The sequence below is a fragment of the Mobula hypostoma genome, chromosome 4, assembly GCF_963921235.1.
Source record: "Mobula hypostoma chromosome 4, sMobHyp1.1, whole genome shotgun sequence".
Taxonomy (NCBI): domain Eukaryota; kingdom Metazoa; phylum Chordata; class Chondrichthyes; order Myliobatiformes; family Myliobatidae; genus Mobula; species Mobula hypostoma.
The window spans coordinates 7,721,546-8,298,261 of NC_086100.1; the positions used below are offsets into that span (position 1 = coordinate 7,721,546).

General features: G+C 45.1%; 5 protein-coding genes and 1 long non-coding RNA gene across 12 annotated transcripts; 2 read left to right on the top strand and 4 right to left on the bottom strand.

Moving 5' to 3' along the window:
- Window positions 1–7,388: 7,388 nt before the first annotated feature.
- On the bottom strand, window positions 7,389–64,072 carry tnfsf10 (TNF superfamily member 10). Its single transcript, XM_063045279.1, has 5 exons — window positions 63,785–64,072; window positions 41,085–41,249; window positions 35,240–35,285; window positions 32,430–32,549; window positions 7,389–26,192 (listed from the first exon to the last, which is right to left on the bottom strand). The coding sequence occupies exons 1-5, from the start codon at window positions 64,055–64,057 to the stop codon at window positions 25,741–25,743; spliced, it is 1,056 nt and encodes a 351-aa protein (XP_062901349.1). The 5' UTR covers window positions 64,058–64,072; the 3' UTR covers window positions 7,389–25,740.
- Window positions 64,073–82,021: 17,949 nt separating this feature from the next.
- Window positions 82,022–105,451, bottom strand: LOC134344696 (uncharacterized). The gene is made up of 3 exons (XR_010017493.1): window positions 104,936–105,451; window positions 84,114–84,183; window positions 82,022–82,258 (listed from the first exon to the last, which is right to left on the bottom strand). It is a non-coding gene; the product is annotated as an uncharacterized LOC134344696 (long non-coding RNA).
- A 118-nt stretch (window positions 105,452–105,569) lies between these two features.
- Window positions 105,570–156,820, top strand: LOC134345112 (organic solute transporter subunit alpha-like). Of its 2 annotated transcripts, XM_063045285.1 has the most exons (10): window positions 105,571–105,682; window positions 109,424–109,574; window positions 114,405–114,496; window positions 126,231–126,385; window positions 132,806–132,879; window positions 134,348–134,506; window positions 142,051–142,162; window positions 144,722–144,868; window positions 155,207–155,312; window positions 156,574–156,820. In XM_063045285.1, exons 2-10 carry the CDS (start codon window positions 109,555–109,557, stop codon window positions 156,771–156,773), a joined length of 1,065 nt encoding a protein of 354 aa, XP_062901355.1. In that variant the 5' UTR covers window positions 105,571–105,682; window positions 109,424–109,554; the 3' UTR covers window positions 156,774–156,820. The 2 variants fall into 2 exon arrangements, with proteins under 2 accessions (XP_062901354.1, XP_062901355.1); XM_063045284.1 differs by lacking the exon at window positions 109,424–109,574 and having other exon boundaries at window positions 105,570–105,682.
- Window positions 156,821–161,622: 4,802 nt separating this feature from the next.
- On the bottom strand, window positions 161,623–269,918 carry LOC134345111 (choline-phosphate cytidylyltransferase A-like). 3 transcript variants are annotated; one of them, XM_063045282.1, is made up of 11 exons: window positions 269,855–269,912; window positions 233,124–233,197; window positions 213,421–213,553; window positions 199,629–199,728; window positions 193,304–193,420; window positions 181,972–182,123; window positions 180,060–180,138; window positions 173,908–174,050; window positions 170,735–170,923; window positions 169,699–169,898; window positions 161,661–166,672 (listed from the first exon to the last, which is right to left on the bottom strand). In XM_063045282.1, the coding sequence occupies exons 2-10, from the start codon at window positions 233,153–233,155 to the stop codon at window positions 169,701–169,703; spliced, it is 1,143 nt and encodes a 380-aa protein (XP_062901352.1). In that variant the 5' UTR covers window positions 233,156–233,197; window positions 269,855–269,912; the 3' UTR covers window positions 161,661–166,672; window positions 169,699–169,700. The 3 variants fall into 3 exon arrangements, with proteins under 3 accessions (XP_062901350.1, XP_062901353.1, XP_062901352.1); XM_063045280.1 differs by having other exon boundaries at window positions 161,623–169,898; XM_063045283.1 differs by lacking the exon at window positions 233,124–233,197 and having other exon boundaries at window positions 161,623–169,898; window positions 269,855–269,918.
- A 3,182-nt stretch (window positions 269,919–273,100) lies between these two features.
- On the bottom strand, window positions 273,101–342,056 carry LOC134345113 (dynein light chain Tctex-type protein 2B-like). Of its 4 annotated transcripts, XR_010017604.1 has the most exons (6): window positions 341,900–342,056; window positions 315,266–315,399; window positions 304,371–304,440; window positions 286,225–286,349; window positions 284,112–284,175; window positions 276,104–276,175 (listed from the first exon to the last, which is right to left on the bottom strand). XR_010017604.1 is itself a non-coding variant. In XM_063045286.1 (5 exons), the coding sequence occupies exons 1-5, from the start codon at window positions 341,977–341,979 to the stop codon at window positions 276,128–276,130; spliced, it is 396 nt and encodes a 131-aa protein (XP_062901356.1). In that variant the 5' UTR covers window positions 341,980–342,056; the 3' UTR covers window positions 273,111–276,127. The 4 variants fall into 4 exon arrangements, 3 of the variants coding, with proteins under 3 accessions (XP_062901357.1, XP_062901356.1, XP_062901358.1); XM_063045286.1 differs by lacking the exon at window positions 286,225–286,349 and having other exon boundaries at window positions 273,111–276,175; XM_063045287.1 differs by lacking the exons at window positions 284,112–284,175; window positions 286,225–286,349 and having other exon boundaries at window positions 273,101–276,175.
- Window positions 342,057–365,301: 23,245 nt separating this feature from the next.
- LOC134345114 (uncharacterized) lies at window positions 365,302–520,023 on the top strand. Its single transcript, XM_063045289.1, has 101 exons — window positions 365,302–365,445; window positions 367,409–367,464; window positions 372,941–373,090; window positions 380,238–380,500; window positions 386,408–386,495; window positions 398,592–398,732; window positions 398,810–399,066; window positions 399,783–399,867; window positions 400,080–400,142; window positions 403,067–403,311; window positions 403,400–403,683; window positions 403,823–404,100; window positions 404,243–404,841; window positions 405,200–405,761; window positions 406,896–407,095; window positions 407,205–407,585; window positions 407,699–407,985; window positions 408,391–408,671; window positions 409,133–409,270; window positions 409,348–409,604; window positions 410,321–410,405; window positions 410,618–410,680; window positions 413,724–413,968; window positions 414,057–414,340; window positions 414,480–414,757; window positions 414,900–415,498; window positions 415,857–416,418; window positions 417,553–417,752; window positions 417,862–418,242; window positions 418,356–418,642; window positions 419,048–419,328; window positions 419,790–419,927; window positions 420,005–420,261; window positions 420,978–421,062; window positions 421,275–421,337; window positions 424,381–424,625; window positions 424,714–424,997; window positions 425,137–425,414; window positions 425,557–426,155; window positions 426,514–427,075; window positions 428,210–428,409; window positions 428,519–428,899; window positions 429,013–429,299; window positions 429,705–429,985; window positions 430,447–430,584; window positions 430,662–430,918; window positions 431,635–431,719; window positions 431,932–431,994; window positions 435,038–435,282; window positions 435,371–435,654; window positions 435,794–436,071; window positions 436,214–436,812; window positions 437,171–437,732; window positions 438,867–439,066; window positions 439,176–439,556; window positions 439,670–439,956; window positions 440,362–440,642; window positions 441,104–441,241; window positions 441,319–441,575; window positions 442,292–442,376; window positions 442,589–442,651; window positions 445,695–445,939; window positions 446,028–446,311; window positions 446,451–446,728; window positions 446,871–447,469; window positions 447,828–448,389; window positions 449,523–449,722; window positions 449,832–450,212; window positions 450,326–450,612; window positions 451,018–451,298; window positions 451,760–451,897; window positions 451,975–452,231; window positions 452,948–453,032; window positions 453,245–453,307; window positions 456,351–456,595; window positions 456,684–456,967; window positions 457,107–457,384; window positions 457,527–458,125; window positions 458,484–459,045; window positions 460,179–460,378; window positions 460,488–460,868; window positions 460,982–461,268; window positions 461,674–461,954; window positions 462,416–462,553; window positions 462,631–462,887; window positions 463,604–463,688; window positions 463,892–463,960; window positions 467,964–468,205; window positions 470,448–470,612; window positions 474,806–474,933; window positions 476,943–477,211; window positions 478,647–478,855; window positions 484,881–485,025; window positions 485,888–486,135; window positions 488,614–488,743; window positions 490,898–491,012; window positions 492,600–492,758; window positions 494,879–495,009; window positions 502,488–502,687; window positions 505,805–505,974; window positions 518,821–520,023. Exons 1-100 carry the CDS (start codon window positions 365,372–365,374, stop codon window positions 505,940–505,942), a joined length of 25,422 nt encoding a protein of 8,473 aa, XP_062901359.1. The 5' UTR covers window positions 365,302–365,371; the 3' UTR covers window positions 505,943–505,974; window positions 518,821–520,023.
- The last annotated feature ends 56,693 nt before the right edge of the window (window positions 520,024–576,716 follow it).

Here is a 576,716-nt window from a genome sequence, read left to right on the forward strand (position 1 = left end):
CTTGGGCACCGCTATAACTGATGCCAGCTTGAAGCAGGTGGGTACCTCAGACTGCTGAAGCGAGAGGTTACAGATCTCAGTGAACACTCCAGCCAGCTGACCAGCATGATCAGTTCAGAGTGGCTAGCATAACGCTTTACAGCACCAGCAAACCATGATTCAATTCCTGCTGCTGTTTGTAAGGTGTCTGTGCGTTGTCCCTGTAAACACGTGTGCTCCCTCCGGGTTCGCCGGTTTACTCCCACGTTCCAAAGACGTATGCGTTTGAGTTAATAAACTATGGGCACGCTATGCTGGATCCAGAGGCATGGCGACATTTGCAGGCTGCCCTCAGCACAATCTCGGACTGTGGAGCGGTTGACACAAATGATGCATTGCACGGTGTGTTGCTGTATGTTTGCCAAAAAAAAAGCTAATTTCTCAATCCTATTGAGAAAGAAAAGTTTAGTAAGGATGAAAGGTGAAATGTATAAGGGGAACACGAGGAGAGACTTTTTCACTCAGAGGGTGGTGAGAGTGTAGAACAAGCTGCCAGTGGAAGTGGAGGATACGGGTTCGATTTCAACAAGTGAGAGAAATTTGGATAGTTACATGCATGGGAGGGGGCATAGGGGTTTATGGTCCGGGTGCAGGTTGATGAGACTAGGTAGATTAATGGTTTGACATGGACTAGATGACCAAACGGGCCTGTTTCTGTGCTGTGACACACATCAAAGCAACTTTGATGTGTGTTGCTTGAATTTCCAGCATCTGCAGAATTCCTGGTGTTTATGTTTCTGTGCTGTAGTGCTCTGTGACTCTCTGACTGAATGGGACAGCAGATGAGGCATTTCTAGTGTTAGACTGCCACCTACTGGTAGCTGCGAAACAGCGCCAGCACGGTGCCTTCCTTCCCAGAACTGGGTTGGTTAGTGTTTTTTGCCCATCAGTGCACCTTGAGAAGTTGGGGTGACAACGTTGTTGAACCACCACAGGCCTTCGAACTGGAGCACCTGTAGAAAAACAACAGTCACAGAGAAATGAGCACACATTCTCTCTTCTCCCTTCTTCCAATGGCCAGAAGATACAAAAGCCTGAAAGTACCACCAGGCACAAAGACAGCTTCTATCCCACTGTTGTAAGATTATTGAATGGTTACCTGCTGTGATAAGATTGACTCTTAGAGTCATAGACCAATACAGCACAGAAACAGGTCCTTCAGACCACCTAGGCTTCAAGCCACGGGCTTGCCTATTGCAGTCCAGGAGAGGAGATACCAGAGGCAGTGTAGTGCAGTGTCCATGCTGGGTTACAGGTTTCCCCCTCCCATCAGTGCTGCCCCCCAGTGTTCACTCAGCGGAAGATGAGCTGGATTGTGTGTACGTGTTTGTCTACAGTCTGCTGAGATCTGCTTGTGTTTCTGATAACACCCGTGTATCATCAAATTACAGGACATGACACCCAAAGACTTGGATTATATTATATATTTTTGTGTGACTGTATTTTACTGCTGTCTTATATGTGCCATGTGTGCCTTGTGTATGTTTTGTACCTTGGCCCTAGAGGAACACTGTTTTGTTTGGCTGTATTCATCGGTATTTACATATGAATGAATGATAATTGAAAAAACAACTCCAACTGGCCCAAGTTGACCTTGACTTCTGCCCAGTCCTGCCTACCTACACCTGGACTATACCCTTCTGTCCATGTACCTGCCTACCTACACCTGGACTATACCCTTCCGTCCATGTACCTGCCTACCTACACCTGGACTATCCCCTTTCATCCATGTACCTGCCTACCTACACCTGGACTATACCCTTCCATCCATGTACCTGCCTACCTACACCTGGACTATCCCCTTCCATCCATGTACCTGCCTACCTACACCTGGACTATACCCTTCCGTCCATGTACCTGCCTACCTACACCTGGACTATCCCCTTCCATCCATGTACTTGCCTACCTACACCTGGACTATACCCTTCCATCCATGTACCTGGCTGCAGTTCCAGGCAGATTTGCCTCGTATATCTCCTTGAAGCATCTGCCCTCTCAGGTTAAAGTTATGCCTGTCGTATTTAATATTTCCATCTGGGTACGATGACAATCGACCACCCATACCTCACAATTTTGGATATGGTGATCAGGTCATTTATGAACCTCTAATACTGCAGAGGAAACAATCCAACTCTGTCTAGACTCCCTTCCAATCCAGGCAGCATCCTGCTGAACATCTACACCAGGGGTTCCCTACCGTTAACCGAGGGGTCTGTGGACCCCAGTCTGGGAACACCTGCTCTACACCCTCTCCAACATTTCCACATCCTTTCTCTAATGGGTGACTACAACTGCAATTTCAAGTTTATGTGAAGAAACTTTAAACAAGCTGTTCGTGCCACTTCTTGAGTTTCAGAGAGTGGGAGATGATCTCACTGAAACATAAAAAACGGTTAGTGCTTGACAGTGGGGGTGGGGGACTGGGCAGGGGTTGGGAGTGCAAATGCAGAGATAATTCTCCCCTCAGCTAGGGAGTTGAGGACTAGGGGTCACAGTCTTAGAAAAAGACCATCGAGCATATCTTTCCAAAGCAGTGCCGCCAAAACGCAGCATCCATCATTAAGGACCCGCAACACCCAGGATGTGTATTCTTCTCATTGCTACCCTCAAGGAGGAGTAACAGGAGCCTGAAGACACAAACTCAACAACAGCTTCATTCCTGTTGCAATCAGATTTCTGAATTGTCTTTGACAGTATCTCATTACACTATTTCCTGAGGAGACTGAGGTCCTTTAACATCTGCCAGACGATGCTGAGGATGTTCTATGAGTCTATGGTGGCCAGTGTGATCATGTTTGCTGTTGTGTGCTGGGGCAGCAGGCTGAGGGTAGCAGACACCAACAGAATCAACAAATTCATTCGTAAGGCCAGTGATGTTGTGGGGATGGAACTGGACTCTCTGACGGTGGTGTCTGAAAAGAGGATGCTGTCCAAGTTGCATGCCATCTTGGACATTGTCTCCCATCCACTACATAATGTACTGGTTGGGCACAGGAGTACATTCAGCCAGAGACTCATTCCACCGAGATGCAACACAGAGCATCATAGGAAGTCATTCCTGCCTGTGGCCATCAAACTTTACAACTCCTCCCTTGGAGGGTCAGACACTCTGAGCCAACAGGCTGGTCCTGGACTTATTTCCATCTGGCATAATTTACATATTATAATTTCATTATTTATGGTTTTATATTGCTATATTTATACTCTATTCTTGGTTGGTGTAACTGTAACAAAACCCAATTTCCCTTGGGATCAATAAAGTATGTCTGTCTATCTATCTATCTATCTATCTATTTTTTTACATTTTGTTTCTAACTTGCAGTAATATTTATGTATTGTAATATACCGCTGTCACAAAACAACAAATTGCATGACATATGTCAGCATTAATAGATCTGATACTGAGGTGTATTCATCCAGGAATACAAGTGAGGAAAAATATCTTCACTTCTGAGGATGATTCGTGATTTCTGCCCTGAAGGGCATTGAGACTCAGTTATTGAATCAGAATCAGGTTTATTATCACTGACGTGTTGTGAAATTTGTTGTTCTGTGCCAGCAGTACATTAGCAATGAGAAGGGGACATACTGCAGCCTTTCCTGATCCTGTGGGGTGGCGCCTGCATACCAACTGGTGATGCAACCAGTTAGAATGCTCTCCACAGTACATCTGTAGAAATTTGCAAGTGCCTTTGGTGACACCCCAATTGTCCTCAAACTCCAAATGAAATGTGGCCACTGCCGTGCCTTTTTTGTAAACTAATATGGCAGAGGGATGGGAACCAATGCGATAGATCTGAGGATGAGGCTGCAGGCTTACAAACAGATGATGTGATAGGTAATATGAATGTAAGGAATGAGAAGCCAATGACTGGGTACAAATGCGGACAGAGCAAAGAGTTAAATTGTACCACAGTGGCAAAATTCAAAAGGGGGAAGAATGGGGGACTGAGGGTGCGTATTTAAATGTACATAGCTTTCGGAATAAGGTGGACCAACACGTGGCGCAGTTAGTGATTGGTCAATATGACGTTGTGGGCATCACTGAATTGTGACTGAAAGAAGGGAGCTTAACGTCAAAGGATATCGAAAGGACCTGCAGGAAGCAAGAAGCAGTGGTGTGGTTCTAACTGGTAAGAGATGGAACTACATCTTTAGAAAGAGGTGACAGGGTCATCTAGAGACCCCAGCCTTGGAATCACACTTCTGTTACCTTTTTTTTTTAATTATTCGCATTTCTTGGCTCTTATTTGTTCAGGGAGTAGATCCATTAAGTTATATTCTGCAAATTTCCAGCATCTGCAGAATTCCTCGTGTTTGTGATACCTTCGTACCTCATCTTTTCTCCCCATATTGCCTTTTTAGTTATCTTCTGTTGCTCTTTAAAAGTTTCCCAATCCTCTAGCTTCCCGCTCATCTTTGCTATGTTATACTTCTCTTTTATTTTTATACTGTCCTTGACTTCCCTTGTCCTTACACCCCTTAGAATCTTTCTTCCTCTTTGGAATGAACTGATGCTGCACCTTCTGTATTATTCCCAGAAATACCTGCCATTGCTGTTCCACTGTCATCCCTGCTAGGGTATCTTTCCAGTCAACTTTGGCCAGCTCCTCCCTCATGGGTCCATAGTCCCCTTTGTTCAACTGTAATACTGACACTTACAATTTTCCCTTCTCCCTCTCAAATTGTAGATTAAAACTTATCATATTATGGTCACTACCTCCTAATGGCTCCTTTACCTCAAGTTCCCTTATCAAACTCGGTTCGTTACACAACACTAGATCCAGAATTGCCTTCTCCCTGGTAGGCTCCAGTACAAGCTGCTCTAAGAATCCATCTGGAATCACTCCACAAACTCCCTTTCTTGGGGTCCACTACCAACCTGATTTTCCTAGTCTACCTGCATGTTGAAATCCCCCATATCAACCATAGTATTACCTTTGCGACATGCCAATTGTAACTCTTGATTCAAGTTGCACCCTGTATCCAGGCTACTGTTTTGGGGCCTGTAGATATCTCCCATCAGGGTCTTTTTGCCCTTACAGTTTCTCAGTTCTATCCATACTGACTCTACATCTCCCGATTCTACGTCACCCCTCGCAAGGGACTGAATTTCATTCCTCACCAACAGAGCCACCCCACCCCCTCTGCCTTTCGTTTGGACGTATACCCTTGAACATCCATTTCCCATCCCTGGTCCTCTGGCAGCCATGTCTCTATTATTCCTACAACATCATGCTTGCCAATTTCCAACTGAGCCTCAAGCCCATCCACTTTATTTCTTATACTTCGTGCATTGGTATATAATACTTTTAATCCGATATTCCCCTCACCTTTCTCATCGGTTCCTATTGCACTTGGCCATACTCTCCGATCCCTTCCTGAGCTTTCTGCCCCATTAATTCTGTTGTCTTTCTTAACTTTCCTTATTCTCTCTTTCCCTTCAACTGCATCCTTATATTTCTAGTTCTTCTCCTCGCCCCCCCCCCTCCCCGCCACTACTTAGATTAAACACCCCTGTGTTGCAGAGGCAAACCTGCCTGTCAGAATGCTGGTCCCTCGCCTGTTAAGGTGCAACCCGTCCCTTTTGTACAATTCATTCTTACCAACCAAGAACCTATCAACCTCTGCAATAAATATACTGAATAACTTGGCCTCCACAGCTATCTGTGGCAACAAATTACTCAGATTCACCACCCTCTGCCTAAAGAAATTGCTCCTCATCTCTGTTCCTTGGGGATGTCCTTGTATTCCAAGGCTGTGCCCTCTGGTCCTAGACTCCCCCACAATTGGAAACATCCCCAATGCTACGTAAGTCCTGGCCATTGGCCTATTGATAAAGTTAATGAGAGGGAAAGGTCTGACACAGATACAATTGGACCAAATTGCCCCCCACCCTTGTATCCCACACCACCAGGTTCAGGAACAGTTATTACCCCTCAATAATCAGGCTCTTCAACCAGAAGAGATAACATTACTCAACTTCACTCACCCCAACACTGAACTGTTCCCAGAACCTATGGACTCACTTTCAAGGACTCTTCATCTCATCTTCTTGATAATTATTGTTTATTTTCATATTATTATTAATTATTTCTCCACTCAAGCTGGTAAAAGTACAGGCATAGCGAAGTATGCTCATTTCCCAATTGCTCGGAACTTTCGGATAATTCCCATAGCGTTTATAGTATTGTGATTTTATGATGATTTACACAGATATTTCTGTGTAGACCGAACTGTTTGATGCTATTGTGTAGTGACTTTGTGATGATACCAGTTGTAGATATCACTATCGGAACAAAATAAACACTGTTCATGTTCCATTACCTTTCAATTTCCTCTTGTAATTCAGCATATTTCTGGAGTTTTTCCACTTATTGATTTCTGCAAGTTATGTGTGTTTGGAATGGTTACATCTATTAAATTAGTTGTTCTTGCTTGCTTATCCTGTAATATTATTTTCTTTTTTATTTTTTTCTTCGTAGACAGTGTGTTGTCTATTGCACATTGGTATCTGTCAGCCCTTTTTGGGTGTGGTCTTTAATTCTATTGTGTTTCTTGTATTAACTGTGAACGCCTGCAAGAAAATGAACCCCTGGTTTATATATGGTGACCTGTATGTACTTTGATGATAAATTGACTTTGAACTTTGAAATTAGACCTTCACGCTTCATTTCAGAATAAGTTTCAGTAGCCACTCCGAGAAAGTTACCACCCATCACCTCTCCAACGTTCCCGTCAAAATGTCTAAATCCCTTCTGTGTGCAGAGGGATGGGTCAGTGGGAAAGGAGCTTCCTTTCAAAACACAAGATATCAATAAGCTTGCAAGATTGCAAAGAAAGTTTTTAATCATGCGCAAAGCTCAAAGTAAATTTATTATCAAAGTACATATACGTCACCACATAGAACCAGGAAATTCATTTTCAATAGATCCATAATACAATAATAACCATAACAGAATCCATAAAAGACCGCACTTGCAGAAGACAACGAGCTGTACATACACAAAAAGAAAGACAAAATAATAATAAATAAGCAATAAATATCAAGAACATGATATGAAGAGTCCATGAAAGTTAATCCGTAGGCTGTGGGAATGGTTCAGTGAAGTTGAGTGAAGTCATCCCCTGTGGTTCAAGAGCCTGATGGTTGAGGGGAGATGACTGTTCCTGAACCTGGTGGTGTGGGTGCCAATGCTCCTGTACCTTCCTCCTGTCAGCAGCAGCGAGAAGAGAACATGGCCTGGCTGGAGGGGTCCCTGATGATGGATGCTGCTTGTCTGCGACGTTGTTTCATGGAGATGTGCTTAGTGGTGTGGGTGGGCTGGGCTTTACCCATTACTTGTTGTTGCCAGGACTTGGGGACCTGAGTTATAGGGAAGGTTAATAGGCTTGGACTTTATTCCCTGGAGCGTAGGAGAATTCAATATTCAAAACTCAAGATTCAGAATTGTTTAATGTCATTTTTTGTACACAAGTATAAAGGAGAACAAAATAATTGTTGCTCCAGGTTGGAAGCAGCACAAAAAGCACAGTAAGGTAACGGACACAATAAATATAAATACATAAAATAGCTTATATACATAGATTGATTTTATGTCCATAAAGTGACGCTAGGCCCAGGAGTGTCTGTACATAAGGTGACTGACAGGAAACGATAAAGTAGTGGTGGTTGGGGGTGTGGAGGGTGGGTTAGTGGGTGGAGGTGTTGATCAGCCTTGCTGCTTGGGGAAAGGAACGGGTTTTGAGTCTGCTGGTCCTGACATGGGTGCTGCAGAGCCTCTTCAGTGCAGTTGTTTGCCTTTGTGTTTCGTTCTGTTGTTGTTGCTGCTTAGCATTGTGGGAATGCTGTGTTGGCGCCAGAATGTGTGGCGACTCTTGCCGGCTGCCCCCAGCACATCCTCGGCTGTGTTATGTTAACACAAACAACACATCTCACCATCTGTTTGACGTACATCTGATAAGTAAATCGGAATCTGAATCTCTGAACACAACTCAAGTGTGGTAGTTCTTTCCAAAGCCTTTGGGTACTGTTAGCCCTTCTGAATCTCAACCCATGGGTTAGATTTCACTATAATCATAGTTGCATAGTACAGAAAGAGGCCATTCAGCCCAACTGGTCCATGTTGACCAAAACGTCCATCAAAGCTGGTCCTAATTGCCTGCGTTTGCCCTAGGTTTCCTATCCATGTCTCTAACAATGTTACTGAACCTGCCCCAACCACTTCTGGCAGCTCATCCCTTATACTCACCACCCTCTGCACGAAGAATCCGCCCCTCAGGATCCTCCCTTCTCACTTAAACCTACTTTTTGACTAGCTGACCCTGGGAAAAGACCATAAGACATGGAAGCAGAATTAGGCCATTTGGCCCAATCAAGATAGTGCCCGCATACAACGCTTCCACAGTCAGTAACTTCTAGATTGATGAGGAAACAATTATTTCATTTCTTTTATGTCTTGTATGTCTATGTTTTGTATTGAATGCAAATCTGGAACTGTCGAAACCTGCGATTTGCAGTTTGAGTGTTCCAGAGCACTGCAGTCTCCAGGAGGTGAACCTTGCGGCACGAAGGCCGCGAGAAGGGGCGCGAGCTGATGTACGACTCCGTTTCTCCGATTAAAGCTTCCATTGTGCACTGACTAAAATCAATGAGGAGATTGGAACACCGAGGCGAATGTAGAAGGTAAGTGCCGGCTGCCTGCCTTTTGATCACTAGTGGGACGGCTCTGCTACCGGAGAGGGGAGACTTCCTTCTGATCGCTCTGTTGCCGGATAGGGGTGACGTCTGTTTTCTGATAACTAATGGGATGGCTCTGCTACTGGAGAGGGGAGAGTTTGCCGCTGTACCTGGAGAATGTAACCCAGGTTTTCTGCATCTTGGGTATGGATAGGGATATGGATTTGGACAATAGACTATGGACCTTTTCTCAGTCTTATAGTTTTTATTTTCCGTGTTTTTTTGCCAGTGTTTCTCAATTTTTTTGTGTGCAGGGGTGGGGGATTTGGGGAGGGTTGATGATCATACTGCAGTTCTTTTTCTCGGGAGAAGAAAAATTTCAGAGTTGTATGCTTTGAAAATAAATGAACCTTTAAACCTTTGGACCTTTGAGTCCATTTCGCCATTCAATCATGGTAATTTATTGTGTCTCTCAACCCCTTTCTTCTGCCTTTTCCCATAACCTTAAGTTCAAAAGTTCATTTATTATCAAAGCGTGTATCCATACAACTCTGAAATTTGCTTTCTCCAGATAGCCACGAAACAAAGAAAGAGCATGAAAGTTATTCAGAGAGAAACATCAAACCCACCTGTCCCCCCAGTACAAAAAAAAAAGAACAGCATCCCAATTATCAACCCCCAAAATCCCCCTCTTCCAACACAAAACTGAACAGGAACGACCCCTCTCCCACACAAAAACTAACAGAACATTTACAGAACAAAAAAATCCCAAACATTCTCCCCTCACACAACAAAACAGAAAAAAACACAGAATATGAAAACCATCAGTCTGAAAAAGTCCACAGTCCATAAACACAATAGTCCAATCCATAATGCAGAACCATGATACCATCCTCCGATATCACCCACATTCATCGAAAGAGCGGGATACCACACGAGGTAGAGGCCTACCCGCCCACCAGAGGCCAAACACAAATTCCTTTGCCAGCAGCGATGAAAAGACAGGCAGTTGGCACTGAAACTCTTGCTGGCCTTCTGCATTCGCCTTGATGTCTCAGTCTTCCTTGGCACTTTAATCGGTGATTAATGGACACTTTAACTGGCAAACAGCAGTTAAACGTCGGCCGCACCAAGTCTCAAAGTTTCTTCGCACGAGGCCGTCCAAATACGTGTTCGCTTCCCAGAGACAGCAAAACACTGTCTCAAATGATCTTTGACCCCCCCACCTGTGTTTTATTCACCTTATTGATGCCCTTCATTCTCTCTATACCCCTCACATCTATGTACCTATCCAAACTTCTTGTAAATATTAAAATCAAACTCACATCCATCTCTTCCGCTGGCAGCTCATTCCACACTCTCACCACCCTCTGAGTGAAGAATTTCTCCCTCAGGTTCCCCTTAAATATTTCACCTTTAACCCATGACTTCCAGTTCTAGTCCCTCCCAACCTCAGTGGAAAAAGCCTGCATGTATTTACTCTATCTGTATCCCTAAATTTCATAACCTTTATCAAATCTCCCCTCATTCTCCTATGCTTTAGGGAATCAAGTCTTAGCCTGCTCAACTTGTCCCGATAACTCAGTCCCTTGAGTCCAGGCCAAATCGTCATAAATGTTCTTTCTAATCTTTCCAACATAATTACACCTTTCCTCTAACAGGATACACAATACTCCACGTGCAGCCTCACCAAAGTCTTGTGCAACTGCAATGGAATGTCCCCTGTCTTCTACTCAGTGCCCTGACTAATGAACACCAGTGTGCCAAAAGCCTTCTTCGCCACCCTGCCTAACTGCAATGCCACTTTCAGCAAACCATGTCCTTGTCATAAGACATTCAAAGTTCAAAGTAAAATTATCAACGTACACATATCTCACCATATACAAGCCTGAGATTCATTTTCTTGTGGGCATGCACACTGAATCCAAGAAACACAATAGAATTCATGAAAGACCTTACCTTACCTGACAGGATGAATAAGCTAGCAATTTGGAAAAGACAATCAACTGTGAAAATACGAAAAGAAACAAAATAATAATAATAAATACATAAGTAAGTATTAAATATCAAGAACATGAGATGAAGAGTCCTTGAAAGTGAGTCCATAGGTTGTGGGAACAGTTCAGTGATGGGGTGAGTGATGTTATCCCCTCTGGTTCAAGTTATCCCCTGATGGTTGAGGGGTAATAACTGTTCCTGAACCTGGTGGTGTGGGACCTGATGGTTGAGGGGTAATAACTGTTCCTGAACCTGGTGGTGTGGGACCTGATGGTTGAGGGGTAGTAACTGTCCCTGAACCTGGTGGTGTGGGACCTGATGGTTGAGGGGTAATAACTGTTCCTGAACCTGGTGGTGTGGGACCTGATGGTTGAGGGGTAATAACTGTTCCTGAACCTGGTGGTGTGGGACCTGGTGGCTGAGGGGTAATAACTGTTCCTGAACCTGGTGGTGTGGGACCTGATGGTTGAGGGGTAGTAACTGTCCCTGAACCTGGTGGTGTGGGACCTGATGGTTGAGGGGTAGTAACTGTCCCTGAACCTGGTGGTGTGGGACCTGATGGTTGAGGGGTAATAACTGTTCCTGAACCTGGTGGTGTGGGACCTGATGGTTGAGGGGTAATAACTGTTCCTGAACCTGGTGCTGTGGGACCTGATGGTTGAGGGGTAATAACTGTTCCTGAACCTGGTTTGTGTCATGAGGCTCCTGTACCTTCTTCCTGATGGTAGCAGCAAGAGGAGAGCCTGGCCTGGATGGTGGATGCTGCTTTCCTACAACAGCGCTCTGTGCAGATGTGCAGACTGGTGGGAACTGAGCCATATCCATTACTTTCCGTAGGATTTTCCATCCAAGGGCATTGGTGCTGCCATTCCAGGCTGTAATACAACCGGTCAATATACTCTCCACCACATTTCTGTATAAGTCTGCCATAGCTTTTAATGTCATGCTGCTTCACATACTGCTAAGTAGAGGTGCTGCAATACTTTCTTCCTAATTGCACTTGCGTGTTGGGCCTCGGCCAGGTCTTCCGAAATGATAACAACAAAGAATTTAAAGTTGCTGATCCTCTTCACCTCTCTAATCCCCCGATGAGGTCCTCGGGTTTCCTCCTCCTGAAGTCAATCATCAGCTCCTTGGTTCTGCTGATATTGCGTGAGAGGTTGCTGTTGTGACACCATCTGGCCAGATTTTCAGTCTCCCTCCTTCGTCACCACCTTTGATTTGGCCAACTTAAGTATGGCACTGGAGCTGTGCTTAGCTTCACAGTCTCGAGTGTTAAGCAATTAGAACGGTGTCCTCAGCAGATTGCAGATCTCACAGTTTATCCAGGGCTTATGGTTGCAGAAGGCTCTGAATGATTTTGCGGGAACACACGGATTTAGAATCGTTTTTCTAGTTTGTCACAACTATAGTGTATTCATTCAGACCCTCCAATCAGTCCTTGAACATGGCCCAGTCCTTTGACTCAAAGCAATCTCATAGCCGCTCCTCAACCTCCTGCAACCACCCCCTTGTGTCCTTATCGCTGGAGTCTGGCTCTTTAGCCTCTGTCTGTATGCAGGTAGGACAGCCGAGTGATCAGATTTCTTGAAATGCGGTCTAGGCACGGGAGAGTAGGCATCATAATCAGAGGATAGACCCCTGGTGCTGCAGGTGATATGTTGATGATAAATGAGCAGAGATTTATTCACACAAGCTTGATTGAAATCTCTGATGATCATTTGAAAGGTGTTGGGATAGGCTATTTCTGTTTGCTGATAGCAATATTCATACAGAGGAGCAGGACTGGGCCAACTGGCCCATCCAGTCTGCTCCACCATACCATCATAGCTGGCTTATTATTTCTCTCAATCTCATTTGCCTGTCTTCTACCCATAATCTTTGATGCCCTGATTAATCAACAACCTATCAAACACTGATTTAAATATCCCTAGTGACTTGGCTTCGACAGCTATCTGAGGCAATGAATTCCACCTATTCTGTAGAGATATCCTTCTATTCTGCTCCTATGTCTTATACTGAGGCTGTGCACTCTGGTCCTAAACTCCTCCACCACTAAAAATATCCTTTCCACATGAACTCTATCTAGGCCTATCATTGCCCATTCTCCTAATGTGTCTAACTTTTGCACGCTCCCTGCTTCCTCAACATTCCTTTCCTTCCATCTAAACGTTGGCCCTGAAACATTGACTGCCCACTTTGCCCCACAGATGCTGCCTGAATCGCTCATTTCCTCAAGCAGTTTATATTGTTGCTCCATTTCAAACTCCTTATTGTGCAGTGATGGGATTCCTACAGCAGGATCATGCTCCATCTGCCAGTCAACACTTAATTCTCAGGAACACCTCCCCCCTACCCCCAGGGTTTGAAAGCTCACTGAGATTTGCTGACTCTCCACAAAGATAGGGGACTCCCTCTCCCCTATTTGTGACATTTACCCAGAGCATTGCAGCCGAAGTGCCCAAAACATTGTCGAGGATCCCGACCATCCAACGCACAATCTCCCTGACCCACTACCGTCAGGAAGGGGGTTCAGGAGCATCAGGACTAGGACTGCCAGACTGGGTAAGAGCTTCTTCCCTCAGGCTGTGAGACTAATGAATACCCTGCCACCATCGAGGTCTCGTCACAGGGATAGTGAGCTGTTTACTGCTCACCGTGCGTTTACCTATACTGTGCACTTCATGCTTTTTCAATTCTACTTAGAGTCATAGAGGAGTACAGCACAGCAACAGGTCCTTCGACCCAACTAGTCCATTATGAAACCATTTAAACCGCCTACTCCTATCGACCTGTACCGGGCCATAGCCCTTCATATCCCTACTATCCATTTACCTATCCAAACTTCTCTTAAACATTGAAATTAAGCTTGAATGTACCACTTGTGTTGGCAGCTTGTTCCAAACTCTCACGACCACCTGATTGAAGAAGTTTTCCCTCATGTTCCTCTTAAACGTCTCACCTTTCACCATTAACCCATGACCTCTAGTTCTAGTCCCTCCCACTCAGTGGAAAAAACCTGCTTGCATTTACCTTATCTATACCCTGCATAATTTTTGATGTCTCTGTCAAATCTGTAAATTTTCTCTGTACTCTTTCGACCTGTTTACATCTTTCCTGTACACAATTCTCTGCACAATCTGCACACAATACTCCACATCAGGGCTCACCAGTGTTGTACACAACCTCAACATAACATCCCATCGCCTGTATTCAATACATCGATTTATGAAGGCCAATGTGGCAAAAACTTTCCATATGACCCTATCTACCTGTGATGCCACGAATTATGGACCTGTATTTCCTGATCCCTCTGTTCTACCGCACGCCTCAGTGCCTTGCTGTTCACTGTGTAAGACCTACCCTAAAGTACAAAACCTCTCACTTGGGTGCATTAAATTCCATCTGCCATTTTTCAGCCCATTTTTCCAGCTGATGCAGATCCCTCTGTAAGTCATGATAGCCTTCCTCACTGTTCACTACACCCCCAATCTTGGTGTCATCCTCAAATTTGCTGATCCAGTTAACCACATTATCATCCAGATCATTGATATAGATGACAAATAACAACGGACCCAGCACCGATCCCCGTGGCACACCACTAGTCACAGGCCTCCAGTCAGAGAGGTAACCATCTACTACCACTGTCTGGCTTCTCCCACAGAGCCAATGTCTAATCCAGTTTACAGCCTCATCCTGCATGCCAAGTGGCTGAACCCTCTTGACCAGCCTCCCTTGCAGGACCTTGTCAAATGCCTTACTAAAGTCCATGTTGACAACATCCTCTGCCTTGCCTTCATCCACTTTCCTGGCAACCTCCTAGAAGAACTCAGTAAGATTGGTTAGACAAAACCTACCACACATAAAGTCATGCTGACTATTCTTAATCAGTCCATGTCTATCCAAATACTTATATATCTGGTCCCTTAAAATAGCCTCCAATAACTTTCCCACAGCTGATGTCAGATTCACCAGCCGATAATTTCCTGGCTTATGTTCAGAGCTGTATAATCTTCCTAGTTCTGGCCTCACGAGCACAATGCATGGGTAGCAATCCTGAGATCACAACCCCCCAGAGGTCCTGCCCTTTAACTTAGCACCTAACTCTCTGAAATCCCTATACAAAACCTTGTCACTCGCCCTACCCATGTCATTGGTACCTACATGGATCATGACCTCCATCTATTCACACTCCCACTTAAGAATGCTGAGGACACAATCTGAGATGTTCCGGACCCTAGCACCCGGGAGGAAACATACCATCCAGAAATCTCGTTCTCACCCACAGAACCTCCTGTTTGTTCCCCTAACAAATGAATCCTCTATCTCCCCCGCACGTCTCTTCTCCCCACATTTCTTCTGCGTCACAGAGGCAAACTCAGTGCCAGAGACTGACCACTGTGACTTTCCTCTGGGAGGTCATCCCCCTCCCCTGAGAGTATCCAAAGTGATGTACCTGTTGTTGAGGGGGAAGGACACAGGGATACTCTGCATTTGCTCCTTAACTCCTTTCCCCTTCCTGACTGTCACCCAGTCTCCCGTGTCCTGCACCTTGGGTGTAACTACCTCACTACATGTCCTATCTATCACCCCCTCAGCCTCCCGAATGATTCGGAGTTCATTCAGTTCCAGCTCCAGCTCCTTACTACAGATTGTTAGAAGCTGTAGCTCCTTGCAAGAGGAGCATTCAACTATCCTGCCAGGCATCTCTACTGTCCGAACTGAGCAGATATAATGAAGGGAAGGGGGAAATAAAACTTTACCTAGAGCTTTTTCCTTTTGCTTTCTCTGACTGAAGCCTCTCTTGCCTGAATCCTCGAAGAGCTAAAGTCTCAAGATTACCACTCCAACTCGACCCACTCAGACAATGGCTGCAGCATTTACCCCAGCCTTCCTTTAATTTGCTCTTCTAATCAATCCCAAATGCGGCCTGGTGGCTGGTCAGAGCTCAGTTACGCTGTAGCAATCCGCCACTGCCTTTTTCTACTCTGCCGTGGACCTGAGTGAAATCCCCTCCTCTCAATTTCTGATGTCCGAATTGTTTGCTGGTCAAAGGTTAATTACCTTATTTTATTAACTTATTTATGGTAATAGTTTGTTTGATGTGATGTGTGTCGTGTAGGTGCACCATGGTCCAGAGGAGCATTGTTTCGTTTGGTTGTAAGTATGGACAGTCAGATGGCAATAAATGAACTTGTACTTGCATTTCTCAAGTGAAAGGATTGGTCCCTGATAATGGCGTTGAGAACTTTCCCATTTCTCTCTCCTTTCTTGGTTGAACATGTGATCAGGTGTAGCAGCACCTGATGGTCTTCTAGAGAACGTCTCCAGTCTTTAGCTGTCAGTTTTGAGACCAGGAGTAGAGCCAGTAGTGGATGGTGTTTCCTTGTACCTGCTACCCTTCCTCTTGGTGGTGGAGATCCCAGATGTGAGTCGTGCTGCTGGGAGTGGCTTCAGAGAGGAAACACCGCAGACACTGGGCGCTAGTGCTGGAGCAAGTGAAGGTTCAGTATAAACGATGGAAAAATGACTTAGATGAGGAGTGGAAAGGTGTGTCAGATGACACAAAGATTAGTGGTGTTGTGGATAGTGTAGAAGGTTGTCATCGGTTACAACAGAACATTGACAGATGCAGAGCCTGTCTACTTCTGCTTCAAATATTCCAGTTACTGAGAAGTGGCAGATGGAGTTCGATCCAGAAAAAAAGTGCAAACTGATACACTTAGAAAGATCAGACTTGAAAGTCCAATACATGGTTAATGTCAGGTTAATGATGTGGAGGAACAGAGATATCACGGGCTCCACATTCATAGATTCATCAAAGTTGCCACACAAATTGATAGGGTCAAGAAGAAGCGATATGGTGTGTTGTCCATCATTAGTTATAGGATTGAGTTCAAGAGCCACGAGGCAGCTCTATTAAACTTTGTTTAGAGCACACTTGAAATATTGTGCTCAGTTCTGGTTACCTCATTATAGAATGAATGTAGAGGATTTAGAGAGGGTGCAGAGGTGATTTAGCAGGATGCTGCCTGGATTAGATTAGAGAGCATGTCTCCTGAGGAAAACGTTGAGCAATATCGGGCTTTTCTCTTTGGAGTGAAGGAGGGTGATGGTGCAAGATGATAAGGGACATAGATTGAGTGGACAACCAGTGTCTTTTCCCCCCAGGATGGAACAACTTTAAGACATAATTTTAAGGTTGTTGGAGCAGACATCGAAGCTCCTTTTTAACACAGAGAGTGGTATGTGCATTTCCAGGAGTGGTGGTAGAGGCAGCTGCATTAGGGACATTTAGGAGACTCCTAGAGAGGCACCTGGATGTAAGAAACATGGAGGGTTATTTTGGAGGGAAGAGTTAGATCGATTTCAGAGTAGGTGAAAAGGTTGACACTACATCATAGGATGAAGGGCCTGTACTTTGCTGTAATACTCAGTGTCCTGTGCTCTGTGGCAGACATCCCACCCTGCAAAACCTGATTTCAGGGAGGTAGCACCATCAATTTGCGGGAGACTCCTGGAACTTCTGGGAGAGGTGGGATGTCTGCTATGGGCTGCTGAGCAAACTACAGACCTCTGCCAGTCTTCACTCCTTTTGACTGAGCTGTTCTCATCCAGGCAATTGAAATGTCACACCACACTCAAAACTTTGGTGCCAGCCAGATGTTTGCAAGAACATGTGACGATCAATACTGGTGTCCATATCAGTATTTGGATATTAAACAGTAACAAAGACAATACTATTTAAAAACAATCATGGGAATAGCCATGGGAAAGCACAGCACAGAAACAGGCCCTTTGGCCCATCTAGCCCATGCCAAACCATTTCAACTGCTTAGTCCCATCAACATGCACCCTAACCATAGCCATTCATACCATTACATCCATGTACCTATCCAAACTTCTCTTAAACATTGAAATCGAGCTCACATGCACCCTTAGTGCTGACGGCTCATTCCACACTCTCACAGCCTTCTGAGTGAAGAAGTTTCCTCTTAAACCTTTCACACTTATCCCATGACCTCTGGCTGAAGTCCCACTCAACCTCAGTGGAAAAAGCCTGCTTGCATTTACCCTTATAATTATGTATATCTCTATCAAATTTCCTTTCAATCTTCTACATTCTAAGAAATACAAATCTATAGTTCCTTGAAAGTGGCATCACAGGTCGATAGGGTCATAATGACATTTGCCTTCATAAATCAATGTATTCAACACAGAATTTGGAATGTTATGTTGAAATTGTACAAGATGTTGGTAATGACTAATCTGGAGTATTGTGTGCAATTCTAGCCACCTACCTAAAGATATAGAGTCACGGAAAAGTATAGCACAGAAACAAGCCCTTCAGCCCATCTAGTTTGTACTGAACCATTTAAACTGCCTACTCCTAACAATAAGATGGATAGAATACTGAGAAAATTCATAAGGATGTTGCTGGGACTTGAGGACCTCAGTTATAGGGAAAGGTTGAATAGAGGGGAGAATAGAGAGATATACAAAACTACGAGAGGTAAATGCAAGCAGGCTTTTTCACTGAGGTTGGGTGAGACAACAAGAGGTCACGGGGTTAAGAGTAAAAGGTGAAATGTTTATAGGACCATAGAAATCTACAGCACATTACAGGCCCTTCAGCCCACAATGTTGTGCCGACCATGTAACCTACTCTAGAAACTGCCAAGAGTTTCCCTGCCGCATAGCCCTCTATTTTTCTAAGCTCTATGTACCTAGCTAAGAGTCTCTTAAAAGACCCTATTGTATCCGCTTCCATCACCGTCGCTGGCAATGCATTCCACGCACCCACCACTCTGTGTGAAAAACTTACCTCTGATATCCCCCTTATACCTACTTCCAAGCATCTTAAATCTATGCCCTCTTGTGTTAGCCATTTCAGCTCTGGGAAAAAGCCTCTGGCTATCCACATGATCAACGCCTCTCATCATCTTATACACCTCTATCAGGTCAGCTCTCTTCCTCTGTCGCTCCAAAGAGAAAAGTCCAAGTTCACTCAACCTATTCTCATAATGCATGCTGTCTAATCCAGGTAACATCCTTGTAAATCTCCTCTGCACTCTCTCTATAGTATCCACATCCTTCCTGTAGTGAGGTGACCAGAGGGTCTAACAAAGGTCTTATATAGCTTTAACATTACCTCAGGGCTCTTGAACCCAATACCACGGTCAATGAAGGCCAACACACCATACGCCTTCTGTCAACCTGCGCAGCAGTTTTGAGTGTCTTATGGACACGGACCCCAAGATCTTGCTGCTCTTCCACACTCCCAAAAGTCTTACAATTAATTTTACATTCTGTCTCCAAATTTGACCTACCAAAATGAACCACTTCACACTTATCTGGGTTGAACTCCATCTGCCACTTCTCAGCCCAGTTCTGCATCCTATCGATGTCCCGCTGTAATCTCTGACAACCCTCCAGACTATCCACAACACCCCCAACTACTGTGTCATCAGCAAACTTACTAACCTATCTTCCTCATCCAGGTCATTTATAAAAATCAAAAAGCAGAGGGTTCCCAGAACAGATCCCTGAGGCACACCACTGGTCACCGACCTCCATGCAGAATACGAACCATCTACATCCACCCTTTGCCTTCTAATGGCAAGCCAGCTCTAGATCCACAAAGCAAGGTCTCCTTGGATCCCATGCCTCATTACTTTCTGAATGAGCCTGGCATGGGGAACCTTATCAAATGCCTTACTGAAATCCATATGAACTACATCCGCTACCCTACCTTCATCAAAGTGTTTAGTCACATCCTCAAAGAAGGGGAACATGAGGGGGTAATTTTTCACTCTGAGGGTGGTGAGAGACTGCAGTGAGCTGCCAGCGGAAGTAGTGGACGCAGGTTCAATCTAAGTGTTCAAGAGAAATTTGTACATGGATGAGGTCCATGCAGAACTATAGTGCAGGTGGCGGTCCATGGGTCTAGGCAGAAAAATAGTTTGACATGAATTAGATGGGCCGAAGTGGCTGTTCCTTTGCTCGATGAATGTATAAATCTAAGGTTTGCAGTATGGAGGAAATAATGGCAAGTAACATTTTCTCCTCACACAGGAGGCAGCAGAGGCTCACCTTCAGTACAAATTACCTGACCACTTCCTCATGATCCTCAAGGGTTCCGCCATTATCATAGCGACACGCCTGCGTCAACTGCACCTGGACTATTGCCCTCTGTAGGCTATTCCCCTCCCATCCATGTACCTATCCAAGGTAAATGATGAAACCAAACCTGTATCCACCACTTCCACTGGCAGCTCCTTCCACTCTCACCCCCTCTAAGTGAAGAGGTACCCCCTCAGGTGCCCTTTAAACATTCCATGTTTCACCCTTAACACAAGACCTCTAGTTCTAGTTTAACACAACCTCAGTGGAAAAAGCCTGCTTGCATTTACCCTATCTATGCCCCTCAGCATTTTGTACACATCTATCAAATCTCCTCTCAATCTTCTATGTTCCAGGGGAGAAACCCTAACCTGTTCAGCCTTTCTTTATAAACATGAGAAAAATTCTCAATTCTATTCAATTCTATTCAGGAATAATCCAGTCCGCTCTCTGTTCGTCCATCACTGTCTGGTTTGGATCAGCTACGAAACAAGACAAGAATAGACTCCAAAGAACCGTCAGGGCTGCGGAAAGGATTATTGGTGTGAAGCTGCCCTCGATCCAGGACTTATATGCATCTTCCTTACATGCATCAGGAAGCGAGCAAGCAGCATCATTGTAGACCCATCACACCCTGGACATCACCTGTTCCAACTTCTTCCTTCTGGTAGGTGCTTTAGATCACTGTATGCCAGGACAAATAGATACAAGAACAGTTTCTTTCCGTATGATCAGTCTTATGAACACTTGAATTTTAGTCTCTTATAAACCAAGTCCACCTGTACATACACAGGTATACCTCATTGTATATAGTTCACGATTATTTACACTTGTTTTTGCTTTTTGATTCTGTACAGCAAGAGCTCAGGGAAACCGGCATCAAATTCCCTGTATGTGTCCACATACTCGGCGATAATAAAGGACTCTGATTCTGATTTTGATTCTGAAAATCGGCAGATGCTGGGAATCCAAAGCAATACACACAAAATTCTGGAAGAGTTCAGCAGGCCAGGCAGCATCTATGGAGGGGAATAAACTGTCGATATTTCGGACTGAGACCCTTTGTTAGGATTCCTGAAGAAGGGTCCCACTCCGAAACCTCGACTGTCACTCTTTACCATGGATGCTGCCTGACCTACTGAGTTCCTCCAGCAATTTCTGTGTGAACCTTTCTTTATAACTCAGGTCCTCAAGTTCTAGCAAAATCCTTGTAGATATTCCAGCCGAAGGCTATTTTATTTCTCAAGCAGTTTGAGTAGAGTTGAACATATACAATCATCGGTGAATATCTCTGACTTCTGACCTTACACTGAAGAAATATGAAGGGACTACTCTGGTTGCAGTCCATCCAGGATATTCCTTCTTCTCATTGCTGCCATCAGGTAGGAGGTACAGGAGCTTGAAGACCCACACTCAGTTTTTAGAAAAAGCTTATTCCCCTCTGCCATCAGATTCCTGAATAGTTCATGAACTCATAAACATTGCTCCATTATAAACCCAACAGATTCTGTGGATGCTGGAAATCCAGAGTAACACACACAAAACCCTGGAGGAACTCAGCAGGCCAGGCAGCATCTATGGAAAAGACCTTCAGGGCAATACCTTTCATCAGGACTAGAAAGTAAGTTTGGGGGGTGGGGGGAAGAGACCACAATAAGGTGGTGAAAGGGAAGGGGTACAGGGGTAAAGACAGACAGGTGATAGGTGAGATCTGGTGGGTGGGAGAGGGTGATGAAGTGAGAAGCTGGTGGGAAATGTGTAGGGCTAAAGAAGGAAGCTAATATGAGAGAAGAGTGGACTATGGGAGAAAGGGAAGGAGGAGGTGCATCAAGGGGAGGTGATGGGCAGATGAGGAGAAGAGGTCCTTGGCCATAGGGAGAAATAGAAGAATAGGGAAGAAGGGGAAAAATTTACCGGCAGAAATTGATGTCCGTGCCATCAGGTTGGAGTCTACCCAGATTGAATATAGGGTGTTGATCCTCCAACCTTAGAATAACAGTGTGTTAGGAGATTAGTTTCTCCTGTGTGATCCCAGCTGAACATGGTCCAAAGTAGCTCCATGGACTTCCCATAATGTGATGACCCTCAGTTATTCGACAATCTCTACCCCCACAGGGCCCAGAGGGGAACCAGAATGGGAATGGAAAAATGGTGGGGGAGGGCGGGGGGGGGGTAGATATTTCCGGAAGTTATAGAAATCAACGTTCATACCATCAGGTTGGAGACTGCCCAGATGGAATATGAGGTGTTGCTCCTCCAACCTGAGTGTGGCTTCATCATGGCTGAAGATGAGGCCATGGACAGAATGGGAATGGGGCTAGTGGTTGGCCACCTGGAAATTCTTTCTGAGGATGGAGTGAAGGTGTTTCACGAAGTGGTCTCCCAATCTATGTCAGGTCTCACTGATGCAGAGGAGGCCACACTGGGAGCATCAGTTACAGTACATGACCCTGACAGGCTCGCAAGTTGAAGTGTCACCTCACCTGGTAGAACTGTTTGGGTCCCTGAATGGAGGTGAGGGAGGAGGTGAATGGGCAGGTTAGCTTGCAGGGCTAAGGGCCAAGAGGGAGATTGGGGGTGAATAGTCAAGGAAATTATTGGAAGGAGTGATCCCTGCAGAAAGTGGAGAATACAGGGAAGTAAAGATGTGTTTAGTGATAGGATTGGTTTTAAAGCCATAAAACCAGAGGGGGCTTATCAGACATGTCTGACAGCTTATTTAGGAGAAGGAAACCTCTAATCTCAAACCCCCCATTGCCTTGCAGCTATACCCACTCATGGGGAAGGATTCAGAAGTAAAGTGAGAGGGAGAATTGGGAACTGGAGTCCCTAATGCAGTTCCTACATTGAGTTCAATGACGGATGGAATTCTTGCGATGCTGCTGGTGCCAAGTAGTATCGGTCTCTGCCGTTCCTTTGGATTCATCAGCTACATGGACAGGGGGAGCCAGCTGCCTGGGCAACAGCTCGCTCTCCATACCATAATGCCCACTTTTCCATAACACAAAGACAGCCAGAACGCAACATCCACAGTCAACCTCAACCAACAGAGAGCCTCAAGTGGTAACATCCAATTAAAGGTGGTGGAAATTGTGCGGGATGATGTTCTGGATATGGAGGCTAATGGGGTGGTAGATAATGTGATCACTCGAATCAGGGATGATGTGCCTGAAGGCACACACTCAGTGATTTGGGAACAGCTGCTTCCCCAGCACCATCAGATTTCTGAATGGACAATGAACCCATCAACATTACCTCGCTGCTTTTTTTGTGTGCTATTTATTCAATAACTATTCTATGTACATATTTACTGTATTTGTTGTTATGTATCGCAATTTCCAACTGCCACAAAGACAACAAATTGACAAGATATACCAGCGATATTAAAGCTGACTCTCATTTTGACCAGGGCAGATGTGTGCAAATGGAGGAGGATACGTTATTAGTCCTCTTAATGGTTTTCATGTTTTCCAGTTTTTGGTGATTTTTTTGGTCTTTGTACAATACTGCTTTCACAAATAACAACTTTCATGACACACACAGCAGTACTGATAAACCTGATTCTGTTTCCCAAAGTCAAAGGAAAACTCTTTCCATACAAGTTAAAAAAAAAACAAAATAAAACTTTCTCAAATATACATTCTGAGTGCGAGTAGTATTGGCTCAGGAGAATGCGGTTTAGCGGGATAATAAATCAGCCATGGAGCAGCTGATGAATCAGATGGCTTAACACTGCTCCTACGAGGGGTGATTGATAAGTTCATGGCCTAAGGTAGAAGGACTCAATTTTAGAAAACCTAGTTTTTCAACATAGTCCCCTTCTACATGTACACACTTAGTCCAGGGGTCGTGGAGCATACGGATCCCTTCTTTGTAGAAGTGGTCCACAGCAGGGGTGATTGATAAGTTAGTGGCCTTGGGTAGAAGGAGATGAGTCACACAGCTCTCGTTACATGTACGTGCAGTTCAACTCTGAGTGAAAATGCAGAAAGTTTGAAGTTAATAACTCATTTCCTTCTACCTTAGGCCACAAACTTATCAATCACCCCTGCTGTGGACCACTTTCTGGAGGTCCAAGACGCCGACTTCTACAAAGAAGGGATCCGTATGCTCCACGACCACTGGACTAAGAGTGTAAATGTAGGAAAAATAAATGTGCTAGGTTTTCTAAAATTGACTCCTTCTACCTTAGGCCACGAACTTATCAATCACCCCTCGTATGTCTTATGTTGAAGCAGTGGGATTTGGGGTAGGTCATCAGTTCTTAGAATCTATCACATCTTCTGGTTTACGTTGGTGAATGAGGAGGTGAGGATATCGCGAATCAGTGAGACTGGAGATCACAGCCCAGTGGACAGGGTCCCATCACTGGTGAGTCCAGAGTTTGGGCTCTAGTGTTTGGCGATGGGCTGGGTTTGGGATCGATGCTGAGGCTTGAGGGTTGATTGGAAGTCCAGCCATCCAGCCCCATTGGCCGGCGCCCCATGTCTGTTAATCGCTGCAAGACCGCTGGAGAAGTCCACTGTCCACATTCACTGGAGGCCACAGACAGTCTGTCCTGGGTTTAGAGGACATGCCCACAACTTTCTAACCCTAACCTATACATCTTTGGAATGTGGGAGAGAATTGAAGCACTTGGAGAAAACCCATGCGATTACAGGGAGAACATACGGACAACGGCAGGGACTGAATCATAAGCACTAGCCCTGTGAAGCATTACGCTATCCACTACACTACCATGTCATTCCCTGCCTTCTTATCTCAGAGGCCTGTGCACCTCTTCAGTCCTGCTCCATAGGGTTCTGGAGCTTGATGAGCTCGAGTAGTAAGATTGTCAAAGGTTCCGGGGAGAAGGCAGAAGAATGGGATTGAGAGGGATGATAAACCAGCCACAGTGGAATGGCAAGATAGACTCGACGAGACAAATGGCCTAATTCTGTTCCCATGTCTTATGGCTTTTCAAATCAGCTTACACATCCTCTCCAGTGACTTTAGTCAAGTTTGTCCCAATATGAGCAAGGTCAAATATCCACTTTGAAAGGTGGAACCCTGTGGCCTGGCAGAAGGAGATGGATTTGGAGTCGGATCCAGGAGGAATATTGTAAGCAGTTCTGGGCCACACATCTAAAGGGAGGATGTGCTGGTTCTGGTGAGGGTCCAGAGGAGATTCACAAGAATGAAAATCTTGATGTACAAGGAGCATTGATGGCTCTGGACCTGCACTCAATGGAACTCACAAGAATCGGGGGGAGATCTCATTGACACCTACCAGATACTGGAAAAGGTGCACTGATAAAAAGAGGTGAGTGTCGATGGGGTAATGCCAAATTTCTTCAGCCTCCTGAGGAAATAGAGGCACAGGTCAGCTTTCTTGGCTGTGGTGTCTATTTAACAGACATAGAGAGGATTTTCCCAATAGTAAGGGAGGTTAGAATCCATGGGTACAGCACTAGGCTGCCCCTTTAGAAATGAGTCGAGGAGGGATTTCTTCAGCAGAGGGTGTTTGGAATTTATGTCCATGCGGTGGTGAAGGCCAAACCATTGCGTTTATTTCTTCTGGCTTGGCAAGGGGGCATTGAGGGTTGCAGAGAAAAGGGTTTCCTCCTGTACTGTTGAAAAACATAACAACCATGAGGAATGGTGGAGCAGCCAAATGGCCTAATTCTGATCCTATGTCTTATGGAAATCAGCACCAATGAACACACATTTCTCTGCAGATGCTCAAACAGTTAGTCTCTCGCAACCGTTAAGCGACCTTGGGAACGGTTGCTCAATAAAAGAAGCGATGCTCCCTGTAGGTTAAGCATTCTTCAGACTGTTCACTATGGCATGACCTTCTTCTGTGAAGATCACCAACGACCTGAAAACACTGCAGCAGTGTGTCACCAGCGGCCTCCCGCCTAGCCGATGAGAAAGGCTCCAAAGAAACTCGAGCCCCCGGTCACGTCAATCAGACTGACGTTGCTGACTGCCACAAATATCCGGTCTTGGTATCTCAGCTCGAAGATCCCACCCTGGTAAATGGAATGCAAGCCGTATTCCGCATTCCTGGCCCAGCAAGTAGTCCTGGTATGTTTCATCAATAGAATGGGGTCAGGGTAGGCGGTGGTCTTGTAGATGTACTGGGCCATCTGCTTGTTTCTAGAATTGGATAGCATCTCACCCGAACTGGCACCTTTCTCGCTTGACATGTCCTGGTGACGGAAGTAGGTCTGACCATAGACATAGTAGAGCCCAGTTTGCGGAACGATCAGCTCTCCGTTTGTGTACTCCACGTTGTGGAGGAATGCCTGCCCTTTCTTGGGTTCCCATGCCTGTATCTTCTGGCCATGGAGATTCCTTAACGACGTTCCTGCACCACAAGGAGGGAAGGTGATGAGAACCGCAGTGTATTTTACAAACAACAATCTATCACCAACACACAATCATAACGCTTGAGAAACTCAGCGAGGCAGGCAGCATCTATGGAGGGGAATATATAGTCAACATTTTGGGCTGAGGCCCTTCATCAGAAATGGGGACAGAAACAGAGGCATGAGAGAGGAGCTTGCCCAAGTGGATTGAAGGAGGATTCTGACAGAGCAGAGATGGCTAAAGTTTCTGGAAATAGTTTACAAGGTGCAGGATAGATAGGGCCCACAGAGGAAGGAGTTCTCAAATGGCAGGGGTAGGCAACCGTGGCTGACAAAAGTTAAGGACTGCATAAAAGCCAAGGAAAGGATAAAAAATGAGTGGGAAGTTGGATGACTGGGAAGCTTTTAAAATCCAACAAAAGACAACTAAAAAAGCTATGAGAAGGGAAAAGATTGAATATGAGGACAGAATAACCAATAATATAAAGCAGGATACCAAAAGTTTTTTCGGTTATATAAAGAGTAAAAGGGAGGTGGGAGTTGATATTGGACCACTGGGAAATGATGCTGGTGAGGTAGAAATGGGGACAAAGAAATGGCAGATGAACTTAATGGGTACTTTGCATCAGTCTTCACTGTGGAAGACACTAGCAGTGTGCCAGAGGTCCGTGAGTATCAGGGAGCAAGAGTGAGTGTCATTGCTATTACAAACTCAAAAGTCTTAAAGGGGATAAGTCCCTGGACCAGATGGACTAAATCCCAGAGACCTGAGAGAGGTTGCTGAAAAGATAACAGATATATTGGTCATGATCTTCCAAGAATCACTTGATTCTGGCACGTTCCCAGAGGAAGATTGCAAATATCACTCCACTCTTTAAAAAGGGACGAAGGCAAAAGAGAGGAAACTATAGGCCAGTTAGCCTATCCTCAGTGGTTGGGAAAATGTTGAAGTCTATTATTAACAATGAGGTTTTGCAGTACAGGTCAACCTTCACTAACCCAGCACCATTGGGACCTGAGGAGTGCCGGATTAGTGAAAATGCCGAATTACAGAAGGATTACATTAAGCATAATCAGTGCTGGATTATCAAAGGAACCGGATTACAGGTAGTCAGATTAGTGAAGGTCGATCTGTACTTGGAGACTAATGATAAACTATGTCAAAGTCAGCACGGTTTCTGTAAAGGGAAATCTTGCCTGACAAATCTGTCGGAGTTCTTTGAGGAAGTAACAAGCAGGATGGACAAAGGAGAAGCAGTGGATATCCTTTATTGGGATTTACAGAAGGCACTTGAAAAGGTACCACACGAAGCTGCTTAACAAGAGAAAATCCTACGGCCTTACAGGTGAACAGAACGGCTGACAAGCAGGAAGCAGCCAGTGGGAATAAAAGGGGGCCTTTTCTGGTTGGCTGCCAGTGACTAGTGGTGTTCCTCAGGAGTCAGTATTGGGATTGCCATTTTTCACATTGTTTGTCAATGATTTAGATAATGCAATTGATGGTTGTGTGGCAAAGTTTGCAGATGATATGAAGGTACGTAGAGGGGTAGGTAGTGCTGAGGAAGCAATGCAGGACTTAGACAAATTGGAAGAATGGGCAAAAATGTGGCAGATAGAATACAGCGTTCAAAAGTTTATGATAATGCATTTTGGTAAAAGGAACAATAGTGCAGACTATTATCTAAATGAGGAGAACATTCAAACATCAGAGGTGCAGAGGGACTTAGGTGTCCTTGTGCAAGACTCCCAGAAGGTTAATTTACAGGTAAAGAAGGCAAATGCAATGTTGGCATTTATTTCAAGAGGAATAGAATATAAAAACAAGGAGATAATGCTGAGCCTTCATAAGACACTAGTCAGGCCGTACTTGGAGTATTGTCAACAGTTTGGGGCCCCATATCTCAGAAAGGATGTGTTGTCAGTGGAGAGGGTCCAGAGGAGGTTCGTAAGTATTATTCCGGGAACGAAGGGGTTAACATATGAGGAGCATTTGGCAGCTTTGGACCTGTATTCACTAGAATTTAGGAGAATGTGGGGGGGATTTCATTGAAACCTACCAAATGTTGAAAGGACTAGATCAGGTGAATGTGGAGAGGATGTTTCCTATGGTGGGAGTATCCAGAACTAGAGGGCACAGCATCAAAATTGAGGGGAAACCCTTTAGAACAGAGGTAAGGAGAAAATTTTTTAGCCAGAGAGTAGTAAATCTGTGGAATGCTCTGCCACAGACTGCGGTGGAAGCCAAATCCGTGAGTATATCTAAGGTGGAAGTTGATCGTTTCCTGAATGGTCAGGGCATCAAAGAATATGGCTGGAAAGCAGGTGTATGGGACTGAGTGGGATCCAGAATCAACTATGATGGAATGGCGGAGCAGACTCGATGGGCTGAATGGAGTAATTCTGCTTCTATGTCCTATGGTCTTATGGACTGGTAAGGAAGGGGCCTGAAGCCAAAATAAATGGGAAGCAGAAGGGACAGGAGCATAAGCTGGCATGCGATAGGTCATCATAAACACGAGAGGTTCTGCAGAGGCTGGAAATCCAGAGCAACACACACAAAATGCTGGAGAAACTCAGCAGGTCAGGCAGCATCTATGGAAGGGAATAAACAGTTGGCATTTCAGACTGGAACCCTTCATCACTTATGGGCCTGAAACACTGACTCTTGCTTCCCCTCCATAGATGCTGCCTGACCTGCTGAGTTCCTCCAGAATCTTGCTTAAGATTTCCAGCATCTGCTGAACCTGTCTCTGATTGACAAGAAATTTGAACCAGTGGAGCGGAGCAGTGATAGGAGAGGATGGGAAATGGTGATTGACAGATATTTGGACCACTGGAGTGCAGCAATAATAAGAGAGGATGGAAAAATGGTGATTGGCAGATATTTGGACCAGTGGAGTAGAGCAGTGATAGGAGAGGATGGGAAATGGTGATTGGCAGATATTTGGACCAGTGGAGTGCAGCAATAATAGGAGAGGATGGGAAAATGGTGATTGGCAGATATTTGGACCAGTGGAGTGGAGAAGTTGTGGCAGAGGGCCGAATTTTGGTGATTGACAGATATTTGAATCAGAGAAGTTCAAAGTAAATCTATAAATGAAATACATATATGTCCCTATATACTACCTTGAGATGCATTTTATTGCAAGTATTCACACTAGAACAGAGATGGCCCTCTGATGGTCAGGGTTGAACATGGGTGTTGTGTCCTAGCTGTTTACATGATATGCAAAGCCAGGGCAGTACGATATGGAGAGAAAACTGTTGCCATGCAACAAGGTTCCCCTCTCCACCCACCTGATGAATCCAAAAGAACAACAGAGACCAATACAGTTTGACACCCGATGTGTCGCACCAGTTGCCAGTCAACATTAAACTCAACACTGGGCTGTGTCGGGCCTCCAGCTCCGGATTTTTCATTGACATTTACACCCAAAGCCTTGCCCTTGAGTGGGTATAGGCGCAAAGCAGTGGAGGTTTGAGATCAGAGATCTCCTTCTCTGAGATGAGCTGCCAACCATGGCTGACAAGCCCCAACTGTCCAAAGTAACTGGTTTTAAGGTGTCAGTAATCCACCTTTGCCTCTTCTCCTGTCAGTAGAAATGATTCCACGGGGCTTAGTAGCTAAGCCACATGTGAAGGCCCGGAGCTGGACTTGGTTGTCAGAGTCTATTTAAGATGCACGCCACTGGGAGCAAAAAGGCGGGAGGAGAAGATGGCGGCGCGCCTGTGCGTGCGCAGCCCTCCGGTGAAAAATGATATTGTACCTGTTAAATAGGGGCCGTGGACAATTCTGATTTGATGGAGAATGGACGTGAAAGCACAGAGAAACACCTGGAGAAATTTCTGAAACGCCCGTTCGCTGCTGTCGTTACTGTGGGGTCGGGAATCTTTCGGAGGGTAGGCCTCAAAATCCCCGGCCTTGCCCGCTTTTGGCAACCGAGAAGGAGGTCGAATCGTTGGGACAGAGATGCCGCTCAGTACTCGGTGTCGGAGAGCTGATCAGAGCTTGAAGTTTTCGGATGACACAGAGTCGGATTGCGGTCGGCATGGCAGGGAGAGTTTTTCTTCCTTCTCCCGTCTGCGTGAGATGTGGGATATTTGAGAAACTTTGAACTTTACTGGGCTCACGGACTTCTTCATCAAGTTATGGTATTGTTACACTGTTGTAACTATATGTTATAATTATGTGGTTTTGTCAGTTTTTTCAGTCTTGGTCTGTCCTGTGTTTTGTGATATCACACCGGAGGAAATAATGTATCATTTCTTAATGCATGCATTACTAAATGACAATAAAAGAGGACTACGTGTCCTCATAATCTAATAGCTAGTGGGAGCTTGCCACACTACCTCCCCCGGCTGGGACCAGAAAAGAGGAATACAACAGAATCTATGAAAATCTCCACACAAAGATGGACAAATAATAAATATGTAAGAAAGACAAACTGTGCAAACAAATCAATCAATCAATCTGAGAACATGAGTTGTACAGCCCTTGAAAGTTAAGTTATGGAATCGGCTCAGTGCTGAGGTGGGTGAAGTTATCCATACTGGCTCAGGAGCCTGATGGTTGAGGGGTAATAACCGTTCCTGAACCTGGTGGTGTGGGACCTGATGGTTGAGGGGTAATAATTGTTCCTGAACCCGGTGGTGTGGGACCTGATGGTTGAGGGGTAATAACTGTTCTTGAACCCGGTGGTGTGGGACCTGAGGCTTCTGTCCCTTCTTCCGATTGGCAGCAGTGAGAAGACAGCATGGCCTGGATGGTGGGGTCCTTGACGATGGATACTGCTTTCCTGTGGGAGTGCACTGTAAACACCTCAAACTACTTTCTAAAATGCTGTTTACGTTGTGAAACGTTTTTTGTTGCATGTCGCACCCTGACAAACAAAGCACAGAAAATTCCTAACAGATTCAGCTGCCACTTTATTAGATAGTTTATTAGCAGTTTTGGGTCCCTTATGTAAGAAAGGATGTACTGACACTGGACAGGTGCCAAAGGAGGTTCACAAAAATGGTTCAGGGATTGAAAGGCTTATCACACGAGGAGTGTTTGATGGCTCTATGTCTGTACTCACTGGAAATCAGAGGAACGAGGGAGGGTTCTCATTGAAACCTATTGACCGTGGAAAGCCTTGATAGAGTGACTGCAGAGTTTCCTATAGATGCCACCTGACCTGTTGAGATCTTCCAGAGTTCCACGACCAGAGGGCACAGCCTCAGAATAGAGGGACGTCCCTTTAGAACAGAGATGAGGATGAATTTCTTTCGTCAGAGAGTAGTGAATCCAAGGAATTCATTGCCACAGACAGCTGTGGTGGCCATGTCATTGGGCATACTTAAAGAAGAGTTTGAAAGATTCTTGATTAGCCAGGGTATCTGAAAATCCCAGGAGATCAGCAGTTTCTGAGATACTCAAACCACCCTGCCTGGCACTAACAATCATTCCACGATCAAAGTCACTCAGATCACATTTCTTCCCCATTCTGATGTTTGGTCTGAACAACTGAACCTCTTGACCATGTCTGCATAGTACTATGCATTGAGTTGTTGCCACATGATTGGCTGAATAGATTTTTTTTAGATTATGAGAACACTCAGTCCTCTTTTATTGTCATTTAGAAATGTATACATGCATTAGGATATGATACAATGTTTCTCCGGAGTGATATCACAGAGCAGGTGCACAGCTATACCTAATAGAGTGGCCACTGAGATTACAATGTTTCTTGTAGTTTATAGTTTATTTTGCCTTTCACGGTACTGCTGCCGCAAAACAACAAATTTTACGATATCTGTCAATGAAGGGTGCAAAGGAAGAGGGGTGAGTGCAGTTACTATTACAAAAGAGAAGGTGCTCAAAAAGCTGAAAGACCTGAAGGTACGTAAGTTACCCGGACCGGATGAACTGCACCCTAGGGTTCCGAAAGAGGTAGCGGTAGAGGTTTTGGAGGAATTAGTAACAATCTTTCAAGAATCATTGATCTCTGGCATGGTGCCAGAGGACCGGAAAATTGCATATGTCACTCCACTCTTTAGGAAAGGAGGGTAGCAGCAGAAAGGAAATTATAGACCAGTTAGCCAGACCTCAGTGGTTGGGAAAACAGGACAAGATAGGATATGTGCATTAACAGACAGGTGTATGACTGAATTTACATTGGAGGTCTCTCAGGTAGACAACCATATGACAGATCACCATCGTGACCAGTGTTGGTGCGACTGAGACCTGAGCTCACCTTCCAGGGAAATTGTCTTCATCCTGTGATTCCCTATGAGGTGAGCTGCGACTTTCTGTACAGGTGGCTGGGATCCAGATCCTGACTGCCTCAGGTATGGAAGGAACCGGGAGAGTTCACCTAGGCCGATCAAAGATCAAACAATAATCACACGTTAGCTCAGGGGTGTTGTCAGAGTCTTAAGCTCACTGCTTGTATGATAAGATGGACTCTTTACCTCACAATCTACCTCAGTATGAATACTGTACACATCTCATTAGAGCAATCAAAGACCCCATTCCCCCAGGACAATTGTCTCTTCTCCCGTCATGCAGAATATACAAAAGCGACACACACAAAATACTGGAGTTACTCAGCAGGTCAGGCAGCATCTATGGAAATGAATTAGCAGTTGTTTCGGGCTGAGATTCTTCTTCAGTAATGGAAAGGAAGGGGGAGGACGCCAGAATAAAAAGGTGGGGGGGAGGGGAATGAGGAGCTAGAAGGTGATAGCTGAAGACAAATGGGTAGGAAAGGTAAAGGCTGGAGAAGAAGGCATCTGGTAGGAGAGGAATATGGACCACGGGAGAAAGAAACGGAGGAGTGGACCCATAGGAAAGGATAGAAAGTTGAGAAGAGGTAAGGGACCAGAGTGGGGAATAGAGTAAGTGGAGAGGGGGAGGGGAATTTTCTTTTACTGGGAGGAGGAATCAATGTTCTTGCCATCAAGTTCTTGCTACCAATACCTGAAAGCACATACCACCAGGCTCAAGGACAGCTTCTATCTCACTGTTAGACAAGACTACCCAACGGTCCTCCAAATGGTATCTTGATCTCAAAAAAGAGATATTATGGTCTTGCATTTTATTGTCTGCCTGCACTGCACTCTCTCTGAAACTGTTAACACTTTAATCTGCATCGTGTTGTTTTCCCTTGAATGACCTCCATGCACTGTTTAAGGAACTGTATGAACAGTCTGCAAGACATTGTAACTGACTAATTGAGCGGATGTTTCGTTAGGCGGGCGAGTCTAGGACCAGAGGGCACAGATAGTAGAGTGATGTGGAGAGGATATGTCCTATGGTGGGGGAGTCTAGGACCAGAGGACACAGATAGAGTGGATGTGGAGAGGATATGTCCTATAGTGGGGGAGTCTAGGACCAGAGGACACACATAGAGTGGATGTGGAGAGGATATGTCCTATAGTGGGGGAGTCTAGGACCAGAGGACACAGGTAGAGTGGATGTGGAGAGCATGTTTCCTATAGTGGGGGAGTCTAGGACCAGAGGACACAGATAGAGTGGATGTGGAGAGGCTATGTCCTATAGTGGGGGAGTCTAGGACCAGAGGACACAGATAGAGTGATGTGGAGAGGATACATCCTGTAGTGGGGGAGTCTAGGACCAGAGGACACAAAATAGAGGAACGTCCATTTAGAACAGAGATAAGGAAGAATCTCTTTAGCCAGAGGGTGGTGAGTCTGTGGAATTCATCGCCACATACAGCTCTGAAGGTCAAGTCATGGGGTATATTTAAAGTGGAGCTTGACTGGTTCTTGATTTGTAAGGGTGTCAAGGGTTATGGAGAGACAGCAGGAAAATGGGGTTGAGAGAGATAATAAACCAGTCATGCTGGAATGGTGGAACAGACCCAATAGGCCAAATTCTGCTCCTATGTCTTATGGTCTTGTGAACTTATTGATCTCTTTTCTCTTCTTCCCCCTGACCCTTTCACCATCTGTCCCTCATCTTTTATCTCCAATTTCCCCAATTTCTCCCTGATCATAGCGTCACAATCAGTGTCACAGCTGAGTGTGGTAGAGTGGATGCTGTGCACATGAACTTTCCAAAGGCACCTGGTAAAGACCCACATGATAGACACCTTATCACAATTTATATCAACACACCATCGAAAGCATGCTATCTGGATTCATCAGAGCTTGGGACGGTAACTGCTCTGCCTGAGACCATGAGGAAACTGCAGAGAGCTGTGGACACAGCTCAGCACTTCACAGAAACCAAACTCCCCTCTACGGACTCTGTCTACACTTCCCACTGTCTCCATCAGCAAAGATCCCACTCATCCAGGACATTCTCTCTCACCTGCCAACTTGTACTTCTTTCCCTCCCCCCACTTCGTTGTTCTGGCTTCTGCCCCCATCCTTTCCAGTCCTGGTGAAGGGCCTCGGCCCAAAACGTAGACTGTTCATTCCCCTCCATAAATGCTGCCTGACATGCCAAGTTCCTCCAGCATCGGGAGTGTTACTCTGAATTTCAAAGTTCAAAGTAAATTTATTATCAAAGAACATTAACGTCACCATATTGAACCCTGAGATTCATTTCTGGCATCTGCATCTCGTGTTTATGAAAATACAAATATGTTACCATATATTATCTCGAGGCTCATTTTTTTTGCGGGCATTTACAAGCAAAAAGGAATACAATTCTATGACTAACTATACATAAACAAAGACTGACAAACAACCAAAGTGGAAAGCAAGACAAATTGTGTAAGTAAAATGATTCTTAGAACAAGTTGCGTCACTGCCTGCTATGGGAACTGTACCTCCCTTAATCACAGGACTGTGCAGAGAGTGGTGCGGACAGCCCAGCGCATCTGTAGTTGTGAACTTCCCATGATTCAGGACATTTACAAAGACAGGTGTGTAAAAAGGGCCCGAAGGATCATTGGGGACCCACGTCACCCCAACCACAAGCAGGTGAGCAGAAGAGGTAAGAAGCCAGAGTAGGAAACAATAGAAGACAGAAAGGGGGAAGAAACAAAATCCCAGAAGAAGAAATCGATGTTAATGAGAATTAGGGTGTGTTTACCTTTCACAATGAGAGACATGTCCTGTTCATACCGCTTCGCTATGGTCTGTAAAATATTTTTGAAGAAGTGTGAGTTTAAAAAATACTCCCATCCTCCCTCACCCCTGCATAACCTCACTCCTAAGTTGCCTAAAAAAAAAGGCCCTACCTATTTACCTAAGATTTTGGTCACTTGCTCTTACAGTGCTTCTCTCATGAGAATGGTTCTGGAAATGAAAGGGTTAATGTATGGGGTGCATTTGACAGCTCAGGGCCTTTATTCACTGGGGTTCAGAAGAACGAAGGAAATCTCATTGAAACCTGTCGAATATTGAAAGGCCTAGATAGAGTGGATGTGGAGAGAATGTTTCCTATAGTGGGGGAGTCTGGGACCAGAGGGCACAGATAGAGTGGATGTGGAGAGGATGTTTCCTATAGTGGGGGAGTCTGGGACCAGAGGGCACAGATAGAGTGGATGTGGAGAGGATGTTTCCTATAGTGGGGGAGTCTAGGACCAGAGGACACAGATAGAGTGGATGTGGAGAGGATGTTTCCTATAGTGGGGGAGTCTAGGACCAGAGGGCACAGATAGAGTGGATGTGGAGAGAATGTTTCCTATAGTGGGAGAGTCTAGGACCAGAGGGCACAGATAGAGTGGATGTGGAGAGAATGTTTCCTATAGTGGGAGAGTCTAGGACCAGAGGGCACAGATAGAGTGGATGTGGAGAGGATGTTTCCTATAGTGGGAGAGTCTAGGACCAGAGGGCACAGATAGAGTGGATGTGCAGAGGATGTTTCCTATAGTGGGAGAGTCTAGGACCAGAGGGCACAGATAGAGTGGATGTGCAGAGGATGTTTCCTATACTGGGGGAGTCTAGGACCAGAGGGCACAGATAGAGTGGATGTGGAGAGGATGTTTCCTATAGTGGGAGAGTCTAGGACCAGAGGGCACAGATAGAGTGGATGTGCAGAGGATGTTTCCTATAGTGGGAGAGTCTAGGACCAGAGGGCACAGATAGAGTGGATGTGCAGAGGATGTTTCCTATAGTGGGGGAGTCTGGGACCAGAGGGCACAGATAGAGTGGATGTGGAGAGGATGTTTCCTATAGTGGGGGAGTCTAGGACCAGAGGACACAGATAGAGTGGATGTGGAGAGGATGTTTCCTATAGTGGGGGAGTCTAGGACCAGAGGACACAGATAGAGTGGATGTGGAGAGGATGTTTCCTATAGTGGGAGAGTCTAGGACCAGAGGGCACAGATAGAGTGGATGTGGAGAGAATGTTTCCTATAGTGGGAGAGTCTAGGACCAGAGGGCACAGATAGAGTGGATGTGCAGAGGATGTTTCCTATAGTGGGAGAGTCTAGGACCAGAGGGCACAGATAGAGTGGATGTGGAGAGGATGTTTCCTATAGTGGGGGAGTCTGGGACCAGAGGGCACAGATAGAGTGGATGTGGAGAGGATGTTTCCTATAGTGGGGGAGTCTAGGACCAGAGGGCACAGATAGAGTGGATGTGGAGAGGATGTTTCCTATAGTGGGGGAGTCTAGGACCAGAGGACACAGATAGAGTGGATGTGGAGAGGATGTTTCCTATAGTGGGGGAGTCTAGGACCAGAGGGCACAGATAGAGTGGATGTGGGGAGGATGTTTCCTATAGTGGGGGAGTCTGGGACCAGAGGGCACAGATAGAGTGGATGTGCAGAGGATGTTTCCTATAGTGGGAGAGTCTAGGACCAGAGGGCACAGACTCAGAACAGAGGAACATCCATTTAGAACAGAGATGAGCAGAAATTTCTTTTGTCAGATGTTGGTGGATCTGTGGAATTCATTGTCACAGACGGCTGTGGAGACCAAGTCATTGGGTATATTTAAAGTGGTTGATAGGTTATTGATTTATAAGGGTGTTATAGAATGCTGGAGCAAACTCGATGGGCCGAATGGAAGCTTGCAGCAGGATGTGGAGTGGCTGGAAGTTAATATAGACAAGTGTGAGGTGTTGCTCTTTGGGCAGATAAACCAAGGTAGGACTTACACAGAGATCTGAGGAGTGAGATAGAACAGAGGGATCTGGGAATACAGGTCCATAATTCCTTGAATGTGACATCACTGGTAGATGGGGTCATAAAGAGAGCTTATGGCACATTGGACTTTTTAAATCAAAGTACTGATGCAGGAAATGGGATGTTATATTGAAATTATATAAGATGTTGATGAGGCCTAATTTGGACCATTGTGTACAGTTTTGACTACCTACCTACAGGAAAGATATCAATAAGATTGAAAGAGTACAGAGAAAACTTACAAGGACGTTGCTGGGATCTGGGGACCTGAGTTATAAGGGAAGGTTGAATAGGTTAGAAGTTTATTCTCTGGAGCACAGGGAAATGAGGGCAGACCTGATAGAGGTAAACCAAATTATGAGGGGGATAGATACAGTAAACACAAGCAAGCTTTTTCCACTGACATTCGGTGAGGCTACAACTAGAGGTCATGGGTTAAGGGTGAAGGGTGAAATGTTTAAGGGGAACCTGAGGAAGAACCTCTGTACTCAGAGTGTGGTGAGAGCACAGATCGAGCTGCCAGTGGAAACTGGTTCAATTTCAACATTTATGAGTAAGTTGGATAGGTACATGGATGGGAGGGGTATGGAGGGATATGGTCCAAGTGCAGGCCAATGGGGCGAGGCCGATTAACAGCTCAGCACAGACTAGATGGGCCAAAAGGTCTGTTTCTGCACTCTAGTGCTCAACGACTACATACAGATGTCTGGAGGCATGTATAGGATGGGCCAAATATCACCATGGACAACTGGAGATCTAAAACAAAAACAGAAAATGCCAGAAATATTTTCTGTGGGAAGTAAAACAAATTCAACAACACGGGAGTCAAAGAACCTTTGTCAGTTCTGATTTGTCATCACCTGACTAAGGCTCTTCAACCTGAAGGGATAATTTTAACTCTTTTTCACTTGTTCAGACCTGCTGAGCAGTTCAGGCATTGCTTGTATTCATTTCAGCACAGATGTGGACTTGATCAATGATCAGCATAATTCGCCATAAACCCTCAGTGGCCATTTCATTATGTACCTCTGGTACCTAATAAAGCGGTCACTGTGTGTGTGTTCATGGTCTCCTGCTGCTGTCGTTCATCCACTTCAAGGTTCAACGTGTTGTGTGTTCAGATTCGATGTGTTGCTGTTCTGCACACCACTGTTGTAACGTGTGGTTACTTGAGTTACTGTCACCTTCCTGTCAGCTTGAACCAGTCTGGCCATTCTCCTCTGACCTCTCTCATTAACAAGGTGTTTTCACCCACAGAACTGACACTCACTGGATGTCTTTTTTTGTTTTTTGCTGCATTCTCTGTAAACTCTAGAGACTGTTGTGCGTTAAAATCCCAGGAGATCAGCAGTTTCTGAGATACTCAAATCTCCCCATCTGGCACCAACAATCATTCCACAGTCAAAGTCACCTAGATCACATTTCTTCCCCGTTCTGATGTTTGGTCTGAATGACAACTGAACCTCTTGACCATGTCTGCGTGCTTTTATGCATTGAGTTGCTAATTAGATATTTACTTTAATGAGCAGGTGTACAGGTGTACCTAATAAAATGGCCACTGAGTGTATTAGGAAGTTACTGTGGTGTGTTAAGATATAAAACATAGGATTAGGCCATCCAGCCAATGAATCTGCTCAACCAATCACAGCTGCTTTTTCATAAATCAACCCCCATTTTTGCACCCTCTCCCTGTTATCCTTAAACCACCCCCCACACCCAGTCAAGATCTTACTAGTCTCTGATTTAAATATACCAGTTGTTTGATCTCCAGAACCTTCGCTGGCGATGAATTCTACTGATTCACCCCTCCCTGGCGAGGAAATTCCCCTCCATCTCAATTTTGAAAGGACGTCACTTTATTCTGAGGCTGTGCCCACAGATCCCATGTCCACTCTATCGAGGCCTTTCAGAATCAGGAAGGTTCGAATCAGATCACCCCTTATTTATTCTGAACTCTACTGAGTTGGCACAACATATAACAACAGACAACAACGTTCAACAATTATAAAGAATAGCAAATATATTTAGAGATTAAAGTACAGAATAAAATCTGCATAAATACATAAATACCAGCATGTATTCACAATGTAATAAAAAGTGGCTTAAAGTAACACACACAAAATGCTGGAGAAACTCAGCAGGTCAGGCAGCATCTATGGATGGGGCCAAGATGTGTCCACTCTCTGGGTGGAGGAGCCACACCTTATTTTCCTCCTGGGTATCCTCCAACCAGACGGCAGGAACATCAATTTCTCCTCCCAGTAAAAGAACTTCCCTCCCCTCGCCCTTCTATTGCCCAATCTGGCCACTTACCTCTTCTCCACCTGTCTATCTCCCCCTGGCTTCCCCCATCCCTTCCTTTCTCCAATGGTCCACTCTCCTCTCCTACCAGGCTCCTTCCTCTCCAGCCCTTGACCTTGAACATCCCCACCCACCTGGCTTCACCTATCATCTTCTAGATGTCCTCCTTCGTCTCCTCTCACCCTTTTATTCTGGCATCACCCCCCCCCCCACACACTTCCTTTCCAGCCCTGTTACATAGAAACATAGAAAATAGGTGCAGGAGTAGGCCATTCGGCCCTTTGAGCCTGCACCGCCATTCAGTATGATCATGGCTGATCATCCAACTCAGAACCCTGTACCAGCCTTCCCTCCATACCCCCTGATCCCTTTAGCCACAAGGGCCATATCTAACTCCCTCTTAAATATAGCCAATGAACCGGCCTCAACTGTTTCCTGTGGCAGAGAATTCCGCAGATTCACCACTCCCTGTGTGAAGAAGTTTTTCCTCATTTCGGTCCTAAAAGGCTTCCCCTTTATCCTCAAACTGTGACCCCTCGTTCTGGACTTCCCCAACATCGAGAACAATCTTCCTGCATCTAGCCTGTCCAATCCCTTTAGGATTTTATATGTTTCAATAAGATCCCCCCCTCAATATTCTAAATTCCAACGAGTATAAGCCTAGTTCATCCAGTCTTTCATCATATGAAAGTCCTGCCATCCCAGGAATCAATCTGGTGAACCTTCTTTGTACTCCCTCTATGGCAAGGATGTCTTTCCTCAGATTAGGGGACCAAAACTGCACACAATACTCCAGGCAACTGCAGTAGTACCTCCCTGCTCCTGTACTCGAATTCTCTCGCTATAAATGCCAGCATACCATTCGCCTTTTTCACCGCCTGCTGTACCTGATGCCCACTTTCAATGACTGGTGTATAATGACACCCAGGTCTTGTTGCACCTCCCCTTTTCCTAATCAGCCACCATTCAGATAATAATCTATTTTCCTGTTGAAGTGTCTCAACCCAAAGTATCAACTGCTTCGTCAGTTCTATAGGTGCTGCTTGACCTGCTGAGTTCCTCCAGCATTTTGTGTGTGTTGCTTGGATTTCCAGCATCTGCAGAGCCTCTTGTGTTAGTCGTTGAAAGTCTTTTCTGTGCAGACCTACGACAGGTGTAATAGAAAGAGAGGGTAAGGGGGAGGGGGAGGCTAACTAGAATGGTTGATCAGATTAACTGCCTGGGGGAAGAAACTTTTAAAGCGGCATGAAGTTTTTGTTCTAACAACCCGATGGTGCTTTCCAGAAGGGAGATTTTAGAAAAGTTTTTAGAAAGTCCCCGCTCACCTGCCCATGGGATGCACCAGATCCCATGGATACTCCTTGAAGTAGAGCACGAGTTACCGTCAGAGTGGCAGGGCTGAGAAAATCTCTCTCTCTATATATATATGTGTGTGTGTGTGTGTGTATATATACACACACACATACGGAGCCTGCCAGAGCGAGAGGATGAAGGGGCAACCTACTTCTTGGATCAGTTGTTGGACCTGCCCACGGAATCTCCAGCACTGATCTTCGCCCATCCTCCCTTGCTCACTGTAGAGATCTTCATCCTCCGTGGAGTCAGGAGGCGGATTCAGGGTGTCCGCCGTCAGGCAGCTCATGCTGTTCTTGGAGAAGATTTCCTCAATCTAGAAACAAGAGCAGAAGGCACCAGATCAAACTCAGAACTCAGTAACATTACAACAGCGGAAGTTGCACTCATTGTGTATCAGATACAGGAACAGTATTAGGCCGTTTGGCCCATTGAGTTTTTTCCACCATTCCATCATGGTCTCTCAACGCCATTCTACTGTATTAACCCTCTCAATGCCATTCCACTGTATTAACCGTCTCAACGCCATTCTACTGCCTTCTCCCAATAACCATAACATCATAAGATATAGGAGCAGAAGTAGGCCATTCGGCCTGTCGAGTCTGCTCCACCATTCAATCATGGGCTGATCCAATTCTTCCAGTCATCCCCACTCCCCTGCCTTCTCCCCATACCCTTCGATGCCTGGATGAGGAAGTGGAAGGATGGGTTAGTAAATTTGCTGATGACACAAAGGTTGGGGGTGTTGTGGATAGTGTGGAGGGCTGTCAGAGGTTTCAGTGGGACATCGATAGGATGTAAAACTGGGCTGAGAAGTGGCAGATGGAGTTCAACCCAGATAAGTGTGAGGTGGTTCATTCTGGTAGGTCAAATATGATGGCAGAATAAAGTATTAATGGTAAGACTCTTGGCAGTGTGGAGGATCAGAGGGATCTTGGAGTCTGAGTCCAGAGGACAACTCAAAGTTGCTGTGGTTGATTCTGTGGTTAAGAAGGTAAACGGTTCATTGGCCTTCATTAACTGCAGGATTGAGTTCAAGAGCCGAGAGGTAATGTTGCAGCTATATAGGACCCTGGTCAGACCCCACTTGGACTACTGTGCTCAGTTCTGGTCACCTCACTATAGGAAGGACGTGGAAACCATAGAAAGGGTGCAGAGGAGATTTACAAGGATGTTGCCTGGATTGGGGAGCATGCCTTACGAGAATAGGTTGAGTGAACTCGGCCTTTTCTCCTTGGAGTGACGGAGGATGAGAGGTGACCTGATAGTGGTGTATAAGATGATGAGAGGCATTGATCGTGTGGATAGTCAGAAGCTTTTTCCCAGGGCTGAAATGGTCGCCACAAGAGGGCACAGGTTTAAGATGCTTGGAAGTAGGTGCAGAGGAGATGACAAAGGTAAGTTTTTTTTAACGCAGAGAGTGGTGAGTGCGTGGAATGGGCTGCCAGTGATGGTGGTGGAGGTGGATACGATAGGATCTTTTAAGAGACTCCTGGAAAGATACATGAAGCTTAGAAAAATAGAAGGTTATGGGTAACCCTAGGTAATTTTTAAAATAAGTAAATGTTTGGCACAGCAATGTGAGCCAAAAGGCCTGTATTGTGCTGTAGTTTTTCTATGTTTCTATATTTCTATGCCCTGGCTAATCAAGAACCTATCTATCTCTGCCTTTAATACACCCAATGACTTGGCCCCCACAGCTGCTTGTGGCAACAATTCTCTGCATCTCTGTTCTAAATGGACGTCCTTCAATCCTGAAGTTGTGCCCTCTTGTCCCAGACTCCCCTACCGTGGGAAATAACTTTGCCATATCTAATCTGTTCAGGCCTTTTAACATTTGGAATGTTTCTATGAGATCCCCCCTCATTCTCCTGAACTCCAGGGAATACAGCCCAAGAGCTGCCAGACGTTCCTCATACGGTAACCCTTTCATTCCTGGAATCATCCTCATGAATCTTCTCTGAACTCTCTCCAATGTCAAGACCCTATCAATCTCTACCTTAAATATACCCAAAGAGTTCACCTTTACAGCCACAGGTGGCAGTGATTTTGACAGGTTCACCACCCTCTGCCTAAAGAAATTGTTTCTCATGTCTGTTCTCAATGGGCCCCCTTTTATTCTGAGGCTGTGCTTTTCGTCCTGAACTCTCCCATTACCTCCCCACCCTCCCCACATTGACTCTGTCTAGGCCTTTCAATATTCAATAGGTTTCAATGAGATCCCTCCTCATTCTTCTGAACTCCAGAGAGTACAGGCCCAGACCCATCAAACGCTCCTCAAACATTAACCCTTTCATGCCCAGGATCATTCTCAGGATTCTCCTCTGCACCCTCTCAAAGTTCAAAGTAAATTTATTATCAAAATATGTATACATTATACAACCTTAAGGTTTGTCTCCATTCAGGCAGCCCATTCAGAACAGAAATGCGAAGACATTTTTTTAGTTAGAGGGTGGTGAATCTATGGAATTTGTTGCCACGGGCGGCAGTAGAGGCCAACTCATTGGGTGTATTTAAGGCAGAGATTGATAGGTATCTGAGTAGCCAGGGCATCAAAGGTTATGGTGAGAAGGCAGGGGAGTGGGACTAAATGGGAGAATGGATCAACTCAGGATAAAATGGCGGAGCAGACTCGATGGGCCGAATGGCTGACTTCTGCTCCTTTGTCTTATGGTCTAAAACAAAGAAACCCAATAGAACCAATTTTTTTTAAAAATTATCAATCCCCCAATTGGCAGAGAGAAAAGAAATAGTGCAAACATTAGAAGTAAGCAAATAGCATTCAGTTTTGTGAAAGACACAGTAGGTGACAGCCTCACTTCATTGCAGAGCCAATTAAATGTTGTGAGACCAAAGACACACAAAGCCAGGCATCACTGCAGCTGGAGCAGGCCACAGTCCTAGTTCACGCAGAGGTGAGGAAACATCACAGAAGAACAGGCAGAATCAGCTGTCACCTCGCCTCCAATCTCAACCCCCTGGCCTTTTCAATCTGCCCCAGTACGTAAATCGTCCAAATATCAGGTTGTTCCTCGCTCTCAACCACTCCGGAGCCTGGACCCTGCTGTCACGATTTGGCCCGTACCCAAATTGTCCAAATCGGCTGGACGCTTAAATTGTTCAGATGTTGGGACTCTCCTTGACTGCCTCCTTCATGCCGCACCCTCCCCTCCACCTCCGCTCACCTAGCCTCACCTCTGCACGCCTCCCCATTGTCTGCTCAGCTGAGTGAAGCTGGTCCGGGAGGCTGGTGGCTGCACACCACAGCCACGGAGCCAGTTCAGTGCTGAGGTGAGTGAAGCTGGTCCGGAAGACTGGTGGCCACAGGGCAACAGCTGCTCCTGAACCTGGCAGAGAGCAATCCAAGACAATGCAAGTAAAGGAGCCGACCGCGGGTTTGTCTTCCGCTACCAGGCCTCGATGCAGTGTCGATCCCCGGCGATGGCCACCCCAGCAGTATTTGTACTTAAGAGACTAGTTCTCCAAATCCCCCAGGAAGTCACAAAAGTGTCCGATTGTTTAGTCGGCTGAAAAGTACTTCCTTAAAAGGGAAATTACAGGCCGGAGACTGGAACAATACCAGTTTGGAAGAAGTATATCTAGAAAAAGAAAAGCATCTTGTAGTTTAGTGAGCTGTCTGCAACACATTTTCGTGGATTGCTTCCGCCATCTGGTCTGCTGCCTCTCCAAAGCTTCTACATCCTTCCTTTTAATGAGGCAACCAGGAGCGAGCACAATATTCCCAGTGTGGTGTAACCACGGTTTCACAAAGCTGTGACATTAGCTCCTAGCTCTTGATCTCAATTTTCTGACTAATGAAGGCCAACACAACAAACACCTCCTCACCCACCCTTTCAATGTGCATGGCAACTCTTGAGGGTCTACGAACGTGGACACCTAGATCCCTCTATTCCTCCACACTGATAAGAGTCCCGCCACTAATCCTGTGATCTGCCTTCATTTGACCTTCCAAAGTGAATCGTTTCACACATGTCAAGAAATTTGTTGTTTATGGCAGTAGAACACTGCAATACATAAAAAATGCTACAAGTTACAATAAGGAATACAAACAACAAATAAGGAGCACAAAAACAGTAAAATGGAGATTTTGTTGTTTTGCGGAGGAGTGCAGTACTGTGTACACGCAGTCGGTAATCTTCCGCTTATGGCCAAGGTCATCTTTTGTAGACCTTGGGTCAACTTGAACCTTTGGAATTCAAATTCAGATTCATTGTTATTCAACTGTACACAAGTATACCGCCAAGCCAGAAACTTGTTCCCAGGGCAGAAATGGCTAACTCCAGAGCGGAAAACTCTAAGGTGATAGGAGGAAAGTACAAGGGCTAGGCTTTTTGCACAGAAAGTGGTGAGGGTGTGCAACACCCTGGCAGAGGTGGTGATAGAGACAGATATATTAGGGTGACTTGAGAGACTCTTAAATGATAGATGATAGAAAAATGGAGGCATGTGTGGGAGGGAAGGGTGAGATTGATCTTGGAGGAGGTTAAGAGGTCAGCACAATATTGTGGGCTGAAGGACCGGTACTGTACTACGTTGGGTGAGAAAATGCAGAATAGTGTTACAATTATGGAGAGAGTGCAGTGCAGGAAGAGAGATAAGGTCCATGACAAAGTAGAATGAGAGATGAAGAGTTCCTTTTTACTGCAGAGGACTACCGTACACTACTGATAACAGCTGCCCTTCAGCTTCATGGCGCATGTTCTCAAGCCAGTGATGTTTTGGGCTGAGACCCTTCATCAGAGCTGGAAAGGAAAGGGGCAGAAGCCAGCATAAGAGAATAAGGAACTGTCCTTGATCATATATATATATATAAAATCTTCTCTAGAGGCACCACCTCCCTCCATAGACGTAATGCCTAGAGTTACACGTAAGACCATAAGGCTTAGGAACAGATATAGAATGTGTAAGGAAGGCTTAAGGCCTGGAGATACAAGCAGCACATTCTATGGTACACCCAATTCCAGACACTCTATTCCAGAGATTGTGTGAGATGAAGATTATGGTAAACTTTATATTCTAATTCCAAGTTCAAGATTTAAGTTCCTGAAGATCTAGTCTGGGCCCAAAATATTGGGAAATGTATGATAATGCATTTTGGTAAAAGGAGCAATATTATGGACTATTACCTAATTGGGGAGAAGGTTCAAACATCAGAGGTACAGAGGGATTTAGGAGTCCTCATGCACAACTTCCGAAAGGTTAATTGACAGGTTGAGACATTGAAATGAATGCCAACATTGAATGCAATATTAGCATTCATTTCAAGGGGAATAAAATATAAAAGCAAGGAGAGAATACTGAGGCTTTATTGGACACTAATCAGGCCATACTTGGAATATCATCAACAGTTTTGGGCTCCATATCTCAGAAAGGATGTATTGTCATTGGAGAGAGTCCAGAGGAGGTTCACGAAGATGATTCCAGGCATGAAGGGTTTAATTTATGAGGAGCATTTGGCAGCTTTGGGCCTGTACTCACTGGAATTTAGAAGATTGTGGGGGGATGTCATTGAAACCTACCAAATGTTGAAAGGATTAGATAGGGTGGACGTGGAGAGGATGTTTCCTATGGTGAGAGTATCCAGAAGTAGAGGGCACAGCCTTAAAGTTGAGGGGCAACCTTTTAGAGTTAATGAGGATTTTTTTTTGGATCTGCGGAATACTTTGCCACTGACTGCAGTGCAGACCTAGTCTGTGGGTATATTTAAGGCGGAAGTTGATAGTTTCCTGATCGGTCAGGGCATCAAAGAATATGGCGAGAAGGGAGGTGTATGGGGTTGAGTGGGATCCGGGATCAGCCATGATGGAATGGTGCAGCAGACTCGATGGGCTGAATGGCCTAACTCTGCTCCTATGTCTTATGGTCTTATAATGATGCAATTACACAGAAGACATGGCAGCAGACATATTTCATGAGGAGTTTGAGGATACTTGGTTTACCACTAAAGGTACTGACAAATTTCTACTGATGTACCATGGAGAGTATTGATATGGAGGGGCCATTCCACAGGATCAGGAATAGCCGCAGGAAGTTTCAAACTCAGACAGCTGGATATCTTCAAAAGACGATGCCTCAAAAAGGCAGCATCCATCATTACGGACCCCCATCACCCAGGACATGCCCTATTCTTGTTGCTACCATCAAGGAAGAGATTCAGGAGCCTAAACAACCACACTCAACATTTCAGGAACAGTTTCTTCCCCTCCACAATCAGATTTCTGAACGGTCAATGAGCCCATGTACACTATCTCACTATTTTCTGCTCTTTTGGCACTAGTTATTTAATTTTATATATATTTATATATTTTTATATATACTGTATATACAGTGCCTATAACATGTATTCACCCCCAGAGAAGTTTTCATGTTTTATTGTTTTACAACATTGAATCACAGTGTATTTAATTTAGCTTTTTGGCACTGATCAACAGAAAAGACTCCTGTGTCAAAGTGAAAACAGATCTCTACAAAGTGATCTAAATTAATTACAAATATAAAACACAAAATAATTGATTGCACAAGTATTCATCCCTTTTAATACGACACACCAAATCTTCGCTGGTGCAGCCAAGTGGTTTTAGAAGTCACATAATTAGTCAAACGGATATCACCTGTGTGCAGTCACGGTGTTTCAATTGATTGTAGTAAAAATACACCTGTATCTGGAAGGCCCAGCTGCTGGTGAGTCAGTATCCTGGCAAAAACTACACCATGAAGACAAAAGAGCACTCCAAGCATCTCCACAAAAAGGTTAAAGCAAAAGTCAAGAGATGGAAACAAGAAAATTTTCAAATCCCTAAATATCCTTTGGCGTACAGTTACGCCAATCATCAAGAAATGGAAAGAATATGGCAGAGCTGTAAATCTGCCTAGAGCAGGCTGTCTTCAAAAACTGAGTGACTGTGCAAGAAGGGGATGAGTGACGGAGGCCACCAAGAGACCTATGACAACTCTGGAAGAGTTACAAGCTTCAGTGGCTGATGTGGGAGAGACCGTGCATACAACCGTTTCCCGGGTGCTTCACCAGTCACAGCTTTATGGGAGAGTGCCAGAGGGCATGTGGGAGACTCTGAAGTCAGCTGGAAGAAGGTTCTATGGGCTGATGGAAACAAAATTGAGCTTTTTGACCATCAGACTAAATGCTATGTTTGGCGTGAGCCAAACACCACACATCATCAGAAACACACCAACCCATCATGGTGGCTGCATCATGCTGTGGGGATGCTTCACTGCAGCAGGCCCTGGAAGGCTTGTGAAGGCAGAGGATAAAATGAATGCAGCAAAACATGGGGAAATCCTGGAGGAAAATATGAAAACTTTCAGGAGGGTGGTGAATACTTTTTTTTATATAAGCACTGCAACTTTGCTGTAGTAATTTATTAATGCAATGCACTGCTGCTGCCAAACAACACATTTCACGACATATGCCGGGATATTAAACCTGATTCTGATTCTACAGTTCAACTTTATTGCCATACAACCATGCACATGTATACCACCAAACAAAACAACATTCCTCCAGACCTAGGTGCACAGCACAGTACATATAACTCACACACACACAACACATAAAGTAATGTTACCACAAATAAATTAACCACAAATACTGAAAGGTCTAGATAGAGAGGATGTGAAGAGAATTGTGTCTAATAGTGAAGGAGTCGAGGACCAGAGGGCACAGCCTCAGAATGGAGGGACATCCCTTTAGAATAGAGGTGAGGAGGAATTTCTTTAGCCAGAGGCTGGTGAATCTGTGGAATTTGTTACCACACATGGCTGCGGAAGCCAAACCTTTCGGTTCATTTAAAGCTTTTGTTAATAGGTTCTTGATTAGAAAGGGTGTCAAGTGGTGTGGGGAGAAAGGAGAAGAGTGGGGTTGAGAGGGATAATAAACCAGCTACGATAGCATGGCGGAGTAGACTCAATGGGCTGAATGGCCTAAACCTGCTCCTGTGTCTAATGGGCTAAGATAAAGGTCAGCTGTAGGGAGTTTTGGCTAAAATCACAACCATGGCCCTGGCTGCTGGCTCACGCTTGAGTAAATTTTTGCCACAACAGGATCCGCTGATCCATCTCCTGAACATGATGCTGACGAGGCTTAATTTAGAGTGCTGTGTGCAGTTTTGATCGCCGGCCTACAGGAAAGGTATCAATAAGATTGAAAGAGTACAGTGAAAATGTACAAGGATGTTGTGTTGCCAGGACGTGAAGCCCTGAGTTATACGGAAAGGTTGAATAGTTTAGGGACTTTACTCCCTGGAGCATAGGAGAATGAGGGGAGGTTTGATAGAGATATATAAAATTATGAGGGGCATAGATAGGGTAAAAGCAGATGGGCTTTTTCCACTGATGCTGGGGGAGACTGCAACTAGAGGTCATGGGTTACAAGTGAAAGGTGAAATGTCAGTGGGAAACCTGTGGAAGAACTTCTCCACTCAGAGGGTGGTGAGACCGTGGAACGAGCTGTCAGTGCAGGTGAGGGATGAGATTTCGATTTCAACATTTACGAGAACTTTGTATCGGTACATGGAGGGGAGGGGTATGGAGAGATATGGTCCAGAAACAGGTCAGTGGGACTAGGCAGATTGCTATTTTATCATAGAGCAGATGGCCCAAAGGGCCTGTTTCTGTGCTGTAGTGCTCTATGGTGATACCTGAGAACACGTACAGGTAGGCATGTATAAGACAAGCCAAATATCATCACTACAAGTAGTAACTTATTACTGTCATGTATAACGAGTTACAGTGATGAACTTTGTTTAGCGTGCAGTTCATTTCACCACATCACGGGAACTGAACCCTGATCTTCAGGCATATAGATGAGGGTTGTGCAGTGGATGTGATATATATGGATTTTAGTAAGGCATTTGACAAGGTTCCACACGGTAAGCTTATTCAGAAAGTTAGAAGGCATGGGATCCAGGAAAGTTTGGCCAGGTGGATTCAGAATTGGCTTGCCTGCAGAAGGCAGAGGGTGGTGGTGGAGGGAGTACATTCAGATAGGAGGATTGTGACTAGAGGTGTCCCACAAGGATCTGTTCTGGACCTCTACTTTTCGTGATTTTTATTAACGACCTGGATGTGGGGGTAGAAGGGTGGGTTGGCAAGTTTGCAGATGACACAAAGGTTGGCGGTGTTGTAGATAGTGTATAGGATTGTCAAAGATTGCAGAGAGACATTGATAGGATGCAGAAGTGGGCTGAGAGGTGGCAGATGGAGTTCAACCTGGAGAAGTGTGAGGTGGTACACTTTCGAAGGACAAAGTCCAAGGCAGAGTACAAAATAAATGGCAGGATATTTGGTAGTGTGGAGGAGCAGAGGGATCTCGGGGTACATGTCCACAGATCCCTGAAAGTTGCCTCACAGGTGGATAGGGTAGTTAAGAAAGCTTATGGGGTGTTAGCTTTCATAAGTCGAGGGATAGAGTTTAAGAGTCGCGATGTAATGATGCAGCTCTATAAAACTCTGGTTAGGCCACACTTGGAGTATTGTGTCCAGTTCTGGTCACCTCACTATAGGAAGGATGTGGAAGCATTGGAAAGGGTACAGAGGAGATTTACCAGGATGCTGCCTAGTTTAGAGAGTATGCATTATGATCACAGATTAAGGGAGCTAGGGTTTTACTCTTTGGAGAGAAGGAGGATGAGAGGAGACATGATCGAGGTGTACAAGATAATAAGAGGAATAGGTAGAGTGGACAGCCAGCACCTCTTCCCCAGGGCACCACTGCTCAATACAAGAGGACATGGCTTTACGGTAAGGGGTGGAAAGCTCAAGGGGGATATTAGAGGAAGGTTTTTTACTCAGAGAGCGGTTGGTGCATGGAATGCACTGCCTGAGTCAGTGGTGGAGGCAGATACACTAGTGAAGTTTAAGAGACTACTAGACAGGTATATGGAGGAATCTAAGGTGGGGGGTTATATGGGAGGCAGGGTTTGAGGGTCAGCACAACATTGTGGGCCGAAGGGCCTGTACTGTGCTGTACTATTCTATGTTCTATGTTCAGATCAGTTGTAAACCGTTATGCTATCCTCGACACGACCATGTCGCCTGCTCTGATGACCCAAGCAAACTTCTACGTTGAATCAGAATCAGGTTTAATGTCACCGGCATATATTGTGAAATATGTTGTGAATTACAGTAAGTACACACATATTTTAAGTAGTTAAGTTGAATAAGTCATGCAAAACAAATAGGAAATAAAAAAGTAGTGAGGTAGTGTTCATGGGTTCAACGTCCATTCAGAAATCAGACGGCAGAGGGGAAGAAGCTGTTCCTGAATCATTGAAATTGTGCCTTCAGGCTTCTGTACCTCCTTCTTAATGGTAGCAATGAGAATAAAGCCTGGTCTGGCTGATGGGGGTAATGATGGATGCTGCCTTTTTGAGGCATGGCTCCTTGAAGATGTCCTGGATATTATGGAGGCTAGTGTCCATAATGGAGCTGACTAAGTTTACAACTCTCTACAAGTTACTTTGATCCTGTGCAGTAGCCCCAGCTCAGCCCAGCCCCATACCAGACAGCAATGCAGCCAGCTAGAAAGCTCCCCGCACTACTACATCTGTAGAAATTTTCAAGTGTTTTTGAAACACAGCTGTTGTCGCACCTTCTTTGTAGCTACATTGATATGTTGGGACCGGGATAGATGCTGGAGCATCCTTGGTGTTATATAAACAGACAATAGGATTTTCTCTTCAATTGTTGACTGACTATAAACAGCACATCCCAACTGCTTTACAGCTTTGCAAGTGATTGATGTTGGATTAAAATAGCAATTTACACGTGTTCTAAAGTGTCTTTAACTTGAAGTGTGAGCCACAGTGAGGGGAACAAAGGGTAACTGACTTCAGGAAGAGGGGCCAGTAACACCATCGATAGTGCTCAGGTCCAGAGAGTTGAGAACTTCAAGTCTCAGAAGGTACAGGAGCCTTAGGTCCCACACCACCAGATTCAGGAACGGTAACTACCCCTCAGCCATCAGGCTCCTGAACCAGAGGGGATAACTTCATTCATCACAACATAAAACGATGTTGCTTACTGGAGCACTCCTGGCTGTGACTGTAGAAGCCCTGGGCACCGCGGCAGCGTAGCAGTTAGCGTTGGTCCATCACAGTTTGGAGTTCAATCCCAGCACTCTCTATAAGGAGTCTGTACTTCCTCCCCTTGGAACGTGTAGGTTTCCTCCAGACACTCTGGTTTCCTCCCACATTCCAAAGACGGATGGGCTGGACATTATAAAATTGTCTTGTTATTAGACTAGGGTTAAATCAGTTGGTTACTGGGCAGCGTGGGTCAAAGGGCTGGAACAGCCTGTTCCTTGCTGTATCTCTAAATGAAATAAATGGGAATATTTGATGATTCCCACTGGAGCTGCCACACATCGACACCATCACAATTGAAATGGCCAGCATTAGCTATTAAATCTAGATTTATTTCATTAGTTAACTGAAGTTACATGCCACTTAACCAATAACAAAAACAATGACTGAATGCAGAATATATTGGGGATAGATAGAGTTGACGTGGATAGGCTTTTTCCACTGAGAGTGGGGGAGATTCAAACAAAGGACATGAGTTGAGAGTTAAAGGGCAAAAGTTTAGGGGTAACATGAGGAGGAACTTCTTTACTCAGAGAGTGGTAGCTGTGTGGAACGAGCTTCCAGCAGAAGTGGTTGAGGCAGGTTCGATGTTGTCATTTAAAGTTAAACTGGATAGATATATGGACAGGAAAGGAATGGAGGGTTATGGGCTGAGTGCAGGTCGGTGGGACTAGGTGAGATTAAGCGTTCGGCACGGACTAGAAGGGCCGAGATGGCCTGTTTCCGTGCTGTAATTGTTATATGGTTTATATGACCATGAACACTCACCCGTTGCCCCTAATATTCCCATCACCCACCCACTGCGGTAGTCCACACAGCAAAACAACCCACCGACCCCTCACCTCTGGGATGGGCAAGGAAACCGGAGCACCTGAGGGGAATCCACACAGTCACAGGGAGAACGTGCAAACTCTGCATCCACGATTAAGCTTGGATCTCTGGAGCTGTGAGACAGCAACTCTCCCCACCCCACCCCCACCCCCGGAGGTCCCTCTCTCTCATCTCCCTCTCCTGCCTGCTTTCCTCCTCCCCTCTCACTCTCCTGCTTATCTCTCCCCCTTACTCTATCTCTCTCCCTCCCCCACCCCTTCTCTCCCTCCCCTACCCCTCTTCCCCCACCACCTCTCTCCTTCCCCTACCCTCTCTCTCTCCCCTACCCTCTCTCTCCCTCCCCCAACCCCCTCTCTCTCTCCCTCCCCTACCCTGTCTCTCTCTCCCCCTTACCCTCTCTCTGCCCCTCACCCCTCTCTCTTCCCCCTCACCCCCTCTGTCCCTCACTCAAACCCTCTCTCTCCCCCTCACCCCCTTCTCTCTGCACCCTCTCTCTCACACTATCTCACCCTCTCTCCCTGCCCCCCTCTCTCACACACCCTCTCTCTCCCTCACTCTCTCTCACACTCACTCTTTCTCTCTCACACCCTCACTCTCTCCCCACCCCCCTCTCTCACACTCTCCCTCTCACCCTCTCTTGGGTAGAAACAAAAGAATTTGTGCGTGGTTGGATGTAACTGATCTACAAGGATGGAATTTCCAGCCTTGTGTCACAAACAATAGACCCATTCAATGGCCCACTTCTTCAGAACTGTTCTCCAAAAACATCGGCTCTCCAAGGTCGAGCATTTCAGGTGTCAGGCTACACCTGTTAAACTTAAAGATTAGTTTTCGTGTATTTCATAACATACGTGAAATGCACTGTTTGTGTCAACAACCAACAGTCCAAGGGCGTTCTGAGGGCAGCCATGGTGTCACCCTGCTTCTGGCACCAACAGAGCATTCCACAACTTACCCGCACATCTTTGGAACGTGGGAGGAAACTGGAATACCCACGGCAAAACCACGTGGTCACTTCTCCCCACGCAGTCACGGGGAGAACGTACAAACTCCTTACAGACAGCGGCAGGAATTCAGCTTACCGCCACATCACGATGCTGCCTTGTGGACACAGTGAGGAAAATGAAACGTGCTGTGGCTACTGTTCTGAAGACCCGTCTCTACACCAGAGGGGCCCTCCTCTCCCCACACTGTGGCTGGGGGGAGGACGTCCAACTGTGCAGGAATACAGAGACAGGCACACCTTTCACTGTTCAACAAGCCTCACAACCGACTGCACAGCACTTTAAATATTTTTAGAAAAAAAATTGAAAAATCACATACTTTTGATTTTATCTATTAGATTAGATTAGATTCAAGTTTATTGTCATTGTGCCAAATACAGATACAAAGCCAATGAAATGCAGTTAGCATCTTACCAGAAATGCAAAGAATAGTGTTATTTACAAAATAACTGTGAATAAAAAGTAAGTGCTACAGCACACAAATATAAAAGTACTGAGACAGTACGATACAGATCAATACTGCTTAGCGCTGTGATGTGAGGTTCAGTAGGGTCACAGCCTCAGGGAAGAAGCTCTTCCTGTGCCTGCTGGTGCGGGAGCAGAGGCTGCTGTAGCGCCTACTGGATGGGAGGAGAGTAGAAAGTCCATGGTTAGGGTGACATGCATCCTTGATAATGCTTTTCACCCTGCCCAGGCAGCGTTTATGGTAGATGTTCTCCAATGGTGGGCAATTGGGTGTCGATAATCCGCTGGGCAGTTTGCACCACACGCTGGAGTGCTTTGCGGTCCGATACGGGACAATTGCCATATCACACTGAGATGCAGTTGGTGAGTATGCTCTCAATGGTACAGCGGTAAAAGTCCGTCAGTATCCTGGGACAGAGGTGAGCTTTCTTGATGCTCCGCAGGAAATATTAATGGAAGAGTATAATGAAATACAGTACAACAAAGAAAATCTTTCACGTTTCATAAGCTTTTTCTTGTCTATCTTCATTCCAGCTGCATGGAAACAAAGCCTATGTGCGTGGGAGCATTTCAGTTACTGTGTGGCCACGCACCAACAGAGCTTAGAGGGAACAGCTGTCACTAGCAGTGTGTGATCCACAAACTCACCACTTCCCCAACCTTTAATAACTTCTATTCACAAGAGGTTAACCTTGAGTAATTGCTGCACAGAAAGTGGTTATTCCACTAACAGTTTCTACAATTGGAAACTCAATCGCAGAATTTTAATTGATACACCCAGAAATGATTGCCTAGCTTCGAGGGAACACAAATGGTATGGCCCAGATGGTGAGGATCTTCCACGTTTCATAAACTTTTTCTCGTCCATCTTTATTCCAACTGCGGGGAAACAAAGTCAAGGGTCTCGGCCTGAAACGTCGACTGCACCTCTTCCTACAGGTGCTGCTTGGCCTGCTGCGTTCACCAGCAAATTCAATGTGTGTGGGAGCATTTCAGTTCCTGTGTGGCCACGCACCAACAGAGCTTAGAGGGAACAGCTGTCACAACCAGTGTGCGATCCACAAACCCGCCACTTCAAAATGGATGTTGCCTTTTGAGTCATCGCCTCTTGCAGAAACTAGCGAGAGTGGGGAGGGATGTATTAGACAGAGCACTACTCTCTGCAGCTTCTCACATTCCTGCATATTCAAAGTGCTGTACCAGACCTGTGATGCATCAGTCAATTCTGTATCTGTAGAAGGTTGTTAGTGTTCAGTGACAAGTTGAACCTCCGTTAGATCTCTGTTTATTTTCTGATCCTTCGGGTTCTTCCGGGAGCCAGGAATGATGAGCAGTCTTAATTCCAAGAAATAAAGTTTATTTTAGAGCACAAACAAACATAAAAATAGTAAGCAAACTAAATAAATGGCTGAGAAATTATGCTAAGAGGGGAATTCATGCTAAAGCAAAAGAATAAAAATGGCACTTCCAAAAAATCCATTACTTTTATAGATAAGATAGAGAAACTCCTTAGACAGAGATAAATTAGTTAGTAGGCTACATAATTTAAACATTACATCATGTGGCTAATGTGCTGATACTGAGCCAATGAAAAATGGGGAAGAACATAAAACACAGAAATCTACAGCACATTACAGGCCCTTCGGCCCACAATGTTGTACCGACCATGTAACCTACTCTAGAGACTGCCTAGAATTTCCCTAGCGCATTGCCCTCTATTTTTCCAAGCTCCATGTACCTGTCCAAAAGGCTCTTAAAAGATCCTATTGTATCCACTTCCACCGCCGCCGCCCGCAGTGCATTCCATGCACTCACCACTCTCTGTGTGAAAAGCCCGACATCCCCTCGGTACCTATTTCCAAGCACCTTAAAACTGCGCCCCCTCGTGTTAGCCATTTCAACCCTGGGAAAAAGCCTCTGACTATCCACACAATCAATGCCTCTCATCATCTTATACACCTCTATCAGGTCACCTCTCATCCTCTGTTGCTCCCAAGAGAAAAGGCCAAGATCACTCAACCTATTCTTATAGGGCATGCTCCCCAATCTCCTCTGCACCCTTTCTATAGTTTCCACATCAATCCTATAGTGAGGTGACCAGAAATGAGCACAGTACTCCAAGTGGGGTCTGACCAGGGTCCTATATAGCTGTAACATTACCTCTCGGTTCTTAAACTCAATCCCACAGTTGATAAAGACCGTATGCCTTCTTAACCACACAGTCAACCTGTGCAGCAGCTTTGAGTATCCTATGTACTCAGACCCCAAGATGCCTCTGATCCTCCACACTGCCAAGAGTCTTACCATTAATACTTTATTCTGCCATCATATTTGACCTACCAAAATGAACCACCTCACACTTATCTGGGTTGAACTCCATCTGCCACTTCTTAGCCCAGTTTTGCATCCGATCGATACCCCACTGTAACCTCTGACAGCCCTCCACACTATCCACAACACCCCCAACCTTTGTGTAGTCAAAGTGATAAACCGTTAGTCTAGCTGCTATACGGCTTTCTGCCAGTGAGTGTGAAAAATGCACGAGTTTGAAAAGTACAAGTGTTATAAAAAGTACCTCCTAAATAAATTAAAGATGCTGGCATGCCTTCCTTGTGAGTTGTGGACACGTCCACCTGCATGGACACTTCCTGCTGCCTCGGTAAAGCAGTTACTTTATTCAAAGATCCTTCCCAACCCAGACATACTCTCTTCCCTCCTCTCCCATCAGGTGGAAAGTACAAAAGCATGGCTGATTTATTATCCGTCCCATTCTTCTGCCTTCTCCCTGGAGCTTCGATGCCCTTAATAATCAAGAACCTGTCCTAGGAGGAATTTATTCAGCCAGAGGGTGGTGAATCTGTGGAATTCATTACCACAGATGATGGAAAGGCCCAGTCATTCATTGTCATCATTATGTTCCGTGTCCTATGATGTGGCTGAGCAGGGTCTTTCTATCACCATGTTTGTTCTTGGCAAATTTTTCTACAGAAGTGTTTTACCATTGCCTTCCTCTGGGCAGTGTCTTTACAAGACGGGTGACCCCAGCCATCAATACTCTTCAGGGATTGTCTGCCTGGTGTCAGTGGTCACATAACCAGGGCTTGTGATATGCACCGGCTGCTCGTACAATTGTCCACCACCTGTTCCCACGGCTTCACGTGACCCTGATCAGGGTCGAGGGGGTGATTGCTAACCAGGTGCTCCACCTTGCCCAAGGGTGACCTGCAGACTAGCGGAGGGGAGGGGAGGAGCGTTTTACGCCTCCTTTGGTAGATTTCAGGTGGAAGGTAGAGATTAAAACAGATGCGCGGGGCATTTTTTGTTTGATATTTTACAGTGTGGTGGGTGACTGGAATGAGCTGCCAAGGGTAGTTTTGATCTCATTTTTCAAAGAAGCTTTATTCAGTCATTACAGCATCATATTAAATATCAGGGATCAACGCTATTCACCACACACACCCAGCGATCCCTTCATTAGCTACTTCCTGTACCTAATAAAGTGTCCACCTGCAGCATGTTCATGGTCTTCTGTGGTTCTATCCCATCCACTTCAAGGTTTGATATGTTGTGCATTCAGAGATGCTCTTCTTCACACCACTGTTGTAACACGTGGTTCCTTGAGTTACTGTCACCTCCCTGTCAGCTTGAACCAGTCTGAATTGAATTTATTTAAATCTTACATCCGTCCCACAATGTGAGGAAGTAAAAATGTTTGTATTATGACTCCATCACAATGTACAGACATCTGTATTTAAAAGTCTAATGGCTTGTAGAATGGCTGGGGTGGTGTCCCTAATGATCTTCCAGGCCTTCTTTCTGCACCTGCTGCTATAAGTGCCCTCAATGGAGGGAAGTTCATATCCACAGATGCTCTGGGCTGTCTGTGCCACTCTCTGCAGTGCCCAGGGATCAGCGTTGGTACAGTTCCCATACTAGGCGGTGATACAGCCAGTCAGGATGCTCTCCATGGTGTCCCTTTAGAAGGTCTTGAGGATTTGGAGGCCTGTACTGAACTTATTCAGTTGCCTGAGGTGGAAGAGACACTGTTGTGCTTTTTTTTTGCCACAAAGCCGGTGTGTACAGTCCAGGTGAGATCATCAGTGATGTGAATGCTGTGGAACTTGAAACTACTACCCTCTCAACTGCGGTCACAATGATGTTGATCGGGCTGAGTCCGTCTCTCTTCCGTCTGTAATCTACAATCAGCTCTCTTGTTTAGACACCACTGTGTCAGGGTGTTAACCTCTCCTCTGTAGGCTGTCTCATCACCACTAAAAATAAGGCTGATCAAAGTCGTGTCAATTGTGAATTTGATCAGCAGATCAGAGCTGTGTAGTAGTACAGTCATGGGTGTAAAGGGAGTAGAGGAGGGGACTCAGGACACAACCCCAGGGGGCACCTGTGTTGAGGGTCAGAGGGGCAGAGGTGAGGGAGCCCATCCTTACCACCTGTCTGCGATCTGATAGGAAGTCTAGGATCCAGCTGCACAAGGTGGGGTGCAGGCTGAGGTCCCTGAGCTACCTGTCAAGTCTGGAGGGAACTATGCTGTTGAATGCTGAACTGTAGTCGAGGACCAGCATTCTAATGTATGCAACCTTCTTCTCCAGGTGAGTGAGGACGGTGTGTAGTGCTGTGGCTATGGCGTCATCGGGGGTAGACCAGTTCCATCGGTAGGCAAATTGTAGGCAGTCCAGTGTGGGTGGTAGCATGCTGCAGATATAGTTTTTAACCAGCCTCTAAAAACATTTGCTTGTAATTGAGGTGAGTGTGACAGGGCTTCAGTCATTCAGTCATGCTACCTTGGTTTCCTTAAGTACAGGGACAGTGATGGACAATTTGAAACAGGAGGGCACTACACACGGGGAGAGGGAGAGATTAAAAATGTCTGTAAGCACACCAGTCTGCTGTTCCGCACACACTTTGAGGACACACCCTGGGACGCTGCCTGGCCCCGCTGCCTTGTGGCTGTTGATACATTGGAATGCTCTATTGATCTCAGCCTTGGAGATGACCAAGGTGCAGGTCTCTGTGGTGGCTCTCCTCGGGGGTTCAATCCTATCAACCTCGAATCAAGCAGAAAAGACACTTAGCTCATCTGGGAGCGAGGTGGCAATGTTGGCTGTACTGCTGTGTTTGCTCTTGAAGTCCGTGATGGTGTGCTGTCCTTGCCATACACTGCATATGTCCTTGTTGCAGAGTTGTGACTGGATTTTTGTCCCTGTGTTGCCATTTTGCCAGCTTGATGGCTCTACGTAAATCATAGTGGCATCTCTTGAGCTTCTGTTGGTCTCCGGAGGTGAAGGCTTTATCCCTCCTGCTGAGAGCAACTTGCACTGAACTATTTATCCAAGGCTTCTGCTTTGGGTGGACCTGGACCGATTTTGGGGGAACAATGTCTTCAACGCATTTCTGAATGAAGCTTGTGACCACCTCCCTGTATTTGGAAATGTTCTCAGCTCAAAATACCTCCGGGTGATGCTATAAAGGAGTCTGTCCATCCTCCTCTGACCTCTCTCATTAAAGAGGCATTTTTGTCCACAGAACTGCCGCTCACTGGATTTTTTTGTTTTGTTTTTTCCACACCATTCTCTGTAAACTCTAGAAACTGTTGTGCATGAAAATCCCAAGAGATCAGCAGTTTCTGAGATACTCAAACCACCCCATCTGGCACTAACAATTCAACAGTCAAAGTCACTTAGACCACATTTCTTCCCCATTCTGATGTTTGGTCTGAACAACAACTGAACCTCTTGACCATGTCTGCATGCTTTTATGTATTGAGTTGCTGCCACATGATTAGCTGATTAGATATTTGCATTAACGAACAGTTGTACAGGTGTACCCAATAAAGTGGCCACTAAGTGGACATTTACAGCAGGTGTTAGGAATTTGCTGTAACACACAACATGCCGGAGGAACTCCACAGGCCAGGTAACGTCAATAGAAAAGAGTACAGTCAATGTTGAAGGGTCTCGGCCGGAAACGTCGACTGTTAACTCTTTTCCATAGATGCTGCGTTCCTCCAGCATTTTGTGTGTGTTGTTAGGATTTCCAGCATCTGCAGATTTTCTCTCGTTTCTGATAGGAATGTGCTATGGTGTGTTGGTCAGGGTGACATTCAACAAAAAACAACATTCAACAATTACAAAGAATCTAAAAATATATAAAAAATAAATCAATGGTTAAAGTACAGACATGGAATAAAATGTGCATAAATATCAGCATGGGAAGCAGCATTATAAAAAGTGTGGGGGGTAATTGATAGAGCGTGTGGGGGAGGGCTTTCTAGAATGGTTCATTAGATTAACTGTGTGGGGTAAGAACGTCCTTGTCACCTCCCAAGTCTCATCACGAATAAAGCGTCAGTAGCATTATACTGTTTACAAATGCACCTTATGGTAAACGTCAGTCTTCTAGAATATATTTTATTACTTTTTAATTTACTTAAGCAGTGCTAGATTTTTAGTCACATTAAAAAGTTGTTACTAACTGTACAGACCGCCGATGCAGTTGTGGAGCTCAGCTGTAGCAGGCAGAACGGAGTATTTGAGAGTCTACATCAGAACTGCTCGCCCAAGTCGACTTTCTCGATGGCACCTCGGCAGAATACTTAACGGCATTTAACACCATCATTCTGACAGTCCTGATTGAAAAGCTCATGAACCTTGACCTCTGCAACTGGATCCTCAACTTCCTAACCCACTGACCACAATCTGTGCAGATTGCAAATAACACGTCCTCTTCACCGACAAACAACACTGGCGCACTTCAGCGATGTGTGACTCGCCCACTGCTCCCTCTCTCCACCCACGACTGTGTGGCTAGGCACAGCTCGAATGCCATTTATAAATTTGCCGATGACACAACCATTGTTGGCAGAATCTCAGATAGGGACGAGAGGGCATACTAGAGCGAGACATACCAACCGGTTGAGTGGTTTTGCAGTAACAATCCTGCACTCAACATCAGTAAGGCAAAAGAGCTAATTGTGATTTCGGGGAGGGTAAGATGAGGGAACACGAACCAATCCTCATACAGGGATCAGAAGTGGAGAGAGTGAACAATTTCAAGTTCTGAGTGTTAATAACTCAGAGAACCTAACTGGTCCCAACATATCGATGCAGCAATACAGAAGGCAAGTCAGTGGTTATATTTCGTTTGGAGGTTGAGGGGATTCGGTTTGTCACCTGAAACACTCGCACATTTCTACAGAGGTACCGTGGAAAGCATCCCGACAGGTTGCATCACCATCTGGTACGGGGAGCAGGGTGCGATTGCACAGGATCTCAGAAAGCTGCAGAGAGCTGTAAAATTAGTCAGCTCCGTCCATCATGGCCACGAGCCTCCACAGTATCCAAGACATCTTCAAGGAGAGAGACCTCGAAAAGGTGGCATCCATTATTAAGGATGCCAGCACCCAAGAAGTGCCTTGTTCTGATTGCTACCATCAGGAAAGAGGTACAGAACCCTGGAGGCACACAGTCAATGATTCAGGAATGGCTTCTTCCTCTCTGCCATCAGATTTCTGAACGGATATTGAACCCATGAACACTACCTCAATACTTTTTATTTCTATTTTTGCTCTACTTATTTAATTTATTTATATATATACACACACACACTTTCTGGTATTCACAATTGTGTTTTTTTCCATATCATGTACTCCTGCTGCAGAGTTAACGAATTTCAGGACATCTGCCGATGATATTAAACCTGGTTCTGATTTATTCATGGTAATTATTACTTGATATGCTGTGTGCCTAGGGGTAGAAACTTTTAAGATGGTGTGAATGTTTTTGTTTCAATAGCCCTTTAGAGTTTTCTAGCAGTGAGCTTTTGGAGAAGGCAGCTTGCATTATTATAACACGACAACATTCCATGATTCACACTGTTTACAGTCAATTGTTTCAAATGATAACACCGTCATCGCCATCCAGAATACAGACGAGCCCCTGGGGTGGCCCTCGGTCTCGGAAATCCCTCACTATACCCATGGACAGTGTTTGCATCTTCTCCGGACGTGAGTGAGAATGAGAATACTGGAGAAATAGTTAAACCATATTGTTATCGCCGAGTTTAAGGGCATTTATAGTTTCTGTGCACAGATGGGAGAGGCCGCTTGGATCAGGATACGGTACAAAAACAATGTGAGGCTTGGGGCGTTTCCAAACCGGATGGCCGGAGATTAGAGCGTTGTTTATTGCGGGATATGGCCTCAATCAATCTCAACAACCGAATCGTTCTGAGTTCTGTTTTGAGAAGTCAGGAAGTCTCGTTATTTACTTTGCGGAAAGTTTTAAAAATTCGCCCCGGGGATGAGGCACAGCCTGCGAGTTTCGGCAGAAGGGGCAGCTGGTGTATGATTAAATGATAATTAAACTTGAATTCACGCCCGTGTCTTCGCCGATTGTGAATTCACGCCCGTGTCTTCGCAAATTGTTAATTACAGGTACTTTTGCGAGATTGTTCTGGTGTCGTGGGCAGCGCCCTTGGCACGAACAGAGCCCGCAGGGAAACCAAAACAGTTCACCTAAAATGGGCAAAATCCTTGTTTTCCCTCCTCCCGGTCACCTTGTCAGTGACTTTTCTTCTAACAGCGATCAGGGAGAAAGTACAGGGACCTGAAAACCCACACTCAATAATTCAGGAACAGCTTTTTCCCGTCCGCCATCAGACTTCGGAACGATCCACTAACACGACGGCCTTATTTTGCTGCTCTTTGCGCGGGGGGGGGGGTGGTGCCACATTTTCAAATGTTTACCATTTTGCACGAATTTCTAGAAGTCGCTGGACTCTAACATGTGCAGAGATTGTAAAGACCGTAAGACATGGGAGGCAGGGTTTGAGGGTCGGCACAACATTGTGGGCCGAAGGGCCTGTACTGTGCTGTATTATTCTATGTTCTATGGGAGCAGAGTTGGGCCATTCAGCCCATCAAGTCTGTTCCGCCGTTCGATCATGGCTGATGTTTCCCCCCTCTCAACCCCAATCCTCCCGCCTTCTCCTCGTAACATTTGACGACCCTTACTAATCAATTATTAAAATATTTGTTATTTACAGTTCTGTTATGTGTTGCACTGTACTGCTGTCGCAAATTTCATGACATATGTCAGTGGTATTAAAGCTGTTTCTGAGAAATGACAAAAAGGCTTCCGTTAAAGTTCCATATTGTGCATCAAATGTGGAACTTTAACGTTCCATATTTAATGTGTAATTAAATATTTAATGCGAAATAATTAACGTTCCATTAGAACTGTGCATAAACTTTTGGAATTAAAATGCACAACTCGTTCTTTGCCCCGTGCTTATATTAACGATGCCCAAAGTGTAAAAGAACTGTCATTTCTCCCCGCACCCCAGTATAATTTTTGTATGCACCAGCAGAGAGAGGTGGGGATGAGATTGTGAGGAGAAATCAGGCGCTTTCCTACCTGTTTCAGCTTGCGGCTAAAGTGCAGGTAGGTAAAGGTGAAACACAGAGCTTGCGCGGCGAGCAGAGCGGCCAGCAAACACCCGAGTCTCCGGCCGGTAACGAGGCCTTCGCCACCTCCCATGGCGGCGGTGAGACGCAGCTCTCGCTCACTGCCGACTGCACTCGGAGGGAATGGGGTTTCCTTCTCGATGGGTGATCCTTTGTGAGACACAGAAAGGGAGGGAGAGGAGGAGGAGGAGGAGGAGGAGGAGTTGTAACAGATTGTATGCATCGAGCCAAGTAAAAAACCCTTGGGCTTTGCTGGAAGCTTTCGATTTCCTTTCCTGCATTTAGAGAAAAGTTCTCGTTTTATGGGAAGAGACCGTCTTGCTCGGAGTGACAGATTCAACGTTGTTCATACATAAGCAAGTTTTGTGCGGCACACACACATAAAATGCTGGAGGAACTGAGCAGTTCAGGCAGCATCTATGGAGGGGATCAATGCCCTTGAATCTTGTTCTAATTGTGATCTTTATTATAAAAGTTGTGTATATTTTTTGTGTGAATACTGCGCATCTGACCCTCCGTGCCTGCGATGCTGCCGTGAGTGTTTTTCATTGCACCTGTGCCACCGTGGACTTGTCCAGATGACAATAAACCCGACTTTGATCTCCCGCTCTCTCGCCGTTTCAGAAACTTCCTGTTTTTAATTTCAGATTTCCAGCATCTGAGCTGTTTGCACTTTCGTTTACTTTAGAGTTAGAAACTTCATATTCCTGTTAAGTTTAAATGTGATTCCGAAACTTATTTTCAAAGTACATGGCTGTGTAAATATGCTGTACTGTATCTGCTCTGATATGCTGTGCTGCTTTGTAAAATAAGAATAAATAAAAATTTGAATTACAAAAAAAAGTACATATACGGTCCTGTGCAAAAGTCTTAGGCATCCTGAATTTTTTATATGGTTTCAGGCCACCACACAGCCCAGATCTCAACATCGAGGCTGTCTGGGATTACCTGGAGAGACAGAAACAAGCAAGACAGCCAAAGTCTGCAGAAGAACTGTGACAAGTTCTCCAAGATGCTTGGAACAACCAACCAGCCGCTTTTCTTTTTAAACTGCACAACAGTGTACCCAAGAGATCCCATGCAGATTTGAAGGGGTCACATTAAATACTGATTTGATTTAGTTTTTTGCTGTTTATTATAATTTTTCATATAGATGTCAAGGTGCTGAAGTAGAGACCCGATCACTGACCAAGTACTGTGCACACTGTGATATTTACTGAGTAGCAAATCCAGAGGGGCAAACAAAGTCAGCATCAAAGTTCAGGCAGAGATCAAAAATTCCAGAAAAATCCAAAAACCAGAATCGGGAAACAGGCAGAGTCAATATTCAGATGGACAGAGATCAGATACAAATGCTAGAAAGGTTCAGGAAAACTCACAAGCACAATCTGACAACAAACACGTGGAAACACAGACTGAAATACACTGAGCAATAAACAGAGAGGCAGATGATAGGTGGAGCACAATGAGACACAGGTGGCAGCAATACAGGTAATAATGAGAAACAGGTGAGAGACGGAGTACTCAGTAATACAGGGGCCGGAGTAGAGCAGGAGCGGGGTCAGGAGCACATGGGGCATGAAAACAAAAGAGCACAGGGCAATACAAAACCACAGAGTGACGGCTTGGGGGAAAACACACAAAAAGACAAAGTTCAACTGGAAGTACTGACAGTAGAAACTGTTCATTATTTTTAAAAGTATCTTCACTTTACAGAAATTTTTTACATGTGCCTAAGACTTTTGCCCGGCACCGTATATCACCGTAAACTATCCTGAGATTCATTTTCTTGTGGGCATTCACAATAAATACAATAAACACAAGAGAATCGGTGAAAAATTACACACAAAGACAAACAACCAATATGCAAAAGACAACAAACTGCAAATACAAAAAGGAAAGAAAGGTGAATAAATTAGCAATAAGTATTGAGAACATGAGTTGAAGCGTCTTTGAAAATGAGTCTACACATTGAGGAATCAGTTCAGTGCTGAGGTGGGTGAAGTTATCCGTGCTGGTTCTAGATCCTGATGGTTGAGGGACGATAACTGTTCCTGAACCTGGCGGTGTGAGATCTGAGGCTCCTACAGCAGTAAGAAGAGAGCGTGACTGGATGGTGGGAGTCCCTGATGATGGGTGCTGCTTTCCTGTGGCAGTGCACCATGCAGATGTGCTCAACGGTGGTGAGGCCCTCACCCACGATGGATCGGGCTGTATCCGCCCACTTTTTATAGACATTTCTGTAAAGTAATCTCTAGCTTTGATAAGCTGCTATACATAGACAGTGGAGAGTATCCTGACTGGTTGCATCATGGCCTGGTATAAAAACACCAGGAATGAAAAAGCCTACAAAAAAGTAGTGGATACAGGCTACTCCATCACAGAAAGGCATCTCCCTGATGGCAATTTGGTGAATAGGTGACTGCTAGGGTGGATGGAGTCAGCAGTCATAATGCAACATGATGTCCCTGCTCCTGAACTTGACGCCCTGATGTAAAGAAAGGGTTAAATTTGATTCCTTCTTGGTATATGTTAAAGCGTGTGCCACAAAATGTAAGTTTGTAAATCAAAATGGATTTAGTCTGGGGTGTGGGAAGGTTTTGCGGAAGTTCGAAGGAGCCGGTCCACAGCTATTTTTTGAGATCTAGCCTGAGTCCCCGTCTACAGATCTGAGAGTAAATTATGAAGGTGGTGGTCTTTCCTGCTCTACTTGTTCAGTCTGTTCACATGTTCACATTTATTTTTGTCATGTCAGTCCATGACCTCCTCCACTACAATGATGAGGCCACACTCAAGTTGGAGGAGCAACACCGTTTCGATAGCCTTCAACCTGATGGCATGAACATCGATTTCTTGAGCTAGCAGTAATGCTGGCCACCAACACCCCCCCCCCAACTTTCACCATTCCCCATTTCCATTTCCCTCTTTCACCTTATCTCCTTACCTACCCATTACCTCCCTCCCTTCCCTTCCCTTTCTTCCATGGTCTCTGCCCTCTCCTATCAGGTCCCCCTTTCCTCAGCCCTTTATCACTTTCACCAGTCAACTTCCCAGCTCTTTACTTCACCTATCACCTAGCGCCTTGTACTTCATCCCCCTTTCCCCACACCTTCTTACTCTGACTTCCCTTCCAGTCCAGAAGAAGGGTCTCGGCCTGAAACAGCAACTATTTACTCTTTTCACGGATGCTGCCTGACCTGCTGAGTTCCTCCGGCATTTGTGTGAGTTGGTTCTGATTCTGATTCAGATAATGAAAACATGTTTGTGTGGGAAGGGGAAGATGATTTGGCAGGTGGTGGGACCTCCTGGTACTGTCCCATGGAAGAGTATGAGAGTAGACATCTGGAAGGGTATAAAAAGGGGCAATTTCTTTGTCCAAGAGGTAATCTTCTCTAAGGCTGATGGTGACCATATGTACGTTTGCTAGCATTGTTTGTGTTCTTTATATTTGCTCAGTTAGGACAGTAGGGATGACAGACAGGATAATGAAATTCTCCTCTTGCGGGATGTGGAGAGATCTCCAGTGTCCCCGACAACTACAACTGTGTGAAGTGCATCCAGCTGCAGCTTCTAACAAACCACGTCAAGGAGTTGGAGCTGGAACTGGATGAACTCCAGATCATTCGGGAGGCTGAGGAAGTGATAGGTAGAGGTAGTTACGCTCAAGATGCAGGACACAGGAATGTGGGTGAGAATCAGGAAGGGGAAGGGGTTAAAGAGCCAATGCAGAGTACCCCTGTCCTCAAAAACAGAGATCACTTTGGATACTGTCAGGCGTATGACTCACCAGAGGAAAGTCACAGTGGTTGGGTCTCTGGCACTGAGTCTGACTCTGTGACTCAGAAGGGGAGAAGAAGTGAGTTGTAGTGATAGGGGGTTCATTAATTAGGGGAACAGAAAGGAGGTTCTGTGGATGAGAACAAAATTCCAGGATGTTATATTGCCCCCATTTCTTGAGCTTGCAGTAATGGCCCCCCACACTTCCACCATTCCCCATTTCCATTTCCCTCTCTCACCTTATCTCCTTATTTACCCATTACCTCCCTCCCTCCTTTCCCTTCTCTTTCTTCCATGGTCTCTGCCCTCCACCATAGGAAACATCCTTTCCACATCCACACTATCTAGTCCTTTCAACCTTTGGTAGGTTTCAGTGACATCCCCCGCATTCTTCTAAATTCCAATCAGTACAAGCCCAAAGCTGCCAAATGCTCCTCATATGTTAACCCCTTTTGCTGCATTCATTTTACCCTCTGGCTTCACAAGCTTTCCCCACAGTGAAGCATCCCTATGGCATGATGCAGCCACCACCATGCTTCACAGCAGGGATGGCCTTTCTGATGATGTGTGGTGTGAGGCTCACGCCAGACATAGCGTTTAGTCTGATGGTCAAAAAGCTCAATTTTGTTTCCATCAGCCCATAGAACCTTCTTCCAGCTGACTTCAGAGTCTCCCACATGCCCTCTGGCACTCTCCCATAAAGCTGTGACTGGTGAAGCACCCGGGAAACAGTTGTATGCACGGTCTCTCCCACATCAGCCACCGAAGCTTGTAACTCTTCCAGAGTTGTCATAGGTCTCTTGGTGGTCTCCCTCACTTGTCCCCTTCTTGCACGGTCACTCAGTTTTTGAGGATGGCCTGCTCTAGGCAGATTTACAGCTCTGCCATATTCTTTCCATTTCTTGATGATTGGCTTAACTGAACTCCAAGGGATATTCAGTGGCTTGTAAATTTTCTTGTATCCACCTCCTGACTTGTGCTTTCCAATAACCTTTTTGTGGAGTTGCCTGGCGTGTTCTTTCGGTTTCATTTTAGTTTCATCAGACTATGGAACCTTCTTCCAGCTGACTTCAGAGTCTTCCACATGCCTCCTGGCAAACTCTAGCTGAGAGTTCATGTGACATTTTTTCAACCGTGGCCTTCTCTTTACCACACTCCGGTAAAGCCTCATCTGCTTTTCAATAACTTTTTTTTTGTGGAATTACTTGGAGTGTTCTTTTGTCTTCACGGTGTAATTTTTGCCAGGATACTGACTCACCAGCAGTTGGACCTTCCAGATACAGGTGTATTTTTACTACAATCAATTGAAACACCTTGACTGCACACAGGTCTCCAAAAACAGATCTCCATTTAACTAATTATGTGCCTTCTAAAACCAATTGGCTGCACTAGTGATGATTTGGTGTGTCATATTAAAGAAGGAGCAATTAATTATTTTGTTTTATATTTGTAATTAATTTAGATAACCTTGTAGAGATCTGTTTTCTTTTTGACATGAAAGATTCTTTTTCTGTTGATCAGTGTCAAAACAGCCAAATTAAATCCACTGTGATTCAATGTTGTAAAACAACAAAACATGAAAACTTCTAGGGGAGGGGCACTGTAAATATTTGGTAGAATAGTCAGCATGGCTTCGTGTGTGATAGGTCATGTCTAACCAATCTTATAGAGTTTTTTGAGGAAGTTACCAGGAAAGATGATGAAGGCAAGGCAGTGGATGTTGTCCACATGGACTTTAGTAAGGCATTTGACAAGGTCCTGCTTTGGAGGCCAGTCAAGAAGGTTCAATCACTTGGCATTCAGGCTGAGGTAGTAAATTGGATTAGATGTTGGCTTTGTGGGAGAAGCCAGAGAGTGGTAGTAGATGGTTGCCTTCTGACTGGAGGCCTGTGACTGGTGGATTTCCACAAGGATTGATACTTGTCATCTGTATTTATTTATATACTGCGATACAGCACGGAGTAGGCCCTTCTGGTCCTTTAAGCTGTGCCACCAAGAAATCCTCCAATTTAACCCTAGACCATTTTCCTAAAGGTTAATTTTCAGGTTGAGTTGGTGGTAAGGAAGGCAAATGGACTCTTAGCATTCATTTCAAGAGGTCGAGAACACAAGAGCAGGGATGTAATGTTGAGGCTTTATAAGACACTGGTGAGGCCTCACCTTGAGTATTGTGAACAGTTTTGGGCTCCTCATCTAAGAAAAGATGTGCTGGCATTGACATTGGAGAGGGTTTGGAGGAGGTTCACAGGGGTGATTCTGGGAATTAAAGGGTTGTCACACGAGGAACGTTTGATGGCTCCGGGTCTGGACTTGCTGTAATTTAGAATGATAAGGTGGGGAGATCTCATTGAAACCTTTTGAATGTTGAAAGGCCCAGACAGAGTAGACGAGGAAAGGATGTTTCATAGAAACATAGAAACATAGAAAATAGGTGCAGGAGTAGGCCATTCGGCCCTTCGAGCCTGCACCGCCATTTATTATGATCATGGCTGATCATCCAACTCAGAACCCAGCCTTCCCTCCATACCCCGTGACCCCTGTAGCCACAAGGGCCATATCTAACTTCCTTTTAAACATAGCTAATGAACTGGCCTCAACAGTTTGCTGTGGCAGAGAATTCCACAGATTCACCACTCTCTGTGTGAAGAAGTTTTTCCTAACCTCGGTCCTAAAAGGCTTCCCCTCTATCCTCAAACTGTGACCCCTCGTTCTAGACCTCCCCAACATCGGGAACAATCTTCCCGCATCTAGCCTGTCCAATCCCTTTAGGATCTTATACGTTTCAATCAGATCCCCCCTCAATCTTCTAAATTCCAACGAGTACAAGCCCAGTTCATCCAGTCTTTCTTCATATGAAAGACCTGCCATCCCAGGAGTCAATCTGGTGAACCTTCTTTGTACTCCCTCTATGGCAAGGATGTCTTTCCTCAGATTAGGGGACCAAAACTGCACACAATACTCCAGGTGTGGTCTCACCAAGGCCTTGTACAACTGCAGTAGTACCTCCCTGCTCCTGTACTCGAATCCTCTCGCTATAAATGCCAGCATACCGTTCGCCTTTTTCACCGCCTGCTGTACCTGCATGCCCACTTTCAATGACTGGTGTATAATGACACCCAGGTCTCGTTGCACCTCCCCTTTTCCTAATCGGCCACCATTCAGATAATAATCTGTTTTCCTATTTTTGCCACCAAAGTGGATAACTTCACATTTATCCACATTAAATTGCATCTGCCATGAGTTTGCCCACTCACCCAACCTATCCAAGTCACCCTGCATCCTCTTAGCATCCTCCTCACTGCGAACACTGCCACCCAGCTTCGTGTCATCCGCAAACTTGGAGATGCTGCATTTAATTCCCTCATCCAAGTCATTAATATATATTGTAAACAACTGGGGTCCCAGCACTGAGCCTTGCGGTACCCCACTAGTCACCGCCTGCCATTCTGAAAAGGTCCCGTTTATTCCCACTCTTTGCTTCCTGTCTGCTAACCAATTCTCCACCCACACCAATACCTTACCCCCAATACCATGTGCTTTAAGTTTGCACACTAATCTCCTGTGTGGGACCTTGTCAAAAGCCTTTTGAAAATCCAAATATACCACATCCACTGGTTCTCCCCTATCCACTCTACTAGTTACATCCTCAAAAAATTCTATGAGATTCGTCAGACATGATTTTCCTTTCACAAATCCATGCTGACTTTGTCCGATCATTTCACCGCTTTCCAAATGTGCTGTTACCCATGGTGGGGGAGTCTAAGACAAGAGGGCCCAGCCTCAGGATAGAGGGACATCTATTTAAAACAGAGATGCGGAGAAATTTGTTTAGCCAGAGGGTGGCGAACTTGTGGTATTTGTTACCACAGGCAGCTGGTCATTGGGTGTATCTAATCAGAGCTTGATAGGTTCTTGATTGGACATGTCATCATGAGTTACGGGGAGAAGGTCGGGGGGTGGGGCTGAGGAGGGGATGAAAAGATCTGCCATGATTGAATGGTGGAGCAGACTCGCTGGGCCAAATGGCCTAATTCTGCTCTTATGTCTTATGGTCTTATCTGTGGTATCTTGCTCTAGCTGATGAACAAAGACTTGGTGGCTATTTTATTAGGTACACCTGTACACCTGCTCGTTAATACAAACATCTCATCAGGCAATCATGTGGCAGCAACTCGATGCACAAAGGCATACAGGCACGGTCAAGGGGTGCAGCTGCTGCTCAGGCCCGAACATCCGAATGGGGAAGAAATGGGATCTAAGTGACTTTGACTGTGGAATGATTGGGGTCATTCTGACACCACACAGTTGGTGGTGTCAGACTGGGTGGTTTGAGTACCTCAGAATCCTCCGACGTCCTGGGATTTTCATGCACAACAGTTTCTCTGTCAGGGGTCCTCAACTTTTCTCACGCCATAGGCTCCTACCATTAACTGAGGAGTCCATGGACCCCAGTTTGGGAACCCCTGCTCTAGAGTTTACAGTGAATGGTGCAAAAACCAAAATCCATGCAGTGAATTTGTGGACGAAAACCCCTCAACCATCTGGCTCTTGAACCAGAAAGGAATAATTTCTCTTTGATAATAAATTTACTTTGAACTTTGAACCTTGTTAATGAGGGAGGTCAGAGGAGAATGGCCAGACTGGTTCGAGCTGACAGGAAGGTGACAGTAACTCAAGTAGTCACGTGTTACAACAGTGGTGTACAGAAGAGCATCTCGGAATGCACAACATGTCAAAACTTGATGTGGATGGGCTACAGCAGCAGAAGATCACAAACATACATTAATAGACTCAGTGATGGGATTGAGAGGAAATTGATGAACATACTAAAAGGAATTATTGTAGGATTAGTGTGAATGGGGACTGGAGGGTTAGCACAGGCCAGTTGGGCCGAATGGCCTGTTTCAGTGCTGTATGACTGTGACATTCTATGATGCCATTCTGAATCGTTTGTTGAGCTCAATTACTCTCGTAGGGGAACTGAGAAAAGAGTATGGACACAGAGTACAAACACAAGAGACGCTGCGGATGTCGGGAATCCAGAGCAACACACACCAAATGCTGGAGGAACCCAGCAGGCGAGGCAGCCTCTATGGAAATGAATAAACAGTCAATGATTCAGGCCGTGATCCTTCTTCAGGACTAGAAAGAAAGGGTTAACCGGATGAAGTGTCTTGGCCCAAAACGTTGATTCTATTCCTTTCCATAGATGCTGCCTGTATAAAGAGTACAGCAGCCATATCAATGGAGAGCAGTGGAGTACTGATACAGCCCCTCAGCCCAACCAGTCAGTACTAACCATGGTGTCCACCCAGCTAGCCTCAGCTTCCAGTGTTTGTCCCATATCTATCCAAGCCCTGCCCTCCAAATGCTTCTTACCTCACCCTGAGCCAAATGGCCAAATGCTCCTCCTTTGTCTCATGCTTCCACGGTCTCTGGCTGCTCGTTGCTTATACTCACCGCCGTCAACGTGAAAAAGTCGCTCCTCAGATTCTTTGAATGAAGGAGTCTCGAACCGAAATGCCGACTGCCCATTCCCTTCCGCAGATACCGTCTGACCTGCTAGATTTCTCCAGGAGAACGTAGGCGTCTTGTTGCGTCTGGTGGAGCCTGATGTGGATCAGAGCAGTGCGGGTATGCTGGACTGATCCCCAGTATTCGGGGTTATTCAGCAAAGAGGAATTCAGTCTGTTATGCTGCTCTTGCTGAAATCCAGAAAGGAAGGCAAATTCAATGTTAGCAATAATCTTGAGAGGAGTACAATATAAAGGCAAAGATGAGGCTTCATAAAGCATTGGTCAGACCGCACTTGGAGTACTGTGAGCAGTTTTGAGCCCCTTATCTGAGAAAGGACATGGTGACGTTGAAGAGAGGCTCACGAGAATAATCCTAGGAATGAAAGGGTTAATGCATAAGGAGTGTTGATGAGTCTGGGTCTGTACTCGCTGAAGTTTAGAAGAATGAGAGGGATCCCATTGAAACCTATCGGATATTGAAAGGTTTCGACAGAGCAGACGAGAACAGGGTGTTCCCCATAGTGGGAGAGTCTAGGACCAGAGGGAACAGCCTCGAGACAGAGGGACCGCCATTTAGAACAAAGATGGGGAGGAATGGAGGAATTTCTTTAGCCAGAGAATGGTGAATCTGTGGAATTCATCGCCACAGACAGTTGTGCAGACCAAGTCACTGGGGATATTTAAAGTGGAGCTTGTTAGGCTCTTGATTAGTCAGGGTGTCAAAGGTTACAGGGAGAAGGCAGGAGAATGAGAATAAATCAGCCATGATGGAATGGCAGAGCAGACTCAATGGGCTGAATGGCCTAATTCTGCTCCTGTGTCTTATGCTCTTATTAGAGGTTATCCAAGAAAGGAATTCAGTACATTAGGCAGTTCTGTTGGGACTCTAGAAAGAGTTAAGAAGATTAAAGAGTTAAAGATGAGCTTTTTTGGTCACACTTTACACTGAAACATCGAAACAAGCTGTGAAGTATGTGGTTTCTGTTAATGACCAACAGAGTTTGAGGATGTGTTCGGGGTAATCTGTCAGTGTTGCTACGCTTCCGGCACAAACATAGCCCACAACTCACTAGCCCTAACCTGTACATCTTTGGAATGTGGGAGGAAACCAGAGCATCTGGAGAAAACCTATGTAGGTCACGGGGAGAATATACAAACTCCTTAAAAGTCCGTGGCGAGAATTGAATCCGAACTCCTGGTGCTATAAAGCATTAAGCCAGTTCCTACCATATGTGTTCACCCTGCACCCGCCACCCCCCCAGCTTTGCTACCATGCCACCGTCCTATTGAAGAATGAGGGGGAATCTGAAGGGCTGAGATGGGTGGTCATTTTGAAAAGTCAGAGATTATGAAACAGAGCATGGCATCATTTAAGAATCTCTTGGATAGTTAGTGGGTGGAGATATGTCTCCATCAAAGGATGTGTAAGGTGCTCCTTCCCTCTGCTAGCCTGCAGGTCACCCTTGGGCTGGGTATAGCACCGGCTTAACCTGCCCCCCCACCCCCGGGTCAGGGTCACAGAAGCCATGGGAGCGGGTGGTAGATGGTCGTAAGAGCAATCACAAGTCGTGATCATGGGACCAGTGACACCAGGCAGACAATCTCTGAAGGGTTTTGATGGTGGCTGGGGTCACCCGTCTTGTAACGACACTGCCCAGAAAGCAATGTCAGCCCACTTCTGTAGAAAAAATTGTCAAGAGCAATCATGGTCAAGACCATGATCACCCATGTCATACAAAATGGCATGTGATGATGATGTCATACAACGTGGCACATAATGATGATGTCATACAACATGGCTCGTAATGAAGATGGATAGGTAGATGGAGGGCAAGACATGGAGGGGTATGAGCCCAATGTGGAGTATTGGAATGAGCTGGTTGGGCACTGTGGTCTGCATGGACTGGTTGGGCCATGCCCTATGACTCTAGGGATGCGAGGAGAATCGACATCTGGAAAAAGTGCAGTAAAGGATGTATGGAGACTAAGGGAAAGACGTGGATGTTAAATCATTTCCCCAGGATAAGAGAGACCAACCCCAGGGGGAGCATAGTTTCAGTGGGAGAGGGGAAGATTTAAAATGGACCTGCATGGCAACTTTTTGGCACAGAGGGTGGTGAGTGTATGGAATGAGCTGCCAGAGGAAGTGGTTGAGGTAGCTAGAACAGAATCATATAGGAAGCACTTGGAATCAGAATCAGAATCAGGTTTAGTATCACTGGCACGTTTTGTCAAATTTGCCATTTTGCAACAGCAGTACAGTGCAATACAGACATTCCTATGCTGAAGTCTTAGACACGTATATGTATTTGTCAACGTGGAGCAGAGAGCGAGTTTGTAAATCTGGCGGGAGCAAAGGATGTTCGGAATGGTGAGAGTGGGGCGCTGCAGGAGTGGTGTGGGACAGGTGGCAGAGAGCGGGTGGGGGTGTGGCACAGACACAGCCAGCCTGAGACCCCAGGCAAGGTCATTCGATTCCAATCAATTGGTTTACTGATCATTACAGAATGTCTCTCAAGTGCTTCCCAATCTCTCCTCTCTGCCTTCCCCTTTTCCCAACCATGATTCCCCTCTGCCTGCCCCCCTTCCCACTCTCAGTTCACAATAGAGACCCATATCAGAATCAGGTTTATCGTCACTCACATACGTCATCAAATCTGTTTTTTTTTGAGGGAGCAGTACAATGTAATACATAAAATTTCTACAGTGTTGTGCAAAAGTCTTAGATGCCCTTGCTATGTGTATATATATTGCTCAGTTCTGTAATAATAATGAACAACTATAAATTACAGTAAGTATATATAAAACTAAATTAATAAGTAGAGCAATAAGAGAGCAAAAAGTCATGAGGTGGTGTACATGGGTTCATTGTCCATTCAGAAATCTGATGGCGGAGGGGAAGAAGCTGTTCCTGAAATGTTGAGTGTGTGTGATAGGTACAGGGAGGGATGGGACATGTAAGGATGTGGGAAGTTGGGACTCACTGCATGGGCAACATGGTCAGCATGGCCTAGTTGGGCTGAAGGGCCTGTATTTCTCTCTCTCCTCATTTCCCTGAGTCAAGGAAACTGTTCTTCACCCAGAGGACCATGGAGTGTCAGTCAAGATCAAGGTCAAGATCAGATTTTGGACTTTGTGGGAATCAGAAGGTTTGGGTTGAGGTAGGAATGCGGATTTGAGGCAGGGATTGGCTCACAGAGTTAGAAGTGGAGGAAGCTTTAGAAAACCGTCACTATGAATGGTGAGTAGGACCAGAGGCAATGCCTGCTCCTGTCTCTGTGTCACTGTTCCAAGTGTTCCTTCGTTTGGTTCCTGATAACCAAATCCAGAACTTCCCTCAAACTAAATTTAAAGTGGAACTTGTGCAGTTTCCCAGTTTTCCCCCACCCCACCCTCACCTCTCGCGCTGACACTTTGTCTCTTCAACTCTCTGACTCTCTCCCTCTCTCTCTCGCTATCCCTACCTCTCTCTCTGTTTATCTCTCTGTACCTCACTCTGCCTCTCTCTCTTTCTCTGCCTCTCTCTCGTTCTCTCTCTCCATCTCTCTGTCTACCTCTATTTTTTCCGTTCCCCTCTCTGATTCCCTTTATTTCTAACTCTCTGCCTCTACCTTTGTGACTCTCCTTCCTTCTCTCTCTACCCACCTCTGTCATCCTGCCTCCAATCTTAAACATAAGAGATTCTGCAGGTGCTGGAAATCCAGAGCAATCCACACAAAATGCCGGAGGAACTCAGCAGGTCAGGCAGCATCTGTGGAGGGGAATAAACAGTCGACATTTCAGGCTGAGACACTTCATCAGGACTGGAAGGGAGAAGTGGCAAGAAGCCAGAATAAGATGGTGGGGGAGAGAGAGGAGGAAGGGGAATGGTGAGTCAATGGTGAGGTATGTATACAGGCACCAGCTTAATAAGCATTGGAAGTTGCCCTGTAGATTTCTTTCGCTTTCGTCTGCCGCTGTAAAACCAGGCATGATGTACAACTCCATATTATATTATATATTATATATCTCAATATTATATATTACGTATTATTATTTGATTTTTTTTTCTGTATTTGCAGTTTATCTTCTTTTGTACACTGGCCATTTGTCTGTCTTTGTGTTTAGTTTTACATTAATTGTATTGTATTTCAAGATTCGAGATTGTTTAATGTCATTTCCGATACGAAGGACTCCAGATCCGATGCAGCACAAAAAAACTACAATAAATATAGATGTATAAGATAGCTTATGCACGTAGATTGATTGTATGCCCATAAAGTGATGCTAGGCACAGGAGTGTCTGTATATAAGGAGATGTGGGACCCATTGCACTGAACTGTATTTAGACTGATGAGTAGGAGTTTGCTCACCAAGGTCTGTGGGACAATAGTGTTGAATGCCAAACTGAAATCCAGAAATAGTATTCTTTGTATCTACTGTGAAAACCCGCACAAAATGAATATCAGGGCTGTACAAGGTGGCATATGCATACTTTGATAATAAATTTACTGTGAACTTTGAACTGTGACACTCCCCGTTGTTTATCTGGTATATTTGCAAACTTTGTGATAACACTCTGCTCCGGGAATGTTGGTGATTTGGACCTTCACTTTTGGAACCAATCTTGCAGTTATTCTTATTTCCTCATGTCTGTGAGGGGTTTAGCAACAAAAGAATACAGGGAGAAACAGACCATTCAGTCCCTCAGACCTCTCCCTTTTTCGATAAGGAAGTATGGGAGCGATCTGATCCACAGCTGTACCACAGAGACTATTCTGACTGGTTACTCCACCACCTGGTACCCGCCGGTGGGAGGGCACTGCACAGGATCGGAAAAAGCTGCAAAAAGCTGTAAACTCAGCCAGCCCCATCATAGGCACCAGCCTCCCCAGCACCCAGAACATCTTGAAAAGGCGGCATCCATCATTAAGGACCCCCATCGCCCAGGACATGCCCTCTTCTCATTGCTACCATCAGCTAGGAGGTACAGGAGGCACTCAACGATTCAGGAACAGCTTTTTCCCTTACGTCACCAGATTTCTGAATCGACAATGAACCCATGTACACTTCCTCTATATTTCTTTTCTTTTTGCAGTACTCATTTAATTTAATTTTCTTGCTATAATTTACAATTGTAATGAACCAATTATGTATTGCAATCTACTGCTACCACATAGCAACAAGTTTCAATACGTATGCTGCTGATATTAAACCTGATTCTGATTCCAATTAGAGCAGGGCTGATCTACAACTACACACCATTCCTGCAAACCTTAGTTGTAACTCACATGGAGCTCTGATTTGGGTGCAGTCCATGACCAAGCATAGAAAGATAGAGTCAAACAACATGGAATCAGGCCCTTCGGCCCAAATCATCCATGCTAACCACAGTGCCCACTGAGTTATAAATGCAAGAGGTTCTGCAGAAATCTTGAGCAACACACTTTCAGAGCTCAACAGGTCAGGCAGCATCTGCGGAGGGGAATAAACAGTCGATGCTTTGGGCTGAGACCCTTCATCAGGACTGGAAAGGAAGGTGGGAGAAGGTGGTGGGGATGGGAAGGAGGACAAGCTGGCAGGTGACAGGTGAGAGGATGGAATACCCTTCAATCTGATGGTATGACATTGATTCCTGCAACTTCTAGTAATTTTCCCCCTCCCTCTTCTTCAACCCCACACTCTGGCTCCCTTCTTTCCTCTTCTCTTCTCCTCACCTGGCTGTCAACTCTCCCTGGTGCCTCTCCTCCTTCCCTTTCTCACATGGTCCACTCTCCTCTCCTCACCCTCCCCCACCCACTGGAACCTGAAGCAACAAAGCAATAGGCCGGAGAAGTCGTGATCGACAGGTCCTGGGGTTCATACCAAAGGTCGAAGGCCAAAGTCAGTGAGGCCCCTAGGCCAGCGTGTCCCGGATGTCAGAGACTCAATGTCTGTACATTTACAGGTCTGGGCCAGGGATTTGACATTAACTTATTTATTGAATGGTCCCTTCAAGCCACACTGCCCAGCAACCGCCCCCCCCCGCCCGATTCACAGGACAATTTGCAATGACCAGTTGACCTGCTGACCGGCACACCTGTACAGGAGCACCCGGAGGAAACCTGCGTGCCCACGGGAAGGAATGTCCCAACTTGCTTGCAGAGGTGCTGGAATTGCAGTCGGAGCTGTAATAGCGTCACACTGACCGCTACGCTACTTTGGGGCTCTCATTGTTGTTAGTGTTGTTCTGCTGAGCATTATGGGTACCGGAATGATTGGTGACATTTGTAGGCTGCCCTCTAAGGTTATGTTGGCTGTTAACGCAAATGATGCGTTTTGCTGTATATTTCCATGTAAATGCATCTAACCTGATTTAATTTCATGGTCTGGAGCCCTCTGTCACCCCGACATTCTCCTGACCTCCTGACAGTATTTCTGTTGTCTTTGATGACTCTGGTATCTGCTAACAATATCCCCTGGGACAGGGTCAAAATTGCATGGAGTAGCTGTGAAATCGACCGCAGCCTGAAATGTTTATTTTAACCTCTAGTTTTTGTATAATTCTTTATTTTATAAGTGTTCAAAGTTGTTGTTTTTGTTGCATGTTACATCAATGCACACAGCAAATTCTACTACACGTAAATGTACATGGTGAATAAATTTGGTTAAAATCCTTGATCCTGAGTAGTGTTAAGGACCCCTCCATCCAACCCTCCTTCTCTCTGACCATCAGGCAGAATGTACCGCAGTAAGAGAACAAGGACTTTTAGACTGTGTGGCAGCTTCTTCCCCCAGGCCAGGTAGCTCAATTCCCCCCTCCCACTGTTCCCTCCCCACTTCCCTCACTTGGTTCCACCTTCCTGTCCCATCAGATCCCACCATCTGCAGCCCTTTGTCACCTGGATCCACCCATCACCTCCCAGCCTCTATCACTATTCCCACTCTCCTCTCCTCCATCTGCCCATCACCCTCCTCACCTGGATCCACCCATCACTTCCCAGTCTCTGTCACTATTCCCACTCTCCCCTCCTCACCTGGATCCACCCATCACCTCCCAGCCTCAGTCACTATTCCCACTCTCCTCTCCTCCATCTGCCCATCACTCCCCCTCACCTGGATCCACCCATCACCTCCCAGCCTCTGTCACTATTCCCACTCTCCCCTCCTCCATCTGCCCATCACCCTCCTCACCTGGATCGACCCATCACCTCCCAGCCTCTGTCACTATTCCCACTCTCCCCTCCTCACCTGGATCCACCCATCACCTCCCAGCCTCGGTCACTATTCCCACTCTCCTCTCCTCCATCTGCCCATCACTCCCCCTCACCTGGATCCACCTGGATCCACCCATCACCTCCCAGTCTCTGTCACTATTCCCACTTTCCCCTCCTCCATCTGCCCATCACCCTCCTCACCTGGATCCATCCATCACCACCCAGCCTCGGTCACTATTCCCACTCTCCCCTCCTCCATCTGCCCATCACCCTCCTCACCTGGATCCATCCATCACCACCCAGCCTCTGTCACTATTCCCACTCTCCTCTCCTCCATCTGCCCATCACTCCCCCTCACCTGGATCCATCCATCACCACCCAGCCTCTGTCACTATTCCCACTCTCCTCTCCTCCATCTGCCCATCACCCTCCTCACCTGGATCCATCCATCACCTCCCAGCCTCTGTCACTATTCCCACTCTCCCCTCCTCCATCTGTCCATCACCCTCCTCACCTGGATCCACCCATCACCTCCCAGCCTCTGTCACTATTCCCACTCTCCCCTCCTCCATCTGCCCATCACTCCCCCTCACCTGGATCCATCCATCACCTCCCAGCCTCTGTCACTATTCCCACTCTCCCCTCCTCCATCTGCCCATCACCCTCCTCACCTGGATCCACCCATCACCTTCCAGCCTCTATCACTATTCCCACTCTCCTCTCCTCCATCTGCCCATCACTCCCCCTCACCTGGATCCATCCATCACCTCCCAGCCTCTGTCACTATTCCCACTCTCCCCTCCTCCATCTGCCCATCACCCTCCTCACCTGGATCCACCCATCACCTCCCAGCCTCTGTCACTATTCCCACTCTCCCCTCCTCCATCTGCCCATCACTCCCCCTCACCTGGATCCACCCATCACCTCCCAGTCTCTGTCACTATTCCCACTCTCCCCTCCTCCATCTGCCCATCACCCTCCTCACCTGGATCCAGCCATCACCTCCCAGCCTCGGTCACTATTCCCACTCTCCCCTCCTCCATCTGCCTATCACCACTCCTCACCTGGATCCACCCATCACCATCCACGTCTTGCTCAACATCTTCCCCTCCATTTTTCTTATGCTAAATATCACCCATCTACTCTTTCAGTCCAGGAGAAGCATCATGACCTGATATGTTGACCATTTCCTCTCCACAGGTGCTGCCTGACTCCCTGAGTTCCCCCAAACATCTTCAAAAGGCAATGCCTCATCCATCACTAAGGACCCCATCACCCAGGGCATGCCTCTTCTCATTGCTACCATCAGGGAGGAGGTACAGGAGCCTGAAGACACATTCTCAATGTCTTTGGAACAGCTTTGTTCCCTCCCCCATCAGATTTCTGAATGGACAATGAACCCATACACACTACCTCACTACTTTTGCTCTCTTATTGCACTGCTGATTTGTATATATTGCATTGTAATTTATAATGTTGTAAATGTGGTGTGTCTTTCACATCAGTTGTTTGTCAGTTTTGCTTGTGTGTGTTTTTCATTGATTCTATTCCACTTCACTGTTACACTACGAACGCCTGCAAGAAAATGAATCTCAGGGTAGTGTATGGTGACATATATGTACTTTGATAAAAAAAATTACAATGAACTTTGTACTTTGAAGATAATTAATGTTCAAATGTTTTATGTTTTGCAATGTACTGCTGCCATGAAACAACAAATTTGACGAGAAACATCAGTGACATTAAACCCCATTCCCATTCTGATGTTTATAAAACCATAAGACGCAGGAGCAGAATTAGGCCATTTGGCCCATCGAGTCTGCACCAACATTCAATCATGGCTGATCCTTTTCTCCCCTCCTCAGCCTTCTCCCCGAAACCTTTGATGCCATGTCCAATCAAGAACCGATCAAGCTCTGCCTTAAGTACACCCAATGACCTGGCCTCCGAGGTTGCCTGTGATAAAAAAATTCCACAAATTCATTACCTTCTTGCTAAAGAAATATCTCCGCATCTCTGTTTTAAATGGTCACCCCTCTATCCTGAGGCTGTGCCCTCTTGTCCTAGACTCTCCCACCATGGGAAACATCCTTTCCACATCTATTCTGTCTAGGCCTTTCAATATTCAAAAGGTTTCAACGAGATTCCCCCCTCATCCTTCTGAATTCCAGCGAGTACAGACCCAGAGCCATCAAACGTCCCAAGTCCCTGTGCATCTCTAATTTCTGCATTTTCTCCCCATTTAGAAAATAGTCTGCACATTTATTTCTGCTACCAAAGTGCATGACCATGCATTTTCCCACAGTGTATTTCATTTGCCACTTTCTTGCCCATTCTGCTAATCTGTCTAAGTCCTTCTGCAGCTTACCTGTTTCCTCAACACTACCTGTCCCTCCATCAATCTTCATAGCATCTGCAAACCTGGTAACAAAGCCATCTATTCCATCATCTAATTCATTGATAAACAGCATAAAAAGAAACAGACCCTACACCGGCCCCTGCGGATCACCACTGGTCACTGGCAGCCAACCAGACAAGGATCCCTTTACTTCCACTCACGGCCTCCTACCAATCCGCCAATGCTCTAACCACGTTAGTAACTTCCCTGTAACACCATGGGCTCCTAACTTAGTAAGTAGCCTTATGTGCGGCACCTTGTCAAAAGCCATTTGAAAGTCCAAATGTACAACATCCACTGCATCTCCTTTATCTATCCTGATTGTAATCTCCTCAAAGAATTCCAACAGGTTCATCAGATAAGATTTTCCCTGAAGGAAACCATACTGGCTTTGCCCTATCTTGTCTTCTGTCACCAAGTACTCCATAACCTCATCCTTAACAACTGACTCCAACAGCTTCCTGTCCTCTGGCACCATGCCAGAGTCCAATGATTTTTCAAAGAACATTCCTAATGCCTCTATAATCTCTACCACTAGCTCTTTCACAAATCAAGGGTGCAGTCCTTCCCCCTCCAAAATGCTGTGGACGTAATCCGAGATATCCCTGACCCTGGCAACTAGAAGACAACGTACCATCTGGGTGTCCCGTTCACGTCCACAGAATCTCCTGTCAGTTCCCCTAACTCCTGAGTCCCTTACCACTACCACTCCCCTCTTCTCCCTCTTTTCCTTCTGCACCACAGACCAATGCTCACTGCCAGTAACCTGGTCTCCATGGAATTCCCCTGGGAGGTCATCCCCCACGACAGTATCCAAACGGTACACTTGTTATTGAGAGGTAAGGCCACAGGGTACTCTGTGTTAACTGCCTATTCACATTTCCATTTTTCATAACAGTCACCCAGCTACTCGCCTCCTGCAACTTCGGGCTTCCTGTAACTCTGATCGATTATCTCTTCTCTTTCTCGTACAAGCCGAAGATTATCTAACTGCTGCTCCAGATCCCTAACACAGTCTTCAGGGAGCTGCAGCTGGATGCCTCATGCAGATGTAGTTTCCTGTATAGCTGATCCCCCTGGTAGGCTCTGGGTCTCCCAGGTCTCCAACTTCCAAGGCCTCCTCTTTGGCCATAATGAGGCCTCTTACCTCTTCTCCTCAGTTGACTATCCCCTCCCCCCCAGTGCCCCTCCTTCTTTCCTCTCTCCTATGCCTCATTCTCCACTCCTCTCAGGTTCATTCTCCTGCCCTTTACCTTTCCCACCCACCTGGCTTTACCTGTCATCTTCTAGTTATCCTCCTTCCCCTGCCTCCGCCTATTTATTCTTGTTTCTTCCCACTTCCTTTCCTGATCTGCTGAAGGGTCTTGGCCCAAAACGTCAACTGTTCATCCATCTCCATAGGTGCTGCCTGACCTGCTGAGTTCCTCCTGTGTTCTGTGTTTGTTACTCAGGATTTCCAGCATCTTCAGAATCTCGATTGTTGCTGTAAATTAGGAAATGAAAATAACCCTAGTTAGACCACATCTGGAGTATTTCATACAGTTAGACCATAAGACAATAGGAGCAGAACTAGGCCATTCAGCCCATCGAGTCCACACTGCCATTCAATCAAGGTTGATCCGGATCCCACTCAACGCCATACACCTGCCCTCTTACCCTATCCCTTGATGCCCTGACCAACCAGGAAACTATCAACTTTTGCTTTAAATATACACGTGGACCTGACCTCCACTGCAGTCCATGACAGAGTATTCCACAGATTTACAACCCTCTGGCTCAAAAAATTCCTCTTAACCTCCGTTCTAAAAGGTTGCCCCCCAATTTTGAGGTTGTGCCTCCAGTTCTCCCACCATAGGAAACATCCTCTCCACATACACCCTATCTAGTCCTTTCAACATTTGGTAGGTTTCAGTGAGGTCTCCCCACATTCTTCAAAAATCCAGTGAGTACAAATGCTCTCATATGTTAACCTTTTCGTTCCCGGAATCAACACTGGCGCACCTTGGGGGTGTGTGCTTAGCCCACTGCTCTACTCTCTCTATACCCATGACTGTGTGGATAGGCATAGCTCAAATACCATCTATGAACTTGCTGATGATACAACCATTGTTGGTAGAATCTCAGGTGGTGACGAGAGGGCATACAGGCGTGAGATATGCCAACTAGTGGAATGGTGCCACAGCAACAACCTGGCACTCAACATCAGTAAGACGAAAGAGCTGATTGTAGAGAGTGAGCAGTTTTAAGTTCCTGGGTGTCAAGATCTCTGAGGGTCTAACCTGGTCCCAACATATTGATGTAGTTATAAAGAACACAAGACAGTTAAACTTTAGGAGTTTAAAGAAATTTGGTATGTCAACAAATACACTCAAAAACTTCCATAGATGTACCATGAAGAGCTTTCGGACAGGCTGCATCACTGTCTGGTATGGAGGGAGGGGCTACTGCACAGGACCAAAAGAAGCTGCAAAGGGTTGTAAATCTAGTCAGCTCCATCTTGGGTACTTGTCTTCTTTACCACAGACTCAACTTACAAATTACCTTCTGGCAGTCTTGCATGAGGACTCCAAAGTCCCTTTACACCTCTGATGTTCAAATTTTCTCCCCATTTAGAAAATATTCCGCACTATTGTTCCTTTTACCAAAATGCATTATCATACATTTTCCAACACTGTATTCCAACTGCCACTTTTTTGCACATTTTTCCAATTTGACTACGTTCTGCTGCAGTCGCATTTCTTCCTCAGTACTACCTACCCCTCCACTTATCTAAATCACTGACAATGTGAAAAGTAGCTGTCCCAATACTGACCCCTGAGGAACACCACGTCACTGGCAGCCTATCAGAAGAGGCTCCCTTTATTCCCACTTGCTGCCTCCTGCCTGTCAGCCACTCCTCTATCCATGCCAGTATCTTTCCTGTAACACTAAAGGACTTCATCTTGTTAAGCAGCCTCATGTGAGGTACCTTATCAAATGCCTTCTGAAACTCCCAATAAAGGACATCCACTGCCTCTCCTTTGTCCACCCTGCTTGTTACTTCCTCGAAGAATTCTAACAGATTTGTTAGGCAAGATTTCCCTTGACAGAAACCATGCTGATTTTGACCTATTTTATCACTAGTCTCCAAATACCCTGAATCCCCGTCCTTAATAATGGACTCCAATACATTCCCAACCACTGAGCTTAAGTTAGCTGGCTATAATTTCTTCTCTTTTGTCTTGCTCCCTTCTTAAAAAGTGGAGTGACATTTGCAGTTTTCCAGTCCACTGGGACCATGCCTAAATCAAGTGATCCTTGAAAGATCATGACCAATGCATTCTTTATCCCTTCAGCAACCTCTCTTGGGACTCTGGGATGCAGTCCATCTGGCCCAGTTGACATCCACCTTTCGACCTTTCAGTTTTCCTAGCATGTTTTCCCTTTGTAATAGGATTGGCACTCACTCCTGCTCCCTGACACACATGGACCTCTGGCACACAGCTAATGTTTACCACAGTAAAGACTGATGCAAAGTACTTATTAAGTTCATCTGCCATTTCTTTGTCCCCCATTACTACCTCACCAGCATCATTTTTCACTAGTCCAATATCAACTCTCATCTCCCTTTAACTCTTTATATGACCAAGAAAAACTGTTTGTATCTTGCTTTATATTATCATCTAAGTTGTCCTCATATTTTATCTTTTCCCTTCTTATGGCTTTTTAGTTGCCTTTTGTTGGATTTTAAAAGCTTCCCAATCATCCCACTTCTCACTCATTTTTGCTACCTTATATGCCCTTTCCTTGGCTTTTATGCAGTCCGTAACTTCCCTTGTCAGCCACAGTTGCCTACCCTGCCACTTGAGAACTTCTTCCTCTGTGGGACATATCTATTCTGTGCCTTGTGAACTATTCCCAGAATCTTTAGCCACCTCTGCTGTGCCATCATCCCTGCCTGTATCCCCCTCCAATCCATCTGGGCAAGCTCCTCTCTCATGCTTCTGTAATTCCCCTTTATTCCATTGCGATACTGATTCATGTGACTTATGCTTCACCCTCTCAAATTGCAGTATGAATTCAGTCATAATATGATCACTGCCTCCTATCGGTTCCTTTACATTAAGCTCCCTAATAAGATCTGGGTTATTACGCAACAGTGTTGGCGCGTGGCCAGGTGGTTAAGGTGTTCATCTAGTGATCTGAAGGTCACTAGTTTGAGCCTTGGCTGAGGCAGCGTGTTGTGTCCTTGAGCAAGGACTTCACACATTTCTCTGCGACGACACCGGTGCCAAGCTGTATGGGTCCTAATGCCCTTCCCTTGGACAACATTGGGGTCGTGGAGAGCGGAGACTTGCAGCATGGGCAACTGCCGGTCTTCCGTACAACCTTGCCCAGGCCTGTGCCCTGGAAACCTTCCAAGGCACAAATCCATGGTCTCATGAGACTAACGGATGCCTATAGATCTAAGAGACATTTAGATATGCACATGAATGTGAGGAAAATGGAAGGATAGGGACATTGTGTAGGCAGAAGACATTAGTTTAGCTGGGCATTTGATGATTAATTTAATTGGTTTTGAACAACACTGTGGACCAGGTGGCCTGTCCCATTCTGTACTGTTCTGTGTTCTAGATTCCAGCATCTGCAGTCTCCTGTGTCCATCTGTGGCAAATTCTTGCATAACTAAGGCAGTTGGAGCAGCCATAAGGAAATCAAACTGAGGGAACATTGTTTTGTGACAAATACATTGGAATTCTTTAAGGGTGTAATTAGCTTATGGATATCAGTAAATGTGGTGGGTTTGACATTTTTGAGATAATTGAATAAAAATGTCACGTATAAAGTTACTGCACAATAGAAGAGGTTATACATTAACATGGAGAAGGAAATAGCAAGCTAGCAGAAAACAGAGAAGCAGGTTAACTAGGTCATTTTGAGATTGGAAATCATTTACTAGTAGAGTGCCACAGGGAATCAATAGAACCTTTTGATATATTTTCAGTCAGAGGATGGTGAATCTGTGGAATTCATTGCCACAGGCAGCTGTGGAGGCCACGTCATTGGGTGTATTTAAAGGGGAGGTTGATAGGCTCTTGATTAAATGGCATCAAAGATGACAGGGAGAAGGCAGGAGAATGCTGGAGTAGACTCGATGGGCTGAATGGCCTAATTCTGCTCCTTTATCTTATGGTGCTATAATCTTATGTCACCAAATACTGCAACCACGGTCCCCAACTCATATCAGACCGTTGGGTCGCAATGGCCCAGAACCTTGGCATTAAATTTCATCACACTGCGACGAAACATCTGCAGTCCAATGGCCTGTGCGAGTGGTTTCACTGTTCCTTAAAGGCTGCTCTGAGGGCCTTCCTGATGGATGCGTGTTGGCATGATCGTCTCCTGTGGGGCTGGCGGGGGCTCAGAATGGCTCCAGAAGAGGACCTGCTGTCCTCCCGAGCTGAGTTGGTGTATGGGCAACCGCTATGGATGCTGGGCGATTTTATTCCTGATTCCACAACCACCCGGTCCGGTTCTCAGCAGCATTCTGCCCTCCTTAGTAAGCTCAATCTTTGCAATCTATTCCTACCTCCCACCCACCATTGTGCTCAGCTCTCTTGGGGCCCAGTTGACCTACGTTCTACTTTGTTCATTTTTGTCTGCCATGATGCACAGCAACACCCCATAAGCCCCCTTACGATGGCCTGTTCTGTATTTCGGATTGGGGCAAAAAGACTTTTATTGTAGATAGGAAGGGTGATTGAATATATTTCTGTAGATCACCTTAAACCAGCCCACCAGAACCTGAATGGTTTCACCACCATATCTGCTGCATCACGACACGACTGTGTGTGTGTGCGTGTGTGTGTGTGTGTGTGCGTGTGTGTGTGCGTGTGTGTGTGCGTGTGTGCGTGCGTGCGTGCGTGTGCGTGTGTGCGTGTGCGTGTGCGTGTGCGTGTGTGCGCGCGCGCGTGCGTGTGTGTGTGTGTGTGTGTGTGTGTGTGAGCACATCCCTGGATGAGCTGGGGGCACCTGCTCTTACTCCAACCAAAGAACACAGGACCTGAGCCGGGAGACTTGTACAAGCCCCAGACAGACTCAGAATGCCGGTTTTGGTGAATTCTGGCAATGGTCTGTGGAGGTGTAATGTAATGGGTGACAGATGACACATATAGAACCTGTTCTACAGAATTCAAAACACCGTCACTGTGTTGTTGTGCTCACTTTAACAGACCATGTCTGATGTATTGATATCAGTGTAAGGCAAATGCTTTAGTTCGTAACAGAAGTAAAGCACAGCAGTTTTTGTTAAGCACATAAAATAACTCTCACATATTTACTTCACAAAATCCTACATTGGATACTGCTCATCTTGGAGAAAGAAAACTCTGATCTCAAACCTCCACTGCCTTTTTGCTATACCCTCTCATGGGGAAGGCTTCGAGAGTGAACCCCGAGGGAAACATCCGGAGCTGGAGTCCCTGAGACAGTCCTACATTGAGTTCAACGCTGACTGACAGCTCCTGTGACACTGCTGGTGCCAAATTGTGTTGGTCTCTGCCGTTCCTTTGGATTCATCAGCTGCGTGAAAAGGGAGAGCCTGTGATATGGGCAACATCTTGCTCTCCATACTGTACTGCTCTGGTTTGCGTGCTGGCTTGTGTATCACGTGGACAACTCGGACACGATATCCATGGTCAACCCCAACCAGTAGGGGGCCTTGATGACCAGGGAGAGCGGTCTGACTGAATACATCACCGTCTGGAGTGGAGGCTCCAACGAATGCGATCGCAAATTGCTGCGGAGGGCTGTAGACCCAGCAAGCCCATTACCCACAATCAAGGAGATCTTCAAGATTTGACAGCATCCATTACTAAAGACCTTCACCATCCGGGACGTGCCATCTTCTCATAACTACTATCAGGAAGGAGCTACAGGAGCCTGAAGACCCACACTCAAGTGTTTCAGGAACAGCTTCTTCCCCTCCGCTGTCAGATTTCTGAACGGTTCATGATCTCATAGACACTACCTTGCTATTCCTCTTTTTGCACTCAGAGGGAGATTGTGGAACAAGCTGCCAATGTATATGGTGGATGCAGGAAAGAGGTAAAGGAGCCTCAGGACTCACACCACCAGGTTCAGGAACAGTTACTACTCCTCAACCAGCAGGCTCTTGAACCGGAGGGGAAACTTCACTCAACTTCACTCATCCTATCATTGGGAATTTCCCACAACCTGTGGACTCACTTTCACGGACTCTTCATCTCATGTTCTCAATATTTATTGTTTATTTATTTATTATTATTATTTCTTCTTTTTGCAATTGCACAGCCTGTTATCTTTTGCACTCTGGTTGAACTGAGTTGAGCGGTCTTCCATTGATTCTGATGTGTTTATTATTCTATAGATTTATTGAGTATGCTCCCAAGAAAATGAATCTCGGCTTTGTATATAGTTTGTATATAGTTTATATAGTATATTGTTTATATATGTAGTTTGATAATACATTTACATGGATGGGAGGATATAGAGGGATATAGAAACAGAAACATAGAAAACCTACAGCACAATACAGGCCCTTTGGCCCACAATGCTGTGCCGAACATGTCCCTACCTGAGAAATTACTGAGGGTTACCCATAGCCCTCTATTTTTCTGAGCTCCATGTACCTGTCCAGGAGTCTCTTAAAAGACCCGATCGTATCTGCCTCCAGCACCATCACCCGGCAGCCCATTCTACGTACTCGCCATTCTCTGCATAAAAAACTTACCCCTGATATCTCCTCTGTACCTGCTTCCAAGCACCTTAAAGCACCTCTCGTGCCAGCCATTTCAGCCCTGGGAAAAACCCCAAAGACTACTCATTCATCTGGGAAAAAGAAATGTCCCCGTTTCACAGCGAGAGGGGAGACATAATAAACAACTCACTGATTTACATTTTAAAAATCTGTTACTTTGCTTTTTCTGAGCTCTGTGCCCAAAGAGCTCAGGTCTCTGGGCACAGAGCCAGCAGTAAGCCCGCTGCTCCCGACGTTCCGTGTTCTCCTGCAACACCTCAGTCAGGGGCACCAGCCTTGAATCAGCCCGTCCCCAGAGCCATGAAAATCCGGCACCCTGAAGGCGCGCTAGTCTTCCAAGCCGCGTCCTCGGGATATCAAAAAGCGGCTGGTCGTGAGGCCCTGAGAACGGGTCCCATTCTCACAAAGAACTGAAATCAGCGTGTAACTCCAGGTCAGGGTCTTCAAAAGAACCTTGGAAAGGAGAAAAAGAAATATGAAAGATAGAAATAGAGCTGTTTCCAAAGATGCAGGCAAAGGAGTGGCCATTTTGCACCATCTGGACGTTGTTCGGGATGACTGTATCTATTAACTGAGTTGTTTTTGTTTGTTTATCCTGTAATGTTATATCTAGATGATTATTATGCATTGTCATATCTGTAATAACAGATTGGTCATATATAATTTGTAGGACTTTGACTCTAAAACGGGGTTGGTTCATGCCATGGTATGATGCTTTTTATGAGTTTGTATTTTAAAGCAAGACTTTGGTGAATGATGTTTGCCACTTGATTGTGTCTGTGTAAGTAATCAGATTGAGTTAAACTGCTGTAGTCATTATTATTATTATTATTATTATTTTGTGTGTGGGCACGTGACCAAGTGATTAAGGCATTGGACTAGCGATCCGAAGGTCGTGAGTTCGAGCCCCAGCCGAGGCAACGCGTGTTGTATCCTTGAGCAAGGCACTTAACCACACATTGCTCTGCGACGACACTGGTGCCAAGCTGTATGGGTCCTAATGCCCTTCCCTTGGACAACATCGGTGTTGTGGAGAGGGGAGACTTGTAGCATGGGCAACTGCTGGTCTTCCATACAACCTTGCCCAGGCCTGCGCCCTGGAGAGTGAAGACTTTCCAGGCGCAGATCCATGGTCTTGCAAGACTAATGGAAGCCTTTTATTATTTTGTATTTGCACCTTTTGTCTTCTTACTTACCTGGGCCCTTTGCTCCCAGGGGAACATAGGCCATCAATGACCTCCCGTCCCCAATATCCTCTGAAGTCACTGGTCTGGTTGGAGTTCATCAATGTTTCTGTAATCCATTGCATCCACTGTACAGGGGATTGGCCTGTACAGCTTCACCGGAGCCCCGGTGGCCAGCCTTACCCGTTTCCACCTCTCATGGCAGGGATGTAGGGTTAGACTTTGAGACGCTTGTCTTCTTTCGCACATCAGTTGTTCGTCAGTCTTTGTGTGTAGTTTTCATTGATCCTTTTGTATTTCTTTGTTCTACTGTGCGTGCCTGCAGTGTCAGGGTAGGATATTGGTGGGGCATACACACTTTGATAATAAATTTACTTCGAACTTTTGAAATTTTTTGAACTTTGAAATGCTGGCAAACAGGTGGAATCTTGGTCAGCACAGAGCAGCTGGGCCAAATGGCCTGTTCCCATGCTGACTATCACTCTATTAAGATTGATAGATTTTTTGTCAGATACGGGGGCGGGGGTGGTGGTGCTGGATCAAAGGTCGACAGCAGAAAGAGATCAGGCGGGACTTGATGGAATATGAAGTCATTTTAACATGCCGAGTGGTGTCTCTCTGCTTCAAGGAAGTCACTGGCCTGACTCCCAGCTGTAACCTGATTCTCAAAGATGCACTCAGTCAAATGCTTCACTGGAAGGGCTGGTCATTCCAACTATTTCAACTATTAAAATCAGCCAGATCAGCTGACACTACATTCTGAAATCATTCCATTGTAAGTTTTAGTATTTCTTGAATTTTTAGCATTTCTCAACATAACGGAAAAAAGCCGGGATGTAATGCTGAGGTGTTATAAGGTGTTGGTCAAACACCATTGGAGTATTGTGAGCAGTTTCGGGCCCCTCATCTAAGAAAAAATGTGTAGGTGTTGGAGGGTGCAGAGGAGGTTTGCGAGAACAATCCCAGAAATGAAAGGGCCGATGTATGAGGAGCATTTGATGGCTCTGGGCCTGTGTGCAGTGGAGTTAAGAATGGGAGGATCTCATTGAAACCCATCAAATATTGAAAGGCCTAGATAGAGTGGACATTGAGAGAACGTTTCCGATGGTGGAAAGTCTAGGACCAATTGTCAGAGCTCAGAATACAAGGCTATTCCTTTAGAACAGAGATAAAGAGGATTTTTTTTTTAACAGAGGGTGGTGAACCTGTGGAATTCATTGCCATAGATTACTGTGGAGGACAAGTCATTAGGTATAGTTAAAGTGGAGGTTGATAGGTTCTTGATTAGTTAGGGCGTCAAAGGCAATAGGGATGAGATTGGGATTGAGAAGGATAATAAATCAGTCATGATGGAAAGGCAGAGCAGATTTGATGGGAATAGCCTAATTCTGCTCCAATGTCTTATGGTCATATTGTTTCAGATGGGAACACTGGTCATCATGGACCAGAAGGGCCGAAGGGTCTGTTTCTGTGCTCTATGACTCTATTAAGGTGTTTCTTTCCGTTGGAAATGTGGGGTTACCGGATCAGAGGCCAACAGCAGAAAGAAAACCAGGCGGGATTTGACAGAATGTGAAATCGTCTTAATGAGTCCTTTGGCATCTCTCTGCTTCAAGGAGGTCACTGGTCCCATTCCCAACTATATCTGATTATCAAAAATGAAATCAGTCATCTGTTTATTATTGCTTCACTGGAAGAGCTAGTCATTCCAATTATTTCAACTATTAAAATCGGCCAGACATTAAAATCAAATAGAGTGAAAAAGAGGCTAATGACAAGAGACTCCAGAACTTCAATGTTCACAGTCAGAATCAGAATCAGGTCTATCACTGTTCCCTCACAGTATTTGTTGTCGGTAGCTGGAATTTTCTTTTGTATATGACAAAAGCGTTGTCTCAAAAATATCACAGCAATACTCTGATCTCAGTTTGGCATCTCTGAGAAAGTTAAATCTGGTTCAATTAAGACGTTAACTGATCTGTTTCATTTGTAATTCGTAAGGCCATTCGTAAGGCCAGTGATGTTGTGGGGATGGAACTGGACTCTCTGACGGTGGTGTCTGCAAAGAGGATGCTGTCTAAGTTGCATGCCATCTTGGACAATGTCTCCCATCCACTACATAATGTACTGGTTGGGCACAGGAGTACATTCAGCCAGAGACTCATTCCACCAAGATGCAGCACAGAGCGTCATAGGAAGTCATTCCTGCCTGTGGCCATCAAACTTTACAACTCCTCCCTTGGAGGGTCAGACACCCTGAGCCAATAGGCTGGTCCTGGACTTATTTCCTGGCATAATTTACATATTACTATTTAACTATTTATGGTTTTATTACTATTTAATTATGGTGCAACTGTAACGAAAACCAATTTCCCCCGGGATCAATAAAGTATGACTATGACTATGACTATGTTGAACTACATGCTTAGAAATGAAGAATTTGAAGACCTGTCAATTCTTGTCGATATTGTTGGAACATTTCAAACTTCTAGTGTTGACTGCGAACGTGGGTCAGTTTTGTGAATTCAAACAAATGCAAATCCAAAAACAGAGTAGAAGTGGAAAATTAGGATGGGCTAATAAGGAGTAAGATGTATCTTTCATCTGGACAGTGTTTAGAGACAATGCATGTGTAATAAAGACAGACAATAAAAAGTTTACAAAATGTGAAAGTTTTTTTGTTGTACTGTATTTCATTATGTCTTTCAATTAATAAACAAAATCAAAAGAATGTGATTTTTCAGTTTTCATTCTGAATGTTCATAATGTGCATATTACAAAATTAAACACTTAAATTACCACGCAACTCTCAGGCCGTGTAAAATTTCCTGCTCAGAGAGATGGTTGCTCCACATAGCTATAAAAAAAATTGGAGGGATATTAATATTGTCATAAGACCATAAGACAATAGGAAGAATTGGGACATTCGGCCCATCGAGTCTCAGCCCCAGTTCCCGACCTTCTCCCCATAACTTTTGATGCCATGTCCAATCAAGAACCTATCAAGCTCTGCCTTATATACACCCAACAACCTGGCCTCCACAGCTGCCTGTGGTAATGAATGCCATAAATTCACCACCCTCTGGCTAAAGAATTTCTCCGCATCTCTGTTTTAAATGGACACCCCTCTATCATGAGGCAGCATCCTCTTGTCCTAGACTCCACACCATTGGAAACATCCATTCCATATCTACTCTGTCTAGGCCTTTCAATATTTGAAAGATTTCAATGGGATTCTTCCCTCATCCTTCTCAATTCCAGTGAGTACAGACCAAAATCCATCAAACATTCCTCGTACGATAACACTTTCCTCAGCATCACATCCCCACACTTGCATTCTGGGACCTCTTGAAATGAATTCTAACCATTTACTTTCTTACCATCGTCTCTACCTGCAAGTCAACCTTTAACATCTTCTGCACAAGGACTCTCAAGTCCCTTTGCATCTCAAATTTTTGGATTTTCTCCCTATTTAGAAAGTAGTCCACACATTTATTTCTTCTACCAAAGAGTATGAACATGCATCTTCCAACATTTTATTTCATTTGCCACTTTCTTTCCCCATTCTTGTAATCAGTGTAAGTCCTTTTGCAGACTACCTGTTTCCTCAACCCTACCTGCCCCTCAACTAATCTTCATATCATCTGCAAATTTGGAAACAAAGCCATCTATTTCATCTAAGTCATTGATATACAGCATAAAAAGAAGCAGTCCCAACATCGAACCCTGTGAAACACCACTAGTCACTGGCAGCTAACCAGGAAAGGATCCTTTTATTCCCACTCACTGCCTCCTACCAATCAGCCAATGTTCTAACCATGCTAGTAACTTTCCTGTAATGGGCTTTTAACTTGGTAAGAAGACTTATGTGTGACGCCTTGTCAAAGACCTTCTGAAAATCCAAATATACAACATCCACTGAATCCCCTTTATCTATCCTACTTGTAATCTCCTCAAAGAACAGCTTCGTCAGGCAGGAATTTCCCTGAAGGAAACTATGCCCACTTTGTCCTACCTTGTCCTGTGTCACCAAGTACTCCTTAACCTCATCCTTAACAATTGAGTCCAACATCTTCCCTACCACTGAAGTCAGGCTAACAGGTCTATAATTTGCTTTCTGCTGCCTTCATCCTTTCTTAAAGAGTGGAGTGACATTTTCAGTTTTCCAGTCCTTTGGCACCATGCCAGAGTCCAATGATTTTTGAAAGATCATTCCTAATGCCTCCACAATCTCTACCGATACCTCCTTCAGAACCCTAGGGTGCAGTTCATCTGGTCTGGGTGACATTTGTACCCTTAAGTCTTTCAGCTTTTTGAGCATCTTCTCTTTTGTGATAGTACTGCACTGCCTTCTCTTTCCTCACACCCTTCACTGACAGACATCACGAAATTTGTTGTTTTATGGCAGCAGTACTGTGCAAGGCATAAAATAAATTATAAACTACAATAAACACTGTACACTCAGAGGCCATTTTATTAGGTATACTTGTACACCTGTTCATTTATGCAAATATCTATTCAGCCAATCATATGGCAGAAACTCAATGCATAAAAGCACACAGACACGGTCAAGAGGTTCAGTTGTTGTTCAGACCAAACATCAAAATGGGAAAATGTAATCTAAGTGACTTTGACCGTGGAATGATTGTCGGTGCCAGACGGGGTGGTTTGAGTATCTCAGAAACTGCTGAGCTCCTGGGATTTTCACACACAACAGTCTGTAGAGTTTACATAGAATGGTGAGAAAAATCAGAAAAAACATCCCGTGAGTGGCAGTTCTGTGGATGAAAATGCCTTGTTAATGAAAGAGGTCAGAGGTGAATGGTCAGACTGGTTCAAGCTGACAGATAACCATGCTTTACAACAGTGGTGTGAAGAAGAGCATCTCTGAATGCACAACACATTGCACCTTGAAGTGGATGGGCCACAACAGCAGAAGATCACGAACATAAACTCCGTGGCCACTTTACTTGGTACAGGAGGTACATACTGAAGTGGCCTGAGAGTATCCGGTCATGACCCAAATCCATCTGAACCTTTGCTACCCAAGAAATCTGTCTAAATGTCATACACTCAGTGGTGACTTTATTAGGTACAGGAGGTGCCCAATAACGTAGCCGCTGACTGTACACGACAGTACGTGGGCTTGTTCTTTCCCAGCGCCATCCAGTCCATACATTCACCATGTTATCTACTCAGTACAAATCTCTCCAAGGTTTGTCGCCTTGTCGTGGTGGAGAGGCTTGTGAATTCCTGAGATCCCGAAGGGAAAGCTGCACGCTGGAGTCGCCCAAGGCGGTAAAGTCGAGGGGGGAAGTTCCAGACAGAGAGCATTCCAACCAAGACATCGGTGGAATATGGTACCACAGTCAGAAGATGGGTTAGAACTGAAGGGTTCCCAGTCATCTTGTACTCCACGCCACCGGATCCTGACCCTGATCTGTCAAGGTCAGGCCCATGTGACAGCCATCTGTGCATCAGCCTCCCCACGTTAAACAAAGTCACACACGGGCTTCCTCCACTGAGGGAATAACCCCTGGGCTGAACATCATACTCGACTCAAGTGATGCCACCATAACGATACCACTTCTGTGTCCTCTTTGGACACGTCACCTGACCAGTGTTGCCAAGGAGAGGAGACAGTGACAGCAGGTCACTCGACTGGGGTCCCCACAGAATCGTCGCACTCCAGACTCCAGGCTGCATCAAGTTTAGTGCATCCCTCGGCACTTCCTTCTGCAGCCCCGACCCTGCCAGACAGCACCATGGGGCACTATGGTAACATAGTGGTTAACACGATGCTATTACAGTTCAGGGTTCAGGGTTCAATTCTGGCACTGCCTGTAGGGAGTTCATGCATCCTGCCTTTGGAAGCGTGGGTTTCCTCCGGGTGCTCCGGTTTCCTCCCACATCCCAAAGGCGTACCGGTTAGTAGGTTAATTGGTCATTGTAAATTGTCCTGTGATTAGGTGAAAGGTGGGTTACTGTGTGGAGTGGTTTGCTGGAGGTGGAAGGGTCTGAGCCATGCTGTTCCACTAATGGACATCTCGTTATCACATAATAAATAAATACCAACAAGTTTCATAGGAGTCCATAAGACGGTAAGACATAGGAGCAGAATTAGACATTCAGTCTGCTCTGCCTTTCCATTACAGCTGATTTATTATCCCTCTCAACTCCATTCTTCTGCCATCTCCCTATCACCTTTGATACCCTTTCTAATCAAGAAGCTGTTAACCTCCACTTTAAATGTACTCAATGACTTGACTTCCATAGCCGAATATAACCATATAACTATATAACAACTACAGCATGGAAACAGGCCATCTCGGCCCTTCTAGTCCGTGCCGAACTCTTACTCTCACCTAGTCCCACCGACCTGCACTCAGCCCATAACCCTCCATTCCTTTCCAGTCCATATATCTACCCAATTTAACTTTAAATGACAACATCGAACCTGCCTCAACCACTTCTTCTGAAAGCTCATTCCACACAGCTACCACTCTCTGAGCAAAGAAGTTTCCCCTCATGTTACCCCTAAACTTTTGCCCTTTAACCCTCAACTCATGTCCTCTTGTTTGAATTTCCCCCACTCTCAATGTGGCAATGAATTCCACAGATTTACCTCCCTCTGGCTAAATAAAGAGTCCCGGGTCGAGGTCAAAGTCCTGTGATCAGCGAGCCCTAGCGTCAATACCCAGAGGTCGATGAAGTCCAGAGGTCAAAGTTCAGAGATCAAAGCCTGAAAGTCAAAAACCAAAGTTGGCTTGTCATAGAGTCACAGAGACGGGCACTTAAGGCCACCTAGTCCACGTCGAACCACTTAATCTGCCTACTCCCATCTAGTCCAGAGGCCCTGGCCTGAAAGTCAACTAACACATTGCCATCTTCATCAAGGATGGCATTTATCTCCTGTGGTGCCCAATTGTCTTGAAACACATCTGTGTTACCTGTGGATGCTGTGTGTTCTTTTTCCACAGCTACCCAGGCACGGACATACTCCACTGAACATTGTCGGGCAGTGAGCTGCCAACTCCAGGACCCATGGATAGCTAGCTAAACCAGTCCCGGGATACTCTACTCCCTCCCTGCACCCCTCCTCACTGGATGGCAAAAGACAAAGGGTGAGGCTAAATTGCGGTCTCTGGGAGTGTTGGGAGAACTGTTGTCTCACTTGAGTCAACAAATTCTTTTGTTGCTCCTTGCCTTTGTTCTGAAAACAAAAGGCAGCCTGGACACACAAAGAACAACGTGTGAGAGTCCTGGATCCATTACGCGGGGTGTCAATTACAGCAGCTTTCAACCACTGTGTCGTGGTGTTCACTGTTAGTTGGAATCTTTCATGTACAAAAGATCTGTACAAGGTTCTTACAACAGTGGGGTAGAAGCTATCCTTGCCCCACAGTGTGGGGTACTGACAACGATAAACACTCTCATGCCCCTTGTCTACCCCTTCATCTCACCTGGATATTCCAGGAGTTCCAGGAATTGCTTATATCTTTATTTAGAGATGACGAGTTACAATGTAAAAGGCAGACAAGTCGAAAGGATGAATACAGGACTGAAGGTATTGGATTTGAATGCACACAGCATACAGAATAAGGTGGATGAACTTGCAAGGGTTAAAAGACCCGGATGGGAGTTGTAACTAGACCCCCAAACAATAACATGGAGGTGGTCTACAATGTTTTCAAAATTCTGGGATTTATGGATTGGACTGTAGTTCAGACTAATTGTGGTTCTTATTAGCCTCTTTCAGATAAGACCATAAGACCATAAGATATAGGAGCAGAAGTAGGCCATTCGGCCCATCGAATATGCTCCACCATTCAATCATGGGCTGATCCAATTCTTCCAGTCATTCCCACTCCCCTGCCTTCTCCCCATACCCCTTGATGCCCTGGCTATCAAGAACCTATCTATCTCTGTCTTAAATACACCCAATGACTCGGCCTTCGCAGCCATTCGTGGCAACAAATTCCACAGATTTACCACCCTCTGACTAAAGTAATTTCTCCACATCTCAGTTCTAAATGGACGTCCTTCAATCCTGAAGTTGTGCCCTCTTGTCCTAGACTCACCTACCATGGGAAGTGACTTTGCCATATCTAATCTGTTCAGGCCTTTTAACATTCGGAATGTTTCTATGCGATCCCCCCCTCATTATCCTGAACTCCGGGGAATACAGCCCAAGAGCTGCCAGACATTCCTCAAACAGTAACCCTTGTAGAAACATAGAAACATAGAAAACATAAAACACAATACAGGTCCTTCGGCCCACAAAGCTGTGCGGTACATGTCCCTACCTTAGAACTACCCAGGCTTTACCCATAGCCCTCTATTTTTCTAAGCTGCATGTAGCCATCCAGAAGTCTCTTAAAAGACCTTATCGTATCCTCCTCCACCACCACCGCCGGCAGCCCATTCCACACACCCACCACTCTCTGCTTTAAAAACTTACCCCTGACATCTCCTCTGTACCTTCTTCCAAGCACCTTAAAACTATGCCCTCTCATACTAGCCACTTCAGCCCTGGGAAAAAGCCTCTGACTATCCACATGATCAATGCATCTCATTATCTTATACACATCCATCAGGTCACCTCTCATCTTCTGTCGCTCCAAGGAGAAAAGGCCAAGTTCACTCAACCTATTCTCATAAGGCATGTTCCCCAATCCAGGCAACATCCTTGTAAATCTCCTCTGCACCCTTATATATTTTTTTTGTGTTCTGGCCCATTACGAGGGCGAAGGTGCTTGAGGAGAAACTGAAATGTCTGAGGGTAGATATCTGGGCCAGACGGTGTACACCCCAGGGTTTTGGAAGAAGTGACTGAAGAGCTGGTGAGGGAATTAGTCATAATCTTTGAAGAATCAATTGATTCTGGCATGATTCTAGAGGAATGGAAAATTGCAAATGTCACTCCATTCTTCAAGAAGGGAGTGAAGCAGAAGAAAGGAAATTAGTCTGCTCTCAGTGGTTGGGAAGATGCTGGAGTTGATTGCTAAGGATGTGGTTTTGGGGTACTTGGAGGCAAATGATAAGACAGGCTGTAGTCAGCATAGTTTCCTTAAGGAAAAATCTTGTCTTACAAATCTGTTGGAATTCTTTGAAGGACTAACGAGCAGGATAGACAAAGGATAACGAAGTTGTGTACTTGGATTTTCATAAGGTTTGACAAAGTGCCACATATGAGGCTGCTTATCAAGTTAAAAGCCCATGGTTTTACAGAAAAGATATGAGCATGGATAAAGCATTGGCTGATGGCAAGAAGCAAGGAGTAAGAATAAAAGGAGCCTTTTCTGGTCAGCTGACGGTGGCTATTGGTGCTGTATAGGGGTCTCTTTTGGGACTGTGTCATTTTACATTATATGTCAACGACCTGAATGATGGAGTTGATGGCTTTGTAGCCAACTTTGCGGATGATACGAAGATAGATGGAGGGACTGGTGGTGTTGAAGAAGCAGGGAGTCTGCAGAAGGACTTAAACAAATTGCAAGAAGTGACAGATAGAATACAGTGTCAGGAAGTGTATGGTCATGCACTTTGGTAGAAGAAATAAAAGCATAGACTATTGTGTAAGTGGAGAGATAATTCAGAAATGAGAGGTACAAAGGAACTGCGAGTCCTCATGCAGGATTTCCTAAAGGTTAACTTGCAGGGTGAGTCGGTGGTAAGGAAGGCAAATGCAATGTTAGTATTTATTTAGTCATAGTCATACTTTATTGATCCCGGGGGAAATTGGTTTTCGTTACAGTTGCACCATAAATAATTAAATAGTAATAAAACTATAAATAGTTAAATAGTCATATGTAAATTATGCCAGGAAATAAGTCCAGGACCAGCCTGTTGGCTCAGGGTGTCTGACCCTCCAAGGGAGGAGTTGTAAAGAAGACCAGAAGAGCAAGGATATAATACAGAGTCTCTATAAGACAGTGGTCAGACCACAGTTGGAGTTTAGTGTTTTTGGCCCCTTATCTACGAAAGGATGTGCTGCAATTGGAGAAGGTCCAGAGGAGGTTCATGAGAATAATCCCAGGAATGAAAGGGTTAATGTGTCAGGAGCATTTGATGGCTTTGGACCTGTATTCACTGGAGTTTAGAAGAATGTAAGAATGTGGGGGGGGGGGTGCACGGAATCGCATTGAAACTTATCGAATAATGAAAGGCCTGGATGGAGTGGACAGGGAGAGGATATTGCCTGTAGTGGGAGAGTCTAGGACCAGAAGGCACAGCCTCAGAATAAAGGAATTTCTTTAGCCAGAGGGTAAAGAATCTGTGGAATTCCTTACCACAGGTGGCTGTGGAGGCCAAGTCATTGGGTATATTTAAAGCAGAGATAGATAGGTCCTTGATTAGTCAGGGCATCATAGGTGATGGAGAGAAGGCAGGAGAATGGGTTTGAGAGGGGTTAAATCAGCCATGATAGGATAGTGGAGCAGACTCGATGGGCTGGTTGGCCAAACCCTGCTCTTATGTTTTATGGACTTATGGCCTAATAACAATTGGGGTAGAAGCTGCCCTTTAGCCAGGTGGTACGTGCTTTCTGGCTTTTCCCCGATGGAAGGGGGGTAAACAACAATGTCCAGGGAGGGTGGGGTCTGTGATTCTGCTGGCTGCTTTACCGAGGCAGTGAGAAGTGTAGACAGAGTCCGTGGAGGGGAGGCCGGATTTCATGATGTGCTAAGTTTGCAGTCACAGGTAGAGCAGTTGTCATATCAAGACAGAATGTGTCCAGACAGAATGCTTTCTACGGATCATCGATAACAATTTGTGAGGGTCATCAGGAACATACCGAATTTTTTTAGCCTCCGAAGGAAGCTGAGTTTCTTTAGCCGTGGTGTCTATGTGGCTGTTGGTGATGTTGACTCCAAGGAAGAGAAGCTGTCAACAATCTTTACCAAGAGAGTGAGAAATATAGATAGAGTCCATAAACCTTTGTCATTGTCACACATGCCGAGATACAGTGAAAAGATTGTCTTACATACTGTTCATACAGATCAGATCATTTCACAGTATATTGAGGCTGAATTCACCCTCACCCTTCCCACCCACCTGGCTTCACCTTCTGGCTTGTTCTCCTTCCTCCCCCCCCCACCCCACCTTCTTATTCTGGCCTCTTCCTCCTGCTTTCCAGTCCTGAAGAAGGGTCTCAGCCTGGAACATCAACTGTTTATTCATTTTCATAGACGCTGCCTGATCTGCTGAGTTCCTCCAGCATTGTGCATGTATTTCTCTGAATTTCCAGCATTTGCAGAATCTCTCGCGTTTCCAAAATAGTGCAATTTTGTGAAGGACAAAGTCGGTTGGGGATGGAGGTAAAGCTGCATCTTCAAAAGCCATCCCTTTAAAACCGAAATTTCTTCAGCCAGAGGGTGGGATGTGTGTGTGGAATTCATTGCTGCAGACAGCTGGCAAGGTCAGGGCAATGGGTTTACTTCAGGCAGAGAATGATAGGACCTTGGAATTGTCACATGTACCGAATTACGGTAAAAAGCTTGTCTTGCAGGCTTTCCATTGAGAACAGACCATTACTCAGTGCATTGAGGTAGAAGAAGGTAAATCAATAACAGAACACAAGATAAGCTTTAAAAATTACCAAGAAAGTATAGTGGGTGTAGACTATAAAGTACAAGAACATAATGACATAGATTGTGAGGTCAAGAGTACAACTTATCAATAGGATGAGTTAATAATAGGTTATATCTAAGTCTTTTCTATTATTTTATCTTTTATTTGGAATAATAAAAGACCAAAAATTAGTAAATGTCACTTACAAAAGTCGAAAAAGGATGGAGGTCTCGCTAGGCCTAATTTAAGAATGTATTACTGGGCTCTTAATGTGCGATACCTGTCCTTTTGGTTATATTGGGTTGATAAGAACAACTGGCCAATTTGGGTAGACTTGGATTTGAAAGCTGTGAAACAGTTTTATTTAACATTATTGGGAGCTGCTTTACCTATACAATTAGCTAAAGTTGCTAATTTAAACTTATACCCTGTGATTAAACATTCTTTACAAACTTGGCTTCAGTTCCGCAATTTTTTTAATCTTAAAAAATTTAAACTTTGTAGTTTAATTTATCAAAATTACTTTTTTAAGCCTTCTTTGAGCAATCCAATTTTTTTACTTTGGAAAAATAAAGGTATTAATTCTTTTTTGGATTTATTTAAAGAAGATAGACTGATGTCTTTTGAACAATTAGTTGATAAATATTCTCTTTCATACTCACACTTTTTACAATACCTTCAAGTTAGACATTTCTTACAAAAATATTTAAGTAATTTTCGTTACATATTGGATGCTGACCTGTTAGATACTATTATGAGTATGAACCCTTCGATGAAGGGTTCCATGGGAAGAATTTATAATTTACTATTACAATGGGATAAGCATCCTTTATTTAAGATTAAACAAGATTGGGAAAAGGAACTCAATTTGACTTTTATGACGGAGGATTGGACACGGATTCTGAAGCTGGTTAACTCTTCTTTGATCTGTGCTCGTCATTCAATGATTCAATTTAAAATTGTACATCATTACCATTTGACGAAGGAGAGATTGTCTAAAATATTCCCTAATGTTGATAGTTATTGTGATAGATGTAAAACTGAGACATGTTTTGGTCTTGTTCTATACTGGAACAGTTCTGGAAGTTAGTTTTTTCGACAATTTCTAAAGCACTTAAAATTAATTTACAACCTAACAAATTAACTGTGCTTTTTGGAATAATTCCTCAAAATATCCATGTTATCTCTGTGTCTGACCAACGTGTTATTGCATTTGTTACATTGATAGCCAGGAGGGCCATTTTGTTGAAGTGGAAGGATACATCAGCTCCCACTTTGTCACAATGGTTCTCTCAAGTGATGCTATGTCTTAGTTTGGAGAAAATTAGAAGTCGAACCTTTGAACCTATGTTTGATTTTGAGAAAAGACGGGCTTCATTTGCTCGTTATCATCATTTGAGTTAGTTGGTAGATTTCCTCCACGATCTAATTGTAAATTTTTGGTATTTTTTTTTCTTGCTGGCAGTTTGATGTTTATCTTTAGAAGCTTTTTGTATGACGCATGACTCCGGGGTTGAACACCTACTGGGGTATTTTTCCCACTTTTTCTTGCTTAGTAGGGTTTTTTTATCACCAAAGTTTTTTCAATCTTTAAAATAATTTTTTTTTCTTGAGACATTGTAAGTGTTGCTTACTTCGATGTACTCGTGTTAATTTTGGATAATAGTAATAAAAAGATTTGAGAAAGAAAGAGTACAACTTACCATACTAGGGAACTATTGAATCGTCTGATAATGGGCGGGGTGTGTAGAAGCTGTCCTTGAGCCTGGCGATATGAGCTTTCATGCTCTTGCATCTTCTTCCCGATGAAAGAGTGGAGAATTGAGGATGTCCAGGGTGGGTGGGGTTTTTGATTACACTGGCTGCTTTACTGAGGCTGTGAGAAGTGTAGACAGAGCCCATGGAGGGGAGGCAGGCTTCGATAGTGAGCTGAGCTATGTCCGCAACTCTGCAGTTTCTTGTGATCATGGGCAGACCAGTTGCCATCACAAACCGTGATGAATCCAATCTGAATACATTGATAGAACACTCCTGATTGGTAAGGGGATTAAGGATTATGAGGAGAATGGGGGCTGAAAAAAATCAGCCATAATCAATTGGTGGAGCACACTTGATGGGCTGAATGGCCTACTTCTGCTCCTGTATCTTATGGTGTAAAGCTCAACCAGTCTGTTGTCTCAGAACAGGAGGCAAAGAGAAATATCATGTTTTCAAAAGAAAATTAGACTCTCTGTGTGAAGTCCAGAACTGAGAGCACAGCCAAGAATCCAAAGGTAAACTGTTACTAGTAATAGAATTTGACTAAGGTTATGTTCCGGAGTTCAGTACCCTGTAACACCCTCCCTCCACTCTGGGAACACCAGCTCACACACCACTGATCTCAGCAACCACACCGAGCTCTCTGAAGTCACCAAAGAGATGGGAGTAAATTATCCCGAGGAAGACACCAGGTAACAGAGTTGAAGGCACAGGCATGGGTTGTGTTAAATGGCAAGCAGGGGTCATGGGCTTGGCTTGTTATCTCTCTTTCCTTTGGCTGCTAGAAGTCCCAGGACACTTCGGTTCTAGAATTGACAGATTCTATTGACTTTTGCACAGTACTGTAGTAATTTTATGTGTTGCACTGTACTGCTGTCACAAAAACAAAATCAAATGTCATGAGATATGTGAGTGATAATAAACCTGATTTTGATATGGGTCTCTGATATGGGTCGCTGAGAGTGGGAAGGGGGCAGGGAGAGGGAAATCATGGTGGGGAAAAGGGAAGGGAGAGCAGAGGAAGCAAGAAGCACCAGAGGGACATTCTATCATGATCAATAAACCAATTGTTTAGAATTAAGTGATCATGCCTAGTGTCTCAGGGTTGGGTGTGGAGGACGTGGGGTTGATTTCAACATTTTAGAGAAATCTGGATGGATGAGAGGTATATGGGAATCTACGATCCAGTTGCAGGTCAATGTAACGAGATGGATTCGAAGATCAGCACAGATTAGAAGGGCAGAAGGGCCTGTTCCTGCACTATGACCTCGGCCCTTGGTACTCCTTCTCTGCTACCTGTCCACACCCCTCCTGTGACACTCTGCCCTTGCCATTCCTAACATCCTTTGCTCCTGCTAGATTTACAAACTTGCCCTCTACTCCATGTTGACAAATACAGTACTGTGCTAAAGTCCTAGTACCCTAGCTATTTTTGTGCCTAAGACTTTTGCACAGCACAGTATAGAAAACTATGAGGAGTATAGATGCGGAAAATGCAAACAAGCCTTGTCGACTGAAGTTGGGTGAGACTAGAACTAGAGGTCATGGGTGAAAGGTGAAAGAGGAAATGTTTGAGCAGTACATGATGGGGAATTTCTTCACTCAATGGGTGGTGCGAATGTGGAGGACGTGAGGCTGATTTCAACATTTAAGAGAAATCTGGATTGATGAGAGGTATATGGAAGTCTGTGATCCAGTTGCAGATCAATGTAATTAATGGATTATTAGATCAGCACAGATTAGAAGGGCAGAAGGGCCTGCTCCTGCACTGTAGTATTCTATGACTCTCTGACTCTAAATCTCCATAGCAACCATGATGCCCACCAAACTAGTGCCATTGCCCATGATTGGTCAAAAACCCTCCAAACTCCTTCGATTCACTTACCAAATAAAGTAGCCACTGGGTGTATTTTTGTGATCTTCTGCTGCTGTAGCCCATCCACTTCAAGGTTCAATACGTTGTGCATTCAGAGATGCTCTTCTGCACACCTCTGTTGTAACCTGTGGTTATTTGAGTTACTGTCACCTTCCTGTATGCTTTAATCAGTCTGGCCATTCTCCTCTGACCTCTCTCATTAACAAGGCGTTTTTTTACCCACAGACCTGCCCCTCAATGGATTTTCTTTTTGTTTTTTGCACCATTCTCTGTAAATTCTAGAGACTATTGTGCATGAAAATCCCAGGAGATCGGCAGTTTCTGAGCTACTCAAACTTCCCCATCTGGCACCAACAATCATTCTGCGACCAGATTACATTTCTTCCCCATTTTGCTTCGAAGAACAAGTGAACCTCTTGACCATGCCTGCTTGCTGCCACGTGATTGACTGATGAGATATTTGCATTAAGGAACAGGTGTACCTGATATAGAGTGTGTTTCAGAGCTGCTGTTCATTTCGATGATGAACCATTGTCAGGAACGTACACACCCTTTTGATTCACAGGACAGAACAGCCCAGGAAGAGGCCTTTTGGCCCACAATGTCTCTGCTGACCCCAGTGCCAACTTAAGTTGCACACATGCTAGTACATGGTCTAATTCCTCTCTTCCCACACATCTCTGTCTAAATGCTTCATAAGCAACATGATTGTACCTGCTTGCACCAGCACCACATGCAGCCCATACCAGGCACCCGTCACAGTGAACCGCACATAGCACAACGCTTGGGGATTCCAGCCCAGGGCATCCCCGAGTTCAGAGTTCAACCTCAGCGACGTCTGTCAGAGATTGTACGTTCTCCTCGTGACCGCGTGGGTTACCTCCGGTTTACCACACAGTCCAAAGGCGTACCAATTAATGGGTTAATTGGTCATTGTAAACTGTCCTGTGATTAGGCTAGGGTTAAATAGGTGGGTTGCTGGGTGGCGCAATTCGAAAGGCATGTTCTGCACTGTATCACTAAATAAATAAATTAGGAAACATTCCCTCCTCTCACCGTACAGCTACACCTTCTAGCAGTTGACACTTCCACCATCTACCCTGTCTATACCTCTCATGATTAGATTTGCTTTACCTGTCACAGGTACATCAAAACACACAGCGAAATGCATCATTTGTTAATGACCAACACAGTCTGAGGATGTGCTGGGGGCAGCTTGCAAGTGTCAGCATGCTTCCGGTACCAACATAGCGTGCCCACAGCTCACTAACCCTAACCCGTATCTTCGGACTGTCGGATGAAACCAGAGCACCCGAGGAAGTCATGACTAGACTGAACTCCTGCCTCAGCAAGGACCTGGACCCACTGCAATTTGCCTATCGTCACAATAGGTCAATGGCAGATACAATCTCCATGGCTCTCCACACGGCTTTAGACCACCGAGACAACATAAACACCTACGTCAGGATGCTGTTCATCGACTATAGCTCAGTATTTAATACCATCATTCCCACAATCCTGATTGAGAAGTTGCAGAACCTGGGCCTCTGTACCTCCCTCTGTAATTGGACCCTTGACTTCCTAACCGGAAGACCACAGTCTGTGAGGATTGGTGATAATATCTCCTCCTCGCTGACGATCAACACTGGCACACCTCAGGGGTGTGTGCTTAGCCCACTGCTCTACTCTCTCTATACCCATGACTGTGTGGCTAGGCACAGCTCAAATACCATCTATAAATTTGCTGACGATACAACCATTGTTGGTAGAGTCTCAGGTGGTGTCAAGGGGGCGTACAGGAGTGAGATATGCCAACTAATGGAGTGGTGTCGCAGCAACAACCTGGCACTCAACGTCTGTAATACTAAAGAGCTGATTGTGGACTTCAGGAAAGGTAAGACAAAGGAACACATATCAATCCTCATAGAGGGATCAGAAGTGGAGAGAGTGAGCAGCTTCAAGTTCATGGGTGTCAAGATCTCTGAGGATCTAACCTCGTCCCAACATACTGATGTAGTTATAAAGAAGGCAAGACAGCCATTATACTTCATTTGGAGTTTAAAGAGATTTGGCATGTCAACAAATACACTCAAAAACTTCTATAGTTGTACTATGGAGAGCATTCTGACAGGCTGCCTTACTGTCTGGTATGGAGGGGCTACTGCACAGGACTGAAAGAAGCTGCAGAAGGTTGTAAATCTAGTCAGCTCCATCTTGGGCACTAGGCTACAAAGTACCCAGGACATCTTTAGGGAGCAGTGTCTCAGAAAGGCAGCGTCCATTATTAAGGACCTTCAGCACCCAGGGCATGCCCTTTTCTCACTGTTACCATCAGGTAGGAGATACAGAAGCCTGAAGGCACACACTCTGCGATTCAGGAACAGCTTCTTCCCCTCTGCCATCCGATTCCTAAATGGACATTGAATCCTTGTACACTATCTCACTGTTTTAAATATACAGTATTTCTGTTTTTGCACATTTTTAAAATCTGTTCAATATACGCAATTGATGTACTTGTTTTTTATTGTTATATTATATCCTTTTCTCTCTCTGCTAGATTATGTATTGCATTGAACTGCTGTTGCTAAGTTAACAAATTTCACGTCACATGCCGGAGATAATAAACCTGATTCTGATTCTGATTCCAAATACAAAAAAAACAATAAAATCAATGGAAGACCTCACCCAATGAAAGAAATACAACTAAGGTACAAATAAACAACAAACTGTGCAAATACAAAAAGAGAGAGAAAAAAAAGAAATAATAAATAAATAAATAAATATTGAGAACATGAGATGGAGAGTCTTTGAAAGTGAGTCCATAGGTTGTGGGAATATTTCAGTGTTGGGGTAAGTGCAGTTGAGTGAAGTTATCAGGTTCGGGAGCCCGATGGTTGAGGGGTAATAACTGTTCCTGAACCTGGTGGTGTGGGACCTGATGGCTGAGGGGTAATAACTGTCCCTGAACCTGGTGGTGTGGGACCTGATGGCTGAGGGGTAATATCTGTTCCTGAACCTGGTGGTGTGGGACATGATGATTGAGGGGTAATAACTGTTCCTGAACCTGGTGGTGTGGGACCTGATGATTGAGGGGTAATAACTATTCCTGATCCTGGTGGTGTGGGACCTGATGGTTGAGGGGTAATAACTGTTCCTGAATGGGGTGATGTGGGATCTGATGGTTGAGGGATAATAACTGTTCCTGAACCTGGTGGTATGGGACCTGATGGTTGAGGGGTAATAACTGTTCCTGACCCTGGTGGTGTGGGACCTGATGATTGAGGGGTAATAACTGTTCCTGAACCTGGTGGTGTGGGACCTGGTGGTTGTAGGATAATAACTATTCCTGAACCTGGTGGTGTGGGACCTGATGGTTGTAGGATAATAACTATTCCTGATCCTGGTGGTGTGGGACCTGATGGTTGAGGGGTAATAACTGCTCCTGAATGGGGTGATGTGGGACCTGATGGTTGAGGGGTAATAACTGTTCCTGAACATAGAAACATAAAAACATAGAAAATAGGTGCAGGAGTAGGCCACTCGGCCCTTCGAGCCTGCACTGCCATTTATTATGATCATGGCTGATCATCCAACTCAGAACCCTGTACCAGCCTTCCCTCCATACCCCCTGATCCCCGTAGCCACAAGGGCCATATCTAACTCCCTCTTAAATATAGCCAATGAACCGACCTCAACTGTTTCCTGTGGCAGAGAATTCCACGGATTCACCACTCTCTGTGTGAAGAAGTTTTTCCTAATTTCGGTCCTAAAAGGTTTCCCCTTTATCCTCAAACTGTGACCCCTCGTTCTGGACTTCCCCAACATCGGGAACAATCTTCCTGCAGCTAGCCTGTCCAATCGCTTTAGGATTTTATACGTTTCAATCAGATCCCCCCTCAATCTTCTAAATTCCAATGAGTATAAGCCTAGTCGATCCAGTCTTTCTTCATATGAAAGTCCTGCCATCCCAGGAATCAATCCGGTGAACCTTCTTTGTACTCCCTCTATGGCAAGAATGTCTTTCCTCAGATTAGGGGACCAAAACTGCACACAATACTCCAGGTGTGGTCTCACCAAGGCCTTGTACAACTGCAGTAGTACCTCCCTGCTCCTGTACTCGAATCCTCTTGCCATAAATGCCAGCATACCATTCGCCTTTTTCACCGCCTGCTGTACCTGCATGCCCACTTTCAATGACTGGTGTATAATGACACCCAGGTCTCGTTGCACCTCCCCTTTTCCTAATCGGCCACCATTCAGATAATAATCTGTTTTCCTATTTTTGCCACCAAAGTGGATAACTTCACATTTATCCACATTAAATTGCATCTGCCATGAATTTGCCCACTCATCCAACCTATCCAAGTCACCCTGCATCCTCTTAGCATCCTCCTAGCATCCTCCTCACAGCTAACACTGCCGCCCAGCTTCGTGTCATCCGCAAACTTGGAGATGCTGCATTTAATTCCCTCATCCAAGTCATTAATATATATTGTAAACAACTGGGGTCCCAGCACTGAGCCTTGCGGTACCCCACTAGTCACTGCCTGCCATTCTGAAAAGGTCCCGTTTATTCCCACTCTTTGCTTCCTGTCTGCTAACCAATTCTCTATCCACATCAATACCTTACCCCCAATACCGTGTGCTTTAAGTTTGCACACTAATCTCCTGTGTGGGACCTTGTCAAAAGCCTTTTGAAAATCCAAATATACCACATCCACTGGTTCTCCCCTATCCACTCTACTAGTTACATCCTCAAAAAATTCTATGAGATTCGTCAGACATGATTGGCTGAGGGGTAATAACTGTTCCTAAACCTGGTGTTGTCGGACCTGATGGTTGTAGGGTAATAACTGTCCCTGAACCTGGTGGTGTGGGACCTGATGGTTGAGGGGTAATAACTGTTCCTGAAGCTGGTGGTGTGGGACCTGATGGTTGAGGGGTAATAACTGTTCCTGAACCTGGTGGTGTGGGACCTGATGGTTGAGGGGTAATAACTGTTCCTGAACCTGGTGGTGTGGGACCTGATGGTTGAGGGGTAATAACTGTTCCTGAACCTGGTGGTGTGGGACCTGATGGTTGAGGGGTAATAACTGTTCCTGAACCTGGTGGTGTGGGACCTGATGGTTGAGGGGTAAAAACTGTTCCTGAAGCTGGTGGTGTGGGACCTGATGGTAGAGGGGTAATAACTGTTCCTGAACCTGGTGGTGTGGGGCCTGATATTTGAGGGGTAATAACTGTTCCTGAACCTGGTGGTGTGGGACCTGATGATTGAGGGGTAATAACTGTTCCTGAACATAGAAACATAGAAATAGGTGCAGGAGTAGGCCATTCGGCCCTTCGAGCCTGCACCGCCATTTATTATGATCATGGCTGATCATCCAACTCAGAACCCTGTACCAGCCTTCCCTCCATACCCCCTGATTCCCGTAGCCACAAAGGCCATATCTAACTCCCTCTTAAATATAGCCAATGAACTGGCCTCAACTGTTTCCTGTGGCAGAGAATTCCACAGATTCACCACTCTCTGTGTGAAGAAGTTTTTCCTAATCTCAGTCCTAAAAGGTTTCCCCTTTATCCTCAAACTGTGACCCCTCGTTCTGGACTTCCCCAACATCGGGAACAATCTTCCTGCATCTAGCCTGTCCAATCCCTTTAGGATTTTATACGTTTCAATCAGATCCCCCCTCAATATTCTAAATTCCAACGAGTACAAGCCCAGTTCATCCAGTCTTTCTTCATATGAAAGTCCTGCCATCCCAGGAATCAATCTGGTGAACCTTCTTTGTACTCCCTCTATGGCAAGAATGTCTTTCCTCAGATTAGGGGACCAAAACTGTACACAATACTCCAGGTGTGGTCTCACCAAGGCCTTGTACAACTGCAATAGTACCTCCCTGCTCCTGTACTCGAATCCTCTTGCTATAAATGCCAGCATACCATTCGTCTTTTTCACCGCCTGCTGTACCTGCATGCCCACTTTCAATGACTGGTGTATAATGACACCTAGGTCTCGTTGCACCTCCCCTTTTCCTAATTGGCCACCATTCAGATAATAATCTGTTTTCCTATTTTTGCCACCAAAGTGGATAACTTCACATTTATCCACATTAAATTGCATCTGCCATGAATTTGCCCACTCACCCAACCTATCCAAGTCACCCTGCATCCTCTTAGCATCCTCCTCACAGCTAACACTGCCACCCAGCTTCGTGTCATCCGCAAACTTGGAGATGCTGCATTTAATTCCCTCATCCAAGTCATTAATATAAATTGTAAACAACTGGGGTCCCAGCACTGAGCCTTGCGGTACCCCACTAGTCACTGCCTGCCATTCTGAAAAGGTCCCGTTTATTCCCACTTTTTGCTTCCTGACTGCAAACCAATTCTCTATCCACATCAATATCTTACCCCCAATACCGTGTGCTTTAAGTTTGCACACTAATCTCCTGTGTGGGACCTTGTCAAAAGCCTTTTGAAAATCCAAATATACCACATCCACTGGTTCTCCCCTATCCACTCTACTAGTTACATCCTCAAAAAATTCTATGAGATTCGTCAGACATGATTGGCTGAGGGGTAATAACTGTTCCTGAACCTGGTGGTGTGGGACCTGATGGTTGAGGGGTAACAACTGTCCCTGAACCTGGTGGTGTGGGACCTGATGGTTGAGGGGTAATAACTGTTCCTGAACCTGGTGGTGTGGGACCTGATGGTTGAGGGGTAATAACTGTTCCTGAACCTGGTGGTGTGGGACCTGATGGTTGAGGGGTAATAACTGTTCCTGAACCTGGTGGTGTGGGACCTGATGGTTGAGGGGTAATAACTGTTCCTGAACCTGGTGGTGTGGGACCTGATGGTTGTGGGGAAATGACTGTTCCTGAACCTGGTGATGTGGGACCTGATGGTTGAGGGGTAATAACTGTTCCTGAACCTGGTGGTGTGGGACCTGATGGTTGAGGGGTAATAACTGTTCCTGAACCTGGTGGTGTGGGACCTGATGGTTGAGGGGTAATTACTGTTCCTGAACCTAGTGGTGTGGGGCCTGATGGTTGAGGGGTAATTACTGTTCCTGAACCTGGTGGTGTGGGACATGATGGTTGTGGGGTAATGACTGTTCCTGAACCTGGTGGTGTGGGACCTGATGGTTGAGGGGTAATAACTGTTCCTGAACCTGGTGGTGTGGGACCTGATGGTTGAGGGGTAATAACTGTTCCTGAAGCTGGTGGTGTGGGACCTGATGGTTGAGGGATAATAACTGTTCCTGAAGCTGGTGGTGTGGGACCTGATGGTTGAGGGGTAATAACTGTTCCTGAACCTGGTGGTGTGGGACCTGATGGTTGAGGGGTAATAACTGTTCCTGAACCTGGTGGTGTGGAACATGAGGGACCTGTACGTCTTGAGCGAAGGTAGTAGTGAGAAGAGAGCATGGTCTGGATGGTAATAGCAAGAAAACAGCATGGCTTGGACGGTGACTTAGCAGGGATGTGGATAAGCGAATTATGTTCTGAAAATGGTATCTATTCTTTACTTTGAAGGCTTCCTCCAAACATCCTGGAGCTGATCGAGAAGTTCAATGTGTCCAAAGCTTGCTTCTTGCCACCTCCGAGATCCTTCAACCTCATAATGGGTAAGTCAGGGCAAGACCTGTACAGCACAGGAGCAGGCCACTTGCCCCTCAACATTATGCCATCTAACCAAATGTCCAACCAAGCTAACCAAATGTCCAACTGAACTAACCTTTCTGCACGCACTAAGTCCATATGCTTCCATTCTCTCCACATTCACCTACCTGTCTAAACAGTAAGATATAGGAGCAGAATTGGTCATTCAGCCCATCGAGTCTGCTCCACCATTCAATCATGGCTGATTTATTATCCCTCTCAACCTCAATCTTCTGTCTTCTCCCCGTAACCTTTCATGCCCTGACTCATCAAGAACCTATCAACCTCCACCTTAAATACACCCAATGACTTGGCCTTCACAGCCATCTGTGGCAATGAATTCCACAGACTTACCACCCTCTGACTAATCATCTCTGTCCCGAAGAAGTGTCTCTCTATTCTGAGTCAGTGCCCTCCGGTCCTCGTCTCCCCTACGATCCTCCCCACATCTACTCCATCAAGGCCTTTCAATATTTGATGTTTCAATGAGATCCCTGCTCATTCTTCTGAACTCCACCGACTACAATCCCAGAGCCTCATACATTAACCCCTTCATTCCTGGGATCAGTGGCTAAGTGGCTTCTTGGCTAAGTGGCCCAATTTGCCAACAGTCTAAGGCTCCTGAACACCTCTGTCACATTTGCCTCCAGCAGCTCCCTGGTGGCACATTATGCACTTTTTTAAGAAGACGCCTGAGCTGCTAGTTCCTCCAGCACTTTGTGTGTGTTCCAGTATCTGTGCAACATCCTGTTTATTCTCTCTTCTCCCCTCTCCCATTGGGCAGAGACACAAAAGCCTGAAAGCATGTACCACCAGGCTCGAGCACAGCTTCTACCCCGCAGTATTGAATGGTTCCCAGTACGATAATTCAGACACTTGACTTTGCAATCTGCCTCATTATGACCTTCCACCTTACTGTTTCCCACACTGCACTTCTCTGCAGCTGTTACCCTTTGTTCTGCATTCCGTTATTGTTTTCCCTTGTTCTAGCTCAATGCACTGTGTAATGATCTGGTCTGTATGAACAGTGTGCAAGACAAGATTTTCACTGTATCTCAGTACATGTGACAATAATAACCCAATAGCAATATTCCACAACTCTGTGTAAAAAACTTGCCCTGTGTATCATCTCTGAAAGGTCCCCCACCATGTTAAGCCTCTTCTATCCATGTACTTATCCAAAGGGATTTTAAATGTTCCTAATGTGCCCACCTTATCTGTCATGTTGATTCATCCTTTTGCCCAATACCAATTCCTGCACCAATCCATCATTCCCTATTAACCAATAATCTATCAGATTTTTTCCTAAACACACTCAAAGTTCAAAGTATATTTGTTATCAAAGTATGTGTACTTCATACAACCTTGAGATTTGTCTCTTAACAGGCAGCCACGAAACAAAGAAGCCCAAATAGAACCCATTAAGAACAAAAGAAGACCGTCAAACACCCAGCGTGCAGAGAGAAAAAATGCAAATTGTGCAAACAATATAAGTAAGCGAGTAGCATTCAGAACTGATCCACAGCCGATTCAGAAGCCCGTTAGTTGCAGGCCAGAGCCTTAGTTCAGTGCAGAGACGAGTAAATCTCATGGAGCAGTGAACTGAACCGGCCCGTCCCTCACCTCCTGCCCTGACACCCTGATCTCTTCACTCTGGCCTGGTGCTTAAATTGTCCAAACCTCTGGTCATTCTTGGAATGGGCCCGAATCAGAATCAGGTTTATTACCACTGACATACGTCATGAAATCAGTTGTTTTATGGCAACATCACAGTGCAAGACGTAACAATTACCGTGAATTACAATAATATACATATTACAAATAACAAACAAATTAGCGAGGTGCTGTTCATGGGATCATGGACCATTCAGAAATCTGATGCTGGAGGGGAAGAAACTGTTCATAAAGCACTGAGTGTGTGTCTTCAGGCTCCTGTTCCTCCTTCTTGATGGCAGCAATGAGAAGAGGGCAGGTCCTGGGTGATGGGGGTCCTTAATGATGGACGCTATATTTTGAGGCACCTCCTTTTGAAGATGCCCTAGCCACTGGGGGGGCTAGAGCCCATGATGGAGCTGGCTGAGTTCACAAATCTCTGCAGCTTTTTCCGATCCTGTGCAGTGGCCCCCTTCCATAGCAGACGGTGATGTAACTAATTAGAATCCAGAAATTTGTCTTTGGTGATGTACCAAATCTCCTCAAACTTTTAATGAAATATAGCGGCTGTCGTGCCTTCTTTGTAATTGCATCAATATGTTGGGCCCAGGGTAGATCTTCAGAGATGCTGACGCTCAGGAACTTGAATCTGCTCAGCCTTTCCCCTGCTGATCCCTCGACGGGGACTGATGTGTGTTCTCTCGACTTCCCCTTTCTGAAATCCACAATCGATTCCCTGGTTTGACTGATGTTGATGGCAAGGTTGCTGCTGTGACGTCACTCGCCCAGCCGATCTCTCTAGCTCCTGTACAGCTCCTCCTCACCATTGAGATTCCGCCAACAGCGGGTATGTCATCGGCAGATCTACAGTTGGCCAGCCACACAGTCATGGGTATCGAGAGAGTAGAGCAGTGGGCTAAGCACACGTCCCTGGGGTGCGCTAGTGTGAGAGGATGTTGTTTCTGATCCGCACTGACTGTGGTCTCCCCGTGAGGGAGTGAAGGATCCAGTTGCAGAGGGAGACACAGAGGCCCAGGTTTTGGAGCTTGTCACTGGGTGACAAGATGGAATCCATGTTTGTTGAAGTGTGAAAGAAATATAATAGATGAGCAGGTCAGACGGTATACGAGTCCGTGACCTTTGTCAGAATTGTTAACACCATTGGTTGTGAGGTGGCTGCTATCCAACGTACTGGGGAGAGGTTCCCTGTTCCTCTACCCAGCCATGGGCATGGGAAGGGGTTGTTGAATCCTCCGAAACAGTCCCACTCCCCCAGTGGTGAGACATCTCCTTCAGTGCCTCACTACAAGGTCAGACTAGAGTTTGTGCTCATTTCTCCGGAGTGAGACCTGCTTCAGTGTCCAGTGACACAGGTTCAACTCTCGCCACTGTCTGTGAGGAGTTTGTACGTTCTCCCCATGACCGAGCGGGTTTCCTGCCACATTCTGGAAATGTACAGGTTAGGGCCAGGGTTAGTGAATCGTGGGCATGCTATGTTGATTCCAGACTTCCCCGAGGACCGTCACCTTTTCATGGTGGAGAGGCCGTCCTGAGGTCCCAAGAGCGAAGCTGTCCCAAGCTTAGCTCCTGGTGGGGTCACCCAAGGTCAAGGGGAAGGGTCCAGACAAAGACCGATCCAACAAAGACCTGAACAGTGGAGCTGGCAGAAGATGATGACACATCACAATGACAGTGGAGGCAGGGGAAGGCGGCAATGGTGAAGGGTCCCCAGACACCCTGCCTGCCTCGCCACTGGACCCTGACCCCGACCTGGCAAGGACTGTGTGGTAGCTATCTGTGCATCAGACTCCCTACCTTAAACAAAGACATACCCAGGCTTTCTCCAGCAAGGGAAAATCCACTAGGGAGAACATCATACTCGACTCAAAGGTTTCAAAGATACATTTAATGTCAGAGAAATGTATACAATATACAGTGGCATGCAAAAGTTTGGGCACCCCGCTCAAAATTTCTGTTACTGTGAATAGCTAAGCGAGTAGCCTGTTTCCGTGCTGTAATTGTTAAATGGTTATAAAAGATGAACTGATTTCCAAAAGGCATAAACTTAAAGATGACACATTTCTTTAATATTTTAAGCAAGAAAACTTTTTTATCTCGATCTTTTACAGTTTCAAAATAACAAAAAAGGAAAAGGGCCCGAAGCAAAAGTTTGGGCACCCTGCATGGTCAGTACTTAGTAACACCCCCTTTGGCAAGTATCACAGCTTGTAAACGCTTTCTGTGGCCAGCTAAAAGTCTTTCAATTCTTGTTTGAGGGATTTTCGCCCATTCTTCCTAGCAAAAGGCTTCTAGTTCTGTGAGATTCTTGGGTCATCTTGCATGCACTGCTCTTTTGAGGTCTATCCACAGATTTTCGATGATGTTTACATAGACCATAGAACATAGAATAGTACAGCACAGTACAGGTCCTTCGGCCCACATTGTTGTGCCAACCCTCAAACCCCGCCTCCCACATAACCCCACACCTTAAATTCCTCCATATACCTGTCTAGTAGTCTCTTAAATTTCGCTAGTGTATCTGCCTCCACCACTGACTCAGGCAGTGGATTCCATGCACCAACTACTCTCTGAGTAAAAAACCTTCCTCTAATATCCCCCTTGAACTTCCCACCCCTTACCTTAAAGTCATGTCCCCTTGTATTGAGCAGTGGTGCCCTGGGGAAGAGGCACTGGCTGTCCACTCTATCTATTCCTCTTAATATCTCGTACACCTCTATCATGTCTCCTCTCGTCCTCCTTCTCTCCAGAGAGTAAAGCCCTAGCTCCCTTAATCTCTGATCATAATGCATACTTCCTAAACCAGGCAGCATCCTGGTAAACCTCCTCTGTACCCTTTCCAATGCTTCCACATCCTTCCTATAGTGAGGCGACCAGAACTGGACACAGTACTCCAAGTGTGGCCTAACTAGAGTTTTATAGAGCTGCATCATTACTTCGCGACTCTTAAACTCTATCCCTCGACTTATGAAAGCTAACACCTCATAAGTTTAGGTCAGAGGACTGTGAAGAACATGACAAAACCTTCAGTTTGCGCCTCTTGAGGTAGTCCATTGTGGATTTTGAGGTGTGTTTAGGATCATTATCCTGTTGTAGAAGCCATCTTCTTTTCATCTTCAGCTTTTTCACAGACAGTGTGCTGTTTGCTTCCAGAATTTGCTGATATTTTTAATGGAATTCATTCTTCCCTCTCCCAGTGAAATGTTCCCCATGCCACTGGCTACAACACAAGCCCAAAGCATGATCGATCACCCCCATGCTTAACAGTTGGAAAGGTGTTCATTAAATTCTGCACCCTTTTTTCTCCAAACATACCTTTGCTCATTGCAGCCAAAAAGTTCTATTTTAACTTCATCATTCCACAGGACTTGTTTCCAAAATGCATCAGGCCTGTTTAGATGTTCCTTTGCAAACTTCTGATGCTGAATTTTGTGGTGAGGATGCAGGAAAGGTTTTCTTCTGATGACTCTTCCATGAAGGTCTTATTTGTGCAGGTGTCGCTGCACAGTAGAACAGTGCACCACCACTCCAGAGTCTGCTAAATCTTCCTGAAGGTCTTTTGCAGTCAAACAAGGGTTTTGATTTGCCTTTCTAGCAATCCTACGAGCAGTTCTCTCGGAAAGTTTTCTTGGTCTTCCAGACCTCAACTTGACCTCAACCGTTCCTGTTAACTGCCATTTCTTAGTTACATTATGAACTGAGGAAACGGCTACCTGAAAACGCTTTGCTATCTTCTAGCCTTCTCCTGCTTTGTGGGCATCATTTATTTTAATTCTCAGAGTGCTAGACAGCTGCTTAGAGGAGCCCATGGCTGCTGATTGTTGGGACAAGCTTTGAGGAGTCAGGGTATTTATAAAGCTTTGAAATTTGCATCACCTGGCCTTTCCTAATGATGACTGTGAACAAGCCATAGCCCTAACAAGCTAATTAATGTCTGAGACCTTGATAAGAGTTATCTGAGAGCTCAAATCTCTTGGGGTGCCCAAACTTTTGCATGGTGCTCCTTTCATTTTTTTCACTCTAAAATTGTACAAAACAAAAATAATACACTAATCTTGCTTAAAATGTTGAAAAGAATGTTTCATCTTTAACTTTATGACTTTTGGAGATCAGTTCATCTTCTACTCACTTAACTATTCACAGTAACAGAAATTTTGACCAGGGAGCCCAAACTTTTGCATGCCACCGTACATCCTGAAATGCTTTTTCTTCACAACCATCCATGAAAACAGAGGAGTGTCCCAAAGAATAAATGACAGTCAAATGTTAGAACCCCAAAGTACACCCCCTAGCTCCCATCCCTCCCGCGCATAAGCAGCGGCAAGCAATAATCCCCCCTCCCCCCTCTAGCAAAAAAAAGCATCGGCACCCGTCATCGAGCACTGAAGCGTGCAGCAAAGCAACAGCAAAGACACAGACTTGCAGTACCCCAAAGACTACTTGTTCACCCAGTATTGAACATACCACAGGCTCTCTCTCTCTCTCCCTAATAAGGGAGAAAGGGATGTCTCCGTTTCACAGTGAGAGGGGAGACATAACAAACAACTCACGGGTTTACAATGTTAAAAGTCCGTTGCGTCACTTTTTCCGAGCTCTGTACCCAAAGATCTCAGGTCTCTGGGCACACAGCTGTAGATCTTTCAACTCCCACGACACACCGATCTCTTGCCGGGACACCAACCTTCGATCCTCCCATCTCCAGAGCCACGAGATCTCAGACCTCCAAAGGTGAGCGAACCTCTTAGGCTGCGTCCTTGGCATATTGAACAAAGGCCAGTCGTGAAACCCTGAGGGTGGGTCCCATTCCCTCAAAGTACCATAGTCAGCGTGTAACTCCAGGTCAGGGTCTTCAAAATAACCCTGAAAGGAGAAAAATCGAGAGACTAAAGATGGAAATAGAGCTGTTTCCAGAGATGCAAGCGAAGGAGTCGCCGTTTAGCGCCATCTTGACTAAATTCTGCTCAAGTGATCACTCGAGTGATCGCACTACTAATATGTCGGTGCCAGAGGTATGGTGACAGTTTCAGGCCTCCCCCAGCACGTTCTTGGACTGTGTGGGCTGTTGAGACAAACAGCACAGTTGACTGTATGTTTCGACATTTCACTGTACTGTACATGTGACAAAAAAACCTAATCTCTAATCTTTAATCGAGGTCACTTCATGGAACTAGACACAGCTCTACAGGACTCGAATTCTCCACGGTGCTGTAACCTATGCGTTAATCAAACCCAAAAGCAGAACGTAAGAGAGTAGCAGTCTCGGCTCCACATCACTGGCACGACCCACCCCACAGCAGGTACTGCCACAATCATCACCAACCGTCCCCTCCATCCGGGCCAGGCCATCTTCTCACAGCTCCCACCACCAGGTTCAGGAGAGGCTACTGGTTCTTCAACCAACCGGCACCAATCCAAATCACTACCGCAGTGTAACAACACTGTGACCACGGTATCACAGTGGATTTCTTTTGTTATAATCGTGTTCGTTGGTGTTTGGCACATGTTTTATTTCGACTGCTGTGTCTCTAATACTCTGTGCGTGTGAAGCTGCTCCAAGTTAAGTTATTTTTCTGCATCTGTGCAGACATACGCATCAAGATTCAAGATACGATTCAAAATTGTTTAATGTCATTTCCAGTACACAAGTGTAAAGCAGAATAAAATCATTGTTACTCCAGATCCAATGCATCTCAAAAAAGCACAATAAGATAAAGAACACAATCATAATAAAACACAATAAATATAATAAGATAGCTTATATACACAGATTGATTGTTTGTGCGTAAAGTGACGTTAGGCACAGGAGTGTCTGTACATAGGGTGACTGACAGGAAATGATAAAGTAGTGGTGGTCGGGGGTGTGGAGGGGTGGGTTAGTGGGTGGAGGTGTTGATCAGCCTCACTGCTTGGGGAGAGTAACTGTTTTTGAGTCTGGTGGTCCTGGTGTGGATGCTACGTAGCCTCCACCGTGATGGGAGTGGGACAGACAGTCCGTGAGCAGGGCGGGTGGGATCGTTCATGACGTTACCGGTCCTGTTCCAGCTCCTTTCGGTCTGCATGTCCCTGATGGCGGGTGTGTGTTGGCCAGTTGTGATGACGCATTGTGGAGCTTCCTGACCACCACAGTGCAGTTTCTGTACCGTGTACTTGAGCATGTGACAATATGCACAACTTGTTTGCACAGTTTGTGGACTATTTGTATTTTAATCCATAATAATTTTTTTGGCTCCTTAAGGTTGTCACAGCCAGGGGAGATAGTGGGGACAAGTTCCCACGACCTATGAAATGGCATCTGCCTCAAATAGCCTCTGACAACCAAGTCCAGCTCCTGGGCTCCACATGTGGCTTAGCTACTAAGCCTGGCAGAACCACTTCTACTGACAGGAGAAGGGACGAAGGCGGGTTACTTAGAACCAGTCGCTTCAGAGAGATGGGGCTCATCAGTCGTGGTTGGCAGCTGATCTAGAAGGGAATCCCTGAACTCAAATCTACACTGCTTTGCGGATATACCCACTGATGGGGATGGCTTTGGAATAAATCCATAGCAGGAGCCCCTGTGTTGAGTTCAACGCTGACTGGGAATTCCTGTGACGCCACTGTTGCCACATTGTATTGGTTGTATTGTATTGTATTGGCTGCTGCTGTTCCTTTGGGATCATCAGCTGTGTGGAGAGGGGAGCCTGCTACACGAGCAACCGCTTGCTCTCCATATCGTACAGGCCTGGCTTGTGTATCAAACTTACAACAGCTGAGACACAACATTCATGGTCAACCCTGATCAACAGAGGTTATTCTTGCAAATACTAAATTTTATTTCTTTGCACTGTACTCCTACCACATCATATAAAGATTTGTAATAAACCCGATTCTGATTCTAAACTTGACCTTTGACTCAGGGCAAAGCATTGCTCTCTCCGACACACAGCAACGAGTAGTTTCATTTCCACCCTGCTTTCCACTTGCCGTGTCCTTTCGCTCTGACACACTTCCACATTTTATATGCAACGCACACAAAATGCTGGAGGAACTCAGCAGGCCAGGCAGCATCTGTGGAAAAAAGTACAGTCAGCGTTTCAGGCTGAGACCCTTCGGCAGGGCTGGAGCCCAGCCTGAAACGTCGACTGTTTACTCTTTCCTTAGATGCTGCCTGGCCTGCTGAGTTCCTCCAGCATGCTGTGTGTGTTGCTCGGATTTCCAGCGTCCGCAGATTTTCTCTTGTCCATGTTCTACATTCTCGATATGAACTGTGAAAAGGATCTTCAGCCCATTAAGTCCCTAAAGTCTCTCAGAGAAATCCTGCCCTCCGTTAATTTTCCCCGTCACATCCCCACCTCCAAGATTCTACTCCCTCATCCATAGACTTATGAAAAGTCATGGGGGCCATACAACCTCGTTGGCATGTTGGAGGAAGCTGAAACCTGCCTCCCCATGGATGGGAAGTCCATGGGGTCACAGGCAGAACGTACGAACTCCACAGACAGACACTGCTGCAGGTGGGGATCGAACCCAGGACCCTGGTGCTGTGAGCCAGCACTTCCACCCGCTATGCCCCCGTATCACCCATGAATTCTCACAGCATCCAAACCAGCACTGCAGAGGATTCCTCTTCCCCTTCCTGTGTACAGCAGTCCTGATCTGACCATGGGACCTCTTCCCCTTCCTAATCTGACCATGGGACCTCTTCCCCTTCCTAATCTGACCATGGGACCTCTTCCCCTTCCTGTGTACGGCAAACCCGATCTGACCACAGGACCTCTTTCCCTTCCCGATCTGACCATTGGATCTCTTCCCCTTCCTGGTCTGACCATGGGACCTCTTCCCCTTCCCGATCTGACCATGGGACCTCTTCCCCTTCCTGGTCTGACCATGGGATCTCTTCCCCTTCCTGGTCTGACCATGGGACCTCTTCCCCTTCCTGTGTATGGCAAACCCGATCTGACCACGGGACCTCTTCCCCTTCCCGATCTGACCATGGGATCTCTTCCCCTTCCTAATCTGACCACAGGACCTCTTCCCCTTCCTGATCTGACCATGGGATCTCTTCCCCTTCCTGATCTGACCATGGGACCTCAAAGAAGATCAGATCTTCCTGTAGCTCTGGAGTTCAGGACTTGCGTCACTGGTGTTCCCATCGTGAGTGTGTCACTGTCGACTAACTGGACTCTGGGGAGTCACACTCATCCCTCAACCACAGTTCATTTAGCTGTGCAGCCCTGCTCCTTTCACCAAACTGCTCAGAAGTCTGAACAAGGAATCACCATTTCTGTAGAGAAATTGATCAGTTGGGTACTGATACTGACCAATTGGTATCGTTGTAGATGTTCAAATTCCTTACTTGCATAATCAATCACCAATCACAATACAGAGACACAGGTGTTAATAACCAATAGAATCTATGTATTAAAGGCCAATAATACTTCAGAACTGTTAAAATAACTGACCAATAAAGTGTGACCCTGGAATCGTTCTGTTACGACCTGATCTTGTCTCAGCAAGTCAAATATCTCCCGCCCCTGCTCTGCAGTGTCCTCAGAACCCTTGCTTGCCTGGGTGAACTGCACACCATCTGTAAACTGCACACACAAAATGCTGGGTGAATTTACCCCCTGTTCCCTACCCCCATCACCTACCCCTGCAAGTGCTGCACCTGCCCATACACCTCCTCCCTCACTACCGCTCAGGTCCCCGGGTGAGGCAGCACTCTACCTGCAAGGCTGCTGGGGTCGGTGACAGAATCTGGTCTTCCCGGCGTGGCGTCTCACAGTGGTGAGACCTCGCGTAAATTGAGGGACCACGTCATCGAGCACCTACACTCCGACCACAGCGAACGACAGGCTGCCCCAGTGGCCACACGTTTCATTTCCACTTTCCGTACCCAATCTGGTACGCAATTCCGCGGCCTCCTCTACATCCACGATGAGGCCACTCTCAGACCGGAAAGGCTACACTTCATATTCCATCTAGGTAGCCTCCAACCTGATCGCATAGAAACATAGAAACATAGAAAATAGGTGCAGGAGTAGGCCATTCGGCCCTTCGAGCCTGCACCACCATTTATTATGATCATGGCTGATCATCCAACTCAGAACCCTGTACCTGCCTTCCCTCCATACCCCCTGATCCCTTTAGCCACAAGGGCCATATCTAACTCCCTCTGAAATATAGCCAATGAACTGGCCTCAACTGTTTCCTGTGGCAGAGAATTCCACAGATTCACCACTCTCTGTGTGAAGAAGTTTTTCCTAATCTCGGTCCTAAAAGGCTTCCCCTCTATCCTCAAACTGTGACCCCTCGTTCTGGACTTCCCCAACATCGGAAACAATCCTCCTGCATCTAGCCTGTCCAATCCCTTTAGGATTGTATATGTTTCAATAAGATCCCCCCTCAATCTTCTAAATTCCAATGAGTATAAGCCTAGTCGATCCAGTATTTCTTCATATGAAAGTCCTGCCATCCCAGGAATCAATCTGGTGAACCTAGTGGCAGGATCATCGACTTAGCCTATTTCTATTAATTTTTCCGCACTCCTCCTCCTCTTTTCCTCTCTTCCCATTCCGGGTCCCCTCTCAGCTGCTGTTCTCCTCACCTCTCCATCACCTCCCTCTGATTTCCCTCCTCCTTCCCTTTCCTCCATAGTCACCTCCTCTCCTTTCAGCCGTATACCTCTTCCACCTGTCATCTCCCAGCTTCTAAGTTCATCCTCCCTCCACGCCTGTCCGCCTTTCCCCTCACCTATCACCCGCCAGCTTGTCCTCCTTCCTCTCCCCCCAACTTTTTACTCTAGAGTCTTCCCCCTTCCTTCCCAGTCCTGAAGAAGGGTCTCGGCCCGAAATGTCGACTGTCTATTCCCCTCTATAGATGCTGCCTATCCTGCTGAGTTCCTCCAGTATTTTGTATTACTCTGGATTTTCAGCATCTGCAGAATTCCTGGTGTTTATAATCTGTAAACTACCTTTGTCTGCATGTCACCTTAACCCATTCCTTGCCACATCTTCCACAAGTCTTTGTCCTGTTCCTGTCCTTGAGCAGAGCTGACCTGGCTGGATATTGGTGTCTTCGGGATGCTGACCCTAATCACCGTCCTCTCCATCCTCATCTACCTGGAGAACGCCTGCTACCTCCTGTCGAAAGTCAAGTGTCCCATTAAGAAGAAGACGCTGATGTGGAACAGTGCGTCACCAACCGTGAGTCCGCCACCCATCTCGAACCAACACTGTCAGTCCGCGCTCTCGAAGCCTCTGGTGCGGCATGGTAGCATAGCGGTTAGCAGAACACAATTACAGCGCCACTTCCTGCCGCTGTCTGTAAGGTGACCGTGGGAGATTCCTCCCACAGTCCAAAAATGTACAGGGTTAGGTTTAGTGTACCAGGCCTCAAGGCTCAGGACCACCCGGGAATACCAGGCCTAAGGCTCAGAACCACCTGGGAATACCAGGCCTCAAGGCTCAGGACCGCCTGGGAATACCAGGCCTCAAGGCTCAGGACCGCCTGGGAATACAAGGCCTCAAGGCTCAGGACCACCCGGGAATACCAGGCCTCAAGGCTCAGGACCGCCTGGGAATACAAGGCCTCAAGGCTCAGGACCGCCCAGGAATACCAGGCCTCAAGGCTCAGGACCGCTTGGGAATACCAGGCCTCAAGGCTTGGGCGGCATGGTAGCATAGCAGTTAGTGTAACACCAGTGAGCCGGGTTCAATTCCCACCACTGTCTAAAGAGAGTTGTACGTTCTCCCCATGACCCCATGTGTTTCCTCCAGCTGTTCCGGTTTCCTCCCATATTCCAAAAGCTTACGGGTTTGTAGGTTAATTCGTCACATGGGTGTAACTGGCGGTGCAGCGTCGCGGCGGTTAGGGTAACCCTATTACAGTGCCAGTAACCCGGGTTCAATTCCCACCGCCATCTGTAAGGAGCATATTCATTCTCCCCATGGCGATCCCGGCTGCCCCAGGCTGGGGACAGCATGGTAGCACAGCCATTAGCCTAACGCTACTACAGCACCAGTGGTGATGGCTCAACTCACGCCGCTGTCTGGAAGGACTTGGCATGTTCTCCCTGTGATCTTCGTGCTGCTCCAGGTCCCTCTCACAATCCGAAGAGACCAGTGATATAGTCCATTACTTGGTCACGTGGGTATAACTGGGCGACGTGGACTCGTTAGACTGGACCAGCCTGTTACCCTGCTGTATCTCCAAATACAGAGCGATGAGGCAGAACAAATCAGATCCATAACAATGCAGAATACAGGGCAACAGCTTCAGAGAAGTTCAAGATCCTAATGGGATACTGTCGATTGTGAGGTGGAGAGCCCACCCTACTGTACTATGGGACCATTCAGTGGTCAATAACAGTGTGTAGAAGCTGTTCTCGAGCCTGGTGGCACACGTCTACAGGCTTCTGTATGTTCAGTGTCACAGAGTCACAGAACATTACAACACAAAAACAGGCCATTCGGCACACAATCTACTGCCCTTTGTCATCTGCACCATCACCTCCCAGCCTTGGTCCCTATTCCCACTCTCCCCTACTCCCCCACTCCCCCATCGGCCCATCAAAGCTCCCTCAGCTGGATCCACCCATCACCTGCCAGCCTCGGTGTAGCAACAGTGTAAATGAGTAACATCGATAGACTTCTTTAGAAGCACAGTGGAGAGTATGCTGACAGGTTGTATCCCAGCCCGGCATGCAAACACCAATGCCCAGGAATGGAAAAGCCTACAGGAAGTGGTGGATATGGCTCAGATCATCACAAACAACGCCCTCCCCACCACTGAGAACATCGACATGGAGCACTGTCACAAAGAAACAGCATCCATCACCAAAGACCCCCACCGTCCAGGCCACGCTCTCCTCTCTCTGCTGCCATCAGGAGGGAAGTACAGGAGCACCACACCACCAGGTTCTGGAAGGAGGTACAGGAGCCTCAGGTTCCACACCACCAGGTTCAGGAACAGTTATTACCCCTCAACCATCAGGTCCCACACCACCAGGTTCAGGAACAGTTATTACCCCTCAACCATCAGGTCCCACACCACCAGGTTCTGGGACAGTTATTACCCCTCAGCCATCAGGACCCACACCACCAGGTTCTGGAACAGTTATTACACCTCAACCATCAGGTCCCACACCACCAGGTTCAGGAACAGTTATTACCCCTCAACCATCAGGTCCCACACCACCAGGTTCAGGAACAGTTATTACCCCTCAACCATCAGGTCCCACACCACCAGGTTCAGGAACAGTTATTACCCCTCAACCATCAGGTCCCACACCACCAGGTTCAGGAACAGTTATTACCCCTCAACCATCAGGTTCCACACCACCAGGTTCAGGAACAGTTATTACCCCTCAACCATCAGGTCCCACACCACCAGGTTCAGGGACAGTTATTACCCCTCAACCATCAGGACCCACACCACCAGGTTCAGGAACAGTCATTACCCCTCAACCATCAGGTCCCACACCACCAGGTTCAGGAACAGTTATTACCCCTCAGTCATCAGGTCCCACACCACAAGGTTCAGGAACAGTTATTACCCCTCAACCATCAGGTCCCACACCACCAGGTTCAGGAACAGTTATTACCCCTCAACCATCAGGTCCCACACCACAAGGTTCAGGAACAGTTATTACCCCTCAATCATCAGGTCCCACACCACCAGGTTCAGGAACAGTTATTACCCCTCAATCATCAGGTCCCACACCACCAGGTTCAGGAACAGTTATTACCCCTCAACCATCAGGTCCCACACCACCAGGTTCAGGAACAGTTATTACCCCTCAACCATCAGGTCCCACACCACCAGGTTTAGGAACAGTTATTACCCCTCAACCATCAGGTCCCACACCACCAGGTTCAGGGACAGTTATTACCCTCAACCATCAGGTCCCACACCACCAGGTTCAGGAATAGTTATTACCCCTCAACCATCAGGTCCCACACCACAAGGTTCAGGAACAGTTATTACCCCTCAATCATCAGGTCCCACACCACCAGGTTCAGGAACAGTTATTACCCCTCAACCATCAGGTCCCACACCACCAGGTTCAGGAACAGTTATTACCCCTCAGCCATCAGGTCCCACACCACCAGGTTCAGGAATAGTTATTACCCCTCAACCATCAGGTCCCACACCACCAGGTTCAGGAATAGTTATTACCCCTCAACCATCAGGTCCCACACACCAGGTTCAGGAATAGTTATTACCCCTCAACCATCAGGTCCCACACCACCAGGTTCAGGAATAGTTATTACCCCTCAACCATCAGACTCCTGAACCAGTGTGGATAACGTCACTCACCTTAACACTGAACTGATTCCACAACCTATGGACTCATTTTCGAGAACTCTACAACTCATGTTAGACTATAAGACAAAGGAGTAGAATTAGGCCATTTGGTCCATCGAGTCTGCTCCGACATTCAATCATGGCAGATCCTTTTTTCCCCTCCTCAGCCCCACTCCCCAGCCTTCTCCCTGTAATCTTTGATGATGTGTCCAATCAAGAACCTATCAATCTCTGCCTTAAATACACCCAGCAACCTGACCTCCACAGCTGCATGTGGTAACAAATTCCACAAATTCACCACCATCTGGCTAAAGAAATTCCTCCATATCTCTGTTTTAAATGGATCCTAAGACTATGCCCTTTTGTCCTAGACTCCCCCACCACGGGAAACATCCTTTCCGCATCGACTCTGTCTAGGCCTTTCAACATTCAAAAGGTTTCAATGAGATCCCCCCCGCATCCTTCTAAAGTCCAGCGAGTGCACACACAGAGCTTTCAAACGTTCCTCGTACAATAACCCTTTCATTCCCAGAATCATCCCTGTGAATCTCCTCTGAATCCTACAATGTCAGCGTATCTTTTCTTAGATGAGGAGCCCAAAACTGTTCACAATACTCAAGGTGAGGCCCTATAAATCCTCAGCATCACATCCCTGCTCTTGTATTCTACAGCTCTTGAAATGAATAGTAACATGGCTTTTGTCTTCTTCACCACCGACTCAACCTGCAAGTTAACCTTCAGGGTGTTCTGCACAAGGTCTTCTAAGTCCTTTTGCACTTCAGATTTTTGGATATTTTCCCGGTTTAGAAAATAGTCCGCACGTTTATTTCTACTACCAAAGTGCATGACAATGCATTTTCCAACATTGTATTTCAATTATAGACAATAGACAATAGGTGCAGGAGTAGGCCATTCGGCCCTTCGAGCCAGCACCGCCATTCACTGTGATCATGGCTGATCATCCACAATCAGTATCCAGTTCCTGCCTTATCCCCATAAACTTTGATTCCACTATCTTTAAGAGCTCTATCCATCTCTTTTTTGAATGCATCCAGAGACTTGGCCTCCACAGCCTTCCGGGGCAGAGCATTCCATATATCCACCACTCTCTGGGTGAAAAAGTTTTTCCTCAACTCCATTCTAAATGGCCTACCCTTATTCTTAAACTGTGGCCTCTGGTTCTGGACTAACCCATCAGTGGGAACATGCTTCCTGCCTCCAGGGTGTCCAATCCCTTAATAATCTTATATGTTTCAATAAGATCCCCTCTCAGCCTTCTAAATTCCGGAGTATACAAGCCCAGTCGCTCCAATCTTTCGACATATGACAGTCCCGCTATCCCAGGAATTAACCTTGTGAACCTACGCTGCACTCCCTCAATAGCAAGAATGTCCTTCCTCAAATTTGGAGACCAAAACTGCACACAATACTCCAGGTGTGGTATCACCAGGGCTCTGTACAGCTGCAGAAGGACCTCTTTGCTCTTATACTCAATTCCCCTTGTTATGAAGGCCAGCATGCCATTAGCTTTCTTCACTGCCTGCTGTACCTGCATACTTGCTTTCAGTGACTGATGTACAAGAACACCTAGATCTCATTGTACTTCCCCTTTTCCTAATGACTCCATTTAGATAATAATCTGCCTTCCCGTTCTTACCACCAAAGTGGATAACCTCACACTTATCCACATTAAACTGCATCTGCCATGCATCTGCCCTCTCACCCAGCCTGTCCAAGTCACCCTGCATTCTCATAACATCCTCCTCACATTTCACACTGCCTCCCAGCTTTGTGTCATCAGCAAATTTGCTAATGTTACTTTCAATTCCCTCATCTAAATCATTAATATATATTGTAAACAGCTATGGTCCCAGCACTGAACCCTGCGGTACCCCACTGGTCACTGCCTGCCATTCCAAAAGGGACCCGTTAATCGCTACTCTTTGTTTTCTGTCAGCCAGCCAATTTTCAATCCATGTCAGTACTCTGTCCCCAATACCATGTGCCCTAATTTTGCCCACTAATCTCCTATGTGGCACTTTATCAAAGGCTTTCTGAAAGTCCAGCTACACTACATCCACTGGCTCTCCCTTGTCCATTTTCATAGTCACGTCCTCAAAATTTCCAGAAGATTAGTCAAGCACGATTTCCCCTTCGTAAATCTATGCTGACTCGGACCTATCCTGTTACTGCTATCCAGATGTCGTAATTTCATCTTTTATAATTGACTCCAACATCTTTCCCACCACTGACGTCAGGCTAACTGGTCTATAATTCCCTGTTTTCTCTCTTCCTCCCTTCTTGAAGAGAGGGACAACATTAGCCACCCTCTAATCCACAGGAACTGATCCTGAATCTATAGAACATTGGAAAATGATTACCAATGCGTCCACGATTTCTAAAGCCACCTCCTTAAGTACCCTGGGATGCAGACCATCAGGTCCCGGGGACTTATCAGCCTTCAGACCCAACAGCCTATCCAACACCATTTCCTGCCTAATAAAAATTTCCTTCATTTTATCCATTACCCTAGGTCTTTTGGCCACTATTATATCTGGGAGATTGTTTGTGTCTTCCCTTGTGTCTTCCCTATTTGCCACTTTCTTGCCCATTCTCCTAATCTGTCTAAGTCCTTCAGCAGCCTACCTGTTTCCTCAACACTACCTGCCCCTCCACCAATCTTCACATCGTCTGCAAACTTGGCAATTAAACTACCTATTCCATCATCTAAATTATTGATGTATAGATAAAAGGAAGTGGTCCCAACACCGACCCCTGCGGAACACCACTAGTCATTGGCAGACAACCAGAAAAGGATCCTTTTACTCCCACTCACTGTTGTCAATATTATTTATGATTTGCACTATTTCTCCTCTTTTGCGCATTGGTTGCTTGCCTTTATCTACGGACTGTTTTTCATAAGTTCTATTGTATTTCTTTATTTTCCTGTGAATTTTTGAAAGAAAGCGAATCTGTACTTTGATGGTAAATTTGCTTTGACTTTGATGGTCAGTACAGAGCCAGTGGGCCAAATGGACTGTTTCCATTCTCTACGAGGGCAGTTATGGATGGGTAATATGTGCTAGGCTTGTTGGGGATTCCATGGCTCATGAACGCAGGACATAGACACGTGTACAGTATTCAAACACAAGCAGATGGAGCGTCCGTGCTGTACAGCAACCCAGCTGGGATGTCAGGCAGGGTCTAGAAACAGGAGGGTGGCCTACGCGGATGTACATCCAGTGGAGAGGTTACCTGCGCACTGCGGACTCTTCCCCGATCTCACCGACTCTCTGACTCTCTGCTCCCTCCTACAGGTCTTCACTATCACATCCTGCCTCGGTCTCTGGGTCCCACGCGCTGTGATGTTTGTGGACATGGTAGCAGCTACGTGAGTGCGTTTGTTACAGTCAGAGAGCCTGAAGTGCAGTCGTGACCCTCAGACACGGGCCTGTCCCTCAAACACGGGCCTGTCCCTCAAACACAGGCCTGACCCTCAAACACGGGCCTGTCCCTCAAACACAGACCTGACCCTCAAACACGGGCCTGTCCCTCAAACACAGGCCTGACCCTCAAACACAGGCCTCTCCCTCAGATACAGGCCTGACCCTCAAACACGGGCCTGTCCCTCAAACACAGGCCTGTCCCTCAAACACAGGCCTGACCCTCAAACACAGGCCTCTCCCTCAGATACAGGCCTGACCCTCAAACATGGGCCTGTCCCTCAAACACAGGCCTGACCCTCAAACACAGGCCTCTCCCTCAGATACAGGCCTGACCCTCAAACAGGCGCCTGTCCCTCAAACACCGGCCTGTCCCTCAAACACAGGCCTGTCCCTCAAACACAGGCCTGACCCTGAAACGTGGGCCTGACCCTCAAACACAGGCCAGACCTTCAAACATGGGCCTGACCCTCAAACACAGACCTGACCCTCAAACACAGGCCTGACCCTCAAACACAGGCCTCTCCCTCAGATACAGGCCTGACCCTCAAACATGGGCCTGTCCCTCAAACACAGGCCTGACCCTCAAACACAGGCCTCTCCCTCAGATACAGGCCTGACCCTCAAACAGGGGCCTGTCCCTCAAACACCGGCCTGTCCCTCAAACACAGGCCTGACCCTGAAACGTGGGCCTGTCCCTCAAACACAGGCCAGACCTTCAAACATGGGCCTGACCCTCAAACACAGACCTGACCCTCAAACACAGGCCTGACCCTCAAACATGGGCCTGACCTAAAAAAAATACCAGCCTGACCTGCAAGCACAGGAAAGACCCGCAAACCCCGGCCTGATGCTTAAGTACAGCCTAACCCCAAAGTACAGACCTAAAATGCAGCACAATTGTTAAAACATAAACTCAGTGCTAAATGCAGCCTGGCACTAATACGTAATTGACATTGCACTGTACAAAGTATATTCCAGAACACAGGCCTGCTCCACTTCTCTGACACAGACACTGAGCTAGACAGAGGCACACACTGGAAACACTGACCTTAAAACACAGGTCTGACCCTAGTACACAGCCCCAATCCCAACACACAGTCCTGACTCCAAAACACAGGTCTGACCCTAGTACACAGCCCCAATCCCAACACACAGTCCTGACTCCAAAACACAGGTCTGACCCGAATACACAGCGCCAAGCTCAACACACAGTCCTGAATCTAATACACAGAACAAATCACAATACCCAACCAACCCTGACCCTAACCATAAAATGCTACCCTAATTGCGACCTTGTCCCCTGATCCTACACTTTGTCCTTGACCGCGCCATTCTGCCTGAGCCTGACCCCTGACCCTGCAGGGAGGGCTGTGATTGGTGGGATCTGACTGCTCCTCACTCCTCGTTCCACAGGTACTTTGCCGTCTGCTATTACCTGCTGCTGTTGGTCATCGTGCAGGGCTACGGTGGGGAGGACGCGATGCTGGAGCGCCTCGCGACGGACTGCGTCAGGATCAGCACGGGTCCTTGCTGCTGTTGCTGCCCCTGTCTCCCCCGCGTCCGGGTGACCAGGTGAGTGACCGGGGTCGGGGTTCACTGTCTCCCCCATGTCCGGGTGGTCGAGGGTCACTGTCTCCCCCGCGTCCGGGTGACCAGGTGAGTGACCGGGGTCGGGGGTCACTGTCTCCCCTATGTCCGGGTGGTCAAGGGTCACTGTCTCCCCACGTCCGGGTGACCAGGTGAGTGACCGGGGTCGGGGGTCACTGTCTCCCCCATGTCCGGGTGGTCGAGGGTCACTGTCTCCCCACGTCCGGGTGACCAGGTGAGTGACCGGGGTCAGGGGTCACTGTCTCCCCACGTCCGGGTGACCAGGTGAGTGACCGGGGTCGGGGGTCACTGTCTTCCCCATGTCCGGGTGGTCGAGGGTCACTGTCTCCCCACGTCCGGGTGACCAGGTGAGTGACTGGGGTCAGGGGTCACTGCCCACGTCCGGGTGACCAGGTGAGTGACCAGGGACTGGGTGCTGGGGCCTGGGGCCGCTGCAGGGGACAACGGTCAGTCAGTGACACTTCACCCGTGCCATTCATCAGCCTCCCCTGTTCCACGCAGCCCGTCATTATGCAGGCCTTCCTCGCGTTTGGCCGTACAGCCAGCCAGCGCTAACAAATTCCAGCTGAGATGGTAAATGAGGTCCGGTCTCTGATGGGGAAAGGATCTCACAGGCTCAGTTTGACTGTTACCCCCAGTCTGGGTAATTACTCCATTTTTCCCTCTTCATTGATGACGTTTTCTTCTCCATCTTCTGTAATTCTCCCCCTCCCCCTTCATTGTTTGTCTTGTCACCACTTTGGCCTCTTACGTCTTCTCCTCACCTGCCCATCACCTCCCCCTGTGCCCGTCTTCCTTCCCTTTCTCCTACAGTCCATTCTCCTCTCCTATCGGATTCCTTCCTCCCCAACCCCGACCTTTCCCACCTATCACCTCCCAGCTTCTTACTTCATCACCCACCCCCACCCACGTGACTTCACCTTTCAGCTTCTAGTTTGTCCTCCATTCCCCCCACCCCATCACCTTCTTACTCTGGCTTCTTCCCCCTTCCTTTCCAGTCCTGATAAAGGGGCTTGGCCCAAACCATCAACTGTTTATTCATTTCCATCAATGCTGCCTGACCTACTACCCATTCTGGGTAACCTGGTTTTCCATCCTAACTAACACCAGGCGGTGTACATTGTAGCCTGGTAAAAGCTTATAAACAATGAAGGACTTTAACTAGAAATATTCAAGTCCCAACCATCTCCCCCACCCCCAAGGGGAGACTTCAGGAAAGGGTTCTGGAACAGACCCACAAAGGATTCTGGTGCTGCCCTCCAGTGTTCGCTCAGTGCTGCCCTCCAGTGTTTGCTTGGTGAAAGAACAAGCTGGAGAGGTACTATCTGCAGTCATACCACTCAGAGATTTGGGTGCTATTTCTTTCTTTGTGACTTTTTGTTTCAGAGATTGTAACTATATGTGCCATTTGTGTATGTGCTGTTTCCTGTTGGTTGTGTTTTTTGCACTTTCACCCCAGAGGGATGCTGTTTTATTTGGCTACATTAAATGATAATTAACAAACAACAGAGCTAAAGGCATGGCTGCTAATGACCGAGCAGATTTTATCAATGGACCATAGAAACTATCCTGTCCAGATGCGTCTCAGGACAGCATAGGAACTGGCCCTTCAGCCCCTCAGGGGGATATATCTTCCCGTCAACATCAATTTTTATTGGTGCACCGCAGAGAGCATCCTCAATACTAAAGGTTCTGCTATGCTGGAAATCCAGAGCAACACACACAAAACACTGGAGGAACTTCCTTGCTTCAGTGGTCGGTAAGTTGATGGAGAAGATCCTGAGAGTCAGGATTTATGAACATTTGGAGAGGTATAATATGATTAGGAATAGTCAGCATGGCTTTGTCAAAGGCAGGTCGTGCCTTACGAGCCTGATTGAATTTTTTGAGGATGTGACTAAACACATTGATGAAGGTAGAGCGGTAGATGTAGTGTATATGGATTTCAGCGAAGCATTTGAGAAGGTACCCCATGCAAGGCTTATTGAGAAAGTAAGGAGGCATGGGATCCAAGGGGACATTGCTTTGTGCATCCTGAACTGGCTTGCCCACAGAAGGCAAAGAACGGTTGTAGACGGGTCATATTCTGCATGGAGGTCAGTGACCAGTGGTGTGCCTCAGGGATCTTCGTGATTTTTATAAATGACCTGGATGAGGAAGTGGAGGGATGGGTTAGTAAGTTTGCCGATGACACCAAGGTTGGGGGTGTTGTGGATAGTGTGGAGGGCTGTCAGAGGTTACAGCGGGACATTGATAGGATGGAAAACTGGGCTGAGAAGTGGCAGATGGAGTTCAACCCAGATAAGTGTGAAGTGGTTCATTTTGGCAGGTCAAATGCGATGGCAGAATATAGTATTAATTGTAAGACTCTTGGCAGTGTGGAGGATCAGAGGGATCTTGGGGTCCGAGTCCACAGGACACTCAAAGCTGCTGTGCAGGTTGACTCTGTGGTTAAGAAGGCATACGGTGCATTGGCCTTTATCAATCGTGGGATTGAGTTTAAGAGCCGAGAGGTAATGTTGCAGCTATATAGGACCCTGGTCAGACCCCTCTTGGAGTACTGTGCTCAGTTCTGGTCACCTCACTACAGGAAGGACATGGAAACCATAGAAAGGGTGCAGGGGAGATTTACAAGGATGTTGCCTGGATTGGGGAGCATGACATATGAGAATAGGTTGGGTGAACTTGGCATTTTCTCCTTGGAGTGACGGAGGATGAGAGGTGACCTGATAGAGGTGTATAGGATGATGAGAGGCATTGATCATGTGGATAGTCGAAGGCTTTTTCCCAGGGCTGAAATGGCTAGCACAAGAGGACACAGTTTTAAGGTGCTTGGGAGCAGGTACAGAGGAGATGTCGGGGTAAGTTTTTTACTCAGAGAGTGGTGAGTGCGTGGAATGGGCTGCCGGCGACGGCGGTGGAGGTGGATACAATAGGGTCTTTTAAGAGACTACTGGACAGATACATGGAGCTCAGAAAAATAGAGGGCTATGGGTAACCCTAGGTAATTTCTAAAGTAAGGACATGTTCGGCACAGCATTGTGGGCCAAAGGGCCTGTATTGTGCTGTAGGTTTTCTATGTTTCTATGTTTCTAACTCAGCAGGTCAGGTAGCATCTATGGAGAGGAATAGAGAGTCAAGGTTTCGGGACGAGACCTGACAAAGGGTTTCGGGACAAGACCCGACGAAGGGTCTCAGCCCGAAACAGGAATAGAAGGAATCCTGTCTGGATGCTCATCAGCTTAGAGTTCAGGAACCGACCCTTCAGTCCTCAGGAGGCTAAAGAAATCTAACGTGTCCCTGGCGATTACAATCAATTTTCACCCGTGTAACATCGAGATCATCCTTGTAATACCAGCAACACACATCAAAGTTGCTGGTGAACGCAGCAGGCCAGGCAGCATCTATAGGAAGAGGTACAGTCGACATTTCAGGCCGAGACCCTTCATCAGGACTAACTGAAGGAAGAGTGAGTAAGGGATTTGAAAGTTGGAGGGGGAGGGGGAGATCCAAAATGATAGGAGAAGACAGGAGGGGGAAGGATGGAGCCAAGAGCTGGACAGGTGATTGGCAAAAGGGATACGAGAGGATCATGGGACAGGAGGTCCAGGGAGAAGGAAAAGGGGGTGGGGAGGGGAAACCCAGAGGATGGGCAAGGGGTATAGTGGGAGGGACAGAGGGAGAAAAAGGAGAGTGAGAGAAAGAATGTGTGTATATAAATAAATAACAGATGGGGTACGAGGGGGAGGTGGAGCATTAACGGAAGTTAGAGAAGTCGATGTTCATGCCATCAGGTTGGAGGCTACCCAGACGGAATATAAGGTGTTGTTCCTCCAACCTGAGTGTGGCTTCATCTTTACAGTAGAGGAGGCCGTGGATAGACATATCAGAATGGGAATGGGATGTGGAATTAAAATGTGTGGCCACTGGGAGATCCTGCTTTCTCTGGCGGACAGAGCGTAGGTGTTCAGCAAAATGATCTCCCAGTCTGCGTCGGGTCTCGCCAATATATAGAAGGCCACATTGGGAGCACCAGGCGCAGTATATCACCCCAGCTGACTCACAGGTGAAGTGTCGCCTCACCTGGAAGGACTGTCTGGGGCCCTGAATGGTGGCAAGGGAGGAAGTGTAAGGGCATGTGTAGCACTTACATAGAAAATAGGTGCAGGAGTAGGCCATTCGGCCCTTCGAGCCTGCACCGCCATTTATTATGATCATGGCTGATCATCCAACTCAGAACTCCGCCCCAGCCTTCCCTCCATACCCCCTGACCCCTGTAGCCACAAGGGCCATATCTAACTCCCTCTTAAACATAGCCAATGAACTGGCCTCAACAGTTTCCTGTGGCAGAGAATTCCACAGATTCACCACTCTCTGTGTGAAGAAGTTTTTCCTAATCTCGGTCCTAAAAGGCTTCCCCTTTATCCTCAAACTGTGACCCCTCATTCTGGACTTCCCCAACATCGGGAGCAATCTTCCTGCATCTAGCCTGTCCAATCCCTTTAGGATCTTATACGTTTCAATCAGATCCCCCCTCAATCTTCTAAATTCTAACGAGTACAAGCCCAGTTCATCCAGTCTTTCTTCATATGAAAGTCCTGCCATCCCAGGAATCAATCTGGTGAACCTTCTTTGTACTCCCTCTATGGCAAAGATGTCTTTCCTCAGATTAGGGGACCAAAACTGCACACAATACTCCAGGTGTGGTCTCACCAAGGCCTTGTACAACTGCAGTAGTACCTCCCTGCTCCTGTACTCGAATCCTCTCGCTATAAATGCCAGCATACCATTCGCCTCTTTCACCGCCTGCTGTACCTGCATGCCCACTTTCAATGACTGGTGTATAATGACACCCAGGTCTCGTTGCACCTCCCCTTTTCCTAATCAGCCACCATTCAGATAATAATCTGTCCTATTTTTGCCACCAAAGTGGATAACTTCACATTTATCCACATTAAATTGCATCTGCCATGAGTTTGCCCACTCACCCAACCTATCCAAGTCACCCTGCATCCTCTTAGCATCCTCCTCACTGCTAACACTGCCACCCAGCTTCGTGTCATCCGCAAACTTGGAGATGCTGCATTTAATTCCCTCATCCAAGTCATTAATATATATTGTAAACAACTGGGGTCCCAGCACTGAGCCTTGCGGTACCCCACTAGTCACCGCCTGCCATTCTGAAAAGGGACCGTTTATTCCCACTCTTTGCTTCCTGTCTGCTAACCAATTCTCCACCCACACCAATACCTTACCCCCAATACCATGTGCTTTAAGTTTCCACACTAATCTCCTGTGTGGGACCTTGTCAAAAGCCTTTTGAAAATCCAAATATACCACATCCACTGGTTCTCCCCTATCCACTCTACTAGTTACATCCTCAAAAAATTCTATGAGATTCGTCAGACATGATTTTCCTTTCACAAATCCATGCTGACTTTGTCCGATCATTTCACCGCTTTCCAAATGTGCTGTTATCACATCCTTGATAACTGACTGCAGCAGTTTCCCCACCACCGACGTTAGGCTAACCGGTCTATAATTCCCCGGTTTCTCTCTCCCTCCTTTTTTAAAAAGTGGGGTTACATTAGCCACCCTCCAATCCTCAGGAACTAGTCCAGAATCTAACGAGTTTTGAAAAATTATCACTAATGCATCCACTATTTCTTGGGCTACTTCCTTAAGCACTCTGGGATGCAGACCATCTGGCCCTGGGGATTTATCTGCCTTCAATCCCTTCAATTTACGTAACACCACTTCCCTACTAACTTGTATTTCGCTCAGTTCCTCCATCTCACTGGACCCTCTGTCCCTTACTATTTCTGGAAGATTATTTATGTCCTCCTTAGTGAAGACAGAACCAAAGTAATTATTCAATTGGTCTGCCATGTCCTTGCTCCCCATAATCAATTCACCTGTTTCTGTCTGCAGGGGACCTACATTTGTCTTTACCAGTCTTTTCCTTTTTACATATCTATAAAAGCTTTTACAGTCCGTTTTTATGTTCCCCGCCAGTTTTCTCTCATAATGGATAAGTGCCAGGAGGGAGATCGGTGGGGAAGGATGGGGGGGACAAATGGACAAGGGAGTCGCGTAGGGAGGGGTCTGGTATGGCAGAGCGGTTGCTGCACATGCCTATCACGAGTTCATAAACCTCTGCAATATAATGCACTGGACAGGCAGCATCGTCCTCCCAGAGGACATAACATCTGAGGGCATGCATTCACGTTGAGATGGGCTCATTTCAAAGGAGATGTGAGGGGCAAGTTGTTTTACACAGAGAGGAGTGGGGGCCTGGAATGTGCAGCCTGGGGTGATGGTAGAGGCAGAAACATTAGAGACATTTAAGAGACGTTTAGGTAGGCTGATGAATGTGAGGGAAACGTCAGGATAGGGACATTGTGTAGACAGAAGAGAATAGTTTGGTTGGCCATTTAATTAGTAATGTAATTGGTTCAGCACAACATTGTGGGCTAAAGGGCTGTACTGATCTATGTTCTAAGTTCTAATATTGCCCCAGTCTGCTTCACTCCAGGGAAAACAATGCAGCCTGTCTACCCTCTCCTTATTCTGAAGTCCTCCAGTGTGCAGGCAACGCGCCAGTGAATCATTACTGGCAGCATATAAGGATGGATAAGATTGTCCTGATGGAGGGTCTCGCCCGAAACGTCGACTGTTTATTCCTCTCCATAGACGCTGCCTGACCTGCTGAGTTCCTCCAGCATTTTGTGTGTGTATGTGTGTGCGTTGCTCTGGACTTCCAGCATCTGCAGAAAGTCTTGCGTTGATGAAAAGTTTCTGCACATTTCCAGCTTAATGACAGCCTTCTCACCAGCACAGCGCACTGTTCACTCGGACCGTGCTGAATTCCCGCAAATATGAAAAATGAGCAAATTACTTACCGGGAAGAACAATAAAGTGGGTTTGCGGTCGGGACCAGCAGCCGGGTGGAGCAGCAGCGCCACGGAGTGGACTCATGCAGTACTGCAGCTTCACGCTGGCGTGTCGGGTGCGCTCAGCAGCGCCGCCAACTGTGACGCCGTGGTACTGCAGGCGGAATGTTCAAAAGCTGTTTAATGCCGTTCAACACACACAAAATGCTGGAGCAACTCAGCAGGCCAGGCAGCATCTGGGGAAATGAGTAGACTGTCGACGTTTCAGGACGAAACCCTTCACCAGTCTTGATGAAGAGTCTTGACCTGAAATGTCGACTGTTTACTCTTTTCCATAGATGCTGCCTGGCCTGCTGAGCTCCTCCAGCATTTTGTGTGTATTGCTTGGATTTCCAGCATCGGCAGATTTTCTTTTCCTTTTGATTGAACCTACCAACCAGTACGTCTTTGCACTGTGCGAGGAAACCAGAGCACCCAGAGTAAACCTGTTCTGCGTCTGATTATATCCACTGTATTTTGCACCGTGCCCCAGAGAACGTTGTTTCATTTGGCTGGATACAAGTGTGTGATTAAATGATAATTAAATATCAACTGGAATTTTACTCCTCCTTTCAGAAAGAATTTTAGGCTGTTTGTGCTGGGAACTTTCCAGGTGGCATTCCTGCGACCTGCCCTGTTCTTCCTGGGGGTAGTCTTGTGGACAAATGGCCTCTATGACCCAGATGATGTGAGTAGGTGGACATCCCTCCATAACCCTCCTCCATCCCATCACACACTCCATCATCACCGTCCCATCACACACTCCCTCCGTCCCACCACACACCCCCTCCGTCCCATCACACACTCCCTCCATCCCATCACACACTCCCTCCGTCCCACCACACACCCCCTCCATCCCATCACATACTCCCTCCATCCCACCACACACTCCCTCCATCCCACCAGACACTCCATCAGCACCAACCCATCACACACTCCCACCATCCCACCACACACTCCCTCCGTCCCATCACACACTCCCTCCTCACCGTCCCACCACACACTCCATCAGCACCAACCCATCACACACTCCCACCATCCCACCACACACTCCCTCCATCCCACCAGACACTCCATCAGCATCAACCCATCACACACTCCCACCATCCCACCACACACTCCCTCCATCCCACCAGACACTCCATCAGCACCAACCCATCACACACTCCCACCATCCCATCATACACTCCCTCCATCCCATCACACACTCCCACCATCCCACCACACACTCCCTCTGTCCCATCACACACTCCCTCCTCACCGTCCCATCACACAGTCCCTCCATCCCATCACACACTCCCTCCTCACCGTCCCATCACACACTCCCTCCATCCCATCACACACTCCCTCCGTCCCATCACACACTCCTCCATCATCACTGTTCCATCACACACTCCCTCCGTCCCATCACACACTCCTCACCGTCCCACCACATACTCCCTCCGTCCCATCACACACTCCTCACCGTCCCACCGTCCCATCAGACACTCCCTCCGTCCCATCACACACCCCCTCCGTCCCACCACACACCCCCTCCGTCCCATCACACACTCCCTCCGTCCCACCACACACTCCTCACCGTCCCACCACACACTCCCTCCATCCCATCACACACTCCCTCCGTCCTACCACATACTCCCTCCGTCCCATCACACACTCCTCACCGTCCCACCACACACTCCCTCCATCCCATCACACACTCCCTCCGTCCTACCACATACTCCCTCCGTCCCATCACACACTCCTCACCGTCCCACCACACACTCCCACCATCCCATCAGACACTCCCTCCGTCCCATCACACACTCCCTCCGTCCCACCACACACTCCCTCCGTCCCATCACACACTCCCTCCATCCCACCACACACCCCCTCCGTCCCATCACACACTCCCTCCGTCCCACCACACACTCCCTCCGTCCCATCACACACTCCATCATCAGCATCCTATCACACACTCCCTCCGTCCCACCACACACCCCCTCCTCACCGTCCCATCACACACTCCCTCCGTCCTACCACACACTCCCTCCGTCCTACCACACACTCCCTCCGTCCCACCACACACTCCCTCCATCCCATCACACACTCCTTCCGTCCCATCACACACTCCCTCCGTCCCACCACACACCCCCTCCATCCACACACACACTCCCTCCTCACTGTCCCATCACACACTCCCTCTGTCCCACCACACACACCCTCCGTCCCATCACACACCCCCTCTGTCCCACCACACACCCCCTCCGTCCCATCACACACCCCCTCCGTCCCATCGCACACTCCCTCTGTCCCACCACACACTCCCTCCGTCCCATCACACACTCCATCATCACCGTCCTATCACACACTCCCTCCGTCCCATCACACACTCCTCCATCCCATCACACACCCCCTCCGTCCCATCACACACCCTCCTCCGTCCCACCACACACTCCCTCCGTCCCATCACACACTCCCTCCGTCCCATCACACACTCCATCATCACCGTCCTATCACACACTCCCTCCGTCCCATCACACACTCCCTCTGTCCCACCACACACCCCCTCCTCACCGTCCCATCACACACTCCCTCCGTCCCATCACACACCCCCTCCGTCACACCACACACTCCCTCCGTCCCACCACACACCCCCTCCGTCTCATCACACACTCCTTCCGTCCCATCACATACTCCCTCCGTCCCACCACACACTCCCTCCGTCCCATCACACACCCCCTCCGTCCCACCACACACCCCCTCCGTCCCACCACACACTCCCTCCGTCACATCACACACCCCCTCCGTCCCACCACACACCCCCTCCGTCCCATCACACACTCCCTCCGTCCCATCACACACTCCCTCAGTCCCACCACACACCCCCTCCGTCCCATCACACACTCCCTCCGTCCCACCACACACTCCCTCCGTCCCACCACACACCCCCTCCGTTCCATCACACACCCCCTCCGTCCCACCACACACCCCCTCCATCCCATCACACACTCCCTCCGTCCCACCACACACCCCCTCCGTCCCACCACACACTCCCTCCGTCCCATCACACACTCCCTCCGTCCCACCACACACCCCCAGGGTGATTCTCCCTCCACATTGTTCTCCGCAGTAATGTCACGTGTGCCTCTTTACCCCATTTGTCACCCTGTCGCCGGCTGAGCCTCTCATCCCCACCGCCCCAGTCGCTGGTATTCACTCTGGCCTCACAGAGCTCTAATTCTGCCGCACACCCTGCATTTCTCAGTGGTCGTCCTCCAGCATCTTCCTGTGGATAAACCTTTTCCTGGGAGGCTCCACCATCGTGGGGCTGTGGCCTATCTCTGTCCTGTTCCGACATTCCAAGCTCCTCCAGGCTGACCAGAACCTGGCGTGCAAGTTTGGGCTGTTCCAGGTGAGTCAGTTGCTACGTTGCCCTTCCAAGGAATGGTTGGGATCCCTGAGAATGGCGGTGAGGAATCCTGGGGAAATCCTGGGTGTGGTCAGGAAATCCCAGGCGCGATGGGGAAATTCCAGGGGTTGATGGGGAAATCTCGCGTGTGGTAGGCAAATCCCAGAGGTGGTCAGGACATACCGCACGTGTTGGGGAACCCAGGGTGTGATGGGGGAACCCGGGGTGTGTTGGGGGAACTCAGGGTGTGTTGGGGTAACTCAGGGTGTGTTGGGGGAACCCAGGGTGTGTTGGGGGAACCCAGGCTGTGTTGGGGTAACTCAGGGTGTGATGGGGGAACTCAGGGTGTGTTGGGGTAACTCAGGGCATGATGGGGGAACTCAGGGTGTGTTGGGGTAACTCAGGGCGTGATGGGGGAACTCAGGGTGTGATGGGGGAACTCAGGGTGTGATGGGGGAACCCAGGACATGTTGGGGAACTCAGGGCGTGTTGGGGGAACTCAGGGTGTGTTGGGGGAACTCAGGGTGTGATGGGGGAACCCAGGACATGTTGGGGAACTCAGGGCGTGTTGGGGGAACTCAGGGTGTGTTGGGGGACCTCAGGGTGTGATTGGGGACCTCAGGGTGTGATTGGGGAACTCAGGGTGTGATGGGGGACCTCAGGGTGTGTTGGGGGAACCCAGGCTGTGTTGGGGTAACTCAGGGTGTGTTGGGGGAACCCAGGGCATGTTGGGGGAACTGAGGGTGTGATTGGGGAACTCAGGGCGTGTTGGGGGACCCAGGGTGCGGTGTGGATAAGTCGCAAAGAGGGGTTGTTTCGTTACATCAAGAAGTTCTCGGATTGGCTCGGTGAGAAAGAAAGACACAAAGTGCAATTTACACACACGAATGCTGGAGGAAATGAGCATGTCGGGCAGTATCTATGGAGGGAATAAACAGCCGATGTTTCAGGTTGAGGCCCTTCATCAGGACTAGAATGGAAGGGCAAAGACACCAGAACAAAAAGATGGAGGGGGAGGACAAGAAGGACAAGCTGGAGGGTGATAGACGAGGCCAGGTGAGTGCGGAGGGTAAAGAACAAATCTGATAGGAGAGGAGAGCGGACCCTCTGAGAAGGGGGAAAAGAGCACCAGAGGGAGGAGATAGGCAGGTGACAAGTGAGAGGCCAGAGTGGGGAATAAAAGAGGGGTGGGGGGATGAAAAAACTTACCTGATTGAGAAATCGATGTTCATGCCCTCAGGCTGGAGGCTACCCAGATGGAAAATGAGGTGTTGCTGCTCCAGTCTGAGAGAGGCCTCAACGTGGCAGAAGAAGAGGCCATGAACTAACATGTCGAAACAGGAATGGGGATAGGAATTAAAACAGTTGGCCCCCTGGAAATTCTGCAATTGGCAGCTGGAGTGTAGGTTCTCTACACGAACTCCAATTATCTACTTAGAACTACAGAACTATGGATATTAGGACAGAGCAGAGCAAGCATTAAGATAGTTTCCTCAGGGTATGCAGGCCCCTCTCACTGCAACGCATTTCCCACTCGGTCTGAAAGACCGGAGCAGAATTAGGCCATTTGGCCCATCAAGTCTTTTCTGCCATTTCATCATGGCTGATCCATTTCCCTCGTAACACTATTCTCTGCCTCCTCCCCGTAACTCTTAGTGCCCTGACCAATCAAGAACCTATCATACTCCGCTTTAAATATACTTGGCTCCACAGCCGTCTGTGCCAATGAGTTCCACAAATTCACCACACTCTGGCTAAAGAAATCCCTCCACATCTCTATTCTAAGTGGATGTCGCTGTATTCTGAGGCTGTGCTCTCTGGTCCTAGACCACCCCACTATAGGAAACGACCTCTCCACATCCACTCTATCTAGGCCTTACAATATTCTTTTCAACTCCAGCGAGTACAGACCCTCAGTCTTCAATTGCTGCTTGTATGATAACCCTTTCATTATCATGCACCTCCTCTGTACCCTCTCCAATATCAGCACATCCTTTCTGAAATAAGGAACCCAAAACTGCTCACAATACTCCAGTGAGGCCTTCCCAGTGCTTTATAAAGCTTCATTATTACATCCTTGCCTTTATATTCTAGTCACCTTGAAATGAATGCTAACATTAGAACCATAGAACATTACAGCACCGAAACAGGCCTTTTGGCCCTTCTTGGCTGTGCTGAACCATTTTTCTCCCTAGTCCCACTGACCTGCACACGGACCATATCTCTCCATACACCTCCCATCCATATATCTGTCCAATTTATTCTTAAATGTTAAAAAAGAACCCGCATTTACCACCTCGTCTGGCAGCTCATTCCATACTCCCACCACTCTCTGTGTGAAGAAGCCCTCCCTAATGTTCCCTTTAAACTTTTCCCCCTTCACCCTTAACCCATGTCCTCTGGTTTTTTTCTCCCCTTGCCTCAGTGGAAAAAGCCTGCTTGCATTCACTCTATCTGTACCCATCATAATTTTATATACCTCTATCAAATCTCCCCTCATTCTTCTACGCTCCAGGGAATAAAGTCCTAACCTGTTCAACCTTTCTCTGTAACTGAGTTTCTCAAGTCCCGGCAACATCCTTGTAAACCTTCTCTGCACTCTTTCAACCTTAATAATATCCTTCCTGTAACTTGGTGACCAAAACTGCACACAATACTCCAAATTTGGCCTCACCAATGTCTTATACAACCTCACCATAACATTCCAGCTTTTATACTCAATACTTTGATTAATAAAGGCCAATGTACCAAAAGCTCTCCTTACGATCCTATCTACCTGTAATGCCACTTTTAAGGAATTTTGTATCTGTATTCCCAGATCCCTCTGTTCTACTGCACTCCTCAGTGCCCTACCATTTACCTTGTATGTTCTACCTTGGTTTGTCCTTCCAACGTACAATACCTCACACTTGTCTGTATTAAACTCCATCTGCCATTTTTCAGCCCATTTTTCCAGCTGGTCCAAGTCCCTCTGCAAGCTCTGAAAACCTTCCTCACTGTCCACTACACCTCCAATCTTTGTATCAGCAGTAAATTTGCTGATCCAATTTACCACATTATCATCCAGATCATTGATATAGATGACAAATAACAATGGACCCAGCACTGATCCCTGTGGCACACCACTAGTTATAGGCCTCCACTCAGAGAAGCAATTCTCTTCTACCACTCTTTGGCTTCTTCCATTGAGCCAATGTCTAATCCAATTTACCACCTCTCCATGTATACCTAGCGACGGAATCTTCCTAACTAACCTCCCATGCGGGACCTTGTCAAAGGCCTTACTGAAGTCCATGTAGACAACATCCACTGCCTTCCCTTCATCCACTTTCCTGGTAACCTCCTCAAAAAACTCTTAATAGATTAGTTAAACATGACCTACCACTCACAAAGCCATGTTGACTCTCCCTAATAAGTCCCTGTCTATCCAAATACTTGTAGATCCTATCTCTTAGTACGACATTGCATTTGCCTTCCTCACTATCAATTCAACCTACAGATTAAACTTTAGGGAATTCTACATGATGATTTGCAGTCTCTTTGCACCTCTGATTTTTGAATATACTCCCCCATTGAGAAAAGTGTCTATGGTTTTCTTTCTTTTATAAAAGTGCATGATCATACACTTCCTGACACTCTATACCACCTGCCATTTCTTTGTCCTTTCTCTTAACCGAAGCCCTTCTGTAGCCCCCCAGCCTCCTCAACACCACCTGCCCCTCCATCTATCTTCACATTGTTTGCAAACTTGACCACAAAGCCATCAATTCTATCATCCAAATCATTGACGTATACATAAAACAAATCGGTCCCAACACTGACCCTTGGGAACACCACTAGTCACTGGCAGCCAGTCAGAAAAGGCTCACTTTATTCCCACTCTTTGCCTCCTGCCAATCAGGTGGGAGGATGGGATAAAAGCAAATTATATGCTGGGCGCGGAGGCTGGTGGGGTGGTAGGTGAGGTAGGTGCTTTTACCCCATCCTCCCGCACCCTACCAGGGATAGGGTTCCTCTTGTCCTCACCTACCACCCCACCAGCCTCCGGGTCCAGCACATAATTCTCCGAGACTTCTGCCAGCTCCAGTGGGATCCCACCACCAACACAACTTTCCCTCCCACCGCCCACTTTCTGTTTTCCACAGGGATCGCTCCCTACACGACTCCCTTGCCCATTCAACCTTCCCCACCGATTTCCATCCTGGCATTTATCCTTTCAAGCAGAACAAGTGCTACACCTGCCCCTACACCTCCTCCCTCACTACCATCCAAGGCCCTAAACAGTCCTTCCAGGTGAGGTGACAATTCACCTGTGAGTCTGTTGGGGTCATTTACTATGTTCGGTGTTCCAGGTGTGGCCTCCTGTACATCGGTGAGACCCGATGTAGATTGGGAGACCACTTCACCGAGCATCTATGCTCCATCTGCCAGAAGAAGCAGGATCTCCCAGAATAGGAACTTCCACTTCCCATTCCCATTCCGATATGTCCATCCATGGTTTCCTCCATTGTTGTGATGAGGCCACACTTAAGTTGGAGAAGCAACACCTTGTATTCCGTTTGGGTAGCCTCCAATCTGATGGCATGAACATCGATTTCTCAAACTTCCAGTAATGCCTCCATCCCCCACACTCCCCCTTCACCATTTCCCATCCCCTTGCCCCTCTCTCACCTCAACTCACCAATCAACTTTCCCAGATCTTTACTTCATCCCTCCCCCTCCCACGTCTCACCTGGAGTTTCTCTCTTCCCTCTCCCTGCCTTTTAAATCTACTCCTCAGCTTTTTCTCTCCAGTGCTGCCAAAGGGTTTCGGCCCGAAACATCAACTGTACTCTTGTCCGTAGATACTGCCTGACCTGCTGAGTTCCTCCAGCATTATATGTTTACTGTACAAGAATCATTAGGCAGCAGAAGATGAAATGTGAAAACAAGCTAGCAAACAATATCAATGCAGGTAGCTAAGGAGAGAATTTTTGAGGTTATGGAGTAATTGGAGAAATAGGACAAGATAGGACAAAATCAGCATGGTTTGATTAAGGGAAAATCTTGTCTGACGAACCTGTAGGAATTCTTTGAGGTGATTACAAGTAGGATAGATAAAGGGGATGCAGTTTTAAGTTGTATATTTGGTCTTTCAGAAGGCCTTTGACAAGGTGCCACACACAAAGCTGCTTACCAAGTTAAGAGCCCATGGTATTACGGGAAAGTTACTGGTATGGTTAGAGCACTGGCTAATTCGTAAGAGGCAATGAGTGGGAATAAAAGGATCTTTTTCTGATTGGCTGCCAGTGACTAATGCTGTTTCAGAGGGATCGGTGTTGGGACCGCTTCTTTTTATGCTGTACATCAATGATTTAGATGATGGAATAGATGGCTTTGTTGCCAAGTTTGCAGATGATATGATGAGGATTGGTGGAGGGGCAGGTAGTTCTGAGCAAATAGGCAGGATGCAGAAGGACTTAGACAGATTAGGAGAATGGGCAAGAGAGTGGCAAATTAAATACAATGTTGGAAAATGCATGGTCATGCACCTTCGTAGTAGAAATAAATGTTCGGACTATTTTCTAAACGTGGAAAAAAAATCCAAAAATCTGAGATGCAAAGGGACCTGGGAGTCTGTGCAGAACACCCTAAAGGTTAACTTGCAGATAGAGTTGGTGGTGAAGAAGGCAAATGCAATGTTGGCATTCATTTCAAGAGATTTAGAAGAGCGGGGATGTGATGCTGAGGCTTTATAAGGCACTGGTGAGGCCTCACCTTGGAAAGGGTTCAGAGGAGGTTCACAAGGATGATTCCTGGAATGAAAGGGTTATCATACAAGGAACGTTTGATGGCTCTGGGTCTGTACTCGCTGGAATTCAGAAGGATGAGGGGGGCATCTCATTGAAACCTTTTGAATGTTGAAAGGCCTAGACAGAGTAGATGTGGAAAGGATGTTTCCCATGGTGGGAGAGTCTAGGACAAGAGGGCACAGCCTTAGGATAGAGGGGTGACCATTTAAAACAGAAATGTGGAGAAATTTCTTTAGCCAGGAGGTGGTGAATTTATGGAATTTGTTACCACAGGCAGCTGTGGAGGCCAGGTCATTGGGTGTCTTTAAGGCAGAGATCGATAGATTCTTGATTGGTAAATTGTGAAGTAAAGGGTCCATCTTATCAGGAGTCTGATAACCATGTGGTAGAAGCTGACCTTGAGCCTGGTGGCATGTGCTTACAGGCTTTTGCATCTTCTACCTGATAGGAGAGGGGAGAAGAGAGAACGTTCATGGTGGGTGGGGTCTTTGATTATACTGGCTGCTTTACTGAGGCGGTGGGAAGTGTAGACAGACTGCAGTTCCTTGTGGTCACACACAGAGAGATTGCCATACAAATCTGTGAAGAATGCAGACAGAATGCTTTCTACGCTGCCTCAGTAAAAATTGAGAAGAGTCCCCAGGAACATGTCAAATTTCTGCAGCCTCCTGAGGTGCTGGTAAGCTTTCTTGGCTGTGTTATCAATGTGTTTGGGCCAGGACAGGCTGCTGGTAGAACCATGAAGCTCCCAACCCTCTCAAACTGAACACCAGCGATGAAGACAGGACTGCACCCCCACCTTCCTGAACTCAATAAGCAGCTCTTTTATTTTGTTAACACTGAAGGGAAGTTTGTTCTCTTGACACCATATTACTAAGCTCTCTACCCACTTCCTGTACTCATCATTATTTGAGATACAGCCCACAACAGTGGTATCATCTACAAACTGGTAGATGGAGTTAGAGAAGAATTTGGCCACGAAGTCACGAGTGTACAGGGGCTTGGGAAAAAATTTATCAAGCACCAGTCTTTAGTGCTGCAGGTGTTGCTGCCTCTCCTTACTGACTGTGGTCTGTTGGTCAGAAAGTCTAGCCGGCCCTTACTGACTGGGGTCTGTTGGTCAGAAAGTCTAGCCGGCCCTTACTGACTGGGGTCTGTTGGTCAGAAAGTCTAGCCGGCCCTTACTGACTGTGGTCTGTTGGTCAGAAAGTCTAGCCGGTTCTTACTGACTGAGGTCTGTTGGTCAGAAAGTCTAGCCGGTTCTTACTGACTGGGGTCTGTTGGTCAGGAAGTCTAGCCGGTTCTTACTGACTGGGGTCTGTTGGTCAGGAAGTCTAGCCAGTTCTTACTGACTGGGGTCTGTTGGTCAGAAAGTCTAGCCGGTTCTTACTGACTGTGGTCTGTTGGTCAGAAAGTCTAGCCGGCCCTTACTGACTGTGGTCTGTTGGTCACTCTGCTGCCGAGGTACAGCTGAAACAAGAGGCAGCCATAGTTAAAACTGTCCACTCCTGGTCCGACCAGTCAGCCTCCACGCTACAGGACTGTTTTGATGACGTCAGCTGGAATGTCTTCCATGATAAGGATACTGGATCTCCAAGTTCACGCGGTCCGGGAGTCCCCCAGAAATTGGTCAGGGTCTATCCAAACCAAAAATCCTGGATCAACAGTTCCATGCAAGCAGCACTTCTCCTGCGCAACACAGAGCTTACGGTGCTGGTGACCAACAGGAACTCAAGAAATGCAGCTACGATCTGCGCAAAGTCATCAAGACAGTGAAACAACAATACAGGGACAAGATCCAGACACAACTCTCCACCAACAACACATGCAGCTTATGGCAAGGTCTGCACACCATCACAGACTTCAAAGCTAAGCTCAGTGGTGCTGCCAACATCGCTGCATCTCTCCCAGATGAGCTAAATCTTTTTTATGCTTGGTTCGATGCTGCCAACACTGAGCCCCCGAGGAGAGCACCAGAGTGACCTGCACCTTGGTCATCTCAGTGCCTGAGGTATGCAGGTGTTTCCAATGGGAAGACAGTCGCAAGGCTGCGGGACCAGGCGGCATCCCGGGGCGAGTACTCAGGATGTGCCCGGCATAACTGGCAGGTGTGTTTACTGACATGTTTAATCTCTCCCTCTCCCAGTGTAGAGTGTCCTCCTGCTTCAAATTATCCACCATTGTCCCTGTACCAAAAAAGACCACGGTAACATGTCTGAATGACTGGCGTCCTGTCACACTCACCTCAATAATAAGCAGATGCTTTGAGAGGCTGGTCAAGGACCACATCTGCAACTTGCTGCCACCCACGTTGGACCCCTACAATTCGCCTACCGACACAACCGATCGACAAACCACGCAATAGCCACTGCTCTACATACCGTCCTTACACATCTGGAGTTGAAGGATGCTTGTGTGAGAATGCTGTTCTTGGCCTACAGTTCAGCATTCAACACCATCCAGTCTCGACAGGAAGCTCAGCGATCCCTGCCTTCACCCTGCCTTGTGTAGCTGGATCCTGGACTTCCTGTCAGGTCGCCGGCAGGCAGTAAGAGTGGGCTCCCTCACCTCCACCCCTCTGACCCTCAATACAGGAGTTCCCCGGGGCTGTGTACTAAGCCCCCTCCTTTACTCTCTGTATACCCATGACTGTGTTGCCACCCACAGCTCCAATCTGCTAATTAAATTTGCTGATGACACTACACTGATTGGCCTAGTCTCAAATAATAATGAGGCAGCCTACAGAGAAGAAGTCATCACCCTGATACAGCGGTGTCAAGAAAATAACCTCTCCCTCAATGTTGAAAAAACAAAGGAGCAGGTTCTGGACTACAGGAGGAATGGAGACAGGCTAACCCCCTATTAATAGATCTGGGGTTCAGAGGGTAAACAGCTTTAATTTCCTCGGCATAAACATCACTGAAGATCTCATGTACTCTGTACATACTGGCTGTGTGGTGAAAAACGCACAACAGCGCCTCTTTCACCTCAGACGGTTGAGGAAGTTTGGTATGGCCCCCAAATCCCAAGAACTTTCTACAGGGGCACAATTGAGAGCATCCTGACTGGCTGCATCACTGCCTGGTATGGAAACTGTACCCCACTTAATCACAGGACTCTGCAGAGAGTGGTGCCGACAGCCCAGCGCATCTGTAGTTGTGAACTTCCCACTATTCAGGACATTTACAGAGACAGGTGTGTAAAAAGGGCCCGAAGGATCATTGGGGACCCAAAGTCATCCGAACCACAAACTGTTCCAGCTGCTACCATCCAGGAAACTGTACTGCAGCATAAAAGCCAGGACCAGCAGGCTCCAGAACAGCTTCTTCCACCAGGCCATCAGACTGATTAACTGATAGTCTATGTTATATTGACTATCCTGTTGTACATATTATTTATTGTAAATTACTATAAATTGCACAATCCACATTTAGATGGAGATGTAATGTAAAGATTTTTACTCCTCATGTATGTGAAGGATGTAAGTAATAAAGACAATTCAGCTCAATAGCCTGTCCTGACTGACTGGGGTTTGTTGGTCAGGAAGTCCAGTCTATCAGTACTGACTGGGTTTGTTGGTCGAGGAGCCCATCTTGTCCTTACTGACTGGGTCTGTTGGTGTTGAAGTCTAGCCTTACTAACTATAGTCCGTTGGTCAGGAAGTCATTGATATGACTGATTTAATTGATCATCTGTTTAACGATGATCACTGGGATGTTAATGATGTGGGACAGAGAACCTATAACACTCTTGAAAGTCACAGGAGAGAGTCAAACTCTCTTGGAACTGATCACAGCCGGTACTGCTGTGATAAAAGTGTTACCAGCAGAGATGCCTTAGCATTGTTGCTGACTTGCTGCATACAGGCAAGTGCTGGGTCATTATGGACTAAAGTGTTACGGAACTCAATGATGTATGACTCGATAGTCACTGTGCAAGTTAACGCCAAGGGGCTGATAGTTTTAAAAAATAACAAGGTTATCAAAAGTGGAATCAGGAACTCAAAACCTTGAATATAAGCACAAAAGATTCTGCAGATGCTGGAAATATTGAGCAACACACACAGAGTGCTGGAGGAACTCAGCAGGCCAGGCAGCACCTAAGGAAAGAATAAATAGTTCTTCACCCATCTATCTCGTCTATCACCTACCAGCTTGCACATCCCCCCTTCCCTCAGCACCGCTCACCCCAGGAGAATGGAGGGAGTGGTGGGGGTGGGGGAGAGGAAGCAGGCGGAGGAGAAGAGAAAGGGGAGGGTGGAATGGAGGAGAAGAGGGAGAGTGGGAGCAGGGGAGGGGAAAGGGTTGGTGGGGGTGATGGGGAAGGAATGGAGCTGGAGGGGCTGGGGTAGGAGGAGGAATGAGGATGGAGGGGGGAGGAAAGGAGCTGAATGCAGGAGAGGAGGGAAAGGAGGAGCAGAGGGAGTTAGGGATGGAGGGGCATTCTCCCAGATTCCTGGTCACAAGTTATCGCCCAGCTCCCTCCTCCCATCAGGGCTCCATCTACCAGAATCTTTTCCTCACCCTTTCCCCATTCCTCCAACCCTCAGGTGACTCTCATCCTGACGTCGCTGCAGAATTCCATCATCGGAACGCTGGCTGGGGCCGGACACATTGGCTGTGCTCCGCCCTACTCCGCCAGGACCAGAGGCCAACGTACGTAAGCCGCACCGGGGGACACCCACAGGCTGTGTGCGCGGGTTGGTGGGGAGGACCCAGTGACCACACCCCCACCCCCCCGGCCCGCCACCCACCCTTCTGCTTCTTGGCTCACTTCCATACTAGGATTGATGGTTTTAAAACACACTCCCACCTTTCAGCTCCCTCCCCTTCCTCTTTCCATAAGGAATAGGACCAGAATCAGGCCATTCAGCCCATCAAGTCTGTTCCACTGTTCCATCATGTATGATTTATTTATCCCTCTCAACCAAAATAGGCAACAGTAGGGTTTCTCAACAATACCTCAGCCCTTCATATACTGCATTGTCTGCAGTATATTTGTTGGCACAGGGCCCCAGCTTCCCCAGCAGACTTGCAGAGATTCAGACTCAAGCTCCGGCCATTCTGCACTTCTGATCAATCTTTGGGCTTTAATCCAAACCACCGTTCAACATTCTGAATCCAGCAAAGGGGTTGGGCATCACATCCACACCAACTGTGATGCCCCCTACACTAGTCCATGTCCCTCTCCTCCTTTCCCATGCAACTATCTATCCCAGGGCCTTTTCAAAGTAATTATATGTATTTACACTCGGTGGCCACCTCCTGTACCTAATAAAGTGGCCAGTCTGCGTATGCTTGTGGTCATCCACATCAAGGTTTGACGTGTTGTGCATTCAGAGATGCTCATCTGCGCACCACTGTTGTAACGTGTGGTTATCTGAGTTACCATCAGCTTGAACCAGTCTGGCCATTCTCCTCTGACCTCTCTCATTAACAAGGTGTTTTCACCCACAGAACTGACACCCATTGGATTTTTTTTTTGTTTCTCACACCATTCTCTGTAAACTCTGCAGAAAGTTGTGTGTGAAAATCCCAGGAGATCAGCAGTTTCTGAGATACTCAAATCTCCCCGTCTGGCACCAAAAATCATTCCACAGTCAAAGTCACTTAGATCACATTTCTTCCCCATTCTGATGTTTGTTCTGAACAACAGCTGAACCTCTTGACCATGTCTGCATGCTTTTATGCATCAAGTTGCTGCCACATGATTGGCTGATTTGATATTTGCATTAATGAGGTGTACCTAACAAAGGGGCCACTGAGTGTACGTGCCTATGTATGTGCGGATGTGATTCGGTGAGATGCCACCAGAGTACTAAGGATCTCATCGCTAGAGATGTTATCTCTTGATTGAGGCATTACATGGACTGATCACAACCTGTCAGTCATTCCAGTGCTTTCTACTCCTCCACAGTCATTAACAACCAGCTGCTAATTCTAGAGATGTTCTTTGTCGGTGTCCTCACACGGAAGTTCTACCGGAAGAGCGACGATCGCCCAGGTTACAGGCCTGTGGGTGAAACTCAACAGGGAGACAAGATGACTGATACAGAATGTGAACCAGGGTCCTCTACGGACCAACAGGACGGTCACTCTGCAGTTTTCAATATGTAAACAATAACTACTTGAAGTAAAATGTGAGATTTTACATGAAAATGCCTCAAGTTATTTAATTTTAGTGGTCCACCTTATTCCGTATATTACACGCAGACAGCCAGGGAAATGAAATGAGAGTGAGGGCTGTGGCAGAGGGTAGTAGGTGACTGGTGGAACCAGGTCAGTCTTCACTGAGGAAGACAGCAGGATACCGGACACTCAAGGGTGGCGGGGAAGAGAAGTGTGCGCAGTCACAATTACAACAGAGGAAGTACTCAGGAAGCTGAATGGTCTAAAGGTAGATAAATCTCCCGGACCAGATGGAATGCACCCTCGTGTTCTGAAGGAAGTAGCTGTGGAGATTGTGGAGGCATTAGCGATGATCTTTCAAAAGTCGATAGATTCTGGCATGGTTCCGGAGGACTGCAAGATTGCAAATGTCACTCCGCTATTGCAGAAGGGGGCAAGGAAGCAAAAAGGAAATTATAGACTGGCTAGCTTGACATCGGTGGTTGGGAAGTTTGAAGTCGATTGTCAAGGATGAGGTTACGGAGTATCTGGAGGCATATGACAAGATAGGCAGAACTCAGCATGGATTCCTTAAAGGAAAATCCTGCCTGACAAACCTATTACAATTTTTTGAGGAAATTACAAATAGCTAGACAAGGGAGATGCAGTGGATGTTGTATATTTGGATTTTCAGAAGGCCTTTGACAAGGTGCCACACATGAGGCTACTTAACAAGATAAGAGCCCATGGAATTACGGGAAAGTTACATACGTGGATAGAGCGTTGGCTGATTGGCAGGAAACAGAGAGTGGGAATAAAGGGATCCTATTCTGGTTGGCTGCCAGTTACCAGTGGTGTTCCACAGGGGTCCATGTTGGGGCCGCTTCTTTTTACGTTGTACATCAACGATTTGGATTATGGAATAGATGGCTTTGTGGCTAAGTTTGCTGACGATACGAAGATAGGTGGAGGGGCCGGTAGTGCTGAGGAAACGGAGAGTCTGCAGAGAGACTTGGATAGATTGGAAGAATGGGCAAAGAAGTGGCAAATGAAATACAATGTTGTATGGTTATGCACTTTGGCAGAAGAAATAAATGGGCAGACTATTATTTAAATGAGGAGAGAATTCAAAGTTCTGAGATGCAACAGGACTTGGGAGTCCTCGTATAGAATACCCTTAAGGTTAACCTCCAGATTGAGTCGGTGGTGAAGAAGGCGAATGCAATGTTGGCATTCATTTCTAGAGGAATAGAGTATAGGAGCAGGGATGTGATGTTGAGGCTCTATAAGGCACTGGTGAGACGGAGTATTGTGGGCAGTTTTGGTCTCCTTATTTAAGAAAGGATGTGCTGACGTTGGAGAGGGTACAGAGAAGATTCACTAGAATGATTCCTTGAATGAGAGGGTTACATATGAGGAACGTTTGTCCGCTCTTGGACTGTATTCCTTGGCGTTTAGAAGAATGAGGGGAGACCTCATGGAAACATTTCGAATGTTGAAAGGCATGGACAGAGTGGATGTGGCAAAGTTGTTTCCCATGATGGGGGGAGTCTAGTACGAGAGGGCATGACTTAAGGATTGAAGGGCGTCCATTCAGAACAGAGATGAGAAGAAATTTTTTTAGCCAGAGGGTAGTGAATCTATGGAATTTGTTGCCACGGGCAGCGGTGGAGGCCAAGTCATTGGGTGTATTTAAGGCAGAGATTGATAGGTATCTGAGTAGCCAGGGCATCAAAGGTTATGGTGAGAAGGCGGGGGAGTGGGACTAAATGGGAGAATGGATCAGCTCATGATAAAATGGCGGAGCAGACTTGATGGGCCGAATGACCGACTTCTGTTTCTTTGTCTTATGGTCTTATGGTCTAAGGTGGGGGATGATGGACAGAAGGATCCAGCTGAGGGAGGGGTGCAGTGCTGAGACATACCGGTGGGTGATTGGTGGAACCAGGTCAGGTGGGGGATGATGGACAGAAGGATCCAGGTTTTTATATCTTATGGTCTTAGTTGCAAGAATAAATAGTGCAAATAGAGGAATAATGTGGTTGTCTGCATGGGTTCGGTGCCTATTCAGAAATCTGATGGTGGAGGGGAAGAAGCTGTTCCTGAATCGTTGAATGTGGATCTTCAGGCTCCTGTACCTCCTCACTGATGGTAACAATGTGAAGAGGGCATGTCCTGGGTGGTGAGGGTCCTTGGTGAAAGATGTTGCCTTCTTGAAGCCTTGCCTTTTGAAGATGTCCTTGATGCTGTGCCCCTGAAGAAAGGGAGTTTGTGGAGTCCCTCCGAGATGGATTCTTAGAACAGCTTGTACTGGAGCCTACCAGAGAGAACGCAATTCTAGATTTAGTGTTGTACAATGAACCGGATTTGATCAGGGACCTCGAGGTAAAGGAGCCATTAGGAGGTAGTGACCATAATATGATAAGTTTTAATCGACAAATTGAGAGGGAGAAGGGAAACTCGGAACTGCCAGTATTACAGTTGAACAAAGGGAACTATGGTGCTATGAGGGAGGAGCTGGCCAAAGTTCAATGGAACAATACCCTAGCAGGGATGACAGTGGAACAGCAATGGCAAGTGTTTCTGGGAATAATGCGAAAGGTGCAGGATCAGTTCGTTCCAAAGAGGAAGAAAGATCCTAAGGGGAGGCTGTGGCTGACAAGGGAAGTAATGGACAGCATAAAAATAAAAGAGAAGTATAACATAGCAAAGATGAGTGGGAAGCTGGAGGATTGGGAAACTTTTAAAGAGCAACGGAAGGTAACTAAAAAGGCAATATGGGGAGAAAAAAATGAGGTACGAAGGTAAACTAGCCAAAATATAAAGGAGGATAGTAAAAGCTTCTTTAGGTATGTGAAAAGGAAAAAAAAAGTTAAGAGCAAAATTGGGCCCTTGAAGACAGAAACGGGTGATGGTCTGCATCCCAGGGTACTTAAGGAGGTGGCTTTAGACATCATGGGTGCATTGGTAATCATTTTCCAATGTTCTATAGATTCAGGATCAGTTCCTGTGGATTGGAAGGTGGCTAATGTTGTCCCACTTTTCAAGAAAGGAGGGAGAGAGAAAACAGGGAATTATAGACCGGTTGGCCTGATGTCAGTGGTGGGAAAGATGCTGGAGTCAATTATAAAAGATGAAATTACGACACATTTGGATAGCAGTAACAGGATTGGTCCGAGTCAGCATGGATTTACGAAGGGGAAATCGTGCTTGACTAATCTTCTGGAATTTTTTGAGGATGTAACTATGAAAATGGACAAGGGAAAGCCAGTGGATGTAGCGTATCTGGACTTTCAGAAAGCCTTTGGTAAAGTGCCACATAGGAGATTATTGGGCAAAATTAGGGCACATGGTATTGGTGGCAGAGTACTGACATGGATTGAAAATTGGCTGGCTGACAGGAAACAAAGAGTAGCGATTAACGGGTCCCTTTCAGAATGGCAGGCAGTGACCAGTGGGGTACTGCAGGGTTCAGTGCTGGGACCGCAGCTGTTTACAATATATATTAATGATTTAGATGAAGGAATTAAAAGTAACATTAGCATATTTGCCGATGACACAAAGCTGGGAGGCAGTGTGAAATGTGAGGAGGACGTTATGAGAATGCAGGGTGACTTGGACAGGCTGGGTGAGTGGGCAGATGCAGATTAATGTGGATAAATGTGAGGTTATCCACTTTGGTGGTAAGAATGGGAAGGCAGATTATTATCTAAATGGAGTCAAGTTAGGAAAAGGGGAAGTACAATGAGATCTAGGTGTTCTTGTACATCAGTGCAGGTACAGCAGGCAGTGAAGAAAGCTAATGGCATGCTGGCCTTCATAACAAGAGGAATTGAGTATAGGAGCAAACAGGTCCTTCTGCAGCTGTACAGGGCCCTGGTGAGACCACACCTGGAGTACTGTGTGTAGTTTTGGTCTCCAAATTTGAGGAAGGACATTCTTGCTATTGAGCGAGTGCAGCGTAGGTTCACAAGGTTAATTCCCGGGATGGCGGGACTGTCATATGTTGAACGATTGGAGCGACTGGTCTTGTATGCACTGGAATTTAGAAGAATGAGAGGGGATCTGATTGAAACATATAAGATTATTAAGGGATTGGACACACTGCAGGCAGGAAGCACGTTCCCGCTGATGGGTGAGTCCAGAACCAGAGGCCACAGTTTAAGAATTAGGGGTAGGCCATTTAGAACAGATTTCAGGAAAAAATTTTTCACCCAGAGAGTGGTGGATATATGGAATGCTCTGCCCCAGAAGGCTGTGGCGGCCAAGTCTCTGGATGCTTTCAAGATAGCGGAGTGAAGGGCTATGGGGATAAGGCAGGAACTGGATACTGATTGCGGATGATCAGCCATGATCACAGTGAATGGCGGTGCTGGCTCGAAGGGCTGAATGGCCTACTCCTGCACCTATTGTCTATTGTCATTATTCGTTAATTTATTTATGGTAATATTACTTTATGTGTCGTGTGTGAGTTATATGTGCACGTTGGTCCACAGGAGCATTGTCTCGTTTGGTGACAACGTGTACATGTGTACAGCTGAATAACGATGAACTTGATTTGAAGTTGACATACAGCTCTGTGCAAAAGCCCTTGGCGTCCCAGGTTTATTATACGGTTTCAGAAGAAATGGGCTCAATGGCACCCTGATCTCAACATCAAGGGTGCCTGGAGAGACAGAAGCAAGTGAGGCAGCCAAAGTCTGTAGAACTGTGGCAAGTTCTCCAAGATGCCTGGAACAACCTACCAGCCGAAAATGGCACAACAGTGTACCAAAGAGAATTGATGCTGTTTTAAAGGCAAAGGGTGGTTAGACCAAATACTGATTTGATTTAGTTTTTGACTCTCTACTGCTCTTTACAGCAATTTTTTTGATATTTAGAAACTTTTCATTTAATTATTTTTGAAAGCATCTTCACTTTACAGAATTTTGTAACATACATTTAAGACTTTTGCACAGCACTGTACATCAGTGATAATAAACCTGATTTTGGTTTTGCCCTCACTGTGACAATGAACACATTAGCTCACTGTAAGAGAAAGCAGACGAGAGGCAGAATATAATAACACTGCAATTTAATCTGACACCGTTTAACAGCTGCAAGTTGATTAAAAGATCAGCACTGAATCCACTTACTTACAACATGTAACAAATATCTCAGTTCAGAGCCAAACCCATAAACCATCGTGTTTCAATTTTGGAAAATTAAACCCTTCCCCTCTGAAGTGGAACCAGAAGTCTTAATGATTGTAAAAAGATGGACTTTTTTTTTTAAACAAGGTTCATGTTAAAACAATCCACAAGAAACAGGGTTTGGCTGTTGCATAAATTAAAAATAAGACAAGTTCGCACTGCCACACCAACTCTTCCTCCTCCCCCCCCTCCATTGAGTGGACTGAACCATTGTCCCAAACTTTTATCTTCACTGTCAACCGAAGACCACCAACCCCATCCACAATACCCAAATGGTGGGTGCTTCCAGAATGGAATAATGGTGGGACAGCAAGCCCTGGGCCTCTCCACTGGATACAGGCTGGCTACGATTCGACAGATTGCTGCCTTGCCAAGTCCTGGCCAAGTTCAGGGTAACGAGTCTATCCACCTGTCACCCCCCCTCAAGCTCACCGCCACGAGGCGACTGGCGCGGTCACCAAGTAACTTCCGCGAGGCACCAACTTAATCCCCGAGAGGCTGGGGATGCTGGCCAGTTGGTCACTTGGCTCCAGGCTGTTGCTGAACCTGGGCGGCAGGGCACGATGACAGAAATATATTTTGCTTCATTCAGAGATAAGAGTGCGGAATAGGCCGCGCTGCCAGCGACCTACCTATTTAGCCGCGGCCTAACCACGGGACAATTTACAGTGACCAATTAACCTGCTAACTGATACTTCATTGGATTGTGGGAGGAAAGTGAACCACCCGGAGGAAATCCACATGTTCACAGCGAGGACATAGAGACACTTTACAGATGACATCGGAGTTGAACTCTGAACTCCGACACCCTGAGCTATAATAGAGTTGTGCTAACCGTGGTAGAAAGGGGGAGGGGGAGGGGCTGCAGGGGACAAACACAGGGGAATGTGTGAGGTGGGGGGGGGGGGGAACAGAGGGATGGAGTTGCAGGATTGGACACACAGAGACTACTGTCCCCGCTCAGCATTCACAGTGTTCTCTCTTCTGCAACATTACCACAGTGACAATACTGTACTGGCTGCAAAGTACACCCTCCAGTTCCTTGGGAGAGGCACTACACTGCATTTTAAGCACCTTTAGAAAGCCCAGCTCAGAGCAGAAGGCTGGGCAGTGCTATGCACCCATGCTACGAGAACACAATGATAATACTACTCTCCTTCAGCCATACACAGTGCAGGGGGGTTAAAAAACCTGCTTTAGTTAAAAAAATATAGAGTAAAACTTTGACAGAATCTCAAGAAGTCAGAAATTAAACAGGACCATAGTTTCAGAATCTGACAACTTGTGCCAGGCGTGATGAGTTGCTCCAGCATTTTGAGTGTGTTACTCTGGCGTTCCACTGTCTGCAGAATCTTTAACACAAGGGATTCTACAGATGCTAGAAATCCAGAGTATCACTCACAGAACACTGGAGGAACTCAGCAGGTCAGACAGCATCTATGGTAAGGAATAAAGAGTCGGTGTTTCCGGTTGAGTCTTGCTGAAAGGTCTAGGCCTGAAACATCGACTCTTTATTCCTTTCCGTAAATGCTGTCTGACCTGCTGAGTTCCTCCCGCATAAATCTTTTTATTTATTGAGATACAGTGCGGAACAAATTCTTCCAGCCCAGCAATCCGCCTATAGCCCAATGAGAGGACAAATTACAATGACCAATTAACCTACAAACCAGCACGCCACGTGGACAGTGGGAAGAGACCCACGTGGTTCATGGGGAGAACTAACAAATTCCTTACAGACGGCACCGGAATTGAGCTCGGAACACAGAAAACCCTGGGCTGTAACATGGTCACGCTGACCACTACACTACCACAGCATCCTCGTGTGTTTATGTTCCAAAAACTCGTGACAGGGAAACCTCCCCTGCGATATTCGTAATGTTGTTATTTTATTTAGTTTAGTGATACAACGCAGAGTAGGCCATTCCATCCCTTCGAGCCACACCATCCCAGCAATCCCCAACAAACCTGATTAACCATTACCTAATAACAGGACAATTTACAATGACAAATTAACCTACCCAGTACGTCTTTGGATTGTGAGAGGAAACAGAAGGACCTAGACAGAGAGACCCTTTTCAGAACGACAACAGTATTGAAATGCAGAATGCCCCGAGCTGGAACAGACTAGCCACTTCGCTACCATGGCACCTTATAAGGGGCTGGTGATTTCTCCAGACATTTAACGCCATCACACATTTACGTAGCAAAGGGATTCCAGGTGGTGAATAAAAAGTTCATTCACATCCAGGGAAGTTACAGTTGTCAGTTCCGATAAGGGGTCAGAATCAAGATCACCACGTCCTGATGTTCAGGTATGAACCAGCTGTACATATACAAGGTGCAATTGTATATCCAACAGTTTCCTTTTCATTTATGTAAATTTGTGCAGAGGGTCGAGGTAGATACAAAATGAATTCCATCAGCTATGTTGGATCCAACTGTTTAATTCTTAGTTTCTTTGCAGTTAATTAACTGTCCACTTGTATATACGTAGTTTTTATATACACTAACTGCTTAGTATGCTTCCTAGTGGTTACAGAATGTATATGTAGTTGTTTAGTGTGTCCCCTAGTGCTTACAGTTGTATGACTCTGGAAGCTTCTCTTGATATTGCATTATTTGAATAGGAACTGACTCCTATCTGCAAATTTGAATGGAAGTTTTCTTATCTACAGTTCTGTGCAAAAGTCTTAACCATATATTTATATATCTAGGATGCCTAAGCCTTTTACACAATACTGTGATGATTTTATGCATTGCACTGTACTGCTGGCACAAAAAAAGTACTTCACAACCTTTGTGAGTGATGATAAACCTGATTCTGATGTGGGTCTACATTGTGGACAGAGAGTGGGATGGGGAAAGGGAGAGGGGAATCATGGTTGGGATAAAGGGAAGGGAGAGGCGAGGGAGTGGGAAGCACCAGAGAGACATTCTGTAATGATCAAAAAGCCAGCTGTTTGGAATCAAATCACCTGCCTGGTGTCTCAGGGCTGGGTGTTTCTGCAGCCACACCACCCCCCCCTCTGGCACTCCTCCTCTGTCACCTGTCCCACACTCCTCCCACAGCGCTCCACCCTCACCATTCCCAACATCCGTTGCTCCCGCCAGATTAAAAAACCCACTCTCCACTCCAATTGATAAATACAGTACTGTGCAAAAGTCTTAGACACCCTAGCTATAATTATATGTGCCTAAGTTGTTGGCACAGGAATGTATGTAGTATAAATAGAGGTGAGCATGCCGGGTGTCATCTTTAAGTCTTGGCTTTGCCCTCTGCCGCTAGCTTCTTCTCCAGTCCTGATGAAGGGTCTCAGCCCAAAACATTGACTGTTTACTCCTTTCCAAATGTGCTGCATCTTGTGTCTGTTGTTGGGATTTCTAACATCTGCAGAGCCTCTGGTCCTGTTACTCTGTGTTTCAATTTTCCTTTCTTCTATCTAAGCCTACTAAGACAATCATGAAGCAACAGGTTTTGTGCCTCTTTCCTGACTACCGAAGGAAACATCTGAATCCAACACCTACCAGAGTGCATGCACTCCTCTTGCCTGCAAACATCCTTCAATAACACCGGTAACAAGTGCCTACTTCAATGGGCAGATCTCGCCGTCCGGATGCCTAACTCACGTCTCCCCAGACAGATCCTTTACCCACAGTTGCAGGAAAGTCAGCGAGCCCCTGGTGAGTGAAGGAAACGTTTTCAAGATAACATCAAAATCGGCCTGAAGAAATTCCGCACAACATTTAAAAACTGGGGAGGCATTGCACTCAATAGATACCCCTGCAGGAACTCTGCTCAAGAGGGAGCTGCACTACATGGGAGCGACCTCCGCTGTGCCACAGAGAATGAGGCAGCTGTGAAAGGTGACACTGAACCAAAGACCCATCCACTAACCACAGCCACCACTTACTCGTGCCCCCATGGCACCAGAATATGTGGATCCCAGATCGGCCTCTACAGCCACCTGAGGACCCATCAACAGGAGAACACCGCACTCAACTCGAATGATCGCTCTACAACTATAATGTGCAACTTGCTTTGATAAACCACCTTAAATATACACTGCGCCAACCAGCAACACCTACACAACGTGCAGTGAGTTAAATTAATGGTCTCCAAAGACCCTGGAGATTCAGATTTAAAGATGTATTCAATGTATATTAAAGGATTTGTAGGTGCCTTGCATACACAAAAGATTCTGCAGATGCTGGTAACACACACAAAATACTGGAGGAACACAGCAGGTCAGGAGGCACCTATGGAGAGAAATAAACAGTTGATGTTTTGGGCCAAGATCAAGCTAACAGGAGTCACCTGCCACTCATTTCCAACTCATCGCCTGCACCCTAAACCCGGATCTCACCCACATCCACAATCCCTGTTCAAAGCAGCCAGCATCAACCGTTTGCTCAGAGCCTTCAGTTGCTTTGTTGCCAACGAAGGCATCACAGTGGTGTAATGGTTAGCACAATACAATTACAGCTCGAGGCATCAAAGATCAATCCGGGTATCCACTGTAAGGAGCTTGTATGCCCTCCCTGTGAACCACATGGTATTTCTCCTGGCGCTCCACTTTCCTTGCACAGTCTGAAGACGTACCGGTTAGTAGGTTCATTAGTCATTGTAAATTGTCCCATGATGATGTTCAGGTTACATCAGGGGTTGCTGGGCAGGGCGGCTTGAAGGGCTGGAAGCACCCATTCCACGCTGTATCTCTAAATAAATAAATAGATAAATAAATAAATACATCTAGTGCCTCTTTTGTGGCTTGTTATTTTGCAGTTGGTTACTAAAGTTATTGCTCACCACTAAGTCAGCTCCACTACTTTGATTTTGGGTCATGCCTCCTCAACATTTCCTGACCAGATGAGTGAACAAAGATTGAAGCTGAGGGCTGGGTTTACATAAGTTGCAGGTGATGAGCTGGAAACACGTGGCAGGTGTTAGCTGGGTGGGGACCTGCCAACAGGCCTGTCACTGCACTGAGCAGCCTGCCTGGGCAAACTGCACCCACTCATTGCCCTGTCCCCCTACCCCCGCCTACCTCTGGCAGCACACCGCCTGCAGGACGACAGCCAAGTATTGTTCAGTAAGGGGAATCGGTGTGAACGCACACAGGAAGGGCTGAGGGCATGCTTTTACAATGAGAGTTTTTAATTTCAAAGAAGTGCAGGGCATGTTTTTTTTTAAAACACAGATTCCTAACAATAAGCACAAGAGATTGCACAGATGCTGGAAATCCAGAGCAACCCACACAAAATGTTGGAGGAACCCAGCAGGTTACGTAGCAGCTATGCAGATGAATAAACAGCTAATGGTTCGGGCTGAGACTCTTCATCAGAACTGTGAAGGAAGGCAGCAGAAGCCAGCCTGTACCCCTTCCACTCTGGCTTCTGCCCCCTTCATCTCCAGCGTGTTTGGACAGATTAGACAGTTATCTTTTCCTCGGAAGAAGCAGAAGCCGAGGGGAGATCTGTCGGAGGTTTATAAGGTTATGAGAGGCATAAAAAGAGGCAATATCTATTTTCCCCACAGTTGAAATGTCTAATACCAGAGGGCATGCATTTTCACAGAGGGCATTGGAGCAAATGCCAAACCAGTCAACTAGATTGTGCAAATTAGAATTAAGTTCGTTGAGGTCAAAAGTCAGTAAGCTATGTTGTAATGTTATAAAACTGTAGTTAGGCTGCATCTGGAGCATAACACAGAGTTCTGGTCGTCCCATTATAGGAAGGATGTCCAGGCTTTGTAGAGGGTGCACAAGAGGTTTACCAGGATGCTGCCTGGAGAGGAGAGAATGTGCTATAAAGAGAGGTTTGGCAAACTTGCATTGTTTTTCTGGACTGGCAGAGGCTGAAGGGAGATCTGATAGGTGCTTACGAGAGCCATAGATAGAGTAGGCAGTATCTTTTCCACAGGGTTGAAATGTCTGATACTAGAGGGCATGTACTTAAGGTGAGAGGGGGTAATTTTAAAGGAGATGTGAGGGGAATTTTTTTTTAAACTACACAGAGAGTGGTGGGAGCCTGGAATGCACTGCCTGGGGTGGTGGTAAAGGCAGATACATTAGAGACTTTTAAGAGACATTAAGATAGACACATGAATGTGAAAAATATGGAAGGATATGGACTTCGTGCAGGCAGAAGAGATAGGTTTAGCTGGCCATTTGATTACTAATTTAATCGATTCAGCACAGCATTGTGGGCCGAAGGGCCTGTTCCTGTGCTGTACTGATCTATGCTCTAAGAATCTCTCCCTACATCTCTGGCTCCCTCTCCTCTCACGTCACACGCGGCTGAGGTTCTGCGCTCCCTAGAGTATCAATAGCACTGCTCCTGCCCCCCTGTTTGTGGTCTTTAAGAAGCATTGGTACCACGTGCTCCAGTTTCGGAATCCCCTTCCACACTTTCCCATAAACTTGTCACTCCAGGACCCTGCAGTTAGTGGCAGCATACCCTCATCTAAAGCAGCTGTTGATATGTGCGATACCTCCCCACAACGGGCACATCTACAGAGAAAACATCACCCACCACCAACGATTCCCCCCCCCCCCCCATCCAGGCCATGCTCTCCTCTCGCTGCTGACTACAGAACGGAGGTACAGGAGCCTTAGGTCCCACACCAGCAGGTTGAGGAACAGTTATTACCCCTCAACCATCAGGCTCCTGAACCGGTGTGAATAACTTCACTCACCACAACAATGAACTGATTCCATAACCTTTTGACTCACTTTAAGGACTCTACATCTCATGTTCCCAATATTATTTATTTACATATTTACCCCTGATTTTGTTTTTCTATTTGTATTTGCACCACTCGTTGTCTTGCACATTGGCTGTTTGTCGGTCTTTGTGTGTGATCTTTCACTGACTCTACTGTGTTTCTTTGTATTTACTGTGACTGCCCACAAGAAAATGGATCAGGCTGGTATATGGGGACATACACGTGCTTTAACTCCGTGACAGGTGGTTCCAAGCCCGGTTGCAAAACCAGGAGGGATGGCCTAGCAGCCCCATCGCATAAAAACCCAGGGCTACAGGAATGGCAACAGAAGCTCCGAAGACCTCATTCCTGGGAGCAGAAGATCTTAGACACAAAGAAAATGGGCTACGTGAAAGACTGGCCCAGGACAGAAAACTCTGGCGAGCTGCTGTCAACTTCTATGTCCCAGTAGGTGTGACGGCCGTACCTCGATAATAAATTTACTCTGAATTTTGAAGCAATTCAGCTGATCTGGGATTGGAATGGATTAATCCCTCCATGACATGGTACGTGGTCCTGTAGGGTCGATTGCAGCAGTGGGGAGTGTTTGAAACCTCCCCACACTGGGTTGGAAAGATAGGTACATTTCCGGCCACACCCACCCCCCCCAAAGATACGCAGAAGTTCCGATCTCCAACCCCAACTCTTGAGAGATGCTGTGGCGCAAGGCTAAAATATCAAAGAAAAGCTATTTTTCCTTGTGATGTTTTCAAGGAATTTTCTTTTTAATTAGTTTAATATGCTTAAAAAGAAAAAAAAAGCAGTTTGCATAGTTTTTGAGCTGTTTCTCTGTGGAAAAATGGTTGTTTTAGATCCCAAGTCCGACTTAACCCTGCTTGTTCAGATCTGTGAAGGAATACTTGTCCCACTACTGCAGCCTCTTGGACAACCAGAGGGAATTGAGGGAAGGAGGAGAGGGAGTGGTGGAGGAGTGAAGACTTTGGGAAGGAGAAAGAGAAAGAGGGAGAGGGTATCGCACCGTTACTCGGTTTCATCATCACTGGTATTGTAGCCGGTTGCATCCAAGTCTGACTTCGGCGAGCAGGGCGGGGAGGTCTTGGAGAAAGGCCACCGGAAGGAGGGCGAGGGGGACCGCTCCCGGGTTGGACTGCTGCTTGGGCTCTGTTTCGGCGTGATGACCTGTAGCATTCGGCCTTTGCCCTCCTTCAGCATGTGTTTCTAGAGTTTCAGGAGAACAGGGAGTGAGCGAAAAACATCAACCACATTAGCATCAGAATCACTGTAACAGTGTTTGTATTTATGGGGTGGTTTAATGTCATAGAGTTATAAAACGCGACAGCACAGGAACAAGCTCTTTGGCCTATCTAGTCTGGTCTAAACTGTAAGTCTGTCTAGTCCCATTGATCCACACCAGACCATAACCCTCCATTCCATTTTTCCCCTCAGGTTGAATGAGATTAGAACCACAGGTCATAGGTTAAGGGTGAAAGGTGAAATATTTAAGATTAACCTGAGAAGGAACTCATTCACTTAAAGAATCGTGCGAGTGTGGTGTAAACCTCTCTAACATAAAACATAGGACAAAATGCACCCTTCCCACCCACATAAACTTCCATTTCTCTGTCATCCACGTGCCTACATAAGGTTCTCTTAAATGCCCTGATGGTATCCGTCTCTACCACCACAGCTGGCATCGCATTCCACACACCCACCACTCTCTAACTTTGAAAGCTGAACTGTTTAAGGGGAACATGAGGGGGAACCTCTTCAGAGGATGGTGAGAATGTGGAACCAACTGCCAGTAGAAGTTGCTGATGTGAATTCGATTTCAACATTTAAGAGAGATTTGGATAGGATACATAGATGGGTGGGGTACGGTCTAGGTGCAGGTTGTTGAAACTAGGCAGAATAACAGTTCGGTATGTACTAGAGGGGCCGAAGGGCCTGACTCTGTACTGTAGTGCTCTATGACTATGCAGAGCAGGGAAGATGGGCCTAATGCCTGACTTTTGCTTATTTTTATATTCTGTGCTGTTTGTTACTCAGGTGCTTACCAAGGCTCCTTCAGGGCCAAACATCTCCAAGAAGTTTCCAATGAACTCCCTCGACTTTTCCTCCCACTTTTGAATCAGGTCAATGCTCTTCTCCTCAACTTTCTGCACAAACTCCTTCGACTTTTCTTCCACGTCCTTAACCTTCTGTTTGACTTTGTCGACCCGCTCCTGTAGGTTGTATTTCTTCTCCTGGAAGGCAAGAGCGTGCCAGAGGTAGTGAACAGGCTGCGTTCAAAGGGCAACAGAGACTATAAGACCATACAACATAGGAGCCACCTATAGAGATATGTAATAAAGTGGTCACTAAGTGGATCTCTTACCCTTATTTACCCTTATTGCTGCAGACGGATGAGGCGGTCAAGTCACTGGGTATATTTAAAGTGGATGTCGACAGGTTCTTGATTAGTCAGAGTATCAAAGGTTACAGGGAGAAGGCAGAGCAGACTCAATGGGCCGAATGGCCTAATTCTGCTCGACTTTCAAACGTACACCAGCTCATACTTGTCAAGATTTAATTGCATCTGCCAACCCTCTGCCCAAATTTTCATGTTACCTATATCCTGTTGTGGACTTAGACAACCTCCCTCGCGATCCACACCACCAGGTATTCTTATTTCATCTGCAAGCTCACTCATCATAGCTCACAGAAAATTAGAAGCATGTTTATAATCACTGATATACAGTCAGTGGCCACTTTATTAGGTCCATGTGTACAACAGCTAATATCTAATCAGCCAATCACGTGGCAGCTACTCATCGCATAAAAGCATGCAGACATGGTCAAGAGGTTCAGTTGTTCAGATTGAACATCAGAATGGGGAAGAAATGTGATCCAAGTGGTTTGACTGTGGAATGGTTGTTGGTGCCACAGGGGATGGTTTGAGTATCTCAGAAACTACTGATCTCCTGGAATTTCACACACAACTGTCTCTAGAGTTTACAAAGAATGGTGTGAAAAACGAAAAACAACATCTAGTGAGTGGTAGTTCTTTGGATGAAAACACCTTGTTAATGAGAGAGGTCAGAGAATGGCCAGACTGATTCTAAATGACAAGTGGTCAACAGTAACTGAAATAACCACACATTACAACAGTGGTGTGCAGAAGAGCATCTCTGAAGTGGACGGGCTACAGCAGCAGAAGATCACAAACATACACTCCGTGGCCACTTTATAGATACAGGAGGTACATAATAAAGTGGCCAGAGTGTGTATTAATAATACTGTATGTGTAAATTGTTCAGTGAGTTTCCCAGTGGTTACAGTTGACTATATTTCTCTGGAGGGTTTGAGCAGCGGGTGTCATATATCCAAATTTGACTATTTTGCTGGCTAAGTGTAATGAATAGGATTCTTTTAATAAATAGTCAGGTATGAGAAGAGCACAATAATTATTATTTTTCTTTCCTTTGTCTTTCACCACGCTTCTTCTACCCTCTTCTTCTTTGTAACACTTAATAAAACAACAGTAAGCAACTAGTTTGATGCCTTATTCTTGACTTACTAAGAACCTTTGAATCCCAAAAATATTAGGATCCAACATGCCTTTCGGTGGATGTACAATGCAGGAGTTAATACCAGTACACCTTCAAAAGGCGATGCCTCAAAAAGGCAGCATCCGTCACTAAGGACCCCACACGCCCAGGACGTGCCCTCTTCTCATTGCTACCATGAGAGAGGAGGTAGAGGAGCCAGAAGACACACTCAGTGAGTCAGGTACAGCTTCTTCCCCGCCACCATCAGATTTCTGAATGGACGGTCAACCCACGAACTCTATCTCACTACTTTATTTTTCTCTCTTTTGCACTACTTATTTAATATAGGTGCGTGGCCAAGTGGTTAAGGCGTTCGTCTAGTGATTTGAAGGTCGCTAGTTCGAGCCTTGGCTGAGGCAGCGTGTTGTGTGCCTGTATGGGTCCTAATGCCCTTCCCTTGGACAACATTGGTGTCGTGGAGAGGGGAGACTTGCAGCATGGGCAACTGCTGGTCTTCCGTACAACCTTGCCCAGGCCTGAGCCCTGGAAACCTTCCAAGGCGCAAATCCATGGTCTCACGAGACTAACGGATGCCTATATATATTTAATATAATTTTAAAAATGTATATACTTATTGTAATTGATAGTTTTTATTATTATGAACTGTAATCACTGTTCTCTCTGAACTGCATGGGCATACAGCCTTGCAGTAACTGAAATGTTTCCGTGTCCATAGCCTTTGTTGCCGCACAGCAGGAACTTTTTTTTTACATATATGGGTGATTGATAAATTCGTGGCCTAAGGTAGAAGGAGTCAATTTTAGAAAACCAAGCACATTTATTTTTCAACATAGTCCCCTCCTACATTTACACACTTAGTCCAGTGGCCGTGGAGCATTCGGATCCCTTCTTTGTAGAAGTGGTCCACAGCAGGGTGATTGATAAGTTCGTGGCCTAAGGTGGAAGGAGATGAGTTATTAACTTCAAACTTTCTGCGTTATCACTCAAAGAGTTGAACTGCATGTGCATGTAACAAGAGCGTCTTGGACCTCCAGCTGGTCCACAGCAGGAGTGATTGATAAGTTCATGGTCTAAGGTGGAAGGAGATGAGTTATACAGCTCTCATTACATGCACGTGCAGGTCAACTCTTTGAGTGATAATGCAGAAAGTTTGAAGTTAGTAACTCATCTCCTTCTACCTCAGGCCACGAACTTATCAATCACCCCTGCTGTGGACCACTTCTGGAGGTCCAAGACACTGACTTCTACAAAGAAGGGATCCGTATGCTCCACGACGTTTTCTAAAATTGACTCCTTCTACCTTAGGCCACAAACTTATCAATCACCCCTCGTAACATTAATAAAATTTTGAAATCTATATTTAATTAACTAATGAAATACCATGTAATTAATAAAACATTAATGAATATAATCCATCAATTTTCTAAATAATATAAAACATTTAAAATGCTGCAGCTTTCAGGGTGTGTGACTATTTCCTGCTGAGAGCAATGGTTGGTCCGCACAACTATAAAAAAGTTCAGAGGAAATTTTGCAATATACTGCTGTTGCAAAATACAATTTTCACAACATATGCCAGTGAAACTAAACCTGATTCTGATTCTTAATCACAGTCACCACTTTCAGTCCCTTCTCCCCCAGCCCAACAGGTTCCATCGCCAATCGCCACTCAAACTTACATTTATAAAGCTGACATTCAGTTCTTTGGCAGTATAACCACGTTGCAGGTTCCGTCGTACATACACATCATAATCCCGCACTATTCTGGTAATGATGTCCGACGTGGAGATCCCTTCTGTTCTCTGTGTCGGGGCAAACATCCCTACAAGTCATGCAGAGTAGAGACACTGTTATGGCTTCACTGGGCTTTGAAACATACCCCGCGTTCCTCAGAATGACAGAGCTTCCTCCGATCATCTCCATTCCCCATCTTGGTTACCCTCCCACCCCTTCGCTTCTCACCGTCCTCTTGTGCCTCCCTTCATTCCCTTTCTCCCATGGTCTGCTCTCCTCTCCTATCAGATTCCTTCTTCTTCAGCCTTTACCTCTTCCACCCATCACCTCCCAACTACTCACTTCATCCCTCTTCTCCACCCATCTTCCCCCTCACTTGGTTTCACCTATCAACTCCCGCATCCCCCACCCTCCTATTCTGGCTTACTCTCCCTTCGTTTCCACTCCTGATGAAAGGTCTCAGCCTGAAAGGTCGAATGTTTAATTCCCTCCATAGATGTTCCCTGGCCTGCAGGGTTCCTCCAGCACTTTCTGTATGTGTTCCTCAATGTTTTTGAAAGGACTCTGGTGAAGGCATAGTAACTGTTTTGCTGGAGTTATTTGGAACACATGTTGTTACAAGGCACATTTTAGAACAGGGAACACACATCAAAGTTGCTGGTGAACGCAGCAGGCCAGGCAGCATCTCTAGGAAGAGGTACAGTCAACTTTTCAGGCCGAGACCCTTCGTCAGGACTAACTGAAAGAAGAGTTAGTAAGAGATTTGAAAGTGGGAGGGGGAGGGGGAGATCCAAAATGATAGGAGAAGACAGGAGGGGGAGGGATGGAGCCAAGAGCTGGACAGGTGATTGGCAAAGGGGATATGAGAGGATCATGGGACAGGAGGCCCAGGGAGAAAGACAAAGGGGGGGGGGGACCCAGAGGATGGGCAATCTTCTCCTATCATTTTGGATCTCCCCCTCCCCTTCCCACTTTCAAATCTCTTACTAACTCTTCCTTCAGTTAGTCCTGACGAAGGGTCTCGGCCTGAAACGTCGACTGTACCTCTTCCTAGAGATGCTGCCTGGCCTGCTGCGTTCACCAGCAACTTTGATGTGTGTTGCTTGAATTTCCAGCATCTGCAGAATTCCTGTTGTTTGCATTTTTAGAACAGGGATTCCACTCTGAGACATTAAACTGTCCCACCATCCTCTTTGCTTCCAATCAGTTTTCGAAATGCTGACAATGCCAGCATTTATCGCCCGTCCCTAACTATCCCCTGAGATTGTTGACTATTCTCTTCCATCGACACAGCCCAACCTGCAGAGGTCCTCCAACATTTTGTGTGTGTTGCTCTAGGTTTCCAACATCTGCAGAATCTCCAGCATCATCAAAATCACAGTCTTCTATGTCAGCATCATTTCCCATTGTACCCTTTAACACCCAGAAATCTAATAACCTGTGTAACGCTCGCTTTGCCAAGTGGCATGATCTCGGGGTGATAACCCCCTGCCCGGCCAAACCTTAGCACTCTTGTTCGGGTGGATGCTGCGTGTTGTGTCCCCTGTGTAACATCAGTACCCCGAAATAACATTCAGTCCACAATGTACAGTTAAACGATTAAGATTTTATATTTAAGTATGGGGTTAGTAGAGAAACAGAAGAAAAGGAAAACAAATAAAAGGCGCCGATAATCTCATAAACATGTCCAGTGCACAAACATTGGAGCTCACTGATTTCCTTTCGCTGATCCTCCTTCGCTCGTTGTCGACACTTGGGCTCCCGCCCCCAGCCAGTCCCAGCGGGTCCGGCAACCGTCTCCTCAAGCCACATCTTCTCCCTTCATCCTCCTTGCGCCTTCTCTCCCAAGCCCGCGCAAACTAACAGCTTTCACACAGACAGAAAGAATAACATCTGTCCCAATTGGTTAGCAAATGAATGCAAGAACCGTTATCACTAACTGCTATAGAGAACCACTGTCTCAGCAGTTAACTGTACAGAGAAGCCATTTTATTCCCCTTAGCAGTAACATAAAAGAAGAAACCCTTACACTCTCCCCCGACCAAATTTAGTCATGTCCTCATGACTTCTAAATAGCTCACCAACCCTTCCTGCAGAGACAAAAACCCAAACAGTGACATTGCTCCCCAAACAGTAGACCTTATGCCCTGTTCCCCAGGCACTACATAGGCCAACCTATCTGGGAGTTTCCTAATCCTCCAAGACCTCCATACCACCTCACCTAAACCCTAATGCTCAGACACTACTGGGGATACCTCGGGTTTGCTTGCCAAATCCTCTCTCAATCTCTCACTCATGCCTCCACTGCAACTCGCAGCCCCCTGTCCCATGTCTGGGGCACCACTTCTTTTCCTTCAGGGTCCTGCTGTAACCCAGGCTGCCCACAGCTAGCCCTCCCCACTACACCTGACTCAGTGGGAGAAGGGCCAAAAGCCTCTTCCTCAATCAAGAGGAAGTTAGCAAAAGGCAGCATGAACCACACGTCCAGCACATCATCCTTCGAATCCGTAGTCTTCCCCATCTCCTCAATCGGTAGCTGCTGTTTGATTTTCTCCAAACTGAAGCACTTGGCCTGGACTGCCTCTGCAGCCTCTTCAGCCCCTGTAATTGAGACAACAGCTTCTTCTTGGACTCCTCCAACTCTCGCCACAGTCTCAGCAGTTCTGACTCCTGCCTCTTGGCCATCTCAATCTGGGACACAGTTACTCCACCAGCTTCTTCCACCGCAATCAGAAAAAGTTCTTCCACTTGGTTTAAACTGTCGATGGTCATCTTGAGGTTCCCTTCAAGCTTCCACTTCCCTCTTCCGAGATCTGTCCGCAATTGCTTCACCTCCTTGGAAGTGTAGTCAAACTTCCCTCTCTGGGCTCTCAGTTCTCTGTTGACCTTCGTCAGACAGCTTCCTTCGTCTTCCCCAACGTGCAAGTCTTCCAATCTTTTCCGGATTAATTCATCAGTAAGTAGCCGTAGTTTCTGCTCGAAATTCCAGTTCTCCGTCTCCACATTGACGAGCGTGGACTCTAAGTCTTCAAGGTTTGTCCCAAAAGTGCGGCACTCAGTCTCCAGCCTGCAATTCCGAGCGCTCAGTTCAGCGGTGCAAATCCCCTCTCTCCCCAGTGTCTCATTCCGATTGACGACCTGGGTTTCCAGCCGCAGGTCCACCACCGTCTGTTCCAACACCAGGAAGTTCAACTGGTATGTCGGGTCATTTCTCTCAGATTGCACCAAACTCCGCCCGCCAAAAACTCCTCCACATTTTACCCTTCGCCTCTGTCGCTTTTCCCCCCTCCCTTTCTTCTCCGAGGGAGGGTAGCCACACAGCAGCAGATTCAAGAGCTGCCGCACTTTGCCGTAGTCCCTGGCGAACCTCAGGAATTACCATAGAATTCCACAGCTGAACACAGAGCACGCATGAACGGCCTCTTTCTCCAGATCTGGCACTCGTCCAAAGAAAGTTCTAATTCTTTAACTCTTTGTCGCCCGGGCTTCGGCACTCGCCTCACGTCATCGTCCCCCAAGGCAAATCCAATCCCTAGGCGATCATCCACATACGCCAAAAATCCAAACACCTCCACATCCCCCATGGTCTTCCCCATGCCCCGTGAGAAGGTTGCAGGGGCTCCGGATATGCCCTGTGGCATCTTTTCGGACCGGAAAAATCCTAGGGGACCTATAACGGCCATCTTCTTGTCGGCCTCACTCATCGGGATCTGGCAACATCCACTCCTCGGATCCAGCACATTAAGCCACGTCGCACCACACAAACAGACTACTGCGTCTTCGGCCCTCAGGACCATATTCTGGTCAATGACAGTGCGCCTGTTCAGAGACCTACAATCCACACACACGCTGCCTACGTCTTCCACAGCTACAGGGGGCAGTCGCCGCGACCTTTCTCTCACCAAGATGTCTTCAGCAGTCAACTCCCCTCCCCACGTGGTACGTCGGAGCGTCCACTAAGAGGGTCTCACCCTCAGATTCTTCCCCCAGGCTGTACCACCATTGGGTCTCGTTTAAATTCGGTACAGGCCCAATGCTGCTACACACGTCCTCACAAGCAGCTCGAAACACTGGGTGCAGAGACAACGCCCCCAAACAGCTCTCACTCGCCTCCTCCTGGCAGGTTCCCATGCGCCTCCTCATCAGCAGGGTGTTGATCCCCTCCAGAATCGAAACACTGCCTGTCACACCAGGGTCCAGACACATCAGCATTAACGATTCTCGGCCCTCTGACACCCACACATTGGCCTCCAAGAACTCCAGTTGCACTGACCCATAATCGTCTTCTGAATAATCCCCAGCACTGAATTCCAAATTCCCAGTGCCCTGAATGGTGTCGAGAGTAAATGCTTCAAATACCGGTTGTAAAACAAACCGTACAGCAACTCGAACTACACCCCGGTGTCGAGGATGGCTTTAGCATAGCTTCCATATATCCGTAATGACACACGGGGGCGCGGTCCCTCTAAGCCTTCAGAAATAAGATCTTTCCCTTTCGGAAGTTCCTTGGTACATTGCTGGGAATGTGCTCCCCCAGAGACCCCAAGCCGTTCCCCCACTGGGCCTTCACTAAGTTTCCCGACACCTCTCTGATCAGCTGAACAACTGAGAGAGGGGCTGATCCCATTAAGTGATCCCCCTGGCACTGCAAGCAATTTAGCTGTCCCCCTAGCTGGAGAAGATACACTGAAAACTTTCCCCCAATCTCCTGACACAGGGATGGAAAGCCCCCCAGGTGCTGTATGTTACTTCCAGTCGAATCAAATGCATTTTCCCCCGCTCAAAGATAACTGGCAGCTGTCACAACGGGGCAATTGAACCTTACAGTTCTAACACTGCCAACAGCCTGCCTACTCAAACTTTCAACCAATCCCTGTCGCTTTCCCTCAGCCGAGCACTGCCACTCACCTAACAACTGAGAGGTCCGCTCCGCCCACGCCTCCGTCCCTTTAGGGGTAGACATTGTTCCAAAAAACAGGCGGACCCTGCAATAGTTGGAACATTCCGACCACTCTTCACCCTCCCTCCTGACAGCATGGACAGCCCCTGGCCCCGCCTCACCTGGGGCACCAATAGACACTGACAATCCCACCTCCGTTACGTCAGCGCGAGCCCGCGCTGAAGCAAGGTCTGAACCTGACACTTTATCAAACTTTTGCGCTGCGGTTTCAACTTTGCCATCAAAAATCGAATTAACAATTCATCCAAGGTATACTCATGCACCCCACTCAACCCGTTACTAACCGCAATCCCCAGAGACACACATCACTAACCGCAATCCCACAGAGGTACACATTACTAACTGCAATCCCCAGAGACACACATCACTAACCGCAATCCCACAGAGACACAGTAGCACTGATTTAAACAGGGCAATCACACAGCACCCCACTGAATCAAATCCACAGACGAAGCCCCCAAATGTAACACTCGCTTTGCTAAGTGGCATGATCTCGGGGTGATAACCCCCTGACCGGTGAAACCTTAGCACTCTGGTTTGGGTGGACGCTGCGTGTTGTGTCCCCTGTGTAACATCAGTACCCTGAAATAACATTCAGTCCACAATGTGCGGTTAAACGATTAAGATTTTATATTTAAGTATGGGGCTAGTAGAGAAACAATAGAAAAGAAAAACAAATAAAAGGCGCCAATAATCTGATAAACATGTCCAGTGCACAACGTTGGAATTCCCGGATTCCCTTTCGCTGATCCTCCTTTGCTAGTCGGCCCCTGGGCTCCCACTCCGAGCCCAGGCCCAGAGGGTCCGGCAACCGTCTCCTCAAGCCACCTCTTCTCTCTTCATCCTCCTCGCGCCGTCTCCCCAAGCCCGCGCAAACTAACAGCTTTCACACAGACAGAAAGAATAGCATCTATCCCAATTGGTTAGCAAATGAATACAAGTCCCGTTATCACTAACTGCTGTAGAGAATCACTGTCTCAGCAGTTAACAGTACAGAGAAGCCATTTTATTCCCCTTAGCAGCAACATAAAAGAAGAAACCCTTACACTTGTGCTTTCAACAAACTTAATGAAGGAACTTCTACAACCACCTGGGGTTGTGGTGGAGGCACTTTCCTCAAGCACTATAAACACATACCTGCTTCTTTAATGTGTTTGTAAACATCATCACTTCCTGCAGAGGAATATGGGATATCATCATGAGCTACAAAGTCAATCTGTAACAGAAAGAAATCTTCAAAAACTTGCTATTAAATCAACAATAATATTAAGAGCATTTATTGGAGATTTAGACTGAATAGATTAGAACTTTATTCTCTGGAGCACAGGAGATTGATTCAAGATTGTTTAAAGTTTAATGTCATTTCCTTTGTAAAGCTGACATTCAGTTCTTTGGCAGTGTAACCATGTTGCAGGCTCCTCTGAACGTACACATCATAATCCTGCACAATTCTGGTCATGGTGGAGATCCCTTCTGTTCTCAAGTGTAAAGGAGAACAAAGTAGTTATTACTTAAGATCTGAAGCAGCACAAAAAAAACAACACAGTAAGATAAAGAACACAATAATTAGGGAAAGGTGCCTCTCTGAACAGTGTGAAACTGTCATCGTTATCAGCTGGCCCTGATGCATGGGCGACACAGGAGGAACATAGCGAGAGAGAAGGCAATCCAGTTGCCTGAGTCCATTCCATCAAGTCACTGAGATAATGCATGTCACATAGCCCAACTACAACCTGTAAAGTTCAAAGTCATTTTATTATCAAGTACACGTATGCCACCACATACAACCCTGAGATTCATTGTCAAAAATAATAAATAAATAAGCAATAAATATTGAGAACACGAGATGAGTCTTTGAAAGTGAGTCCTGTTCAGTGGGAAAAGTTCAGTGATGAGACAAGACATTCACTCACTCCCCCAAGCAGTAAGACTGATCAACACCTTCACCCGCTAACCCACCCCTCCACACCCCCAACCACCACTACTTTATCATTTCCTGTCAGTCACCTTATGTACAGACACTCCTGTGTCTAGTGTCACTTTATGGACATAATATCAATCTATGTATATAAGCTATATCGTGTATTTATATTTATTGTGTTTTATTATTATTATTGTGTTCTTTATCTTATTGTGTTTTGTTTTGTGCTGCATCAGATCCGGAGTAACAATTATTTCATTCTCCTTTATACGTGTGTACTGGAAATGACATGACACAATCTTCAATCTTGAAATCTTGCCTTGACCCATTTTACTCTCCTCCGTCACCCTTCAGGCAGAAGATACAAAAACCAGGAAACACGTACCGCCAATCTTAAGGACAGCTTCTCCCCCACTGTTATAAGATTACTGAACAGTTCCCTAGTATGACAAGATGGACTCTTGACCTCACGGTCTACCTCATTATGACGCTGCACCTGCACTGCACTTTCTCCGTAACTGTAACACTTTATTCGGCATCGTACTGTTTTACCTTGTACTGTTTCAATGGACTGTGTGATGATGTGATCTGTAGAAACAACATGCAGGACAAGCTTTTCACTGTACCTCAGTACATGTGACAAAAATTAACTAAGGACGTGGAGAGGACGTTTCCAGTACTGGGAGGGTCTAGGACCAGAGCACACAGCCTCAGAATAGAAGGACATCCATTTAGAAGAGAGATGAGGAGGAATTTCTTTAGCCCGGGATTGGGGGGGGTTGCTGTGAATCTATGGAATCTGTTGCCACAGATGGCTGAGGAGGCCAAGTCCTTTTGTATATTTAAAGCAATGATTGATAGTTTCTTGATTATTAAGGGTGTGAAAGGTTACGGGCAGAAGGCAGGAAAATGAGATTGAGAGGGATAATAAATCATCCATGATGGAATCGCGGAGCAGACTCAATGGGCCGAATGGCCCTATTCTGCTCCTACATCTTTTGGTTTAAACCTCTCACATTCTTAGGCTCTGCCCCCTCCCCTCCCAGGATTAACCAGCAAAAATAGTTTGTCTCCATTGAAAATGACCCAACAGTCTGGGATGTGGAAGCAGCTAATGAAGTACCTTACCCTGTGCATTTCTAGGAACTCGGGAGACAGTGACCAGGGTGCATTCCGGACCACCTCATCCACATAGCGACAATGCCTGACTGCATCGTACCTCTCTGCCTCATTCATCACAGTGAACCCTTTGAACTGGTGGGTCAGGTCATCGTTGCACACTGCAGAAACAAACAGGCATTCTGTCATTTACCTCAGCTTTGCAACTAGACCAGAATACCGCCAGGGAAAACTGCAACATCCATTCAAAGTCTCACAATCATGGAGTTATACAAAATTCAAAGTACGTATACCATATACAACCCTAAGATTCACTCGCTTGCAGGCATCCACAGGAAAAAAACGAAATACAACAGATTCCACGAAAAGGCACACATAATAAAGACTGACAAGCATCCAATGTGCAAAAGAGGACAAAGTGTGCAAATAACTTTTTAGAAAGTAAATAAATAATATATATTTTTACTTTTAGAGCCACAGCGTGGAACTGGCCCTTCTGGCCCACTGAACCGCGCCGTCCCAGCATCCCACCTATTTAACTCTAGCCTAATGAAATGACAATTTCCTGTACGTCTTTGTGGGAGGACACTGCAGCGCCCAGAGGAAACCCACATGCTGATCAGAAGGACGTATAAACGTCTTACAGAGGATGCCAGAAGTGAACTCCGAACTGTAATAGCGTTGCGCTAACTGCTACACTACCGCATCATTATTCAAAGATTCAAAGCACATTTATTATCTAAGCATGTAGGCAGTATGCAACTCTGAGATTTGACTTCCTACAGGCAGCCATGAAACTAAAAAAAATGTTCGAAGGTCCAAGGGTTCATTTATTATCAAAGTACACCACTCTGAAATTCTTCTTCTCTGGATAGCCACGAAACCAAGAAAGGGAAAAAACAGCAGCACAATCATCCTTCCTCCTCACACAAAAAAAAACAAACAAGAATAGAACAGGCACATTGAGCCCGCAAATGACCCTGCCCCGTACACAAAAACACAAGAAAGATCGGGTGAGAAAACACAGAATAAAAAAAACTATAAGACTAAATAAAAAGGTCTACCCTCTAAGTCCATATCCAAAATGCAAAAAACCTGGGTAACGTTCTCCAGGCACAGCGGCAGGCCTTGCCATCTCTGGCAGCAGAGAGACGCCACCAACAGTTATAAAGGCCATCTCCCCTCCCTTGTAGCAGAGCGATCGCACCAGCAATCAAAAGGCAGGCAGCCAGCAGTCACCTTCCGCATTCGCCACGATGTTATAATCTCTCCCTTGTTGCTTTAATCGGTGAACAATGGAAGGTTTAATTGGTGAAACGGAGTCGAACATCGGCTGACACCCCTCCCCTCAGCCTTCTTCCCATGAGGCTTGCACACGCTGCCTCTGTCTCCCGGAATCCTCTCAGAGACCGCGACAATCTCCAATCTGCAAATCACAGGCTCAACATCCCATTCAAGACAGAAAAAGCAAACGTAAAAGACATAAAAGAAGTGAAATGTGTGGTTTCATAACTTATCCACAAGACGTTGACCAATGGGGCGTCATTATGCAGGGGCCATCTTGACCGGAAAAAACATCATTCAAAGAAAACATCAAGCACCAAATGCACAAAAACAAATCGCGCAAACAGCAAAAAATGAGTGAATAACACACAGAATATTGAACATCAAACCGCAGAGTCCCTGAAACATAGAAACATAGAAAATAGGTGCAGGAGTAGGCCATTCGGCCCTTCGAGCCTGCACTGCCATTCAGTATGATCATGGTTGATCATCCAACTCAGAACCCTGTACCAGCCTTCCCTCCATACCCCCTGAAACGGTCTAGGAATGTTCAGTTTAGGTCAGTTCAGTTAAATTTAGTGCTGCGTTTGTTGACTGCAGGCTGCAGAGCCAGCACCCACCCCCCAAGTCAAAATGGCACAGAATAGCAATAAAAAAGGATTAACCAGAAACACATATAACATGAACTGCAGAGTCCTTTGAAAATAAGTCCAATCCACAAACCACACCAATCAAACCTTGTCCAGGACCCAGAACTCCTGCACCTTCGTCTAGCAGCAGCGATAGAGAAGGTGAGAGAGACTGGATAAACACAGGCAGACAGCGCTGAACACACACTCGCCTTCTGCTTTCGTGTTCGCTGATTTCAATCTCACTCGACGCTTTAATCGGCGAGTTGGTCAAGACCTGGAGCTGATCATGGTTTCGAGCTCTGCCACTAGGCCACGCACTCCATTCCCAACCTCGCTCTCAACCAGGCCGAATTCCCTCGAACACAGCAAAAGTTCCAGATCATTCCACTGGCCCAGAAACACATTACCAAAATGTAAATTACAGGCTGCAATTGCACACAGATTTGTAGCATAAGTATGTCTATCGTATACAATCTTGAAATTCATTTTCTTGCAGGCACCCACAGGAACACAAAGAGATACAAAAGAATCCACAAAAAAACACACACATAACAAAGACTGACAAACATCCAATGCGCAAAAGAGGACAAAGAATGCAAATAATTAAAAAGTAAATAAAGTAATACTGAGAACATGAGATGCAGATTCCCCCGAAGTACATCCACGCCCACAGTCTGTAAAACTTGTCCAGGAGCCTGACAGCTGTTCCAAAACCGGCTGTCATGGGGACCCAAGACTCCTGCACCTCCCACCCAATGGCAGTAGCGAGAAGAGAGGGAGTTGGGTCAAACAAAACCAGATGGGATGGGCTGAGGCGGGGGATGGAGTTCGTTTTTCGCCTTCGGGCCTCATCGCTTTAATCTGGCTTGATGCCTGGCCAGGCGTGCTCCTGTCCTCTGGCGTTGGCCAGTCTTTGTCTACTTCAAGGTGATGTACCTGTATTCCTGAGAGTCAAGTTCACCAAATCCTTCAGGAAACTGTAAAATCACTAGATCGTTTGGACGCTTCAAAAGTATGTTTATTAAAGGGAAGTTATAACCTGCGAATTGCAGTGATCATAGTTCAGAAGAAGTATATCTCATAAAATATATAGTGGTTTTGTGAGTTGCCTGCAAAATGTCGCCATACATCGCTAGTGCCATCTTGGCACGGAAACAGACCCTTTGCCTCTGTTCCAAAATGACCATCAACAACCCACTCACACTAATCCTATTCTAGCCACACTCCCTGCAGATTCTACAACTCACCTGCATGCCAGGGTCAATTTCCGGCAGCCAGTTACCCTCACCGACCCTGCATGCCTTTGTGATGTGGGAGGAAATGACATCAAGGATGCGTAATTTTAAGGAAATTACCTTCCCCGGCAACAAGGACATCTTCAAAAGGTGATGCCTTAAAAAGGTGTCATCCGTCATTAAGGACCCCCATCACCCAAGACATGCCCTCTTCTCATTGCTACCATCAAGAAGGAGGAACAGGAGCCTGAAGACACACACTCAACATTTTAAGAACAGCTTCTTCCCCTCCGCCATCAGATTTCTGAACGGACGATGAACCCATCAACACTACCTCACTATTTTTTTGCTCTCTTTATGCACTTTGGGCAGCGAGGTGGAGATACATCTTTAATGAACGGACAATGAACCCACATACATAACTTCACGGTTTCTTTCCCTCTTCTGCCCTCTTTTTGCACTACTTAATTAATTTATCTTCTGCTAAGATGGTGGTGCGCATGGTCACAGCAGCCACTCCGGGTCTAATCAAAGGTGCATTTGTTCGTCCTTTATGTCTCTTTTATGATTGCAAGACACTGCAAGTTATCAAGAACATCAGGTACTGCAGGTCTACCCATCAGCGAGTTGCTCAAAACCGATGGAGCTGGATTTGGTGTGGACCATGCTGCTGCCTACCATAGGTGGAGGTAGAGGCTAGTACATTAGGGGTATTTAGATAGGCACAGTATGATAGAAAGTGAAAGGCTATGTGGGAGGCAAGGGTTGAATTGATTTTAGAGTAGATTAAAAGGTTGGCACAACTTTGTGGGCTAAAGAGCCTGTACTGTTCTATATTTTATGTTCACAGGGCCATCCTTCAGCAAAAAGGGTATATTTTGGGTGTCTGGAGATTGCAGTGTGGCCTTTGGGACAGATAACTGTATTGAAGGGCGGTAGGGTGGAGATAAGTTCTTACCAAAGGAAGTGTAAGACACTCCTTCCCTCTGCTAGCTCACACGTCACCCTTGGGCAAGGTGTAGCACCTGGTGTAACCCCCCCGATTAGGGTCATGAGAAGCCATGGGAACAGGTGGTGATGGTTGTATGAGCAGCTGGTGCATATCACAAGTCCTGGTTATGCGACCACTGACACCAGGAAGACAATCTCTGAAGAGTATTGATAATAGCTGGGGTCACCCGTCTTGTAAAGACACTGCCCCGCAGGCAATGGCAAACCAATTCCGCAGAAAAGTTTGCCAAGAACAATCATGGTCATAGAAAGATCATGATTGCCCATGTCATATGACTCTGCACATAATGAATGAATGAATCAGTATTGAATACTGAATCAGTATCAGTATTAAAGGCGTTCTGCTTGTTGGGATTTACCACCACTGTAAATATGCAATGCTGTAAATTTACCTGCCTAGATTCCAAGTGACAATAATTTACCTATTACAAATCTCCTAATCGCCAGCTGGATTTATCAAGAGGACCATTGCTTCCTCACCTTCATTCTTCAGTCAAGAGCTCTAATTACCCAAGATTTCTATAATCACACTTTTTGACCTTTCATACGTTTAATAGCGGATGCTAAACTGGTACCATTTGTGTTCCAAGGCACAACGTACTTTGGTTTAAAAGAGTAAAGTGGAGGTTGATAGATTCTAATTAAGTTAGGGCAGAAAAGGTAATGGGGAAAAGGCAGAAGAATGGGGTTGAGAGAGAACTAGATCGGCCATGATCAAATGGCAGAGCAGAATTGATGGACTGAATGGGCCACCTCTACTCCAATATCTTGCGGTCTTATGGTCTAATAGCGGCACAGCGAGCATGCTGGACTCTGTGCTGGTTTGGGGCTGGCCCCTGCAGGCCGAGCCTCCCGTCAGTGCCGCTCACTCCCTGGACGAAAAGCTAGATTGCCTTCACCTGCGACCGACCCCAGCTGCGTGCTTGTTCTTGCAGAAACGTGGCTCCAGCACAACATCCCATTCACCATCAATCTTCAGGCCATTCCACTCACAGAGTTGTGCTGATATAAATTTTTGACTTTATCTGTAACAACCAGATAAACCTCTACTGCGCCCTCTCCAAAGCCTCGACATCCTTCCTATAACGCGGTGACCAGAAATGTATGCAACCTAATAAAGCTGCAACACAGCTTCCTGAATTTTGAACTCAGTGCTTCGACTAACAAAGGCAAGCTTGCTATATGCTTTCTGAAACCACCATATCAACCTGTGTAGCCACTTTCATGGAGCTTTGAATTCGGACCCCAATATCCCTCTGCTCATCAACACTGTTAAGCATCTTGCCCTTAATAATGTACTGTCTCTTTGCATTTCCAAGGTGTAACCTGCTGCGTTCACCAGCAATTTTTATGTGTGTTGCTTGAAACACTTCACATTTGGTGGGGTTAAACTCTATCTGCCATTTCTCCACCCATATCTACAAATGATCTATATCCTGTTGTATTCTTTACCAGTCTTCTACACTACCCACAACAGCACCAATCTTGGTATCATTTACAACCTTACTTACTAACCCACCCATCTACATTTTCATCCAAGTCATTTATATACATCACAAAGAGCAGAGGTCCCAGCACAGATCCCTGCAGAACACCACTAATCACAGATCTATGGCTAGAATTGGTCATTCTGAATACTACCCTCTGTTTTCTATGGGCAAGACAATTCTGAATCCAAACGGTGAAATCACCATGGATCCTAAGTATCTTAATCTTCTGGATTAGCCTTGCATGAGGGACTTTGTCAAAAGCCTTACTAATAATCCATATAGACAACATCTACAGCTCTACCTTCATCAATCACCATTGCCACCTTGTCAAAAAACTTAATCAAGTTTGTGAGACACAACTTGCCCCGCAAAAAGTTGGTATGCAAAGGTAGATTTTCCAAGATGGCGCTGGTGAATGATGTTGCAGTCTGCTTAGAATACTTCTAAACATACCTCTTCTGAATTACTCTCACTGTAATCCACAGCCTGTCATTTCCCTTTAAGATTTACAGGTTTGTTTTTGCACGCTGGTAGTCGTCCGTCCTGTTTGGTAAGGTCTTTCATTGACTCTATTGTGTTTCTTGTATATACTGTGATTGCCCACAAGAAAACGAAGGCCAGGATTGCACAAGATGACATGCATGTATTTTGATAATAAATTTGAACTTTGATGGAGTTGCAGCTCAAAAAAATCCAGTCAATAAACCTCTGCCGGTCAGCGATGCTTCCTGTACATCTTATCTACACTGTGAATGCAAGGTATGAAAACCAACATCAAAGGTAAGTAAACAAAGATAAAAGCAGAAGATAGTAAGAACATAGCAGACTGTTCAGGACTTGAGAAAGTGAGGCACTGGCATTGTCTTAATTGGTGCAATGAGAATGAGAATGTGGGAAGAATATTGTCCATCGTGGCAGGCAGAGACAGGTAGACAGTCAGAATCTTTTACCCCAGGGTACTACTCCTAGAGGATAAACACAAGAGATTCTGCAGATGCTGGAAAGATTGCAAGATGACTCCAGTGAACAATGCAACCAATGGCGATGTCCTGCAGCACGTCATAAAACTATTTCTTTTACTTCATTTACTTCTTTCAAATATGATTCTGCTAATAAGCTGCGTGCAATTGGGACAATTGCTTTCCATTTTCATGGCGTGCTTTGGGGCCGTTTGAGCAATCTAGTAAATTACTGTCTCTGAGGGAGTTCGAAGAGCTTTGGAGCAGAGTGTGCAGCCCGCAGGTGAGCTCATGATCGAATCCATTGCTTCTCTCCGGTTGAGGTGTCGAGCAAGGCTGAACTCAGTGAGGATGAGAGTGGAGTATAGGTGGGTGGTCGGCACCTCCTGCCAGCATTTGACCGGTCTTCCTCTCCCTCTCACTAGCTGCTGCCAGACGATAGTACTGGAGTGTTGGGATTCACAATGCCAGGATTGATCGGTGAGGCCGTGCACTCTTTTAGGGATTCATGATTTTGAGATTCATGCTGCATGCATTTCTGGATTCTGATTACTCTATTGTTTCCTGGTTCTGAGGGTTTTGATTGGGGCAATCGATGCGGACTGGGGCACATTGGTTAGAGGAGTAGCTGAACTGAACTCAGCTGAATACTGCAGGTTTGATGTCTGATATTCTATGTGTTGTCCGCTTGCTTTTGGCCTTTTCCGCAGTTTGTTCCTTTTTTCGTGCGTTGGGTGCTTGATGTTTTCTGAACAGGTCCCATGGTGTTTCTTTGTTTTGGGGCTGCCTGAAGGAGAACGAATCTCAGGGTTGTGTTCTGCTTACATTCTTTGACAATAAATGTACCTTGGATCTCTGAATCTTTGAAATCTTGAGTAACACACACACACCTGATGCTGGAGGAACTCAGCAAATCAGCCAGCAGCTATGGAGGGAATAAACAGTCGACGTTTTGGGCTGAGACCCTTCATCAGGACTGGGATGAAGGGTCTTCATGTTCTGAAATAGGGTCTCAGCCTGAAATGTCATATCTTTATTCCTCTCCATTGAAGCTGCCTGACCTGTTAGGTACTTTTAAGGTGAGGGAAGAATAGTTAAAAGAAATGTGTGGGGTAAGTTTTTATTTTTCATTGGAGTAGTGTAAAACACTTAACAAAATAGATTTCAAATGTTGCTAATGTGCTGCTTGTTTCAACCACTGTTTCTGGCAGGTCATTCCAAATATATGTGAAGAAGCTGCCCCTGATGTCCCGTTTCAATCTCTCACCCTGAGTTAAACCAATGCCCTCTTGTTTTTAGCATCCTCCCTCCCTGGGGAAAAAAGACTATGTGCTCTCACCCTGTCTCTGCCCCTCATGATCTTCTATCATCATCATCATCATCAGGTGCCATGCCCAGTTTGAGCTTTAGACAATAGACAATAGACAATAGGTGCAGGAGTAGGCCATTCAGCCCTTCAAGCCAGCACCACCATTCACTGTGATCATGGCTGATCATCCACAATCAGTACCCTTTTCCTGCCTTCTCCCTGTATCCCTTCACTCCGCTATCTTTAAGAGCTCTATCTAACTCTTTCTTGAAAGAATCCAGAGAATTGGCCTCCACTGCCTTCTGAGGTAAGAGCATTCCACAGAACCACAACCCTCTGTCTGAAAAAGTATTTCCTCAACTCCATTCTAAATTGTCTACCCCTTATTCTTAAACGTGGCCTCTGGTTCTGGACTCCCCCAAAATCGGGAACATGTTTCCTGCCTCTAGTGTGTCCAATCCCTTAATAATCTTATATGCTTCAATCAGATCCTCTCTCATCCTTCTAAATTCCAGTGTATACAACCCCAGTTGCTCCAATCTTTCAACATATGGCAGTCCCACCATCCCAGGAATTAATTTTGTGAACCTACACTGCACTCCCTCAATAGCTAGAATGTCCTTCCTCAAATTTGGAGACCAAAACTGTACACAATACTCCAGGTGTGGTCTCACCTTTGACTGCCATGCCCCACACACTCCTGTTTCGGGTCAAGTGGATCAATTCATTGGTATTCATTTCCAGTTCTCTGGCTGCTGTCTCCATCATCATTTGTCTTTGTCTTCCTCTTGCTTTCTTCCCTTCAAACTTTCCCATAATTACCGTGCATTCTAACTCCTCTTTCCTAATCACATGTCCAATAAAGTTATATTGCCTTTTCATGATCTCATACGTTATTTCTCTTTTTGTGTTCATATCCTCGTTAGATATTCATTTCGTCCATGATATTCTTTGCATCCTCCTCAAAAACTACATCTCTGCTGCTACAATTCGTTTCGTCATGTTACTAGATATTGTCCAACATTCTGAGCCATATAACATAACTGGATAAACGTAACATTTCAGTACTCTGAGGCGGGTTGTTATGCCTAGTTTAGTATTGGTCAGTATACTCTTCATTCTCGTAAAGGTGTCTTTTGCCATCCCTATTCTTCTTTTGATGCCCATGTCGCACCTGCCATCTGACGTCACCCAGCTTCCTAAGTAGCAAAAGTTCTGTACTTGTTTTATGTCTTCCCCGTTTATTCTCAGCCTGCAGATAGGATTCTCCTTATTTTTGGAAATCACCATACACTGTCTTTTTGCAATTGATAGATAGACCCATTTTTGCACTTTCTTCAACAATTATATCAATTAAGTTTTGTCGTTCTTCCTCCGTACTTGCAATTAACACAGTGTCATCTGCACTGAAATTATTGATGTTTTCACTGCCAACTTTGATTCCCAAGATGTCTCTTATTTTTTGTAATACTGTTTCACTGTACATATTAAATAAATCAGGGGAGAAAACACACTCTTGTCTAACGCCTCTCTTGATTTTTGTAAACTGACTCACTTCTCCATCTATTCTTACAGCGGCAGTTTGTTCCCAGTACAGATTTCTGATTAGGCGGAGGTCTTTCGAATCTAGATCTAGAGTTTTCCGTAATATTTCAAATATTATCAAGTGCTTCTGCGTAGTCAATAAAACAAACAAACCTTTTTGCACCTGAATAGCTCATTCTAATATTATCCTTAACATTAATATTGCATTTCTTGTACCTTTGTCTTTCACAAAACCACATTGTTCTTCACCTATTTCAGTCTGTACCTTACTTTTACCCCTTGTCATCAAAATTCTTAGTAAGTATCTTGGTGATGTGACTCATTAAACATGGTCCTATGTAATTCACATTCTATTGCTCCAGGTTTCTTAGGAAGAGTGATAAATACTGATTTTGTCATCTCTTCTCATATTATTCCAGTCTCATAAATGTCATTGATTAAATCAGTAAGTTTTTCAATTCCGTAATCTTCAATAATTAGTTCTATTACTAATTCATCAGGACCTGCTGCCTTTCCTTTCTTCATGTTATTTATTGCATTACGAACTTCAGATTTTAAAATATTTGGACCTTCAATGTTTTTCTTAATTTCTGGTTTTTCGCCTCGATCGTCTTCAAACAATTCCTGAATATACGCAGTTATCTCTATAACTGTTAAATCACCCCTCAAACTCCTACATTCCAGAGAAATACAGCTGAGTCTACACAACCTCTCCTTGCCACTCAGGCCCTCAAAACCAGATGAGTGGATAGACAGAGACTTTTCCCCGGGGCAGAAATGGCTAATATAAGGGGTCATAAGTTTAGTGTTTGGGGAGATTTCAAACATGAGAAAATCTCTGCAGATGCTGGAAATCCAAAGCAACACACACACAAAATTCTGGAGGAACTCAGCAGGCCAGGCAGAATCTATGGAAAAGAGTAAACAGTTGACCTTCCAGGCCGAGACCTGGCACTCAATGTCAGTAAGACAAAAGAGCTGATTATTGACTTCAGGAAGGGTAAGATAAAGGAACTCATACCAATCCTCCTAGAGGGTTCAGAAGATTAGAAGGTGAGCAGTTTCAAGTTCCTGGGTGTCAAGATCTCTGAAGACCTAACCTGGTCCCAACATATTGATGCAGTTACAAAGAAGCCAAGATAGTGGCTATACTTTATTAGGAGTTGGAAGAGATTTGGTATGTCAACTAATACACTCAAAAACTTCTAGATGTACCGTGGAGAGCATTCTGACGGGCTGCATCACTGACTGACATGGTGTTGGGGGGAGGAGGCTACTGCAAAGGATCTGTAGAGGGTTGTAAATTTAGTCGGCTCCATCTTGGGTACTAGTCTACAAAGTACCCAGGACATCTTCAAGGAGCGGTGTCTCAGAAAGGCAGCGTCTATTATTAAGAACCCCCAGCACCCAGGACATGCCCTTTTCTCACTGTTACCATCAGGTAGGAGGTACAGAAGCCTGAAGGCACACACTCAGCGATTCAGGAACAGCTTCTTCCCCTCTGCCATCTGATTCCTAAATGGACATTGAACCCTTGGACACTACCTCACTTTTTTTTAATATATAGTATTTCTGTTTTTTGCAGATTTTTAATCTATTCAATATATGCATACTGTATAAAGTATACTGAATAAGTTTATTTATTTATTTATTTCCCCTTTTATCTTATGTATTGAATTGAACTGCTGCTACCAAGTTAACAAATTTCATGTCACATGCCAGTGATATAAACCTGACCCTTCATCAGTGCTATATTGTGCTATGTCCTATAGCATTCCAGTAATTCTTTTCTGCACTCTTTCTAGTTTAATAATATCTTTCCTCTAACAGGGTGACCCGAACAGTACACAATGCTCCAGAACAATTCATTGCTTACCTCCTACAATTAGAAATGTGTTTGGAAAAAGGCTCTTTGCCTGCATTAGTGCCCGTGCGTGGCCAGAGTGAAAGAGATCGAAGATACCGTCAGCATAAACTCGTACTGGGCGATCCCCTGAAAGCAGAAAACATAATTTCACATCACATCATCAAATCAGCTATTTGCATTCCTTGCCCAATACACACATAATGTAGGAGGAATCCAACAGGTCAGGCAGCACATACCGAGAGGAATAAACAGTGACATTCAGGGCCGAGGCTCTTTTTCATGACTATAAAGGCAGGGGGAAGATGACAGAATAAGAAGATGGGGGGGGGAGGGAAGCTTCTAGCTAGTCTTCCATACCTTTCCCCCACCTTCTTGTTCCAGCACCTTCCTCCTTCCTTTCCAGTCCCAATTCAGGGTCTCAGCCCGAAACGTCAAATGTTTATTCCTTTCCATAGATGCTGCCCGGCCCGCTGAGTCCCTCCAGAATTTTGTGTGTGTTATTAAAGATTAGCTTTATTGTCACACGTACGTTGAAACATCAAAAGTGAAATACGTTGTTTGTGTCAATGACCAACACAATCCGATGATGTGCAAGGGACAGCGACAAGTGTTGCTATGCTTCTAGCACCAACATAGCGTGCCCACAAATTACTAACCCTAATCTATACTGTACACGTTTGGAATGTGGGAGGGAACTGGGACACCCAGAGGAAACCCATGTGGTCACGAGAAGAAAGTACAAACTCCTTCTAGACAGTGGCGGGAATTGAACCCAGGTCGCTGGCACAATAATTTGTTACGCTACGCGACCCAAAAAGGCAAATAGTCTTCCCCTGTGTTCTGTAATTCATTCAATGATGTCACTAGGCGAGACGATCGATCGGGGATTCACCTACCTCACACATGGGTGTATAAAGAATACTAATAATAACTTTGCCTCAGGGTGACCTGCAGGCTAGTGGAAGGAAGAAGTGCCTTACACCATTTTTGGTAGAGACTATATATGTATGTCACCATATAAAACCCTGAGATTCATTATCTTGTGGGCATTTACAGTATGAAGAAACACAATCAAATCAATGAAAAATTACGCACAGATGGACAAACAACCAATATGCTAAAGACAACAAACTGCAAATGCAGAAGTAAAATAATAATAAATAGTAAGTAAATAAATAATATAGAGAAAATGAGTAGATTCCTTGAAAGTGAACCTGTAGATTGGGTAATCAGTTAGAGCTGAGTTGAATGAAGTTATCCCCTGCGGTTTAAGTGCCTGAAGGTTGCTCAATCTGGTGGTGTGGAACCTATGGCTCCTATACCTATACCTTCTTAGCATCCAAAACGCCAGAGAAAACAATCCAAGTTTGTCCCAGCCGCTCCTTATAGGTAATAATTCCCTAATCCAGGCAACATTCAGATAAACATCTTCTGCACTCCCGCAAAGCTTCCACACCTCTCCAGGAATCAGCCCCTTGACAAACTAAAAAGATTCTGTAGATGCTGGAAATCCAGAGCAACATACACAAAATGCTGGAGGAACCCAGCAGGTCGGGCAGCATCTATGTAAATGAATAAACAGTTGATATACTAAAATTCATTTCCATAGAAGCTGCCTTACCTGCTGACTTCCTCCAGTCTTTTGTGTGTGTTGTCTTCACTAACTACCTGGTTATGACCTTGCACCTTATTGTCTGTTTGCTGGGTGGTGGGGTAGAGATAAGTCTCTACCAAAAGAGGTGTAAGACGTTCCTTCTCTCCACTAGCCTACAAGTCACCCTTGGGCAAGGCGTAGCACCTCTTTAGTCCACTGATCAATCACGTGAAGCCATTGGAGCAGCTGGATGGATGGTCGTATGAGCAGCTGGTGCACATCACAAGCCCTAGTTATACGACTACTGACACCAGGCAGACAATCTCTGAAAAGTATTCATAATGGCTGGGGTCACCTGTCTTCTAAAGACACTGCCCAGAAAAAGGCAATGGCAAACCATTTCTGTGGAAATATTTGCCAAGAACAATCATGGTCATAGAAAGACCCTGACTGCCTATGTCATACAACATGGCACATAATGATGATGATGCCTACTTGCACTGCACTGTCTCGGTAACTGTTACTCTTTATGGTTTATGTATATTCTGCACTGTTTTACCTTGTACAACCTCAGTGCTCTGTGTAATGATCTGATCTGTATAAACAGTGTGCAAGACAAGCTTTTCATTACACGTGACAATCATAAACCAATTCCAATTCCAATTTTAATAGGGCAGGCAGAGAGGTTGGAGAGAGAGTCTGGGATTTTATTCCATGGAGCAAAGGAGACTGAGGGGTGACCTTATAGGGATGTGTATAATCACAAGGGGCACAGATAGGATGAACTTGCTCAGTCGAATTCCTAAAGGCGGGGAATCAACAACTAGAGTATAGGTTAAAGGTCAGAGGGTAAGATTGTAAGGGAACATGAGAGGCAACATTTTTACACTAAATATATGGAACGAGTGGCCAAAGGACCTGGTTGAAGCCGGTAAATTAACAATATTTAAAAGTCATAGGTATATGAATTGAACAGGTTTAGAGGGATATGAACCAAATGTGGCAAATAGGACATTTTCTCTTCTCCGAACTTCCATTGAGCAGGAGGTACAAAGGCCTGAAAGCATATACCACTGGGCTCAAGGATAGTTTCTACCTTGCTGCTATAAGACTATTTAACGGTTCTGTTCTGTATTTAATATTCAAATATTATATATTTTTTATCGATTAAGCATTCTTGTTTGTTTAAATAATTCATTACGGGTTATAAGTACAAATGTGTTATCACACTATCATGTGATACGAGCGTGCCTTGCTTAAGGTAAACCTAAAGTTAGACCCACATTTTTGGACTCCTAGGTCTTCCTTTGAATTAGTTTAATGTCATGAAGTTGTAAAACATGACAGTTCCTAATAAGATTAGGAATACAATAATAATAGCGACCTCACAATCCACCTCATTATGATTATTGTCTACCTGCACTGCAACTTCTCTCCAATAGTAACATTTTATTCTGCATTCTGTTATTATTCACCTTGTTCCTAGGAAATAGCAAAGGCATGTAATAAGGGCAATGTTATGATAGTCGTGGGGGATTTCAGTTGGGGAAAATCAGGCTGGTGCTGGATCCCAAGAGATGGAATTTGTAGAATCCTATGAGATGGCAGTCTAGAGTGGCTTGTGGTTGAGCCTACTAAGGGAAAAGGCAATTCTGGATTGGGTGTTGTGTAATGAACCGCATTTGATGAGAGAACTTAAGGTGAAGGAGTCCTTGGGCATCAGAGATCATAATATGATAGAATTCAACCTGCAGCTTGAGAGGGAGAAGCTAAAGTCAGATGCATCGGTATTACAGTAGAGTAAAAGGAATTACAGAGGCACGGGAAAGTATATGGACAAAATTGCTTGGAAGGGAACACTGGCAGGGATGAAGCAGAGCAGCTGGAATTTCTGGGGGCAATTCGGAAGGTGCAGAATAGATACAACCCACAGATGAAGGAGTATTCTAAAGGGAGGATGAGGCAACCGTGGCTGACAAGGGAAGTCAAAGACAGCAAAAAAGCTAAAGAGAGGACATATAATATAGCAAAAATGAGCAGGAAGATAGAGGATTGGGAAGCTTTTACAAACCAACAGAAGGCAACTAAAATAGCTGTCAGGAGAGAAAAAAATAAAAGATGAAAAGAGACCAGTGCAGGACGAGAGTGTGTCTGTGAGTTGTGGGGGTGGGTGGTGTCATTCAGAACGGGTGTGCATGTGTGTTGGCCGGCGGCAGGGTGTTAGTATTAGGACGTCTAACAGACTGGAGAAAGGAACCGTTACCTAGCCTGACGGTTCTGCTACCTTCTGCTTCATAGCAGGAGATAAAAGAGACTGCGGAAAGGATGGGAGGGGCCTTTGACAATGCTGAAGGCACTGTGAATGCAGCGCTTTTGGTATATGTCCTGGATGGATGCGGGGTGGGTGTGAGGGAGAAGAGAGAGACCTCAGCGAAGATATCAACAGTCCTCAGAATTTGCTACAGGGTCAAGCAATCTGATGCAATGCAATTCCTGTAACAGTAGTGATGCCTCTGTGGACACGTGGCCAAGTGTTTAAGGTACTCGACTAGCGATCTGAGGGCCGTGAGTTCGAGCCCCAGCTGAGGCAACGTGTTGTGTCCTTGAGCAAGGCACTTAATCACACATTGCTCTGTGACAACACTGGTACCAAGCTGTATGGGTCCTAATGCCCTGCCCTTGGGCAACATCAGTGGCGTGGAGAGGGGAGACTTGCAGCATGGGCAACTGCCTGTCTTCCATACAACCTTGCCCAGGCCTAGACTTTCCAGGCGCAGATCCATGGTCTCACAAGATTAACGGATGCCTTTATAGTGATGCCTCTGGTCAGGGCACACTCCATGGTGCTCCGTAGAAAGTAGTGAGAATAGGGGATGGGGTGAGCCTCGCTTGCCTCGATCTCCTCCAGAGGTGGAAGTACCGCTGTGCTCTCTTGGCTAAAGAAGCAGTGTTGAGGAACCAGGTGAGATAATTAGTAATATACACCCCAAAAAACTTGGTGCTCCTGACCCAGATGCAGGCCATTAGGATTAGGGAAAATAATAGTTTGGCATGAACTAGATTCGCTACATCGACGACTGCATTAGCGCTGCTTCCTGCACGCATGCAGAACTCGTTGACTTTATTAACTTTGCCTCCAACTTTCACCCTGCCCTCAAGTTTACCTGGTCCATTTCTGACACCTCCCTCCCCTTTCTAGATCTTTCTGTCTCTGTCTCTGGAGACAGCTTATCCACTGATGTCTACTATAAGCCTACTGACTCTCACAACTATCTGGACTATTCCTCTTCTCACCCTGTCTCTTGCAAAAACGCCATCCCCTTCTCGCAATTCCTCCGTCTCCGCCGCATCTGCTCTCAGGATGAGGCTTTTCATTCTAGGACGAGGGAGATGTCTTCATTTTTTAAAGAAAGGGGCTTCCCTTCCTCCACTATCAACTCTGCTCTTAAACGCATCTTCCCCATTTCACGTACATCTGCTCTCACTCCATCCTCCCGCCACCCCACTAGGAATAGGGTTCCCCTGGTCCTCACCTACCACCCCACCAGCCTCCGGGTCCAACATATTATTCTCCGTAACTTCCGCCACCTCCAACGGGATCCCACCACTAAGCATATCTTTCCCTCCCCCCCTCTCTCTGCATTCCGCAGGGATCGCTCCCTACACAACTCCCTTGTCCATTCGTCCCCCCCATCCCTCCCCACTGATCTCCCTCCTGGCACTTATCCGTGTAAGCGGAACAAGTGCTACACATGCCCTTACACTTCCTCCCTTACCACCATTCAGGGCCCCAAACAGTCCTTCCAGGTGAGGCATCACTTCACCTGTGAGTCGACTGGGGTGATATACTGCATCCGGTGCTCCCGATGTGGCCTTTTATATATTGGTGAGACCCGACGCAGACTGGGAGACCGCTTTGCTGAACATCTACGCTCTGTCCGCCAGAGAAAGCAGGATCTCCCAGTGGCCACACATTTTAATTCCACATCCCATTCCCATTCTGACATGTCTATCCACGGCCTCCTCTACTGTAAAGATGAAGCCACACTCAGATTGGAGGAACAACACCTTATATTCCGTATGGGTACCCTCCAACCTGATGGCATGAACATTGACTTCTCTAACTTCCGCTAGGCCCCACCTCCCCCTCGTACCCCATCTGTTACTCTTTTTAATGCACACATTCTTTCTCTCACTCTCCTTTTTCTCCCTCTGTCCCTCTGAATATACCTCTTGCCCATCCTCTGGGTCACCCCCCCCCCATCTTTCTTCCCGGACCTCCTGTCCCATGATCCTCTCGTATCCCCTTTTGCCTATCACCTGTCCAGCTCTCGGCTCTATCCCTCCCCCTCCTGTCTTCTCCTATCATTTTGGATCTCCCACTCCCCCTCCAACTTTCAAATCCCTTACTCACTCTTCCTTCAGTTAGTCCTGACGAAGGGTCTCGGCCTGAAACGTCGACTGCGCTTCTTCCTAGAGATGCTGCCTGGCCTGCTGCGTTCACCAGCAACTTTGATGTATGTTGCTTGAATTTCCAGCATCTGCAGAATTCCTGTTGTATGGGCTGAAGGACCTGTTTCTGTGCTAAAGTAGTCTATGACTCTATTTATAACATCACCTGATACTTTCCTCCCATCACTTTAAAATTAGGCCCCGCCCTGGGAATAAGTCTCTGGATGCCCACTCCATCTGTGCCTCTTATCATCTTATACGCACAGCCACAGTGGTCTCTGTACTCACAGGAGGTCCCAGCTTTCGCCTCTTCAAACGTCACACGCTGATATGGCTTCTCAGTTCTCACTCCATTCTCATTTGCAAAAGGAGCTGGCATCGAAAGGGCCTAAAAAAGAGAATTGTCGAGAGGTGAAAGGACTTAGAGTAAACGGGGGCCATCTACTGCAGGTGTTACAAGAGAGTAACTCACCCAAAATGCTGGATGAACTCAGCATCTACAGAGAGGTATAGAGTCTAAAGGCTGATCTATACTCCTGCATCAACTCGACACCGTAACCTACGTAAGTGGCCTATGCGCGTTACGAGCATTTATACTTGTGCGTTGGTGTGTCTGCACCGCTCTGCAATTCGGGCACGTCGTGCATGCGCACACACCTGCCCGTGCAAGGCTTCATGGTCATGGTAGTCTTTCTCGGGGTAAACAAGCTTAAAGTGAGCATCTTTTTTCGTAAAAGCGAAATGTGTCCTCCATAATTTCGGAGGTCTGTAAAGCTTTATGGAAAGCATTGCAGCCAGAGTTCCTTCCCTGCCCTTCAGTCGCCCAATGGGAAGCTATTGCAGTGTAGGAGGAAATGCGATGCTACCAAGCGGACCAATCACAGTTGTTCGGTCTGCGTTGCCGTGACGCGCAGTTACATTTTGGGAAAGGTGTGGGTCAGGCTACAGCGTAGGGATTCGCGTAGGTACTGTGTAGGGTTCGCAACGCCGTATCTACGGTGTTGATTTGACGCAGAAGTATAAATCAGCCTTTAGGCATATATGAAGTGCCTATAAAAAGTATTCACCCCCCCCCCCAAAGAAGTTTTTATGTTTTATAACATTGAATCACAGCAGATTTAATTTGGGCTTGGAAGGGATTCACTCTTTGTCAAACTGAAAACACATCTCAACAAAGTGATCTAAATTAATTACAAATATAAAACACAAAATAATTGATTGCATAAGTATTCATCCCCATTAATATAACACACCAAATCATTTCTGATGCAGCCAATTGGTTTTAGAAGTCACATACTTAGTTAAATGGAGATCACCTGTGTGCAGTTAAGGCGACTGTAGTAAAAATACATCTGTATCTGGAAGGCCCAACTGCTACCATTCCAGTATTGATTAAAGAAGGAAATACAATTTTTACCAAAACAGGGAAGGTTGAGTTACTGGCTTGGCCATCTGCTGCAAGATAATTTAAGTGAAGGGGCTAAACAATGTAGGGATAAGGCTCTGAGTGAATACCCTGATGTGTTGGAAGCCAGCCGTAGCAGTGACAGTACTAGTGATGTGGAGTTTTCTTTGCATAAATTTAAGAAAGCTATTAATAGTACAGGTCAGACAGCTCCAGGAAAGGGTAAGATGGCTGACAGCTCTCTTAAGATAATATTAAAACTTTTGATCCATACTTGAAATTTAGGCCATTTTCCCTCCTCATGGAAAATGGCAGTAGTAGTGCCTATTCTAAAACCTGGAAAACTCCCATTGCATCCTTCTAGTTATAGACCAATATTATTAATGTCCTATCCATGTAAACTTATGGAGCGTGTGGTAATAGAGTGGTTGAATTATATTTTGAAAAAAAGAGGTGATATAGCGTTTTATCAAAGCAGATTTCGGAAGGGTAGAACATCATTAGATTCAGTTTTATGTTTGGAAGATGATATTAGGAAAGCACAGGTAAATATTGAAATTGTAATAGCAGTATTCTTTCATATAGAAAAAGCGTATGTTATGTTGTGGAGGGAGGGCCTTTTGATTAAATTATGAAAATTAGGTGAGAGAGGAAGGCTATATAATTTTTCCCTGAGGTTTTTTATTTGGACCATCTATGCAGGTAAGGTATATTGGGGCTTCTATGGGATAGAGAAATGGAACTCCACGAGGCAGTATTTGTAGCCCCTTATTGTTTAATATTATGATTAATGATATTTTCTCTGAGATAGGTACTGGAGTGGGTAATTCACTTCTTACAGATGATGGAGCCTTGTGGATCAGGAAAAAAAATTCAATTTAACTGTATATAGGGTGCAATTAGCAATAAGGTCAAACAGTGGGCAAAGAGATGGGGTTTTAAGCTTTCAGTAGCTAAAGCACAGGTTATGTGTTTTACAGAGGATCAACAGACATGCACTTAATTTGAAATTATATAGTCAAACTCTGGAAGAAATATCAGTTATAAGATTTCTTGGCATGTGGCTGGATAATAAACTGACATGAAAGCACCGTATCAGTAAGATAATTGACAAATGTAAAGGGGTGTTAAATATCCTTGGGTGTCTATGTGGGTATTCTTGGGTGCTACACGAAAATCTCTGTTGACTATATATTTGTTTAATTAGATTGGTACTTGATTATGGCTGTGTGGCTTATGAATCAGCTTCATCTTCAAATTTAAAATGTTTGGATGTGCTACAAGCACAGGATTTAAGACTGTTGTGGTGCAGTAAGGTTGTCTCCTGTTTTGGCTTTACAAGTTGAAATGGGACAATTACCCTTACAGATGTGGAGGCTGATGTTGATGTTAACACACTGAGTTAATCTGAGGGGGCAGAGAAATGATCATCCTTGGGTTACTAAGAAAGTCGACGAGGGTAAAGCGGTGGATGTTGTCTATATGGACTTCAGTAAGGCCTTTGACAAGATTCCACATGGAAGGTTAGTTAGGAAGGTTCAATCGTTAGGCATTAATATCGAAGTAGTAAAATGGATTCAGCAGTGGCTGGATGGAAGATGGCAGAGAGTAGTGGTGGATAACTGTGTGTCAGATTGGAGGACGGTGTGTAGCAGTGTGCCTCAGGGATCTGTACTGGGTCCAATGTTGTTTGTCATATATATTAATGATCTGGATGATGGGGTGGTAAATTGGATTAGTAAGTATGCAGATGATACTAAGATAGGTAGTGTTGTGGATGATGAGGTAGGTTCTCAAAGCTTGCAGAGAGATTTAGGACATTTAGAAGAGTGGACTGAAAGATGGCAGATGGAGTTTAATGCTGAAAAATATGAGGTGCTACATTTTGGTAGGACTAATCAAAATAGGACATACATGGTAAATGGTAGGGCATTAAAGAATGCTGCAGAACAGAGGGATCTAGGAATAATGGTGCATAGTTCCCTGAAGTTGGAATCTCATGTGGATAGGGTGGTGAAGAAAGCTTTTGGTATGCTGGCCTTTATTAATCAGAACATTGAGTATAGGAGTTGAGATGTAATGTTGAAATTGTATAAGGCATTGGTAAGGCCAAATTTGGAGTATTGTGTACAGTTCTGGTCACCGAATTATAGGAAAGATGTCAATAAATTTGAGAGAGTACAGAGGAGGTTTACTAAAATGTTGCCTAGGTTTTATCTCCTAAGTTACAGAGAAAGTTTGAACAAGTTAGGTCTTTATTCTTTGGAGCGTAGAAGGTTGAGGGGGGACTTGATAGAGGTGTTTAAAATTATGAGGGGGATAGATAGAGTTGACGTGGATAGGCTTTTTCCATTGAGAGTGGGGAAGATTAAAATGAGGACATGAGTTGAGATTTAAAGAACAAAAGTTTAGGGGTAACATGAGGAGGAACTTCTTTACTCAGAGAGTGGTAGCTGTGTGGAACGAGCTTCCAGCAGAAGTGGTTGAGGCAGGTTTGATGTTGTCATTTAAAGTTAAATTGGATAGATATATGGACAGGAAAGGAATGGAGGGTTATGGGCTGAGTGCAGGTTGGTGGGACTAGGAGAGAGTAAGAGTCTGGCACGGACTAGAAGGGCCAAGATGGCCTGTTTCCGTGCTGTGGTTATATGGTTATATCCTGTTAAAAGTGTGTTGGAAGACTGTTGGGACATCATAAAAAGAGTGTTTTTAGCTTTGGATGGCTGGGTTCTCATCACATTAGGAACATGGGTTTGTTGGATTCTGCAGTATGTCCCATTGTTGCTTTTTCGATAACCCCACCATGGTTTTTTCCAATGACTTTAGTTGATTTTAGGTTGCATGATTTAATGAAATCCAAGGATCCTGATATACCAGTGAGTCTGTTGGTTCATCAATATGTTAAGGAAAATTACTGTGATTTGTTAACCATTTTTACTGATGAATCAAGAGATACTTTAATCGGGAATGTCAGTGTTCTTGTGCCTGAATTACAGGTAACAATAAAGAAACGTCTTACTAACTATTTATCAGTGTATACTGCAGAACTGGTTGCCATCATTTTGGGCTTACAGTGTGTGGAGGAAATCTGTCCTTGCAAAGTTATAATTTGTTCAGGTTATTTTTCGGTTTTGACTAGTCTTAAAATGGGTCATTCTAGCAGTAGGTCAGATTTACTGTTGGAAGCTCTTCAGTCTTTATTTCACATTCAAAGTATTGGTCTACATGCTTTCATCTTATGGGTCCCTGCACATAGAGATGTTGAGGGGAATGAGCAGGTTGATTATTTGGCCAAAAAAGCTGTTAAAAGTTCATCTGTGGATATAGACTTTCCACTTAGCAAATCAGAACCAAAGGGGTTGGTGGGGCTAAGAATTAGGGGATTATGGCAAGACTTGTGGGATAATGGGCATAAAGTAAGACACCTTAACATAAAACTGTTGGATTGATGGGAGAAGGGGGTAAGACAAGAAGGGAAGGAATTATTCACTCGATTTAGAATTGGGCATACTATGTTTAATTATACCTTTATATCCTGTTGGAAAACATCACTCTGGGGTGTGTAGGTTTTGGCATTACTATGAAACAGTCGAACACATTCTTTTACAATGTGAAGCCTATAAGGTTGAAAGAAAGCAAATACAGGCTGCACTATTCGCTTTCGGGGTTGACGTTTTTCATTTTAAAAACTTTACTAAGTTATAGAAGTGACTTTAATTCACAATATTGTCTTTCATTATTTAAAATCTATAGGGCATTATTGGGGTAATTTGGTTTTCATTTGATAAAGAACTATTAGGAGTTTTATTTCCAAACACACTACACCACACTCCAGTCCTATTGGTTGCAGTAATGCACCTTTAAGTTAGATTGCCAACTGCTATTAAAAGTCAGAAGTCCAGCTGCTGGTGAGTCAGTATTCTGGCAAAAACTACACCATGAAGACAAAAGAACACTCCAGCCAACTCTGAGAAAAGGTTATTGAAAAGCACAAGTCAGGAAATGAATACAAGAAAGTTTCCAAGTCACTGAATATCCTTTCGAGTACAGTTAAGTCAATCATCAAGAAATGGCAAGAATATGGCACAGCTGTAAATCTGTGTGGAGCAGGCCATCCTCAAAAACTGAGTGACCGTGTAAGAAGGCGACGAGTGAGGGAGGCCACCAAGAGACCTCTGACAACTCCGGAGGAGTTACAAGCTTCAGTGGCTGAGATGAGAGAGACAGCGCGTACAAGAACTATTGCCTGGAGCTTCACCAGTCACAGCTTTATGGGTGAATGACAAATAGTCATAGTCACACTTTATTGATCCCGGGGGAAATTGGTTTTCGTTACAGTTGCACCACAAATAATAAATAGTAATAAAACCATAAATAGTTAAATAGTAATATGTAAATTATTTATGCAGGAAATAAGTCCAGGACCAGCCTATTGGCTCAGGGTGTCTGACCCTGAGAAAGCCACTGTTGGGGGAAAAGAAAACTCACATGAAACCTGAGCTTGAAAGAAGAATGGGGGGGGGGGGGAAATTGCAGTGTCCAGATGTGCAAAGCTGATAGAGACCTATCCACACAGACTCAAGTCTGTAATTGCTGCCAAAGGTGTATCTACTAACTTGAAGGGGGTGAGTAATTATGGAATCAATTATTTTGTGTTTAATAATAGTAATAAATTTAGACCAAATTGTAGAAGTTTGTTTTCACTTTGACATCTTTTCTGTTGATCAGTGTCAAAAAAGCTATATTAAATCCACTGTGATTCAAAGTTGAAAAACAACAGAACATGAAAACTTCTGGGGGGGGGAGGTGAATACTTTTTACAGGCACTGTATATCGCTAAGATGACTAAGACTTTTGCATGGTACTGTATTTGTCAATGTGGAGTGAAGAGCGAGGTTGTAAATCTGGCGGGAGCAAAGGATGTCGGGAATGGCGCGGGTGCAGTGCCGCGGGAAGGGTATGGAACAGTTGGTAGAGAAGGAATGGCAAAGGCAGGGGGTGGCACAGGTGCAGACATGCCCAGCTTTGGACACCAGGCAAGGTCATCTGATTCCAAACAATTGGTTTATTGATCATTAAAATGTCTCTCTGATGCTTCCCAATCCCTCCCCTCTCCCTTCCTCTTATCCCAACCATGATTCCTCTCTCCCTGTCCCCTTCCCACTCTCAGTCCACAATAGACCCTATCAGAATCATCACTCACGTATGTCAGGAAAGTCGTTTAATTTTGCGGCAGCAGTACAGTGAAATACATAAAATTACTACAGTACTGTGCAAAAGTCTTATGCATCATATATATGTGCCTAAGACTTTTGCACAATACTGTATATATAATGTTTTTATTTATTATTACAAGACCATAGGATATAGGAGCAGAATTAAGTCATTTGGTCCATCGTGTCTGCTCCACCATTTCATCATTTCCCCCTCAGCCCCAGTCTCCAGCCTTCTCCCCATATCCCTTCATTCCCTGACACGTCAAAAATCTATCATCCTCTGCCTTCAATATACATTAAGAATTGGTCTCCACAGCTGCCTGTGGCAAAATATTCCACTGATTCACCTCTCTCTGGCTAAAAAAAATTCCTCCATCTCCATTCTAAAAGAATACCCCTCTATTCTGAGGCTGTGTCTCAGACTCTCCCATCATTGGAACCATCCACTCCACAAACACTCCATCAAGGCCTTTTACCATTCGATAGGTTTCAAACAAGTCACCCCTCATTCTTTCGAAATCTAGTTAATATTGGCACAGAGCCATCAAAAACTCTTCATATGACAAACCATTCAATCCTGGAATCATTTTCATGAACCTCCTTTGAACCCTCTCCAGTTTCAGCACATCCTTTCTAAGATAAAGGGCCCACAACTGTTCACACTACTCCAAGTGAGGCCTCATCAATGCATTATACAGTCTCAGCCTTCCATCCTTGCTTTTATATTCCAGTCCTCTTAAAATGAATGCTAACATTACATTTGCCTTCCTCACCACAGACTCAACCTGCAAATTATCCTTTAGAGAATCCTGCAAAAGGACTCCCAAATCCCTTTGTACTTCAGGTTTTTGTATTTTCTCTTCAGTTAGAAAACAGTCGACCCTTTCATTTCTTCTACCAAAGTGCATGATCATACACTTCTCAATACTGTATTCCATCTGTCACGTCTTTGCACATTCCCCTAATCTGCCTAAGCCATTCTGTAGCCTCTCAAAATTACCTGTCCCTCCACCTATTTACATATCGTCTGAAAACTTGGCAACAAAGCCATCAATTACATCATCCAAATGATTGGCATATACTGTAAAAAGAATCATTCCCAACACAAATCCTGTGGAACACCACTAGTCACCAGCAGACAGCCAGAAAAGGCTCCCTTTATTCCCACTCTTTGTCTCCTGCCAATCACCCACTGCTTTATCCATGTTAGAGTCTTTCCTTGGGCTCGTATCTTTTTAAGCAGCCTCATGTGTGGCACCTTGTCACAGGCCTTCTGAAAATCTAAGAACACCACCTCCACCGATTCTCCTTGACTATCCTGCTTGTTATTTCTTCAAAGAATTCCAACAGCTTTGTCAGGCAAGATTTTCCCTTGAGGAAACCATGCTGACTACCGATTTTATCATGTGCCTCCAAATACCCTGAGACTTCATCCCTAATAATCAACTCCAACATTTTCCCAACCACTGAGGTCAGACTAACTGGCCTATAGTTTCCTTTCTTCTGCCTCCCTCCCTTTTCTAAGATTGGAGTGACATTTGCAATGTTCCACTCTTCTGGAACCACTCCAGAATCTTGTGATTCTTGAAAGATAATTACTAATGCATCTGCGATCTCTTCAGCTACATCTTTCTGAACTCTGGGGTGTACACCATCTGGTCCTATCTACCTTCAGACCTTTCAGTTTCCCAAGAATCTTCTCTTTAGTTATGGTAACTTCACTCAGTGAAGATGCCCCCCAACATCTGGAACTTCCACAGTGAAGACAGAGGCAAAATACTTATTCAGTTTGTCTGCCATTTCATTGACCCCCATTGCTACCTTTCCAGCATCATTTTCCAGCGGTCTGATATCCACTTTCACCTCTCTTTTACACTTCATGTATCTGAAAAAACTTTTGGTATCCTCTTTAATATTATTGGCTAGCTTGCTTAAAATTCCATCTTTCCCTTCTTAATGACTTTTTAGTTGCCTTCTGGTGGTTTTTAAAAGCTTCCCAATCTTCCAACTTCCCACTAATATTTGCTCCATTGTATGCCCTCTCTTTGTTAGCTTTCACTTCTCTTGTTAGCCACTGTTGTGTTATCTTTCCTTTAGAAAACTTCTTCCTCTTTGTATATATCCTGAAACTTGTGAATTGCTTCCAGAAATTCCAGTCATTGCTGCTCTACCATCATCCCTGCCAGTGTTCTTTTCCAATCAATTCTAGCCAACACCCCTCTCATGCCTCTGTAATTCAATTTACTCCACTGTAACATTGATACATCTGACTTTAGCTTCTCCTTCTCAAATTTCAGGGCGAATTCGATCATATTATGATCACTTGTCCCTAATGATTCTTTTACCTTAAGCTCGCTAATCAATTCTGGGTCATTGCACAACACCTAAACCAGAATAGCTGATTCTCTAGTGGGCTCAACCATGAACTGCTCTAAAAAAAATCATCCCATAGGCATGCTAGAAATTCCCTCTCTTGGGATCCAGCACCAACCTGATTTTCCCAATCTACTGGCATATTGAAATCCCCAACGACCATTGTAACATGGCCCCTTTGACATCGATTTCCTATCTCCCATTGTAATTTGTAGGCCACATCCTTGCTTCTGTTTGGGGGTCTGAATACAACTTCCATCAGGGTCTTTTTACCCTTGCAGTTCCTTACCCTCTCCACAATGATTCAATACTTTCTGACCCTATGTCACCTCTTTCTAATGTTTTTATTTCAGTTTTTTACCAACTGAGCAACGTTGCACCGCCCCCCCCCGCCACGCCTTCCTGCCTATCCTTTCGTTACAATGTGTATCCTTGGACATTAAGCTCCCAGCTATAATCTTTCAGTCATGATTCAGTGATGCCTGCATCATACTTGCTAATCTGCAATTGTGCTATAAGTGCATCTACATTATTCTATATACTGCGTGGATTCAGATACATCACCTTCAGTCCTGTATTCACCCCTTTTGGTCCTGCATTCACCCTTTTTCATTTTGTTGCACTATGCTCAGCCTTTTGATCCCTAACTTTCCCTGAGGTCTCACCAACATCTGCCTCCACAACCTCTCCACTAACTGTTCTGGCACTCCGGTTCCCATCCCCCTGCAACTCTAGTTTAAACCCCACCGTGCAGCATTAACAAACCTTCCAGCTAGGATTTTAGTCCCCCTCCAGTTCTCGTGCAAACTGTCCCTTCTGTACAGGTCTCACCTTCTCTGAAAGAGAGCCCAATGATCCAAAAATCTTGTGCCCTCCCGCCTACACCAATTCCTGAGCCACATACTAAACTAGCTTTAATAGTTCAAGCCTCACTAGCACGTGGCACTGGTAGCAATCTTGAGATCACAACCCTGCCCTTTAACTTGGCACCTAACTCCCTGAACTCCCAATGTAGAACCTCGTCACTCGCCCTACCCATGTCATTGGTACCTACATGGACCACGACTTCTGGCTCTTCACTCTCTAACTTAAGAATGTTGAGGACTCTATCCCAGATGTCCTGAACCCTGGCACCCAGGAGGAAACATAGCATCCGGGAATCTTGTTCTCGCCCACAGAATCTCCAGTCCGTTCCCTTAACTAACAAACTCCCTACCACCACAGCATGCCTCTTCTTTGCCCTTCCCTTCACCATTATAAAGCAACAAGTTTTGTGTCTTGTTCCTCACTTCTGAAAGAACCATGGATTAAAAATATCGGAATCCAATATGACTCGTCCCCTCTTCTCTCTACTTCTCAGTCCATTGTCACTGCACCCATGCAAGCTCAATGTTCACAAACAGATTGCCATTTCTCTGAACAGCCTCAAAAATAAGTACCCCGTTGGCTATAAAGTGTTGAGGACTAATCCCCAAAAAACACTATACAAATAATATTTTCAAATTGCCATAACTACTATGTTGGTAGTTCAAAGTAAATTAATCAAAGTACTGTACATGTATGTCACCATATACAATCCTGAGATTCATTTTCTTGCAGGCATTCACAGCAAATACAAAGAAACACAACACAATCAATGAATGAAAAACTGTCCTTGAAAGTGAGCCCATGGGTTGTGGGAACAGTTCAGTGTCAGGTTGAGTGAAGTTATCCCCTCTGATCAACAGCCTGATGGTTGAGGAGTTATAACTGTCCCTGAACCTGGTGGTGTAGGCCCTGAGGCTCCTGTACCTCTCTCCCGATAGCAGCAGTAAAAAAAGACTGTGGCTTGGATGGTGGGGGTCCTTGTTGATGGCTACTGCTTTTCTGTGATAGCGCCGTGGAGACGTGCTTTACCCGTGATGGACTGGGTGGTATCTACTACTTCCTGTAGCTTTTCCACTGGAGGGCAAGTGTCAGAGCACAATGCTCCTCTGCCACAGGGCCCCTAGCAGCAGTGTATGAATACACTGATGTTAAAGTGTCACAGAGCAATACAGTATGGATACAGGCCCTTCGGCCCAAACGGTCCACATTCACCACGGTATGCATTCAGCTAGTCCCAATTTCCTGCATTTGGTCGATAGCCCCCGAGGCCTATCCACTCAATATGACAGTCCATATGCTTTTTATATAATGGTATTGTACAGAGAGTGGGTTAAGGGGAACCTGAGGGGGAACTTCTTCACTCAGAGGGTGGTGAGTGTGTGGAACGAGCTGCCAGTGGAAGTGGTGGATGTGGGTTCCATTTCAACATTTAAGAAAAATTTGGATCAGTACATGGATGGGAGGGGCATGGTCTGGGGTGCAGATCGAGGGAATTAGGCAGAGTAATAGTTTGGCACAAACTAGATGGGCTGAACAGCCTGTTTCATTGTTGTAGTGCTCTAAGACTCTATGACTGTGGTGGGTGCATCAAACACACTGCCAGAAGTGGTGTTAGAGGCAGATATACATGAATTAAGGACATTAAAGAGACTCTTAAAAGCATATGGATGACAGAAAAATTGAGGGTTATGTGGGAGGGAAGGATTAGATTGAACTTGGGAGTAGTTTAAAAGGGCAGCACAACATTGTGGGCCAAGGTGTCTGGACTGTGCTGTTGCTCTCTGTTCTAAATCAGAGGTTCCACTCCCCGTGGTCAATGTACTAGGTACACATTAGTGCAAGCAGTGTTATTCATTTACTGAGACAGCACAGAACGGGCACTTCTGGCCCTTCAAGCTGCACTGCCCAGGAATCCCCCAAATTAATCTGGGCCTAATCATGGGACACTACAGAAAGACCAATTACCCTACCAGCTGGTATGTCTTTGGAATGTGGGAGGAAACCGGAGCACCCTGAGGAAACCCACGCAGTCACGAGGCGAATGTACAAACTCCTTACAGGCAGCACGGGATTATAATCACCCAATCGTGTAGCAGCAACTCAATGCATAAAAACATGCAGACATGGTCAAGATATTCAGATGTTGTTCAGACCAAATGTCAGAATGGGGAAGAAATGTGATCTAACTGACTTTCGCCATGGAATGATTTTTGGTGCCAGAGAGGGTAGTTTGAGTATCTCAGAATCTGCTGATCTCCTGGGGTTTTCACACACAACAGTCTCTCGAGTTTACAGAAAAACAAAAAAAATCAGTGAGCAGCAGTTCTGTGGGTGAAAATGGCTTGTTAATGAGAGAGGTCAGAGGAGAATGGTCAAACTAGTGCAAGCTGACAAGAAGGCAATAGTAACAAATAACCACACGTTACAACAGTAGTGTGCAGAAGAGCATCTCTGAATGCACAACATATTGAACCTTGAAGTGGATGGGCTACAACACCAGACCACAAATGTGCACTCAGTGGCCACTTTATTAGGTATAGATGGTTGCCAATAAAGTAGCTACTGGAGTCGATGCTAAAATTGTCAGAAGAGTGCTGTGAATGGGACACTGTTACAACAAGGAATGTTATTTGTGAAATGTTGGAGGATTAAGGGGAAACCACTTGGAACACACACAAAGTGCTGGAGGAACTCAACAGGTCAAGTATCATCTACGGAGGGGAATAAATAGTCAACATTTCCGACTGGAAAAGAAAGGAGAAGAAGCCAGAATGGGACGATGGGGAGGCAAGGAGCTCAAGTGATAGGTGAGATCAGGTGAAGGGAAGAGAGGCAATGAAGTGAGAAGCTGGAAAGCGATAGATGGAAGAGGTAAAGGAAGCAGGATTCTTATGGAGGAGGAGCGTGGACCATGGGAGAAAGAGGAAGGTAATGGGCAGATGAGGACCAGGTCATGGAGGGAATAGTAAACACAAGCGATTCTGCAGCTGCTGGAAATCCAGAGCAAAACACGCTAAATGTTGGAGGAACTCAGCAGGTCGTGCAGCATTGATGTTTTGAGCTAAGACCCTTCAATGGAACACACATGGAGTCAAGGGACAGAAGGTGGAATGAGATCTCATTCCACCTTCTCATCACAGCGCTAAGCAGTATTACATCCGTATTGTACTGTCTCAGTACTTCGATACTTTTTATTCGCAGTTATTTTGTATATAACACTATTCTTTGCATTTCTGGTCAGATGCTAAATGCATTTCATTGGCTTTGTATCAGTACTCGGCACAATGACAATAAAGTTGAATCTAATCTAATCTAGAAGGGTGGGAGAAGAATCACGTGAAATGCGGACACCGTCAAGTAGCAGTTCTGCCAAGTGGCTGGACCTGAGTAAGAGGAGCTGTAATCCTCAGTTGCCTAGTGAATATCCCACTTCATTATAAATTGAAATTCAAGTTTAATTGTCATTCAACCATACATACACATGAACACAGCCCAATGGAACAGCATTCCTCAAGGCCAAGGTGCAAAACTTGGTATTGACAGTCACACACAGCACAAGCCACAGTTTTTTTTTCCTTTCTATCTATCCATTTAGAGATACAGAACGGAAAACCTGATTTAACCCTCGTCTAATCATGGGACATTTACAATGACCAATTAATCTATTAACTCTTTGGACTGGGTTGGAAACTACAGCACCCAGAGGAATCCCACGCATTCCACGGGGAGGATGTACAAACTCTATACAGAGTATGCTGGGACTGAACCTTGACCTCCAACGCCTCCAGCTGCAATAGCGTTGCGCTAACCGCTACGGTATCATGATGCCATTATGGCACACAGGATATCAATAAAACGTACATTAAAACAGAAAACAAATAGCCCATCCCTGTGTGTCAAGGCTTTAGGTTGATGGTGCATGGGACGTTGTCCTGAAGCCACATTTCTGCAAGAACAAGTCCGCAACCGTCCAATCATCACGCGCTAGTGCAGCCACAGACAAACACAACCCAGCTTGTCTTCCACTGAGAGTACACTGGAGAGCAGCACCGACAGGAGAGGACAGCCACCAACCCAGCGTCGCGTCTCCTCTCCGGACGGCTGAAACAGTTGACCCTGTGGCGTGAGGGCCTGGTCCGCGCAACAACTGAGGCCACGCAGCTGACTAGCCGTCGGTCTCACCACTGAAGCTAAGGCACAAAGTACCTGATCCACTCACCGGTCGCGGGATTTTCATTGGGATGGGGTCATCGTTGGTGGTGCCATTGGGACCTGATCCGTCCTGCCTCCTCTTTCTGGAGTTCAGTCTGGCAGCAACCGGCATCTCCATCTCATCTGGTGGCTGCAGCAGGCTAAAGAGAGAAAAAAAAAATGGATGTCTATCAGAAAGCAAAGAACCAACAAACTCTTTGGACCATACAAAAGAACTCTAGACATTCAGAACTCAACAACTATGGCCCAGTGGCATTGGCACCAATCATCATGACGCGCTTTGATAATGGCACATATCAAAAGCTCCATTCCTGCCACACTGGACACTCACCAATATGCTTGCTGTCAGAACCACTTTATGGCATGCCACAGCATCTGCCATACATCTGGCCCTGACACATTGAGAAAACAAGGACACTTGTGTCAGAATGCTGTTTCTGTTCCTGGATTCAGTTTGGCATTCAACAGCATTGTCCCACGGACCTCAGTGAATAAACTCCACTCGTCAGTCTAAATACACCACTGTGCAACTGAGTGTTGGACTATTCGATAAATCTCAGAGTGTCAGGATGTACAATTGCTCCTCCCTCCCCATCATCCTCAACACGGGTGCCTCCCAGGGCGGTGTGCTGAGCCCATCGCTGTATACCTGCTCACACAATGACTGCATGGCCAGACACCCAAGTAACCGCATTCTCAAGTTCAGCCATGGCACAAAGGTGGTGGTTATCAAACTCAGAATTCACACCACTCACAGCCCTCTTTACAGCAGCAGCTGAGCAGATTCAAACTCCTGGGAGTGCACATCACACACAAACTCTCATGGTCCCAGAACAGATCCTACACAATCAGGAAAGCTCACCAACGCCTCTACTTTCTGATGAGGCTGAAGAGAGCTGGACTATGCACATATGTACTTGCGCCCGTCTACAGATGTGCAGTAGAGAGAGCAGCCTAACATGCTGCATTATAGCACGGCACAGAAATTGCACTGTGGCAGACAGGAAGGCTTTAAAACACATAGTCAAAACACCACAAAGGTAGTAATCTTGGGATTACTGCCTGTGCCACATGACAGTGAGTATAAGAATAGAATGAGGTGAAGGATAAATACGTGGCTGAGGGATTGGAGCAGGGGGCAGGGATTCAGATTTCTGGATCACTGGGACCTCTTTTTGGGGCAGGTGTGACCTGCACAAAGAGGACGGGTTGCACTTGAATCTCGGGGGACCAATATCCTGGCAGGGAGGTTTGCGAAGGCTATTGCGGAAGAGGCAGTTGGCTCGCAAATAGAGAAAGCTTGGAGACAGTGCAAGAGGGAGAACAGGCAGGTGATAGAGAAGGGACGCGGTCAGACTGATGGTTTGAGATGTGTCTATTTTAATGCGAGTATTATGAACAAAGCGGATGAGCTTAAAGCGTGGATCAGAACTTGGAGCTATGTGGCTGTTACAGAGACTTGGATGGCTCAGGGGCAGGAATGGCTACTTCAAATACCAGGCTTTAGATGTTTCAGATAGGACAGGGAGGGAGGCAAAAGAAGTGGAGGAGTGGCACTGTTGATCAGAGATAGTGTCACTGCTGCAGAAAAGGAGGAAGTCATAGAGGGATGGTCTACGGAGTCTATGTGGGTAGAAGTTAGGAACAGGAAGGGGTCAATAACTCTACTGGGTGTTTTTTTTTATAGACCACCCAATAGTAACAGGGACATCAAGGAGCAGATAGGGAGACAGATTCTGGAAAGGAGTAATAATAACAGGATTGTTGTGGTGGGAGATTTTAATTTCCCAAATATTGATTGGCATCTCCCTAGAGCAAGGGATTTAGATGGGGTGGAGTTTGTTAGGTGTGTTCAGGAAGGGTTCTTGACACAATATGTAGATAAGAGGAGAGGCTGTACTTGATCTGGTATTGGGAAATGAATCTGGTCAGGTGTCAGATCTCTCAGTGGGAAAGCATTTTGGAGATAGTGATCATAGTTCTAATCTCCTTTAAGGGATAGGAACAGACAGGTTATGAAAGCGTTTAATTAGAGTAAGGGGAAATATGAGGCTACCAGGCATAAACTTGGAAGCATAAGTTGGGAACAGATGTTCTCACGGAAATGTAAAGAAAGGTGGCAAATGTTCAGGGGATATTTGCATGGAGTTCTGCATAGGTATGTTCCAATAAGACAGGGAAAGAATGGCAGGGTACAGGAATTGTGGTGTAAATCTAGTCAAGAAGAAAAGAAGAGCTTACAAAAGGTTCAAAAAACTAGGTAATGATAGAGATCTAGAATATTATAAGGCTAGCAGGAAGGAGCTTAAGAATGGAATTAGGAGGGGCAGAAGGAGAAGACCTTGGCGGACAGGATTAAGGAAAACCCCAAGGCATTCTATAAGTATGTGAAGATCAAGAGGATAAGACGTGAGAGAATAGGACCAATCAAGTGTGACAGTAAAAAAGTGTGTATGGAACTGGAGGAGATAGCAGAGGCACTTAATGAATACTTTGCTTCAGTATTCAATACGGAAAAGGATCTCGGCGACTGTAGGGATGACTTGCAGTGGACTGAAAAGCTTGAGCATGTAGATATTAAGAAACAGGATGTGCTGGGACTTTTGAAAAACATCAAGTTGGATAAGTCATGATCAGATGAGATGTACCCCAAGCCACTGTGGGAGGCGAGGGAGGAGATTGCTGAGCCTGTGGCGATGATCTTTGCATCATCAATGGGGAAGGGAGAGGTTCTGGAGCATTGGAGGGTTCCTTATTCAAGAAAGGGAGTAGGGCTAGCCCAGGAAATTATAGACCAGTGAGCCTTACCTCATGGTTGGTAAGCTGATGGAGAAGATCCTGAGATGCAGGATTTATGAACATTTGGAGAGACATAATACGATTAGGAATAGTCAGCATGGCTTTGTCAAAGGCAGGTCGTGCCTTACGAGCCTGATTGAATTTTTTGAGGATGTGATTAAACACGTTGATGAAGGTAGAGGAGTAGATGTGGTGTATATTGATTTCAGCAAAGCATTTGATAAGGTACCCTATGCAAGCCTTGTTGAGAAAGTAAGGAGGCATGGGATCCAAGGGGACATTGCTTTGTGGATCCAGAACTGGCTTGCCCACAGAAGGCAAAAAGTGGTTGTAGACGGGTCATATTCTGCATGGAGGTCGGTGACCAGTGCTGTGCCTCAGGGATCTGTTCTGTGACCCCTACTCTTTGTGATTTTTTTAAAATAAATGACTTGGATGAGGAAGTGGAGGGATGGGTTAGTAAGTTTGCTGATGACACAAAGGTTGGAGGTGTTGTGGATAGTGTGGAGGGCTGTCAGAGGTTACAGCGGGACACTGATAGGATGCAAAACTGAGCTGAGAAGTGGCAGATGGAGTTCAACCCAGATAAGTGTGAAGTGATTAATTTTGGTAGGTCAAATATGATGGCAGAATATAGTATTAATGGTAAGACTCTTGGCAGTGTGGACGATCAGAAGGATCTTGGGGTCCAAGCCCATAGGACACTCAAAGTGCTGCGCAGGTTGACTGTGGTTAAGAAGGCACATGGCGCATTGGTCTTCATCAATTGTGGGATTGAGTTTAAGAGGCGAGAGATAATGTTGCAGCTATACAGGACCCTGGTGAGACCCCACTTGGAGTACTGTGTTCAATTCTGGTTGCCTCACTATAGGAAGGATGTGGAAACTACAGAAAGGGTGCAGAGAAGATTTACAAAGGATGTTGCCTGGATTGGGAGCGTGCCTTATGAGAATAGGTTGAGTGAACTCTGCCTTTTCTCCTTGGAGCGATGGAGAACGAGAGGTGACCTGATGGAGGTGTATAAGATAATGAGAGCATTGATTGTGTGGATAGTCAGAGGCTTTATCCCAGGGCTGAAATGGCTAGCACAAGAGAGCGCAGTTTTAAGGTGCTTGGAAGTAGGTGCAGAGGAGATGTCAGGGGTAAGTTTTTTACGCAGAGCGTGGTGAGTGCGTGGAATGGACTGCTGGCGGCGGTGGTGGAGGCTATGGGTAACCCTTGGTAATTTCTAAGGTAAGGACATGTTTGGCACAACTCTGTGGGCCAAAGGGCCTGTATTGTGCTGTAGGTTTTCTATGTTTCTACGATCGGCACCAGCCTACTCGCCATTTATATACAGACAGGGGCTGCAAAAGGCCCAGTAACATCATGAAGAACCCCACCCACCCTGCTCATGGACTGTTTGTCCCACTCCCATCAGCGAGGAGGCTACGCAGCACCCATGCCAGGACCACCAGACTCAAAAACAGTTACTTCCCCCAAGCAGTGAGGCTGATCCACACTTCCACCCACTGACCCACCCGTCCACACCTCCAATCACCACTACTTTATCATTTCCTGTCAGTCACCTTATGTACAGACACTCCTGTGTCTAGTCTCACTCTATGGACATACAATCAATCTGTGTGTATCAGCTTTCTTATGTATTTATATTTATTGAATTTTTTTGCGCTGCATCAGATCTGGAGTAACAATTATTTTGTCCTCCTGACACGTGTACTGGAAATTACATTGGACTCTACTGAACCTTGAAACTAAACTGCTGCAGCAACAGGTTTGAGAACAAGGCTATAAAGATTCAAGGTTAGATTTCAAGATCATTGGTCACGTCTACATCAAAACATACAGTGAAGTGCGTTGTTTGTGTCGACAACCAACACGGTCAAGGATGTGGTGGGGGCAGCCTGTACGTAAGGCCAAACTTCCCGTGCAAACATAATATAGCTGCAATATTCAGAACAACAAGCAGCAAAAGATGCAGCAGCACAGAAAAACAAATCCTTTCTTTCTCCACATCCCAACGAAGCCAGGACACACTGACCTCAGGCCCCTCACCCCATGACTAGCCTCCTTCCGGGCTCCAATTTCCAGACCTTGGCCCCAGACACGCTGACCTTGAACTTCTGGCATCTGAATCTGCTAACCAAACTCCTCGGTGCTATCATTGCAGAGGATCCGTCCTGGGCCCAGCACATGAGTGCCATTACAAAGAAAACACAACAACGCCTCTACTTCCTTAGGAGTTTGTGAAGATTTGGCTAGTCATCTAAAACTTTCACAAACTTCTATAGATGTTTGGTGGAGAGTATATTGACCGGTTGCATCACAGCTGAGTATGGAAAAACCTATGCCCTTGAACAGGAGAGCCTTCAAAGAATAGTGGAAATGGCCCACTCCATCACGGGTAAAGGCCTCCCCACCACTGGGCACATTTACATGGAGCACTGTCACAGGAAAACAGCATCCATCATCAAGAACCTCCGCGATCCAGTCACAGGGAAACAGCATCAATCATCACGGACCTCCGTGACCCAGGCCATGTTCACTTCTCGCTGCTTCTGACAGGAGCCTCAGGACCCACACCACCACGTCCAGGAACAGTTTTGTTCCATCAGCCTCTGGAGCCAGAGGGGATAACTTCACTCGCCCCACAACCTACGGACTCACTTTCAAGGACTCTTCATCTCATGTTCTCAATATTTACTGATTATTTATTTACTCTTATTATTTACTTTTCCTTTTTGTATTTGCACATTGGTTGTTTGTCCATTTTGTTGGGTGTGGTTTTTCATTGATTCTATTGTGACTCCTGTATTTACTGTGAATGCCTGCAAGAAAATGAATCTCAGGTTCGTATATGATGACACCTATGTACTTTGGTAATAAATTTACTTTGAACTTCTATCTTTGACCATCGAGCCAGGACTCACTGACTTCATCATCAGCGCCCACCAACTGTGGTCCTTGAGCACAGGGATCACAGATCATCATCCTCAGAGCCCATCAATCGGACTTCCATCCTTGGAGATCGCTGGGGTCTGACATCCAGACTTGCTGATTGACGTTGATTCTCCAGACCTGACCACACAGACATGTGACCTCAGTCCTTGACCATGGGGTTCACTGGTCTTTATCTGCTGACCTGCATTCCATCATCAGGGATAGCTAACCTTCAACCCTAGAATGTTCTCACATGGACCCCAACCTCCTGCTTGTACCCCTAACTCTTCATTTACTGCCCCGACCCCTAACTCTCCCTCCTCTCTGCCCCCTAAACCCCAACCTGATCCCTAACTCCCCTCACTGTCCCCAAAATCATCCCTACAAACTTAAAAAAAGCAACAAAAGGCTAAGCCATAACCTCAAAGGACATCACAGCTCAGTGCCATCTTGATCTCACAAATTTCAGATCCGGTGTCATACTCAAATCGTTCAAAATTCAATAAGTTCAAAGTAAATTTATTATTGAAGTACATATATGTCACCATATACTACCCCGAGATTCACTTTCTTGTAAGCATTCACAGTAGAACAAATAAATACAATAGAATCAATAAAAAACTATACACAAAGACTGACAAACAGCCACGTGTAAAAGATGAACTGTGCAAATACAAAACAAACTAATAATAAAACATACCTGAGGACCTGAGTTATAAGGAAAGATTGAATAGGTTAGGACTGTTTTGTTCAGAATGAGAAGATTGAGAGGAGGTTTGATAGAGATATACAAAATTATGAGGGGTATAGATTGGGTAAATGCAAGTAGGCATTTTCCACTGAGGTTGGGTGGGACTACAACAAGAGGCCATGGCTTCTTTCTTTTTAAATCTTTTTATTGAATAAGTATACAAAAAGGTAAGCCATATAGGCACTAATACACTGTTAGAATATAATAAAATTACAGGAGATATTAATACAGAAAAAAGAAGTGATACAAACAATGTAATTTAAACATAACATACTAAGGTAACATAATAGTATACTAATTTTTATATATATATATATATATATATATATATATATATATCAATAGAGAAAAGGAAAAACCCCCCCCAAAAAAAACCCCACCGTGCAACTGAACTAAAAGCAAAGCAAAGCAATGGGCTAACTTGGAACCAAGTAGAGTTAAAGAACTTAAAATCACGTCCTCAAACCCGACCTCCATTAAAAACAGTAAAAAAAACAAGAAGGGTATATAAATATGGAGCAAAAAAGAGAAGGAAAAAAAATTACATTAAATGAAAATATTGAATAAAAGATCTCCAGGTCTGTTCAAATTTAAGTGAGGAATCATAAAGATTACTTCTAGTTTTCTCTAAATTCAAGCATAATATCGTCTGAGAAAACCAAAAACAGGTGGTTGGAGCATTAAGCTCTTTCCAATGTTGTAAGATACATCTTTTCGCCATTAAAGTAAGAAATGCAATCATTCTATGGGCTGAAGGAGAAAGATTACTGGAAATTTTAGGTAGTCCAAAGATAGCAGTAATAGGGTGAGGAGAGATATCTATATTCAATACCTTTGAGATAATATTAAAAATGTCTCTCCAAAAAGTTTCCAGAGTAGGACAAGACCAAAACATATGAGTTAAAGAGGCTATCTGCCCCGGACATCTATCACAAAAAGGATTAATATGAGAATAAAAGCGAGCTAATTTATCTTTGGACATATGTGCTCTATGAACAACTTTAAATTGAATTAGGGAATGTTTAGCACAGATAGAGGAAGTATTGACTAATTGTAAAATCTGCCCCCAGTCATCCACGGAAATGATAAAACCCAATTCCTGTTCCCAATCTACCCTAATCTTATCAAATGGAGCTTTCCTAAGTTTCATAATAATATTATAAATCATAGCCGATGCACCTTTCTGACATGGATTAAGGTTGATTATAGTATCTAAAATGTATGTAGGAGGAAGCATTGGAAAGGAAGAAAGTATAGTACTTGGGAAATTTCTAACTTGTAGATATGTAAAAAAATGTATTCTTGATAAATTATATTTATTAGATAATTGTTCAAAAGACATAAGGGAACCATCTAAAAATAAATCCAAAAACCGTGAAATACCCTTAGTCTTCCAAATTTGAAAAGCACGATCCGTAAAAGAGGGAGGAAAAAATGTTACCTAAAATAGGAATCGCTAGCCCAAATTGGTTAAGATCAAAAAATTTTCTGAATTGAAACCAAATACGTAAGGTATATTTAACTATCGGGTTAGATACCTGTTTGAGGCGTTTCAAATCAAAAGGAAGAGAGGAACCTAAAATAGAGCCAAGTGTATAGCCCTGAACAGATTGTAATTCCAATGCTACCCATTTGGGAATGGATAGTATATCCTGGTCAAGTAACCAAAATTTCATATGTCGAATATTAATTGCCCAATAATAGAATCTAAAGTTAGGTAATGCTAAACCTCCATCTCTCTTAGCTTTCTGTAAATGTATTTTACCCAGTCTCGGGTTTTTATTTTGCCAAATAAATGAAGAAATTTTTGAGTCAACTTTATCAAAAAAAGATTTTGGAACAAAAATCGGTAATGCCTGAAATATATATAAAAATTTTGGCAGAAAAAACATCTTAACTGCATTAATACGACCAATCAAAGTTAAATATAAAGGAAACCATTTAGATGAAAGTTGAATAATATGGTCAATTAAGGGTAAAAAGTTAATCTTAAATAAATCTTTGTGTTTACAAGTAATTTTAATCCCAAGATATGAAAAATAATTATTAATCAATTTAAACGGAAAGTTATGATATAAGGGAAGTTGTTTATTAATCGGGAAAAGTTCACTCTTACTAAGATTTAATTTATAACCTGAAAAGAGACTAAATTGTGCTAATAACTCTAAAACAGCAGGGATGGATTTTTGAGGATTAGAAATATATAAAAGTAAGTCATCAGCATAGAGTGATATTTTATGGGACTTTAAGCCCCAAGTTATCCCAGTAATATTTGGAGATTCTCGAATGGCAATTGCAAGAGGTTCTAATGCAATATCAAATAATAAAGGACTAAGAGGACAACCTTGTCGAGTACCTCGAAAAAGAGGGAAAAAAGGTGAGCTTAAAGAATTAGTACGGACCGAGGCCACAGGAGAATGATATAACAGTTTGATCCAGGATATAAATTTCGAGCTAAAATTAAACATTTCAAGCACCTTAAATAAGTAAGGCCATTCTACTCTATCAAAAGCTTTCTCAGCATCTAAAGAGATAACACACTCAGGAACATTTTGTGAGGGGGTATAAACAATATTTAACAGTGTGCGAATGTTATAAAAAGAGTAACGACCTTTAATAAAACCCGTTTGGTCTTCCGAAATAATAAAAGGAAGTACTTTTTCTAATCTGTTTGCTAATAACTTAGCAAAAATTTTAGAATCAACATTTAATAAAGATATTGGTCTATAAGATGCACATTGAGTAGGATCTTTATCCTTCTTTAATATTAGAGAGATTGACGCTCTATTGAAAGATTCGGGAAGTTTACCAAGTATTAATGAAGCCTCGAAAACCCTACAGAACCAAGGGATTAATGAAGGTGCAAAACATTTATAAAATTCTGCGGTAAACCCATCAGGGCCAGGAGCTTTCCCCAGGTTCATAGAGGAAATAACATTCTTAATCTCATCAGTGGTAATGGGAGTATCTAGCATAGAAGACATATCCTGTGAAATCTCAGGGAAGTCTAGGTTATCTAAAAAATCATTCATATATTTAGAGTCTCGAGGAGACTCTGATTGATATAAGGAAGAATAAAAATCAAAGAAGGTTTGATTAATCCCCGCATGATCAAGTATCAGTCGATCATTTTGATTATAAATCTGATTAATTTGAGATTTAGCATAATTAGCCTTCAATTGGTTAGCCAACAGTTTGCCAATTTTGTCACTGTGTACATAAAATTCACTTCTTGTTTTCTTTAATTGGTTTACAATCGAGGATGAAAGTAATAAACTGTGTTCCATTTGAAGTTCAGTTCTTTGTTTATATAACTCCTCAGAGGGAGCTGTAACATATTTCTTATCAATTTCCTTAATCTTGTCCACAATTACCAACTCCTCTTGCTTCAGCTTCTTCCTCAAAGCAGCAGAATACGAGATAATCTGACCACAAATATAAGCTTTAAAAGTATCCCAAAGAATGTTCACAGAAATATCCTCTATATAGTTGGTTAAAAAAAAAATCTGTTCATTTATAAATTTAACAAAGTCCGAATCCTGAAGCAACAGCGAATTAAAACGCCATTGTCTATTATTTTGTGTATTGGTCTGAATTTTAATAGAAAGCTTAAGTGGAGCGTGATCCGAAATGGTTATAGAGTCATAATCACATTTAATCACTGAAGAAATAAGATGAGAATCAATAAAGAAATAATCAATTCTTGAATAAGAATGGTGAACATGTGGAAAAAAAAGAAAAATCTTTTTCCTGAGGATGCAAAAAACGCCAAATGTCCGTCGACCCAGAATCAGAGAGGAATGAATTAATCAAAGTTGCAGATTTATTAGGTAAGGTCCGTAGAGGAGCCGAACGGTCCAAAGCTGGAGATAAACAGGTATTAAGATCTCCGCCCCAGATCAGTGAAAACTCATTCAAATTCGGGAACTGATTGAATAATGATTTATATAAAATTCCGGATAGTCCATATTGGGAGCATAAACATTAACCAAAACTACCTTTTTATTAAATAGTAGACCACTAACCAGTAGAAATCTACCATTCGGATCAGAGATAATATCATGTTGTATAAAAGTAACTGAGGAGTCTATAAAAATAGAGACGCCTCGAATCTTAGCGTTAGATTTCGAATGAAACTGTTGTTCCTTCCAGAATTTAAAAAAATGTAGTCTGTCCCCCCTCCGCACATGGGTCTCTTGTAAAAATAGAATTTGTGCTTTAAGTCTCCAGAACACTTTAAAAACTTTTTTCCTTTTAATAGGATAGTTAAGACCATTAGTATTCCAGGAGACAAAATTAATAATAGACTCCATAAACCCTAAAGTCAACCCGCAAAAAGGAGGATTGACGATAGGCTTGACCCACGAACCCGGAAAGGGAACAGAACAAATAAGAGATACCAGGAAGGAGAACGCAACCAATACTTCAATAGTATACATAGCCCAAGAAGAAAAACACTAGAGCGTGAAGCCCCGCCCACCATCCCCACCCCATGACCCCAAGGCTAAATCTAAAACAGACCAGCCAGAAAGAAGCAAGCACTAAAACTACCCCCATGACTTCCGATAGACGCTCCCTAAAAAAAGTGTACATATAAAAAAGATCAGCTAGTTATAAAACAGTAAAAGAGTAAAAAAAAGTAAATCAATTAAAACAAACACTTAATATAACAAAGAAAAAGCCGGAAAATATAAAAAAAACCGCAACAAACCCCAGACCCTATGAATAAACAAAAAAAAAATGAAAATATTAACATAAACTAGCTATGAAAACCTACAAAAAAAAGATTTAAAAACTACAAAATTTAAGGCCTCAAAGGAAATATGTAAAATGACGTTGAGGGAATAACCACCCAGAATCCCCTGGGAAAAAGAAAGGAATGACGCAGATAGAAAGAAAGTTTAGCAACCATATTAATTAATCAAAAATAAACTTTTCTGCCCATATAAGGCAAAAAAAAAATTAAGGCCGACAGATTCACAACCTCCGATCAAACGGAGATAGTTAAAAATTACGATTAAGATGTTGAAGGTGAAAATTGATCCAGATAACTCTGGGCATCCGATGGAGATTCAAAAAAACGGAGGGCTCCATCCAATATATGGATCCTTAGATGCGCTGGGTAAAGCAGCGCTGGTTTTAAATCCATCTTGTAGAGTTCCGACATCACAGATCTGTAACGAACCCGCTGATCCTGAATTGGTTAACTGAAATCCTCCACGAATCGGAAATTAAGATCCGAAAAATCAATGTAACCTTTAGATCGAACGAATCGAAACAGTTTCTCCTTGTCTTGAAAGTAATGAAAACGTAAGATAATATGTCGAGGTTTATCTGACTTAGACGAGTATGATGGAACTCTGTGAGCCCGATCCAATAACGGTGGTTGGTCAGGAAATACAGTAGGAAATGCATCTTTTAAAAGTTGAGAAAAAAATTCATAGGGTTGTCAGATTCCACAGCTTCACGCACACCAATCATTCGAAGATTCTGCCGTCGCATTCTGGATTCTAAGTCAGAGTTTTTAAAGGTCAGAAAGTCAAGTTTTTTCTTCATTATAGTAATTGTTTCTTCAATTTTCCCCATCTTGAGTTCATTTTGTTGCGTGGATTTTTGAAGATTAGATATAGCCGACTGATGTTCCGTAATAGATAATTGTATTTTATCGATTGAATTGGCAATTTTCTGGAAATTAATTGAAATTTCCAAACGAATCGGTTCCGTAATAGAGGTTGAAATTTCCCTTTGAATTAGATCCGATATAGCTTTCAAAGTCACCGGTGGTTCAGTCGGAGGAAGATCGGTACCTTTCGGTCTAACCGGAGGTTTGCCGTCTTTCCCATTTTTTCCATTCTTAGACATAGCAGACGTTAAAAACATCCGATTATCGAAGAGCCCAATTTGTTTCAAAGTATTGTAAAAGTCAATGCCTTAATGGTTAGTTAAAATATAGCTGATCATAAGAAAAAAAACTCAGAGGTAATGGAGCGAGTCAAGAACACGACTTCACTCCATGAGCTCTACCGGAAGTCCTCCGAGGCCATGGCTTAAGGGTGAAAGGTGAGAAGTTTAAGGGGAATGTGAGGGGAACCTTCTTCACTCAGAGGGTTGTGAGAGTGTGGAATGAGTTGCCATCACAAGTGGTGTATACGAGCTCAATTTCAATGTTTAAGAGAAGCTTGGATAGGTACAGGGATAGTAGCGATATGAAGGGCTTTGGTCCTGGTGCAGGTCATTCGGAATAGGGAGTTTAAATGGGTTTAGCATGGATGATGGGCCAAAGGGCCTGTTTCTGTGCTGTACTTCTCTGTGACTATATGGTCAAATCATATCTTGAAAGGACAGGCACCTCCACACATACTGTGTGTGTGACAGGAGTGGGCTTAAGGGATTTACGGAAATTTGCGATCAATTCCTGTGCTCCACATTGAGTCGATGAATCACTGCTCTATTTGTGAGAGAGAATTATAACAGGAAGAATCTCCCACAAAGGGTAATTTTAGTCTCACCACCCTTCCAACTTGTAGGTCAATAGCCATGGCTCACCTAGATACCATTTCAGAAAGTTAAGGTTTGCAGCCCCACCAGGTTCCACCATTTAAAACAAAGTTCTCAACCCAGTTGTAAAATGAAGTAATGTGAAATCAACTCGTTGTAAACCTGAAGTCCCACATCGCCACGTTCAGGCGCAAGGGTGCCATGGTAGATTAGTGATTAGTAGAATGCTGTTACAGCTCAGGGCAGTGGAGTTTGGAGGTCAATTCCAGCATCCTCTGTAAGAAAGTTTGCACGTTCTTCTCATCTGCATGTGGGTGTCCTACGGGTGCTCCGGTTCCCACCCACAGTCCACCGTTCCCGTTCGCAGGACACTAGATTATTGTAAATTGTCCTGTGACTAGATTAGGGTTAAATAGGTGGGTTGCTGAGCAATGTGGTTTGGTGGGCCAGAAGGGCCTGGTACGTGCTGTATCTCTAAATAAAACACAGTAACAGCTAATTCCTCCAACCAACCAGCTAAAGCCTAATCACTACAGTTTAGTCACACTACATCCACTCTTGTCACTTTGTGCTAAAGTTGATTTCTTTTTTGTTCTCATTGGATTTTTTTGGTAAACATTGTGTATAATTTATGTTTAATTTATGTTCTTTGTGCTGCTTATCTAATGTTGTATGCTGCAGAGGTGATAATGATGCCAATAAGATTGAAAGACTGCTGAGAAAATTTACCAGGATATTGAGCTGAGTTATAGGGAAAGACTGAATAGGTTAGGATTCTATTCCCTAGAGCAGTGGTCCCCAACCACTGGGCCGCAAAAAAGGTGGGGGACCCCTGCCCTAGAGCATCAGAGAATGAGGGGAGATTTGACAGGTGCACAGAATGATGAGGGGTATAAATAGGGTAAAGGCAAGCAAGCTTTTTCCATTGAGATTGGGTGAGACAAGAACTAGAAGTCACAGGTTAAGGGTGAAAGGTGTAATATTTAAGGGCAATCTGAGGGGGAGCTTCTTCAGAGTAAGGAACAAGCTGCCAGCAGAAGTGGTGCATGCAGGTTTGATTTCAACCTTTAAGAGAAATTTGGATACGTGGATGGGAGAGGTATTTTAGGCTATGGTCCACATGCAGGTCAATGGAACAAGGAAGAATAATTGTTAGTCATGGACTAGATGGGCGAAAAGGCCTGTTTCTGCACTGTAATGTTCTGTGACTTAATGTACGTATGGTGTTGCTGCAAGTGAGTTTTTCATTGTGCATGTGACCATAAACTTTCACCTATATTGACTTTGGTCTAGTTCTGGTCTGAGGCAGGATTTCTCAGGGCAATGATGCAAGTAGCTGGGATTCCTGCTAAGCAAACCTGACGTGTGTGCATATAGGGATGGGCATCTCAGAGTGGAAGTTCTTTTTTAACCAGTCCCTGAACATAGAGCAGTACAGCACAGGAACAGGCCCCTCGACCCACAACATTATGCTGAAACAATTAGTATTCAAATGGCCAGCTAAACTAATCCTTTCTGCCTACACAATGACCTTATCCTTCCATTTTCTTCACATTCATGTGTCTACCTAAATGTCCCTTAAAGGTCCCAATGTATTTGCCTCTACCACCACCCCTGGCAACGCATTACAGACACCCATCCCTTTCTGTGTAATAAACTTGCCCCTCACATCTTCTTTGAAAATACCCCTTCTACCTTAAATATATGCCCTTTAGTATTAGACATTTCAACCCTGGGAAAAAGATACTCTCTGTCTACTCTATCTGTGCCTTTCATAATCTTATAAACCTCTATCAGATCTCTGCTCAGCCTCTGACGCTCCAGAGAAAACAACCTAAAAAATGAGCGTTATTTGTCATTGAAACATACAGTGAAGTGTGCTCATCACGAGGAACTCTGCAGATGCTGAGTTAGTCCTGACGAAGGGTCTCGGCCCGAAACGTCGACTGTACCTCTTCCTAGAGATGCTGCCTGGCCTGCTGCGTTCACCAGCAACTTTGATGTGTGTTGAGTGAAATGTGCTGTTTGCATCAGGGAGGATGTGCTGGGGGCAGCCTGCAATTGTCGCCATGCTTCCAGTGCCAACATAGCATGCCCACAACTGACTAACCCTAAGCTGTATACCTCTGGACTTTGGAAGGAAGCTGGAGCAACCGGAGGAAGCCCACGCTCTCATGGGCAGAGCATACACATTCCTCACAGGCAGCGGAAGGAATTGAACCTTGACTACCACTGTACACCAAGTTCCCTAAGAGACCACTTCTATTTCCTAAGATGCTTTTCTATTAGCACGATTGGAAGTTGAAATTATAAAGTAGGATGCTGTGGTGAGCTAACATGTGATCTTTTACCTCTCAGTCATTGACTACTTAAAAAGCAGAGATTGATGGGTTCTTCATTAGTCAGGGTGTCAAAGGTTACAGGCAGTGAAGGAGAATGCGGTTGGGGGGGGATAATAAATCAGTTATGAAGGAATGGTGGACCAGACTCGATGGGCTGAATGGCCTAATTCTGCTCTATGACTTATGGTCTAAACCTGGAATAGGATTTGGGCCCAAACTGTTGACGCTGTCAAGTCAAGTAAAGTTCAAATGTATTGTCATCTAACTGTGCGTACTGTATATAAAACCAAATGAAACAACATTCCTTCAAACCAAGGTACACCCACAAAACGTATATCACACACAGCACATAAAACAAAATAGTACCATAAATAAGGTAATGAAATACAATTCAAAGTGTGCAGCTCAAGTAAAAAGTACAGTAAGTAGCTCACTGTTCTAGTGATGAGACCTTGGTGCAGGCAGTATCCATTAGTCTCACAGCCTGAGGGAAGAAGCTGTTACCCAGTCTGGCAATTCTGAACCCCCTGTACAAAAATTCTGTTCGTCAACCCAAATGATTCTGCAGATGCTGGAAATCCAGAGTAACACAAACAAAATGCTGGAGGAACCCAGCAAGTCAGGCAGCATGTATGGAAATGAATAAATAATTGGAGTTTCAGGCCAAGACCCTTCATCAGGGTAGATCATCTTTTCTCACTGTTAAAATGTGCTCAAATGACATCATCTCCTCAGCAGTTGAGAAAGAGTCTGTGAGCTGTTAGGGATTATTCTGGAATTTAGACTATAAAACATAAGAGCAGAATTAGGCCATTCATCCCATCGAGTCTGTTCCACTGGCTGATTTATTATCCCTCTCAAACTCATTCTTTTGCCTTCTCCCCGTAACCTTTGACACCATGACTAATGAAGAGCCTGTGAGTCTCAGCTTTAAATGCACCAACTGACTTTGCATCCACAGCCATCTGCAGCAATGAATTCCACAGATTCACCACCCTCTGGCTAAAGAAATTCCTCCTCTTCTCTGTTCTAAATGGCTGTACTTTTATTCTGAGGCTGTGATCTCTGGTCCTAGACTTCCCTACTACAGGAAACATCCTCTCCACATCCACTCCATCTAGGCCTTTCAATATTTGATAGATTTCTATGAGATCCCCCCTCATCATTCTAAACTCCAATGAGTATAGGCCCAGAGCTATGAATCAGAATCCGGTTTATTATTACTGGCATGTGATGTGAAATTTGTTAACTCAGCAGCAGCAGTTCAACGTAATACATAATCTAGCAGAGAGAGGAAAAAAAATGAATAAATAAAATAAAACATAACAATAAATAAACAAGTAAATCAATTACGTATATTGAACAGATTATTAAAAAATGTGCAAAAACAGAAATACTGTATATTTAAAAAAAGTGAGGTGGTGTCCAAAGCTTCAAAGTCCAGTTAGGAATCATATGGCAGAGGGGAAGAAGCTGTTTCGGAATTGCTGAGTGTGTGCCTTCAGGCTTCTGTATCTCCTACCTGATGGTAACAGTGAGAAAAGGGCATGCCTTGGATGCTGGAGGTCTTTAATAATGGACGCTGCCTTTCTGAGACACTGCTCCCTAAAGATGCTCCGGGTACTTTGCAGGCTGGTGCCCAAGATGGAGCTGACTAGATTTACAACCCTCTGCAGCTTCTTTCGGTCCTGTGCAGTAGCCCCTCCATATCAGACAGTGATGCAGCCTGTCAGAATGCTCTCCATGGTACAACTATAGAAGTTTTTGAGTGTATTTGTTCTTCATTAGTCAGGGTGCCATATCTCTTCAAAATCCTAATAAAGTATAGCCGCTCTCTTGCCCTCTTCATGACTACATCAATATGTTGGGACCAGGTTAGATCCTCAGAGATCTTGACACCGAAGAACTTGAAGCTGCTCACTCTCTCCAATTCTGATCCCTCTACGAGGATTGGTATGTGTTCCTTCGTCTTACCCTTCCTGAACTCCACAATCAGCTCTTTCGTCTTACTGACGTTGAGTGCCAGGTTGTTGCTGCGGCACCACTCCACTAGTTGGCATATCTCACTCCTGAGTGCCCTCCTGTCACCACCTGAGATTCTATCAACAATGGTTGTATGGTCAGCAAATTTGTAGATGGTATTTGAGCTATGCCTAGCCATGAGCTATGAATGAAATGCTCTTCATTCATAAAAACCTTTCATTCCTGGAATCAATCTCGTGAACCTCCTCTGGACCCTCTCCAATGTCAATACATCTTTTCTTTCTTCTGCCTCTCTCCCTTCTTGAAGAGTAGAGTGACATTTACAATTTTCCAGTCTTCTGGAACTATTCCAGAATCTAGTGATTCTTGAAAGATCATTACTAACGCCTCCACAATCTTTCTAGCCACCTCTTTCAGAACTCTGGGGTGTACACCATCTGGTCCAGGTGACTTATCTACTTTCAGACATTTCAGCTTCCCAAGAAACTCCTCTCTAATTATGGAACTTCACACACTTCATGCCCCCTGACACCTGTTACTTCCACCATACTGCTCGTGTCTTCCACAGGGAAGACTGATGCAAACTACTTATTCAGTTCGCCTGCCATTTCCTTGTCCCCCACTTCTACCTCTCCAGCATAGTCTTCCAGTGGTCTGATATCCAGTCTCACTTCTCTTTTATACTTTATGTGTCTGGAGAAACTTTTAGTATCCTCTTTAATATTATTCGCTAGCTTACTTTCGTATTCCACTTTTACCTTCTTAATGACTTTTCGTTGCCTTTTTCTTGGTTTTTAAAAGCTTCCCAATTCTCTAACCTCCCACTAATTTTTGCTGTATTATATGCCCTCTCTTTGGCTTTAATATCGGCTTTCACTTCTCTTGTTAGCCACGGTTGCGTCATCTTTAGAATACTTCTTCCTCTTTTGGATGTATATTTCCTGTGCCTTCCAACTTGTTTCAAGAAATTCCAGCCATTGCTGCTCGGTCACTCCAGCCATTGCTGCTCGGTCACCATCTCTGTCAGTGTTCTTTTCCGATCAATTTTGGCCAGCTCCTCTTTCATGCCTCTGTAATTCCCATCTGTAATACTGATACATCTGACTTCAGCTTCTCCGTCTCAAATCTCAGGGTAAATTCGATCAAACTATGATCACTAAGATCACTTAGGGCCAATGGTGGGCACAACCAAGAGTTGCTCTAAAAAGCCATCTCGTAAGCACTCAAGAAATTCCCCCTCCTATAATCCACCACCAACTTGATTTTCCAACCTACCTGCATACTGAAGTCCCCCATGACTATTGTAACATTGCCCTTTTGACATGTATTTTCTACCTCCTGGTGTAATTTGTAGGCCACATTCTTACTACTGTTTGGGGTCTGTATACAACTCCCATCAGGGTCATTTTATCTTTGCAGTTCCTTAGCGCTATCCACAATGATTCAACACCTTCCAACAATATGTCACTTCTTTGTAATGATTTAATTTCATTTTTAACCAACAGATCAACGCCGCCCTCTTGGCCTTCCTGCCTATCCTTTCGATGCAATGTGTATCCTCAAACATTAAGCTCACAACTATAATCTTTCAGCCATGATTCAGTGATGCCTACAGCATCATACCTGCCAATCTGCAACTGTGCTGCAAGTTCATCTACCTTATTCTGTATACTGCGTGCATTCAGATACATCACCTTCAGTCCAGTATTCACCCTTTTGAATTTGGTCGCACCATGCTCAACCTTTTGATTTCTAACTTGGTCTGAGGTCTTACCAACATCTGCCTCCACAACCTCTCCACTAACCATTCTGGCACTCTGCTCCCAATCCCCCTGCACTCTAGTTTAAACCCAATACTGAATATTCAAAGGAGTTCTGCTAGTTGGAATGTGGAATCATTATAAAAATGTAATTCTGTGAATTTACCTGATTAGATTCCAAATATTAAAGTTATGTAAGTGACTATTGCAAATGAAACTGTCTTTAAAAAACAACTATCAATAATATACTTCAAAGTTGCTGGTGAACGCAGCAGGCCAAGCAGCATCTATAGGAAGAGGCGCAGTCGACGTTTCAGGCCGAGATCCTTCGTCAGGACTAACTCAGGACGAAGGGTCTCGGCCTGAAACGTCGACTGCGCCTCTTCCTATAGATGCTGCTTGGCCTGCTGCGTTCACCAGCAACTTTGATGTATGTTGCTTGAATTTCCAGCATCTGCAGAATTCCTGTTGTTTTATCAATAATATACTCTTTGCCAAGGCATATCGGGCCCTGGGTCTTGTCTTAAATATAAAAAAGACCCAGGTCCTATATCAGCAACCACCCAACCTGCCATTTATCCAGCCCTCCATAAAAGTTGACAAAATCACCATTGAAAATGTAGACCACTTTCCCTACCTTGTCAGCATTCTCTCCTCAAAGGCAGACATCGACTCAGAGATCAACCACCACCTGAGTTGTGCTACTGGAGCCTAGCAAGATTAAGGAAAAGATACTTAAGGACTGCAACATAAAGGTCGAAACAAAACTTTTGGTCTATAGACCAGTCGTCCTTCCTACATTACTGTCTGGAGCAAAATCATGGACCACCTAGAGGAGACAACTGAAAGCCCTAGAACAACACCACCAGAAGCTCTTACTGAAGATTTTGAGGATCAGCTGGAAGGACAGAGGCACTAACACCAGCATAATGGAGAAGGCCAACATGAACAGCATCTCCACCATGACAAAACAATACAATTTCCACTGGATGAGTCATGTCACCTGGATGTCTAAGTCACATCTCCTCAAACAGATCCTTTACTCCCAGTGGAGGGAAGGTCAATGAGCCCCTGGTGGGCAAGGAAACACTTCAAAGATAACATCAAATTCAGCCTGAAGAAATTCAACATGACATCTAAAATCTGGGAAGACATTACACCCGATAGCTATGCCTGGAGGAAATCTGTTCAAGAGGGAGCTGCGCTACATGAGAGTGAACTCTGTGTGCTGCAGAGAACAGGCAGCAGCTGCAAAAGGACAGACTGAACAACCGAAAGACCCGTCCACTAACCACAGTCACCACTTCCTCTTGCCCACATGACACCAGAATATGTGGATCCCAGCTCGACCTTGAAACCACCTGAAGACCCAGCAATAGACAACCCTTTAGGAAAATATCATACTCAACTCGAGTGATCGCACAATCCTATTTCTCTCCAATAATATACCGCAGTATGAAAACTCCCTACAGAGTGAACATGACAGCCTTGGGACAGTAGCCTTGAGAATCATTAGGCTGTGTTGCGCTAAGTCTGTTGGTGTGTGATCTTGGTCAACATCCCCGAAACGAGATTATCTGGTCATTAAACTCAATGACTTTACAAATAACACATTGCCCACTCAAAACTGATGAGTTCTTTTTGTTTTCTGAAGAAGTTTGATGGTCTTTGAATGTCTCTTCTTCAAAGGACAATGGAAGTAGTCATTAATTAGTTTTAAGTAAAAAGATTCTTGATAAGCAAGGGTATGAATGCAGGATCGATGTTCTAATCAGAATCAGGTTTATTATCACTTGTGAAATTTGTTTTGTGGCTCTCAATAATAATTAACACACTATATATAATTAAATAGGTATTGCATAAAGAGAGCAAAAAAGTAGAGAGTTGTGTACCCGGGTTCACTGTCCGTCCAGAAAACTGATGAAAGGAAAAGAAGCTGTTCCTAAAATGTTGAGTGTCCATCTTCCTCCTGAAGGTAGTAATGAGGGGAGTGGGCCTCTGGGTGATGGGGGTCTTTAACAATGGATGTCACCTTTTTGAAGCATTGTCTTTTGAAATCTGACTGAGTGGTGCCATAACAACAACCTCTCACTCAATGTCAGCAAGACCAAGGAACTGATTATATAGACTTCATTCAGGAGGAGGTAACCAGAGTCCATGAGCCAGTCCTCATCAGAGAGTCTGAGGTGGAGAGGTCAGCAACTTTAAATGCCTAGGTGTTACTGTTTCAGTGGACTTGGTCCTGGAGCCAGCAGGTAAGTGCAATTATAGAACACAGAACACTACAGCACAGTACAGGTCCTTTGGCCCACAGTGTTGTGCTGACCTTTTAACTTACACGGATCAACGTAAGCCTTCCGTTCCACACAGTCCTCCGTTTTTCTATCATCCATGTGTCTATCTAAGATTTTCTTAAAAGTCCCTAATGTATCTGCCTCTACCACATTCCTCACAACACTTTCTACGCACCCTCTGTGTAAAACAACCTACCTCCGATATCCGCTCCTACACTTACGAAGAAAGCACGGCAGTGCCTCTACTTCCTTGGAAGTTTGCTGAGATTCAGCATGACACCTGAAACTCTGACGAACTTCTATAGATGTAGGTAGTGGAGAGTATATTGACCGGCTGCATCATAGCCTGGTATGGGAACACCAATGCCCTTGATGGAAAATCCTACAAATGGTAGTGAACTCAGCCCAGTCCATCAGGGTAAAGCCCTCCCAACCACACCATATCTACATGAAATGCTGTCGTAGGAAAGCAGCATCTTTCATCAGGGATCCTCACCACCCAGAATATGCTCTCTTCTCACTGCTGCCATCAGGAAGAAAGTGTAAGGTATAAGAGCCTGAAGACTTGCATTACCAGGTTCAGAAATGGTTATTACACCTCAACCATCAGGCTCTTGAACAAAAGTGGAGAACCACTCACCCCATTATTGAACTGTTCCCACAACCTATGGACTTACTTTCAAGGACTCTTCATCTCATGTTCTCGGTATTTATGGATTATTTATTTATTATTTGCATTTGCACAGTTTGTTGTCTTCTGCAAGCTGGTAGAATGTCTTAGTTCAAAAGTCGAATTTAAGGTCAGAGAAATGTATACGAGTAAAAGATGAACTGATTTCCAAAAGGCATAAAGTAAAAGATGACACATTTCTTTAATATTTTAAGCAAGAAAACTTTTTTATTTCCATCTTTTATGGTTTCAAAATAACAAATAAAGGAAAAGGACACAAAGCAAAAGTTTGGGCACCCTACATGGTCAGTACTCAGTAACACCCCCTTTGGCAAGTATCACAGCTTGTAAACTCTTTCTGGGGCCAGCTAAAAGTCTTTCAATTCATGTTTGGGGGATTTTCGCCCATTCTTCCTTGCAAAAGGCTTCTAGTTCTGAGAGATTCTTGGGCCGTCTTGCATGCACTGCTCTTTTGAGGTCTATCCACAGATTCTTGATGATGTTTAGGTCGGGGGACTGTGAGGGCCATGGCAAAACCTTCAGCTTGCGCCTCTTGAGGTAGTCCATTGTGGATTTTGAGGTGTGTTTCGGATTATTATCCTGGTGTAGAAACCATCCTCTTTTCATCTTCGGCTTTTTTACAGACAGTGTGATGTTTGCTTCCAGAATTTGCTGGTATTTAATTGAATTCATTCTTCCCTCTACCAGTAAATGTTCCCCCGTGCCACTGGCTGCAACACAAGCCCAAAGCATGATCGATCCACCCCTGTGCTTAACAGTTGGAGAGGTGTTCTTTTCATGAAATTCTGCACCCTTTTTTTTCCAAACACACCTTTGCTCATTGCAGCCAAAAAGTTCTATTCAAGGGTTCAAAGGAACATCTAAACAAGCCTGATGCATTTTGGAAACAAGTCCTGTGGACTGATGAAGTTAAAATAGAACTTATAATAGCCAAAAAGGGTACAGCATTTCATGTAGATATGGTGTGGTTGGGAGGGCTTTACCCTGATGGACTGGGCTGAATTCACTACCATTTGTAGGATTTTCCATCAAGGGCATTGGTGTTCCCATACCAGGCTATGATGCAGCCGGTCAATATACTCTCCACTACCTACATCTATAGAAGTTCGTCAGAGTTTCAGATGTCATGCTGAATCTCCACAAACAGGTTTTAATGAAGTCAGTAACAACTGCAGCATACTCATCCAGGTTTGAAGATGAATCCCTGAATACAGTCCAATCCACATTACTCACGTAGCTATTCACAGTAACAGAAATTTTGACCGGGGTGCCCAAACTTTTACGTGCCACTGTATGTCACCATATAACCCCATGCTACATTTTCTTGTGGGCATATTCAACAAATCTATAGAATAGTAACTATAACAGAATCAATGAAAGGCTGCCCAAAAAGCATTTCATCCTGTGTGGATGAGTGTGTGACCACAAAGACTTACTGTACATTCCCAAACCAAAAGCCGTGGATGAACCAGGTTTGTTACCTGCTTAAGGCTAGATCTGTGGCATTTATGTCTGGTGACCCGGTCTGTACAAGCAAACCAGGTGTGATTTGCGGAGGGTTATTTCAAGGGTGAAGAGACAATTGCGAACAAGGTTGGAGACAACATCGGATGCACGACAACCTTGGCAGAGTTTGTAAGACAGTACTTCCTACGAAGCGAAACCCAATAGCATGAATAGCAACGATGAGTTCATCTGGTCGTGAAGCAACGCCTTCTATGCACGCTTTGAAAGGGAGAACACAACTACAGCTGTGAAGATCCCTGCTGCACCTGATGACCCCTGTGATCTCTGTCTCAGAGGCCTATGTTAGGCTGTCTTTAAAGAGAGTGAACCCTCACAAGGTGGAAGGTCCTGATGGAGTACCTGGTAAGGCTCTGAAAACCTGTGCCAACCAACTAGCAGAAGTATTCAAGGACATTTTCAACCTCTCACTGCTATGGGCAGAAGTTCCCACTTGCTTTAAAAAGGCAAAAATTATACCAGTGCCTAAGGAGAATAACATGAGCTGCCTTAATGATTTTTGCCCAGTAGCACTCACAGCAACAGTGATGAAATGCTTTGAGAGGTTGGTTATGACTAGACTGAACTCCTGCCTCAGCAAGGACCTGAACCCACTGCAATTTTCCTATCGCCACACAAGGTCAACAGCAGATGCAATCTCAATGGCTCTCCACACAGCTTTAGATCACTTAGACAACACAAGGTCAACAGCAGATGCAATCTCAATGGCTCTCCACACAGCTTTAGATCACTTAGACAACACAAACACATATGTCAGGATGCTGTTCATCGACTATAGCTCAGCATCTAATAGCATCATTCCCACAATCCTCATTGAGAAGTTGCACAACCTGGGCCTCTGTACCTCCCTCTGTAATTGGATCCTCGACTTCCTAACCAGAAGACCACAGTCTGTGCGGATTGGTGATAACATCTCCTCCTTGCTGATGATCAACACTGGCACACCTCAGGGGTGTGAGCTTAGCCCACTGCTCTACTCTCTCTATACCCATGACTGTGTGGCTAGGCGTAGCTCAAATACCATCTATAAATTTACTGACAATACAACCATTGCTGGTAGAACCTCAGGTGGTGATGAGCGGGCGTACAAGAGTGAGATATGCCAACTAGTGGAATGGTGCCACAGCAACAACCTGGCACTCCACGTCAATAAGACGAAAGAGCTGATTGTGGACTTCAGGAAGGGTAAGACGAAGGAACACATACCAATCCTCATAGAGGGATCAGAAGTGGAGAGAGTGAGCAGCTTCAAGTTCCTGGGTGTCAAGATCTCTGAGGATCTAACCTGGTCCCAACATATCGATGTAGTTGTAAAGAAGGCCAGAAGCAGGTATACTTCATCTGGAGTTTGAAGAGATTTGGCATGTCAACAAATACACTCAAAAACTTCTATAGTTGTACCATGGAGAGCATTCTGACAGGCTACATCACTGTCTGGTATGGAGGGGCTACTGCCCAGGACCGAAAGAAGCTGCAGAAGACTGTAAATCTAGTCAGCTCCATCTTGGGCACTAACCTACAGAGTACCCAGGTCATCTTTAGGGCGCGGTGTCCATTATTAAGGACATCCAGCACCCAGGGCATGCCCTTTTCTCACTGTTACCATCAGGTAGGAGGTACAGAAGCCTGAAGGCACACACTCAGCGATTCAGGAACAGCTTCTTCCCCTCTGCCATCCGATTCCAAAATGGACATTGAAGCTTTGGACACTACCTCACTTTATTTTAATATACAGTATTTCTGTTTTTGCACTTTTTAAAAATCTATTCAATATACGCAATTGTTTCACTTGTTTATTTATTATTGTTTTATTTTTTTTTTCTCTCTCTCTGCTAGATTATGTATTGCATTGAACTGCTGCTGCCAAATTAACAAATTTCATGTCATAGGCCAGGGATAATAACCCTGATTCTGATTCTGATCTGGAGTATTGGTCACCCCATTATAGGAAAGATGTCGTGGGTACAGAAGAGGTTAACGATGTTGTTGCGTGGTTCAGAGGGCAGGTGCTATGACGAGAGGTTGAACAAACTTGGGTTGTTTTCTCTGGAGCGACGCAAGATGATGGGAGATCTGAAAGATGTTTATAAGATTATGAGAGGCATAGATAAAGTAGTTAGACAGTATTTTTTCCCAGGGGTGAAATGTCTAATACCAAATGGCATTTAAGGTGTGAGGGGGCAATTTCAAAGGAGATGTGAGGGGCAGGTTTTTTACATAGAGAGTCGTGGGTGCCTGGGGAGGTGGTAGAGCTAAGTACATTAGGGGCTTTTAAGAGACATTTAGATAGGCAGGTGAATGAGAGGGAAAAGGAAGGATGTGGACCGTGTGGAGGCAGAAGAGGTTAGTTTGGTTGGCCATTTGAGTACTAATTTAATTGGTTCAGCTCAACATTGTTGGCCAAAGGGCCCGTTGAAATTGAAGTTCAATTTCAAGTTTAATTGTCATTCAACCATACATAAATTCCCATGAATCCAGCAAAACAAAACACTGTTCCTCCAGGGCCAAGGTATCAATGCTCACACACAGCACGAGGCACAAATCTGCAGTCAAACACAATACAGCTTGTCTTCTGCTGAGCAAACACTGGGGGCAACACCGACTCCAGCTTGGACTACGCCATGCTCTATTGTTCTCTGTTCTATAAACTTAAACTTGAACCGACAGCAAAAGTCAGCGGCGTCTTGTCAAATGCAAAGAAAAAGACATGCATGCTCTTTAACAGAAAGTTGTTCAATAGCTTTTCCCACTAGTGTAATCAGCTAAAGTACTGACCCAACCACAAAGGACAAACACAGCTGGCTTTGGGCACAACCAGAGATGTTTGTCAATTAAACATGGAAGCTGCAGGCCACTGGCCCACTGAACTTGCCCTGCAGTTCAAAACGACTATGGCCAATCTTCAATAAATTGGTTTGTTACTGGAGATTCTATCCATTGGCTTCAAACCGAGAAAACTAACTTCCCACATTATCAAAATGTGGGAGCACATCCGAGATATTTTGAGATGAGGGTAAGTTGGTTTATTATTGGCACATGGATTTCTTGCTAACGCAGTAAACCAGCCAGCATAATCAAAGACCCCACCCACCCAAGACATTCTCGCTTTTCCCCTCTCCCATCGGGCAGAAGATACAAAATCACGGAAGCACGTACCACCAGGTTTAAGGACAGCATCTACAATGGCTATAAGTCTCTTGAATGGTATTCTTGACCTCACAATCTTGTCAGGCCTTATAGTCAAACAGCACAGCACATTCTCCACAACACTTTACTCTTTCATTTTACGTTGTACTACCTCAATCATCGGAACCGTACAAACAGTTCTCTTGATAAATGTGACAATAATAAACCAATACCAATTTCATTACACAAGAAACATTTGTTCTCTTGTTTAATCGCTTTCTCTAACTTACAATTAATCTTTATTTTACATTTAGACTAGGGGCTCCGAAACCTGGGGTCCTCGGACCCCTCGCTTAACGGTATTGGTCCATGGCATAAAAAGGTTAGGAACCCCTGATTTAGACCATAAGACATAGGGGCGGAATTAGGCCATTTGGCCCATCGAGCCTGATCCTCCAGCGCTGCTTCATCTAATGAATCAGCTACCATTGTGACCATTTTCAATTCCCTGTTTCCATTGCTTTTTACCTCTATTCCCAATTTTTAGAGACTATTGAAGAGTTCCCTTGTGTAAGTTGGACTCCTGACCTTCAAATTTACCCTGTCATGTTCTTGTCTGCCTGCACTTTGTAACTGTAACACTTACTTCTGCATTAAGAAAAGTAGCGAGGACAAGGCAGGGAACTACAGACTGATGAGCCTGACATCGGTGGTGGGGAAATTACTGAAGTGAGTTCTGTGGGACAGAACTGATGGCTTTGTAGCCAAGTTTGCAGATGATATGAGGATAGGTGGAGAGGCAGGTGGTGTTGACAAAGCAGAAAGTCCGCAGGAGGGCTTAGACTGGGGGACTGAGCAAAGAAGTGGGAGATGGAATTTAGTGTAGGGTAGTGTTTGGACATGAACTTTGATAGAAGGAATAATGGTGCAGACTTTTTTCTAAATGAAGAGGTAATTCGAAACTCAGAAGTGTAAAGGGACTCGGGAGTACTCATTTAGGGTTCCCTACAAGTTAGCCTACAGGCTGAATCAGTAGTGAGGAAGGTGAGAACTAGAATATAAAAGCAAGGGTGTATTGCTGAGGCTTTGTAAGGCATTGGTCAGACCTCATGGAATATTGTGAGCAGCTTTGGGCCACTTATTAAGGAAAGATGTGCTGGCATTGGAGAGGGTCCAGAGGAGGTTCACAAGAATGATTCCAGGAATGAAAGACCGTAAGAACACGAGACCATAAGATAAGTTGTAGGAACATCAGGTCTGGTCCAGAATTTCAACACGGCTGATCCAACTTTCCTCTCAGCCCCAGTTTCGTGCCTTCTCCTCATACCCCTTCATGCCCCAACCAATCAAGAATCTAAAAAGGGTTACCGTATGAGGAGCATTTGATGGCTCTGAACCTGTACTTGCTGAAGTTCAGAAGAATGCGGGGAGAATCTAGTTGAAACCTGTCAAATATTGAAAGGCTTATATAGAGTAGATGTGGAGAGGATGTTTCCTAGGGTGGGGGAGTCTGGGATGAAAAAGCACAGCCTCAGAATAAAAGGACTGCCCTTTAGAAGAGAAATGAGGAATTTCTTTAGCCAGAGGGTGGTGAAGCTATGGAATTCATTGCCACAGACTGCTGTGGAGACTAGATCATTGGGTATATTTAAAGCGGAGGTTGGTAAGTTCTTGATTAGTCAGGGTGTCAAAGGTTATGGGGAGAAGGCAGAAGAATAGGGTTAAGAGGGATAATAAATGTGATGATGGGATAGCAGAGCATAGACGATGGGCCAAGTGGCCCAATTCTGCTCCTATATCTTATGGGACAGGATCTATAAATATTTGGATACATTGAACGGTTGCACAACAGCCCTGGGGAGAAAGCTGTTCTTTTTCATAGAAACATAGAAACATAGAAAATAGGTGCAGGAGTAGGCCATTCGGCCCTTTGAGCCTGCACCGCCATTCAGTATGATCATGGCTGATCATCCAACTCAGAACCCTGTACCAGCCTTCCCTCCATACACCCTGATCCCTTTAGCCACAAGGGCCATATCTAACTCCCTCTTAAATATAGCCAATGAACTGGCCTCAACTGTTTCCTGTGGCAGAGAATTTCACAGATTCACCACTCTCTGTGTGAAGAAGTTTTTCCTCATCTCGGTCCTAAAAGGCTTCCCCTTTATCCTCAAACTGTGTCCCCTCATTCTGGACTTCCCCAACATCGGGAACAATCTTCCTGCATCTAGCCTGTCCAATCCCTTTAGGATTGTATACGTTTCAATCAGATCCCCCCTCAATCTTCTAAATTCCAATGAGTACAAGCCTAGTTCATCAGTCTTTCATCATATGAAAGTCCTGCCATCCCAGGAATCAATCTGGTGAACCTTCTTTGTACTCCCTCTATGGCAAGGATGTCTTTCCTCAGATTAGGGACCAAAACTGCACACAATACTCCAGGTGTGGTCTCACCAAGGCCTTGTACAACTGCAGTAGTACCTCCCTGCTCCTGTACTCGAATCCTCTTGCTATAAATGCCAGCATACCATTCGCCTTTTTCACCGCCTGCTGTACCTACATGCCCACTTTCAATGACTGGTGTATAATGACACCCAGGTCTCGTTGCACCTCCCCTTTTCCTAATCGGCCACCATTCAGATAATAATCTGTTTTCCTGTTTTTGCCACCAAAGTGGATAACTTCACATTTATCCACATTAAATTGCATCTGCCATGAATCTGCCCACTCACCTAACCTATCCAAGTCACCCTGCATCCTCTTAGCATCCTCCCTACAGCTAACACTGCCGCCCAGCTTCGTGTCATCCGCAAACTTGGAGCTGCTGCATTTAATTCCCTCATCCAAGTCATTAATATATATTGTAAACAACTGGGGTCCCAGCACTGAGCCTTGCGGTACCCCACTAGTCACTGCCTGCCATTCTGAAAAGGTCCCGTTTATTCCCACTCTTTGCTTCCTGTCTGCCAACCAATTCTCTATCCACATCAATACCTTACCCCCAATACCGTGTGCTTTAAGTTTGCACACTAATCTCCTGTGTGGGACCTTGTCAAAAGCCTTTTGAAAATCCAAATATACCACATCCACTGGTTCTCCCCTATCCACTCTACTAGTTACATCCTCAAAAAATTCTATGAGATTCGTCAGACATGATTTTCCTTTCACAAATCCATGCTGACTTTGTCCGATGATTTCACCGCTTTCCAAATGTGCTGTTATCACATCTTTGATAACTGACTCTAGCAGTTTCCCCACCACCGATGTTAGGCTAACCGGTCTATAATTCCCCCGTTTCTCTCTCCCTCCTTTTTTAAAAAGTGGGGTTACATTAGCCACCCTCCAATCCTCTGGAACTAGTCCAGAATCTAAAGAGTTTTGAAAAATTATCACTAATGCATCCACTATTTCTTGGGCTACTTCCTTAAGCACTCTGGGATGCAGACCATCTGGCCCTGGGGATTTATCTGCCTTTAATCCCTTCAATTTACCTAACACCACTTCCCTACTAACATGTATTTCCGTCAGTTTCTCCATCTCACTGGACTCTCTGTCCCCTACGTCCCCTACTATTTCCGGAAGATTATTTATGTCCTCCTTAGTGAAGACAGAACCAAAGTAATTATTCAATTGGTCTGCCATGTCCTTGCTCCCCATAATCAATTCACCTGTTTCTGTCTGTAAGGGACCTACATTTGTCTTAACCAATCTTTTTTCTTTTCACATATCTATAAAAGCTTTTAGTCAGTTTTTATTTTCCCTGCCAGTTTTCTCTCATAATCTTTTTTTCCCTTCCTAATTAAGCCCTTTGTCCTCCTCTGCTGAACTCTGAATTTCTCCCAGTCCTCAGGTGAGCCACTTTTTCTGGCTAATTTGTATGCTTCTTCTTTGGAATTGATACTATCCCTAATTTCCCTTGTCAGCCATGGGTGCACTACCTTCCTTGATTTATTCTTTTGCCAAACTGGGATGAACAATTGTTGTAGTTCATCCATGCGATCTTTAAATGCTTGCCATTGCATATCCACCGTCAACCCTTTAAGTGTCATTTGCCAGTCTATCTTAGCTAATTCACGTCTCATACCTTCAAAGTTACCCTTCTTTAAGTTCAGAACCTTTGTTTCTGAATTAACTATGTCACTCTCCATCTTAATGAAGAATTCCACCATATTATGGTCACTCTTACCCAAGGGGCCTCTCACGACAAGATTGCTAATTAACCCTTCCTCATTGCTCAATACCCAGTCTAGAATAGCCTGCTCTCCAGTTGGTTCCTCGACATGTTGGTTCAAGAAACCATCCTGCATATATTGCAAGAAATCCTGTTCCTCAGCACCCTTACTAATTTGGTTCACCCAATCTACATGTAGATTGAAGTCACCCATTATAACCGCCGTTCCTTTATTGCACACATTTCTAATTTCCTGTTTAATACCATCCCCAACCTCACTACTACTGTTAGGTGGCCTGTACACAACTCCCACCAGCGTTTTCTGTCCCTTAGTGTTCTGCATAGAACATAGAACATAGAATAGTACAGCACAGTACAGGCCCTTCGGCCCACAATGTTGTGCCGACCCTCAAACCCTGCCTCCCATATAAGCCCCCACCTTAAATTCCTCCATATACCTGTCTAGTAGTCTCTTAAACTTCACTAGTGTATCTGCTTCCACCACTGACTCAGGCAGTGCACTCACCAACCACTCGCTGAGTAAAAAACCTTCCTCTCATATCCCCCTTGAACTTCCCACCCCTTACCTTAAAGCCATGTCCTCTTGTACTGAGCAGTGGTGCCCTGGGGAAGAGGTGCTGGCTATCCACTCTATCTATTCCTCTTATTATCTTGTACACCTCTATCATGTCTCCTCTCATCCTCTTTCTCTCCAAAGAGTAAAGCCCTAGCTCCCTTAATCTCTGATCATAATGCATACTTTCTAAACCAGGCAGCATCCTGGTAAATCTCCTCTGTACCCTTTCCAATGCTTCCACATCCTTCCTATAGTGAGGTGACCAGAATTGGACACAATACTCCCAAGTGTGGCCTAACCAGAGTTTTATAGAGCTGCATCATTACATCGTGACTCTTAAACTCTATCCCTCGACTTATGAAAGCTAACACCCCATAAGCTTTCTTAACTACCCTATCCACCTGTGAGGCAACTTTCAGGGATCTGTGGACATGTACCCCGAGATCCCTCTGCTCCTCCACACTACCAAGTATCCTGCCATTTACTTTGTACTCTGCCTTGGAGTTTGTCCTTCCAAAGTGTACCACCTCACACTTCTCCGGGTTGAACTCCATCTGCCACTTCTCAGCCCACTTCTGCATCCTATCAATGTCTCTCTGCAATCTTTGACAATCCTCTACACTATCTACAACACCACCAACCTTTGTGTCATCTGCAAACTTGCCAACCCACCCTTCTAACCCCACATCCAGGTCGTTAATAAAAATCACGAAAAGTAGAGGTCCCAGAACAGATCCTTGTGGGACACCACTAGTCACAACCCTCCAATCTGAATGTACTCCCTCCACCACGACCCTCAGTCTTCTGCAGGCAAGCCAATTCTGAATCAACCTGGCCAAACTTCCCTGGATCCCATGCCTTCTGACTTTCTGAATAAGCCTACCGTGTGGAACCTTGTCAAATGTCTTACTAAAATCCATATAGATCACATCCACTGCACTACCCTCATCTATATGCCTGGTCACCTCCTCAAAGAACTCTATCAGGCTTGTTAGACACGATCTGCCCTTCACAAAGCCATGCTGACTGTCCCTGATCAGACCATGATTCTCTAAATGCCTATAGATCCTATCTCTAAGAATCTTTTCCAACAGCTTTCCCACCACAGACGTAAGGCTCACTGGTCTATAATTACCCGGACTATCCCTACTACCTTTTTTGTACAAGGGAACAACATTCGCCTCCCTCCAATCCTCCGGTACCATTCCCGTGGACAACGAGGACATAAAGATCCTAGCCAGAGGCTCAGCAATCTCTTCTCTCGCCTCGTGGAGCAGCCTGGGGAATATTCCGTCAGGCCCCGGGGACTTATCTGTCCTAATGTATTTTAACAACTCCAACACCTCCTCTCCCTTAATATCAGCATGCTCCAGAACATCAACGTCACTCTTATTGTCCTCACCATCATCAAGTTCCCTCTCACTGGTGAATACCGAAGAGAAGTATTCATTGAGGACCTCGCTCACTTCCACAGCCTCCAGGCACATCTTACCACCTTTATCTCTAATCGGTCCTACCTTCACTCCTGTCATCCTTTTTTTCTTCACATAATTGAAGAATGCCTTGGGGTTTTCCTTTACCCTACTCGCCAAGGCCTTCTCATGCCCCCTTCTTGCTCTTCTCAGCCCCTTCTTAAGCTCCTTTCTTGCTTCCCTATATTCCTCAATAGACCCATCTGATCCTTGCTTCCTAAACCTCATGTATGCTGCCTTCTTCCTCCTGACTAGATTTTCCACCTCACTTATCACCCATGGTTCCTTCACCCTACCATTCTTTATCTTCCTCACCGGGACAAATTTATCCCTTACATCCCGCAAGAGATCTCTAAACATCGACCACATGTCCATAGTACATTTACCTGCAAAAACATCATCCCAATTCACACCCGCAAATTCTAGCCTTATAGCCTCATAATTTGCCTTTCCTCAATTAAAAATTTTCCTGTCCTCTTTGATTCTATCCTTTTCCATGATAATTATAAAGGCCAGGGAGCAGTGGTCACTGTCCCCTAGATGCTCACCCACTGAGAGATCTGTGACCTGACCCGGTTCATTACCTAGTACTAGATCTAGTATGGCATTCCCCCTGGTCGGCCTGTCCACATACTGTGACAGGAATCCATCCTGGACACACTTAACAAATTCTGCCCCATCTAAACCCTTGTAACTAATCAGGTGCCAATCAATATTAGGGAAGTTAAAGTCACCCATGATAACAACCCTGTTATTTTTGCACCTTTCCAAAATTTGCCCATATCGATTCCACATCCTCCTGGCTTATGTCCTTCCTTTGTATTGCGTTAATCTCCTCTCTAACCAGCAACGCCACCCCACCTCCTTTTCTTTCATGTCTATCCCTCCTGAATATTGAATATCCCTGAATGTTGAGCTCCCATCCTTGGTCACCCTGGAGCCTTGTCTCTGTGATCCCAACTATATCATATTCATTAATAACAATCTGCACTTTTAATTCATCCACCTTGTTACGAATGCTCCTTGCATTGACACACAAAGCCTTCAGGCATGCTTTTACAACTCTCTTAGCCCTTATACAGTTATGTTGAAAAGTGGCCCTTTTTGATGCTTGCCCTGGATTTGTCGGTCTGCCACTTTTACTTTTCACCTTACTACTTTTTGCTTCTACCCTCACTTTACACCCCTCTGTCTCTCTGCACTGGTTCCCATCCCCCTGTTGTGAACTAACCTCCTCTCGCCTTGCCTCTTTAATTTGATTCCCACCCCCCAACCATTCTAGTTTAAAGTCACCTCAGTAGCCCTCGCTAATCTCCCTGCCAGGATATTGGTCCCCCTAGGATTCAAGTGTAACCCATCCTTTTTGTACAGGTCACACCTGCGCCAAAAGAGGTCCCAATGATCCAAAAACTTGAATCCCTGCCCCCTGCTCCAATCCTTCAGCCACGCATTTATCCTCCACCTCACTGCATTCCTACTCTCACTGTCGCGTGGCACAGGCAGTAATTCCGAGATTACTACCTTTGCGGTCCTTTTTCTCAACTCCCTTCCTAGCTCCCTATATTCTCCTTTCAGGATCTCTTCCCTTTTCCTACCTATGTCATTGGTACCTATATGTACCATGACCTCTGGCTCCTCACCCTCCCACTTCAGGATATCTTGGACACGATCAGAAATATCCCGGACCCTGGCACCAGGGAGGCAAACTACCATCCGGGTCTCTGGACTGCGTCCACAGAATCTGACCCCCTTACTATCGAGTCCCCTATTACAACTGCCCTCCTCTTCCTTTCCCTACCCTTCTGAGCTACAGGACCAGACTCTGTGCCGGAGGCACGGCCACTGTCGCTTCCCCCAGGTAAGCTGTCCCCCCCCAACAGTACTCAAACAGAAGTACCTATTGTCAAGGGGCACAGCCACATTCTGGATGTCCATGCAGAGATGTTTCTGTATCTCCTGCCGGATGGGAGGAGATTGAACAGGTGATTACTGGGGTGGGATAAGTCTATTATGATGTTGTGAGCCTGCTGTCGACAGCGTGAGTTGCAGATGGCTTCCATATCAGGTAGTTGCATACCAGTGATGTTCTGTGCAGTGCTGGTCACTCAGTGAAGTGCTTTCTGGTCGAACTTCTTGTGGCTAAAGCACTATACTGCCATGCAGTAGGTCAATATGCCCTCAATTACACATCGAGAAAGGTTTATCAGTAGCTTTTGGGATAAATCTGCTCCCTTTAAACTCCTAAAGTAGTATAGGTGCTGTTTGACATTCCCTCCTACTTGGTGGTGCAAGAGAGCTTTTCTCTGATGTTTACTCCCAAACACTTAAAGCTGGAGACCCTTTCCACTGCTTCACCAGTTATGAGTACTGTAGTGGATTTCCTGAAATTAATAATCGTGTCTTTAGGTTTTTTTTTGATGTTGAGTGAAAGGTTTATGCTTATTGCGCCTTTCAGACAGTTTCTGCACCATCCCTCTGTATGCTGTTTTGTTGTTTGTACTTAGTCCAATCACTGTGGTGTCGTCTGCAAATTTGATGATGCAGTTGGTGGCATAGGCAAGGGCACAGTCATGGGTGAAAGGTATAAAGGAGAGGGCTCAGTACACATCCCTGCGGTACACCAGTGTTCGGTCAGGGAGGTTGATGTGTACTTGCCTAGTCTGACTGTCTTGGTGTCTGGAACAGGATGCAGGACCAAGTCTTCACTGCATCTTGGGGCATGTGACGATGATAAAGCAATACCAGTACAGGGCTCGGCCTTTCAGCTGCGACAATAAATGAAACTCCTGCTGCCTGTCAACATAATCAGTATAGCTCTCCATGGTGTCTTTGTCCATTATTCATCCCAACTTCACAAGATTAATGATTCCTTTCTAAACCACATGAGAATATTTTGAGAAATTCAAGTCTTTTCACATAAATACCTCCCAGAAACTTCAGTTACAAGTTGACTGAGTCCGCTACCCTACATAAAATGCTGGAGGAAATCAGCAGGTCAGACAGCAACTATAAAGGGGACTACAGATGTGAAAATTCAGGCTGAGACCCTTCATCAGGACTGAAGGAAGGGGGAAAAGTCAGAATAAGAAGGTGTGGGGAGGGGAAGGATTACAAACTGACAGGTGAGACTGGGTGAGGGGGCGGCTGGTGAGGGGGAAAGGGGAGGGGGATAAGGTAAGAAGTTGGGAGATGATAGGTGGAAGAAGTGAAAGGTTGAAGACGAAGGAGTCTGATATGAGAGGAAAATTACTATGGGAGAAAGGGAAGGAGGGGAGAATCAGGTAAGTAATGGGCAGGTGAGGAGAAAGAAGGGGTAAGAGAGGAGCCAATAGGAAGAAAAAGAGGGAAGGGGAAGGGGAAAGAAATTACCAGAAGGTAGCAAGATATATGTTCATGTTATCAGGTTGGCAGCTAACCAGACAAACTATGTGGTGTTGTCATAAGAGGTCCCATATCAATTTGAAGATGTGTGCCCACACTCCTGTACTCGCTGGAGTTTAGAAGAATGGGGGGAGGATCTCACTGAAACCTACAGTACCTAGAAAAGGTATTCACCCCCTTTTAAATTTTTGCATTTTATTGTTTTACAGATTTGAATCACAGTGGATTTAATTTGGCTTTTTTGACACTGATCAACAGAAAAAGACTCTTTCATGTCAAAGTGAAAACAGATCTCCACAAAATGATCTAAATTAATTACAAGTATAAAACACAAAAAATTGATTGCATAATTACTCACCCCTTTCAAGTATTTAGTAGATGCACCTTTGGCAGCAATTACAGCCTTGAGTCTGTGTGGATAGGTCTCTATCAGCCTTGCACATCTGGACACTGCAATTTTTCCCCATTCTTCTTTACAAAACTGCTCAAGCTCTGTCAGATTACATGAGTGAACAGATCTTTTCAAGTCCAGCCACAAATTCTCAATTGGACTGAGGTGTGACCTCTGTCTTGGCCATTCCAGAACATTAACTTCGTTGATTTTAAGCCATTGCTGAGTAGTTTTGGCTTTATACTTGGAGTCATTGTCTTGAAGGAAAACAAATCTTCTCCCAAGTCTTAGTACCCTTGCTGATTGTATCAGGTTTTCCTCCAGGATTTCCCTGTGTTTGGCTGCATTCATTTTACCCTCTACCTTCACAAGCCTTCCAGGGCCTGCTGCAGTGAAGCATCCCCACAGCATGATGCAGCCACCACCATGCTTCATGGTAGGGATGGTGTGTTTTTGATGATGTGCAGTGTTTGGCTCACATCAAACATAGCATTTAGTCTACGCAACACACATCAGGGTTGCTGGTGAACGTAGCATTTTGTCTGATGTCAAAGAGCTCGATTTTGGTTTCATCAGACCATAGAACCTTCTTCCAGCTGACGTCAGAGTCTTCCACATGGCTTCTGGCAAACTCTAGCTGAGATTTCATGTGAGTTTTTTTCAACATTGGCTTTTTCTTTGCTGTAACTGGTGAACAATGTTCCCTCTAATTTTTAGTTGTCAGTGTGCACAAAAATCTTACGTTGTGCAAATTTTTTTCCTGTGACTAAAGTATGTGCGCACTGAATGCACACATGGGACGGTTTATGCAGGTTTACAAAATATTTGACATAAAACTACACAGAATAACAACAAAATAACATACATATTTAAGTCACACACACAAAAAATGCTGGTGAACGCAGCAGGCCAGGCAGCATCTCTAGGAAGAGGTACAGTCGACGTTTCCGGCCGAGACCCTTCGTCAGGACTAACTGAAAGAAGAGATAGTAAGAGATTTGAAAGTGAGAGGGGGGGGGGATCCGAAATGATATACAGGAGGGGGAGGGATGGAGCTAAGAGCTGGAAAGTTGATTGGCAAAAGGGATACGAGGCTGGAGAAGGGAGAGGATCATGGGACAGGAGGCCTAGGGAGAAAGAACTGGGGAGGGGTGTATGTTTGCAAGTGTATAGTGTATGGGTAGAGTGAGTGGGTATGAAAATGGATACGGAAAAGAAATCATTAACAAGTAGCAATTTATGTTGTTGGGCAGAGTGACCCTTGATACTAAATAAGGGGAGAATTAGCCTCCGCAGTAACATAAAAGACGAAACCCCCTTACATATATATATATATGCCCCTGGTATACCAGATGACAATACATGAAAGCAAGTTTTTAAAAATGCTGATTTGCGTAAAAGCAATCAATTACCTTGTCTCTAAAAATGTTTTTAAAATTGTTTGATTGCAAGCTTAGTAGGATGCATTGTCCCTGGGAGGCAGAGGCCGACTGTTGAAAGCCACCCAATTGTGGAATCTGCAGGTGTGAAGGACGTATGTTGGCTTAATATGTGACCAGGACTTGGAATTGGCCCAAGATGGGGTTGTGTAGGTGTCGGATTGGATGCTTGGCCCCTTATGGCTGGACTGGGAGGTGCTGATAGAGCTATAAAGGTGGGCAAGTTCTTTCTTGGGCAGACCACTCGCCTGGGTCCCACCTTGGGGCCGAGCAGCTGAACTGGCACCAAGGGCCTCCACCCTAGCCAGTCCACGGTCGATCGCCTGCCTCAGGGACCACGCAGACGTTGCTAAGTATACTCGGCGGTGTAGACCACGAGGGGTTGCTTAAGTCAGCTCTTCCTATTAGTGGTGTAGGTAGTGTGCAATATAAAGCATTTCTCGCAACTCTCTATTTTCTTCTCTGTATTAACAATAAAGTGGGATTTGAAGGAACTATCGAGTTTGGGTCCATTTGTTCAAGCAAAACCAAATAGGTGCAGCATCCACTTGTTACGGTTATTCCATCTAGATATTAGATTTGTGGAACGGGGGGAGGCCCAGAGGATGGGCCAGGAGTTATAGTGAGAGGGATAGAGGGAGAAAAAAAGAGGAAAAAAAGGGGAAAGAAAAAAATCACCATAATAATAAATAAATAAAGGGATGGGGTACGAAAGGGAGAGGGGCATTAATGGAAGTTAGAGAAGTCAATGTTCATGCTATCAGGTTGGAGATATTTAATTTTTATCATATTTAAGTCACTCAGTTATTTTTTCTCTCTCCTGTCTTTGGCATTTACCCATTCTTTGTAAACTCTATCTCGACTAATAGAACTTCCATCCAATTGATGGTTTTTGATTCTCATTAACATATCCAAATGACACTCACCTAAACGGTTTCTCAGCTTGTTTTTGAGTTGATTCATTAGGCTAAAACCTCGCTCACAGTCCGTACTAGACGCAAGAAAGGTTCCCCCAATGTCCATCAACTGTGCAAGGTCGCAAAACTGTTCATTTTGAAGTACAAATGCCACCATTTGAGCAAAGTTTGAAATCAGTTTGGATTTAATTTTTCTTGCACGGAAAACTTGAAAGCATTATCTGTCTAACTATTACAATATTTTCAGCTAGAAAATCATGATATCTTAGGCATAAGGCATTAACTTGTTCATCGCCAAATGTGAAGTCACAATCTGCAATTGCGGAGAAATCAAAAGCTGACCATTCTTGTACCTCAACTTTGATCTCCTCTGGGTTTGATCGTTTTCACTCTCGCTCATCTGCACGCAACCGTAACATGTGTAGCGCTCCTGTAACGGGTAATGACGGGTTCTGTTGCCTGAGCTTTTGTACACCGTCCAAATGCGATTTACTTGCCAAATGACGCTTCAAAAAGTCAAGTTTCCAAACATCATCCCACTTCTTTCCACTAGCAAATTCTCCAACAACTTTCGCATCACGACAATACAAACAGATAACTCTGGTTTTATTTATATACATAAATATTTCTCATAGCTGAACGTTCATGACCTCATGAGCTTTTGGTGTAACAGTTTCTACTATTTTGTTAAGCCATTCAACTTTAAACAAATTTGCAGTTTTTTTGCGCTTCACGCCCTTCGCTTCTTTTGAATTCGACATTGTGAATCAATATTTTTTTCCAATAAAAACTTAGTAAGCTATCTACAGGATTTGAAACAGATCTTTGTAAACTTTACAATATGAACACTGTCTGCCAAACATGGCTGCCGCCGTGACACAACCATACAAACCGGAACAGGATAGGTGAGGTGACGTAAATTAGTGACGTGCATTGTGGTATTTGAAAAAATTACTAACTAGGCCAGTAAGTTTAACGTCGGTAGTAGGTAAGTTATTGGAGAGAGTACTAAGAGACAGAATCTACAAGCATTTGGATAGACTCAGACTTATTAGGGAGAGTCAACATGGCTTTGTGCGTGGTAGGTCATGTTTGACCAATCTATTGGAGTTTTTCGAGGAGGTTACCAGGAAAGTGGATGAAGGGAAGGCAGTGGATATTGTCTACATGGACCTCAGTAAGGCCTTTGACAAGGTCCCGCATGGGAGGTTAGTTAGCAAAATTCAGTCGCTAGGTATACATGGAGAGGTGGTAAATTGGATTAGACATTGGCTTGATGGAAGAAGCCAGAGAGTGGTGGTAGAGAATTGCTTCTCTGAGTGGAGGCCTGTGACTAGTGGTGTGCCACAGGGATCAGTGCTGGGTCCATTGTTATTTGTCATCTATATCAATGATCTGGATGATAATGTGGTAAATTGGATCAGCAAGTTTGCTGATGATACAAAGATTGGAGGTGTAGTAGACAGTGAGGAAGGTTTTCAGAGCCTGCAGAGGGACTTGGACCAGCTGGAAAAATGGGCTAAAAAATGGCAGATGGAGTTTAATACTGACAAGTGTGAGGTATTGTACGTTGGAAGGACAAACCAAGGTAGAACATACAGGGTTAATGGTAAAGCACTGAGGAGTGCAGTGGAACAGAGGGATCTGGGAATACAGATACAAAATTCTCTAAAAGTGGCGTCACAGGTAGATAGGGTCGTAAAGAGAGCTTTTGGTACATTGGCCTTTATTAATCAAAGTATTGAGTATAAGAGCTGGAATGTTATGATGAGATTGTATAAGGCATTGGTGAGGCCGAATCTGGAGTATTGTGTTCAGTTTTGGTCACCAAATTACAGGAAGGATATAAATAAGGTTGAAAGAGTGCAGAGAAGGTTTACAAGGATGTTGCCGGGACTTGAGAAACTCAGTTACAGAGAAAGGTTGAATAGGTTAGGACTTTATTCTCTGGAGCGTAGAAGAATGAGGGGAGATTTGATAGAGGTATATAAAATTATGATGGGAATAGACAGAGTGAATGCAAGCAGGCTTTTTCCACTGAGGCAAGGGGAGAAAAAAACCAGAGGACATGGGTTTAGGATGAGGGGGGAAAAGTTTAAAGGGAACATTGGGAGGGGCTTCTTCACACAGAGAGTGGTAGGAGTATGGAATGAGCTGCCAGACGAGGTGGTAAATGCGGGTTCTTTTTTAACATTTAAGAATAAATTGGACAGATACATGGATGGGAGGTGTATGGAGGGATATGGTCCGTGTGCAGGTCAGTGGGACTAGGCAGAAAATGGTTTGGCACAGCCAAGAAGGGCCAAAGGGCCTGTTTCTGTGCTGTAGTTTCTATGGTTTCTATAGTTAACAGAAACAGTTTGCTAAAAGATCATTTTCAATAAGTATAATTATTAACTACTACATTATTTTAGGTAACTAACCTTTTGTGCGCACATTAATTTCCTTTGTGCGCTGGTTGAAAAATGTGTGTGCACGCACAGCTTAGAGGGAACTATGCTGGTGAATCAACCAGTCAACGGTTGTATGCACAATCTGTCCCATCTCAGCCACTGAAGCTTGTAACTCCTCCAGAGTTGATATAGATCTCTTGGTGGCCTCCCTCACTAGTCCCCTTCTTGCACAGTTGCTCAGTTTTTGAGGACGGCCTGCTCTAGGCAGATTTACAGTTGTGCCATATTCTTTCCATTTCTTGATGATTGACTTAACTGTACTCCAAGAGATATTCAGTGTCTTGGAAACTTTCTTGTATCCATTTCCTAACTTAGGTTTTTCAGTAACCTTTTTCTAGAGTTCTTGGAGTGTTCTTTTGTCTTCATGGTGTAGTTTTTGCCAGGATACTGACTCATCGGCAATTACACCTTCCAGATACAGGTCTATTTTTACTGCAATCAATTGAAACACCTTGATTGCACATCGATCTCCAAAAACAGATCTCCGTTTCACTAATTATGTGACTTCTAAAACCAATTGGCTGCACCAATGATTTGGTGTATCATATTAAAGAGGAGTGAATGCTTAAGCAATTAATTATTTTGTGTTTTATATTTGTAATTAATTTCGATCACTTTCTAGAGATGTTTTCACTTTGACACAAGAGTCCTTTTCTGTTGATCAATATCAAAAAATCCAAATTAAAATTAAATCCACTGTGATTCAATGTTGTAAAACTATAAAACATTAAAAAATCCAAGGGGGTGAATACTTTTACAGCCAGAAGGTGGTGAATCTGTGGAATTCATTGCCACAGACAGCTGTGAAAGCCACGTCAATGGGTATATTTAAAGCAGAGGTTGATAGGTTCTTGATCAGGGCATCAAAGGTTATGGAGAGAAGGCAGGAGAATGGAGTTTATATTTTATGGTCTTATGATCTCATACAGCACGTCCAGACAACAAAATGATCTTCCTTGGCATTGTGTTCGAACAATCACACCCTCGCACTGCTTTTATGGAACCCTGACACATCATGCATGAATGTACAGCAGGGAGGGGTGGAGGGAGAGAACCAAGACCTTGAACAAAGTTTGCAGTCTGTCACTTTCTGACTTCCATCACCAGATCTCAGACTGCTAGTTTTCCTGAATTTCAATTCTAAAGATCAAGGGTTTGAATTCCTAATTCAGAAACTAGAGCACGTAAACCATTAGTACTCTCAGGATGGCAGCATCAAGGAGACAGCATTCTGTTGCAGAAAGCACTCTCTGAATGAGATGGTGAACCACTGTGTCTGCTTACTCAAGGTATAAAATGGCATCAATTCAAACAGCAGGGGAGATAGTTCTAATGTTCAGAGATATGTTTATCCCTCAAGCAAGATTTTGCAAGTTCAAGTTCAGTTTTATTGTTGTTCAACCATTCACATGTATACTGCCAAATGAAACAACGTTCCTCAGGACCAAGATGCACAACACAGTACATATAACTCACACACAACACATAAAGTAATATTACCACAAATAATTTAACAAATAATATGGTGAATTACTGACACAAGTTAAAAGTAAACAGTATAATGCTACTGGCGCTTCATACGTGATGAGAATCAGGTGATGGCAGGGAGTCCAGTAGTCTTACCGCTTGGGGGAAGAAGCTTTTTCCCATCTGCGCAGTCCTTGTCTTACGGCTATGGCACCTCCTGCCTGATGGCAAGGGCCAGAGAGATTGCTGGATGGATGGGAGGGATGATTGACAATGCTAAGTGCCCTGAGTATGCAATGCTTGTAATAAATATCTCGGATGTATGGAATAGAGATCCCGATGATCATCTCAGCAACCTCCACAATCCTTCGAAGGGCCTTGCAGACAGATGCCCTGCAATTGATATTGGGCTTGGGGCTTAGTCTCCCTCTAATAACACCCTCTACTCCAGCTAAACCTCTTCTGCAACCTCTCTAAAGCCTCGACATCCTTCCTATAATGGGGCACCCGCACTGTGTGCAGTACTCCAGACATGGCTGAACTAGAGTTTATAAAGCTGCAATATAACTTGCTGACTTTTGAACTCAGTGCCTTGACTAATAAATGTTGATGTTGATGCAGAGTATTGGCATTTCATTTCCCTCCACAGATGTCGTCTGAGCCGCCGAGTTCCTCCAGCAGATTGATTGTTGCTCCAGATTCCAGTGTCTGCTGCCCCTTGTGTCTCTGTCAGTACAAACAGATCCCTTCTGCAGCCTTTAGTAGTCTCCCTGCAATATTTCAGTCACCCGAATCACTGAGTGTGGGCTGTTGGAGGAATGTTGAAGGAAATCCAAATGTCGGCTCCTTCTGATTGTTATCCTTCTCTCTCTCTCTGCCTCCCCAAGTCCCCCCACCTCACTCTTATAAACCTTACAGCACAACACTGTCCCAATGCCCTGTCGCCCCTCACCACCCCTCCCCCCAACTCACAGACACACTCTCATCCTGCACTGGTCTCTTTTTCATCTTTTATTGCTGCTGTTTCACGTATTTATACCACTGCTTGTTTTACTACGTTAGCGTCAGTAACATTATACTGTCTCACATAGACATGCACCTCACAGTTCATGACAACCCATCAATCTTCAGGCCATGTCACGCAGGGACTGTGGTAATATTATTTTGTGACTGTATGTGCTGTTTTATCTCTACCAGGCCAGTAACATCATGAAGGATCCCACTTACTCTGCTCGTGGACTGTCTTTCCCTCTCCCATCATATAGTGTCCACACCAGAACCACCGGACTCAAAAAAAGTTACTTTCCCCCAGCAGTGAGGCTGATCAACATCTCCACCCACTAACCCACCCCTCCAGACCCCCAACCACCACTACTTTATCATTTCCTGTCAGTCACCTGATGTACAGACACTCCTGTGTCTAGTGTCACTTTATGGACATGCAATCAATCTATGTACATTACTGTATAAAACTCTTAAGCACATATACCTGCAACACACATAAAAGTTGCTGGTGAACGCAGCAGGCCAGGCAGCATCTCTAGGAAGAGGTGCAGTCGACGTTTCAGGCCGAGACCCTTCGTCAGGACTACCCTAACGAAGGATCTCGGCCTGAAACATCGACTGCACCTCTTCCTAGAGATGCTGCCTGGCCTGCAGCGTTCACCAGCAACTTTTATGTGTGTTGCTTGAATTTCCAGCATCTGCAGAATTCCTGTTGTTTGCGTTTAAAAGCACATATACCTACCTAGGATGCCTAAGGCTTTTGGACAGTACTGCAGTAACTCTATGTATTGCACTGTACTGCTGCCACAAACAAAACAAGAACAAATTTCCTGACATATGTGAGTGATTCTGATATGGGCCTCCACAGGCTGAAGTGGAATGGCGACAGGGGGAAGGGAAAAGGGGTAGGGAGAGGGGAAGGAGTGGGAAGCACAGAGAGACATTCCGGAATGATCAATAAATCAATAGCTTGGAATCAATAATGACCTTGCCTGGAGTCTCAGGGCTGGGTGTGTCACACCGATGCCATTCCCTGCCCCCAAGCATACCTTCTCTGACACCTGCCCCACACCCCTCCCATGGCACTCCACCCTCACCACTCCCAACACCCTTTGTTTTTATCGGATTTACAAACTCACTCTCCGCTCCACATTGACAAATACAGTAATGTACAAAACTCATGGGCACCTGAGTTATATACAGTGGCATGCAAAAGTTTGGGCACCCTGGTCAAAATTTCTGTTACTGTGAATAGTTAAGTGGGTAGAAGATGAACTGATCTCCAAAAGTCATAAAGTTAAAGATGAAACATTCTTTTCAACATTTTAAGCAAGATTAGTTTTGTTTTGTACAATTTTAGAGGGAAAAAAAAGGAAAGGAGCACCATGAAAAACTTTGAGCACCCCAAGAGATTTGAGTTCTCAGATAACTTTTACTGAGGTCTCAGACTTTAATTAGCTTGTTAGGGCTATGGCTTGTTCCCAGTCATCATTAGGAAAGGCCAGGTGATGCAAATTTCAAAGCTTTATAAATACTCTGACTCCTCAAACCTTCTCCCGGGATCCAGCACATGTAGGGGTGAAGGGGAATGAGAGGGTGGATGAGTTGGCAAAGAGGGTGTTAAAGAAAGAAAATGTGGAAATGCACATTAGTATCAGTAAAGCAGAGGTTAAATGTGTAATCTGGGAAAAAGTCAACTGAATGTGGCAAGAAAGATGGGACAGGGAGGGGAAAGGGAGGCATTTATATCAAATACAAAGAGTGTTACAGGTACTAGGGTAGGTAATGGAAACAGAAGAGAGGAAACTGTGTGAACTAGGTTAAGGCTGGGGCACTGTGCATTAAACAAAACACTGAAAATGATAAGGAAACACCAGACAGGATTGTGTGAGGAATGTCAGGAAGAGGAGTCAGTAGAAGATGTAGTTTTGTGTTGCAGGAAGTATGGGATACAGAGAGAGATGATGAGAATTAAATTAAGGGAGTTGGGGGTGCAGGAATTCACATTAAAAGGGTTGCTGGGCATGGGTGAGAGAGCACGTCGGGGTATTTTTAGCGTTTTTAAGGGGTACAGGGGTACAGGGGCTCCTTATAGGATGTGACGGATAAACAGGAATAGGGTACTAGGATGGTCAAAGATGGGAGGATAAAGTGTAGGTGCGTGTGTGCGTGCGCACGCGACTGGGTGAAGGGATTTAGAATATATGTCTAGTGCACATTCCGGAGCAGAGGGTGGTGGTAATGCACCATTAAGCTGGATGCCAACTGCCGTAAAACAAGGTACAGACAGACAGAAACCTTCTCCCAACAATCAGCAGCCATGGGCTCCTCTAAGCAGCTGCCTAGCACTCTGAAAATTAAAATAAATCATGCCCACAAAGCAGGAGAAGGCTATAAGAAGATAGCAAGTGTTTTCAGGTAGCTGTTTCTTCAGTTGGTAATGTTATTAAGAAAAGGCAGTTAACAGGAACGGTGGAGGTCAAGTTGAGGTCTGGAAGACCAAGAAAACTTTCCAAGAGAACTGCTCGAAGGATTGCTAGAAAGATAAATCAAAACCCCTGTTTGACTGCAAAAGACCTTCAGGAAGATTTAGCAGACTCTGGAGTGGTGGTGCACTGTTCTACTGTGCAGTGACATCTGCACAAATAAGACCTTCATGGAAGAGTCATCAGAAGAAAACATTTCCTGCGTCCTCACCACAAAATTCAGCATCAGGAGTTTGCAAAGGAACATCTAAACAAGCTACACACATCAAAGTTGCTGGTGAACGCAGCAGGCCAAGCAGCATCTATTGGAAGAGGCGCAGTCGACGTTTCAGGCCGAGACCCTTCGAAACAAGTCCTGTGGACTGATTAAGTTAAAATAGAACTTTTTGTCTGCAATGACCAAAGGTATGTTTGGAGGAAAAAGGGTGCAGAATTTCATGAAAAGAACACCTCCCCAACTGTTAAGCACGTGGGTGGATCGATCATGCTTTGGGCTTGTGTTGCAACCAGTGGCACGGGGAACATTTACTGGTAGAGGGAAGAATGAATTCAATTAAATACCAGCAAATTCTGGAAGCAGACATCACACCGTGTGTAAAAAAAGCTGAAGATGAAAAAGAGGATGGCTTCTACAACAGGATAATGAACCTAAACACACCTCAAAATCCGCAATGGACTACCTCAAAAGGCACAAGCTGAAGGTTTTGCCGTGGCCCTCACAGTCCCCTGACCTAAACATCATCGAGAATCTGTGGATAGACCTCAAAAGAGCAGTGCATGCAAGACGGCCCAAGAATCTCACAGAGCTAGAAGCCTTATGCAAGGAAGAATGGGCGAAAATCCCCCAAACAAGAATTGAAAGACTCTTAGCTGGCTACAGAAAGCATTTACAAACCGTGATACTTGCCAAAGGGGGTGTTACTAAGTACTGACCATGAAATGGGCCCCTGAGGATTGATGTTTCATTTAGCCATATACATGAGTATGGTTGAATATGTGCTATGTGTGACTATATGACATTGGCCCCTGAGGATTGATGTCTCGTTTCACTGTATACAGGTGTATGGTTGAATACGTACTGTGTATGACTGTATGAAATGGGCCCCTGAGGACTGATGTTTCGTTTTACTGTGTACATGTATACAGATGAATGACAATAAATTTGAACTTGAAGACCCTGTCTGTTTAATACAATACAGAGCAGGGTCAGCCCCTCTGACCCTTCAAGACACGCCAGCCCGACAAACCCAATTAACCCTAACCTAATCAAGGGATAATTCCCCATGTTAGACTGTGGGAGGAAACTGGAGGACCCATAGAAAACCCATGTATTCCACAGAGTTCGTTACAGAACAACACCAGAACTGAACTCCAAAACGGCCCAAGCAGTAACAGAGTCATGCTAACCACTACGTTACCCTCATGTTCAAATGGTTCAATTTAATATCAGAGAATTATACAGTATACAACCTGAAATTCTTACTCTTACAGACATCCACAAAACAGAGAAAAAATTCAAATGAATAACAAAAAATTCAGAACTCCAAGCCCTCATTAAGTGGGGAATTTTTACATACGTGAGCCCAACAGTCAACAAATATCAGGTCACTGCTGGGGAAATTGTATACACTATGTAATGATTTTATTTCATAAATGTCACAATGCTGGCTGCCGCCTTCGCACAAAACACATCCAACACCTCCTTGCACAATGTGACGCCAGATAGTGACACAAACTAAACAGCAGGGAGCCAGTTTCCGACGGAATAAAGTATCAACAGAGAAATTACGAAGATTAGAAGCTGCCGTGCGAGTTAATAGGATGGTTAAGAAGACTTGTGGCCTGTTGGCCTTCATTAGTCGGAGGATTGAGTTCGGGACCTACAAGGTAATGTTGCAGCTCCATAAAGCTGGTTAGAACTGTGTTCAGTTCTGGTCACTTCATTATAGGAAGGATGTGGAAGCTATAGAGAGAATGCCGAAGAGGTTTACCAGGATGCTGACAGGATTAGAGACCATGTCTTATGACGAAAGGATGAGTGAACTAGAGCTTTTCTCTTTGAACAAGAAGGATCAAGAGCGACTTGATAGAGGTGCTCAAGCTGATAAGGGACATGGAGTGCGCAGCCAAGACTTTTTCCCACAGTGGAAATGGTTAACATGAGAGGGCATTATTTTAAGGTTGTTTTAGCCAGGGGTGATAGTGGGGATAGCTCCCACTACCTACTAAATGCTCCCAATGGCGTGCGCCTCAAGCAGCCTCTGGCAACCAAGTTCAGCTCGTGGCCTTCACGTGTGGCTTAGCTGCAAAGCATGGCGGAAGTGTTTCTACTGACATGAAAAGGGGCAAAGGCGGGTTACTGGCGCCTTAAATCCAGTCGCTTCGGGCAAGTGGTTGGCAGCTGATCTAGAAGGAAAGCTCAAACCTCCGCTGACTTGCAGCTATACCCACTCATGGGGAAGACTTCAGGAGTAAACCCTGAGGGAAAACTCTGGAGCTGGAATCCCTAAGGCAGTCCTACATTGAGTTCAATGCCTGTTGGCAACTCCCGTGACACTGCTGGTACCAATCTGTATTGGTATCTGCCATTTCTTAGGGTTGCGTGGACAGGGAGCTTGCAACATGGGCAACAGCTTGCTCTCCATATCGTACTGCCCTGGCTTCTTAATCTAGACACCTAAGGTGCAATATCCATGGTCAACTCTGACCAGTGGAGGCCCTCACATAATTTTAAGGTGATTGGAAGAAAGTATGGGGGGGATGTCAGAGGTCAATTATTACACAGAGAGTGGTGGGTGCATGGAACAGGGGTGGTGGTGGAGGCAGATACATTAGGGATATTTAGGAGACTTTTAGACAGGCACATGGATTATAAATAAATTGAACAGTTCTGTGGGAAGGAAGATGTTAGAGTAGGTTGAAATGTCTCTGAGCAGTTACAGAATATTCCTGAAGGGGAGGGTAGGTAGCCGGAGGTTGTGGAACATGTTGGTATCAATGACATAGGCAGGAGAGGGAGGTCCTGCGCGGTAAGTTTAGGGAGTTAGGAAGGAGGCTGAAGAGCTGGATCTCCAAGGTGGTGATCTTCGGATTATTGTACTCATGGTGCAACGAGCTAGGGAAGGTCAGAACAGGAAGATAGCGAGATGAGTGAGTGGCTGTGGAGATGGTGCAGGGGGCAGCGTTTCAAGTTCTTGGATCATTGATACGTTTTCTGGAGAAGGAGTGACCTGTATAAATGGGACGGGTTTCACCTGAGCTACAGGAGAACCAATATCCCGGGAGGGAGCTTTGCTTATGTTATTGGGGACGGTTTAAACTAGATTTGCAGGGGGCTGGGAACAGAAGTGAAGAGGCAGAGGACGGGGCGGTTGGCACACAAGTAGTGACAGCTTGTAGGGAGTTTGTGAGGAAGGATAGGCAGATGATAGAGCAAAGAAGCATTCAGCCAGATGGTTTGAGAGTTGTCTATTTTAATGCAAGGTGTATCATAAGCAAGGCGGATGAACTTAGATCGTGGATCAATACGTGGAATTTTGATGTTGTGGCCATTACACAGACTTGGATGTCTCAGGGGAGGGAATGGCTGTGCAGTGTGCTGGGCTTAAGATGGTTCGAGAAGGACATGTCTCCCTGCAATCTTTGACAATCCTCTACACTATCTACAACACCACCAACCTTTGTGTCGTCTGCAAACTTGCCAACCCACCCTTCTACCCCCACATCCAGGTCATTAATAAAAATCACGAAAAGTAGAGGTCCCAGAACAGATCCTTGTGGGGCACCACTAGTCACAATCCTCCAATCTGAATGTACTCTCTCCACCACCACCCTCTGCCTTCTGCAGGCAAGCCAATTCTGAATCCACCTGGCCAAACTTCCCTGGATCCCATGCCTTCTAACTTTCTGAATAAGCTTACCGTGTGGAACCTTGTCAAATGCCTTACTAAAATCCATGTAGATCACATCCACTGCACTACCCTCATCTATATGCCTGGTCACCTCCTCAAAGAACTCTATCAGGCTTGTTAGACACGATCTGCCCTTCACAAAGCCATGCTGACTGTCCCTGATCAGACCATGATTCTCTAAATGCCCATAGATCCTATCTCTAAGAATCTTTTCCAACAGCTTTCCCACCACAGGCGTAAGTCTCACTGGTCTATAATTACCCGGACTATCCCTACTACTGCTATTAGGCAGGAAATGATGAACATAAATTGGGAGCAGATGTTCTCAGGGAAATGCATGGCAGAAATGTGGCAAATGCTCAGGCAACATTTGCATGGCGTTCTGCATAGGTGTGTTCCATTGAGGCAAGAAATGGATGATAGGGTAAAAGAACCATGGGGTACAGAGGATGTGGAAAATCTAGTTAAGAAGAAGAGAAAAGCTTATGAAAGATTCAAGAAACTAGGTACTCTTAGAGTTCTAAAAAATTACAAGTTTGCCAGGAAGGAGTTCAAGAATAAAATTATGAGAGTCAGAGGGATAATGAGAAGGCCTTGGTGAGCAGGATTAAGGAAAGCCCCAAGGCTTTCTATAGGTAGGTGAAGAGCAAGAGGATGAGCCGTGTGAGAATAGGACTAATCAGAAGCATGATTGGAAACGTGTGGATGGAGCCAGCAGAGGTATGTAATGACTATGTCGTTTCAGTATTCGCCAGTGAAAAGGAACTTGGCAGTTGTAGGGATGACTTACAGCAGATTGAAATGTTTGAGTGTATAGACATTAAGAAAGAGGATGTGCTGGAGCTTTTGAAAGGTACTAATAAGTACTAATAAGTCGCCGGGACTGGGCGAGATATACCCCAAGCTACTGAGAGAAGTGAGGGAGGAGATTGCTAAGCCTTTGGCGATGATCTTTCCATCATCAACATTGATGGGAGAAGTACGAGAGGACTTGAAGGTTGCAAACGTTGTTCCCTTGTTCAAGAAAGGGAGTAGAGATTACCCAGGAAATTATCGACCAGTGAGTCTTACTTCAGTAGGGGCAGGTTGTTGGAGAAGATCCTGAGAGGGAGGACTTATGTGCATTTGGAGAGACATAATCTGATTAGGGGTAGTCAGCATGGCTTTGACTAAGGGCAGATTGTACCTTACAAGCCTGATTGATGAAGGTAGAGCAGTGGATTTCAGTAAGGCATTTGATAAGGTTCCCCATGCGAGGCTCATTCAGAAAGTATTGAGGCATGGGATCCAAGGAGACCTTGCTTTGTGGATCCAGAATTGGCTTGTCCACAGAAGGTCTTTAAAGGGTGGTTGTGGATGGTTCGTATTCTGCATGGAGGACGATGCCCAGTTGTGTTTTCGCAGAGATCTGTTTTGGGATCCCTCCTCTTTATGATTTTTAAAAATGACCTGGATGAAGAAGTAGATTGGTGGGTTAGTAAGTTTGCTGATGACATAAAAGTGTTGTGGATAGTTTGAAGGGTGGTCAGAGGTTACACCACAACATCGAAAGGATGCAGAACTGGGCTGAGAAGTGGCACATGATGTTCAAATCACATAAGCGTGAAATGGTTCATTTTAGTAGGTCAAATTTGAAGACAGAATATAATATTAATGGTAAGACTCTTGGCAGTGTGGAGGATCAGTGAGATCTTGGAGTCCATGTCCACAGGACACTCAAAGCTGCTGCGCAGGTTGACAGTATTGTTAAAAAGGCATATGGCGTGTTGGCCTTCATAAACCATGGAATTGAGTTCAAGAGCCGTGCAGTGATGTTACAGCTTTATAAGACCTTAGTCAGACACCATTTGGAATACTGTGGTCAGTTCTGGTCACCTCATAACAGGAAGGATATGGATACTGTAGCAAGAGTACACAGAAGATTTACAAGGATGTTGCCTGGATTGGAGGGCATACCTTATGAGAATAGGTTGAGTGAACTTGGCCTTTTCCCTTTGGAGCGACGGAGGAAGAGAGGTGACCTGATAGAGGCGTATAAGATGATGAGAGGCATTGATCGTGTGGATAGTCAGAGGCTTTTTCCCAGGGCTGAAATGGCTAACACAAGAGGGCATAATTTTAAGGTGCTTGGAAGTAGGTACAAGGGGATGTCAGGGGTAAGTTTTTCACACAGGGAGTGGTGGGTGAGTGGAATGCACTGCCAGTGACAGTGGTGGAGGTGGATACAACAGGGTCTTTTAAGATCCTATTAGATGAGCAGATGGAGCTTAGAAAAATAGAGGCTATGCGCTAGGGAAATTCTAGGCAGTTTCTAGAGTAGGTTACATGGTCGGCACAACACTGTGGGCCAAAGGGCCTGTACTGTGCTGTAGATTTCTATGTTCTGTGTTAAGACACAGTGCTGTGGGCTGAAGGGCCTGTTCTGCGCTGTAGTGTTCTATAAGTGTTTACCTTGCAATTCCCACATACCAAGAAGGAATAATGAAACTTGAATTAATTAACAAAAGGGACAGCAAATGTGTGTACCAATAACCCCACAGATGATATGCAAAAGCTAATCAACTCACAGCTCGGTCAAGATGTCAGCCAGACAGGACAGCGAGTACAGCAGACCGTCACTTCCACACTAAAGATCTGATTAAGGCCCTTCCATTGAATTTCAGTAACCCCCCGACCCCCCCAACCCTGTGAGCTCATGAACAAAAAGGCTGATGATTGTTACGATTCATGATGTCACAGGGACAGGCGTTCCACATTCGGTATCTGTCCCGAGAAAGGCTGCTGTAGTGAACAAGTTTTTACTCCTTCACTCCTGGAAGGTGGTAAAACGTACTGACCAATCTATAAGAGCAAGGAACAGAATTAGGCCATTCGACCCATCGAATCTGTTCTGCTATTCAATCATCCCTCTCAACTGCATTCTCCTGCCTTCTTCCCATAACCTTTGACGCTCTGACTAATCTCCAATTAACCTCTGTTTTAAATATACCCAATAACTTAGCCCGTCTGTGGCAATCAGTTCGACAGATTCATCACCCGCTGACTAAAAAAATTACTCCTTATCTCTGTTCTAAATGGACATCCCTTTATTCTGAGGCTGTGCCCTCTGAATCGAAGTAAGCTCCAGAGAATTGTAAAATTAGTCAGCTCCTCAGTATCCAAGACATCTTCAAGGAGCAGTGCCTCAGACAGCAGCTTCCATCATCAAAGACCCCCATCACCCAGGACCTGCCCTCTTCTCATTCTTACCATCAGGAAGGAGGTACAGAAGCCCGAAGGCACACCTCAGTGATTCAGGAACAGCTTCTTCCCCTCTGCCGTCTGATTTCTGAATGGACATTGAACCCATGAACACTACCTCATTACTTTTTACGTAATTTCTGTTTTTGCACTATTTTAATTTAACTATATGATATACATACTATAACAGTGTTTTCTATATTTATCACGTATAGCATTGTGTTGCTACTGCAGTTAACACATTTCATGACATTCAGTGTGCCGGTGATTCTGATGCTGGTCTAAAACTCTCCCACTACAGGAAACATCCTTTCTACATCAACTCTATCCAGGTCTTTCAATATTCAATGGGATCCGCACCCCCCTTCATTTTTCTAAACTCCAGCGACAGTCATCAAACTAGAGACCCAGAGCCATCACATGCGTCTAATAAGTTAACCCATTCTTTCCAAGAACCACTCTCATGAACCTCATCTGGACCCTCTCCAGTGCCAGCACAGCCGAGGTGCCCAAAACTGCTCAAGATATACTCCCAAGTGCAATCCTACTAGTATTGAAGAAGGAATTCCAGGATTTAGTCCTGGTAAAGGAATATGGCGTTGGATTTGAAGGGAAACCTGTTGATGGTGTTCTTATCTCAGCGGTAGAGGTCACAGGTTTGGGAGATGCTGGGAGATGCTGGGAGATAGTGCACACTGAGACAGAGCTGAATGCTTAAGGTGGTGGGTGGGACACTATTCGAACTGACAGCACTGAGAGCGGTAAGTGTAAAAGAGTTGGGTGCTTACTGTTCTGGTTAACAACGGATGGGGCAATCCGGGTCATATTATGATCGAGGAACGCGTTTATAGACCGGATATTGAACCTTTTGCTGTTGGACCCCGGCCATATTCCACCGGGATACAACACTGGGCATCACGGGAGGTTGTTCCTGCCTGTGGCCATCGAAATTTGCAGCTCCTCCTGTGGAGGGTCAGACACCCTGAGCCAATAGGCTGGTCCTGGACTTATTTCCATCTGACACAGTTTGCATTTTGTTGTTTGATTGTTTGTGGTTTTTGTATTGCTATATTTATGCTCTATTCTTGGTTGGTGCGGCTGTAACGAAACCCAGTTTCCCTCGGGATCAATGAAGTATATCTATCTATCTATCTATCTAAACAGGCAGCATCTGTCCTGTTTATTTTATTTCATTTATTTAGAGATACTGTGTGTATCAGGCCCTTCTGGTCCAAAGAGCCACAATGCTCAATAACCAAACAATTTAACCCCAGCCTAATCGCACAACGATTTATAACAAACAAGTAATCTACCAACACGTACATCCTTAGACTGTGGGAGGAAAGCGGAGCACCCAAAAAACTCATGTTGTCACGTGAAGTACACACAAACTCCTTACAGACAGCGTCAACGCTGAACTTTCAACTCCAACACGCAAAGCTGCAATTGTGCCAAGCTAACTGCGACACTAGCTAGGCTCCAGTCAGCAGAGCAACTCTCACCAGACAAGTGTGGCACTATTCCACTCAGACTGACAGCTTCAGGGAAAAGGGAGATGGAGGCAGACAGCGGAAAGCGGATTGAAACAACAGAAGTGGGACAGGAGATCGGGGGCGGAAGAGTCAATGAGATGGAAGTGGGGAGTGGGAAAGGGGGGTCAGAGAGGAGTGATTAGGGGAATGGAGGGAATATTCAGGGAGGGGTGATAAGGGGAAATGGAAGGGTCAGTGACAGGTGATTGGGGTAAGGGGAGGGGAACAAGGGTCAGTGAGGGCTGGGTTATCAGGGGGAACAGGAGGGGGAAGAGGAAGGGGGACAAGTGAAGGGTGATCAGGGGAATTCAGGGGTAAGTGAGGGGTGGTCAGAGAACAGGATGGGGAATGGGGGCTCAGTGAGGGTAGATCAGGAGGAACTGGAGGAGGAGGAGGGCAGTGAGGGATAATCGGGGGAACGAAGGGGTCAGTGGCAGGTGATCGGGCAAATGGGGGTTAGTGAGGGGTGATCAGAGGGAATGGAAGGGGAAGGGATCAGTGAGGGGTTTTCAGGGAAAATGGAGAGAGGGAGTAGTCTGTGAGGGGTGATCAGAGGGAACAGGAGGGGAGGGGGTGTCAGTGAGGGATTATTGGGGGAACGGGGGTCAGTGAAGGGTGATTGGGGGAACTGGAGGGTCAGTGAGAGGAGATCGGTGTGAATGGCAGGGGGAGGAATCAGTGAGGGGCAATCAAGGGGAAATGGGAGGAGGGAGGGGGTCAGTGAGGGGTGATCGGGGGAACGGGAGAGGGATTGCGGGGTGATCAGGGGAACGGAGAGGGTCAGTGAGGGGTGATCAGGGAGAACGGGAGAGGGATTGCGGGGTGATCAGGGAGAACGGGAGAGGGATTGCGGGGTGATCAGGGGAACAGGAGAGGGTCAGTGAGGGGTGATCAGGGGGTACGGGGGATTGCGGGGTGATCGGGGGGACGGAAGGGTGTCAGTGAGGGGTGATCGGGGAAACAGGAAAGGGATTGTGAGGTGATCGGGGGAACGGGAGAGGGTCAGTGAGGGGTGATCAGGGGGTACGGGGGATTGCGGGGTGATCGGGGGGACGGAAGGGTGTCAGTGAGGGGTGATCAGGAGAAGAGGGAGGGTGATAAGGGGGAACAGGAAAGGAATTGCGGGGTGATCAGGGAGAGGGGTGACGAGTGGAAACTTGGGGGGGGGGTTGTTGAGAAGGTTAGGAGGGTCTGGAATGGTGAGACGGTGCAGCCCTGACCCTGGGGAGGGGAGACGGAGCGCGGAGCTGCAGTGGGAGGAGGTGAGGGATAGTACCGCGTGGCCACTCACCACTCTGCCGCGGAGACTCCTCACTGTCTCGACGCCCGGACTGAATTGGGGGCCGGACGTGACCGGAAATGGAACCGGCACTGCCAGGAGCGCGGAGATATATTTCCCGGAATATTGGTTCCTATTCCCCCTCCCAAGTTCCGCTCTGGAGCTCAGGGTGGTGTGTGCCCCACGACCACCCTCCCTGCTGAAATGTCTGCCGCTCGTTGCTTTTCATCGGGTTTGTGGTGATTGGCATGAAATTGAATAACGACCTGAAACCGTGCATGTTGCAGACAGGCTCCAGGATGCGCTGCCTGAGCTGATGGTAGAGGCAAATCGTGTTCATGTCGGGTAAAGCTCTCCCCATCATTGAGTACATCTACACGGAGCGCTAGCACCCATTTTCCAGGACCCCACCAGCCAGGCTATGCTTTCTTCTCTCTGCTGCCATCACGAAGGAGGTGCAGGAGCCTCGGGTCAGGAACAGTTATTATCCCTCAACCATCAGACTCCAGAACTAGCGTGGTTAACTTCACTCTCCAGAACACTGAACTGATTCCAGGACCTGTGGACTTACTTTCAAAGACTCTACAACTCATGATCTCAGCATTATTTGTTTTTTAAAATTTATTTATTGTTTTTATTTTCACAGTTTATCTTATTTTGCACGTTGGTTGGTTGTAGTTTTTCATTGATTCTATTGTATTTTTTTGTTCTACTGTGAATGTCTGTAAGAAAATTAATCACAGGATAATATATTGTGACATATACCAACTATGTTGATAAATTTCCTTTTGGAACTTTGAAACAAAGGAAGGAGAAATGGATGACAAAGTGTCCAACAGGGTATGTATTTGAAGAAATTCAAAAATGTACGGTGAATACTCAGCAGGTCAGGCAGCATCTCTGGAGGAAAAAAAACACAGTGATGATGACTTTTCACCAGTGTAACGTTGTGGGTCACTTGTAAATTTGGATGCAAGATTGTAGAGCTGAAATATTAAATGCTTCTGTCTCCGAAGCTAGCTGACCTGGCGGATATATCTAATATTTTTATTTCAGAATCCTTGAATCTGCCCCAATTTTCAGCTTACTAAAAGAAACGTGACGAATTTATTGTAAAAAAAAATGGAATAGAGTGAATTTGAAATGGTGATGTCAGTTTTGTGGTACAGCAGGTTGGCTCTCATGTCTCTGAGTCAACAGGCCTCATTTCAGAGATTTAAGAGCAGAATTATTGCATCTCGGAGGGCAATTACTGAGGTGCTTATCACTGCACTATCATCAGTGTCAGCTTTAAGGTGAGACAAACCAAAGTTTCATCTGTCCTATAAAATAGACACAAAAGACACATTTCTCCTATAAACTTGATCAACATCTGAAAAAAACAACATTCTGTATATAAATTGGCTATTGTGTCACCTCTTTTATTACCATAAGATATAGGAGCAGAATTAGGCCATTTGGCCCATAGAGTCCACTCCGCCATTTTATCATAGCTGATCCAATTTTCCTCTCAGCCCCAGTCTCCTGCCTTCTCCCCGTATCCCTTCATACCCTTACCAAGCAAGAACCTATTATCCTCTCCCTTAAATATACATAAGGACTTGGCCTCCACAGCTGCCTGTGGCAAAGTATTGCACAGATTCACTCTCTGGCTAAAGAAATTGTGGGGATGGAACTGGACTCTCTGATGGTGGTGTCTGAAAAGAGGATGCTGTCTAAGTTGCATGCCATCTTGGTCAAGGTCCCCCATCCACTACATAATGTACTGGTTGGGCACAGGAGTACATTCAGCCAGAGACTCATTCCACCGAGATGCAACACAGAGCGTCATAGGAAGTCATTCCTGCCTGTGGCCATCAAACTTTACAACTAGTCCCTTGGAGGGTCAGACACCCTGAGACAATAGGCTGGTCCTGGACTTATTTCATAATTTACTGGCATAATTTACATATTACTATTTAACTATTTATGGTTCTATTACTATTTATTATTTATGGTGCAACTGTAACGAAAACCAATTTCCCCCGGGATCAGTAAAGTGTGACTCTGACACATCCACTCTTATCAAGGCCTTTCACCATTCGATAGGTTTCAATGATGTCACACCTGAATTCTAATGAATACAGGCCCAGAACGATCAGATGCTTTTCATATGACAAGCCACTCAATTCTGGAATCATTTTTGTGAACCTCCTTTGAACCCTCTCCAGTTTCAGTACATCCTTTCTAAGGGCCCAAAACTGCTCACAATGCTGCAAAGTCTCAACATTACATTCCTGGTTTTATATTCTAATCCTCGTGAAGTTAATGCTAACATTGCAGTTGCCTTCCTCACCGCAGCCTCAAGCTGAATCTGCAAATTAACCTTTACAGAATCCTGCGCTTCAGTTTTTCGTATTTTCACTCCATTAAAAAAGTCAACCCTTTTATTTCTTCTACCAGCTCGTGTGACCATACACTTCCCAACACTGTATTCCATCTGCCACTTCTTTGCCCATTCTCCTAATCTGTCTAAATCCTCTGTAGCCTCTCTGCTTCCTCTAAACTACCTGCCCCTTCAGTTTCATCCCACAATCCAAGGGCGTACGGGTTAGGGTTAGCAAGCTGTGGACATGCTATGTTGGTGCTGGCATTGTGGTGACACTGGCAGGCTGCCTCCAGCACATCCTTGGACTGTGTTGGTCGTTAACACAAACGATGCATTCCACTGTATGTTTCAATGTACATGTGACAAATAAAGCTAATATTTAAGTTTTTATAAACTAATTTGCACTTTTTAACCTTTTAAAAATACTGCAATAATTGCCAATGATAAAACATGGAAGTGAGGTATTTGAACATAAAAAGAAGCAACTTTTAATTTGTGAACTAGGGCTTAATCAACTGTCCTTTATAGCAATTTGTTGTACAAGGAAGTCTTTTGAGACATTATGCATGAAGAATTTCCTGATCACAAGACTGACCTTTTGTGGTGACCGAAATATATTCAGACCCAGAACTTCAAACAGCCTCTCCTTCTATTCCCAGCATGAGTGGGCAGAAAGTAAATGGTAAATCTGACTCAGAAAATAATGACATGTCATTTTGTAAACACAAAGGGACCTTCTGGTAGAACGGCGACACTGATCTGGCCAGGCTTCAAAGTGGGAGATCAGAGAGAGAAACAGCCAAAGCAAACCAGATCTCTGTCTGACCTCCTCCTCCACAGAACCACAGGGTGGGTTCAGCACTGAAGACGGTCATCTGCTTCTTAAGATTCGGATCTATTCTGGGCTTAACATATTGATGCAATTACAAAGGAGGCACGACAGTGGCTATATGTCATCAGGAATTTGAGGAGATTTGGTACGTCACCAAGGACTCAGGCAAATTTCTCCAGATGTACCGTGAAGAGCATTCTGACTGGTTGCATCACCGTCTGGTACGGAGGGGCCACTGCATAGAATCGGAAAGAGCTACAGAGGGTTGTAAACTTAGTCGTCTCTCTCATGGGCACCAGCCTCTCCAACCATCTTCAATAGGCAAAGCCTCAAAAAGGCGGCATGCATCGTTAAGAACCACAACCAGTCAGGACATGCCTTCTTTAATATTGTTTAATATTTTATTGTATTGACATATGGCATGAAATACAGCCCTTTGAGCTGGGCCGCCCGTGAAATAGGTCCTTCCGGCCCTTCAAGCTGGGCTGCTTGCAAAATAGGTCCTTCCAACCCTTTGAACCAGGTCGCTTGCAAAATAGGCAACACACCCAAAATGCTGGTGGAACGCAGCAGGCCAGATAGCATCTATTGGAAGAGGTACAGTCGATGTTTTGGGCCGAGACCTTTCATCCTGCCAAAGGGTCTCGGCCCGATATGTCAACTGTACTTCATCCAATAGCTGCTGCGTTCCACCAGCATTTTGTGTGTGTTCCCTGAATTCCCAGCATCTGCAGGTTTCCTCGTGTTTGCAAAATAGGTACTTAAGGCCCTTCGAGTCGGGCCGCTTGTGAAATAGGTCCTTCCGGCACTTCCGGCCAAGCCGCCCGGCAATTCCCTAATAAATGGACAATTTGCAATGACCAATTAAGTTACTAACTGCAAACAACAGGAATTCTGCAGATGCTGGAAATTCAAGCAACATACATCAAAGTTGCTGGTGAACGCAGCAGGCCAAGCAGCATCTATAGGAAGAGGCGCAGTCGACGTTTCAGGCCGAGACCCTTCATCAGGACTAACTGAAGGAAGAGTGAGTAAGGGATTTGAAAGCTGGAGGGGGAGGGGGAGATGCAAAATGATAGGAGAAGACAGGAGGGGGAGGGATAGAGCCGAGAGCTGGACAGGTGATAGGCAAAAGGGGATACGAGAGGATCATGGGACAGGAGGTCCGGGAAGAAAGACAAGGGGGGGGGTGACCCAGAGGATGGGCAAGAGGTATATTCAGAGGGACAGAGGGAGAAAAAGGAGAGTGAGAGAAAGAATGTGTGCATAAAAATGAGTAACAGATCGGGTACGAGGGGGAGGTGGGGCCTAGCGGAAGTTAGAGAAGTCAATGTTCATGCCATCAGGTTGGAGGCTACCCAGATGGAATATAAGGTGTTGTTCCTCCAACCTGAGTGTGGCTTCATCTTTACAGTAGAGGAGGCCGTGGATAGACATGTCAGAATGGGAATGGGATGTGGAATTAAAATGTGTGGCCACTGGGAGATCCTGCTTTCTCTGGCGGACAGAGCGTGGATGTTCAGCATAGCGGTCTCCCAGTCTGCGTCGGGTCTCACCAATAAAGTTACTAACTGGCATGTTTTGACCATGGGAAGAAACTAAAGCACCCGGAGGAAACCACACTGTCACGGGGAGAACGTACAAACTCCTTACAAGCAGTGGTGGGAATTGAACCCAGGTCACTGGTACTGTCAAGCGTTGTGCTAACCACTACACTACCATGCTGCCACTCCTCGTTGCTACCATCAGGGAGGAGGTAGAGCATCCTGGAGACACACACTCAATGTTTCAGGAACAGCTTCTCCCTCCACCATCAGATTTCTGAATGGACAATAATTATTTTTTATCTTTGTTATTGTAACTTATAGTAATTTTTTTAAAGTATTGCACTGTACTGCAACTGCAAAACAACATGCTTCAGTGATAATAAACCTGATTGTGGACTTCAGGAAGGGTAAGACAAAGGACACATACCAATCCTCACAGAGGGATCAGAAGTGGAGAGAGTGAGCAGTTTCAAGTTCCTGGGTGTCAAGACCTCTGAGGATCTAACCTGGTCCCGATATATTAGTACAGTTATAAAGAAGGCAAGACAGCGACTATACTTTATTAAGAGTTTGAAGAAGTTTCATTTTTCAACAAATACACTCAAAAAGTTTTATAGTTGTACTGTGGAGAGCATTCTGACAAGCTGCATCACTATCTGGTATGGGGGGGCTACTGCACAGGACTGAAAGAAGCTGCAGAGGGTTGTAAACTTAGTCAGCTCCATCTTGAGCACTAGCCTACAAAGTACCCAGGACATCTTTAGTGAGCGGTGTCTCAGAAAGGCAGCATCCATTATTAAGGACCTCCAGCCCCCAGGGCATGCCCTTTTCTCACTGTTACCATCAGGTAGGAGGTACAGAAGCCTGAAGGCACACACACAGCGATTCAGGAATCAGAATCAGGATTATTATCACCAGCTTTTGACGTGAAATTTGTTAACTTAGCAGCAGCAGTTCAATGCAATACATAACCTAGCAGAGAGGGAAAAAATAATAATAAATAAAAAAATGATAAATAAACAAGTAAATCAATTACATATATTGAATAGATTATTTTAAAATGTGCAAAAACAGAAATACTGCATATTAAAAAAAGTGAGGTAGTAAGTCCATTTAGGAATCAGATGGCAGAGGGGAAGAAGCTGTTCCTGAATCGCTGAGTGTGTCATAATCAACCTCTCAAAGCATTTCATCACTGTCGATGTGAGTGCTACAAGGCGACAGCTTCTTCCTCTGCCATCTGATTCCTAAATGGACATTGAGCCCTTGAACACTACCTCAGTTCTGTTTTTTGCACGATTTTTAATCTATTCAATGTACGTATACTATAATTGATTTATTTATTTTTTCTCTCTTCTATATTATGATTCAGAGATCGGTCTGATTCCAGTACAATCGAACCCAACATCTCCAGGAGCACTCCTCTGAACACAGTCACTCTATATTCCTTTATTTATGGTACATTATTTTACAGATGAATAAAAATAATATTTTCATGCAGAAAGGTTTGCACCAGCTCTGATTATGTCCTTGGTTTCCTAATAGTGGTAGCAGCCAAAGGCAGCAGCAACACAAAACAGGCTGTCCTGAAAGCAGAAATAATAGAATATTAGTGATACGGCACATTACACATTCAGTGTACAGTCATTATCCATCATACTACATGAAGGTGGCGGGGAGGAGATACGTCTCTACAAAGGAGGTGTAAGGTACTCCTGCTCTCCGCTAGCCTGCAGGTCACCCTTGGGCAAGGTGTAGCACCTGCTTAGCCAACACTACCCCCTAAACCAATTTCCCCCGGGATCAATAAAGTATGACTATGACTATCATTATAACTAACCCCGATCAGGATTATGCGACCACTGACACCAGGCAGACAACCTCTGAAGAGTATTGATAATGGCTGGGGTCACCCGTCTTGTAAGGACACTGTCCAGAAGGCAACGGCAAAGCACTTCTGCAGAAAAATTTGCCAAGAACAACCATAGTCAAAGACCATGATCGCTACGTTGTACAACACACCACATACTGATGATGATGGCATGGAGCTTATCTGTAAGAAAAGAGTTAAATTCCATCCCTCCTTGGTGTGCGCTAAAGTGTGTAACACAAAATGGAAGTTTGTAAGACAGCTCCCAGCTCCTCACTTCGTTCCCTCCTCCCCCATCCACCCGGCTTCACCTACCACTTTCCAGCTGGTAATCCTTCCCCTCCTCCCAACCTTCTTATTCTGGCATCTTCCCCCTTCCTTCCCAGAACTAATGAAGGAATTTAGCCCAAAATATCAACTACTCATTTCCATACATGCTGCCTGACCTGCAGAGTTCTTCCAGCATTTTGAGTGTGTGGGTCTGGATTTCCAGCATCTGCAGATTCTCTTGAGTTTGTCAGAATCAGAATCAGGTTTATTATCACCAGCATGTGTTGTGAAATTTGTTAACTTAGCAGCAGCAGTTCAATGCAATACATAATGTAGAATAAATAAAATAATAATTAATTAATAAATAAATAAATCAATAACAGAATACGTATATTGAATAGATAAAAAATCATGCAAAAAACAGAAATAATATATACTTAAAAAGTGAGGTAGTGTTCAAGAGTTCAATGTCCATTTAGGAATCATGTGGCAGAGGGGAAGGAGCTGTTCCTGAATCACTGAGTGTGTGCCTTCAGGCTTCTGTACCCCCTACCTGATGGTAACAGTGAGAAAAGGGCATGCCCTGGGTGCTGGAGGTCCTTAATAATGGACGCTGCCTTTCTGAGACACCGCTCCTTGAAGATGTCCTGGCTACTTTGAGGGCTAGTATCCAAGATGGAGCTGACTAAGTTTACAACTCTCTGCAGCAGTAGCCCCCACATACCAGACAGTGATGCAGCCTGTCAGAATGCTCTCCATGGTACATCTATAGATGTTTTTGAGTGTTTTTGTTCACATATCACTTATCTTCAAACTCCTAATGAAGTATAGTCACTGTTTTGTCTTCTTTATAACTGCATCGATGTGTTGGGACAGGTTAGGTCCTCAGACACCCAGGAACCTGAAACTGCTCACTCTCTCCACTTCTGATCCCTCTGTGAGTATTGGTATGTGTTCCTTCATCTTACCCTTCCTGAAGTCCATAATCAGCTCTTCCATCTTACTTATGTTGAGTGCCAAGTTGTTGCTGCGACACCACCCTACTAGTTGGCATATCTCGCTCCTATATGCTCTCTTGTCACCATCTGAGATTCTACCAACAATTATTGTATCATCAGCAAATTTATAGATGGTATTTGAGCTATGCCTAGCCACACAGTCATGGGTAGAGAGAGAGTAGAGCAGTGGGCTAACCACACACCCGCAGTGTACCAGTGTTGATCGTCAGTGAGGAGGAGATATTACCACCAATCCGCACGGATTGTGGTCTTCCAGTTAAGAAGTCAAGGATCCAATTGCAAAGTGGTGTTAGTCTGGGATGTGGGAATGTTTTGTGAAAATCCATAGACACATTTTGAGAACATAGTTTGAGTACCAGTCTACAGCCTTGAGAAAAGATAATATTAGCTAATATTACTTTAATGGGTTGTGTGTGAGTTATATGTACTGTGTTGTGTACCTTGATCTAGAGGAACTTTGCTTCATTTGGTGTTATTCATGCAGGGTTGATGTTCTCCGTAAGAAGCTTGTATGTTGTTCCCATGAGCGGATGTGCCAGTTGGTAGGTTAATTGGTCATTGCGAATTGTCCTGTGATTGGGCTCAGGTTAAGTGGGTGGGTGACGTGGCTCTTTAGGTCAGAAGGGCCTGTTTGGCAATGTATCTCTAAATAAGAGAAACTTGAACCTGAGATGATGGTGAAAAACATGTTTGTTTAAGAAGGGAAAGATGATTCTGCAGGTGCAGATAGCTCCTGGTCCTGTCCCATGGGAAAGCAAGAGGAGAAATACCTCCAAGAGGAACACACCTCCTTGGAGCAAATTGGAATCTTCCCTCAGAACTGGGACGTAACCAGTGCTAGGGCAGAGGTAGAAGGCTACATGAAATGTTGTGGAACATCTGTGGTTCCCTCCAGCAATGTACAGATCAGTTTTTTTAAGTGGATGAAAAATGTTATTTTGTTTATTTCTTCCTATTACAGAGTCATAGTCATAGAACACAACTGCACAGAAAGAGGCCCAATTAATCTGCCTAGTTCTATCAATGTGACCACAGCCCTCCCTTCATACCCCTCCCTACCCCTCCCATCCTTATATATCTATCCAAATGTTTGAAATGCTGAAATTAAACCTGCATCTAACACTTGCACTGGCAGCTCATTCCACACTCTCATCACCCTCTGTATGAAGATGTTCCCCTTAAGCATTTCACCTTTCACCCTTAACCCATGACCTCTAATTCTACAGTTCTCCCCTCAGTCTTCTATGTTCTAGGGAATAAAATCCTAACCTATTCAACCTTTCCCTATAACTCAGGTCCTCAAGTACCAGCAACATCCTTATAAATTATCTCTGCACTCTTTCAATGTTATTTACATCTTTTCTGTAAGTAGGTGACCAAAACTGCACACAATACTCCAAATTAGGCTTCACCAGCATCTTATACAACTTCAACATATTAACATCCCAACTCCTGTACTTAATAAATTGATTTATGAAGGCCAATGTACCAAAAGCTTTCTTTACAACTCTGCCTACCTGTGATGGCACTTTCATTGAATTACGTACCTGTATTCCCAAATCCTGTTGTTCTACCACACTCCTCAGTGCCCTACTGCTCACCCCGTAAGATATAACCTGGTTGATCCTCCCAAAGTGCAAATCCTCTCACTTGTCTGCATTAAATTCCATCTGCCATTTGTCAGCCCATTTTTTCTAGCTAATGCAGTGCCCACTGTAAGTCATGATAGCCTTCCTCTCTTTCCACTACATCTCCAATCTTGTCATCTGCAAATCTGCTGATCCAGTTAACCACATTATCATCAGACCATTAATGAACAGGAAAGGACCCAGCATCGAATCCTGTGGCACACCACTAGTCACAGGCCTCCAGTCAGAGAGGCAATCATCTACAACCACTCTCTGGCTTCACTCACAAAGCTAATGTCTAATCCAGTTTACTACCTCATCTTAAATGCTGAGTGACTGAACCATTTTGACCAACCTTCCAAATGGGATCTTGTCAAAGACTTTGCTAAAAGCAGACAATATCCACTGCCTTGCCTTCATCCAATTTCCTGGTAATTTCCTCAAAAAACTCTATAAGATTGGTTAGATATGACCTACCACACATGAAGCCATGCTGACTATCTATAATCAGTCCATATCTATCCAAATATTCATATATCCGGTCCCTTAGAATACCATTCAACCAATAACTTTCACACTACTGATGTCAGGCTCACCAGCCTATAATTTCCTGGTTTATTGATAGAGACTTTCTTAAACAATGGAAAATTAGCTATCCTCCAATCCTCCAGCACTTCACCTGTAGCTACAGATGCTTTAAATAGGGCCCCGGCAGTTTCCGCACTTGCTTCCTATAGGGTCCAAGGGAACACCTTGTCAGGCACTGGGGATTTATCCACCCTGATTTGCCTCAGGCAGCATTCTTTTGCATTTCTTATACTCCTCAACTACCTCATTTGTTCCAGCCTGTCTATACCTGCTATGCACCTCTTTCTTTTTCTTAACCAGGGCCTCAATATCTCTCGAAAATTAATCCATAAACCTGTTATCCTTGCCTTTTATTCTGACAGGAACATGCAAACTCCGTAATCTCAAAATTTCACTTTTGAAGACCTTCTACTTACCAAGTACACTTTTGCCAGAAAACAGTCTGTCCCAATCCACACTTGCTAGATCCTTTCTGATGCCATCAGAACTGGCCTCTCAAATTTAGAATCTCAATCTTATGTTTCTTGCAACAGTCTGTGGTTACTCTACAAATTTGCTCCTCTACTGTTGAGTGGTCTATAATATAATCCCATACCTTTCTTATTACTCACTTTTCTCCATAACGCCTCACTAGGCAAGTTCTCCAGTCTGTCCTTATGGAACACTGAAATTACATTTTCCCTGACTAGTAATGCCACCCCTCCTGCTTTAATCCCTCCTGCTCTAACACATCCAAAACATCCGGGACACTGAGCTGCCAGTCCTGTCCCTCCTGTAACCATCACTAATGGCTACAATGTCATAATTTCACGTGCTGTTCCATGCTGTAAGCTCATCTGCCTTTCCTACAATACTTCTTGCATTGAACAATACGCAGCTCAGAACATTAGTCCCCCCATGCTCAACCATTTGATTCTGGACCCTGTATGTAAGCTTCACAACATCTTTCTCCACAACCAGTCCACTGTTTGTTCTGGTTCCCATCCCCCTGCAACTCTAGTTTAAACCTCCTCCCCTCCCCCACTGTGCAGCTCTAGCAAACTTTTCTGCTGGGATATTAAATCTCCTCCAGTTAACGCTCAAACTGTCTCTTCTGTACAGGTCCCACCTTTCCTGCAAGAGAGCACAGTGATCCAAAAACCTAAAGCCCTCTCTCCTGCACCATCTCCTTAGCCACGTGTTAAACTGTATGATTTTCTTATTTCTGGCCTCACTGGCAAGTGACACAAGTAGGAATCCTGAGATCACAACCTGTCCTGTCCTTTAACTTAGCACCTAACTCCCTGAATTCACTTTGCAGGACCTTGTCACCCATCCTTCCCATGTCAACCACAGCCATTTAAGAAATGTTGAGGACTAGATCTGAGATATCCCTGACCCTAACAACAAACCATCCGGGAATCTCGTTCTCATCTACAGAACCTCCCTTCTGTTTCCATAACCAATGCATCCCCAATCACCACAGCTCACCTCCTCACCCCTTTCCCTCTGTATCACAGATCCAGACTCGGTACCACAGACCTGCTCGCTACAGCTTCTTCTGGTAGGTTCCCCGCTCCCCCCCCCCCAAACGGTCTCCAAAATAGTATACTTATTATTGAGAAGAACGACCACTGAGATATGCACTAGCTGCCTATACTTACCCTCACTGGCACATGGCACAGGAAGTAATCCAGAGATTACTACCTTGAAGGTCCTGCTTTTCAGCTTTCTCCCTAACCTCTTATATTCTCTCTTCAGGACCCCTTCCCATTTCCTATATTGGTACCAATATGTGCCATCTGCTCCCATAACTATGGAATCCCCTATCACTACCCCTCTCCTCTTCTCCCCCCTTCCCTTCTGAGCCACAGAGCCTGACTCAGTGCCAGAGGCTGCTCACTGTTGCTTTCCTCTGCTAGGTCATCCCCTCCCCCCAACAGTATCCAAAGCAATATACTTAGTAATGAGGGGAATGCCACAGGAGTACTCCGCACTGGCTGCCTATCCCATTTCCCTGTCCCAACAGTCACCCAGGTACCTGCCTCCTGCAGCTTAGGGGTGACTACCTCCCTGTAGCTCCTATGAGCCAAACGTCATTGACCTGCAGCTCCAGTTCCTTAACACAGTTTCTCAGGAACAGCAGCTCGGTGTACTTCATGCAGATGTAGTTATCAGGAAGATTAGAGGTTTCCCAAAGTTTCCACATCTCACACAAGGTACATACCACTAACCCTGGACCCATTCTCAACAGTAGCTATGTGCTAACTGGAAAAAAAACTTACTAGGAATTTACTAAGAGTCTGAGTCTGTACTTGCCCAAGCCTGTTCTCACTCAAACCTATTGAGTCAATGTCAGACCACTCTAACACTGCTCCACTCCAACAATGGCTGTTCCAACCATCTTTATATAATTATAATAAAGTACTTTCTTTATTCTTGATATAGTTCTAATAAAGTACATTTTATAACCTTTAATGTGTGTACAGTGAATCATTTGATTACTGCTGAATCAGAAAAGAATAAGGAACAAATTTTAAAATACCTTCATTACACAGTCAAACAAGATCCAATAAAAATACCAACTGCCTTAACCTTCCTGGAATCATTATCTTCCATTCCTGTGGTAAGGCACTGGAACTGTTTACATTAACCCAGAAAAATGACTTGCCATCCTTCAGAGTCTTTCATGACTTCTAGAGTTGACAACATACATTGCAGTTAATGAAGGAGTCACTATTGTAATTTAGGGTATGTGACAGCCAATTGGCCCAGTACAAACAGCCACACACAGCCATGATAATGGCCACATATAGAGATATTCTGAAAATTCACTCTTTGTGAACCCCCATACCCTGGCTCACTGGGAAAGATAGATAAAGAAAGATTGGTGTTATTTATCACATGTACATTCAAATATTTAAACACTGACAGTAAAATGCATTGTTTCCACCAACAACCAACACAGTCCAAGGATGTGCTGGGGCAGCCAGCAAATGCCACCATGTTTCCAGTGCCAACATAGCATGCCCACGTTACTAATGTGGGAGGAAACCAGAACACCCAGAAGAAACCAACATGGTCAAAGGGAAAACATACAAACTCCTTAGAGAAAGAAGTGGGAATTTAACCAGGTTTCCTGGCACTGTAAATCATTACGCTAACTGATACACTACCATGCTGCCCTCAATATGTAATTAATAAAAAAAATAATTGGAACATATGTCACATCTTTAAAAAGTGTATTAAAATAGTGTTGAGGTACTAACAGTCCAAAAGATATGAGAGTCTGGATTCTCCAAATCTCTGAGGACTGCTGAAGGGTCTTGTCCCAACATCAACTGTTCATTCCTTTCCTGACCTACAGAGCTCCTCCAGTATTTTGTGTGTGCTACAATGTATTTGCTACATTAACAAAGACAGTTGCAAATTTCTACAGGTGGACTGTGGAGAGCACTCTGACTGATTGCATGACTGTCTGGTGTGGGGGCTCCAATGCACAGGATTGGAAAAGGATGCAGCCCCCTCCATCATGGACACAACCTTCTCTACCATTGAGGACATCTTCAAAAGGCAATGCTTCAGGAAGGCAGCAACCGTCACAAAGGATCATGACCACCCAGGACATGCCCTCTTCTTATTACTACCATAACAGAGGAGGTACGGGAGCCTGAAGACCTACACTCAACATTTCAGGAACAGCTTCTTCCCCTCTGCCATCCGATTTCTGAGCGATCCACGAGCCCACGAATACTACTCTTTATCTTGCTCTCTTTTGTATTACTTACGTAATTTTTGATATATTCTTATTGTAATTGAAATGCCCCTTGGACGGTTCAGGCCTGGCTGCGAAAGGAGGAGGGCTGGGCATGCGGCGAGCAGCCCCATCGGTGTAAACCCAGAGCTACAGAAACAGCGACAGAATCTCTGAAGACCACATCTTTGGGAGAGAGAGGATCTTCGAAGATGAGCTACACCTGGGGACAACTTGAAAAACCAGCCCAGGACAGAGGACTCTGGCCTCTGCTTTTGGCAGCCTATGCCTCAGTAGGGGTTAACGGGCTTAACTACCTTATTGTTATTTATAGAAAAGTTTATGTACCGCTGCCACAAAACAGTAAGTTTCACAACATATGTCTGTGATAATAAACCTGATTGTTTCACTTACATTCATGAACACTGCCTGTGCAAAATTATCTGTGTCAGCATCCCAGAAGCAACGCGCAGCCATCCTGAAGGAACATAACAGATCATTTTTATAATGAGTAATGCTTGAAGAAGTAATTATATATTTCATTTTCTAAAGTGCCTCGTGTTCCTTTCAGAAATACCAAAAATACATTATAGCCACTATTGTGATGTCAGAAACACGGCAGCCATTTTGTTCACAGCAAGAAACCACATGGCACATTTTTTTATTTAAGTAGATGCTATTTGAGAAATAATGGTGTGGGATACAGAGTGACCACCGAGTTTTTCTTCTAAGTAGTTTTCACTGCCTTTCATACTCATCATGGTAACAGGACTTTCTTGCCCAACAAGCTCACACCACTCTATTACACCCAGGAAACCAATTAACTCATTAACATGTACAGAATGTATCTGTAATAGGAGAGGAAACTGAAGCACCCAGAGGAAACTCACACGTTCACTGGAAAACGTACAAACTCCTTACAGACAGCAGCGTGAATGAACACGGGTTCCTGACGCTATATTAGCATCACGCCAATTGCTAGGCTACCGTACCATCATTCTGCGTACGTTGTGATTTAGCACAGCATCTAAAGATGTTCCCTGAGTAGCACTCCCTCAGTACTACTTTGGAGTATCAGCCTGGGATTTTTCTGCTTGCGTCTGTAGAATGGGAACTGAAAACAGGAACCATCTGTTTCAGAAGCAAGAATGTCTTATGCACTCCCTCGGTATAGAGGATGACTGTGCTTCCCACCGGTGACATCAAGTTAATTCTCACTGACATATGTTGCTAAATAGAAAAAGTGAGGTAACGTTCATGGGTTCATCAGCTGTTCATAAATCTGATGGCGGAGGAGAAGAAGCTGTTCCTAAAACATTGAGTGTGTGTCTTCAGGCTCCAGTACCTTGCCTTGATGCTAGTAATGAGAAGAGGGTAAGTCCTAGATGCTGGGGAGACTGGTGTCCAGACGGAGCTGGCTGAGTTTACAACCCTCTGCGGCTTTTTCTGATCCTGCGCAGTGGCCCCTCTGTGCCAGACAGCGATGCAACCTGTTAGAATGCTCCCCACGGTACATCTGTAGAAATTTGCTTGTCTTTGGTGACACACCATATCTCCTCAAACTCCGAATGAAAGGTAGCCTAACTCACCTACTGAAATAATGAAGTATTGTGCGGTGGGTGCCAATGTGGTAACCACAGCTCCTCCATCGATGAGGTAGGTAGTGGCCAAAGGATGAGTAGATGGGTGGTTTGACTGGTCTGCCTCTGACAAGAGGCTTCTGTGCGCTTCCAATGCACTTTCTCACGGTTCTCAATACCATCGCGAAGATTACCCTGCAGTTCATGGGCCAGAGATTCCCAGAAGTTGGGGAGAGCTTCACTATCAAAGTCAGAGTTATTGTCATCCGCATGTGCACGTGTATGACACAGAACATAAAACAGACAACAGTACAGCACAGGAACAGGCCCGTTAGCAAACGATGTCGTGCTGAGCCAATTAAAATAGTAATCAAATTGCCAACTAAACGAATCCCTTCTGCCTACATAATGTTCATATCCCACCATTTTCCTCATATTCATGTGAAAATCTAAACGTCTCTTAAAAATCCTGAATGTATCTGCCTCTACTACCACCCTAGGCAGCATATTCCAGGCACACACCACTATGTGTAAAAAAATTTGCCCCTCACATCTCCTTTGAAATCACCCCCTCACCTTAGAAGCATACCCTCTGCTATTAGACATTACAACCCTGGGAAAAAGATACTGTCTGTTGACTCATATCCTTATAAACCTCTATCAGATCTCCCCTCGGCCTCCACCACGCCAGAGAAAACAACCTAAGTTTATCCAGCCTCTTGTTACAGGTTACACATACCATAGGTGTAATGAAAACCCTGCAGCAGCATCACAGACACACAGCATCACAAGCAAAATAAATTTATATGTGAATTATACAAACTTATATGAGAACAATCAGAAGGAAAAAAGCAACCAAGTCCAGGTTAGTGCCAAGTGATCAAAACAGTCATAGTTGATTTGACACATTTCATTGTTTTGATGTTCATGTGACAAATAAAACTGACCTTTCATACTGTAGTGAGTAGGGTTGTGCCGGCTGGTTCAAGAACAAAGCGGTCAGTGTTGGGACTTTGTGATAGCCAACAACTTCTCTGCTTGTTGGAAGAACAGTTGCAAGGGTTTGTAGAACCTGAGGGGGTAAATTCAAAGGAGACTTGAGGGGGAAGATTTTTTTTTACACAGAGAATGGTGGGTGTCTAGAATGTGCTGCCTGGGCTGGTGGTAGAGGCAGATACATTAGGGACTTTTAAGAGACATTCGTGCACCACTTTGCTTTAAATTAACTGTTCAGAAGCTTAAACTTCTTCAAACCCTACTTTCTAAACTTGATAAACCTGAAATGTTTGACGCTTGCAATTCTTCTAGTCGCAAGATTCACGAAGGGTTTATACAGAGCTGTGGCTGTGGGAGGGAATCTGCCTTCATCCAGCAAGCTGGGTCTTTCTTCCTAGTCAGTGCTGTGGTTGCATTGGCAGGAGTCGATGTTGGCCCTCATTCAAATTGTACAGTGTCACACTTCAGCTCCAGCTCCAGCTCCAGTGTCACACTTACCCTTCACAATCCCGGCTCGTCTGTCCTTATACGTATAGCATCAGATAGGCCGGCACCGTAGGGCAGCAGTTAATGCTTCGCTTTACAGAGCCAGCTATAAGATCGGGGTTCCAATCCTATCATGTTGGTAAGGAGTTTGTATGTTCTTCCCATGATCGCGTGGGTTTCATCCAAGTGCTCCAGTTCCCTCCCACTGTCCAAAGATGTATGGATTAGTAGGTTAATTGGTCATATGTGTGAAATTGGGCACCATGGGGTTGTTGGACCATTATGGCCTGTTATGTGCTGTATCTCTAAAACTGAATAAAAATTAAAATAAGCAACATTCACAAGAAAAACAAACTATACCCAATTTTAACAAAAATTGGTCTATTGTAGCACAAAGTGATGAAGTGCAGAGTGTTGTTAAATCCTAGCAACGTGGGTTTTGCAAGTTGGTTCAAAGTCAAAGTAGATTTATTATCAAAGTATATGTCACCACTGAGATTCATTTCTTGCAGGCATTTACAGGAAAATAAAGAAATACAACAGAATTTATGAAAAACTTTACATAAACAAATACTGGCAAAAAAAATGCAAAAATGACAAATTGTGCAAGTTAAAATGAGGCTGAGAACATGAATTGAAGGCGAGTCTGCAGGTTGAGGCACCACTGAGGCTTCAGTCCCACACCTCCAGGTTCGGAAACAGTTACTACCCTCCGAGCATTAGGGTCCTGTACTGGTCTGGATAACTTCACTCACCTCAACACTGAACTGATTCCACAGCCTACAGGCTCACTTTCTGACTCGACAACTCATGTTCTCAGTATTATTTAATTACTTGTTTTTTATTTTTATTATTATTTACAGTTTGTCTTCTTTTGTACAGTGGCTGTTTGTCAGTGTTTGTATGGAGCTTTTCATTATTTCTTTGAAATTTCTCAGTTTTACTGTGCATGCCCACAAGACTCTCAAGGTAGTACAGTGGATTACAGTTAATTGGACCATGGGTTAATTGGGACAGCTGCTTATTTGGAACAACTCTTAAGGAACAAAAACAAATTGAGAAAATAGCCTGGATTCCCTTTGTTTAGTTGGGACACTATGCCACTTAATTAGGATAGGAGGCAGTCAGTCACGTGCACTTTTGTGGCTGTTAGTCATTATACCGCACTTAGAGCGAGCAGTTGTGTCAGTTGCATGTGCTTGTGTGAAGTTATTCATTTGGATCGACAGAGACTGATTCAAAAAGCAGTGATTTTTGATATTTTGGGTTTCTTTTTTACTTTAAAATTTTTTGAGACCCTTGCCATGAAAAGATTTGACACCAGCCAAAAATATTACCCCATTGGACCAAATTAAAAGCCATCCACCTAACACCCCTCGTCGTCAGCTGGCAGAGATAACTAGAGTGATGAAATCTACTATTTCACGCTTGACACATCAGCAAGATAAACTGTGAGAAGAACGGACATTACACAAGGAACATCCCAAAAACAAAAGCGTTAAAGGTAAGGGTCCAGATGTTGAAGAAGGCCATCAATCAATGCTTTTCCATTGTAACAGCATGAAGTATGTGTCCGTGGACCAATGTTAAAAAACAAGTCAGAGGAGCAGGCTGAGAAGCTGGGCCATAAAGAGTTTAAAGTAACAGATGGTTGGGTGTCTCAATGGAAACGTACCTACCACATTAAATTCAAGACAGCACACCGTGAGAAAGAAGCAGTAACACGGAAATATACAAAACTTCCTGACTTGCTTCAAACATTTTGTGCAGATGATATCTACAATGATATCTATAATAGGCCTTCTTTTGTGCCACGCCAGACAGTTCCCTTTGCTTCAAAAACGTAGAACTATCAGGTTCAAAGAAAGCGATGAGCATATAACTGCGGTGTGTTGTTCAAATATGTCAGGAACTGATAAAAATAAATTGTTGGTTATTGGGAAAAGTGTTAAACCTTGATAGATAGATAGATATACTTTATTGATCCCGAGGGAAATTGGGTTTCTTTACAGCCGCACCAATCAAGAATAGAGCATAAATATAGCAATACAAAAACCACAAACAATCAAACAACAAAATGCAAACTATGCCAGATGGAAATAAGTCCAGGACCAGCCTATTGGCTCAGGGTGTCTGACCCTCCACGGGAGGAGCTGCAAAGTTCGATGGCCACAGGCAGGAAGCTTGATGCTTTAAGCAGCTAAGAATGGATAGTTTACCAATCAAGTACTATGCCAGCGTACAGTCAATGAATTCCTTTGTTGGTAACCATACTAACTAATGCAGTTTAATTTGTTCTGTATTTCATTTAAATACATAATTTGATATGCAGTTAAACAGTAATTTGTCTTTTATATACCTTTTTAATTATTTTCATGAAACTTCAGATAATTGGTGTTGGGCACGTGGCCAAGTGGTTAAGGCATTCGTCTAGTGATCTGAAAGTCGCTAGTTCGAGCCTCAACTGTGGCAACGTGTTTGTGTCCTTGAGCAAGGCACTTAACCACACATTGCTCTAGTGTCTGTGCGAGCAGTGGTGCCCCACACAGACTTCCAATCTGCACCTTGTAAAGCATGAAAATGCCCGATGCAGGCCTCTCGTGGTCTGAGTCGACGTTCCCTCCCCTTCAGATAATTGGGGCAGCCACTTAATTGGGCCAAAACGTATGGTTCCAATATGTCCTAATTAACTGTAATAAGATATTTACTCTGATCATAAATTTACTTTGAACTTTTAAAGTTGGTTCAAGAACCACCTTCAAGGAAACTATAAATCTTTTCCTGTTCACCTGGTAATTTCCTTGACAGAGCATGGAAGAGAGTACCTAGTTCAGGAATCTGTCTATAATCAGGACTCCAGCAAACTTGGGAGCAATTTGCAGTAACTGTCCTGATGAAAGGTCTCAGCCTGAAACGAAGACTCTTTATTCCTCTCCATTGATGCTGAGTGAGACTGATCTGTTGAGTTCTTCCAGCATTTTGTGTGTGTTACGACGGATTTCCAGCATCTGCAGAATCGCGTGTTTCAGATTTTGCAGACAGAGTTTTTCTACAGTGCGCTGCGGTGCCTGCTTTAGGTAGTCCAGGCTTCAGAACACACAGAGAGCAGGGACCACTGCTGCTCATTAGACCAGGAGCTTTGCTCCCGGTACATGACCATGATCTCCAGAGGCTGATTTGGCATGGGAGACAGTGGTGAATATCATAGCGTCATAGAGCACTACAGTACAGAAACAGACCCTTTGACTCATCTAGTCGGTGCCAAACTATTATTCTGCCTAGTCCCATAGCACTCCACACACCTCCCATCCACATACCTACCCGAGCTTCTCTTAACTGTTGGAATTGAACCTGCATCCACCACTTCCACTGGCAGCTCACTTCACCCTCATACCACCCTCTGAGTGAAGAGGTTCAAGTGCAAATTCAAATTTGTTGTCATTCAACCATACACATGTATACAGCTAAACAAAACATAGAAACATAGAAAATAGGTGCAGGAGTAGGCCATTCAGCCCTTCGAGCCTGCACCGCCATTCAGTGTGATCATGGCTGATCATCCAACTCAGAACCCTGTACCTGCCTTCCCTCCATACACTGTGATCCCTTTAGCCACAAGGGCCATATCTAACTCCCTCTCAAATATAGCCAATGAACTGGCCTCAACTGTTTCCTGTGGCAGAGAATTCCACAGATTCACCACTCTCTGTGTGAAGAAGTTTTTCCTCATCTCGATCCTAGAAGGCTTCCCCTTTATCCTCAAACTGTGACCCCTCGTTCTGGACTTCCCCAACATCGGGAACAATCTTCCTGCATCCAGCCTGTCCAATCCCTTTAGGATTTTATATGTTTCAATAAGATCCCCCCTCAATCTTCTAAATTCCAACGAGTATAAGCCCAGTTCATCCAGTCTTTCACCATATGAAAGTCTTGCCATCCCAGGAATCAATCTGGTGAACCTTCTTTGTACTCCCTCTATGGCAAGAATGTCTTTCCTCAGATTAGGGGACCAAAACTGCACACAATACTCCAGATGTGGTCTCACCAAGGCCTTGTACAACTGCAGTAGTACCTCCCTGCTCCTGTACTCGAATCCTCTTGCTCCGAATGCCAGCATACCATTTGCCTTTTTCACCGCCTGCTGTACCTGCATGCCCACTTTCAATGACTGGTGTATAAACATCATTCCTCTGGGGCCAAAGTGCAAGACACAGTACATTAGTCACACATTGCGCATATATTTACAATTCAGCACATACAATTATGGTTTGCTTGCACTGTTGTAACTATATGTTATAATTATGTGGTTTTTGTCAGTTTTTCAGTCTTGGTCTGTCCTGTGTTTCTGTGATATCGCACCGGAGGAATATTGTATCATTTCTTAATACATGCATTACTAAATAACAATAAAAGAGGGCTGTGTGTCCTCATAATCTAATCTAATACAAGCACAAAATAATATTAGCACAAATATTAGTGGCATGGCCTGAAGATTGACAACTATTGTTAGCAGAATTTCAGATGGTGATGAGTAATAGATCAGCTGATTAAGCGGTGTCGCAATAACAACCTTGCACTCAAAGTCAGTAAAACTGAGGAATTAATTGTGGATTTCAGAAAGGGGAAGTCAAGCGAACACACACCAGTTCTCCTTGAGGGATCAGAAGTGGAAAGAGTGAGCAGTTTCAAGTTCCTGGGTGCCAGCATCTCACAGGATCTATCTTGGACAACTGGACTGATCTGGATTCTGATCTCAAAAATGATCAGAGGCAGACAATGAGTAGACAGCCACTCGTTCGAGGTTAGAGTTTCTAGTGTTCCACCAACATTCACCAGCAACTTTGATGTGTGTTGCTTCTAAAGATCTCACCTTTTCAGTCATTTCTGATGAGACAACCTTCACATCTGGGGAATCTGACCTGCCTCCATTGTTAGCATACACGAGGAAATCTGCAGATGCTGGAATTTCAAGCAACACACAAAAAACTTGCTGGTGAACGCAGTAGGCCAGGCAGCATCTCTAGGAAGAGGTGCAGTCGACGTTTCGGGCCGAGACCCTTCGTCAGAACTCATTGTTAGCATACTCTTTTTTCATGAGAGATTGGAGAAGAAGGGACAGTGAGCCTGTGATTTTCTGACCCACATACTCAGCCCCACTCTCACTTATTGGGAGAGGCTCGTATGGAACATAAGTGCTACAATGAACCAGTTGTGCCTTTTTCTCCTCTGTGAGTGTTGTCATAACAAACATCCTATGTTTTATGCTTTTCCACAAATATTGTGTGGGGGATAAGTGAGAGTGGGGCTGAGTATGTGGGTCAGAAAATCACTGGCTCACTGTCCCTTCCTCTCCAATCTCTCATGTAAAAAGAGTATGCTAACAATGCAGGCAGGCCAAATTCCCCAGGTGTGAAATTGTCTTATCAGAAGTGGCTGAAAAGGTGAGACCTTTAGAAGATAGGAGAAGTGGTCGGGGCGGGGGTTGGGGGAGGGGGGTGTCTGAACTCTGCCACAGACAGTCCCATGGATAAGGAAAGATTTACAGGGATACAGACCAAACATAGATACAATTGAAGTACATAACCTCAGTGAAAAACTGAGTTTAAATGTATTTGGCTAAGGTGTATGTAAACTTCTGACTTCAGCTGTAAATGGGTGGGACGAGCACAAGGAAACAACTTAGTTAGCATTGACAAGCTGGGCTGAAGTGTCTGTTTCCTTGCTATATAATTTGATGACTCACAATCATAGAATGCTACAGCACAGAAACAGACCCTTAAACTCATCTAGTCTATGCTGAACTGTTACTCTAACAAGACCCATTAACCTGCAACTGGACCTTGGCCTCTGTTTCCCTCCCATCTATTCAAACTTCTCTTAAAATGACTAAATCAATATGTAGATAAATCTACAAGAGGAGAGGCTGTACTTAATCTGGTATTGGGGAATGAACCTGGTCAGGTGTCAGGTCTGAGAGTGGGAGAGCATTTTGGAGATAGTGATCACAATTCTATCTCCTTTAACATAACATTGGGGAGGGATAGAAACAGACGAGTTTGGAAAGCATTTAATTGGAGTAAGGGGAAATATGAAGTTATCAGGCAGTAACTTGGAAGCATAAATTGGGAACAGAAGTCCTCAGGGAAATGTATGGCAGAAATGTAGCAAACGTTCAGGGGATACTTGCAATGGGGCGTTCTGCAATGAGACAGGGAAAGGATGGTAGGGTACAGGAACCGTGGTGTACAACGGCTGTTGAAAATCTAGTCAAGAAGAAAAGAAAAGCCTACGAAAGGCTCAAAAAATAGGTAATGATAGAGATCTATTAGATTATAAGGCTAGCAGAAAGGAGATTAAAAATTAAATTAGGAGAGCCAGAAGGGGCTATGAGAAGGCCTAAGCGAGCAGGATTAAGGAAAACCCCAAGGCATTCTACAAGTATGTGAAGAGCAAGAGGATAAGACATGAGAGAATAGGACCAATCAAATGTGACAGTGTGTATGGAACCAGAGGAGTTAGCAGAGGTACTTGAATACAGGTGTCCCCCGCTTTTCGAATGTTCGCTTTACGAAACCTCACTGTTACGAAAGACCTACCTTAGTTCCCTGTTTTCGCTAACAGAAGGTGTTTTCACTGTTAGGAAAAAAGCAGCGCGTCCCGAGCAGCCGTTCTCCCCCGGATTCAGAACGGCATTCTTGCCGGTATTGCTTAAACATGTGCCCGTGAGCAGCCGTTAGCAAGATGAGTTCTAAGGTATCGGAAAAGCCTAAAAGAGCTCGTAAGGGTGTTACACTTAGCGTAAAACTAGACTTAATTATGTGCTTCGATCATGGTGAACGAAGTAAGGACATAGTGAGTTTCGCTTGTGGAAGTTGACGAAAATGATGTTGAAGAGCTTTTGGCATCCCATGACCAAGAACTGATAGATGAAGAGCTGATGCAGTTAGAAGGAAAGGATAACAATCGAAACCCAATGCAGTAGCGAACAGACTGAAAGTGAAGTTGTCCAGGAACTGAACATGAAACAACTGCGTGAGATTTTCGCTGCAATCATAAAGTACGACTTTAAGTTTGAAAGGGTACGTTGGTTTAGGGCATATTTGTAAGATGGTTTGAGTGCTTACAAAGAACTGTATGATAGAAAAATGCGTGAGGCTCAGCAGTCAAGCATACTGTTGTTTTTCAAGCCTTCCACATCAGCCACAGCAGACGATGAACCTCAACCTTCGACATCAAGGCAGGCAGTCATAGAAGAAGATGACCTGCCTGCCCTGATGGAAACAGACGACGAGATGACACCCCAGTGTCCCACCACTCCAATCCCCGGGCCGCTGACAGATACCGATCCGCGAAGAATGCAGCGGTAGCCGGGAGGCACACAACACATCTTTTAAAAAAAGCTGAAATAAACATGCTAATTAATTAGGTGCTGCCCGGCACGTAATTGTTGGCCCAGATCAGAGGCGATGCAATTGGCAATCGCCTCTGATCTGGGCCGACATTTATGTGCCGGGCGGCACCTAATTAATTAGCTTGCCTATTTTGGCTTTTTTCTTAAAGATGTGCTGTGTGCCTCCCAGCTACCACTGTACCCCTGCATGCTTTGCAGATCGGTAGCGGTTCGCTGCCCAGAGGGTGGGGACCACTGCACCACCCCAACCTCCAACAACTCAGCCTAACACACCATCATCAGTGTGCTCGGCACTGTCTTCCTGATTCCGGTTAAGTGATACTACACCGTACATACATTATTTCTACTTTACATAGGCTGTGTATTTTTACATGTTATTTGGTATGATTTGGCAGCTTCATAGCTTAAAGGTTACTGGAGAGAGTGTTTCTGCCGAGAGCGCTTGCGCTGTGTTTTTGCTGACAGCGCTTGCGCCGCGTTTCTGCCGAGAGTGCTTGCGTGAGATTTTCGCTCAATGATTGTGGAAAAGTATTTCTACTTTATATAGGCTGTGTATTTATCATATCATTCCTGCTTTTACTATATGTTACTGTTATTTTAGGTTTAATGTGTTATTTGGCATGATTTGGTAGGTTATTTTTGGGTCTGTGAGTGCTCTCAAAATTTTCCCATATAAATAAATGGTAATTGCTTCTTCGCTTTACAACATTCTGGCTTACGAACCATTTCATAGGAACGCTCTACCTTCGAATGGCGGGGGAAACCTGTACTTTGCTTCAGTATTCGTTATGGAAAAGGATCTTGGCGATTGTAGACTGACTTACACTGGATTGAAAAGCTTGAATATATATAGATATTAAGAAAGAGGATGTGCTGGAGCTTTTGGAAAGCATTAAGTTAGATAAGTTTCAGGGACCAGACGAGATGTACCCCACGCTACTGTGGGAAGCAAGGAAGGAGATTGCTGAGCCTCTGGCAATGATCATCAATGGGGACAGATTGGAGAGTTGTGGATGTTGTTCCCTTATTCAAGAAAGGGAGTAGAGATAGCCCAGGAAATTATAGACCAGTGAGTCTTACTTCAGTGGTTGGTAAGATGATGGAAAAGATCCTGAGAGGCAGGACTTATGAACATTTGGAGAGGTATAATATGATTAGGAATAGTCAGCGTGGTCAAAGGCAGGTCGTGTCTTATGAGCCTGATTGAATTTTTTGAGGATATGACTAAACACATTGATGAATGTAGAGCAGTAGATGTAGTGTATGTGGATTTCAGCAAGGCATTTGATAAGGTACCCCATGCAAGTCTTACTGAGAAAGTAAGGAAGCATGGGATCCAAGGGAATATTGCTTTGTGGATCCAGAACTGGCTTGCCCACAGAAGGCAAAGAGTGGTTGTAGACAGGTCATATTCTGCACGGAGGTTGGTCACCAGTGGTGTGCCTCAGGGATCTGTTCTGGGACCCTTACTCTTTGTGATTTTTATAAATGACCTGGATGAAGAAGTGGAGGGATGGGTTAATAAATTTGCCGATGACACAAAGGTTGGGGGTGTTGTGGATCACGTGGAGGGCTGGCAGACGTTACAGCGGGACATTGATAGGATGCAAAACTTGGCTGAGAAATGGCAGATGGAGTTCAACCCAGGTAAGTGTGAGGTGGTTCATTTTGGTAGGTCAAATATGATGGCAGAATATAGTATTAATTGTAAGACTCCTGGCAGTGTGAAGGTTCTGAAGGATCTTGGGGTCCGAGTCCATAGGACACTCAAAGCTGCTACGCAGATTGACTCTGTGGTTAAGAAGGCATACGGTGCATTGGCCTTCGTCAATTGTGGGATTGAGTTTAAGAGCTGAGAGGTAATGTTACAGCTACATAGGACCCTGGTCAGACCCCACTCGGAGTACTGTGCTAAGTTCTGCTCAACCTCGCTACAGGAAGGATGTGGAAACTACAGAATTGGGGCAGAGGAGATTTACAAGGATGTTGCCTGGATTGGGTAGCATGCCTTACAAGAATAGCTTGAGTGAACTTGGCCTTTTCTCCTTGGAGCGACAGGGGATGAGAGGTGACCTGATAGAGGTGTATAAGATGATGAGAGACATTGATTGTGTGGATAGTCAGAAGCTTTTCCCAGGTCTGAAATGGCTATCATGAGAGGGCACAGTTTTAAGGTGCTTAGAAGTAGGTACAGAGGTAAGTCTTCTACGCAGAGAGCAGTGAGTGCGTGGAGTGGGCTGCTGGCAATGGTGGTGGAGGCAGACACAATAGGGTCTTTTAAGAGACTCCTGGACAGGTACATGGAGCTCAGGAGAATAGACGGCTGCAGGTAACCCTAGGCCTACAGCATTGTAGGCTGAAGGGCCTATATTGTGCTGTAGGTTTTCTATGTTCGATGCAAGTCAAAGTCAAAGTAAATGGTTGCCATGGTAGCGTAACAGTTAGCACAATGTTATTACAGCTCAGGGCGTTCTACAGTTCAGAGTTCAATTCCAGCACCACTCTACATCCTCCCTGTGAGATGAGTGGGCTTCCTCCCACGGTCCAAAAACATACCGGGTAGGTTAATTGGTCATTGTAAACTGTCTCGTGATTAGGTTGGGGTTACTCGGGGTACTGGGAATAATTGGGCTGTGTAGCACTAAATAAATAAATACATTTATTATCAAAGTATGTATCTGTCATATGCCACCTTGAGATTCATTTTTGATTGGCATTTACAGGAAAAAGGAAATACAATAGCATTTTATGACAAATTATACATAAACAGGCAACACTGACAAACATCCAACGTGTCCCTGACAATGAGTTTGTTGGTTGTGGAATTGGTTCAGAGTTGAGCTGAGTGAAACAGGAGCCTGATGGTTCTATGGTAATAACTTGAAATTTATTATTTTTTATTTAGAGATACAGCACAGAACAGGCACGTTTAGCCCACCTATCTACTCCACACAGCAACCCACTCATCTAATCGCAGGACAATTTACAATGAACAATGAACCTACTAACCTCATGTCTTTGGACTGTGGGAGGAAACCGGAGGAGCCAGAGGAAACCCTTGCGGTTCACGGGGAGAACACAGACAACACTGGAATTGAACTCGGAACTGCTGAGCGCTCTGAGCTGTAACAACGTTGTGCTATCCACTACACTGCCGTGGAGGCCATTGGTTTTAGAGTACTTAAAAGTGAGTCTGTAGGTTGTGGTATAAGTTCAGAGTTGTGATCACTGAAGTTATCCACACTACTTCAGGAGCCTGATGGTTGTGGGGTAATAATTCACAATGTTGCAATGGAACCCCACTCATTCCACACTCTCACCACCCTCTGAGTGAAGAGGTTCCCTCTTAAGTTTCTCTTAAATATTTCGCCTTTTACCCTTAACCCATGACATGTAATTCTCGTCTCACACAACCTCAGTGGAAAAAGCCTGCTTGCATTTACCCTACTGATACCCTCATAATTTTGATAACCTCTATCAAATCTCCTCTCAATTTTCTACACGCCAGTGAATAGTATCTTAACCTATTCAAGTCCCAGCAATATAATGTAAATTTTCTCTGCACTCTTTCAAACTTATTGATATCCTTCCTGTAGCTGGGTGATGAGTACTGTATACAATACTGTAAATCTGGCCTCACCAAGGTCTTATACAACTTCAACATAGCATCCCAATTCCTGTACTCAATACTTTCATTTATGAAGGCCAATGTGCCAAAAGCTTTCTTTGTGACCCTATCTCCTGTAATACCACTTTCAAGGAATTATGGATCTGGAGGAGACACGGAGACCTTGCTTTGTAGATCCAAAATTGGCTTGCCCACAAAAGGCAAAGGGTGGTTGTAGATGGGTCATATTCTGCATAGAGGTTGATGACCAATAGTGTTCCACAGGGATCTGTTCTGGGACCAATCTTCTTTGTGATTTATATAAATGACCTGGATGAGAATGTAGAAGGGTGGGTTAGTAAGTTTGCTGATGACACAATGGTTGGGGGTGTTGTGGATAGTCTGGAGGGTTGTCAGAGGTTACAATGGGAAATCAATATGATGCAGAACTAGGCAGAGAAGTGGCAAATGGAGTTTATCCCAGATAAATCCGAAGTGGTTCGTTTTGGTAGGTCAAGTTTGAAGACAGAATATAATATTAATGGTAAGACTCTTGACAGTGTGGAGGATCAGAGAGATCTTGGAGTCCATGTCCATAGGACACTAAAAGCTGCTGCACAGTTTGACGGTGTTGTAAAGAAGGCATATGGTGCAATGGCCTTCATCAACCATGGGATTGAGTTCAAGAGCTGTGAGGAAATGTTACATCCATATAAGACCTTGGTCAGACCCCACTTGGAATACTGTGTTCAGTTCTGGTCACCTCACTACAGAAAGGATGTGGATATTATAGAAAGAGTCCAGAGAGGATTTACAAGGATGTTGCCTGGATCGGAGAGCATACCTTATGAGAATAGGTTGAGTGAACTTGGCCTTTTCTCTTTGGATCATGGAGGATGAGAGGTGACCCGATAGAGGTGTATAAGATGATGAGAGGCATTGATTGTATGGCTAGTTAGAGGCTTTTTCCCAGGGCTGAAATGGCTAACATAAGGGGGCATAGTTCAAAGGTGATTGGAAGTGGATACAGGGAGGATTACAGGGGGGATTTCAGGGGCAAGTTTTTCACACAGAGTGTGGTGAGAGCGTGCAATGTGCTGCCAGCAATACTGGTGGAAGCAGATACAATAGGGTCTTTTAAGAGACTCTTAGATAGTAACATGGAACTTAGAAAAATAGAGGGCTATACTTTAAGGAAATTCTAAGCAGTTTCTAGAGTAGGTTACATGGTCTGGACAACATTGTGGGCTGAAGGGTTCTATGTATTCCCAGATCCCTCGATTCTACTGCACTCCTCTGTGCCCTACCGCTCACTTTGTAAGTCCATCTAGCCTGTTCCAAACTACTATTCTGCCTAGTCTAATCAACCTTCACCCAGACCATAGCCCTCCCATCCACGTACTTCTCTTAAATGTTGCAGTCAAACTTGCATCCACTATTTCTGCTGGCAGCGCAGTCCGCACTCTCACCATTCTCTGAGTGAAGGAGTTTCCCCTCAGGTTCCCCTTCAATATTTTACCTTTCACCTTTAACCCATGACCTCTATTTCTCATCTCACTCAACCTCGGAGAAAAAATCTTGCTTGCATCAGCATTGCCTTTAATTGCTTTCACCCACTGCCATTGCGTATACAGTATTTGTAAATTAGCATAAGCTAATTTGCATGTCAGTGCCTTCAGAGTACAAAGTCCACTTTCAACAAATATTTACATTGTTGTCAAATTAATGAAGGCTTTAAACATACCCTGTCCTTGCTCATGTCACACAATCTTCATTTGCAACTGATAAACGGGCAACACAACAACTCTGTTACACAAAACAGCAGGACAGAACTGGTAAAGAATGTGAAAAATGCATCAGAATTCAGTGAGGCCATGGATTAATCACTGACCTTTCCGTGAGAGTATCCACAAGAAATTACAAACTGGTTCCTTCAAAGTTCAAAAATTCTAAGTAAATTTATTATCAAAGTACATGTAGGTCTCTATTTACAACCTTGAGATCCATTTTCGCACAGGCATACTTAGTAAACCCTAGAAACACAGCAGAATCAATGAAAACTCGCACCCACCAGCATGGCAACCAACATGCAAAGGACAACAACCTGTGCAAGTACAAAGAAAAAAACAAATAACAATATCGAAAATATGAGATGAAGAGTCCTTGAAAGTGCGTTTATTGATTATGGGAATGTTGGGGCGAGTGAAGTTGAGTGACGTTATCTCCTCTGGTTCCAGAGCCTGCTGGTTGAAGAGTAGTAACTGTTTCTGAACCTGGTGGTGTGGGTCCTGAGGCTCTTGCACCTTTTTCCTAATAGCATGTGTGAGAAGAGAGCAGGTCCTGGGTGATAGGGTTCTGATTACACTGCACAACAAATTTTTTCAAAAGTGTTGCTTCCTCAGAATTTTTTTTGTTTATGATAGACTGCTTGAAAATGAACACAAATATAATTTCAGACTACTTGTATCACGTAGAAATTTGGAGAAACAACAAATTAACTTTTACTGAATATAGTGTGTTTAATTGCATAATGGTGATGATGCTTTGCAATAGTTCAACTAAGTTAAAAATATTTTGCTAATCATTATCATTTTACTCAATGTCTGAGGCTTCTCGCTTTAAGTGTCCAACACTAATTCGCCAGCATTGACGGATTACAGTTGCCCTGGTATCTTTTCTCCATGACCACAATGTCCTGGTGAAATCTTTCACCATGCTCGTCACTAACAGCACCAAGATTTGCAGGGAAGAAGTCTAAATGGGAATGCAGAAAATGAATCTTTAGTGACATGCAACACACATCAAAGTTGCTGGTGAATGCAGCAGGCCAGGCAGCATCTCTAGGAAGAGGTACAGTCGACGTTTCAGGCCGAGCCCCTTCGTCCTGACAACTTCTTTGAATGCCTTCCATGTGATTTTCTCCAGTCCTACTAGAAATTCTTCAAATTGCCTGTCATTGATGACCTGTTTGATTTGTGGACCAACAAAAATGCTTTCCTTAATCTTGGCATCAATTATTCTGGGAAGCATCTGTCTCAAATATCAAAATCCTTCACAGAAATTTTTGTGCCTGGTGATAGCAAATTCCATCCTTACAGTCTTAAACCCAATAATTATTACTAAAACCTGTCCTGCCATGCAGCAGCCGCACCACCTAAGCATGCCTGGACAAGATAGTAAACTTTCCAGCTTACATTGTAGGCAACATTTTAATTGACTTGAATTATGAATTGAAATAATAAACATAAGTTTATTTTAAAAATAGTGCATGACAGGGAAATTTCACGGTGATTTTCATGATCAGTAGCCCAAAATTCATAAGATACACCTAAAGGTATTCAGGAAGCAAAATCTTTGTTGTCCAGTGTTGGATAGAAAAGATTTATGAGATTCTTCCAGGTCTGAGTTATAGGGAGAGGTTGGCCACGCCAGGACTTTATTCTTTGGAATGCAGGAGAATGAGGGTGACCTTATAGAACTGCTTAAAATTATGAAAGGCACAGATAAGGTGGATGGTAACAGCCTTTTCCCCCGGGTACGCAAGTCTGAAAGTCACCAGCACTGATTTCAGATGAAAAGGAAATACATAGGTGGGACATGAGGGGCAACCTTTCCATGCAGGGAGTGGAGAGTAGATGGAACGAGCTACCAGAGGAAGTGCTTGAGGAAGGTACACAGCATCAGTTATGAAGCACTTGGGACAGGTACAGAGAGGGGGGTCCTGGAGGGATGTGGGCCAAAAGCAGGAAACTGGGACTAGCTGGATGGGCACCGTGGTAGACATAGGCTAGTTGGGATGAAGTGCATGTATCCGTGCCGTACTGCTCTCTGACTCAAGGAACGTGAGGGGAATTGACGTCTGGAGTTGGTTTGGAAAGGGTGACTGAAGCAGCAACTTAGATCAAATTTTTAAAAGTGCTGATGTTCTACGGCCTACGGCTGACAGCTTCAAAGAAGAATTAGTCTCAATGTGCTCTCTTTGCTGTGGGCACAGAGACAATGAACAAATGGCAGCATTCTCTCACAACTATTTTTGGGAACACACATCATAAGACCAAGGAGCAGAATCAGCCCATTTGGCCCAGTGAGTCTGCTCCGCTGTTCCATCACAGCTGATTTATTATCCCTCGCAACCCCATTCTCATGCCTTCTCCCCGCAACCTTTGACATCCTCACTAATCAAGAACCTATCAACCTCTGCTTTAAATACACCAAATGACTTGGCCTCCACAGCCGTTTGTGGTAATGAATTCCACAGATTCACCACCCTCTGGATAAAGAAATTCCTCCTCAACTTTGCTCTAAATCGACATCCCTCTATTTTGTGGTTGTGTCCTCTGGTCCAAGACTCCCCCCACTATAGAAACATCCTTTCTACATCCAGTCTATCAAGGCCTTTTAATATTCAATAGGTTTCAATGAGATCCCCCCTCCTCCATTCTTTTAAACTCCAGCAAGTACAAACCCAGGGCGATCAAATGCTCCTCATATCTTAACCCTTTCATTCCCAGACTAATTCTTGTGAATTCATGCTCTTGTGTACACAGCCTTCATTGCTACACAGCTGCACTAAAGACAGATGGTTAAAAAGTTTACGAAATGTGAAAGATTTTCTTTGTTGGACTGTATTTCATTATACTCTTCAATTAATAAAAATCAATAGTATGTGATTTTTCAATTTTCATTCTGAATATTCATGGTATGGTATGTGCATTACAAAAACAAACATTTAAAGTGCCACGCAGTTTTCAGGCCATGTAAAACCTTCCTGCTCAGAGCAATGATTCGTCCGCACAGCTGTAGAAAAAAATTAGAGGGAACGTTGCTGGCAACCTTCCATTTACATGAATACATCATGAAGGACCCTCACTATCTTGACATTGCCACCATCAGGGAGGAGGTACTACTGCAAAAACAACAAATTTCAGATCAGAATCAGAATCAGGTTTATTATCATTCGTAAGGCCAGTGATGTTGTGGGGATGGAACTGGACTCTCTGACGGTGGTGTCTGAAAAGAGGATGCTGTCTAAGTTGCATGCCATCTTGGACAATGTCTCCCATCCACTACATAATGTACTGGTTGGGCACAGGAGTACATTCAGCCAGAGACTCATTCCACCGAGATGCAGCACAGAGCGTCATAGGAAGTCATTCCTGCCTGTGGCCATCAAACTTTACAATTCCTCCCTTGGAGGGTCAGACACCCTCAGCCAATAGGCTGGTCCTGGATTTATTACATAATTTACTGGCATAATTTACATATTACTATTTAACTATTTATGGTTCTATTACTATTTATTATTTATGGCGCAAATGTAATGAAAACCAATTTCCCCCGGGATCAATAAAGTATGACTATGACTATGACTATCACCGGCATGTGATGTGAATTTTATTAACTTAGCAACAGCAGTTCAATGCAATACATAATCTAGCAGAGAAAATAATAATAATAATAATAGATAGACAAGTAAATCAATTACGTATATTGAATAGATTTTTAAAAACATGCAAAAACAGAAATACTGTATATTAAAAAAAAGTGAGGTAGTGTCCAAAGCTTCAATGTCCATTTCGGAATCAGATGGCAGAGGGGAAGAAGCTGTTCCTGAATCGCAGAGTGTGTGCCTTCAGGCTTCTGCACCTCCTACCTGATGGTAACAGTGAGAAAAGGGCATGCCCTGGGTGCTGGAGGTCCTTAATAATGGATGCTGCCTTTCTGAGACACCACTCCCTGAAGATGTCCTGAGTATTTTGTAGGCTAGTGTCCAAGATGGAGCTGACTAGATTTACAATCTTCTGCAGTTTCTTTCAGTCCTGGGCAGAAGCCCCTCCATACCAGACATTGATACAACCTGTCAGAATATTCTCCACAGTACAACTATAGAAGTTTTTAAGTGTATTTGCTGACATGCCAAACCTCTTCAAACTCCTAATAAAGAATAGCCACTGTCTTCCCTTCTTCATGACTACATCAATATGTTGGGACCAGGTTAGATTCTCAGAGATTTTGACACCCAGGAACTTGAAGCTGCTCACTCTCTCCACTTCTGATCGCTCTATGAGGATTGGTATGTGTTCCTTCGTCTTACCCTTCCTGAAGTCCACAATCAGCTCTTTCGTCTTACTGATGTTGAGTGCCAGGTTGTTGCTGCGACACCACTCCACTGTTGGCATATCTCACTCCTGTATGCCCTCTCATCACCACCTGAGATTCTACCAACAATGGTTCTATCATCAGCAAATTTATAGATGGTATTTGAGTTTTGTCTAGCCACACAGTCATGTGTACATAGAGAGTAGAGCAGTGGGCTAAGCACATACCCCTGAGGTGCACCAGTGTTGATAGTCAGCGAGGAGGATACGTTATCACCAATCCACACAAATTGTGGCCTTCCGGTTAGGAAGTCGAAGATCCAATTACAAAGGGAGGTACAGAGGCCCAGATTCCGCAACTTCTCGATCAGGATTGTGGGAATGATGGTATTAAATGCTGAGCTATAGTCGATAAACAGCATCCTGACATAGGTGTTCGTGTTTCATGACATATATCAGTGATTGCATTCTGAAAAAGATAAAAAGCCAACCTACTTCACTCCTTCTCCTCTCTGTTCGCCAATGACAACCTGCACCACCAGTTTATATCGCTCAAATGCACACCCTGTGGGGAGAGAACACACAGACACAATATTGTAACTTCCTGTAAACACGCTTCAGTTATCAGAAATAAAGAGAGCCATGTCCGTGACAGCGGAGAGAATATATAGATCAGGTAGATAATCAGAATGCTTTTCCTAGGATAAAAATATCAAATATTAAAAAGACATGGATTTATGTTGAGAGGGAGAAAGGTTATGGGAATGTTTTCCCCTGGGTAGAAATGAAAAGATTATAAGATTAGCTTTATTTGTTACATGTACATCGAAACATACAGGGAAATGTGTTGTTTGCATCAACAACCAACACAGTCAGAGGATGTGCCGACACGTGTCGCCATGATTCTCATGCCCACATAGCGTGTGCACAACCTACTAACCCTCATGAACTCATATGTTTACACTTCCTCCCTCACTACCATTCAGGGCCCTAAACAGTCCTTCCAGGTGAGGCGATACTTCACCTGTGAGCATGAACATCGATTTCTCAAACTTCCAGTAGTGCCTCCACACCCCCCCCAACCAATTCCCATCCCCTTGTCCCTCAGGAGAATAATCCCAGTAATGAAAGGGTTAATGTAATAGCATTTGCTGGCTCTGGGCCTGTACTCACTGGGGTTTAGAAGACTGTGGGGGTGGCGGGGGAGCTCATTGAAACCTGTTGAATATTGAAAGCAACACACAGGTCCTGCTAAAAGGTCTTGGCCCGAAATGTCAACTGTACTCTTTTCCATTGATGCTGCCTGGCCTGCTGAGTTCCTCCAGCATTTTGTGTGTGTTGCTTGGATTTCCAACATCTGCCCATTTTCTCTTGTTTCCCTTTGCAAAGTATATTAATTAAACTCACATTTTCATTTTCTTTGATCTTCCCTAAATTTTCCCTCCATGTCTTCTCCAAAATATGTTTAGCCACTTCCATCTGTAGATTCTTCACTACATAACCACCAATAATTTATTCAGGACAATATTTCCTTCCTTACACAGAAAAGTCAGTGTATTCTCAGGAATAAAGTGGGAATAAAAGAATCAAAAACAAAATTAGGTTTATTATCACCGGCACGTGTCGTGAAATTTGTGAACTTAGCAGCAGCAGTTCAATGTGTTACATAAAATAGAAGAAAAAAATCAATAAATTAATTAATTACAGTATACATACAATGAATTAATTAAAAATAGTGTAAAAATAGAAATAGTATATATTTAAAAAGTGAAGTAGTGTTCACCGGATCAATGTCCATTTAAGAATTGGATGGCAGAGGGGGAAGAAGCTGTTCCTGAATCGCTGAGTGTGTGCCTTCAGACTTCTGCACCTCCTCCCAGAAAAAGGCATGCCCTGGGTGCTAGGGGTCCTTAATAATGAACGCTGCCTTTCTGAGACACAGCTGCTTGAAAATGTCTTGGGTACTTTGTAGTGAACAAAGTAGTGAACAACAGCACCTGCGTCAGCTTTCAGCAGAGGAGGTAGAGCGGAAGAGGCACAGGAACAAAACAAACGTCTTTCAGTCACATGAGACAATTTGTTAGTTATCTGAGAATGCTGAGGAATACACTCAGCGGCCACTTTATTGGGTACATCTGTACACCTGCTCGTTATTGCAAATATCTAATCAGCCAATCATGTGGCAGGAACTCAATGCATAAAAGCATGCAGACATGGTGTGCAGAGATTCAATTGTTGTTCAAAACCAACATCAGAATTGGGGAACAAATGTGATCTATGTAATTTTGACCTTGGAGTGATTGTTGGTACCAGACGGGGTGGTTTGAGTGTCTCAGAAATTGCTGATCTCCTGGGGTTTTCACGCACAACAGTCTCTAGTTTCCAGAGAACGGTGCAAAAAACAAAAAGTATCCAGTGAGCGGCAAATCTGTGGGTGAAAATGCCTTAATGATAATAATAATAATGGTCAGTGGAGAATAGCCAGACTGAATCAAGCTGACAGGAAGGCAACAGTAGCTCAAATAACTACACGTTACAACAAAGGTGTGCAAAAGAGCATCTCTGAACCTTGAAGTGGATGGGCCACAGCAGCAGAAGACCACAAACATACACCCAGTGGCCACTTTATTAGGTACAGGAGGTACCCAATAAAATGGCCGCTGAGTGTAGGTAGAAGTAGTCTAAACATAATGTTGAATTTGCTTAGATACCTAGATTAGATAAGGCCTATGAACCTATTGACTATTGAAAGGCCTAGATACCTATCGAATATTGAAAGGCCTAGACACCTATCGAATAATGAAAAGCCTAGATAGAATGGATGTGGAGAAGATGTTTCCAAAATAGGAGAGTCTATGGAATTCATTGCCACAGAATGCTTTGGAGGTCAAGTCATTGGGTATATTTAAAGTGGAGGTCGATAGGTTCTTGAATAGTCAGGGTGTTAAAGGTTATGGGGAGAAGGCAGAAGAATGGGTTTGAAGGGGGATTTAAAAAAAATTCAGCCATGTTTGAATAGCGGAGCAGACTCGAATGGCCTGTTTCTGTTCCTATGCCTTAAATTAAGGTCCACCTTTTATAGAATCAGAGCTAATCACACCCATGCCCAGTCTCTTGAGGCATCCAACTAATTAATCCCACTCCTCATACAATTTTTTTTCCATGTCCATATTCAAACATCAACTACAAAGTAGAATGTGGATTATAATGCTACAATCCCACCAGACAGTTTCTAGTTTGTGATGTTGCCTCTTCAGTGTATGCAAGTGGAATAGAAAGATCAGGACAAACGGAGGAGGTCTTACATGGTGAGTGGTAGGGCATCAAGGAGTGTGGTAGAACAGAGGAATCTGGGAGGAAGACAATCCACAATTCCTTGAACATGGTGTCACCAGTAGGGTCATAAAGAGAGATTTTAGCACTTTGGCATTCATTAATCAAGGTACAGAATACAGGAGATGGCATATTATATTGAAATTGTATAAGACATTGGTGAGGCCTAATAATATTGTGTCCAGCTTTGGTCAGCTATCTTCCAAAGATTGTAAATAAGATTGTGTAACACTTGCTCACCTAGCGGCTTAATATAGGGGGTGATAACCCCCTGCCCGGCCAAACTTAAGAAATCTCGTTTGGGTGGATGCTGCGTGATGTGTCCCATTACAAATCAATACCTCGAAATAACAAACAGTACACAATATGTGATTAAACTATTAAGCTTTATAACTCTAACTTTGACTATATGGTTTGTAGAGAAACAAAATATAAAAGAAAAAGGGTCCAAATCATAAGATTTAATAATAAACAGTCTGCGCACAAAGTTGGAGCTCATGCAGTTCAGTAGACCTTCTTCCACCATCAGTCTCCTCTAAGTGTCGCTGACCTTTGGACCCCAACTCCGAGTCCACCCCGTCCGGCGGGTCTACCAAATCTCTCCATTCGCATCTTCCCTCTTCATATCTATCTATCTATCTATCTCTCTCTCTCTCTCTCTCTCTCTCCCTCCCTCCCTCCCTCCCTCTGGCAAAAGCCCCCGAAATCAACTGTTTCCAGAATCACAAGACACAGCAACAACCTCTTATTGGTTAACATGCATCCTGTTATCTCCAGCCATAACCCAAACATTGCTGCTACAGAGAAACCGTTACCTCTGCAGTGAACATTACAAAGAAGCCATTACATTAGCAGTGAAACCTTACAGCACGTTACACTCTCCCCCCACCAAATTTAGTCATGTCCTCATGACTTTGCGATAATTCGCCAGCCCTTCCTGCAAAACACAAAGCCCAATCCAGGTGCAAAAGGCAGCGACATAGCTCCCCAAAACAGTAGAGATCATGCCCTGCTCCCCAAGCGCTGCAAAGGTCAACCTATCCGGTGGTCTCCTAATTTTCTGAGACCTCCGTACCTCCTCATCTAACTCTTCAGGCTCAGACGCTACTGGGGATACTTCAGGTCTACTTGGCGAATCCTCCCTTGATCTATCACTCATGCCTCCTCCTGCAACTTGGAGTCCCCTGTCCCGTGTCCAGGCCCTGCTTCCTCCCCTTCAGGGTCCTGCTGTAACCCAGGCTACCCACAGATAACACTCCCCCCCACCACTTCACCTGACTCAGTGGGAGAAGGGCCAGGAGTCTCTTCCTCAATCAATGGGGAGTTAGCGAAAGGCAGCATGTACCACACATCCAGATCATCATCCTCCGAATCAGTATTCCTCTCATGGGCGGGACCTGGCCCAGCCTTTCCCGCTGTGGGCCCTGCAGTCGCCCCACGTTTTCGCAGAGTCCTCTTACTAGGTGTAGGCTCCAAGTCGGGCTCTGGGTCTATCTGACAGGTAGTTCCGATGAAGAATCTTGACAGGCCCATTCCCCTCCTCTGGTTTCACCCGGAAAACTGGTAGGTTTGGCATCTGATTCTCCACCACATAGGGTGTGACCACCCAACGGTTAGCCAACTTGTGCTTTCCAGGTAGCCCCAAATTCCTTATGAGGACTCGGTCTCCCGGCAGGATTTGGGAGAACCTCACTTTCTGGTCATAACTCCTCTTATTTCCTCAATTCTGCTTGGCCCCAGCCAATTCATAAGTCCTTTTCAGCTCTCTCCTCATATCAGACACATACTTCAGATAAGGCTTCAGTGGTAAGTCACCCTCGTCAGTTCCAAAACAAAGGTCAATGGGCAACCTCGCCTCACGCCCAAACATCAGATAATATGGCGAGTACACAGCAGCTTCATTTCATGTACAGTTGTAACAGTGAACCAGATGCCCAATATGTTGACTCCACCTGCTCTTCTTGCTGATCTCCAGGGTCCCGAGCATGACTAGCAAGGTCCGATTAAACCTCTCTGGCTGGGGATCACCCTGGGGGGGATGGGGCATGGTCCTCGACTTCTCGACTCCAAGCGTGCCCAGTTACTCATAGATGAGCCTGCTCTCGAAGTCCCGTCCCTGGTCACTATGTATCCGCCTGGGAAGGCCATAATAAACAAAATACTTCTCCCATAACACTTTTGCCACCGTAGTCGCCCTCTGGTCCTTGGTAGGAAAAGCCTAAGCATATCTGGTGTAGTGGTCTGTCATGACTAAGACATTAGCCGTGTTGCTGGCATCGGGTTCTATGGACAGGAAATCCATACACACCAGGTCCAGGGACCCTGCACTCTGCAAGTGGGACAAAGGAGCTGCCTGCGAGGGCAGTGTCTTCCACCGTATGCAGCGAATGCATGACTTGCAGTATTCTTCAACCTCCGACTTCATTCAGGGCCAGTAAAACCGGTCTCTGAGCAATCTATAGGTCTTTTCCACCCTCAAATGTCCAGAATCATCATGAAGTGACTTCAACACCATTCCTCCGATACTTCTCGGGCAGAACCAGCTGGCAACGCCGGTGTCGTCCAGGGGTGACATGACCAGGTATAAGATCTGGTTCTTCAACTCCAACTGAGGCCATTCTTTCAGTAATGGAGGCACCGAAACATGTTTCGTCTTCTCCCACACTTCATCCATGTCCAGTCCCTCATGCACCCGTCGGGACAGAGCATCCGCATCAATGTTCCAGCTTCCCAGTCAGTACTTCAGGCTGAAATCATAGGCAGACAATGCTGCCAACCACCAATGGCCTGTGGCATCCAGTTTCGCTGAGGTCAGGATATAAGTTAGGGGGCTGTTGTCCGTGCTCAACTCAAACTTGGCCCTGTAGAGGTAGTCACTCATCTTATCCACCACCGCCCATTTCAACGCCAGGAATTCCAACTTGTGCGTGGGATAGTTTCTTTCGGAGGGCGACAAACTCCAGCTGACAAACGCCACAGCCCTCAACCCAGTGCCCTGATCCTGATACAGGATGCCCTCTAAACCCTCTCGGCTGGCATCTGTGTGCAGTACATACGGCAATCGGGGTCCGCAAAAGCCAGCACCGGTGCCTGGGTCAGCAACTCCTTCAGCGACTGAAAAGCCTCCTCCCATTTTACATCCCACCTCAGTCCAAAGGGCTCTGACGGGTTTAGATATTCTTCACCCTCCTGCCCTTTCTTCTCCCTCCCTTTCTTCCGCAAGGGAGGGTAACCACACAGAAGCTGATTCAAGGGGTGACTCACTTTGGCGTAGTTCTTCACAAATCTCCAATAATAACTACAGAACCCAAGGAATGAGCGCAGAGCGCTCACAGTCTGTGGCCTTGGCCAAGTGGTCACCGCTTCTATCTTAGCTGTGTCTGTAGCTACTCCATACCGTGAGATTATGTGTCTGACATAGCTAACAGACGTTTTGCAGAACTGGCATTTGTCCAGGGATAGTTTTAACCCTTCAGCTTTCAAGCGGCCAAGCACCTTCAGTAGCCTCGCTTCATGTTCTTCCAAGGTGGATCCAAATACTAGGAGGTCATCCAAATACACCAACACCTCAAGCAATTTCATATCCCCCACCGTCTTCTCCATGACCCGCTGGAAGGTTGCAGGGGCTCCCGATATGCCCGGAGCATCCTTTCGAACTGGAAGAATCCCAGGGAACATATAAATGCCATCTCCTCTTTGTCGGCCTCACTCATTGGGATCTGGTAATAGCCACTCCTCAAATCCAGCACACCAAACCATCTCGCACCACTCAGACAGGCCAGCACGTCTTCGACCCTCGGGACCATATACTGGTCAGGGATAGTGCACCTGTTCAGAGTCCTATCGTCCACACACATGCGTACCTTCCCGTTCTTCTACTGGGCCACTACTATGGGAGACACACAGGGGCTTCGGGACTCAGTGATGATCTCAGCTTCCTTCAATTTACACAAATGCTGCCACATGTCTTCACGTCTGCAGGGGCCAGTCGCTGCGACCTCTCTCTAAACGGGATGTCCTCGGTCACCCGGATAGTGTGGCGAGTGCTCTTGGAACAACCCACATGAAACTCGCCAAGGGAAAAGACACCTTCCAATTTCAACATCTTCTCTACCAGCCTCCTTTTCCAACCTGGTGGCACCGGGCAGTCCCCGAAGTTGAATGACTCAGCGGTCAACTTTTCCCCCTTTTCCAATACTTTCTCCCCGGTGTGCTTTACGAGGGCACTGGTCATTACCATCACCGGGAACAGCTGCGCCAGGGGCATCCCCCACTTGAAGGTGACCTCCCTCTTCATAGTGTTCCTGATGATTACTGCCATCCTGCTCGCCTGTACAACCGAGGGTTTCTGCAATTCGGGCCTCACCAGTAGCCCAGCAGGAAATCCCAACTCCCCCTCGTGGTCTTCCAGAGCGTCCACTAAGAGGGCTTCACCCTCAGGCACTCCGGGAAATTTGGGGGCCACCATCACTCTATTTCCTGGGCCATACCACCATTGGGTGAACCACACAGTCCCTCGTCCAAATTTGGTATCCAGCCTAATGCTGCCATGCACTTCCTCAGAAGCAGATCGAAACACGGACAATGTCCCCAAAAAGCTCTCACCCGCCTTCACCTTGTAGGCCCCCATGAGCCTCCTCACAAGAGGGGTGTTGGTCCCCACCAGAATTGAGACGCTGCCCGTCTCAACAGGGTCTGGACAAACCAGCACCACTGTGTCAAGAACCTTAGACACTCCCGCATCGGCCTCCGAGAACTCCAACTTCACTGACAAATAACCGTCGTATGGATAATCACCAGCACTGAGACCCCAAATTTCCACTGCATTGAATGGTGTCATGGGTAAATGCTTCAGATACTAGTTGTAAAACGAATGGTACAGTAAAGTGACCTGTGACCCGGTGTCGAGTATGGCTTTAGTGTAAATACCCTCTATCTGTAGCAACACACTGGAGCGTGGTCCCACTAGGCCTTCCGGAATAGGGTCTTTTGCTTTCGGGAGTTCCTTGGTACCTTGCTGGGAGTATGTTCCCCCAGAGACACCAGGCCATCCCCTCGCTGGGTCTCCACTAGGTTTTCCCAATGACTCTCCCTGCCGAGGTACCGGGGGCTTACTCTCCTTCTGGCATGACACCTGCTGCTAGCAGCCCTCCAAATTGTTCGTCCCCTTGGAGAATCCGCCCCCCCAATCAGCTCCATCATATGGGGGGGGGGGTCACACCCACTGATAACAGCTGACTTACCTCCATTCTGAACTCCACTGCAATCTCCTCTACCACTCCCTGGGGTAGGCTATCTGTGGTCACTTCACCGCAGGGGACACTACCGAGGACTGTACCCTGCTGACTGAGTCCTCCCATGCCTCCACTGCGTTCTCCTCTTCCCGTACCTCTCTGATCAGCTCAACAAAAGATGGAGGGGGGTGCGTCTTACAAGACTATCGGAGACCCAAAGCAATCTGGTCATGGGACTGGGTGCCCCTGGCTGGTCCATTCTTAGTTGATCCACCTCAGCCGCCTGAATGACCCCTCTGTGCCACAAGCAATTTAGCTGCCTCTCTAGCCAAAAAATAAAAGCAGAAAGCTTCTCCCCCTTCTCCTGATGCACATTTTGAAACCCCACCAGGAGCTCCATTGGACTTCCAGTCAGACCAAAGGCATTGTCCAGTGCTCGCAGATAACTGACAGCTGTCGCTATGGGATAATTTAACCTGACAGTTCTGACAACATCAGTGGCCCACCCATTCAAACTTTCAACCAATCTCTGTCGCTTTTCATCATCCGAGCACTGCCACTCATCTAAAAACTAAGAGGTCCTTTCCACCTACGTCTCACACTCCTCTTCCCCTTTAGGGGTGGGCGTTATTCCAGAGATTAGGCGGAGCCTGCCATAGCTGGGACTTTCAATCTGATTTTTCCATTTATTTGCCGGAGAAGTAAGGGCAGATACTACCGCAAAATTCTCACTCTTCACCGGGGGACATGGACTAATTAGACATTCCAAATCTGACCACTCTTTCCCCTCACTCCTCAGAAATGATAGAACCCTGTTTTTGGGAAATCTCTGCTCCCAGCTACCTCAGCACTGGTCTGCATTAAAACGAGAGCTGCACCCGCCATTTTATCAAACCTCCGCTCACAATCACAACTTTAACAGTACTTAACAGTGGAATTAACAATTCATCTGGAGAACAAATATCTGCCCCACTGGTTCATTACTCAGGGTAATCACACAGCATCCAACGGAATCAATCCCAAAAGTAGCCCCCACAATTGTAACACTTGCTCGCCTAGCGGCTTAATATAGGGGGTGATAACCCCCTGCCCGGCTGAAATTAAGAAATCTCGTTTGGGTGGATGCTGCGTGATGTGTCCCGTTATAAATCAGTACTCCGAAATAACAAACAGTACACAATATGTGATTAAACGATTAAGCTTTATAACTCTTACTTTGACTATATGGTTAGTAGAGAAAAAAAATACAAGAAAAAGGGCCTAAATCATAAGATTTAATAATAAACAATCTGTGCGCAAAGTTGGAGCTCATGCAGTTCAGTAGTCCTTCTCCCACCATCGGTCTCCTCCGAACTGTCTGGTGGCCTACCATATCTCTCCATTTACGTCTTCTCTCTTCATCTCTCTCTCTCCCTCTGACAAAAGCCCGCAAAATCAACTGCTTCCAGAATCACAACACACAGCAACAACTTCTTATTGGCTAACATGCATCCTGTTATCTCCAGCCATAACCCAAACATTGCTGCTACAGAGAAACTGTTACCTCAGCAGTGAACATTACAGAGAAGCCATTACATTAGCAGTGAAACCTTACAGCGCATGACACTTGAAAGAGTGCAGAGAAAATTTACAGGGATGTTGCCAAGACTTGAGTTATAGGGAAAGGTTGAATAGGTTAAGACATTATTCCCTAGAATGTAGAAGACTGACGGGAGATTTGATAGAGGTATACAAAATTATGTACATGTCATATGACATGGGTGATCATGGTCTTTGACCACGATTATTCTTGACAAATTTTTCTACAGAAGTGGTCCATCATTTCCTTCTTCTGGGCAAGGTCTTTACAAGACAGGTGACCCCAGACATTAATGAATGAATGAATGAATTGACGTTATTTCTTATATCCTTCACATACATGAGGAGTAAAAATCTTTATGTCTCCGTCTAAATGTGCAATGTGCAATTATAGTAATTTATAATAATTTATAATAAATAGAACAGTGACGTAACATAAAAATACACTCAAATCAGTGTGAGTAAATCAGTCTGATGGCCTGGTGGAAGAAGCTGTCCCAGAGCCCGTTGGTCCTGGCTTTTATGCTGCGGTACCGTTTCCCAGATGGTAGCAGCTGGAATACATTGTGGTTGGGGTGTCCCAGGTTCCTAATGATCCTTCGGGGCCTTTTTTCACACCAGTCTTTGTAAATGTCCTGAATCATGGGAAATTACAACTACAGATATGCTGGGCTGTCCGCACCACTCTCTGCAGAATCCTGCGATAAAGGGAAGTACAGTTCCCATACCTGGCAGTGATGCAGCCAGTCAGGATGCTCTCAATTGTGCCCCTGTAGAAAGTTCTTAGGATTTGGGGGCCCATACCAAATTTCCTCAACCGCCTGAGGTGAAAGAGGCGCTGTTCTCAATACTCTTCGGAGCTTATCTGCCTGGCATTAGTGGTTATATAACCAGGGTTTGTGTTAAGTACCAGCTTCTCATACAAGCATCCACCACCTGCTCCCATGGCTTCTCGTGACCCTGATTAGGGGCTAAGCAGGTGCTACAACTTGCTCAAGGGTGAGTTGCATGCTGGCAGAGGGAAGAAGTGCCTTACACCTCCTTTAGTATAGACATATCTCCACCCTGCCAGCTATATGAGGGGTTTAGATAGGGTTAATGCAAGCAGGCTTTTCCACTGAGGTTGGGTGACTCTACAACCAGAGTTCATGGGGTGAGGGTGAAAGGTAAAATATTTAAGGGGAACATGGGAGGGAGCATCTTCACTAAAGCGGAAAACAAAGATCGCCCTGAATGGAATGTTACCTTTCACTTGGGCTTTTATCATTTCTGCGATCTTCTGGGTCAGGATGGGAACAGCCTCTGGATCATAAAGCTTGTTGGTTAGCTCCTCCTTCAGCACAGTGTTGATCTTCCCTTTAACAACAGCCGCCTTGAACCTATTGACAACAATGTTGACTATTAGTAAATTCCATCCAATACCTTTTGTGTCCTGGACTGCCTTATTTATACGGGAAAGGTATATCCTTTTCCTGAGTGGCACAGTAGTATCATGATTAGTGTAACGCTATTACAGCACCAGTGACCCAGGTTCAATTCCCGCCACTGTCTGCGAGGAGTTTGTATGTTCTTCCCGTGACCGTGGGGTTTTCGGTTTTCTCCCACAGTCCAAAGGTGCACAAGTTAGTAGGTTACGTTAGCAGGAAATTGTTGGGCTGGAAGTGCCTGTTAGCTTGCTATACCTCATCATTAATAAAAAATAAGTTGACTGCAAAAGCATTAAGCATTTTCAGTGTACACAGCTTTGGGGGTTGTCCCTATAATCCTCATGTTTCTTCAGAAACTTCTAGGTCCAACAACAATCCATCACCTTCCATAAATACAATCACAGAGGCTATGTTTCATTAGGAGTATGTCACCAAAGACTCCAGCAAATTTTGATAGAGGTACGAGAGAGAGCATTCCAACTGGTTGCAATGCCACCTGGTACAGGAGAGGCCACTGCACAGAATCGAAAAAGCTGCATTAAGTTGTAAACTCAGCCAGCTCTACCACAGGCACTAACTTCCCCAGTATTGAGGACAGCTTCAAAAGGAGATGCCTCAAAAAGGTGGCATCCATCATTAAGGACATCAATCACTCAGAACCATCAGAGAAGTACAGGAGCCTGAAGAGATACACTCAGTATTTCAGAAACAACTTCTTCTCCTCTGGCATCAGCTTGCTGAACGGACAGTAAACCCATGAACACTATCTCACTATTTTATATTAAACCGGATTCTGATTCTGAAACTGAACCAACAATGGTGACTGCTGGAAAACATTCAAAAGGACAGGAGGTAGCAGTGGGAGTGAAAAGGAGCTTTCAGCTCAAGTGGATGACCCACCATCAGAAATTAAAAATTGTATTTGAAAAGTTTAAAAAAGCAAGTAGAGCTTTGGCAAAGACAACAAAAATCACTTGGAAAATATGGGTGACAAAATATAAGAGAGAAATAGGGAGGATTTGAATGACTTGATTCTGTTAACCAATCACTACAGTTTAGCAACTTTATGACCACCTTAATCACTTTGCGCTAATAGGAACTTAAGAGTCATAGAGGCTTAGAGCACAGAAACAGGCCTTTCGCCCCCATCTAGTCCATGAAAAACTGTTTATTCTGCCTCATCCCACCAATCGGCAACTAGAACATAGCACTCTATACCCCCTCCCCTCCTTGTACTTATCCAAACATCGGCTCGTTCCACACTCTCACCACCCTCTGAGTGAAAAAGTTCCCCCTCATATTCCCCTTAAATATTTCACATTTCACCCTTAACCTATGACCTCTAGCTCACCCAACCTCAGTGGAAAAAGCCAGCTTGCATTTATCCTATGTCCCTCATAATTTTGTAAACCTCTATAAAATCTCTCTCATTCTCCTATGCTCTAAGGAATAAACTCCTAATCTATTCAACCTTTTCCTGTAACACAGGTGCTTAAGGCCTGGCAACATTCTTGTAAACTTTCTCTACCCTCTTTCAATCTTATTGACATCTTTCCCACATGTAGGTGACCAAACCTGCACACAGTACTCTAAATCAGGTTTCAGCAAAGCCTTATAGAGCTTCAGCATAACATCCCAAGTCCCGTACTCAATACTTTGATTTATGAAGGCCAATGTGCCCACAGCTCTCTTCACCACCCTATCTAACTGGGATGCCACTTCAAGGAATTCTAGATCTGCATTCGCAGATGCCTCTGTTCTACCACACTCCTCATGGCAATCACAGACATCATGACTATGTTCAAGTTCAGATTTAGTGTCATCTGACTGTACATATGTACAAACAATGTTCCTCCGGACCATGGTGCACCCACACAACATATAGCGCACACAGCACATAAATCAAAATAAATGAATAAAATACAATTCAAAATGCAGCACCAGTCAACAGCTCTCTGTCCTAGCGATGGCAGGGTATTCATTAGTCTCACAGCCCGAGGGAAGAAGCTGCTAACCAGTCTCGCAGACCTAGTCCTGATGCTCCTGTACCTCCTTCCTGACAGTAGTAGGTCAAAGCTTTTAGATCTCATACTTATTTAATTACTTGAATTTAAATTCAAACATTTACCCCAAATCAATAGCTCAGACCTCTGGGATCTAGTCTAGACAGTAGGGTGCCACAGTGGTGCCCGCAGGCTCACAGCTCTGATGACACAGGCTCAATACCGCCCTCTCCTGTTGTCTGTGCAGAATCTACCCATTGATGAACTCTCATTAATCCCTTTATTTCAACCACACATCAAGTTGTAGAAGAATCAGAATCAGGTTTATTATTAACGGCATGTGTCATGAAATGTGTTTACTTAGCAGCAGCAGTACAGAATATAGAAGAAAAAATAAATGAAGAAATAAATTACAGTATATGTATATGTAGAATAGATTAAAAATCGTGCAAAAACAGAAAAACATATTTTAAAAAATGAGGTAGTGCTCATGGGTTCAATTTCCATTAAGGAATCGGTTGGCAGAGGGGTAGGAGCCGTTCCTGAATCACTGAGCGTGTGCCTTCAGGCTTCTGTACCTCCTATCTGATGGTAACAGTAAGAAAAGGGCATGCCCTGGGTGCTGGACATCCTTAATAAGGGACACTAACTTTCTGAGACACCGCTCCTTGAAGGTGTCCTGGGTACTTTGTAGGCTAGTACCCAAGATAGAACCGACTAAATTTACAACCCTCTGCAGCTTCTTTCACTCTTGTGCAGTAGCCCCGCTATACCAGACAGTAATGCAGCCTGTCAGAATGCTCTCCACGGTACATCTATAGAACTTTTTGAGTGTTGTTGTTAACATACCAAATCTCTTCAAATTCCTAATAAAATATAGTTGCTGCCTTGCCTTCTTTATAACTACATCGATATGTTGGGACCAGGTTAGGTCCTCAGAGATCTTGACACCCAGGAACTTGAAACTGCTCACTCTCTCCACTTCTGATCGCATCATGTGGATTGGTATGTGTTCCTTCATCTTACCCTTCCTGAACTCCACAATCAGCTCCTTCATCTTTTTGACGTTGAGTGCCAGGTTGTTGCTGCGACACCACTCCCCTAGTTGGCATATCTCACTCTGTACACTCTCTCATCACCACCTGAGATTCTAGCAGCAATGGTTTTATCATCAGCAAATTTATAGATGGTAATTGAGCTATGCAGTCATGGGTATAGAAAGAGTAGAGCAGTGGGCTAAACACACACCCATGAAGTGTAGCAGTGTTGGTTGTCAGTGAGGAGGATATTATCACCAATCCAAACAGATTGTGGTCTTCCGATTAGGAAGTCGAGAATCCAATTGCTGAGAGAGGTATGGATGTCCAGGTTCTGTAACTTATAGTCAGAATTATGGGAATGATGAGGTCAAATGCTGAGCTATAGTCGATGAACAGCATCCTGACATAGGTATTTGTATTGTCCAGGTGGTCTAAGGCCGTGTGAACAGCCACTGAGATTGCATCTGCCGTCAACCTATGGTGGCGATAGTTGTAGAAATACTTCCAAACTTCACTCCCAATTTGGTAAAGCTCTAATATTCGAACCTCCTGTCCAACACTAACTGCTACACTATGTGCCACCCCATTGCTGATGACAGCGTCTATCAAGGGCTCCCACCACACAGGCTATGCACTTCTCTCACTACTGCCATCAGGACCCACACCACCAGGTTCAGGAACAGTTATTACCCCTCAACCATCAGGACCCACACCACCAGGTTCAGGAACAGTTATTACCCCTCAACCATCAGGTCCCACACCACCAGGTTCAGGAACAGTTATCACCCCTCAACCATCAGGTCCCACACCACCAGGTTCAGGAACAGTTATTACCCTTCAACCAAGAGGACCCACACCACCAGGTTCAGGAACAGTTATTACCCCTCAACCATCAGGTCCCACACCACCAGGTTCAGGAACAGTTATTACCCCTCAACCATCAGGACCTACACCACCAGGTTCAGGAACAGTTATTACCCCTCAACCATCAGGTCCCACACCACCAGGTTCAGGAACAGTTATTACCCCTCAACCATCAGGTCCCACACCACCAGGTTCAGGAATAGTTATTACCCCTCAACCATCAGGTCCCACACCACCAGGTTCAGGAATAGTTATTACCCCTCAACCATCAGGTCTCACACCACCAGGTTCAGGAACAGTTATTACCCCTCAACCATCAGGTCCCACACCACCAGGTTCAGGAACAGTTATTACCCCTCAGCCATCAGGTCCCACACCACCAGGTTCAGGAATAGTTATTACCCCTCAATCATCAGGCTCTTGAACCAGAGGGGATAACTTCACTCACCCCAACACTGAACTGTTCCCACAACCTATAAGCTCACTTCCAAGGACTCTTCATCTCATGTTCTTGATATCTAATGTTTATTTATAATTTATGACTTTTTGTTTGTTTTATTTTCTTTTTCGTATTTGCAGTTTGTTGTCCTTTGCACCTTGGTTGTTCGTCCATCTTTGTTGTTGGCAGCTTTTCATTGAGCTTCATTGTATTTACTGTGAATGCCTGCAAGAAAATAAATCTTCCGGTTGTATATGGTGACATACATGTACTTTGATAATAAATTTGCTTTGGACTAGCACAGATAAAACTTTGAAATTTTCAATCAGCAACCAGGCGGCACATAGCGTAGCAGTTAGTGTTACGCAATTACAGTGCCACCGATCCAGGTTCAAGTCCCACCGCTGTCCGTAAGGAGTTTGTACGTTCTCCCCATGACCACATGGGTTTCCTCTGGGAGCTCTGGTTTCCTCCTACATTCCAAAGCAATACAGGTTATCGGGTTAATTGGTCACATGGGTATAAGTGGGTGACAGAGACTCATTGGGACAAAAGGGCCTGTGACCGTGCTGTATATCTAAATAAACATACAGACAAATAAACTTCCTAAATTCTAGGGAGCATAAACCTACTTTCTGTTGGCTACCTTGGTAATCTGAAAAGGGATGTTAAAATGTTTAATACAAAAATATTTTTAATGCAGATCAGGGCTTGGAAAAAACTTGCCGTGAACTCTCTTTTATGCCTGCTCTATGTCCCAGAAGGCTTTACAACAGCTAAAAGGTGCTGGAAGAACTCAGCAGGTCAGGCAGCATCTATGAGGAGAAGGTAAATGTTTTGTTATGTGGCAACAGAGTTTGCAATACATAATAAAATCTATGAATTACAGTATGTACATATACATAATAGTTAAATTAAATAAGTAGTGCAAAAATGTAGTGAGATAGTGTTCATGGGTTCAATGTCCATTCAGAAATTTGATGGCAGGGAAAAAAGCTGTTCCTCATCATTAAGTGTGCTCCTCCCTGATGGTAGCAGTGAGAAGAGGGCATTTCCTGGGTGATGGGGGTCCTTAATCTGCCTGTCAGGAAGGGCAGGCAGATGATAGGACAAAATTGCAGCCAGCAGGGTGATTATCAGTATATTAGGGATGCAGAACCAAAAATGCTAGCAAATACAGGTATTCAAAGAGTTATGTCTCAATGCACTGAGTATAAGAGTTAAGGTGGATGATCTTGTTGCACTATTACAGATTGTCAGGTATGATGTTGTGGCCATCACTGAATCATGGATGAAGGATGGCTATAGTTGGGAGCTGAATGTCCAAGGTAACACACTGTTATTTTTATTGCCCTCTTTTCTGAATCTCCATTTGTCTTTTTTTTTCCATTTTTTGTTGGAATTGTAGTTTGAAGGAAGAGGTTCCCAATCCAAAGCAATCTCCAGTTGTCAGGAATGGAAAATATAATCTATAGTTCCTAATTCTTGCTTTTAACACTCAATATCTTGCTTCCCGTAAAACAATGTTGTGCAATCCAGCATTATCTTTGCCATGGCTTTATAATCCTAACATCCGATACTGTTATATTCTTACTTTTTAAGTAGACTATTCAAAGGCAACACTGAGAGTCACAAGAAGTCATTCCTGCCGGTGGCCATCAAACTTTACAACTCCTCCCTTGGAGGGTCAGACACCCTGAGCCAACAGGCTGGTCCTGGACTTATTTCCTGGCATAATTTACATATTACTATCTAATTATTTATGGTGCAACTGTAACAAAAAACAATTTCCCTCGGGATCAATAAAGTATGACTATGACTATGATAAGTTTCTCTTTTGTTAGTTCTTATCTCATTCTTTGCTGAGATTGCTTATTCTGATGAGCTTTGAGGCTTTGACTCGAGAGGCTTCGACGAGAAGAGGTGGAGGACAAGCTAGCTCGCAGTTAGTTTTTACAATGTCTCCTGAGACGGTGATGTGCCTCTCATGTGAGATGTGGCAGTCTTGGGGGAACACCCCTCTCCCGCAGAGTCACATCTGCCAGAAGTGCATACGGCTGGGCGATCTGGAAGACCGTGTAAGGAATCTGGAGCAGCAGCTGGATGACCTTCGACTCATAAGGGAGAATGAGGCAATCATAGATGAGAGCTACAGGGAGGTAGTCACATCTAGGCTGTCGGAAGCAGGTCGTTGGGTGACAGTCAGAGGGGGGAAAGCGAAGGTGAGCAGACAGGTAGTGCAGAGCACCCCTGCAGCCATTCCCCTGAATAATAAGTTTACCGTCCTGGATACTGTTGGCGGGGACGGCCGACCAGGTGTGAGCCACGGTGGCAGGGCCTCTGGCACTGAGTCTGACCCTGTAGTGCAGAAGGGTGGGACGGAGAAGAGGAGAGCTGTCGTCATTGGAGACTCTATAGTCAGGGGAGCAGACAGGAGATTTTGTGGACGTGAGAAGGACACCCGCATGATTCGTTGCCTCCCAGGTGCCAGGGTCCGGGATGTCTCTGACCGGGTGCACGACATCCTGGTATGAGAGGGAAAGCAACCAGAAGTCGTGATACATGTTGGGACCAACGACATAGGCAGGAAGAGGGATGAGGTCCTGAAGTGTGAGATTCGGGAATTAGGCAGAAGGCTGAAGAACAGGACCTCAAGGGTGACGTTCTCAGGATTGCTGCCAGTGCTACGTGACAGTGATGGTAAGAATTGGAGGAGATGGCAGTTGAATGCGTGGCTGAGGAGTTGGTGCAGGGAACAGGGTTTTAGATTTTTAGATCATTGGGATCTCTTCTGGGGAAGGTGGGACCTGTACAGATTGGATGGGTTGCACCTGAACTCGAGGGGGAGCAATATCCTTGCAGGTAGGTTTGCTAGCATGGTTCGGGAGGGTTAAACTAATTTGCAAGGGGGATGGGACCCAGAGCGATAGAGCAGTGAAAGAAGTACATGGAGTAAAGCCAGATCTAACATACAGAGAGGCTTTGAGGAAAGAGAAGCAGAATAAACGGTGTAAAGTCAGGAAGGTAGAACGGCTGAAATGTGTGTACCTCAATGCAAGAAGCATCAGGAACAAAGGTGATGAACTGAGAGCTTGGATACATACATGGAATTATGATGTAGTGGTACAGAGACCTGGCTGGCACCAGGGCAGGAATGGATTCTCAATATTCCTGGATTTCAGTGCTCTACAAGGGATAGAGAGGGCGGAAAAAGGGGAGAAGGGGTGGCATTACTGGTCAGGGATACTATTACAGTTACAGAAAGGGTGGGTAATGTAGCAGGATCTTCTTTTGAGTCAATATGGGTGGAAGTCAGGAACAGGAAGGGAGCAGTTACTCTACTGGGGGTATTCTATAGGCCCCCTGGTAGCAGCAGAGATACAGAGGAGCAGATTGGGAGACAGATTTTGGAAAGTTCCAAAATAACAAGAGTTGTTATCATAGGTGACTTTAACTTCCCTAATATTGATTGGCACCTCATTAGTTCCAAGGGTTTAGATGGGGCAGAGTTTGTTAAGTGTGTCCAGGATGGATTCCTGTCACAGTATGTGGACAGGCCGACCAGGGGGAATGCCATACTAGATCTAGTACTAGGTAATGAACCGGGTCAGGTCACAGCTCTCTCGGTGGATGAGCATCTGGGAGACAGTGATGTCATGGAAAAGGATAGAATCAAAGAGGACAGGAAAAATTTTAATTGGGGAAAGGCAAATTATGAGGCTGTAAGGCTAGAACTTGCGGGTGTGAATTGGGATGATGTTTTTGCAGGGAAATGTACTATGGACATGTGGTCGATGTTTAGAGATCTCTTGCGGGATGTAAGGGATAAATTTGTCCCGGTGAGGAAGATAAAGAATGGTAGGGTGAAGGAACCATGGGTGACAAGTGAGGTGGAAAATCTAGTCAGGTGGAAGAAGGCAGCATACATGAGGTTTAGGAAGCAAGGATCAGATGGGTCTATTGAGGAATATAGGGAAGCAAGAAAGGAGCTTAAGAAGGGGCTGAGAAGAGCAAGAAGGGGGCATGAGAAGGCCTTGGCGAGTAGGGTAAAGGAAAACCCCAAGGCATTCTTCAATTATGTGAAGAACAAAAGGATGACAGGAGTGAAGGTAGGACCGATTAGAGATAAAGGTGGGAAGATGTGCCTGGAGGCTGTGGAAGTGACCGAGGTCCTCAATGAATACTTCTCTTTGGTATTCACCAATGAGAGGGAACTTGATGATGGTGAGGACAATATGAGTGAGGTTGATGTTCTGGAGCAAGTTGATATTAAGGGAGAGGAGGTGTCGGAGTTGTTAAAATACATTAAGACAGATAAGTCCCCGGGCCCTGACGGAATATTCCCCAGGCAGCTCCACGAGGCGAGAGAAGAGATTGCTGAGCCTCTGGCTAGGATCTTTATGTCCTCGTTGTCCACGGGAATGGTACCAGAGGATTGGAGGGGAGGCGAATGTTGTTCCCTTGTTCAAAAAAGGTAGCAGAGATAGTCCGGGTAATTATAGACCAGTGAGCCTTACGTCTGTGGTGGGAAAGCTGTTGGAAAAGATTCTTAGAGATACGATCTATAGGCATTTAGAGAATCATGGTCTGATCAGGGACAGTCAGCATGGCTTTGTGAAGGGCAGATCATGTCTAACAAGCCTGATAGAGTTCTTTGAGGAGGTGACCAGGCATATAGATGAGGGTAGTGCAGTGGATGTGATCTATATGGATTTTAGTAAGGCATTTGACAAGGTTCCACACGGTAGGCTTATTCAGAAAGTTAGAAGGCATGGGATCCAGGGAAGTTTGGCCAGGTGGATTCAGAATTGGCTTGCCTGCAGAAGGCAGAGAGTGGTGGTGGAGGGAGTACATTCAGATTGGAGGATTGTGACTAGTGGTGTCCCACAAGGATCTGTTCTGGGACCTCTACTTTTCGTGATTTTTATTAACAACCTGGATGTGGGGGTAGAAGGGTGGGTTGGCAAGTTTGCAGACGACACAAAGGTTGGTGGTGTTGTAGATAGTGGAGAGGATTGTCAAAGATTGCAGAGAGACATTGATAGGATGCAGAAGTGGGCTGAGAAGTGGCAGATGGAGTTCAACCCGGAGAAGTGTAATGTGGTACACTTTGGTAGGACAAACTCCAAGGCAGAGTACAAAGTAAATGGCAGGATACTTGGTAGTGTGGAGGAGCAGAGGGATCTCGGGGTACATGTCCACAGATCCCTGAAAGTTGCCTCACAGGTGGTTAGGGTAGTTAAGAAAGCTTATGGGGTGTTAGCTTTCATAAGTCGAGGGATGGAGTTTAAGAGTCGCGATGTAATGATGAAGCTCTATAAAACTCCGGTTAGGCCACACTTGGAATACTGTGTCCATTTCTGGTCATCTCACTATAGGAAGGATGTGGAAGCATTGAAAAGGGTACAGAGGAGATTTACCAGGATGCTGCCTTGTTTAGAAAGTATGCATTATGATCAGAGATTAAGGGAGCTAGGGATTAACTCTTTGGAGAGAAGGAGGATGAGAGGAGACATGATAGAGGTGTACAAGATAATAAGAGGAATAGATAGAGTGGATAGCCAGTGCCTCTTCCCCAGGGCACCACTGCTCAATACAAGAGGACATGGCTTTAAGGTGAGGGGTAGGAAGTTCAAGGGGGATATTAGAGGAAGGTTTTTTACTCAGAGAGTGGTTGGTGCGTGGAATGCACTGCCTGAGTCAGTGGTGGAGGCAGATACACTAGTGAAGTTTAAGAGACTACTAGACAGGTATACGGAGGAATCTAAGGTGGGGGCTTATATGGGAGGCAGGGTTTGAGGGTCGGCACAACATTGTGGGCCAAAGGGCCTGTACTGTGCTGTACTATTCTATGTTCTATGTCTTATTATTTGTCTTCACCTGCTTGCCTTGACCTATTCATTCTGCTTCCCTTTCCTGTAATTTTCATCCAGTTCTTTATTAATTACCCGTCTTTCCTTTCTTGAGTTGCCCTAATACACAGCTAAACTGCTGATTTGAGTGCACAATTATTTAAAAATAGTTGTATAGTTTTTATTTGCAGTGTGTATTTCTGGGGGAAACAACACATTGCTGCTTTTGAAGCATTTCAGTTTACTTTTGAACACAACTTGACAGCTTACAGCCAGTATTGCAGCCAAAAGTCCAACTGACTCTCCTTATTTTGCAAAATGTGGTATATGGTTGGAAATATTCTCTCCTCTCAAAATAAAGCTGTACACTCAGTGGCCATTTTATTAGATACACCTGTACACCTTGTTAATTCAAATAATCATGTGGCACCAACTTGATGCAAATAAGCAGGCAGGCATGGTTAAGAGTTTCAGTTGTTTGGCCAGCGAAAGATCAGAATGAGGAAGAAATGTAATCCAAGTGACAGACCATGGAATGATTGTTGGTGCAAGTGGTTTGAGTATCTCAGAAGTTTCTAATCTCCTGGGATTTTCACGCACTACAGTATCGGGATTACAGAGGATGGCACAAAAACAAAACAAAAATCTAGTGAGTTGCAGTCTGTGGCTGAAAATACCTTGTTAATGATGGTGATCAAAGGAGAATGCCAGGCTGATTCAAGCTGACAGGAAGGTGACAGTAACTCAAATAACCAAGTGTTACAACAGTCGTGTGAAGAAGCTCATCTCTGAATGCACAACACACTGCACCTTGAAGTGGATAAATGTGCAGACTATCTTGTAAACAGGGAGAAAATCCAGGGATCTGAGATGCAGAGGGACTTGGGAGCCCTTGTGCAGAACACCCTGAAGGTTAACTTGCAGGTTGAGTCGGTGGTGAGGAAAAGCAGGGATGTGATGCTGAGGCTTTATAAGGCACTGGTGAGGCCTCACCTTGAGTATTGTGAACAGTTTTGGGCACTTCATCTTAGAAAAGATGTGCTGGCATTGGAGAGGGTCCAGAGGAGGTTCACAAGGATGATTCCAGGAATGAAAGGATTATCTTACGAGGAATATTTGATGACTCTGGATCTGTACTCGCTGGAATTCAGAAGGATAAGGAGGGACCGCATTGAAACCTTTCGAACATTGAAAGGCCTAGACAGAGTAGATGTGGAAAGGAAGTTTCCCATGGTGGGAGAATCTAAAACAAGAGGGCACAGCATCAGGATAGAGAGGTGCCCTTTCAAAACAGATGTGAAGAAATTTCTTTAGCCAGAGGGTGGTGAATTTGTGGAATTTGTTACCACAAGCACTGTGAAGGCCAGGTCACTGGGCGTATTTAAGGCAGAGATGATAGGTTTTTGATTGGACATGGCATCAAAGGTTACAAGGAGAAGGCCGGGAACAGGGGTTGAGGAGGAGATAGAAAAGGATCAGCCAGGATAGAATGATGGAGCAGAGTCGATGGGTCAAATGGCCAAACTTTGCTCCTATGTCTTATGGTCTTACTAATGGATGCCATCTTTTTAAGGCATCGCTCCTTGAAGATGTCTTGGATGCTGGGTAGGCTAATGCCCATGATCGAGCTGACTGAGTTCACAACTTTCTGCAGCTTATTTTGATCCTGTGCAGTGAGCCGCGATTAAGCTCACAGAGATGTAGGTGGATGCTCCATTAGTGCCCTGGATTACAGACTACCTGTTAAGACAGCCACAGTATGTGAGATTTCATGCTATGTATCAGATACTGTGGTTAGCAGCACAGGGGCAGCTCAGAGGACTGTCCTGTCCCCCTTCTTGTTCACCATTTACACCTAGGACTTCAGATACAACTCTGTATTCAGAAGTTTTCAGATGATTCGGCAGTTGTGGGCTGTATCAGCCAGGGTCAAGAGGCTGAGTACAGAAGAGTGGTGGACAACTTCGTTGAGTAATGTGGGCTGAATCACTTGCAGCTCAACATCACTAAGACAAAGGAGTTCATGACAGACTTCAGGAAGGTGAAAACATCCTGCATTCCCATCTCCATCAAAGAAAAGGATGTGGAAATTGTACAGGACTACAAATACCTGGGAACTCACCTGGACAATAAACTGGACTGGACTAAAAATACAGGGGCTCTGTACAAGAAGGGACAGAGCCAACTGTACTTTCTGAGGAGGCTCCAGTCATTTAATATCTGCAGTACTATGCTGCAAATGTTCTATGACTCAGAGGTGCCAGCTGTAGCTGTGAAAGCGGCTGACACCAAGACCGATAAGCTTGTCAGGAATGTTGATTCTATTCTGGGGATGGAACTGGATTCCCTGGTGGTTGTGTCTGAGAGGAGGTTGCTGCAGAAGCTACAGAGCATTACGGACAATCCCTCTCACCCCCTCCAAGATATACTGGACAAACAGAGGAGCACTTTTCGTAACAGACTGATTCCACCCAGGTGTACTGAGATCCTTCCTCCCTGTGGCTATAAGACTCTATAACTCCTCCTTAAAGTGTAGAAGCACTTGGTTTAATTGCACATCTGTATTTTGAAGAATCAGAATCAGGTTTATTATCACCAGTATGTGTCGTGAAATTTTCAGTATTAATTTTTAATGCACATTTTGTATTCATTTTGTACCTCAATGCTTACATTTTGTATTTTAAAGTATATATTTCTGACTGAGCAACCTTGCAACAATAACTTCCTTCAGAATAAATAAAGTTTTATCTCATCTTATCTTAACATTTCAGGAACAGTTTCTTCCCCTCTAAGATCCAATTTCTAAATGGACCCATGGACATTGCTTAAAGGTTAATAATTGTTCCTGGACCTGATGTGCGGGACCTAAGGCTCCTGTATCTCCTATCCAATGGCAGGACTGAGAAGACAGCATGGGCGGGATGCTGGCGTTCTTGATGACAGATGCTGCTTTCCTGTGACAGCGCTTCATGTAAATGTGCTGAATGGAGGAGAGAGCTTTGCCTGTGATGGATTGGCCTACTCAGTCCTGACGAAGGGTCTCGGCCTGAAATGTCGACTGTACTGCTTCCTAGAGATGCTGCCTGGCCTGCTGCGTTCACCAGCAACTTTGATGTGTGTTGCTTGAATTTCCAGCATCTGCAGAATTCCTGTTGTTGGCCTACTTTCTGTAGCCTTTTCCATTCCTGGGCACTAGTGGTTCTATACCAGGCCAGGATGCAACCAGTCATGAGACTCTCCACTGTGCATCCATAGAAGCTTGTCAAAGCATTAGGTGACGTGTTGAATCTGCACAAATTTCTAGTAGAAGTATTGCCGTGCCTTCTTATCTAAAAGAAGCAAGACAACTTGGATGAATAACCAAACTGACCAAAAAACAGGCATGATAGCAGACCCAGTTTGATAAAGGTGAAACAAATCTATTATGCAAAGCCTGTTTGGAGAATATTTTCTCAGCAGCGCTCATGTGACCTGAAACATGACACTTTCAACAGGTGGTGGAAGTAGATACAACAGGTGAGGCAATAGTAGATATAATGGTTGGTCAGGGTCGACCAGGGCAGTATCAGTATCAGAATCAGAATCAGGTTTAATATCACCAGCATATGGCGTGAAATTTGTTAACTTTGTGGCAGCAGTACAACGCAATACATAATAATACAGAAAGTAAATAAATCAATTACAGTAAGTGTATATGTATATTAAATAGTTGGATTAAAAATAATGCGAAAACAGGAATAATAAAAAAAGAGGTAGTATTCATGGGTTCAATGTCCATTTAGAAATCAGATGGGAGAGGGGAAGAAGCTGTTCCTGAATGGCTGAGTGTCTCTCTTCAGGCTTCGTACCTCCTTTCGAATGGTAACAATGAGAAGAAGGCATGTCCTGAGTGATGGGGGTCCTTAATTATGGATGCCACCTTTCTGAGGAATCGCTCCTTGACGCTGTCTTGCATACTACGAACAGGTAGTACCCAAAATGGAGCTGACTAATTTTACAATTTTCTGTTGCTTCTTCCGATCCTGTATGATCTGTGTAGCAGGCTCCCCCTCTTCACACAGCTGTTAAATCTAAAGTAACAGCACAGACCGATACAGTTGAGCACCAGCATGTCTCAGAAGTTGCCAGTAAATGTTTAACTCAATGTACGACTGTCTTAGGGACACCAGCTCTGGATTTTTCCTCGGTGTTTACTCCCAAAGGCTTCCGCATAAGTGTGTATAGCTGCATGGCAGCAGAGGTTTGAGATAAGTTTTCCTACTCCTGGATGAGTTGCCATCCTCAGCTGACTAACCTCATCTGCCCAAAGCGACTGATTTTAAGGCACCAGTAACCCACCTTTGCCCTTTCTCCAGTCAGTAGAAATGGTTCTGCTGGGCTTAGTGGCTAAGCCACATGTGAAGGCCAAGAACTGGACTTGGTTGTCAGAGGCTATTAGAGACACGTCACTGGGAGCATTTACAATACAAACCAATGATCAAAAGGAAATAAAATAATTACTGGAAAATGAGAAATTGCCATAAAGAAAAGATAATAATGGAACAGTGGGAGTCAGACTGAGAGTAAGGTTCGTTCAAAACTAGCACAGTCACAATGGGCTGTCTGAATCAGCCAAGAAATGGTTAGTGTAACGCTTTACACCAACTCTAAGACTGGGCTTCAATTTCCACTGCAGTCCCTTAGGATTTGTACATATTCCCCATGACCACATGGGATTCTGGTTTCCTCCCACATTCCAAACTCGTACCGTTTCGGGTCCATGAGTTGTGGGCATGCTATGTTGGTGCCAGAAACATGGGGAGACTTGTGGGCTGCTCAATTCAGGCATCACTGAATTGATTTGACACACACGATGCTTCTTACTGTGTTTCCATGTACATATGATAAATTAATTTTTAAGCTTTAATCAGAAATTAGCAAAAGAGATAGCCAGATGAAGTAAACACAAAATACTCTGCAGATGCTGGGGTCAAAGCAACACTCACAACATGCTGGAGGAACTCAGCAGGTCGGGCAGCGTCCTTGGAAACGATCAGTCAACGTTTCAGCCAGAAACATCAACCGATCGTTTCCACGGACGCTGCCCAACCTGCTGAGTTCCTCCAGCGTGTTGTGAGTGTAACCAGATGAAGACAAGGAGCAACAACAAAAACTGCTAGAGGAACTCAGCAGATCAGGCAGCATCTATGGAGAGAAAATGGACAGTTGACATTCAGAGGCTGAGATCCTTCATCGGAACACATCAAGTCCTGACGAAGCAACACGATACAAAATGTCAATTGTTTATTGTCCTGACCTGCTGAGATCCTCCAGCATTTTGTGTGTGTGTGTTAATCTGGATTTCCAGCATCTGTAGAATCTCTTCAGAATAAGAACCAGAATCACATTTAACATCACCAGTATATGTCATGAAATTTGTTAACTGTGCAGCAGCAATACATGATTAAATATAGAAAAAACCTGAATTACATCAGCATATTAAATAGTTAAGTTAAAATTAGTGCAAAAACTGAAGTAAATAAAAAAAAGCAGTGAGATAGTATTCATGGGTTCAATGTCCATTCAGAAATCGGATGGCAGAGGAGAAAAAGCTGTTCCTGAATCGCTTAGTGTGTGCCTTCAGGTTTCCGTACCTCCTTCCTGACAGTAACAGAACAATTATAATCATTATTAAACTGTGGTAGAGAGCAGATATCAAATATCAAACCAGATCCATGGGAGACTCATCTCGTAGACCGCTACTACCTCGGAAGAAACGCCGGAAGCGAGGGAGAAGGGCCGGCGTCCTGGTGAGGCTGAGGTGGTGTGTAAATCAACCGCCACTCCCTAGCATGCTCCTGGCTAATGTTTAGCCCCTGGACAACAAGCTTTGCGGACTGAGAGTCAGAATCTCCTATCAGTGGGAAACAAAGAAATGTAATGTTCTGTGCTTCTGGCTGATGGAGGAGATACCGGACCATGCTATCGAACCCTCTGGTTTCTCCCTGCTCCGGGCAGACAGGTGGAGAAACCTCTCTGGGAAGAGTAAAGGAGAAGGGCATGCTTCATGATCAACAATGCTTGGTGCGACTCCCGGAATGTGCATGCTCTCCAATCCTTCTGTTCCCCAGATCTGGAGTACCTGGTGCTGCTGCGCAGACCCTACTGGCTGCCCAGTGAGCTCACGGCTGCTATCATCACAGTGGTGTACATCCTCCACAGGCTGATACTGACCTGGCTCTCAAGGAACTGTACGATTCCATCAACACGCCAGAGACTGCACACCCACAGGCTGCCTTCATCATCGCCAGTGACTTTAATCGAGCGTCGCTGACAAAAGTCTCTCCAAGGTTTTGTCAGCACGTCCAGGTGAGCACTCGTGGAGATAACACACTTGACCACTGCTACACTCCCCTCCACAATGCTTACAAAGCTCTCCTTCGCCCAGCTTTTGGAAAATCAGATCACTCTTCAATCCTGCTTTTGCCGACGTACAGGCAAAAGCTGAAACAGGAGGCAGCTGTAGTTAAAACCGTCCACTGTTGGTCCGACCAATTGGTCCCATGCTGCAGGACTGCTTTGATGACGTCGACCAGAATGTCTTCCATAATGAGGATGTCTCCGTGTTCACGGATGGAGTCACGTGTTTCATTCGGAAGTGCATTGACAATGTTGTCCCCCAGAAGTCAGTCAGGGTCTTCCCGAACCAGAAACGCTGGATCAATAGTTCTCTGCAAACAGCACTTACTGCACGATATCGAGCTTACATTGCCAGCAATCAGCTGGAGCTCTAGAAAAGCAGCTATGTTCTCTGCAAAGCTATCAAGGCTGCGAAACAACAATACAGGGACAAGACTGAGTCAAGATTCACAACGAGTAGCATAGGTGACTTGTGGTGAGGGTTGCATACCATTGCAGACTTCAAAGACAAACGTAGTGGTGCCACCAACATCGTGGCCCCTCCCAGATGAGCTCAATTGCTTTCATGCGCGGTTCGACGTTGCTAACTCTGAGCCTCCGAGGAAAGCCACCGCTACAACCTGCAACCTGGTCATCCCTGAGGCTGAGGTACGCAGATGCTTCCAACGAGCGGACAGTTGAAAGGCTGCGGGACCGGACGGCATCCCAGGGCGAGTACTCAGGATGGGCACAGCACACTGGCAGGTAAGTTTACTGCCATGTTTAATCTCTCCCTCTCCTAGTGTAGAGTGTCCTCCTGCTTCAAATTATCCACCATTGTCCCTGTACCAAAAAAACCATGGTAACATGTCTGAACGACTGGCGTCCTGTCACACTCACCTCAATAATAAGCAAATGCTTTGAGAGGCTGGTCAAGGATTACATCTGCAGCTTGCTACCACCCAAACTGGACACCCTACAACTCGTCTACCAACACAACTGGGCTGTTGCTCCATATACCATCCTTACACATCTGGAGAGAAAGATGCTTATGTGAGAATGCTGTTCTTGGACTACAGTTCAGCATTCAACACCATAATTCCACGCAGGCTCGACAGGAAGCTCAGAGACCTCGGCCTTGACCCTGCCTTGTGCAGCTGGATCCTGAACTTCCTGTCAGAACGTCGGCAGGTGGCAAGAGTGGGCTCCCTCACCTCCACCCCTCTGACTCTCAATACAGGAGCCCCTCAGGGCTGTGTGCTAAGTCCCCTCCTTTACTCCCTGTATACCCATGACTGTGTCGCCACACGCAGCTCTAATCTGCTAAATAAATTTGCCAATGACACTACATTGATTGGCCAAATCTCAAACAATAATGAGGTGGCCTACAGGGAAGAAGTCATCTCTCTGACACAGTGGTGTCAAGAAAACAACCTCTCCCTCAATGTCGCAAAATCAAAGGAGCTGGTTGTGGTTTACAGGAGGAACAGAGATGGGCTAATTCCCATTGACATCAATGAGAGTGTAAACAGCTTTAAGTTCCTCGGCATCCACATCACCGAGGACCTCAAGTGGTCTGTACACACCAGCTGTGTGGTGAAAAAGGCACAACAGCACCTCTTTCACCTCAGACGGTTGAGGAAGTTTGGTATGGGCCTCCAAGTTCTAAGGATTTCCTATAGGGACACAATCCTGACTGGCTACGTCACTGCCTGGTATGGCTGGTCTGGGAACTATACCTCCCTCAATCACAGGATTCTGTAGAGAGTGGTGAGGACAGCCCAGCACATCTGTAGTTGTGAGCGTCCCATGATTCAGGACATTTACAGAGACAGGTGTGAGAAAAGGGCCTGAAGGATCATTGGGGACCCAAATCACCCCAACCACAATCTATTCCAGCTGCTACCATCCAGGAAACGGTACCGCAACATAGAAGCCAGGACCAACAGGCTCCGGGACAGCTTCCACCAGGCCATCAGACTGATTAAGTCACGCTGACTTGAGTGTACTCTATATTACATTCACTGTTCTATTTATTATAAATTATTATAATTATAAATTACTATAATTGCACATTTAGACAGAGACGTAACGTAAAGATTTTTACTCATGTTTATGAAGGATGTAAGAAATAATGTCAATTCAATTCAATTCAGACATTTGTCTGTGATGTGATGGGAAATGTCAATTCAAAAATGTCACACAAGAGGGGGAGGGACGATGTCCCCACGTCTCGGAATTTCTTTACATCCTGAGATTTGAGAAGAACACCATGAATGCAAAGATATGACAAAAAAAAAGAAACTGATTTTAGTCAATAAGATATTGGAAATGTGTGTGCAACCTCAAGAGATTTCATTGATGTTGCCTCTTACTAGGCACAGGAACATTCTAGAGAGCCACTGTTCAGAGGGCCAAGAGTCACATAACGGCTACTGAGGATAAAGGAGAGAGACTACCTTCTCTAAAGAGTGTTATTGAATAAGGTAATTTCTAATCACTATCACTATAACTGATATTATAGTTTCTTTTTAGTCAAAGTAACAGATCCTTTGGATCCTTTGACCCATTGGATCAGTGACAATCCTCGATCACCTATTGTCGCGCGCGCACGCACACACGCACACACACACACACACACACACACACTGCTGGAGGGCCTCAGCAAGTCAGGCAGCATCTATGGAGGCAAATAAACAGCCGATGTTCATTTGGGGAATAAAGGGTTATGGGGAAAAGGCAGGTAGGTGGAGATGAGTCCATGGTCAGATCAGCCATGGTCTTATTGAATGGCGGAGCAGGCTCGACGGGCCAGATGGCCGACTCCTGCTATTTCTTATGCTCTTATGTTTTCAGGCTGAGACCCTTCTTCAGGACTGGAAGAAAGGGGGCAGAAACTAGAAGATGAAGGTGGGGGGAGGGAAGGAGTACAAGCTGGAAGGTAATAGGTAGAAAAGTTAAATGGATAAAGAAGAAGGAATTCCCCTCCCGTTCCCTCTCCTTCCATTCCTCATTCTGGTTTCCCTCTTACCTCTTCTCTTCACCTGTCTATCACCACCCGCCCCCCCAGTGCCTCTCCTCCTTCCCTTCATCCCATGGTCTACTCTCCTTTATCTCCAGCCCTTTACCTTGTTCAGCTATCACCTCCCAGCTTCTTACTTCAATTCCCCACCCACCCAACCACCCAGTCTCATTTATCACCTGCCAGCTTCCCTTCCCCCCACCTCCTTATTCTGGCTTCTTCCCCAGTCCTGAAGAAGGGTCTCGACCCGAAATGTCAACGATTTATTGACGACTACATTGGTGCTGCTTCCGGCACCCATGCTGAGCTCGTCAATTTCATCGACTTTACTTCAAACTTCCACCCAGCCCTCAAATTCACTTGGCCTATCTCGGACAATTCTCTCCCCTATCTCGATCTCTCGGTCTCCATCTCTGGAGACAGACTGTCCACTGACATCTTCTACAAGCCCACTGACTCTCATAACTACCCCGACTATACCTCTCCCCACCCCGCCACATGCAAAAATGCCATTCCCTATTCCCAGTTCCTCCATCTCCACCGCATCTGCTCCCAGGATGAGGCTTTCCATTCCAGGACATCTCAAATGTCCTCTTTCTTTAAGGATCGTGGTTTCCCTTCTACCGTCATCAACAATGCCCTCACCCGCATCTCCTCCATTTCCCGCACTTCAGCCCTCACCCTATCCTCCCGCCAACACAACAGGGACAGAGTTCCCCTTGTCCTCACCTACCACCCCACCAGCTTTCGGATCCAGCACATTATCCTCCGCAACTTCCGCCATCTTCAACAGGACCCCACCACTAAGCACATCTTTCCCTCTCCACCCCTCTCTGCTTTCCGCAGGGATCCTTCCGTCCATGACTCCCTGATCCACACGTCCCTCCCCATGGATCTCCCACCCGGTACTTATCCCTGTAAGCGTAAGTGCTACACCTGTCCCTACACCTCCTCTCTTGCCACCATTCAGGGCCCCAAACTGTCCTTCCAGGTGAAGCAACACTTCACTTGTGAGTCTGTTGGGGTCATCTATTGCATCCGGTGCTCCTGGTGCGGCCTCCTCTACATCGGTGAGACCCGACGCAGATTGGCGGACCGCTTCGTCGAGCACCTCCGCTCCGTCCGCCAAAACAGACAGGATCTCCCAGTAGCCACCCACTCTGCTTCACATTCCCATTCGGATATGTCCATACATCGCCTCCTCTACTGCCATGATGAGGCTAAACTCAGGTTGGAGGAGCAACACCTCATGTACCATTGAGGTAGTCTCCAGCCCCTTGGTATGAACATAGAATTCTCCAACTTCCATAATTCCCCCCCTCCCTCCCTTCCCCTATCCATATTTCACTCTGCCCTCTCCCCCAGCTGCCTATCACCTCCCTCATGGTTCCGCCTCCTTCTACTACCCATTGTGCTTTCCCCTATTCCTTCTTCACCTTTCCTGCCTATCCCCTCCCCTACCCCTTTATCTTTCCACTTACTGGTTTTTCACCTGGAACCTACCAGCCTTCTCTTTCCCACCCTCCCCCCACCTTCTTTATAGGGCCCCTGCCCCCTCCCTCTTCAGTCCTGACGAAGGGTTCCGGCCCGAAACGTTGACTGATCATTTCCACGGATGCTGCCCAACCTGCCGAGTTCCTCCAGCATGTCGTGAGTGTTGCTTTGACCCCAGCATCTGCAGAGTATTTTGTGTTAACTATTTATTTCTCTCCTATTGATGCTGCTTGATCTGCTGAGTTTGTGTACGCTGCTTTGGATTTCCAGCATCTGCAGAATCTCTTGTGTTTACCTATTCACATCAATCTTTTCTTATTAATTGTCCCCACAGTTCCAACAACTCCCAATCACTTCCACCAGGGAGTTGTTTACAGTGGGCCCCTTGCCTGCCAATTCCTCATTCTCCCAATCACTTCCACCAGGGAGTTGTCTCTGGTAGTCACAGGTAGTGCACCCGTGGCTGACAAGAGAAATTAGGGATAGTATCAATTCCAAAGAAGTAGCATACAAATTAGCCAGAGAAAGTGGCTCACCTGAGGACTGGGAGAAATTCAGAGTTCAGCAGAGGAGGACAAAGGGCTTAATTAGGAAGGGGAAAAAAGATTATGAGAGAAAACTGGCAGAGAACATAAAAACGGACTGTAAAAGCTTTTATAGATATGTAAAAAGGAAAAGACTGATAAAGACAAATGTAGGTCCCCTGCAGACAGAAACAGGTGAATTGATTATGGGGAGCAAGGACATGGCAGACCAATTGAATAATTACTTTGGTTCTGTCTTCACTAAGGAGGACATAAATAATCTTCCAGAAATAGTAAGGGACAGAGGGTCCAGTGAGATGGAGGAACTGAGCGAAATACATGTTAGTAGGGAAGTGGTGTTAGGTAAATTGAAGGGATTGAAGGCAGATAAATCCCCAGGGCCAGATGGTCTGCATCCCAGAGTGCTTAAGGAAGTAGCCCAAGAAATAGTGGATGCATTAGTGATAATTTTTCAAAACTCGTTAGATTCTGGACTAGTTCCTGAGGATTGGAGGGTGGCTAATGTAACCCCACTTTTTAAAAAAGGAGGGAGAGAGAAACCGGGGAATTATAGGCCGGTTAGCCTAACGTCGGTGGTGGGGAAACTGCTGGAGTCAGTTATCAAGGATGTGATAACAGCACATTTGGAAAGCGGTGAAATGATTGGACAAAGTCAGCATGGATTTGTGAAAGGAAAATCATGTCTGACGAATCTCATAGAATTTTTTGAGGATGTAACTAGTAGAGTGGATAGGGGAGAACCAGTGGATGTGGTATATTTGGATTTTCAAAAGGCTTTTGACAAGGTCCCACACAGGAGATTAGTGTGCAAACTTAAAGCACACGGTATTGGGGGTAAGGTATTGGTGTGGGTGGAGAATTGGTTAGCAGACAGGAAGCAAAGAGTGGGAATAAACGGGACCGTTTCAGAATGGCAGGTGGTGACTAGTGGGGTACCGCAAGGCTCAGTGCTGGGACCACAGTTGTTTACAATATATATTAATGACTTGGATGAGGGAATTAAATGCAGCATCTCCAAGTTTGCGGATGACACGAAGCTGGGTGGCAGTGTTAGCAGTGAGGAGGATGCTAAGAGGATGCAGGGTGACTTGGATAGGTTGGGTGAGTGGGCAAACTCATGGCAGATGCAATTTAATGTGGATAAATGTGAAGTTATCCACTTTGGTGGCAAAAATAGGAAAACAGATTATTATCTGAATGGTGGCCGATTAGGAAAAGGGGAGGTGCAACGAGACCTGGGTGTCATTATACACCAGTCATTGAAAGTGGGCATGCAGGTACAGCAGGCGGTGAAAAAGGCGAATGGTATGCTGGCATTTATAGCGAGAGGATTTGAGTACAGGAGCAGGGAGGTACTACTGCAGTTGTACAAGGCCTTGGTGAGACCACACCTGGAGTATTGTGTGCAGTTTTGGTCCCCTAATCTGAGGAAAGACATCTTTGCCATAGAGGGAGTACAAAGAAGGTTCACCAGATTGATTCCTGGGATGGCAGGTCTTTCATATGAAGAAAGACTGGATGAACTGGGCTTGTACTCGTTGGAATTTAGAAGATTGAGGGGGGGATCTGATTGAAACGTATAAGATCCTAAAGGGATTGGACAGGCTAGATGCGGGAAGATTGTTCCCGATGTTGGGGAGGTCCAGAACGAGGGGTCACAGTTTGAGGATAGAGGGGAAGCCTTTTAGGACCGAGATTAGGAAAAACTTCTTCACACAGAGAGTGGTGAATCTGTGGAATTCTCTGCCACAGCAAACTGTTGAGGCCAGTTCATTAGCTATGTTTAAAAGGAAGTTAGATATGGCCCTTGTGGCTACAGGGGTCAGTGGGTATGGAGGGAAGGCTGGGTTCTGAGTTGGATGATCAGCCATGATCATAATAAATGGCGGTGCAGGCTCGAAGGGCCGAATGGCCTACTCCTGCACCTATTTTCTATGTTTCTATGTCTACAGTGGGGCCCTTGCCCGCCAACCTGCACAACTTTGGAAGTGGGGGGAAACGGGAGAACCAAGCACACTTACAGGGAAAACATTCAATCTCAGCACACAGACACCACCTGACATGTGCTTATTTGCATTAATTAATTTGTAATTTATTGTAATTTTATGTTCTTACACTGTACTGCTGCCACATAACAAATTTTAGAAATTAAGTTTAATATCACTGGTATATGTTGTGAAATTTGTGTTTTTGCAAAAGCAGTACATGATATATTAAAAATTTACAAAAATTACAATAAGAAATAAATGTTAAAAAATTAAATTAAATAAGTATTGCAAAAAGAGAGCAGAAAAGATGCTGAGACTGTGTTCATGGGTTCAAAGTCCATTCAGAAATCTGAGGGAGGAGGAGAAGAGGCTGTTCCTGAAACATTGAGTGTGTGCCTTCAGGCTCCTGTACCTCCTCCCTGATGCTAGCAATGAGAAGAGGGCATGCCCTGACTGGAGGGGGTCCTTAATGATGGACGCCAGCTTTTTTTTTTTTGAAGATATCCTTGGTGCTGGAAGCCGGTGCCCATGATGGAGCTGGCTGAGTTTACAACTTTCTGCAGCTTTTTCCCATCCTCTGCGGTGGCCCCTCCACACCAGAGTACGTCAATGATACTGAACCCACCACTTGCTGCCTGTCCCTCTGTATTTCTCACTGCAGGATGTCAACATGAGACATACAGATGCCACAGTAGTTTAGCAGTTAGTGCAGCTTGGAGTGTCGGAGATCGGAACTCAATTCCAGCACCATTCCGTAAGGAATCTCCGTACATCCTCCCTATGGAATGTGTGGCTTTTCCCCGGCTGTTCTGGTTTCCTCCCTCAGTCCAAAGAGGGAACTGTCCCGTGATTAGGTGGGGGTTAATCGGGGTTGTGAGGCTGCAGGGGCATCACGGCTCGAAGGGCCAGAAGATCCTACTCTGCGCTGTATCGCTAAGTAAAATAAATAGATACTGCCTGACCTGCTGAGTTCCTCCAACATTTTGTGTGTTAAAACAAACGATTTATGTTATCTGCCAGCCACTGCGTTAGGCGTTGAACAAACCTAACAGTCTGTTGGAAATCTGAACCACCCTTTGAGGACGGGAGTCATTGAACCATCACACAGCACTGCAGCTGCAAACTCGCTTTCTGAGGCCATCTACCACCCTCCTGTAGCATCTGGCTAAGCTACATCTCCAACAGGACTTATAACATCATTTAGCACAGAAACAGGCCCTTCAGCCCTTCATGTCCAATGCTGACCATCAAGTTCTCACTTGCTCCCATCCTGGGCAATTTGAGTCCTCCTCCAGGTGTCATTATTAACCAAATAATTCATATACCCCACCCTTACTCAGGTACTTCCACTCCTGTGGTCCCCTCCCTGCCTACCCACACCCCCCCACCACTCTCTTTCTCTTTGCAATACTGCTCTTACCACCAGCTTCCCTCAGTTTCTGCACATCCTCTCCTCCTGATATGTCTCCCACTGTGGCTGCAGCAGTCCCCCGCACTTCAGTATCCATAGGCTGAGAAAGTGGGGGGGGGGCATTGATTGCAGGACCCTAAGGCATAGGAGGAAGACTAGGGCAGTTTTATTTAAGATTATGAGGACACTCAGTCCTCATCTATTGTCATTTAGAAATGCATGCATTAAAAAATGATACAAAGTTCCTCCAGGATGATATCACAAGAAAAACACAGGACAAACCAAGACTAAAACTTACAATTGGCCCATCGGGTACAAGCCCATAACCTTCAAATTCTCATGCTGAAGTTTTCATTCTCATTTTCATGAACCTTCCCTGGACCCTCTCCAACGCCAGCATATCCTTTCTTAGGTATGGAGCCCAAACTTGTTCACAATACTTCAAGTGCGGGCTGACCGATGCCTCATAAAACCTCAGCATTACATCCTTGCTCTTGTACTCTAGCCCCCTCAAAGTGAATGCTAACATAGTTTTGGCCTTCCTCACCGCTGACTCAACCAGCAAGTTAATATTTTTTGGGAATCCTGCATGAGGACTCCTCATGTTCATAATTAGTTTATTATCAAAGTACGTTATGTCACCATATACAACCCTGAGATTCATTTTCTTGCAGGCATTCACAACAGAATGAAGAAATAGAACAGAACCAATAGAATAATGACAAAGGCTGACTGACAATCAGTGTACAAAGTCCCAAGTCTCTTTGCAGCCCTAACTTTTGAAACTTTTCCCCATTTAGAATATAGTCTACATCTTTATTCCTTCTACCAAAGTGCATGACCATACACGTCCGGACACTGTATTCCATCTGCCATTACTTTGTCCATTCTCTGAATCTGCCTGAGTCCTTTTCAGACTCTGCTTCCTCAACAGTACCTGCCCCTCCACCCGTCTTTGTATCATCTGCAAACCTGGCCACAAAGCCATCAATTCCGTCACCCAATTCATTGACATATAGCATAAAAAGCAGTCCCCTGTGGAACGGCACGAGTCACCATCAGCTCCTAGAAAAGGCTCCCTTTATTCCTACTCTTTGCCTCCTGCTAGTCAGTCAATCCTCTGTTCATGCCAGTATCTTTCCTACACCACCACCACCCCCGGTATCTGTGGGGGGAAGCCATCACAACCTCCACAGTATTTTTGCAAGGGAAGCCACGACCACCACCACCCCCGTTGGTATCCCCGTAGGGAGCCGTTCCCCAGTGTCCGTGGAAGGAGCACAGCACCCAGTCTCTGGTGCCCGCGAGCGGGTAGTGCCCTCTCAGTCCCCGGTATCCGCAGGAGGAAGACCCTCCCCATGTTCTGTCCCCACGCCTGATATCCACCCCACCCCTTCTCCCCCGAAGTTCTCCCACCTCTGCTGAAAGGGCGGTCGGATGCTGTAGCTGTTCTCCGCCATGGCCAGCTGCTCCGTCTCCTTGGTAACCCGCCGCATGTCCGGTCGGATTTCGAGTTCCTACTTTGCGTTCCGCCCCAGAACTGAGGCTCGGTTTCTGGTTCCACCCTGAGAGAGCAGACCGCTCAGAGAGTTTTTTTGGTAAAGTTTGCTGGCGGTTGGCAGACCAACGTAAGGTGCATTACCTCCACCTACTGGAGTTTGGAGCAAAGAGACAGAAAGTATCCCCACTAAATCCTTCCCCCCAAGTAACCTCAGATAATTTCAACATGTCAAATGTATTTCAGAAAGTTAAATACACACCTGAATATAATACGATCGGAACAATCAAGTATAATTATTATCCAAATGAGACGGTGTTCCTCTGGGGCCAAGGTGCAAAACATTAAAAATAGCAAGCAAACTTCAAATAGCAAGTAACATAATTCAAAATAGCGAGCCAAGAAGCATATTAACGGGGAAAAAAAACATATATATGGTCCAAGACCCTGAGGGACAATGTCCAGCAATTGATGGTTCAGTCTCTTGGCAATGTACAGATGCACAGACATCCCACCCTGCAAAAACTCATTTCAGGGAGGTAGCACCATCAATTTGCGGGAGACTCCCGGAACTTCTAGGAGAGGTGGGATGTCTGCAATAGGGTAGCTCCTTAGCAGCTAGTCAGCTAGTTTAAGTAACATTAGCTATGTTAATGAACAAATGACACCTGTTAAACTCACCTCAACACGCCTTTTACAGTCTTAACCCACCATGGGCAATAGATAAGTCACTGTTGCAAACAGTGCAGCGGGCAACACTGTCATTATTTTTGATCCCTATTAGGCAGGGGTACACTTTAGGGTAGTCTGGGGTGACGTACTTTTTATATTTTCTTTTTTTGGAACACTCTCCCATGGCGCTCTCTCTCTCTCTCTCTCGTGGTCCCTCTCACGCTCTCTCTTGCTCTCTCTCTCTCGCTCTCACGCTCTCTCGCTCGCTGTCAAAAAATTGATTTCCGTGATATTGTATATAATTTGCAGGCATCAGGGAGCCACTATTAATATGCGGGAGACTCCCGGAACTTCCGGGAGAGGTGAGATGTCTGGATGCATGCAATCCAACCTATCATTCCACCAACAAGAGAGCATCTGCAGATGCTGGAAATCCAAACAACACACACAAAATGCTGGAGGAACTCAGCAGTCCAGGCAGCATCTATGGAAAAAAAGTATAGTTGACGTTTCGGGCCAAGACCCTTCAGCAGGACTGGAGAAAAAAAGATGAGGAATAGATTTTAAAGTGGGGGGGTGGGAGAGAAACACACGGTAATAGATGAAACAGAGGGGGAAGGATGAAGTAAAGGCTGGGAAGTTAATTGGTGAAAGAGATACAGGGCTGGAGAAGAGGGGAAATTTGATGGGAGAGGACAGAAGACCATGGAAGAAAGGGAAGGGGGAGGGGCACCGGAGGGAGACGATGCACAGTCAAGGAGATAAGGTGATAGACGGAAAAGGCAATAGAGACTGGTGAAGGAGAGGGCAGGGGACAGGGCTGTTATCGGTAGTTTGAGAAATCGATGTTCATGCCATTAGGTTGAAGGTGACCCAGACAGAATATAAAGTGTTGTTCCTCCAATCTGAGTGTAGCCTCTTCACGACAGTGCAGGAGGCCATGGATGGACATATCGGAATGGGGATGAGAAACGTAGAAACATAGAAAACCTACAGCACAATACAGGCCCTTCGGCACAAAGCTGTGCCGAACATGTCCCTACCTTAGAAATTACTAGGTTTACCTATAGCCCTCTATTTTTCTAAGCTCCATGTACCTATCCAAAAGTCTCTTAAAAGACCCTTTCGTATCCGCCTCCACCACCGTCGCTGGCAGCCCATTCCACGCACTCACCACTCTCTGCATAAAATACTTACCCCTGACGTCTCCTCTGTACCTACTCCCAAGCACCTTAAAACTGTGTCCTCTTGTGGCAACCATTTCAGCCCTGGGGAAAACCCTCTGACTATCCACACGATCAAGGCCTCTCATCATCTTGTACACCTCTATCAGGTCACCTCTCATCCTCCGCCACTCCAAGGAGAAAAGGCCGAGTTCACTCAGCCTATTCTCATAAGGCATGCTCCCCAATCCAGGCAACATCCTTGCAAATCTCCTCTGCACCCAAGTGGGGTCTGACCAGGGTCCTATAAAGCTGCAACATTACCTCTCGGCTCCTAAATTCGATTCCGCGATTGATGAAGGCCAATACACCATTTGCCTTCTTAACCACAGAGTCAACCTGCGCAGCTGCTTTGAGTGTCCTATGGACTCGGACCCCAAGATCCCTCTGATCCTCCACACTGCCAAGTGTCTTACCATTAATACTATATTCTGCTATCATATTTGGCCGACCAAAATGAACCACTTCACACTTATCTGGGTTGAACTCCATCTGCCACTTCTCAGCCCAGTTTTACATCCTATCAATGTCCCGCTGTAACCTCTGACAGCCCTCCACACTATCCACAACACCCCCAACCTTTGTGTCATCAGCAAATTTACTAACCCATCCCTCCACTTCCTCATCAAGGTCATTTATAAAAAATCACAAAGAGAAGGGGTCCCGGAACAGATCCCTGAGGCACACCACTGGTCACCGACCTCCATGCAGAATATGACCTGTCTACAACCACTCTTTGTCTTCTGTGGGCAAGCCATTTCTGGTTCCACAAAGCAATGTCCCCTTGGATCCTATGCCTCCTTACTTTCTCAATAAGCCTTGCATGGGGTACCTTATCAAATGCCTTGCTGAAATCCATATACACTACATCTACGGCTCTACCTTCATCAATGTGTTTAGTCACATCCTCAAAAAATTCAATCAGGCTCGTAAGACACGACCTGCCTTTGACAAAGCCATGCTGACTATTCCTAATCATATCATGCTTCTCCAAATGTTCATAAATCCTGCCTCTCAAGATCTTCTCCATCAACTTACCAACCACTGAAGTAAGGCTCACTGGTCTATAATTTCCTGGGCTATCTCTACTCCCTTCCTTGAATAAAGGGAGTGGAATTAAAATGGGTGGCCACAGGGAGATCCTGCTTCTGGCAGACAGAATATAGGTGCTTGGCGAAACAATCTCCCAATCTACATCGGGTCTCACTGATATACAGGAGGCTACACCGGGAGCACCGGACACTGTAGGTGACCCCAACAGACTCACAGGTGAAGTGTCGCCTCACCTGGAAGGACTGTTTGGGAACCTGACTGGTAGTGAGGGAGGAGGAATAGGGGCAGGGTGCACTTGTTCTGCTTGCAAGAAGAAGTGTCGGGGGGAGATCAGTGAGGAGGGATGAATGGACAAGGGAGTCGCATAGGGAACAATCCCTGTGGAAAGCAGAAAGTGGGGGGGGGGGAAGATGTGTTTGGTGATGGGATCCCGCTGGAGGTGGTGGAAGTTATGGAGAATTATGTGCTGGACACGGAGTCTGGTGGGTGGTAGATGAGGACAGGAGGAACCCTATCCCTGGTAGGGTGGCGTGAGCATGGGGTGAGGGGAGATGTGTGGTTGAGGGCAGCATTGATGGTGGAGGAAGGGAAGCCCCTTTCTTTGAAAAAGGAGGACATCTCCTTCATTCCAGAATGAAAAGGTTTATCCTGAGAGCAGATGTGGTTGAGTCGGAGGAATTACAAGAAGGGGGTAACGTTTTTACAAGTAACAAGGTGGGAAGAGGTATAGTCCAGGTAGCTGTGAGAGTCCATGGGTTTATCATAGACATCGGTAGATAAGCTGTCTCCAGAGACAGAGACAATGAGATCAAGAAAGAGGAGGGAGGTGTCGGAAATGGACCAGGTAAATTTGAGGGCAGGGTGGAAGTTGGAAGCAAAGTTGATGAGGTCAATGAGCTCAGCAAAGGTGCAGGAAGCAACACCAATGCAATCATTGATGTAGCAAGGAAACAGGCAGGCATAGCTGGGACCCATGCAAGTGGCTAAGAAGGCATACGGTGCATTGGCCTTCATCAATCGTGGGATTGAGTTTAGGAGCCGAGAGGTAATGTTGCAGCTATATAGGACCCCGGTCAGACCCCACTTGGAGTACTGTGCTCAGTTCTGGTCGCCTCACTACAGGAGGGATGTGGAAACCATAGAAAGGATGCAGAGGAGATTTACAAGGACGTTGCCCGGATTGGGGCGCATACCTTATGAGAATAGGTAGAGTGAACTTGGCCTTTTCTCCTTGGAGCGACGGAGGATGAGAGGTGACCTGATAGAGGTGTATAAGATGATGAGAGGCATTGATCATGTGAATAACCATAACCATATAACAATTACAGCACGGAAACAGGCCATCTCGGCCCGTCTAGTCCGTGCCGAACTCTTACTCTCACCTAGTCCCACTGACCTGCACTCAGCTCATAACCCTCCATTCCTTTCCTGTCTGTATAGCTGTCCAATTTAACTTTAAATGACGACATCAAACCTGCCTCAACCACTTCTGCTGGCAGCTTGTTCCACACAGCTACCACTCTCTGAGTAAAGAAGTTCCCCCTCACGTTACCCCTAGACTTTTGCCCTTTAACTCTCAACTCATGTCCTCTTGTTTGAATCTCCCCCACTCTCAATGGAAAAAGCCTATCCACGTCAGCTTTATCTATCCCCCCCATAAGTTTAAATACCTCTGTTATCTCCCCTCTTATGTTGTGTCTCGTTTTGGACAGCTTAACCTTGGGGACAGGTCTATAACCATCCTCTGTATCCATAGCCCTCATGATTTTTTAAACTTCAGTGAGGTTACCTGTCATTCTCATGCACTCTAAGGAATAACGATCCAGTGTAGCCAACCTCTCGTTATTATTCAGGCCCACTAGTCCAGGCAGCGACTTTGTAAGTTAGTTCTGCACCCTCTCCAGCTTGACAATGCGATCCTTACAACATTGGATCAACACAGATAGTATTTAGTATGGCAGGCGGTGACCAGTGGGGTACCGCAGAGTTCAGTGCTGGGACCGCAGCTGTTTACAATATATATTAATGATTTAAATGAGGGAATTAAAAGTAACATTAGCAAATTTGCCGATGACACAAAGCTGGGTGGCATGTGAAATGTGAGGAGGATGTTATGAGAATGCAGGGTGACTTGGACAGGCTGGGTGAGTGGGTAGATGCATGGCAGATGCAGTTTAATGTGGATAAGTGTAAGGTTATTCACTTTGGTAGCAAGAACAGGAAGGCAGATTACTATCTGAATGGTGTCAAGTTAGGAAAAGGGGAAGTACAATGAGATCTAGGTGTTCTTGTACATCAGTCACTGAAAGTAAGCATGCAGGTACAGCAGGCAGTGAAGAAAGCTAATGGCATGTTGGCCTTCCTAACAAGGGGAGTTGAATATAGGAGCAAAAAGGTCCTTCTGCAGTTGTACAGGGTCCTGGTGAGACCACACCTGGAGTACTGTGTGCAGTTTTGGTTTCCAAATTTGAGGAAGGACATTCTTGCTATTGAGGTAGTGCAGCGTAGGTACATGAGGTTAATTCCCAGGATGGCAGGACTGTCATATGTTGAAAGATTGGAGCGACTGGGCTTGTATACACTGGAATTTAGAAGGATGAGAGGGTATCTGATTGAAACATATAAGATTATTAAGGGATTGGACATGCTAGAGGCAGGAAACATGTTCCCGATGTTGGGGGAATCCAGAACCAGAGGCCACAGTTTAAGAATAAGGGGTAGGCCATTTAGAACGGAGTTGAGGAAAACTTTTCAGCAGAGAGTTGTGGATCTGTGGAATGCTCTGCCCCAGAAGGCTGTGGAGGCCAATTCTCTGGATGCTTTCAAGAAAGAGTTAGATAGAGCTCTTAAAGATAGTGGAGTCAAGGGATATGGGGATAAGGCAGGAACAGGGTACTGATTGTGGATGATCAGCCATGATCACAGTGAATGGCGGTGCTGGCTAGAAGGGCCAAATGGACTACTCCTGCACCTATTGTCTATTGTATATTTACTATAATTCATGGTTTCTTTTCTCTATCATTGTGTATTGCAATATACTCTTGGCAAAGTTAACACATTTCACGACTTATGCCAATGATATTAAACCTGATTCTGATTAAATTGTGTGACTCTTGCAGAATGTGAAGTCACATGGCACATCGTTAAACCAGTTTAAAGTCCATTAAGCTCTGGTGTTGATGAGTGGATCACAATTAAGACCAGAACTAAAGAATAGGACACCATTCAGGGCTTTTCTTCGCACGTACGAACCTTACTTATCTTTATTCTGCATGAGAACAAAGTCTAAAGTGAAAAGTAATCCACCTTGACAAACTTTGTCCGGATTGCTCATAGCAGTACAATATGAAACAGGCAGGTGCAATAAAGGAATGATGCTTTTGTCTTTATTGCACAGTAATAAGGAAGTCTTGCTGCAATGATTGAGAATCAGATTTATTATCCCTAAGACACACACAGTGGCCACTTTATTGGTTACCTCCTGTACCTGATAAAGTGGACACTGAGTGTATGTTTATCGTCTTCTGCTACTATAGCATATCCACTTCAAGGTTTGATGAGTTGTGCGTGTGGTTATTTGGCTAATTGTGCCTTCCTGTCAGCTCGAATCAGTCTGGCTATTCTCCTCTGACCTCTATCGCTCATTGACTGTTGTGCATGAAAATCCCAGGAGGTCAGCAGTTACTGAGACAGCCAAACCACCCCATCTGGCACCAACACTTGTTCCACTGTCAGCATCACTTCAATCACATATCTTTCCCATTCTGATGTTTGTTTTGAACAACAACTGAACTTCTTGACCATGTCTGCATGCTTTAATGCATTGAGATGCTGCCACATGATTGGCTGATCAGATATTTGCATTATCGTATTTGCATTTGGTTGCCATGGTAACATAGCATTTAAAATGACACTATAGCAGCTTAAGGTGTTCCGGAGTTCCCAAATGGAATCCGGCATCATCCATAGGGAGTTTGTATGTTGTTGTCTTGGAATGCATGGTTTCGTCCCACAGTCCAAAGATGTCCATGTTAGTGGGTTAATTGGTCATAGTGAATTGCCCTGTGATGAGGCAAGGGTTAAATGGATGGGTTGGTCGGTGGCACAGTCCGAATGGCCAGAAAAACTTAGTTCGTACTAAACCCAAGTAAACAAATAAACAAACAAACAAACGAACAAGCAGGTGTACAGGTATACCTAATATAGTGGCTGTTGAGTGTATTTTATTACACTGGGCAAATTTTTAAAGAAGTGTTGCTTCCTCAGAATTTTTTTTTTGTTTATGATAGACCACTTGAAGCTGAACACAAATCTGTCAGACTACTTGTAACACATAGGAATTTAGAGAAACAAGAAATTAACTTTTGTTGAATATAATGTGTTTAATTGCATAACGGTGCTGACACTCCATAATAGTTCAACTAAGCTAAAGATGTTTTGTTCATGATTTTCATTTGCACTGAGCATCTGAGGCTTCCCACCAAAGTGTTCAACAATAATCAGCCAGCATTGATGGTATTCCAGTTGCCCTGATACCGTTTCTCCATGACCGCAATGTCCTGGTGAAACCTTTCACCGTGCTTGTCACTGACAGCGTCAAGATTTGCGAGGAAGAACTCTAAATGGGAATGTAGAAAAAGAACCTTTAGTGGCATGTTGTATTTCATGGTTTTGAATGCTTGAAGCATGTTGTTAACCAGCTGCATGTAGTTTGGTGATCTGTAGTTGCAAAGGAATTTTTCAACAACATTTTTGAATGCTTTTTATGTGATTTTCTCCGTCCCATTAGAAGTTCTTCAAATCGTCTGTCATTGATTACCCGTTTGATTTGTGGACCAACAAAAGTGCCTTCCTTATTCTTTGCATAAGTTATTCTGGGAAATATCTGTCTCCAATACCGAAATCCTTCATGGAAATTTATAGCCTTTCTAAAACCTGTTGTCCCATGAAACATTCACAACCTCTAGGCATGCCTGGACAAGATAGAAAACTTTCCAGCTTACATTGTGGGCAACTTTTTAATTAACTTGAATTATAAATTGAAATAACAAATATAGGTGATTTCAAAAAATGGTGTGTGAGGGGGAAACTTCATGGTGATTTTCATGATCAGCAGTCCAAAATCCAAAAGTATTCAGGAAGCAAAATCTTTGTTCTTCCATGTGTTACGTACCCCGTAACTGGGTTGCCAAACCAGCAGAAATGGATCACTCAGTTGGAGTCTGGATTACTAGATCTAAGAAAGTTTTATTAAAGAAACAAGCAACACAGTAATCGAAAGGATAATAAGTGCAACAGTTCAGCAATGATAAACACACATGTGCACAGAATTAAGATAACAGGATCAACCAAGCTCTATCGTTGTCTAGGGGTAAATGTCCGATTTCAAAGTGACACAAAGTCCAGTTCAATTTAGTTCAGTTCGCAGTAATCGTTGCCATGGCGATGGACAACGTGGGGGGAGGGAGAGAGAGAACGGGAACGACTGATCATTCAGAACGGCTTCCACTCACAGACCGGCGATATTGCTCACAAGCAGCTTTCGGGCGAGTCCTTTGTGATGTCACCTGAGGTCACCGACTGTGACCCCTCCTCCAGATGCGGTCGATCCTCTGCAGTGAACCCGGCACCCAAGCAAGGGCGGACACACACCGGGTTCCCGCTGATCGTACCTTTCCACCCTGTGCGTCTAAGGCTGATCCCACGATCAGCCGTCCAAGAGCTTCCCACTGACTTGTGAGAGGTGCACCGCTTCCAGGGTCTCGTTACCTCGGGGTGTCGTGTGTGTCCCGCCTTAGCGAACCTGTCCCTTTTTATCCCCCTGCTGGGGTATCGCCTGTCCATCACTTCAAACAGTTCAGGGTTCAAAGGGGGAGCCACTCTAGACAGCTCTCTCTCCCGTCCCTTCATTACACATCTCCAAATGCTGCTCCATTGTCTTCCTTATCTCTCTCTCTCCCGAAGACAGGTGGCAGACCAACTGCTGATCACACAGGACAGCTAACATCTATGTGTATTCTTGTCACACATGTAATCAAGTAATATTTGTACATGACAGAATATGATTGAGCGACATCACTGACACGACCTGTCTACTCCAGCCAATGGATCTATGCTGGAACTGTTGATGCAGCTTGTTCACTACTTGAGGCTTTGACCAACATTCATCCCAACAACTGCAGATTAACAGGTTTTTGATCTCATCTGCAGCTCAGCCAGGTTACCAACTGAGTCAGCTGATGTGATTTCATTGAACCAGCTGTGACTATGATTCTGGTTTGGGAAGATTCTACGTGATCGCTGATCGGTGAGGAGGTGCAGGAGCCTGAAGGCACACACTCTGATTAGGGATAGTCAGCATAACTTTTGTGCATGGAAGGTCTTGTCTAAGCAAACTTATAGCGTTTTTCGAGGAAGTTACCAGGAAAGTTGATGAAGGCAAGGTAGTAGATGTTGCCTACATTGACTTTAGGAAGGCATTTGCTTGTCATATGAAGAGTGTCTGGTGGCCTCTGGGTCTGTATTCACTAGAATTCAGAAGAATGAGGGGTGGCCTCATTGAAACATATCGAATGTTGAAAGGCCTTGATTAAGTGGATGTGGGGAGGTTGCTTCCGATGGTGGGAGAGTCTAAGACTAGTGGACACAGCCTCAGAAAAGAGGGGGGGTCCGTTTGGAATGGAGATGAGGAGGAATTTCTTTAGCCAGACAGTGGTGAATCTGTGGAATTCGTCGTCACAGGCAGCTGTGAAGCCAAGGCTTTATGTATATTTCAGACAGAGTTGATAGATTCTTGTTTGGTCAGGGCATGAAAGGATACAGGGAGTAGGCAGGAGATTAGGGCTGAGAGGAAAATTGGATCAGTCGTGATGAAATAGCAGAGTAGACTTGATGGGCCAAGTAGCCTAATTCTTCTCCTATACCTTATGATCCTGTGGTCTGATTTGACAAGGTCCCACATGGGAGATTGATCTAGAAGGTTCAGACGCTTGGCATTCAAGATGAGGTAATGGATTGGATTAGACACTGGCTTTGCAGGAGAAGACAGAGAATGGTAGTGGAGGGTTGCCTCTCTGACTGGAGGCTGATGACTAGAGTACCACAGGGATCTGTGCTGGGTCTGTTGTTGTGTGTCATCTATATTTACAATCTGGATTATAATATGGTTAACTGGATCACCAAATTTGTGAGTGACATCAATACGGTAGGTGTAGTGGACAGTGAGGAAGACTATCAAAACTTGTAACGGGATCTGGACCAGCTGGAAAAATGGGCCGAAGAATGACAGATGGAATTTAATGCAGACAAGTGTGAGGTGTTGCATTTAGGCAGACCAACCAGGGTAGGTCTTACATGGTGAATGATAGGGCACTGAGGAGTGTGGTAGAACAGAGGAATCTGGAAATTCAGCTCCATTATTCATTGAAAGTGGTGGCACAGGTTGATAGGGTCATAAAGAAAGCTTTTGTCTCATTGGCCTTCATAAATCAATGAATTGAGTACAGGAGATGGGATGTTATGTTGAAGTTGTATATGATGTTGGTGAGGCCTAATTTGGAGTACTGTGTGCAGTTTTGGTCACCTACCTACAGGAAAGATGTAGAGAAGGTTGAAAGAGTGCAGAGAGAATTTACAAGGATGTTGTCGGGACTGGAGGACCTGAGTTATTAGGAAAGATTGAATAGGTGAGAACTTTATAGAAACATTTCGAACGTTAAAAGGCATGGACAGAGTGGATGTGGCAAAGTTGTTTCCCATGATGGGGGAGTCTAGTACGAAAGGGCATGACTTCAGGATTGAAGGGCGCCCTTTCAGAACAGAAATGCGAAGACATTTTTTTAGTCAGAGGGTGGTGAATCTATGAAATTTGTTGCCACGGGCAGCAGTGGAGGCCAAGTCATTGGGTGTATTTAAGGCAGAGATTGATAGGTATCTGAGTAGCCAGGGCATCAAAGGTTATGGTGAGAAGGCAGGGGAGTGGGACTAAATAGGAGAAAATGGATCAGCTCATGATAAAATGGCGGGGCAGACTCGATGGGCCGAATGGCCTACTTCTGCTCCTTTGTCTTATGGTCTTATGGTCTTTATTCCTGAGAGCAAATAAGATTGAGCGGAGATTTGATAGGGGTGTACGAAATTATGAGTGGCAAAACAACTTAGCCTGACCTGAGCATTCCATCAGCAAAGGTGTTGGAGCTTCTCTCAAAACTATCTTCAAGAGTCGCCGAGTCATACAGCACAGAAAGAGGCCCTTTGGGCGACCATACCAAATACTAACAACAGGAATTCTGCAGATGCTGGAAATTCAAGCAACACACATAAAAGTTGCTGGTGAACGCAGCAGGCCAAGCAGCATCTCTAGGAAGAGGTGCAGTCGACGTTTCAGGCCGAGACCCTTCGTCAGACGAAAAACGCTATAAGTTTGCTTAGACAAGACCTTCCATGCACAAAAGTTATGCTGACTATCCCTAATCAGAGTGTGTGCCTTCAGGCTCCTGCACCTCCTCACCGATCAGCGATCACGTAGAATCTTCCCAAACCAGAATCATAGTCACAGCTGGTTCAATGAAATCACATCAGCTGACTCAGTTGGTAACCTGGCTGAGCTGCAGATGAGATCAAAAACCTGTTAATCTGCAGTTGTTGGGATGAATGTTGGTCAAAGCCTCAAGTAGTGAACAAGCTGCATCAACAGTTCCAGCATAGATCCATTGGCTGGAGTAGACAGGTCGTGTCAGTGATGTCGCTCAATCATATTCTGTCATGTACAAATATTACTTGATTACATGTGTGACAAGAATACACATAGATGTTAGCTGTCCTGTGTGATCAGCAGTTGGTCTGCCACCTGTCTTCGGGAGAGAGAGAGATAAGGAAGACAATGGAGCAGCATTTGGAGATGTGTAATGAAGGGACGGGAGAGAGAGCTGTCTAGAGTGGCTCCCCCTTTGAACCCTGAACTGTTTGAAGTGATGGACAGGCGATACCCCAGCAGGGGGATAAAAAGGGACAGGTTCGCTAAGGCGGGACACACACGACACCCCGAGGTAACGAGACCCTGGAAGCGGTGCACCTCTCACAAGTCAGTGGGAAGCTCTTGGACGGCTGATCGTGGGATCAGCCTTAGACGCACAGGGTGGAAAGGTACGATCAGCGGGAACCCGGTGTGTGTCCGCCCTTGCTTGGGTGCCGGGTTCACTGCAGAGGATCGACCGCATCTGGAGGAGGGGTCACAGTCGGTGACCTCAGGTGACATCACAAAGGACTCGCCCGAAAGCTGCTTGTGAGCAATATCGCCGGTCTGTGAGTGGAAGCCGTTCTGAATGATCAGTCGTTCCCGTTCTCTCTCTCCCTCCCCCCACGTTGTCCATCGCCATGGCAACGATTACTGCGAACTGAACTAAATTGAACTGGACTTTGTGTCACTTTGAAATCGGACATTTACCCCTAGACAACGATAGAGCTTGGTTGATCCTGTTATCTTAATTCTGTGCACATGTGTGTTTATCATTGCTGAACTGTTGCACTTATTATCCTTTCGATTACTGTGTTGCTTGTTTCTTTAATAAAACTTTCTTAGATCTAGTAATCCAGACTCCAACTGAGTGATCCATTTCTGCTGGTTTGGCAACCCAGTTACGGGGTACGTAACACATGGAAGAACAAAGATTTTGCTTCCTGAATACTTTTGGATTTTGGACTGCTGATCATGAAAATCACCATGAAGTTTCCCCCTCACACACCATTTTTTGAAATCACCTATATTTGTTATTTCAATTTATAATTCAAGTTAATTAAAAAGTTGCCCACAATGTAAGCTGGAAAGTTTTCTATCTTGTCCAGGCATGCCTAGAGGTTGTGAATGTTTCATGGGACAACAGGTTTTAGAAAGGCTATAAATTTCCATGAAGGATTTCGGTATTGGAGACAGATATTTCCCAGAATAACTTATGCAAAGAATAAGGAAGGCACTTTTGTTGGTCCACAAATCAAACGGGTAATCAATGACAGACGATTTGAAGAACTTCTAATGGGACGGAGAAAATCACATAAAAAGCATTCAAAAATGTTGTTGAAAAATTCCTTTGCAACTACAGATCACCAAACTACATGCAGCTGGTTAACAACATGCTTCAAGCATTCAAAACCATGAAATACAACATGCCACTAAAGGTTCTTTTTCTACATTCCCATTTAGAGTTCTTCCTCGCAAATCTTGACGCTGTCAGTGACAAGCACGGTGAAAGGTTTCACCAGGACATTGCGGTCATGGAGAAACGGTATCAGGGCAACTGGAATACCATCAATGCTGGCTGATTATTGTTGAACACTTTGGTGGGAAGCCTCAGATGCTCAGTGCAAATGAAAATCATGAACAAAACATCTTTAGCTTAGTTGAACTATTATGGAGTGTCAGCACCGTTATGCAATTAAACACATTATATTCAACAAAAGTTAATTTCTTGTTTCTCTAAATTCCTATGTGTTACAAGTAGTCTGACAGATTTGTGTTCAGCTTCAAGTGGTCTATCATAAACAAAAAAAAAATTCTGAGGAAGCAACACTTCTTTAAAAATTTGCCCAGTGTAATAAAATACACTCAACAGCCACTATATTAGGTATACCTGTACACCTGCTTGTTCGTTTGTTTGTTTGTTTATTTGTTTACTTGGGTTTAGTACGAACTAAGTTTTTCTGGCCATTCGGACTGTGCCACCGACCAACCCATCCATTTAACCCTTGCCTCATCACAGGGCAATTCACTATGACCAATTAACCCACTAACATGGACATCTTTGGACTGTGGGACGAAACCATGCATTCCAAGACAACAACATACAAACTCCCTATGGATGATGCCGGATTCCATTTGGGAACTCCGGAACACCTTAAGCTGCTATAGTGTCATTTTAAATGCTATGTTACCATGGCAACCAAATGCAAATACGATAATGCAAATATCTGATCAGCCAATCATGTGGCAGCATCTCAATGCATTAAAGCATGCAGACATGGTCAAGAAGTTCAGTTGTTGTTCAAAACAAACATCAGAATGGGAAAGATATGTGATTGAAGTGATGCTGACAGTGGAACAAGTGTTGGTGCCAGATGGGGTGGTTTGGCTGTCTCAGTAACTGCTGACCTCCTGGGATTTTCATGCACAACAGTCAATGAGCGATAGAGGTCAGAGGAGAATAGCCAGACTGATTCGAGCTGACAGGAAGGCACAATTAGCCAAATAACCACACGCACAACTCATCAAACCTTGAAGTGGATATGCTATAGTAGCAGAAGACGATAAACATACACTCAGTGTCCACTTTATCAGGTACAGGAGGTAACCAATAAAGTGGCCACTGTGTGTGTCTTAGGGATAATAAATCTGATTCTCAATCATTGCAGCAAGACTTCCTTATTACTGTGCAATAAAGACAAAAGCATCATTCCTTTATTGCACCTGCCTGTTTCATATTGTACTGCTATGAGCAATCCGGACAAAGTTTGTCAAGGTGGATTACTTTTCACTTTAGACTTTGTTCTCATGCAGAATAAAGATAAGTAAGGTTCGTACGTGCGAAGAAAAGCCCTGAATGGTGTCCTATTCTTTAGTTCTGGTCTTAATTGTGATCCACTCATCAACACCAGAGCTTAATGGACTTTAAACTGGTTTAACGATGTGCCATGTGACTTCACATTCTGCAAGAGTCACACAATTTAATCAGAATCAGGTTTAATATCATTGGCATAAGTCGTGAAATGTGTTAACTTTGCCAAGAGTATATTGCAATACACAATGATAGAGAAAAGAAACCATGAATTATAGTAAATATACAATAGACAATAGGTGCAGGAGTAGTCCATTTGGCCCTTCTAGCCAGCACCGCCATTCACTGTGATCATGGCTGATCATCCACAATCAGTACCCTGTTCCTGCCTTATCCCCATATCCCTTGACTCCACTATCTTTAAGAGCTCTATCTAACTCTTTCTTGAAAGCATCCAGAGAATTGGCCTCCACAGCCTTCTGGGGCAGAGCATTCCACAGATCCACAACTCTCTGCTGAAAAGTTTTCCTCAACTCCGTTCTAAATGGCCTACCCCTTATTCTTAAACTGTGGCCTCTGGTTCTGGATTCCCCCAACATCGGGAACATGTTTCCTGCCTCTAGCATGTCCAATCCCTTAATAATCTTATATGTTTCAATCAGATACCCTCTCATCCTTCTAAATTCCAGTGTATACAAGCCCAGTCGCTCCAATCTTTCAACATATGACAGTCCTGCCATCCTGGGAATTAACCTCATGTACCTACGCTGCACTACCTCAATAGCAAGAATGTCCTTCCTCAAATTTGGAAACCAAAACTGCACACAGTACTCCAGGTGTGGTCTCACCAGGACCCTGTACAACTGCAGAAGGACCTTTTTGCTCCTATATTCAACTCCCCTTGTTAGGAAGGCCAACATGCCATTAGCTTTCTTCACTGCCTGCTGTACCTGCATGCTTACTTTCAGTGACTGATGTACAAGAACACCTAGATCTCATTGTACTTCCCCTTTTCCTAACTTGACACCATTCAGATAGTAATCTGCCTTCCTGTTCTTGCTACCAAAGTGAATAACCTTACACTTATCCACATTAAACTGCATCTGCCATGCATCTACCCACTCACCCAGCCTGTCCAAGTCACCCTGCATTCTCATAACATCCTCCTCACATTTCACACTGCCACCCAGCTTTGTGTCATCGGCAAATTTGCTAATGTTACTTTTAATTCCCTCATTTAAATCATTAATATATATTGTAAACAGCTGCGGTCCCAGCACTGAACTCTGCGGTACCCCACTGGTCACCGCCTGCCATTCCGAAAGGGACCCGTTAATCGCTACCCTTTGTTTTCTGTCAGCCAGTCAATTTTCATTCCATGTCAGTACTCTGCCCCCAATACCATCTGCCCTAATTTTGCCCACTAATCTCCTATGTGGGACTTTATCAAAGACTTTCTGAAAGTCCAGGTACACTACATCCACTGGCTCTCCCTTGTCCATTTTCATAGTTACATCCTCAAAAAATTCCAGAAGTTCAGTCAAGCACGATTTCCCCTTCGTAAATCCATGCTGACTCAGACCGATCCTGTTACTGCTATCCAAATGTGCCGCTATTTCATCTTTTATAATTGACTCCAGCATCTTTCCCACCACCGACGTCAGGATAACCGGTCTATAATTCCCTGTTTTCTCTCTTCCTCCCTTCTTGAAGAGAGGGACAACATTAGCCACCCTCCAATCCACAGGAACTGATCCTGAATCTATAGAACATTGGAAAGTGATTACCAATGCATCCACGATTTCTAAAGCCACCTCCTTAAGTACCCTGGGATGCAGACCATCAGGTCCCGGGGACTTATCAGCCTTCATACCCAACAGTCAGTACCCTACCCCCAATACCATGTGCCCTAATTTTGCCCACTAATCTCCCACGTGGGACCTTATCAAAGGCTTTCTGAAAGTCCAGGTACACTAAATCCACTGGCTCTTTCTTGTCCATTTTCATAGTTACATCCTCAAAAAATTCCAGAAGATTAGTCAAGCATGATTTCCCCTTCTGTGACCTTGTGGGTTTCCTCCGGGTGCTCCGGTTTCCTCCCACAGTCCAAAGACGTCCCAGTCGGTAGGTAATTGATCATTGTAAATTATCCCGTGATTAGGCTAGGATTCAATAGGAGGATTGCTGGGTGGTACAGCTCGAAGGGCTGGAGGGGCCTATTCTGTGCTACATCTCAATAAATAAAATAAACAAACAACAAATAAACCTACAAACCGGTACGTCTTTGAACTGTGGGAGGAAACCAAAACACCCAGAGGAAACCCATGTGTTCATGGGTAGCATGTACCAACTCTTTACAGACTGCACCAGAATTGAACTTGCATCTCTGGAGTACCCTAAGCTGTATTAGTGTCACACTAACTGCTACGCCACCGCGATTTAGGTGTCCATGATTTTGACTTTTATCGTCGGGCATTTGTATGCATTATATGGAAAGTTTCAAAATGCAGCCACCGGTGATGAAGCTTGTAGAAGACAGAACATAGACAGAATGACGGCCGTTCAGCCCAGAGTTTTGTGCTAAGCTACACTCAGTGGCCACTTTATTAGGTACACCTGCACACCTGCTCGTTAATGCAAATATCTAATCATATAGCTGCAATTCAATGCATAAAATAATGCAGATATGATCAACAGCTTCAGTTGTTGTTCGGAACGGACATCAGAATGGGGAAGAAATGTGATCTGAGTGACTTTGACCGTGGAATGATTGTTGGTGTCAGATGGGGTGGTTTGAGTATCTCAGAAACTGCCGATCTCCTGGGATTTTCACGAAGAACACTCTCTGGAGTTTACAGAGGATGGTGCAAAAAACAAAAAAAACATCCAGTGAGCTGCAGTTCTGTGGGTGAAAATGCCTTGTTAATGAGAGAGGTCAGAGGAGAATGAACAGACTGGTTCAAGCTGACAGGAAGGCGACAGCAACTCAGATAACAACGTGTTACAACAGTGGTGTGCAGAAGAGCATCTGTGAACACAGAATACGTTCATCCTGGACGTGAATGAGCTACAGCAGCAGAAGACCACGAGCATACAGAAATACTCTCCGTCGGCACTTTATTAGTTACTTCCTGTACCTAATAAAGTGGCCACTGAGTGCATGTTAGAGCATTCAACAGGAAAATGCAGGAAAAAATTCAATGATTGAACTTACCTTGAACCTTGAAATGGACATTGTGAAGGCAGAAGGAATTAGATTATTGATTTAATTAATTTGGCTCAACATCGTGTCACACCCTTTTATGTTCTATGAGTTAGAAGATCATCATAGATTCATACAAGGTAGAAAATGCCCATTGACACAAGAGATTCTGTAGATGCTGGAAATATTGAGCAGCACGCACACACGACAGTCTGGAGAAACTCAGCGCTCGGGCAGTGTCACCATCACTCCATTTGCCAGGAAGGTCAGGGTCTCCAGGTGGCCACCTATTTCAATTTGACCTCCCATTCCCATTCTGGCATGTCTGTCCTTGGCCTCCTCAACTGCCACGATGAAGCCAAACTCCTCTTGGAGGAACAGTGCCTCAGTTTCTGTCTGGGTAGCCTCCAACCTGACAGCATGAAGTTTAATTTCTGTCCCCTCCCCCTTCTCCCTTCCATTCCTCACTCTGATTTCCCCCTTCATTCTCCATACCTGCTCAGCACCACTTCGGTTCCTCTCCTCCTTCGCCTTCTCCCATTCTCCACTGCAATTGATCAAATTCTTTCTTTGTCAGCCCTTTTCCTTTTCCACCTATCCCATCCCAAATTCATGCTTCACCCTACTCCCCCATCCACCAAGCTTCCCCCTCAGCTGATCTCACCCATCACCTGCAAGCTTCTACATTCTCTCTGCCCACCTTCTTATTCTGGCTTCTTCTCCTTTCACATCCAATCCTGATAAAGGGTCTCAGCTGGAAATGTCGACTGTTTATTCCCCTCCCCTCAGCCTGACTTGCTGAGTTGCTCCAGCATTTGAGTGTGTCATTTTAGCCCACTGACCATGAGGCATCGATAAGCATTAACACAGTTTAGAGTGTAACGAGATTCCTACCACCCATCCCACAATCTCTTTGACCCACTACCATCAGGAAGGAGATACAGGAGCATCAGGACTAGGACTGTCAGACTGGGAACAGCTTCTTCCCTCAGACTGTGAGACTAATGAGTACCCTACCACCACCGAAGTCTCATCACTGGAACAGTGTACTGTTTATTGTTTACTGTTTACTTGTGCTGCGCATTAACACCTCCAAGAGGACCACAACCTTGTTTGGAGGCTTGTACCTCAATGTCTCAGAGACCTATGTTGGCTGGAGTCAGGGCTTTATGCTTTGGAACTTGGTAGGGTCACCTATGCCAAACAGGTCAAAGGGTAGAGGCCAGACTAATATTGGTCCACCGGTCCTCCAGGTTCGGGGGTTCAGCTCAGGGCTAGCAACCCTGAGTGGTCAAACAAAACTGTTGCAGAACCGACAATGAAGAATCCTTCCACATCTGTGAGCAACGGTATTCCTAAGTTTCTGCTTGCTTAGACCAGAACACCATAAGATGTAGGAGAAGAATTAGGCCATTTGGCCCATTGGGTCTGCTCCATCATTTCATCACGGCAAATCCAACTTTCCTCTCAGCCCCATTTTTCCACCTTCTCCTTGTATTCCTTCATACCCTGACCAATCAAGAATCTATCAACCTCTGCCTTAAAAAAAACATAAAGACTTGGCCTCCACAGCTGCTTGTGGCAAAGAATTCCACATATTCATTGCTCTGTCTAAAGAAATACCTCCTCATCTCCATTCTAAAAGGATGCCCCTCTATTCTGAGGCTGTCTTCTGGTCTTAGATTGTCCCACCATAGGAAGCATCCTCTCCACATTCACTCTATCAAAGCCTTTCACTATTCAATTGGTTTCAATGAGGTCACCCCTCATTCTTCTGAATTCTGGTGAGTACAGGCCCAGAGCCATCAAACACTCTTCATATAACAAGCCTTTCAATCCTGGAATCATTTTCGTGAACTTTCTTTGAACCCTCTCCAGTTTCAGCACATCCTTTCAAAGATAAGGGGCCCAAACTGCTCACAATACTCCAAGTGAGGTCTCACCAGTGCTCAACATTACATCCTTGTTTTTATATTCTAGTCCACTTGAAATGCAGACGCGGTCCAGAGGTTCAATTGTTGTTCAGACCAAACGTCAGAATGGGAAAGAAATGTGATTGAAGTGATGTTGACTGTGGAACAATTGTTGGTGCCAGATGGGGTGGTTTGGCTGTCTCAGTAACTACTGATCTCCTGGGATTTTCATGCACAACAGTCAATGAGCGATAGAGGTCAGAGGAGAACATTGCATTTACCTTCCTCACCACAGACTCAACCTGTAAATTAACCTTTAGGGAATCCTGCACAAAGTCTCCCAAGTCCCTTTCTACTTCAGTTTTTTTTGTATTTTCTCTCCATTTAGAAAATATTCAACCCTTTCATTTCTTCCACCAAAGTGCATGACCATACACTTCCCAACACAGTATTCAATCTGCCACTTCTTTGCCCATTCTCCTAATCTGTCTAAGTCCTTCAATGGCCTCTCTATTTCCTCAAACCTCCCTGCCCCTCTACCAATCTTCATATTATCTGAAAACTTTGCAACAAGCCATCAATTCTATCATCCAAATCATTGACATATAATGTAAAAAGAATCGGTCCAAACACAGAACCTCATGGAACACCACTACTTATTGCCAGCCAGCCAGAAAAGACTCCCTTTGTTCTCACTCTATGTCTCCTGTCAATCAGCCACTGCTTTATCCATGCTAGAATCTTTCCTGTAATACGATGAGCTCGTAGCTTGTCATGCAGCCTCATGTGTGACACCTTATCAAAGGCCTTCTGAAAATCAAATATGCAAAGTCCACTGCATCTCCTTTATCTATCATCTTTGTAATCTTCTTAAAGAGTTCCAACAGGTTTGTCAGGCACGATTTTCCATTAAGCAAACCATGCTGTCTTTGTACTATCTTGTCTTGTGTCTCCAAATATTCCATAACTTCCTTTCCTTTCTATTGCCTTCCTCCCTTCTTAAAGAGTGGAGTGAAATTTGCAGTTTTCCAGTCCTCTGGCACTATGCCAGAGTCCAATGATTTTTGAAAGATCATTACTAACGCCTCCTAGTTGTAGGCATTCATCTAACTCACTTTCTAAGATCCATTACCAACCTGATTCTCCCAATTGACCTGCATGTTAAAAGCTCCCATGACTATCATAAGATCACTCTTTTGATGCACCTTTTCTATTTCCTAGTGTAATCTGTGGTCCACATCCCCCAGGAGGCCTGTATATAACTGCCTTCAGGGTCCTTTTACCCTTGCAGTTTCTTAACTCAATCCAAAAGGATTCAACATCTTCTGATCCAATGTCACATCTTTCTACTGATTCAATGCCTTTTTTTAGCAGTAGAACCACACCACTCCCTCTGCCTACCTTCCTACCCCTCTGATACAAAGTGCAACCCTGAACATTAGACTGTATAATCTTCCTATTTCTGGCCTCACTAGCGCGTGGCACAGGTAGCAATTCTGAGATCACAGCCCTGGAGGTCCTGCCCTTTAACTTGGCATCTATCTCCCCGAACTCCCTATGCAGAACCTCCTCACTTGTCCTACCTATGTCATTGGCACCTACCTGGACCATGACCTCTAGCTATTCACTCTCCCACTTAAGAATGGTGAGGACTCAGTCTGAGATATCCCAGACCCTGGCACCCGGGAGGCAACAAGATACCATCTAGGGATCTCATTCTTGCCTACAGAACCTCCTGTCCGTTCCCAAACTAATGTGTCCCCCATCAGCACAACGTGCCTCTGCTCCCCCACCTTCACTTCTGAGTCACAGAGACAGAATCAGTGACAGAGATCTGACCACTGTGACTTTCCTCTGGTTAGTCAACCCCTGACAGTATCTAAAGTGCTATACCTGTTGTTGAGGGGGATGGACACAGGGGTACTCTGCACTGGCTCCTTAACCCCTTTCCCCTTCCTGACTGTCACCCAGTTTCCTGTGTCCTGCACCTTGGGTGTAACTACCTCTCTATATGTCCTAGCTATCACCATTTCAGCCTCCCAAATGATCCGAAGTTCATCCAGTTCCAGCTCCAACTCCTTAATGTGGATTGTTAGAAGCTGCAGCTGGATGCACTTCTCGTAGTTATAGTCATAGTTGTAGTCATAGTCATACTTTATTGATCCCGGGGGAAATTGGTTTTTGTTACAGTTGCACCATAAATAATAAATAGTAATAAAACCATAAATGGTTAAATAGTAATATGTAAATTATGCCAGGAAATAAGTCCAGGACCAGCCTATTGGCTCAGGGTGACTGACCCTCTAAGGGAGGAGTTGTAAAGTTTGATGGCCACAGGCAGGAATGACTTCCTATGACGCTCTGTGTTGCATCTCGGTGGAATGAGTCTCTGGCTGAATGTACTCCTGTGCCCAACCAGTACATTATGTAGTGGATGGGAGACATTGTGCAAGATGGCATGCAACTTGGACAGCATCCTCTTTTCAGACACCACCGTGAGAGAGTCCAGTTCCATCCCCACAACATCACTGGCCTTATGAATGAGTTTGTTGATTCTGTTGGTGTCTGCTACCCTCAGCCTGCTGCCCCAGCACACAACAGCAAACATGATAGCACTGGCCACCACAGACTCATAGAACACCCTCAGCATCGTCCGGCAGATGTTAAAGGACCTCAGTCTCCTCAGGAAATAGAGACGGCTCTGACCCTTCTTGTAGACAGCCTCAGTGTTCTTTGAACAGTCCAGTTTATTGCCAATTCGTATCCTCAGGTATTTGTAACCCTCCACCATGTCCACACTGACCCCCTGGATGGAAACAGGGGTCACCGGTACCTTAGCTCTCCGCAGGTCTACTGTGGTGAGGGTACTGTTGTTGTGGCCAGGGACATTGGAGGTCTCCCTACCTTCCCACATCCCGATAGAGAAGAATTCCACTACCCTGCCTATCACCCCGTCTGTCCTAGCTGAGCAGATGTAAAGAAGAGAATGAAAAACCTTGAGATTTTCTTTCCTTTGCTTTGTCTAAGTGAAGCCTCTCTTCTCTGAAGCCTCGAAGAGCCAAAGCCTCAAGGTTACCACTCAGATGATGGCCGTTGTGCTTGTCCCTTCCTTCCTTTAATTTGCTCTTACTATTCAATCCCAAATGCCGTTTGGTCACTGGTCAAAGCTCTTCTTTACTGCTGCCTTTTATTCCCAAGGAGTGGACCTGATTGAAGTCCACTGCTCTTGAAGCTGCCGATGTCCAGATCGACCACTGGCCAAAGCTCTTTTGACAGGCAGTGAGCGAAGAGGAAGCTACAGACACAGTGAAGGAAGCCGTGAGCACCGCTGGAGATGGAGGACCTTCACTGCTGCCCTAATGTCCGCACACAACGGCATAGTGGGAAAAGAAGAAGCACACTCATACACTTTGGATGACATCTTCTATTGTGGTAATGTTTTGTTTTAAATGTTGTGCGTGAAATATATATTGTGGGTGCACCATGGTCCGGAGGAACACTATTTTGTTTGGTTTTATATATATATATATATACAGTCAGAGGTCAATGAACTTGAATTTGAACTTGGCGCAATAGCCTTATCACAAAGACAATAAAACTCTGTCTGCCAATCACTTACCTTCCTCAGGTCATGCTCAGGAATTGGTTGTCGACGTTAATGCTTTTGCGCTTTATTATCACCTAACCTATTGCTGATCATTAACTGCAGCATGCAGTGACTTCTCTGGGCACAGCTGTAAGAGTCAGCAATGAACCTACATCTCTGAACCATAGACTGAGAATGAGGGGCATTCATTTGCCTTTGTTCCTGCTAACTGGAGCCCAGTTGTGGCAAAGCATTACACCAGGGGAAATGTAAGTTCAGTTTAATTTTTATCTTCATTTGCTGCTTCACTGTCAAATAAACATATGAACAACGCCCTGCTGGTGGCATTTCTTCCAGGGGAACTCTTGCCCAACAAATCTGTCAGAAATCTTTGAGGAAGTAACAGGCGGGATAGACAAAGGAGAGTCAGTGGATGTTGGTTACTTGCATTCTCTGAACTCCTTTGATAATGTGTCGCACACGAGGCTGCTGAACAAGAGCCTGTGGTATTACAAGAAAGGGCACGAGCTGTGTGCCAGAAGTCCGTGAGTGTCAGGGAGCAGGAGTGAGTGCCATTGCTATTACAAAGGGAAAAAGTGCCAGACAAACTCAAAGGTCTTCGGGTGGATAAGTCACCTGGGCCAGATGGACTACACCCCCGAGTCCTGAGAGAGGTTGCTGAAGAGATAACGGATGCATTGGTCATGATCTTTCAAGAATCCCTTGATTCTGGCATAGTTCCAGAGGTCTGGAAGACTGCAAATGTCACTCCGCTCTTTAAGAAGGGAAGAAGGCAAAAGAAAGGAAATTATAGGCCAGTTAGCCTAACCTCAGTGTTTGGGAAAGTGTTGGAGTCTATTATTAAGGACGAGGTTTCAGGGTACTTGGAGACTAATGATAAAATAAGTCAAAGTCAGCTTGGTTTCTGTGATGAGAAATCTTGCCTGACAAATCTGTTAGAGTACTTTGAGGAAGTAACAAGCAGAGTGGACAAAGGAGAGGCAGTGGATGTCATTTACTTGGATTTTCAGAAGGCATTTGATAAGGTGCCACACATGAGGCTGCTTAAAAAGATAAAGTCCTGTGACTGTACAGGAAAGATACTGGCATGGATAGAGGAATGGCTGACAGGCAGGAGGCAGCGAGTGGGAATAAAAGGGGCCTTTTCTGGTTGGCTGCCAATGCCTAGTGATATTCCTTGGGGGGGGGGGAGTCAATATTTAAATATTGGGACCGATACTTTTCACATTGTTTGTCAATGATTTAGATAAGGGAATTGATGGCTTTGTGGCAAAGTTTCTGGATGAAACAAAGGTAAGTGGAAGGGTAGTCAGTACTGAAGAAGCAAAGAAATTGCAGAAGGACTTAGACAAATTGGAAGAATGGGCAAAAAAGCGGCAGATGCGATACAGTGTTGGAAAATGTATGACAATGCATTTTGGTAAAAGGAACAATAGGGCAGAATATTATCTAAGTTGGGAGAAGGTTCAAACATCAAAGCTGCAAGGGGACTTAGGAGTCCTCACGCAAGATTCCCAGAAGGTTAATTTACAGGTTGAGTCTGTGGTAAAGAAGGCAAATACAATGTTGGCATTTATTTCAAGGGGAATAGAATATAAAAACAAAGAGATAATGCTGAGCTTGCCCTTGGAGTATTGTCAACAGTTTTGGACCCCATATCTCAGAAAGGATGTGTTGTCATTGGAGAGAGTCCAGAGAAGGTTTACAAGGATGATTCCAGGAATTAAGGAGTGAACATATGAGGAGTATTTGGAAGATGGGCCTGCACTCATCAGAATTTAGAATAATGTGCGAGGATCTCACTGACGTAGCATAGCGGTTACAGTGAAGCTATTACTGTTTGGGGCAGTCTGGGCTTCAGAGTTCAGTTCCAGCGCTGACTGTATGGACTTTGTACATTCTCCTGTGAATCACGTGAGTTTCCTCCGGGTGCTGCGGTTTCCTCCCACAGTCTGAAGATTTGCTGCTTAGTAGGCTAATTGGTCATTGTAAATAGTCCTGTGATTAAACTGGGTTAAATAGGTGGGTTGCTCTGCTGGGCTGGAAGGGCCTGTTTTGCACTGTATCTCAAAATAAATAAAATAAACTATAACAAAACTGGGAATCCATCTGATCTTAATCAGGATAAAGATAAGATTTGATTTGTTGAAAAGTGTGCAACTGTTCAAATGCTTCAAGACTGAGAAGTAACACATTTTATTAAACACACAGTGAGAAGAACAATTCACGCAAACAAAAGAACCAGAACATCTGGATTCCAGGTGCAGGTAGGTCAAAGCAGCTGAACTAACATCAATCTGAACATCTGGATTTCAGCTGCAGGTAGGCCAAAAACAGTTAAACTATCCACAATCTGAACGCCTGGATTCCAGGAGCAGGTAGGTCAAAAACAGCTGAACTATCAGTCTTCATATTGGTAAATTTGGTTAGCATTTTGGAGTTAATTCAGGCTAGTTAATAAAACCAGGGTAACCCTTGCATGGTGAGCGGCAGGGCCCTGAGGAGGGTGGTAGGAGAGAGGGACCTGGGAAAACAGATCCGTAATTCATAGAGAGTGGCGTCACAGGCAGATAGGGTCATAGAGAGAGCTTTTGGCACATTGGCCTTCGTAAACCAAAGCACTGAGTACAGGAGTTGGGATGTTACACTGAAGTTGTTTCAGACATTGTTGAAGCCTAATTTGGAGTGTGGTGGGCAATTCTGGTCACCTATCTACAGAAAAGATATCAATTAAATTGAAAGAATACAGAGAAAATTTGCAAGGATGATGTCAGGACCTGAGTAATAGGGAAAGGTTGAATAAGGGTTTTATTTCATAGAGCGTAGGATAATGGGTGGAGATTTGACAGAGGTATACAGAATTATGAGGGGTATAGGTTGGGTAAATGTAAACAGGCCTTTTCCATTGAGATTGGGTGAGACTAGAACTAGTGGTCATAGATTAAGGGAGAAAGGTGAAATACTTGAGAGGAACATGAGGGGGAATTTTTCACTCAGAGGGTGGTGAGAGCGTGGATGTCCTTTTTAAATACCTAGTACCTTCTGCAGATGCATAGTAGTGAGAATTCTGACATGCTGCAACGCCACAGGGTATGGAAACTGCACTGTGGCAGACAGGAAGGCTCGACAATGGGTAGTCAAAACTGCCCAACTCACCAGTGGCATCAGCCTACCCACACGGACATATTTACAGAGAGGTGCCAGAAATGGGCCAGTAACATCATGGAGGACCCCACCCACCCTGCTCATGGACTGTTTGTCCCACTCCCATCAGGGAGGAGGCTATGTAGCATCCACATCAGGACCACCAGACTCAAAACAGTTACTTACCCCAAGCAGTAAGGCTGATCAACACCTCCACCCACTAACCCAGCCCTCCACACCCCCAATACCACCACTACTTTATCATTTCCTGTCAGAGTCACCTTATGTACAGACACTCCTGTGCCTAGTATCACTCTATGGACATACAATCTTTGTATATAAGCTATCTTATATATTTATACAGCATTGTGCAAAAGTCTTAAGCATATATTGCTAGGGTACCTAAGATTTTTGCACAGTACTGTATTTGTCATCGTAGAGTGGAGAGCAAGTTTGTAAACCTGGCGGGAGCAAAGCATGTTGGGATGGCGAAGTGGAGAGTTGTGGCAGAGAAGAGGTACCAGGGGTGGGGTCAGCATGGATACAGACACACCCAGCCCTAAGACACCAGGCAAGGTAACTTGATTGCAAACAATTTGTTACAGAATGTCTCTCTGGTGCTTCCCTCTCCCTTCCCTCTACCTTCCTCTTTTCCCAACTGTGATTCCCCTCTCCCTGCCCCCTTCCCACTCTCAGTCCACAACAGAGACCCATATCAGAATCAGGTTTATCATCGCTCACGTGTGTCGTGAAATTTGTTTTACAGCAGCAGTACAGTACAATATGTATACAGTGCTGTGCAAACATCCCAGGCACTTGAGCTATATACAGTAATATGTGCTAAGACTTTTGCACAGTACTGCATATTTTGTGTGTTTTATTATTATTATCGATGTTTTACTTGTGCTGCACCAGACCCAGAGCAACAATGATTTCGCTCTCTTTTACACTTGTGCACTGGAAATGACATGATACAATCTTGAATCTTGAATCAAATATGCACTGCCCCTTGCATGAAGAAGCTGCCCTCAGTGTCCTTTTTTAAATCTCTCATTTCTGATCTTAGACCTTGGCCCTCTTTTTTGTCGCCTGCCCCTCATGGGAGGAAGAACTGAGTGCTGTCACCCCGTCTACGATCCTTGTGTTCATATATACATCTATCAGGTCACTCCGCGATTCTCTGAGTTCCAGGGAATAAAGACCTAAGCTACTTAACCTCTCCTTGTAACTCATTTGAGATTTCCTTGTGTTGCTTTCCCCAATCACCCTGATGACTCAAGCGAATCAATCAGCCCTGTTATCATCTATGAACTTTGAGAGATGAGTGCATTTTCTTCATAGAATGTTTCCTTATGATCCAGGAATGCTCTTCTTGTCCTCAGTAAGGAAACTGATACTCTGTTTCTCTCTTCGCTGAAGAAAACAACCTCCCTCTGCACTGAAGGTCAGCAGGTAGTTCATTGTTAGGGTAGCGTAGCAGTTTTTGTTTGTTTTTGCTCCTCTCTGCACCCTGTGACGCTTCAGACAGAAGTTTCTTTAGCACTTGTCTGTATTTTTTTACGAGGCCAAGTTGCTCGCTCAAGGCTCAACCCAGCGTATATGGAAAGTGTGCAAGGAGTCAGCCGGATTTGAACCTGGGACCACTTGTCTCAAAGTCCGGTGTGGAGGCCACTGAACCACCGACTGGCTATTACGGCTTGGGGCACTCTGGAATTTATAAATTTTCCCTGCATTCTTTCAATTTTACTGATATCTTTCTCATAGATGGGTGGCCAGAACTGCACACAATAATCCAAATTAGGCCTCACCACTTCAATATAACATCCCAACCCCTGAACTAAGTACTCAGATTTATGAAGGTCAATGCGCCAAAACCTTTCTTTACAACCCTACCAACCTGCGATGCCACCTCCAAGGAATTATGGACCTGTATTCCCAGATCCCTCTGTTGTACCGTGTACTTATCTAGACACCTGATGTAAAGTTGCTGGTGAGGTTGATTGGTATCACATCCACAACCCCAAACATTCTTTGCTCTAACCATTGCAGTGCTGGCCTTCTACAAAACTCTCCTCAATTACTCACCTCGCCAATTCTCAGAACATTTCCCAATTTTAAGACCTCAATTACAATGAAGGATAGGGCAGCAGTGCCACAGATTCCTTTCACACACCATCCTGACATATTGGTCATAGGATTGTAGATCTGTACAATGGAGGAATGGGCCATTCTGCCTATCATGTCGACCTTTTTGCCCATCTGCACTGATCCCAGGCACAAGAGGCTCTGCCAGTGCTGGAAATCTTGAGTAGCACACACAAAGAGCGAGTCAGGCAGCACCTCTGGTGGGGGAAAGTCAGTCATGGTTTTGGGCCATGACCCTTCATCATCCCGAAATGTCGGCTGTTTATTCCTCTCAGTAGATGCTGCCTCACCTGCTGTGTTACTTAAGCGTTTAGTGTGTGTTACACAAATCCCTTTTGCTCACATTAGATCGTAGAACACAGCATCGTACAGACCCTTTGGTTCACGATGATATGCCAGCCTTTTCACCTGATCCACGATCAATCTAACCCTTCTGTCCCACAGAGCTGTCCATTGTCCTTTCTTCCATGTGCCTTTCTAAGAGCCTCTTAACTGTCCCTAATGTATCTGTTTGTACCACCATCCTTGACAGGGTGCTCCATGCATCCACCACTCTCTGTGTAAAAACCCGACTTCTGACACCCGCCCATACTTTCCTCCCATCACTTTAAAATTATGCCCTCCAGTATTATCCACCTCCAGCCTGGGAAATAGTTTCTGGCTGTCCACTTGATCTATAGTTCTTGTACACCGCTGTTGTCACCTGTCACCCTCCCGAGGCAGAGATTTACTGAATGCAAACACACTCTTCACTCGGGGTTGCTGGGGCAGCGTGACTCAGAGGGCCGATTCCGCGCTGTATCCCTATATAAACAAAATAAATAAATAATTGTTCCACGCAGCTGTGTCCAAGCTGGGGAGAGCACAGGAAACATTCACAAGGATGTTGTAAGTACAGAGGGCTTGAGGTGCAAAGGGACCTGGCAATCCTTGTCCAGGATTTCCTGAAGGTTAACTTGCAGGTTGAGTTGGTGGTGAGGAAGGGAAATGCGATGTTAGGACTCATTTTGAGAGGAATAGAATACTATAAAGCTTCAGCAAGGATGTGATGCTGAGGCTTTATAAGTCATTGGTCAAACCGCACTTCAACGTTCAAAGTAGATTTATTATCAAAGTACATATATGTCACCATATACAACCCCGAGATTCATTTTCTTTTGGCCATACTCAATAAATCTATAGAATGGTAACCATAACAGAATCAATGACAGTCTGCACCAACTTGGGTCTTCAACTAGAGTGCAGAAGACAACCAACCTTGGAAATACAGACGGAACGAAATAAGAATTATAAATAAATAAGCAATAAATATTGAGAACATCAGATGAAAAGTCCTTGAAAGTGAGTCCGTTGGTTGTGGGAACAGTTCAGTGATGGGACAAGTGAAGGTGAATGAAGCTATCCCCTCTGGGTCAAGAGCTTCATGGTTGAGAAGTAATAGCTTTCCAGAACCTGATGGTGTGGGTCATGAGGCTCCTGTACCTGGCTCCCGAAGGCAGCAGTGAGAACAGAGCATGGCATGGGTGGTGGACACTGCTCTCTTGTAACAGTAGATGTGCTCAATGGTTGGGAGGGCTTTTCCCATGATGGACTGGGCCATTTCCACTATTTTTTTTGTAGGCTTTTCCAGTCAAGGGCATTGGTGTTTACATACCAGGCTGTGATGCAGCCAGTCAGTATACTCTCCACTACACATCTATAAAAGTTTGTCAAAGTTTTAGATGTCACGCCAAATCTCTGCAAACTGCTAAGGAAGTAGAGGCACTGCTGCGCTTTCTCTGTAACTGCACTTATTTGGAGTATACTTGGAGTATTGTGAGCGGTTTTGGGCCCCTTGTCTAAGATGGGATGTGCTGGCATCAGAGACAGTCCGGAGGGAGTTCACAAGAATTACTCCAAGAATTACAAGGTTAATTCATGAACAGCATTTGTTGGTCTTGGGCCTGTACTTGCTGGAGTTTAGAAGAATGACAGGGGAATCTCTTCAAAACCTATTAAGCATTGAAAGGCCTAGGTGGAGTGGGTGTGGAGAGGATGTTTCTTATAGTGGGGGAGGCTAGTACCAGAGGGCACAGCCTCAGAATAGAAGGACGTCCATTTAGAACAGAGATGAGGAGGAACTTCTTTAGCCAGAGGTGGGTGAATCTGTGGAATTCAACCGCGCTGCAGATGGCTGTGGAGGCCAAGTCATTGGGTGTATATAAAGCAGAGGTTGATAGGTTCTTGATTATTAAGGGCATCGAAGGTTCTGGGAAGAAGGCAGAAGAATGGGATTAAGAGGGAAAATAAATCAGCCATGATGGATTTGCTGTGCAGACACGATACGCCAAATGGCCTAATTCTATGCCTGTGTCTTATTGTCTTAGGAACTTCTGTTCTCCTGCTGACTGTGTTTATCAGTCTCTGCAAAGAAGTAGAAAATAAAAGTAGCACATTTCAATTGTGTTTCTGTAGATTACATCACAAGATGTGATTTCAACAACAATGCAAAGCCATTTTGTGACTGGATCCAGCCCTGTGAAAGTGACGATGGAAGCTGGATAAGAAGCAAGCATGCTACGCCAACGTTGGGAACCGGTCCAGAGAAAGATTACCCAGATGGAGGTGAGATCCTTCAGCACTGATTGCAGAATGTCCGTTAACCCCAGAGATTTATACATACATTCAGTGGCCATTTTATTAGGTACACCTGCTTGTTAATGTAAATATCTAATCAGCCAGTCATGTAGCAGCAACTCAATGCATAAAAGCATGCAGACATGGTCAAGAGATTCAGTTGTTGTTCAGACCAAACATCAGAATGGGGAAGAGATGTGATCTCGGTGACTTTGACCATGAAATAATTGTTGGTGCCAGACAGGGTGGTTTGAGTATCTCAGAAATTGCTGATCTCCTGTGATTTTCACACGTAACAGTCTCCAGAGTTCACAGAGAATGGTGAGAAATTTTTTTTTTTAAAATCCAGTGAGAGGCAATTCTGTGGGTGAAAATGTCCTGATAATGAGAGAGGTCAGATGAGAATGGCCAGGCAAGTTCAAGTGGACAGGAAGGTGGCAGTAACTCAAATAACCAGGCGTTACAAGAGGGGTCTACAGAAGAGCATCGCTGAACATAGAGCACATTGAACCTTGAAGTGGTTGGGCTACAGTAGCAGAAAACCGTGAACATACAGTCAGTGGCCACTTCATCAAGTGCAGGAGACACCTGATGTAGGTGCCCACTGAGGGTACAAACTCCCAGGTCTCTCTGTCCCTGCACCCATTTTAGAATTATATCTTTAAAGTGTGCTGTTTCTCCTCATTCTTTTTCCCAATATTAAATCACGCTGCACAAAAACAGAAAATGCTGGAAATACTCAGCATGTTAGGCAGCTTCAAGGATGAAGGATCAACTTTATTCACCATATACCTTTACATGGATCAGGAACTTGCTGCAGTGAGCAGGTCAGGGTGTGACAAGCAACCAAAAACAACGTTCATCAATTACTTTACTTTATTGTCTCTCTGAATCTCTGACAGTGGTGTCTGAAAAGAGGATGCTGTCCAAGTTGCATGCCATCTTGGACAATGTCTCCCATCCACTACATAATGTACTGGTTGGGCACAGGAGTACATTCAGCCAGAGACTCATTCCACCGAGATGCAACACAGAGCGTCATAGGAAGTCATTCCTGCCTGTGGCCATCAAACTTTACAACTCCTCCCTTAGAGGGTCAGACACCCTGAGCCAATAGGCTGGTCCTGGACTTATTTCCTGGCATAATTTACATATTACTATTTAACTATTTATGGTATTATTACTATTTATTATTTATGGTGCAACTGTAACGAAAACCAATTTCCCCCGGGATCAATGAAGTATGACTATTACTATGACTTTGTTGCCAAACAATTGATACTAGAACGTACAATCATCACAGCGATATTTGATTCTGCGCTTCGCGCTCCCTGAAGTACAAATCGATAGTAAATAGTAAAAACTTAAATTATAAATCATAAATAGAAAATAGAAAAGGGAAAGTAAGGTAGAGCAAGAAAACGGAGAGGCAGGTTGGAGGGTACGGCCCAGATCCGGGTCAGGATCCGTTCAGCAGTCTTATCACATGTTGGAAAGAAGCTGTTCCCAAATCTGGCCTTACGAGTCTTCAAGCTCCTGAGCCTTCTCCCAGAGAGAAGAGGGACGAGAAGTGTGTTGGCTGGGTGGGTCGTGTCCTTGATTATCCTGGCAGCACTGCTCCGACAGCGTGCGGTGTAAAGTGTCCAAGGACGGAAGATTCTCCTCATCCTCCTCAATTATAAAGAATTATATAAAAATAAATTTTAAAATATGGATATAGAATAAAATGTGCATAAATATATAAACACTAGCATATACGTACAATGTTAATGGCATTGTGAAAAGTGGTTTAAAGTGTTGATATTGCAGTGGAGTGACGTTGGTAACAGATAGAGGGGGGTGGGTAATTGGGTAACTAAAATGGTTGATCATATTAACTGCCTGGGGAAGAAATGTTTTAAATGGTATGAGGTTTTGTTTTAATAGCCGGATAGTGCATTCCAGAAAGGAGATTATGGAAAAGGCAGTTTGCCGGGTGGGTAGTGTCTGCAATGATTTTTCCTGCCTGCTTCTTTATCCTGTGGTGATGGCACACTGCAGTCAGTGACCTTTCTACGGGCCTTATTTTTATTTGGCACATGTACATCAAAATATACAGTGAAATGTGCCCTTTGCATCGAATCAAATCAACAAAGATTGAGCCGGGCAGCCTGCACAGTGTGCCCACAACTTACTAACTCTAACCCTAACCAGTTCGTCTATGGACTGTGGGAGGAGACAGGAGCACCTGGAGGAAGCCCACGCGGTCACGAGGAGAATTACAAACTCCTTACAGGCAGTAGCGGGAATTGCTAACTACTGGTGCTGCAGTAGCATGACACTACCTGCTATGCTACATGCCGTAGGTAAGGTTTCTCGATCAAAAGCACATACCTCTTGAGTCAAATACAGAACCCATAATCTTCCTACTCAGGTGAAATAGCAAAACTCTCAGGTACAATCATATTATCACCCTTTTTTTATCTGTTTATGGGGTAACAGTGTCAAAGTTCAAAGTAAGTGTATTATTAAAGTACATATATGTCACCATTTACCAGCCTGAGATTCATTTTCTTGCGGGCAATCACAGTAAGTACAAAGAAACACAATCGAATCAATGAACAAGACAAACAACCAATGTATAAAAGACAACAAACTGCAAATAGAAAAAGAAAAAAGAACAAACAAAATAATAATGATAAGTAAATGTGCAATGAATATTGGGAAAATGAAATGAAGAGTCCTTGAAAGTGAATCTATAGGTTGTGGGAACAATTCAGTGATGGGGCACGTGAAGCTGAGTGAAATTATCCCCTCGGGTTCAAAAGCTTGATGGTTGAGAGGTAATTACTGTTCCTGAACCTGGTGGTGTGGGACCTGATGATTGAGGGGTAATAACTGTTCCTGAACCTGGTGGTGTGGGACCTGATGGTTGAGGGGTAATAACTGTTCCTGAACCTGGTGGTGTGGGACCTGATGATTGAGGGGTAATTACTGTTCCTGAACCTGGTGGTGTGGAACCTGATGGTTGAGGGGTAATAACTGTTCCTGAACCTGATAGTGTGGGACCTGACGATTGAGGGGTAATTACTGTTCCTGAACCTGGTGGGGTGGAACCTGATGGTTGAGGGGTAATAACTGTTCCTGAACCCAGTGGTGTAGGACCTGATGGTTGAGAGGTAATTACTGTTCCTGAACCTGGTGGTGTGAGTCCTGAGGTTCCTGATGGCAACAGCAAGAAGAGAGCATGACCTGGATGGTGGGGGTGCTTGATGTTGGATGCTGCTTTCTTGTGACAATGCTCTGTATAGATGTGCTCAATGGTGGGGAGGGCTTCATCAGTGATGGACTGGGCTGTATCCACTACTTATTGTAGGATTTTCCATTCAATGGCATTGGTGTTCCCATACCAGGCTGTGATGCAAGCAGTCAATATACTCTCCACCACACATCATACTGTCGCTAGCAATGTTGGCTTATGTTGTTCAACGTCTGAAACAAAAAAAGTCAATCACACAAGTCAGGTGTGTTATTCAACTGTTTTAACTCTGTCCTTTCGAGAACACAGTTAAATTGGAACTGCATAGTATGGGTTGAGCTAAGGAATAGCAGGGGTAAAAAGACCCTGATGGCAGTTATTTATAGGCCTCCAAACAGCTGCAGGGATGTGGACTACAAATTACAACTGGAAATAGAAAAGGCTTGTCAGAAGGGCAGTGTTATGATAATTGTGGTGGATTTTAACATGCGAGTAGATTGGAAAAATCAGGTCGGCCCTGGATCTCAAGAGAGAGAATTTGTAGAATGTCTGTGAGATGGCTTTTTAGAACAGCTTGTTGTTGAGCCCACTAGGGGATCGGCTGTACTGGATTGGGTATTGTGTAATGAACCGGAGGTGATTGGAGAGATTGAGGTGAAGGAACCCTTAGGAGACAGTGATCATAACATGATTGAGTTCACTGTGAAATTAGAAAAAGAGAAGCCGAAATCTGATGTGTCGGTGTTTCAGTGGAGTAAAGGAAATTACAGTGGCATGAGAGAGGAACTGGCCAAAGTTGACTGGAAAGAGACACTGGCGGGAAAGACGGCAGAGCAGCAGTGGCTGGAGTTTATGCGAAAAATGAGGAATGTGCAAGACAGGTATATTCCAAAAAAGAAGAAATTTTCGAGTGGAAAAAGGATGCAACCGTGGTTGACAAGAGAAGTCAAAGCCAAAGTTAAAGCAAAGGAGAGGGCATACAAGGAAGCAAAAATTAGTGGGAAGACAGAGGATTGGGAAGTTTTTAAAACCTTACAAAAGGAAACCAAGAAGGTCATTAACAGAGAAAAGATTAACTATGAAAGGAAACTAGCAAATAATATCAAAGAGGATACTAAAAGCTTTTTCAAGTATATAAAGAGTAAAAGACAGGTGCGAGTAGATATAGGACTGATCGAAAATGATACTGGAGAACTTGTAATGGGAGATGAGGAGATGGCAGAGGAACTGAACAAGTATTTTGCATCAGTCTTCACTGAGGAAGACAGCAGTATACCGGACACTCAAGGGTGGCAGGGAAGAGAAATGTGCACAGTCACAATTATGACAGAGAAAGTACTCAGGAAGCTGAATAGGCTAAAGGTCGATAAATCTCCTGGACCAGATGGAATGCACCCTCGTGTTCTTAAGGAAGTAGCTGTGGAGATTGCGGAGGCATTAGCGATGATCTTTCAAAAGTCGATAGATTCTGGCATGGTTCCGGAAGACTGGAAGATTGCAAATGTCACTCCGCTATTTAAGAAGGGGGCAAGGAAGCAAAAAGGAAATTATAGACCTGTTAGCTTGACGTCGGTGGTTGGGAAGTTGTTGGAGTCGATTGTCAAGGATGAGGTTACAGAGTACCTGGAGGCATATGACAAGATAGGCAGAACTCAGCATGGATTCCTTAAAGGAAAATCCTGCCTGACAAACCTATTACAACTTTTTGAGGAAATTACCAGTAGGCTAGACAAGGGAGATGCAGTGGATGTTGTATATTTGGATTTTCAGAAGGCCTTTGACAAGGTGCCACACATGAGGCTACTTAACAAGATAAGAGCCCATGGAATTACGGGAAAGTTACATACGTGGATAGAGCGTTGGCTGATTGGCAGGAAACAGAGAGTGGGAATAAAGGGATCCTATTCTGGTTGGCTGCTGGTTACCAGTGGTGTTCCACAGGGATCAGTGTTGGGGCCACTTCTTTTTACATTGTACATCAATGATCTGGATTATGGAATAGATGGCTTTGTGGCTAAGATTGCTGACAATACGAAGATAGGTGGAGGGGCCGGTAGTGCTGAGGAAACGGAGAGTCTGCAGAGAGGCTTGGATAGATTGGAAGAATGGGCAGAGAAGTGGCAAATGAAGTACAATGTTGGAAAGTGTATGGTTATGCACTTTGGCAGAAAAAATAAACGGGCAGACTATTATTTAAATGGGGAAAGAATTCAAAGTTCTGAGATGCAACGGGACTTGGGAGTCCTCGTACAGGATTCCCTTAAAGTTAACCTCCAGGTTGAGTCAGTGGTGAAGAAGGCGAATGCAATGTTGGCATTCATTTCTAGGGGAATAGAGTATAGGAGCAGGGATGTGATGTTGAGGCTCTATAAGGCGCTGGTGAGACCTCACTTGGAGTACTGTGGGCAGTTTTGGTCTCCTTATTTAAGAAAGGATGTGCTGACATTGGAGAGGGTACAGAGAAGATTCACGAGAATGATTCCGGGAATGAGAAGGTTAACATATGAGGAACGTTTGTCCGCTCTCGGACTGTATTCCTTGGAGTTTAGAAGAATGAGGGGAGACCTCATAGAAACATTTCGAATGTTAAAAGGCATGGACAGAGTGGATGTGGCAAAGTTGTTTCCCATGATGGGGGACTCTAGTACGAGAGGGCATGACTTCAGGATTGAAGGGCACCCTTTCAGAACAGAAATGTGAAGAAATTTTTTCAGTCAGAGGGTGGTGAATCTATGGAATTTGTTGCCACGGACAGCAGTGGAGGCCAAGTCATTGGGCGTATTTAAGGCAGAGATTGATAGGTATCTGAATAGCCAGGGCATCAAAGGTTATGGTGAGAAGGTGGGGCAGTGGGACTAAATAGGATAAAATGGATCAGCTCATGATAAAATGGCGGAGCAGAGTCGATGGGCCGTATGGCCTACTTCTGCTCCTTTGTCTTATGGTCTTAGTGTCACAGCTAGCATACCCTTTTACAGCTCCAATGATCAGGGTTCAATTCCTGCTGCTGTCTGTAAGGAGTTTCTCCATAAGATGTAAGAGCAGAATTAGGCCATTTGGCCGATCGAGTCTGGTCTGCCATTTCATCATGGCTGATCCATTTACTCTCTTAGCCCCAAATCTCCTGCCTTCTCTCTGTATCCTTTCATCCCTGACCAATCAAGAATTGATCAACCTCTGCTTTAAATATGACTTGGCCTCCACAGCTTCCTCTGGCAACAAATTCCACAGATTCGCCAACTTCTGGCTAAAGACATTCCTCCTCATCTCCATTCTAAGTGGATGTCTCTCTATTCTGAGGCTGTGTCCTCTGGCCTTAGTCTTCTCCACGATAGGAAACATCCTCACCATATACACTCTATCAAGGCCTATAAACATTCAATAGGTATCAATGAGGTCAACCCCTCATTATTCTAAATTCCAGTGGGTACAGGCCCAGAGCCATCAAACGCTCTTCATATGATAATCTTTTCAATCCCGGAATCATTTTCGTGAACCTCCTTTAAACCCTCTCCAATGTCAGCATTGGATAAGGGGCCCAGAACTGCTCTCCTTGTGACCATGGGGATTTTGTTCAGGTGCACCGTTTTCCTTCCACAGTTTCATATCCTGGACCCAACAGTGAATAATGCTTGCCTGTACCCTCCGGCTTTCTCCCACATTCCTAAGGAGTACTGGTTGGAGTTGGTAAGTTGTGGGCATGTTATGTTGGCGCTGGGAGCATGGTGACACTTGTGGGCAGCCTCCAGCACGTCCTCGGACTGTGTTGGTCGTTGACACAAATGACGCATTTCACTGTGTACATGTAGCTAAAAAAGCTAACCTTTGAATCTTTAAGTTGACTATAGAGTTATGTACCTCTGAGTGAATGGGTTTTCATCGTGTTTGAACACACAGGTGGCTACTTCCTTTACCAAGAGGCCAGCAACTTGGTACCATCACAGCTGATCAGATTGGAGAGTGTGGAATTCACCGCGTCTGGAGAGATATGCATCGACTTCTGGTATCACATGTTGGGATTGGAGACCCAAAATGAACTTAAGGTGGTGATTCAGGAGAATCTGACAGAAAGAGATGTCTGGAGAAGGAATGGCAACCAGGGACCCTCCTGGCTATATGGATCACAGACAGTTCATTTTCCAAGAAGCTCCAACATAAAGGTAATTTAAATGATTAAATTCTAAATCAATATACTGCATGTTAGAAACATGGTTCTAGCAAGCTTACAGTATTAATTTCTGAACAAGTCAGGGAGTAGGCAGTTTAAATGGTTCACCACAGACTAGATGGGCCAAAGGGCCTGTTTCTGTGTTATACTTTTCTATGACCCTAACTTTTGTGGAGTCAGAAGCAGATCTAATATTTCAGGTCAATGATTAGAATCACAGTCAGTTTTAATATCACTGGCATATGTCCTGATGCCTGGGGTGAAATTGCTTTGCGGAGAGGAATAACTAGACCTGACAGGGGAGCAATGGGATGGTATGCTGTAGTAAAGTTTTTCCCATAGCAAAAGGTTACCTGCAAGCAGAAGGCATAGGTTTAAGATAATTAATTTATCATTGTCAGATATCGAAATTTTGAAGGTAGAGTTTTGCGGCAGTTTTTCTGATTTGAGGAGTGACCAGCTACAGGGAGGTAGTCACCCCCAGGTTGCAGGAGACAGGTTTACTGGGTGACTGTGAGGAAAAGGAGGGGAGAAGCACAGCCTGTGTACCTGTTCCCCTCAATAACAATTATACAACTGTAGACACTATTGAGGGGGACGATCTACCAGTGGGGGCCACTATGTCCGGGTCTCTGGTACTGAGTCTGGTCATGTGGCTCAGAAGAGCAGAGAGGTGAGGAGGACTGCAGAGTTAATAGGAGATTCCTTAGTCAGAGGACAGAGACGAGGTTGTGTGATACACCCAGATAGTATGTTGCCTCCCTGGTGCCAGGATCAGGGATTTCTCAGATCGTGTCCATGGTATTTTCAAGGGCAAGGATAAGCCCCCAGAAGTCTTGGTACATATTGACACCAATGACAATAGACTAGCTGAGGAGGTCCTGAAGAGTCATTTTAAGGAGCTAGGTAGAAAGCTGAGAAACGGGACCCACAGGGTAGTAATCTCTGGGTTGCTGCCGGTGCCATGTGACAGTGAGGGGAAGAATAGAATGATATGGTAGGTGGATGCAAGGCTGAGGAATTGGTGCCAGGGGCAGAGGTTCAGATTTATGGATCATTGGAATCTCTTCTGGAGAAGGTATGACCTGTACAAAGGGATGTACAGGTCCTGTATTACTGGATCTGAAGGGGTCTAATATTGTTGTGGGTAGGCTGGCTAGAGTTGTTCGGATGGATTTAAACTAATTTGGTAGGGGGATAGGAACTGGAGTGATGATGCTGAGGATGAGGTAATGGAAGCAATGTGTTGTGAGACTCCTAGCAAGGCGAGGCTGGTGACAGGGTAAATGTCAGAGCTGCAATGTAAAATGTGGATAAAATTGAAAAGGGTGAATGCAGGAATGAAGGTGTTATGTTTGAATGTGCGCAGTCTACAGAATAAGGTCGATCAACTTGTAGCACAGTTACCGATTGGCAGGCATGGTGTTGTAGGCATCACTGAATCATGGCTGAAAGAGGATTGTAGCTGGGAGTTTAATGTCCAAGGATACACATTGTATCAAAAGGGCAGGCAGGAAGGCAGAGGGGATGGCATTGCTCTGCTGGTAAAAAATGAAATCAAATCAAATCTATGAAACCAAAGAGGTGACATAGGGTGGGAAGGTGTTGAATCAATGTGGATAGAGCTAAGGGCTGCAAGGGTATAAAGACCCTGTTGGGTTGTATACAGATCCCCAAGCAGTTGTAACGATGTGTTCTACAAATTACAACAGGAGATAGATAAGGCATGCCAAAAGGGCAACGTTGTTATAGAAATGGGCAATTCAATATGCAAGTAGATTGCGAAAATCAAGCTGGATTCCAAGAAGGGTAATTTCTAGAATTCCTACAAGATGGCTTTTTAGAGTAGCTTGTGGTTGAGCTCAAGAAGAGATCTACTATTCTGGATTGGGCATTGTGCAATGAACTGAAATTGATTACAGAGCTTAAGGTGAAAGAACCCTTAGGGGTAAGTGATCATAATATGATTGAATTCTGCCTGAATTTTGAGAAGAAGATAAAGTCAGATGTATCAGTATTACAGTGTGAGCAGGTTTGGGCCCCTTATCTTAGAAAGGATGTGCTGAATCTGGAGAGGGTCAAAGGAGGTTCACGAAGGTGATTCCAGGGTTGAATGGCTTGTCCTATGAAGAACATCTACTGGCTCTGGTCTTGTACTCGCTAGAACAAGGGGTGACCACATTGAAACCAATCGAATGGTGAAAGACCTTGATAGAGTGGATGTGGAGAGGAAGAGTCCAAGACGAGAGGACACAGCCTCAGAATAGAGGGCTGTCCTTTTAAAATGGAGATGATGAGGTATTTCTTGAGCCAGAGAGTGGTGAATCTGTGGAATTTGTTTCTACAGGCAGCTGTGCAGACTAAGTCTGTATGTATAATTAAGGCAGAGGTTGGTAGATTGCTGGTTGGTCGGGGCATGAAGGGATACAGGGAGAAGGCAAGAGATCGGGGCTGAGAGGAAAATTGGATCAGCCATGATGAAATGGTGAAGCAGACTCGATGGGCCAAATGGCCTAATTCCGCTGCTATATCTTATGGTCCTATATACTGAAGTACAGTGAAAAATTTTGCTCATTTCATGATGTCAGTACATTGAGGTCGTACAAAGGGAAAAGTTACACCAGAAACAGAGGATTCTGCTGACGCTGGAATCCTGATTAAGGATCTTTGCCTAAAACATCAACAATTCATTCATACACAATTCATGTGTAGGCAACAATAAGATGCAAGGCCATGAAGGCTGAGATTTTGAGGCCTAAGTCCATTGTATGGCAGACATCCCACCTCTCCCGGAACTTCCTGGAGTCTCCCGCATATTAATAGTGGCTCCCTGATGCCTGCAAATTATATACAATATCACGGAGATCAATTTTTTTGAGCGCAAGCGAGAGAAAAGCAAGAGAGAGTACGAGAGCGACCATGAGAGAGACAGCGCGCGCAAGAGAGCGCGAGAGAGAAAGCAAGCGAGAGCGTGCGAGTGAGAGAGCGAGAGAGAGAGGGAGAGAGAGCGCACGAGAGAGAGAGCAAGCGAGAGCACTTGAGAGCGCGCGAGCAACAACGAGAGAGAGAGCGCGCCATTGTAGAGTGTTCCAAAAAAAATATAAAACGCATGTCACCCCAGACTACACTAAAGTGTACCCCTGCCTAATAGGGGTCAAAATAATGACAGTGTTGCTCGCTGCACTGTTTGCAACAGTGACTTTTCTATTGCCCATGGTGGGCTGAGACTGTAAAAGACATGTTGAGATGGGTTTAACAGGTGTCATTCGTTCATTAGCACAGCTAACGTTATTTAAACTAGCTGGCCAGCTGCTAAGGAGCTACTCTATCGCAGACATCACACGTCTCCCGGAAGTCTCCCGCAAGTCTCCCGCAAATTGATGGTGCTACCTCCCTGAAATGAGTTTTTGCAGGGTGGGATGTCTGGTATTGTACTGGGAAACAATCAATAGTCTTCCAACAGTGGGATAAGAAACTGTTCTTGAGTGTGGTATGTGCTTTTAGGATTTTGTATTTTCTGTGCAATGGCGGTGGGGGGGGGGGGAAACAGAGCATGTCTGGGGTGAGGAGTAAGAAATGGTTAAAAAATGACCCAGAGGATATTTTAGATGGTTAAATTGTTAATTTTAGATTTGTACTTTATGAAATGTAAGTAAGGCGTGTGGAGAAAAAGCTGGTCACAGATCAGCAAGAAAATCAGTACATGTCATAAACACTCAGCAGGCCAAGCAGCCTCTGAACATGCAGAGAATAGGCTGCAGAGAAAATTACTAGTAGAGTGAGATTGCTCTCTGATCCGCATCGACTCGATGGGTCAAAATGGTTTCTGTGTCATAAGGATTTTTTTTAGTTATTTCCTTATTTTAGAAACATGAGAAAAATAAGGATCAAGGATGCAATACTGAGGCCTCATAAGGTAATAATCAGACTGCACTATGAGCAGTTTTGGGTCCATTATCTAAGAAAAGATGTGCAGGCATTAGAGAAGGGCAGAGCAGGTTATGAGAATGATTCCAGGAATGAAAGGATTAACACACGAGAAGCATTTGATGGTTCTGGGCCTGTACTCACTGGAGTTTAGAAGCATTGGGGGAGATCTCATTGAAACCTATCGAATATTGAAAGGCTTAGATAGAGTGGATATAGGGATCATGTTTCCTATAGTGGAGAAGTCTCAGAACAGAGGGCACAGCCTCAGACTAGAGGGACGTACCATTTAAAACAGATGAGGAGAAATTTCTTTAGCCAGAGGGTGCGTGGAAATCTGTGGAATTCATTGCCACAGTTGGCCGTGGAGGTCGTCTTTTGGTATATTTAAAGTGGAGATTGATAAGGTCTTGATGAGGAAGATTGATAAGGTCAAAGGTTATGGGAGAAGGTAGAAGAATGGAGTGGAAAGGGAAAATAAATCAGTCATGATGGAATGGCAGAGAAGACTTGATAAGCCAAATGGCCTAATTCTGCTCCTATGTCTTATAGTCATTTCAGATTGAGAACCACACTGGGTGGTGAAAGCAGGCGCTAAAGTCAAAGTAAATTTATTATCAAAGTGCATATATATCACCATATTCAATCCTGGGATTCATTTCTTTGCATGCATTCACAGCAAACATACAGAAACACCACAGAATCAATGAAAGACTGCACACAAGAAGATGGACAAACAACCAACGTGCAATTGACACCAAACTGTGCAAACACGAAATGAAAGAAAATAATAATAAATAAATAAGCAATAAACATTGAGAACACGTGCTGAAGTCGAAATTAGATCTATCGGTCCACGGGCTCTCATTTTGAACTGGCTTTTCCCCATGCTCTCAGGCAGACAGTTTTTATTTCATTGAGAGCACAGCACACTAACAGGCCTACACCACCCAATTTACACCAATAGGCCAGTCTGTATAGCTTTGGGATGCGGGAAGAAACCCACGTGGTCATGGGGAGAGCATACAAACTCATTACAGACAGTGGCATGAGTTGAACCCGGGTCACTGGTACTGTAAAAGCATCACATTAAATGCTAGCAACACACATAAAAGTCGCTGGTGAACGCAGCAGGCCAGGCAGCATCTCTAGGAAGAGGTGCAGTCGACGTTTCGGGCCGAGACCCTTCGTCATTAAATGCTATGCTGTTGTGCCACCTCTGGAGGTTCGTGTGTGCTTACAAGATGTGCTCCCCAATCCAGACAGCATTCTGGTAAATCACCTCTCTGAAGCTTCCACCTCCTTCCTAGAATGAGATGCCCAGAAGTGAACACAGTACTTCAAATCATAGAGTACAGCACAGAAACAGGCCCCTTGGCCCATCTAGTCCAAGCCGAACCATTTAAACTGTCTACTCCCATCGACCTGCTCCAGGGCCATATCTCTACTATCCACGTACCTATCCAAACTTCTCTTAAATATTGAAATTGAGCTTGTTCTGGCAGCTCACTCCACACTCTCACAACCTTCTGAGTGAATAAAATTCCCCTCATGTTCCCTTTAAACTTTTCACCTTTCACCCTTAAGCCATGAACTCTGGTTGTAGCCCCACCCAGCCTCAGTGGAAAAAGCCTGGTCTGGTCTAAGCAGAGTTACAAAGAACTGCAACATCCCCTGACTAATGAAGGCCAAAACACCACATGCCTTCTTTCAGGGTGTCAGTACATATTGCAACAGTGTCCCATCCTGTAATGCTTACATTTCAAATAGATTTTATGGGCTGGAAAACACACTCATAATTGCAGTATATTTGCAAATCTTTTGGGGAAGTCATTTATACTAGCATTGGTCATTCTTTGTGTTCGTGACCTCCCACTGGGATCGGTGTTAGTGATGAGTCATCACACTGCAATGTCATATATGACACTGGTTCATATGTGGAATGAATTCTTGGTTTTGGTTGACATTCTAGGTCATTTTCGAGTCTATCCGTGGGCAGACAGACAATGGCGACATAGCTATTGATAATGTAGCAATCCGAAGAGGAAACTGCGGCAGTGGTAAGATTTAACATAAAAGCTCATACTTTCTATTTTTAGTAACACACACAAAATGCTGGAGTTACCCAGCAGGTCAGGCAGCATCTATAGAAATGAATAAGCAGTCCATGTCTTGGACTGAGCCACTACTTCAGAACTGAAAAGGGAGAGGAAAGAAGCCAGAATAAAAAAAGGTGGGGGAGGGGACGGAGGCTAGCTAGAAGGTGATAGGTGAGGCAATGTGGATAGGAAAGGTCAAAGGCTGAAGAGGAAGGAATCTGATAGGAGAGTAGACCATAGGGGATGGTGATAAGCAGGTGAGAAGAGGTAAGAGGACAGTGGGGAATGGAAGAGAGAGGCGGGGACAGGGAAAATTTTGTGTGTTGCTTTCAGTTTACAGCATCAACAGACTTCCTCATGTTTATGATTTACCCTCTATTTTAGTTAACTTTAGATTCCTTGCAGCAGTGTTCAATTAGTGGAGATAAAGTCTCCAGTCTATCTACCTGAAAGCTGGTCAGGATCCTCAAGTCGCTGCATTGTGTGTTTTTCGAAATTATGCATTTCACATCAGGCAAGAAGCACACGAACTGGATCATCGGATGGCGTCTCTTCTTTGGCTTCCCAGTCCTCCTCATTACTTGCTCCCAGGTTTCTGTCTTGGTTACTTTTGGAATTTGACAGGTGCCCATCCAATTCCCAGTCTCAGACAACCTGCAAACCAGACTAAACACTTCATTGCACCAAAAAATACATAATGAAAAATAAAGGAATATTAGCTTAGGGAAAACACTTGATTAAAGGCAAGTTTACAGTGTTTTTTTAAATGTCTGAAAACAGCTTAAACATCTTAAAACATTTTCCAGCTGAAGCAAATATACCTGCTAACCTTCTGAAAATTCTAATTAGGTACATTTAAAAATCTGCAGCTTTACCTCTTTGTGTGTAGAGAAGTCCAGTCCTCAAGTTGGGAATAGACTTAAATTTGCCTAATCTTGGCGGCATCCTGTTAAATCTCCTCTGCACCCTCTCTAAAGCTTCCACATCCTTCTGAAGAGGCAACCAGAACTGAAAACAACACTCCAAGTGTGATCGAACCAGACTTTTATAAGAGCTGCAACATTACCTCATGGCACCTGAACACAATCCCCTCATTAATGAAGGCCAACACAGGACATACTTTCTTAATCACCTGTCAACCTGTACAGCATAACACGATTACAGTGCCAGATCGTTCAGGGTTCAATTCCCGCTGCTGTCTGTATGTCCTCCCCCATGACTGCCCGAGTTTTCTCCAAATGATCCAGTTTTCTCCCACATTCCAAAGGCATACACATGAGTAGGTCAATTGCTCACATGGGTATAATTAGCCAGCGTTGGCTTGTTGGGCAGGAAAGGCCTATTACAGAACTGCATCTCCAAATTAAAATTAAATGAAAAATTTTTCTTCATGTATTGAGAATTCGCTCTGGTGTACTGGTCAAGGTGTGAAATGCAACAGTAAACAATATTCAATAATAATAATGAATGAAAAAATTATAAAAAAATAATTTACACAAAAAAGCTAATAAAGACGAGTCATGGGAACTTCGCAGTCTATTATGACTCAAGGCATCAGGGTTAGAGTTTCAATTCTGAAATCCTCTGTAAGGAGTTTCTGTCCTCCTTTCCATCTGTACAGGGGTTTTCCCCAGTGCTGTGGTTTCCTCCCAGATCAAAGATGTACAGGTCAGTAGGGTAATTGCTCATTGTAAATCGTCCTATGATTAGGCTGGGGGTTAGATCTGAGCACAGCTCGAAGGGCTCAAAGGGCCTGTTCCACATTTCACCTCTCAATAAAGGGAGAGGTTCAAGGTCAGATATGCAATGAATACAGGAAATCAATACCAGCAAGCATTTACAATGAAATCAGCACTATAAAAAGTGTTTTAAAGTGCTAAGAGTGCTGTGCCAGGGGTAATAGAGGTGGATACGGTGATCTGGAATGATTGAGTTGATTAACTGCCTCAGGAAAGAAATTTTTAAGACAGTGTGAAGCTTTAGTCTTAAGAGCACTAAAGTACATTCCAGAAGGAACTTTAAGAAAAGGCAGATTGCGGTCTGGGTTGTGTCCACCATGATTTATGCTGCCTGCTTCCTCGTCCTGGATACCAGCAAATCCTGCAGTAATGGCAGACTGCAGTCAGTGACCTTCTCTACACGTGCAACCGTAGTTTTCATATATTGCAAGAGGATACTGCACTAAACCAGACACCCCAAACCCACTAGACACCCAGCTACCCAATTCCCCCATCCGACTACACTCCCACCAACATACTTCCTCAATCCCCCGAAACTGCTATCCATTTACCCTAATACCCCTACACCCCACCAACCCACATCCCCAATCCCCCTACACCCTCACCGACCCACATCCCCAATCCCCCTACACCCACTGACCCACATCCCCAATTCCCCTACACCCCCACCCACTTCCACAATCTCCCTACACCCCCACAGACCCACATCCCCAATCCCCCTACACCCACCGACCCACATCCCCAATCCCCCTACACCCACCGACCCACATCCCCAATTCCCCTACACCCCCACCCACTTCCACAATCTCCCTACACCCCCACAGACCCACATCCCCAATCCCCCTACACCCACCGACCCACATCCCCAATCCCCCTACACCAACTCAAATCCCCAATCCGCCTACACCCCCACATCTGCAATCCCCCTCTCCACTCCATCCCTTTTCCCTCTCACTCCATCTCCCTTCCCTTCCTCTTCCAACTCCTCCCCCTTCCTTTCCTCCCCACTCTACCACCTTCCCGCCTCCCCTTCCCACTCCATCCCCTTCCCTCCCTGCCACCTCTTCCCCTTCACTCCCTCCCCTTCCCTCCCTCTCTCCCCTTCCCACTCCATCCCCCTTCCATCCGTGCACCCTCTTCCCACTCCACCCCCCTCTCTCCCCTTCCCTCCCCTCCCCCTCTTCCCCCTTTCCCTTCCCTCCCCCTCTTCCCCTTCCCTCCCCCTCTTCCCCTTCCCTCCCCCTTTTCCCTTCCCTCCCGCTCTTCCCCCTTTCCCTTCCCTCCCCCCTCTTCCCCTTCCCTCCCTCCCGCTCTTCCCCTTCCCTCCCACCCCCACTCACCCCCTTCCTTCCCTCCCTCCCCTCTCACCCTTCCCTCTCTGCCCCTCCCACATCCCCCTCTGAACCCCTTCCTTCTCCCCTCCCTCCGTAACCAAACCTCCATCCCTCTCAACCCTATTCCCTCTCCTCTCCTTCTCTCTCACTCCCTTCCCTCTCTCGCTCTCTCCCCTCCCACCCTCTTCCCTCCTTCCCCACTCTCAACCCATCCCTCCCCCTCCTCTCACCCTCTTCTTTCCCTCCCTCCCCCTCACCCCTTCCCTCTCTGCTCCCTCCCACTTCCCCTCCCTCCCCCTCACCCCTTCCCTCTCTGCTCCCTCCCACTTCCCCTCCCTCCCTAAACAGACCTCCATCCCTCTCAACCCTATTCCCTCTCTCCTTCCTTCTCCCCCTCTCCCCTTCCTTCCCCCCTCCCTTTCCTTCCCCCTCTCCCCTCCTTCCCCTCTCCCCTTCATTCTCCCTCTCCCCTTCCTTCTCCCCCTCCCCTTCCTTCCCCCTCCCCTCCTTCCCCTCTCCCCTTCATTCTCCCCCTCCCCTCCTTCCCCTCTCCCCTTCATTCTCCCCTCTCCCCTTCCTTCTCCCCCTCTCCCCTTCCCTCCCCTCCCCTTCTTCTCCTCTCTCCCCTTCCTTCCCCCTCTTCCCCTTCCTTCCTCCTCTTCCCCTTCCTTCCCACCTCTCCCCTTCCTTCTCCCCTCCCCTTCCTTCCCCCTCTCCCCTCCTTCCCCCTCCCCCTTCCTTCCCCCTCTCCCCTTCCTTCTCCCCTCCCCTTCCTTCCCCCTCTCCCCTCCTTCCCCTCTCCCCTTCCTTCCCCCTCTCCCCTTCCTTCCCCCCTCCCCTTCCCTCCCCCCCCCTTCCTTCCCCCTCTCCCCTTCCCTCCCCCTCCCCTTCCTTCCCCCTCTTCCCCTTCCTTCCCCCTCTTCCCCTTCCTTCCCCCTCCTTCCCCTCTCCCCTTCATTCTCCCTCTCCCCTTCCTTCTCCCCCTCCCCTTCCTTCCCCATCTCCCCTTCCTTCCCCCTCCCCTCCTTCCCCTCTCCCCTTCATTCTCCCCCTCTCCCCTTCCTTCCCCCTCACCCTTCCCTCCCCCTCCCCTTCTTCCCCCTCCCCTTCTTCCCCTCTCCCCTTCTTCCCCTCTCCCCTTCATTCTCCCCCTCCCCTTCCTTCTCCCCCTCCCCTTCCTTCTCCCCCTCCCTTCTCCCCTCTCCCCTTCCTTCTCCCCTCTCCCCTTCCTTCTCCCCCTCCCCTTCCTTCCCCCTCCCCTTCCTTCCCCCTCCCCTTCCTTCTCCCCTCTCCCCTTCCTTCTCCCCCTCTCCCCTTCCTTCCCCTCTCCCCTTCCTATTTGTATCTAGCAGTTTCTCCATAGGCCACCTTACCCTAGTTCTCTGTTTGTTCTCAGGTGTGACTTCTTTCTGGCTGTTATCCCATCCCATCTGCCCTTCCTGTCACACACAGCCTTTCCTCCAGTGCATGGGATTTCAACATGTTTCCATGGTGGCTTCTTCCCTGTACAGTCCAACTTATCTGCCCTTTATGTGACCCACTGCCTTTCCTCCAGAGCATGGCGCTCAACATATTCCCCAGGTGACTTCAACCCTGGTCCAGTGCCCCTTCCCATCCTTGCATGACCCACTGCCTTTCCTCCTTCCCACTAATGCTGGAGGAACTCAGCAAAAAAAAATATATAGAGATGCAGTGCAAGAACAGGCCTTTCTGGCCCTATGAGCCACACTGCCCAGCAACCTTCCTATTTAACCCTAGCCTAATCAAAGGACAATTTACTATCACCAAGTAACCTACTAATGTTTTTGGACTGTGGGGGGAAGCTGGAGCACCTGGGGAAAATCCTATGTATTCGGATAACATTGGAGCTGAACTCCGAACTCAATGAGCTGTAATAGTGTCCAACTAACCTCTACGCTACCATGGCACTCAAAATATTTCTGGAGTGACTTCTACCCTGGTCCATTGCCCCTTCCCATCCCTTGCCTGACCCACAGCCTGTATGCCAGAGCATGAGGCTTTGTACTTCTCTTTTCTGCATCTGGTTGCAGCCTTTGCGATCGTTCATTCCCTGCCATCTCAGCTGCTTGGCCAGTCAATGTTGCCGGTCTGTTCTAGACCCACTCTTACCCCAATGACCTGTCTCATGTGGTCGTGAGGAGATAAGTTTGCAGAGATCAACTCAGAGCCCATGGACCAGTTCCACCTCAATCCCCCCAATAAACCTGAGAAGATATTGAAATGATGTGCTCCTCAACAAGCTTTGGAAAATTAGCTTCTGACTTCCCTCTGTCACTGCGTCTCCCCGATGGCATGTTGCCACCGGAGTGTCAGGGTCAGGGACGTCTTGGATTAGATCCACAGCATTCTTAAGGGGGAGAGTGAGCAGCCAGAAGTCGTGGTACGTGTTGGTACCAATGACAAAGGCGGTACCATGGATGAGGTCCTGAAGAGAGAATGTTGGGATCCAGGAAAGCTGAAAAACAGGAATGGGAGGGTTGTAATCTCTGGATTGCTGCTTGTGCCGTGCATCATTGAGGGTAAGAATAAAATGATTTGTCAGATGACTGAGGAATTAATGTAGAACAGCGGTCTCCAACCACCGGGCCGCAAACGCATGTGCTACCGGGCCGCGAGGAAATGATACGAGTCAGCTGCACCTTTCCTCATTCCCTGTCACGCACTGTTGAACTTGAACATAAGGTTGCCAACTGTCCTGTATTTGCCAGGACATCCCGTGTATTGGGCTAATTGGTTTGTCCTATACGGGACCGCCCTTGTCCCGTATTTCCCCCGCTAAGGTAGAGCGTTCCTATGAAACCTTTCGGGCCGAAATGGGGTAAAGTGAAGAAGCAATTACCATTAATTTTTTTGGGAAAAATTTTTGAGCGTTCCCAGACCCAAAAAAATAACCGAACAAATCATACCAAATAACACATAAAACCGAAAATAAATAACACTAACATATAGTAAAAGCAGAAATGATATGATAAATACACAGCCTATATAAAGTAGAAATAATGTATGTACAATATAGTCGGGAAGATGAAGACAAAACTGATTTGGGGGGAAAAAATCGGCACGTACTCGTATGCGCACACAGGTGCCCGTGCAAGGCTTCATGATCATTGTAGTCTTTCCTGGGGTAAAGTGTCACGGGATTTGACTGCTACTATTGTCCCTTATTTGGGAGTGAGAAAGTTGGCGACCCTAACTGTAAAATACATGTTGATGTGTGTTTAACCCTACTTGAACACCCCTCCCCCCCGGGTTGGCCAATCCCCAAGAATATTGTCAATATTAGACCCGTCCGCGGTGCAAAAAAGGTTGGGGCAGGGTTTCTAACTTGTGGATCATTGGGATCTCCTCTGGGAAGGTCTGACCTGTACTAGAAGGATGGGTTACACCTCAACTTGAAGGCACCAATATCATTGTGAGCAGATTTACTGGAGCTGATCATCATAGCTTGTCACACCAGACAGCCAGCCACTCTAGTGTTGTTTGGTTGATGTTGAGCAGGTCAGTGTCAGCTAAATCATGTGAGAGTGGGCAGTTGCGCAGAACGTGTTCAATGTCCTGCACCCTTTCACCACGCTCACAGGATTTGCTGGTCTTTAAACCCCACTTCACCATATTGTCTCCTGACCTACAAACTCCCGCTCTCGCTCTGTTGAGAGTGCACCACTTCTGTCTGTCAAGCAGTGCCCCATCTGGCAACATTTCTGTGGGGTCTTGCGCTGTATTGTTTGGTGGGGTTCTGGCTTCTGTTTGTTTCCAGATGTCAATCCTGTATGTTTGGGGGGATGCTCCGTGCGGTAGTTCCTCCACTGTAGCAAAGCTTATCCTTTAGACGGTTGGAAACTGGCACATGATGATGTAGTGGGTGCCGGGGATCTGAGTTCTGTTTACCTTTTTCAATTTTTGTTGTAGTGTGTCTTCAGATCTCTGGGGGAGCAATGCCTGCAAGTCTGTAAATGATCTTAGTGGGTGTGGGGCGCAGTGTACCCATGATTATTCAGCAGGCTTCGTTGAGCAATGGGTCTATTTTCCCCACACAGGTGCACAGTATTCTGCAGGTGCATAGCAGAGTGCTAGGGCAGTTGATCTAAGTGTGTGAGCATTAGCTCCCCATTTTGTGCCTGCTAATTTTTTCAAGAGAGAATTGCGAGAGCCAACTTTCCCTCGGAGTTTTTGGATGTGGGTGGCAAATGAGAGCGTCCTATCCAGTATCACGCCCAGGTAAACTGGAGTTGGATGGTATTCGAGCTCCTTCCCACACCAGAAGATGAGTTTCCGAGCTGCTTCTCGATTCCTCAGGTGGAATGCACACACTTGAGTTTTTGGTGGAATTGGGTTCGGAGACCATTTTTCATAATACTGCTTCATTGCTTTGAGGACTGCTGTAAGTTGTACTTCAACCTCTTGGAAGGAGTTAGCTTGTGTTGCTATGCATAGGTCATCTGCGTAGATAAACCTGCGTGTGTTAGGAAAGGTTGGTTGGTCGTTTGTGTAAACATTAAATAGTAGAGGTGCCAGGACTGATCCCTGTGGTAGTCCATTCTTTTGTGGATGCCACCTACTCTTAATTCCATTCATTTCTACGTAAAACCTACGATTTTCTAGGAGGCTTCTTATTAGTTAGACTGTGGTTTCGTTCTTTAACATTATAGATAATTTCAGTAGAAGGCTTCTGTGATTCACAGTGTCGTATGCTGCTGTTAAGTCAATGAATATTGCCCCTGTAATTTGTCGCATTTCAAAACCATCCTCAATATACTGGGTTAAGTTCAGGACTTGACTGCAGCAAGAGCGGCCTGGCCTGAACCTGGCTTGGTCTGGTGTTAGAAGATCTTTGACTAAGGGGGATATTCTTTTCAGTATGAGTCTCTCGTAGAGTTTATAGAGGGTGCAGAGCAAGGAAATGGGTCTGTAGTTTTTAGGAATGTTTGGGGTCTTTATTGGGTTTTAGGAGAACAACAACTTTGGCTCTTCTCCACTTTTTAGGTATCTTTAATGATCTTAGGCAACAGTTAAAAAGGGACAGAAGCTTTAGGTCCACGACTGGAGCTGATGAGGAAGGTTTAAACTTTCCCAGGGGGCTGGTACCAGTGTGATAGGGCAGGGGATGGAGCCGTTGCTATACAGGTAGACGTAGTGTGTAGAGAGACTGTGAGGAAGGGTAGACAGATGATTGGGCAAAATTGCTGTCAGTGGGATGGATTGAAATGTGTCTAATGCAGAAAGTATCAGGAACTCAGACCATGCGTCAGTACATGGAACAACGGTGTGTGGCTATTAGAGACTTGGCTGTCACTAGGTGACAGCTGTTGGATGTTCTAGGGTTTAGATGTTTCAAAAGGGACAGGGAGGGAGATCAGAAAGATGGGGATTTGGCATTGCTAATGAGGATTAGATAAAACTGCAGAAATGGAGCACTTTGTGGAGGAGGTAGGCTTGAGATATTGTAAGCAGTCACTTGTTTGGAGCTGAGTGAGCATTAGATTTGAAACGTGAGCAGGGTGATTTGGAGCTTTTTGATGGGCTGGAGGTGTCACAGTTAATTAGGCACTTGGCAAAGGCCTATAAAAGAAGTGAGGTTTAGGTGGACCAGCCATTGTTGGAGTAGAACAGAGCTATTGGAGACCTTGAGGCTTTGGTGAGAAGAGGTGAAAGTTCAGGTAAGCTTCTGGTATGTTTCTTTGTCAGTTAGGCCAAGCTAGAGAATGGATCTAGGGTCAGTGATATGGTTCTTCATGTTAGATGTTGTAATTCTAAGAGACCTCTAGTCTCCCTGATTACTACATCTGCACAAAGTGCATCGAGCTAGCTATAGCTCCTCACAGACTGCGCTTAGTGAAATGTAGCTGCACCTTGATGACCTTTGACTCATACAGGAAAATGAGGAGATGATGGATAAGAGTTACAGGGAGGTAGTCACCCCTAAGTTGCAAGAGGCAGGTAGCTGGTTGACTGTCAGGACAGGGAAAGGGGATAGGCAGACAACCTTCTCCAAAGATGTCCAATCCCCTCAAAAACAGTTGTGCCATCTAGAAGACTGCTTTGGAAGGGGGGTGGTGTTGGGGAAAAAGCGGCAGTGATCAAGTGTCTGGCACTGAGTCAGAAGGGAAGGGGGAGAAGAGGAGTATACTGGTGACAGTGCATTCTTTAGTGAGGGGAGTAGATAGGAGATTCTGTGGATGTGAAAGAGACTCTTGGATGGTATGTTGCCTCCCAGGTACCAGGGTCAGTAACATCTCAGATCTGGTCCACAGCATACTAAAGGGCAGGCTGAGCAGCCGGAAGTCTGATACATATTGGTACCAACAAGATAGGGAGGAAAAGGGATGTGGTTCTGACGAGAGGATATAGTGAGCTAGGTAGGAGGTTGAAAAGTAAGACTTCAAGGGTAGTAATCTCTGGATTTCTGCCTGTGCCATGCACCAGTGCGGGTAGGACTAGGATGATTTGGCAGATGAATGTGTGACTAAAGAATTGATGCAGGGGACAGGGTTTCAGATTTGTGGATCATTAGGATCTCTTCTGAAGAAGGTATGACCTATGCAAAAGGGACATGTTATACCTGAACTCAAGGGAAAGTAATATCCTTGCAGACAGCTTTGGGGAGGCTTTAAACTAGTTTAGCAGAGGGATAGGAGCAGAAATAGGCCATTTGGCACAGCGAGGCTGCTCCACCATTCAATCATGGCTGATCCTTTTTTTCTCCTCAACCTAATTTCCTGGACTTCTCCATGTAACCTTTGGTGCCATGTCCAATCAAGAACCTATTAATCTCTGCCTTAAATACATACAATGACCTGGCCTCCAGAGCTGTAGGAGGCAACAAATTCCGCAAATTCACCACCCTTTGGCTAAAGAAATTTCTCTGCATCTCTGTTTTGAATGGACACCCCTCTATCCTGAGGCTGCGCCCTCTTGTCCTAGACTCTCCCACCATGGGAAACATCCTTTCCACATCTACTCTGTCTAGTCCTTTCAACATTCGAAAGGTTTCAATGGGCTACCCCTCTCATCCTAAATTCCAGTGAGTACAGACCCAGAGCCATCAAATGTGCCTCATATGATGACCCTTTCATTCCTGGAATCAGCATTGTGAATCTTCACTGGACCCTCTCCAATGCCAGCACATTTCTTCTACAATGAGGAGCCCAAAACTGTTCACAATACTCAAGATAAGGCCTCTCCAGTGCCTTATAAAGCCTCAGCATCACATCCCTGCTCTTGTACTCTAGACATCTTGAATGCTAACATTGCATTTGCCTTCCTCACCACCGATTCAATCTGCAAGTTAACCTTCAGGGTGTTCTGCACAAGGACTCCCAAGTCCCTCTGCATCTCAGATCCCTGGATTTCCTCCCTGTTTAGAAAACAGTCCACACATTTATTTCTACTACCAAAGTGCATGACCATGCATCTTCCCACAGTGTATTTCATTTGCCACTTTCTTGCCCATTTCCTGTCTAAGTCCTTCTGCATCCTACCTGTTTCCTCAACTCTACCTGCCCCTCCACCAATCTTCGTATTATCTGCAAACTTGGCAACAAAGCCATCTATTTCATCATGTAATTCATTTATATACAGCATAAAAAGAAGTTGTCCCAACACCGACCCCTGTGGAACACCACGAGTTGCTAGCAACCAACCAGACAGGGATCCTTTAATTCCCACTCGCTGCCTCCTTCCAATCAGACAATGCTCTAATCATCTGAGTAACTTTCCTGTAATACCAAGGGCTCTTAACTTGGTAAGCAGCCTCATGTGTGGCATCTTGTCAAAAACCTTCTGAGAGTCCAAATATTTAAAATCCACTGCATCCTCTTTATCCAATTTGTAATCTCCTCAAAGTATTCCAACAGGTTCTTCAGGCAGGATTTTCCCTGAAGGAAACCATGCTGACTTTATCCTGCATAGGTAAATGCAGCGTGTAGAGAAGGATAGGCAGTTGCTAGGGCAAAACTGCAGTCAGCGGGATGGGCTGATGTATGTCTACTCTAATGCAAGGAGTATCAGGAACAAGGGTGATAAACTGAGAATATGTGTCAGTATGTAAAACCACGATGAAGATTGGTGGAGGGGCAGGTAGTGTTGAGGAAACAGGTAGGGTGCAGAAGACTTAAATTAGAGAATGGGCAAGAAATTGGCATGTTGAAAATGCATTGTCATGCACTTTGGTAGTAGAAATAAATGTGCGGACGATTTTGTTAACAATGAGAAAATCCAGAAATCTGAGCTGTAAAGGGACGGGAGCCCTTGTACGAATCACACTGAAGGTTAACTTGCAGGTTGAGGTGGTGGTGTGGAAGGCAAATGCAAGGTTCACATTCATTTCATTAGAAGACAAGAGCAGGGACGTGATGCTGAGGCTTTATACTGCACTGGTGAGACCTCATTAGAAGTCTAGGTCCTCTAGATATGGAAAATTATCAAGTGACTACCATAAAGTGCAGTGCTGACCAACACTATTCAGTGCCTTTACTCAATAATATGGTATTGAGGATACATGAAAAACATAAATCTCTTTGCCATCATTGCCATTTCTGGGACTGCATCATGCCACAATGAAATAAACTGGTAAAAGTTGCAGAATATCTCATGAAGGAGCCTTCCGGATCAGCGTACACAAATCCGAGTACTTTACAGAAAGTAGGAAGTCCTTCAAGCTGACAATGGTATCTGAGTGAACATCTCTGCTGACTGGCACTGAAGTCTGATTAAATAGTATCTGCATCTAGCCTTCACACAACAGGGAACCTAATTTGTTCTTCCTTTCCCTGTAGATGTTGAGTAATAGCCTGTCCTCATTCATTGTCTCAATTCTCTGATGGGTAGGTGTGGAAAATTATCGTGCCTCCCATAAAGTGCAGTGCCGAGGGTCTCTACAGTGTCTTGATTGAATAGTATGGTGTTGAAGATTGTTAACTGTTGTTGAGAGTATTGAGCTAAATGGTTTGTCTTTCTGAAATCAGCAGGTTGTTCATTGGATTGTAACTTTGACAAAGACTTGTGCCATTGGACCCAATCCAAGAACGATACGTTGGACTGGAAACGCATCAGAGGGTCGACACCGTCATCCTACACAGGACCGAGTTTTGACCACACCACTGCAGGTAGGTGAAGTGAGATAGCTGTTTAGCCACTGTGCATCTGATTTCTGTTGGAACAATAAACCTTCTTGTGTGTGCAGGTGGTTACTACATCTACATTGAAGGCAACGATGGGCAAGAAGGAGACCGAGCCCAATTGGTCAGTGCTCCATGTGCTGAGAGAGGAGCTCGATGCATGCGATTCTGGTACCACATGTATGGAGTAGCTCGGCATATGGCTTTGAACGTTTACCAGGTTGAAAGCGGAACAGCAGTGCTGAAGTGGTCTGATTCAGGAAATAAGGGAAACCGATGGATTGAAGGACAGGTTAGCCTTCACCTGTCTGGAGATTCTCAGGTAAGCTGCATGGATAATATTTAAGAAGTCACTGAAATAATTTTTTAATTCATACAAGTCCAGGAAAATAAATAATGATGGAGACACCGTGTAACCTATGGTGTTTGTGTTGGTTGTAAAGGGACTTGTAAATTTTGGTGCATTTCCCAGCACTGTGTCCAAGGTTGATGAGTACGAGAATAGTCTTACACTGCATTGCACATTTCTCTTACCTCTCCCCTTGCAATCTACGAGTTTTAGTCCATCAAAATGTATAGCTACTTTGTAGACTTATCATCATGTGATCCAGTTTAGGTATTTCTCGACACAGCTCTTTATTAATTCCTACCTTGCGCTTCATTGTCCATACACAAGTATCAACGCAACTGTATACCCCAACCCAAAGACGTAGATCATGAATTCTGTTGTTCCCTCTGTAACAATAGTCACTCAGAACACTCCCTGAATTTTTCACACTGAAATTGGGGATCTCCTGTTGGCCAAATGATTGATCCTTCTTCTGCCAGCACCTGGCAATGGGCTTTTCTTTGCCGTTGAAGCCACTGTTGCATCACAGTTCCTTTTAGGATTGATTAACTCTTGGTTTGTTTCGTCATGATCTAGAAAGCGCTATGCAGCTGTGTTTCCCTAGAATGGAATGAAATGAAGGGGAGATGCTTCAGTTGTGCTGCTTGACTGGTTGTTGCCTGCTGAAGTTTTGCTGCTTTCTCTGACAGATCCTCCTTGAAGCGGTCCGTGGCAGTGACTACCGGAGTGATGTTGCTGTGGATGACATTTCCTTTCACGTAGGATGTTGTGAAGGTTGGTCTGATGTGCTCGGTGCTTCCTTTGGATGAATTTCTCAAATGTTGAAAATAATTATGACATCGTTATGTGAGTTGAACCGATTGGTATTACTCCTGTCACACTCTGATTCTCTTTTGATTTTCCATGCTTCAGTCAGCTAGAAATGTGAGATGATGTGATTCTGTTATCAAAGTTTTTATGTTCTAAGACGGTACATCTCATTCCAGCAGATGATTGTGGGCCAACGACATCTCCAACTACAGCCAGTACCATGATGCCTGACAATACAGGTAAAGGAATGCAAGATGTATGTAATGTGGGCTGAGAGTGTTCTATTTGAATGCACATAGCATAAGAAATAAAATGGACGAACTTGAGATTCAGCTACAGATTGGCATGTATGACGTTGTGGCCATCTAAGGTATGCCATACTGAAGTACTACTTTGTAGCCTATTGCTTGTTCCAGTTTTCCATCTGAATCATTCTGTTTAAGCAACTTCATCTGCACTTTTGGAGGGAATTGTATCTGCATGGATCACATTTTTTGAGGTCTTCATTTTCCGAGCACTAATGTTCACTTTATGGGTGAAAAATATTCCTTGTCTCCTCTCGTCCTGCCCTCAATTACTTCAAATCTGTCCCTCGAGAGATGATTATGCCATCTGCTAATTAGATTAGATTATGAGGACATGCAGTCCTCTTTTATTGTCATTTAGCAATGCAAGCATTAAGAGATGATACAAAGTTTTTCCGGAATGATATCACAGAAACATAAGACAAACAAGACTGAAAAACTGACAAAGACCAGATAATTATAACATATAGTCACAACAGTGCAAAGCAATATCGTAATTTGATAAGAACAGACCATGGGCACGGTTAAAAAAAAGTCTGAAAGTCTCTCGGAAGTCCCATCATCTCACGCAGACAGAGAAGGAATCAAAACTCTCCCTGCCATGAGCTTCCAGCGCCACAAACTTGCCGATGGAGCACCCTGGAAGCACCTGACCACAGCCGACTCTTGAGTCCGTCCGAAAATTTCGAGCCTCTGACCAGCCCTCCGATACCGAGCACTGAGCATCATCTCCGCCGAGCGCTTTGACCACGGGCACAGGCAATAGGCAAAGCCGAGGATTTGGGGACTTCCCCTCTGGAGATTCTCGATTGCTCAGCAACAGTGGTAGCGAAGCGGGCATTTCAGAAGTTTCTCCAGATGTTCCTCCGAGCTTCTGACGTATGCTTCCATCAAATCAGGATCGTGCACGGCATCCTACATACAAATACGATATCATTTCGGAGCAGCCACACGCGCTGTGTCACGCTGCCATCTTCTCTTCCCCTTGAGTTGTTAATCTAAACATTATCATCTGGATTTGAATTATCTGTCCCTGAATCTCTTTGGTGAAGAACGCAAATCTGTGGCAATGTGGGGGCATTGGGAGCAAGGGTGGACCCAAATGCAAGACTCATCTTCTGAGGTTAATTAAATTGAGTTTATTGTTTGATACCAGGAGAGCAAAGCAGAAGCAGGAATAGCGAACCGGACAAAGACTCAGGACTACGGCTAGGCTGGGACTAAGTGTCTGGGCTTGGACTCGGAATCGGATCCCAGAACTAGAGGAGACATGAAGAAGCTAGGGTATGGACTCTGAGCCAGAGACTGGGCAAGGACCCAGTACCTGGGTCTTACCTCGGGCTCGGACCCCAGAACCAGGCAAGGAGATGACATGGGCTAGGGAGAGGAGAAACATGGGAACACAGAGCCTCGGTCTCAGGAGAGCAGGTACATGGAACCATGGACACATACAGAGAACACAAAGCCGGGACCCCTCCTTGGGTACAGGACATAGGGCCGGGACTCACACATAGAACAGAGAGCCGGGACCCCTCCTTGGGTACAGGACATAGGGCCGGGACTTACAAATAGAACAGAGCCGGGTGCCCCTCCTTGGGTACAGGACAAAGTGCCGGGACTCACACTCTGAATGGAACCGGGTCCCCCTCCTTGGGTACACGACATAGGGCCGGGACTCATATTCATCATGACACTAATATGAGACTGGACAGTACAAAACAACGACAGACAGATCCCATCTAGCTCCGGCAATAGAACTAGACAGAGGTGCAGGCGAGGGCTAAAGACGAGGCGAGGCAAGGCTTCAGGAGGGAGGGGCAGAGAAGGGATTCAGAGAGTGGGGTAGGACAAGAATCACAGACCGCCAGGGCCATGACTCCACTTGGTAATTGGATGCCGCCAGGCCCAGGACACGACTCGGTACGTGGATGCTGCCAGGAGTGGGACTCGAGTCGGTAGTTGGCTGCCGCCAGGGCCAGGATTTGACTCAGTACTTGGATGCCACCAGGACCAGGACTTGACTTGGTAATTGGATGCTGCCAGGCAGTGGCGAGCTCTCAACTCGGCCCGGGAACGATAGACAGCGGTTCTTGATTCCCTCTGGCGGGTTAACTGACCTCGGTGAGGAAACGTTGCAGGCTCACTTTGGCAAGGTAACTTGACAGGGTTGCTCCGGTGAGGAAAGACGAATTACCGGCACTCGCTTTGGGCGGAGACAGGGCTTGCACCCGCCAGATGACACTAGCACGCAGTACCTCTGGTGACTTTGCAGACGCTCTCGCCCCGAAAGGCCGAAAGCCGGAAACTATAAGCCACCGGTTCAACTGAGAGTAAATTGCCTCCAATCACCAAGGCTGAGGCACACGGGAAAACAGGGAATCAACGGTCCGGATCGTAACATAAAGTAAGTAAATTTAAAGAGACCCCGATCTGGACCATGACAAAATCATTTGTCACAGTCTAATCCCGAGAAGATCAATACAAATTGCCAGTACATTTCTTACTGGCTAAGCCTTCACATCATCAAGGATATCTTGAAAAGTCTGTGCCTCAAAGAGTTGGCATTTATTGATAAGCATCCAGGGCATGCCTCCCAGTTACTGCCATTGGGAAAGAGATAGAGGAGATTGAAGTCCCACACTTGGATTTGAGAAACAGATTCCAGTGTTCTGCCGTCATATTTCTGAACAGTCCATGTATGCTACCTCACTTTTCCCCTTGTGCTTATTTATTTCTCTTCTGCTTCTAACTTGCAGTAATTTTGAATGCGTTGTCCTATATTCCACACAGAAAACAACAAATTTGATGAAGAATGTCAGCAATAACAGAACTATTTCTGATTGTTTTGCTGTTTTCAGAGAGTTCCTGCGTAGTGCAAGGAGATCCGCACTATATGACCTTTGATGACCAAGCTCACGACTTTATGGGAACGTGCACGTACACCTTATCAAAACTGTGCAATACCAGCAGCGGTCTGCCCTATTTCAATGTTGAAGCTGCAAATGAGCACAGAGGCGGAAACCCATACGTGTCTTACGTGAGACAAGTCAACGTTGAGGTTTCCAATCACAGAATCACACTAGGAAAGGGGCGTGTGGTAAAGGTAAGGGCTGGATGTGCTGAGTGTCTTCGTCAGCTGCATTGCAACGTCTGCAGAAGAATGAATTGATGGATGATTTGGATGTTTGCAGGTTGATGGGGAAGAGGCAGTGCTACCAGTTTCAGTCAGCCCGGGAGTTGTTGTCGCTCTGACTGGGCAGTACGTCGTCATTAGCACTAGTTTTGGATTGCGAGTGAAGTTTAATGGCAAGCATCGAGCTGAGGTGACTCTCTCGGGTCTCTTCAAAGGCAAGGTGTGTGGAATGTGTGGGAACTATAATGAAGACAGAAGGGATGATTTTCTGAATCCAGATGGAATAATGGAACCTGACTCAGTCAGCTTGGGCAACAGCTGGCAGTCCGGAAATGACACAAGGTAGAGTGTGAGAAAGCTGCTGGCAACCTTTCCATTGGGTTGGAAACCAACTGTCCTGTTTCTGATTTCCATCTTTATGCTCTTTGAGTTTTGATTTAGCTGGAAGTATTTGTGATTTGGGATGCTGCTGTTTCTGCAGGTGTACTCCTGATGTTGGCATCAGACCAGATTGCAGTGAGGATGAAAAGCGTATCATCGAAAGTAAATATTACTGTGGGATAATCAAGGATGCAGACGGTCCTTTCAAAGGGTGCCATTCGAAAGTCGACCCGGAAGCTTATTTTGCCGACTGTGTCTACGACCTTTGTGCGTTAGGCACGGAGCAGGAGGCTCTGTGCAGCAGTTTGGAGTCGTACGGAGATGCATGCCAGTCAGAGGGAGCGAGAGTGGAAGCCTGGAGGAATGAGACCTTTTGCCGTAAGTGCTTGAGAGTCTAGTGCCAGATCTTTCAATGACACCTAGTGGAGATAGAGAGCAGTGAGAAGTGTTTGAGCAGTTAGTTCTGATGGAAGGAATGTCAGATGAGAGTAACATGTAACCTTCTGGATTCCGTTCACAGCTGTAAACTGTGGAGCGAATAGTCATTATGAGCAGTGTGGCTCAGCTTGCCCAGCTACTTGTGTGAGTCCAAGTGCTCCATCGCGCTGCTTGAAACCTTGCGTGGAAGGCTGTGTATGTGACAGTGGGTACCTTCTCTACAATGACCGATGTGTGCCAGAGGAGAAGTGTGGTTGCTGGTATGAAGGAAAGCACTACCCAGTGGGCTCTGAACTATGGACAGATGATACCTGCTCAAGAAAATGTAGATGTCCTTCTGCAGGCAGTAAAATGGTGTGCTGGGATTCAACATGTTCTAAAGATTCATACTGTGGAGTTGTAAACGGCGTCCCCGGTTGCTACCCATACACGTACGGTATCTGCAGAGTGCATAATGATCCGCATTACAACACCTTTGACAAAGCCACCCTGCACTTTATGGGCAGCTGTACGTACACAATAGCCAAGTGGTGTGGAAATTCCTCCTCCCTTCCGTACTTCAACATTGAAACAAAGAATGAAAATCGTGGCGACGCAAGAGTATCTTATGTTCAGAAAGTGCATGTAACTGTTCACGGCCACAACGTTTGGATTGTGAAGGGGGAATCTCAGCGGGTGTTGGTAAGTGTGTCTCTTACTGTCAGTCTAATTCTTCTAAAGTACAGCGCTCTCCACCAAAAATCATGTTAGGTGGAAACATTTGATCGGTAAAGCAGTTTGCTTGTAACTGGAGATGCGAGTAACTGAGAAGGGAGGCGCAGTGCGATGGAAGTGAGTCGAAGTAAATTGGCATTGAGAGTTTTTTATCCTCAGCTGAAGGGTCGCTCTGAACGGCTGTGAGTGTGTACACATGTGACGGCTAACGTCATTAGACATGCCTGAAGGGCTTGATAGGTACACGGTGCAAATGGTTGTTCTGTTTCTCCAGGGCTGCAGTCCCATACAGTCTGTATGATGCAGTATTTCGTCTTGTGCACAGGTTGATGACGTGTGGGAGACCTTACCTGTCCAGCGTGGCAAGGGTGCCCTGAGTGTGAGCAGGAGCGGAAGATACGTGGTCCTGACAACTGATTTTGGCCTGTACGTGTCTTACGACACTGATCATTCAGTGGAAGTGAAGGTGCCGAGTACGTACTTTAATCAGGTTTGTGGTATGTGCGGTAACTACAATGGAATATGGCAGGATGACTACATGAAACCTGACGGATCGCAAGCAAAGGATGTCAACGAACTGGGAAACAGCTGGAAGGTGCCACCTGACGAGCCGGGTTGTGACCCCATCGAGCCAGGAGTGTGTTTGCCCGCAGATGAGGAGCGCTACCGAGGTGATGATTTCTGTGGTCTGATCAGCAGCCAGCAGGGGCCATTTGTAAACTGCCACTCGGTAATCCATACCAATGGTTTCTTTGAAAGTTGTGTTGTTGAAATGTGCTTGACGGATGGAGACCAAGGAGCTCTGTGTAGGACCCTGCAGATCTATTCAGATGCCTGTCAGAGAGCAGGAGTGACCATTGTGCCATGGAGGAACTCCACTTTCTGTGGTACGTATGAGTAGGCTCCAAATGTTGTTGGAGTAATACTGTACACTGGATTCCGGTTCATTGAGACACCCGGGACCAGTACATTTTGGCCCAATTAAGTGACTGCTCCATTTAGCCAAAGGGTCATGGAAATAATTAATAGTTATAAAAAAAAGACAAACTGCTGTTTAACCGATCAACAAATTCTCTACATCTGTGACGAAGATGACAGAGTTTGTCATCAAAACATCGATTAAAATCGATATTCGTTACCGACCGGAAGTCCGAGGAGAGTTTATTCAGCAAATTATGCATATAAATGAAATACAGAGCAAATTATAATCCTACCCATACTACTACGGTACTCTAAATCAATCTATTAGTTCCCAATAGTTATCGCTGGAGGAATCGTTCAGTAGAAGCTGCCATTTACTGTTGATTGTTAATGAAGGAGATCGGTGCGGACAACTGGTGTAGATTGTTCTGCTCATGCAATGCTTTCGACGATTGCATCCTGCAAAACTTCATTATTATTATCACGATTTCTGATAGATTGTATGTAGTTCTTAATTTGTGGAAGTAGTGAGATCATTTCCTTTTCCATCCCAACCTTTTCTGGCATCTACAAGCCAGACTGCCTGAAACCACAGTGAGCAAAAGAGTTCTGAATTGTCTTCTGCTTATTTCTTACCAAGTGTCAGTGACAAATATCACAAGCACATTCAACTGACACTACTTGAAAACTACTCGCTCTAAGCAGAGTGTAGTGTCCAACGGCCACACATGTCTACGCGACTGACACCAGTTCATCTGTTCCCAACCTTTTTCACGTCATGGTCCCTCACCATGTTCCGAGCGGACCATGTACCACACCCCTGCGCAAGTCAGAAATTATCTGGCAGCAGTCTACTGGCCCAATGAAGCGACACAGTGTCCCAAACAAATAAAGGGAATCACGGTTATTTGCTGGATCAGATTTAGTTCCTCAAGAGTTGTCCCAAATAAGCAGCTGCCCTGATTAACTGGTGGTCGAATTAACCGGAATCCAGTGGACTTACCAATTTTCGGAGCTGTGCAACATTGTGTCAGAGAATGGCCATTTGTGAAGTTCCTTGAATTGAAGTGTAACACGATTTGTTGCTTCTCTGCTTTCAGGTATCGTGTGTGCAGCCAACAGCCATTACAATGTATGCGCCAGCGCTTGTCCAGCCACTTGCACTGACCGCTTTGCTTCGGAGAACTGTAGTAAGCCTTGTGTGGAGGACTGTGAGTGTAACCATGGCTTTGTCCTGAGTGGAAGCTTGTGCGTGTCTGTCGAGAACTGTGGTTGCACGCACAAGAACAAATACTACAAGGTAAGTTGGAGGTGTTTGTGGTGCTCTTTGGTTTCTATGGAAAGAAGGTTCTGTTTCCCATCAGAGCAGACAGCACTTTTGAAAATAAACCTTGCCGTTTGTGTGTCAGAAAGGTGCAATGTTCTGGGAAGACAGATGTCGAGGAAAGTGCCGCTGCACTGGAAATGACCGAATCGTGTGCGAACCAGCAAATTGTGGAGCGGGAGAAATTTGCAAAGTGCAGGGTGGCAATTTGGGATGTTACCGCGCTGACACTGCGATTTGCCATATCTATGGTGACCCGCACTACACAACATTTGATGGGAAGCTGTACCATTTCCAGGGTGCCTGTAATTACACGGTGGCCGAGACTTGTGGAAATACATCTGTCCAATTTTCTGTGACGAGCAGGAATGAGCACCGTGGTAGTCCGAGCTGGACTGTCGTTAACTCGGTGAGCGTGCGCCTGGAGAACCTCCACATTGCATTGCGGAAAAATAGGGACGTTTATGTGAGTATTATATATTTGAAAGAGTATAATTTTCAGCATTGACATGATGTTGTCAAGCAATAGTTGGGTTGTTTGTGATTTTCTGGAAGCTAACTCTGTCACGCTTTGTTTAGGTGGATGGAGTGAGGGTGGAGCTTCCTGTGGAACCCACTGCTTCGGTAAGACTGTCGCTGGTAGGATGGTATGTTGTGCTCCAGACCAACTTTGGTCTTCAGGTGAAGTTTGACGGAGATCATCAACTGGTCGTAGTTGTGGACGAGAGATACAAAGGACAGCTGTGTGGCTTGTGCGGAACCTACACCAATGACCAACTGGATGACTTCTTGAAACCCGATGGAATACTAGCTTCGGATTCAAATCAGTTTGGGAACAGTTGGATAGTTACTGACAATGACTGGCCGTGAGTATTGTCATCTGTGATTTATGTGAAGGCAACTACTAAGATTTCTCCACAAGTCCTGAAAAGTGTTACAGCCAGTGGCGATGTTGCTTGAAGTTAAGGAATGTTGGGGCAAGGACACGATATCATGGAGATAATTCAAATCAACGCGAGTGTATTGTTCTCTTGAATGACAAGGGCACACAGGGGAGAAATGTAAAGATATTTCCAGTGTTGATTTCAGGATGTCTTTCAGTCTTTTCGGTTGTGTCATGGAGTCATGTTCTTTCTTGTATATTCTGATTGTATTATGCAATTTTTCTGGCAAGCCCTCCCTGTACCCTTCCAGCCTTCTTTCTGTTTTGGAGAGGATGAAATGGGATAAATTAAATTTGAGAAGAGTGAGAGATTGTTTCTGTTGCACAGGTGTAACCCAACAGCTCCTCTTCCGCCACCATGCGAGCCAGCAGCAAGCGAAGAGGCAGAGAGATACTGTAAAATAGTCTTGGCTAACCCTGGTCCATTTAAAGAGTGTCACTGGCATATCCCACCCCAACTCTACTTTGAGAGCTGCATCTATGACCACTGTGTGACTGGCGGAGATTCTGTTCAGATGTGCAACACGCTGGAGTCTTATGCTTCAGCTTGTGAAGCAGCTGGTGTTGTGCTGGGAGATTGGAGGCAGCAGAGTGGCTGTACTGAGAAAAGTAAGTCCAAACTCTTAATCTTTTCCTCTGTCTTACTTCTGCATGTGGTGAATCGAGAAACCCAGTTAATAAAGAAAGGCTCTCATGAAGGAGCCTTCCGGCTCAGCGTACGCAAATCCGAGTACTTTACAGCAAGTAGGAAGTCCTTCAAGCTGACAATGGTATCTGAGTGAACATCTCTGCTGACTGGCACTGAAGTGTGATTACATAGTATCTGCATCTAGCCTTCACACAACAGGGAACCTAACTTGTTCTTCCTTTCCCTGTAGATGTTGAGTAATAGCCTGTCCTCATTCATTGTCTCAATTCTCTGATGGGTAGGTGTGGAAAATTATCGTGCCTCCCATAAAGTGCAGTGCCGAGAGACTCTACAGTGTCTTGATTGAATAGTATGGTGTTGAAGATTGTTAACTGTTGTTGAGAGTATTGAGATAAATGGTCTGTCTTTCTGAAATCGGCAGGTTGTTCATTGGATTGTAACTTTGACAAAGACTTGTGCCATTGGACGCAATCCAAGAACGATACGTTGGACTGGAAACGCATCAGAGGGTCGACACCGTCATCTTACACAGGACCGAGTTTTGACCACACCACTGCAGGTAGGTGAAGTGAGATAGCTGTTTAGCCACTGTGCATCTGATTTCTGTCGGAACAATAAACCTTCTTGTGTGTGCAGGTGGTTACTACATCTACATTGAAGGCAACGATGGGCAAGCAGGAGACCGAGCCCAATTGGTCAGTGCTCCATGTGCGGAGAGAGGAGCTCGATGCATGCGATTCTGGTACCACATGTATGGAGTAGCTCGGCATATGGCTTTGAACGTTTACCAGGTTGAAAGCGGAACAGCAGTGCTGAAGTGGTCTGATTCAGGAAATAAGGGAAACCGATGGATTGAAGGACAGGTTAGCCTTCACCTGTCTGGAGATTCTCAGGTAAGCTGCATGGATAATATTTAAGAAGTCACTGAAATAATTTTTTAATTCATACAAGTCCGGGAAAATAAATAATGATGGAGACACCGTGTGACCTATGGTGTTTGTGTTGGTTGTAAAGGGACTTGTAAATTTTAGTGCATTTCCCAGCACTGTGTCCAAGGTTGATGAGAACGCGAATAGTCTTACACTGCATTGCACATTTCTCTTTCCTCTCCCCTTGCAATCTACGAGTTTTGGTCCGTCAAAATGTGTAGCTACTTTGTAGACTTATCATCATGTGATCCAGTTTAGGTATTTCTCGACACAGCTCTTTATTAATTCCTACCTTGCACTTCATTGTCCATACACAAGTATCAACGCAACTGTATACCCCAACCCAAAGACGTAGATCATGAATTCTGTTGTTCCCTCTGTAACAATACTCACTCAGAACACTCCCTGAATTTTTCACACTGAAATTGGGGATCTCCTGTTGGCCAAATGATTGATCCTTCTTCTGCCAGCACCTGGCAATGGGCTTTTCTTTGCCGTTGAAGCCACTGTTGCATCGCAGTTCCCTTTAGGATTGATTAACTCTTGGTTTGTTTTGTCATGATCTAGAAAGCGCTATGCACCTGTGTTTCCCTAGAATGGAATGAAATGAAAGGGAGATGCTTCAGTTGTGCTGCTTGACTGGTTGTTGCCTGCTGAAGTTTTGCTGCTTTCTCTGACAGATCCTCCTTGAAGCGGTCCGTGGCAGTGACTACCGGAGTGATGTTGCTGTGGATGACATTTCCTTTCACGTAGGATGTTGTGAAGGTTGGTCTGATGTGCTCGGTGCTTCCTTTGGATGAATTTCTCAAATGTTGAAAATAATTATGGCATCGTCATGTGAGTTAATCCGATTGGTATTACTCCTGTCACACTCTGATTCTCTTTTGATTTTCCATGCCTCAGTCAGCTAGAAATGTGAGATGATGTGATTCTGTTATCAAAGTTTTTATGTTCTAAGACGGTACCTCTCATTCCAGCAGATGATTGTGGGCCAACGACATCTCCAACTACAGCCAGTACCATGATGCCTGACAATACAGGTAAAGGAATGCAAGATGTATGTAATGTGGGCTGAGAGTGTTCTATTTGAATGCACATAGCATAAGAAATAAAATGGACGATCTTGAAATTCAGCTGCAGATTGGCATGTATGGCATTGTGGCCATCTAAGGTATGCCATACTGAAGTATACTTTGTAGCCTATTGCTTGTTCTAGTTTTCCATCTGAATCATTCTGTTTAAGCAACTTCATCTGCACTTTTGGAGGGAATTGTATCTGCATGGATCACATTTTTTGAGGTCTTCATTTTCCGAGCACTAATGTTCACTTTATGGGTGAAAAATATTCCTTGTCTCCTCTCGTCCTGCCCTCAATTACTTCAAATCTGTCCCTCGAGAGATGATTATGCCATCTGCTAATTAGATTAGATTATCAGTCTTCTTTTATTGTCATTTAGTAATGCATGCATTGAGAAACGATACAAAGTTTTTCCAGAATGATATCACAGAAACACAAGACAAACAAGATTGAAAAACTGACAAAGACCAGATAATTATAACATATAGTTACAACAGTGCAAAGCAATATCGTAATTTGATAAGAACAGACCATGGGCACGGTAAAAAAAAGTCTCAAAGTCTCTCGGAAGTCCCATCATCTCACGCAGACACAGAAGGAATCAAAACTCTCCCTGCCATGAGCTTCCAGTGCCACAAACTTGCCGATGCAGCACCCTGGAAGCACCTGACCACAGCCGACTCTTGAGTCCGTCCGAAAACTTCGAGCCTCTGACCAGCCCTCCGATACCGAGCACCGAGCATCATCTCCGCCGAGCGCTTTGACCACGGGCACAGGCAATAGGCAAAGCCGAGGATTTGGGGACTTCCCCTCTGGAGATTCTCGATTGCTCAGCAGCAGCGGTAGCGAAGCGGGCATTTCAGAAGTTTCTCCAGATGTTCCTCCGAGCTTCTGACGTATGCTTCCATCAAATCAGGATCGTGCACGGCATCCTACATACAAATACGATATCATTTCGGAGCAGCCACACGCGCTGTGTCACGCTGCCATCTTCTCCTCCCCTTGAGTTGTTAATCTAAATATTATCATCTGGATTTGAATTATCTGTCCCTGAATCTCTTTGGTGAAGAACGCAAATCTGTGGCAATGTGGGGGCATTGGGAGCAAGGGTGGACCCAAATGCAAGACTCATCTTGTGAGGTTAATTAAATTGAGTTTATTGTTTGATACCAGGAGAGCAAAGCAGAAGCATGAATAGCGAACCGGACAAAGACTCAGGACTACGGCTAGGCTGGGACTAAGGGTCTGGGCTTGGACTCGGAATCGGATCCCAGAACTAGAGGAGACATGAAGAAGCTAGGGTATGGACTCTGAGCCAGAGACTGGGCAAGGACCCAGTACCTGGGTCTTACCTCGGGCTCGGACCCCAGAACCAGGCAAGGAGATGACATGGGCTAGGGAGAGGAGAAACATGGGAACACAGAGCCTCGGTCTCAGGAGAGCAGGTACATGGAACCATGGACACATACAGAGAACACAAAGCCGGGACCCCTCCTTGGGTACAGGACATAGTGCCGGGACTCACACTCTGAACGGAGCCGGGTCCCCCTCCTTGGGTACACGACATAGGGCCGGGACTCATATTCAACATGACACTAACATGGGACTGGACAGTACAAAACAATGACCGACAGATCCCATCTAGCTCCGGCGATAGAACTAGACAGAGGTGCAGGCGAGGGCTAAAGACGAGTCGAGGCAAGGCTTCAGGAGGGAGAGGCAGAGAAGGGATTCAGAGAGCGGGGTAGGACAAGAATCACAGACCGCCAGGGCCATGACTTCACTTGGTAATTGGATGCCACCAGGCCCAGGACTCGACTCGGTACGTGGATGCTGCCAGGAGTGCGACTCGAGTTGGTAGTTGGCTGCCGCCAGGGCCAGGATTTGAATCAGTACTTGGATGTAGCCAGGGCGAGGATTTGACTCGGTACTTGGATGCCACCAGGACCAGGACTTGGCTTGGTAATTGGATGCTGCCAGGCCCAGGACTCGACTCGGTACGTGGATGCTGCCAGGAGTGCGACTCGAGTCGGTAGTTGGCTGCCGCCAGGGCCAGAATTTGACTTAGTACTTGGATGCAGTCAGGACAAGGATTTGACTCAGTACTTGGATGCAGCCAGGACCAGGATTTGACACGGTACTTGGATGCCACCAGGACCAGGACTTGACTTGGTAATTGGATGCTGCCAGGTAGTGGCGAGCTCTCGACTCGGCCCGGGAACAATAGACAGCGGTTCTTGATTCCCTCTGGCGGGTTAACTGACCTCGGTGAGGAAACGTTGCAGGCTCACTTTGGCAAGGTAACTTAACAGGGTTGCTCCGGTGAGGAAAGACGAATTACCGGCACTCGCTTTGGGCGGAGACAGGGCTTGCACCCGCCAGATGACACTAGCACGCAGTACCTCTGGTGACTTTGCAGATGCTCTCGCCCTGAAAGGCCGAAAGCCAGAAACTATAAGCCACCGGTTCAACTGAGAGTAAATTGCCTCCAATCACCAAGGCTGAGGCACACGGGAAAACAGGGAATCAACGGTCCGGATCGTAACATAAAGTAAGTAAATTTCCGGAGACCCCGATCCGGACCATGACAAAATCATTTGTCACAGTCTAATCCCGAGAAGATCCATACAAATTGCCAGTACATTTCTTACTGGCTAAGCCTCCACATCATCAAGGATATCTTGAAAAGTCTGTGCCTCAAAGAGTTGGCATTTATTGATAAGCATCCAGGGCATGCCTCCCAGTTACTGCCATTGGGAAAGAGATAGAGGAGATTGAAGTCCCACACTCGGATTTGAGAAACAGATTCCAGTGTTCTGCCGTCATATTTCTGAACAGTCCATGTATGCTACCTCACTTTTCCCCTTGTGCTTATTTATTTCTCTTCTGCTTCTAACTTGCAGTAATTTTGAATGCGTTGTCCTATATTCCACACAGAAAACAACAAATTTGATGAAGAATGTCAGCAATAACAGAACTATTTCAGATTGTTTTGCTGTTTTCAGAGACTTCCTGCATAGTGCAAGGAGATCCGCACTATATGACCTTTGATGACCAAGCTCACGACTTTATGGGAACGTGCACGTACACCTTATCAAAACTGTGCAATACCAGCAGCGGTCTGCCCTATTTCAATGTTGAAGCTGCAAATGAGCACAGAGGCGGAAACCCATACGTGTCTTACGTGAGACAAGTCAACGTTGAGGTTTCCGATCACAGAATCACACTAGGAAAGGGGCGTGTGGTAAAGGTAAGGGCTGGATGTGCTGAGTGTCTTCGTCAGCTGCATTGCAACGTCTGCAGAAGAATGAATTGATGGATGATTTGGATGTTTGCAGGTTGATGGGGAAGAGGCAGTGCTACCAGTTTCAGTCAGCCCGGGAGTTGTTGTCGCTCTGACTGGGCAGTACGTCGTCATTAGCACTAGTTTTGGATTGCGAGTGAAGTTTAATGGCAAGCATCGAGCTGAGGTGACTCTCTCGGGTCTCTTCAAAGGCAAGGTGTGTGGAATGTGTGGGAACTATAATGAAGACAGAAGGGATGATTTTCTGAATCCAGATGGAATAATGGAACCTGACTCAGTCAGCTTGGGCAACAGCTGGCAGTCCGGAAATGACACAAGGTAGAGTGTGAGAAAGCTGCTGGCAACCTTTCCATTGGGTTGGAAACCAACTGTCCTGTTTCTGATTTCCATCTTTATGCTCTTTGAGTTTTGATTTAGCTGGAAGTATTTGTGATTTGGGATGCTGCTGTTTCTGCAGGTGTACTCCTGATGTTGGCATCAGACCAGATTGCAGTGAGGATGAAAAGCGTATCATCGAAAGTAAATATTACTGTGGGATAATCAAGGATGCAGACGGTCCTTTCAAAGGGTGCCATTCGAAAGTCGACCCGGAAGCTTATTTTGCCGACTGTGTCTACGACCTTTGTGCGTTAGGCACGGAGCAGGAGGCTCTGTGCAGCAGTTTGGAGTCGTACGGAGATGCATGCCAGTCAGAGGGAGCGAGAGTGGAAGCCTGGAGGAATGAGACCTTTTGCCGTAAGTGCTTGAGAGTCTAGTGCCAGATCTTTCAATGACACCTAGTGGAGATAGAGAGCAGTGAGAAGTGTTTGAGCAGTTAGTTCTGATGGAAGGAATGTCAGATGAGAGTAACATGTAACCTTCTGGATTCCGTTCACAGCTGTAAACTGTGGAGCGAATAGTCATTATGAGCAGTGTGGCTCAGCTTGCCCAGCTACTTGTGTGAGTCCAAGTGCTCCATCGCGCTGCTTGAAACCTTGCGTGGAAGGCTGTGTATGTGACAGTGGGTACCTTCTCTACAATGACCGATGTGTGCCAGAGGAGAAGTGTGGTTGCTGGTATGAAGGAAAGCACTACCCAGTGGGCTCTGAACTATGGACAGATGATACCTGCTCAAGAAAATGTAGATGTCCTTCTGCAGGCAGTAAAATGGTGTGCTGGGATTCAACATGTTCTAAAGATTCATACTGTGGAGTTGTAAACGGCGTCCCCGGTTGCTACCCATACACGTACGGTATCTGCAGAGTGCATAATGATCCGCATTACAACACCTTTGACAAAGCCACCCTGCACTTTATGGGCAGCTGTACGTACACAATAGCCAAGTGGTGTGGAAATTCCTCCTCCCTTCCGTACTTCAACATTGAAACAAAGAATGAAAATCGTGGCGATGCAAGAGTATCTTATGTTCAGAAAGTGCATGTAACTGTTCACGGCCACAACGTTTGGATTGTGAAGGGGGAATCTCAGCGGGTGTTGGTAAGTGTGTCTCTTACTGTCAGTCTAATTCTTCTAAAGTACAGCGCTCTCCACCAAAATTCATGTTAGGTGGAAACATTTGATCGGTAAAGCAGTTTGCTTGTAACTGGAGATGCGAGTAACTGAGAAGGGAGGCGCAGTGCGATGGAAGTGAGTCGAAGTAAATTGGCATTGAGAGTTTTTTATCCTCAGCTGAAGGGTCGCTCTGAACGGCTGTGAGTGTGTACACATGTGACGGCTAACGTCATTAGACATGCCTGAAGGGCTTGATAGGTACACGGTGCAAATGGTTGTTCTGTTTCTCCAGGGCTGCAGTCCCATACAGTCTGTATGATGCAGTATTTCGTCTTGTGCACAGGTTGATGACGTGTGGGAGACCTTACCTGTCCAGCGTGGCAAGGGTGCCCTGAGTGTGAGCAGGAGCGGAAGATACGTGGTCCTGACAACTGATTTTGGCCTGTACGTGTCTTACGACACTGATCATTCAGTGGAAGTGAAGGTGCCGAGTACGTACTTTAATCAGGTTTGTGGTATGTGCGGTAACTACAATGGAATATGGCAGGATGACTACATGAAACCTGACGGATCGCAAGCAAAGGATGTCAATGAACTGGGAAACAGCTGGAAGGTGCCACCTGACGAGCCGGGTTGTGACCCCATCGAGCCAGGAGTGTGTTTGCCCGCAGATGAGGAGCGCTACCGAGGTGATGATTTCTGTGGTCTGATCAGCAGCCAGCAGGGGCCATTTGTAAACTGCCACTCGGTAATCAACACCAATGGTTTCTTTGAAAGTTGTGTTGTTGAAATGTGCTTGACGGATGGAGACCAAGGAGCTCTGTGTAGGACCCTGCAGATCTATTCAGATGCCTGTCAGAGAGCAGGAGTGACCATTGTGCCATGGAGGAACTCCACTTTCTGTGGTACGTATGAGTAGGCTCCAAATGTTGTTGGAGTAATACTGTACACTGGATTCCGGTTCATTGAGACACCCGGGACCAGTACATTTTGGCCCAATTAAGTGACTGCTCCATTTAGCCAAAGGGTCATGGAAATAATTAATAGTTATAAAAAAAAGACAAACTGCTGTTTAACCGATCAACAAATTCTCTACATCTGTGACGAAGATGACAGAGTTTGTCATCAAAACATCGATTAAAATCGATATTCGTTACCGACCGGAAGTCCGAGGAGAGTTTATTCAGCAAATTATGCATATAAATGAAATACAGAGCAAATTATAATCCTACCCATACTACTACGGTACTCTAAATCAATCTATTAGTTCCCAATAGTTATCGCTGGAGGAATCGTTCAGTAGAAGCTGCCATTTACTGTTGATTGTTAATGAAGGAGATCGGTGCGGACAACTGGTGTAGATTGTTCTGCTCATGCAATGCTTTCGACGATTGCATCCTGCAAAACTTCATTATTATTATCACGATTTCTGATAGATTGTATGTAGTTCTTAATTTGTGGAAGTAGTGAGATCATTTCCTTTTCCATCCCAACCTTTTCTGGCATCTACAAGCCAGCCTGCCTGAAACCACAGTGAGCAAAAGAGTTCTGAATTGTCTTCTGCTTATTTCTTACCAAGTGTCAGTGACAAATATCACAAGCACATTCAACTGACACTACTTGAAAACTACTCGCTCTAAGCAGAGTGTAGTGTCCAACGGCCACACATGTCTACGCGACTGACACCAGTTCATCTGTTCCCAACCTTTTTCACGTCATGGTCCCTCACCATGTTCCGAGCGGACCATGTACCACACCCCTGCGCAAGTCAGAAATTATCTGGCAGCAGTCTACTGGCCCAATGAAGCGACACAGTGTCCCAAACAAATAAAGGGAATCACGGTTATTTGCTGGATCAGATTTAGTTCCTCAAGAGTTGTCCCAAATAAGCAGCTGCCCTGATTAACTGGTGGTCGAATTAACCGGAATCCAGTGGACTTACCAATTTTCGGAGCTGTGCAACATTGTGTCAGAGAATGGCCATTTGTGAAGTTCCTTGAATTGAAGTGTAACACGATTTGTTGCTTCTCTGCTTTCAGGTATCGTGTGTGCAGCCAACAGCCATTACAATGTATGTGCCAGCGCTTGTCCAGCTACTTGCACTGACCGCTTTGCTTCGGAGAACTGTAGTAAGCCTTGTGTGGAGGACTGTGAGTGTAACCATGGCTTTGTCCTGAGTGGAAGCTTGTGCGTGTCTGTCGAGAACTGTGGTTGCACGCACAAGAACAAATACTACGAGGTAAGTTGGAGGTGTTTGTGGTGCTCTTTGGTTTCTATGGAAAGAAGGTTCTGTTTCCCATCAGAGCAGACAGCACTTTTGAAAATAAACCTTGCCGTTTGTGTGTCAGAAAGGTGCAATGTTCTGGGAAGACGGATGTCGAGGAAAGTGCCGCTGCACTGGAAATGACCGAATCGTGTGCGAACCAGCAAATTGTGGAGCGGGAGAAATTTGCAAAGTGCAGGGTGGCAATTTGGGATGTTACCGCGCTGACACTGCGATTTGCCATATCTATGGTGACCCGCACTACACAACATTTGATGGGAAGCTGTACCATTTCCAAGGTGCCTGTAATTACACGGTGACCGAGACTTGTGGAAATACATCTGTCCAATTTTCTGTGACGAGCAGGAATGAGCACCGTGGTAGTCCGAGCTGGACTGTCGTTAACTCGGTGAGCGTGCGCCTGGAGAACATCCACATTGCATTGCGGAAAAATAGGGACGTTTATGTGAGTATTATATATTTGAAAGAGTATAATTTTCAGCATTGACATGATGTTGTCAAGCAATAGTTGGGTTGTTTGTGATTTTCTGGAAGCTAACTCTGTCACGCTTTGTTTAGGTGGATGGAGTGAGGGTGGAGCTTCCTGTGGAACCCACTGCTTCGGTAAGACTGTCGCTGGTAGGATGGTATGTTGTGCTCCAGACCAACTTTGGTCTTCAGGTGAAGTTTGACGGAGATCATCAACTGGTCGTAGTTGTGGACGAGAGATACAAAGGACAGCTGTGTGGCTTGTGCGGAACCTACACCAATGACCAACTGGATGACTTCTTGAAACCCGATGGAATACTAGCTTCGGATTCAAATCAGTTTGGGAACAGTTGGATAGTTACTGACAATGACTGGCCGTGAGTATTGTCATCTGTGATTTATGTGAAGGCAACTACTAAGATTTCTCCACAAGTCCTGAAAAGTGTTACAGCCAGTGGCGATGTTGCTTGAAGTTAAGGAATGTTGGGGCAAGGACACGATATCATGGAGATAATTCAAATCAACGCGAGTGTATTGTTCTCTTGAATGACAAGGGCACACAGGGGAGAAATGTAAAGATATTTCCAGTGTTGATTTCAGGATGTCTTTCAGTCTTTTCGGTTGTGTCATGGAGTCATGTTCTTTCTTGTATATTCTGATTGTATTATGCAATTTTTCTGGCAAGCCCTCCCTGTACCCTTCCAGCCTTCTTTCTGTTTTGGAGAGGATGAAATGGGATAAATTAAATTTGAGAAGAGTGAGAGATTGTTTCTGTTGCACAGGTGTAACCCAACAGCTCCTCTTCCGCCACCATGCGAGCCAGCAGCAAGCGAAGAGGCAGAGAGATACTGTAAAATAGTCTTGGCTAACCCTGGTCCATTTAAAGAGTGTCACTGGCATATCCCACCCCAACTCTACTTTGAGAGCTGCATCTATGACCACTGTGTGACTGGCGGAGATTCTGTTCAGATGTGCAACACGCTGGAGTCTTATGCTTCAGCTTGTGAAGCAGCTGGTGTTGTGCTGGGAGATTGGAGGCAGCAGAGTGGCTGTACTGAGAAAAGTAAGTCCAAACTCTTAATCTTTTCCTCTGTCTTACTTCTGCATGTGGTGAATCGAGAAACCCAGTTAATAAAGAAAGGCTCTCATGAAGGAGCCTTCCGGCTCAGCGTACGCAAATCCGAGTACTTTACAGCAAGTAGGAAGTCCTTCAAGCTGACAATGGTATCTGAGTGAACATCTCTGCTGACTGGCACTGAAGTGTGATTACATAGTATCTGCATCTAGCCTTCACACAACAGGGAACCTAACTTGTTCTTCCTTTCCCTGTAGATGTTGAGTAATAGCCTGTCCTCATTCATTGTCTCAATTCTCTGATGGGTAGGTGTGGAAAATTATCGTGCCTCCCATAAAGTGCAGTGCCGAGAGACTCTACAGTGTCTTGATTGAATAGTATGGTGTTGAAGATTGTTAACTGTTGTTGAGAGTATTGAGATAAATGGTCTGTCTTTCTGAAATCGGCAGGTTGTTCATTGGATTGTAACTTTGACAAAGACTTGTGCCATTGGACGCAATCCAAGAACGATACGTTGGACTGGAAACGCATCAGAGGGTCGACACCGTCATCTTACACAGGACCGAGTTTTGACCACACCACTGCAGGTAGGTGAAGTGAGATAGCTGTTTAGCCACTGTGCATCTGATTTCTGTCGGAACAATAAACCTTCTTGTGTGTGCAGGTGGTTACTACATCTACATTGAAGGCAACGATGGGCAAGCAGGAGACCGAGCCCAATTGGTCAGTGCTCCATGTGCGGAGAGAGGAGCTCGATGCATGCGATTCTGGTACCACATGTATGGAGTAGCTCGGCATATGGCTTTGAACGTTTACCAGGTTGAAAGCGGAACAGCAGTGCTGAAGTGGTCTGATTCAGGAAATAAGGGAAACCGATGGATTGAAGGACAGGTTAGCCTTCACCTGTCTGGAGATTCTCAGGTAAGCTGCATGGATAATATTTAAGAAGTCACTGAAATAATTTTTTAATTCATACAAGTCCGGGAAAATAAATAATGATGGAGACACCGTGTGACCTATGGTGTTTGTGTTGGTTGTAAAGGGACTTGTAAATTTTAGTGCATTTCCCAGCACTGTGTCCAAGGTTGATGAGAACGCGAATAGTCTTACACTGCATTGCACATTTCTCTTTCCTCTCCCCTTGCAATCTACGAGTTTTGGTCCGTCAAAATGTGTAGCTACTTTGTAGACTTATCATCATGTGATCCAGTTTAGGTATTTCTCGACACAGCTCTTTATTAATTCCTACCTTGCACTTCATTGTCCATACACAAGTATCAACGCAACTGTATACCCCAACCCAAAGACGTAGATCATGAATTCTGTTGTTCCCTCTGTAACAATACTCACTCAGAACACTCCCTGAATTTTTCACACTGAAATTGGGGATCTCCTGTTGGCCAAATGATTGATCCTTCTTCTGCCAGCACCTGGCAATGGGCTTTTCTTTGCCGTTGAAGCCACTGTTGCATCGCAGTTCCCTTTAGGATTGATTAACTCTTGGTTTGTTTTGTCATGATCTAGAAAGCGCTATGCACCTGTGTTTCCCTAGAATGGAATGAAATGAAAGGGAGATGCTTCAGTTGTGCTGCTTGACTGGTTGTTGCCTGCTGAAGTTTTGCTGCTTTCTCTGACAGATCCTCCTTGAAGCGGTCCGTGGCAGTGACTACCGGAGTGATGTTGCTGTGGATGACATTTCCTTTCACGTAGGATGTTGTGAAGGTTGGTCTGATGTGCTCGGTGCTTCCTTTGGATGAATTTCTCAAATGTTGAAAATAATTATGGCATCGTCATGTGAGTTAATCCGATTGGTATTACTCCTGTCACACTCTGATTCTCTTTTGATTTTCCATGCCTCGGTCAGCTAGAAATGTGAGATGATGTGATTCTGTTATCAAAGTTTTTATGTTCTAAGACGGTACCTCTCATTCCAGCAGATGATTGTGGGCCAACGACATCTCCAACTACAGCCAGTACCATGATGCCTGACAATACAGGTAAAGGAATGCAAGATGTATGTAATGTGGGCTGAGAGTGTTCTATTTGAATGCACATAGCATAAGAAATAAAATGGACGATCTTGAAATTCAGCTGCAGATTGGCATGTATGGCATTGTGGCCATCTAAGGTATGCCATACTGAAGTATACTTTGTAGCCTATTGCTTGTTCTAGTTTTCCATCTGAATCATTCTGTTTAAGCAACTTCATCTGCACTTTTGGAGGGAATTGTATCTGCATGGATCACATTTTTTGAGGTCTTCATTTTCCGAGCACTAATGTTCACTTTATGGGTGAAAAATATTCCTTGTCTCCTCTCGTCCTGCCCTCAATTACTTCAAATCTGTCCCTCGAGAGATGATTATGCCATCTGCTAATTAGATTAGATTATCAGTCTTCTTTTATTGTCATTTAGTAATGCATGCATTGAGAAACGATACAAAGTTTTTCCAGAATGATATCACAGAAACACAAGACAAACAAGATTGAAAAACTGACAAAGACCAGATAATTATAACATATAGTTACAACAGTGCAAAGCAATATCGTAATTTGATAAGAACAGACCATGGGCACGGTAAAAAAAAGTCTCAAAGTCTCTCGGAAGTCCCATCATCTCACGCAGACACAGAAGGAATCAAAACTCTCCCTGCCATGAGCTTCCAGTGCCACAAACTTGCCGATGCAGCACCCTGGAAGCACCTGACCACAGCCGACTCTTGAGTCCGTCCGAAAACTTCGAGCCTCTGACCAGCCCTCCGATACCGAGCACCGAGCATCATCTCCGCCGAGCGCTTTGACCACGGGCACAGGCAATAGGCAAAGCCGAGGATTTGGGGACTTCCCCTCTGGAGATTCTCGATTGCTCAGCAGCAGCGGTAGCGAAGCGGGCATTTCAGAAGTTTCTCCAGATGTTCCTCCGAGCTTCTGACGTATGCTTCCATCAAATCAGGATCGTGCACGGCATCCTACATACAAATACGATATCATTTCGGAGCAGCCACACGCGCTGTGTCACGCTGCCATCTTCTCCTCCCCTTGAGTTGTTAATCTAAATATTATCATCTGGATTTGAATTATCTGTCCCTGAATCTCTTTGGTGAAGAACGCAAATCTGTGGCAATGTGGGGGCATTGGGAGCAAGGGTGGACCCAAATGCAAGACTCATCTTGTGAGGTTAATTAAATTGAGTTTATTGTTTGATACCAGGAGAGCAAAGCAGAAGCATGAATAGCGAACCGGACAAAGACTCAGGACTACGGCTAGGCTGGGACTAAGGGTCTGGGCTTGGACTCGGAATCGGATCCCAGAACTAGAGGAGACATGAAGAAGCTAGGGTATGGACTCTGAGCCAGAGACTGGGCAAGGACCCAGTACCTGGGTCTTACCTCGGGCTCGGACCCCAGAACCAGGCAAGGAGATGACATGGGCTAGGGAGAGGAGAAACATGGGAACACAGAGCCTCGGTCTCAGGAGAGCAGGTACATGGAACCATGGACACATACAGAGAACACAAAGCCGGGACCCCTCCTTGGGTACAGGACATAGTGCCGGGACTCACACTCTGAACGGAGCCGGGTCCCCCTCCTTGGGTACACGACATAGGGCCGGGACTCATATTCAACATGACACTAACATGGGACTGGACAGTACAAAACAATGACCGACAGATCCCATCTAGCTCCGGCGATAGAACTAGACAGAGGTGCAGGCGAGGGCTAAAGACGAGTCGAGGCAAGGCTTCAGGAGGGAGAGGCAGAGAAGGGATTCAGAGAGCGGGGTAGGACAAGAATCACAGACCGCCAGGGCCATGACTTCACTTGGTAATTGGATGCCACCAGGCCCAGGACTCGACTCGGTACGTGGATGCTGCCAGGAGTGCGACTCGAGTTGGTAGTTGGCTGCCGCCAGGGCCAGGATTTGAATCAGTACTTGGATGTAGCCAGGGCGAGGATTTGACTCGGTACTTGGATGCCACCAGGACCAGGACTTGGCTTGGTAATTGGATGCTGCCAGGCCCAGGACTCGACTCGGTACGTGGATGCTGCCAGGAGTGCGACTCGAGTCGGTAGTTGGCTGCCGCCAGGGCCAGAATTTGACTTAGTACTTGGATGCAGTCAGGACAAGGATTTGACTCAGTACTTGGATGCAGCCAGGACCAGGATTTGACACGGTACTTGGATGCCACCAGGACCAGGACTTGACTTGGTAATTGGATGCTGCCAGGTAGTGGCGAGCTCTCGACTCGGCCCGGGAACAATAGACAGCGGTTCTTGATTCCCTCTGGCGGGTTAACTGACCTCGGTGAGGAAACGTTGCAGGCTCACTTTGGCAAGGTAACTTAACAGGGTTGCTCCGGTGAGGAAAGACGAATTACCGGCACTCGCTTTGGGCGGAGACAGGGCTTGCACCCGCCAGATGACACTAGCACGCAGTACCTCTGGTGACTTTGCAGATGCTCTCGCCCTGAAAGGCCGAAAGCCAGAAACTATAAGCCACCGGTTCAACTGAGAGTAAATTGCCTCCAATCACCAAGGCTGAGGCACACGGGAAAACAGGGAATCAACGGTCCGGATCGTAACATAAAGTAAGTAAATTTCCGGAGACCCCGATCCGGACCATGACAAAATCATTTGTCACAGTCTAATCCCGAGAAGATCCATACAAATTGCCAGTACATTTCTTACTGGCTAAGCCTCCACATCATCAAGGATATCTTGAAAAGTCTGTGCCTCAAAGAGTTGGCATTTATTGATAAGCATCCAGGGCATGCCTCCCAGTTACTGCCATTGGGAAAGAGATAGAGGAGATTGAAGTCCCACACTCGGATTTGAGAAACAGATTCCAGTGTTCTGCCGTCATATTTCTGAACAGTCCATGTATGCTACCTCACTTTTCCCCTTGTGCTTATTTATTTCTCTTCTGCTTCTAACTTGCAGTAATTTTGAATGCGTTGTCCTATATTCCACACAGAAAACAACAAATTTGATGAAGAATGTCAGCAATAACAGAACTATTTCAGATTGTTTTGCTGTTTTCAGAGACTTCCTGCATAGTGCAAGGAGATCCGCACTATATGACCTTTGATGACCAAGCTCACGACTTTATGGGAACGTGCACGTACACCTTATCAAAACTGTGCAATACCAGCAGCGGTCTGCCCTATTTCAATGTTGAAGCTGCAAATGAGCACAGAGGCGGAAACCCATACGTGTCTTACGTGAGACAAGTCAACGTTGAGGTTTCCGATCACAGAATCACACTAGGAAAGGGGCGTGTGGTAAAGGTAAGGGCTGGATGTGCTGAGTGTCTTCGTCAGCTGCATTGCAACGTCTGCAGAAGAATGAATTGATGGATGATTTGGATGTTTGCAGGTTGATGGGGAAGAGGCAGTGCTACCAGTTTCAGTCAGCCCGGGAGTTGTTGTCGCTCTGACTGGGCAGTACGTCGTCATTAGCACTAGTTTTGGATTGCGAGTGAAGTTTAATGGCAAGCATCGAGCTGAGGTGACTCTCTCGGGTCTCTTCAAAGGCAAGGTGTGTGGAATGTGTGGGAACTATAATGAAGACAGAAGGGATGATTTTCTGAATCCAGATGGAATAATGGAACCTGACTCAGTCAGCTTGGGCAACAGCTGGCAGTCCGGAAATGACACAAGGTAGAGTGTGAGAAAGCTGCTGGCAACCTTTCCATTGGGTTGGAAACCAACTGTCCTGTTTCTGATTTCCATCTTTATGCTCTTTGAGTTTTGATTTAGCTGGAAGTATTTGTGATTTGGGATGCTGCTGTTTCTGCAGGTGTACTCCTGATGTTGGCATCAGACCAGATTGCAGTGAGGATGAAAAGCGTATCATCGAAAGTAAATATTACTGTGGGATAATCAAGGATGCAGACGGTCCTTTCAAAGGGTGCCATTCGAAAGTCGACCCGGAAGCTTATTTTGCCGACTGTGTCTACGACCTTTGTGCGTTAGGCACGGAGCAGGAGGCTCTGTGCAGCAGTTTGGAGTCGTACGGAGATGCATGCCAGTCAGAGGGAGCGAGAGTGGAAGCCTGGAGGAATGAGACCTTTTGCCGTAAGTGCTTGAGAGTCTAGTGCCAGATCTTTCAATGACACCTAGTGGAGATAGAGAGCAGTGAGAAGTGTTTGAGCAGTTAGTTCTGATGGAAGGAATGTCAGATGAGAGTAACATGTAACCTTCTGGATTCCGTTCACAGCTGTAAACTGTGGAGCGAATAGTCATTATGAGCAGTGTGGCTCAGCTTGCCCAGCTACTTGTGTGAGTCCAAGTGCTCCATCGCGCTGCTTGAAACCTTGCGTGGAAGGCTGTGTATGTGACAGTGGGTACCTTCTCTACAATGACCGATGTGTGCCAGAGGAGAAGTGTGGTTGCTGGTATGAAGGAAAGCACTACCCAGTGGGCTCTGAACTATGGACAGATGATACCTGCTCAAGAAAATGTAGATGTCCTTCTGCAGGCAGTAAAATGGTGTGCTGGGATTCAACATGTTCTAAAGATTCATACTGTGGAGTTGTAAACGGCGTCCCCGGTTGCTACCCATACACGTACGGTATCTGCAGAGTGCATAATGATCCGCATTACAACACCTTTGACAAAGCCACCCTGCACTTTATGGGCAGCTGTACGTACACAATAGCCAAGTGGTGTGGAAATTCCTCCTCCCTTCCGTACTTCAACATTGAAACAAAGAATGAAAATCGTGGCGATGCAAGAGTATCTTATGTTCAGAAAGTGCATGTAACTGTTCACGGCCACAACGTTTGGATTGTGAAGGGGGAATCTCAGCGGGTGTTGGTAAGTGTGTCTCTTACTGTCAGTCTAATTCTTCTAAAGTACAGCGCTCTCCACCAAAATTCATGTTAGGTGGAAACATTTGATCGGTAAAGCAGTTTGCTTGTAACTGGAGATGCGAGTAACTGAGAAGGGAGGCGCAGTGCGATGGAAGTGAGTCGAAGTAAATTGGCATTGAGAGTTTTTTATCCTCAGCTGAAGGGTCGCTCTGAACGGCTGTGAGTGTGTACACATGTGACGGCTAACGTCATTAGACATGCCTGAAGGGCTTGATAGGTACACGGTGCAAATGGTTGTTCTGTTTCTCCAGGGCTGCAGTCCCATACAGTCTGTATGATGCGGTATTTCGTCTTGTGCACAGGTTGATGACGTGTGGGAGACCTTACCTGTCCAGCGTGGCAAGGGTGCCCTGAGTGTGAGCAGGAGCGGAAGATACGTGGTCCTGACAACTGATTTTGGCCTGTACGTGTCTTACGACACTGATCATTCAGTGGAAGTGAAGGTGCCGAGTACGTACTTTAATCAGGTTTGTGGTATGTGCGGTAACTACAATGGAATATGGCAGGATGACTACATGAAACCTGACGGATCGCAAGCAAAGGATGTCAACGAACTGGGAAACAGCTGGAAGGTGCCACCTGACGAGCCGGGTTGTGACCCCATCGAGCCAGGAGTGTGTTTGCCCGCAGATGAGGAGCGCTACCGAGGTGATGATTTCTGTGGTCTGATCAGCAGCCAGCAGGGGCCATTTGTAAACTGCCACTCGGTAATCAACACCAATGGTTTCTTTGAAAGTTGTGTTGTTGAAATGTGCTTGACGGATGGAGACCAAGGAGCTCTGTGTAGGACCCTGCAGATCTATTCAGATGCCTGTCAGAGAGCAGGAGTGACCATTGTGCCATGGAGGAACTCCACTTTCTGTGGTACGTATGAGTAGGCTCCAAATGTTGTTGGAGTAATACTGTACACTGGATTCCGGTTCATTGAGACACCCGGGACCAGTACATTTTGGCCCAATTAAGTGACTGCTCCATTTAGCCAAAGGGTCATGGAAATAATTAATAGTTATAAAAAAAAGACAAACTGCTGTTTAACCGATCAACAAATTCTCTACATCTGTGACGAAGATGACAGAGTTTGTCATCAAAACATCGATTAAAATCGATATTCGTTACCGACCGGAAGTCCGAGGAGAGTTTATTCAGCAAATTATGCATATAAATGAAATACAGAGCAAATTATAATCCTACCCATACTACTACGGTACTCTAAATCAATCTATTAGTTCCCAATAGTTATCGCTGGAGGAATCGTTCAGTAGAAGCTGCCATTTACTGTTGATTGTTAATGAAGGAGATCGGTGCGGACAACTGGTGTAGATTGTTCTGCTCATGCAATGCTTTCGACGATTGCATCCTGCAAAACTTCATTATTATTATCACGATTTCTGATAGATTGTATGTAGTTCTTAATTTGTGGAAGTAGTGAGATCATTTCCTTTTCCATCCCAACCTTTTCTGGCATCTACAAGCCAGACTGCCTGAAACCACAGTGAGCAAAAGAGTTCTGAATTGTCTTCTGCTTATTTCTTACCAAGTGTCAGTGACAAATATCACAAGCACATTCAACTGACACTACTTGAAAACTACTCGCTCTAAGCAGAGTGTAGTGTCCAACGGCCACACATGTCTACGCGACTGACACCAGTTCATCTGTTCCCAACCTTTTTCACGTCATGGTCCCTCACCATGTTCCGAGCGGACCATGTACCACACCCCTGCGCAAGTCAGAAATTATCTGGCAGCAGTCTACTGGCCCAATGAAGCGACACAGTGTCCCAAACAAATAAAGGGAATCACGGTTATTTGCTGGATCAGATTTAGTTCCTCAAGAGTTGTCCCAAATAAGCAGCTGCCCTGATTAACTGGTGGTCGAATTAACCGGAATCCAGTGGACTTACCAATTTTCGGAGCTGTGCAACATTGTGTCAGAGAATGGCCATTTGTGAAGTTCCTTGAATTGAAGTGTAACACGATTTGTTGCTTCTCTGCTTTCAGGTATCGTGTGTGCAGCCAACAGCCATTACAATGTATGTGCCAGCGCTTGTCCAGCTACTTGCACTGACCGCTTTGCTTCGGAGAACTGTAGTAAGCCTTGTGTGGAGGACTGTGAGTGTAACCATGGCTTTGTCCTGAGTGGAAGCTTGTGCGTGTCTGTCGAGAACTGTGGTTGCACGCACAAGAACAAATACTACGAGGTAAGTTGGAGGTGTTTGTGGTGCTCTTTGGTTTCTATGGAAAGAAGGTTCTGTTTCCCATCAGAGCAGACAGCACTTTTGAAAATAAACCTTGCCGTTTGTGTGTCAGAAAGGTGCAATGTTCTGGGAAGACGGATGTCGAGGAAAGTGCCGCTGCACTGGAAATGACCGAATCGTGTGCGAACCAGCAAATTGTGGAGCGGGAGAAATTTGCAAAGTGCAGGGTGGCAATTTGGGATGTTACCGCGCTGACACTGCGATTTGCCATATCTATGGTGACCCGCACTACACAACATTTGATGGGAAGCTGTACCATTTCCAAGGTGCCTGTAATTACACGGTGACCGAGACTTGTGGAAATACATCTGTCCAATTTTCTGTGACGAGCAGGAATGAGCACCGTGGTAGTCCGAGCTGGACTGTCGTTAACTCGGTGAGCGTGCGCCTGGAGAACATCCACATTGCATTGCGGAAAAATAGGGACGTTTATGTGAGTATTATATATTTGAAAGAGTATAATTTTCAGCATTGACATGATGTTGTCAAGCAATAGTTGGGTTGTTTGTGATTTTCTGGAAGCTAACTCTGTCACGCTTTGTTTAGGTGGATGGAGTGAGGGTGGAGCTTCCTGTGGAACCCACTGCTTCGGTAAGACTGTCGCTGGTAGGATGGTATGTTGTGCTCCAGACCAACTTTGGTCTTCAGGTGAAGTTTGACGGAGATCATCAACTGGTCGTAGTTGTGGACGAGAGATACAAAGGACAGCTGTGTGGCTTGTGCGGAACCTACACCAATGACCAACTGGATGACTTCTTGAAACCCGATGGAATACTAGCTTCGGATTCAAATCAGTTTGGGAACAGTTGGATAGTTACTGACAATGACTGGCCGTGAGTATTGTCATCTGTGATTTATGTGAAGGCAACTACTAAGATTTCTCCACAAGTCCTGAAAAGTGTTACGGCCAGTGGCGATGTTGCTTGAAGTTAAGGAATGTTGGGGCAAGGACACGATATCATGGAGATAATTCAAATCAACGCGAGTGTATTGTTCTCTTGAATGACAAGGGCACACAGGGGAGAAATGTAAAGATATTTCCAGTGTTGATTTCAGGATGTCTTTCAGTCTTTTCGGTTGTGTCATGGAGTCATGTTCTTTCTTGTATATTCTGATTGTATTATGCAATTTTTCTGGCAAGCCCTCCCTGTACCCTTCCAGCCTTCTTTCTGTTTTGGAGAGGATGAAATGGGATAAATTAAATTTGAGAAGAGTGAGAGATTGTTTCTGTTGCACAGGTGTAACCCAACAGCTCCTCTTCCGCCACCATGCGAGCCAGCAGCAAGCGAAGAGGCAGAGAGATACTGTAAAATAGTCTTGGCTAACCCTGGTCCATTTAAAGAGTGTCACTGGCATATCCCACCCCAACTCTACTTTGAGTGCTGCATCTATGACCACTGTGTGACTGGCGGAGATTCTGTTCAGATGTGCAACACGCTGGAGTCTTATGCTTCAGCTTGTGAAGCAGCTGGTGTTGTGCTGGGAGATTGGAGGCAGCAGAGTGGCTGTACTGAGAAAAGTAAGTCCAAACTCTTAATCTTTTCCTCTGTCTTACTTCTGCATGTGGTGAATCGAGAAACCCAGTTAATAAAGAAAGGCTCTCATGAAGGAGCCTTCCGGCTCAGCGTACGCAAATCCGAGTACTTTACAGCAAGTAGGAAGTCCTTCAAGCTGACAATGGTATCTGAGTGAACATCTCTGCTGACTGGCACTGAAGTGTGATTACATAGTATCTGCATCTAGCCTTCACACAACAGGGAACCTAACTTGTTCTTCCTTTCCCTGTAGATGTTGAGTAATAGCCTGTCCTCATTCATTGTCTCAATTCTCTGATGGGTAGGTGTGGAAAATTATCGTGCCTCCCATAAAGTGCAGTGCCGAGAGACTCTACAGTGTCTTGATTGAATAGTATGGTGTTGAAGATTGTTAACTGTTGTTGAGAGTATTGAGATAAATGGTCTGTCTTTCTGAAATCGGCAGGTTGTTCATTGGATTGTAACTTTGACAAAGACTTGTGCCATTGGACGCAATCCAAGAACGATACGTTGGACTGGAAACGCATCAGAGGGTCGACACCGTCATCTTACACAGGACCGAGTTTTGACCACACCACTGCAGGTAGGTGAAGTGAGATAGCTGTTTAGCCACTGTGCATCTGATTTCTGTCGGAACAATAAACCTTCTTGTGTGTGCAGGTGGTTACTACATCTACATTGAAGGCAACGATGGGCAAGCAGGAGACCGAGCCCAATTGGTCAGTGCTCCATGTGCGGAGAGAGGAGCTCGATGCATGCGATTCTGGTACCACATGTATGGAGTAGCTCGGCATATGGCTTTGAACGTTTACCAGGTTGAAAGCGGAACAGCAGTGCTGAAGTGGTCTGATTCAGGAAATAAGGGAAACCGATGGATTGAAGGACAGGTTAGCCTTCACCTGTCTGGAGATTCTCAGGTAAGCTGCATGGATAATATTTAAGAAGTCACTGAAATAATTTTTTAATTCATACAAGTCCGGGAAAATAAATAATGATGGAGACACCGTGTGACCTATGGTGTTTGTGTTGGTTGTAAAGGGACTTGTAAATTTTAGTGCATTTCCCAGCACTGTGTCCAAGGTTGATGAGAACGCGAATAGTCTTACACTGCATTGCACATTTCTCTTTCCTCTCCCCTTGCAATCTACGAGTTTTGGTCCGTCAAAATGTGTAGCTACTTTGTAGACTTATCATCATGTGATCCAGTTTAGGTATTTCTCGACACAGCTCTTTATTAATTCCTACCTTGCACTTCATTGTCCATACACAAGTATCAACGCAACTGTATACCCCAACCCAAAGACGTAGATCATGAATTCTGTTGTTCCCTCTGTAACAATACTCACTCAGAACACTCCCTGAATTTTTCACACTGAAATTGGGGATCTCCTGTTGGCCAAATGATTGATCCTTCTTCTGCCAGCACCTGGCAATGGGCTTTTCTTTGCCGTTGAAGCCACTGTTGCATCGCAGTTCCCTTTAGGATTGATTAACTCTTGGTTTGTTTTGTCATGATCTAGAAAGCGCTATGCACCTGTGTTTCCCTAGAATGGAATGAAATGAAAGGGAGATGCTTCAGTTGTGCTGCTTGACTGGTTGTTGCCTGCTGAAGTTTTGCTGCTTTCTCTGACAGATCCTCCTTGAAGCGGTCCGTGGCAGTGACTACCGGAGTGATGTTGCTGTGGATGACATTTCCTTTCACGTAGGATGTTGTGAAGGTTGGTCTGATGTGCTCGGTGCTTCCTTTGGATGAATTTCTCAAATGTTGAAAATAATTATGGCATCGTCATGTGAGTTAATCCGATTGGTATTACTCCTGTCACACTCTGATTCTCTTTTGATTTTCCATGCCTCGGTCAGCTAGAAATGTGAGATGATGTGATTCTGTTATCAAAGTTTTTATGTTCTAAGACGGTACCTCTCATTCCAGCAGATGATTGTGGGCCAACGACATCTCCAACTACAGCCAGTACCATGATGCCTGACAATACAGGTAAAGGAATGCAAGATGTATGTAATGTGGGCTGAGAGTGTTCTATTTGAATGCACATAGCATAAGAAATAAAATGGACGATCTTGAAATTCAGCTGCAGATTGGCATGTATGGCATTGTGGCCATCTAAGGTATGCCATACTGAAGTATACTTTGTAGCCTATTGCTTGTTCTAGTTTTCCATCTGAATCATTCTGTTTAAGCAACTTCATCTGCACTTTTGGAGGGAATTGTATCTGCATGGATCACATTTTTTGAGGTCTTCATTTTCCGAGCACTAATGTTCACTTTATGGGTGAAAAATATTCCTTGTCTCCTCTCGTCCTGCCCTCAATTACTTCAAATCTGTCCCTCGAGAGATGATTATGCCATCTGCTAATTAGATTAGATTATCAGTCTTCTTTTATTGTCATTTAGTAATGCATGCATTGAGAAACGATACAAAGTTTTTCCAGAATGATATCACAGAAACACAAGACAAACAAGATTGAAAAACTGACAAAGACCAGATAATTATAACATATAGTTACAACAGTGCAAAGCAATATCGTAATTTGATAAGAACAGACCATGGGCACGGTAAAAAAAAGTCTCAAAGTCTCTCGGAAGTCCCATCATCTCACGCAGACACAGAAGGAATCAAAACTCTCCCTGCCATGAGCTTCCAGTGCCACAAACTTGCCGATGCAGCACCCTGGAAGCACCTGACCACAGCCGACTCTTGAGTCCGTCCGAAAACTTCGAGCCTCTGACCAGCCCTCCGATACCGAGCACCGAGCATCATCTCCGCCGAGCGCTTTGACCACGGGCACAGGCAATAGGCAAAGCCGAGGATTTGGGGACTTCCCCTCTGGAGATTCTCGATTGCTCAGCAGCAGCGGTAGCGAAGCGGGCATTTCAGAAGTTTCTCCAGATGTTCCTCCGAGCTTCTGACGTATGCTTCCATCAAATCAGGATCGTGCACGGCATCCTACATACAAATACGATATCATTTCGGAGCAGCCACACGCGCTGTGTCACGCTGCCATCTTCTCCTCCCCTTGAGTTGTTAATCTAAATATTATCATCTGGATTTGAATTATCTGTCCCTGAATCTCTTTGGTGAAGAACGCAAATCTGTGGCAATGTGGGGGCATTGGGAGCAAGGGTGGACCCAAATGCAAGACTCATCTTGTGAGGTTAATTAAATTGAGTTTATTGTTTGATACCAGGAGAGCAAAGCAGAAGCATGAATAGCGAACCGGACAAAGACTCAGGACTACGGCTAGGCTGGGACTAAGGGTCTGGGCTTGGACTCGGAATCGGATCCCAGAACTAGAGGAGACATGAAGAAGCTAGGGTATGGACTCTGAGCCAGAGACTGGGCAAGGACCCAGTACCTGGGTCTTACCTCGGGCTCGGACCCCAGAACCAGGCAAGGAGATGACATGGGCTAGGGAGAGGAGAAACATGGGAACACAGAGCCTCGGTCTCAGGAGAGCAGGTACATGGAACCATGGACACATACAGAGAACACAAAGCCGGGACCCCTCCTTGGGTACAGGACATAGTGCCGGGACTCACACTCTGAACGGAGCCGGGTCCCCCTCCTTGGGTACACGACATAGGGCCGGGACTCATATTCAACATGACACTAACATGGGACTGGACAGTACAAAACAATGACCGACAGATCCCATCTAGCTCCGGCGATAGAACTAGACAGAGGTGCAGGCGAGGGCTAAAGACGAGTCGAGGCAAGGCTTCAGGAGGGAGAGGCAGAGAAGGGATTCAGAGAGCGGGGTAGGACAAGAATCACAGACCGCCAGGGCCATGACTTCACTTGGTAATTGGATGCCACCAGGCCCAGGACTCGACTCGGTACGTGGATGCTGCCAGGAGTGCGACTCGAGTTGGTAGTTGGCTGCCGCCAGGGCCAGGATTTGAATCAGTACTTGGATGTAGCCAGGGCGAGGATTTGACTCGGTACTTGGATGCCACCAGGACCAGGACTTGGCTTGGTAATTGGATGCTGCCAGGCCCAGGACTCGACTCGGTACGTGGATGCTGCCAGGAGTGCGACTCGAGTCGGTAGTTGGCTGCCGCCAGGGCCAGAATTTGACTTAGTACTTGGATGCAGTCAGGACAAGGATTTGACTCAGTACTTGGATGCAGCCAGGACCAGGATTTGACACGGTACTTGGATGCCACCAGGACCAGGACTTGACTTGGTAATTGGATGCTGCCAGGTAGTGGCGAGCTCTCGACTCGGCCCGGGAACAATAGACAGCGGTTCTTGATTCCCTCTGGCGGGTTAACTGACCTCGGTGAGGAAACGTTGCAGGCTCACTTTGGCAAGGTAACTTAACAGGGTTGCTCCGGTGAGGAAAGACGAATTACCGGCACTCGCTTTGGGCGGAGACAGGGCTTGCACCCGCCAGATGACACTAGCACGCAGTACCTCTGGTGACTTTGCAGATGCTCTCGCCCTGAAAGGCCGAAAGCCAGAAACTATAAGCCACCGGTTCAACTGAGAGTAAATTGCCTCCAATCACCAAGGCTGAGGCACACGGGAAAACAGGGAATCAACGGTCCGGATCGTAACATAAAGTAAGTAAATTTCCGGAGACCCCGATCCGGACCATGACAAAATCATTTGTCACAGTCTAATCCCGAGAAGATCCATACAAATTGCCAGTACATTTCTTACTGGCTAAGCCTCCACATCATCAAGGATATCTTGAAAAGTCTGTGCCTCAAAGAGTTGGCATTTATTGATAAGCATCCAGGGCATGCCTCCCAGTTACTGCCATTGGGAAAGAGATAGAGGAGATTGAAGTCCCACACTCGGATTTGAGAAACAGATTCCAGTGTTCTGCCGTCATATTTCTGAACAGTCCATGTATGCTACCTCACTTTTCCCCTTGTGCTTATTTATTTCTCTTCTGCTTCTAACTTGCAGTAATTTTGAATGCGTTGTCCTATATTCCACACAGAAAACAACAAATTTGATGAAGAATGTCAGCAATAACAGAACTATTTCAGATTGTTTTGCTGTTTTCAGAGACTTCCTGCATAGTGCAAGGAGATCCGCACTATATGACCTTTGATGACCAAGCTCACGACTTTATGGGAACGTGCACGTACACCTTATCAAAACTGTGCAATACCAGCAGCGGTCTGCCCTATTTCAATGTTGAAGCTGCAAATGAGCACAGAGGCGGAAACCCATACGTGTCTTACGTGAGACAAGTCAACGTTGAGGTTTCCGATCACAGAATCACACTAGGAAAGGGGCGTGTGGTAAAGGTAAGGGCTGGATGTGCTGAGTGTCTTCGTCAGCTGCATTGCAACGTCTGCAGAAGAATGAATTGATGGATGATTTGGATGTTTGCAGGTTGATGGGGAAGAGGCAGTGCTACCAGTTTCAGTCAGCCCGGGAGTTGTTGTCGCTCTGACTGGGCAGTACGTCGTCATTAGCACTAGTTTTGGATTGCGAGTGAAGTTTAATGGCAAGCATCGAGCTGAGGTGACTCTCTCGGGTCTCTTCAAAGGCAAGGTGTGTGGAATGTGTGGGAACTATAATGAAGACAGAAGGGATGATTTTCTGAATCCAGATGGAATAATGGAACCTGACTCAGTCAGCTTGGGCAACAGCTGGCAGTCCGGAAATGACACAAGGTAGAGTGTGAGAAAGCTGCTGGCAACCTTTCCATTGGGTTGGAAACCAACTGTCCTGTTTCTGATTTCCATCTTTATGCTCTTTGAGTTTTGATTTAGCTGGAAGTATTTGTGATTTGGGATGCTGCTGTTTCTGCAGGTGTACTCCTGATGTTGGCATCAGACCAGATTGCAGTGAGGATGAAAAGCGTATCATCGAAAGTAAATATTACTGTGGGATAATCAAGGATGCAGACGGTCCTTTCAAAGGGTGCCATTCGAAAGTCGACCCGGAAGCTTATTTTGCCGACTGTGTCTACGACCTTTGTGCGTTAGGCACGGAGCAGGAGGCTCTGTGCAGCAGTTTGGAGTCGTACGGAGATGCATGCCAGTCAGAGGGAGCGAGAGTGGAAGCCTGGAGGAATGAGACCTTTTGCCGTAAGTGCTTGAGAGTCTAGTGCCAGATCTTTCAATGACACCTAGTGGAGATAGAGAGCAGTGAGAAGTGTTTGAGCAGTTAGTTCTGATGGAAGGAATGTCAGATGAGAGTAACATGTAACCTTCTGGATTCCGTTCACAGCTGTAAACTGTGGAGCGAATAGTCATTATGAGCAGTGTGGCTCAGCTTGCCCAGCTACTTGTGTGAGTCCAAGTGCTCCATCGCGCTGCTTGAAACCTTGCGTGGAAGGCTGTGTATGTGACAGTGGGTACCTTCTCTACAATGACCGATGTGTGCCAGAGGAGAAGTGTGGTTGCTGGTATGAAGGAAAGCACTACCCAGTGGGCTCTGAACTATGGACAGATGATACCTGCTCAAGAAAATGTAGATGTCCTTCTGCAGGCAGTAAAATGGTGTGCTGGGATTCAACATGTTCTAAAGATTCATACTGTGGAGTTGTAAACGGCGTCCCCGGTTGCTACCCATACACGTACGGTATCTGCAGAGTGCATAATGATCCGCATTACAACACCTTTGACAAAGCCACCCTGCACTTTATGGGCAGCTGTACGTACACAATAGCCAAGTGGTGTGGAAATTCCTCCTCCCTTCCGTACTTCAACATTGAAACAAAGAATGAAAATCGTGGCGATGCAAGAGTATCTTATGTTCAGAAAGTGCATGTAACTGTTCACGGCCACAACGTTTGGATTGTGAAGGGGGAATCTCAGCGGGTGTTGGTAAGTGTGTCTCTTACTGTCAGTCTAATTCTTCTAAAGTACAGCGCTCTCCACCAAAATTCATGTTAGGTGGAAACATTTGATCGGTAAAGCAGTTTGCTTGTAACTGGAGATGCGAGTAACTGAGAAGGGAGGCGCAGTGCGATGGAAGTGAGTCGAAGTAAATTGGCATTGAGAGTTTTTTATCCTCAGCTGAAGGGTCGCTCTGAACGGCTGTGAGTGTGTACACATGTGACGGCTAACGTCATTAGACATGCCTGAAGGGCTTGATAGGTACACGGTGCAAATGGTTGTTCTGTTTCTCCAGGGCTGCAGTCCCATACAGTCTGTATGATGCGGTATTTCGTCTTGTGCACAGGTTGATGACGTGTGGGAGACCTTACCTGTCCAGCGTGGCAAGGGTGCCCTGAGTGTGAGCAGGAGCGGAAGATACGTGGTCCTGACAACTGATTTTGGCCTGTACGTGTCTTACGACACTGATCATTCAGTGGAAGTGAAGGTGCCGAGTACGTACTTTAATCAGGTTTGTGGTATGTGCGGTAACTACAATGGAATATGGCAGGATGACTACATGAAACCTGACGGATCGCAAGCAAAGGATGTCAATGAACTGGGAAACAGCTGGAAGGTGCCACCTGACGAGCCGGGTTGTGACCCCATCGAGCCAGGAGTGTGTTTGCCCGCAGATGAGGAGCGCTACCGAGGTGATGATTTCTGTGGTCTGATCAGCAGCCAGCAGGGGCCATTTGTAAACTGCCACTCGGTAATCAACACCAATGGTTTCTTTGAAAGTTGTGTTGTTGAAATGTGCTTGACGGATGGAGACCAAGGAGCTCTGTGTAGGACCCTGCAGATCTATTCAGATGCCTGTCAGAGAGCAGGAGTGACCATTGTGCCATGGAGGAACTCCACTTTCTGTGGTACGTATGAGTAGGCTCCAAATGTTGTTGGAGTAATACTGTACACTGGATTCCGGTTCATTGAGACACCCGGGACCAGTACATTTTGGCCCAATTAAGTGACTGCTCCATTTAGCCAAAGGGTCATGGAAATAATTAATAGTTATAAAAAAAAGACAAACTGCTGTTTAACCGATCAACAAATTCTCTACATCTGTGACGAAGATGACAGAGTTTGTCATCAAAACATCGATTAAAATCGATATTCGTTACCGACCGGAAGTCCGAGGAGAGTTTATTCAGCAAATTATGCATATAAATGAAATACAGAGCAAATTATAATCCTACCCATACTACTACGGTACTCTAAATCAATCTATTAGTTCCCAATAGTTATCGCTGGAGGAATCGTTCAGTAGAAGCTGCCATTTACTGTTGATTGTTAATGAAGGAGATCGGTGCGGACAACTGGTGTAGATTGTTCTGCTCATGCAATGCTTTCGACGATTGCATCCTGCAAAACTTCATTATTATTATCACGATTTCTGATAGATTGTATGTAGTTCTTAATTTGTGGAAGTAGTGAGATCATTTCCTTTTCCATCCCAACCTTTTCTGGCATCTACAAGCCAGACTGCCTGAAACCACAGTGAGCAAAAGAGTTCTGAATTGTCTTCTGCTTATTTCTTACCAAGTGTCAGTGACAAATATCACAAGCACATTCAACTGACACTACTTGAAAACTACTCGCTCTAAGCAGAGTGTAGTGTCCAACGGCCACACATGTCTACGCGACTGACACCAGTTCATCTGTTCCCAACCTTTTTCACGTCATGGTCCCTCACCATGTTCCGAGCGGACCATGTACCACACCCCTGCGCAAGTCAGAAATTATCTGGCAGCAGTCTACTGGCCCAATGAAGCGACACAGTGTCCCAAACAAATAAAGGGAATCACGGTTATTTGCTGGATCAGATTTAGTTCCTCAAGAGTTGTCCCAAATATGCAGCTGCCCTGATTAACTGGTGGTCGAATTAACCGGAATCCAGTGGACTTACCAATTTTCGGAGCTGTGCAACATTGTGTCAGAGAATGGCCATTTGTGAAGTTCCTTGAATTGAAGTGTAACACGATTTGTTGCTTCTCTGCTTTCAGGTATCGTGTGTGCAGCCAACAGCCATTACAATGTATGTGCCAGCGCTTGTCCAGCTACTTGCACTGACCGCTTTGCTTCGGAGAACTGTAGTAAGCCTTGTGTGGAGGACTGTGAGTGTAACCATGGCTTTGTCCTGAGTGGAAGCTTGTGCGTGTCTGTCGAGAACTGTGGTTGCACGCACAAGAACAAATACTACGAGGTAAGTTGGAGGTGTTTGTGGTGCTCTTTGGTTTCTATGGAAAGAAGGTTCTGTTTCCCATCAGAGCAGACAGCACTTTTGAAAATAAACCTTGCCGTTTGTGTGTCAGAAAGGTGCAATGTTCTGGGAAGACGGATGTCGAGGAAAGTGCCGCTGCACTGGAAATGACCGAATCGTGTGCGAACCAGCAAATTGTGGAGCGGGAGAAATTTGCAAAGTGCAGGGTGGCAATTTGGGATGTTACCGCGCTGACACTGCGATTTGCCATATCTATGGTGACCCGCACTACACAACATTTGATGGGAAGCTGTACCATTTCCAAGGTGCCTGTAATTACACGGTGACCGAGACTTGTGGAAATACATCTGTCCAATTTTCTGTGACGAGCAGGAATGAGCACCGTGGTAGTCCGAGCTGGACTGTCGTTAACTCGGTGAGCGTGCGCCTGGAGAACATCCACATTGCATTGCGGAAAAATAGGGACGTTTATGTGAGTATTATATATTTGAAAGAGTATAATTTTCAGCATTGACATGATGTTGTCAAGCAATAGTTGGGTTGTTTGTGATTTTCTGGAAGCTAACTCTGTCACGCTTTGTTTAGGTGGATGGAGTGAGGGTGGAGCTTCCTGTGGAACCCACTGCTTCGGTAAGACTGTCGCTGGTAGGATGGTATGTTGTGCTCCAGACCAACTTTGGTCTTCAGGTGAAGTTTGACGGAGATCATCAACTGGTCGTAGTTGTGGACGAGAGATACAAAGGACAGCTGTGTGGCTTGTGCGGAACCTACACCAATGACCAACTGGATGACTTCTTGAAACCCGATGGAATACTAGCTTCGGATTCAAATCAGTTTGGGAACAGTTGGATAGTTACTGACAATGACTGGCCGTGAGTATTGTCATCTGTGATTTATGTGAAGGCAACTACTAAGATTTCTCCACAAGTCCTGAAAAGTGTTACAGCCAGTGGCGATGTTGCTTGAAGTTAAGGAATGTTGGGGCAAGGACACGATATCATGGAGATAATTCAAATCAACGCGAGTGTATTGTTCTCTTGAATGACAAGGGCACACAGGGGAGAAATGTAAAGATATTTCCAGTGTTGATTTCAGGATGTCTTTCAGTCTTTTCGGTTGTGTCATGGAGTCATGTTCTTTCTTGTATATTCTGATTGTATTATGCAATTTTTCTGGCAAGCCCTCCCTGTACCCTTCCAGCCTTCTTTCTGTTTTGGAGAGGATGAAATGGGATAAATTAAATTTGAGAAGAGTGAGAGATTGTTTCTGTTGCACAGGTGTAACCCAACAGCTCCTCTTCCGCCACCATGCGAGCCAGCAGCAAGCGAAGAGGCAGAGAGATACTGTAAAATAGTCTTGGCTAACCCTGGTCCATTTAAAGAGTGTCACTGGCATATCCCACCCCAACTCTACTTTGAGAGCTGCATCTATGACCACTGTGTGACTGGCGGAGATTCTGTTCAGATGTGCAACACGCTGGAGTCTTATGCTTCAGCTTGTGAAGCAGCTGGTGTTGTGCTGGGAGATTGGAGGCAGCAGAGTGGCTGTACTGAGAAAAGTAAGTCCAAACTCTTAATCTTTTCCTCTGTCTTACTTCTGCATGTGGTGAATCGAGAAACCCAGTTAATAAAGAAAGGCTCTCATGAAGGAGCCTTCCGGCTCAGCGTACGCAAATCCGAGTACTTTACAGCAAGTAGGAAGTCCTTCAAGCTGACAATGGTATCTGAGTGAACATCTCTGCTGACTGGCACTGAAGTGTGATTACATAGTATCTGCATCTAGCCTTCACACAACAGGGAACCTAACTTGTTCTTCCTTTCCCTGTAGATGTTGAGTAATAGCCTGTCCTCATTCATTGTCTCAATTCTCTGATGGGTAGGTGTGGAAAATTATCGTGCCTCCCATAAAGTGCAGTGCCGAGAGACTCTACAGTGTCTTGATTGAATAGTATGGTGTTGAAGATTGTTAACTGTTGTTGAGAGTATTGAGATAAATGGTCTGTCTTTCTGAAATCGGCAGGTTGTTCATTGGATTGTAACTTTGACAAAGACTTGTGCCATTGGACGCAATCCAAGAACGATACGTTGGACTGGAAACGCATCAGAGGGTCGACACCGTCATCTTACACAGGACCGAGTTTTGACCACACCACTGCAGGTAGGTGAAGTGAGATAGCTGTTTAGCCACTGTGCATCTGATTTCTGTCGGAACAATAAACCTTCTTGTGTGTGCAGGTGGTTACTACATCTACATTGAAGGCAACGATGGGCAAGCAGGAGACCGAGCCCAATTGGTCAGTGCTCCATGTGCGGAGAGAGGAGCTCGATGCATGCGATTCTGGTACCACATGTATGGAGTAGCTCGGCATATGGCTTTGAACGTTTACCAGGTTGAAAGCGGAACAGCAGTGCTGAAGTGGTCTGATTCAGGAAATAAGGGAAACCGATGGATTGAAGGACAGGTTAGCCTTCACCTGTCTGGAGATTCTCAGGTAAGCTGCATGGATAATATTTAAGAAGTCACTGAAATAATTTTTTAATTCATACAAGTCCGGGAAAATAAATAATGATGGAGACACCGTGTGACCTATGGTGTTTGTGTTGGTTGTAAAGGGACTTGTAAATTTTAGTGCATTTCCCAGCACTGTGTCCAAGGTTGATGAGAACGCGAATAGTCTTACACTGCATTGCACATTTCTCTTTCCTCTCCCCTTGCAATCTACGAGTTTTGGTCCGTCAAAATGTGTAGCTACTTTGTAGACTTATCATCATGTGATCCAGTTTAGGTATTTCTCGACACAGCTCTTTATTAATTCCTACCTTGCACTTCATTGTCCATACACAAGTATCAACGCAACTGTATACCCCAACCCAAAGACGTAGATCATGAATTCTGTTGTTCCCTCTGTAACAATACTCACTCAGAACACTCCCTGAATTTTTCACACTGAAATTGGGGATCTCCTGTTGGCCAAATGATTGATCCTTCTTCTGCCAGCACCTGGCAATGGGCTTTTCTTTGCCGTTGAAGCCACTGTTGCATCGCAGTTCCCTTTAGGATTGATTAACTCTTGGTTTGTTTTGTCATGATCTAGAAAGCGCTATGCACCTGTGTTTCCCTAGAATGGAATGAAATGAAAGGGAGATGCTTCAGTTGTGCTGCTTGACTGGTTGTTGCCTGCTGAAGTTTTGCTGCTTTCTCTGACAGATCCTCCTTGAAGCGGTCCGTGGCAGTGACTACCGGAGTGATGTTGCTGTGGATGACATTTCCTTTCACGTAGGATGTTGTGAAGGTTGGTCTGATGTGCTCGGTGCTTCCTTTGGATGAATTTCTCAAATGTTGAAAATAATTATGGCATCGTCATGTGAGTTAATCCGATTGGTATTACTCCTGTCACACTCTGATTCTCTTTTGATTTTCCATGCCTCGGTCAGCTAGAAATGTGAGATGATGTGATTCTGTTATCAAAGTTTTTATGTTCTAAGACGGTACCTCTCATTCCAGCAGATGATTGTGGGCCAACGACATCTCCAACTACAGCCAGTACCATGATGCCTGACAATACAGGTAAAGGAATGCAAGATGTATGTAATGTGGGCTGAGAGTGTTCTATTTGAATGCACATAGCATAAGAAATAAAATGGACGATCTTGAAATTCAGCTGCAGATTGGCATGTATGGCATTGTGGCCATCTAAGGTATGCCATACTGAAGTATACTTTGTAGCCTATTGCTTGTTCTAGTTTTCCATCTGAATCATTCTGTTTAAGCAACTTCATCTGCACTTTTGGAGGGAATTGTATCTGCATGGATCACATTTTTTGAGGTCTTCATTTTCCGAGCACTAATGTTCACTTTATGGGTGAAAAATATTCCTTGTCTCCTCTCGTCCTGCCCTCAATTACTTCAAATCTGTCCCTCGAGAGATGATTATGCCATCTGCTAATTAGATTAGATTATCAGTCTTCTTTTATTGTCATTTAGTAATGCATGCATTGAGAAACGATACAAAGTTTTTCCAGAATGATATCACAGAAACACAAGACAAACAAGATTGAAAAACTGACAAAGACCAGATAATTATAACATATAGTTACAACAGTGCAAAGCAATATCGTAATTTGATAAGAACAGACCATGGGCACGGTAAAAAAAAGTCTCAAAGTCTCTCGGAAGTCCCATCATCTCACGCAGACACAGAAGGAATCAAAACTCTCCCTGCCATGAGCTTCCAGTGCCACAAACTTGCCGATGCAGCACCCTGGAAGCACCTGACCACAGCCGACTCTTGAGTCCGTCCGAAAACTTCGAGCCTCTGACCAGCCCTCCGATACCGAGCACCGAGCATCATCTCCGCCGAGCGCTTTGACCACGGGCACAGGCAATAGGCAAAGCCGAGGATTTGGGGACTTCCCCTCTGGAGATTCTCGATTGCTCAGCAGCAGCGGTAGCGAAGCGGGCATTTCAGAAGTTTCTCCAGATGTTCCTCCGAGCTTCTGACGTATGCTTCCATCAAATCAGGATCGTGCACGGCATCCTACATACAAATACGATATCATTTCGGAGCAGCCACACGCGCTGTGTCACGCTGCCATCTTCTCCTCCCCTTGAGTTGTTAATCTAAATATTATCATCTGGATTTGAATTATCTGTCCCTGAATCTCTTTGGTGAAGAACGCAAATCTGTGGCAATGTGGGGGCATTGGGAGCAAGGGTGGACCCAAATGCAAGACTCATCTTGTGAGGTTAATTAAATTGAGTTTATTGTTTGATACCAGGAGAGCAAAGCAGAAGCATGAATAGCGAACCGGACAAAGACTCAGGACTACGGCTAGGCTGGGACTAAGGGTCTGGGCTTGGACTCGGAATCGGATCCCAGAACTAGAGGAGACATGAAGAAGCTAGGGTATGGACTCTGAGCCAGAGACTGGGCAAGGACCCAGTACCTGGGTCTTACCTCGGGCTCGGACCCCAGAACCAGGCAAGGAGATGACATGGGCTAGGGAGAGGAGAAACATGGGAACACAGAGCCTCGGTCTCAGGAGAGCAGGTACATGGAACCATGGACACATACAGAGAACACAAAGCCGGGACCCCTCCTTGGGTACAGGACATAGTGCCGGGACTCACACTCTGAACGGAGCCGGGTCCCCCTCCTTGGGTACACGACATAGGGCCGGGACTCATATTCAACATGACACTAACATGGGACTGGACAGTACAAAACAATGACCGACAGATCCCATCTAGCTCCGGCGATAGAACTAGACAGAGGTGCAGGCGAGGGCTAAAGACGAGTCGAGGCAAGGCTTCAGGAGGGAGAGGCAGAGAAGGGATTCAGAGAGCGGGGTAGGACAAGAATCACAGACCGCCAGGGCCATGACTTCACTTGGTAATTGGATGCCACCAGGCCCAGGACTCGACTCGGTACGTGGATGCTGCCAGGAGTGCGACTCGAGTTGGTAGTTGGCTGCCGCCAGGGCCAGGATTTGAATCAGTACTTGGATGTAGCCAGGGCGAGGATTTGACTCGGTACTTGGATGCCACCAGGACCAGGACTTGGCTTGGTAATTGGATGCTGCCAGGCCCAGGACTCGACTCGGTACGTGGATGCTGCCAGGAGTGCGACTCGAGTCGGTAGTTGGCTGCCGCCAGGGCCAGAATTTGACTTAGTACTTGGATGCAGTCAGGACAAGGATTTGACTCAGTACTTGGATGCAGCCAGGACCAGGATTTGACACGGTACTTGGATGCCACCAGGACCAGGACTTGACTTGGTAATTGGATGCTGCCAGGTAGTGGCGAGCTCTCGACTCGGCCCGGGAACAATAGACAGCGGTTCTTGATTCCCTCTGGCGGGTTAACTGACCTCGGTGAGGAAACGTTGCAGGCTCACTTTGGCAAGGTAACTTAACAGGGTTGCTCCGGTGAGGAAAGACGAATTACCGGCACTCGCTTTGGGCGGAGACAGGGCTTGCACCCGCCAGATGACACTAGCACGCAGTACCTCTGGTGACTTTGCAGATGCTCTCGCCCTGAAAGGCCGAAAGCCAGAAACTATAAGCCACCGGTTCAACTGAGAGTAAATTGCCTCCAATCACCAAGGCTGAGGCACACGGGAAAACAGGGAATCAACGGTCCGGATCGTAACATAAAGTAAGTAAATTTCCGGAGACCCCGATCCGGACCATGACAAAATCATTTGTCACAGTCTAATCCCGAGAAGATCCATACAAATTGCCAGTACATTTCTTACTGGCTAAGCCTCCACATCATCAAGGATATCTTGAAAAGTCTGTGCCTCAAAGAGTTGGCATTTATTGATAAGCATCCAGGGCATGCCTCCCAGTTACTGCCATTGGGAAAGAGATAGAGGAGATTGAAGTCCCACACTCGGATTTGAGAAACAGATTCCAGTGTTCTGCCGTCATATTTCTGAACAGTCCATGTATGCTACCTCACTTTTCCCCTTGTGCTTATTTATTTCTCTTCTGCTTCTAACTTGCAGTAATTTTGAATGCGTTGTCCTATATTCCACACAGAAAACAACAAATTTGATGAAGAATGTCAGCAATAACAGAACTATTTCAGATTGTTTTGCTGTTTTCAGAGACTTCCTGCATAGTGCAAGGAGATCCGCACTATATGACCTTTGATGACCAAGCTCACGACTTTATGGGAACGTGCACGTACACCTTATCAAAACTGTGCAATACCAGCAGCGGTCTGCCCTATTTCAATGTTGAAGCTGCAAATGAGCACAGAGGCGGAAACCCATACGTGTCTTACGTGAGACAAGTCAACGTTGAGGTTTCCGATCACAGAATCACACTAGGAAAGGGGCGTGTGGTAAAGGTAAGGGCTGGATGTGCTGAGTGTCTTCGTCAGCTGCATTGCAACGTCTGCAGAAGAATGAATTGATGGATGATTTGGATGTTTGCAGGTTGATGGGGAAGAGGCAGTGCTACCAGTTTCAGTCAGCCCGGGAGTTGTTGTCGCTCTGACTGGGCAGTACGTCGTCATTAGCACTAGTTTTGGATTGCGAGTGAAGTTTAATGGCAAGCATCGAGCTGAGGTGACTCTCTCGGGTCTCTTCAAAGGCAAGGTGTGTGGAATGTGTGGGAACTATAATGAAGACAGAAGGGATGATTTTCTGAATCCAGATGGAATAATGGAACCTGACTCAGTCAGCTTGGGCAACAGCTGGCAGTCCGGAAATGACACAAGGTAGAGTGTGAGAAAGCTGCTGGCAACCTTTCCATTGGGTTGGAAACCAACTGTCCTGTTTCTGATTTCCATCTTTATGCTCTTTGAGTTTTGATTTAGCTGGAAGTATTTGTGATTTGGGATGCTGCTGTTTCTGCAGGTGTACTCCTGATGTTGGCATCAGACCAGATTGCAGTGAGGATGAAAAGCGTATCATCGAAAGTAAATATTACTGTGGGATAATCAAGGATGCAGACGGTCCTTTCAAAGGGTGCCATTCGAAAGTCGACCCGGAAGCTTATTTTGCCGACTGTGTCTACGACCTTTGTGCGTTAGGCACGGAGCAGGAGGCTCTGTGCAGCAGTTTGGAGTCGTACGGAGATGCATGCCAGTCAGAGGGAGCGAGAGTGGAAGCCTGGAGGAATGAGACCTTTTGCCGTAAGTGCTTGAGAGTCTAGTGCCAGATCTTTCAATGACACCTAGTGGAGATAGAGAGCAGTGAGAAGTGTTTGAGCAGTTAGTTCTGATGGAAGGAATGTCAGATGAGAGTAACATGTAACCTTCTGGATTCCGTTCACAGCTGTAAACTGTGGAGCGAATAGTCATTATGAGCAGTGTGGCTCAGCTTGCCCAGCTACTTGTGTGAGTCCAAGTGCTCCATCGCGCTGCTTGAAACCTTGCGTGGAAGGCTGTGTATGTGACAGTGGGTACCTTCTCTACAATGACCGATGTGTGCCAGAGGAGAAGTGTGGTTGCTGGTATGAAGGAAAGCACTACCCAGTGGGCTCTGAACTATGGACAGATGATACCTGCTCAAGAAAATGTAGATGTCCTTCTGCAGGCAGTAAAATGGTGTGCTGGGATTCAACATGTTCTAAAGATTCATACTGTGGAGTTGTAAACGGCGTCCCCGGTTGCTACCCATACACGTACGGTATCTGCAGAGTGCATAATGATCCGCATTACAACACCTTTGACAAAGCCACCCTGCACTTTATGGGCAGCTGTACGTACACAATAGCCAAGTGGTGTGGAAATTCCTCCTCCCTTCCGTACTTCAACATTGAAACAAAGAATGAAAATCGTGGCGATGCAAGAGTATCTTATGTTCAGAAAGTGCATGTAACTGTTCACGGCCACAACGTTTGGATTGTGAAGGGGGAATCTCAGCGGGTGTTGGTAAGTGTGTCTCTTACTGTCAGTCTAATTCTTCTAAAGTACAGCGCTCTCCACCAAAATTCATGTTAGGTGGAAACATTTGATCGGTAAAGCAGTTTGCTTGTAACTGGAGATGCAAGTAACTGAGAAGGGACGCGCAGTGCGATGGAAGTGAGTCGAAGTAAATTGGCATTGAGAGTTTTTTATCCTCAGCTGAAGGGTCGCTCTGAACGGCTGTGAGTGTGTACACATGTGACGGCTAACGTCATTAGACATGCCTGAAGGGCTTGATAGGTACACGGTGCAAATGGTTGTTCTGTTTCTCCAGGGCTGCAGTCCCATACAGTCTGTATGATGCGGTATTTCGTCTTGTGCACAGGTTGATGACGTGTGGGAGACCTTACCTGTCCAGCGTGGCAAGGGTGCCCTGAGTGTGAGCAGGAGCGGAAGATATGTGGTCCTGACAACTGATTTTGGCCTGTACGTGTCTTACGACACTGATCATTCAGTGGAAGTGAAGGTGCCGAGTACGTACTTTAATCAGGTTTGTGGTATGTGCGGTAACTACAATGGAATATGGCAGGATGACTACATGAAACCTGACGGATCGCAAGCAAAGGATGTCAATGAACTGGGAAACAGCTGGAAGGTGCCACCTGACGAGCCGGGTTGTGACCCCATCGAGCCAGGAGTGTGTTTGCCCGCAGATGAGGAGCGCTACCGAGGTGATGATTTCTGTGGTCTGATCAGCAGCCAGCAGGGGCCATTTGTAAACTGCCACTCGGTAATCAACACCAATGGTTTCTTTGAAAGTTGTGTTGTTGAAATGTGCTTGACGGATGGAGACCAAGGAGCTCTGTGTAGGACCCTGCAGATCTATTCAGATGCCTGTCAGAGAGCAGGAGTGACCATTGTGCCATGGAGGAACTCCACTTTCTGTGGTACGTATGAGTAGGCTCCAAATGTTGTTGGAGTAATACTGTACACTGGATTCCGGTTCATTGAGACACCCGGGACCAGTACATTTTGGCCCAATTAAGTGACTGCTCCATTTAGCCAAAGGGTCATGGAAATAATTAATAGTTATAAAAAAAAGACAAACTGCTGTTTAACCGATCAACAAATTCTCTACATCTGTGACGAAGATGACAGAGTTTGTCATCAAAACATCGATTAAAATCGATATTCGTTACCGACCGGAAGTCCGAGGAGAGTTTATTCAGCAAATTATGCATATAAATGAAATACAGAGCAAATTATAATCCTACCCATACTACTACGGTACTCTAAATCAATCTATTAGTTCCCAATAGTTATCGCTGGAGGAATCGTTCAGTAGAAGCTGCCATTTACTGTTGATTGTTAATGAAGGAGATCGGTGCGGACAACTGGTGTAGATTGTTCTGCTCATGCAATGCTTTCGACGATTGCATCCTGCAAAACTTCATTATTATTATCACGATTTCTGATAGATTGTATGTAGTTCTTAATTTGTGGAAGTAGTGAGATCATTCCCTTTTCCATCCCAACCTTTTCTGGCATCTACAAGCCAGACTGCCTGAAACCACAGTGAGCAAAAGAGTTCTGAATTGTCTTCTGCTTATTTCTTACCAAGTGTCAGTGACAAATATCACAAACACATTCAACTGACACTACTTGAAAACTACTCGCTCTAAGCAGAGTGTAGTGTCCAACGGCCACACATGTCTACGCGACTGACACCAGTTCATCTGTTCCCAACCTTTTTCACGTCATGGTCCCTCACCATGTTCCGAGCGGACCATGTACCACACCCCTGCGCAAGTCAGAAATTATCTGGCAGCAGTCTACTGGCCCAATGAAGCGACACAGTGTCCCAAACAAATAAAGGGAATCACGGTTATTTGCTGGATCAGATTTAGTTCCTCAAGAGTTGTCCCAAATAAGCAGCTGCCCTGATTAACTGATGGTCGAATTAACCGGAATCCAGTGGACTTACCAATTTTCGGAGCTGTGCACATTGTGTCAGAGAATGGCCATTTGTGAAGTTCCTTGAATTGAAGTGTAACACGATTTGTTGCTTCTCTGCTTTCAGGTATCGTGTGTGCAGCCAACAGCCATTACAATGTATGTGCCAGCGCTTGTCCAGCTATTTGCACTGACCGCTTTGCTTCGGAGAACTGTAGTAAGCCTTGTGTGGAGGACTGTGAGTGTAACCATGGCTTTGTCCTGAGTGGAAGCTTGTGCGTGTCTGTCGAGAACTGTGGTTGCACGCACAAGAACAAATACTACGAGGTAAGTTGGAGGTGTTTGTGGTGCTCTTTGGTTTCTATGGAAAGAAGGTTCTGTTTCCCATCAGAGCAGACAGCACTTTTGAAAATAAACCTTGCCGTTTGTGTGTCAGAAAGGTGCAATGTTCTGGGAAGACGGATGTCGAGGAAAGTGCCGCTGCACTGGAAATGACCGAATCGTGTGCGAACCAGCAAATTGTGGAGCGGGAGAAATTTGCAAAGTGCAGGGTGGCAATTTGGGATGTTACCGCGCTGACACTGCGATTTGCCATATCTATGGTGACCCGCACTACACAACATTTGATGGGAAGCTGTACCATTTCCAGGGTGCCTGTAATTACACGGTGACCGAGACTTGTGGAAATACATCTGTCCAATTTTCTGTGACGAGCAGGAATGAGCACCGTGGTAGTCCGAGCTGGACTGTCGTTAACTCGGTGAGCGTGCGCCTGGAGAACATCCACATTGCATTGCGGAAAAATAGGGACGTTTATGTGAGTATTATATATTTGAAAGAGTATAATTTTCAGCATTGACATGATGTTGTCAAGCAATAGTTGGGTTGTTTGTGATTTTCTGGAAGCTAACTCTGTCACGCTTTGTTTAGGTGGATGGAGTGAGGGTGGAGCTTCCTGTGGAACCCACTGCTTCGGTAAGACTGTCGCTGGTAGGATGGTATGTTGTGCTCCAGACCAACTTTGGTCTTCAGGTGAAGTTTGACGGAGATCATCAACTGGTCGTAGTTGTGGACGAGAGATACAAAGGACAGCTGTGTGGCTTGTGCGGAACCTACACCAATGACCAACTGGATGACTTCTTGAAACCCGATGGAATACTAGCTTCGGATTCAAATCAGTTTGGGAACAGTTGGATAGTTACTGACAATGACTGGCCGTGAGTATTGTCATCTGTGATTTATGTGAAGGCAACTACTAAGATTTCTCCACAAGTCCTGAAAAGTGTTACAGCCAGTGGCGATGTTGCTTGAAGTTAAGGAATGTTGGGGCAAGGACGCGATATCATGGAGATAATTCAAATCAACGCGAGTGTATTGTTCTCTTGCATGACAAGGGCACACAGGGGAGAAATGTAAAGATATTTCCAGTGTTGATTTCAGGATGTCTTTCAGTCTTTTCGGTTGTGTCATGGAGTCATGTTCTTTCTTGTATATTCTGATTGTATTATGCAATTTTTCTGGCAAGCCCTCCCTGTACCCTTCCAGCCTTCTTTCTGTTTTGGAGAGGATGAAATGGGATAAATTAAATTTGAGAAGAGTGAGAGATTGTTTCTGTTGCACAGGTGTAACCCAACAGCTCCTCTTCCGCCACCATGCGAGCCAGCAGCAAGCGAAGAGGCAGAGAGATACTGTAAAATAGTCTTGGCTAACCCTGGTCCATTTAAAGAGTGTCACTGGCATATCCCACCCCAACTCTACTTTGAGAGCTGCATCTATGACCACTGTGTGACTGGCGGAGATTCTGTTCAGATGTGCAACACGCTGGAGTCTTATGCTTCAGCTTGTGAAGCAGCTGGTGTTGTGCTGGGAGATTGGAGGCAGCAGAGTGGCTGTACTGAGAAAAGTAAGTCCAAACTCTTAATCTTTTCCTCTGTCTTACTTCTGCATGTGGTGAATCGAGAAACCCAGTTAATAAAGAAAGGCTCTCATGAAGGAGCCTTCCGGCTCAGCGTACGCAAATCCGAGTACTTTACAGCAAGTAGGAAGTCCTTCAAGCTGACAATGGTATCTGAGTGAACATCTCTGCTGACTGGCACTGAAGTCTGATTACATAGTATCTGCATCTAGCCTTCACACAACAGGGAACCTAATTTTTTCTTCCTTTCCCTGTAGATGTTGAGTAATAGCCTGTCCTCATTCATTGTCTCAATTCTCTGATGGGTAGGTGTGGAAAATTATCGTGCCTCCCATAAAGTGCAGTGCCGAGGGACTCTACAGTGTTTTGATTGAATAGTATGGTGTTGAAGGTTGTTATCTGCTGTTGAGAGTATTGAGATAAATGGTCTGTCTTTCTGAAATCGGCAGGTTGTTCATTGGATTGTAACTTTGACAAAGACTTGTGCCATTGGACGCAATCCAAGAACGATACGTTGGACTGGAAACGCATCAGAGGGTCGACACCGTCATCTTACACAGGACCGAGTTTTGACCACACCACTGCAGGTAGGTGAAGTGAGATAGCTGTTTAGCCACTGTGCATCTGATTTCTGTCGGAACAATAAACCTTCTTGTGTGTGCAGGTGGTTACTACATCTACATTGAAGGCAACGATGGGCAAGCAGGAGACCGAGCCCAATTGGTCAGTGCTCCATGTGCGGAGAGAGGAGCTCGATGCATCCGATTCTGGTACCACATGTATGGAGTAGCTCGGCATATGGCTTTGAACGTTTACCAGGTTGAAAGCGGAACAGCAGTGCTGAAGTGGTCTGATTCAGGAAATAAGGGAAACCGATGGATTGAAGGACAGGTTAGCCTTCACCTGTCTGGAGATTCTCAGGTAAGCTGCATGGATAATATTTAAGAAGTCACTGAAATAATTTTTTAATTCATACAAGTCCGGGAAAATAAATAATGATGGAGACACCGTGTGACCTATGGTGTTTGTGTTGGTTGTAAAGGGACTTGTAAATTTTAGTGCATTTCCCAGCACTGTGTCCAAGGTTGATGAGAACGCGAATAGTCTTACACTGCATTGCACATTTCTCTTTCCTCTCCCCTTGCAATCTACGAGTTTTGGTCCGTCAAAATGTGTAGCTACTTTGTAGACTTATCATCATGTGATCCAGTTTAGGTATTTCTCGACACAGCTCTTTATTAATTCCTACCTTGCACTTCATTGTCCATACACAAGTATCAACGCAACTGTATACCCCAACCCAAAGACGTAGATCATGAATTCTGTTGTTCCCTCTGTAACAATACTCACTCAGAACACTCCCTGAATTTTTCACACTGAAATTGGGGATCTCCTGTTGGCCAAATGATTGATCCTTCTTCTGCCAGCACCTGGCAATGGGCTTTTCTTTGCCGTTGAAGCCACTGTTGCATCGCAGTTCCCTTTAGGATTGATTAACTCTTGGTTTGTTTTGTCATGATCTAGAAAGCGCTATGCACCTGTGTTTCCCTAGAATGGAATGAAATGAAAGGGAGATGCTTCAGTTGTGCTGCTTGACTGGTTGTTGCCTGCTGAAGTTTTGCTGCTTTCTCTGACAGATCCTCCTTGAAGCGGTCCGTGGCAGTGACTACCGGAGTGATGTTGCTGTGGATGACATTTCCTTTCACGTAGGATGTTGTGAAGGTTGGTCTGATGTGCTCGGTGCTTCCTTTGGATGAATTTCTCAAATGTTGAAAATAATTATGGCATCGTCATGTGAGTTAATCCGATTGGTATTACTCCTGTCACACTCTGATTCTCTTTTGATTTTCCATGCCTCGGTCAGCTAGAAATGTGAGATGATGTGATTCTGTTATCAAAGTTTTTATGTTCTAAGACGGTACCTCTCATTCCAGCAGATGATTGTGGGCCAACGACATCTCCAACTACAGCCAGTACCATGATGCCTGACAATACAGGTAAAGGAATGCAAGATGTATGTAATGTGGGCTGAGAGTGTTCTATTTGAATGCACATAGCATAAGAAATAAAATGGACGATCTTGAAATTCAGCTGCAGATTGGCATGTATGGCATTGTGGCCATCTAAGGTATGCCATACTGAAGTATACTTTGTAGCCTATTGCTTGTTCTAGTTTTCCATCTGAATCATTCTGTTTAAGCAACTTCATCTGCACTTTTGGAGGGAATTGTATCTGCATGGATCACATTTTTTGAGGTCTTCATTTTCCGAGCACTAATGTTCACTTTATGGGTGAAAAATATTCCTTGTCTCCTCTCGTCCTGCCCTCAATTACTTCAAATCTGTCCCTCGAGAGATGATTATGCCATCTGCTAATTAGATTAGATTATCAGTCTTCTTTTATTGTCATTTAGTAATGCATGCATTGAGAAACGATACAAAGTTTTTCCAGAATGATATCACAGAAACACAAGACAAACAAGATTGAAAAACTGACAAAGACCAGATAATTATAACATATAGTTACAACAGTGCAAAGCAATATCGTAATTTGATAAGAACAGACCATGGGCACGGTAAAAAAAAGTCTCAAAGTCTCTCGGAAGTCCCATCATCTCACGCAGACACAGAAGGAATCAAAACTCTCCCTGCCATGAGCTTCCAGTGCCACAAACTTGCCGATGCAGCACCCTGGAAGCACCTGACCACAGCCGACTCTTGAGTCCGTCCGAAAACTTCGAGCCTCTGACCAGCCCTCCGATACCGAGCACCGAGCATCATCTCCGCCGAGCGCTTTGACCACGGGCACAGGCAATAGGCAAAGCCGAGGATTTGGGGACTTCCCCTCTGGAGATTCTCGATTGCTCAGCAGCAGCGGTAGCGAAGCGGGCATTTCAGAAGTTTCTCCAGATGTTCCTCCGAGCTTCTGACGTATGCTTCCATCAAATCAGGATCGTGCACGGCATCCTACATACAAATACGATATCATTTCGGAGCAGCCACACGCGCTGTGTCACGCTGCCATCTTCTCCTCCCCTTGAGTTGTTAATCTAAATATTATCATCTGGATTTGAATTATCTGTCCCTGAATCTCTTTGGTGAAGAACGCAAATCTGTGGCAATGTGGGGGCATTGGGAGCAAGGGTGGACCCAAATGCAAGACTCATCTTGTGAGGTTAATTAAATTGAGTTTATTGTTTGATACCAGGAGAGCAAAGCAGAAGCATGAATAGCGAACCGGACAAAGACTCAGGACTACGGCTAGGCTGGGACTAAGGGTCTGGGCTTGGACTCGGAATCGGATCCCAGAACTAGAGGAGACATGAAGAAGCTAGGGTATGGACTCTGAGCCAGAGACTGGGCAAGGACCCAGTACCTGGGTCTTACCTCGGGCTCGGACCCCAGAACCAGGCAAGGAGATGACATGGGCTAGGGAGAGGAGAAACATGGGAACACAGAGCCTCGGTCTCAGGAGAGCAGGTACATGGAACCATGGACACATACAGAGAACACAAAGCCGGGACCCCTCCTTGGGTACAGGACATAGTGCCGGGACTCACACTCTGAACGGAGCCGGGTCCCCCTCCTTGGGTACACGACATAGGGCCGGGACTCATATTCAACATGACACTAACATGGGACTGGACAGTACAAAACAATGACCGACAGATCCCATCTAGCTCCGGCGATAGAACTAGACAGAGGTGCAGGCGAGGGCTAAAGACGAGTCGAGGCAAGGCTTCAGGAGGGAGAGGCAGAGAAGGGATTCAGAGAGCGGGGTAGGACAAGAATCACAGACCGCCAGGGCCATGACTTCACTTGGTAATTGGATGCCACCAGGCCCAGGACTCGACTCGGTACGTGGATGCTGCCAGGAGTGCGACTCGAGTTGGTAGTTGGCTGCCGCCAGGGCCAGGATTTGAATCAGTACTTGGATGTAGCCAGGGCGAGGATTTGACTCGGTACTTGGATGCCACCAGGACCAGGACTTGGCTTGGTAATTGGATGCTGCCAGGCCCAGGACTCGACTCGGTACGTGGATGCTGCCAGGAGTGCGACTCGAGTCGGTAGTTGGCTGCCGCCAGGGCCAGAATTTGACTTAGTACTTGGATGCAGTCAGGACAAGGATTTGACTCAGTACTTGGATGCAGCCAGGACCAGGATTTGACACGGTACTTGGATGCCACCAGGACCAGGACTTGACTTGGTAATTGGATGCTGCCAGGTAGTGGCGAGCTCTCGACTCGGCCCGGGAACAATAGACAGCGGTTCTTGATTCCCTCTGGCGGGTTAACTGACCTCGGTGAGGAAACGTTGCAGGCTCACTTTGGCAAGGTAACTTAACAGGGTTGCTCCGGTGAGGAAAGACGAATTACCGGCACTCGCTTTGGGCGGAGACAGGGCTTGCACCCGCCAGATGACACTAGCACGCAGTACCTCTGGTGACTTTGCAGATGCTCTCGCCCTGAAAGGCCGAAAGCCAGAAACTATAAGCCACCGGTTCAACTGAGAGTAAATTGCCTCCAATCACCAAGGCTGAGGCACACGGGAAAACAGGGAATCAACGGTCCGGATCGTAACATAAAGTAAGTAAATTTCCGGAGACCCCGATCCGGACCATGACAAAATCATTTGTCACAGTCTAATCCCGAGAAGATCCATACAAATTGCCAGTACATTTCTTACTGGCTAAGCCTCCACATCATCAAGGATATCTTGAAAAGTCTGTGCCTCAAAGAGTTGGCATTTATTGATAAGCATCCAGGGCATGCCTCCCAGTTACTGCCATTGGGAAAGAGATAGAGGAGATTGAAGTCCCACACTCGGATTTGAGAAACAGATTCCAGTGTTCTGCCGTCATATTTCTGAACAGTCCATGTATGCTACCTCACTTTTCCCCTTGTGCTTATTTATTTCTCTTCTGCTTCTAACTTGCAGTAATTTTGAATGCGTTGTCCTATATTCCACACAGAAAACAACAAATTTGATGAAGAATGTCAGCAATAACAGAACTATTTCAGATTGTTTTGCTGTTTTCAGAGACTTCCTGCATAGTGCAAGGAGATCCGCACTATATGACCTTTGATGACCAAGCTCACGACTTTATGGGAACGTGCACGTACACCTTATCAAAACTGTGCAATACCAGCAGCGGTCTGCCCTATTTCAATGTTGAAGCTGCAAATGAGCACAGAGGCGGAAACCCATACGTGTCTTACGTGAGACAAGTCAACGTTGAGGTTTCCGATCACAGAATCACACTAGGAAAGGGGCGTGTGGTAAAGGTAAGGGCTGGATGTGCTGAGTGTCTTCGTCAGCTGCATTGCAACGTCTGCAGAAGAATGAATTGATGGATGATTTGGATGTTTGCAGGTTGATGGGGAAGAGGCAGTGCTACCAGTTTCAGTCAGCCCGGGAGTTGTTGTCGCTCTGACTGGGCAGTACGTCGTCATTAGCACTAGTTTTGGATTGCGAGTGAAGTTTAATGGCAAGCATCGAGCTGAGGTGACTCTCTCGGGTCTCTTCAAAGGCAAGGTGTGTGGAATGTGTGGGAACTATAATGAAGACAGAAGGGATGATTTTCTGAATCCAGATGGAATAATGGAACCTGACTCAGTCAGCTTGGGCAACAGCTGGCAGTCCGGAAATGACACAAGGTAGAGTGTGAGAAAGCTGCTGGCAACCTTTCCATTGGGTTGGAAACCAACTGTCCTGTTTCTGATTTCCATCTTTATGCTCTTTGAGTTTTGATTTAGCTGGAAGTATTTGTGATTTGGGATGCTGCTGTTTCTGCAGGTGTACTCCTGATGTTGGCATCAGACCAGATTGCAGTGAGGATGAAAAGCGTATCATCGAAAGTAAATATTACTGTGGGATAATCAAGGATGCAGACGGTCCTTTCAAAGGGTGCCATTCGAAAGTCGACCCGGAAGCTTATTTTGCCGACTGTGTCTACGACCTTTGTGCGTTAGGCACGGAGCAGGAGGCTCTGTGCAGCAGTTTGGAGTCGTACGGAGATGCATGCCAGTCAGAGGGAGCGAGAGTGGAAGCCTGGAGGAATGAGACCTTTTGCCGTAAGTGCTTGAGAGTCTAGTGCCAGATCTTTCAATGACACCTAGTGGAGATAGAGAGCAGTGAGAAGTGTTTGAGCAGTTAGTTCTGATGGAAGGAATGTCAGATGAGAGTAACATGTAACCTTCTGGATTCCGTTCACAGCTGTAAACTGTGGAGCGAATAGTCATTATGAGCAGTGTGGCTCAGCTTGCCCAGCTACTTGTGTGAGTCCAAGTGCTCCATCGCGCTGCTTGAAACCTTGCGTGGAAGGCTGTGTATGTGACAGTGGGTACCTTCTCTACAATGACCGATGTGTGCCAGAGGAGAAGTGTGGTTGCTGGTATGAAGGAAAGCACTACCCAGTGGGCTCTGAACTATGGACAGATGATACCTGCTCAAGAAAATGTAGATGTCCTTCTGCAGGCAGTAAAATGGTGTGCTGGGATTCAACATGTTCTAAAGATTCATACTGTGGAGTTGTAAACGGCGTCCCCGGTTGCTACCCATACACGTACGGTATCTGCAGAGTGCATAATGATCCGCATTACAACACCTTTGACAAAGCCACCCTGCACTTTATGGGCAGCTGTACGTACACAATAGCCAAGTGGTGTGGAAATTCCTCCTCCCTTCCGTACTTCAACATTGAAACAAAGAATGAAAATCGTGGCGACGCAAGAGTATCTTATGTTCAGAAAGTGCATGTAACTGTTCACGGCCACAACGTTTGGATTGTGAAGGGGGAATCTCAGCGGGTGTTGGTAAGTGTGTCTCTTACTGTCAGTCTAATTCTTCTAAAGTACAGCGCTCTCCACCAAAAATCATGTTAGGTGGAAACATTTGATCGGTAAAGCAGTTTGCTTGTAACTGGAGATGCGAGTAACTGAGAAGGGAGGCGCAGTGCGATGGAAGTGAGTCGAAGTAAATTGGCATTGAGAGTTTTTTATCCTCAGCTGAAGGGTCGCTCTGAACGGCTGTGAGTGTGTACACATGTGACGGCTAACGTCATTAGACATGCCTGAAGGGCTTGATAGGTACACGGTGCAAATGGTTGTTCTGTTTCTCCAGGGCTGCAGTCCCATACAGTCTGTATGATGCAGTATTTCGTCTTGTGCACAGGTTGATGACGTGTGGGAGACCTTACCTGTCCAGCGTGGCAAGGGTGCCCTGAGTGTGAGCAGGAGCGGAAGATACGTGGTCCTGACAACTGATTTTGGCCTGTACGTGTCTTACGACACTGATCATTCAGTGGAAGTGAAGGTGCCGAGTACGTACTTTAATCAGGTTTGTGGTATGTGCGGTAACTACAATGGAATATGGCAGGATGACTACATGAAAACTGACGGATCGCAAGCAAAGGATGTCAACGAACTGGGAAACAGCTGGAAGGTGCCACCTGACGAGCCGGGTTGTGACCCCATCGAGCCAGGAGTGTGTTTGCCCGCAGATGAGGAGCGCTACCGAGGTGATGATTTCTGTGGTCTGATCAGCAGCCAGCAGGGGCCATTTGTAAACTGCCACTCGGTAATCAACACCAATGGTTTCTTTGAAAGTTGTGTTGTTGAAATGTGCTTGACGGATGGAGACCAAGGAGCTCTGTGTAGGACCCTGCAGATCTATTCAGATGCCTGTCAGAGAGCAGGAGTGACCATTGTGCCATGGAGGAACTCCACTTTCTGTGGTACGTATGAGTAGGCTCCAAATGTTGTTGGAGTAATACTGTACACTGGATTCCGGTTCATTGAGACACCCGGGACCAGTACATTTTGGCCCAATTAAGTGACTGCTCCATTTAGCCAAAGGGTCATGGAAATAATTAATAGTTATAAAAAAAAGACAAACTGCTGTTTAACCGATCAACAAATTCTCTACATCTGTGACGAAGATGGCAGAGTTTGTCATCAAAACATCGATTAAAATCGATATTCGTTACCGACCGGAAGTCCGAGGAGAGTTTATTCAGCAAATTATGCATATAAATGAAATACAGAGCAAATTATAATCCTACCCATACTACTACGGTACTCTAAATCAATCTATTAGTTCCCAATAGTTATCGCTGGAGGAATCGTTCAGTAGAAGCTGCCATTTACTGTTGATTGTTAATGAAGGAGATCGGTGCGGACAACTGGTGTAGATTGTTCTGCTCATGCAATGCTTTCGACGATTGCATCCTGCAAAACTTCATTATTATTATCACGATTTCTGATAGATTGTATGTAGTTCTTAATTTGTGGAAGTAGTGAGATCATTCCCTTTTCCATCCCAACCTTTTCTGGCATCTACAAGCCAGACTGCCTGAAACCACAGTGAGCAAAAGAGTTCTGAATTGTCTTCTGCTTATTTCTTACCAAGTGTTAGTGACAAATATCACAAACACATTCAACTGACACTACTTGAAAACTACTCGCTCTAAGCAGAGTGTAGTGTCCAACGGCCACACATGTCTACGCGACTGACACCAGTTCATCTGTTCCCAACCTTTTTCACGTCATGGTCCCTCACCATGTTCCGAGCGGACCATGTACCACACCCCTGCGCAAGTCAGAAATTATCTGGCAGCAGTCTACTGGCCCAATGAAGCGACACAGTGTCCCAAACAAATAAAGGGAATCACGGTTATTTGCTGGATCAGATTTAGTTCCTCAAGAGTTGTCCCAAATAAGCAGCTGCCCTGATTAACTGATGGTCGAATTAACCGGAATCCAGTGGACTTACCAATTTTCGGAGCTGTGCACATTGTGTCAGAGAATGGCCATTTGTGAAGTTCCTTGAATTGAAGTGTAACACGATTTGTTGCTTCTCTGCTTTCAGGTATCGTGTGTGCAGCCAACAGCCATTACAATGTATGTGCCAGCGCTTGTCCAGCTACTTGCACTGACCGCTTTGCTTCGGAGAACTGTAGTAAGCCTTGTGTGGAGGACTGTGAGTGTAACCATGGCTTTGTCCTGAGTGGAAGCTTGTGCGTGTCTGTCGAGAACTGTGGTTGCACGCACAAGAACAAATACTACGAGGTAAGTTGGAGGTGTTTGTGGTGCTCTTTGGTTTCTATGGAAAGAAGGTTCTGTTTCCCATCAGAGCAGACAGCACTTTTGAAAATAAACCTTGCCGTTTGTGTGTCAGAAAGGTGCAATGTTCTGGGAAGACGGATGTCGAGGAAAGTGCCGCTGCACTGGAAATGACCGAATCGTGTGCGAACCAGCAAATTGTGGAGCGGGAGAAATTTGCAAAGTGCAGGGTGGCAATTTGGGATGTTACCGCGCTGACACTGCGATTTGCCATATCTATGGTGACCCGCACTACACAACATTTGATGGGAAGCTGTACCATTTCCAAGGTGCCTGTAATTACACGGTGACCGAGACTTGTGGAAATACATCTGTCCAATTTTCTGTGACGAGTAGGAATGAGCACCGTGGTAGTCCGAGCTGGACTGTCGTTAACTCGGTGAGCGTGCGCCTGGAGAACATCCACATTGCATTGCGGAAAAATAGGGACGTTTATGTGAGTATTATATATTTGAAAGAGTATAATTTTCAGCATTGACATGATGTTGTCAAGCAATAGTTGGGTTGTTTGTGATTTTCTGGAAGCTAACTCTGTCATGCTTTGTTTAGGTGGATGGAGTGAGGGTGGAGCTTCCTGTGGAACCCACTGCTTCGGTAAGACTGTCGCTGGTAGGATGGTATGTTGTGCTCCAGACCAACTTTGGTCTTCAGGTGAAGTTTGACGGAGATCATCAACTGGTCGTAGTTGTGGACGAGAGATACAAAGGACAGCTGTGTGGCTTGTGCGGAACCTACACCAATGACCAACTGGATGACTTCTTGAAACCCGATGGAATACTAGCTTCGGATTCAAATCAGTTTGGGAACAGTTGGATAGTTACTGACAATGACTGGCCGTGAGTATTGTCATCTGTGATTTATGTGAAGGCAACTACTAAGATTTCTCCACAAGTCCTGAAAAGTGTTACAGCCAGTGGCGATGTTGCTTGAAGTTAAGGAATGTTGGGGCAAGGACGCGATATCATGGAGATAATTCAAATCAACGCGAGTGTATTGTTCTCTTGAATGACAAGGGCACACAGGGGAGAAATGTAAAGATATTTCCAGTGTTGATTTCAGGATGTCTTTCAGTCTTTTCGGTTGTGTCATGGAGTCATGTTCTTTCTTGTATATTCTGATTGTATTATGCAATTTTTCTGGCAAGCCCTCCCTGTACCCTTCCAGCCTTCTTTCTGTTTTGGAGAGGATGAAATGGGATAAATTAAATTTGAGAAGAGTGAGAGATTGTTTCTGTTGCACAGGTGTAACCCAACAGCTCCTCTTCCGCCACCATGCGAGCCAGCAGCAAGCGAAGAGGCAGAGAGATACTGTAAAATAGTCTTGGCTAACCCTGGTCCATTTAAAGAGTGTCACTGGCATATCCCACCCCAACTCTACTTTGAGAGCTGCATCTATGACCACTGTGTGACTGGCGGAGATTCTGTTCAGATGTGCAACACGCTGGAGTCTTATGCTTCAGCTTGTGAAGCAGCTGGTGTTGTGCTGGGAGATTGGAGGCAGCAGAGTGGCTGTACTGAGAAAAGTAAGTCCAAACTCTTAATCTTTTCCTCTGTCTTACTTCTGCATGTGGTGAATCGAGAAACCCAGTTAATAAAGAAAGGCTCTCATGAAGGAGCCTTCCGGCTCAGCGTACACAAATCCGAGTACTTTACAGCAAGTAGGAAGTCCTTCAAGCTGACAATGGTATCTGAGTGAACATCTCTGCTGACTGGCACTGAAGTCTGATTACATAGTATCTGCATCTAGCCTTCACAGAACAGGGAACCTAACTTGTTCTTCCTTTCCCTGTAGATGTTGAGTAATAGCCTGCCCTCATTCATCGTCTCAATTCTCTGATGGGTAGGTGTGGAAAATTATCGTGCCTCCCATAAAGTGCAGTGCCGAGAGACTCTACAGTGTTTTGATTGAATAGTATGGTGTTGAAGGTTGTTATCTGCTGTTGAGAGTATTGAGATAAATGGTCTGTCTTTCTGAAATCGGCAGGTTGTTCATTGGATTGTAACTTTGACAAAGACTTGTGCCATTGGACCCAATCCAAGAACGATACGTTGGACTGGAAACGCATCAGAGGGTCGACACCATCATCTTACACAGGACCGAGTTTTGACCACACCACTGCAGGTAGGTGAAGTGAGATAGCTGTTTAGCCACTGTGCATCTGATTTCTGTCGGAACAATAAACCTTCTTGTGTGTGCAGGTGGTTACTACATCTACATTGAAGGCAACGATGGGCAAGCAGGAGACCGAGCCCAATTGGTCAGTGCTCCATGTGCGGAGAGAGGAGCTCGATGCATGCGATTCTGGTACCACATGTATGGAGTAGCTCGGCATATGGCTTTGAACGTTTACCAGGTTGAAAGCGGAACAGCAGTGCTGAAGTGGTCTGATTCAGGAAATAAGGGAAACCGATGGATTGAAGGACAGGTTAGCCTTCACCTGTCTGGAGATTCTCAGGTAAGCTGCATGGATAATATTTAAGAAGTCACTGAAATAATTTTTTAATTCATACAAGTCCGGGAAAATAAATAATGATGGAGACACCGTGTGACCTATGGTGTTTGTGTTGGTTGTAAAGGGACTTGTAAATTTTAGTGCATTTCCCAGCACTGTGTCCAAGGTGGATGAGAACGCGAATAGTCTTACACTGCATTGCACATTTCTCTTTCCTCTCCCCTTGCAATCTACGAGTTTTAGTCCGTCAATATGTGTAGCTACTTTGTAGACTTATCATCATGTGATCCAGTTTAGGTATTTCTCGACATAGCTCTTTATTAATTCCTACCTTGCGCTTCATTGTCCATACACAAGTATCAACGCAACTGTATACCCCAACCCAAAGACGTAGATCATGAATTCTGTTGTTCCCTCTGTAACAATACTCACTCAGAACACTCCCTGAATTTTTCACACTGAAATTGGGGATCTCCTGTTGGCCAAATGATTGATCCTTCTTCTGCCAGCACCTGGCAATGGGCTTTTCTTTGCATTTGAAGCCACTGTTGCATCGCAGTCCCCTTTAGGATTGATTAACTCTTGGTTTGTTTCGTCATGATCTAGAAAGCGCTATGCACCTGTGTTTCCCTAGAATGGAATGAAATGAAAGGGAGATGCTTCAGTTGTGCTGCTTGACTGGTTGTTGCCTGCTGAAGTTTTGCTGCTTTCTCTGACAGATCCTCCTTGAAGCGGTCCGTGGCAGTGACTACCGGAGTGATGTTGCTGTGGATGACATTTCCTTTCACGTAGGATGTTGTGAAGGTTGGTCTGATGTGCTCGGTTCTTCCTTTCGCTGTAGACAATAATAATGGCAGCATTTATTTAATTCAACAAAATTGTATTTCTCCTGTCATGCTCTGGTTCTCTTTCGGTTTTCCATGCTTTTGTCAGCTAGAAATGTGAGATGATGTGGTTATGTTATAAACGTTAATATGTTCTGCATCTGTACTATTTAATTCCTGCAGAGGGTTGTGGAACAACAGCAACTACAATCATCTCAACTACAGCCAGTACCACAATACCTGACTCTACAGGTATGTGATTTTGGATTTTTGTGGTGCTGTTTTAGATTGGGGACTTCAGAATGGAAGGAATTCCTGGGATAGAATGAGGCCTCTCATCCCATTGTGGACATCAGGAAGAAGGAGTGTTTAGTTCTTCCAGTTTTCTGTCTGTATCCTTCTGGTTAAGCCAGTTCACCTGCATTTATGTTCAGTTTACAAGGGATTTTTTTCTGCATGAACCACATTTTTAAACTCAAAATCTCAAAAACTTCTTTCGTTGTACCCTGGAGAGCATTCTAACAGGCTACATCAATATTTTGTATGGGGGGGCTACTGCACAGAACCAAAAGAAGGTGCAGAGGGTGGTAAATTTAGTTGGCTCCAACTTGGGTACTGGCCTACAGAGTACTCAGGACATCTTCAAGGAGTGGTGTCTCAGAAAGGCAGCATCCATTATTAAGGACCTCCCGCACCCAGGGCATGCCCTTTTCTCACTGTTACCATCAGGTTGGAGGTTCAGAAGCCTGAAGGCACACACTCAGTGATTCAGGAACAGTTTCTTCTCCCCTGCCGTTCAATTCCTAAATGAACATTGAACTCATGAACACCACCTCACTTTTTTAATATACATGTTTTCTGTCTTTATTTGTAATCCATTCAATATATGTATACCGTATTTGACTGATTGATTGACTTTTGCTTTGTTTTCTTCTATATTATGTATTGCAATGAACTGCTGCTGCCCAGTTAACAGATTTCACGACATGCCGTTGATAATAAACCTGATTCTCGTTCTGATTTTTGAAGTTCATGGCTTCACAGCACCAACATCCGGCTTCTGGTTATGATCTGTTTGTTAATCTGGTGCTGTATCTGCATTGTGCTATTTTAGACTACATTCTTACAGAATTGTATAAATTCATGGCATTGAAAGAAGCTATTTGACCCAATGTATTCGGGTCATAGAAAGGAGTGTTTTGTAGTCCTCTTTCTTGTTCCCATTTTATTCAAAGAATATCTTCTTTACTGAGGTCTTTTTGCTGCAACCTTAACTTCCTACACTCGCATCCTCCCAGAAACAATATGAGAGTACCACCTGAACAAACATAAGATTAGTTGAAAGAGACTCCTCTAAAATGTTTTAATACTTATCATTTAATTCTTATGATATTAACTTGTGAAAGCAGTGAAGTGTTGGATTTTGTCTAATGCCATTTAACCAATTTGTTTATCTATCTTCTTTACTTTTTCACACTGCACTGCAGTCCCAATGACTTTAAAATCTTTTTCAGAAAAGTTTTCAGCTCTACCATCTCGATCTGTCGCTCTCCCAGGTGCAGCTATTGCATGTTTTTTTTGGTGTTCTCCTTTCTTGATTTTAAATAAACAATTTATGACACAATTTAGGTAATATGGGCATTCTCTATTCATTCTTAGATTCTGTTTCAGGTCAGTTTTCCAATGGGAAGAATAGATGTAATTTATTTCTTATACTAAAGACCTCTGCTATTTTGGTGTGAATTGTGCCTCAATATTGAACAAGAATTAGAATCTTCGCAATTGTGAATATCATTTTAGGAAGCAGTTGGAGTCATACAGTCATAGATCGCTACAGCACAGAAATAAGCTCATAGGCTCATCAAGTCTGTGCTGAACTATTATTCTGCCAAGTTTCATTGACTTTCTCCCGAACCATAGCCCTCCATACCCCTCCCTTCCATGTACCAATGCAAATTTCTTTTAAATGTTGCAGTCAAACCTATATGCACCGCTTCTGCTGGTATCTTGTCTCACACTCGCAACACCCTCTGTGTGAAGAAGTTCTCCTCAGGTTGGCTATGAACATTTCACCTTTCACCCTTATCCCCTGACTTCTAGTTCTAGTCTCACACAACCTCAGTGGAAAAAGCCTGTTTGCATTTATCTCATATATATCCATCATAGGTTCAATATTTGGTTATAGGTATGATATACACATATCATAACCAGAAAAAGACTAATGTCATAAACAGTAATAGAGGAGAAGCCATCTTGGACTGGCACTCCTGATCAGCTATGGCAGACAAGCTCAGATGTAGTCGTGGCTAAATAAACTATTGTCATTCACCATTATGCAAAACAAGAGAGGGAAGTACCATTCAGCATAACTGAAACACCATGCATCAAGGAAACAACATGTTCAGGAAAGAAAGAAGGCAGAAAAATGGTGAATGTTTCAATGGACTACTTTGAAAAGAAGAATTTCCATTTTCATTTGCATTTATCTTTTGGTCGACAACATTGATTTCAAATAGAAAGAAATAGTTGATTAAAATAAACAAAAACAGGTTCTGGAAATCCAGAATAAAAAGAGGAAATGCTGGAAGGCCATAGCAGGCCAGGCAGCATCTGTGGAAAGGGAATCAGATCCAGGACCGCTCATCAGAATTATTCAGATGAAGAGTGCCAGACCTGAAATGATTACTGTTTCTCTTTTTCACGCATGCTGCCTGACATGCTGAACTTATCCATCCTTACTATTATTGCTTAATGTCAGTTCCAGTACACAAGTGTAGAAGAGACAAAATAATTGTTACTCCGTATCCAGTGCAGCCTAAAAAAAACACCGGGTTAAATAAAAAAACACATATTAATACCCAAGATAGCTTATTTTTATAGATTGATTGTGTGTCCGTAAAGTGACACTAGGTACAAGAATGTCTGTATATAAGGTGACTGACAGGAAATGATAAAGTAGTGGTGCTTGGGTGTGTGGAGAAATGGGTTAGTGGGTGGAGGTGTTGATCAGCCTCACTGCTTGGGGAAATTTAACTGTTTTTATGTCTTGTGGTCCTGGTGTGGATACTATATAGACCCTTCCCTAGTGGGAGTAGGACAGTCTATAAGCTGGATGGGTGTTGTTATTGGCATTTTTCCAGCACCTTTCTGTATTTATGTCCTTGATGGCAGACAGGCTGGTGCTGGTGATGCATTGGGTAGTTTTGAAAACCCATTGTAGAATCTTCCTGTCTGCCGATGCTGACTGCAGATCCTGGAATCTAGAGCAACAAGCAAAATGCTGGAGGAGTTCAGTGGATCAGACAGCATCTGTACAGGTGAATGGTCTAGGCCCGAAATGTCAACTGCCCATTTCCCTCCACAGGTGTTGCCTGACTTGCTTACTTCCTCTGGCACCTTCTTTGTTTTTAAAACTTGGTAGATAACTGTAATAGTTTGCTAGGTATGTTACTTCATCCATGAATTTTTGATGGTATCCACCATGTTGATGTGTCAGTGCCAGGCAGAGTAGGAGTCAGCTTGGCTGTGATGACCAGAATGGTTCAATCTTCTTTCAGCTTACACTGGCAACAGTCATGTTTGGAGTTATTGACAAACAGGGATACTCATTCCAGCTTTGAGAATATGAGATTTTTAATAACAGGATCTACACTCTGTGTCCATTTTATTTGCTACCTCCTTCACCTAATAAAATGGCCACTGAGTGTATGCTTGTGTTCCTCTGCTGCTGTAGTCCATCCACTTCAAGGTTCAACATGTTGTGCATTCAGAGGTGCTCTTCTGCACACTACTGCAAAGTGTGGATATTCAAATGACTGTTGCCTTCCTGTCGGCTTGAACCAGTCTGGCCATTCTCCTCTAACCTCTCACATTAAAAATGCATTTTCACCCACAGAGCTGCTGCTCACTGGATGTTTTTTGTTTTTCACACTTTTCTCTGTAAACTCTAGAAACTGTTGTGCGTAAAAATGCCAAGAGATCAGCAGTTTCCGAGGTACTCTATCCACCCAACAATCATTCCATAGTTAAAGTCATTTAGTTCACATTTCATTCCCATTCTGATGTTTGGTCTGAACAACAACTGAATCTCTTGACCATGTCTGCATGCTTTCATGCATTGAGTTGTTGCCATGTAAGATTAGATATTTGCATTGACATGTGTACTGAGTGTATGTACTATGTTCTGAGCAGTAAAAACTTATTTCACCACAATAAACATTGTTCAAAATGCCTTTATTTTATTATTGTGGTCTAGGAAGTGCATCCTGCCATGTTGCTAGCGGTACTCACTACTATACCTTCGATAAATTCATGTACTCATTCTCGGGCACTTGTGCGTACACCCTGGTGAAAATGTCTGACAACAGCAGTGTGATTCCTGTCAGCATCAGCATATTAAATGAAGGACAAGGACAACTTCCTTCATCTTATTTGAGGGAGATCTACATAGATGTCTACGGTGTTCGTCTTACACTACAAAGAAACAGGAGGATCTTGGTAAGGTGAAAGTATGCTGTAAAACACACCCTTCAAAAGTTTTTTTTTCCTTTAGTTTTGCTTAAGTTTAATGTGCATTAAATAAAAATTCTTTGGTAGTGAATGAAACTCTTTCTATATTGGGTAACTGATTTTGGTATTCTTATTCAAAAAAGACAATGAGACATAGATGTAAAGCTCAGGTAAACACCACATAAGGATCACTCGCATTGAAAGTTCAAAGTAAATTTATTATTAAAGTACATACATGTATGCCACCATATGCTACCCTGAGATTCATTTTCTTGTGGACTTTCAAAGAAACACAATAGAATCAATAAAAGATACATCAAAGACAAACAAGCAACCAATGTTAAAAAAGAAGGCAAACTGTGCAATTACAAAAGTAATAATAAATAATATCAAGAACACGAGTTGTAGAGTCCTTGCAAGTGAATCCACAGGTTGTGGTATCAGTTCAGTATTGAGCTGAGTGAAGTTATTCATGCTGATTCAGAAGCCTGGTGATCAAAGTGTTGAAGGAAATTCCAGCTTTGGAAGAATATTCTCACAGAAATCATTGCTTAGTTACTCAGTGAGACTGGTTGGAGCCACACTCAGATTGGAGAAACAACACCTTATATTCCGTCTGGGTAGCCTCCAACCTGATGGCATGAACGTTGACTTCTCTAACTTCCGCTAATGCCCCATCTCCCCCTCGTACCCCATCTGTTACTTATTTATATACACACATTCTTTCTCTCTCTCTCCTTTTTCTCTCTCTGTCCCTCTGATTATACGCCTTGCCCATCCTCTGGATTTCTCCCTTCCCCCTTTTCTTTCTCCCTGGGCCTCCTGTCCCATGATCCTCTCATATCCATTTTGCCAATCAACTGTCCAGCTCTTGGTTCCATCCCTCCCTCTCCTGTCTTCTCCCATCATTTTGGATCTCCCCCTCCCCCTCCCACTTTCAAATCTCTTACTAGCTCTTCTTTCAGTTAGTCCTGACGAAGGGTCTCAGCCCGAAATGTCGACTGTACCTCTTCCTAGAGATGCTGCCTGGCCTGTTGCGTTCACCAGCAACTTTGATGTGTGTCGCTTGAATTTCCAGCATCTGCAGAATTCCTTGTGTTTGTGTTCTATATCTCTGTCGCTGGATTGTGCTGACCTATGCTAAGTTTGTCAAACATTGACTGGAAACTAAGAAATCACAGACACCTCTTCCTACAGATGCTGCCTGGCTTGCTGCGTTCACCAGCAACTTTGATGTGTGTTGTTTGTTGTTTGCGTTTAAAATCGCAGACATCTCTGTTTTCTGCCATTCTAGCACAAAACACAGGCACTGCAGGAGATATTTTCCTCTTTTCAATTTAAGTAACATGATAGTAAGTTATTTGAACTTTGATTTCAAATTATAATTGCAAAATAGCATTGTAGATCAGCAGGCCATTAAAGGAAATTCCATTCTGTTCCATTGAATGGAAATTTTCATTTCCATTAAAGACAGAAAATGTGAAAATCAAGTGGTTTCTTTAAAGTGATAGCAAATGCAAATACTAGCTTTACTCTACAGACTATTTTTAAATCCATTTTTTTTTTACAAACTAATGTAGAACACAAAACAGTACAGCACAGGAACAGGCCCTTCTGCCCACAATTAATTAGCAATCAAATAGACAATAAAACTAATCACTTTTACATTCACAATGTTCATATCTTTCCATTTTCCGAACACTCATAAGCCTATCTAAACACCTCTTAAAAGTTCCCCATGTATCTGGCTCTGCCACCATTCCAGGCACCCAGCACACTCTGTGTAAAGAACTTGCCCCTCACATTTCATTTGAAATTATGCCCTCTCACTTTAAATCAATGCGCTCTTGACTTAGACATTTCAGCCCTGGGAGAAAGATATTGTGTGTCTACTTGTGTCAATGCCTCTCGTAATCTGATAAACCTCTATCAGATCTCTCCTCATCCTCCGCCACTCCAGAGAAAACAACACAAGTTTGTCCAACTGCGTTATGGCACGTGCTCTCTAATTCATATAGCATCCTGTTAAACCTCTTCTGTACTCTCTCCAAAGGCGTGACCAGACTGTATGCAATACTCCACATGTGGCCTTTTTTGGTAGAATTGCAGTAGGAAGATAAATTATCTTGGCTGTCATTAAAGATTAATCTTCAGTATGGTGTGTTGTAAAATGGTTCTGTTTCTTCATAGTTGGCGATCTCTATATCATTTAAAGAATTTTGTTTTCTAGCTGAATGGAGTAAGGATCCGTACACCAATCCCAGCTTACGTGAAAGGTATAAAGGTTATAACAAATGGTATCTACACAATAGTTGAGACAGATTTTGGCATGGCAGTGAAATTTGACGGCACTCACAATCTTGAGATTAGTTTGCCTGACTCATACTATTCAAAGGTAAGCAAAGAATCTGTTAACATAAGATACTTTATAGAGGGTTGCATTTTATAAGACCAAGTAAGTGTAGGGCATATACAGTAAATGGAAAGATCCAAGGCAACATTAATGAACAGGGGACCTGACACAGATAAGTAAAGTAGTCAGCATGGACGTAATGTGCCAAAGAGCCTCTTTCTATGGTTGTAATTTTTCTCAAGTACTGTACTTCAAAAGAAATTTCACCCAAAGGTAAAGTGAATTTCAATCATATTAATGTATATTATATTGGCTCTAAGAAACTTAAAATTAAAATATAGTGAATCAAAATATACATTTTATTTGGTCAATGTGTTGTTATTTTATGGAAACTATTGATTTTTGTAGTGAACAAAATAAATCCTAATACATTAAGCATACTTTAAGATAATATAAATAAGTATTGATCAATATTTTCCTTATCTGTTACCAAAATGAAATGATGTGTGTAAAACAGTAAATATGTATGATTTTTCCTTGTAGAGAGTAATTAAATTTGTCACATGTGATTTCATTCTCTTATAGTGTTGACATTAAACTAAGAAAGTAGACATAAAAAATCGCTTAAGAATTTCTTGCTCCTGTTAGTTAAGATGTACAAATAGGTCAACTTTGAAGAAATTTCTTAATTATCCCAGGCACCAAAGCGGATAAATTATATGTTCTATTTTCAGTATTTTTGATAGTTGTATCAATATTTAATATGGAGCAGGCAAGTGGTGGCAGGCAAAGGAGGTGCTTCAGATTAATTCCTGGATGAGAGGGTTATTCAATTAAGGCAAGCAGTACAGTTTGTGCATATTCTCTGGTGTTTATTAGAATGAGGGTGAACTTCAAAGTTTAAGTCAGTTCATTATCCAAATACATATATGTCACCATATACATATGTACCATATGCAGTACATCCCTGAGATTCATTTTCTGTGGGCACATCAACTTGGGACCGCACCAACTTAGGTGTTCAACCAGTGTGCAAAAGACAAAAAACTGTGCAAATACAAAAAGAAAGAAATAATAATAAATAAATTAGCAGTAAATATCAAGAGCATGAGATGTCAGGTCCTTGAAAATGAGCACATAAGTTATGGGAACATTTCAGTGATGGGGTGAATGAAGTTGAGTGAAGTTATCCCCTCTGGTTCAGGAGCCCGTTGGTTGAGGTGCAATAACTGTTCCTGAACCTTGTGGATCAAACTTGTTCAAACATGTTAAGATCCTATAAGGTGGTGACTGGGTAAATATTGAGAATGCTTTCATTGGTGTGAGAATCAAAAGCAAAAGGGCATAACGACAAATTAATGGACTAATGTTTTAAAACTGAGGTGCAAAGAAATTTTTTCTCTCAGAGTGTAGGGAATTCTCTGCCCCTGAAGTGATCCAGACGAGATCATCATATATCTTGTGTTGGTGTCATTGTGGCGTAGTAGTTAGCATGACACTGATATAGTTCAGGGCATTCCAGAGTTCTGAATTCAATTCTGGTGCCGCTTTGTAAAGAATTTGTACGTGCTTCCTCTGAACACGTGGGCTTCCTCCAGATGCTCCAGTTTCTTCCTACAGTCCAAAGACGTACCGTTTAGTAGGTTAATTGGTCATTGTAAATTCTCCTGTGATTAAGCTAGTGTTAAATAGATGAGTTGCTGGACCAGAAGTGCCTGATCTCCGCTGTAGCTCTAAATAAGTAGACTGTATATTTTCAGTGGAAATAGATAAATATTTGAAAGGTTGAGAAATTGCACGGAAGAGAAATTGAGACCAGCATAGATTAGTTGTGATCATATTGAATGGTGGGACGGGCTTGAGAGGCATGTTTGCCCATTCTTGCACCTACTTCTTTGTGTTCTTAGAAATAGAAATCAGAGAAGTGGATAGCAGTGGAACATAAGGGACAGGTCACATAGAGTAAAACCTGTCAGGACCTTTAAGATTTAGTTATTTTCCTTTATCTTTTTAGAGAGCTGCCAAAATTGGCTCATACTACACTCAGTGGTACTACACTTTATTAAGTATTCCTATACACCTGTTCATTAAAACAAGTATCTCAACAGCCAATTATATGGCAGCAACTCATGCATAAACGCATGCAGACATGGCCAAAAGGCTCAGTTGCTGTTCAAACCAAGCAGCAGAATAGGGAAGAAATATGATCTAAGTGCCTTCAACCATGGAATGCCAGACACCCCACTGAGTATCTCAGAAACTGCTGATCTCTTAGGACTTACACAAACACCAGTATCTAGAGTTTACAGAAAATGGTGTGAGAAACAAAAAACATCCAAGTGAGCAGCAGTTCTGTGGGCAAAAATGGTCCATACTACGTTCTCCTCTGATCTCCCTCATTAATAAAGATTAATGAGGGAGTCAGAGGAGAATGGTCAGGCTGGTTTAAGCTGACAGGAAGGTGACAGTAACTCGAATAACCATGCCTTACAACAGAAGAGCAACTCTGAGTGCACAACACGTTGAACCTTGAAGTGGGTAGGCTACAGCAGCAGAAGACCACAAACATGCACGCAGTGGCCACTTCATTAGGTACAAAGGGTAGCCGGTAAGGTGGCTGTTGAGTGCATACCCTGTGCTCTGTGTTGCAGCAAGGTTCAATTTGACCTTCACTTCCGTGAGATAGGAAGGGGAAAGCCGCAAGCACCCGTGCTCTCCTAGACAATATTCTGTTCAGCAACCCATGCTAGAAAATAGGATAAAAGGAACAACTTCACCTGGTAAAAATGGCCTGTAAAACTGAAAGATCCATTGACTCCACGATGTTACAATTAGGTCATTAACCAGGGCAAAGACATTGCTGCATGTCAGCACCTAAAATAGAGAAAGACAAAATAGAGGCTGGCAAATGGGAAAAATCTAACTTGAGATATGATAAGTAAAAGATCTTGGCAGACCTCAGTTCATTGTGAAAATAATGTTTGTAAAATTAAACAAACTTTGGTTGAGTTTTAATATTTTATTTTGTACATGCATCTGTAAAGACAAACCAATATAGCGGTAAGCACAACGCTATTACAGCTCTGGGCGTTCCAGAATTCGAAGTTCATTTCCGGTGCTGTTCTATAAGGAGTCTCTGTATGTCCTCCGCATGGAATGCATGGGTTTTCCTGGGTGCTTTGGTTTCCTCCTGGAGTCCAAAGGTGTACCAAATAGGTTAATTGATTATTGTAAATTGTCCTGTGATTAGGTAAGGCTAACTGGGTTAGTCGAGGGATACTGGGTTAGCGTGGCTCGAAGGGCTGGAAAGGCCCCTAAGCTGTATTACTATATAAATAAAGGAAGGAGCACATCTCCTTTGTAAGGTGTATATACACACCCAATATATTCCGATGTACACCTTGGGATTTAGAGATGATGGTTGTCTTAACGGGATCCTGTTTACTTTGCCTGATCATTTTGATTCAGTTAAAGACATTGTTCAGTTAATTTTCCTGTCCTCTGTGGTTCAAGTCCTTTACTGGCATTGATAACTTCAAGAAAACACAGTGCAGTTTTCGCCAGGTCTGGAACACTGCAGATGTTCAGGTTTACAAAGATCCAAAGTCAAGTTCAACTGCCATATTCTTCTACCCCATAGACAGCAAGATAACAATCAGATGGAAGGGATCAGTAATACATCTTCCTTATCTCTCACCATCTCAGTACCAGACCTGTGACTATGACAATATCATTGATTTCAAAGATGCATTTATTTATTTACTGATACAGTGCGGGGTTGGCTCTTACGGCCCTTCAAGCCACTCCACCCCAGCAAGCCCGGACAAACCTGATTAACCCTAACCTAATCACAGGACAGTTTACCTACCTGGTATGTCTTTGGACTGTAGGAAGAACCTGGAGCACCCGGGGAAAAGCCATAGGGAGGACATGCAGAGACTCCTTATAGAACAGTGCCAGAATTGAACACCAAACTCCAGTATGCCCTAAGCTGTAATATCGTCATGCTAACCGCTATGCTACCGTGATGCCCTGTGTTAGAGGCAATCTCACCAGTTCTCTTACTCGCATCAGGATGTGGTCTTATCCTCAGCACATCAAATTTGAAAAGGCAGCATAGCATTTCTAAAAGCAGTGTGTCTCTGTTCCTTTAGATTTTATACTGCGCAGTATACCTTGATCTCAAATCATCTTTGCATTATGATTTTTGGGACTTCATTCCACTGTTAATTTAGGTGTGTGGTTTATGTGGTGATTACAATGGTCGGCAAGTTGATGAGTTTCGAATGCCCAATGGTCAAATTGCATCCAGCGCCAGTCACTTTGGAAACAGTTGGCAATCAAAGGAATTTGGCAGTCAAGGGTAAGCTTTAAGTGTTTATGTATTACAGAAGCATTCTGAAGTATATGTTCTTGTGAATTAGGAGCAGGAAATAAAACAAACCATGAGACAATGGAGCAGAATTAGGCCATTCAGCCCATCAAATCTGCTCCGCCATTCCATGATGACTGATTTATTATCTCTCTCAACCTTATTCTCCTGCCTTCTCCCTGTAACCTTTGATGCCCTGATCAATTAAGAACCTATCAACCTGTGGTTTAAATTTCCCTGTTGACTTGACCTCCACAGCCGTCTGTGGAAAGAATTTCTCAGATTCAGAGCCCTCTGTCTAAAGAAATTCCTTCTCATCTCTGTTTTAAATGGGTGTCCCTCTATTCTGAGGCTGTGCCCTCTGATCCTGGATTCCCCCACTGGAGGAAACATCCTCTCCACATCCACTTTTTCTTGGTCTTTCAAAATCTGATAGGTTTCAATGAGATCACCGCCTCATTCTTCTAAACTCCAGCAAGTACATACCTAGAACCATCAAACACTCCTCATATGTTAACCCTTTCATTCCTGGGATCATTCTCTTCACCCTCATCTGCCCCTCTCCGATGGCAACACATCTTTTCTTGGATAAGGGGCCCAAAACTGCTCACAATACTCTTAAGTGGTAAACCTTCATGTGCTGTAGTATCAAAGTGGGAACAACAGGAACCCAGTTGGACGTCAAGCCTTCCCTCTAACAAGTAATGCCTATATTTTAACCCCTTCAGGGCCTTAGGTAGTATACACCAACATAATAAGAACAGAAACCTCTCCCACTACTCTGTTGCTGTTGGTGCAGCCCCAAAACTCAGAAACCTAACAATGGATCTTTCTTTTAATCTTCACTGCCTTAATCTGCGTATCTAACACTAGCTGAGGTTAAGTTGAAAACATTCTGAAAATCGTATTGTTCTAATGGTGTCACAGTAGCATAGCAGTCATCACAACACTATTACAGCTTGGGGTGTTGGAGTTCAATTCCGATGTCAGCTTTTCTGTTCCTCTCCGTTAATGTGTGGGTTTTCTCTGGGTGCTCCTGTTTCCTCCCACATTCTAAATAGTAAGTTAGTAATTTAATTGGTCATTGTACGTTGTCAGTGATTAGGCTGGAGTTAAATTGAGGGGGGTGGTTGCTGGGCGATGCAGCTCATTGAGTGGGAAGGGCATGTTTTGTGCTGTATCTCTTTAAATAAATAAAATATTCTATAATAAGGTTGTTAAGTTTCTGAAGCCAGTATGCTCATTTTATTATTGGTTATCATGATGGACATAAAAGCAATTAAAAATAGTTTTATAGGTTGAGTGAACAGAAAATGTTTCCAGTTTTGATGGACAGAACTACAAACTGGTTTCTAATGCAGCTTGTAAGGAGCTCAGAAGATATTTTGTGATCTGAACAATGTTGAGCATAGTAGGTGCATATTTATGAACATTTATTTGAACTGTGAACATACTTTGCCTCAACCTTTATACGAGGGAGAATTACAGAGACAAAATATGAATCAGTTTGCTCTTGAGTACAAGATTAAATATCTTAAATATTTCAAGCATGCATCTATTGCTAAGATGTAACATTGACATAATTGTTATTACAAATTCTTGACATGAAAAATAATTTGGCATGAAAATATTTAAATCATTTTTGAAAACATCATTATCATAATTTTTAAAAGGTTCAAAGTAAATTTATTACCGAAGTACATTTATCTCACCATATACATCTGTAGGATCTAGTTCTTTGCAGGCATACTCAATAAATCCATAATAGAATAACAGCCATAATAGAATCAATGAAAGACCTCACCAACTTGGGTATTCAACCAGTGACAGAAGACAACAAACTGCGCAAATACAAAAAGAAAGAAATAATAATAATAATTTAAAAAGGAATAAATATCAAGAACTGAGATGTTGAGACCTTGAAAGTGTGTCCACAGGTTGTGGCCTCATAGTAAAGGATTAAAAGGCACTAATACACTAATGCTGACTCTTTTCTCTAGCTGTGTGCCAAGAAGCCAACAACAGATGGGCTATCTTTGCACTCCAAAAGAGAAGCTGATAATCGAGTGCAAGTGCAAGGAGCTGCTGTCCAATAAGCACCAGTCCTGTCACCCCCTTGTTAACCCAGATCTCTTCATCCAGAATTGTGTGCAGGATATGTGCAAGCACAACGGTCTGCTCTCAGCACTCTGTGACAACATCCAACATTATGCTGATGTCTGTAAAAAACTGGGAACAGAACTTAAATGGAGAAACAGTACTTTCTGCCGTAAGTAATTATTGCTAATAGTTGTTGCTTGTAGGAGGGACATGAAAGTTCAATAAATGGAAATGTATGTATTCTGATAAAAATATGGTACAGTACAACACCATGATACATGAGTACAGTAAGCTAGTGCTGACTGCTACAAGATTAGAAATATAAAGGACTCAATATTACACAGTTCTTTTCACATAGCCCTGCATTGTAACTTTGGGGAGGGACATGAGAATGACCAAATACATCTTCCCTCTTGCTGAAGATGTGGCCTTCAACTTCACCAAGTATACGGTGTTGGATTAGACTGTTTAATTTTTCTTTGCAGCTTATCAATTAGTTATCTACTGATATTTCAGAAACTACTAATACAAATGTAACACACATAAAAGTTGCTGGTGAACGCAGCAGGCCAGGCAGCATCTCTAGGAAGAGGTACAGTCGACGTTTCAGGCCGAGACCCTTCGTCAGGACTCGGCCTGAAACATCGACTGCACCTCTTCCTAGAGATGCTGCCTGGCCTGCTGCGTTCACCAGCAACTTTTATGTGTGTTGCTTGGATTTCCAGCATCTGCAGAATTCCTGTTGTTTGCGTTTTTAATACAGATGTATCTGTTTAGTATGTTTTCTAGTGGCCATAGTATGTATATGCAGCTGTTCTGTGTGTCCTCTAGTTCTTTGAATCATTCTGGAAAGCTCATTATTTGAAAGGGGCTATCTGACTGGTTGACTCTTATCTATGAATTTGAGTAGAATGTTTCTTATTTATGGTATAAAAAGGGCTGACCATGCGGCTTCACCATTTTTACTTCTCCTCTCGCTTCTATTACTAACCACTGCTCTTGTCACTGTCCATTTCCAAGTTTCATTGTTCTTTAGGAACCTCTGCGAAATCCCCCAAATGCACGGGCAGGATATCAAACCAGTGTCTGAATTCGGACCTGGGCCAGCATACCCAGCATGGAGGTGTTTATCACACTCGGCTGGGTCTGATGGTTGGGCCACTCCACCACATGCCTGACACAAGATTCCTGACGTAAGCACTCAACTACACACTCCAATGTAGCCTGTGATCTTCATGGGGCTGCAGAAAATCCTTTAAAGGTACCTTTCAAAGCATCTTTGTAAAATGTAGCGTCCTCACCAACTGTCATAGAAGCATTTGGAAGACATAAAATTTTTAACATCTTCCTGATTTGAGCACTTAGGTCAAACGCAAACAGTGAGAGGTACATAGAGTAAATCAAGCAACTTATCTACTTGCCTCTTCAAACTTTAATGATTAACAATTTTTTAATTCTCCTTTATACTTAAGTACCAGAAATTATATTAAACAATTGAGAAAACAATCTTAAATAATTATAAATTATTTACACCTTTGTTCTTTCAGCCTCTCAGGGAAAGCTCATTACAATGTGATGGTCATGTTTAATATTTCTCTCTGCAGCTCTTTATTGTCCAGCAAACAGCTCCTATGTGACTTGTGCTCCAGCCTGTCCTGCAACATGTGATAATATAAATGCAAGATCCAGCTGTGCCACGGCTTCCATGTGTGTGGAAGGATGTGCGTGTGATGATGGCTTTGTCCAGAGTGATGACAGATGTGTTTCAGTCAGTGAGTGTGGCTGCAGAGACACAAATGATCATTACCATCCTGTAAGTACATCTAAAAGAAGGTAATTGAAGATTACAAATATGTGAACTTTGTCATAAAGTGTCTTAGGCTTATAATGGTAACAAAGGTCATGAATATTGTCAATTTATATTGGAGGGGCAAAGAAGGGCTCGGCATATTTCTTCTGCTGAACATTGTGGGCATGACCATGTTGGCACTAGAATGTGTGGCAACACTTGTGGCTGCTCTCAGGACACCTTCAGGTGTGTTGGTTGTTATCACAAACAATACATTTCACTGTATGTTTTGATGTACACGTGATAAATAAACTTAAATGTTGAATCTTGAACTCGCCAGCATCCCTTAAGAAAGAGGTACAATGAGATTCTGAACATATACTGGTTTTGTTATGTTTGGTAACTCTAAAGCATAAAACTAATCAAAAGAAAAGCATGGGAGCCCAAGAGAACGTGCATGCTTTGTTTTTACTTTAGTGAGGTGCGCACCTACGACGTGGCAGTGTAATGACACATGCCATTCACATACTTTTACATATAACCCATAATGAATAATGCTAATACCAAAGAATGTTTAATCACTACAATATTACTGAAATATTAAATACACAACACTCCTCTCTCCTTAGCTATAAAGTGCAACTCAATATAGAATGCATCTCAACTCAAATGGGTAATATGTTGCTCCCTAGTGCACACACTGAAGCACACCTTCAATAACTCCAAAAGACTGAGGGTGGGTAAAATACTGAAAGGCTTTTATTCGCTGTACAATACGACCTCCATGGTGAGTGTCTACCCCCGGACTGACGGGGAGGGGCAAGGCGAGATCACCTTTATACAGCACTCTGTGGGAGGAGCCACAGGGGCAGTCAGCAGAGGGGCGTGTCCAGACAGTTAACCCAGTTACAACATATTTACCACATTCACCCCTCCTTTTTAAAAAAAAAGTCTCACAGGGTGAAGTGACTGACAGTATTTTAAACAAGTATATTTACAGGTTAAGTCTATCAGGCGGTCAAGTCCGTCGCTGTGATCTACGTAGCACCGGCGGTGATTGCACCGGCGATGGCGGTTGTGCTGGCTCCGGCCTGACTTCAGGTGCCAGCACGTTAGGCGTTGTTAATCCCTCGTGCATGTGCATCGCGCCCGGTGTGGGAGTGTCGTGTGGTGTCTGTGTAGGGCTTGGAGTGCGCGGTGTCTCGTGGGTACATACACCAGTGGGTACGGGGTCAATAGTCACCACGGAGTGTTCAGGGTAGGGGCCCGGTGCTCCTGCGGGCACCAGGTCGCGGATGGAGACCGTGTCCTCCTGCCCATCAGGTAAAACCATATAGGCATACTGGGGGTTCGCATGAAGTAAGTGAACCCTCTCGACCATCGGGGAGTATTTATTGCTCCTCGCATGTTTCCGGAGCAGCACTGGCCCCAGGAACGTCAGACAAGTTGGTAGGGTGATCCCAGTGGTCGACTTTCTGGGAAATGAAAAGAGCTGCTCATGAGGGGTGGCATTGGAGGCTGTGCATAACAGGGAGCGGATGGAGTGGAGTGCCTCGGGAAGGACCTCCTGCCAGCGAGAGACTGGCAGTCCCTTTGACCTGAGGGCTAAGAGTGTGGCTTTCCACACCGTGCCATTCTCCTTCTCCACCTGTCCATTCCTCCGGGGATTATAGCTCGTGGTCCTACTAGTTGAAATTCCCCTAGCCAGTAGGTATTGGCGCAGCTCGTCACTCATAAACGAGGACCCTCTGTCACTGTGGATGTAGCATGGGTATCCGAACAGAGTGAAGAGCTGGCGCAGGGCTTTTATAACTGATGTGGTAGTGGTGTCGGGGCAGGGGATGGCGAAGGGGAACTGCGAGTACTCGTTGATAACATTAAGAAAGTACATATTGCAGTTGGTGGAGGGAAGGGGGCCCTTAAAGTCAACACTTAGTGGCTCAAAAGGGCGGGTGGCCTTGATGAGTGGTGCCTTTTCAGGTCGGTAGAAGTGCGGTTTGCGCTCTGCGCAGACTTGGCAGTCCCTGGTCATCATCCTGATCTCCTCAAGGGAGTAAGTCAGGTTCCAGGCTTTCACGAAGTGGAAAAGCCGGGTGACTCCCGGGTGGCAAAGGTCTACATGTAGGGCGTATAGCCAGTCGATCTGCGCGCTGGCACATGTTCCCCAGGATAGGGCATCGGAGGGCTCGTTGAGCTTCCCAGGCCTGTACATGATGTCATAGTTGTAGGTGGAGAGTTCGATTCTCCACCTCAGAATTTTATCGTTTTTGATTTTGCCCCGCTGTTGGTTTTTAAACATGAATGCAACTGAGCGCTGGTCAGTTAGCAGGGTGAACCCTTTGCCGGCGAGATAGTGCCTCCAATGCCTAACAGCTTCCACTATGGCCTGGGCCTCTTTCTCCACTGCGGAGTGCCGAATTTCAGGGCCTTGAAGAGTACGGGAGAAGAACGCCACTGGTCTTCCCGCCTGGTTGAGGGTAGCAGCCAGTGCAAAGTCGGAGGCGTCACTCTCCACTTGGAAGGGAATGGACTCATCCACCGCATGCATTGCTGCTTTGGCAATGTCCCCTTTTATGCGGCTGAAGGCCGCGCGGGCCTCAGCTGAGAGGGGGAATGTGGTGGACTTGACCGGGGGCGGGCCTTGTCTGCGTAGTTAGAGACCCATTGGGTGTAATATGAAAAGAAGCCCAGGCACCTTTTGAGGGCTCTGAGGGTGTTGGGAAGAGGGAGTTCCAACAGGGGGCACATACGGTCAGGGTCAGGGCCAATGACTCCATTCTCCACGACACACCCAAGGATAGCAAGTCGGGTGGTCCCGAATACACACTTGTCCTTGCTATCGGTGAGATTGAAAGCTTTGGCCGCTTGGAGAAATTTTTGGAGGTTGTTGTCGTGATCCTGCTGGCCGTGACCGCAGATGGTGATGTTATCCAGATATGGGAATGTGGCCTTCAGTTGGCACTGGTCCACCATCCAGTCCATCGTCCTCTGGAAGACAGATACACCATTCATGACACCGAAGGGGACGTGCAGGAATTGATAAAGCCTGCCGTCCGCCTCAAAGGCGGTGTAAGGGCGGTCCTCCCGGCGGATGGGGAGCTGATGGTAAGCGGATTTTAGGTCTATGGTCGAGTACACCTTGTACTGTGCTATCTGATTGACCATTCCATGATGCGAGGTAGAGGGTACGCGTCGAGCTGCATGAACCTATTGATGGTCTGGCTATAGTCCACGACCATCCTATTCTTCTCCCCCTTCCGAACAACAACCACCTGTGCCCTCCAAGGACTTGTGCTTGCCTCAACGACCCCCTCCCTGAGCAGCCGCTGCACCTCCGACTTAATGAAAGCTCTGTCCCCCACGCTGTACCTCCTGCTTTTAGTTGCCACAGGTTTACAGTCAGGGGTCAGGTTGGCGAACAGCGATGGGGGAGGGATCCTGAGGGTGGAGAGGCCGCAAGTGGCGTTGGTAGTACGGCAGTTGGCATGGTATTGGGTGAGATGTGCGGGTTGGTGTGTGTGTGTGGTCAGTAGCGGGGTATGTGACATATCCCTACAAAACTGGGGATTTACAACAGTAATTGGTGGGAGGGGCCCATCATACTTCATTGTCACGCTTTTCAGGTGGCTCTGGAAGTCGAGCCCCAATAGCACAGGGGCACACAGTTGAGGCATAACCAGTAACGTAAAGTCTCGATATTCTGTGTCCTGCACCACTAGTGTCGCTACACAACCCCCTCAGATGTCTGTTGTATGTGACCCGGAAGCCATGGTGACTCTCTGACTTACCGGCCGTATCTTGAGTCCGCAATGCTGCATTGTGTCCGGGTGGATAAAACTCTCCATGCTGCCTGTGTCAAACAGGAAGCTTGTCCTGCGCCCCTCCACCAGGATGTCCATCATTGACCTTGTGAGCTGGTGGGGAGCGCTTTGGTCGAGGGTCACGGAAGCCAGAGTTGGGTCGCTGTCTTGGTCCGGCGCGGTGGGGTGCCCCATGAGCACCCGCTGGTTGTAGGTAGTGGGAGGTGGTGCCGACCAAGATGGCCGCTCCCATGTCTCGCACGTGGTGGCGGCGTGCAGGGAAGATGGCGGCAGGGAGGATAGCGGCCCCCATGTCTCACACGTGGTGGCAGCGTGCAGGGAAGATGGCGGCAGGCAAGATGGCGACCCCCATGTTTCGCACGCGGCGCTGCTGGATCCTGCTCGTGGTTTGGACTTACAGACCTTCGCGAAATGGCCCTTCTTTCCGCAGCTGGAGCAGGTAGCTTCTCGGACTGGGCAGCGTTTCCAGGGGTGCTTCTCCAGTCCACAGAAGTAGCACTTCGCGGACTTGCGACTGGCGGCAGCCGAGGTCGATTCGCCAGTGGGTTGCGGGGACTTGCGACTGGCAGCAGCTGAGGTTGATTCACCGGTAGGTTGAGGGGTCTGCTGCGCCCACGAGGCCATCGGGGGATTGTGTGCCTGGAGAGCCTCAGAGTTATGTGGAGCGGCCTCCAGCATGTCAGCCAGCTCGATCGCCGAACTTAAAGTAAGATCGGCTTTTTCCATCAGCCGCTGGCACACATACACTGACCTGGTCCCCGTGACAAAGACGTCTCTCACTAGGAGCTCTGCATGCTGCGCCGCCGTCAGCTCCTGGCAATTGCAGGCTCTCATGAGCGTCCATAGGGCCTGGACGAGCTCAGCACTTGATTCCCTGGGCCGTTGTTGCCTTGTTGCTAAGCAGCGCCGAGCATAGACGCTGTTTATCGGCCGCAGGTATTGTCTTTTCAGGGCGCTCATCGCGCCGTCGTAGCTCAGCTGGTCTCTGATCGGCGAATAGACCCATGGACTGACCCTGGAGAGTAGAACTCTGTGTTTCGCTACAGGGTCAGTCGCTTTAATCTCCTCTAGGTACGCTTCGAAGCAGGCCAGCCAGAGTTCGAAAGCGTTTCCAGCTTCTGGCGTTTGCGGATCGAGGTCTAATTTGTCGGGTCTCAGTGCATGTTCCATGCTTTAAAATGTACAGCGAATAAAATTGAAGCGCACCTTCAATTAACTCCAAAAGACTGAGGTTGGGTAAAATACTGAAAGGCTTTTATTCGCTGTACAATACGACCACCATGGTGAGTGTCTGCCCCCAGACTGAGGGGGAGGGGCAAGGTGAAACACCTTTATACAGGAATCTGTGGGAGGAGCCACAGGGGCTCTTCTGGGATAATCTCTTTTGACAAAGGGGAGGTGGGGGTCACTCTGTTTGGAAGGTGAGACTTATGGCTGTGAAACATTCTCAGGTTCTGGGACCATGGTGGTTATAGGAATTGACTCTGGGACTGCAGGAAGTGGTTCTAACTGCTCTTGACACCTTTCTTCTGAATGTGTTGGCATCCTGAACAGTGCATGGCAAGCTTCTCGATTTATTTTATCCCAGGCCACCAGGCAGTGCTTTGAGCTATTTCTTTCATTTTGATCACTCCTAGATAACTGGCATGTAGCTCCTCCAGTACTTTAGCTCTCAGCTTGGATGGGTCAACAACTCTCAATTCCCACATAAGGTAAACCCTGTGAAGGACAGGGCAAAAGGAAGTGCATTGTCAAGGGTGTAGTGTATCAGATGTTAAACCACAACACCATATATTAGTTAGTCCTGACGAAGGGTCTCGGCCTGAAACGTCGACTGCACCTCTTCCTATAGATGCTGCCTGGCCTGCTGCGTTCACCAGCAACTTTGATGTATGTTACCATATATTATCTCAGGGTGCAAAGCTCCTAAAAGCAGAGGTGTTTTTCACAGTGCAATGACCATTGTTTCACTCTGAACAATATCTGAAAATAGTCTAGTCATTGGCACATTACTAATTAGTTAGAAAACATTTTGAGACCATCTGGGGTTTGGAAAGTGTTGTAAAAATGCAGATACTGTATGTCTTCCTTTCGGTTTTTTAGTTTGGTGAAGGTATCGCAACGATCTGTTGCACTGCCGCCTCGTCCCTGCTACAGATTAAACTCATTTAACCCTCTGACTGAGCATACCCATATAACTTCATAACACTTGTATACATCTGTTGCAGGTTGGAGAGGTGTGGCTGACACAACACTGTATTCAAATGTGTATCTGTAAGGAAGGTGGTGAAATAAACTGCACAAACTATGGCTGTGGATCTAATGAGCACTGCAGACTGAGAAGAAATGGGCAATATACCTGCAGACCTACTGGTATGCAACAGATTAATTAGTTTACCCGCTGTGTTTTTCTGTCAGAGTTAGCAGTTGATTGATTGCTTTTAATAAATCTGGACTGCAAAATCTTTAAACTATTGCATTCAAGAGGCAGAAATGTTTGTGAGTAAATCCTGTGATGCATTTCTACACTGTGCTTTTTTATTATAAGAGACGCAGGTTGTTCCACACTAATCTTTCAGATGTAGTGCCTTTTTCTTACGTGCTTTGTAAAAACACTAACACTTCCTTTCATGCAAGCTAGTGAACACCACATTATTCCTTTTATTTTGTACGAGTGGTTATATAATTTGTAATTTTCTGTCGTTGCACTCTACTGTTGCTGCAAAACAACGAATGTCATGTCATAAAAGACTGAAAATTTGATTGTGCACAGTCTCTAGTACCTTGCTTAAAGAACCTTTTCTTCATGTGTGAGCATACACACTGGGAGCTGGTGACATTTAACTATGGATGGTACAACAATTAAGTCATATACTATCCACAAATTATGGGCCTTTGGATTATAAGACACTGGGCAGTTTTCACATCAATACCTGCTGTCTCAATATTTTTCTCTCTCTCTCAGTGCAATGATAACTTTTCATTTCTGATACCTGTACAAGCCATCATTATAAATTGGACAAAGTAGCTCTCATTAGGGACTCTTTTATTGCCCCACATTTACAGGGCTCTACAGATTGCATAACTAATGCATTGAGAAATCAGATTATGATTGCATTTTTGAAGCTTGATGCTGTAGTCCTGCCACATCCTTCATTGGAAGTATAAATACTTATATAGCTCAGAGTACAAACATTGTTCACTCTGCGATTTTACATATGCTTGTTTATATTAGGGTTCAGTAAGTGCACTGCTGGGGGAAACCCATATTATTTGGGTTTTGATGGTCTGGTCCATCACTTCACGGCTGAGAATCAATACACATTGGCAGAAACAATTGGCATTCTGGATAGACTGCAGGAGTTCAGAATTTTTGGCAAAAATGCACCTCTGAAGGAAAAGAATGCAACTGCTCACCTGCAAGAGATCATTATTGAAGTCTACGGCCACACTATTCGTTTTGAGGAAAAGCAAAAACTTGTGGTAAGTTCTAAAGACCCAAAATGAATAGAAATTCTAGGTCACAATGAATCCCCTTTTTCTTTCGGTTTTAGAGAGTGTTATGTTGCATACACTCAACACACACACACAAAATGCTGGAGGAACTCAACAGGCCAGACAGAATCTATGGAAAAGAGTAAGGTCGAAGTTTCAGGCCGAGACCCTTCAGTAGGACTGGAGAGATTTCTCCACTCTTGCTGAAGGGTTTCGGCCCAAAATGTTGACTGTACTCTGTCCATAGATGCTGCCTGGCCTGCTGAGTTCTTCCAGCATTTTTTGTGTGTTGTTGAATTAACAGCGTCTGCAGATTTTCTCTTGTTTGTGTTACATAAGCGACTGGTTTTAAAATTTATTTTCAAATTAACATCAGATACTTGGGAGTTAAATTTACATCCTACCCTGTTTGGTAATTTTTAAATATTAAAAAAACTGAACTAATTCATTATTTATTATCTATTTATGTGTTATTTATAATATTTTTTCTCAGCTCAAACTGATAAAACCTCAGCTACGGGCATAGCTAAGCACACTCATTTCTCCATTGTAGGAACTTTCAGACTATTCCAGTGGCATTTAGTATTGTAGCTATCTGGAGATTTGTGTAAATATTGCTGTGTAGGCCCTAATTGTTTAATGTTGTTGCGTAGTGACTTTCGGATGATACCAGTTGTAGACACTGTATTGCTATTGGGACAATGTATACCCTGTTCATGTCTAATCATCTTTCAATTTCCTCTTTTAATTCAGCATATTTCTGGTGTTTTTCACTTATTGATTTCTGTAAGTTATGTGTGTTTGGAATAGCTATTTCTATTAAGTAACAAACATGAGAAAATCTGCAGATGCTGGAAATCCAAAGCAACACGAACAAAATGCTGGAGGAACTTGTTAGGCCAGGCAGCATCTATAGAAAAGGGTAAACTGTCTATGTTTCGGGCCTAGACCCTTCATCAGGACTGGAAAGGAAGGGGGATGAAGTCAGAATAAGATGGTGGGAGGAGGGGAGGAAGAAGTACAAGGTGGCAGGTGAAAGGTGAAACGGGTGAGGGGCTGTGTGCGAAGTAAAGAGTGGGAAATTGATTAGTGAAAGAGATAAAGGGCTGGAAAAGGGGGAATCTGATAGGACAGGACAGAAGACCATGGAAGAAAGGGAAGGGGGAGAGACACCTGAGGGAGGTGATGGGCAGGAAAGAAGCGGTGTGAGAGGGAAAGAAGGATGTTCAATGGTGAAGGGGGGTGGAGGTGGAGCAATTACCAGAAGTTCGAGAAATCAGGTTCATGCCATCAGGTTGAAAGTTACCCAGACAGAATATAGGGTGTTGCTTCTTGAACCTGAGTGTGGCTCATTGTGGCAGTAGAAGCGGCCATGGACTGACGTATCAGAATGGGAATAGGAAGTAGAGTTGAAATGGGTGGTCACCGGGAAATTCCACTTTTTGTGGCAGATGGAGCAAAGCTGCTCGATGAAGTGGTCTCCCAATCTATGTCATGTTTCACTGATATACAGTTGTTCTTGTTTATTTATCCTGTAATATTATATCTGTACTTTTCTTATGGATTGTCCTATCTGTAATAATGGATCGGTCATAATATAATTTGTGGCATTCTGACTCGTAAGTCTGGATCAGGCTTGTATTTATAGCAAGTTATGGTGTCTTTTATGAGTTTCCATTTCAAAGCAAGATTTTGGTGAATGATCTTTGCCACTTGATTGTGGCTGTGTAGGTAATCAGATTGAGTTAAATTTCTGCAGGATCCTGTAATGTGCTGGATTGTTTCTAGCTTCTCTTGGCATTTTCTGCATTTTGTTGTCTTAAATTTGTTGGACTTTTATTATGTATTTTTGATAATTATTTGTGTTAACCATCTGGTCTTGTATTGCAACAAGGAACTCCTTTGTTTCTGGGAAGAGGTCTTCAACTTTGAGCCAGGCGTTTGACACTTCCTTGTCGACACCTAGCCTGCTCAGATCGTGGGGATGTCTTTCATGGAGGGTCATGCTCTTCGATTGATAACTTTTTCTTCAATAGTGACAATTTCTTCATCTTTCTGGGTTGTGTTTCAATAAGTTTAGTGGTGTGTACTTATCAGAATTGCATATGCTCAGTTGGAGTGCTGAATCCTATTTTTGTTGAAAATATATCCTTAGGATAATAATAATCATTATTATTATTGTATTTGCACAGTTTGTCTTCGTTTGCACATCAGTTGTGTGTCTTTGTTCGCAGTTTTTCAGTGTTCTATTGTATTTCTTTGTTCTACTATGAATGCCAGCAAGAAAATGAATCTCAATGTAGTATATGGTTACATATACGTACTTTGATAACAAATATACTTCGAGCTTTGAAATAGAAAGCCTTCATGAATGAAACCTCTAGGCTTGCTGCATTCAGTTGTAATAAAAATTACCAAGTGAAAGTCAGTAATCTTCTCAACTAAGGAACAAGTGATTTCTTACAGGTGGATGGTGAACTGATAAAGCCTCCGATTCAGCCTCATGATGGTCTGTGGATTTACCAAAGATCCAATATGCTCCATCTGGAAACAGACTTTGGCCTAGCTGTCAGCTTTCGTGAGGGAGCTAACTCAGGTACAATGTTAATTGCAGATAGGTGTGAGAATAAATTCAACTTGATATAAGTTCATACAATAGGTGCAACTTAGGGCTTACGGTATTAACAAATAAGCAAGTAAATCATCATATACTCATGGTAGCCCTTTTAGTATTATCCCACAGATTCATTACAGCGAATCTAAATAATCAGTGGGTTCAGACCCAATGTGCATTACAAAAGTACTGTCCCTCATTCAGTATCTCATGGTTCAGTGCACTGCCTGTGAGGACTGGTATTGTGAGAGTGCCAGAGTCAACTGAGCCCCCACTGTTAAATTGTAGGACTCCCAGTTGTACCCTGGCTGGCTTGATGAGTGCATTGCTGTTGCTCCACGTGTCAATAACCCACGATAAGCTAGAGAGAATCCATAATGAGTGAGCCCACCACGAGACTGGCCGGGGTTGAAATGTCTAATACCAGAGGGCATGCATTTAAAGTGACAGGGGGTAATTTCAAAAGAAATGTGAGGGGTAAGTTTTTTTACACGGAGAGTGGTAGGTGCTTGGAATGTGCTGCCTGGGGTGGTGGTAGAGGCAGAAACATTAGGGACTTTCAGGATAGGCATATGAATGTCAGGAAAATGGAAGAATATGGACATTGTGTAGGCAGAAGAGATTAGTTTAGTTAACTATTTGACTACTAATTTATTTGGCTTGGGACAACATTGTTGGCCGAAGAACCTGTTCCTGTGTGGTACTGTACTTGCAGGAACTTAGAAGGATGAGGGGCGATCTCATTGAAACCTTCTGAATGTTGAAAGCCCTAGACAGAGTAGATGTGGAAAGGATGTTTCCCATGGTGGGGGAGTCTAGGACAAGAGGGCACAGCCTCAGGATAGAGCACAGACCATTTAAAACAGAGATGTGGAGAAATATCTTTAGCCAGACAGTGGTGAATTTATGGAATTTATTCCCTCAAGCAGCTGTGGAGGCCAGGTCATTGAGTGTATTTAAGCAGAGCTTTATAGATTCTTGATTGGACACAGCATCAAAGGTTACAGGGAGAAGGCTGGGGAGTGGGGCTGAGGAGAGGAAAAAAGGATCAGCCATGATTGAATGGCAGAGCAGACTCGATGGCGAAATGACCTAATTCTGCTCCGAGATCTTATGGTCTTATGGTCTAGTAAGGACAGAGAACTGCAACTATTAAATCCAACAAGGGTTGATGAAAAAGAATGTGGGATCTGGACAGTTTATCAGTACATTCATTCTTTAGAATAGCCTGCTTTCACTGTTCTTATCTGGCTGTAGTCCTGAGCCCCACAGCTTAGAATTATTTTTTATGGCTTTCTGCTTAAGCTTTAAGCAATACTTAAGCTGTAGATATATCTAAACTGTTTTGTTTTATTATCCTTAATACCGTTTGATTCCACATAGCATGAACACAATATTTTCAAACACTCTTCCACTGCCCTTTGAGGAAGAGATCTCAAAAGCTGTACGATCCTTGAAAGGCAAAAGAAGGCCTCTTCTCTGTCTTAAGTGAGCAAAGGATTTATTTTAAAGTGGTAACCACTCCTCCACTCCCCACCTTCTCCAATACAGGATTCCCTGACAAAGCGAATCATCTTCTCTAAACCCACCCAATGAAATCCCCTCTTGCTCTTGAAAGCTCTAGCAAATTGAAGTTTATTGTCCCCAACCTTCTCTGAGAAGGCAGTCTTCCCATTCCAAGTCTTGATCTATTAAGCCTTCTCTGGGCTTCTAAAGCATTAATATCTTTACATATTAACTCTTCCTTACATAGTACTCCATATGTGGCTTTGTCAAGCATAATCTCGCCGCTTTATTAAATTTCCCTCACAATAACATTCTAAAACCTACAAAGTTCCATGCATAACTCAACCACTGTGAAAATAAATTCCATCTACATAGTGCTGCCATTTCATTATAGTACTTAAGGGGTAGCAATCGATATTGGGGTTGCATTGATTTTATCGAATCTGCAATTCAGGAGCAGACCATTCAGCTCAACTCATCGATCCTCAGTTTTACACTCTACACTTATTTATTGTGCCCTTCCTCAACTAAAACTTATTACCATACCTCCTACTTTCTCCTTTTTGTGTTCCTCCTTTAGCAGTTACTATTACGAAGTATTTTTAAATGTTCATTTTTTTTCTTCATCAGATATCACTCTGCCAATTAACTACAAGAAGTGGGTTCAAGGACTATGTAATAACTTCACAGGAAAAGACAAAAATAGTCCTATATCTGGAGGACCAGAATCTGCAGAGAGACAGTGGTATGTGTGTAGAAGTTCTCTTATTGTGCATGGTATCATATATCACGCAATAAATTGTTAACTGTAATTCAAACTAGTTAGTAGTGGGTCCCACAGTCAGTCTTTCAAGGCTGTTGCAGGTGAAGTTGTTTTTAACATGCCCATTAAAATCGGTCCTTTCTGGACAGTAAGCCCTCCATTCTCTGCAAGTTCACTATAAAATATTTGAAGTATATTTCATTCGGGCTGCTGAATTTCACCATGAAATGAAGATGTGATTTGTATCTCGCATAAATGAATTGAACAGTCCCCTCATCTTGTAGGGATATAAAACTGTAAACTGAAAACAGGCCCAAAGAGAATTTCAGAATTAGGCTCATTATCAATGACATATGTTGTGAAATTTGTTGACTTGCAGCAGCAATACAGTACGATATATAAAAATAATTACTATATGCTACAATAAGAAATATGAAAAATATAACACAATTAGAGTGCAAAATAGTGAGGTGGTGTTCATGGACCATTCAGAAATCTACTGAGAAGGGAAGAAGCTGTTCCTAAAACGTTGAGTGTGTGCATCTTCAGATGGTCATAACAAGAAGAGGGCATCTCCTGGAAGGTGAGAATGACGGATGATGCCTTCTTGGGGCACCACCTCTTGAGGATGTCCTCGATGGTGGGGAGGGTTGTGCCCATGATACAGCTGGCTGAGTCTACAACACCGTGCAGCTTTTTTCTGATCCTGTGTACTTTATTGGTATCTTCATACCAGACAACGATGCAACCAGCAAGAATGCTTTCCACCACCTGTCTGTAGAAATTTGCTAGAGTGGTGACATGCCAAATGAAGTATAGCTGCTGATGTGCCTTCATCATAGTTGCATCAATATCTTGGACTCAGAGTGGATCTTCTGAGATGTTTATGGAGAGTTTCACAGAAGAAAACTATTAAACAGTGGCAGCTCAACTCCTGCAGTTTAAGGGAATTGCAGAGAAAACTGTGTGCACACTGTTCTTTGAAATTCAATTTTACTTATTAATGAAGAGTGTGATAGAATGGAATTGGTTGGAAGTACACAGAAATTCCATCAGCCTTTGAAACTATAGAAGGCTGGTTAAAGATAAGGATCCTTGAAGTTGAAGACCTGTACTGAGTCATTTCTAACTGCACAATTTTGCAGAGCATGTTTCAAAATTGCAGACAATGTGCCACATAGATCGCAGCAATGTTCCTTGCTATTAATATATGTGGTAATAATTATTCTCTTTATCTGTTGTAATATCAAATTAGAGGTATGATGATCTGGCCAAAAAGTAAAGCTATACGTGCTGAAGATGTCATATGAATCTTATTGGTTTGAGAGAGTATATTTTAAAGAAATAGGAATGGAATATATTATACTTCAGATTTTTAATCGAACTTTCATTTTTCCACATACAGAATAAAGTGCTCTGCTCGATTGCAGATAAGTTCATGAATAAATGGGTGATTACTGTTAATGGTGTCTGTGATTCACATATAGCTCAGAAAGCCAAATCTGTACCAAGTCCAAAGCGATGGAGTTTTCTTGTTTGTTAACTTATATTTTTGTCATTTGAATTCAGGCAGCATCCGACTACAGATGAAAATCTGGGATTGGCCTTGCAGTGTAGCAAAACCGAACTGACTCTCATAAACAGCACCAGTTACTGTGGAATTATTTCTGATCCAGATGGACCATTCGGCAACTGCCATAGATTCATCTCCCCAGAACAGTATCAAATGTAAGAACTTTTGTACAAAGTATGCAATTATTGCTCTAATCTTCACTCCAAAACTCATTCACCTACCATTCTGCTCCCAGTCCCTTAATACTTCAGGTAAAACAATCTCATGGTTATATGCAAAATTTTGCTTATCACCCCAAAAATGTCCTTCAGTGATACAACCCTCCAAGATCTCTACAGTGCCTTAGTTCTGGTTATTGTGAATGCCAAATTTTAATCCATTCTCCATTAGTAGCTCTGCATTAATCTCTGAAATCCCTCTCCAATTTTCTCAACCTTTTTATCTACCTTCCCTTTATCGACATTCCTTGAGCTCTGCCGTAAGAAGCTAGCTTTCAGTCACCTTGCTTCCTGATTTGTAGTCTGTGGAGATTCTAGGGATCATTTACTATGTTAAGTGCAAATTATAATGATTATATCATTTTACCAATCCAACAACCTTCCTATATTAGATGCTTCGCCTGGCTATATTAATATCATTTTTACATACACCAATAACGTATCAAATTTAATTATAGACCACATAGTTTGAAAAATATGCCTTAACTTTATCTAGCTCCCCACTGTCTGGGGTGGCTTACAAAGTAGCTTACCAATGAAGCTTATTTGAAGGTATTACTATTTAATTATTTATGGTGCAACTGGTAACGAAAATCAATTTCCCCCGGGATCAATAAAGTATGACTATGACTATGTGTAAAGTAAAAACAAATATAAACAAAGGGACATAGCTACAAAATAAGGAAACAGTAACTCAAAATTGAGTTGCATAGAAATTTGTGTCAGAGGCAGTGAATTTCTGGAGTTCTTTGCTACGAGGGTAGTGGAGGCCAGATCATTCGATATATTTGAGGTGGAGTTTGACAAATCTTTGTAAGCTGAGGGATTTGGGGGTTATAGAGAAACACTACAGTAATGGAATTGAAGCCAGCATAGTTCAGCCATGGTCATATTTATTGGTGGACTGGTAGCCTATTCCTGGACTAACTTTCCTTGCATTCTAAAAGTAAGCAATCAATGCCAGTGGGAGGGAGAAAATGGCAAAACACTCCTTTCTAGTGTTAGACTAGAGAGTTTATTAAAGACAACTAGCACTTTGCAATATACACTCAGTAGCCACTATACCTGCTCATTAATGCAGATACGTAATCAGCCAATCATGTGACAGCAACTCAATGCTGAAAAACATGCAGACATGGTCAAGAGGTTCAGTTGTTGTTCAGATCCAACTTCAGAAATGGGAAAAAATGTAATCAAAGCAACTTTAACTGTGGAATGATTTTGGTGCCAGACAGGGTGGTTTCAGTATCTCAGAAACTGCTGATCTCCCGGGATTTTTGTGTACAATAGTCTCTGGTGCGAAAGAAAACATCCAGTGAGCAGCAGTTTGTGGGCAATAATGTCTTATTAATGAGAAAGATCAGAGGAGAATGGCCAGACTGATTCAAGCTAACAGTAAGGTGACAGGAACTCAAATAACCATGCCTTACAACAGTGGCGTGCTGAAGAGCATCTCTGAATGCACATATCGAACCTTGAAATGGATGGGCTACAGCAGCAAATGAGCATACTGGGTTCCACTGCCCCACCTAATAAAGTGACCACTGAGTGTAGATCTTTTTGTAATTAAGGTTGCTGGTATGGGATGAAAGAATAAGAAACAAATGCTGTAAATCCATCCAGAACCAATGTTAGTTCTGTTAATCCACTGCTTGGTACCACAGTTCAACAGTCCAAATTGATGCCATTACATTCTAGCATTTATATGCCAGACCTAATATGGCAAGATGTTCCACAGAAGCCACATAAGGAGATCGTAGTAGTAAAAAACATTTAAAAATTCCTTAATATGTAGAGGAAGAGGTGGAGATGTTTAGCTGGAGAATTCCAAATGTTACATTCCAGGTAGCAAACACCTGGCAGCATTGGAGCACTTAACATGGATGCTTAAGAGGACCTTGGAAGAGGATATGGTCAAGATCAGAATTAGTAAGGCCACCGAGAAACTATAGCAGATCCCTTCTCTCACCCTTCACCCATGATCATTTCTGCTGCACCCGTGATAGATAAAACGTGATGAATAATAAGGATAGTCATTTTTTCATTTTTAATTGCAGGAGCTGCATTCTCAGTATGTGTGCCTTATTGAATAACAGTGAGGTGCTGTGCCTCAGCCTGGAACAATATGCGCGACACTGTCAAGAACGAGGAGTCACTCTGGGAGACTGGAGGAGTGACACCCTCTGTGGTATGGACTTGATTGCTATTTTATATGTATTTACAGCTAAGGTAGGTGATGCTTCAACACTGTCCTGGGGCTTTCGTGCTGCAGCTTTAATGTGATGCAGTCAGATCCAAACCAGACTTCTTGAATACAGAATCAGCATCAAAAACAATTGACTTTGCGAGAGACAGAGTGAGAAATCCTGAAGATTGTAACCCTGCCCTGTGTCATCAAGAACACAAGAGATTCTGCAGATGCTGGAAATCCAGAGTAACACACACAAATTACTGGAGGAATTCAGCAAGACAGGCAGCATCTATGGAGAGGAATAAACAATTAACATTTCAGGCTGAGACCTTTCTTCATGACTGGAAAGGATGGGGGAAGACACTAGAATAAGAACGCATGGGAAAGGGAAGAAGTAGAAGTTCAAAGGTGATAGGTGAAACCCAGTGGGAGGGAGAGAGGGGATGAAGTAAGAAGCTGGAAGGTGATAGGTGGAAAATGTAAGGGACTGGGGATGAAGGAATGTGATAGGGGAGGAGAGTGGACCATGAGAGAAAGGGAAGGAGGAGGGACACCACAGGGAAGCGATAGGCAGGTGAGGAGAAGAGATAAATGAGGGGGGATTATCATACATCCTTTAAGCTTTGCCAAAAACAGATTCACACCAACATTAAGTATGTAGTGTGAATTAAAACCTATGCGGTGGTAGGAAAGCTTTTCATTTTTTCCCATTTTACAAGGGGTGATTGATAAGTTCGTGGCCTAAGGTAGAAGGAGTCAGTTTTAGAAAACCTAGCACATTTACTTTACAACATAGTCCCCTCCTACATTTACACACTTAGTCCAGCGGTCGTGGAGCATACGGATCTTGGACCTCCAGAAAGTGTCCACAGCAGAGGTAATTGATAAGTTCATGGCCTAAGGTAGAAGGATATGAGTTACAATACACATCAAAGTTGCTGGTGAATGCAACAGGCCAGGCAGCATCACTAGGAAGAGGTACAGTCAACGTTTTGGGCCGAGACCCTTCGTCAGGACTAACTGAAAGAAGAGATAGTAAGAGATTTGAAAGTGGGAGGGGGAGGGGGAGATCTGAAATGATAGGAGAAGACAGCAGGGGTAGGGATGGAGCTAAGAGCTGGACAGGTGATTGGCAAAAGGGATATGAGAGGATCATGGGACAGGAGGCCTAGCGGGGAAGCCCAGAGGATGGGCAAGGAATATAGTGAGAGAGACAGAGGGAGAAAAAGGAGAGAGAAAAAAAAGTAATAATAATAAATAAATAAATAACGGATGGGGTACGAGGGGGAGGTGGGGCATTAGCGGAAGTTAGAGAAGTCGATGCTCATGCCATCAGGTTGGAGGCTACCCAGACGGAATATAAGGTGTTGTTCCTCCAACCTGAGTGTGGCTTCATCTTTACAGTAGAGGAGGCAGTGGATAGACATGTCAGAATGGGAATGGGACGTGAAATTAAAATGTGTGGCCACTGGGAGATCCTGCTTTCTCTGGCGGACAGAGTGTAGGTGTTCAGCGTAATGGCTGGGAGACTCCTATCATTTTGGATCTCCCCCTCCCCCTCCCACTTTCAAATCTCTTACTATCTCTTCTTTCAGTTAGTCCTGATGAAGGGTCTCGGCCCGAAACATCGACTGTACCTCTTCCTAGTGATGCTGCCTGGCCTGTTGCGTTCACCAACAATTTTTATGTGTGTTGTAACTCATATCCTTCTACCTTAGGCCACGAACGTATCAATCACCCCCGCTGTGGACACTTTCTGGAGGTCCAAGATCCGTATGCTCCACGACCGCTGGACTAAGTGTGTAAATGTAGGAGGGGACTATGTTGTAAAGTAAATGTGCTAGGTTTTCTAAAACTGACTCCTTCTACCTTAGGCCACAAACTTATCAATCACCCCTCGTAATTATAATAGAGGATAATTTCAGGTGACTGAACATGATCATAGGTTGTAACTTACTAGAGTATTCTATTTTTGAAGATTTCTCATAAATAAAAGCTTGCATGAGCTATCAGTCTGTGCACTTAGATGTTATTAGTGATGATCTAATGCTCCCAGTGCAGCATTTACCCAATGAGCGCAAAGAGAGACAGATTTGGATATGAATCTTAGAAATTTGGTAAGTCTGCTGAAATGTTTAAAGATTTAGATTAGCTTTATTTGTCACATATACATCGAAACATACAGTGAGATGTGTCAGTTGTATCAAGTCAAAGTAGTGAGGATGTGCTAGGGACTGCCCACAGCGCTGTCATGTTTCTGGCACGCACAACTCATCAACCCTAACTTGTACATTTCTGGAATGTGAAAGGGAGCTTACATTGTCTCGGAGAGAACGTACTAACTCCTTACAGCCAGCAGCATGAATTAAAACCCAGTCATTGCTGCTGCTGCAGTAGCATTACGCTAATTGCTTATATGTTTTAAGCTGTACCCACAGTGTGATGAAACAGCAGTTTGCACACAACATCTTGATAATAATGACTAATGAATTGATAAATATTAGTCAAAATAAAGGGAAATAAGGCTTCTTTCCTCTTTGAAGAAGATGCTGTGTTCACCTAAGACAACAGAAGGGGTCAAGTACAATGTGCCACCTGCAAGATGTCACCTCTGACCATAAAGATAATTAGCTTTATGCTCAGGTTTCTAGAGTGAGATGTGAACCCTGCATCAACAGCCATTAAAGCTTACTCACTTATCTCATTAGAAGAAATTTCTTTACCCAAAGTGTGGCAAATCTGTGGAATTCATTACCATCTGTGGAGTCTAGGTCACTGGGTATTTTTAAGATGGAGGTTGATACGTCATCAGAGGTTAGGGGGAGAAGGCAGGAGAATGGGATTGAGAGGGATAATAATTTTTCCATAATGAAGCAGACTCGATGGGGTGAACATCCTAATTCTGCTCCTAGGTCTTATGGTCTTATGTTTGCAGAGACCAGATCCACTGCACAGAGCTAGCACAGTTTTCCATCCATGAAAATCAGTGGATTGAAAGTGGGCCACAGATCGGGGAAGTTAAAGTATTTCTAGATTGTTAAACTGCTCATCCATCAGCTGATAAAAATTACCCCAAATTAAAAAAAACTGCAGATACATCTGCAGCAAAAATGCAGATATCTCCTGAATATATTTATCAAGTGTTGGAAACAATTGCAAATTTGTTGTCAATTAACCATATTACATTGGAAAATCAACCGCTAACATTGGAAAAAAAGAGGGCAAATAAATACTTGCACGTAAATTCATGGGAACAATTTAAGCATCATACTTTGTAACTGTGAATGGCAAACACCAAACTATAAATTGGAAAGTGCTAGAAAAGTATTCCACTCAAGGATAGTCTATATTCAGCAGAAAGAGCAGAAGAATTTATCCTGATGCTCTCAGAGTTATATTGCCAGTGTTCTGAAGGAGCAAAACTGATAACACTATGTGAAGCCGGGAGAGGGAGCATTTCTCATCTTCCCCCTATTCAATTATGTTTTTTTTTAATATCGAGGCAAGTCAAGTCAAGTCAAGTCAAGTTTATTGTCATTTCGACCATAAGCTGCTGGTACAGTACACAGTAAAAACGAAACAACGTTCCTCCAGGACCCTAGTGCTACATGAAACAACACAAAACTACACTAGACTATGTGAGACAGCACGAGGCTACACTAGACTATGTAAAACAACATAAAAACTGCACTAGACTACAGACCTACTCAGGACAACATAAAGTGCACAAAACAGTGCAGGGCAGTACAGTAAATAATAAACAAGACAATAGGCACAGTAGAGGACAAATTACAACATAATAATAAATGATGTAGATGTCAGTCTATATAGGCATCCGTTAGTCTCATGAGACCATGGATTTGCGCCTTGGAAAGTTTCCAGAGCACAGGCCTGGGCAAGGTTGTATGGTAGACCAGCAGTTGCCCATGCTGCAAGTCTCCCCTCTCCACGCCACCAATGTTGTCCAAGGCATTAGGACCCATACAGCTTGGCACCGGTGTTGCCGCAGAGCAATGTGTGGTTAAGTGCCTTGCTCAAGGACACACACGCTGCCTCAGCCAAGGTTCGAACTAGTGACCTTCAAATCACTAGACAAATGCCTTAACCACTTGGCCATGCACCAACATAGATGTCAGTCTAGACTCTGGGTGTTGAGGAGTCTGATGGCTTGGGGGAAGAAACTGTTGCACAGTCTGGTTGTGAGAGCTCGAATGCTTCAGTACCTTTTGCCAGATGGCAGGAGGGAGAAGAGTTTGTGTGAGGGGTGCAAGGGGTCCTTCACAATATTGTTAGCTTTGCGGGTGCAGCGTGTGGTGTAAATATCCGTAATAGCGGGAAGAGAGACCCTGATGATCTTCTCAGCTGACCTCACTATCCGCTGCAGGGTCTTGCAATCCGAGACAGTGCAATATGTTGCACTGTGGGGGTAGCTCCAGGTCAAACATGATCCAATTTTAATTCCATAATAACATTATTCTGTGCTTGAGCTTTGCTTATCAAAATATGTCATTATTAAAGGGATTAGCTTGCTTCTTCCCCGAGACCATTAGTATTCAGACCCAACCCCTTCAGAATCAGAATCAGGTTTAATATCACTGGCATATGTCATGAAATTTGTTGCAGCAGCAGTACGTGTATTACTTAATAATAAAAAAAATAAATTACAAGAAGAAATACATTTTTATATTAAATAAGTACTGCAAAAAGAAAGCAAAAAAAAAAAGAAAATATTGAGATAGTGTCCATTCAGATATCTAATGGAAGAGGGGAAGAAGCTGTTCCTGAAACATTGAGTGTCTGTCTTCAGGCTCCTGTGCTACCTCCTTGATGGTAGCAATGAGAAGAGGGCCTGTCCTGGGTGATGGAGTTTCATAACGATGGAAGCTACCTTTCTGAAGCATCGTCTTGTGAAGATGTCCTTGATGGTGGGGAAACTAGTGCCCGTGATGGAAGTGGTTGCTTGCAACCCTCTGCAGTTTTTCCAATGCTGTGCAGTGGCCCGTCCATTCCAGATGGTGGTGCAGTTAGAATACTCTCTGTGGTTCACACTGAGGACAATTGTGCAGCAATACAAACATGCCAAATGGGATAGATAGTACTGAAAGTGCTGCGGAAACAGGATTAGGAACATGTCACCAGATCTCGCAAGCTTACTCTGCCTTTCAATATGATCATGACTGCTCTAAGCTGGTCTCAATTTTTCTACTGTACCAGCTCCCCAGAAACCTCAGTGCCTGATCATTCAAATATTTATCTATCCCCACCTTAAATATATCCTCCACCCTCAGGTGCAGAAATTTCTACAGATTCACTACCCCTCCCAAAAAAGAAATTTCTACACACCTCAACTTTAAATGACCAACCCATTATTTTGTAACTATATGCCCTTGTTTGTGATCCTTCAACTTGTGAAACCATCCCCTGTCAAACTCCTCTTCCTTTAAAATCATACACTTGAATAAGGTCATTCCTCATTGTTCTGAAGTTCATGGAATACAGATCCAAACTGTCTAGCCGCTCTTGTATACATGTTTTGTGTGTAATCTCATACCCGAAACCCCCTCCCATATTGTTCAAACTACTGTTACTATAAAGGTAGGCAAAGGTTCGACCCTGGTTCGGTGAGGTGGGTGCAGAAAGCCATGTCAGGAGCGGCACTGGACACACTTAAATAGGACTTCAAATAGGTTTTTGCTTTCTCACCTTCACAGTATGCCTGAGTGCTTTGTTCCTCCAGCATTTTGTATATGTTGCTTTAATCGTTGTTAGTGTACACTAGTTTATGTTCCTGAGAAGCTTGCAATTGTTATTTTTCTGATATTATACTGTGTGTGTGTAAAGGTAACCCATGTTATTATACCCAATTCAATTCCTCCAAACAACTTTCAGAAATCAGTTCTTGAGCCTGTTTAAAAAATGTAAGATTCATAAAGGCATACTTTGTACCTGTGGCCAAGACAGTATGATTTTATCAGTAAAAGTTAAATTACAATACATTTCACTGCCTATGTATATGTGCCAGCCAAACAAAGCTGCAATACACAGAGCTTAGCGATCATAGAATCAACAGATCTGATTGAGGTTCTGCAGTCCAACATCTAGTCATGAATGGTGATGAACAATCAAGTAGCTAATGGGAGGAGCATAATGCAAGGGCATCGCCATCCATACCAATAGTGGGCATAAGTATGTGAGTGCCTTAGAAAAGGTTGAAGCACTTGCAACCATTTTTCAGACAGAAGGGCTGACAAGATTGTCTGTTTTTGCTTTCTCGCCTTCACAGAAGTTGGAAATAAAAACAGAAATTAAAACCTGGAGGACACTTTACAGAATTTGTGGGAAAAGTGTTATCATCTTCATATAGGGGGCTACAGTATCATAGCAGTTAGCACAACGCTATTACAACTTGGGGCGTCAGAGTTCAATTCCAGGGCTATCTGTAAGGAATTTGTACTTTCTCCCTGTGAACCGCGTAGGTTTCTTGCAGGTGCTTCGGTTTCCTCCCAGTCAAAAAATGTTCTGGTTAGTAGATTAATTGGTCTTTGAAAATTGTTCTTTGATTAGGCTACTAGTAAATAGGTGGGTTGCTGGGCAGTGCCACTCACTTGGCCAGAAGGACCTGTAACTCTATGTAACGCTCTGGTTAAGATTTTTACTGCCATGCTGAAGGTATTTCATTTTAGCAGTTCCATAAGAGCATATTTGGGTTTGAGCTAAAGATGAACTCTTACGAATGCATTGTCATCCAATCAGGATGCTGAAATCGGGAGAAGGTTCTAGAGAACATTGGGCAGAGAGTTTTTGTGACGGTCACTGGTGTGGGTTGAGGTCTTTTTGGCGGGAGCTGGGAGAAGACAGGAGGGAAGATGGCTGAAGATGCCGTCCCTGTTGCACAAGGTGCTTTGTGCAGATGAATGGCCTCAAGGAGATAGGACCAGTACTCCTGTGGGGGAACCCGTTTGTTCGAGATGGATCCCAAGCAACATTTGGAACGTGGTGTGTGCTTTCACACAAACTGTGGGTCCAGTGCTTGAGTTAAAGACAACTTCAAGATGAGTTCCAACTTAAGTGTACATTTGGACTCGGTTAACTGTAAAGGGCCCTTTTTATTTTTTTCCTTTTCTTTTTCCTACTAACTGTTCTATAAAGCTGAACTTTGTAAATTTATAATTGTATGCAGTGTATGGTCTGTTATTTCTTGCTGATGGGTGACTGCATGGGGGCAGTAATTACCCAGTATTCACACAGATTGGGGCTCAGGTTTGGTGGAACCCAAGTCATATCGACCATAATGTACGGGGTAGTTTTCTCACTGAGTTCGGTGGCTAACGAGCCGCATCTCTGGAGACGCCGGGTTAAAAGGAGTTTCATCTAAATAAATAAATAAATGGCATTTGCTTATCTATTTTACTAATTACATAAATTTATTTATTTAACTTACATGCAATGATCTTTTGCTTCATTACAATCCACAGAGATAGTATGTCCAGAAAACAGCCAGTACAATATGCAGATGTCAGCCTGCCCTGCTTCGTGTGGTGACTTCGATGCTCCCTCAGAATGTGAGGCAGCCAGCATTGAGGGCTGCGAATGCTTACCAGGCTTCATACTCAGTGATTTCCAATGTGTCCCCTACAATAAATGTGGATGCACATATCAAAACAAGTATTATGAGGTAAAATCAGCATTCACTACTTGTTAGACACATGAGATTCTGCAGATGCTGGGAATTCAGAGCCACACATGCAAAATACTGAAGGAACTCAGCAAGCCAGGCAGCATCTACGGACTGCCTGACCTGCTGTGTTTATCCAACATATTGTGTACGTTGCTTTAATATTTGTTAATGTACACTGGAAGATCCACTTACTGCAATAACTTATATTTCTGGGATGCTTGCAATTGTTACTTCTCTGACAGAAAGGTGCCAGATAAAGGCCAGTCATGAAGGATCCCCCTTCCCCAACTCTTGGACTGATCATCCCATTCTCATCAAGGAGGAGGCTACACAGCACTGACATACAATCAATCTGTGTATATAAGCTATGATATGTATTTCGATTTCATGTGTTTTTTATTATTATTGTGTTCTTTATCTCATTGAATTTGTTTGTGCTGCATCGGATCCAGAGTAACAATTACTTGGTTCTCCTTTACGCCTGTATACTGGAAACGACATTAAACAATGAAACAATCTTAAACAATTATAAATTATTTGCTCCTTTGTTCTTTCAGCCACGCAAGAAAAGCTCATTACAATGTGATGGTCATGTTTAATATTTCTCTCAACAGTGCTTATATTCAGAAAGGTGCCAGAAATGGGCCAGTAACATCACAAAGGATCCCACCCACTTCCATTAAGGAGGAGGGTACACAGCATCCATGTCAGGACTACCAGACTCCAAAAACAGTTCCTTTCCCCAAGCAGTGAGGCTGATCAACACCTCCACCCACTAACCCACCCCTCCACACCCCCGACCACCACTACTTTATCATTCCCTGTCAGTCACCCTATGTACAGACACTCCTGTGTCTAGCGTCACTTTATGAACATGTAATCAATCTGTGTGTATAAGCAATCTTATTTATTTATATTTATTGTATTTTTTATGATTGTTCTTTATCTTATTGTGCTTTTTTGGAATTGTATCGGATCCGGATTAACAATTCTTTCATTCTCCTTTACACTTGTATACAGGAGACGACATTAGACAGTCTTGAATCTTGATATTATTTCATACCATTTTATCTCATACATCTTTGTGTGTGTGTGTGTAAAATATGTTGTTATATCTCATTCAACTCCTCAAAAAACAACTTCCAGTAATCAGTAAGATCCATACAACGTATAGGAAAGCAGGTATATTTTGTAACTTTGGCCAAAACAGTATGAGTTTATCAGTAAAAGTTAAATTATAGCACATTTTTCTTTCATATACAGTATATGGTTATCCTGACAGTTCAATAAATTGGAAACAGATACTGCCCAAAACAAGTGCATAGTATTTGTCTCATTTCTCAGAATATCTGCAGTTTATGCATTTTTCTTTCATAAACAGTGATTTTGCCGTTTTCACTGGATCAATCTGTATGTTTTATTGAACCAAAGCTCTTAGGAACAGTAAGATAGGCTCCTGTCTCTCCAAAATAGGCAGGGGAGATTAATTTTTGCACTTTAAAACACAACACTGAATGTTGTATTCATGGAAGCTTTTAAGAAGATGGTCTGTTAATTGAATTTGGATTCAATTAGTTTTTCTTATCAGATGCGAACCTTCGCTTCAGTACTTCTCGGGTAGAAATATCAGACAGGAGCTGGTAAGTAGTACAGTATATGGTGTGGCTCATTATCTGTAGAATTCAAGATTATTTAATGCAATTTCAAGTACACAAGTGTAAAGGAACAAAATAATTGTTACTCTAGATCCAATACAATAACAATTTAATAATGCGATAAGTACAAAATACATAAGGTAGCTTAATACATAGATTGATTATATGTCAGTAAAGTGACACTAGACACAGGAGTGTCTGTTTATAGGGTAACTGACAGGAAATGCTGAAGTAGTAGTGATTGGGGATGTGAAGGGGTGGGTTAGTGGGTGGAGGTGTTGATCAGCCTTTCCTGCTTGGGGAAAGTAGCTATTTTTGAGTCTGGTGGTCCTGACGTGAATGTTATGTAGCCTCCTCATTGATCAGAATGGGACATGCAGTCCATGAGCAGGCTGGGTGGGATCCTTCATAATGTTTTTGACCCTTTTCCGGCACCTTTCTGTATATATGTCCTTAATGGTAGGTAGGCCGGTGCCAAGGATGGTTTAAGCAGTTGTTGTAGTCTTCCTGTGCACCACAGTGCAGTTTCCATACTATGCAGTGAAGCAGCTTGGGAGGATGCTCTCAACTGGGCATTTGTAGAATGACGTAAATATTGATGTGAATAAAGACATGAGGTATAATTGGGAAGGTAAATGAATGTTCTGATTCCCTATGGCCGCCACCACGCCTTCTAACTGAAGTCAAAAGACTATGCCTGGGGTACTACATATTTCGGGGCTGAGAAATGCCTTGCATTATATTAAACGTATTGGAATAGAACTAGTGGTCTTGCATCCAATGGTAACTGCTGCACTGAGGGGGTCAATTACATTAAAACAAAGGCTAAGTTCTCAAAAGGAACAGTAGAGTAAAACGCTCTTTTCATTGGTTCTTTCCCATGTTTGCTTCCCGCCCATGCAACTATGGATAATACTGCTGTGCCATAATTGACTGGGTTGCCTACACTGCTTGTGCAAGTGGTACCAACCCCACAGTTTCAAGTCCAAGTGTGATTGTTGTTCAACCATACACATGTATACAGCTGAATGAAATATCATTCCTCCAGGGTCACGGTGCAAAACAATATATACAATCTCACACAACACATATATTTATGATCCAGCAGATGTAGCACCAAAATCATAGTAACACTAGTCCCTGAGCTGCATGGCCTGAAGATTTGGGGCACCCACTATAGTCCTGCTCATTCTGATACCACTGCCAGCTAAGCCGGCTATTCAGAATGTCTGCCCACTGGGTCAAATTGTGCTTTGCTAATTCAAGTGGGAATGCTGAAAAGCAATTGGAGACAAAACAGGGATAAATACAGGAGTCAAAATGAAATGTACAAGTTTCTGTCAGCAAATTGAATTCTGCAATAGCAAATTTAAAAATGATTTAAAAAGATCTTGGAATGATAAACAAATCATTTTAATAATTGAAGAAAATGTAAATTCTCTTTGTCTTTTGTGAATAGATTGGGGAAAAATTTATCACAGAAGATTGCTCTGAAGCTTGTGAATGCATTGGTACTGCCACAGTTAACTGCACAACAATGCTCTGTACTCCCAGAACTACCTGTACCATCGCTAATCGCATCAGAGGATGCTACTGATGAAAGAACACGTTATGTACATTTAAATCAAGGTAATTTGATGCTCAAGGGTAGCTTTTAATGGACTGTAAAGAGACAATAATGGATGGGTGATCCATTACCACAGATTACCAGACAGAAGCTAAAGTACACATCTCCCCTTTTCTTGTTTTGCTTTCTACCAACAGCATAATGATGATTCTGCAATCAGGCATTCTGTGTTTGAAATGATAGTCAACAGGAAATTAACAGTTACTTTTCCATCCAGTTAAAGAATGAAAAATCAGACAATCCTTTGTATTTTTAAAGTTCCAGGGTGCCATATATTTTCTGAGCAACCTTTTTCATGTACTAGAAGCACTTAACAGTGGTCACCCTTTTTATTCACCAGGATTATTTGTGTTCATCTGCTGCTATACTTTCAACTATGTTCTTGCCAGCTGACCATGCTGCCACTCTTCCCCAGGTCAAGCTCCACTATCCAGCAGCAGTTCGTTATCACACATTTCCAGTTATTTGATCATTCACATCATCAACATCTTCATAGCCCCGATTCTGCCAGTATCTCTCAAAGAAATTCTGCCTCGGTAGCAACTATGCCATCTTCACCTTCTACTGCAATGCTGTCATCTTTAGATCTTCTATTTCTCTACTGTCCTAGCTGAGTACCATCTTCCATCAATCTTGTTGTCAAACATTTGACCATAAGGCCATAAGACTTACGAGCAGAATTAGGCCATTTGGGCCATCGAGTCTGCTACCCCATTCAATCATGGGTGATTTATTTTTCTCTCAACCCCATTCTCTTGCCTTCTCCTCAGAACCCTTTACAACCCTTAATAATCAAAAACTTCCACTTTAAACGTACCCAATGACTTGGCCGCCACAGCTGTCTGTGGCAATGAATTCCACAGATTCAAAACCCTCTGGCTAAAGAAATTCCTCCTCATCTTGTTCCAATGGGATGTCCTTATATTCTGAGGCTGTGCCCTCTGGTCCTAGCCTCATCCGTTATAGGAAATATTCCCACTATTTCCAGCCTATCTAGGCCTTTCAATATTTGTCAGGTTTCAATGAGACCCCTGCCCAATTCTTCTAGACTCCTGTGAGTACAGACCCAGGGGCATCAATCGCTCCTCATATGTTAACACTTTCATTTCTGGGTACATTCCCGTGGACCTCCTTTGGACCTTCCCCAGTGCCAGCACATCTTTTCTTAGATAAGGGGCCCAAAACTGCTCTCAATGTTCCAAGTGCAGTATGACCAAAATCTTATAAAGCCTCATCCGGTACCGTATCCTAGTCTCGTAAATTTTAATGTTATAACTAAAGTACTTACTTCTTCACCAGCTACACTACAATAGAGCGGATGTGGAGAGGATGTTTCGTATAGTGGTTGAAGACCAGAGGTCACAGCCTCAGAATAGAGGGATACCCCTTTAGAACAGAGATGAGGAAAAATTTCTTTAGCCAGAATGTGGTGAATCTGTAGAATTCATTGCCACAGACAGCTGTGCAGGCCAAGTCATTGTGTACATTTAAGATGGAGGTTGATAGGTTCCTGATTAGTCAGGACGTCAAAGGTTATGAGAAGACAGGAGAATGGGGTTGGGAAGGGTGATAGAGTAGCAGATCAGACTTGCTGGGCCAAATAGCCTAAATCTGCTCCTATATCTTATGGTCCAATAGGAATAAAGTATCATTGTAATAGTTCTCTCTTTATTTACTAAGTAATTAAGCTTTTTTAAGTTGGTTTAATCCTCAGTCATTGAATGAGACGTGTGTGCTGCTCTGCCAATTAGGAGGGCCCATCGTGGAAAACTATAGGCCGCATTACTGTGATGTCCTGCAAGTAGCTTCCCCTTGGTCTAACTCTTGATGGATCTCTGAGTTACCCTGAGAGCTCACTACAAGGGTAGTGGTGCACATTTAACAATTTACTAGAGCTATATGGCTGATTTTTCAGCGGCTGCTGAGTAAAAATCCTCTTTTGTGTTGCAGCTTGCAGCTTGAAGTGCATGTCAAATTGTATTTCCAGGACTTGCTGGTTCATGCTGCATTAACGTGTTTGAAATCTGAATTATCTACTGGTGTTCCATTTTAAGTTTTGGGGTTTTGGTACCACAGACAATTTTGAGATCCACCAGTCCTGCTTAGACTCATTGCATATGGTTGAGGCCCTCCGTTGGTCAGGGTTGACCATGGATGTTGTGTCCTAGCTGTCTACGAGATATGCAAGCCAGAATAGTATGATATTGAAAGCAATCTGTTGCCCTTATAGCTGGCTCCCCCTCTCCATCCCATTGCTGAATCCAAAGGAATGGCAGTCACTGATACAGCTTGGAACCAGTGGTGTCGCAGGAGTTGCCAGTCAGCGTTGAACTCAATGAGGGATTCAATCCCACTCTGGATTTTTCCTCGGGATTTAGTCCCGAAGCCTTCCCCATGAGTAGGTATAGCCACAGAGTAGTGCAGGTTTGAGATCAGAGTTTTCCTTCTCCGAGATGAGCTCTTGAGCCTCATCTGCCTGAAGTGACTGGTTCTAGGGTGCCAGTAACCTGCCTTTGCCCCTTCTTCTGTCAGTGGAAATGGTTCTGCCAGGCTTAGTAGCTAAGTCACATATGAAGGCCAGGTGCAGGAATTGGTTGTTAGAGGCTGTTGGAGACCCATGCCTCTGGGAGCATTTAATAGGTTGTGAGAACTTACCCTCAGTACCTCCCCGGCTATGGCAACCTGAAGGAACTAGCATATGGTTATATCATTTAATTCACTGTGGCTTAGGTCTGGCAGCATCAGGAAAAGGGCATGTCACCAGAAGGTGAAGCTATCTTCAACAAAGAGTTCCATTTTATACCTAATGCATGCCTCCAATAAGAAAATAATGAAGGATAGTTCCTTATCCAGATGCTTGGAAGCAGATGAGAAGTCATGTATAGTGGTGAAGGAATGTGTATGGTACTTTGGCCTTCATTAGTCAGGGGATGGAGTTCAAGAACCACAAGGAAATATTGAAGATCCATAAAACCTTGGTTAGACCACACTTGTGTTCAGAGTATTGTGTTCAGTTCTGGTCGTCTCCTTATAGGAAGGATATGAAAACTTCTGAGAGGTCACAGAGGAGATGTCCCAGGAAGCTGCCTGGATTAGAGAGCGTGAAGATAGGTTGAGTGAGCTCAGGCTTTTCCGTTTGGAGTCAAGGAGGCTGAGAAGTGACTTGATAGAGATGTATAAGATAATAAGAAGCATAGATAGAGTGGACAGCCGGAGACTTTAGCCTGGGGTGGAAATGGCTAATACAACAGGGCATAATTTCAAGGTGATTGGAGGAATGTATAAGGGTGGATATTAGAGGTAGGTTTCTGTACACAGTGGTAGAAGCAGATTAACTAGGGACATTTAGGAGACTCTTAGATGGGGATATTGATGAAGAAAACAGTGGAGGGCCTATGTATTACTGTACTGTGCTGTACTGCTCTGTGTTCTCTGAATGGTTGTATTTATACAAAGAAGTCTGCTTGTTTTAGGCTGAGGATTCTCCCTGCCCTACTTTGCTCTGTACCTTGCTATAGACAGTCATTTATACCAAAGCCCCGAGGGGATTTTCCCCACCTATATAGCACTGTAATCTCTTCACAAACACTATTTTAAAATTACTTACTGAACAGACAACTGTCACCGTGTAAGTGTGAGAATGTTGGGCCATGAGGGTGTAAGAAGTTGGAATGGTCTATTTGGTTCCTGGTGCCGTCTCTGGCACTCATTAAGATTATGGCTACAATTTGATCTCAACATCACTTTCCTGCATTAACCCCATTTCCCAAATTTAGTTATCTGAACATATATCAATCTCTGTCTTGAATTTACTCAGTTATTAAGCCTCTAGAGATGTTTTGGATAGAGAATTCGAAATAGTTTCTATCCTTTCAGTGAAGAAATGTTGAAAAGCCTGTGAGTAAAAGAACAGGTGCTCATACTCCCTACGGTCCTATGACAATCATTTCAAGAGCCATTATTTCCCTGCTTCATCCCCGTATGGTGAGCTATTTGCCAATGTCAAAAAGTTCATATGGTTTGAAAGTTAGCACTTGAATCCCAACAGTCCTGTTCCAAGAGCACTTGCAGGTAAAGAAGTAAGAAAGTGCCAAACTCCAATGTATCTGTACTAAATTTAGATTTCCAGTGATACAGGTAGATAGGGCCTTCATAAATCAATGCATTGAGTACAGAAGTTGTGATGATATGTTGAAAATTTCTAAGACGATGGTGAGACCTAATCTAGAGCATTGTGTCCGGTTTTGGTCATCTGCCTACAGGAAGAATGTAAATAAGATTGAAAGAGCACAGACAAAATTTACAAGGATGTTGCCAGGACTTGGGAACCTAAGTTATAGGGACGGTTAGAAGATTATTGAATGGCAGAGCAGACTCGATGGGCCAGATGGCCTAATTCTACTCCTATGTATTGTGGTCTCATGCTCTTATTCACTAGAATGTAGAAGATTGAAGGGAGATTTGATAGAGGTATACAAAATTATGAGGCGTATAGATAGGGTAAATGCAAGCAGGCTTTTTCCCTTGAGTCTGGGCGAGATAGGTAAAATGCTTAAGGGGAAAATTGGGGGGACTTCTTCACTCAGATGCTAGTGAGAGTGTGGAACAAGCTCAAGGGTTTCAAAGGTACATTTAATGTCAGGGAAACGTATACAATATACATCCTGAAATGCTTTTTCTTCACAACCATCCATGATAACAGAGGAGTGCCCCAAAGAATGAATGACAGTTAAATGTTAGAACCCCAAAGTACCCCCCAGCTCCTCTCCTTCCCACTCATAAGTGGCAGCGAGCAATGATCCCCCCTCCCCCACCAGCAAAAAATGCATTGGCACCCTTCACCGAGCACTCAAGTGTGAGCAAAGCAACAGCAAAGACACAGACTTGCAGTACTCCAAGATTACGCATTCACCCGGTATTCGACATACCACAGGCTCTCTCTCTCCCTAATAAGGGAGAAAGAGATGTCTTCATTTCACAACGAGAGGGGAGACATAATAAACAACTTGCTGGTTTACGATGTTAAAAGTCCGTTGCATCGCTTTTTCCGAGCTCTGTGCCCAAAAATCTCAGGTCTCTGGGCACATAGCCAAAAATCTTCCGGCTCCCAGGACACACCAATCTGTTGGGACACCGACCTTCGATCCGGCTATCTCCAGAGCCCCAAGATCCTAGGCCTCCAAAGGCAAGCTGAACTCTTGGTCCGCGCCCTTGGCATGTCAGATAATGGCCAGTCATGAAATCCCCAGAGCGGGTCCCATTCCCACAAGGAACCGAAGTCAGCGTGTAACTCCAGGTTACTTCAAAAGAACCCTGAAAGGGAAAAACAAAGATATTAAAGATGGAAATAGAGCTGTTTCCGAAGATGCAAGCAAAGGAGTATCCGTTTAGCGCCATCTTGACTAAGCTCCGCCCTCAGAAGCTGCCAGTGGAAGTGGTGAACGCAGGGTTAATTTCAACGTTTAAAAGAAATTTGGATAGGTACATGTATGAGAGTGGTACGGAGGGCTATGGTCCAGGTGCAGATCAATGGGACTAGACAGATTAGTTGTTCAGCACAGACTGGATGTGTGAAAGGACTTGTTTCTATAGTGTAGTATTCTATGAGTATGATTCTAAGGCATTTGATGAAATGCAGCATTAATGGTTATTGGTCTCATGTTGTGGGAGGTAATGTACTGGCATGGATAGAAGATTGGCAGACTAACAGTAAACTGAAAGTAAACATAAATGGGTAATCTTCTGATTGGCAAGATGTGTGGTATGTTGCAGAGATTTACAGTATGCTGGGACTTAAGAGGTTGCATTTTGTATAAATTACTTGAAGGAAAGCTCCGAATGTTTGGTTGCTAATGACAGAAAAAAAGTGTGAAAAGGAAGCAAGAAGGCTTTAAAGGAGTACTGCTAGGTTAAATGACTGAGCAAACTTTTGGCAAATGAAATATAATTTGTGAAACCGTGAAATTATTCATTTTGGCAGGAAAAGCTAAAATGAAACACTTATCTCATGATAAGCATTTGCAAACTCTGTGGAAGGATCTTGGTATCCTAGACACACACACAAAATGTTGGAGGAACTCAGCAGGCCAGGCAGCATCTAAGAAAAAGAGTACAGTCCTGATGAACGGTGTTGGCCCAAAACCCCGACTGTATTCTTTTCCATAGGTGCTGCCTGGCCTGCTGAGTTCCTCCAGCATTTTGTGTGTGTCGCTTGGATTTCTAACATCTGAAGATTTTCTCTTGTTTGTGATTGGTATCATAGTTACAGGATTGGCAAATGATTAGGGAACTGATAAACAAATATTTACGAAAGCTTAGAGAATTTTAGATCCAGAACTATGCAAGAAGTCCAGATACAACCCTCAGAAAGCTAAATTAAGAGAGCGAAAATAATTCAGATTGAGGTTAGAGACGGAATCAAATGAACATCAGCCCTGGCAAGGTTTGCAGGTGTTACTTCCTACAAGACAATAGCTAGCATCATGAATGGCTGCGATACTTCCCTCTCAAATGAACTCAACACCCTTTATGCTTTGAAGGAGCGAATAAAACAACACCTGTGCAAATCCCTGCTCTATCTGGCGACTCCATGATCTCTATCTCGGAAACCGACTTCAGAATATCTTTCAAGTGGGTAAACCTTCACAGAGCAACAGGCTCTGATGGTGTACCTGGTAGTGCTCTGAAGACCTGTGCCAACCAAATGGCATGACCGTTCAAGGACATCTTCAATCTCTCATTGCTGTAGTTGAAGGCTCCTACCTGCTCCAGAAAGGTGACAATCATACCAATGTCCAAGGAGACCAGGGTGAGCTGCCTCAATGTCTGTGGCCCTGTGGCACTCACATCCACTATGATGAAGTGCTTTGAGAGCTTGGTCATGGCCAGAATTAACTCCTGTCTGAGCAAGGACCTAGATCCACTGCAATTTGCCTGTCGCCACAATAGTTATATACACTGTAGTGGATGCAATCTCACTGGCTGTACACTCAACCATGGATTACTTGGACAATGGCAGTATCTACGTCAGGCTACTGATTATTGGTTACAGTTCAGAATTTAACACAATCATATGCTCAACTCCAATCAACAAACTCTGAAACCTGGGCCTCTGTACCTCCCTCTGCAACTGGATACTTGACTTCCTCACTGGGAGACCATAGTCAGTGCAGATTGGAAGTAACATCTCCTCCTCACTGACAACACTGGTGCAGTTCAAGAATATGTGCTTATCCCACTGCTCTACTCTCTCTACGCTCTCTATGGCTAGGCACAGCTCAAACACTACCTATAAATTTGCTGATTATACCACTATTGTCAGCAGAATTTCAGATGGTGATGAGGAGGCATACAGGAGTGAGATAGATCAGCTGATTGAGTGCTGTTGCAACAGTAACCTTGCACTCAACATCAGTAAGAGTAGATCTTGACTTCAGGCAGTGGAAGTCTGGGGGGGGGCACACCTCATCGAGGGATCAGCAGTGGAAAGGGTGAGCAGTTCCAAGTTCTTGCGTGTCAACATTTATGAACAACTATCCCTGGGTTCAACATATTGATGAAATTACAAAAATCCATGGCAATAGCTATATTTCATTCGGAGTTTGAGGAGACTTGGTATGTCACCAAGGACTCACAAATTTCTACAGACGTACCATGGAGAGCATTCAAACTGGCTGCATCACCGTCTGGTATGGAGGGGCCACTGCACAGGATCAGAAAAAGCTTCAGAAAGTTGTAAACTCAGCCAGCTCCATCATGGGCACTGGTCTCCCAGCATCCTGGACACCTTAAACAGGCAATGCCTCAAGAAGGCATTTCATCATTAAGGGCCCCATCACCCAGGACATGCCCTATTTTCATTGCTACCATCGAGGAGGTACAAGAGGCTGAAGGTATACACTCAACATTTTAGGAACAGCTTCTTCCCCTCTACCATCAGATCTCTGAATGCACGATGAACCCATGATCACTACCTCACTATTTTAAATCTCTTTTTGCACTACTTAATATAGTTTTATATATACATCTATTTGTAATTTACAGTTTTATATTATTATGTATTGCAATGTACTGTTGCTGCAAAACAACACGTTTCATGACATATGCCAGTGATATTAAACCTGATTTTGATTTTTGATTGATTTATTTTAGAATTGAGTACAAAAGTAGTGAAGTTATGTTTCAGTAATGATGGGCATTTGTGAGACCACATTTACAGTACTGGGAACACTATTTGTGTCTTCCTTGTGACTGCAAACAGATTGGCAAAGAATAAAATCTGTATCTGTTTCTGATAGTATTATACATCTCTAATCTCTAACATTGTGGCGCCTTTAGAGGTTTGTGTCATTAATTACTTCTCAATAAAATTTACATTTAGAAATAGACTATTGAAACAAGGGCAATCATCACAGGAACAAAAGTTAATTTTTTAGATGTGCTCATTTAGAAAGTATCCTATTTTTTCATTGCTGCAGTTTATAATTTGTGCTTAGATGATTACAAGTGTTTTAATTATATTAATATTTAAAAATTTTGTTCCCTAGGCATGGGGTCTCACTATATAAAGAATACAAAATCAGAAACACAATTCAAGTGCTTTTCCCTCCATTATACTTTTCTAATTCTATTCTCCTCTCCTTCTTAGCTCTGAGGGGTGGGTGCACATTACTTCAAAAGTTAATCCTCCCATTCTAGTATCAGTATTAAAAACCTGCTTGAAATTACAGGTAACCTTCTGAGTTCAGCTGGAATAGTTTGGGGACAATGGGCCAATTTGTCTCCATGTGCCATAAGCTTTTATGTTTCTGTATCAACTATAGATTTAGTCATAGTCATAGTCATAAGTCGTACTTTATTGATCCTGGGGGAAATTAGTTTTTGTTACAGTTGCACCATAAATAATAAATAGTAATAAAACCATAAATAGTTAAATAGTAATATGTAAATTATGCCAATAAATTATGAAATAAGTCCAGGACCAGCCTGTTGGCTCAGGGTGTCTGACCCTCCAAGGGAGGAGTTGTAAAGTTTGATGGCCACAGGCAGAAATGACTTCCTATGACGCTCTGTGCTGCATCTCGGTGGAATGAGTCTCTGGCTGAATATACTCCTGTGCCCACCCAGTCCATTATGTAGTGGATGGGAGACATTGACCAAGATGGCATGCAACTTAGACAGCATCCTCTTTTCAGACACCACCGTCAGAGAGTCCAGTTCCATCCCCACAACATTACTGGCCTTACGAATGAGTTGTTGATTCTGTTGGTGTCTGCTACCCTCAGCCTGCTGCCCCAGCACACAACAGCAAACATGATAGCACTGACCACCAAAGACTCGTAGAACATCCTCAGCATCGTCCGGCAGATGTTAAAGGACCTCAGTCTCCTCAGGGAATAGAGACGGCCCTGACCCTTCTTGTAGACAGCCTCAGTGTTCTTTGACCAGTCCAGTTTATTGTCAATTCGTATCCCCAGGTATTTGTAATCCCTCCACCATGTCCACACTGACCCCCTGGATGGAAATAGGGGTCACCGGTACCTTAGCTCTCCTCAAGTCTACCACCAGCTCCTTAGTCTTTTTCACATTAAGCTGCAGATAATTCTGTTCACACCATGTGACAAAGTTTCCTACTGTAGCCCTGTACTCAGCCTCATCTCCCTTGCTGATGCATCCAACTATGGCCGAGTCATCCGAAAACTTCTGAAGATGACAAGACTCTGTGTAGTAGTTGAAGTCTGAGGTGTAAATGGTGAAGAGAAAGGGAGACAAGACAGTCCCCTGTGGAGCCCCAGTGCTGCTGATCACTCTGTCGGACACACAGTGTTGCAAGCACATGTACTGTGGTCTGCCAGTCAGGTAATCAAGAATCCATGATACCAGGGAAGCATCCACCTGAATCGCTGTCAGCTTCTCCCCCAGCAGAGCAGGGCGGATGGTGTTGAACGCACTGGAGAAGTCAAAAAGCATGACCCTCACAGTGCTCGCTGGCTTGTCCAGGTGGGCGTAGACACGGTTCAGCAGGTAGACGATGGCATCCTCAACTCCTAATCAGGACTGGTAGGCGAACTGGAGGGGATCTAAGTGTGGCTTGACCATAGGCCGGAGCAGCTCCAGAACAAGTCTCTCCAGGGTCTTCATGATGTGGGAGGTTAATGCCACCGGTCTGTAGTCATTGAGGCCGCTGGGGCACGGCGTCTTCGGCACAGGGACAAGGCAGGACGTCTTCCACAGCACAGGAACCCTACGGAGCCTCAGGCTCAGGTTGAATACATGGCGAAATACTCCACATAGCTGAGGGGCACAGGCTTTGAGCACCCTGGTACTGACACCAGTACTGAATCTTCCAAATCAAAATGACCCATTGTTTAAACCAGTTGACTCATTAGAGTAGTCCTTAACTTCTGCATATAAAATGACTGAATAGCTGAAGGATATTGTGCACGTAGCAGCAATTTACATTCTATTTCATCTGGTCGCATCTAATACATTTATAACATTTATCAATTGTTCTTGCAGAAAGATGGGTGGCAGAGAGATCAACAGTCAGCTCTTAATTCTACCCATGAAAATATCAAACAGTATAACAGCCCAACTTAAAGCAGACTTCAGCATCACTGCAAAACAGTAGGATGCCTGGAGTTTGTGTCAAAGCTCTGACAGCTAACTTATCCCATGATCGCAGGCACAATCTTATATTTCTCTTAATTAAGTGATGTGAGTGCAGGGATTGCCGACATATTACAAGCTGGTCCTGAAGAAGGGTCTCGGCCTGAAACTTTGACTGTTTACTCTTTTCCATGCTGCCTGGCCTGCTAAGTTCCTCCAGCATTCTGTGTGTTGCTTCCAAACTGGTAAACCCATTTAGAAAGGATGAATCTATGATTCCATTAACCACACTGTGTTAATTCTTCACACTTCCTGGTGACTACAGACTGGAGAAAACAGGAGTTATATATCTGCTTTCTGTAGTGGAGAACTATATTATTCAATTAAACTGCTGATGGCATCCAGATAGAATCAGCCCAGAATGGGTGTACATGTCAACATTCCTGATTTAAATGATGCCTTTGGATTTTTAGTACTAGAATTCAGTGAGCTTTTATGTATAAATGCAACAGTGGTGACGTTGCTTGGCTAGTCATGTTGTGTACTGAAGCTACGGGCCTGCTTCAGAAGCTGAGCATCTGCTTTACACATTGTATTCCATAAATCAAGTCACCTGTGAACCATTATTAGATTGATGCTGCCCTTTTAATATAAGAAAGAACAGAGTTCTTTTCCAACAAAAAATCAGAATTCCAGGACATTAAAAATCTATCCATGGATAAATAATTTAATATCCCTCTCTGTTATCCATGAAACTCAAAAATAGTGAGAGTGTTAATCGATTTTTCATTGTCCATTCATTGTCCATGGTGGAGGGGAAGAAGCTGTTCCTAAAACATTCCTGTAACAAGTGATGGTTGCCAAACTGGGTCTGAACTGGGGTTTATTAAGGTGAAGTTCTGCACCTAACGAGTGAACTACCAGGAGAGACTTAGACCAGGTGGCCCCAAGTGCGGAGGAGAGCAGAAATGAGAATGGGAGTTGAACAAAGAATCTTTACTTGGGGATTGATTAGAAGAGAGAGGCTTGGACCCGAGAATCAATACGTGCAGGGTTGGTAAACTCTAGACTGGACAAAGACAAACAAAGCAGGCAGGATTTAAATAGACAAACAAAACAAGGCAGAGGAAAACTGTTAATTAAAAAAAGATACAGGGGAAAATAATCAATCAGCGGAAGAGGACTCCAGCTCCTCCAGGTGGTCAGACTGAGGCATGACGGGTCTAAAGTCTGAGCTCTATTAAGAGTCTAACACATCAAGCCTGATCTGGTTAGTACTGCTGATTCTCTTACTGGAAGCAGATTAATGAACTAGACAGTTCAGTGATTTCATAGAAAACACTACTAAACTTCCACTTGTAATTTCAATTTCATTTCATTACTTAGATTTAAATTCAGTAACTGCTGTTGTGGGATCCTAATTCCTAGCTGTAGATGATGCAAGCCAGGGCAGTACAATATGGAGAGCAAGCTATTGCCTATGCAGCAGATTCCCGCTCTCCGCTCAGCTGATGACCCAAAGGAATGACAAAGACCAATACAGTTTGGGACCAGCGGTGTCACAGGAGTTGCCACTCAGCATTGAACCCAACGTAGGACTGCCTTAGGAACTCCAACTCTGGATTTTTCCTCAGAGTTTCCTCCCAAGGACTTCCCCATGAGTGGGTATAGCTGCAAGGCAGCAGAAGTTTGAGATCACACTTCTCCTTCTCCTAAATGAGCTGCCAACCATGGCTGACGATCTGCCCGAAGCGACTGGTTTTAATGTGCCAGTAACCTGCCTTTGCCCCTTCTCCTGTCAGTCGAAACGGTTCTGCTGGGTTTAGTAGCCAAGCCACATGTGAAGTCCAGAAGCTGGACTAAGATGTCAGAGGTTATTTGATGTGCACACCATTGGGAGCATTTAATAGGTAATGGGAGCTATGACAACCTTAAGGAACTAAGCTTTTGAAAACTCACCCAGAATCTCAAGATAATACACACTCTTAAAAAATTCAATCAGTCCTTTTAGTAAATGTTAATCTGATCTTGCAGTCTTACTTAAATAATAAATTTTGTCTTAATACTGGAAATAATTTCCCTGTCGTTGTTTCATGCCCTATTTTCACTCCGCCTCTGAGAGCAGCTGAGGTTAGATAACCTGCAACAGTACAGAACTGGTCTAACAACCTTGTTCATCTTATTCAGTTTCCATTTCTAATCTGATACTGAAATCATTTACGGTTTCTTTCATTTCTCAGGAACTGCAGCTCAAGGACCTATTGGAAGAGAGGACTCACAAGACCATGTTCAACAAGTCATGAGAGGGCGATGATGATCAACTAAAATCAGAAACTAATAGTAAATTGTTGCTGTCTATCTGCTTTGATTATTAATTTACACATCAGTAATAAACTTTGCCAAATAGGTCAGGTTTATTTAGGATCCAAAAACATTGTTTACCTGTACTTAAAAATAAGATTTCCACTCAAATGAAAAAAATATATAAAATATGGAAATGCTCCAACCTGTTTCTTTAGCATTCATTCACTGATTGAGATGTATATAATGATGAGGGGCATTGATCGTGTGGATACCCAAAGGCTTTTTTCCCTGGGCTGTATGGCTAACACGAGGGGGCACAGTTTTAAGGTGCTAAAACTGTGGTACAAGGGGGATGTCAGAGGTAAGTTTTTCACATAAAGAGTGGGGTGGGTGTGTGGAGTGCACTGCCGACGATGATGTTAGAGGTGGATTCAATAGCGTGTATTAAAAGAAGAGGGGGAGAAAGCCGGTTTAAAAAGATAAGGACAAGTGTGGGGCAAGAACTGACAAGTGATTATTGTGGGGGGGGCTTATTGGCAGATGGGCTCAGGTGGGGGTTGACTTGTAGACCCACTGAGTTCCCCCAGAAGTTTATCTTTTGATCCCAGCTGCAGTTTTTCATATCTGAATTAGTTTAATCACCCATTTCATCCCCAACACAGACTCTGCCATCTGGACAATGCAAACCAGGACTGTTAATATTGCCCTGGTGTCCCTGTGAAACATTTTTCCAAATGTACGATGTCACAATCACCCGGGTTTTAGGTGTAACAATGACCTCGGGTACAGATGTCACAATCATAAGCTGTGAACATCACAGTCCTCTGTCAACTGGGGAGTACTTTCTCTGACAGTTCCTCGTCAGGTACATCTCCTCCTGCCCGAAAGACGGATTTGATTAAGAGGGTTAAGAGGTACTGGGACCCGCCTCCCCCACCAACAATTCACCATGGATTCTGCCGCCAAGTCTCTATCTTTCTGCTTGGCTATTTAGGGTGTGTTTTCCTGGCTGTGTTGACCTTCTATGTCTTTCCTAAGGTACGGAGCAATTCAGTACTGTAATATTACTGGGGCACTCCAAGCTTTTGAGGAGAGCAATTTCTGTGGGATGTATGAAAAGAACAAAATAAAAGCTTAGCTATCAGATTCTTAAAAACTGAATGTTTCTAAGTGATTCGTCATGAGGTTATATTGACCAGAAGTGGCTGCAAATTCCTTTCTTTGAACTCAGGGAATGATGGATACATGCACTAGTTAACCATAAGACTGTAAGAGTCGGATGAGGCATTCGGCCTACAGTGTTTGCTTCACCATTCCATCGTGGCTGACTTATTTTCCCTCTCAATCCCCTTCTCCTGCCTTCTCCGATGCCCTGACTAATCAAGAACCTATTAACCTCTGCTTTAAATATTCCCAGTGATGGTCTCCACAGCAATGAATTGGCAATGAATTTCACAGATTCACCACCTTCTGACTGAAGAAGTTCCTCCTCAGCTCTGTTCTAAAGGGGCGCCGCAGTAGCATAGTAGTTAGAATGATGCTATTGTAGCTCAGGGTGTTTCAAAGTTCAGAATTCAATTCCGGTGCTGTCTGTAAGGAGTTTGTATGTTCTCTCATGAACCACATGGCATTCCTTCTGGTGATCCAGTTTCCTCCCACAGTCCAAAGACATACCAATTAGTAGGTTAATTGGTCATTGTAAATTGTCCTGTGATTAGACTAGGATTAAGACCATACGACCTTGAGACATAGGAGCAGAAGTAGGCCATTGAGTCTGCTCCACCATACAATCATGGCTGATCCATTTTCACCTCCTCAGCCCCACTCCCAGCCTTCTCCCCATAACCTTTAATGCCATGTCCAATCAAGAACCTATCAAGCTCTGCCTTAAATACACCTAATGACCTGGCCTCCACAGCTACTTGAGGTAATAAATTCCACAAATTCACCACCCTCTGGCTAAAGAAATTTCTTAGCATCTCTGTTTTAAATGGATGTCCCTCTATCCTGAAGCTGTGCCCTCTTGTCCTAGACTCCCCCACCATGGGAAACATCCTTTCCACATCTACTCTGTCTAGGTCTTCTAACATTTGAAAAGTTTCAATGAAATTCCCCATCATCCTTCTAAATTTCAGTGAGTACAGCCCCAGAGCTATCAAATATTCCTCATATGATAACCCTTTCAATCCCGGAATCAACCTTTTGAACCTCCTCTGAACCCTCTCCAATACCAGCACATCTTTTCTCAGATGAGGAGCCCAAAATTGCTCATAGTACTCAAGGTGAGGCCTCACCAGAGCCTTATTAAACAGGTAGGTTGCTGAACGGTGCAGGTCGTTGGTCCAGAAGGGCCTGTTCCATGTTGTATCTCTAAATAATAAAGATAAATGATAAATAATATTCTGATGCTGTTCCCCCGGTCCTAGGCTCTACCACTCTTGAAAGCATCGGCAGCATGTCCACCTTGTCCAGGTCTTCCAATTTTCAGAAGGTTTCAATGAGATCCCTCCTCAATTAGAATCTGTAGAATTAGAATTTATTAGAATTAGAATTTATTTAAATCCCACAGGGCGAGGGAGTAAAAATCATTGCGGTATGACTCCATCACGATGTACAGACGTGAGTTTAAAAGTCTAATGGCTTGTAGAGAGAAGCTGTTTCGTAGCCTGTTGGTCCTGGCTTTAACGTCGTGGTACCATTTGCCAGATGGAAGCAGCAGAAACAGTTTATAGTTGGGGTGACTGGTGTCCCTGATGATCTTCCAGGCCTTCTTTCTGCACCTGCTGCTATAAATATCCTCAGTGGAGGGAAGTTCACATCCATAGATGTGCTGGGCTGTCCGTACCACTCCCTGCAGTGCCCAGCGATCAAGGTTGGTGCAGTTCCTGTACCAGGCAGTGATACAGCCAGTCAGGATGCTCTCAGTGATGCCCCTATAGAAGATCCTGAGGACTTGGGAGCCCATGCTAAACTTCTTCAGTCACCTGAGGTGGAAGAGATGCTGTTGTGGTTTTTTTTTTGCCACAAAGCCGGTGTGTACAGTCCAGGTGAGATCGGTGATGTGTGTACTGTGGAACTTAAAACTACTACCCTCTCAACTGCAGACCCATTGATGTTGATCGGGACGAGACTGACTCGGTTCTTCCTGTAATCCACAATAATGTAGTTGGTGGAGATGGGTCCTGACTAGTTGTGCCAGTGCAGACCACAAAGCCGATGTGAACTGTGCACCCCTGTCTGAAGTGACGTGGGCTGGGAGTCCGAACCGTGCCACCCAGGTGGTGATCAGGGCTCTGGCACATGTCTCCGTGGCCGTGTCAGCGAGTGGGACAGCTTCCAGCCACCTCAGGAAGCTGTCCACCATGGTGAACAGGTATTTCACTCCTCTCAAAACCGGCAGTGGGCTGACAATGTCCACGTGGACATGTTCGAACCTCCTACGTGTCGGCTGGAAGGGTTGCAGTGGGGCCCTCACGTACCTCTGGATGTTGGAGGTTTGACAGTGCGTGCATGTCCTGGCCCAGTGCCCAACCTGCTTACGTAGGCCGTGCCACACAAACCTGTCTGCGATCAGCCAGATGGTCGCCCGGATGGAAGGGTGGGCTAAACCATGCAAGGTGTCAAAAACGCGGCGCCTCCAAGCGGTCGGGACAATGGGCTGAGGTTGCCCGGTGGACACATCGCAAAGGAGCTTCTCACCTTCAGGCCCAATGGGTATGTCTTCGAGGCGGAGTCCTGAGACTGCGGTTCAGTACGCCAGCATCTCTCCGTCCAGTCGTTGTGCCTCAGCTAACACCGCATAATCCACCCCTGGAGACAGAGAGTGCACTGATTGGACGGAGGTGCGTGACAGCGCTTTGGCCACCATGTTGTTCTTCCCGGAGATGTGCTTGATCCTGGTGGTAAACTCCGAGATGTACGACAGGTGGCATTGCTGGCAGCCCGACCACGGGTCCGACACTTTGGCAAACACGAAGTGAGGGGCTTGTGATCTGTGAAGACCGTGAACTCTCTCCCCTCCAGGAAGTATCTGAAGTGCCGGATGGCAAGGTACAGGGCCAGCAGCTCCCTGTCGAAAGCGCTGTACTTAAGTTCCGGGGCTTGTAGGTGCTGGCTGAAGAAGGCGAGCGGCTTCCACTGGCCTTCGATGAGCTGCTCGAGCACGCCGCCAACTGCCGCATTGGAGGCATCCACAGTGAGGGCAGTGGGGACATCAACCCGGGGTTGGACCAGGAGCGTGGCGTTTGCTAGCGTGTTCTTGGCTTGTTCAAAAGCTGCCTTCGCCTCCTCTGTCCAGGTGACCTCTTTAACCTTGCTGGACATCAAGCCAAAAAGGGGCCGCATGATCCGGCCGCTGAGGGCAGAAAATGGTGATAAAAGTTAACCATCCCAACAAACTCCTGCAGGCCTTTAACAGTGCTGGGCCTGGTGAATTGGCGGATGGCCTCAACTTTCGCCGGCAGAGGCACAGCTCCATGGTGGTCGATCTGGTGTCCCCAGAAGTCGATGGCAGATAGGCCGAACTGGCACTTGGCGGGGTTGATAGCCAGGCGGTGGCAGAGCAGGCATAGACGTGCCAGATGTTCCTGGCGGGAGCAGCTGGCGATAAGTATGTCATCCAGGTAGATGAACAGAAAGTCCAGACCTCAAATCCACGAGCAGGCAGTGCACGCGGAGGAAGTCCGCACCCAGCAATGGCTGTGACACTGCGGCCAGCGTAAATGTCCATGTAAAGCAGCTGGAACCGAACTGCAAGGGGATGGTTCTTGTGCCGTAGGTGCAGATGGTGCTGCTGTCCTGTTCTTCTAGTTCGGATATCGTGGCTCGAGGGGGGTAGGACACTGATTTCCGCCCCGTGTCCACCAGGAATCTACGCCCAGAGAGCTTGTCCCAAACATAGAGGAGACTATCACGGTGACCAGCCGCCGTAGCCATCAGCGACGGCTGGTCCTGGCGTTTCCCTGGAACGAGCATGGCAGTTGGCAGCGGCGGGCCCCGTAACCCCACCTTTGATGATAAAAACACCAAGACTCAGAAGTGGTGCCGTCCCTTGGTGTGGGTGTTACGTGCTCTGCTGCTGGGGTGTGCGAGGGCTGGGCTTTCGGCCGTGCTGCAGCACTAATTCCGATGGTGGTTCCGCATATTTGCTTGGCGTGCCAAAGCATGTCCACGGGGGCAGCCACCCTGCATGGGTCTCTGAAGTCTTCATCTGCTAGCAGGCGGCGGATGTCTTCTGGCGTTTGCTCCAAGAAGATCTGTTCAAACAGCAGGCAAGGCTTACGGCCGTCTGCCAGTGCTAGCATGTCGCTCCTCAGGGCTGATGGCGCCCGGTCGCCCAGGCCATCCATATGCAGTAACCACGTGGCCCATTCACGGCGGCAGAGGCCAAACGTGTGGATTATCAGGGCCTTGAGCGCCTCGTACCTGTCGGTTACCGAGGGCTGACGCAGAAAGTCGATAACGCGGCCCGCGGTCTCCTGGTCGAGGGCACCCACCACGTAGTAATACCTGGTGGAGTCTGAGACAATTTGCCTGACCTGGAACTGGGCCTCCGCTTGCTTGAACCAGACCAAGGGTTGGGTGGTCCAGAAGGTTGGCAGTTTAAGGGAAACTGCATTCTGCAGAGCCGAGTCGTTCATGCTGGGTCCAAATGCCGTTGGACTGTCAAGTTCACCACTGTAGTCACGCTGATACACTACGAGTGAAAACAACACACTGACTCGAGCAGGGTCGGGTTGAACCGTTTACTGTTTGAATCGGAGCGCACTTAAGTAACCCGCTCCCAGCAACGCCCGCTCTTTGCGGGGCAGAAGCAACGTTGGCTTCCGGGCCGAGGTTTGGCCCGCACTCAGAGCCCTCTCGGATGCTGCTGGCTGCGGGCTCGTTGGCGACTGCTGGAGCCGGTTCGCTTGCTGCTTGGGCGAGCCGCCATTATAAGCTCTTTTGTTTTTTGGACATTGAGAGAGAGATTATTATCCTGGCACCACTGTGTCAGGGTGTCAACCTTTTCTCTGTAGGCTGTCTCGTCAGCGCTAGAGGTAAGGCTGATCAAAATCGTGTCATCTGCGAATTTGATCAGCAGATTGGAGCTGGGTGTGGCGGCACAGTCGTGGGCATAGAGGAATATCTTGAATCACTGAATATTGTGAGCATGCCTTGTTGGTGCCAGAATGTGTGGTGACACTTGCAGGTGAGAGCCTGAGAGGGAGCCAATTCGTTTGAGAGGATCTTCGAGGGGAGTTCAAAAACGTGATGGTTGTTTTCACGTAGACCAGCGTGTGAGACAGAGGTGCACCCCGGTTTGAGCTACATGTGCACATTGGACAAGTTTTAACTGTAATGAGACCTACTTTCTATTTTTTTCCCTACTAACTGCTTGACAAAGCTGAAATTGGTAAATTTACTTTCTTTATAATTTTATATAGTGTACGATTTCTTACGTATTTATTGCCGACTGACAATTCTGTATGGGGAGTATTTACACAGCATTCACTCAGATCGAGGTTCCTTTAATCAGAACATCATGATATTCCTCTTTGGCTGAACCCCAAATCATACCGACCCTAGATGTATATTGTTATAAAGGCGATCTCCTTGCTACTGAGACAAGTGATTGTTATCTGAGTGAGCTATCAGTCAAGATTGCATATGAGGCAGTGAGAGGGTTACACATATAATTGTTATTTGTATATAGTACTATGCAAAACTCTTAGGAATATATATATATAGAGAGAGAGAGAGAGAGAGAGAGGGGGGGGTAGGGTGGCTAAGACTTTTGCAGAGTGCTGTAGTAACTTTATGTATTACACTGTACTGCTGCCACAAAAAAAAAACTAAATTCATAAGATATGTGAGTGACGATAAACCTGATTTTGATATAGGTCTGTTGTGGACTGAGAGTAGGAAGGGGACAGGGAGAGGGGAATCATGGTTGGGAAAAGGGGAAGGTAAAGGACAGGAAGCTGGAAGTACTGGAGAGACATTCTGCAATGATCAATAAACCGATTGTTTAGAATCAAGTGACCTTGCCTGGTGTCTCAGGGCTGGGTGTGTCCACACCCGCTCCACACCTCTCCCCCACCGCCCTGGCACTTCCCTCTGCCACCCATCCCACACCCCTCCCGCAGCGGTCCACCCTCACCATTCCCAACATCCTTTGCTCCCACAACATTTACATAAATTGTGGTTTTTGTATTACTATATTTATGCTCTGTTCTTGGTTGGTGCGGCTGTAACGAAACCCAGTTTCCCTCAGGATCAATAAAGTATATCTACCTATCTATCTATCTATCTATCTAAACTTGCTGTCTGCTCCATGTTGACAAAGACAGTGTTGTGTAAAACTCTTAGGCACCCTAGGTATACATGTGTGCCTCGGTGGGAGAGCTGTGTTGACTTGGTGTGCAAGGACTAGGCCTCAAGCTGCAGTGACGCCTATTTGCAGCGCTCCATGAGAGGGGCATCAGCGCTGTGCTGAAGCAGGTATGGCGTGGCATCCATGCTGGCATCAGTGCTGCCATCTAGTGTTCACTCGACAGAAGGCAAGCTGTATTGTGCTTGACTGCTACAACGTTCATGGACTGAGGGACTTGGACTGTATATATTTATTGTGAGACTGTAGGTTTACTGCTAACTTGTATGTGCCTTGTGCTGTGTATGACTGTTGGTACCGTGGCTCCGGAGGAACGCTGTTTTATTTGGTCATATCCATGGGTATTCATGCAATTAAACTTGAATTTCAACTTCTTCAGTGAATTTTCCAGTAATTACAGTACAGATGCCTCTATTTCTCCAGAAACTTTGTAGTTTCATTAGCAGGTAGCACATTATAGGAATCTGTCTGAGTCATCTGTAATCAGAGGTTATATCTAGTCTGGTATGAGCATGACTACTTTTCAGTCTGCTCTCTTCTTTGTTTCTCTCAATGCTTTTCCTTCTTCTTCTGTGCTTTGATTTTCTCCGGATGCTCCAGTTTCCTTGCGCAGTCCAAAGACATCGTAAATTGTCCTGTGATCAGGCTAAGGTTGATTGGGTTTGTCGGGGCTTGCTGGGGCAGCATGGCTGGAAGGTCATAAGGACACTCGCAAATTTCTACAGACGTAACGTGGAGAGCATTCTAACTGGCTGCATCACCGTCTGGCATTGCACAGGATCAAAATAAGCTGCAGGAAGTTGTCAAGTCTGCCAGCATTCAGGACACCTTCATAAGGCCATGTCTCAAACAAGCGGCATCCATCATTAAGGACCACCATCACCTGGGACCCGCCATCTTCTCATTGCTGCCATCAGGGAGGAGGTACAGGAGCCTGAAGACACACACTCAACAATTCAGGAACAGCTTCTTCCCCTCCATCATCAGATTTCTGAATGGACAAAGAACCCATGGACACAACCTCACCGCCTTTTTTCTTGTTTTTTGCACTAATTATTTAATTAAACCTCTATAAATATATATGTGTGTGTATACTGTAATTTACAGTTTTTGTTATGTATTGCATTGTACTGCTGAAGAAAACAGTAAATTTAACAACATACGCCAGTGATTGTGTACCTGATTCCAATTCTGATGTTGTATCACTAAATTTTTGACTTCCAAAGATCAGGATCCAACTCTGGCCAATACAGAGACATACAGAAACAGGTCCTTTAGCCCGTCTCATCCATCCCGACCAAACTGTCTACCTGAGCTGGTCCCATTTGCATGCATTTGGCCCACCTCCCTCTAAACCTTTTCTACTCGTGTGCGGAAGAGAATCTCTGAATACACAACACGTCCAACATTGCTCTCCCTCCAGCCATCTTATCCTTGCGGAACAAGTGCTACACCTGCGCCTACACCTCCTCCTTCACCACCATTCAGAGCCCCAAACAGTCCTTCCTGGTGAGGAGATACTTTACCTGTGAGTCTGTTGGGGTCGTATACTGTGCCCGGTGCTCCCAGTGTGGTCTCCTATATATCGGTGAGACCCGACATAGATTGGGAGACCGCTTCACTGAGTACCTGTCTTCACCATTCCCCATCCCCTTTTCCCTCTCTTACCTTATCCCCTTGCCTACCCATCGCCTCCTTTTGGTGCTCCCCCCCCTTTTTTTCTTCATTGACCTTCTGGCCTCTCCTATCAGATTGCCCCTTCTCCAGTCTGTATCTCTTTCAACAATCAACTTCCCAGCTCTTTACATCACCTCTCCCCTTCTGGTTTCACCTATCACCTTGTGTTTCTCCCTCCTTTTCCCCCACCTTTTAATTCTACTCCTCATCTGTCGACTATGCTTTTCTCCACTGTTGCTACAGGGCCTGCTGAGGTCCTCCTGCAGTTTGTGTGTGTTGATTGAACTCTGAAGTTGGTGGGCTATAGCAGCAAAGACGATGAGCATACACTCAGTGACGACTTCATTAGACACCGGAGGTACACTGAGTGTATGTTGTGTGGGAAATTGGTGTTGTGCATAATACTGTCATAGCAATATTGTTTTGTCTGCAGAATTACTCACAATTACAATGACTTAAATCTTATTTTGCTGTTTAAAATTGACCCAGATCTGCTCCTGTTTGCATAGATATTCAAGAAACTGCTGGATTTTGCTTACTACTGGTACAGAAGGTATTTAAGATGTAAGTACCTAAGCATAGTAACATAGCAACTAAGTTAACGCCTTACAGTCCGAGCAACCTGGGTTAAATTCTTCCACTATCTTTAAAGTTTGTATGTTCTCCCTGTGACAGCGTGGGTTTCCTCGGGTGCCCTGGTTTCCCGCCACATTCCAAAGACGTACGGGTTAGCATTAATAGTAGGAATAGTAATGCGATCACTCAAATCGAGTATGATGTTCTTCCAAAGGTTTTTTGATCACGATCACTCGAATCGAGTATGATGTTCTTCCAAAGGTTTATTGATCACTTGATCACTCGACTCATGATGTTCTTCCAAGGGTTTATCATAGGGAGGCTGATGCACAGGCAACCTCCACATGGTCCTTGACAGACTGGTTACAGTCCAGAGGCATGAAATGCAAGACATCTGAGGTCACTACAGGGTAGAGATTCAGATTTCTGGATCATTGGGATCTCTTTTGGGGCAGGTGTGACCTATACAAAAAGGACGGGTTGCACTTGATTCCCAGGGGGACCAATATCCTAGCAGGGAGGTTTGCTGAGGCTACTGGGGAGAGTTTAAACTAGAATTGTTGGGGGGTGGGAGACTGGAGAAGAGGAGGTTGGCTCACAAATAGAGAAAGCTTGGAGACAGTGTGTGAGGGAGGATAGGCAGGTGATAGAGAAGGGACGCGCTCAGACCGAAGGTTTGAGATGTGTCTATTTTAATGCAAGGAGTGTTGTGAACAAACCGGATGAGCTTAGAGCGTGGATCGGTACTTGGAGATATGATGTGTTGGCCATTACAGAGACTTTAATGGCTCACGGACAGGAATAGTTACTTCAAGTGCCGGGTTTTAGATGTTTCAGAAAGGACAGGGAGGGAGGCAAAAAGAGGTGGGGGTGTGGCACTGTTGATCAGAGATAGTGTCACGGCTGAAGAAAAGGTGGACGTCATGGAGGGATTGTCTACGTAGTCTCTGTGAATGGAGGTCAGGAACAGGAAGTGGTCAATAACTTTACTGGGTGTTTTTATAGGCTGCCCAATAGTAACAGGGATATCAAGGAGCAGATAGGGAAACAGATCCTGGAAAGGTGGAATAATAACAGAGTTGTCGTGATGGGAGATTTTAATTTCCCAAATATCAATTGGCATCTCCCTAAAGCAAGGGGTTTAGATGGGGTGGAGTTTGTTAGGTGTGTTCAGGAAGGGTTCTTGACACAATATGTAGATAAGTCTACAAGAGGAGAGGCTGTACTTGATCTGGTATTGGGAAATGAACCTGGTCAGGTGTCAGATCTCAATGGGAGAGCATTTTGGAGATAGTGATCATAATTCTATCTCCTTTACAATAGCATTGGAGAGAGATAGAAACAGACAAGTTAGAAAAGCATTTAATTGGAGTAAGGGGAATTATGAGGCTATCAGGCAGGAAATTGGAAGCTTAAATTGGAAACAGATATTCTCAGGGAAAAGTACGGAAGTAATGTGGCAAATGTACAGGGGATATTTGTGTGGAGTTCTGCATAGGTACATTCCAATGAGACGGGGAAATTATGGTAGGGTACAGGACCCGTGGTGTACAAAGGCTGTAATAAATCTAGTCAAGAAGAAAAGAAAAGCTTACAAAAGGTTCAGGGAGCTAGGTAATGTTAGAGATCTAGAAGATTATAAGGTTAATAGGAAGGAGCTTAAGAAGGAAATTAAGAGAGCCAGAAGGGATCATGAGAAGGCCTTGGCGGGCAGGATTAAGGAAAACTCCAAGGCTTTCTACAAGTATGTGAAGAGCAAGAGGATAAGACGTGAAAGAATAGGACCTATCAAGTGTGACAGTGGGAAAATGTGTATGGAACCGGAGGAAACAGCAGAGGTACTTAATGAAAACTTTACTTCAGTATTCACTATGGAAAAGGATCTTGGTGATTGTAGTGATGACTTACAGCAGACTGAAAAGCTTGAGCATGTAGGTATTAAGAAAGCGTATGTGCTGGAGCTTTTAGAAAGCATCAAGTTGGATAAGTCGCTGGGACCGGATGAGATGTACCCCAGGCTACTGTGGGAGGCGAGGGAGGAGATTGCTGAGCCTCAGGCGATAATCTTTGCATCATCAATGGGGACGGGAGAGATTCCGGAGGATTGGAGCATTGCGAATGTTGTTCGTTTATTGAAGAAAGGGAGTAGACATAGCCCAGGAAATTATAGACCTGTGAGTCTTACTTCAGTGGTTGGTAAATTGATGGAGAAGATCCAGAGAGGCAGGATTTATGAACATTTGGAGAGGTATAATATGATTAGGAATAGTCAGCGTGGCTTTGTCAAGGGCAGGTCGTGCCTTACGAGCTTGATTGAATTTTTTGAGGATGTGACTAAAGACATTAATGAAGGTAGAGCAGTAGATGTAGTGTATATGGATTTTAGCAAGGCATTTGATAAAATACCCCATGCAAAGCTTATTGAGAAAGTAAGGAGGCCTGTGATCCAAGGGGACATTGCTTTGTGGATCCAGAACTGGTTTGCCCACAGAAGGCAAAGAGTGGTTGTAGACAGGTCATATTCTGCATTGAGGTTGGTCACCAGTGGTGTGCCTCAGGGATCCTTTCTGGGACCCTTACAGTGGAGTGCCTCAGGGATCTGTTCTGGGACCCGTACTTTTCGTGATTTTTATAAATGACCTGAATGAGGAAGTGGACGGATGGGTAAGTAAGTTTGCTGATGACACAAAGGTTGGAGGTGTTGTGGATAGTGTGGAGGGCTGTCAGAGGTTACAGCGGGACATTGATAGGATGCAAAACTGGGCTGACAAGTGGCAGATGGAGTTCAACACAGATAAGTATGAAGGGGTTCAATTTGGTTGGTCAAATATGATGGCAGAATATAGTGTTAATGGTAAGACGCTTGGCAGTGTGGAGGATCAGAGGGATCTTGGGGACACTCAAAGCAACTGCGCAGGTTGACTCTGTGGTTAAGAAGGCGTATGGCGTATTGGCCTTCATCAATCGTGGAATTGAATTTAGGAGCCAAGTGGTAGTGTTGCAGCTATATAGGACCCTGGTCAGACCCCACTTGGAGTATTGTGCTCAGTTCTGTTTGCCTCACTATAGGAAGGACGTCGAAACCATAGAAAGGGTGCAGAGGAGGTTTACAAGGATATTGCCAGGATTGGGGAGCATGCCTTTTGAGAATAGGTTGAGTGAACTCGGCCTTTTCTCCTTGGAGGGATGGAGGATGAGAGGTGACCTGATAGAGGTGTATAAGATGATGAGAGGTATTGATCGTGTGGATAGTCAGAGGCTTTTTCCCAGGGCTGAAATCATTGCCATAAGAAGACACAGGTTTAAGGTGCTGGGAAGTAGGTACAGAGGAGACGTCAGGGGTAAGTTTTTTTACACAGAGAGTGGTGAGTGCGTGGAATGGGCTGTCAGCAATGGTGGTGGAGGCAGATACGATAGGGTCTTTTAAGAGACTTTTGGATAGGTACATGGAGCTTAGAAAAATAGAGGGCTATAGGTAAGCCTAGTAATTTCTGAGGTAGGGACATGTTTGGCACAGCTTTGTGGGCCGAAGGGCCTGTATTGTACTGTAGGTTTTCGATGTTTCTTCACAGCTGCCGCCTTCCTCCACCCTCACTGCCACTGTGACGTGTCACCATCTTCTGCCAGCTCCATCACTGAGGTCTTCGCTGGATCGCTCTTTGTCTGGAACCTTCTCCTTGGTTGCCCCATTATAGGAAGGATGTTGAGGCTTTGGAAAAGGTGCAGAAGAGGTTTACTCAAATGTTGCCTGTACTAGAGGGCAGGTATTATAGACCTGTTAGCCTGACATCAGTGGTTGGGAAGTTGTTGGAATTGATTGTTAGGGATGCGATTATGGAATACCTGCAGGCACATGACAAGACAGGCCAAAGCCAGCATGGTTTCCTGAAAGGAACATCCTGCCTGACTAACCAACTGAAATTTTTTGAGGAAATTACAAGCAGGGTAGACAAAGGAGATGTGCTGTACTTGGATTTTCAGAAGGCCTTTGACAAGGTGACGGACATGAGGCTGCTTAGCAAGATAAGAGCCCATGGAATTACAAGGAAGTTACTAACATGGGTGGAGCATTAGCTGATCGGCAGAAAACAGAGAGTGGGAATAAAGGGATCCTATTCTGGCTGGCTGCCGGTTACCAGTGGAGTTCCACAGGGGTTGGTGTTGGGACCGCTGCTTTTTACGATGTACGTCAATGATTTGGACTATTCACTTAATGGATTTGTGGCAAAATTTGCTGATGATACAAAGATAGGAGGAGGAGTGGGTAATGTTGAGGAAACAGAGAGCCTGCAGAGAGACTTAGATAGTTTAGGGGAATGGGCAAAGAAGTGGCAAATGAAATACAATGTTGGAAAGTGTATGGTTATGCACTTTGGTGGAAGAAATAAATGGGCAAACTATTATTTAGATGGGGAGAGAATTCAAAACGCAGAGATGCAAAGGGATTTGGGAGTCCTTGTGCAGGATACCCTAAAAGTTAACCTCCAGGTTGAGTCGGTGGTGAAGGTGGCGAATGCAATGTTGGCATTCACTTCTGGAGGTATAGAATATGAGAGCAGGGATGTGATGTTGAGGCTCTATAAGGCACTGTTGAGACCAGTCTTGGAGCATTGTGTGCAGTTTTGAGCTCCTTATTTCAGAAAGGATGTACTGACATTAGAGCGGGTTCATGAGAATGATTCCAGGAATGAAAGGGTTTACTATATGAGGAACATCTGGCAGCTCTTGGGCTGTATTCCCTGGAGTTCAGGAGAATGAGGGGGGATCTCATAGAAACATTCCAAATGTTAAAAGGCTTGAACAGATTAGATATGGCAAAGTTATTTCCCATGGTAGGGTAGTCCAGGACAAAAGGACACAACTTCAGGATTGAAGGATGTCCATTTAGAACTGAGATGTGGAGAAATTCCTTTGGTCAGAGGGTGGTAAATCTGTGGAATTTGTTGCTATGAGTGGCTGTGGAGGCCAAGTCATTTAAGGCAGAGATAGATAGGTTCTTGATTAGCCAGGGCACCAAAGGGTATGGGGAGAAGGCAGACGAGTGAGGATGACTGGAAGAATTAGATCAACCCCTGATTGAATGGCCGAGCAGACTCAATGGGCCGAACGGCCTACTTCTGCTCCTATATCTTATGGTCTTATGGCCTGTGTTATAACAAGAAATTAGATAAATTTGGGTTGTTTTCTCTGGAGCAGCAGAGGCTGATGGGAGCTCTGATATAGGTTTATAACATTAGGAGAGACATAAAGAGACAGACGATATCTTTTTCCTAGGGTTGAAATGTCTAATGTCAGAGAGCGTGCATTTAAGGTGAGTGGGGGCAATTTCAACAGGAGATGTGAGGGGCAGGGTTTTTCCACAGAGAGTGGTGGGTGTCTGGAATGTGCTTCCTGGGGTGTGGTAGAGGCAGATACATTTAAGGGACATTTTGAATGTGAAGAAAATGGAAGGATATGGACATTGAGGTCTTGGTTGGATGGTAGAGATTATGGTTAAAGGTTTGGGAATGCCACCAGAAGCATGGTGACAGATACAAGTGGCCCCAGCACATCCTCGGACTGTGTTGGTCTATGACACAAAGCAATATTGTCAAGGTTTCTGTGTACGGCAAATAAAGCTCATGCTTATCTTTCCGATGGGAGTCAATATTTTCTCTGATTAAGTCTCTGTCTAGGGAACACAGTTTGGGAATATGCAGGACAGTGATGATGAAGAATTTCAGGCAGAAAGTGGTGAACTTTTGGAATTCTTTACTGAGAAGGAATGTTAGACCATCAGACCATAAGAACTAGGAGCAGAATTAGGTTATTTGGGCCATCGAGTCTGCTCCAGCTGATTTATTTTTCCTCTCTTGTGCCTTCTCTCGGTAATCTCTGATGTCCTTACTCATCAAGAACCTGTCAATCTCCCGTTTAAATACACCCAATTGCCCATCCCTAGTTTCCCTTGAGAAGGTGGTGATGAACTGCTGCAGTCCCTGAGGTGCAGGTATACCCACAGAGAGGGAATTCCATGATTTTGACCCAGTGACAATGAAGGAACGGTGATCTGTTTCCAAGTCAGGGTGGTGAGTGACTTAGAAGGGGATTTCCAAGTGGTGGTGTTCCCAGGTGTCTGCTATTCTCATTCTTCTAGGTAGTAGTGGTCCTGGGTCAGGAAGGTGCTGTAAATCCAAAGCAACACATACAAAATTCTGGAAGAATTCAGCAGGTCAAACAGCATCTCTGGAAATGCTTAAACAGTTGATGTTTCTGGACAAGTTCTTGGGCCTGCTGGTACATGCTTTCAGGCTTTTGTGTCTTCTACCCAATGAGAGATGGGACAAGAGAGAATGTTTGGGTTAGGTGGGGTCTTTGATTATGCTGGCTGCCTTACTGAGGCAGTGAGAAGTGTAGACAGTATCCACGGAGGGTAAGCTGATTTCCGTGATGTGCTGAGCTGTGTCCACAACTCAGATCAAATCAATAGATACAGATGAACGAGACCATGTTCCTTTGGGGCCAAAGTGCAAAAACATACACTCACATTCAAAATAATGAGAGAGAAAATAAAGAACATAATCACACAAGAAAACACATTTTTAGTCCAAGACCTTGAGTGACAAGTCAGCCAACGTGATGGTTCCCAGCAGCCCAGCCTGTAATTCCACCGAGCCAACACTGGAGGACAGCACCAACAGGAGAAGTCAGTCCCAGCTGAGAACAAACGCCATGCTACAATGCCACTGGTGTCTTCTCCTCATCTGGACTGCAGCAACAGGAAAGCCCACGGCTTGAGGCCTAGTCTTGCTACAACAGTAGTGGTCCTGCTGCCTCGCCTCCTGTTTTCCATCAAACACGGAAAACAGCCGTGATCAATCAACAATTAGCAGAACGGTCTCATGCTCAAACATCAATAATCAAACTGAAATAAATGTGAACTTATGAACAGACTCAATGATTATCACGGAACAAGGAGAGCAGGAAAGGCCATTTAAGGGAAGTTGTTCAGGGACAGTCAGGGTATTACACCTGAGTGAGTTTTGTAGAGAAGTTGGATTGCTACAGGGATGAAGCTTCGGATATGACATTTCGTCCTGGTGGTGATAGACTTGTTGCATCTCCCTGATGGCAATTTGGTGAATGGGTGACTGCTAAGGAGGGTAGAGTCAGCAGTAATTTTTCCAGCTCTTTTCTTCGCTCTGGCGATGAATTGGTCTTCTAATGTTGGTAGCTGACATAAGGATGCATAGAGTTGGGGGTGATGTATCAGCATAGATAGGGGATTGGTTAACTAATAGAAAGCAGAGGGTTGGGATACGTAGGTGTTTCCCTGGTTGACATCTGTGGTGAGCGATGTGCCGCGGGGATCGGTGCTGGACTGCAACTGTTCACGATATACATTAACGATCTGGAAGAAGGGACTGAGTGTAGTGTGTCTAAGTTTGCTGATGATACTAAATTGAGTGGAAAAGCAAATTGTGCAGAAGATGCGGAGAGTCTGCGGAGAGATATGGATAGGTTAAGTGAGTGGGCAAGGGTCTGGTAGATAGAACGTAGAACAGTGCAGCACAGTACAGGCCCTTCGGCCCACAACGTTGTGCCGATCCTTAAACCCTGCCTCCCATATTAACCCCCCACCTTAAATTCCTCTATATACCTGTCTAGTAGTCTCTTAAATTTCACTACTGTATCTACCTCCACCACTGACTCAGGCAGTGCATTCCACACTCCAAAGAGTAAAGCCCTAGCTCCCTTAATCTCTGATCATAATGCATACTTTCTAAACCAGGCAGCATCCTGGTAAATCTCCTCTGTACCCTTCCACATCCCTCCTATAGTGAGGTGACCAGAACTGGACACAGTACTCCAAGTGTGGCCTAACCAAAGTTTTATAGAGCTGCGTCATTACCCCGTGACTCTTAAACTCTATCCCTCGACTTATGAAAGCTAACATTCCATAAGCTTTCTTAACTACCCTATCTACCTGTGAGGCAACTTTCAGGGATCTGTGGACATGTACCCCCAGATACCTCTGCTCCTCCACACTACCAAGTATCCTGCCATTTACTTTGTACTCTGCCTTGGATTTTGTCCTTCCAAAGTGTACCACATCACACTTCTCCGGGTTGAACTCTATCTGCCACTTCTCAGCCCACTTCTGCATCCTATCAATGTCTCTCTGCAATCTTCAACAATCCTCTACACTATCTACAACGCCACCAACCTTTGTGTCATCTGCAAACTTGCCAACCCACCCTTCTACCCCCACATCCAGGTCGTTAATAAAAATCGCGAAAAGTAGAGGTCCCAGAACTGATCCTTGTTGGACACCACTAGTCACAACCCTCCAATCTGAATGTACTCCCTCCACCACCACCCTCTGCTTTCTGCAGGTAAGCCAATTCTGAATCTACCTGGCCAAACTTCCCTGGATCCCATGCCTTCTGACTTTCTGAATAAGCCTACCGTGTGGAACCTTGTCAAGTGCCTTACTAAAATCCATATAGATCACATCCACTGCACTACCCTCATCTATATGCCTGGTCACCTCCTCAAAGAACTCTATCAGGCTTGTTAGACATGATCTGCCCTTCACAAAGCCATGCTGACTGTCCCTGATCAGAGCATGATTCTCTAAATGCCCAGAGATCCTATCTCTAAGAATCTTTTCCAACAGCTTTCCCACCGCAGACGTAAGGCTCACTGGTCTATAATTACCCCGACTATCCTTACTACCTTTTTTGAACAGGGGGACAACATTTGCCTCCCTCCAATCCTCCGGTACCATTCCCGTGGACAACGAGGACATAAAGATCCTGGCCAGAGGCTCAGCAATCTCTTCCCTCACATCGTGGAACAGCATGGGGAATATTCCGACAAGCCCCAGGGACTTATCCGTCCTAATGTATTTTAACAACTCCAACACCTCCTCTCCCTTAATATCAACATGCTCCAGAACATCAACTTCACTCATATTGTCCTCACCATCATCAAGTTCCCTCTCATTGGTGAATACCGAAGAGAAGTATTCATTGAGGACCTCGCTCACTTCCACAGCCTCCAGGCACATCTTACCACCTTTATCTCTAATCGGTCCTACCTTCACACCTATCATCCTTTTTTTCTTCACATAATTGAAGAATGCCTTGGGGTTTTCCTTTACCCTACTCACCAAGGCCTTCTCATGCCCCCTTCTTGTTCTTCTCAGCCCCTTCTTAAGCTCCTTTCTTGCTACCCTGTATTCCTCAATAGACCCATCTGATCCTTGCTTCCTAAACCTCATGTATGCTGCCTTCTTCCACCTGACTAGATTCTCCACCTCACTTGTCACCCATGGTTCCTTCACCCACCATTCTTTATCTTCCTCACCAGAACAAATTTATCCCTAACATCCGCAAGAGATCCCTAAACATCGACCATATGTCCACAGTACATTTCCCTGCAAAAACTTCATCCCAATTCACACCCGCAGTTTCTAGCCTTTTAGCCTCATAATTTGCCCTTCCCCAATTTTTTCCTGTCCTCTCTGATCCTATCCTTTTCCATGATAATGTTAAAGGCCAGGGAGTGGTGGTCACTGTCCCCCAGATGCTCACCCACTGAGAGATCTGTGACCTGACCCGGTTTGTTACCTAATACTCGAACTAGTATGGCATTCCCCCAAGTCGGCCTGTCAACATACTGTGACAGGAATCCGTCCTGGACACACTTAACAAACTCTGCCCCGTCTAAACCATTGGAACTAATCAGGTGCCAATCAATATTAGGGAAGTTAAAGTCACCCATGATAACAACCCTGTTATTTTTGCACCTTTCCAAAATCTGCCTCCCAATCTGCTCCTTGGTATCTCTGCTGCTACCAGGGGGCCTATAGAATACCCCCAGTAGAGTAACTGCTCCCTTCCTGTCCTGACTTCCAACCATACTGACTGAAAAGAGGATCCTGCTACAGTACCCATCCTTTCTGTAGCTGTAATAGTATCCCTGACCAGTAATGCCACCCCTCCTCCCCTTTCCCCCGCTCTCTATCCCTTTTAAAGCACTGAAATCCAGGAATATTGAGAATCCATTCCTGCCCTGGTGCCAGCCAAGTCTCCGTAATGGCCACTACATCATAATTCCATAGATGGAGTACAAAGTTGGTAAACGCGAGGTTATCCACTTTGGAAGGATAAATGACAGAGCAGGTTATTATTTTAATGGTAAAAGATTGCAGCATGCTGCTGTGAAGAGGGACTTGGGAGTGCTTGTGCATGAATCACAAAAGGTTGCAGCAGGCTATCAAGAAGGCAAATGGAATGTTGGCCTTCATTGCTAGAGGGATTGAATTTAAGAGCAGGGAGGTTACGCTGCAACTGTACAGGGTACTGGTGAGGCCGCACCTGGAGTACTGTGTGCAGCTCTGGTCTCCATACTTGAGGAAGGATATACTGGCTTTGGAGGTGGTGCAGAGGAGGTTCACCAGGTTGATTCCAGAGACGAAGGGTTTAGACTATGAGGAAGGATTGAATCGCCTGGGAGTGTACTCGCTGGAATTCAGAAGAATTAGAGGATATCTTACAGAAACATATAAAGTTAATGAAGGGGATGGATAAGATAGAGGCGGGAAAGTTGTTTCCACTGGTAGGTAAGACTAGAACTAGGTGACATAGCCTGAAGATTTGGGGAAGTAGATTTAGGATGGAAATGAGGAGGAACTGCTTTTCCCAGAGAGTGGTGAATCTGTGGAATTCTCTGCCCAATGAAGCAGTGGAGGCTACCTCAGTAAATATATTTAAGACAAGGTTGAATTGATTTTTGCATAGTAGGGGAATTAAGGGTTATGGGGAAAAGGCAGGTAGGTGGAGATGAGTCCATGGCCAGATCAGCCATGATCTTATTGAATGGCGGAGGAGGCTCGACGGGCCAGATGGCCGACTCCTGCTCCTATTTCTTATGTTCTTATGTAGCTAGGCTTTTTAGACAGAGTGATGGGTTCCTGGAATGCCCCGCTGGGGGAGGTGGTAGAGGGTGATACAATAGGAACACTTAAGAGTCCTGGCCGGGTTAGGTTGATTGTAGAAGAGATCAGTACTGCTGGGGAGTCCCTCCTCAGGAGGCACAGTGGCGCAGTGGTTAGCCTTGTGCTTTGCAGCACCAGCGACCCGCGTTCAATTCCTGCTGCTACCTGCAAGGAGTTTGTACCTCCTCCCCATGACTACGTGGATTTCCTCCCAGTGCTCTGGTTTCCTCCCACATTCTAAAGGGTTAGTAGGTTAATCAGTCACATACGTGTAACTGGGTGGCGTGGGCTGATCGTGCCAGAAGGGCCTGTTACCAAGCTGTATCTCTAAATGAATTATAGGTCGGCACAACTCTGTGCATCAAAAGGCCTGGTAGTGCCCTGCACAGCTGGGTATTCTATGTTCAGAGTGGGCTTCCCACTTCAGTTACGGTTGTACACAGAAAAGATCCTTCAGTGTCAATGAGTTGGGCTGCAGGTACAGTCCTGAGTTTAGCTCCATCTGCCCACAAATGGACCAAATCTGTCCTTAAAAATGACATCACAGGGTCGTGAAGAAAGTTTTTGTCACGTTAGTCTTCATATTGAGTACAGGAGTCGGGATGTTATATTGAAGTTGTATAAGACAATGTTGAGGATGAGTGTGGAGCATTGTGTGCAGTTTTGGTCACTAGCATACAGGGAAAACACCAGTAAGTTTGGAAGAGTGCAGAAAGAATTTACCAGAATGTTGCTGGGACTTGAGGACCTGCGTTGTAGGGAAAGGTTTAATAGGTTAGGACTTTATGAGGGGAGGTTTGACAGAGGTATACAAAATTATGAGGGGAATAGACAGGGTAAATGCAAGCAGGCTTTTTCCACTGAGGTTCGGTGAAAGTAGAACTGGAGTTCATAGGTTTAGGGTGAAAGGTGAAATGTTTAGGGGGGACATGAAGGCAAACTTCTTCATTCGGAGGGTGGTGAGAGTGTGTGCTGTGAGCTGCCAGTGGAAGTGGTGAATGCAGGTTCAGTTGCACCATTTAAGAGAAGCTTAGATAGGTACATAGATGGAAGGGGTAAGGAGGGCTCTGGTCCAGGTGCAGGTCGATGGGACTAGGCAGATTAAAGGTATGGCACAGACTAGATGGGCCGAAGGGTTGTTTTCTGTGCTGTAGTGTATGACTCTATATCCTCGAAACCTTCCCTCTCCAGGTACAATACCTATCCAAGTGTTTCTTAACACGTGTTGCTGCAACTGGCTCAGCTCCTCCTCGCTTTCTGACGTTACACAGCACTGAGGAACTGCATCTTGATCACATTGTACGAATTCTAGGAATCAGAATCAGATTTATTATCCCTGACTTAGATGACATGAAATTTGTTCTTTTGTGGCAGCAGGACAGTGCAAAGACATAATTTTACTATAAATTACAAATATAAATATTGCAAAAAAAAAAGAGAATGATGAGGTGGTGTTCATGGGCTCGATGTCCATTCAGAAATCTGATGGCAGAGGGGAAGAAGCTGATGCTGAATGGTTGAGTGTGGGTCTTCAGGCTCCTGTACCTCCTCCCTGATGGTAACAATGAGAAGCGGGCACGTCCTCGGTGGTGAGGGTTTTCAGTGATGACTGCCATCTTGCTGAGGCACCAGCTTTCAAAGATGTCCTCGATGCTGAGCAGGGTTGTGTCTGTGAAGCATCTGGCTGAGTTTAGAAGCAAAGGCTTGCTGTGGGAGATGTTAGAGGCAGATCTACTGGGGGGCTTTGAGCTGTGCGGAGATGGATTGGGGCACCATGGTAGTGTCGCGGTTAGTGCAATGATATTACAGCTAGGGCATCGGAGTCCAGAGTTCTATTCCAGCACTGTCCATAAGGAGTTTGTACCTTCTGTCTGCGAAACATGTAGGTTCCCTCTGGGTGCTCGGGATTCCTCACACAGTTGAAGACATACCAGTTAGTAGGATTATTGGTCATTGTATATTGTTCAGTGATGAGGCGAGGGTTAAATCAGTGGGTTGCTGAGTGATGTGGCTCGGTGGGGTCAAAGGACCTGTTCCGTGCTGTATCTCTAAATAACGAAAGAAAAAAAGGAAGGAAGAAATAGATAAACAAATAGATACGCAAACATGAGGAAATCTGCAGATGCTGGAAATTCAAGCAACACACATCAAAGTTGCTGGTGAACGCAGCAGGCCAGGCAGCATCTCTAGGAAGAGGTACAGTTGACGTTTCGGGCCGAGACCCTTCGTCAGGACTAACTGAAAGAAGAGCTAGTAAGAGATTTGAAAGTTGGAGGGGGAGGGGGAGATCCGAAATGATAGGAGAAGACAGGAGGGGGAGGGATGGAGCCAAGAGCTGGACAGGTGATTGGCAAAAGGGATATGAGAGGATCATGGAACAGGAGGGCCAGGGAGAAGGAAAACGGGGAGGGGGGAAACCCAGAGGATGGGCAAGGGGTATAGTCAGAGGGACAGAGGGAGAAAAAGGAGAGAGAGAGAAAGAATGTGTGTATATAAATAAATAACGGATGGGGTACGAGGGGGAGGTGGGGCATTAGCAGAAGTTTGAGAAGTCAATGTTCATGCCATCAGATTGGAGATAGATAAATACTGATGCTTCTCTCTGCTTTCTTCCCCAAGACTACCGCTGCAACAACATCTCTGAGCCGATCCTCAACGGGATCAGGCTTTGGGGGCAATATCTCACTGGCCTCATGGCACTCCGGAGACAGGCCTCCAGCTCCAGCATTGAGGAACCACTGCCCTCCTGCTCGCATGAACCCCTCCCCTGCCACGCCGCGTCCCAGAGGAGGCACAAGAGGTCCTACGCCCACTGCAAGAGGAAGCGTGTTCGCTACCTGGAGCCCGACGAGCAGGAGATCCTGAGCCGGCTGTGTTGCAACTATGACCCCCACAAGTTCACCAGGGCGGAGTGGACTATCAACCTGCAGGGATACGCGCCGGGGGAGAGGAGACCGGGGAAGTGCCCTGCCGCCCGCAGACACACGCACATGGATGTCGACATGTAGGGAAGAGGCGAGGGCATTGCCTCTCCCTGACCCCTCAGCCTCCTTGCCTCTGACCACTGCATCCATTCAACCCCGTGGCCCTCCAGCACCCCAGCACCCCACCACCCCACTACCCACCACCGTCTCTCTTTCTCTCTTTCGATATATATTCACTGCATTCTGGCATTAATAAAACACAAGTCTTGAAAGATGGAAAGACTGCTTGCAGTTTCTCTTCAGACGCCACTCAGCCCGCTGACCATTTCAGCCTTTTGGTTCTTATTTTGGCATCGTCGGGGTGTTTCAGCCCCATGGTCATGTTGTGTCCCAGCTGTCTATGTGATATACAGGCCAGGGCAGTACGATATGAACAGCCCGTGCAGCTGCCTCCCCCTCTCTCTCCACACACAGCTGATGAATCCAAAGGAACAGGAGAGACCCATACAGTTTGGCACCAGCGGCATCGCAGGAGTTTCCAGCCAGGGTTGAACTCAATGTTGGCCTGCCCTACGGACTCCAGCTCCAGATTTTTCCTCGGGGGCTTACTCCCAAAGCCGTCGCCATATCCATGAACTGGTATAGCTGCGAGGCAGCAGAGGTCTGAGATAAGACAAATGACCATAAGACATAGGAACTGAATTAGGCCATTCCACTCAACCCCTTACACCTGCCTTCTCGCCATATTCTTTCATGCCCTGACTGCTCAGGGAAACTATCAACATCCGCCCTAAATATACACACAGACTTGGTCTCCATTGCAGTCTGTGGCAGAGCATTCCACAGATTCACTACTGTCTAGCTAAAAAAAAATCCTTCCTTCCTTCTGTTCTAAGAGGTCACCCCTCAGTTTTGAGGCTGTGCCCTCTGGTTCTGGACACCCTCACCATAGGAAACATCCTTTCGACATCTACCCTATCTAGTCCTTTCAACATTCGGTGGGTTTCAATGAGATCCCCCCGCATTCTTCTAAATTTGATGAGTACAGGCCCAAAGCTACCAAACACTCCTCATATGTTAACCCCTTCATTCCCAGAATCATCCACGTGAACCTCTTCTGGACTCCCTCCAATGACAACACATCCTTTCTGAGATATTGTGCCCAAAACTGTGAACAATACTCCAAAATACTAGCTTAACTAGTGCCTTATAAACCTTCATTCAGTCCCTATACACCTCCATCCAGCACCAAAAAGGCCTCAAAGCTCTCCGTTTCTTTCTGGACACCAGACCCAACCAGTTCCCTCCACAACCACTCTCCTCCACCAAAATAACTTCTAAACAATTTCTCCTTTGGCTGCTCCCACTTCCATTAAACAAAAGGTGTATGGGCACTTGCATGGGTCCCAGCTATGCCTACCTGTTTGTTGGCTATGTGGAGCAGTCTATGTTCCAAGCCTACAATGATGACCATCCTGCACTCTTCCTGTGCTACATCGACAACTGTGTTGGTGCTGCTTCCTGCACCCGTGCAGAACTCATCAACTTCATCCACTTTGCCTCCAACTTCCACCCTGCCCTCAAATTTACCTGGTCCATTTCCGACACCTCCCTCCCCTTCCTTGATCTCATTTTCTCTCTCCGGAGACAGATTGTCTACCGATGTCTATTCGAAAGCGACGGACTCTCACAGGTACCTGGACTCCACCTCATCCCACCCTGCTATTTGTAAAAACCTCGTCCCCTTCTCTCAATTCCTCTGCCTCTGCTGCATCTGCTCTCAGGATGAGGCTTTTCATTCTAGAATGCCCTCCTTTTTCAAAGAAATGTGCTTCCCTTCCTACGCCATCAACGCTGCCCTCAACCGCATCTCTTCCATTTCACGCATGTCTGCTCTCACTCCATCCTCCAGCCACCCTACCAGGGATAGGGCCCCTCTTGTTTTCACCTACTGCCCCACCAGCCCCTGCATCCAGCACATAATTCTCCAAAATTTCCTCCACTTCCAAAGGGATCCCACCACCAGGCACCCCTTTCCCTCCCCCACCCACCTTCTGCTTTCCACAGGGGTCGCCCCCTACGCGATTCCCTTGTCCGTCCGTCCCTCCACACTGATCTCCCTCCTGGAGCTCATCCTTGCAGGTGGAGCAAGTGCACCCTGCCCCTACACCTCTTCCCTCAGGTCAGTACTCCCGGTGTGGCCTCTTGTATATCGGTGGGATCCAACGTAGATTGACAGACCGCTTCACCGAGCATCTACGCTCCGTCCACCAGAACAAACAGGACGTCCCAGTGCCCACCCATTTTAATTCCAGTTCCCATTCCCATTCCCATTCCGAGATGTCCGTTCATGGCCTCCTCCACTGTCGTGATGAGGCCACATTTAGATTGGAGGAACAACACCTTATATTCCGTTTGGGTAGTCTCCAAGCTGATGGCATGAACATCGATTTCTCAAACTTCTGGTAAAGCCCCCCATGCCCCCTTCACCATTTCCCACCCCCTTTCCCCACTCTCACCTTATCTCCTTGCCTGCCCATCACCTCCCTCTGGTGTTCCTCCCCCCTTTCCTTTCTTCCATGGCCTTCTGTCTCTTTCACTTCTGTGCTCTTTACTTCTTCCCTCCCCCTCCAGGTTTCACCTATCACCTGGTGTTTCACTCTCCCCTTCCCCTACCTTTTAAATCTACTCCTCAGTATTTTTCTCCAGTCCTGCCGAAGGGTTTCATCACGAAGCATCGACTGTACTCTTGTCCGTAGGTGCTGCCTGGCCTGCTGAGTTCATCCAGCATTTTGTGTGTGTTGGTCTTATAAAGGCTCAGCATTATCTCCTTGTTTTTATATTCTATTCTCCTTGAAGTAAATGCCAACATTGCATTTGCCTTCTTTACTGCAGACTCAACCTGTAAATTAACCTTCTGGGAGTCTTGCATAGTCATAGTCATACTTTATTGATCCGGAGGGAAATTGGTTAACAAGATAAAATCCAAAGACAAGGACTCCAAAGTCCCTCTGCACCTCTGATGTTTGAATTTTCTCCCCATTTAGATAGTAGTCCGCACCATTGTTCCTTTTACCAAAATGCATTAAATGTATTATCATACATTTCCCAACACTGTACTCCATCTGCCACTTTTTTGCCCATTTTTCCAATTTGTCCAAGTCCTGCGGCAATCACATTGCTTCCTCAGCACTACCTACCCCTCCACCTGTCTTTGTATCATCCACAAATTTTGCCTCAAAGCCATCAATTCCATGATCTATATCATTCACAAACAATGTGAAAAGCAGTGATCCCACCTGATCCCCGAGGAAGACCACTAGTCACCGGCAGCCAACCAGAACAGGTCCCTTCTATTCCCACTCGCTGTCTCCTGCCTGTCAGTTATTCCTCTGTCCATGCCAGTATCTTTCCTCTAACGCCATAGGATTTTATCTTGTTAAGCAGCCTCATGTGTGGCACCTTATCAAATGTCTTCAGAAAATCCACCTAAGTGACATCCACTGCCTCTCCTTTATCCACCCTGCTTGTTACTTCCTTGGAGAAATGTAACAGATTTGTCAGGCAAGATTTCCCTTTACCGAAATCATGCTGACTTTGACTTATTTTATCATTTGTCTCCAAGTACCTCGAAACCTCATCCTTAATAATAGACTTTCCCAACCACTGAGTTTAGGCTAACTGGCCTACAATTTCCTTGCTTCGCCTTCTCCCTTCTTAAAGTGACATTTGCAATCTTCCAGTCCTCCAGGGCAATGCCGGAATCATGTGATTGTTGAATGACCATGACCAATACATCTGTTATCTCTTCAACAACCTTTCTCAGGACTCTAAGATATAGTCCATTTGGCCCAGGTGACTTCTCCACCTTAAGACCTTTGAGTTTGTCTGGCACTTTTTCCCTTTGTAATAGCAATGACACTCACTCCTGCTCCCTGACACTCATAGACCTCTGGCACTCTGCTAGTGTCTTCCACAGTGAAGACAGATGCAAAGTACCCATTAAGTTCATCTGCCATTTCTTTGTCCCCATTACTACCTCACCAGCGTCATTTTCCAGTGGTTCAATATCAACCCTCACTTCTCTGTTACTCTTTATTTAGCTGAAAAAAATTTTGGTACCCTGCTTTATATTATTAGCTAGTTTGCCTTCATATTTCGTCTTTTCCCTTCTTATAGCTTTTAGTTGCCTTTTGAAAGCTTCCCAATCATCCAATTTCCCACTCATTTTTGTTACCTTATATGCCCTTTCCTTGGCTTTTATGCAGTCCTTAACTTCCTTTGTCAGCCACAGATGCCTACTCCTGCCATTTGAGAACTTCTTTCTCTATGGGAGATATCTATCCTGTGCCTTGTGAACTATTCCCAGAAACTTCACCCATCTCTGCTCTGCTGCCAGTATCTTCCTCCAATCCTGGGCAAGCTCCTCTCTCATGCCTCTGTAATTCTCTTTATTCCATTGTGATACTGATACCTTTGACTTATGCTTCTCCCTCTCAAATTGCAGTATGAATTCATATTATGACCACTGCCTCCTAAGGATTCCTTTACATTAAGCTCCCTAATAAGATCTGGGTTATTACAAAACACCCAATCTAAGATAGTCTTTCCCTGAGTAGGCTCAAGCACAAGCTGCTCTAAAAAGCCATCTTGTAGGCATTCAACAAATTCCCACTCTTGCAATCCGACACCAACCTAATTTCCCCAATTCCCTTCCATATTGATTATAATTATAAAGGTGACACTTGTGGCTGCGAGACAATCTCAGGTTCTGGTTGTAGGAGATGACTCTGAGACCCAAGGAAGTAATTCTGATAGCAGTAGCAAACTTTCTTCTCAAACTGTTGAATATGCTCTCCTCAACTACCAGAAGCATCGTCTCCAGATGACATCAGATCGAATCTCTACTGTGTAGGAGAGCGGTCCAGTTCTATTCTTAATCCTTCCAAGGTTGGAGGTGTTGTGGATAGTGTGGAGGGCTGTCAGAAGTTACAGCGGGACATGATAGGATGCAGAACTGGGCTGAGAAGTGGCAGATGGAGTTCAACCCAGATAAGTGTGAGGTGATTCATTTTGGTAGGTCAAATATGATGGCAGAATATAGTATTAAAGGTAAGACACTTGGCAGTGTGGAGGATCAGAGGGATCTTGGGGTCCGAGTCCATAGGACACTCAAAGCAGCTGCGCAGGTTGACTCTGTGGTTAAGAAGGCATACGGTGTATTGGCCTTCATCAATTGTGGAATTGAATTTAGGAGCTGATTGGTAATGTTGCAGCCGTATAGGACCCTGGTCAGATCTCTCTTGGAGTACTGTGCTCAGTTCTGTTCGCCTCACTACAGGAAGGATGTGGAAACCATAGAAAGGGTGCAGAGGAGATTTACAAGGGTGTTGCCTGGATTGGGGAGCATGCCTTATGAGAATAGGTTGAGTGAAATCAGCCTTTTCTCCTTGGAGCGACAAAGGATGAGAGGTGACCTGATAGAGGTGTATAAGATGATGAGAGGTATTGATCGTGTGGATAGTCAGAGGCTTTTTCCCAGGGCTGAAGTGGCTGCTACAAGAGGACACAGGTTTAAGGTGCTTGGGAGTAGATACAGAGGAGATGTCAGGGGTAAGTATTTTACGCAGAGAGTGGTGAGTATGTGGAATGGGCTGCCGGTGACGGTGGAGGAGGTGGATACGATAGGGTCTTTTAAGAGACTTTTGGATAGGTACATGGAGCTTAGAAAAATAGAGGGCTATGGGTAACCATAGTAATTTCCAAGGCAGGGACATGTTCGGTACAACTTTGTGGGCCGAAGGGCCTGTATTGTGCTGTAGGTTTTCGATGTTTCTATGTTTCTAACAAACTGGTTTATTATCACTGACTAATTATTCTGGAACATCAGTCCTCGAAAAGAGGCTTGTCAACACATCAACAATGTTCAAGGCTGTAATAGTGGCTGTTGGGTACACTAATGGCTACTTTGTAGCTACAAGTACTACTACCAAGACATTTGTGCCCATCCATGGTCCGGCGAAATCCACGTGAATCCTCTGTCAGGACAATGCAGGCCATTCCCAGGGCTGGAGAGGTGCTGCTCTTGACATCTTCTGGACATGTTGGCATCCCAAACAGAGTATGGCAAGCTGCTCGAACTGCTGATCTACCCCAGGCCACCAGACAAAACTTCCACCCAACACATTTATTTTGACCATGCCTAGATGACCAGCTTGTAGCTCCTCCAACACTTTAGCTCTCAGCTCTGTTACGTAAACGGCAACCATGAATATCAATCGAGACAGGTTATATAAAAAAAACCAAACATTTATTAAACATGGATAAACTATAAGGAAAAAACAAACGAAGACTTTAACTGGAAGTTAACCGATATGCAGCCGTTCAACAACTCGTCACTCGGCACTGGGTCTTAAAGCGTTAAATGCGAAAACAATTCTTAAAGCGGTAAAGTCAGATATAGTTCTTAAAATGGTAAATTCAAAGTCCAACAGATTTATACGTTCAATTGGGAGGCACTTCTCTGGAGAAGGATTTCTTCACAGACACGACTTTCCTGCTGGTTCTGTCCACAGGATTCACAATGCAGTAAATAAACAGTTTAAAACAACTGATCTTAGATTCTTTTAGAGAGAGAAAGCAAACCTTTGCATGAACTCTTTCCTCTTTTGGCAAGAGTTATCTTCAATTCAGGTCGCTACTCCTCCAACGAAGACTCAATAATGTCGATCCTTTATTAAACTGCCAAACAATGCCAACTCCTCTCAATCCTTCGGTCCTGTACTTGGAAAAAGTCTTCACTCTCCCTTCTACTGCTGGAATAGGGTAAATCAGCACATCTAGACAAAAATTTCCAGTTCAGTAATATTGTATCTTGCAACAGAACACATAACCGTTTCAAAAATGGAACTGCGTCACAAAAACAAACATGTAACAGAAACACAGCACGTTCTAGCTGGAAATCTACAAACTAAAAACTAACTGCGTCATCTGGGGTCGACCCTTATATACCCATGGTGCACAGGTCATCACGTGACCTCACATCAGCGGGAAAATCACAACAGGTGACCTCCAAAAGACCATTACATCATTCTCACAAAAAAAAACGGATCTCCTTGAGGTATGTAACAGCTCGGATGGTGCAATGACTCTGAATCCCCACATAATGAAACCTCCGTCAAGGGCAAGTTCATCCTGACACTGGTAATGATGGGGAAATTGGAATTTCTGCTGCACATTCCAGACATTTTGGGTGGCATTGAAGTGTGGGGTCTTTTCTGGTTTCCCTTTGGATCATATCTGCCGTGATAGATAGACATGATTTGCATTACGTCAAGGGGACTGTCTTTTTTCAGTAAACTGTTCTGGTACATCCTTGTTCAAGGGTAAATGGGACAATCCATTGGCATTTCCATGTCCTCTTGAATTTGACCTTGTAATTGTGTCCTTTAGGAAACAGAGCCCATCTCCGTGTTCGTGCTGCTGCTGTTGGTGGAACTCCCTTCTGTGGATTGAAAATGGATAATAGTGGTTGATGATCAGTAATGAGGATGAAATCTCTCCCATATAAATACTGATTGAAACTTTTTATACACCATAGTGGACTCAAGGCCTCTCTGACAATCTGTGCATAATTTTTCTCTGCAGCGGCAAGGGGTATCGTGCATTCACTTCCATCACCGATAACATGTGACATGACTGCACCTGTACCATAAGGCAAGGAGTCACGAGCAAGCTTCACTGGATGATGCAGATCATTATGTGTCCGTACAGGGTCTGACTCACCAACTCCTTCACTTTTTTTGAAAGCCACCTCACACCGCTTTGTCCATTGCCATTTCTTCCAAATCTGTAGCAATGAGTTCGAGGGGTGGAGCAGGGCATGCAAGCCAGATCTGGCAGGAGCCTGTTATAGTAACTGACAAAACCAAAAAGTCATTGAAAACTGCGACCCGTCCTTTGGCCTTGGGACATGTACCATTGTGTAAATTTCTCAGCACGTTTGTGTGAGCCTTGTGCCTGAATGGTGTGAAGAATTCACACCTGTCGCATCATGCTCTGAGTCCATTATCTTCTAATCTTTGGAACAATTCAGATTTTGCAGATGTTCCTTGTCATCTTCCCCAGAACAATGATGTCACTGGGTAACACTGGTTGCCCGGGCAGCCTTGCAGCACATGGTCCATAGTCAACACCATCCGCCCTGCTCTGCTGGGGGAGAAGCTGACAGCGATGCAGGTGGATGCTTCCCTGGTATCATGGATTCTTGATTACCTGACTGGCAGACCACAGTACATGTGCTTGCAACACTGTGTGTCCGACAGAGTGATCAGCAGCACTGGGGCTCCACAGGGGACTGTCTTGTCTCCCTTTCTCTTCACCATTTACACCTCAGACTTCAACTACTGCACAGAGTCTTGTCATCTTCAGAAGTTTTCGGATGACTCTGCCATATTTGGATGCATCAGCAAGGGAGATGAGGCTGAGTACAGGGCTACGGTAGGAAACTTTGTCACATGGTGTGAGCAGAATTATCTGCAGTTTAATGTGAAAAAGACTAAGGAGCTGGTGGTAGACCTGAGGAGAGCTAAGGTACCAGTGACCCCTGTTTCCATCCAGGGGGTCAGTGTGGACATGGTGGAGGATTACAAATACCTGGGGATACGAATTGACAATAAACTGGACTGGTCTAAGAACACTGAGGCAGTCTACAAGAAGGGTCAGAGCCGTCTCTATTTCCTGAGGAGACTGAGGTCTTTTAACATCTGCCGGACGATGCTGAGGATGTTCTACGAGTCTGTGCTGGCCAGTGCTATCATGTTTGCTGTTGTGTGCTGGGACAGCAGGCTGAGGGTAGCAGACACCAACAGAATCAACAAACTCATTCGTAAGGCCAGTGATGTTGTGGGGATGGAAATGGACTCTCTCACGGTGGTGTCTGAAAAGAGGATGCTGTCTAAGTTGCATGCCATCTTGGACAATGTCTCCCATCCACTACATAATGTACTGGTTGGGCACAGGAGTACATTCAGCCAGAGACTCATTCCACCGAGATGCAGCACAGAGCGTCATAGGAAGTCATTCCTGCCTGTGGCCATCAAACTTTACAACTCCTCCCTTGGAGGGTCAGACACCCTGAGCCAATAGGCTGGTCCTGGACTTATTTCATAATTTATGGTATAATTTACATATTACTATTTAACTATTTATGGTTTTATTACTATTTATTATTTATGGTGCAACTGTAACAAAAACCAATTTCCCCCAGGATCAATAAAGTATGACTATGACTATGACTATGATAGCTTCCTACCAGAGTACAGGTACAGGTGCTACTCCAAAGATAAGCCCATTATAGTGATAAAGCCATTTGTGAGTGTTTATGGTGACAAACATTTTGGATTCTTCTTCCAGATTTTCAGAAGGCATTTTACAAGGTGCCACCCATGAGGCTGATAGCAAGGTAAGAACCCAGGGAATTACAAGGCAGTTAGAAGTTACTAGTGTGGGTGGGGCATTGGCTGGTTGGCCGGTTACCAGTGGAGTTCCACAGGAGCCGGTGTTAGGACTGCTGCTTTTTACAATGTATGTCAATAATTTGGACTATGGGACTAATGGATTTGTGGCTAAATTTGCCAATGATACAAAGATGGGTGGAGGAGCAGGTAGTGTTGAGGAAACAGAGAACCTGCAGAGAGACTTAAATGGGCAAAGAAGTGGCAAATGAAATACAATGTTGGAAAGTGTATGGTCATGCACTTTGGTGGAAGAAATCAACAGGCAGATTATTATTTAGATGGGGAGAGCATTCAAAATGCAAAGATGTAAAGGGGCTTGGGAGTCCTTGTGTAGGATATTCTGAAGGTTGACCTCCAGGTTGAGACGGTGGTGAAGAAGGTGAATGCAATGTTGGCATTCATTTCTAGAGGTACAGGATATAAGAGCAGGGATGTGATGTTGAGGCTCTACAAGGCAGTCGTGAGACCACACTTGGAGTATTGTGTGCAGTTTTGGGCTCCTTATTTTAGAAAAGATATATTGACATTGGAGAGGGTCCAGAGAAGATTCATGAGAATGATTCCAGGAGTGAAAGGGTTACCGTATGAGGAATGTCTGGCAGCTCTTGGGCTGTATTCCCTGGAGTTCAGGAGATTGAGGGGGGATCTCATAGAAACATTCTGAATGTTAAAAGGCCTGAACTGATTAGATATGGCAAAGTTATTTCCCATGGCAGGGGAGTCCAGGGCAAGAGGGCACAATTTCATGACTGAAGGACATCCATTTAGAACAGAGATGCATAGAAATTCCTTTAGTCAGAGGGTGGTAAGTCTGTGGAATTTGTTGCAACGAGTGGCTGTGGAGGCCAAGTCATTGGGTGCATTTAAGGCAGAGGTAGACACGAGGAAATTTACAGATGCTGGAAATTCAAGCAACACACACAAAAAATGCTGGTGAACGCAGCAGGCCAGGCAGCATCTCTAGGAAGAGGTACAGGTGACGTTTCGGGCTGAGACCCTTCGTCAGGACTAACTGAAAGAAGAGATGGTAAGAGATTTGAAAGTGGGAGGGGGAGGGGAGATCCAAAATGATAGGAGAAGACAGGAGGGGAGGGGTGGATCTAAGAGCTGGAAAGTTGATTGGCAAAAGGGATACCAGGCTGGAGAAGGGAGAGGATCATGGGACGGGAAGCCTGGGGAGAAAGAGAAGGGGGAGGGGAGCCCGGAGGGTGGAGAGCGGCAAGAAGTTATAGTGAGAGGGACAGAGGGAGAAAAAAGAGAGAGAGAAAAATAGGGGGAAAATAAAAAAATATTAAAAAATATTAAATAAACACATAAGGGATGGGGTGTGAGGGGGAGGAGGGGCATTAACGGAAGTTAGAGAAGTCAATATTCATGGTATCAGGTTGGAGGCTACCCAGATGGAATATAAGGTGTTGTTCCTCCAACCTGAGTGTGGCTTCATCTTGACATTAGAGGAGGCCCTGGATAGACATAGCAGAATGGGAATGGGACGTGAAATTAAAGTGTGTGGCCACTGGGCAAGGCAGAGGTAGATAGGTTCTTGATTAGCCAGGGCATCAAAGGGCATGGGGTGAAAGCAGGGGAGTGGGGATGACTGGAAGAATTGGATCCGCCCATGATTGAATGGCAGAGCAGACTCAATGGGCCAAATGGCCTACTTCTGCTCCTTATGGTCTTATCTCCATCTGTAGATAGGCCTCAGCTAAGTCCAATGTGCTGAAGTGTTTCCCTCCATAAAGGTTTGGAAAGATATCCTCTATCCTGGGCAGAGGGTATTGATCTACTCTCAGTACTGGGTTAATAGTGAATTTAAAGTCACCACAGATCCTAACAGACCCCTTCTTCTTGGCTGCTGCAACCACTGGCATTGCTCAAGGGCTCTACTCAACCTTGGAAAGAATTCCTTCAGCCTCCATCTGATCCAGCTCACGGCTACTCTATCACAGATGGTATAAGGAACCAGATGTCTCTTGTGAAACTTGGGTGTGGCATTTCATTTAACGCTATTTTACCCTTGATATGTTTGAGTTATCCAATGCCATCCTTGAAAACTGCTGTGGTATCATCCAGTACCTTGCTTAATTCACTTTCAGTTCACTCTATTACAGGGGACGTTGCATGCAAATGGTGGATGGATCGCCAGTCAATTTAGAGTTGCCTCGGCCGATCACAGTCCCACAATGCTGGCCCTCCTGTTTTTACCACATACAATCCCAATGTGGCTCGTTGGTTGTATATTTCACTGTTACAAATGTCATTCTCGCAGGAGTTATCCTTTCTCCAGTCTAAGTTCTTAGTTGGATATCTACAGGCTTCAGTTCAGTATCTTTGAAATATCATTCAAACTCATTTTGTGGAATGACTGAAACAGCAAGCCATTGTCCAATTCTAATTTAATTAATTTGCTCTTTACTCCTGGTGTGAGCCTTATTGTTTGCCTCCTGTTAGTTTTCACATTTTAAATCTTAACTCTACTCAGTCCTGTGTCACTTTCATCTTTATCAGATTTTTCATCAACAGCATCTCTTCAGTAACTCTTTTTGAAACTGCAACTTGACATTCTATCATTTCCTCTTCCCTGTGCAATCCATTTACTTTTGGCTGCCTGACATGCTTTTTGTATGTGTCCTACTTTGTTGCATTTTCTACAAGTTTTGCCTTTAAACCTGCAATTGTCTGGTGTATGTGAGCCCCTGACTCAAAGGCAACATAATTTGTTCCGCCAGGCTGGTTTCTGATTAGACGTTGAAATTTTGTTCACCTCACTTTCATTCCTGAGTGCAACTCAGTTGTCTGCAGTTTCCATTGATATAGCGATTCCAGCTGCTCTTTCAAGTCTGAGTTGCATTGCAGGTAAGTGTATTTTTTAAATGTTTTTCTTTGTAAGATTCCACAAACTAAACTATCAGTGTATCATTAATCTTATCACTGAACTGACAACGCTCAGACAATCTCTTCAATTCTGACATGTACTCTGAAATGGGCTCCCCTTCCTTTTGATTCCAATTATGAAACCTGAAGCGTTCTGAAATCAACAATGGTTTTGTTTCTAATTGTTCCTGTATTACATTCACAATATCAGCGAAGCTCATGTCAGCTGGTTTGATTGACCCTGACCTTTTTACTCCCCCTTCCTTTCCAGTCCTGATGAAGGGTCTTGATATGAAACATTGACTGTTCCCCTCCATAGATGCTGCCTGGGCAGCTGAGTTCCTCCTTTTTTGTGTGCATTACTTCGGATTTCCAGCATCTGCAGAATCCCTTGTTGGAAATAACTAGGGAAATGTGTAGCTTGGGTGGTTGATGGTCAAGTTGAGTTGCTCTCTGATCTTGGCAATTTACTTGCAAATGTTTCATCACCATACTAGGAGACATCATCATTGCATTGTTGATTTTGGTGTGTCCTCTGAATGCTTGGCCTTTATATACTCATCAATCAGCTGATTCAATGCCATTTCAAAACCTCAGTTGTGAAGTGGGGAGGAAATCATGTTGCTGATTGGTTGGGTGGTGAACTTTGTGCACTGTGGTCTGGAATTTTGCACACATCAGCTCATAAATAGTACTAAGGTCTACAAGTTTGTTTACAGAATTGTTCACAGAAAGCCACACTTCCAGGAATTCCCTTGCGTGTTTGCTTGAAGATTGAGAGGGACACAACATTGACTGGGTACTTGGAGGACACAACACAATCAACAGCACACTGAGCATGTCTCCTTGTACGGCAACAAAACGTTTGCAAGTAAGTTGCCAAGATCAGAGAACAACTCAACCCTACCAGATCCCTTGTGCTTATGATTTGTATACCATTCACACAGATCAGACCTTTACATGGTACATTGAGGTACAATAATGCAGAATAAAGTGTTACAGTTACAGAGAAAGTGCAGTGCAGGGAGACAATAAGATGCAAGAACATAATGAGGTAGATTGTGAGGTTAGGAATCCATCTTATCATATTTAGGAACTATTCTTGATACTTGCTTTTGTATCTTCTGCCTGATGGGAGAGGGGAGAAGGAGAATGTCTGGGGTGGGAAGGGTCTTTGATCATGCTGGCTGCTTTACTGAGGGTGAGAGAGTCCAAGGAGGGGAGATTGGTTTCCATGCTGGGCTGAGCTGTGTCCACAATTCTCTGACAGAGCTGACAGCATGCGAAACCACGATACATCCAGATGTAAGTTTTGATATAATATTTATTAAGGAGTATTTCTTGCCCAATTTCTGCATCCATGAATTGGAGCAGGTTGGCCCAGCAGCTCAGCCGGCAAGTAGGAAAGAAAATAGAAAATTACTTTCCTTGCAAATGGTCACAACGGCAAAGTGCAGCTTTATTTTATTTAGCAATACAACACTGTGTCAGGACCTTCCGGCCCAATGATCCCACACCACCCAGTCACACACGTGTGACCAAATTAATCTACTAACCTGCAAAAGTCTTCAAAGGACTAGAATATAAAAGCAAGGATGCAATGCTGAGGCTTTATAAGGCATTAATCAGACAGCACTCATCGAGTATCGTGAGCTGATTTGGGTCCCTTATCTAAGAAAGGAGGCTCTGACATTGGAAAGGGTCCAGAGGAAATTCACAAGAATGACCTCTGGAATGAAAGGTGTTTGACAGCTCTGGAGTTTAGAAGAATGAAGGGGACTCTCATTGAAACCTATTCAATATTGAAAAGCATAGATGGCGTGGATATGCTGGTGTCTGAAAAGAGGATGCTGTCCAAGTTGCATGCCATCTTGGACAATGTCTCCCATCCACTACATAATGTACTGGTTGGGCACAGGAGTACATTCAGCCAGAGACTCATTCCACCGAGATGCAGCACAGAGCATCATAGGAAGTCATTCCTGCCTGTGGCCATCAAACTTTACAACTCCTCCCTTGGAGAGTCGGACACCCTGAGCCGATAGGCTGGTCCTGGACTTATTTCCTGGCATAATTTACATATTACTATTTAACTATTTATGGTTTTATTACTATTTAATTATTTATGGTGCAACGAAAACCAATTTCCCCCGGGATCAATAAAGTATGACTATGACGAGGATGTTTTTTTATATAGTGGGTAGTCTAGGACCAGAGAGCACATCGTTTTAGAATAGGACAACAGTAACTCAAATGACCACACGTTACAACGGTGGTGTGTAGAAGAGCATCTCTGAAAGCACAACACGTCGACCCTTGAAGTGGATGGGATACAACAGCAGAAGCTCACTCATTGGTCGCTTTGTTAAAAATGGGTACAGTACTTAAACAAATTGCCACTCAGTACACCTGCAGTCGCCTCTGCCTCGGCCGACGTCACAATTTCCAGCCAGATGTTGCCCCGCTGGCCAGCCAGTGGCCGCCGTGTCATCAGCCGGGGGTCTGTGAAGTAACGGAGGCCGTCACCGCGGGGGGAGCAGCCCAGGGTGCCCGCTCAGAGCCGGGGAGACCGGGTGAGCGGCAGCGCGTTCAGCGGGACGTCCCGTTCTTTTCCAGGCAGAATCGTGCTCGTGTGAATGTACTTCTTCAGGTGGGGGGCCCTGGAAGAGCCGGACCCTCCGACCGACTGGGAGGCCGGTTACTTCTGCCCACAAATCGCATACTTCGTGATATTTTACTTCAGCTGCGTGGCAGCGCTCTCGACTTCTTACAAATTCTTTGTGCAGGTAAGGATGTCCTCGGCTGGAATCCCAACCCGATCAGCAGGCTTTGGCGAAGGCGGGGTTTAGAGAATGGGGGGTGGGGACCGTCTCAGTGGAACGGGCAGAACTTCACTCACCCCATCACTGAACTGTTCAATCGTCTCGATATTTATTGCTTATTTTTTATTATTATTATTTTTCCCAGCTCAAACTGGTAAAACCTGAGGTACAGGTACAGCCAATCACACTCATTTCTCAATCGCAAGGAACTTTCAGACTACCCTAGTGGTGTTTACAATTGCGGATTTCTGGAGATTTACTGTACATAGATATTGCCTAATTGTTTACTATTGTGTAGTGACTGGGATGATACCGGTTGTCGATATTACTGTCGGGATAATGTTCCAAATTCTTTCACTTTCCTCTTTTAATTCAACATGTTTCTGGTGTTTTCCCTTACTGATTTCTGTTCTGGAATGGCTCTATCTATCAGGTTGTTTCTTGTTTATCCTGTGTTATTATATCTGGACGGTCATTATGGATTGTTCTATCTAATCGCGGATTGGCCCTAATATAATTTGTGCGACTCTGTCTCTAAAACTGGATCAAGCTTGTATGGTTTATTTTGTGAATTGGTATCTTAAAGCAAGGTGGATTGTTTTTGGTTTCTCTTGCCATTTTCTGCAATTTATCCTCTCGAATTTCTGGGTCTTTCATTATGTATTTTTGATCATTTTTGTGTTAACCGCCTGGTCCTGTATAGAGACAAGGAACATTTTTGTTTCTGGGAAGAGGTCTTCAACTGTGAGCCAGGCGTTCGACGCTTCCCTGTCGACACCTAGTCTGCTCAGATCGTCGGATGTCTTTTATGGAGGGTCATGCTCTTGCATTGGTTATATTTTTCTTCAATTTCTTTATTTTCCTGGGCTGTGCTCATTATTATTATTATTATTATTATGTATTTATTTTTGTATTTACAGTTTGTTGTCTTTGCATATTAACTGTTTCCGTCCTGTTGGGTGTGGTTTTTCATTGATTCTATTGCGTTCCTTGTATTTACTGTGAATGCCCACAAGAAAGTGAACCTCAGGATTGTTAATGGTGAACATGTACAGTATGTACTTTGATAATAATTGAGCTTAATAACCAGCTGATTGAGCTTATGCCGGCCGGTTTAGCGAGCAGAGCAGCGGACACCCCTGCTGAAATCTGGAGGAAAACACACAGAGGATGCGAGGAGGATCACAAAGTCGAGGAAAGAGGACCGGGTCAAGACAACGGAGACTTATGGAGAAGAGGAGTTCGGTGGGTAATAAAATGGACGAGTTAACGGCGCTAGCCAGGTGTCAGAGAACATTTCGGGAGTGCAGTGTTATGTGTTTCACTGGAACGGGGCTGCACGAGGACATACCCGATCAAAACTTCTCCATGGACGGCTTCCAGACCGTTCAGGCTGACCGGAAGTGCACTGAGAGCGGTAAGCGTAAAGGAGTTGGGTGCTTACTGTTCTGGTTAACAACAGATGGTGCAATCCGGGTCATATTACGATCGAGGAACGTGTTTGTAGACCGGATATTGAACTTTTTACTGTTGGACTTCGGCCATATTCCACCGAGATACAACACTGGGCGGCACGGGAGGTCGTTCCTGCCTGTGGCCATCGAACTTGCAGCTCCTCCTGTGGAGGGTCAGACACCCTGAGCCAATAGACTGGTCCAGGACTTATTTTCCATCTGGCATAGTTTGCATTTCGTTGTTTGATTGTTTGTGGTTTTTGTATTGCTATATTTATGCTCTATTCTTGGTTGGTGCGGCTGTAACGAAACGCAATTTCCCTCGGGATCAGTAAAGCACATCTATCAATCTATCTAATAAATTTACTTTGAACTTTGAGTAATGGATCTCGGAGCAATGGATGCCAAACAAATGGAAAAGCGATGGTTCCCATAGAAATTGTTTTTTGGGCAATGGATCTCACGGCAAAGTTACCCTGACCACTGAAGTGCTGAGCGGGGATGGGATGAGCTCGCAAAGGCCTGGTGAAATGACTCTGCCTGTGACATTACGTGTAACTCTCCTTCTTCCTCTCTTTCTGTAGATTTGCAATATTGTCTATGCAGTGAGGAAGAGCGGCAGAAAATCACAATCATTGGGTGAGTGTTCCCTGCTGCACTGGGGAACAGGACTATGGCAAATCCTGCACCCCTACCAGTCAAACATACACATGTCCACTCACACCTCTCTTACATCTGTGAGCAGTTTCACACTCCTGGGAGCGCACATCTCACACACTCGCTCATGGTCCCAGAACACATCATACACAATCAGGAGAGCTCATCAATGCCTGAAGAGAGCTGGGCTCTGCACATCTGCACTCGCGTCCTTCTACAGATGTGCAGCAGAGAGAATCCGAACAAGCTGCGTCACTGCAGGGTTCGGAACCGGCACCGAGGCAGGCAGAACGGCTCTACAACGGACATTCAAAACCGCCCAACAAGTTACCGGCACCAGCTTACCCGCCATGAAAGGCACACAGTATATGCAGAAAGGCACCAGGAACATCACAAAGCATCTCGCCCACCCTGCGCATGGACTGTTTGTCCCACTCTCGTCAGGGAAGAGGCTACGTAGCATCCACCCCAGGACCCAAAACTGTTCCTTTCCCCAAGCAGTAAGGCTGATCAACGCCTCCATCCACTATCCCACAGCTCCACTCCCCACCCCCCCCCCCAACACGACGTTCTCATTGTCTGTCAGTCACCTTACGCACAGACACTCCTGTACCCAGCATCACGTTATGGACATACAATGTATGTACATTTATTGTGTTTTTTTATTATTGTGGTCTTGATCTTGTTTTTTGTGCTGTATCGGACAAGGAGTAACAATTACTCCATTCTCCTTTACACTTGTGTGCTGGAAATGACATGAAACAATCCTGAATCACGTTTAAAGTGTGTGCGTTGACCACACCCTTCCAACTGCTGCCAAGGTCATGTCCCTGGGTGCACGCCTGCGGGAGAAACGCAGTTGATATTAGCTGGTCTGATACACTTGGTGTAATGCCTGCCGGAAGATTAACCAGCGGTCAGCGTGAAACTCTGCAGGAGAGGAGTCCAGCGTGTGCGGAAAATCACACACTCACACCTAATACTTTATGCTTTATTGTCGCCAGACGATTGATACTAGAACGTACAATCATCATAGCGATATTTGATTCTGCGCTTCCCACTCCCTGGATTACAAATCGATAGCAAATATTAAAATTTTAAATTATAAATCATAAATAGAAAATAGAAAAATTTCTTCACACAGAGAGTGGTGAATCTGTGGAATTCTCTGCCACAGGAAACAGTTGAGGCCAGTTCATTGGCTATATTTAAGAGGGAGTTAGATATGGCCCTTGTGGCTAAAGGGATCAGGGGGTATGGAGGGAAGGCTGGTACAGGGTTCTGAGTTGGATGATCAGCCATGATCATATTGAATGGCGGTGCAGGCTCGAAGGGCCGAATGGCCTACTCCTGCATCTGTTTTCTATGTTTCTATGTAAAAATGGAAAGTAAGGTAGTGCAAAAAAACCGAGAGGCAGGTCCGGATATTTGGAGGGTACGGCCCAGATCCGGGTCAGGATCCGTTCAGCAGTCTTATCACAGTTGGAAAGAAGCTGTTCCCAAATCTGGCCGTACGAGTCTTCAAGCTCCTGAGCCTTCTCCCAGAGGGAAGAGGGACGAAAAGTGTGTTGGCTGGGTGGGTCGTGTCCTTGATTATCCTGACAGCACTGCTCCGACAGCGTGCGGTGTAAAGTGAGTCCAAGGACGGAAGATTGGTTTGTGTGATGTGCTGCGCCGTGTTCACGATCTTCTGCAGCTTCTTCCGGTCTTGGACAGGACAACTTCCATACCAGGGATATACCCAAAAATCAAACGACTAGAGCCCGACGCTCCGGGGAAAACGAACCAAGACTGGCCAACCTCTCCTTATAGCTAATACATTCCAATCCTACAACATATTGTGAACCTACTGCACCGGTGCTAGGCTGCCTAACCAAAGTCTGACACGTGTAACACCCAAAGCGCCCAGCAAGCGGCGCTGACACCTCCAGGAGCCGCGGCGTCTCCTGTCGGGGCGGAGATCCTCGCTCCCAGTCGCTGGGAGGATTCTCAGTTTGGTTCCGAGACACACACCTGAGACTGGCTGCGGTGGTTACGGCTGGTGGCTGCGCCTACCAGTTGCTCAGTCTTGATTCTCGCTCTGCTTGTTTAGAACCAGCTGCTGGATTTAGTCACTTTCTGCGGAATTACCGACCTGTGCCGGTACTGTGAAAAGATTTGCCTGGGATCCACCCTTGGTTCTGTGGACTGACTGACCGATTTTCTGCTGAAGCCTTGGATCTTGTGAGACAGCGTATCTGAAGCCTTTTTGTAATATTTTCTGTGAATTAAGTTGTTCTGTGTATTGTAGAATCTGAACAAGATAATGAACAGGCAGTGAAGAAAGCTAATGGCATGCTGGCCTTCATAACAAGGGGAATTGAGTATAAGAGCAAAGAGGTCCTTTTGCAGTTATACAGGGCCCTGGTGAGACCACACCTGGAGTACTGTGGGCAGTTTTGGTCTCCAAATTTGGGGAAGGACATTCTTGCTATTGAGGGAGTGCAGGGTAGGTTCACAAGGTTAATTCCCGGGATGGTGGGACTGTCATATGTTGAAAGATTGGAGCGTCTGGGCTTGTATACTCTGGAATTTAGAAGGATGAGAGGGGATCTGATTGAAACATATAAGATTATTCAGGAATCGGACACGCTGGAGGCAGGAAGCATGTTCCTGCTGATGGGTGAGCCCAGAACCAGAGGCCACAGTTTAAGAATTAGGGGTAGGCCATTTAGAACGGAGTTGAGGAAAAACTTTTTCACCCAGAGAGTGGTGGATATATGAGATGCTCTGCCCCAGAAGGCTGTGGAGGCCAAGTCTCTGGATGCTTTCAAGAAAGAGATGGATAGAGCTCTTAAAGATAGCGGAATCAAAGGTTTTGGGGATAAGGCAGGCAACAGGAATACTGCAGATGCTGGAAATTCAAGCAACACACATCAAAGTTTCAGGGTCCTGACGAAGGGTCTCGGCCTGAAACGTCGACTGTACCTCTTCCTAGAGATGCTGCCTGGCCTGCTGCGTTCACCAGCAACATTGATGTGTGTTGCGGGGATAAGGCAGGAACTGGATACTGAATGTGGATGATCAGCCATGATCACAGTGAATGGCGATGCTAGCTCAAAGGGCTGAATGGCCTACTCCTGCACCTATTGTTTATTGTCCATAACAAGTACGTTCTAGTATCAATTGTTTGGCGACAATAAAGTATAAAGTGTAAGTAATGTAGCTAGGCAGTTGTACTGAGCTTCTGACTGTTGAAGTAAAGTCTGAAGTCATTTGACCAACACTGTCACTGTCTCCGTCTGCAATTGTGCTCAGACCCACCTGCATCATGACAGCACAGCTAAGATCAACGATTAGCTTTATTTGTCACATGCACATCAAAACATAGAGCAAAGTGCAACATTTGCGCGAACGACCGACACAATCCAAGGATGTGCTGGGATGGGGACAGCCCATGAGCTTGGCCATATTTCCGGCACCGACGTAACCCAAACCCTTGCTACTTTGCAATGTGGGACGAAACTGGACCACCCAGAAGAAACCCGCGTGGTCACGGGGAGAACCGACACGCTCCTTACTGATAGCGGCAGGAGAGGCCAGGTTACGCTACTAACGTGATATCCTGACTTCCATACTCAGTTCCCTGTCCGATGAAGGTAAGCATGCCGTGTGCCTCTTTACACCCTGTCCAGCTGAGTTGACACTTTCATAGAAACATAGAAATTAGGTGCAGGATTAGGCCATTCGGCCCTTCGAGCCTGCACCGCCATTTATTATGATCATGGCTGATCACCCAACTCAGAACCCCGCCCCAGCCTTCCCTCCATACCCCCTGACCCCTATAGCCACAAGGGCCATATCTAACTCCCTTTTAAATATAGCCAATGAACTGGCCTCAACTGTTTCCTGTGGCAGAGAATTCCACAGATTCACCACTCTCTGTGTGAAGAAGTTTTTCCTAATATCGGTCCTAAAAGGCTTCCCCTCTATCCTCAAACTGTGGCCCCTCGTTCTGGACTTCCCCAACATCGGGAACAATCTTCCTGCATCTAGCCTGTCCAATCCCTTTAGGATCTTATACGTTTCAATCAGATCCCCCCTCAATCTTCTAAATTCCAACGAGTACAAGCCCAGTTCATCCAGTCTTTCTTCATATGAAAGTCCTGCCATCCCAGGAATCAATCTGGTGAACCTTCTTTGTACTCCCTCTAAGGCAAGGATGTCTTTCCTCAGATTAGGGGACCAAAACTGCACACAATACTCCAGGTGTGGTCTCACCAAGGCCTTGTACAACTGCAGTAGTACCTCCCTGCTCCTGTACTCGAATCCTCTCGCTATAAATGCCAGCATACCAGTCGCCTTTTTCACCACCTGCTGTACCTGCATGCCCACTTTCAATGACTAGTGTATAATGACACCCAGGTCTCGTTGCACCTCCCCTTTTCCTAATCGGCCACCATTCAGATAATAATCTGTTTTCCTATTTTTGCCACCAAAGTGGATAACTTCACATTTATCCACATTAAATTGCATCTGCCATGAATTTACCCACTCACCCAACCTATCCAAGTCACCCTGCATCCTCTTAGCATCCTCCTCACAGCTAACACTGCCGCCCAGCTTCGTGTCATCCGCAAACTTGGAGATGCTGCATTTAATTCCCTCATCCAAGTCATTAATATATATTGTAAACAACTGGGGTCCCAGCACTGAGCCTTGCGGTACCCCACTAGTCACCGTCTGCCATTCTGAAAAGGTCCCGTTTATTCCCACTCTTTGCTTCCTGTCTGCTAACCAATTCTCCACCCACACCAATACCTTACCCCCAATACCGTGTGCTTTAAGTTTGCACACTAATCTCCTGTGTGGGACCTTGTCAAAAGCCTTTTGAAAATCCAAATATACCACATCCACTGGTTCTCCCCTATCCACTCTACTAGTTACATCCTCAAAAAATTCTATGAGATTCGTCAGACATGATTTTCCTTTCACAAATCCATGCTGACTTTGTCCGATGATTTCACCGCTTTCCAAATGTGCTGTTATCACATCCTTGATAACTGACTCCAGCAGTTTCCCCACCACCGACATTAGGCTAACCGGTCTATAATTCCCCGGTTTCTCTCTCCCTCCTTTTTTAAAAAGTGGAGTTACATTAGCCACCCTCCAATCCTCAGGAACTAGTCCAGAATCTAACGAGTTTCGGGGAGCTATGGACTAGGACTCCAAGATCCTTCTATACCCTAACATCCCTGGGGGACCTGCCATTTACTATAGAATATACCCTTGCATTTGACCTCTGAAAATAGGTCACCTCACACCTGTCCTGATCAAACTCTATCTACCGTTTCTCCGCCCGAACTTTCAGACGGTCTGTACCGTGCTCGCTATCCAGTGTCAAGATAGTTTAATGTCATTTCTGGTATACAAGTGTAAAGGAGAACAGAATAATTGTTCCTCCAGATCTGATGCAACACAAAAGAAATCACAATAAGATAAAGAACACAATTTAAAATACGATAAATATAAATGAAAGATACTTGTATGCAGTGATATATGTCCGGAAAGTGGCACTAAACACAGAAGCATTTGTAGCTAAGGTGATAGACAGGAAATGATAAAGGTTGGAGGGTGTGGAGGGGTGGGTTAGTGGGTGGAGGTGTTGATCAGCCTTACTGCTTGGGGAAAGGAACTGTTTAAGTCTGGTGGTCCTGGTGTGGATGCTACGTAGCCTCCTCCCTGATGGGAGTGGGACAAACTGTCCATGAGAAGGGTGGGTGGGATCTTTCATGATGTTTTCAGCACTTTCTGTGTATATGCCTTTGATGGCGGATAGGGTAGTGCCAGAGATGCTTTGAGCAGTTTTGACTACCTGTTGTAGTTTCTGAACCATGCATTGATGCAGAATGTTAGGATGCTCTCTACTGTGCACCTGTGGAAGGACATGAGTACAGATGCACAGAGTCCATCAGTGTGCGCATACTGTAGGTGAGCTTTCCTGATTGTGTACTCTATCAATGAGCATGTCGTTTGCAAACTTAGTAATAAATCACCTACATCTCCATCCACGTGATTACTACAGCTAACAACAGAGGTCCCAATGCCAAGCCTTGTGGAACACCACTGGTCACAGACCTCCAGTCATTCACCACGACCCTCTGTGTCCGATCACCAACTGAATTTTCAATCCAATTTACCAATTTACCATTGATCCCTTGTGACTTAATATTCTAATGGTCAAAAAGGACAGCATGGTGTTGAGACATCCTATGGTTTTATGGTCTTGAATCTTCTTCCTCCTTCCTTAAACCCATTCGATTTGGACTCCCCTACCCTGGGGAAAAGATTATCATCATCCAACTTAACTATCCCCTTCAGATTTTATGAATCTCCACCAAATGTCCCCTCTGCGTCCTTGACTCCAGGGAAAACTGTCCCTGTTTATCCAGTCTTACCTTATTAGACCATAAGACATAGCAGCAGAATTAGGTCATTTGCCCATCGAGTCTGCTCTGCCAATTCATCTTGGCTGATTTATTATCCCACTCAACCCCATTTTCCTGCCTTCTCCCCGTAAGCTTTGACACTCCCATTAATCAGAACCTATCAACCTCTGCTTTAAATACATCCAATGACTTGGCCTCCACAACTGTCTGTGGTAATGAATTCCACAGATTCATCATCCTCTGCTCATCTCTGTTCTAAAGGGACGTCCTTCCATTCTGTGCCCTCTGGTTCTACACTCCCCCACTCTAGGAAACATCCTCTCCACATCCACTCTGTCTCGGTCTTCCAATGTTTAGTAGGTTTCAATGAGATTCACCCCCCGCCATTCTAAATTTCAGCAAGTATAAATCCAAAGATGTCAAGTGTTCTCATAGTTCATCATCATCATCAGGTGCCATGCCCAGTTTGAACTTTGACTGCCATGGCCCACACACTCCTGTTTCGGGTCAAGTGGATCAATTCATTGGTATTCATTTCCAGTTCTCTGGCTGCTGTCTCCATCATCATTTGTCTTTGTCTTCCTCTTGCTTTCTTTCCTTCAATCTTTCCCATAATTACCATGCATTCTAACTTCTCTTTCCTAATCACATCCTCATAGTTAACTTTCTCATTCCTGGGATCATTTGCGTGAATCTCCTTTAGACCCTCTCCAATGCCAGCATATACTTTTTTAGATATGGGACCTAAAACTGCTCACAACACTCCAAGTGGGGTCGGACAAGTGCCTTATAAAGCCTCAACATTCTGTCCTTGTTTTTATACTCTAGTCCTTGTGAAATGAACACTAACATTGTATTTGCCTTCCTCACTACTCATTCGACCTGCAAGTTAAACTTCAGGGAATTCTGCATGAGAACTCCCAGGTCCACTTGCTCCTCAAGTCCTCAGTCCAGGCAACATCCTTGTGAACGTTTCCTGCACCCTGTCCAGTGTGGGTGGTTCTGTATCTAAGGGCTGTAGGAGCTATGTGGTGGGACAGGCTTGTCAGGAACTGAATGGCGATGAACTGACACACAACAAGAGTGTTACAAAACATAACAGTTGCCATCACTAACATCTCTCCCTCAGGAGGACAAGAGATGACTTGGTAGAGGTATACAAGATGACAAGAGGCATAGATCAAGTAGACAGCCAGAGACTTTTCCCAGAGCAGAAATGGTTAATACAAGAGGGTATAAGTTTAAGGTGATTGGAGGAAAGTGTAGGGGGCATATCAGAGGGAAGGTTTTTTAAAAGAGTTGTTGGTGTGTGGAGTGTGTGGACGATAGAGGCAGCTACATTAGGAACATTTAAGAGGTCCTGAGATAGGAACATGGATGGAAAGAGAATTGGGGGCTATGTGAGAGGAGAGGGTTAGATTGATCTTTGAGCAGGTTAAATGGTCGACACAACATTCTATCCTAATGTTGAGGAAAGGTTGAGTGAGCGAGGGCTTTTCTCTTTAGAGGGAAGGAGAATGAGGTGTGACGACACAGGTGTATAGATAATAAGGGGCATGGATAGAGAAGGCAGGCAGTATCTTTTTACCAAGGCAGGAACGGCTGATGCAAGGGGGCATAATTTTAAGACAATTGGAAGAAAGTATAGGGAGAATGTGAAAGGTAATTGTTTTTAATAGAATGGCAGGTGCATGGAACAGGCTGCCAGGGATAGTGTGGAGGCAGGTACATGAGGGTCACTTAAGAAACTTCTGGATAGGTACATGGACAAACGAAAAATGGTGGGCTATGTAGAAGGAAGGGTTAGATTGATCTTGGAGTGGGTTAAAATGTCAGCATAACATTGTGTACTGTATAGTAATGTTCCATCTTCTGTTTATCCCCCTCCCAGAATGTGATTCAACTCCTGCACAGAGCTCCTCCCTCCTCCATTTCCTGGGTGTGTTGAAGAGGCAGATGGGGTACCTGCTGAGAGCTGCCTGCGGCCAACCCGCCAACTCTAACCTGCGCTGGAGCTTCCGCCACTCGCTGAAGGGAGCCATGCCCCAGCGCAAGCTCAGGCTGAAGCCACTGAGGCGCGGCGGGCGTTGCTGGAAACGGCACGTCTGTGGCGAGATCCTATGCTACCTTCCACGCAAGTTCCTGGAGTGTTCTCACTTATCAGAGGGCTTGCAGGACTTTGACACCTGCAAACTACATGAACCTCAGTTTGGGAAGAAAGCAGGCATTGGGGAAAAGGTTACCCAGTTCAAACACCTTTGAAATTTATCAATCACAGCTCACAGATCCGCCATCTTCAACTCGAGAGAGCCAATGTCGCCTAAAGTGGAACCTTTAAAACCCGTCCTCTGGAGATGCAGGAGATGCCAACATTTCTAGGAGATTGTAGAAGATGAGAAAACCTGAAATCTTTTATTTCTGTGCAATAAACAAGGATTGAAATGCGTTTGTGAGAAAGCCTCATTTCTCTTCCTCGTGTCACAGGGCCTAGTGCAGCCACACTTAAGGTCAGTTGGCGATCCTCTACAGAGTCAGAAACTCGTGCCATTTCTGCCTCGTAACTCACAAGGGTACTGGAGAATGTCACATCAACAAGTGCGCCAAGGTAGAATAGCGGTTAGCACAACACTGTTACAGCTCAGGGTATTCCAGAGTTTGGAGTTCAATTCTGGCACCAGCTGTAAGGAGTTTGTACTTTCTCCCCGTGAACCACGTTTATTTCCTCCGGGTGGCCTGGTTTCCTCCCACAGTTTACAGGTGTACTGATTAACAGGTTAATTGTGATTAGGCTAATGTTAAACGGGTGGGTGGCTGGTGGTGCTTCTCATTGTGTCAGAAGGGTCTGTTCTGTTCTGTATAAGACCAGAGATACAGGAGCAGAATTAGGCCATTTGGTCAATCGAGTCTGCTCTGACATTTCATCATAGCTGATCCTTTTCCCTCTCAGCTCCAGTCTCCTGCCTTCTCCCTGTATCCCTTCATGCCCTGACCAATCAAGGATCTATCAATCTCTGCCTTAAACACACATAAAGACTTGGTCTCCACAGCTGCCTGTGACAAAGAATTCCACAGATTCACTTCTCTTAGCTCTCTGGTCATAGACTCTGCAATCGTAGGAAACACCCTCTCCAAAATAAAATACTTCTTAAATAAAATCAACGACATATCTCCAACCATGTGAATGTGATGTTCTTCAAGTGAGACATAGAAGATCCCTTAAACCGACTTAAGAGGAGGTCATTCGTTCTCTCCGTATTCTTCTGGAACCATGTCCCTGTGAAACAGGTGATCGCATTGTTAATGAAAACTGGACAGTTACAGTGTCATAGAGCGAAACTCCATGGAAACAAACCCTTTGACCCAGCAATAATGCTCCATCCAGGCTAGTCCCATTTCCCAACACTTGGCCCATAACCTTCTAAACCTTTCATGGGACATAGAACAGAACAGGTCCTTTGGACTACAGTTGTGCCAAACCAGCTAAAAAGTAAAGCGAAATCATCCAAAAAGGAATCCTTCTACCTACAATGTCTATATCCCTCCATCATTCGTAAGGCCAGTGATGTTGTGGGGATGGAAATGGACTCTCTCACGGTGGTGTCTGAAAAGAGGATGCTGTCTAAGTTGCATGCCATCTTGGACAATGTCTCCCATCCACTACATAATGTACTGGGTGGGCACAGGAGTACATTCAGCCAGAGACTCATTCCTCCAAGATGCAGCACAGAGCGTCATAGGAAGTCATTCCTGCCTGTGGCCATCAAACTTTACAACTCCTCCCTTGGAGGGTCAGACACCCTGTGCCGATAGGCTGGTCCTGGATTTATTTCATAATTTACTGGCATAATTTACATATTACTATTTAACTATATATGGTTCTATAACTATTTATTATTTATGGTGCAACTGTAACGAAAACCAATTTCCCCCGGGATCAATAACGTATGACTATGACTATGTCTTCCTCACATTCATGTGCCTATCTAAACGTCTCTTAAAAGCCTTTAATGTATTTGCCTCTACTACCACCAGAGGCAGTGCATTCCAAGCATCCACCACTCTCTGAGTATAAAAACTAACCCTTCACAACCCCTTTGAACCTACCCCTTCTCACCTTCAATGCATGCCCTCTGGTCTAGAGATTTCAACCTTGGGGAAGTGACACTTCCTGTCTGCTCTATCTATACCTCTCATAATCTTATAAACCTTTGTCAGATCTGTCCTCGGCCTCCAACACTCCAAATAAAACATCTCAAGTTTGGCCAGCTTCTCATGACACCACCTGCCCTCGAAACCAGGCAGCCTCCTGCTAAACCTCTTATGCACCCTCTCTAAAGCCTCACCACATACCAGTGATTATCTTTGGAAAGTAGTTATTGTACCTGCCTCGACCACTTCTTTTGGCAGCTCATCCATTGACACACTACCCTTTGTGTTTATTTATATACACACACGAGGCATGGGTCAGCAAGGTAGGTAGTGTTTAGCACCACACTATTACAGATCTAGCGACCTTGGTTCAATTCCCAGTGTAAGGAGTTTTTTTATATTCTCCCTGTGACCACTGGTCTCCTCTGGGTTTGCTCAAAAGAGATATCATTTTGTGGGTGAGTTGGTCACATGGGTGTAATTGGGCCAGAAGACCCTGTTACCATGCAGTATCTCTAAATTATTAAATTAATATGCCTGTCCAGTCTCTCCCTAGAAGTCAATCCTCAGGTCTAGGCAACATCCTTGTAAATCTTTTCTGCACTCTTTAGTTTAATAACAATTTTCTGACAACAGGGTAATGTTGATGCTTCTGTGAACCAGTGGTTCTTTGGAAGTCAAGAATAAGGCATGGAGTTTATTGCTACGCAATTTTATTAAGTGTTAATGCAGACATGACATTGCTTATGAAGGGTCTCAGCCTGAAACGTCGACTGATCGTTCCCCTCCATAGATGCTGCCTGGCCTGCTGAGTTCCTCCAGCATTTGGAAATGTCACTCCACTCTTTAAGAAGGGAGGAAGGCAAATGAAAGGAAATTACAGGCCAGTTAGCCTAACCTCAGTTGGGAAAGTGTCAGGGTCTATGATTAAGGATGAGATTTTGAGGAGCTTGGAGACTAATGATAAAATAAGACAAAGTCAGCATTGTTTCTGTGAAGGGAAATATTGCCTGAGAAATCTGTCAGAATCCTTTGAGGTAGTAACAAGCAGGGTGGACAAAGGAGAGCTAGTAGATGTCATTTACTTGGATTTTCAGAGGCATTTGAGAAGGTGCCACACATGAGGCTGCTTAACAAGATAAAATCCTATGGTGTTATATGAAAAATATTGGCTGACAGGCAGGAGGCAGGGAGTGGGAATAAAAGACCTTTTCTGATTAGGTGCCAGTGACTAGTGGTGATCCTCAGGGGTCGGTATTGGGACCGCTGCTTTTCACATTGTTTGTCAATTATTTAGATAATGGAATTGATGGCTTTGTGGCAAAATGCGAAGGTAGGTGGAGGGGGAGTAGGAAGTGCTGAGGAAGCAAAGTGGCAGATGGAATACAGCGTTGGGAAATGCACAATAATGCATTTTGGTAAAAGGAACAATAGTGCAGACTATTATCTAAATGGGGAGAAGGTTCAAACATCAGAGGTGCAGAGGGACTTAGGAGTCCTTGTGCAAGACTCCGAGAAGGTTAAATTACAGTTTGAGTTTGTGGGAAAGAGGGCAAATGCAATGTTGGCATTTATTTCAAGGGGAATAGATTATAAAAGGAAGGAGATAATGCTCAGCCTTTATAAGACACTAGTCAGGCTGCACTTGGAGTATTGTCAACAGTTTTGGCCCTATGTCTCAGAAAGGATGTGTGGTCAGTGGAGACAGTCCAGACGAGGTTCATGAGGATGATTCTGGGAATGAAGGGGTTAACATATGAGGAGCATTTGGCATCTATGGGCCTGTACTCACGGGAATTTAGAAAAATGAATCAGGATCTCAGTGAAACCTACTGAATGTTGAAAGGACTAGATAGGGTGAATGTGGAGAGGATGTTTCCAGTGGTGGGGGTATCCAGAACTAGAGCGCACAGCCTCAAAACTGAGGGGCGACCCTTTAGAACAGAGGTAAGGAGGAATTATTTTAGCCAGAGAGTAGTGAATATGAGGAATCCTCTGCCACAGACTGTGGTGGAGGCCAAATCCTTGTGTATATTTAAGGCAGAAGTTGGTCGTTTCCTGATCAGTCAGGGCATCAAAGGTTATGGCAAGAAGGCAGGTGTCTGGGGTTGAGTGGGATCCGGAACTAACCATGATGGAATGGCAGAGCAGACTCGATGGGCTGAATGGCCTAATTCTGCTCCTATATCTTATGGTCTTATATTGTGTTCCTCTGAATTTCCAGCATCTGCATAATCTCTTGTGTTTATTAAGTGTTATAAGAACAAATATTGTGCCATGGATGGTCCCAGCCTGGTTGACTGCAAAAGGAGGAGAGCTGGTCATGGGGCTAGCATCCCCCTCCTCTAAAGATCCAGAACTACAGAAGCTCCAAAGACCTCATCACAGGGAGAGGAAAAATCTTTGCATAGAAGATGTGTTTAATGTCATTTCCAGCAATCTTGAATTTGACAGGTACAGCAACGACAAGAAATAATTCAAGTCAAGTTTATTTGCCATTCCACCATACATGAATACCCATGAATACAGCCAAACGAAACAGGCTGTATGTACTCTGGGACCAAAGTACAAAACACAGTACCAACAATCATACACAGCACAAGGCACATATATGATAGCAGTAAACATACAGTCACACACAAAATATACGATATAGTCCAAGTCCTTGAGCATCATGTCCTACAGACCGATGGTGCATGAGTGTTGTCGACAAGAAGCCTGTTGCAGTCCACACACAAATTGGCGCATGCAATCCGCCTTGTCTTCCACTGCATGAACACTAGAGGGCAGCACCAAAGGGAGGGACCGGCCACCAACCCAGCACAGATTCCCAGCATCCCTGGGAATAATTTCATTAACACTGCCACCTGATTGCATTTATTGATGGAATAATGTATCTAAACACTTGAATCATACTGCTGTGTGGATTAGAGTCAGCTGTCAGCCAAGTACAATGGATCAATTTTCAGGAACAAATCAGATTACACACAGATCATATCTGACTCAAGAATGAAAATTGCTGCTGGACCACTTCTGCCTGAAGTCATCCTTTCATCCAATTTGTTCAGTGTAATGTGATTAGGGGGAACATGCTATCAGGAGAGGCTGGACAAGCTTGAGCAACAGACACAAAATGCTGGAGGAACTCAGCATGTCAGGCACCATCCATGGACGGGAATAAATAGTAGACGTTTCGGTCAAGACCGTTCACCAGGACTGGAAAGAAAAGGGGAAGAAGCCAGAATAAGATGGTGGGGAGAAAGGGGAGGAAGTCAAGTTGTCAGGTGAGGGGGAAGGTGGGTGGGTGGGGAAGGGGGATGATGTGAGAGGCTGGGTTGAAAAGGAAAAGGGGGCTGAAGAAGAGGAATCTGATGGGAGAGGACAGTGGATCATGGGAGAAAGGGAAGATGGGGAGGGACCAGAGGGAGGTGATGGGCTTGTGAGGAGTGAAGAAGGAGCCAAAATGGGGAATGGAAAAAAGAGAGAAGAGGGAAGGGCAGAAAGTACTGGAAACTGAAAAAAAAAGGTCAATGTTCATGGCATCAGGCTGGAGGCTAACCAGACAGAATACGAGGTGTTGCTCCTCCAACATGAGTTTAGCCTCTTCATGGCGGTAATGGAGGCCATGGACTGACATGTCAGAATGGGATTGGGAAGCCAAATTAAAATGGGTGGCCACCAGGAAATTCGAAACATTGACTGTTCGTTTCCACGGATGCTGCCCGACCTGCTGAGTTCCTGCATGTAACCTTTCCAGCAGGCAGAGCGAGGGACAAACTTGGGCTGTTTTCTCTCGAGCGTCAGAGGCCGTGGGAAGACCTGGCAGAAGTTTATAAAACTATGTGAGGCATTGACAGGGTATCCCTTTCCCTGCTTTGAGATGTATGCTCAAGGGCATGCATTTAAAGGGAGAGGAGGTAAGTTCAAAAGTGATGTCCTTGCAGCAGACCTTGTGCACCAAAGACTATCAATTTGGAGTCCTAGTCACAGGCCCTTAAGGCCCTCCTTTCCATGTCAACTGTGTTGCTCAGCAAGCTGGTCCCATCTGCCTGTATCTGGCCCATAGGTCTTCAAACCTCTCCTATCCATGTACATACCTCAACGGGTTTAAACATTGTACATGTGCACTATTTCTATCAGCTCATTCCAAATACATGCCACCCTTTTGGTGAGGCAATGGCTCCTAATACCCCTCTTAAATCTCTGGGTTCTGATCTTAAACTACACCTTCCTGTTACTAGCATACCCCTCCCTGGGGAAAAAAGGCCATGTGCTTTCACTCTTTATATGCCTCCTCATGAACTTGTATTATTCCATCCTTTTCATTTAGAGCCAACAATAGACATAGAACACTACAAGACAGAAACAGGCCCTTCAGCCCATCTAGTCCATGCCAAACTCTTAAGCTCCTTAGACCCATCGAACTGCTCCTAAACCATAGCCCTCTGAACCCTCTCATCCACGTACTTATCCAAATTTCTTTTAAATTTCTCTTCAAAACTAAGAAACCAGAGGAAACTAAAACCACAGCAACTTCTCCCAATAGAAACAAGGTTAAATTAATGTGTGGTGGGTGGACGTGCACCTATTCCATGCATGTCAGTCACATAAAGAATTGTGATCACCTGCCATGATTGACAGGGAAATTACCCAATCATTAACACTCTGCAAACATAAAAGCACAGTTAATCGAAATGAGAAACAGTCCTTTGGCCCAATTTACCCAAGTCATCCCATCCCACCTCCTCACCACTGAGCACATCTACGTGGAGTGCTATGTGAGGATATCCTTTTATCTGTTTTGAGGAAAGCAGTGTCTATCATCAAGCACTCCATCATCTAAATGGCACTTGATGACAGAATTGGGAACCCCTTCTTTCCAACTGTGATAAGACTGCTGAACGGATCCTGACCCGGATCTGGGCCGCACCCTCCAAATATCCGGACCTGCCTCGGTTTTCTTGCACTACCTTATTTTCAATTTTCTATTTATGATTTATAATTTAAAACTTTTAATATTTACTATCGATTTGTACTCCAGGGAGCGGGAAGCGCAGAATAAAATATCGCTGTGATGATTGTACGTTCTGGTATCAATTGTTTGGTGAGAATAAAGTACAAAGTATAAATGATGCTCTCGTCTTGCTGTCGCCAACAGGAAGAAAGCTCGACACTGTTATGTATTCAATATTTCAGTAATATTGTAACTATGTTTTTTGATTAAGCAATCTTCCCCCTCCCCTCCCCTCTCCCTCTTCCCCTCCCCTCCCCTCTCCCTCTTCCCCTCCCCTCCCCTTTTCCCTCCCCTCCACTTTCCCCTTCCCCCTTGTCCTTCCCTCTTCCCCCTTCCCCTCCCATCTCTCCATTTCTCCCCTTCCTCCTCCCTCCCATCTTCCTTCCACCCTCCACCCCTCTACTCTCTGCCCATCCACCTCCTCCCTCTTCCCTTCACTCCAGTTATGTCCCTCTGCAGGCTACTCTTTTCTATGGCTGTGCATTCTTTCCTTTACCACAATCCACAGGGCAAAATCTGCAACAGGCGGTTCTCAAACTATGACCCTACTGGGTACTCTGAACATTTTATCAAAAATACGTAGCCTCCTCCCATCAGGGAGGAAGCTACATGGCACCCACGCCAGGGACCACCAGACTCAAAATCAGTTACTTCCCCAAGCAGTGAGGCTGATCCACACCTCCACCCGCTAACCCACCCCTCCACACCCCCAACCACCACTACTTTATCATTCCCTGTCAGAGTAACTTCAAAATTCGAAGTAAATTTATTATTTAAGTATGTATATGTCACCATATACAAGCCTGAGATACATATTCTTGTGGGCATTCATAGTAGATATAAACAAACACGGTAGAGTCCATGAGGTGGCACAATGGCGCAGTGGTTATGCGACACTGTTACAGCTTCGGGTGTTCTGGCATTCGCAGCTCAATTCTGACACTTCCTTTTCCCAGTTTTCTCCAGGTGTTCCAATTTCCTCCCACACTCTGGAAACATAGAAATCTACAGCACATTACAGGCCCTTCGGCCCACAATATTGTGCTGACCATGTAACCTACTCTAGAAACTGCCAAGAATTTCCCTACCGCACAACCCTCTATTTTTCTAAGCTCCATGTACCTATCTAAGAGTCTTTTTAAAAGACCCTATTGTATCCACCTCTACCACCATCGCCAGCAGTTCATTCTACACACCCACCACTCTCTGTGTGCAAAACTTACCTCTGACATCTCCCCTGTACCTACCTCCAAGCACCTTAAAGCTATGCCTCCTCGTGTTAGCCATTTCAACCCTGCGAAAAAGCCTCTGACCATCCACACAATCAATGCCTCTCAGCATCTTATACACCTCTATCAGGTCTCCTCTCATCCTCCGTCGCTC

Coding starts and splice junctions, on each gene's coding strand:
- tnfsf10 (XM_063045279.1), bottom strand. CDS start 64,057: ATGCATACAATCTGTTACAACTCCTCCTCCTCCTCCTCCTCCTCCTCT. Junction 35,286..41,084: donor TCCAACAACTGATCCAAGAA/GTAGGTTGCCCC, acceptor AATATTTTACAG/ACCATAGCGAAGCGGTATGA. Junction 32,550..35,239: donor CATGTCTCTCATTGTGAAAG/GTAAACACACCC, acceptor TGATCGGCCTAG/GTGAACTCTCCCGGTTCCTT.
- LOC134345112 (XM_063045284.1), top strand. CDS start 105,651: ATGGGAGTAAATTATCCCGAGGAAGACACCAG. Junction 132,880..134,347: donor GTGGACATGGTAGCAGCTAC/GTGAGTGCGTTT, acceptor CTCGTTCCACAG/GTACTTTGCCGTCTGCTATT. Junction 144,869..155,206: donor GCAAGTTTGGGCTGTTCCAG/GTGAGTCAGTTG, acceptor TCCAACCCTCAG/GTGACTCTCATCCTGACGTC.
- LOC134345111 (XM_063045280.1), bottom strand. CDS start 233,155: ATGTCTGCCTTTGAGGAGAGAATGCTGACAAG. Junction 213,554..233,123: donor GAGGAGAGAATGCTGACAAG/GTAGGGAAAGTG, acceptor TTCTCTCTTTAG/CCTGCTGCAGCCACCAGATG. Junction 182,124..193,303: donor CACATTTCTAATTGTAGGAG/GTAAGCAATGAA, acceptor TTGTTTCTGCAG/TGTGCAACGATGACCTGACC.
- LOC134345113 (XM_063045286.1), bottom strand. CDS start 341,979: ATGCGGCGGGTTACCAAGGAGACGGAGCAGCTGGCCATGGCGGAGAAC. Junction 304,441..315,265: donor GATAAAAGCCCAAGTGAAAG/GTAACATTCCAT, acceptor CTCTCCCCACAG/GGTGTGCATTTGAGCGATAT. Junction 284,176..304,370: donor CAGAGAGGAGAAGGAGTGAA/GTAGGTTGGCTT, acceptor ATGTTCCTTCAG/GATGGCTGCGCGTTGCTTCT.
- LOC134345114 (XM_063045289.1), top strand. CDS start 365,372: ATGAGGGGCATTCATTTGCCTTTGTTCCTGCTAACTGGAGCCCAGTTG. Junction 407,586..407,698: donor GGAAAAATAGGGACGTTTAT/GTGAGTATTATA, acceptor CGCTTTGTTTAG/GTGGATGGAGTGAGGGTGGA. Junction 491,013..492,599: donor GAATCTGCAGAGAGACAGTG/GTATGTGTGTAG, acceptor ATTTGAATTCAG/GCAGCATCCGACTACAGATG.